The 555,702-nt window shown below is 46.4% G+C and overlaps 63 protein-coding genes and 3 long non-coding RNA genes across 102 annotated transcripts in view; 35 read left to right on the top strand and 31 right to left on the bottom strand.

Annotated features, from left to right (window-relative positions):
* Positions 1-16,119: 16,119 nt before the first annotated feature.
* Positions 16,120-78,901, bottom strand: LOC6590179 (potassium voltage-gated channel subfamily H member 8). 2 transcript variants are annotated; one of them, XM_026984794.1, is made up of 16 exons: positions 78,823-78,901; positions 44,023-44,151; positions 40,597-40,707; positions 40,350-40,469; positions 38,735-38,872; positions 34,734-34,978; positions 34,222-34,450; positions 33,760-33,923; positions 29,367-29,568; positions 28,433-28,624; positions 28,235-28,353; positions 27,443-27,523; positions 23,549-23,644; positions 22,182-22,335; positions 21,356-21,480; positions 16,120-19,335 (listed from the first exon to the last, which is right to left on the bottom strand). In XM_026984794.1, the coding sequence occupies exons 1-16, from the start codon at positions 78,875-78,877 to the stop codon at positions 17,473-17,475; spliced, it is 4,023 nt and encodes a 1,340-aa protein (XP_026840595.1). In that variant the 5' UTR covers positions 78,878-78,901; the 3' UTR covers positions 16,120-17,472. The 2 variants fall into 2 exon arrangements, with proteins under 2 accessions (XP_026840595.1, XP_026840596.1); XM_026984795.1 differs by lacking the exon at positions 78,823-78,901 and adding an exon at positions 66,162-66,305.
* On the bottom strand, positions 46,911-47,411 carry LOC6590178. The gene has a single exon (XM_026986972.1). It carries the CDS (start codon positions 47,409-47,411, stop codon positions 46,911-46,913), a length of 501 nt encoding a protein of 166 aa, XP_026842773.1.
* On the top strand, positions 48,295-48,949 carry LOC6589982. The gene is made up of 2 exons (XM_002016294.1): positions 48,295-48,375; positions 48,431-48,949. Exons 1-2 carry the CDS (start codon positions 48,295-48,297, stop codon positions 48,947-48,949), a joined length of 600 nt encoding a protein of 199 aa, XP_002016330.1.
* On the top strand, positions 52,877-55,656 carry LOC6589981 (phenoloxidase 2). The gene is made up of 5 exons (XM_002016293.2): positions 52,877-53,280; positions 53,342-53,972; positions 54,033-54,666; positions 54,728-54,980; positions 55,046-55,656. Exons 1-5 carry the CDS (start codon positions 52,925-52,927, stop codon positions 55,242-55,244), a joined length of 2,073 nt encoding a protein of 690 aa, XP_002016329.1. The 5' UTR covers positions 52,877-52,924; the 3' UTR covers positions 55,245-55,656.
* On the top strand, positions 70,159-73,199 carry LOC6589978 (sphingosine-1-phosphate lyase). The gene is made up of 5 exons (XM_026984796.1): positions 70,159-70,387; positions 71,241-71,902; positions 71,965-72,413; positions 72,470-72,616; positions 72,679-73,199. Exons 1-5 carry the CDS (start codon positions 70,234-70,236, stop codon positions 72,902-72,904), a joined length of 1,638 nt encoding a protein of 545 aa, XP_026840597.1. The 5' UTR covers positions 70,159-70,233; the 3' UTR covers positions 72,905-73,199.
* Positions 74,059-95,771, top strand: LOC6589976. 7 transcript variants are annotated; one of them, XM_026984790.1, is made up of 9 exons: positions 74,059-74,400; positions 79,533-80,313; positions 88,708-89,099; positions 89,178-89,545; positions 89,700-89,831; positions 90,080-90,489; positions 90,952-91,807; positions 93,592-94,341; positions 94,400-95,580. In XM_026984790.1, the coding sequence occupies exons 2-9, from the start codon at positions 80,169-80,171 to the stop codon at positions 94,959-94,961; spliced, it is 3,615 nt and encodes a 1,204-aa protein (XP_026840591.1). In that variant the 5' UTR covers positions 74,059-74,400; positions 79,533-80,168; the 3' UTR covers positions 94,962-95,580. The 7 variants fall into 7 exon arrangements, with proteins under 7 accessions (XP_026840591.1, XP_026840592.1, XP_026840589.1 ...); XM_026984791.1 differs by lacking the exon at positions 74,059-74,400 and adding an exon at positions 78,936-78,991; XM_026984788.1 differs by lacking the exons at positions 74,059-74,400; positions 79,533-80,313 and adding exons at positions 85,929-86,621; positions 95,707-95,771 and having other exon boundaries at positions 94,400-94,860.
* Positions 95,182-98,661, bottom strand: LOC6589975 (putative helicase mov-10-B.2). The gene is made up of 5 exons (XM_002016287.2): positions 98,603-98,661; positions 98,404-98,543; positions 97,479-98,347; positions 96,071-97,420; positions 95,182-96,015 (listed from the first exon to the last, which is right to left on the bottom strand). Exons 1-5 carry the CDS (start codon positions 98,645-98,647, stop codon positions 95,963-95,965), a joined length of 2,457 nt encoding a protein of 818 aa, XP_002016323.2. The 5' UTR covers positions 98,648-98,661; the 3' UTR covers positions 95,182-95,962.
* Positions 98,662-99,122: 461 nt separating this feature from the next.
* Positions 99,123-101,826, top strand: LOC6589974 (general transcription factor 3C polypeptide 3). Its single transcript, XM_002016286.2, has 2 exons — positions 99,123-100,872; positions 100,931-101,826. The coding sequence occupies exons 1-2, from the start codon at positions 99,124-99,126 to the stop codon at positions 101,783-101,785; spliced, it is 2,604 nt and encodes an 867-aa protein (XP_002016322.1). The 5' UTR covers position 99,123; the 3' UTR covers positions 101,786-101,826.
* LOC6590153 (spondin-1) lies at positions 101,815-108,172 on the bottom strand. The gene is made up of 5 exons (XM_002016284.2): positions 107,893-108,172; positions 103,812-104,206; positions 103,282-103,743; positions 102,997-103,222; positions 101,815-102,937 (listed from the first exon to the last, which is right to left on the bottom strand). The coding sequence occupies exons 1-5, from the start codon at positions 108,077-108,079 to the stop codon at positions 101,907-101,909; spliced, it is 2,301 nt and encodes a 766-aa protein (XP_002016320.1). The 5' UTR covers positions 108,080-108,172; the 3' UTR covers positions 101,815-101,906.
* Positions 104,420-107,717, top strand: LOC6590154 (protein teflon). The gene is made up of 4 exons (XM_002016285.2): positions 104,420-104,879; positions 104,942-106,593; positions 106,655-106,768; positions 106,827-107,717. The coding sequence occupies exons 1-4, from the start codon at positions 104,420-104,422 to the stop codon at positions 107,361-107,363; spliced, it is 2,763 nt and encodes a 920-aa protein (XP_002016321.1). The 3' UTR covers positions 107,364-107,717.
* Positions 108,173-108,265: 93 nt separating the features above from the next.
* On the bottom strand, positions 108,266-113,153 carry LOC6590152 (uncharacterized protein KIAA0930 homolog). Of its 3 annotated transcripts, XR_003408491.1 has the most exons (8): positions 112,656-113,153; positions 112,149-112,315; positions 111,660-112,082; positions 111,150-111,597; positions 109,062-110,393; positions 108,798-108,947; positions 108,445-108,737; positions 108,266-108,343 (listed from the first exon to the last, which is right to left on the bottom strand). XR_003408491.1 is itself a non-coding variant. In XM_002016283.2 (7 exons), exons 1-7 carry the CDS (start codon positions 112,771-112,773, stop codon positions 108,697-108,699), a joined length of 2,679 nt encoding a protein of 892 aa, XP_002016319.1. In that variant the 5' UTR covers positions 112,774-113,153; the 3' UTR covers positions 108,356-108,696. The 3 variants fall into 3 exon arrangements, 2 of the variants coding, with proteins under 2 accessions (XP_002016319.1, XP_026842211.1); XM_002016283.2 differs by lacking the exon at positions 108,266-108,343 and having other exon boundaries at positions 108,356-108,737; XM_026986410.1 differs by lacking the exons at positions 108,266-108,343; positions 109,062-110,393 and having other exon boundaries at positions 108,356-108,737.
* A 197-nt stretch (positions 113,154-113,350) lies between these two features.
* LOC6590151 (nodal modulator 2) lies at positions 113,351-117,547 on the top strand. The gene is made up of 6 exons (XM_002016282.2): positions 113,351-113,493; positions 113,614-114,160; positions 114,222-115,107; positions 115,166-115,344; positions 115,419-116,383; positions 116,444-117,547. Exons 1-6 carry the CDS (start codon positions 113,351-113,353, stop codon positions 117,324-117,326), a joined length of 3,603 nt encoding a protein of 1,200 aa, XP_002016318.1. The 3' UTR covers positions 117,327-117,547.
* A 37-nt stretch (positions 117,548-117,584) lies between these two features.
* On the bottom strand, positions 117,585-119,206 carry LOC6590150. Its single transcript, XM_002016281.1, has 4 exons — positions 119,011-119,206; positions 118,460-118,607; positions 118,058-118,402; positions 117,585-117,993 (listed from the first exon to the last, which is right to left on the bottom strand). Exons 1-4 carry the CDS (start codon positions 119,204-119,206, stop codon positions 117,585-117,587), a joined length of 1,098 nt encoding a protein of 365 aa, XP_002016317.1.
* An 803-nt stretch (positions 119,207-120,009) lies between these two features.
* Positions 120,010-121,451, top strand: LOC6590149 (cyclin-dependent kinase 10). Its single transcript, XM_002016280.2, has 5 exons — positions 120,010-120,159; positions 120,233-120,305; positions 120,360-120,737; positions 120,794-121,240; positions 121,302-121,451. The coding sequence occupies exons 1-5, from the start codon at positions 120,025-120,027 to the stop codon at positions 121,433-121,435; spliced, it is 1,167 nt and encodes a 388-aa protein (XP_002016316.1). The 5' UTR covers positions 120,010-120,024; the 3' UTR covers positions 121,436-121,451.
* On the bottom strand, positions 121,428-121,847 carry LOC6590148 (39S ribosomal protein L42, mitochondrial). The gene has a single exon (XM_002016279.2). It carries the CDS (start codon positions 121,845-121,847, stop codon positions 121,470-121,472), a length of 378 nt encoding a protein of 125 aa, XP_002016315.1. The 3' UTR covers positions 121,428-121,469.
* A 371-nt stretch (positions 121,848-122,218) lies between these two features.
* Positions 122,219-124,916, top strand: LOC113565027 (GPI ethanolamine phosphate transferase 1-like). The gene is made up of 2 exons (XM_026984812.1): positions 122,219-123,005; positions 123,067-124,916. Exons 1-2 carry the CDS (start codon positions 122,219-122,221, stop codon positions 124,914-124,916), a joined length of 2,637 nt encoding a protein of 878 aa, XP_026840613.1.
* A 221-nt stretch (positions 124,917-125,137) lies between these two features.
* On the top strand, positions 125,138-127,961 carry LOC6590147 (GPI ethanolamine phosphate transferase 1). Its single transcript, XM_026985726.1, has 2 exons — positions 125,138-125,927; positions 125,983-127,961. The coding sequence occupies exons 1-2, from the start codon at positions 125,138-125,140 to the stop codon at positions 127,845-127,847; spliced, it is 2,655 nt and encodes an 884-aa protein (XP_026841527.1). The 3' UTR covers positions 127,848-127,961.
* Positions 127,906-134,738, bottom strand: LOC6590039 (SPARC-related modular calcium-binding protein 2). Of its 4 annotated transcripts, XM_026985725.1 has the most exons (10): positions 134,141-134,738; positions 130,522-130,681; positions 129,948-130,456; positions 129,722-129,839; positions 129,235-129,537; positions 129,008-129,102; positions 128,657-128,934; positions 128,465-128,599; positions 128,250-128,392; positions 127,906-128,189 (listed from the first exon to the last, which is right to left on the bottom strand). In XM_026985725.1, exons 1-10 carry the CDS (start codon positions 134,237-134,239, stop codon positions 128,128-128,130), a joined length of 1,902 nt encoding a protein of 633 aa, XP_026841526.1. In that variant the 5' UTR covers positions 134,240-134,738; the 3' UTR covers positions 127,906-128,127. The 4 variants fall into 4 exon arrangements, with proteins under 4 accessions (XP_026841526.1, XP_026841522.1, XP_026841523.1 ...); XM_026985721.1 differs by lacking the exons at positions 129,722-129,839; positions 129,948-130,456; positions 130,522-130,681; positions 134,141-134,738 and having other exon boundaries at positions 128,465-128,611; positions 129,008-129,141; positions 129,235-129,620; XM_026985722.1 differs by lacking the exons at positions 129,722-129,839; positions 129,948-130,456; positions 130,522-130,681; positions 134,141-134,738 and having other exon boundaries at positions 129,008-129,141; positions 129,235-129,620.
* A 1,901-nt stretch (positions 134,739-136,639) lies between these two features.
* LOC6590038 (defensin) lies at positions 136,640-137,023 on the top strand. Its single transcript, XM_002016276.2, has one exon. It carries the CDS (start codon positions 136,655-136,657, stop codon positions 136,943-136,945), a length of 291 nt encoding a protein of 96 aa, XP_002016312.1. The 5' UTR covers positions 136,640-136,654; the 3' UTR covers positions 136,946-137,023.
* Positions 137,024-138,280: 1,257 nt separating this feature from the next.
* On the top strand, positions 138,281-139,368 carry LOC6590037 (protein seele). Its single transcript, XM_002016275.2, has 3 exons — positions 138,281-138,568; positions 138,631-138,798; positions 138,857-139,368. Exons 1-3 carry the CDS (start codon positions 138,484-138,486, stop codon positions 139,171-139,173), a joined length of 570 nt encoding a protein of 189 aa, XP_002016311.1. The 5' UTR covers positions 138,281-138,483; the 3' UTR covers positions 139,174-139,368.
* Positions 139,356-139,953, bottom strand: LOC6590036. Its single transcript, XM_002016274.2, has 3 exons — positions 139,765-139,953; positions 139,564-139,706; positions 139,356-139,512 (listed from the first exon to the last, which is right to left on the bottom strand). The coding sequence occupies exons 1-3, from the start codon at positions 139,855-139,857 to the stop codon at positions 139,500-139,502; spliced, it is 249 nt and encodes an 82-aa protein (XP_002016310.1). The 5' UTR covers positions 139,858-139,953; the 3' UTR covers positions 139,356-139,499.
* A 72-nt stretch (positions 139,954-140,025) lies between these two features.
* On the bottom strand, positions 140,026-140,528 carry LOC6590035 (cytochrome c oxidase subunit 7C, mitochondrial). Its single transcript, XM_002016273.2, has 3 exons — positions 140,422-140,528; positions 140,179-140,339; positions 140,026-140,124 (listed from the first exon to the last, which is right to left on the bottom strand). Exons 1-2 carry the CDS (start codon positions 140,503-140,505, stop codon positions 140,223-140,225), a joined length of 201 nt encoding a protein of 66 aa, XP_002016309.1. The 5' UTR covers positions 140,506-140,528; the 3' UTR covers positions 140,026-140,124; positions 140,179-140,222.
* A 798-nt stretch (positions 140,529-141,326) lies between these two features.
* Positions 141,327-153,162, top strand: LOC6590034 (lysophospholipid acyltransferase 1). Its single transcript, XM_002016272.2, has 7 exons — positions 141,327-141,687; positions 149,276-149,499; positions 149,562-149,730; positions 149,803-149,973; positions 150,156-150,503; positions 150,568-150,900; positions 150,981-153,162. The coding sequence occupies exons 1-7, from the start codon at positions 141,592-141,594 to the stop codon at positions 151,824-151,826; spliced, it is 2,187 nt and encodes a 728-aa protein (XP_002016308.1). The 5' UTR covers positions 141,327-141,591; the 3' UTR covers positions 151,827-153,162.
* On the top strand, positions 147,142-147,867 carry LOC113565241 (extensin-like; the record flags this gene model as incomplete). Its single annotated transcript, XM_026986970.1, has 1 exon — positions 147,142-147,867. A coding segment is annotated over one exon (606 nt), but the record flags the coding sequence as incomplete, so codon positions are not given.
* A 251-nt stretch (positions 153,163-153,413) lies between the features above and the next one.
* Positions 153,414-154,755, bottom strand: LOC6590033 (activating signal cointegrator 1 complex subunit 1). The gene is made up of 4 exons (XM_002016271.2): positions 154,554-154,755; positions 154,407-154,503; positions 154,085-154,349; positions 153,414-154,029 (listed from the first exon to the last, which is right to left on the bottom strand). Exons 1-4 carry the CDS (start codon positions 154,702-154,704, stop codon positions 153,487-153,489), a joined length of 1,056 nt encoding a protein of 351 aa, XP_002016307.1. The 5' UTR covers positions 154,705-154,755; the 3' UTR covers positions 153,414-153,486.
* Positions 154,756-154,943: 188 nt separating this feature from the next.
* Positions 154,944-156,600, top strand: LOC6590032 (putative methyltransferase C9orf114). The gene is made up of 2 exons (XM_002016270.2): positions 154,944-155,687; positions 155,761-156,600. Exons 1-2 carry the CDS (start codon positions 154,964-154,966, stop codon positions 156,540-156,542), a joined length of 1,506 nt encoding a protein of 501 aa, XP_002016306.1. The 5' UTR covers positions 154,944-154,963; the 3' UTR covers positions 156,543-156,600.
* A 68-nt stretch (positions 156,601-156,668) lies between these two features.
* Positions 156,669-161,828, bottom strand: LOC6590031 (palmitoyltransferase ZDHHC15B). 8 transcript variants are annotated; one of them, XM_026985417.1, is made up of 8 exons: positions 161,306-161,828; positions 161,112-161,233; positions 160,835-160,941; positions 160,517-160,763; positions 160,208-160,370; positions 160,015-160,144; positions 158,841-158,939; positions 158,522-158,727 (listed from the first exon to the last, which is right to left on the bottom strand). In XM_026985417.1, the coding sequence occupies exons 1-8, from the start codon at positions 161,439-161,441 to the stop codon at positions 158,592-158,594; spliced, it is 1,140 nt and encodes a 379-aa protein (XP_026841218.1). In that variant the 5' UTR covers positions 161,442-161,828; the 3' UTR covers positions 158,522-158,591. The 8 variants fall into 8 exon arrangements, with proteins under 8 accessions (XP_026841219.1, XP_002016305.1, XP_026841220.1 ...); XM_026985418.1 differs by lacking the exons at positions 158,522-158,727; positions 158,841-158,939 and adding an exon at positions 156,669-157,308 and having other exon boundaries at positions 161,306-161,827; XM_002016269.2 differs by lacking the exons at positions 158,522-158,727; positions 158,841-158,939 and adding an exon at positions 156,669-157,308 and having other exon boundaries at positions 160,208-160,343; positions 161,306-161,827.
* A 2,494-nt stretch (positions 161,829-164,322) lies between these two features.
* On the top strand, positions 164,323-164,658 carry LOC6590345. Its single transcript, XR_003408543.1, has 3 exons — positions 164,323-164,341; positions 164,410-164,507; positions 164,567-164,658. It is a non-coding gene; the product is annotated as an uncharacterized LOC6590345 (long non-coding RNA).
* Positions 164,659-177,673: 13,015 nt separating this feature from the next.
* On the top strand, positions 177,674-203,355 carry LOC6590343 (cAMP-dependent protein kinase type II regulatory subunit). 3 transcript variants are annotated; one of them, XM_026986447.1, is made up of 10 exons: positions 177,674-177,768; positions 179,588-179,841; positions 195,578-195,804; positions 200,262-200,440; positions 200,615-200,715; positions 201,450-201,545; positions 201,672-201,819; positions 201,884-201,959; positions 202,019-202,204; positions 203,225-203,355. In XM_026986447.1, exons 3-10 carry the CDS (start codon positions 195,591-195,593, stop codon positions 203,353-203,355), a joined length of 1,131 nt encoding a protein of 376 aa, XP_026842248.1. In that variant the 5' UTR covers positions 177,674-177,768; positions 179,588-179,841; positions 195,578-195,590. The 3 variants fall into 3 exon arrangements, with proteins under 3 accessions (XP_026842248.1, XP_026842247.1, XP_002016300.1); XM_026986446.1 differs by lacking the exon at positions 177,674-177,768 and having other exon boundaries at positions 179,425-179,841; XM_002016264.2 differs by lacking the exons at positions 177,674-177,768; positions 203,225-203,355 and adding an exon at positions 202,593-202,828 and having other exon boundaries at positions 179,426-179,841.
* Positions 203,356-214,591: 11,236 nt separating this feature from the next.
* LOC6590342 (transitional endoplasmic reticulum ATPase TER94) lies at positions 214,592-218,346 on the bottom strand. 2 transcript variants are annotated; one of them, XM_002016263.2, is made up of 5 exons: positions 218,264-218,346; positions 217,218-217,320; positions 215,058-217,094; positions 214,833-214,987; positions 214,592-214,754 (listed from the first exon to the last, which is right to left on the bottom strand). In XM_002016263.2, the coding sequence occupies exons 1-5, from the start codon at positions 218,278-218,280 to the stop codon at positions 214,661-214,663; spliced, it is 2,406 nt and encodes an 801-aa protein (XP_002016299.2). In that variant the 5' UTR covers positions 218,281-218,346; the 3' UTR covers positions 214,592-214,660. The 2 variants fall into 2 exon arrangements, with proteins under 2 accessions (XP_002016299.2, XP_026842462.1); XM_026986661.1 differs by lacking the exon at positions 218,264-218,346 and adding an exon at positions 217,398-217,595.
* Positions 218,347-221,110: 2,764 nt separating this feature from the next.
* On the bottom strand, positions 221,111-223,736 carry LOC6590341 (flotillin-1). 2 transcript variants are annotated; one of them, XM_002016262.2, is made up of 8 exons: positions 223,487-223,736; positions 223,140-223,215; positions 222,717-223,071; positions 222,536-222,547; positions 221,950-222,420; positions 221,735-221,878; positions 221,504-221,668; positions 221,111-221,264 (listed from the first exon to the last, which is right to left on the bottom strand). In XM_002016262.2, the coding sequence occupies exons 1-8, from the start codon at positions 223,536-223,538 to the stop codon at positions 221,247-221,249; spliced, it is 1,293 nt and encodes a 430-aa protein (XP_002016298.1). In that variant the 5' UTR covers positions 223,539-223,736; the 3' UTR covers positions 221,111-221,246. The 2 variants fall into 2 exon arrangements, with proteins under 2 accessions (XP_002016298.1, XP_026842463.1); XM_026986662.1 differs by lacking the exon at positions 222,536-222,547 and having other exon boundaries at positions 223,487-223,735.
* A 99-nt stretch (positions 223,737-223,835) lies between these two features.
* Positions 223,836-225,235, bottom strand: LOC6590340 (cyclin-dependent kinase 5 homolog). Its single transcript, XM_002016261.2, has 4 exons — positions 225,001-225,235; positions 224,758-224,945; positions 224,338-224,702; positions 223,836-224,274 (listed from the first exon to the last, which is right to left on the bottom strand). The coding sequence occupies exons 1-4, from the start codon at positions 225,166-225,168 to the stop codon at positions 224,111-224,113; spliced, it is 885 nt and encodes a 294-aa protein (XP_002016297.1). The 5' UTR covers positions 225,169-225,235; the 3' UTR covers positions 223,836-224,110.
* Positions 225,236-225,554: 319 nt separating this feature from the next.
* LOC6590339 lies at positions 225,555-227,183 on the top strand. Its single transcript, XM_002016260.2, has one exon. The coding sequence runs from the start codon at positions 225,605-225,607 to the stop codon at positions 226,751-226,753; it is 1,149 nt and encodes a 382-aa protein (XP_002016296.2). The 5' UTR covers positions 225,555-225,604; the 3' UTR covers positions 226,754-227,183.
* A 53-nt stretch (positions 227,184-227,236) lies between these two features.
* On the bottom strand, positions 227,237-230,189 carry LOC6590338 (nose resistant to fluoxetine protein 6). The gene is made up of 8 exons (XM_002016259.2): positions 229,919-230,189; positions 229,471-229,837; positions 229,015-229,076; positions 228,605-228,914; positions 228,329-228,545; positions 228,083-228,270; positions 227,548-228,019; positions 227,237-227,485 (listed from the first exon to the last, which is right to left on the bottom strand). Exons 1-8 carry the CDS (start codon positions 230,187-230,189, stop codon positions 227,270-227,272), a joined length of 2,103 nt encoding a protein of 700 aa, XP_002016295.1. The 3' UTR covers positions 227,237-227,269.
* Positions 230,190-233,778: 3,589 nt separating this feature from the next.
* LOC6590335 (5-hydroxytryptamine receptor 2A) lies at positions 233,779-263,889 on the bottom strand. The gene is made up of 9 exons (XM_002016256.2): positions 263,328-263,889; positions 262,546-263,253; positions 260,082-260,215; positions 257,759-257,868; positions 244,966-245,155; positions 244,757-244,894; positions 239,226-239,498; positions 234,725-235,588; positions 233,779-233,877 (listed from the first exon to the last, which is right to left on the bottom strand). The coding sequence occupies exons 1-9, from the start codon at positions 263,350-263,352 to the stop codon at positions 233,779-233,781; spliced, it is 2,541 nt and encodes an 846-aa protein (XP_002016292.2). The 5' UTR covers positions 263,353-263,889.
* On the top strand, positions 234,249-234,688 carry LOC6590337 (RING-box protein 1A). The gene has a single exon (XM_002016258.2). The coding sequence runs from the start codon at positions 234,302-234,304 to the stop codon at positions 234,608-234,610; it is 309 nt and encodes a 102-aa protein (XP_002016294.1). The 5' UTR covers positions 234,249-234,301; the 3' UTR covers positions 234,611-234,688.
* Positions 263,890-293,634: 29,745 nt separating the features above from the next.
* Positions 293,635-295,222, bottom strand: LOC6590334. The gene is made up of 2 exons (XM_026986096.1): positions 295,149-295,222; positions 293,635-295,085 (listed from the first exon to the last, which is right to left on the bottom strand). Exons 1-2 carry the CDS (start codon positions 295,180-295,182, stop codon positions 293,935-293,937), a joined length of 1,185 nt encoding a protein of 394 aa, XP_026841897.1. The 5' UTR covers positions 295,183-295,222; the 3' UTR covers positions 293,635-293,934.
* Positions 295,223-299,421: 4,199 nt separating this feature from the next.
* LOC6590333 (probable phospholipid hydroperoxide glutathione peroxidase) lies at positions 299,422-300,057 on the top strand. Its single transcript, XM_002016254.2, has one exon. The coding sequence runs from the start codon at positions 299,422-299,424 to the stop codon at positions 300,025-300,027; it is 606 nt and encodes a 201-aa protein (XP_002016290.1). The 3' UTR covers positions 300,028-300,057.
* Positions 300,058-306,683: 6,626 nt separating this feature from the next.
* On the bottom strand, positions 306,684-307,483 carry LOC6590332. The gene is made up of 3 exons (XM_002016253.2): positions 307,384-307,483; positions 307,082-307,321; positions 306,684-307,015 (listed from the first exon to the last, which is right to left on the bottom strand). The coding sequence occupies exons 1-3, from the start codon at positions 307,475-307,477 to the stop codon at positions 306,930-306,932; spliced, it is 420 nt and encodes a 139-aa protein (XP_002016289.1). The 5' UTR covers positions 307,478-307,483; the 3' UTR covers positions 306,684-306,929.
* An 11,668-nt stretch (positions 307,484-319,151) lies between these two features.
* Positions 319,152-320,064, top strand: LOC6590331. Its single transcript, XM_002016252.1, has 3 exons — positions 319,152-319,296; positions 319,349-319,567; positions 319,631-320,064. The coding sequence occupies exons 1-3, from the start codon at positions 319,152-319,154 to the stop codon at positions 320,062-320,064; spliced, it is 798 nt and encodes a 265-aa protein (XP_002016288.1).
* A 3,073-nt stretch (positions 320,065-323,137) lies between these two features.
* Positions 323,138-332,531, top strand: LOC6590075 (5-hydroxytryptamine receptor 2B). Its single transcript, XM_026985785.1, has 9 exons — positions 323,138-323,707; positions 326,493-327,171; positions 328,422-328,555; positions 328,759-328,868; positions 328,930-329,119; positions 329,239-329,376; positions 330,081-330,422; positions 330,536-331,009; positions 331,135-332,531. Exons 2-9 carry the CDS (start codon positions 326,766-326,768, stop codon positions 331,231-331,233), a joined length of 1,893 nt encoding a protein of 630 aa, XP_026841586.1. The 5' UTR covers positions 323,138-323,707; positions 326,493-326,765; the 3' UTR covers positions 331,234-332,531.
* Positions 332,532-345,552: 13,021 nt separating this feature from the next.
* Positions 345,553-366,182, bottom strand: LOC6590074 (RING finger protein nhl-1). Of its 9 annotated transcripts, XM_026986717.1 has the most exons (14): positions 365,836-366,180; positions 364,075-364,176; positions 359,908-360,048; positions 358,866-359,001; positions 356,657-356,799; positions 355,287-356,597; positions 353,900-353,914; positions 352,204-352,895; positions 349,169-349,447; positions 347,664-348,425; positions 346,859-347,018; positions 346,380-346,520; positions 346,046-346,122; positions 345,554-345,972 (listed from the first exon to the last, which is right to left on the bottom strand). In XM_026986717.1, the coding sequence occupies exons 3-14, from the start codon at positions 360,040-360,042 to the stop codon at positions 345,759-345,761; spliced, it is 4,065 nt and encodes a 1,354-aa protein (XP_026842518.1). In that variant the 5' UTR covers positions 360,043-360,048; positions 364,075-364,176; positions 365,836-366,180; the 3' UTR covers positions 345,554-345,758. The 9 variants fall into 9 exon arrangements, with proteins under 9 accessions (XP_026842526.1, XP_026842518.1, XP_026842520.1 ...); XM_026986725.1 differs by lacking the exon at positions 353,900-353,914 and having other exon boundaries at positions 345,553-345,972; positions 354,867-356,597; positions 365,836-366,182; XM_026986719.1 differs by lacking the exon at positions 353,900-353,914.
* A 6,888-nt stretch (positions 366,183-373,070) lies between these two features.
* On the bottom strand, positions 373,071-374,790 carry LOC6590073. Its single transcript, XM_002016249.2, has 2 exons — positions 374,522-374,790; positions 373,071-374,465 (listed from the first exon to the last, which is right to left on the bottom strand). The coding sequence occupies exons 1-2, from the start codon at positions 374,632-374,634 to the stop codon at positions 373,589-373,591; spliced, it is 990 nt and encodes a 329-aa protein (XP_002016285.1). The 5' UTR covers positions 374,635-374,790; the 3' UTR covers positions 373,071-373,588.
* Positions 374,791-376,243: 1,453 nt separating this feature from the next.
* Positions 376,244-380,808, bottom strand: LOC6590072 (E3 ubiquitin-protein ligase Topors). Its single transcript, XM_026984807.1, has 4 exons — positions 380,065-380,808; positions 379,537-380,000; positions 377,992-379,475; positions 376,244-377,925 (listed from the first exon to the last, which is right to left on the bottom strand). The coding sequence occupies exons 1-4, from the start codon at positions 380,449-380,451 to the stop codon at positions 376,958-376,960; spliced, it is 3,303 nt and encodes a 1,100-aa protein (XP_026840608.1). The 5' UTR covers positions 380,452-380,808; the 3' UTR covers positions 376,244-376,957.
* A 552-nt stretch (positions 380,809-381,360) lies between these two features.
* LOC6590071 lies at positions 381,361-382,347 on the top strand. Its single transcript, XM_026986071.1, has 3 exons — positions 381,361-381,589; positions 381,651-382,032; positions 382,106-382,347. The coding sequence occupies exons 1-3, from the start codon at positions 381,401-381,403 to the stop codon at positions 382,255-382,257; spliced, it is 723 nt and encodes a 240-aa protein (XP_026841872.1). The 5' UTR covers positions 381,361-381,400; the 3' UTR covers positions 382,258-382,347.
* Positions 382,348-382,526: 179 nt separating this feature from the next.
* Positions 382,527-383,789, top strand: LOC6590070. The gene is made up of 3 exons (XM_026986095.1): positions 382,527-382,813; positions 382,877-383,492; positions 383,557-383,789. Exons 1-3 carry the CDS (start codon positions 382,601-382,603, stop codon positions 383,787-383,789), a joined length of 1,062 nt encoding a protein of 353 aa, XP_026841896.1. The 5' UTR covers positions 382,527-382,600.
* Positions 383,790-394,930: 11,141 nt separating this feature from the next.
* On the bottom strand, positions 394,931-473,991 carry LOC6590069. Of its 3 annotated transcripts, none has more exons than XM_026986167.1 (7): positions 473,828-473,991; positions 448,264-448,318; positions 438,231-438,280; positions 397,554-398,722; positions 396,143-397,480; positions 395,366-396,072; positions 394,931-395,186 (listed from the first exon to the last, which is right to left on the bottom strand). In XM_026986167.1, the coding sequence occupies exons 4-6, from the start codon at positions 398,168-398,170 to the stop codon at positions 395,607-395,609; spliced, it is 2,421 nt and encodes an 806-aa protein (XP_026841968.1). In that variant the 5' UTR covers positions 398,171-398,722; positions 438,231-438,280; positions 448,264-448,318; positions 473,828-473,991; the 3' UTR covers positions 394,931-395,186; positions 395,366-395,606. The 3 variants fall into 3 exon arrangements, with proteins under 3 accessions (XP_026841968.1, XP_026841969.1, XP_002016281.1); XM_026986168.1 differs by lacking the exon at positions 473,828-473,991 and adding an exon at positions 472,150-472,195; XM_002016245.2 differs by lacking the exons at positions 438,231-438,280; positions 448,264-448,318; positions 473,828-473,991 and adding an exon at positions 405,411-405,848.
* LOC6590067 (V-type proton ATPase 116 kDa subunit a) lies at positions 440,386-443,164 on the top strand. Its single transcript, XM_002016243.2, has one exon. It carries the CDS (start codon positions 440,388-440,390, stop codon positions 443,091-443,093), a length of 2,706 nt encoding a protein of 901 aa, XP_002016279.1. The 5' UTR covers positions 440,386-440,387; the 3' UTR covers positions 443,094-443,164.
* Positions 458,112-458,914, top strand: LOC113565142. Of its 2 annotated transcripts, none has more exons than XR_003408468.1 (3): positions 458,112-458,418; positions 458,487-458,737; positions 458,810-458,914. It is a non-coding gene; the product is annotated as an uncharacterized LOC113565142 (long non-coding RNA). The 2 variants fall into 2 exon arrangements; XR_003408467.1 differs by having other exon boundaries at positions 458,487-458,742.
* Positions 473,992-485,515: 11,524 nt separating the features above from the next.
* On the top strand, positions 485,516-485,799 carry LOC113565105. Its single transcript, XM_026985797.1, has 2 exons — positions 485,516-485,607; positions 485,666-485,799. Exons 1-2 carry the CDS (start codon positions 485,524-485,526, stop codon positions 485,753-485,755), a joined length of 174 nt encoding a protein of 57 aa, XP_026841598.1. The 5' UTR covers positions 485,516-485,523; the 3' UTR covers positions 485,756-485,799.
* LOC6591174 (diptericin A) lies at positions 485,727-486,256 on the bottom strand. Its single transcript, XM_002016241.2, has 2 exons — positions 486,119-486,256; positions 485,727-486,058 (listed from the first exon to the last, which is right to left on the bottom strand). Exons 1-2 carry the CDS (start codon positions 486,239-486,241, stop codon positions 485,804-485,806), a joined length of 378 nt encoding a protein of 125 aa, XP_002016277.1. The 5' UTR covers positions 486,242-486,256; the 3' UTR covers positions 485,727-485,803.
* Positions 486,257-487,180: 924 nt separating this feature from the next.
* Positions 487,181-487,577, bottom strand: LOC6591173 (diptericin A). The gene has a single exon (XM_002016240.2). The coding sequence runs from the start codon at positions 487,553-487,555 to the stop codon at positions 487,247-487,249; it is 309 nt and encodes a 102-aa protein (XP_002016276.1). The 5' UTR covers positions 487,556-487,577; the 3' UTR covers positions 487,181-487,246.
* A 2,555-nt stretch (positions 487,578-490,132) lies between these two features.
* On the bottom strand, positions 490,133-490,523 carry LOC6591171 (diptericin A). Its single transcript, XM_002016238.2, has one exon. The coding sequence runs from the start codon at positions 490,511-490,513 to the stop codon at positions 490,205-490,207; it is 309 nt and encodes a 102-aa protein (XP_002016274.1). The 5' UTR covers positions 490,514-490,523; the 3' UTR covers positions 490,133-490,204.
* Positions 490,524-491,659: 1,136 nt separating this feature from the next.
* On the top strand, positions 491,660-493,316 carry LOC6591170 (juvenile hormone epoxide hydrolase 1). The gene is made up of 3 exons (XM_002016237.2): positions 491,660-492,161; positions 492,218-492,422; positions 492,490-493,316. Exons 1-3 carry the CDS (start codon positions 491,761-491,763, stop codon positions 493,288-493,290), a joined length of 1,407 nt encoding a protein of 468 aa, XP_002016273.1. The 5' UTR covers positions 491,660-491,760; the 3' UTR covers positions 493,291-493,316.
* A 629-nt stretch (positions 493,317-493,945) lies between these two features.
* Positions 493,946-495,795, top strand: LOC6591169 (juvenile hormone epoxide hydrolase 1). The gene is made up of 4 exons (XM_002016236.2): positions 493,946-494,166; positions 494,228-494,427; positions 494,598-494,805; positions 494,882-495,795. The coding sequence occupies exons 1-4, from the start codon at positions 493,966-493,968 to the stop codon at positions 495,662-495,664; spliced, it is 1,392 nt and encodes a 463-aa protein (XP_002016272.2). The 5' UTR covers positions 493,946-493,965; the 3' UTR covers positions 495,665-495,795.
* A 618-nt stretch (positions 495,796-496,413) lies between these two features.
* LOC6591167 (juvenile hormone epoxide hydrolase 1) lies at positions 496,414-498,108 on the top strand. Its single transcript, XM_002016234.2, has 4 exons — positions 496,414-496,647; positions 496,698-496,897; positions 496,964-497,174; positions 497,235-498,108. The coding sequence occupies exons 1-4, from the start codon at positions 496,438-496,440 to the stop codon at positions 498,036-498,038; spliced, it is 1,425 nt and encodes a 474-aa protein (XP_002016270.1). The 5' UTR covers positions 496,414-496,437; the 3' UTR covers positions 498,039-498,108.
* A 134-nt stretch (positions 498,109-498,242) lies between these two features.
* On the top strand, positions 498,243-499,278 carry LOC6591166 (microtubule-associated protein RP/EB family member 2). Its single transcript, XM_002016233.2, has 2 exons — positions 498,243-498,509; positions 498,571-499,278. The coding sequence occupies exons 1-2, from the start codon at positions 498,380-498,382 to the stop codon at positions 499,212-499,214; spliced, it is 774 nt and encodes a 257-aa protein (XP_002016269.1). The 5' UTR covers positions 498,243-498,379; the 3' UTR covers positions 499,215-499,278.
* On the bottom strand, positions 499,211-501,122 carry LOC6590901 (coiled-coil domain-containing protein 130 homolog). The gene is made up of 2 exons (XM_002016232.2): positions 501,067-501,122; positions 499,211-500,380 (listed from the first exon to the last, which is right to left on the bottom strand). Exon 2 carries the CDS (start codon positions 500,226-500,228, stop codon positions 499,275-499,277), a length of 954 nt encoding a protein of 317 aa, XP_002016268.1. The 5' UTR covers positions 500,229-500,380; positions 501,067-501,122; the 3' UTR covers positions 499,211-499,274.
* Positions 501,123-501,214: 92 nt separating this feature from the next.
* On the top strand, positions 501,215-507,059 carry LOC6590900 (tripeptidyl-peptidase 2). 2 transcript variants are annotated; one of them, XM_026984967.1, is made up of 13 exons: positions 501,215-501,401; positions 501,991-502,214; positions 502,295-502,631; positions 502,705-503,254; positions 503,311-503,361; positions 503,502-504,056; positions 504,122-504,243; positions 504,298-504,454; positions 504,515-504,720; positions 504,788-505,063; positions 505,128-506,129; positions 506,188-506,512; positions 506,575-507,059. In XM_026984967.1, the coding sequence occupies exons 1-13, from the start codon at positions 501,233-501,235 to the stop codon at positions 506,945-506,947; spliced, it is 4,347 nt and encodes a 1,448-aa protein (XP_026840768.1). In that variant the 5' UTR covers positions 501,215-501,232; the 3' UTR covers positions 506,948-507,059. The 2 variants fall into 2 exon arrangements, with proteins under 2 accessions (XP_026840768.1, XP_002016267.1); XM_002016231.2 differs by lacking the exon at positions 503,311-503,361.
* Positions 507,060-507,201: 142 nt separating this feature from the next.
* LOC6590899 (activated Cdc42 kinase-like) lies at positions 507,202-517,552 on the top strand. Of its 2 annotated transcripts, XM_002016230.2 has the most exons (8): positions 507,202-507,224; positions 508,291-508,360; positions 508,449-508,836; positions 508,901-509,986; positions 510,052-510,755; positions 510,818-511,058; positions 515,683-517,008; positions 517,078-517,552. In XM_002016230.2, exons 1-8 carry the CDS (start codon positions 507,221-507,223, stop codon positions 517,267-517,269), a joined length of 4,011 nt encoding a protein of 1,336 aa, XP_002016266.2. In that variant the 5' UTR covers positions 507,202-507,220; the 3' UTR covers positions 517,270-517,552. The 2 variants fall into 2 exon arrangements, with proteins under 2 accessions (XP_002016266.2, XP_026840767.1); XM_026984966.1 differs by lacking the exons at positions 515,683-517,008; positions 517,078-517,552 and adding an exon at positions 511,275-515,227.
* Positions 517,553-517,592: 40 nt separating this feature from the next.
* On the bottom strand, positions 517,593-522,852 carry LOC6590898 (condensin complex subunit 3). Its single transcript, XM_002016229.2, has 7 exons — positions 522,486-522,852; positions 522,213-522,389; positions 521,337-522,154; positions 519,733-521,278; positions 519,099-519,668; positions 518,854-519,015; positions 517,593-518,429 (listed from the first exon to the last, which is right to left on the bottom strand). Exons 1-7 carry the CDS (start codon positions 522,744-522,746, stop codon positions 517,881-517,883), a joined length of 4,083 nt encoding a protein of 1,360 aa, XP_002016265.1. The 5' UTR covers positions 522,747-522,852; the 3' UTR covers positions 517,593-517,880.
* A 365-nt stretch (positions 522,853-523,217) lies between these two features.
* On the top strand, positions 523,218-526,301 carry LOC6590897. Its single transcript, XM_002016228.2, has 4 exons — positions 523,218-524,695; positions 524,773-525,005; positions 525,072-525,465; positions 525,528-526,301. Exons 1-4 carry the CDS (start codon positions 523,232-523,234, stop codon positions 526,035-526,037), a joined length of 2,601 nt encoding a protein of 866 aa, XP_002016264.1. The 5' UTR covers positions 523,218-523,231; the 3' UTR covers positions 526,038-526,301.
* A 413-nt stretch (positions 526,302-526,714) lies between these two features.
* Positions 526,715-527,728, top strand: LOC6590896. The gene is made up of 3 exons (XM_002016227.2): positions 526,715-526,826; positions 526,925-527,130; positions 527,192-527,728. Exons 1-3 carry the CDS (start codon positions 526,748-526,750, stop codon positions 527,507-527,509), a joined length of 603 nt encoding a protein of 200 aa, XP_002016263.1. The 5' UTR covers positions 526,715-526,747; the 3' UTR covers positions 527,510-527,728.
* An 8,864-nt stretch (positions 527,729-536,592) lies between these two features.
* On the bottom strand, positions 536,593-536,988 carry LOC113565220. Its single transcript, XR_003408530.1, has 3 exons — positions 536,960-536,988; positions 536,736-536,893; positions 536,593-536,651 (listed from the first exon to the last, which is right to left on the bottom strand). It is a non-coding gene; the product is annotated as an uncharacterized LOC113565220 (long non-coding RNA).
* A 9-nt stretch (positions 536,989-536,997) lies between these two features.
* LOC6590895 (tyrosine-protein kinase Drl) lies at positions 536,998-542,503 on the bottom strand. The gene is made up of 4 exons (XM_026984801.1): positions 542,368-542,503; positions 537,495-537,622; positions 537,163-537,400; positions 536,998-537,083 (listed from the first exon to the last, which is right to left on the bottom strand). Exons 1-4 carry the CDS (start codon positions 542,501-542,503, stop codon positions 536,998-537,000), a joined length of 588 nt encoding a protein of 195 aa, XP_026840602.1.
* Positions 542,504-554,389: 11,886 nt separating this feature from the next.
* LOC6590894 (indole-3-acetaldehyde oxidase) overlaps positions 554,390-555,702 on the bottom strand; it is a 4,520-nt gene continuing 3,207 nt past the window's right edge. Inside the window, exons 6-7 of the mRNA XM_002016225.2 lie at positions 555,300-555,702; positions 554,390-555,238 (exon numbers count right to left, since the gene is read on the bottom strand). The exon at positions 555,300-555,702 is cut by the window's right edge and continues 303 nt beyond it. Coding sequence (XP_002016261.1) covers positions 554,445-555,238; positions 555,300-555,702 — 1,197 coding nt within the window. The 3' untranslated portion in view covers positions 554,390-554,444. The remainder of the gene's footprint in view (positions 555,239-555,299) is intronic.

The raw sequence follows: 555,702 nt of genomic DNA, 5'->3' as shown, positions 1-555,702 counted from the left end.
CGCAATATCGAGATTTTACATGAATAGCGCGTAGTAACACTCCCTGTGACATCCATCTCGTACACGAATTCAACATACCTTTGCCCCCTGCTAGTACCGTGTATGAGATATCTTGTCGTAAATCATCCAAGCGGCAAACTTTTGCTTTGTGTGGACTCTGGGAACGGTGGGAATTCCATCCATGGGAAAAGATTTCAGACTTTCTCAAAGTAAAAGGTCACGGCGAGTTGAGGAATGTCCTAAATAAGAAAAGTTCATAAGTCCACAGACTGAACAGATTTAAGGCTTTACTTGAAGAATCCTTTATAAGAACACATAACCTTCTCATCGGAAAAATCATTAATATAAAAGAGCTAAAATGCAACCTCAAAATAGCATTTTCCAAATAGAGCTTGAGCAGTTTCCCAAGCACTGACAGGTCACACTTTATTTTCTAGCGATTTTCCAAGCCAATCATCAGCTGATTTGCTCAGCAATCGATTGATAAACCCAATACGCCAAATGGAAAATTAAATAGTTTTTTCATGGCGGTTCGTAGTGTTATTGACAAGTGCTGAGAAGCCTTATAAAAATAGATTCGTTTTTCCTTTATATATTTTGCTGTCTGTTTGGATTGCTCCTTTTTTCTTGGCACATCTTCAAGTTTTCCCTTTGGGCTCTTTTCCAGTAGCAGCAGAAATAGCCGCAGCCAGCTCGGTTCATTGAAATGGGTGATAATTCACCATTGATTGCACTTTGTCGCCAAAGTTTTGTGTGGCGTTGACAACTTTGGCCAACTGCAGTTTGGCCTTTCGTTCAACTCTACTCCGCGCTCGTATGCTCCTGTCCAAATCACTTCATTTCCCCCACTGAAATTTGGTTATTTTTATATTATATCCATCCTTTGTTGTCCTTTTCAGTATCTCTTTCCACAGCCTTGGGCCCAGTCCTATCAAAGCTGCAGGCTAGGAAAAGCAATTAGTTGAGATTTTCCCTTTTTTCAGGCTTAGATTCGACAAGTCGAACAACAGATTGCGGGCAAACAGAGAGAAAAGGATAAAGATACAAGTGTGAAGAGAGAGAGACGAGAAGTTAGATTTTCCCCGCGTGGCCACTAAATCATCTTAAAGGTCCCGATGTCAGCGCGGAAGTGGAGTAGCGGAGGATGAAGCGTTGTCACTTGCACTTGGCAACTTCATCAATTTCCCCTTAATCCTCCGCCAAAGTTAAAGATACCGGCGGATCCTTCTGAAGACTGGCAGCGGCAGCGGCAGCGCGGCGGATACGCAACTTTCCGTTGTGGCAAAGTTTCTAGTGTGTTGTTTGCTGGCGCCATTATTTGACCTGCTTGCATACAATTTCAAACCGCACTCACATACACTATAGTACTATGAGTATACCCTCTCTGAGGCGGCCTCAAGCCAGGCATTCGAGCATGGCGAGCACTTGAATTGCGATGCACCAATTACGAGGAGCATGCTGCCGCTTCTGGGCCGCTTCTGGGCCGCTTCTTGGCACCGAAGCATAACTAATCTTTTGAGATTTCCAATTAAAAGTAAAACAAGCAGCCCAACAACGACCTCTCCCACAACGGCAGACCGACTTGCAAAGATGTTGCAGCCGCCCCCAAGACGAAGCCTCCGGGGCAGCCGGTGAGGGGAATAAGAGTGTTTCATACATTTTACGTGCAAAGTGTCTGAATTAACAAGGACGACAAAGTAGGGGCTGGCAGGAGGCATAGGAGAAGCGGAGAAAGGCAACTTTATAATTATGTTAAGCATGTTTCGCTCAGTGTTGCAGCAATCTTACAATGTTGCAGCTTATTTTCGCAGTGGCGCCCTGTGCCTCTGCCTGTGCCTGTGCACCAGAAGGCACGTCAAAGCTGCAGCGTAGTCCATTTAATAGGCAGGCGTCTCCGATACCTTGAGACTCGAGGGCAGCCCTAATAAACACCCACAAATACTTTTACATGTACGTATACGTATGCGAGTGCACAAAGGAGGTATGTCGATGTGGGCCTAAAGCCGGCTTTGCACTTTGGCTTTTGTGCTTTAAGTTTATTAGGGTATCGCCTGTCACAGCCACCACCCTTTCACCCTTTTCCTCTCTCCTCTGAGTTATGGTTGATATGAAAATTACTTTTACGTCAGTCATATGCAATAGGGTACCTTGTGCGTATGAGTAACTTAATTAGAAAACTTTCCCTTGCTGGCATGAAAATACATACATGCACCCACACACATATAAAACCACACCGGATATGCTCGTGCATAAAGGCGGTGCAAGCAAAGGCCCAATCAAAGTCGAGGAACTGCATCTGCCAGCTATTTAAGCCCTTTGGTTTCTCTGACCTCTTGGGAGTGGCCATGAATTAGCCAGTATACTCCATTTGATGCGCACTGGCCTGTGCCTTGGCCTGAGTCAAAGCGAGGGCTTATTCCCTCTGAGGATAGCTTTTTAGCTTTTGCACCGATAGCAATCGTTTGAAAATACCTGCTTGTCCGCTATGCTCTATTCTGCGGAGTACATTGGCAGCTCTGAAGTATTGTGTTCTTAAAGATCTCTCTACGTCTTCTAAGTCCTGAAGAAAATTTGAATATAGTTGTTAATTCAGCTGTATTAATCAGGCAGAATTACTGAAGCGGCTCCGAAACCGTTCAGAATCGAAAGCTGTGACACCGCACGATACCCTCCTTCCTCTGGTGAAAAGTATCTCAAATTTGCGAGCCCCTTTATATCCATGGACAATAACCGAACAAATCCCAAGCAATCACTCAGAGCATATGGATATATGGATGGCCACACAAGCAGGCAGGCAGACATGGCCATGGCTATTTAATGGGTGGGTGTTTGTGCATACTCGTACGGGGTAGAATCAGTCATGCCAGAAGGGAGATCGCTTCGCGCCATGCCCCATGAACTGCCAAAGCAAATAAATAAACAAACCCAAGAACAATCACAAATAACAAATAACACACAAGGCACATGCTCACACACACACACAAGGAGCAAGGGGTCTGGTGCTCGAGGAACGTTTAACTCAAATCGATTTCAAAGCTTTAAAAAAAAAGAAAACAAAAGAAAAGAACCAAAATCATGAAACAAGAAAAAGGTCCCAAAACTGAAAATCGAAAAGCAGCCAAAAATAAAATGAGAATAAGAAAAACACAAATCCAATGAACAAACAAATGTGGAATCAAGCAAAACATTGGCGTTGGTCAGCACACACAGTTACAGATACAGATACAGATACATATACAAACACACTGACATATGTGGCCGGGGGACAGTGGAAAAGCTTTTACAGTTACAGCTGTACGCAGGCTGCGTTGCGTTCATTTTTTATTAGAAACAAACATCGGTTGACGCTATTGGAAAATGGTGAACATATTTGTCCCTGGACGGCAATTATTGTTATCGTTATTGGCATCGACCCGACAAGGGATCGGGGGAAACGCTGGACAACAGGACAGCAGGCGGATGGCAGACCGATTGGGATGAAATTTATTTCGGGCCGGAGTGCAGCAACAACAAACGAAAATGGAGTAAAGAAAAATGGCAAAATGGCAGCCCAATGGTTGCCTGGTCAGCCAGCTAAAACTCAGTTTTCGGCTCTTCCCAGCAACGTGCTGCAATTTAAGATGACCACCACAATGCAAGGGAAGGTTCTATAGTGGGCCAGAGCCGTTGATAGAGCCGGCTGTATGTTCATAGGCCCCAAGGCCAGCAAGGGAGCTCCAGTCCCTTCGGTTTAGGTTACCCTACAGGCTGAAATTATCTCTCAATGCTTTCAATGTAATTTCATCTGACAGATGCAGATCTGCTACCCTCAATAGCACCGGAATCGCTTCATTCATTCCACTGCACATTCACATTCTACTGCACAACTATACTACATAGTAGTATCTGTCAGCTAGCCAAAGGTAAGCAAACACTAAGGTCTGCCGCAAAATGTTCCGCAGCTTCCTTTTTGGGCCCTTTTTTTGCGGCAGGTGCTCGTAGAAGGTGTCGCTGACTAACTGTTTTCGATCCGCCCTCCGTTAAAGACCACACATGAAAGCCCCCCCCACATTAGGGACCGTGTTTCGGTCTCGATGTCGATTTTCGAATCCCAGATTAAGGATTCCACGCCCTGTCCACCTAGTACTTTACTCTGCCATTCACTTGTATAGAATTTTTTGTTTGTTTGCATCTTTAGTCTTTTCTCGTAGTTTTTGTTCTTTCTTTTGACTTTTGTTGGTTTAGTGTGTGGGCGTCTGTGGCCCAAGCTCTGTCCCCCGTCCCCCTTCCCATTGTTGTTTCTGCAAATTGTGCGGTCTGTTGTTTTTGTTACCATACAAAGATAGCATTCAGGACGAGACCTGCTGCAGACCAGCCACTAGACCAACCACCAGACCATCCCTCCAGACCATCCCCCCGGATCAAGACTGTCCGAATCCAGATGAGGGCCTAGGCAAAACAATGGCGTTTGTTTGTTCTCCGTTGCCCAGATTCTCTAATCAGTTTTGTAATTGTTTCAGCTTGTTTTTTTGGCTTTGGTTTGTCGTTCCTCAGTTCCTCAGTGCCTCCGTTGCCTGGCTACAGTTGTTGGGTCAGCTGAGGGCACGGCTGCTTAACCCTAAGCTGCCATTCCCACTCCAGCCCCTCATATCCTTTGTTATCATTCTGGTCGGTTTGAGGGCTCATAAAAGACCTTCGCTTTATGGCTGGGAATTCCCAGATTTGTTTTCCAGTGCCAGCTTTAATGAAAACACTTTTGATTATGAATTCCAAACTGTTGAGGAGCTTTCATGATCTATATAAGTATAAAGGATGTTTAAAACTAATTAAAATTCAAATTTGTTAGAAGCTATCGCGCAAACATATTTATTATGATAATAAACGTGGACTGCCGATGAGTTTTTGCTATGCCATACTATACATACAGATACAGATACAAATAATCATAAACAAAAACATATTTACACATGCTTATGGTACATTAAAGGTGCAGCGTATCGTAAGAATATATACATAGCCCACAAACATCTACACTTTTCTATTCTTCGCATTTATGTCGTAAAATACCTTGAACGCTGTTATAATTTGATTCATATTTGAACACGTACATTACTATTTTAACTTGAAGACGTCTAAATTAGATCAGATCCTCATATGGTTTTAAAACTAGCTTTTGAAACCAATCCTGATCGATATCAGAGGAACCCCAAGCATATGTATGTTGAATGCAGTATTGAGATACTTAACAAAAAATGATGTGCTGCATGGCACTCGTCTATATAAAGGTTTGAAGTCCATTCAATTCCCTTGACCCTGGACTTCTGGGGGTCATGAAATTGCTCGGAATTCGTAATTAGGCGGCTCCTGGTGCAGGCAGCTTTAATGAGGTGGAGGCTCGGCGCCTATGCAAATATTTATTTATGTGTGCATATCATTCAGCAGAAGTCTGGGGCGGCCGAACGCAGTTAATTTTGAGCTCCAAATTGAAAGAAAAAAATGCTGGGGAAAGGAGAAATAAATAACATTGAAGCGGGCAGTACGCGTCTGTAATTAAGGTCAGACCTTGGTTCTCTTTCACTCAGTATCTCCCTCTACCTCTTTATCTCTCTCTCCCTTCCCCCCTCGCTCTCACTCTGTCTGACAACCGCTTGATTTTGAGATAAATTGGTAAAGAGCTGGAAGGCCCGATTTGATAAATAAGTGATGCCGCCGCTGCCACCCACAGTGACAGCTCCTGCTGCAGGCAGATTCCAGTTGTTTTGCATTTTGGCTTTTGTCTCGCTCTCTTTCTCACTGCCTCTGCCACTACCGCCCTCCCTCACCCGAGGCACTGCCCCCCTTCCTGTTCATGGGATTCTGTTTGTGTTTCGCGTTGAGTTGTTGCCCTTTTGCCGGCTCTCGTTAATTGCTGAAGGACGAGCGTATAATTGCGGCAATCCTGTCGGGGGTACCACGCCCTCCCACGACCAAGACCAATCCCCTCTTCTCCCCCCACCCTACGCTCGATCCGGGGCAAAGAAAAAATGCAAACGGAAAATAAATAAATTAAATTTCTGTAAATGTGTGCTGGAAAAGGTCATTTCGTTGAACTGAATGCGCCGCATTGCCATTCAATTTCGAAGGACGATCTCATATATATTTGATGATGATGATGATGATGTACGGATCAGACGCGAGTTTCTACATTTTCTCGCTAATGAATTTTAACGCATTTTCCGGGCCAGCCCACTCTCCTCCAGGGAGAAACCCTTTTCGGCGCGAATCGACTCACTTCTGTGGCACATTCAAAATTACATCGCATTACGAAAATTAACCTCAGACTTAGCAACGCAACGAACGCCTTTTTATGGCCAGACAACACGTAAATGGGGCTTTGGACTTTTTAATTTCTTGCCCCATAACATTTTTTGATGTGGCCTGGACGGTGTGGTGCCACGTTTCCGCGGCACCCTGAATGCTAATGCGACAACATAGCCGCGATTTTTAATTCCTCCGCTTCCATGTTCGCAACTGCCGCGCTTTTATTTCTCATAATTTATGCAGCCATGGGCTTGATTTAAAAATTATTTATTTCCCCTGCCACTTATAATTACATTTACAGCTTCCACCTGCCTCTGTCTGTGTCGTGTCTCTGCACGGGATCCCGCCCCTGGCCTCCATCAATATGTTTAATGTGAACTTTTGAATTAATCACATTTAAGCATCGAGCCATTGCGCATCGATTTAGTTATTAACACGTGTGGTGTCCACAGAAATCGACGCCAGAATACATATGGAAATAGCATTAAATGTGATTTGAAAGGAATGTGTGGTAATACAATAATTAAATTGCCAGTTGATTTTCAATTGGTAAACTCAATAGCCGTTCTTTCGAAACAAAATTGTAAATGTTAAATAAGCATTGAATCGGAAGAGAATTCTCTAAAAATTTGCTACGTTAGAACAAAATTAAAGGTACACGTAATATAATTGGAATCTCCAAGAAACATACTAACGGTGAAGCTAACTATGGTTTGATATTCGTTTTCAAAGTATCTATGGGAATCAATCGGCTGCTAAGTTATTGCCTCCACTGGAGTAGAGGTGCAAGTGAAAGGCAGTGAAATGAATTTGAAGCTGTCCTGCGTCTTGATCCCGGAGGCCGCACATCATTAAATCGCGTTCAGTGGCTACCGCTGCAAAGTTGGGTGCCGTTCGATTCCGGGCTGCCGGCTACCCCACCACAGTTTGTCACTTTGCCGCAACTGCCCCGAGGGCTTCGGCAGCCAAAGAGACCGGAGAGACCAGTCCCATCGAAAGGACCAAAGAGCGAGACCGACCTAAGCTGCCAAAGAGTTATGCTATTACATTTCTCAGCGTGTTTTTCCAAACGTTTCTTTTTTCCGCCCTTTCCCCATTGGGTTAGCCTTTGCCCCAACAGCTGCCACTTCAATTACATAAAATTCACATTATTGGATGGCAGCGTATTTGAGGCGAGAAGGCGTAAAAGAGTTTTTAAATTAAAGGCCAGAGGCTGCTCCTTCCGTATCAGCGGCCATTGCGGGACATTGCGGTGCCAGAGGTCAGATTGATGGCCAAGCCCGCTCTGACACAGAGGCAGAGGTCCGCAAACATTCCGGGACTACTACTGCTCCCCCAGTGCGAAGCACTGATACGGGTCGAGGCATGCAGATGCAGAGATACATCGGCCAAGCGTTGCCAAATGAATGCCAGAGGCCAAAGCAATCGACATGAACGAAGAAAAAACACCGAAAGAAGTCAAACATCCAACAACAGGCAAAAACAAGAGACAAAAAAGCTTTGGGGAAAACAAAGCCGCTTATAATTTGCATGACTGGACAGGGAGCTGGGAAGAAACTGGGTACGGTACTGGACCAGGGCCAGGGTTGCCTACACAGCTCGCTTAAAGTTGCCACGCTTTTCGCCCATTTACCGTTAAAATTTAATGTCCGCCACTTGGCCGGGGGTTAGCGCTGCCAACCGTTTTCGCCATTTTCTATCCAACGCAGACAACAGAAAAACACAAACCGGACCAAAACAGGGAGGAGACCCTATTGCGGGCGCATTGCAGTTGAACAAAAAAAACGAGGGGGAACGTTGTGAGTTGCTGCGGACACCGCAACTCTACAGTTATACCCGATACTAAGTCAGTATGGCTCTCCTCCGGCAGACGCCGCTAATATTAAACGACACGACAAAGAGTGCGTGCGAGAGAGACAGAAAATCAGTCTGAGCGTGACGTCGGGCGCTGCGTAGCCACTAAAAATTGATTTGTTCCTTTTGGCTACAAAAATGATCCGATCTGATCCAGATTCGGCAACCAGATAGATATGGTCATTCTCTATGATTCTGCGTTTTTAGTTTACTCGAATTTGCAATATTGTGGATGCAACAGATTTTCGTCCTTTGTGTGGGCGGAAGGGGGTGGGGCGAAATTTTGAGATATACGTTTTATAGTGAGATCTAACAGGAGTGCGGATACCAAATTTGGTTACTCTAGCCTTAATAGTCTCTGAGATTTATGAATATCCCCAGATCTGCATCCTTTGCGGGGGCGGAAGGGGGTGTGGCGAAATTTTGAAACAAACTCGTCTCGGTCCGATATATTAGGAGTGTGGATACCAAATTTGGTTGCTCTAGCTTTTATAGTCTCTGAGATCTAGGCGCTAATGTTTTACTCTAAGCAAAGCCGCCTATGCTACGTGTGTGTTAGAGAGAGACAGGGCGAGAAAAAATGAAATTGTTTTCGTGATGCTGGCTATAATAATAATACGATCCAATTCAGATTCTGCAGTCTAAAAGATATGATCATTCTCTACGATTCTGCGTTTTTGGTTTTATCGTATCTTTAAAAATGTGGATGCCACAGATTTTCGTCCTTTGTGGGGGCGGAAATAGGCGGGGCAAAGTTTTGAAATATTTTTGTAGCAGTGACATATCACAGAAGTCTGGATCCAAAACATCGTTGCTCTAGCTCTTATAGTCTTTGAGCATTAGGCGCTGAAGGGGACGGACAGACGGACAGACGGACAGACGGACGGACGGACAGACGGACGGACGGACAGACAGACATGGCTCAATCGACTCGGCTATTGATGCTGATCAAGAATATATATACTTTATAGGGTCGGAAACGATTCCTTCTGGACGTTACACACATCCACTTTTACCACAAATCTAATATACCCCAATACTCATTTTGAGTATCGGGTATAAAAAGCAAAAAAGGGTACGTACTTTTTGTGTGTGTTTTTCGAGGGAAAACAATTAAATCAGAATGTCTGCTAAGCTGCGTTGAAAATTGTTTCCCGAAAATTGAGAATATACATTCTGTTCTGTTGTTGTTTTTTTACAGCTTTCGGTGAGGCCACGAGAAAAGTTTGGTTCGAGAAAATATGCTTCGCTTGGCTTGGTGACGGCTCCCGGAGTTTAAGGCAGGCCCATTCCACACAATTAGGCGCAATTTGCATGATAAACGTGCCATCAAACCAAGCCACAAAGAGCATGTTTGAGTGCCGCATATGTGTGGCAGAGGGGGAGATTGTGTACGAATATGTGGGCCGGGGGAGGGGGGGTCACAACAAAAGTTTTACATGTCCTGGGTGAGGAAATCTTTTTGTGTGTGCTTCCACTTAAACGCTTTCGAATGAAGTTTCACGCGTAAAAGCCATAAATAAAAAGACACACATTCCCCACATTCAGGGGTATACTCTCTCTAAAGGAAGAACGGATGCGTGTGTGTGTGTGTTTCTAACAAATCTGTAGGACAACGCCCAATGCCATAGCGAAGACTGTCAGCCACGCGCTCCCATATGAAAAACTCATTTAACTCATAAATTATGCACTAAAAAACAAATAACTCATCATTTTTATGCGTTCGTACAACTTGGTGAACACTGTGAGTGCCTTTGTGCGTGTTGGCCTGTTGGTGTGAGTGTGAGTGCGAGTGTGACTTTGAGCGTGGCCTGCATTGTGGGTGACACTTGGTCCATAAATACACTCGTGCAAAAATGTTGCTAGACAGAGTCGTAAAACAGAGAGGAGCGAAAACTTTGAGGCAAGCTATAAAATCCTTGCAGCCCCAGCGCAGGGCGAACTTTAAGTGCGGAAGTGGGCGGGCGGACAAGGTCACAGGGAAAACTAAACGATTGGTAATTGAAAATCGTAATTCCGAGTACTTAAAGTTGAGACAGGCACAAGAAGAACCCCTTGGCAGAATCGGTTGATATTCGTATCGAAACTATGTCCCACCCATTAGCCAAAGCTGCTCTTCTTTTCTCTTTGGGGGATGCAGACTTTTCGTTTGTCTGATGTCATAGTACGCTTTCTGTGAGTACGCTTTCTTCCAGAACCAGAAAGCGTCAGAGGACTACCGACGAAGTCCATTATATAGTAGAAAAGGAAGCGCTTGAAGATTTAGCCCCGGGATGCTATGAAGCCCCAGCTGTCGCTACGAATATTTTGGCTTGTGCGTGGAGACGCGCTGATCGGGCTGCGAATGATGTATTGCTGTACTGGGATGTATGGGAGCTTTGCTTTACATATCGGGGACATAAATATAAGCACACTCGAACACGCGTCTTGGGGCGGGGCGGACAGGGCGGCCATTTAGCAGTATTTAAAATTTATGACTCGACTATTAAGTGCGTATTAACTGAATGCTTTGTGCATTCCATAAACTTGACAAACACTCGCCTCGCCTCACAAAGGCTTCGAGCGCAAGGCCTTACCCCTCCCCCCACACAGATTATGGGCCAAGAAGGGAAACCAAAGGAAGTTGTGGGGATAGGGCATATCGTATGACAAAGAACTCAAACTCGCAACTTTTGCCGCTTTTGTAAAAATTGTTGCCACTCTCGTACAGTCACTCACTCATTCGACCGCCCCGCCCTCTCTCGTACAGGGTAAAGTTGCGGCAACATGGCTGCCGCAAAAGTTTGTGGCAAAAGTTTTTGGAAAAAGTGCAAGTTGCCTTCTTCTCTGTTACCTGTACGATGCGATTGAGAGATTTTTTACGACTACGGAGCTCGTGGGAGGGGAGCAGAAACAGGTCCAATTGGAGCAGAATTGCATTAGCTAATCAAACGGCTGGCTAGCTGACTGGATGCCTGGCTGGCGATGACTGTCCACTTGTCAACGGAAAAGTGGGGAGTGATTAACGCATGAGAGAGCGCGTGCATGCCGCTTTGCTAATTAGTCCCTAGAATCCTTCTAATACGATTACGACGGCTCTCTTTTCACTTCCACATACACATATCCGTACTTTGATTCCGTGTCGCATCCTGGGAGTGCGGTCAGCTTTGTCTAATGAACCGCACATTAGAGGCAGTGGCAGTGGCGGTCGACAGCGATCCGCATCATGGAAGGAACGTAAAGGAAATGCATGGCCTTTGCCAGTCTGCCAGTCTGCCACCCTGACTTATTGGCATTTCTTTCAAACGCATTTAAAGCGCGCTGCCTGACGGCCTTCCCTGCCCTGCCCTGCCCGCAACCCGTCTGAGCACGAGTGGGATTCTCTGGCTGTCGACGATGCTGCAACCCTGCCGCTCTATGCTGCCTGCCGGGTTGCAGTTCAATTGAATTTCAGTGTAAAACTTTAGCAGCCTGCTATCACACTCAGACCTCGGTAGGAGCACCAGCAACCGCCGTGGCAGAGCCGTCGTGTACTCGCATTTCAATTCTTTTATTTGGTGAAAAAGTTTTCGCTCTCACCCGGATCCCGACCCACCCAATCACATCCCAACCGCAGCGGGTGGTCGGCCCCTGGCTTGTTGTGCCGCTTCATCGACTACGTTTGGTAATTTGCTTTATGTTCGCTTGCTTTGGCTCTCTTACTTAAAATAAATTAGAAATTATTGGAGCATTTTGATGCTTCAGCTCGGGGGCGGATGGCGGTGGCCCCCGTCGATTGATTTTGCGTTTGGTTTGCTCATAAATTCTTAATCAGCATAGGTCCAATTTCCGTCCAGCTGAAAGTTTTACCATACAAATACCGGTGTATAGAGTTTTGGCATATGAACCAGTAAAAAAACCAAAGGACGAGAATGAAAAGATACTAGCCTTATCCTTGTTAATGCCGATTGATCTGGCTGGTATCTCTTTTATACTCTACTATTGCATCCGTTTATATATATTAGGGAATATAGAGGGAATATGGAATATGGTCCATTCGTTTTATTGTTATATATTTTGATTCAACGCTGGCTGGGAATGGGCTACAAGTTTCGATGGGTTGACAGCAGATTTTGCAGCCTCGAAGGCCTACGCCACAAATTTTGGGTGGCACATTAATCGCTGGGCAGCTAACGGGCTATGCGAAGGGTTATATTATCCCAAAGATAATATTTTGCCTTTGAGGTTATGCTCCCTGCTCATTGATTGATGCAGTTATGCGTGCAATCAGCTTAGTGGTTGGGGTTATGAATGGGCTGATTCTGCTTGGTGCTGCGATAACACAACAATTTCCGGTAACTGGTAAGGAGTCTTCGACTCCTTAATTATAATTCAAATTAATAAAGGAAACTTTGTACCCATCAATCGCTGGGCAGGTGATGCGTGTGCTTTTCTGGAGATATTTATGTAGTATATAAATCATTTGACCTCCACTTACTGTAAATAGAGCTTTGGTCTGAGGAATCTTTTCTATTTTCTTGTCAATAAACGGGTACTTACCTAGTCGTTAGTACTTTCTGATTGACCACGATCATCTCTACTAAAACTCTGGAGAACTGCTTCTGATACAGCTTCAACTATATCGTAAAAACAAAGCTTATTGCAGATGTATCGTACTGACCCTACTGTATCATCTAGTCTAGCGAGTAAAAGTAAAAACATATTGGATTCCCCTGTATTCATTGAAATTTAAGGCTCGCCACACCGTCTTGCCCCACGTAGCTACGCCACTGAGTGGATAGTCCTACGATTATTCTAGCGGACCCTAAGGCATCGGGGATCATATACGGGTACACGTAGATTTTCTTGGTCCCTTTTAATTATCGGAATCGTGTTCGAACCTTTAAGTGGTTTCTATTTTTAATTGAATGTGTTTGAACATAAACTTATAAAACAAAAGGCATGAAATTACCTGTTATAAACTTATTTTCCAATTTACGCATCGAACATGTTTCCATTGAAACAAATTTTACGGTTTCATCGTACCTTGAATTTTTTTAGCTATATTTTGTAGCGAAAGTTATCATAGAAGCCGAGCACAAAATTGTTTTGCGAGATTGGGGTAACAGCGTTTCCAGTGGCAAAGTTTTGCAGCACAATTAAGCAGAAGAGAAGCCCCAAAGTCCTGGCTCTCGTATTGCTCCAGCCGAATTGGAGCAGAAATTACGCTCATGACGGCCCTTGGCTCTTGTTATTATGTGGGTGGTGTCTGTGTGTGTGGGTGTGTTGGCGACTGCAATCAATAGCAATTGTTATGTTTGTGTCGGTGGTAACTGGCATCATGAATGTCATACCCCCCGCCCACCCACTCTGCATCGCATCTGAAAATGGCGAGCACAAAATCAGACTGCATGCCATAGACCAATTTGTATTTGCGTAATTAAGAGGATAGCCACTGGTCTCCTGGTGTGGTCCTGCCCTAATGGACGTCGATGTCTGCGATTCTAATTAAGACAATATACACTTAAGCTACGTCCAAAAACGGATGCGGATTGTCCGCCGCGAGTCCTGCCCTTTAAACGCATCCCGGCTGAGCGACAACTCTAACGGCGTCTAAGTCCGCTCTCAAGCATCCTTCGAAAGTTAAGGAACAAGTTTTTCCCACCTACACCAGCCTTGCCCCCGTTTCGTGTTTGGCCACTGAAGCATTCTCCCATTGCGGCCGCAATAACACTGAAAAAATAGTAATAGTTAGCTTAATTTCTTTGCTCCAGTAGTTTTTCTTGTCCTTTCTGGAGAACTCTCTCTCTCCAGCTGAAACAGAAACAGAAACTGGGACTGGGACTGCAAATGCAACTGCAACTTCTGCCACAACTGGCATCCCATCCCATCCCATTCCACTCTTTCTTTCCAGTGAAAGCACACCGCAATGAGTTTGATAATAGTTTCAAGTTATTAACATTAATTTTTTCCTCTTCCTCCTCCACCCCTTAGTTTTTCTTCTCTGCTCTTTCAGTTTCTCCGCACCATGCAAGGAGGATTTAAGTCGGTTTATCATTGAAAATGTTCGCTAAACTTTTTGCATAAATTATTCTCATGATAATGCCTGCATTAATGAGCCTTTAGAGCTAATTAGCCCTACCGCAAACATTCAAATTCGTTTCTTTTGTGAACTCTTGGCATATGATAATTCTATTGCGAATCTAATCAACTGCGTTTGCGGTTCAGAGTTTTTATCGGGAGCTTATTAATTCGTATTAGTGTAGGATTCTAGTAGATGCAAGGACCCAAAGCTTCATTTTGTCAGATTTAGGTGGACTTCAAGCTGGGTGGACTCCAAGCGAATCTTACAAAGTAAAGCTTTAATTTCAAAGCTTTCATACAAATCTTTGTTTACAACCGGATAAAATTCGTTGATTTACGAAAAAGCTTTTACGCTTTTAGCAGTACATATGTATGTGTATGTTCAAACACACACAATTGACTACAAGCTTTAAAGCTTTCCAAAGGAGTTTTATCTACCGTTAGATTAATGTAAAATACATCACGCTTTATGTTAAATGTAACGATACCTACAATATTACATGTGTGTAATATTCTTTAATTTTGTATTGTTTTTATTTAAAAAAAAATATAGTATCACAATTATTTGTAATTCGCCAATCTAATAGAACATTTCTTAATTTGACGGGTAACATTAACAGTTATTTGAAAATTTCGATGGAAAAGCTCTTAAAACAGGAGCAAACTGAAAATTATTCCCTATGCCTATACTGTATGTATGTACATACATATGTGCAAGCATGTTAATCGAAAAATAAAAACTAATTATTTGTCCTGTCATGCTGCAGTGGAGATTACGGTCAGATGTGACACATATATCCATATGTAAAGCAGATGACACACTCATTTATAATCCCACCACGTGCAAGCCACGCTGAACCGGACATTGCTTTCCGTGGAACTTCTAGTTCCCTGGAATTGTTTTGGTGCTATTTTCGTCTCTTTCTCTGGAACTTTTGTGCACTCAGCATTTATTATTAACCAACAAGATGTGGTGTTAAGCGTAATATACGATGCGGTTATATTTTCCGCACTTCGTGTTGAATATATGGCTCAGAAGTTAATGCGCTTACCTTAAACAAGAGACAACATACAACAGACAAGCCCCCTGGCTGGTCTAATACCTCGATTGACATACAAACTTTGGCAATCTGGTCAGTGGATTATGGTACAGAAATGATGCCAAAAGACCGACCATCAGACCAATTGAATTAATCGCATTAAAGTTCGGTGAATCATACGGGAAAAGCCGCTCATGGACGTCAATAAAAGTTGGTCAATTAGCAAACGCTTTGCTGGGGTTTTCAATTCCGACTTGCATCCCTATCCCTCCCTTCTTTGGCAGAGGGAAAGCCACAGTCACAGCACAGCAAAAGTCGATTCAAGTTGTCACATCAAGTTTATTGTTTATTGAAATATCGGATATTCTTGTATGATTTTGGTGTATAACTACATGTATTAACTTGTATATAGTCTTGATAACATTAGGTTAAAACATTTAAAAACGTTTAATAGATGCTCTGTCTGGTAACTGGCTTTAATAGATCTCAATTGAAAAGTTCTGCTTAGGTTGTAGGCCAGTTTGCTTGGCTTGGCTAAAACATATGTGGACGTTTTTATCCACCTAACCACATATAAAACTTACACACTTATTATCATAGAATGCTTACATCAAAGATAGAATGAAGCTTAAGTCTTTATAGTTCTTGGGAGCAAATTACAAATGTACACATTCAGATATACATATACTACAATATATGTACATATACCAGGATATACATGGGATGCCAGAAATGTACACAGTTTTCAGTTTTCAGTTTTCAGTTGAACATTGTAACCATTGAACAAACACCGAATTAAACACTCTGTCGATTAATTAATGTTGCCTCTCCACGCTGCGGATCACAAAATTCATCATCTTATCCAAACGATCGAAAGTTCACTTTTAAAGCAGAACTCTGTCCATTCAATACACAAAGTATTTTATTTGCACACGATTGTCGATTATCTTAACATAATCTATGGGACCCCCATCTCCGACTAGCGAAGTGTGGATGAGGCTCTCTTATGTGTCTACAAATGTGTGGGATCCCCCTTCAAAATACGTACTTTCCTATTACTTACTTTGCCAGATCTATAATCTATACTCAATCAGGTAGCTCCAATTTCTCAAATATCCCCCTATACAGGCATGTTCTCAATTCCAGCTTTTTGGAAAACCTTTTCCTAGCACTTCGCATTGAGAACATCTCCGATTTAGAGTCGTTGATTCAAGATTGTTAATATTTCACCCATTGTTTAAGTGTTTTCAATAATCTTGTGATTTCAGTTGCTAAGCAAACTCTTAACACATGTACATAAACATACACATATACATATATACGGGTAGGTACATACATATAACTAACATTAATCGGAGGTCTATAGATTTGTACCTTCGCTGATCTGCCTCGTTTCGCATTCCATTGCCTGAGCCTGGGCCTAACCGTTCAGATATTGTGAAATATAACCTTTACCTGTCTATCTGCTGTCTATCTGGGTATCTGTATATTTAAATATAACATTCATACGAGTATGTATATGGAACATCTATAACTGTTTGATTAGGAAAATATATGTATTTAGGTATCTGTTCTTTGCACTGCACTTTTCCTGCCGACAGCCACACATTCGGTGGACTGGTGGACTGCTGTACCTGCTCAACGATTCCTGATGCGGTCTTTACAAAAATAGACTAGGCTACAAATATATTTGGATCTCTCTCTCTCTCTCTCTGATATGCTGTACAATAAATATGTATCTGGTTCACCCCCGATTATAGACGCCTGCCTGGCCTAAACTTAAATTTGGGAATGCAACTTAAGGGATATAAATACTTATCAGACTCAAATCTTAATGATATAATATACAGAGTTAGCTTATTAAATGATGTTGAAATTAAACGTAACTAAAGGGAAACAACCAAATTTCGTATATGTACGTTTCTTACAGATCATAAATGTTAAGCTACTCGCTTGAATTAATCATTATTCTAACGTTACTTATTAGATTACTTTTAAAGATAAGTGGCTGAACCTATATGGCTGAAGAACATAACTAAGGGAGAAATCAATGGAAAACTCAGCTCGTATTTGTATCTTAGAGATACAATATAAAATGTACAAGCGTCTTCGTATTTCAGTATTAATTAGGCCATAAATCACGCACAGCGGGTTGCATGTAAATGAGTCCACACATGCCACCCTCATACCTCCCTCAAGCCTCTCACGCACCCACCTATCCATTCATCCAGTCATCCATAAACAATGCCTCTTACTCCTACTTGCCACTCGAATCGCGTAGGGAGCGAGTGGATGGCAGGCCACGCAGTCCCTTCTCCAATTTGTCAGCATCGCCGGCAGAGAAGCGGAAATTCACGGCCTGGCCCTGTCCCTGCCCCTGGCTCACGCCCAGCAGAATTGGCCTTGAGCCACGTCGCGGTCCTAGTAGCTCCACACTCTCTTCCTCGTCCCTGCCATAACCGGCAATGGCGGCAGCTGCCGCTGACACTGGAATCGGAATCGGGTTCGGGGTCTTGGCTGGGGGCGAGTACTCTGCGGTTGCCTCCGACAACCGTCGGTACTCTCCGCTGCGCGAGTGCTGCAACTTCCAGGAGGCGCGTCTTGTGGTGGCCACACTAGCCACGCTCTGGCTGCTACTGCTGCAGTGCACTGAGGCGCTGGTGGTCAGATTGCCAGTGCTCTGCGAGACCACGCAGCTGTTGGAGCTGGAGCTGCTGCTGGATATGCTCGAATTGCTACCACTTGCGCTGCGCCGAACGCGCTTGGATCGCTCCTGGGACAGAGGTGGGCCCTCAACAGGCGGCTGCTGGGCAGCCATCTGCTCCTCCGGTGTCAGCAGGCTGTCAGTGCTCTTGCAACAGCTGTGGTGGCTGCCCGAGTGCTTCATGGTCCAGCGAAAATCGTTAGAGTTCTCGTCGTCCAGTGGCGGATAGATGCGTCCGGTACTCGACCCTCCCGTCGGCCCAAGCAAACGCTCCTTGGAGCTTCCTAGAGTAGGATCTGCCGGGGATATGCATTCGTCGATGGTATTGAGTGGCGATATCTGGAGGGTCTGCTTCTGCTGCAGGAGCTCCATTTCGGTCTTGATGGCCGGCTCGATGCCCAACAGGCCCAGGACCAGGCGCGGATTGGCCAACACGAAGCGCTCGAATGTTGGGAAGTCGATGCGGTAGAAGTCTGTCTGGGAGCTGCGGTTGGCCGTCGTCCGATTGTGTTCGCCGGCGGCTGCTGGTGTTTCCGGGGATGCCTTTTCCGACTTCGAGCTGGCCGCATTACTGCCCGGCAGCTGCACATCTCGACCCCAGACCTCGGGCGGATGCGAGGAGCTCCTGTAAATAGGCGCCACCTCCGGTGCACCATTAGACAGGTGTCCGCCTTTCAAGTCCAACCCAGCTGGATCATTCAGGCCCAATCCGGACCGATTACCGGCCCCTGCGCTGATGTTCGGAATGGAGCGGGCCGGCGGAAATTTCAAGGAGCTGTGCGAGTTCATGGCCGTGGAGGTGAAGGCCATCTCCTGCAGCGCGGTAATCGCATTGCGAACCTCAACGCTCAGCTGCGCCACGTCCTGGTGCAGGGTGGAGACCTGTGAATCCAGCCGCTCCAGCGATGGCCGCTTGGCGACCCCCGACTCCTCCCCTTCTGTGTCTGGCTCCTCGAAGGAGCCTCGGTCCAGGCTGCAGGCCGCATTGAGGTTCCGTTGCCGCTTGTTCGTCTCCCGTAGCGTGATCAAAGAGCGTCCGCGCTGGTGCAGCCGCTGGTTCCGTGGACTGCTCATTCCCAGAAGTGGGGATCGTGTGGCATGAAGCGGTGAAGCAGTACTTACGCTGTGCAGCGGCGAGGGTGTAGCACCACCGGCTCCTCCGCCCGGACCTGCATCATTTTCCTTGTCTGCTGGTCCCACTTCGCCCTCCTCGCGGTTCTCGTCGTCCTCGCTGATGCTGGGCAGCGGGAAGGATGGCCCGATGTCCGAGTCCTGATTCTCGTAGCCCTCGCGCAGGTTGTAGGTCAGGTCGTGCTGGATGTCATTGGCGAACTGCTGCTGGTATTCGGGGTACAGACGAAGCACCTCCACCAGGCCGCCCATGTGAATGCACTTCAGATCGCAGTAGGTGAGCGCCTGTAGATACACAGAGGAGAAGAAAGACAGAAAGTTAGTCAAAAGCCGTTTGCCGCTAAACGATTATGCACTTGGATCTGAGGGTTTCAGGGGGGGATCTGTATCTGGAGTGGGGTCTGGGTCCTGGTCTTAGTCTGAGTCTGAGCCGGAGGCGTGGAAGCTGTTTAAACCCATGAACAAGATACAAAAGCTGAAGCAGCGGGAATGCGGGGTAGCAAGGTGTGTATTGAATCACAGTGAAAGTCTGCCTCACTCATGACAATGCAGAAACAATGGTAAGAGAAGAGATGCTTCTTTTTGCCACCCGTCATTTCAATTTTGAATGATGAACGCATTCCTAAGATATATTTCCTTCTATAGTTTCAACTGTACTTTTATCTTTGTGGAGGTATACTAGTAGGTAGCTTAATGTTTAACCTTTGACGGGGTATTTCACCATTCGACTACTCCGCCTTCCACCAGGCGCACATTTTAATGTTGACGCCTTGCGGGTTGTATTCTTTACAAACTTAAGAGCGCCATCTTGGCGTTTACACACTCTCGCACACACAATCAAACAAACCAGCACCCACTCGCAGTGAAAGGGGGGAACGCTTAAGTATCACTCATACGACCCGTGCCCCGAGAGATGTTGCCAACACGAAGTGGCGCCTACAAGGGGCGCACGGCGGTGCTGGCAGCTGGTGCTGGCTTGTGCGAAAACATACCCAGAATGTCTGCACTTTATTTTCTCGGGGCAGACATGCAAATAAACACGAGATAAAAGCAAAGGTAAGACTAAACAAGAAGAAAAGGCCATATTTGGAGACCGAAAATTGGAATACACTTGCAGGTCGCTCGATTAGGGGCTTAGCTATTATGGATCCAGGAGAATCCACATTCTGATAAACAACCTTTTCTCATAGAAGGTTGGGAAGTCTTCCTTACAGCCACTATAACCATTGGAAAGGGTATACGAACCATAGTAGGAACGCCAAGGGCCAAAGGACAAGAAGGTGGCAACGCATCCACGTATTTCTCTTTCTCTCTTTCTTTTGAAACTATGCAAAATTAAACATTCCTCAACTAATTAAGCTACAATAAAATTCGAAATTCTTTGTTTTAATCATTTTACAGAGACTCGGGCCCCTTTCCAAGAATACGCCGACTACCAGACTGGAGAGGGGGCCAATTAATTAGGCGTGAATCTTTAGTAACCTGAACCGCCCCAAGATTATTGCCATAATTTAGATTGGAGGGAAGGCGGGGTTAGGGCGGTGTAAAAGCATTTATGCCCCATTGACCTTCTGCTTGCACAAAAGGAAAGAATTCTCGGTAAAGTGTAAACTGTGCTGTGCAACCCTGTTGAACCGCAACCGTCAGGCCGCCGGACCCGAGCGATACCACCGGGAGGATGGCGTTTTTAGACTCTGGACGCAACACGATAAAGTTTATGACAAGCGTGATGAAATTGCACTCGATTCAACACACAATTTAATCTTTAAAGAACTCTCTCACAACAATAAAAATATAATTAAAGGGCAGACTGAAACAGTCGAAGGAGCCGACCGTCTAAGAGGGCTATAGACAATTATTCCACGCTTGCTTCATTGCAGAAAACTTCAGGCTAATACTGGGAAAAAAGATAGAGAGACTATTGGCTGGAGCTAGTTCTTAACTATCATTCTCTCTTTCAGGGAAAACCATTATAAGTTGATGGAAATCAAAAGGAATAGTGTCCAGATGTAACCATAGGTTAGTGGAAAGATCAATTCGGACTGGAAAGTTTTTCTTTTCTTCTTTCTCTTTACCATCAGTGAAACAGCGGTCGCCATTCATTGGAGTTCGCCCTCTAGTTTGAGAACTAAACCAATGAAAGGTATATGAATAGATTCTATTTAATTACTGCATATCCCTCACAACCACAAACATCGCTCCCTCTTTTTACATACGGTCACAGTCATGCTGCCACAGGGATACAGATCCCCTCCCCCACATGAAGCGTCATAAGCATTTGAATAGCAAGGAAACTGTTACTTACCTTTATATCGCTGCTGCTGCGGACGACAACATCCTGGCCAGCGCTGTTGGTGGTGGCCGTCATCTGTCCATTGCTTGTGGCCACCAGATGCACGTTGATGTCGGAGCCGACCAGGTCGCCCTTACCTGTGGAGTTAGCGAGAGATTGGTTGAGAGAGTGGTAAAGGTCAGACGCATTAATCGGGGCCATATCCAGCTACAGGCAAGGCCAGAGTCCCAGCAGAATCAATGAGCATAAAAATAGAGCCTGGCTTTTGTCGAGGGGGCCCGAAGTTGATTTCAATGTCAATGTAAGAGTGGATGACGAGGACGATGTCTGCCTTGAATGAATAAACAACCAGATGACTCCCTGCGCCATAGTGTCAGTGGAAGGCGGCCAGGGGCACGGCCAAAGAGCCTGACGTGAATGAACTGGCAAAAGTTCAATAAACGCCCAAAGTCGAAACACAAGCAGAATGAAAATTTGTCATTTATAAGAACCGATGGCTATATTCGCTGATAAAAGAAACGAAAATCATACAGGGGAAAAACGCAAAGAGAAATGAGTAAGCAAGGAATGCCGGAATATAAGATAATTAATTAAATAAAAATGACTTGAAACGAGAGTACATTTATAATACTTAATGAATATTTCTATAGATTCGAAATAACGTACATATTTTTCGAAAAAGAGACGACAAATTAAATTAGTTTATACAGAAATGACAAGATAGGAACGCAGCTTCGATAGCCGACACTTTAGATACCCTGCACTTTGATTGTTTCTATGGTAGATATACTCATACATATGTGTGTAAAATAAGGGATTCAGCTATCGATACACTCACCCAAAATGGCCACCACCATATCGTCCTTGATCACCTCCATGGAGCCGTTGCACAGATAGTAGATGTAGTTGAGGGCGTCGCCTTTGTGGATTAGATATTCGCCGGGTGCACAGAAGTTCGTCTTTATGTGCAGCGACAACAGCTTCAGGCAGCCCTGCAACGAGACCCCCCAAACAAAAGTACAGATATAAATAGATCCGATTCTGGTCTGTTCGAGGAATTGTTGTTGTTTGGGGTCGACTGCTCGACTGCTGGACTGCTGGATGCCGACTCCTCGGTGGCGGTTGCAGGCATTAAGCTCAGCGGTTGCCGCGCTTTATTTGCGCAATGAAACAAAACGACAACAGCTGTGTCCTTGCCCTGGAATGTCCTGCGGTCGCCTCCCAGCAGCCACTGCACGCCCTCTACTCGCATTTAGCCACGATAAGTGGCTTAAAGCGCGCTTATAACTGTTGAGTGGTTTTTATTTGCACAGCCGCTGCCTTGCTGAATGGGCTTTATGAATGTTCGCACTCCCCTTTGTCCGTTTTTGTTTTGTTTAGACTCATTTTGTTTGCGCTCTATTCTATTCAAGTTGCAGCCGAGTCACGGTTCCCACACTCTCTCTCTCTATCTCAGAATAAATTTTAGCAACACAATTCTGAATTAAATATCTATATTTTACCTTTGTTTACTCTTTAAGAAAATCTACCTTCTCCTTTCTATAATTTACCATTTAAACGAGACATCAACTCTTCAGCTTTCAGCAGTCATAGGTTGGTTGAACTGAACCGTAAATGAGAAATCAATTACTTCGTGGAGGGCAGACCGAGGTGGGGCACACACAAAACGGAACTCCATTCCATCAGCAGCCAGAAAAACACTCACACGAAAACTCGTAAAGGACCCATTCGTAGGTAAGCTTTCAGAGGTTGACAAGGGTATTGACATTGGGCATCGAAAACTACTCAAGTTCGGCGAATTTCTGTTGCTGCATTCGGATCTTTGCCTACAAATTTTCCTTAAAACCTTTTTCATGCTCCGCTTCAGACGCTGGCTGGAGCTGACTGGCCCAAAATTCGTGGCCAGAAAGTTTACCTGTGACCATAAGTCGGTTTATGCGTAGACCTGTGCATATAGTACATGTGTGTGTATGTAACATACGAAATATGTATGTACAAGAGCGAAACGAAGGGAAGCCCCAACATTTCTGTTAAGCCAGCAGTTAACTTTTGACTGCTCCAGAATCCCCCCAATGGGCCGTTCGCTCCGCTTTTCTGATTATTTTGCCATCGTTGCCATTTCGTTCCATTTGTCTGAGCCTCCTGGTCGACCCCTGAAAGAGAGCATTCACATCCCCCATCCCATCCCCCGAAGGAGCCACTCACCTGTGAGGCAGCCTCGAATATTGGTAGCTGTAATATTTCACGGTGGAGATGCATGGAGACGTCACCGCGCAACTCTTCGGGAAATTCGCGTAGCGTCTGAAAGAGGACGGACAAAAGCCAAAAAAGAGAAAAAAGATGTAGATGTAGATAAAGATATGCGAGTATGTATAGAAAGAATAAGAAGCAGGTATAAGCCCGCCCTTATCGAACGTACGCAAAGATACGAATCCTTCGAGCTCTTAAGTGTACCTACACACTCGTACACACCTAAAGGCAGTACACGTGAAAAACGAATTACATGAAAATTGTAAGGGAAATATTTGGCTTCACTTTACTCGGTCACCAGGGAAATGTTGGGCTTTCGCTCTCCCATCTTGTTATTCATATGTAATATGTCGTGCAACAGGAAGGGAATACTTACAGGGTAGGGAATGGTACGATGGAATGCTACAGAGATCAGTTCTAATACGTTCGGTAATGAGCATCAGTTACCCTTTAAAATCAAAATTATCCTTGGAAGAACACTGAGCCAAAGAAGTAACCCCGCCAACAGATAACTTACAGACTTATTTTAAACTGGTTTACAGATAGATTCTTAGTAAGAGAATAATACAATTATAGAGCAATCTCTTGAGAAAGTTGAAGAAATCACCCAAAGAATGTTGGAACCTTTTGAAATTCATTAAAGGTCCAAGTAAAATGAGACTTTTTATCTTAATAATTATCTTAATAAATAACCATCCCGATAAATATGGGCAATATTGGCAACTCCAGACTAACCAAATCTTCCTTTCGAGAAAGAAAGCTTGAACAGATTCCTACAGTTTTTTTAAGTTGCCATCATACACGAGAGCTAGCAGAGATGGAGCATTACCTCCGATTGCTGCTATTCGTGAATTTTGATTTATGTTCCTCTTCGAGAGCATTAGCACACATTGTGTTATCTCGTATTGCTCTCCCATCAATTGTCTTAGTGCTTCACTATGCTCTAGTGGGGCTCTGTCACCGGCATTATCTTTATCGCCGAGTGCACTATGATTGTAGCAACACTTGAGTGGAGCATAAGAAATAATCAGTGGGGATATTAATCTACTGAGAACGAACATTCACTGTCTTTATTGTTATTTACTTATGGCTATGCTATCCTTTATTGCACCCTTTCTCCTTAGAGAGAGTTCCTTCAATACAGAGACGAGTGCCCATTTTTCGAGTGGAGACTATAATTTTCACCCATCCTCTCCTTGTGCATCTTGTTGGTATGTGTTCTTCCTCTTGTCACCATATTGCTTTGTTTGTCTCCTTTGGATCTGATGCTTTATCTTTGCCGTTGCATTGTCAGGTGGATAGAAATCATTGTCCGAGAATTCATGTTCAAAATCAAAGAGAAATTTGCATCCCGGCTGTTTACTTCTCTCTGCCTCTATCGCCTTTGTACACTCAAGGGAATTCCTTTGCTACCTACGACAGAATTGTATAAATTAACGCCCTTTCCAGCTAATAAGAAACCTTCCAAATTACATTCCTGTAAGGACATTTTCCATAAATATATACGAATGTGGAATTGTTCGAGGTATGACCACATTTAGATGTTGCCATGGAATTCCAATTAAAATTATAGTTTCTGTGTTTGCTCTTTATTCAACGAAAAATGCAATGAAATCCAATTACCAGAGCCACAGGTTGGTCAGACATTAGCTTTAACTTTAGCCCCAATATACATTGTATTTATGGGTAATATAAAACGAATATGCAGACAAGGGGGCAGAAATTCGGGGTAACCACGCGTAACTAAATAAGGAACTTGTTTTGAAAGTTTTGTGTTCGTTTTGCTTGTAATGCCATCTTTAAATACCCTTTGAGGAGGCATTCTTCCGCCCATACATCGTTTAGACTCACGTCGTATGTTTGTGCCTCGCAAATTTCTCGTCGTTCTTTCGCAGCATCAACGGCTATCCAACTATTATTGAATATTTAATATAGAATATACAAGATTATTTATCTTAGTAACAATGAATCTACGAAGGGTATCCTCATCTTCGGTGTCCAAAGCTAGCGTTCAGTTCTTTCCTGTTTTTTGGTTGTTTCTGTTTTCCCCCGAAAGGCCAATTCGCATGGAATTGTTATTTATTCGCTGCCCTCTACTTCAGTGCTCAGAGAAGTGTAAAATATTCAACATTAATTGAGCACACACACTGCCCAAAAGGACGAAGCCAAAGCCAAAGTGAATCCAAAGCAGATGCTGGTGTTGGGGCGGTTGTTTGAAATTTTCGCATGCCAGAGAGCAGCGGTGGAGGTGGGGCAGGGTGTCCCCTGACGTTTTGCCAGTTAATTTTCATGCGCAATAAATTAACAATTTAATTTACTGCCACTGCCTGCCACAGTATGCCACTATGCCACCGCTTCTGCCTCTGCCCCACTTTGTTGGCTATAATTTGTGGACTTCATCGGTGCATGGGTGTTAGTATGTTTGCAATGTAAATAAATCAAATCTGATTTAGGCTTTTCAAAAATGTTTTTGAAGCTTTTACGCCAGGTTAAGTCAACGAAAATGCAGGTAGATGGTGGAAGGACTGATCCCAAAGTCCATGTCCATGTCCATGTCCAACTGACATACCTTTTGAGGGAAGCTGATGGTAACCGTCAAGTGCTCGGGTGTGCTAACTTCAAAGGCTGTCCGCACTAATTAATTTTCTGCCCCCAGGCCCCGAAAATGCAGTGCACGTGCTCGCTGGCCGGGTAAACAGACAGAGACTGAGATGCGGATACAGCGGGGGAATTATTTGAAGAGTTTTTAATTAACGCTATTAAAAAAGGAGCAGGAAAAACGTTGTTTGCCATTGCCCACTGAATTGTGATAGCAATTAGAAAGGGAATGCCACTTTCAGTCGGGGCTGCAGTTTCCAAGTACGCCATTTGATTGTGCCGCAAGTTGAGGCAACAAAGTCGTACGAGTACTGCAGCTAAATGTGTCTGGCTGTCACTTCTTAAAGTCAGCAAAATGACAGCCAACATTTGACCAAGGTTTTAGAAAGTTCAAGTTCAAAAGAAGTTCAAAAAGTATGAGAAGGTACGGTTCACAGCAGCTGCCGTCAAGATTGACTTCTCATGACCGGCAATCAACAGTTTAAGGGGTGTTTCAATACTCATATAATATATATAAGAAATCCCTGCCATTTGGTGACAGAGACTGCTAGATACCTCCTGGGTGCTCTACAGCGCAACAGTCAAAGTAGTAGTACACAAAACACTTATCTACAGCGAGAACGTAGTATTCGAAGTTATTTCCTGGGAGCACACAAGAATACTCTTACCCATCGAATAGCAGAGGAGAAATACAATTGGCAGTGGCAGAGTTTTAATTAAAATGTACATTCAGTTTCCGAGATATGCGTGGCCCATTCATACTCGTACGATATTTAATTTTGGCTTTGTAATGAGTGAAAGCAGTGGAAAGCATTGAAATTAATGTTAAAATACCTGCAAGCTGGCAGCTGGACATGAATGACGTGGATGACCAATCAAAGGATGACCAGGCATCTGCCATTTAACCCAGTGGCAATCAATAAGTCACAAACAACCACAGCATGAACCTGAATGAATATATGTATGTGGTATATTGTGAGTGCGAACCCTAGGGGAATTTGCTTAATTAAAGGCCCAGACGTATGTACATACATATATCGGAAATGCCAGGGGCAAGCTACAAGTCCGAACAGAATGGAGGGCCTGTCCAAAGATTTACTGCTGCGTCAACAACTTTGCCAATCATTTTTTGGGGCGAAAGTATAAATGATTTACGAGACACATACATAGATGCATATATGGTAGATACATGAGTAGGTACACAGAGAGTTCTTGTAGAGATGTGGTATACCCATGAGGGCCACGGCTTACCTCGTATATATCAATGCCGTGGCTGAGTGACCAGGATGTCTGGAAGTAATCCTCAATGCGTTGCTTCAGCTCCTTGGGCATCTGAAAGAAGAAATCACAAATTGTAATTGGGTTTGCTTAGTTTCTCCCCTTTCCGATCATGGCGGCTAATGAACTGTACTATCTGCGTCCTCTATTCGTCTCTCCATTTTTTTCCTCCACTTTTCGCTTCATTTGCATGCATTACGCGGCTGAGAGCCGCACAAATGCGCTTAATTGTGCAGTGCATTCCGTATACGCCGTGTGCGACGAACCCCATAGAGCCTGCCTAATGGAGCAACGTGCAAGTTTGTCCCGTCATCAACAGGTTGCAGTGGCAGTCCACAGTCCCTAGTCTGCCACAGACGCATAGAAGGGGCAGTAGATTGAATGCAAAAATGCTGAATTCAGCAATTCATGGCCTCTAGGCACCCCTCTCCATACAGTGATGCTGTGCCAAACGCTGCGTGGCATATGGAAAGTGTGCGTTGCATTTTAATAAAACCCATCGAGGCCACTTGGGCGAGCTCTGAGGGGTGACGTCCTGGGGTTCAGTCATTTCCTGTGCGCGTGCGGTTTCTGCTCGAGTGTCTTTCGATGTTCTCAAAAACTCATTCTCGGAAATGAGTTGTGCCCCCTATTGCTATTGCTATTTCTATTGTTCTTACATTTACACTAAAGATGGCAGAAACTATCGATTTAGGGATAGCTATAGGTATAGTTTGTTTTATTTCCCAAATTGGGTTCTGTGTGTATTTATGCCTTTGTACTTACGTTATGCAATGCCACAAAATCCTTGAGATCGCGCCACTTGCTCTCGTAGAGGGATCGCCGGGAGTACATGCGCTGAATGATGGCCGTTACATTACCGAAGACCACGGCATGCATCAGAGCTGGAGAGAGATTAATATCCACATAAATAAGTAGCATACTCTTAAAGGGAACAACAATACCATCAAGGGGAGTACATACCTCCAATAAGCATCATAATAATGGTGAAGACCTTCTCGCACGTGGTATTGGCCGAGACATTGCCGAAGCCCACCGACGTGAGGCTGGTGAAGGTGAAGTACAGGGCCGTCGAGTAGGTTTCCGCCGTCGTCAGGATGGCCACAGTGGCGTTCTTCCGTTCGGCCAGTAGCTGCAGCCACCCTGTAAAAAATACTGGTGCCATTAAGTACGGAGGGGGGGTAGGGAACGAAAAGAAAACTGGTTTAGTATTTAATTGGAAATTCGGCCAAACAAATTGTACTAATCAAATTGACAATGACTGGGCCTAACTTTCCGAATCCCGGCTGTCCCCCAGTCCAGTCCCAATATCCCACACGACTCTCCCTGGTGGCAGTCTGTCAGTCATTCAGTTGGGAGCTCGTGCCAAATCCGGGAAAACTTCCAAGCACGGACCGGAAACGTCAAACAGAACTTTTCGTGTCTATCCGGCTGGCGCTGCGTGCTAAGTAACTGGCAATTTGTGAGAGATTTTCCCAGGCACAGATTTCCCCATGGGCCACCTCCCTCCCACACACGCTTCTGATATGAATTTATACGTATGTCTTATAAAGTGCTAGGATATCATAATAAAAAGTTTCTTTACGCTCTCTTCCTCCCCAGCAAGTGTTTTCAATTACAATACATGTTGATGATTTGATTTGATGTTCTTTAAACTTTGAGCCAACAAAATACATTAGCCAAAGGTTTTGAGCTATATGAACCTACATAAATGCATACATATATGGGTGACAGTGTGGCGCGTGTGTGTCGCCCGAGGGTAGCCAGCACCCAGCAAGAGAGACACAAACTCAGTTAGCACCAACTGAAGCATCAATTTTCAACTGGCCACTAAACTAACCAAATTATGAGACATGCAAACAGGTACCAGCACCAGGGACTCGACCTTGATACTTACCAACGTTGCTCTCGGGGAACCATTCGTACTCCTTGACCGCTATGACGTACCAGATGCAGGCCAGCCAATGGGCGGCCAGCGTGAAGGAGAACATCAGCAATGTCAATATCATGGCCGTGTGCTGAGAGTATCGATCAATTTTTTGCAACAACCTAGCCAGGCGCAACAGTCGCGTCAATTTCACAAGATGGATGTGCGATTCCTGTCGACGGACGGTGGGCGGATATGAAAGCAGAGTTAAATCGGGAATGTTATCGTCAAGGGTTACAAACATGAGATACCTGGTACCCGGACTTATTATAACTACTTGTACACTCAATGTCCAATGCAGTGAGCGGACTTGCCATTTGATCTTCATTGCTAACATACATGTACTTTCTAAATTTGATAATGTACCGATAGACTTCAAGCCTCAGAGAGAGAAACATACCCTACTGGGTATTAAGAGCGTTGTGTTTTTCCTGGAAGGTGGTTTCCTCAGAGGTTATTAAAACGTAAACGTACAGTGACAAAATGGCAACATGTTTCTGGCCAGACTCCGCCTATTCCGCGTTTGGCCATGTATTTTTCGGTTCGGTTTCCGTCTGGGTTTCGCCCTCGCATTTGGGCTCCTTTTTCAACTTTTCACTTTAATCATGAACTTTAGTCCGCATTTTTAGGGCAGCAAATTTTCTGTTATGAGTATATGCACTTGACCTACGAAGGGTCCACTAAAAAACACAATTGACAACTTCCGCCAAAGGGACGAAATCAGGCAAAAAGGATGCCATCAAAAAAGATGAAAATGAAGCTAAAGAAGGGAGCAAAACTGGGAGTGGGAGAAGGAGTGGGTGTGGGAAAGGGAAAGTCTAAGGCAAACATAAACAAGCTTATCGGTGGGAACGTTGGCTCCCGGTGAAAACTTGGCCAAATTGAAGGCTAATGCCGTCGTTTAGTCTTACAGCGCCATAAGCGGACATTTTTATTTCTTTTTGTTGATTGCCGCTGACGAAGCGTCATCTTTAAAATGGCATCTAAGTAATGGGGCACGGATTATGTGGCCTCTCTCTCCTTCTCTTTCTCTGGCTTGCAGCAGCAAATTCCTTGCGAAAAGGAGAAGATGACTGAAAGACCTCTTGGCGGAATATTTTTGCGGTACGACCATAGACAGATAGCTACAGCGTCGCTTCCTCTCTATTATTTGTGCAGTCTATACATCTACAGGCACAGAACGTGAGTTTCGGGAGTGCAAGACCACCATAGTTCAGACGTACTAGTGCCTACCTACGACTCTATATGCTGTCAAAAACTTGACTCATTCTGTTCGCACATTCAATCGATAAACCAAAACCTCTTCTTGTTCCCTGCAAATTTCCCCGTACGTTTATGAAACGCACTGTACTGACGCTCGGCGTGGGATTTTCTTCTGCGTAAGAGACAAAACATCAAGGGCTGTCGGTACCACTGCCGCTGCCTGGTAAATTGTGATTCCCGCTTGCAATTTGTGCTGCGCTTTCACTTTCTCTCTTTGCCTACCACTCACCCACTCATGCTATTCTCTCTCTCTCTCTCCCTCTCCCCTTATCATTCTTCCACTTCCTTTTTCAATTTCTCTTTCTTTTCTTAATTTTTTGCGCCGCCTTACGCTCTCTTTGTTTACTCATTACTTTGTTCGGAAAGAGACAGCAGCAGCGGCAGAGGCATCCGCGGTACCATTAATGGTATTCCTGAATGTGACTTTGAATTGCACTTGATTTTTTTTCATTTCTGAATGAACATTTAAGCACTCTTGAAGCGTGGACATCACTCTTTCCTTCCTTTTCAATCCATAGGTTAACTGGGTCTGCTCAGTAAAATGAAATCAGTTTAGGGAATACCATTATTAGCATCGTATACGCCGTACAGACAGCCAGCAACAGCCTGACGAGTGACTCAACTTGAGTCCCCCGGAAAGTTGGGTTCTCTTTCTCGTTTTCCCACTGACTGACTGCCTTTTTGGGGTCTCAGAGATAATTAAAACTTGGAAATAAACTAAATATGCAAAAGTTTCAAGTGCATTAGCTCAAATTTTATGCAAGACGATGGAATACTATTTTGTACCAAAAAAAATAATATCAAAGTATGAAAGTATAAAAATGTAAAAGTTTCGAGTCCAAAATACATTCATAAATGACTTTTGCTAAAGTTCTAGCGAAGGTTCTGTTCTGGCAATTAGAAACATAAAAGTTGTATCGAAACTTTCTGTGTCAGATTAGGCCAGGAGACAGTGGAGTGGACCACGTGGCCGCTTTAACTTTTTGGTTGCTCTTGGGCAAGGCTTTTATTTGATCAGAGCATCCAGAGCGAAAGCTGTCAACTAAACAGCTAAGTAAGCCGCAGCAAATAGCAGGATGTGTTTCCTATGACGTTGCAGAAAAATGAAATTAATGAAAAGTGAATTTTGCTTTTTTAACAAAATTTAAAAGAAATGGTAAACCAGTCTTGTTGGGGGTCTCGGTCCCACCTCGCAGGATATCCTTGAAATGTCAATGAAGGCTGCGGCAGCGTTTCCTGCTCGCACTGTGATTGTGCGCTGTCCACTTCACAGGGGACTCAAAAGGAGGGGAAAGAAGCGAATCAAAAGAAGCACGAACAAGGAATGGAGGCTAGCTTTTAGGCCGAGACTTGGAATACCCTGGTAGATCCATTCTTTCCATGCCAGCTATATGATATAGTGAGATAGTGATATAGTCATCTGATCTTGGATGGTCCCGCTTATATGTATCTTAATTTTAGCAGCAAAGGAAATATTGTAGGTCATTCAAATAATAAGCCCTGACAGCTCTGTTGTTGATCTATCTTCCAAAATCTAAACAAATACCCTAATACCCTATCCACTGGTATATAGAAGAAAAAGTAAAAGCAGCATCGCCCGTTGCCTCAAGAGAGGCGGCTTTGTCCGTGTCTGTCGCGCCAAACCGCTCGAGGGCCGACTGCTGTTGCTAGTGCTTTCTTTTCTCTGCTGGACAGTTAACTGCACTGTGAGCTTTAAGACACCAAGGACACCAAGGACCGTTTTGGGCTTGAAATTGGTGTTAGTTTTACTGCACATTTGGGTCACAGGCACAGCCTTGTCCAAATGACCTGCCTACTTAACCTGTGCGAGTAATTACAGCACCATCCAGCCAGAACACTCTGCCGGGGACAGTTTGGCCAATTTAATCGGCTTAATGAGCGCCAACAGTAGACTAAATTGGTCGAGGGCCACCCGAAAGGGCGTTATGAAGTGGAAATGAATGGCACTTATGTGATTTTTGTCTAGAATGCAAAAAATGTGCATATTAATAAAATGCAGTAAACGAGATAAGAATATGAGCAGGGAAGAGGAAGATCGATGTACGATACATATACACATACATGTACAAATGTAAGGGGCGGGCAGCAGGGCTGCCGATCTTCTTCTTCTTACTGCATATCTAGTTGCGATTGTGTTGTGTCTCTTTCCTAACTGAACGCTCTCTTTCTGTAGCAGCCTGCAATAATAATGTATCATCATATGGCTCACTCTCAGCAATTCCTTTTTAATCTTCCTTCTATTTCGCTCTCATAGACACCAACAATTTCGCGTCACACACACTCGACTGAGACAATACTCTTTCGCTCTCAGGCCACGCTCTCAGCAAACACGAATTGAAAGTATAACGGATTAATCTACTGCGTAGTTGCCGTCTTTGCCTTTTGATCCTCTTCATTGCAGCTCAACGACTACGAATACGCTTTATTTTTACGCATTAAAAGAACTCGAAAAGCCAGAAAGCCTCATGTAGTAAATGCTGAAAAATGTATGTACTTTTCTGAAATTTAAGTCTGTCGGAGCTTAAGTAGCTTTTTACTTGAGTGCAAACTACTTTGCTAAATGTTAAATATAAATGTTTTATGCCGAACTCCACAACACATTCACTTTTCAGTATAATCGGATTTTGGAGTCCTTTCGTAAAACTGTAAACTTTTGAATATGCATTATGCATGTGGCCGGAACAGTTTTATGCAAATCTTTTAAGTCCGTTTACCACTTGAGGCTCTGGCCATAAATGATTAATGTTAGGTCTGTGGGGCCAGAAAAGTCATGCAAGTGGTAAGCCGCAAGAGGATTTTGGAGCAATTTAACCAACAATTCGCTAAAAATTCTTGCCAAAATACTTATACATATTCGGAAATTCGAGTTGGACGGGATTTGATGGTGCTAAACATTCGCAGTCAAGAGTAAAAGTTATCCATCATCACATCAGTGGCAAAACTTCTGAGATAAAACCCCTAACCCTAAGTCACTTTAAGGTGAAAATGCAAATCTGGCAGTAATAATTCACAGCCTACAGGCATCATTCATGCAGCTCATGCCGTCATGAGGAGGAGAGCAGGACTAAAGATTACTCACCTCGCCGTCGTACAAATCGGAGGCGTAGAGATGATCAAAGGGCAAAGCGGCGAGCAGGTCAAGGGCGAACCAGCCTCGGAAGTAATTGATGGCAATCTGCTTGGAATTCGACACGACCTCCCCTTTGCGCGAGACGAAGGTTGTGCGGAAGTTCAACAGAATATCTGCAATAAAACGACAATAAAGGTAAACGGTGAAACAATGGTAGACAAATAAATGTTTATAAGCCTCGCAGCAGCAGCGGGACAAATTCAATTTCTCTTCCTTCCCCAATGGATGCAGGCAGCAGGTCCAATCATCATTCAATGATGATGATGATTGTTGCTCCTGGTTGTGTACTGTCCCGTTGGCTGGCGCCTGAACAACAGGTTGCCCATAAAAAGGAAACAGCGTCCAAGCTGAGTGGGACTCCCTGTATGTGTGGGAGTGTGTGTGTGTGTCTGTGAATGGGGAAAAACTCACCGACAATGAAAAGCGCCTCCACAATGACATCAGAGACCATCGTCTGGCGATCCGTCTTGGCAAAGGCTGCATTGTAGGGCACCATTAAGGCCACATAGAAGGTGGCCAAAAGTATGACCCAATCCCAGAAACCTTTGAATACACCGTAATGGGGCAGAATCAAGCGTGACTTTTTTATCGATTGTGTTTTGTATTCGGGAAACGGAGCCTCGGATGAATGCATAAAGTTCTGTAAAAGAAAAGTCGAAAGCCAAATCCGAGATAACATTAAAAGTGAATTTTATAAATCCGGCAGGACGATTAGTTGGCAACGAGTTTTAAATACGTTAATTGAAAAAACCCCACCTGTAACTTCATCCAGCAACAGCAACAACCCAAGCCCCGTGCCCCAAAAAATTCGAATCAAAAGGTTAGATTTCATTTAACGTGAGGCGCAACAGGGCGGGCATTGTGGCTGCTGGGGCTAGTGTAGTTGGTTCTACGGTTAATCGCCCTCCGGATATCATACTCACATTGCCCAGCTTTAATTTGGTTTTGACACCACCCTTCTCGGGCTTGTAGTGCCCCGAGAGCTGGTACAATACCGCACGACTGCGCCGCCGTCCCATATTGCAGCCGGCAGGCACATCCAAATTGTTGCCCTCTCCGGCCTCCACATCGCCATCGCTGTCCGCGGGCCCGCCCAGCCCAGGCAGGCCGCCCAGGCCCAGCATTCCGGCATTGGACCCGGCCCGGAACCGAGCGCCCAGCAGTGCAGCTGTAAGGGCAAAAACTTACAGAGTCGCAACAAAAAATGCAAACAAAATAATCAGGATAAAGAGCGAGCATAACGTTAGTCGGGTGGGGGATTGGAATCGGAATTGGTTCGGGAGCCGTTGGGACATACGGTTGTTGGGTTTTTAGGGTTTTTATAATTACAATGATTTACCGGATCGGTGTTAAGAGAAGAAAAAACACAAAGAGAGAGAACACATATAATTGTACACATAAGACACGGTGAATTCAATTTAATTTCAAATTTAAGGCTTTCTTATTTAATGCATATGTTTTTATTTATTTTTATTTGCACCTTTACAAGGGAGGGACAAATGGTTTTTAGATTACTTTTCATTTGTGGGCCTGTGCGATGCGTGTGTAAAGTGTGAAGAGTACAACTAGTGTGTGTTTGTGTATCCCTCTGTGGATCTCCCTTCCTCTCGGGAATGCCTCGGATGCAAGAGAGTCCCATATACATAGGATTCGGATTCAAGGCTATCTATCTATCTATTGCAGATACCTTGACTTGGGTGGAATGCAATCAGGCATAACATTCTGGGCAGCCTGACACCTCTGTCCACTGAACTGTACCAATATGAAAACATTGCCGGACCTTAACAATTAATTATTGTCTGCTTGGGTGTTGGGCAAATATTTGAACGCCCTCGGACATTCCGGGAAATCAAGCGAGTAAACATCATACATATTTCAGGGACCCGATAAGAATGCCCTCCCACACAAATCCCAAATCGCACTCGATAGTCCATAATTTGTTTTGTAAACAAGTCAAATTTGTAGGAGGGATGGAACCGCCGAAACCACGAAGCAAGCTCATTAAATTGAACTTAATTCTATTTGGACCGAACCGCAAAAACAGGCTCCAGTAGTGAAGCATGCGACATGCTATAAATTACAATTAGGTTGATTGTGAAAAATAGCCCCAAAATTCATTTTATGCGTTTCCCATCGCATAGGATACTAATTATTAGGAAAAAGGATCACGAAATTATGCAAATAACCCAAATGAACAAAACAGAACCGAACCGAACCGAACCGTACAGAAACGTTTTCACTGCTTTGAAGGACATTTTTTTCCACAAGGGACTATAAATTTGATTTCAATCTACAGTCCAGTCCGGCTCGGTCCTGTTCGGACTTTTGCCGTCATATCAAAATGCCAATTAAGCTCCGTCCGCCACCTCCGTGATCCGTTACCAAGGCAGCAACAAATACAGTACCGGACAAAAAAAAAAGGTCAGCAAAAAAGAACTCACAAAAAATTAGTACTTCCAGCTAAGCTTACGCCCAATGCATACAAAAATATATTTTTTATGAGAGCGGAGATACTTTTCGTACAAAAATTGAATACTTTAACGTAATATACTAAAAGCAACGCATTCGCGTGTCAAAACAGGGAGATGACGGCAGACAAGGTCTGAGTGAGGGTTAATGATGTGTGAAACGACGGTCATCATTATCATCACATAGCTGTTAGTGTCAAGGCGATAACGATGATAACGATAATTATGACTTCAAATCTACCTCATCAAAACCAGCTTTATCATTAGCATTCCATATTCTCCGCCTAATTACCTTTCCACCGCCAGTCCATTCATCCCACCGTGGGGCCATTGTCAGAGCACTAATTCCCAATTGATGTGGATCAGTACTCAAAATTTTCCAGCCTGCTTCACTCTGCCGGAAATCTCGTTTGTCAAGGCTTGTTGGCTCTGATTTAATTTAATGTGCATAAATTAACCAAAATCTAATAAGTCCCAGCAACAGAAACAGCCTCGGCCAAGGCCTGAGCTCCAGCTTACATCTCATTCTGTGAACAAGATGGATGGCAAGCCGATTTGTAGCCAACTGCATTTCTAATCGGTCTCTGGCTGTTTGCGTGTCGAACAAAATTCATTACAGAATGTTCTCTGTCATGGAAATTTGAGGTGTGTGTCTGTGCAGCTAATGGAGTTAACAGACATGGCGTTTACACACACGATACACATCGGAAGCGGAAGCACAAGGACCGTCGGGCTGCACGCGCGACAGATAGCAATGTGCAACGTCTGTTCAGAGTGTGATTCCTGACGCCCTGTTTTTGGAGAAGCTTAAATATATTTTGGAGCTGGGGACTGTGGCTGCAACAGACAGTAGGAAGCCGTACGAAAATATACACACGATTAAACGCAGACGTCCAACCAAGTTCAGAGCTGGAAATTTAAGAACTTAAACTGATTTAGGAAAAATGGTCCTCTGCGCCAGTTCACCTTCAGGGCACTAGAGAGCGCTCTGTGCTCTGAGGTTGTGGAGGTTGAAAGTCGAGAGCGCATTTGTGCCGGCCACTAAATCCTCTCAGAATGCATCTGGACGGGCTACAAGTGGCTTCAGAACTTTTTCATGGACTGTGCCACTGACGAGCCACTGACAGACAGCACATAGAAGCGTAGAAGCGATATATGTACGTAAACAACGATGGTTATGAAGCTTCAGGTGCAAGGAGAGGAGTGGAGAGGCGATGCGAGTCGAGGTCAGGAGCAGGACAGACTTTTTAACCTACATAAAAACCTGTGAATCCCCCAAAGAGCGCGCTGAAAGTGATACTCGTACCCAAAACCCTCGACGCTGCATCGTCCTGTCCAAAGTAAGTTGTGATTCTGTCAGAATTTTTGGTGCTGTGCATCAATATTTCACTCAACTTTGTGCCCCCATGAGGCGCGGACCGACACACGTGTGTGTCCAACTTTTTTCGTCTGACTTAATCTCTGAATTAAGCAGTGGCCATATTTGATGTCGCTCAACTGGAAAACAGCTCGGAAAACCTGAAAGAAAGCTCTACAAAGACATGTCCTGCTAAAAGCCCCACTGTGTGCCGAGTGGAGTTAATTAGGATAAATGCTTAGATTGAACTCCTGGGGAAAGCTGAGGACTGGTATGAAAGCTGAATGCTGCAGATACGGCAGAAGGAGAAGATTTCTATGGGACAGCAGAAATGCTTTGAATGCTTTAAATGCAGTGGGAAAACCTTGTTAATTGAAAGTACACTCTAAATACAGCGAATGCATAAAGCATACAATATAGTGTGATTCATAGGGATAATTAACGTGCAAATTCATTCGAATTAAAAGAAAACCTGCAACGTCCGGTATGGCATCCAGTGGCTGCCATTAAACAGCCACGGCCACGACCACAACTCAGAGTGAAGTTGGTCTTAAAACTGACATAAAAAAGCAAGGAAAAGCCGCATTTAAATTAATGTTGAAATACAGTGCGCATACATTCAGCTGTCAGAGACATGCGCCGACAAAGTCAAAGGTGAACGGAGCCCACAAGCCAACCCACGAACATTTCCAGCCAGGAAACTAACCGAAAACTCGCTCTCCGCCACGTAAAAGGCTCTCCTGCAGGAGCTTACAGAAATGCGACTTGACATGCTGACGCAGCTCGTAAATAAAGAGGTCTGGCAGAAATCTACAAAAGTTTATATTTGGGATCATTTCACCGTCTTCAGGCAGTTATACAGACAACACTATATCATTAGCACGGACCTTAAATTTTCCTATTTTGTGTGTAAGTGCTGGGTGGTACCATGCTTTGTTGTCCTTTGTTTAAGTTATTAATCTGTGGCAGTGTGCTCGCACGAGGCAGAGGTGGAGTTAGTTCGGGGAAGGTGTTTAGTATATGCATTCATTATTTACTATAACCCACGCGCAATATTTATCAGCGCTTCCGATCTAATGGACCTGTTAGGAGTACTTACCGCTATCACATTCCTCGTTCACATTCATCTCGAGCATCTTGGTGTGGGTGATATCCTTGTGGGAGGCCAGAAAGAGGACCACATCGCGCTTTTCGTTCTTAATGGGCACAAGGTCGAAGAGGCACCAGAACGGAGCACCTGCAAGGGAAGTGAAAGGAAAATTAGAGCGGTAATTATCCATCCATCACATCACAGAACTATTTATAGGATATATTTATAGCAATTTCCTCTGCAGGATGCTGCGGTGGACGTGCGGCCTATTAATTACCGTTTTGTAACCTCAATGCAAATCGAAATTGCTTCGAACGCGACCCACATTCCGCCGGAGGCTTGACCTAATTTATAATTAGCTGGTAAACGTTGTTAAAGCGCGCAGAAATTTATAAATAAATTGCATGGAAACTCAATTACACCGCAATTATTGTGTCGGCTGCATTTTAATTATCTTCGTTAATAATACACTACCCAGACCAGGCCAGACCCGCACCGATCAAATCTGCCCCGGTCTGTTTCCAAGCTAATGCATAATTAATAATTTTCCACAGGATACCCTGGGCGTAGAAGGTGGAATGTGATAGGGGGCTCTCCCCTTAGTTTGTTAAAAGTTTTAAACGTTTCGCTAATTAGAAAACTTATACTCCCAAGCACCCAATGATGGATAGATGGATGTATGCAGCCTTCTCCGGGCTTCTCCTCTGTCCTCTGATTAATCGTGACCTCATTAGGGTACAAAATGCCGCGCGAGGGACGTGAGAAAATGTTTCAGAGCTAAATTTATTGTGTACACAGTATGTGAGTGGGTGAATTGGATTGGAGGGGCGTCCTGCGAGACGAGCCCCCTCTGCGAGCGCGGGGTAGAAACTAGTTCAAGTCTGTCTCTTGTTTAACTCAATCAGGAACAGGGTTCCCCGCCCTGTCTATCTGTCTGCCTCGGTGAGTGACTCTCTGAAATTACAAGTCAAAGGAAATGCTGGGCGGGGCTCTACTCGGTAAGGAGCGATGGGGAATGAGGCTGTGTCTGTGGGGTATTTGTGGCTTTTGCTGCGGCTGCGGCTCTTCTGTCAGACAGTTAAACTCCGCAGGTGATACCCCAATTGATTGTCGACTTTTCACTCTTTTGCAATAATAATCCCTTGTGCGATACAAGAAAAGCATTAATATTTCTCTTTTCACACTATGCCAAGACATTGTTACGGTGCTATAAATTAAGGAGACATGGGATTTTCTTGTCCGGCTAATCCTCTCTCTTTGGCTGGTAATAATAAACCGTTTCTTCTAATCATTAGAATGGGTGTAAGGTGAGGTACTCCCGCAGAATAGGCTTCCAGGGGGTCAAGGACATACTGAATGTTCAGCTTTCGAGGGCTTATTACCCGGCCATCGGACAACCGCAGAACAAAAACATAATTTCCTTTTTCTTAGTCACTAATTATGACACTCTCTCCTGCAGGGGCCGCTTTCCATCACCATGAAATTTTTAATTAAAATACAAAAGATCAAAAACAACCAAAAAAATTAAAGAAACAAAACAATTTTCAAAACATTGGCGCACACTGTAATTTTACCATCCCATCCCGTCCCATCCAAAGAGGGGCTGGGTCAGGCACTGACTTACCTTCTTTCTTGTAGAAAATCACCTCGAGCTTCAGTTCCATTTTGGCGGAGAGACTTTTCTCAATTTGCTGTTTGTGCTCGTCCTTCGTATCCGGTCCGTAGAGGAAATGACATGAGCAGCCTGTTTCGCGTTGTGCAAACACAATTGAATACAATTGTACAATACATTGAAATGAGTATTCAAGTGTTAAATAAGTTGGGGCCATCTGCCTGTACCGTGCAGCCCTGTGTTCTGTGTCTTATCTTACCCTTTTGCATAATTTGAGCGCGCGAATATCCTGTCAAATCCACGAACCCATCCGAGCAATAAACAATAGGATTGCCATTTGCCTGCGCATTGCCGAGCACAAAGTTCGAGTCTGTAAAGGAAACCGACAGGAAGAATGGGGTTTAACAAGATGAAGAACAATAGAGCCAAATGTAAAGCGGCAGATGGAAATGGAAAATGGAGTTTGAAATGTTGTGGGGCTGGTATGGGCGATTTTCAGCCCCTTTTCATTTGTCATGAAATATGGCCCCGACAAATAAGCGGCAATAATACCAGTCCTGCCGTGCCCTAATTCCGACAGACATGCCACTCACTCTAAAGGGAGCTTCGCTTTAGAAGAAATATCCTTTAGTACCTCTGAATCGTTCAAAAATATAAATAGAAATTGAAATTCTTCTCTCTATTATTATTCCTTGACCATTTATTCTTACTTGTCGTTGGTTTTTTTTTTTTTTTAATTTTGGAATACCTCAAAATCTGAAAAAACGAAATGTAATTAATCCTTTCCCCCCCACACACACACACACACACACATCCGACTCAAGCTTGTAGCACAAAATGAAATTCTTTCTCTGGGATTTGGGCCAATTCCCCACTAACATACATATATCTGCAGCTGTCCTTGACAGAGAAATAGAGAGCTGAGGTGGACTAAATCCGCCTGAAGGGTTGAAAAGACTTTTCCCGACTTGGACAAAGCTCAGTGATTCTTGGAACCATGCATTTATTCTTAGAATATATTGAATTGAACGAAATCACAATTGCCAGGACTGACGTATTTCCACATCCACATACACATCGCTAGCTGCAACTGAGAATCTATGAATAGAGCATTCAAGGATTATAATTGCCAGCACAATGGACGCATTACACCCGCAGACATCTGTGTGTGGAACAAATGTACGAGTAATTGAAGAGAAAAGCAAGCCCGATGAAAGGCAGGCAGCCCTGACTGAGCCCTGAGCTCTTAAGGCATGAAATGAAATCAAATCAATTTGCATACGAGTGTGTAATAGGTAGATAGATGGCAGGCAAAGTATGTAATCAAATTTGTATGATATCTAAACCAATTACTGTGCGTTGGGTACTCCTCTAGTTGTCTTTTCCGTTTCGATACAGTGCAATGACAGTGCATCCGTTTCCTGATAAACTGAGAAAACGACAGGAAAATTGAGAGTAATTGCTTGAAATCAAAACCACTTTATCCAGTCTCGTATTTCACTGAAGCTTCCAACACAATCTTTACAGGATGATATTTATTACCTGCTAATTTTCGCCTCCTTTTTTTTGCCTAGCACTATAAAAATATGCTCTTAAATATACTGAAACACTAACTCATGCATTTAAGTGCAATTTTTAATCAAATTTTGTAACAATAAAGTCCATTAACACCATCTCTCTCGCATTGTGGCCCTTCCATTATAAGCTAATTGCCGTTTCCTATTTTTACCGCTGTACAATAACCGTTCTAACGAGTGTTACAACATTTCCTGGTTGTCAGGGGAAGTCGATAGTAAACTACATATAAATTGATTCATTTTGCGGATGCCCATGGCCAAACAAATTGGCTTGAAATGTTACATCGATCAAACTTCGGGGAGGTGATAATGAATACATGTACATCTGATCTTTTATATGCCTACGACTGAGGAATATACTCATAGCTAGGACGAGATCTGGCTTTATTCATCGTTAATTAGAATTTATCCAAAGTTAATCAAAGTAAAATCGTCTATAGTAATGATGAATCTGCCAGGGTTTCCAGAGCTTTGGTTCCCAGGACTTAATTTGTTTACTTTCGTATTTTTGTTTGAGTTACGATTGTTGTTTTGAGGCCGTCGCTGGCGACATGAACAGAGGGTCTTAGTTGACTCGACTCCTGCTTATTTAATATGCCCATTTTATTATTTATGCCTCGTAAAACCTTTTTATCCCCCCGCTGGCTAAGGGCATTTCATGTTCAAAATTTGTGACAACTCGTGAAGACAATTATCGCCATCCAACTGTTGTTTTTTGTGCATGAAAGAGGATTGAATAAAACAATTAATTTATTTAATGAGAGGCGAACATCCTGCTTGTACCGACACGTGTGTGTCCTGTCATCGGTTGATTCGGAAGAGAGGTAAGAAGCCCACCCAAGCCATTCGCTTTGGCATTCCTACTATTTTTATCGGAGCTCCTTTCACAAGGATTCAGTCGCTTTTTGCTTGTCAGAGCCTAAAGAAAAAAGTGTTCTCCTCGTATACATTTTCTTATTTTCTGATTAATACGGCTTTGCTTGATTACCCCTTGAAAGCTGATGAATGGTGAAGTAACTGACGATGAAGGAGGAAAGCTGCAGGCTGATGGAGGCCGATGTAACGCTGAAATATGAAGAACTAAATGAAGATGGGACGCGGGGGCTTAAAATAATACCCGCATGCAAAAGGCAGCCAAACAATTGCACAGTTTAATTTACTGTAAAGCATTCTTTTCTCAATGGAAAAGTCTCTTTTAAGGATTCTGCCCCCGCCTCTGTGGGGCATTGCGTTGCCAAAGCGATGCGGGCCGTTCGAGAGGCAGTCATGGGGGGAAGGTAGGTAGAGAAGCTACACTGAAACAAATAATTAGCTCAAAATTGTAGTACATTTGCACCACATTTGTGCTCATTCTAGAGCGGTGCTTTTGCCACGTCCTTTTCGATCTTTTATAGACTTTTCAATGCTTCTCTATTCTTTTCTTTAGAGAATGCTTTAGACATTGCAGGTCACAGAAATTATCCTACCTACAAGATCCAACGAAAATCTGCTTTGTTTAATGTTTGTGAAGCTCCAATAAAACCATCAGCTATAGTCTTTTTTTGTGAATTCTATAAACAGAACAGTTATTTTTCTGAGTATACTCCACCGCCCATACATACATAGTTTCAATTTATCAGGAGGTAGGAGTATTTTGCAAGCTTTATGCGCTGATTTCAATATGGATAAGGCCACCCCATCCACCACCCATCCACCCCCTACGCAAACACACAGACGCAGAGACGCAACAATTTGTGCTTTAACGGCAGTTTTCCCAATACGCGAGCACTTAACAGACAGTGGTCCCTGTCCCACGCTCCCCACTGTTTCCCAGCAGGAGTGGAAATAGGACGACAGGACTTGTCCCTGTAAGTATACGGACTGCTGGCAATCTCTTATGTGGATTTTTTTTACGAGTTGCCCAAAATGCCGGCATTTGACTTATGCACACTTGCTCTGGCACTGGCTCTCGATTCAATATACGAGTATGTATATCTACCCCTCGCTATGGTGGGGTCTCAATAAAGATTGTCCTAAAAAATCATATATGGTAGGTATGTGCACAGAGTGGATCCTGAGATCTAAGGCACGGGTCCAGGACTGAGGGAATCGCTTAGTATTTCACTTACGCGTGCCATCGAACCGTGTGGCTATGGTGTCCAGAAATGTGTTTTGGGGCGCTAGCAGCCCCTTGCGCGCTGGCATGGGAATCGTGGGGCCGGTGCGCCTATAAAAGCGCTGCTTCGGTCGTGGCAATGCTGCAAAGATACATAAAAGATAGTAAACATCAGTTGTATTATGCATATGTAAGTCTTTTCATAAATTTTTTAATTGGCCTTTTTCCTTTCATACCCATCGCATTGTTGTTGCCCCTGCGATGTGTTTTCATGTATGTAAATTTATGGGTATTGAAATATTGGTCCACACTTTTTTATACGACAGACAGACACTGAACTAATATGGAAAATAATTCGAATCCATTTAATGCGCAGGCAAAAACCGGCAACAAGTCCGGGCCACAAACAAATTGGAAATACATCAATAGGGTCTTCTCCGTATTGGTGGTTTATTTCAGTGCCTACGTCAACGTAGGCGCCGGGTCGTGTAGGTGGTCGTGTAGGTGTTAATTTTTAGACAACGACACCAGAGATACCCTTTCGGATCCATCGTTTGGCATGACAGATAAATGCGATTGTAAGAGGGGCATGTCCAGAATAGCTAAAAAAAAGTTTAATTGTAATTCCTTTTGGAAGGGTATTAAAATACCAGCAATAGAGGAAGACAAGCCACAGCAGCGGCAACAGCTGTTAATGTTTTTTCATGGAAAAAATGTCGGGGAAATGAGAAAAAGTGAAAATGCGATAAGAGCTGGTTAAATACCAATCGCTGACGTCAGCTGTCGTCGTAGGGATATGCATTAGGGCGGTGCAGGAAGCAAGAAGCAAAGAAAATTAAATTTGTAAGGAAAAAATAGAGGGGAAACATGACATTTCACTTTATCATTTCTGTAAAGGTTGCTCCGGAACTCAAAAGTCAGGAACTCTTTCATCATTGCATAGATTGAAATAGAGCGAAACCACAAGGCCCCAACACACCTTGACCGTGCGACTGACGTTTGCTTTAAGGGATCACAAACCAAGAGAAAAAAGGAGAAGCGAAGCGAAGAACTTTGATGCACAGTGGGTCGAGCACATTTACATATATGTACAGTGGAATAATGTATGTATATGCGAAAGATAATTTATCTAGTTTTGCCCATTGCCTAGCTGCCTGGGTCACCCTACTAAAACAGTCAGTCTAATTAAGTTTCGATGATAACGCATTCCAGGCACCGATGAAGACCTGTCAACTACCCCCAATAGCAGCTGCAGCCCCTAACCTGGGCCTAAATTCAGTTAGAACGAAAATGCAATCATGATTAACTTGCCATTAGAAGAGGACCACCACCATGCTGGCATGGCTTTACAGTCCTTGCTGTGACCACAAAATACACACACACACACACCCATTGGATGGTGGTAGGTGGGCGGGGAGTATGCACAATAAGGATGTTGGGTTAGACCGCAATATTTTCATTTCCAACATTTCCGCAACAACCTGTCGAGTAGGTGTGTCCCCAGCAGGTGGCAGAAGCATATGATTTCAAGAGTTTGGTAAGCCCTGACACACACACACACACACGCACAAACACACTATACTATGTTTGTGTGCGTTCCATTTCCGTTTCCGGCTTATTCCACATGATTAGGCTGATGCTACTCGGCAGCTGCTCCACCGCGTCCTCTTCCTTACGGGTACTGGGTCGACGAGGATGCACAGCGCTCAAATTTCTTTGGCAAACGTGGTTTTTGCATAAAATAATCAATATGAACGTACCCCAAACGAGAAATCAAACCTCAAAGTGAATTTCCATTTCGATAAATGAAATTGCTCTGAAATTGCATTCAACACTGCGTACATCTAGGAAATAAACACCAGAAAAGTATGCAACAAATCCACAATAAATAAATATTTTTTATTGATTGCTCTTTTGGTTTATTTTTTTTTCGATAAACTGCTCTGCATTGATTTTAATAAAATTCGAAAATACATACTTTTTTTTTGTAGCTTTATTTGCGTTTGTTTGTTGCTTTTTTCAGCATGCACTTTACGAAGATTAAATTCTGTGGTTATTTGCATTCAACTGATGTCAAATTGAATAGCCAAAAACGGACGGACGGACAAATCTTATATAATCCTATACTTCTCGAGTACCGGGTCTAAAAAGAGGGAGTCGTAGACAGAGTTAAATGCCATAAACTCAAAAAATGTTTCCTTTAAAAGAGCTCGAGTTCTCTCGAAACTAAAGCCTGATCTGCAGGACAACCCAACAGGAGAATTGCATGACTTGTCAATCGTTTGACACAATCCCTATTGGAGCTGAGGTCTAAATAATGGAACAATGAAAGGACTAGGGTTTTCAGCTCTTATGGTCCCCCTAAGGACAAAATCGTTGCCAAGAATAGAAAAAGTCCACGTTAAGAAAACAGCACTTCCAGGAAGCTCAACCGTAGTATGATGCTTGCCCAGAATCTTTAAAGCAGATTAAAAAGGCAACTAAATTCTCACTCGTGTGGCCCCTGCCGCCTGTCCAGCGTTCATTTAAGCAAATTTGGCTTATTCGGTGCCCATAAGATGCTGGCCAGGAGTTCGGAGAGTCACCTAATAACCAGCGTTGAGACGAAATCGCCTTGTAAGAGGGCGAAACGAGTTTGGAATTTTTAATTCCACCTTCCGCATGTGGCAGCTGAGAACGGCACGTGCCTCATAAAAAAGAATATGGGTGGGGGCAAGGGCCAGCGGGGAGGGGAAATGTGGAAATACGTTAATATATTTTTGGCATTTCCATTGGCAAGCGCACACTTGGCTGACCAATAGCCAGGGAATTGAATGCTGTGGAATGGAGGGCAAAACGTAACCAAATTGGCCCAAATTTTATTCCGCCTTCTTGCCACATGCCACTCGGATAAGGGAGTCATCACTCGTCCGAGCCATCCTTTTTGTGAGTGCGTCGTCGCTGTACACGGCTCTGGATGAATCCCCGGATCACTTTGTTCCCATTTGAGATGAACTCGAACCACAGGTTCATGTCAGCCTCAAAATTGAAGGCGGGCAAGGCCTGCATATCGGATCGGAAGCCCCGCACATAATACATCACATCCTTCGGCCAGGGACACCGCTTCGGGACATTGCTAAAGCGATCCATACGCTCACGTCCCAGCTGGATGAAGACGATCTGGTTCTTGTTCGACAGCAGGCTGCAGCCATCGATGCCCGTGAGATTGAACAGGGTGAAGTCCTCGCCCGAGTTGCGCGGCAGGACGATCCGCATGTTCACCTGAAACCGGACCACCGGCTGGCGGAACATCAGCTCAATGCTGAAGGAGGGACGACGGACGCTCTTGCTCAGGCCGCACTGCAGGTGCGACAGCATCCCCTCGGGATCCTCGCTGCGGCACGTGCAGTTCGTGAAAATCATATCAAAGTTTGCCTGCGGGGGATCTGTATTCATTTGAATCTCCATTTAGTATTCATCAGGCTATACATTACCTTGCCCCAGGCTCCCTGCTGGAGACCAGCAAAGATGAGAAGAAATATTGCGCCAAATTTGAGATACATTAAACCACAACCGAAAACAAATTGCGAATGAAAGTATATCTTTTTGTCCGAAGAATAATTACAAATTCTTTCTAATCGCCATGACTAATTGCTCTCATTTGTGATTAGTGATTTTTAGCGGCTTATTTTAATGGGCAACGCGTTAATTGACAAAGTGATTACGAGTGATTAAGCAACCCATAAATGATCCGATTATAATTATTATTATGGAGAGAGAGAGAGAGGGAGATGGAGTGTTAGCCCCTGGTCGATGGGTGAAATTAGGGGAATGGGACTTATATGATGATTCCATTTAAAATTCCATAAAAATACATTATTTTTAAATATTGAATGGAAAAATGCACTCTTTTTTAATGTTATTTCCTTTGTAGTATTTTTTTCGAGCTACAGTCTGTTGTCAGTCCTAACTGGTCATATATTTTAAGAGCAAAAAAGGGAAATACTTAAGATTATTCAAATTGGAACCTAGACAGACCTTTGCGGGATGTATGGGTATTATTTTGGAACCCTGTCTTTGAATTTCCTTGCATTAGATCCAGCAACAACAGATATCCCTATTGATGTACGTTTTCTTGTACATATGCCCCACTATCATAAAGATTATTGTTATTATTATTCAAACATTAGTCACGGCTCGGCGGACAGAATCATTGGTAATATTCTAGTGCCGGCCCTGCATTTTGGTCATCAATTACAGTTTACTGGCGTAACCGGCTTGGTTTTTTTGCGAAATGCGGACTGAAATGTGGCCAGAGACATTCGGGGTGCTGCTAGGAACCCTTTTTGTGTGGTTCTTTTGTTTGGAGCTGACAGTGGAGGCCAAGGTGCGTATGAGTGATGCGAAGAGAGAAATGATGATTGATGTTTGCCTTCGAGCAGAACGACTTTGAGCTGCAAGTCGATAACTTCACCTGCAGCAGCCAGGACACGGACTACCGCATTCTGAAGGAGTTCCGATGCGGCCTGAACAAGAACGCCAAGCGTCGGAGCTGGTACATGGAGTTCAAGCTCCAGGAAGTGACCAGCGAGCACGAGGTCTTCATGACGATCGTCCTGCCCCGCCGCAAACCCATGCCTGAGTTTGTCCTCCTCAACCTCACCACCGACGGCTGCCAGCTGCTCTCAAACCGCAACCAGGTGCCGCTCATGCGCCTCGGCCGCAACATCATGGAGCGCTTTAGCAACTTCCCCAAGCAGTGCCCCTTCGAGGGCGATGTCCTATACTATATACGCGGCTTCCGCTTGGATCTCAGCCTCCTGCCTGCCGTCGAGATGGAAACTCCGGTCCACATAGAGTTCGGATACCAGGCCAAGTCACAGGGTGTACTATGGCTCCAGGGCAACCTGGCAGCGCGTGTGCAACGGATGAGCGAAAAGAAGCGCTCCAAGAAATCATAAATGGCAACATATAAGGGGAAAAAACATGTTTATATTAAAAACATGAAGCTTGGTTAACCGCAACGTCTAACCCTTAAAATACATATGTATAAAATATTTCATATTCCTATGTGTATCGATTAAAGCTAACTAAAGTGCGATTATGCAGAAGTACTAGGTATTATCCATACCCTGGTTAAAAATTAGAGAAATACCAGATTGTTCTTGCTAATAATGTTTATAAAGTTTGGGTTAAGTAAGAGATATATACACACACTTAAACAAGGTTTAATTGGATTGGATTTTTCAGCTTTTCGGCTACACAGTATACCAAACAGTAATATCCCCCATTCACAAGTGTACAAACGAAATTTATTAGGCTATGACAAATCAGCAGAAAAGTAGCATATGGCCGTGGAGTTAATATTGCAGAAAATCATCATCCACCACCTGTCGTGGCAGAAAAATCATCAGCCTCCACCTGTCGTGGCCAGACACGGAATGCCGTCTACGGAATCAGCTGATGCACTGCCCGCTCCCCTTTCAGGCCCCGCCATCGCATCCGTTGTTCCTTCATCTGATGCCGCACTCGGTGCTATTCCGTCCATGTCACTCCACAAAATGTTTTTCAATTACCTCCACAAAGAAGGCGACAGACAGGGACAGGCACAGAGACGGCTAGAGGGACACAATGCGACAGAGACGTAACGGAGACAGAAAGAGATAGATAGAGAGGCACTGTAACGGTATTTTGCCGAGTGTTTGTACGACTGACAGATGGCGCACGGGACATACAAGACAGAAGCCAGAGCAACAGCTGCCACAATTTGTCGTTTGACAGATGACGCGGCAATGGGGCAATACGGCAACGTAGAGAAGAGTGAAGAGTAAAGAGACAACTTATAACGTTTGTCAAAAGTTCGGGAGGGCAAAGGGAAATGAAATGAGAAACGAGGACGACAATGTCGTCTTTTGATGATTTCTTACAGCCACAGCAACAGTTAGAGCTACCGTAGAACAGTCACCGTTTTTAGTAGATGGACTTTCGACGACGGGCCATGTGTTGCAGACATTCTCAATTAAGATCCCCCTTCAATCATCGAACATTCTCTGTCAGTCCCCCAATCTTTCATACTGATACACCCATACACACACATTCATTCTCCCACATTCTCATGCACGGCTTTGATGTCACTCTGGTATTCTATCGCACCAAACTTTACCCCCTCTCTACACCTTACCCCTCGCTTTCTAGCATGCAGCTCTGCAGCAATGTATGTTAATTAGACGACAGTGATTCACTCCCCCTCTCACTCTTTCTCTGACTCGTTTTGTGGCTCTCTGTTTGTGTCGTCTCGTTACAATGAATTTGAGTTAACACCTGCCCTTCCCCCAAATCCCTGACAACCGATTTGATGGGCCGAAACAAAACATGTTGCCTCCAGCATTGAATTCGTTTTAGAACCCTTTCAACAGCAGGCTCAAAACCAATTAAGGCCAATCCGAAATTGAACGACGTACGCTGTCTGCCACACGCCCCCACACAGAGACGTACAATTGCTTCAATAATTATTAGACACATTTGCACATGCAAATAGATTTGAACCCTCTTCCAAAGCTCCTCAAGCCATTGCAAACAGAAGCTGCCAAAGATCTCCAGAAAAGAAACCCAAGCACTGTACTGGCGACGAAATGAATTTCATGTACTAGACATACATCGTAATTTACTCTTACAATGGTGTTCACACAACGGAGGCAAGGACAAAGGAGCTACTGAAGGATTGCTAGTCAACATTTTTCCAAAAATATGAAAAGTGCCAAGTCATTTAATGACGAATGGTTATACATACACACATAGATGGATGGGAGAGAAAACGGAAGAGCGAAACAAGAAAGATGAGTAGAAAAATCTCGTTGGAAAAATGTTTGGGAAACCTTACGAGGAACATCATGGGAACATCATTATGACAACATAAAGGCAACGGAAGAAGAGGCTGAAACAGATTTGGGCACCAACAAGAAGTTACTTTTCATCTGTCTGTCAAGGAAACCATCCTTCGTCATTGTCCAAATACGAATTATATTGCTGTGGCCCCTTTATTTAACTTTATCTAACACCCTGATAAGTTGCCAAACAGATTAGAGTCTTGAATTTTTAATCAGTTCCGTTGCCAAAACTGTTTCCAAACAATTGAAAGCGAAGCCAACCTAAACTTTGCTAAGCCGAGACCCCACACATTTCTGTGGTTAAACCGCGGCTAATGAATAGTTTGAGAACCTGTGCGTGCGTGTGTGTGAGTGTCTATGTGATGTTTTGTTCTTTGCCACAGAGCATTTAAGTTGAAATCTAAAAAGTGAGGGTGCTCGGTTAAGCCTTCCCAGCGGATAATTAACACGGCCCTCACAATCCCGTTTATGGCCCCAGCCGTGGGCCCGACTTTCTGCCCAACTTTGGCCATAATGCATACAGAAAAGTACTCTCCGCCATTTACCACCATCAAGCCACAAAACAAAGTTGTGAGGTTTTTAAGAGAGTTCTGTACTTGTGCCAAAGTTTACTTTTTGGCGGGTCTCCTAAAACTTTTTCACGTGTCCTGCTGAAAGCTTTTCCTGCCGGTCTTTAATTCGATTCCCGCTCACAAAACAGAACAAAGAAAATCTTGACTGTCTGTCTACACGAGCACACACTTTATAATTAATTAAAGCAAGTTTGTCTTTCTGCTTGAAATCTGCAGCACATTTGCCATGTCTGTGTGCTGAATATCCGATGAAAAATGACATTGCTGGGATAAATATTTTCGTAGAGGGAACTCAAGAGTCACGACAAAGTACAAACAGTCGACGTTTTTATGCTCTTTACCTTATTATCCCTAATCCAACACATAGCTTAGCAACTTTACCCAAAAGTTTACCATATGTGGATAAGAGGTAGTGCTAAAATAGTTTTGGTGATGGTATAACCGTGCTGGAAGCTTCTACCTACTCCAAAGACTAGTTTGTACAGGGAAAATGACTAACAAACTTTGGCATTAAAAGTAATTTTCCAATTGTTGTCGTGGCCAAAGTGCAGAAACGGTGAAAATTGTGAAAATTCATATTTTTTATTCTTCCCCATCCATGCAAAATGCCGAAGCTCTTGTTGTTGCTGCTTCTGCTGTCAATTTCACAGATTAATGCGTACACATTTTCATGGAGAAAAGCCAGGAGCAGGACCATGGTCTGAACGGTGATTCGGTACTGAGAAAGCCGCATTTATTATTGACAATGGCAATGGCAAAAGTTTTGCCCCTGACCAGACGCCGAGAGCGACCAAAATTGATTTACAGTATAGATATAGATATTTTAATCATCAAAGCCCACGGGCTGGCCTACCCCAAGGCCTGTTAGTTCTTGGCTGCGTCTCTCCCCAGGCGCATTTATGACCAAAAAGAGAGGTGGAGGAAGTAGACGAGAGTGGGAATGGGAGCTCAAAATACAATTTATTGCCTTGTAGGCAAAGGACGAACGGAGGATGGACTGGAAGGGATGTTTCAGGCAAAGTTTCGATGTTGTTTCTGTACGAGTAAGAAGCTTTTCTAGACCGTACGGACGGCTTGCTTTCAGCAGTTGTGAAATTTTGACACCATTTGAAAAGTGAATACTTAATTTGAGAACTTTTCAAACAAACCCACCCAAAGTTAATGCATTCTTCGGCCTCATAGAATCCTAATCTAATCATTTTTGCGGTCAAGAGAGCCCATAATTAGTTGCATTCAAAATAAAAAACCCGAACCAGGCGTAATGTTCTCTTATCACCTCTTAAACGAGTGCTATCTGCTTAGGGTTTGACCATTTGGATATCGTGAATACGGTTTGCGGTTAGATTTTCGAATGTTTCGAGCTCTGAGTAGACTATATAAAGCCAGGGACTGCGTGGAGACAGCACAGTGCGCTCGTAGCCTGACATCGAGTCACATTCACATTCCCAATTAAAATCGTTTCTGGTGATAGCTGAAAATGACCAATACGGATCTGAAAGCCTTGGAGCTGCTGTTCCAGCGTCCCCTGGAGCCGGTGTTCACCACTCGGGACCAGGGAAAGGTGGTGCTCGAGTTGCCGGACAGCTTCTACACGGATCGCTATCGCAACGACACTGTGGCTGTGTCCAATCGTTTCTCGCAGGATGTGGACCTGAAGATCCCCGTGCAGGAGTTGGCCAACAAGCCAAACCTGGACTTTGCCAAGAAGTTGGGCCGGAAGAACCAGTTCTCGCTGTTCAACGATCGCCACAAGGAGATCGCCAGTCAGCTGATCACCTTGTTCATGGGTGCCCCCAATCTGAAGCAGTTCGTGGCCCTGGCAGCCTACACGAAGTAAGTCCTGAGCTGACAACCGTCCTTGGAGGATCAATGACAACCGCTCTTCTCTCTGCAGGGATCGCCTGAATCCGGTTCTCTTCCAGTACTCTTATGCCGTCGCCATTGCCCATCGCCCGGACACGCGTGAAGTGCCCATCACCAACATATCGCAGGTGTTCCCCAGCAACTTTGTGGAGCCCTCCGTCTTCCGCGATGCCCGGGAGGAGGCGGCGGTGATCGGCGACAGTGGGGAGCGTATCCACGTGGACATACCGCGCAACTACACGGCTTCGGACCGCGAGGATGAACAGCGCCTGGCGTACTTCCGCGAGGACATCGGCGTCAACAGCCATCACTGGCACTGGCACTTGGTGTACCCCACCACCGGGCCCATGGAGGTGGTCAACAAGGATCGTCGTGGCGAGCTCTTCTACTACATGCACCACCAGATCCTGGCCCGCTACAACGTTGAGCGGTTCTGCAACAACCTGAAGCGCTTGCAGCCGCTGAACAATCTGCGAATCGAGGTGCCCGAGGGCTACTTCCCCAAGATCCTCTCCAGCGTGAACAATCGCACGTATCCGGCTCGAGTGTCCAATCAGCTGCTCAAGGACGTGGATCGCGAGGATGCTAGCATTGAGATTGGCGAGGTGGAGCGCTGGCGCGATCGCGTCCTGGCTGCCATCGATCAGGGCTTTGTCGAAGATGTGAGCTTCCACCCAGGAGGGTTGCAATGCCATTGAACTTAATATTTCATCCTCTCGTAGGCTTCTGGCAATCGCACTCCCTTGGACGATGTCCGGGGCATCGATATTCTGGGCAACATGATCGAAGCATCGCCGGTGCTGTCCATCAACAGCCAGTTCTACGGCAATCTGCACAACCAGGGCCACACCATCATCTCGTTCGCCCACGATCCCGATGCACGGCACTTGGAGGAATTCGGCGTGATGGGGGATGTGACCACGGCCATGCGCGATCCGATCTTCTACAGGTGGCACGGATTCATTGACTCCATTTTCAACAAGTTCAAGGCTCGCCTGGATCCCTACAATGCCGCCCAGCTGGGCTTCGACGGCGTCAGCGTGACCTACGTGGAGGCGAAGATCGGCAAGGGCAATGCCAGGCCGAACACCCTGCTCACCTACTGGCAGAAGTCCAGTGCGGATCTCGCCGCTGGCCTGGACTTTGGCCCGTCCGCCGACGGCAACATCTTTGCCTCGTTCACCCACTTGCAGAACGCTCCCTTTACCTACACCTTCAACGTGACCAACAATGGGACACGCCGCACGGGCACCTGCCGCATCTTCATCTGCCCCAAGGTGGATGAGCGCAACCAGCCGCTGCGACTGGAGGATCAGCGACTCATGGCCATCGAGATGGACAAGTTTACCGTCGAACGTGTGTACACCACCTAATACTTTACCCATGCTCTATGCTTATTCCCTGAGTTTATCTTCAGTTCTGCCTGGAGAGAACACCGTTCGTCGCCAATCCACGGAGTCCTCGGTGGCCATTCCGTTCGAGCGCTCCTTCCGGCCCATTGGCGCCGCCTACCAGCCCAAGGCCGCCGACGAGCTGGCCCGCTTCCGTTTCTGCGGCTGCGGCTGGCCGCAGCATCTGCTGCTGCCCAAGGGCAATGCCCAGGGCATGCTCTTCGATCTATTCGTCATGATTTCCGACTACTCGCAGGACTCTGTGCAGCAGCCCAATACGTGAGTGGATTCCTCATGCTTGGGCTTTTCCTCAATTTGACCTCCATTTCTCCCCCACCCGACAGACCCAACGATGCCTGCAGCACCGCCTACTCCTTCTGCGGCCTCAAGGACAAGCTGTACCCGGACAGACGCACCATGGGCTTCCCCTTCGACAGGCGCCTACCCAATGCCAATCTGACTGAGCTGGTCGGCGCCTTCCAGAACATGGCCAAGACCGATCTGAGGATAGTGTTCAACGACCGTGTGGTGGACAAGCCCTAAACCATTGACGACGCGGACCCATTAAACCAAGCTGAACTTACCGGAAATGACCCTGAACTTGAAACTTTCTTTAGCTACGTATATTTGTGCACCATTCGCTGTTGTTTTGTAGGTACCTAGTTTTCTTTAAATATATTCCAAAATATCCCAGGAAATTCGAGATATTCAGTTGATAAACAGAATAATGTTCGATTCGAACCATCATACTGTAAGGATACCCTACACCCTACCCACAAATCAGAAACAAGGTCCAAAAGCCAACCGACCATTTAATCCCTAGACAAATGCGCTAACAGTCATGGTAGAACTATTATAGTATACGCATGTATATGTACATATGGGATGGGGTACGACCTTGTAAAAGAAATTAGGTACTAAAATAAAGACCGCTCCCTGAGGAGCCCTGACCCTTTATAAATCTACCATGCCATAAATGGGGCACAAGACTGAGAGCAAATATTCATCCAGAGAGGATTCTCATGTAAGGCCAGAGAGCAAGCAAGAAATTACAATACAATCCACTAGACACAAGCAGAAACAAAATAGGAAGGCGAAACCATGAGAGCAGGAAATATGGAATCATCGGACAAAAGCAAGCAAACAAAAGAGTGGGCGAGCGGGCAGAGCAGCCCGATGGCTAATGGCTGCAGCAACTGCACACATCTCCAGAACGAAGACAATGGGAAACAAGGAGAGAGGACTGGCATCTGGCATCGAAATATTAGATACCCTTTCACAAGGAGAGAAGACTGGCTCCTGGCACAGAAACATTCTTTGATATAGTCATCCCATTTTGATCACAGTCACCAGTAGACTGGTAATTGTTGTCTTCGGCTTGAATGAAGAAAAGTTTTTACACAAAGTTCCCATGGCAGCGGCAATCATCGTAATATAGTACTCAGTGAGGGTATTGCAAGCTAGAGCGCTGCAGATCTCTTCGCGCTGGATTTTGCATAGAAAATTATTAATCAAAGCAGAGAAGCCCGCCCTCAATTTATTTCTCGCCTCGACTTGTTGGCTCTCCAATGCTCTGCTCTGCACACTCACACACACTCCGACCCAGCCACATACATAGGCACTCGTAGATGATAAATATTTACTGTTATAAGAAATCCTCAGCTAGAAATATTTGCTTGTTAAATATTTGCTTTACATTATTGAATCTAGATGGCCTGTGCCAAGGCGATTCCCGGCACATAAGGACACATCAACACAGGCTGTCGGGCGTTTTTCTGTCCTACTCAGACACGCCCACAAAGTGTGCGAAGCTAATCCTATTAGACTTCAAAGCTGTTTACCACAACGAAACTTTGCCAGAGCCCAGGCCCGGAGACGTGCGACTTGGCCCTAAACTCGGACTCAAAGTCGAAGTCGAAGTCGAAGTCGGACTCGCACTCCGACACCGATTCCAATGAAAACACCCGGAGAGGTGTGTCATAATGCGGCAGTGGGCCTGGCATCAGCAATCTGAAAACCGCTGCACGTGTGGAGCTTATTAATTTTCGACAGTTACCGCGTCGAGCACTTTAATTAGAGCTGCGACGACAACGACGACCCACTCATGGTGCGCAACAGCATAAGGATAAGGATAAAGTTCTGTACCGAGACTGTGCTTCGTTTGGAATTGGAATTGGGGAAGCCACTGGGAGACAACAGCTGCAGAAAACAAATTGATTTTTAATAGATTTTTATGGGGGCTTTGGGAAGAGCAGATAATAGAGGGTGTTGTTCCAAGGATAAATTAAGCTAGCAGTTGCCCTGAACATGCACACCAGGGCGCATACGTTATTACAATCCTTTTTCCTCCAAAGCATGTGCTATCTCTAATTGCTTTGATGTGTCTCGACAAGAGATATTTCGCATAGAATTTTCACTTTTATCCATTTATTCACCAATTTAAACTCAAGCTAAAAATTCCAAAGGATCCAACTCATTAACTGAAACGCAAATAGGCTTAAGCTTTAAGCTGTTTCAGGCTTTAACATCTGCATCTTTTTGTGTATTCGTTTTCATTTTAGAAAAATAAATAAAGCAGCTTCAGTTTATATTATCTCTCGCGCTGTTTCATTTATTTTAAACCGAGTTCATTGAGCCCATGGAAAAGTTGCCCGTACTGTTGACAGCCCGTCTACCCAAAAAGCGAACGTCGCGCCGGACAGGCCACAATTTAATCTCCTTTGTTCCGTCGCTTGGCTTTTTATTTCTTTTCAAAGATGCATATTTTATGGGTACACATTGCAACTGATGTAAACTTTCTCTGAACTTAAATTAAATTACAGCAAAACCGTAAATTGTGGTATACCCTGATCTGGGGAGAAGTATTTGCGGTTAAAAATTACAGATTTCGGCTGCTATCGGCAGGAGCGATATTTCAGACGGAAGAGGGATAACAGATAGTATAGTGAATATAAAAGTGGAGAGTTCTTCTAAAAGACGACCCAAAGCTTCTTTGAAAACCCAAGGTGATAGAATTTCAGAGGAAATAGGAGTCCGGATAAGTGAAACTCCCAGCCAAGGCAGCCAACACTTAAAGAGTGCTTCCCTTCCACCCAATTATTAGACCTGGCCAGAGGACATTCCAACTCACGTTCTGGCTTTATTTATGCGGGCAAATTGTAGAAAATTAAAAAGTAGACAAGAAATAGAAAGAACGAAAAAGTTGCCGAGCTTTGTGCAAAGGAAGGGAGAATGCTTTAATTTATTTTGGTAGCTGCAGGGCAAGAAAATTCGTGTGTTTTATTTTGGTAAGGGTAGCGTGAGCAGAGGGGGTACAGGGTAGAGGGTATGGGTAAGGGAGAGGAGGGAGGGTGTTACCACTTAGGCATAACTTTGACTTTGGCTTTGGGTCGTTTGCCCCATATGTTGTTGTTATTGCTGGCATTAATGTTGCTTACTTTGGGGCCAAGGGCTTACTCTGTGTTGGGAAAAATGTTTGCTAAGGATTTCGGGCATATTAGCATACTTTTTGCACTTCTCGTGTGTGTGTGTGCATGTGTGTGTGCTCCACTTGGGAGAAAAAAACGCATTGTAAATACTGTGAGTGAGAGACACTGAAGGCAATTAGGGAAGCAAATCTAGCAGAAACCAATCGAAATACGAATATTTTCGGCCTAATGCATGATACATGCATACTAGAAGTCCGCAGTCACTGAAAGTGATTTGCACCATTGACTGCTTAATTTCTGTGAAATATCCAGCCAATCAATTCTCGTCCAGAAGCCCATTAAAAAGTCAATCAGACGTGAACGCAAGGCATCCAAACAGATGGAAATCCATAAACCGACCTTGCACCCATGCATTGCAGCCGACAAACTGAAAGTGAGATCTGCCAAATGTAAACTAAATTTTCCATGGCGAAAAACTGGAACATCTCGGGCGCATTCTCGCACGCCTTGAATGAGATCTCATGGGAACGTATTCCAGTGCCCTTCAAGACTCCCCCAGCACATGAGAACAGATTGTTTTGAGCTATTTTTGTCGCCTGCTCATGTAAACATTAAACATATATGGATCCGCGGTCATACATAATTGCGAGTATGCTGCGCCCAGCTCCACTGAAATAATCCAACTGTGCTCCTGCTCCACCCCCTACCAATTCTGCCCCACGCCAAAAGCGTATCATAAACGAAGCCAGGGACTGGATGAAAGTCATATATAGAATTACACCGCTTTCATACAAGCCATCCACATACAGCTGCATACAGTCTGTACAAACAGTTTATTTACAATGTAACTTATCTTTGTTATGCTCTCTTTTCGTAGTTACAGATGTATCGGACGGACAACTCGAACTAGATCGAGGGATTTTAACAAAACTTTCAGTGTTTTGCCATTGTCAAAACACTTTCCAGACAAACTGTGTGAAATCCGTGAACGCTAAAAAGTGTGTGTCACTCTCATATGTATTAAATACGATATTGATTCCCAACTGGATTCCCAAGTAATGACTCCGTGACGCACTCCAGCCCACAAGGGGAATGACAGGCAAATTCAAGAGCTACTCCAAGTACTTCTAGCCATCTTGGGGGGTCCTATTCTGCTTCCGAGCCGATGCTGTGTCTCGGAGCATGCTAATTGTTTGCAATTATGCTTTGAGCGAGCTTCACTTTGCAATGAAAACGAAACGGAATGGAAATTTAAGGGGATTTTGTAAGCACATTTCGTAGAGGAGGAAGCGGAACGTCAATTGCATTAAAAGGATGAAAATTCTCCCAGTGAAGAGCCACCACTTGAAACGGAATTAGGTAAACCGCAGAGAATTTGCATTTGATTTAAATTCCACACAATTATGGACGTACGTATTTCACAATAAATATCAATGAAACTGTGATAATTACTGGCTAAATTCACTTACACAAACCACAATTAAAATGACACTTTGCCGAAAATCGGTTTTCCCGAAATTACCTGCCCTCCGCTTCCCGATACGACATATCGGTGTCGAAGGGCAGTTCAATTGAAATCGCTTGGCGTAAGCGGTGGGTGGGTGATGACATTTCATTTGTTGACCAACGGAGCTACATTAAATTTGCGTTTATTTGTTGTTAAATTTATTCAATCGACGTGAGTGCACTAAAATCCGTTTGAAATTATTATTTCAAATGAGCAATTTTATTTTTGCTATCCCTTTTGCCGTGTATATTTTCGGTGAATGTTTATTTGCCACGCGCTCTGCCGACAGACATTTACCTTTCGACTGTTAATGCTAATATTTAAATTAATTGCTAATAAACCGGCATCGAATGTTTACACCCCACAGCTCATCCGACAGTCCGTCATGGCAACTGTGTTAATTTTATAATTTTACCCCCTTGTTTATAGTCCATTGCCGATGACTTGAACAAATGCGAAGCTGAAATCACTTTTATCTGTTGCTGCCAGTCCCTTGTCTGCCGTCCGTGCTTTTCTTCTACTTCAACGCGATGTGCTATGTTTGTCCGAGTACTTCCATATAGACATTGAAGGTGACCCACTTCGAGCTGTGGGTTCGACATCAGCTGTGTTATTTTACCGTCCAATGCGAGGCGCGGATAATTTAATGTTTTATTCACACTCACACACACACACACACATGAACGCACGCAGCGAGGAGAGTAAATAAATAAATGCCAACATTTACTGTGCGAAACAACAACAATAACACACACTCGTACTGGTAATAATTTAAGCGCAAAAGTGCTGCTTAAAAGCTATTAACTGTGATGTCAGAGAGCCATCTGTACACCCTGGGAAAAGAGGTGAATATGCTTAGATACTGTTCAGCAGCCGTCTTACACCATTTTGCGATCATTTTCTTGAACATGATAGTGAGAGAATTTCCCTGGTTTTCAGTGTGGGCGACTGTTTATTCGGAAATTGTTTCGTGAAATTGGACCTCAGATGTAAAGATCAATGAACCCCATATTGGGTTCAATCTGCCAGAAAGAAGTGTAGCCGTTTCGGATCCGCTATAGAACCTTTTTGCAGTCATTTGCAGGATAAGTTTTATCACAATGCAAGCTTTGAATGTGGGTAATGTCAATCCAGAATAGTATACAGAAATCTAATATACAATTTGAGAAAGACTTAAATTATATTAAATTATTATATCTAATCCAATTTGTTTAACCACATTTTCTCTCCCTTTACATAACAACACACTGTATGCAAATGGCATACCTGGAATGGTTTGAATGCTGGCCAAAGGACTGTGGCTAGAAATGCAGTTTGTGCCTGTGCCGGAGGCACTTTGAGGCATTGTTGCAGACAGCACAATGTGCATAGAATTACCGCACTTCAAGGCAGCAAGAGACAACAATTATTTTTTATTTCAAATGTGTTCCCACACACCCAGTGCTCTGGGGAAATGGAAAAACAAAACGAGAGACAGCGCCAGCAGCGGCACCAGCAACGGCAGCCTCTGTCCATTATAAAGTTTAGCCGGAAAAACGGAAGGCAATGTAGGTAACATATATATATTTTAATTTGGATAGAGTGCAGCTTCCTATCCAGCTCGCAAACAAAATGAAAGATCACGGTCGAAAGATTAAACTCATTTAATATAAAGTCCTTTACTGAACTCAAAGGATAGCTTCAACCTTTGCCATAGTTATTTCTACAGACTGATCCTTTTCTCGACCCAGTTACCTTTTTAAAAATTGTTAAACACAAAAACAAATTTACAAATTGGAAACACTCTAAAAAGTTCACATGGTTGCCAAATCTTAACGTCTTTTGTTACATTTTTAATCTTTTATTTCTCATTTCTCATTTGAAACTATTTTGCAGCGAAGATGAGCGCTCAAGATAGCTTTGTATCGGCTATCAAACTGCATATAAAAACCCAGCAGCTAAGGAAGCGGCTGACGCAACGACGAAAGCTCATCCCGCCTCGTGACATTACTCCGCCTCCTGCTAATGAACCGATAAGCGAGTCCAAAATGAGAAGTCTAGTGCGCAGGATCGATCGATCCTTTGCCAAGCAGGCCAAGCCGTCCAGCTTTTGGCGTGAGGTCGATCCTTCGCAAGTGCGGCCCAAGAGTGATTCTCACTTTCCCAGTTGCCAGTGTTTGGAAATTTGCGATGATAGCCCGGACAGCCGTCAACATGCACGCCGAAATATCATACATCCGGATAAAAATCCCTACGAGTAGGTCTATGAGGCCTCCAAAGCTCTGGAATCATATCTTCTGGGAGCATATCGTCAAAGCATTGAAGCTACCAGCTCAAGCCGCACTTAAATTAGAAGTCAACAAAAATGTTCAGTGTGTATGGCCCTGTCTCTCCTCGATAAACCATGTGGAATCTCAGGCGCAGTATAGCCGTTGCAGTCGGTCAAACCCTGAAAATCAAAAGCCCTGCTCAACCCGTCACTCTGCTGCAACCGCGCAACCGATGTTGCAAGTGCAGCCGATGCCCACACCCTTCGACGCTGAAAAAGCCCAACAATGTGAAGAACTTTGCTAACGCCAAAGGGCGTGAGCCCTTTCGACAGCTGCTAGTGGAACCGAAAATAGTAGATCTGGACCCGAGCTATGGAAATTTTTGTAAGCAGATGGAGGGCAGGCATAAGGAATACCATTGCTCGAGTGGACGAACCCCTTCTCCGAGACGATCTTTTGCAAAATCAAGCAAGCCGATTCCTCAAGAACCCGCTTCTATAGAGAGAGAAAGGTTAGTTTCTGCTGCTCTTCAACACAAGTATTCTATTCCTGCCGGAACCAATTCGAAAACGCTTTTAGAAGGCGTCCAGGGCATTCTAGCCCGGCAAAGAATAGAGGGGACTTCTCCTCAGTCGAAGGCCTCAAAGTCGACAAGACCAAGACGATCTTCTACTAAGGACAAGTCCTCAATAATTGCCCAAAAACGACAACCGAAATCAAGCAAATCGATTCAGGAAAAACAAGTAGTCAAGATCAAGTCACAATCGTCTATGAGAAGCGCACGCTCTAAAAGAAGTTTCGGACGGACACACTCGGCTGATAGTATTTCTTTAAAAAGTGTTGATCTGTGGAAATGCTTAAAGAAACTGTCGATGAAACGTCCAACTGAAAAGGATTCTATACAAATTGACACTGACTCGGCAGCGAAGCCGCCCGATTTATCCAGCATGGATGATCCTGAGATCTCAATGGTCGACGAGGAATCTTGCCATTTTTGTGAATCGAAAGCGATCTCTTCGATATTTTTAATAACGCCCAGTACATATCAGGCCAATTATTTGCCGATCGATATAATGAAACACAAAGATGATTTCCTGTCCTTGTATTCACTGGAGCGAAACTTTAAGAACACCATGCCCAGGATATGGCCCATGACTGAACCAGAGATCATCAGGCAAGCGAAAATGGAATCCATGAAAGCCAAACCTCGCTCAGAAGGGGACCATCGACTGGCCAAGCGTATCCTCAGGATGAATATGAGAAAAGCTGTAGGTTGCCAGACGGAACCGTCGTCCTCGGCCGACTCTGGCAACCGATGCGACTCATGCAACAGCGACGGGAGATACTCGATTCCCTGCTACCGTCCAGCGACAGATTCTCAGCAGCATGAAAAGCAAAAACGGCGGAGGCATGAGGTGGGCTGCCAAACGGGGTACTCTATCTGTGTTCTGTGCCAGATAGAGAGTCAGCCGGAGCCAGATGAGCCCTATATGATCAAGATGAAGCAGCGCAGGCAGCGCGAGGAGCTCCAGGTGTACTACCGGCAGATGGGCGGCCCGGCACCCTCCAAGAGTCATTCGGACAGGAGTCTGCGGCATATGCGCACACAGCTGGAGCTGTACCTGGAGATCCTTGCCCACTGCGATCGTATTGTCGACGACAAGCTTCAGGCTAAAACCAAAAATGTATCAAATCAGTGCTGAAGGCTTTGACCCAACTTGATAGCGATCTTACGTTCAAGCTTTCCATCTGGTTGGACCAAGGCCCGAGCAAGTGTATCCATTTATTCTTTGTAGTATTATTCGAATAAAGTGTGTTTTAACCTTTCTTGTATTTTCACCGAGGTCTTGGTCTCACCCGTGAAATCCCAAGTATTCTTGAGAAAAGGAACTGCCTACGATTACACGGTGTAAAGAGTTCATTCACTTGACTTTATACGACCCTTGAACTACTCGTGCACACTCATGGCATATAAAGTTTATTCAAATGAACATTGGCTCGGGAAAACTGTTTCCCTGCATGCATTTCCACAAAATTTATTCCATTCCGACCAACTGCGAAGCATTATAATATGTCATAAAAGTCAAGTTTTTTTTATGAATCCCGATGCCCAGTCCATCCGCATAAATGTCAATGCCGCAGCAACAAAACCAGACTGAACCTAAGCGCGGTGCGTTCTCATCCGCATGCCTCCTCTTTCGCGCACTCTCCACCATACGCAACACAAGTGCAACAGCAACAAAAAAAATCTTGAAAAATATATATGTATGTATATAAAACTAGGAGAAACTCAGAAAATAGGAAACTCGGACTATGGGATACCCGCTGTATGGATAGGATGCCAAATGATGACACGGAGAAATTCTGTTTTCAAAATATGCTTGACGGTTGGGGAAATGGAAACGCTTACTTCTTCCTGTTACATTCTGTTACGCATATAAGTAATATTCCCCTGTTTGTGCAACAAGGGTGCAACAAGAATAGGAGAAAAAATCATCAAAGCAACAAAAACTCGGTCGAGGGCTTGCATGCTCGAGACGAGAACTAAAAATTTGTATATACATACGATTTTCGAGAGAAATTACGTACGGGTCGTAGTGGTTTCTTCTGGTTTATTAATTTTATATGAGACTCACTTTAATGCTAATTTTATAGTGGCAACCACCACACACGCCCACACACTGCAGTGCACTGGTCGGTGGAAGGTAGCATGCTGTAAAGTATGCAACGCGGGAATGCAAGCACATCAGCAGAGTGGAGAGGCGGAAGAAGCTGTGGCTGTGGCTGTGGCTGTGGGGAGTCCTCGTGCGAGCAGGTGTCAAGGTGCGATATTCGTTGAGTAAGGTGCGTAACATTCCCCGGGGGCCGCAAGCCACACCGTTAAGCGGCAGCCGAGCAGCAAAATGAAAATAAAGGAAGAAATTAAAACGTAAATTAATCTAAACAAAATTGCATAAAACAGTAACCTTGCCGATCCTGAAATACTGTTCCATTACCATTCCATGACTAATAAAATATATATTTAAAGAAAATCAAGCAAGTAATGGATTAATACAATATTCGGGATATGATAGTCGGGATAGTCATGCAAATTAACCAATGATGTTTCAGCAAAGCTCCCCCATTGATTATAAGGTGGAAGATCCTCTCTTCTGTGCTTTACAGGTTATACAAATGGAATGTGGAGAACAAGAAACCGCTGCGTTCTGTTGTGCTTAGCGATTTATGTAGTAGTGGCATCATAATGGGATTAGAGTGGTTTATGTTATTAAATCGGTTAGGTAAAGCTTGTGGAAAATGAAATTAACTCCATCTGCGTCCATCATTCGCGTTTAATTGCATCGCCGAGTGCAACCGAAATTTGATTAAGGAAAAGGAAAAAATAAATTACAATTCTCGGGAAATTGTTAAATCGTTTAATTGGCCAAGGCCAGCGGGGCAGCAGCTGGCGAGTTAACAAGATTTGCAATCAACTAATTTAACTTTTTAAATTAAAACACAAACTTCAGCTGAATCTCGGTGGAAGACGGAGTTTGCCTAGGTTCAAAAGTTCACAAGTTCCGGGGAATACATGAGGAATAAAGCGCCTGGAGTATCGCGGAGGCGATGAAATCTCGGCATCTGATGAAAACTAATGGAAATTTCGGCTTGAGTGACCGCAGGAAGGTTGAAAATCAAAAGCTTACACAAGTACATTACTGTTTCTCGATGATAACAAATATTTAAAAAGAAGCAGAGCCATATAAAATGATTGAAGAACCATGGAGAAAGAGAAGGTCACTCTTCTGTGGATGTATGTATTTACGTTTAATCTATGAGCAAGAACTACCAATAAGCGCTACAGAGAAGCATAATTATCATACTTAATAACATTTCCACAGAAAAGCAGCCAACTTTGTGAAATTAAACATTAAAACCAATCAAACTGTCATGCAATACCGTTTGATATGAGGAAGATTGGACATTTGCAAAGCATTCCCAGAATGATGCAAATTTAAGAGAATTTCTATTGCGGGAAATCGATGTGGAACATACATTCATACAGAACAGGCCCCCACATAAAAACATACAAAGTGAAGCCTCCATCAATCATACGCAGCGTGAGCCGCCTCTGTAGATGCTTGGAAGCCCTGACATGATAATCATACGCACCGCGACCGCAGCCGCCGACACCGACAACGTCAAAAATATTCCAAAACCTTTGATATGCAAATCAGGCTAAATTTCCCAACATAAATCCAAATCAAAATGCAAAGGCACACACACACACACTCACCTTTCTCTACTGGGAGGCGGACAGGCTTGTGCCTGTTGTTCTTGATGTGGCGCCTGTCGGTTGCCGTTGGTTCCTGTCGGTTCCTGCCGCTTGTTGCTTGTTGCTTGTTGCTTGTTCTATGCTGAAAGAACCTGATGCCCTCCCTCTTGCTGTGATTGTGGTTGTCGTCCAATTGAATCAATTCAACAGAAATTTGCGGAAAATTCAAACAAAAAAGAATGGAAGGTAGGGAAAACAACACGGAAAAGAGTGAGAAATGCGAAATGCGTGAGATTTCATTCAGATAAACTTGAACTGCGAGTCTTTGCCGATAGCCACACTCCCACCCCGCCGTGGTGTACGCGAGCGTGTACGTGTGTTGGGGTTACATATGGTAATTTGGTTGGGATCTGTGGGGCTTGTTGCACGCTGCTTAAGGGAAAGGACAGGGTCACGGCCGTCTCGATGCGGGACTGGTATTGGTCTGTGTCTGTTTCGGGGGATTGGCAATGGACAATTTATAATCACATTTTCCAATCTGCAGTCGCGCACGATTGAATTAGTCGAGATTTTTCATTTCGCTTTTCCTCTATCGCGTTTTATGTACTTTTTACTTTTTGTTGCTGTCTGAACTTATAATTTAAGGCATAGGTTTTTTAGTTTCCTTTTTTTGGCAGATGTGCCCCACAAGCGCATAGTCGAATAATTTTTTGTGTGTTTTATTAAACATGTGCCAAACAAATTTGATAAAAAATATATGCAGAATACATATACATATACATAAATAGTATACATACTATTTGGTAATTTATTTTTTTGTTAATTTCGGTCTTTCCTGACTATGGTTTTGCACTTTGAATCCTTTAAGTCCGTTGTGGCAACATTGTTGCTGCAACTTATGTTTTCTCTTGCACTTGAACTAGTTTTTCCATTCAGCGATTTTCCGCCCTTGCCAACCCACCCACCCCATACACACTAACACGCACTGATAACGGTATCGCTTGGATTGCTTGTTCTCGGAGGGAATGCTCGGCTCCGCTCCGCTCTACCTTATGCCACGTCCGCCTTCGGAAGCCACTGTACAGCAACTGTTGCAACTGTCGAAAAGGCAACTTGTGGCTGTCTCTGCTGCTGATGCCTCTCGCAGCATCTTTGATGGAGCTTTCTAGCAAGCTTTCTGCCGCCACACAGCAAACTTTCCCCCCACCGTACAGCAAACTGTTGATTATACCCGATACACAAAATGAGTATAAGGGTATATTGGATTTGTGGTGAAAATGTATGTGTGTAACTTCCAGAAGGAATCGTTTCCGACCCCATAAAGTATATATATTCTTGTCGTCGTCTGACGGAGCAGAGCCATACCACTAACCATGCAGTATATACAGTATGGTTAGTGGCCATACTGACTTAGTATCGGTTATAAGTGTAGAGTTGCGGTTGCCGCAGCAACTCACAAAGTCCCCCTCGTTTTTCTATGTGTGAGTGTGCTTGGGCGTGTGTGGGTGTGTGTCGTTCCCAGGAAGAGAGCTCACGAGAGAGCCACCTTCTTTGGCGGTCAATTAAGCTCCATTGATATGTTTTTGCCGTTAACAGTAATTAACGGTTATTATTGAAGTACTTTAAAGATGGGAATAAATTTAATTGATTTTTGTAGTAAAATATAGAGAAAATCCAGAATTTAGGTATAAAAAATATGTACAGATTTACTTTATTGAATTCCGTGCACTCACACCCGATTTGGCATATAATCAATGGAAGCCAGTGGCATCAGTGACTACGATCTTTCGATGGTAATTTACGATAATTGCGGACTAATCAATTGTTGTCTATTAAATTCTATTTACGAGTAGCTTTTCTAGCGTCAAACCGCTGTCCCACGTTTCGGCATACCTCGAAGAAGCTAACGCTTACCAAAGCAACAGTTACCAATGATAACGGTGCACAGTGGGGAAAGCTCCACAAATAGATGGGGAATAAAGAAGCTTTTAGTAGATTAGACTTCATGGCACTGCAGGCGCCATCGATGGTGCAACCGATGCTCCTGCTCAAGGCCACCAAGCCCCCTTTCCCCAGCGGGCAATAGCCCCTAACGGTACGAGGCCACACGCCTTGCAAATCTATCTGTGGAAAGGCAGCACGGCAGTGCTGGCTTGTCTAATTGATACGCTCCAGCAAGGGATCTTCTTACTGGATGGCCTACATGCAGCAATTTTCCGGAAAAAACCATTAAGGGGGCGGGTGTGCAGATTAAGCTTACATTAAAATTGTCCTTACGAAGGCACAACGAAATCAAATTGAGCCGTTTACTTCGTTTAAAGCTGCGCCAAGCTAAGTTACAGGAAGCCCTCGCTGCCATCTTGTAAAACGGGCCGCGAGTAAGCGTATACGTGTGTGTGTGTATGTGTAACCGAAAGCTAACGGGACATATCACCACACAGCTAGGAGTAGCTTCCCTGAGTCGCGTTCGTTGACTTAATAAATGCTGAATGAAAGTTTGTTCAAGAGTTCCTCAAAATGGCCAGTTGCTGTTGCCGGCCTTGTCTGTACCTGATTATACCCGTATATTTTCCATGGCCAATGCAATGAGCGAGCTCATCCTGTGTATCGCTAATCCTGACCCTGAGACGGAGCTTCACATTACTAGTTTCACCTGCACGCGCCACTGATTATTGCGTATAAAACGCTAGAGGTTATATTTGCGCACTGGCCATTCTGGATCTGCTGCTAATCACTAGCGTCCTTCGAATTCTTGAAATATAGAGGTACGCAGCAACAGGCATCATTAAAAGTTTCCATTTTCCACATTCAAATTGTTGTCGTACAAAAGTTTACGGCTACAAAAGCAAATTGAAATGGCCAAAAAAAGCTGGTTAGTATGAGCCGATAGTATTGTTTTAAATTATCTTTGGGAGGTTATAATCGATATGGGACAGCTAGCTTACGCTGTTGGCGCAAAATTTCTCGTTTGAATTTGATTTCTATTACAGAATATGACAAACATAGGGGGTCCTAGTACCTAGCAATTTTAAGCCAAATATAAAAAGCTAGGAATATGATTTTCAATTAACCCATTGTCGATCAGTGGGAATTAAAATACTATCTACGATCATGATAAACATTCAAAAACTTGAGCGTATTTTAGGTAAAAGATATCGTGGTATTTTTATATACAAAAATTAAGGATGGGGTGGACCTAAAAGAGTAATTATTTGTATTATTATTGGTATTGTTTTCAGCGGTTTAACTAAAATTATCCAGTTTAAATAAAGGAGGCTTAAGTGTGCTATGTTCGTTTTTTCATCGGTATGTTTGCAGTATTTCTGAGGGTCAGACGGTCACACTGCAGCTCTCCTCTAACGAACAAATTAGCCGTAATTTTGAATGGTCTATAAAAAAGGGTATGGACAACAGTCAAAAACAGCCAATGCAAAATGCCAGGTTCGTAGGAACCACACCTCGCGTGTCAGGATAGTCGGCTTTGTTTCTTCAAGGTATATTGGGCCAATGGGGTGGATTTCACATTGCATCCGTTGCATTTTCTGAGGCGTTCTACGTGTTGCTTTTCTACACTCTCTCTTTTCCACCATTATGTAGAAAGTGTGTAGCATATGTGTAGTAACCGTGTAATTTTTCTCTCCAACGATTTTTTCTGGTGAACAGCTGTGAACGCGCGGGCAAAAGAAAAATCCATTTGTTTACACAGTTGATTTCCTTTTTTTTCTATTGTAAACCTTTGTTGCGAAAACAACGATAAAGTTAATTGCATTATAACGAGCCTGATTACAGATTACAGAGGTGAGTAACCGACAACGCACCAGCCGCCTCATCAAACACTTAGCCGAGCCTTTGTTTTCATTGCGTGCCTGCATCAGCTGGTGCAATAATATAGCATAGTGGCGTATCGTATCAACTAAATTCGAGAGATACTACATGCCCAGACCTTTATCAGCGTTTAGTCGACCACTTTGTAGCCCACATTCACGCTTCGAATCAGTTATTTGCTAGAGGCGTGCGCGTGCGGCAGTGTTTGGCTCTTGATACTCTCCGGAACGCAAAATCCATAACCGATTCTCATTTCAGCAGCGGAAAGATGCGCCCGTTTTCCGGCAACGATTGCTTAAAGCCCGTCACCGAGGGCATCAATCGCGCCTTCGGTGCCCGGGAGCCCTGGCAGGTGGCCACCATCACCGCCACCACAGTGCTCGGCGGTGTCTGGCTCTGGACGTTTGTCTGTCAGGATGAAAGTGAGTTTCCACTGAGAGAGAGGTCTTCTCAAAATACATCACTATCTACAAGTAGGCAAAAGTCAGGCCACCTAGTGTCTGTCGATTCCTTTCACGCCGTTGTCGGCGGCGTCATAAATTATAATCCATCAAACAATCTTATCTGCCACGGCTTGCACTTTCCTACGCAGCCCACCAAGTAAATACCCAGCCTAGCCGGCCCATTTTTGTAGTTTTTCTCAAGAAATCGAAATCGGTACCTATGTATACCCATGTACTATGTACTTTGTTCCTTATATAATAGAGTTCGAGTGCCATGCACCCGTTGTGTGCCCTTCCTGAACTTTTGTTTAATCTGGGAACAGATTACAATAGATTAGAAACAAAATTTATATATACACAACAATTTATATATAGCCAAACGGCATAGCTTCTGGCTTCGATAAGAATATCCGCTAATCTGCTAGTTGGAATTTAGTTTTCAATAGGCTCTCCCTTGTAGCTCCTTTATCAGTCAGGTGGTACCTGTTCGGAAACACAAGAGATTTCTTATGACTAATCCCCTAAATGGAAAACGTTTTACGAATTCCAAAATTGGAATTACAATCGGTTTTCTAAAGCAACCAGTTGGAACCCGAATTCTTGGAAAAAGTTCCTTTCCGTTCGGCAACTTCGCACAAGACCTGTCTGGCTTCCACGATATGCTATCGTGTTTCAGCGACTACCGATCGACACATTCTCATTATAAAATGATTCATCATTTTATTTCATGGTTCGATACGCCTTTAGATAAGCATGCATTAGGTTATTCGATAGGGGAATATTGAAATTAGTTGATCAGGCGATCATTCCTCCATCGCTTTGTTTGTTGCAGGTCTCTACACGCGTGGCAGGCGGCAGTTCTTCAGGTTCGCCAAGAAAATACCCGCAGTTCGGCGACAGGTGGAGGCGGAGCTTACCAAGGCCAACAATGACTTCGAATCGGCGATCAAGGAGAGCAACGCACACCTCACATACACGGTGACGCTGCCCGAAAAGGGTCTGAGCAAGGAGGTGATCCTGAAGCTGGTGGACGACCATCTAAAGACAGGTCACTACGAATGGCGCGACGGTCGCGTCTCCGGTGCCGTGTACGGCTACAACCCGGAGCTGGTGCAGCTCGTGACGGAGGTCTATGGCAAGGCGTCGTACACGAATCCCCTCCACGCGGACCTCTTCCCGGGCGTCTGCAAAATGGAGGCCGAGGTGGTGCGTATGGCCTGCAATCTGTTCCATGGAAGCAACGACAGCTGCGGCACCATGACAACCGGCGGCACCGAGTCCATTGTGATGGCCATGAAGGCATACCGGGACTACGCTCGCGAGTACAAGGGAATCACCAGGCCGAACATAGTCGTGCCCCGCACCGCGCACGCAGCCTTCGACAAGGGTGGCCAATACTTCAACATCCATGTGAGATCTGTGGACGTCGATCCGGAGACCTTCGAGGTCGACATGAAGAAGTTCAAGCGTGCCATCAATAGGAACACCATTCTGGTGAGGATTGACCCATGTTTCCTTAATTTATCCCCACTAATTCTACCCTTATGCCGCCCCAGCTGGTTGGCTCTGCTCCCAATTTCCCCTACGGCACTATCGACGACATCGAAGCCATCGCCGCTCTGGGCGTAAAGTACGACATTCCCGTCCACGTGGACGCCTGCCTGGGAAGCTTTGTGGTGGCACTGGTCCGCAATGCCGGCTACAAGCTGCGTCCCTTTGACTTTGACGTTAAGGGCGTAACCAGCATCTCTGCCGACACGCACAAATACGGATTTGCTCCAAAGGGATCGTCGGTGATCCTGTACTCTGAGAAGAAGTTCAAGGATCACCAGTTCACAGTGACCACCGACTGGCCTGGCGGCGTCTACGGCTCACCCACCGTAAATGGTTCCCGTGCCGGAGGTATCATCGCCGCCTGCTGGGCCACCATGATGAGCTTCGGCTACGATGGCTATTTGGAGGCTACCAAGCGCATTGTGGACACGGCTCGCTACATTGAGAGGGGGTAAGACTGGGTACGAATGCACTTGGACTACGGCTGACCTTATCGAAACTCCACAGGGTTCGCGACATCGATGGCCTGTTTGTGTTTGGCAAGCCAGCCACTTCCGTCATTGCCCTCGGATCGAATGTGTTTGATATCTTCCGACTGTCGGACTCGCTCTGCAAGCTCGGCTGGAACCTGAATGCCCTGCAGTTCCCCTCTGGGTATGATAGATCTATTAAAACCATAGTAAACCATGCTTAATATTTGGTATTCTGTCTACCAGTATCCACATCTGCGTCACGGACATGCACACCCAGGCCGGAGTGGCAGACAAATTCATTGCCGACGTTCGCAGCTGCACGGCGGAGATCATGAAGGATCCTGGCCAGCCCGTGGTGGGAAAGATGGCCCTGTACGGCATGGCCCAGAGCATACCCGACCGCTCGGTAATTGGCGAGGTGACCCGCCTCTTCCTGCACTCCATGTACTACACGCCCAGCCAGAAGTAGACATCTGCCTCCGGCTACTCTTCCTACTGCTCCCACCCATGCAAGCATTTCATCTGCAGTGCTACTGTTTTTAGAACCACCTAGAACTCCGTGTTATCCAAGCAATATTTATATATACCTGCAATTAGAGCTGTAATCGAGGGTACAAAAAGTGTCATCAACAAAGTTGATTCTGTCTACGATATAATCCTACCAACCGGAGGCATTCTTTCCTCAAAGAGCTATTTTATTAAAGTGATTGTTCTGTGTAAAGTGTTAGCAAAATATAAGTATAGTACATTTTGTATACTCATCAGTCTATTAAGAATTTATCTCAATTCTCTCGATTCTTGATCAATTTGTTGCCTTTTTCTTAAATTGTCGTGTACATTTGTTCCCCAAACAATTAACCATACTCGTAATTGCTTCAGCGTGGGCCCCTACATTCCGGTCTGATCGGATCTGACCCGATCTGGTGCGATCTGTCAGACGCTTTGCCACGCGTCGGCGTTTTAATTTAGCTGTTGCCCACCTGACACGCCCATTTCCTTTGTGTAATTTATGCCGATTTTCTCGGGGTCTGTTCAAATTGTTTCAAATAAATTTCAGTAGCGGAAACATTCATCTAAACGACTGCCAGCCAGAATCCCGTGGACACGCGTCAGGTGTCATTTTGTCAGAAGAAATTAAAAAAAAATTAAAAATAGCCAAAAAGCGAGCAACAAGTGTCATTCGGCGGAGGTGGAGATCAATTGGAGTCATCCATTTGGGAGTGCAACAAAGGCGAAACCTGTCACATTAAAAAGATGCCCACGCTGACACCCCGCTACCCCACCTTCTGCCCTCCAATCCTCTGTCTTCCCTGCAGGCCTTATGGGCTCGCATTATGGCCCCAACAAATTCGGCTCAAACCAGGTTGCCAAAAAAGTTCACTTCGTAGTGACGCAGCTCTGGACGGAGCCCCAGCGAAGCCGACGCGCAGCTGAGCGAGGGCGGAACAGAGAGCCGGGCAGAGGCAGAGGCAGAGAGCACCCCAATGGCCTCAGAGACGCGGAGCGGCTCATTCGTTTCGCGCTCGTTGAATCGCCGAGACGTTGGAGTCGCCGTCGTCGCTGTCGTTGTCGTCGCGTGTGTGCAGCAAACAACAAAATAAAATAAGATAATAAATATTTTTTTGAGAAAAAATAAAACCTGATTTCTTCTAAAAATTGCATAAATAACATAAATTTCAAAATTAAAGCCCGATAAAACTCGCTGAAGTAAAACTTTCCTCATTGTTGGGGTCAGCAGTTTATCAAAAGGGGAAGGGGGAAAGTGGCGCCCAGAAGGTTGATCCCACTTTTCCGTTCTACCTGTGTGAGTGCGAGTGTCTGTGTGTATGGGTGATTGTGATATGATATATGATATGAGAGGGCTTTAATCCATCTCAAGGGGGAGCTCCATTGACCGGACTTTGAGGATTTTCAATTACTTAGAGCGCCAGCCACTCTCCCAAAGGAATACTCGTCCGCCCCAAGGTAAGTTTGAAGCTCATTTCCGATTGGAATTTGTTGATAAGTTAAATAGCTATATTAATAGCCAATTATTTAGTCACCATTATAGCCATGAATTGTTCATTAGCAGTTTTTTCAGTATCGATAAGGTAAACATACAGAGAGACCCACCTATGGAGAAGTAAACATCTAGAACTCGAGAGCAAACAACTAGTAAAACTCTAGCTATAGGAAAGTAAACACCAAGTGGTTCTCTCGAGTCGAGATCGTCATTTTTGAAGTACTATAGACAGTACTGTAGATGAGGTATCTATCTAATGATGGGAAAGGTTTCGTAGCGGAAGTGTGTAATTTCTTTAATGGAATACTAGATCGAGTCTAAAGATATCGGATATCTCTGTACCTTCTATTTATTCTAGTGCTCTTTTCTATTTATTTACCTCTTTTTTCATTCACTATTTGTACAACTTTCCATTCTCACTAGACCCATATATCTTAGCCTTAACTTATCATCGTTTATTCTTTCTCCTGACATATCTCCACCTTGAATTTGCCTTATCATCCCCAGAGTCGAATAAATATAGCGCAGGTATTGGAAACAAAATATTAAATTAATGCGCAAAATTTATTTATCCAGCACTCATATGGGAGAGATTCCCATTCCCAGACCTCATCCGCGTTGGTATTATGTTTGCATCTTGATAGGCTCGGACAGAGCCCAGCGTAGAGATAAGGTTCTCCGGTCGCTCAGTTTCTCTTTTGATTTTTGCCTACTACCATGAATTTGTTTTATCTATCCGATAAGATATGGCCAGGGACACACATACCATATATGTGTGGGGTCTTGCTCTAGTTTTTGGCTTTGGTTGGCTCTTCTTTGGGTTGGTTGTTTGGTCAAAGTTGGCATGCAAGGGGGGCAATCAATGGGTGCTTCCCGGCTGGATCAGATGTGTTTGGTCAGATAAAAGGAGTAGGGACAACACATGGCAACCCAACTGGATCCACATATGGGTGGAATCGCTCCATGGCAACCGCTGCCCCAGCCGGGCACAACAAGTCCACTTAAAGTTGTTTGCCGCACAACAACAGAAAACAATAGAAGCAAAAACAACAACAACCCGGGGCAACCCCCAGTCCCCAGGCCAAAGGACATTACATCCACCGCCGACTGGCCAGCTGGGTGCGGCTTTAGTGTCTGGCGTCATTATACCATTTATAGCCATGTTTTCCGAGAACTTTCGCTCCTCCCTTCAGGGTGTTTAATCGATAAACCCACAGTGGCCCGAGGAAACTCCTTTCGGCCCGGCATTTCGCCATTTCATTGCCGGCTCCTCGGTCGCCATTTGTGTGCTAATTGCAGATCGAGGCTAAGTAACTGATTTGCTTATGGGGGCAAGGGATTGGGAGTCAGTGTGGGGGTGTTTACTGTACCCAAGCCAAATGGCTTGGACTCGTTAACTTTGACGTTAATTAGTTTTTGGAATTTCGCGAGGCGACGCAGTTGAAACATGTGGCAGCATGAGTTGGCATGGAATGTGGTTAGCCCTGGTAGAGAAGATCAGCAAGGTAGAGGGGAGTAATTGGTAGTTTTCCCCAATGGAAATTTATTAAAAATTTAAAACTTGAATGCAGATCTAAGGATAATCATAATAATAAAATACAGAGGAAATTATTTAGAAAATATGAATACATATACATATGAAATACCTATCTGTATCTCTAATAACTTATTTCAAATCGCAATCCCTGGCAGTTCCAGCAATAAATACCAATCAAGCAATCATCAGTTTCTGCTTTTGCCTTAGTTTCTGTGGGGTTTCCTTCCCGCTCCGTCCACAAAACAAAAAAAAAACGCAACATATTTCACAGTTGGTAAATATTTTCCATGCATAGTTGCAACGCTCCAAAAAGCCCAATAAGCGGCAATCACAAGAGGCAGGCTGGCAAATGCTTTTCTATTGCTTTCAGCAAGAGATTTGCATAAGGCTACAGATATGCACACAGATACTATTTAGGGGATACATGTATGCATGGGTAGAGCTGCAATTAACATCAAACACGGGCGGTGTACAGACAAATACTTATTGACAGAGTCGCGTCCGTTCTCTGATTTGAAATTGAGATCCGGCGAACGGAACAGAACACGCCTCCGAAAGTGTTTTTCGTTTCGTCTCAAGATTCTGTGTGTAACCTTCGCACGACTAGTCGACTCTACTCTCGACTCTCGAGTCGATTGACGTGCTGTCGAGTTCTAAGCAAACCCCGTGCGACGGGACGGGGCTTAGATGATTACCGAATGACATCAGCACTGGGAACAAAGCAGAGTCTCCAAAGTGTGACTTCAACCTGTTCGAGTACGGCTACGGGTCTGGCTACGGGTGCTGCTCTTCATGGCTTTCTTCTTCAACGGATCCAGCGAAAGCCTGTTGCCTCAATTATAATACATCTACCCATAATGATCTCCCCCCTCATAATGATGATCTAACAGGTGGGAACTGCGGTTAATCGGTTTCGGGTACTGTGAGTGGATCATGTTCGCGTTAATTGTGCGGTTTGTGTGGGGAAGGGGAAATATGCTGACAAATTGCCCGACAGAGCAATGAAAAACAACTTTAATTGATACAATTGAAAGTCAATGTTCACATTGATTGGTTAACACCATTAGCATTTGATTTTCTAATGCACATTCTATGCAAATACTGGCAAAGTGGAATATCTAACAAGTCTCATAAGCACACCCTTTCTAAGTACTCAAGCCCTCGAATCGCCTTTATCTGTGGACCCAGGCGATTCCTTTGGGCATATCCATAACAAATAAAAAAAAGGAAAAGAAACATATGCACATGTCTCTTATCTACTCTTTCGTGAAATGAGATCTTGTAAGCCGACACCTCGTACAGCTGGTGGTGGGGACGCCACGTGACCTTCGACAGCAACGAAAGACAAGACAATGTCCACTCCAGTGCACTTATTTTCCCTCTCTCTGGCATCTGTTAGTGGGCCAAACCGAAAGTGATGCGGAATGGCCATGCCATGTGGGGCATGTGCAACGACTGCATTTGAAGGTGAGCTTGTCCAATTGGAACGACGACGACAGTCAGACTTGGAGGCAGACAGCTGTCACAAGCTCTTTGGGGGACCAGCTCCAAGTGGGCTTTTGTTTACATCGCCTTTGGTTCAATGCTCTGTGGCAAGAAGTGGGTTCAATATTTGTGCCACATTTCAGTTCCACGTTCTGTTCTCCCGTCCCATCCCTGTGTGAGCTTGCAGCGCTTGGAGCCGAGCTTAAAGCTTGAGTTGCGAACGTGGGAGTTGCATGTTTGATTCGAATTTCGGAATGAAGAAATATCTAGATACGGTTCGTCAGCGTCTCGGTATGCCTCGAGTGGGTGGTAAATCATGATGATGTTTCTCCAAGAAAACGATGAGATGTGATATTCATAAATAAATAAATTAGCCAAATAAGGAAACCAGTTTGAAGTGGAAGATTTGGTGGGCATGACTTTTAGGATTGTAACAGAGCTATTTGCCCCCCTCCCATGAATCTCTCCAAGCCGCACAATCAGGAGCCTCAATTGCGTTACTCATGACTGGCGGGGAGACTCAGAGCACGTCCTCAAACAGCAGCCCTATCCCAATATGGCCCTCACATTTATGACTGTTCCGAAAACCACTTCATATGCATAACAGAACATTTGGACTGGACTTGTGAGGGTGCGGCAGGGTAGGAAAACCTTTCAACTCGAATTATGCACAATAATCTTACATAAATTTAGGTCTTATCTGTGCGTAGACCCCGAAGGAAACCAGTAATTTGGTGGAACGCTGGAGTGGAGGAGCAGAGCGCGGCATAAATTAGCTCTGGCACATGTGAAAATCGAAACGGGTTTGTCGCTTCAAGTGAACACAAAACACACAATTACCCAACAACAACAACAGCAGCAGCAGCAACCATAAAAAACTTGTTCTATATTGTATAACATATGGCGTCTGGTTTATCTACGACTTTCTGAACACAACTAAGGATTTATCGATTGCGTTGTATGCTAACATACTATAGATATTGACAGGCGTGTTATTAGATTAGCCTATCCATAGGCACTCGTATCTATGGAGTGACATCTTCATGGAGTAGAACATTTTCTACTTGGTCAAGTGTGGGTGGATCATTACAGATGATTGGCCCTCAGCTCGATCTAATAATGGGCCTGGCCCTGACCTTTCCTATACAGATTTTCATCGCACCAATTAGTTCCAATTCATTGAATACTTCCATGGCATGGCTCAGAGTCGAGTCTGACCATTAGCAGCGCCAAAAAAGTATAATTAGAAGATGCCCCTCGATCCACCCGCTCGCCCCAAACAGAGCTTACTCTCTCAAGCACTGAGAGAAGCTGGAGGGATACAGATACAATATCTATGTACTATGCAGGGGGTAATACTCACTCACACACAAAAGATCTTCAATTGCTTTTAATGCAGATGTTGAGTTCACTTTCATTTCGCAATTAAGAGAAAATGCTCGGGCTCGTTCTGAGAGGCTCAGTCTCGTTCCAACTGCGCCCCAATCGGGAGGCTCAAGGCGAAGTTTAGCGGCTGAAACGAATAGTAAACGGTAATTGATTGGCTTATTAGGGAAATGTGTCTGAGAAACAACAAACCAATTTAATCATCCTCGCCAGCCTGTCCCCTATCCCTTGTTCCACCAGCCTGGTCGCTCTCAGTGTCCGTTTGGGGGATTGCGTGAGCCAAGCCCCATGAAATCCGTATCTAAGTTTAGACGATTTCATCATATTCTGCTTTGCGTATTCATTAGATAGAGATACACGCTTCTGCAGCGGTTGTCTGACGCTATTCGTAGTCTGTTGTTGGCTTTCGCAAATTAGCTAATATGCGCTTAGCCCCATTGGTGAATGTTTATTTGGTATTTGGCCTGGCGCAGCGCAATCTATCTCTCTGGCTGTTGCTGGCTCCTCACCTTTCGTAGCTGCTGAAATGCTTAGATACTATAAAACCAAAAAGAAAAAAAAGGGTAGCCTCGGGCGTCGAAGCCTTGGATATGATATCATACATCATACCCTCTGAAAGAGTATAAGAGATATCTCTGCACTGACAGCTCGATTAAAATTCATATCTCACGCTCTGACCTTTTACAGATCCATACGACAACGAACCCAACGAGGGAGGCGCAGGCGGTGGAGGAGGAGGAGGCGGAGGAGGTGTGGACGACTGTGGAGGTGGGCAGCAGGAGTAGAAGGCGCTGTGGAGGGACTGCGACCCAACTCGACTCCAATTGCAAGTCGCGGCAATCGCAGTCTCAAATTATATGCCAGCCGCAGCATTTCCATAAGTTTTTGGTGGAAACTGGCTGCGAACAAAGCGAATTTCAAATGTGAACCAATCACAAAAACTACGGCAAAAAATAACCAAAAATAGCGTGCAAGAAAAAGAAATATTGTGAAAAGAAAACAACAAAAGAAACAAGGCAAAAGTATTTCCAAATTTTTGAAAGTGCAGTGAAAACGAAAGATGATTAATTGGCAATGAGGCAAAATCGTTAATGAATATAAATTAAAACACCCAAAAAGATACTGCAAAAACGCGATAAAGCAACTTGCATGTTCGGAGAAAGAGAGTTTGGCGCTTTTTTAAACGCCGGCGACTAAAGACGCGCTCGCGTTTTTCTTACAACAAAAAAAGCGGAAGAGAGATAACAACAAATTAAAAGCGAGTTCATTGCATAAATTTCGCGACAGTGTGTGTTTGTGTGTGTGTGTCTAGTCTATGTGAAAATGGCAGCTTCGGAGCAGAGCAGCAGGCGGCAGCTGGAGGCGATATTCATCGCCACACCCCCGTCAACCCCCCTGATGCAGCACAACTCGGTGACGCGGACAACAACACCTCGCGAACTCCCCACAATGTATCACTTTGATTTCGGTAAGCGACAAAAACCCAACAAATACTATTGTACTTACATTTTCATGGGAACAAGCTCAAGCTCTGTGAATATAAGGTGAGGCATTTCCAGAGAGCGCTCTCTTCGTGCAATTTTTATTTTAGTTGTGAGAGATCGAGAGAGAGAAGGAGTACTGAGCAGGCCTAGCCGTTTATTAACACACCTCTTGTACCCTTAAGTCTTAAGTGCTTGTCGAACTCTGCAATTTTCGAATTTCGAGCTTCGAAAACAAAGACAGCGGCAAAATTCAAATTGAGTCGACTTCCGCGCAGGCGCACAAAGTGCTGCCCCCTGCGGCAGCTCTTCGGTGTTGAAGGAAGTGTTTGGGAAACCACTTAAGGGGAAAATGAAGTGGAAGCGGAGTGTGAGGGAGAAACGAATATAATAATTAATGCAATACTTAAATCATGAATTTGTTTTATGGCGCTGTATAAATAAACGGAAAATACATACGTTACATGAAATTTTAGTAGAAGTTTTATAGATGGATAATAAAAGATTTGAATAGAAATAAAAAATAGGAATTTACAATAAAAAACAATTGAAAACCTTTTGAAAAAGGAGGATATAGGAAATATAAAAATTACATACATATATGTCAATGTACATACATACATATGCTGGTAATTGTTCACGCTTTCCGCTATGATAAAATATATTGGTTAACAAACTTTCTATCGCTTGAAGTCTGCAGATGACATCAGTTATTATTGCAAATTATTTGTTGATTGCAAAAAAAGAAGCAACAAAGACAAAAACAAAAAACTCCAAACCAAATCGAACACAAAAACGTGGAAGGCATTTCAACAAACTGAAAATGAATACAAATACAATTCCACAAAAAATAAAAAAAAAGAAGCCAAGCGACAGACAAGAGACACTGACATATCTATGTCAGTTTCCATTTGCAGTCAGCAGTGTCAACTAAACTAAATCAATCTTAATTAAATTAAAAAAGCCCAAAACAGAAATTTCAGCTTAACTTTTGGCAAAAATCAGCCACAGAACAAAGACAAAGCAGAATTAAATGGAATTCAAGCTGCAATTGAAACCAAAAAGTAATAAAACTAGGCTCGACTTATATGCAATATTCATAGGGCAGATAAATATACTCGCAGCTTGACATAAATCGGGCGTTCCGCCTTAGCCATGTCGGTCACGTCGGACCGGGATACTTTGCGTGCCAGTTTTTAAAAGTTTCCGATAATGCTAATAAATAATAAATACTCGTACGAGCAAAAACTACGAGTATTCCATTGTCACTCTCCAGCTGCCTGGTTGGCTGACTGACTGATTTAGATTGTAATGGCCCATCTGCATATATGGCCTAAATGGTCTCCAGTGGGGGGCATATGACCCACTTCCCTCGGCTTAATGTGCCAGCAGCCCACACTTGAGTTTCCTCTTTTTCTGCCTCTCTGTCTGCCATGGAATTTCCTTGACATTGAACCACATTTAGTGGCAAAGCAAAGCCCGAACACAATGCTTATTTTATAGAATGAATTCCAAAGTCAAATATCCAACCAGTTTGTGCGAAACGCAATTTATATATAGAGGAATTTCATTGTCTGGCTCGAAACCAGTTTTCAAAACATTTACTGTGTTCCAGCCGGAATCGCAAAGTCACTCTCCTGTTAGGATGAGTTCTTCGATCAGCAAATTTGTCATTGACGGATAGCTGTTTCCTAATTTTATTTCATTTTCGAATTAAAGTACGAATTTACAAGTAATGCGCGATTTTGTTTGCCCTTAAGCGGCAACGGCTGAAAGCTAGCAGTCGAGTGCAAAATAAAGCTTTTGCTTAAGCTTTGAAACTACGCTACGGACAGTGTTGCTGTGCTGCAAGTTTGCTGCTATTTTTTTGATGAAAAACTACTACGTTTTTGATTCAAGCGATTTATTTAAACAACTAAACTAATGTTTTTTTAAGTAATGACCAATGTTTGTATTTTTTTGCCGTTCTGCTGATCTACAGTCCTCTACTTTCTTCTTTTGACTGGAAAAAAATACTCCAAGCTCGTAGTGATTCATGACATACCCCTAAAAGATTTTAATTGATTTCAATCTACTATAAATGATCTAATTCAATTTCGCTCAACATTCAATTCGCTGTGGGCCACTCACAAATCGATTCGCTAATCGTTTGGCTTCACCTCCGACCCCAAATCGAGCTTCGAACCTACTCCGAATCCGATTGGAAATTACCTACCTCAATTAACGACACCATTCTCCTCGCACTTTGGCCAGCACGAAAAATGCCAAATGAAAGACTGAGGAACGGAAGAAGGCCCCCCGAATGGAATCGGAGCCAGACACAAAAGTGTTTCACACTTTCTAAAAAGCAATCAACAGAAGAAACAGCAGCAGCACCAGCCACAGCAAACAACAAACAAATCAACTTCAATTTGTTGCAACAACAGCAGCAACAACATCGATCTCATTGAGTTCCAAACAGAACAGAACCGAAGACAGAACCAACAAAAAACGAAAACAGAAAACAGAAAATTGTGCAATCTGCAAAATGCGCTCGAAGGAAACAAACAACAAAATCAACAAAATACAGTATTTGTTACAGGGGAGCGCCAATGAACTGAAATGATTTCATTACAGCTGAGGAGGGAGCGACGGATGGGAGTGGAGTGGCGACGACTGGAAGAAATAGAACTTAATTAGTGGAAAATACGACGCACCGATGTTGTTGATACATATGTGAAGAGAGAGAGGATGGGGAGAAGCTATAAGAGCTGTAGAGAGGGGCCATCTAAATGTCACCCATAGTACCATTCGGAAGTCTAATTCGATTCTGATACACTAGCGCAATATATTTAGAAGATTCCATCATAAGAAAGGAAGTGCTCTCACAGAGAAGACAGAAGTGGGAACTTCTAGAGTTCACCTGAGGTTAATTCTGAATGGATAAGGTATTGGGTTGCTCTATAATTTTATCTTTAAATATATTAGCTTGGAGTATATAATACAACGTATAATATAAACTACATGGTTCGAAGTACAAAAGAATTCTTAAATCAGAATGCTTTTCAGTACAATATCATATTAAAGAATTATAGGTTTGTTGGACTTCCTGTCAGGTTTCTTTCATTTGTCCTTCTAATTTCTTTCAGTGCATAGGAAATATTAAATTTTAAGTTCACTTTTTTTTGCCTTGTTTTTGTGCTTGTGTCATGTCGCCGCCTTGCCCCCAAAACGCCATCCATACAACACATCATCTAGATTCGAGAACTTTGACTATTTATACGCACGCGCCCCTTTTTTTGTCCCGAGGGCTCTGCCGTGAAAAGCGTGAAAATCGGTAGAGCGAGATAGATGCATCATGCACATGTATGTACATATGTATGAACCATATGTATATGCAACTGCAACATATCTTCTATTTTCGGCTGCGCTCTCAGAGCGTGACAATTATAAGAGATTATCAGGATGTTGAGGGCAAGTCAGAGTCGAGACGCGTGGGCGACCACAAACGATGCCGCCCACAACCCCGGGGCGCCTCTCCCTACCGCCTTGTACCCCGCGTCCTCTTTCCCACCAGAGCAGGAGAAGTTGTTGGTTCGATAAAATAGATATAAATAACCGAGTATGTCCCGGCCCCAAGTTCATTACTCCCTCCCCCATGCCTCTCGCTTTTGGCACGTGCAATAATGGTTGCTTTTCCGTATTTTATTTTTTTTTTGTGGATTCTCCTGCATTCAAGGCGTCTTGCATAAGAGAGATCGATGGATGGATGGGTGACGTCATCTGCAGTCAGAGTCTGAACGGATGCTGCTCGCTATTGTGATTTATAGCAGCGACAAATGGGGATCGTATGGTCCGACCAGAAAAGATCGCTCCTCAAAAGTGCATTCGCATTTCAATTAAAGACAGAAGCACAGCCACACAGCAAGATACGAAAAAGAGCAGACGAAAAATACTCAGAAAAGGAAAGATAAATAAAAGGAGAAAAACGAATGTGGAATACACTGCACAATAAAGAAAGAGATCAAGAAAGACAGAAAATCAAATTTTTACTTAGGTTTTACTTAGGCTCAACGAGATATCCACCGACTGAAAATGACTGTATCTTTTTTATATATCTGCGGAAAATTTCATGAGCTACCTAATAGACTCTCTAAAAAGTTCTGTCCTCATCAGTTCAGCCAAATGTGTCGCCTCCAACTCCCCTCCCAGCTGTTTATTTATGTGAACCGCCTGCAACACCAAATGTTGCTGAGCTCGCCAAATGTTGCTGCTGCCGTTGTCACATGCAACTCCGATGGCGGTTACCTTTTTTGGCGCACTTATGCAACTTATTCAAGTAAGTTGATGTTTCTTTGGAGTGCCATAAGTGGACATAATTACATATTATTGTACATATGTACTACACCCAGTACCAATCGTGGACCCAATTCCCACTGTCCAGGAAACGATCCACTTTGATGTCTAGTCTTTAGGCTGATTGACTGATGGCCCGAAAGGAAGTCGCGCCAAAGACTACTTCAATTTAGAAATTCGAATATATTCAAATGGGGGGAATTGGCAGTCATTCTGCCCGACTTCAGAGTGGAATGAATGACGGTCTAAGCAGCCAAGGGTTCAGCAACATTTGGCGGCGGAACGGGCGGCAGTGTCGGCAGCGGCGACGGCTTTAAATAAATCAGCCGTAAAGACAAGACAAACAAGAAAGGAAGTCCAAAGATGAATACCGAAGCTGTTGATACTCTTACACATATAAACTCCCAATGTCAGCTATAAGATATATGTAGTTATCCCTATATTTTTGGCTCCGATTTTAGCAAAAGGTGTTAAACCTTCAAACAGACAAATGGGAATGGCTGTATTGACATGATCTGCTATATTGATCAAGATATACCATAATTTATGATTTCATCTCTTTGTGGCAAATATCTGCTCAAAACCACAATACCCTCACCAAGCGAATATCAAGAGAAGGGGAAACAGACAACCCAGAGCAGAAAAGGAGGGAATAAGTTGGAAAAGAATGGTGGCCTTTGTTGCTGGTAGCAGCTACACCCACACCCACCCACCCACACCGCAGCTAAAGCCAAAACTGGAGTGCAACTATTTTTAATTCCATGCAAAATGTGCACGGCAACATGTTGCCGACACGTCGCACAGTGGATATCAGGTGGCCAAAGTCAAAAATCCTATGAGCGGTTTGGATAATAAGAATAATATTCAGATAAGTCTTTCAGAGATTTTAAAAATGCAAATTTCCATGAAATTTAATTTAGGTAATATACACAATTAAAGTTCACCAACCTACGATTTGTGTTTTAGAGCGACATATGTACGTATTTATGTGTCCTAACCACGAACGAAAAACATCCAAAATAGCCCCGCCCTAGTTATAAGAATAAGTATCGTCCACAGTATGATTTTTGAAAGCCAAAAGGTCCAAAGGCCCACTGTGCGGGCAGCTTGTTGCTAGCGAGAGCTTAATGTTGCTGGCGGGCTGGCGGCGATGTTGCTGCCGCTCAAAATTGAACCAGACGCCGGCGCAAGAAGAAGTCCAATTGGAAAGAGCGGAACGGTGCGGAGCGCGGAAAATGTGAAATGTGTTTAAAAATAACGAAATATCGGGAAAGTGAATAATCATCAGAGAGGCGCGTACTCCAAATTTTGAGCAAGATGAGCAAGAAAATGTGGAACAAGATCTTTAAATCAAAGTCGCAGAAGCCTCAGCCACTGGCCAAAATCAATAAGCGGCACAGTAGGGGCATCTACGAGGAGTACCAGCAACTCAACGATTTGCTGGTCAGCGAAAAAGCTCAGCTGAATTTCTGCAATCAAAGGGAAAACGAAAACGAAAATGGAAATGGCTGTGGAAATGGCAGCATTAACGTATTTGAACAGCAGCCGCTGAAGAGTTCTTTCAACTCGCTGCAGCTTATTGAGGCGCAACAATCACTGCCGCAACAGCAGCAGCAGCATCAGCAGCCGCAGCAACAGCTGTCCACATTTTCGCGCGTTCGCAATACGTTTTCCCTAAAACGCAACAGCAACGGCAGCAGCAGCAGCAGCAACAATAAAGGCAAGAAAAATCTGCCCAATGCCAAGTCAAGTGAGTCGGACACGCCTCCAGGTGTGGGCGCAGCAACGCCCACTGAACCTGCAACAACAACAGCAGCAGCAGAAACTAACAATAACAATCAACTGCAACGCATTCTGATTGTTGTCAATAAGATCGACGTGTTGTCCACTAACCAACCAACTAACAATCATTTGCATGCCAAACCATCAGAAACAGCAACAGCCCCAGCAATTAAGCCAAGTAATTTTCAATGCAAATTAACAACAAATACACAAATGCTAAATGAACCGTTTTAGTTTCTACAAAATTGACCAAGTGAAAGCGCTAAATGGGGGGGAAAATGTAAATGCTGGAACAGCTGCTTAATCTGCTTCGAAGAATCCAATGCCAAGACGACCTTTTCATTGACTCCTTCTAGTACTCGTATTCTTATCAATTCCGAATGATGTCACCTCCCGTTTGACCAAATACTCGTAATGAAAGCGAAATTGAAAATCTGAATGATTTACTGAGAACTGAGGAACGGGGACGGGCCCTTTCATTAGGTTCCCACTGTTTTGGTTCATGGGAAGCATCGCCAAGTGTCAAACAGTTGGAAGTTCAAAGTGTGGCCAAGAACTGGAATGAGAAAACCGTTTGTATTATGCTTTACCATATTGCACATCAGAAAACAACACATTTATGGGCCCACTGAAGTCTTAAGTGGCTTATAGAGCTTGCCCAACAGCGGACCGACAACATGGGCAACGAAAAGACCCATGAAAGACTATGGAAAATGCTTGCGACCGACTAGACGCGGACTAGTGGATGGAATGGATGTGGATAGGGAATCGTTTGATTGTGAAAGAAGGGAACAGACACATTCGTAGATGTATATATGTATGTAGTCTATTGAAAATTGCATTCATCACTCAGTTGTAGGGCTTTCAACTTTTGATCTAGTAAACTCTTGACCATCTGCATATCACTTGGCCGAATCACTGCCATCCATTCTCTATTCTCTCCATGCAGCCAGATCTGCTCAGGCTCCCATTGGACAGGGATGCTGTTATTATTATAGATCTCAAGTGGGAAGAGTGGATTCATATGCATATGCATATAATGCAGCAGTGGATTTGATTCTGTTGCATTCTGCGGGCGTCATTACCACCGACACGGGCCAGAGCAGTCGTGTGCAACGGCTCTTCGCCGGTGCCCATCCACTCACCCACTTCTCATTGAGTTGTTGGTTTGGGAAAAGAATGCGTAACATAACACTTTGCATTGATTTGAATTGAAACGAGAGAAGCTGTCCCCGCGAAGGGGGAGGAGGGAGGACTCCCAAGATGTTGCGGAAATTTCTGCTCCCCTTGTCTCATGCGTGCCGTTGATTGATGTAATCTTTGCTGGCAGCCAGTCGTGGGTGCTCCACTGGCCTCGCATTGTAATTGGATTGCCGCTGTCTGGCAGTAGCTGCCATCATTGATGGTCTTTTTTGCTTACCCCATAATATGATGTTAATTATTATTTTTTAATGCCCACACACAACCGAGAAAGATTTTTTCACAATTAAAACTAAATTATGGTGTAAACACTGCTTAGCTATCGATCACTGATAACTCCATGACTTGAAAATCGATATAGAAATATTGGCTTGCAACCGCGAAAAAAACAAACAAGCAGACAAAAATTATAGCGAAATGAGCAAAAGAACAGAGCGCGCATTCGTGGGCAGACCACATCGAAGCCACCTGCCATCCGATGGATGCTCAGAATCACGCCCACGGCCACGCACTCGGAATGTAATCAAATAAGCGCACTCTTTGGCGGGGACCAGCTGCCAAAAATGGCCACAGCAACTTCTCATCAGAAGATAAATAAAAATTTATAGGCTGGTCACACACGCCAAAAGCGAACCAAATAATAACTATAAATTATTTGGGGGATTTCTACTGTCTTTTTCTTTGGGAAGACAGAGAGACAAAAAGACTCTGACAAATGGCCGGGAAAGGCAATTTGTCGCCCAAAAACAACAACAACAAAAAACAATCCACAATGACGTTGACGCTGACTGCCAGTGATTTTCACCCACTTGGCGGCGAGCCATTTCCACTGGGAAAGTTACTTGGCATTTCCCTAGTGAACTTTCTTTGCCACCTTTGGGCCCGGGCCCAGAGACCTTCTAATCGGGCGGAAACTGTCGAGAATTTTAATTGACGCAATTTTGAGTGTGTTACTGAAATATATGTAGCTTTTATTTTGTGAATATACAAAACATTGTCAAAAGGCTCGCAGAAACAGAATTGATTTCTCACATTATCTACTTCCATATAACCGCACCACGCAGCCACATTCAACACGGAGGCCGAGTTGGAAGCGCCCGAATGCGGGCAGGAGGAGGAGCCCTCTTCGCCGCCACCGCCGCCGCTCACCAGAGGACTGCCGCTGCCCGTGCCCGAGATAGTGGCCATCAACCCCAGCGATCTGACGCCCTGTCCGTGCTGCAGCCGCACCTTCAACTTGAATGCCCTGCGCAAGCATGTCGTCGTCTGCGAGAAGATCTCAAAGAAGCGCAATACCTTTGATTCCTCGCGCCAGCGCCGCGAGGGCACAGCACTTTCCACGTATGTCCTTCCCAAAAACTTTGGCCTGCCCAATGCTGAGAAGGTGTCTGGAGTTCACACCCCCACCGCTGGGAGTCGGGATCCCGTAGGCACGGGATCCAAAATACCAACAGACGTGAGTCCATCTGCCAATCAATCGAGCCATCACTCAACTCTCTCTCTCTTTTCCTTCTGGATGCTGTTGCATCTTCAGAGTGTGGGCTCTCCTCTGCCCATTCGTCGCAACTCCCAAACCGATCTGGTTCGCTCTACGGCCCGAGCTTCCGTGCGTAGAGCAGGGGGCACAGCAACAGGAACAGGAGCTGCTGCAACATCGCCCGCAGGCGACCCAAACCATGTACCAGCCCGCGATCGCTCGCTGGCCAAGCGTATCAAGGGTGTGGCCTCCGAGCACTGTCCCCACTGCGAGCGCAACTTCAACGTGAAGGCCTTCGACCGGCATGTGGAGTGGTGCAAGGAGAAAGCGATTCAGGCCACCATTAAGCTGGCCAACACCCAGGAGACGTCGAAAGCAAAGGAACGGCTCGACGCCAGGAAGCAGTACAGGCCGCCCAATCTCAAGTAAGCCTGGTTTTCGATGACATGTCCTTTGACATATGTATTCTTGTTTGACACTAGTCACACACTTGCCACACACACAGACACTACCAATTTATTATTCCAATTATTTTTTCTGTTTGACGTTTCAATTTCCACTCGCAATGAATAATTATAGGACGAAGCGCTCGATCAACCGGAACAAGTACTCCGGCAACCACGAGGATCTGCTGGACGCCGGCGACATGACGGCCCCCAAGCAGAGCCTGATGTCGCTCCCCTCCATGACCTCGTCCGTGCACAGTGATAAGTAAGTACCAAGGGATAGATATAGTTATAGATATAGAGACTAGAGATACTTAGATACACCTAACCCAATCGCTCCTCTGTCGTTGCTTTGGTTGTCGTTGACTAATCCCCCGTATCCCCACCAGTATCCGTAATTGTAAACGTATCCTTCTGGTAGACAGATACTTCGTACTGCGCCTTGCGCCTCACCGTAGTTAGAGCATATACATATATCCATCAGCGAACTCCACTCATGCTCCTCCCACTCAGCCCTCCTAAAGCAAAGAAGCTGGCACGGCCCCAACCAAAGAACGGCACGCCCGCAGTCCGCAGCAAGGCCGAGGGATCCAGCACAAAAGTCACGCAAAACACAGTTACCTTGTGCGTGACCCAAGACGACGATCCACCGGCAGCCCCAGCTCCGCCAAAGGAGCGCGTCCTACGCGCCAAACGCAAGCCTATCGCGACTTGTGACCGCATCACCGAAACGATGGATCGCTTGCGAAGCCAATCCAGCGGCGAAACCCTCCAGCTGGACTGTGTGGAGGCGGCACCGCTGAAGCCAGCCGCCAGGCTCCGCAAAGGGATGACCAATCGGGAAAGGGTCGATGCTGCCGAGAAGGAAATGTCGTTGCCGGCACTCAAATTCGAGGATCTCAATCGGTTGATCAAGCGAAAAGGTATGGGTTTGGGTTCTATAGTCAGATGTAGGGATATATCTTATATTTATGGGATGCCATGGGGTTCCACTGACCGTAGCGTGCAGTTGCCCAATTAACTTGGCTTACGAGTACTTGTCGGATCTAAGAAGCCGGAACTTGTTCATGGTTCGTAATTAATGCGCGCCGCCTCCTCAAAAGCATTCCAAAAAGATCACCGATGCATTAAGCTCTATAAGTGGCTGTCTAGGTGCAGCTATGGTATCCAATGGATGGGTTCTTAGAGGGAGAAGTGAAGGGTAACGCGAGAGTCTCGAGTATATATATGTATATAGTAGTCTTGTAGAGGTTCCTATAGGAACATTGCATTTAGATTTCAGATAGAAACTTTGAGAAAATAGAACCCATTCATACCAGGATTTTTTATCGAACTATAAGCTAATTGAAGCAACCTCCCATCCACCCACACGCTGCCCACGTCAGACCCTACGACCATCGTAAAAGCAACTAAAATGGATGAAACACCGCAGGAGGTGGTTAAAGTGAAGGTGCGTTCCTCCACATCGCTAGTGCGGCAGGCACGTCGCCGCATCCGCACACGGGAGCATCCCAGCTTGGAGTTGCGCAACTTGGAGCAGGAAATGACCCAAGCCTCGTTCCCGTCACCATCATCGCCAACTAAGAAAGCGAACTCCATGCAGATATCGCCCGAAGATGATATGGATTGCAGCCTTGTGCCTCTGTCGCGGAGACCGGGTGTTGCCTATTCCGATTACGAGGACGATTCGCCGCGAGCCGAGATCCAAATCAAAATGGAAACGACCACCACGCGAACTGTATGCCGGCCCAAGAAGCGGACTGGCCAGGCCACCATGGAGATGAACAGCTCGTTACCCATGCGGGCCCTGCCCATGCCCCAGCTGCAGCAAAGCCTCGAGGCCCTCGGCCACACCATGAGCCATACCAAGCTGCCCAGACTGCAGCTCGGCAGCGATCGGCTGCAGTTCGAGCGCAATGTCATTGAAATGGAAAACGAATCGAGTGAGCTGGAATGGAGCGAGGAAAATATGATGAGGAGGTCCGCGAATATCCTCGAACGCACGTCCAGTCCGAATAGCGGAGAGTTCCCGCAGGTCGAGGACAGCGACGTAGAAGCTGAGAGCGATCAGCGGCCTGTCACGAAGCTGCCTCTTGTGGCCAAGCAGAGCGGCAGCAGGATCAGTCGCTGTCTGGTGATGCTCGAGCAGGACGAGGATGGAAAAATGTACATCAAGGAGCCGCCTGCCAAGGACGACAGCCACCCGCTTCTCAGTTCCCGCCGCGGAGGCACCTTCAAAAGGTTTGTAGCCTGCTAATCTGATTCACCCTCCTCCTCTTCCTCCTCATGCCATTCCACCCAGACGACAGCCAGGCTATGCACAGACGGGCGGGTTACCATTAGAACTTTACCACAGAAACTTTCTACCATTTTGGGCTCTTTCTCTCACTTTCCAATCTCTTGCATAGCGGCCTCAGTGGAGTCAGTGTCAGCGGCGACAAGTACGATCCCTTCCTCTCGGCCAAACGTCAGCTGGAGGAGCTTTGCTCCCCCGGCACGCCGCCGGAGCAGGAGGAAGTTTCGGTTCCCCCAACAGCCACACTAACAGCCACACCAAGTCTTTCCATGACCACCTCGTTGACCATGCCGAGCAGCAAAGCACCGCCGACCACCCCGAAACCCACACCTGCCTCCAACTTCCGGCGCACTTCCTCTCTACGAGGCCCCCGGCGGACACCGCTGCTGCCTAGTCGTCCGTTGTTTGCGACCAACTATCGCCCCACCATACAGCGGGGTCTCTCCGACGAGGGCCCCATCTCCACGAACTTCCTCAAGCCGGAAGAGTACGACGAGATGCCGGTGCGCGCCGCCTGCGTCAACGACTTCCACAGTCCACGCGTGGTCCGCCGGGATACGAGTACGTCCAACCGCAAGCAGATGCTGAAGCTACCGGTGGGCGTTGGCGCTGCCAGTGACACCACAGCTCAGGCACTGCCCGGGCGCAACGTGGCCAAGACCGACTCCCTGGCGGTGTTCCTTAAATACGAACACGAGCTGGAAGAGCTGAATGCCAAGGCAGCGGAGGTGGCAGCCGCCAGTCAGCTGACCAGCAAAGAGCTCAAGGATAAGAGCAACAACCTGAGCAAGCAGAACTCGGCCAAGAACCTGACCACGTCCAGCAATCCCGGCCAGCTGCCGCCCCTGACCTTGACCACGGTGACACCATCAGCATCAGCACCAGCCACAGCCCCACCCCCAGTTTCCGTGTCGGCCAAGGAGAATAACGAGAAGAGGGTGCCCAACAACTACCAGCCCATTGCCACCCCCTTGCGGCTGGAGCCCATCAGCAGACCAGCGACGGCGACGCCATCAGTCCATCAGCCCGTCAGCGGTGGGGCGAACACCCTAACACCCATCAAGCTGGAGAGCATCTTCGGCTTTGGCCGTCCGGCCGCAGCGGGCGGCGGAGAGTTCATGGACCCAAAGCTGATCAACGCATGCGATAATCTGCACGTGTCCAGCGGCGTAGCCTCGGATGCCAGTTCCACGCCACAGCAGCTGTCGCAGAGCCGAAGTCGGAGCAGCTCCCAGTCGACCATCACCTACGAGCGACGTCAGTCCGGAGAGGCCAGGAATCTGCTGAAGCGAAAGATGCGCTTGGGACGCAATCAGTTTCTGTACGATGCCTCGCCGGAGGATGCCGATGCCTCGTCGGGGTGCTCCGCCGACGATGAGGCCAATCGGTCCTCAATGGAGTACGACGAGCAGTGCTGGCAGCAGCAACAGAAGCAACTGCTGGCCAATCCACTGCCCCTGGTCATGCCGATGGGCAACATGCCCACCTTCGACGACTTTGACTTTGAGGAGTTTCTCTCCTCATTCGAGAACGAGAATGACGACGAGCAGTTCCCGCTGTTCAAAGATTGTCGCGAATTCCTGCTGAATCGCACAACGAGCAGGCAACGCTCGTTCCAGAAAGCGACTTCGACACCACAACAGACCACTACAGCCACACTGAGACCGGCCACCACCAGTAGCATCCTTCAGCCCAAGTCACAGCCCACTAAAGACCCTCACACCCACAGATCCAACTCGAATAGTTCGAATAGCAAGGGAGGCGAGAAATTGCAGATGCAGATGCAGCGCCAGCAATCGAATGCATCCAGTGGTAGCAGCCACGACGAAAAGATGCAGCAGATGCCAGTGCAGATGGTGGGGAAGAGGCCAGTCGAGGATCAGCAGAAGCGGGAGATCTTCATCAGCATCGAGACGGAGACAAATGCCCACGGCCGTTCCCCAATTTCTCCCGACTCGCTGCGCCACATGGTGGGCAATTCACAGACGCCCATCGACGTGCTGCACATAGAGAATGGCAACGAGCCGGAGCACGCTCGGTTCAGAAAGATCAGCGATACAGAGGACGCCTATGTCGACGCCCAGGACGGGCCTGATGATCGGGCCAGCCAGTTGGCTGGCAATGCCAACAGACTGGCCCTATTATCGAGCGACTCCGTCCAGGTCAATAACGCTAAAAATCTGATCCAGCAAATGCAGAGCGAGTTTCGGCAACTGGGCGAGGATGCCGGCGCCTCAATCCGTACCCTGTTCATCAGAAGACCCGAAGAGCAGGGTACAGCAAGGGAATTGGATCCGGAGCCAGTGCAACAGCTTCAGCAGCAGGAGCAGCATCAGTTGAAGGCCAGCTCCCCCTTGACACCCTCAGCATCAGCGGATTCCGACGAGCTAAGCAGTCTCGATGGTTATCCCATGTCCTCGTCCCACTCGTCTCGTCGCGGCGCTAGCTCCAAGCTAAGCTCCGACTCTGCCTATGGAAGGTGAGTAATCTGCAATGATGACTTTCATTGAATAATTTGTTTTTCATTTGTATTGCAGCACCAACTCCCCCTACAGCCTGTCGCGCCAGCGGTCCGGCGACCTACAACCGGGTACACCACGCAACCAGAATCTGCTGCGTCCGCACACGGCCAGTGCCAAGCTGCCGAGCGCCATGACTGATGTCTCGACCCAGGCGCACACTGCCTATGGCACTCTCAAGGCACGTCAGAGGCTTTATGGCGGCGGCGGGGCTATCAATAGCATTGGCAATGGCAATACCGACGGAGCAGAATCCTCCAGTGGATCGGAGCACTCTCTGACAATGTCCACGCAGCAGCCGCAGGAACAACAGAAGCACAATAGACCAGATAGCAACTACAACTACCAGCAGCAGCAACAGCAGGTGCAATCCCAGCCAGTATATAACAACAACAACAACAATGGGCAGGCGTCGCTGACTCCAACCGCATCGCAGCATTCCCTGCTAAGCTGTAACTCCGCGTCCAGCCTAAGTTCGAGTATGAAGATGTCCAAGTTCTGCCACGAGTGTGGCGGCAGGTTCATCATCGAGCACGCCAAGTTCTGCATGGAGTGCGGCGTGCGGCGAATGATACTCTAATCTCGGGTCTTAACCCCACGTAGATATTGTTGTACCCCATCACCCACTCACAAAATCACACCGCAACACACTCACCCTGATGATGGATGCTGTTGACGAAGAGCGTCGCCTCCTGGGTTCGGGGTCTTTTATAAGTGCATACCAAATGTAGTTTCTCACACGCATGAGAGACATCTAAGGAGAGCGTTTAATATGTCCTACACACAGAATAATAATAATATTTAATATATATATTTTATTATAAACCAAAAATGCGAACACAAATTTTTATATCGAACGAAAGGAGACAGTCATTGCAGAAGAAGTTCATTAAATTGAGGTTTCTCTAATTAACTTTGCATTTCTCGTTAAGAGCACATTTCTCTGACTCAAAACAAACGTAAACCATTAATCACTTTAAAAAAGTAAAATTGTTGATTAACAAAGACTGAACGAATTTATACGATAGGCGATGGACAAAAAAATTAAATGAATGACAGGCTCCTCCGCAAGCAAGATCGTAACTATTTTTAAACATTTTTCGAAAACTAACGCAGCAACTCCATTGTATTGTATTCTTTATAATCTGATTACTAATTATATAGAGACACTGCTTAAATATATATACTCTAAATGATAATGCTTACACAATTGCATCTGACTATCAATCCGGTTGAGCGTACCAAACGACATCCATTCATGGGAACGACTCATCCGGTCCGAGGAATTTCTCAAATAATACCTATTCTTTTCCTTTCGTTTACAGTGAAATAAATGGAGCGCTTATTACAGCTTTTAAAGACCGCAAGAGCAAGAGCAGCCCACTGTTACAGATAGACAAATAATACAAATAAAATAAAAAAAAAAATTAAAGTAAATGGTTACAAACAGATGCGTACTTTAGGAATGTTCTAGGCAGTCTCTGGGTCTTGCACTTATAATTATCAGGGTACGGCAGCCGTTAGTCCTAGCTTATATCTCTAGAAGATTCTGTTTGATTTAGATTAGGGAAGAGCGCAGCTCTATGATATATTTAAAGCATTCATCATGGCACAGATGGCTGTGGAGATTTTATCTGTAAAATAGGTGGTATAGGAAAATAAATCAAAGACTGTAGTTTAAGCACTTACCCATTTCTGGGATCACTTGCTTGGCTTTAACTAAGGCTTTTTTCGGATTTGCAGTGTTCACATTTTTGCCATCTTCCAAATCGCTTATAGCCACATGTTTTACCACGGAGTGCAATGAATCTCTCTTTTTGAAGAGATACGTTTGATGTTGGATGCACTCATCAATGATGAACTTGAAGTCGGGATGATGGCGCAGAGTGACGGGATTACCAATCAGTATGAGCAGCGCCTTGGGTCGCGAAATGAGCACATTGATGCGACGCGGGTTACGCATGAACCCCATATTGCTGAACGAACGCACCAGAGTGGCAATGATGATGAGCTTCTCTCTGCCCTGATAGGTCTCCACGCTGCCAACTTCCACATTGCCGAGGCCCTGCCGCTTAAGCTTCCGAATGATTAGGTTGCCCTGAGACGTGTATGGAGCCACCACACCGATGTCTTCCTGCTTTACTTCTATATTTGGGCCAAGGCCATTTTTTATCAAGCGCTTGACGTACCAGCACAGAACCTTTGCTTCCAGCGAATTGAAGGAGCTGGTGGTGTGCTCCTCCTTTTCGGTGGCTCCATGTGTGGCCTGGAAGATGATGGGGAACTGGCCATTGGGCAGCACATCCCATTCAGCGGCAAGGTTGACTTGTTCGTCCGGAGCCTTTGCGATTAGCTCTCCGCCGTAGTAGAGCTCGTTAAAAAGACGTACGATCTCGGGATGTGACCGATAGTTACGACGCAGACGCACCTGAAGGGTGCGATCGTAGTTGCCGTTCTCGTCTACCTTGTAGCAATCCGATGCCAGTAGACGCTCCATGAGAGATTGATTCAAGCCAAGGGACGCAGCCCGGCTGCTTTTGATCACTGCTCCCAGCTGCTTGTGATCTCCGGACAGAATTACATGACAATCTCTGTTCTTTTTAACACCCACAATGCCCATAATAGTCTCCGGCTCGGTGGAAGCTCCAGCCTCGTCGATGAATATGTGGGTGAAAAAGTCACCAAAGCCATCGTTAGCCAGGCGGCCGACAGTAACCAATGTGGCCACGATGATGGTATACGTAATCACATTACGCACTCGTAGATGCCTGAACAAATGGTCCGAGCAATTGGAGTTCTTCAGCAGCAAGGGCGGCACCAATTTCAGTCCCTTCTTGAATATGCTGCGTGAATAGATTCGGATCAGCGCCTTTTCCCTTAAAAACATGAGCCGAAAGTTTCCTTCGATATACTCGCACAGTTTCATGGCAATCGTGTCGCAGGCCGAGTTCGAACCGGCTGCTACAAGGATGCGGCTTTGCGGTCGTCGAAGGCGCACCTGTAGAATGGCCTCCACAATGGTAGTGGTCTTGCCAGTGCCTGAATGGATAGAAGGTGTGAATTGTGTACGACTGTGGCTAGCATACCTGATGCTTACCTGGTGGTCCGAACACTATAAATGGAGCTTTGGGATTGGGTCCAGCCACAATCGTCTGCACCGCCTCCAACTGTTCTTCATTGTAGCCTATGGTCTCGTTCAGCAGCCAAATATGTGCTGGAGGAGCTTGCGGGGGCGGCGGTTGGATTTGCATCCAAGATGGAAGATTGCAGTCATGCAATGAAATCTTCGAAGTTTCTATCATTGTGGTTAGCCAATTCGGAAAGGGAAAGAGGTAACGACGGAGACCTGGCATCTCCGGGAGCATATTGACAGCGCGGTACATAAAGCGAAACGGAATACGCGTGGAGCGGAGAATTACATGAAAGCGTTGCGACTGCAACACATTGACGTCTGGAAGTTTTTCCTTACTGAACTTGAAGTGAACACTGGTGCGGCAGACCTGTTCCACACTGGCCACATGGCGGCGCATCGGATCTTTAAGAGGCAATTGCTCATGCGGATGTGGAAACAGGGCCGATATGAGCTCCTTTGGCAGCGGCGAGGCCATTAAACTACACTTGGGTATCAAGACAACCTCATCGATTCCCGGGGACACCACTTCCTCGGCATTGACAGAATCTCTAGCAGTGAGAGCGACACGAAATGCATTTCTATGTACTTTATGAACTGCCACATCCGGCTCGATGAGCTGCGAGTACAGCTTCATTGTAGTCACATCCTCGATAGTAAGCAGAGTCAGCATCACCGAGGACGCATTGTAAAACTCCAACTTCTCGGTGCTCAAATAATGCGCAAAGATGGCGTCATTGTCGGTCAAATCGTCGTCCATAAAATTGTTTGTATGGGCCTGCAGCATTTTCGCATTGGGCTCGTAGTACGGCAGGTCGCGCGTAAAGCCCGATGACCTGCAAAAAATTTAATGCAAAACAGTAAAATGCACTCCCTGGTACTCCTCACCTACCCGTTCTGTATCCCGATTCCCGGCATAGTTTTTCCGGCATTCGTTCCGTTTAATGGTTCCGATTTCGCTAGCTTTAACTGTACCGTTTGTTTTAACCAAAAATCCACCTCGGTGCCTATATGCGACAGCTGCCGATCTAACTATAATTTGAAATTCATTATTAGCGAGCTTCCACTAGTTGTGCTGCATGCTCACTTACAAGTTGCAGATTCATCCCGCTTGCGTGCATGCGCGTTGATGCCATTAAAAACAAGAATACACAAGTAAAAACAGGGACTGCGCGATAAGCATTCAGTAAAAAAAAGTTCCGTTAACTCTTAGCTCTGTCTGGTAACTCTTCTTCGGTATTTCGAACTTTGAGGTATACTGCCACATTGTGCGCTTGCTCCGCTCTCCCTCTCCAGGTCATACATCTTGCGACTATCTTAGAGATGTATCGAGTCGATAGTATCGAAGGCCGTTTGTTTGATCTCCTGTTGATTAACTTAACCCATTGTAGACCATTGGGTATTAAAATTCACTCCAAGAATAGAACTTTAGAACTTTAGCGCAGTTCTGGTAAAAAATATCGTTGCCCTTTTTTAAGTATAGAGAAAGGACGGAGAAAAAAAACAGATAGAGAAAGTTTAGTATTATTTTCTGCGGCGTAACTCACGCTGTTCACCTGTTTAATTTGAGGGGGTTTAAGGGGGTTAAGTTAGCTGGTGTGTAATGTTTACAATGGACCAGGCCGACTCCAACGTTCTAATTGAGGAAATTGAGACCAACGATGTGCCGGACGATGAGTTGGAGCAGTTCGAGGAGACGCAGCCCCTCAGGATTGTGGACATCATAGACATGGCTACAGGGGAGGCCGAAGATAGTGACCAGAACTACGACTACGAGGAGGAAGGAGCGCTAATCAAGCGCTATGTGCAGGGAGTGCAGTGCCTAGAATTCCCAGACTTCTGCACAAAGCTCGAGCCCAGCGACGAAGATGATGAAAATAATGGAGAGGAGGAAGCAGAGGAACAACCCACAGTGTCTGCGCAACGAAAACCGCCGGTGGGACAGCAGCAAGAAGGTACTCGCTCCGGCGGTGGCGGAAATCTGGGGCGAAAGAGCCAGCTGAGCCCCGCTCTGCAAGGATTGATGGGCGAGGCGAACCTGAGCTTCGCGTACGGCCGGTATGAGACAGCCGAACGAATTTGCATGGAGATCATCCGCCAGAACCCGCTGGCCAGTGAGCCGTTCTACACGTTGGCCGAGATCTATGAAAATCGCGACGAGGTCAAGTTCCTGCACTTCTCCACTCTCGCGGCACACTTGAACCCTCAGGATCGCGACATGTGGATAAGAGTCTCTGATTTGCTGGTACAGCAGGGCAACATGGCCCGTGCCCGTCTTATTTATACAAAGGCCATCAAAGTGCTTCCAAAAGGTTACTTGTTAAGGCTCCGAAAAGCGCAGCTGCTGGAGAAAATGGGCGAGACGAATGCGGCCATGTTCACGTACCTCAAGATGCTGCCCCTGATGCCGCCAGAGGAGTGGAGCACGTGCCTTAGCACGGCGAAGAATGTGGCTCGTTTCTTTCACGTCCTCGAGAAGCATGCGATAGCTCTCGAGGCCATGGAGGGGGCGTACAGTGTATGCGGAGCCCGCTTCAGCCTGGAGGATCTCAACATGTATCTCGAACTGTTGATTATCAACAAGCGATACACCAAGGTGCTCAGTTGCCTCAGAGAGCGAACAAACTTTGAGCTGGAAGACGATCAGGAGGAGAGCCTGGAGATGATTTACTTTTGCGTTATACCCGACGACTACGCGCCCGAGCTGAGGGCCAAGTTATGTGTGAGTCTGATCCATCTGCGGGCCCACCACCTCTTGGGCTACCTCATCCAGAATGTACAGGAGCACATCACGCTGACTGTGGGCCGCGTGGAGCTGTACATGGACATCACGGAAGCCCTGATGCAGGAGCACAAGTATGCCGAGGCCATAGCCCTTATGAGTCCCATCACCGATGGCGATACCTTCGACTGTCCCGCCTTCGTCTGGCTGCGGCAGGCGGAGTGTCTTCGCCAGCTAAATCGCACCAATGAGGCCATCCAATGCTACCAGAGAGTGGTCCATCTAGCCCCCGTTTGCTACGATGCCAAGTTCACGCTGTCCGCACTTCTGAAACAGCAGGGCCGGCATGAGGAGGCCGTCGAGGCCTTGGAGCAGTCTGGCGAGGTCGAGGGCCAGCCCTTGATTGCTCGCCTGCTCTACGAAAGATGCGTAATGTTGAAGCAAATCGGGCGCATCGAAGAGTTTCTGGACGTGGGATATGTTTTGCTCAGTAGACATTCCATCAAGCTGAAAAATCGCGAAGAAATGATAGCGGCGGCCAACGGCGGAAGTACCTACAATGCCGAGAGCTTAAAGGCCATTATGCAGATGCGAAGTCTGGCAGCTGGGGCGACGGGATCAACAGAGCCGGAGCTGCAGGTAAAAATACTTACTTGTACGATTCCGAAAGAATTCCATTCAATTGAACACTCTTTAGGATCCCGGCAAGAGTGCCGCATCAGAGGCCTCCGATCTGACCATCAAGGATGAGTACGATCTGTTTCTGGACCTGATGCGCACGGCCCACACACATGGCATGAGCAGTGCCGCCGAGAAGCTCTGCTTCGCAATGGTCACCACAAAGAGGTTCACGTATTACCATTACGAGATTGAAAGGATTATGATACTGGCCTGCTATTTCAATGACGACTGCGCCATTGCGTTTTCGTATCTGCGTGAACTCATCGCAAAGCAGCCGAACCAGATAAACCTGTGGAACCTGCTCTCCCTGCTCGTCCAGAAGGGGGAGGACATGCGGTACTGCCGTTACATACGGCGTCTCCTGCATCGCCAGCCACTTGTCGACCAACAGATGCGTCTCTTCCTGGGCCACTACCATCTCAACTGCAGTTCATTCAAGTACGCCCTCAACGTGTACGTGCCCATGCTGCGCGAGAATCCCGATCCCCTGGTAGCGCTCTCCATAGCCGTCGTCTTCAATCAGTTGGCCCTGCAGAAGAAGGTGCTCCGGAAGTCGGCAGCCGTAGCTCAAGCGGTGGCCTTTGCCGAGCGCTATAAAGAACTCCGGTCTGCTAGCGATGATTTCTCCAGGTGCGCTGCCCAGCAGGAAATCTTCTACAATATCGGACGCATCTACCATCAGGCCAATATACTCCACCTCGCAGTCGAGTTCTACGAAAAGGCTTTGGCCGTGCATCATCCACTGATTGCCGAGTATGAGGATACTCTGGGACTTCAGCACGAGACGGCCTTCAACTTGCATCTCATCTACCGCGCCAATGGCAACCCCTGGAAGGCCCGTCAGTATCTCATGCGTTACTGTGTGGTGTGATATATGTATTTAAGATGATCAATAGAAAATAGGTGAAAATATGTAAATGTGTTTATTTGAATCTCCGTGGAGACGTACATTCAGTAATTGGTGAGCATTTAGTAGATTGCCAAAAGATAGGCTAGCAGGCGGGCATAGTGCAGCGACGATGTTTGACCAAACGCTTGGGACAGGACTGGCCGCCATGCTTGGGCTCGCTTATGACAAAGCGATGGCCCTCGGAGAAGCCGACGCCGCAGCTGACGCTACAGGCCGACCAATTTTCCCACTCGGACATGATGCAGCCTTTGGGTAGATTGCCATCTTGGTCAGCTGTGCTCGAGGCGGAGCCTGTCATGCTGCAGGTGTGCAGACAGTCGTTCTCCGTAAGGAAGTTGTTCCGGTTTCCACGGCAACCGCCGTAACTGAACGCATCGCAGCGATGGGTGTGCGGATTGAAGGCGTAGCGCTGGTAGCTGCCGCGGCAAGGACCAGAGTCCGGCTGTTGAACGCAAATGTCCTTGGCCAGCTCCATATTGATGTGGCAGTCCTGCGGGTTAACACACTCCTTCTGTTGATGCAGCTCCATTCGCTGCGTGCAGTTCTCCTTCTCGGGTCCGTTCTCCAGCAACAAGAGACGGGTGCGGATGGTCACGCCGCGACCACAGGTGGCTGAGCACGGGCTCCAATCACTCCACTGTGTGGTGGGACAAGTCGGATCGGGCAGCTCCACTTGCTCGTAGGTGCAGTCTGGCCGCATGCACTTGTTCTTCTCCACGATGGTGATGTGCGGGCAGCGCTTGCGACCCAGATGGTTGACAAAGGTGCGAGTCCGCATGGTGATTCCGATTCCGCAGCTGGCAGAACACTCGGACCATACGCTCCAGGGCGATGTCTTGCAGAGACCGGCTCCTTCGCCATTGTCGTTGACCAACGACTGTGAGTTGGCCAGGTTCTCGCCTTCATCCTCGTCTCGGTCGCGGCTGGGGGATGAGCCGTCGGCGCACTCGGCCACCGCAGCCACACACATCTCCTTGGAAACCAATTGGCGACTGCACTTGGTCTGCTCCGCCTGCTGGGGGTAGACATATTGCCGACTGCGCATCCGGATGCCCTTGCCACAGGTCACAGAGCATGGGCTCCACGTGGAATAGTCGGTAACACGGCACTCAGCTGGGGATAAGAAGATGTAGTTAGCATTAAAATAAAATATGAAGTTCCTTTCATCTTACCGCGAGTGTCCTGCTCCTCTGCATCGTCCGACACCTCCAGCTGGAGCGCTTGCAGGAACTCATCATCGCAGTTACGTGAGACAATCTTCTCTCTGCGCAAATGCAACTTGGCCAGTGGCGTCATCTCGCGGCTCTGCGGGTTGTAGAAAGGAGCACGGGGATCCTCTGGGTACATTGTCGTAATGCGGTACATCCGTTCCGGGGGCTGTGTTTCTGAATTGGGCGACTACAAGAGAATGGACATTAGGCAATTGGACGAGGCATCCGAGAAATCTAAGACCTCACCATGTAAGTGATCCCACTGTCAGTGCCAGCATCCCAGGGATACAAATCAAAGTCCAGAGACTCCTTCCAGCTGCAGTCGTCAGTGCAAAGGTCGACGCCACTGATGCCCACGACCCAGTCCGGGGAGGGACCAAACATCGACACCATAGACACCTTGGGATGCTTGCGATCCACGCGGAACTTGGAGGAGGTGTTCTCGTTTACATTCGGATACCAGAGGCCTGCGGCTTTGATCAACGTACGCAGCTTGGGCCCGTTGGCTCGAAGCTCCGTCTCCAGAGCTGCTGGCGATCCCCATTCGGCCAACGAGCGAAAACCGGCAGTCGCAATGTGATTCTCGCCCCAAAATGAGAAGTTGGACTCGTGCGAGGCCCCAATCACGTCCGAAAAGTGGGTCAACCAGATGGCAAATGGATAGTCCTTCGGATGCGTCTCATTCGACCAGATGCCCTCGAAGACAAACTGCAAATGGACCAGTACAATTGATTATAGTTACCTTAAGGACCGCAACCACTTCCTATTCAACTTACGCTGTACTTGGCCTCGTCGCAGGCGCAGCATTCCTTCTGAGCCGTGGCAGCATCTGGCTTGCGCTCACAGATCACCGCCGACAGGTTGCCGTCATCCGCATACCACGCACGCGGACCCTCGTAAACCATGGCGGAGAGTGCTACGCAGCCAGATCCGGACTCCGGAGCTACCCACATCACCTGGACTTCCGTCTTGGGCAAGTCATCCGCCTCCGAGACGGTGTTCACACACCGATCATTGAATTGGGTTAGCGAATCACTAAATAGCTGGAACCGGCCTACTCGTCGAGGACTGGCCACTTGGGGGCGTCTGGCGCCAGTTTGAGCCTCTGCAGTAATGGTGAAGTGGGTGAAATGTTGCACCTTTGAGTGCGTGCGGGAACCGAGCAGGAGTACTGGAAAAAATTTAAAATTCGCGGTTAAAAATATTACTCTACTTCACTCGATAGTGTCATCTGCAGATAGGGGAGGAATATATATGAGACGATATATTTTGGTGTATTTCTGAGGGTCGGTCACACTAGATACGAGAATTAGCAGCTGTTGAACATTCGATTTAAGAGTTCGCGCGTTTTTTGTTGTTGTTCAGTCTTCGTGTTGTTATAAAAATGTCCTCGTTTCTTGATATTCTGGGCGATGGACATGTGAACTTTGAAAAATGTGGGGACGTTGTTGTTTCGCCCAAGGACAACATGGTCGCCATGCTCTGCCATTTCTGCAAAGACATTTTCACTCATCTGCCGGAGTTCATGAGACACCTTCAGTGGTCCCACAGCGACGTGTTGCAATTCACAAAGGAGCAGAATGTTTACAGAGTCGAGGAACTGATGTCCTTGGAGAGCTCAGAAGATGATGTACAGTCGCAGGCAAACAGCTGCAGCAGCGGCGACTCGGGATTGGCAGGCGAAATGGAAGATGCAGATGGGGAACCAGGATCATCCGAGTGCCTGGCAAATAATGTGGAAATAATGAATGCCCTGGCAGCATTCGATGTGGATGTCGATGTACTGAATAATGTCAGCCATGAACAGTCGTATTCAAAAAATCCTCCGGATTCCCGGACAGAAGGTAAGTCCAGTGCGACAGGTTCATTAACTTACTTTAAATGGTAAATACTTTTGTACCGGTAGATATTGGTGAAAAATGTGCCGCAAGAAATATTCTAGCAGAAGTGGAAGCCATGTTGCTTGAAGATGAGGGCGACATTTCTCCCAGCTCCCAAACTGTCCAGTCAGTACATTGCCGTGCGGAGAGGAAAATCCAGGCAGAACCTATCATAACAGAAACACCCGTCAAGAAAACGTACTGCAAAGTAAACTACACCGAGAAGGAGATAGAGGCCCACAGCTCGAAAGGTTTCCGTTGTGCCCGCAAGCCGGGGAGAGTGGAAAAACCACCGAGCATCTGCGACCTTAAGAGCTACAACATTACCAGACACTCCCGCAAAAGGGAGGCGATCAAACAGCGCCTAAGCAGCGTAAAAAAGCGTATCATGCGCTCCCTTGAAAATGATGTGTCAAAGCCAGTCGTTATGAATCTAAATGACAGGCGTCTGCCTTTAAAAGGCACCAGCATTAGGCAGGAATTACCATCATTAAAAAATGAGTCCAAAAACTCAGGTGTGGCCATTGGCTATCAAGTCGCTGCTGTAGCTACAAAATTGCCACGTGACAAATTGGAGTCTAAAGAAAACTGCGCTATGTTAACTCAAGCGATCCAGTCTAGTGAAATGAAGCCAGCATTTATCAACCATTTGATCAGGACAAAAACTTCGGCTAATGTTAGTTTAATTAGGCCAGCGTTAACCTCGTCTACAGCCAAATCTTTAGTTAAGGAGAAATCGGTCCTGTCCGCTTGGACAAATCGAAATAGTACTACAAATAGCACTTCTATCGCCTCGGTTCCTGCTAGTCTGCGTGGCAACGAGGCAAAGACTTACATGATAAGTCCCAGGCTCAACAAACTGCGATCCAAATTGAATAACTCTCTTAGCTCTAACATTTCTGGTCCACCAAAACAATCAAAAATGCCTTCTCTATTGGAAAACAGTTCAGTAAATGAACTTCCAGCTGTCTTGGAGTCTACGAACCCTCCCAGTTTCGATTCGGAACAGCCTTATGTGGTGTCTACGACGATAAAACCATCCATTCGTCCATGCCCCAGTAGGACAGCTGTTCAGACAGACAGAAACATCTCCCATCAGCCTGTAGCTAGAAGATCAACCGTGAATATAGAGCGGGTTGATATTCTGCCACCCATCAATATAAAACAGAAGATGAAAATGTCAGCCAAGGATATACCGTTTTGGGAAAGTATAATTATCTCAAGTGTTGCCAGTCAACAACCATCAGAGTTGAATACCACAAATAATGCAGTGGATCAGCCCCCAAAGCGTCCAGAGCGCAGATCTTCGCTAACGGTCATCTCCAGTAGCCCAATTCAGGCTATGAAACCCATGAGAAGGTCTTCTATGACAAGAGAAAACACATCTCCTGAAAGCTCACGAATTCTTCGTTCGGGAGAAGTTGAAAGTCCTGCAAAAGCCAACAAACGTACAAAAGACAGTTTTGAAGAAACTAGTTCCTCCAATGAAAAAGGCAATGCAAAACGATCCAAATTAGAGCAGAATAGATGCTCCATGAACTTCAGTTTGTCGGCGAGCGTTACAGAGTATATCCGGAGTGATTTGAAAACCTCAAAGTTGGATTTAGACAGCCTCCTTCGGTTGACTGAGCCCCTAGAAAGCGATGCTTTTGAGAACACACTAGTGGAAGACCAAGTTGTAAGTGCTTGCCCGATGATAAATACATCCCAGGCGTAATGTAAATCCTTTTTAATCACAGAAAAACGCCACAAAAATGGGAAGCCCACAGAAGGAGTTTACTAAACTCCAAATTGGTGTCAAGCCTGAAATGGAGGCTCTGAAAGAAGACCTTAGGCTGCTGAAGACGGTTGGGGTAAGCAATAGGTCTTAAAAATCACTTCGTACTGGATTAACTAACAAATTATTTTCAGTTGCTTGTATTAAAAGATTCCTGCTTTGAAGATAAACTGCCCTTTGAGCAGTCGGAGAGCTTTCGTAAAACAGCGGCCAAGTTTAGCAAAATCTATCATACGTACGATACAATCTGGAGTTACAGGAAAACAAAGACCATTGGAGTACACCAACGCCTAACCGAGCAGCTGAACTCATTCACCGAGGAGGTAAACAGGGAGATTGACTGCCACTTGACCACGAACGAGATAAAACGCATTCTAAACTTAATTAACTCGTGGTATGCGTATCAGATCGATCAGAGGTTCTTTAGGAAGGCGACCCTTTCGTACAGCGTTGAGCACTACATGTTCCTGTTTCACTTTCTGCCAAAGATTAATCCGACTGTGTACTTTTGCGAGTGCTGTGAGGAGATTTTCCCCAACGAAGCGCGCTACAAGAAACATGTCCAGAGTGTACATGCTGTACACGCGTTTACATGCTCCGAGTGTGGTAAATCCTTCAAGCGCCTCTATTTCTACGATAAACACCTCAAAACAGTACATCTTAAGCCATAACGTGCCAAAACATAATTACTTAGTATTAGTTTTTTTTAAATTTGTGAACCATTTTGTAGAGCACTCAATGCCATTTAGTGAAATTGTATAGCGAGTGCGCCGATAAATAGGCGATTTGTATATCATTGTGTACAAAGGCTTTTATGAGACTGCTTCCACTCTTAATTCGTGGGGAGAGTGGTCATAGCAGTCAAGTTCATGAACCGCCTGGACGAGTTCTTATCAAGTTATCTTCTTTTTATCATGTTACGCCTTAACGTAGTTCAAGTCTATTATATTGATTTTTGAGTAGTAATTTAAATCTGCCTAATTTCATATTGCCATGTTAAAAATAAAGTACACACTTTTCTATTATTCTCGTATCTACCACCATTTCGTATCAAGTGGAACGTGAATCGAAATGAAAAGATGAAAAACATCTGCTCTGAGCTCTGGGCTCTTATCGCTCCGCTCTTCTTGCTTGCAGGCCTTAAGTGACCCGAACAGAGCTGATTATGAAACCAGAGGCTACGCTACCTTCGCTACTTACAATTATACGTCTTCCCGGGTACATATCCATTGGGTCCATCAGCCACAATTAATTTGTATCCATTGTCACCGCGTGTGCGCCGACCATGAAGCAAGTGGGTGGGCGCACGCGGACAGGCGGAGGCTGCATTAATTGTCTGCCAGACGTAAACGAGGCAGGCAAGCAACAGCAGCAGCGATTGCCCCATCTCAGTTTCTTTGTTTCTCGCGTTATCGTTTGACGGTCAAAGTGCTCCGGGTGGACTACTGCGAAGGCGAACAAGCAGCCGCTTCAGGCGAGGCACAACAACTGACTAACTAAGCCGGAGAACCGAGCGATCTTCAAGTCGGGCAGCAGCCCGAAGCCGGATGTCACTCCGGTGATCTCGCGCTTTCTGATTAAGACTACTATTGGGTGAGGGTTTCGGCTACTTCGCTCCTTTAATATAGGTACGCTCCGTCATGTCCGTTTTCTATTAGTACATATATATATTTTGTGGTAAAATTTACAAATAATATTACAATTACATATCTACTATATTCCCGGTAACATTTTTCATTGTCGTCCTCATACTTGTATATAGTTTATAAATTTGTTGGTTGGCCTGCATCGACTACAATGCGCTTAGGAAACTCAACGTTCGTCGTGAGCGAAGCGAATAAACTGATAAATAAACTGAAATACGCGATTGGGAGACAGCACAACGAGTTAACTGATAACTGATCACACGACTGGGGCACTCGATCGAATAAAGAATACATATATGTACGGGATAAGAGAACTATAAAGCATAAAGGCAAATCACAATCGCAAATGAATGTAATACTAAAAGGTCAGAATGGGCGTCTCCCGATGATCCAGCAGATCTGCAATAGAGTGTTTCAATGAGAGACACGGAACTGATGGGATTGTGCCTTCGGTCTTACCCTTCGCAATGCTCCACCAGGGCAGTGTCACATAGGTGAGGAATGCATTCAGCGGCGTCGACTGCTGACGTCGATTCTCTTTCCAGAAATGAAAGGACTGCGTAAAGCCGCGACTGGTCCACAGCGGATTGTAGGCGCCATCGTCGAGCTCTAAAAGTAGAAAAACGCACACATAACATCAGTTTCTGTCTAAATCGGAAGCAAATGAGGCTACTGGCATGCATTTGAGTTAAAGGAATATAAAAAGGAATCCTTTGCAATGACCTTTTAGGGTCTTCTTGGGCACATCGCACCAGTAGTAAATATTAGTGCCGTCCGGGGTGCGGCGCTTGGGCACCAGGTGTAACATCTTGCTACTGTGCGCCTGCTTGGAAGTGCGTGGTAAGGTGGCACTAGACTCCTGGTTGCCATTGGCCACGTCCAGCATCGGTGTGACCTCCGTGGGCGAGACGACAGTGTCTGCCAGCTCATCGTTATCGTTCACGTTGCCGGACGGACTAGCCGGCTGCAGTGGATGGTTTTCCGGTTCGACAGGTACGAGGACAAACTTCTCGAAGCGTTGCGAGGGTGTCTTGGGTGACTCTGACTCCACCACAGGCAGCTCTTCGCGACCTCGCACGCTGATCATCAGCTTGCTTTCGCTCTCGCTCATGACGGCCATCTTGGGTGCCCCGGTGCCCTCAGATTTGCTGCCATTCAAGGAAGTGGCATCGTCGGCTATTTCATACTCCTCCGTCTTTGCAGGAGCTGTTGAATTTGGCGTTTTTGCATTGTTATTGTTTCCAGCCTCTGCCTTCGATGGAGCGTTCGATTTGGTCTTGCCCTTGTCAATTTCCTTGTCCTTATCCTTGCCTTGTCGTAGCCGCTTGGGCGACATCTTGGACAGGAAATTAGTCGTCGATCCGTTGGATTTCTGGTTAGAAGACTTCTTGTCGTTCTCCTTGTTCTTATCTTTCTCTTTGTCTTTGCCCTTGTCCTGATCCTTAGCCTTAGCAGGGCGCAGTCTTGGGGTAATTATCTTCTTGGTGGCTACCGGCAGACTCGTTCTGCGATCGGCTGCACTGAGTGAGGCGCTTCTTGTGATGCTTCCGCCCAGTGGCTTGCGTTTGCTGTCGGCGGGCAGTCTCAGGCTGCTTCGCTTGTCCACCAGCAGTTCGCTCTCCACACTCAAAATACTGGTCTTTGGCTTAAGACGAGACTGTCGCTTGTCCGGCATCTTGCTGAGACAGGCAGGCGTCTCATTGGACGGATCCTCGCATCTGGGACAGTACATCTCGGACATCTCCGGGGTGTCTGAGGTCTTGGACGATGCCCAGCGCTTCTTACACTTTTTGCCGCCAAAGCAGTTGCAGCCCGTGGTCGTGCTCGTGCCGGATTGATCGCTGGCCACAGTCACCTCAACGGCAGCACTTAGGGGTGGTGGAGTAACAGCTGGAACAGCTGCCGCTGCAGCTGCACAGTCACCGTCACCACAACCTGGAGATTCGTGTGTCGGCCCCTTGTCTAGCTCACTCGTTGCGGGAGCGAGCGTATCGGAGCACTTCGGATTCGAGTGCAGTTTTGCCGCGGAGGCCGAGAAAGCAGGACGTTGCTGATCTACAAGTAGATATAGATCGGTTTTTGCGTTTATAAGCATTGATACATCGACACACATGTACAACCGAGGATCGGCCCAAGCAACTTACAAATAATTGGCAACAGAAAGCAGTTAAATAATAAACCAGAAAGGGGCGACATATGTAGATATTCTAGGGGATCGAGTGTTTTGTGGAGCTTGATGACAGGAATGAAACGGTTCACCACCACAGGAAGAATTGGGGTCAATGAAAAGCTATTCTATCTCTAAGAACATTCTCTCAAGGGGGGAAAGTTCTCGAATGTTTATCCATTTCCATTCTCATTTATTCTTGACAAACTTTTCCCTCTCGTGTGTGTACATTGAAACGAAAGAAACGGAAAAGGTATTCAGGAAATCAGGGTAACGGGTATAACGAAATAATTTTGGGTTGTCCTTGTGTATTATTTGTCCTGCTTTCTCGGCAATGTCAGGGTGTTCTTTATATATATACTCTGGCGTCGCTTGGAGGTAGATTAAAGTATATATATAAATTTGATAATTGGAAATAGGTAAAGGAAAATCATCGATGGAACCACAACACATTACGAGGAACAACTCAAGAATAAACAGAACGGAACGGAAAGGAAAGGAGCAGGCAGAAGAAGCGGCAAAAACTACGGCAATGAGTGCAAGGCGGCACACGTACAAATACGAATGTGAATGTGGAAAGCATGCAACTAAGAAATGCTCAAATGAATAGAAAAAATAAGAAAATAGTTTGGATTGGGACTAACCGTCGCGCAGATCACCGGCCTCGATCTCCGATACCTCGCTGGCCAGCGAGTCCAAGCCTTCGTTTTCGGAGCGTGCCTTTGCGCCGACATTGGAGCTGGTGCCGCTGCCCACCATATCCTGGGCGTTGGCATTCTTTGTACGCCAGCCGTAGCGCGAGAAGTTGTTCAGATTAGCGCTGGGGTCGCTGAGCCGGCGTTGGTGACGGTAGGTGCAGTAGTCATCGTTCTCCTCCTCCCACTCGTCCCACATGTCTGTGGCACAGAAGCCCGGCTCGCTTGTGGGGGTCTCCACGCCGGATCCCTTTGGCTTGGTCACGGCCATCTCGGCATGACCCTTTCCCTGAGGTCCCTTCATGCGGACAAACTCGCAGCGTGTCTGCACTCCGGCTCCGCTGCTGAACAGCCCAAAGGACATGCGCTGAGCCACCTTTGAGCTGAGACTCGATTGCTGCAGAATGAAACGAACAGGAAATTACAAGATGGTTATGTTTTTGTGGCTTTCAAACTAACCCTGGCATCGTACACCTTCTTTAGGGCATCGTAGCGTATGGATCCCAGGAAGATTACGCCCTGAACTGACCCATCCTTATCGTTGGCCACCAGCTCAACGCACACCATCTCGCCATCGCGCACCAGTATGTCGCTGAACACCTCGTCGAAGTTGTCCACCATGAAACAGATGTGTGGATACGTTATCTCCTCGCCCTCCCCCTTGGTGTCCATCTTCCTTCGGCTAGGACTGGCGTAGACGCGCTGAGAGTGCCTGCGTAGTACCTGCAGCTCCTTGGGCGACGTTCGGGTGCAAATGGCCAGCGTCAGGGTGTAATCAAACTGGTGAATGACCATGTTGAGATAGACCGTTTCCTCCCAGTCCACATCGGGATCGCCAATGGGCAGTTTGCGCGAGTCCTTGCGGAATACCTCTACCTCAGTCTTAAGAGGATAGGGAAACAGTATTTAAAAGGAGGGTCAGAGAAGAGGTCCACCTGCTGGACTCACCTCATATTTTGGCATGTGGCGTGAAGAGCTCTTCACGTGTTTCTTTCGCACGAAGAAGAGCAAATCGTCCGAATCGATGCTATGCTCGGGTTCTGTTTGGAAGAGGAAGTGGCGCACAAAGAGATCCGTCCAGTAGGTTGTGCCCTGGAGCACCACAAAGCCGCCATCTGCAACATTATCAAAAATCAGTTGTATGTTCCTACGCATTTCACTAGGGAGCTGCCCGACAGGTGAACAGCTGTTGGGAATGACACCCACCACCCCCCGCAATCAAAAAAGGACACGCCGCTTACATAAAGGAAAACAAACTGTGGGCCAAAAAAAAAAAGTGGAGCGGAACACACACTGACACACAGCCAGTTGTAGGTACAGACAAAAGGCAGACACAGAGACATACTCTCCCTTAGGGGTTGCGCTGACAAATCGATAATGTGCAAATGTAGACAAATTTTCTCAATACGAAGAAGAAATGAAAGTGGTTAAGGATACAGGAGTCAGGACACGCACCATCTTTGAGCAGCTGCCGCATCTCCTTGGTGCGCTGGAAGTTGATGTCCTCCAGCAGCTGCTGCAGCGGCGTCTGGGAAGCCTTGAGCAAGGCGGCTGCGGCGCTGGCTAATGCCATTCTGACGGGGGATTTCCTCTACGATGGCGATGACGAATAGCTTGAATTTCGCAATGTGCAACGCTACCAATCCATAGTCGGCGGGCGGGTAGGAGGGTGCAGGTTATATCAATATTTTCAGCTCCCACAGAGTCATTTGTTGGTGCTCGTGTCGCAGCAGCGTCGTGATTTGTTGTATTCGGGAAATCTATTCCGGAGCGAGTGCACGTCGCGAATGAGGCAGGAAACCAACCGCCACAGCTTTCGACAAACCCGCGCCCTTTCCCTGGGATCTTTACGGGGGTAGTTTTCTTATTCTTTCTATCTTCTGCTTGTTATCAGTTGTCAGCTGTTTTGGAGTACAACTGCATTGTCACCCCTTCCTTTGTGTTAAATAATTTACTTAAATACACACTTCTGCAGCAATGAATTGAAGCAAGTCGTCAAGCCAGATTTGTATTGTTTAATGGCTAAATAAACTATCTGTTATAGCCAAAACAAATAGAGTCGGTAGTGTTGGTAAATGCCGATAACATTTATGCTATTCGAATTCGATATATAGATCGTACTATCGATGGGCTTGCACCTCTAAGTCAAAATGAGGTTTTTTTCCGGCGTTATTTTAATTTTATCAATTAAATTATTAGGTGAAATAAACGCACAGTCCAATGAAGTGGTAGGCTGTGGCGGCTTTATAAAAAGCCATGCCGATATTGACTTTTCCAAAGTAGAGATCAAACTGTAAGTTCCCGAAAACTTCGTTGCCCGCTGATAAGATTGTGCGCATGGTGCGGTGCTGGCACTAATTAAATAATAAATTAATGCTCACCCGCCATATTCTTTCAACTTCGGATACCACAGATTGACGAAACAAGGCTCGCTAAAGGATAAGACTGATTGCTCGCCGTCAAATGGTTATTATTTCCTGCCCATTTATGATAAGGGTGACTACCTGCTAAGCATATCCCCGCCGCCCGGCTGGAGCTTCGAGCCGGAGCACGTTGAACTGAATTTCGATGGAAAGAATGACGTGTGCAGTCAGGGCAAAGACGTGAACTTTGTGTTTAAGGGCTTCGGCATAACCGGCAAAGTGGGCCTGGCCACTGGCGGCGGAGCACGTGATGTAGATGTAGAACTTCAGTCTGAACAGGGCGAAGTGAGGCGCACAAAGACAGACATCAATGGCATCTTCTCGTTCACCCCCATCATCCCTGGAAAATATGTAATTAAGGCCACGCACTCGAAGTGGCACTTCTCCAAGGCGGAGCACGATGTCGTGGTTGTCAGTGGCAACACAGAGCTGCCGGAAAACTCTCTGGTGGTGTCTGGTTTCGATATCAATGGCCGCTTTGATACAAGTGCTCAACTCCCTGGCAGCTTAGGCGTGGCTTTGTTCAAAAAAAAGGGAGTAAGTCGAGTGTATGAAGCCTAATCAATCGAATCATTAATCTGACTTTTGTAATTATCAGCAAGCTCTGGTGCCAAAATGCGACAAGTCCTCTGTCGCAGCTTCAAATAGTGGCAGGAGCGAGTACGAGTCTGCCGCCTCTTGCTACACCCTCATTGATAAATCTGGCGAATATACATTCAAGAACGTACCCTCTGGCAAATACCTGTTGCAGGCCATTAACGAGAACACCAAGCTAAAACTTCACCTTAATCCCGATTTCCTGGAAGTGGAAGTGGGCAAGGATACGCTGCAGCTGAAAGAAGAGTTTAAGATTACTGGATTCACCATCTCGGGCCGCGTTTTGGGCTCTGCCGGTGGCGCGCCACTCAAATCGGCCATTGTCAAGCTAAATGGCAAGAAGGTGGCCGAAACAGATGACCAGGGTAGCTACACGTTGCAGAATATCAAAGCGGGGACCATCAACATAGAAGTTGAATCGCCACAGCTGCAGTTTGCTCCATTGCAGGTCAAGGTCCAGATAAACACGGTTGAGCTGCCGACGATTGTGCCCTCCGCTTACGAAGTGTGCGGCAAAGTAGTGTCTACGAATTCCTATGCAGTGGGTCTCACGAAGCTCGGCTCCACCTTCCACACAACGACTAAAACACAGGCGGGAAGCGGTAGCTGGTGCGCCTTTCTTCCTGTCGGTAAGTTCAGCATAGAGGTTCTCACCACGGATGCGGACAAGGCCAGTGGCGTTCAATTCTTCCCCGTGCAGCAGCAGACCGAGGTCAAGGGGGAGCCCATCAATGGCATTACCTTCTCACAGCTTCGTGCCAAAATTCGCGGAGAGCTGCAGTGTCTGCCGGATGCCACGGGCACATGCACCGGGGCCGAGGTCACGCTCCAGGCTCTCGACGCCACCGGACAGCCAACGACAAACAAATGGAAAGCCAAGGCTCATCGTAAGTGCTGACTTTAAGGCTCTGTATCTCTGCTGACTATTGTTGGAATTCTTTCCAGGTGGAAAATTTGTATTTAAGGACATGCTGCCCGGCCCGTACGAGCTGACAATACCCCAAGGAAATCTCTGCTATGAATCGACGCGCGTCTTCCTGAACGTTGCATCCGCCGAGGAGGACGCACCGCCGTTCATTCACAAGGGCTACGAAGTGTCCATCATCTCCAGCCATCGGGCATTGGTTAGTGATTTTAAAAGATAATTCCTAAAATCCACAAAGCAAGCTAAGTGTTCTGTTCATTCTCCCCTATTCAGATGAGGTATACCCACGTTACAGGACCCACGGAAGCAAAGGCACCATCGGAAACGCTGAAAATTCTATCCGGCGTGAACACCTTCTGTGTGTCGAAATACGGCAGCTACGACTTCAAGCTTGAGGGCTGCCATACTTACGATGAATCTTTGCCTTCAAAGTTTATCACCCCAGAGCCAGAACAACTTCAGACGCTGATCATCAATGCGGTTGCCCACAAGACTGGCATTCGCGTGTTATCCACGGAGCCAACGGCTGACTCCATCAAGTTGCTTCTCGAATCAGAGAAACTGGGCAAAGAGACCATCACGCCCACGGCCGAGTCGCACAAGGTAGATGGCAAGTACGCCTACCGCTACGACACCTATCTAAAGCCTGAGGAAGTCCTCCACATTACACCCGTGAGCGATGTGATGCTTTTTGCGCCACAGCACCAGGATATCGTGGGCGGCAGCGACTGTGTTGACATTGCCTTCAACTTTGTGGCTACTAGGGGTCTGATATTGCGCGGCAAGGTGGTACCGGCGATTAAGAATGCCAAGATAACCCTGTCCTTCCCCGAGCACCCCGCGCTGAAGGACATCGAGACACTCACCGCCGTGACTGGCGAGTTCAAGTTTAACCCCATCGATGCGGGCATGGCCTTCGATCTGAAGGCGGAGAAGGAGTCGTACGTGTTCAGCGAATACAATCGTCAGTCGGCATCGTTCAGTGCCCACAAGCTGTGCGAGATTTCCGTAATTGTGAAGGACGAGGCGGGTCAGCTCTTGGGCGGTGTCTTGCTGTCGCTGAGCGGTGGGGAGAGCTATCGCAAGAACCTTGTGACTGGAGAGGATGGTGCCATCAACTTCCACTCGCTGTCGCCCTCGCAATACTATCTGCGACCCATGATGAAGGAGTACAAGTTCGAGCCGAACTCCAAGATGATCGATATAAAGGATGGGGAGACCAATCAAGTCACCCTCATGTGAGTCTTCTTGTTTCAGCTGGAGTCTATACCTTGCTGAACAATGTTGTTTTTCCACAGTGGGAAACGCTTTGCCTACTCCATCTTTGGCACCATTACTTCGCTTAATGGCCAGCCCTTTGCCGAGGTTAATGTAAAGGCCACCGCCGATGAGAGCTGTCACAGCCAGCAGGAGGAGGCCACGAGTGAGTCCAATGGACAGTATCGCATCCGTGGCCTTCAGCCTGGCTGCAAGTACTCAGTTCGCGTGGTGCCCGACAACGAGAGAGTAGAGCGATCTCTTCCCAACGAGCACGAGGTCAGCGTGGGCCATCAAGACGTGCGCGACATCAATCTGGTGGCCATGAGTCCTCTGAAGATTGTGGACATCACGGCCCGTGTGACGGCCACTCTCAACGATCACTACAAGACTCTGCGCATTGTAATGTATCGTCGTGGCAACTCCGACTCTCCGGTGTTCTCGCAGCGCGTGGGCACACCAGTGAATCCCAAGGCCCGCCTGAATCCAGGCATGACTATATTCCTTCCGCGAATTCCCCTCGACGGCAAGAGCTATTTTGTGGAGCTGCAGTCGACGCTGTCGGACAAGACGTACACCTATAAGCTGCCATCGACCAGCTTTGTGGCCGACAGGGGTTCAGTGTTCATCCAGCTGGACTTCAAGCCTGAGGTGCGAGCAGCCGAGACAGATCTGAATCAGAACTCGATCTCCGCGCTGGTTCTCATTGCCCTCGTGGCGATTGCCTTCTTCAAGCAGGATTTGGCCACCAACTTCCTCGCCTTTGTGTGGGGCAAGCTCAACGATCTGGCGTCTGATCTCTCCCAGCGCCACAAGATCAAGACTCAAGTGCGCAAGAACGAGCCGAGAGAGAGCCAGCGAGAGATCGAACAATTGGCGGAGCAGATAAATGCCATCAAAAAGAAAAAGACTAAGAAGATTTAGTCCTGATTGCTGCGTTCTCTCCTTAGTCGATCATCAATTTAGTCACATTTCAAGGTATTCATTTGGTTTTGTTTTTTTCCCCTGTGTAACTCTTGACTCATGGAGATTTCTAGTTCTGTTTTCATATGTAGATGAGGCAAGTTTATTTTGTGTTTCCATTCTGGGTACGTTCTTCACTCTTATAGCTAAAATAAATAAATACAATAAATAGATTAATTGAACACATCGCTCCAACATCACTCCGATCTACGATCCGGACTACTGCATCAGAATGTGCTCGGCAATTGAGCTTAGCATACGATCGCCGCGGCGATTGCGCAGCTTGGCATTTCGCCGCTCAGCCTGCAGGTTGATCTCGTTCTGGGAGTCCAAGCTGCTGGGCTCGGTGGCCGCCTGCTCCTCTTCCTGCTGGCCCTCGGCTTCTGAAGGCTCGCCAGTCTCGACGAATATGCACTCGGGATTCACGGCCGCGCATTCGCTGAAGCTGTTGGCCCTGGCCTCGGGATTGCGCGAATTGGTATACTTCTCGAAGAAGCCGCGTCCCACAATGCGGAAGGCCATGCTGGTCAAGGGGTTCAGCTTTGATCGGAACTCCATTTCGCAGACGAAGCGACGGCGACAAGCCTTGGAGTCGAGGCCCAAGAAGGCGAACATGAAGTCCGCAATCCTAATCGAGAGGTTACCAAGTTTGGTTTCATTTCATAAGGCATCTCCTCAACTGCTATACTCACTGCTCTTCAGCGGGCATTTGACGGGCCACGCTCTCGGAAATCTCCTCGTCCACAATTTCTACCTGTTCTTGTTCCTGCTCATCATCCTCAATCTCAATTTCCGGCTGCTCAGAAGCACTGCGCTTACCACGACGATGCAGATCGGAAGGACCCGTCGGAGTGTCACTATGATAGTCGCCATGGACATCAGAGACTATGTCCGAGGCGGCATAGCTGCTGTAACCGGAGTATGGTTCAAAGCTAGATCCAGAGCTAGAGTCAAAGGATGTCGGCGCATCGTAGTGCTCCGAATGATCGTGATCGAGGGAGTAGGGAATGTGATCGTGATGACTGTACGACGCAGGACTAAATCAAGGAATTATGGAAATTATTATTAGTTTACAATAGGACTACACAACTCACGGATGATCCAGGATGATCTCCTGGTTGCATTTGGCATGGGGCCAGAAGTAGCGCAGACCCAAGTAAATAGCGCTTCCAACGAAGAACGAAACGATCACCACTTTCACCTTGATAAAGTAAGCAATGGCCAAGGGCCAGAGATGGCGGTCTGGAAGAAGCGGGATCAATCAAGATTAAATAATTTCTCGTTGCATCATGGCAGGAAAACTTTTACCAGAAGTTCTACAACTAAATGAGAGCGAGGGGGAACGTGATCTACGGCAATCCATTAAACAATATCTGTGCCCCGATTGAAAGTGAAAAGTGTTAAATGAACGGAACGATTCGTGATCGTCCAATTGGGAAAGATGCGTCTGGTTTGGGATGGGGAGAAACTTTCCAAAGAAAGTGTCAAATTGGCATGTGTGTTCATGTGTACACTCCCGATTATTATTATGCTGATGATCCCAAGTGATCAGAATTGTAACTTTTTAGTGCTAATTTTTGTATAAATGACCCGCTGAACACATCTGGATCTCTCGATTGGATAACCATAACCGAGCTCTACTTACACCAAAACATGTGGTGACGATGCCGACGGGTGCGTCCCTCGAATTCCATCAGTTCCCGGCCTAGACTCTCCCAGCTCTCCGTTTGGTTATCCAAGGCGGCCGGAGGATCAGCGCTTTCCTCTGTTTCCTCGCAGAAGACTAGGGTGAGGTAGAGCACAAGCAGCACAGCCGCATACCAAATTGTATTCTTCTGCATGATGATAGAATAGATGGGATGTGTGTGTAGATAACAAGCTTATATCCTTTGGGCTTTTGTATGTCACTGGAACACTGTTGCTGCAGAACTGAATACTGAATGATGCACCTCGACTGGGGGTTAACGTTTATATACCACCGGCAGAGAGACGATCGGCGCTCGACTCCTAGTTCAGGGTGATAATTGATAGTGCCTTGTTGTTGTGGATTTACGCGAAGAGTTTAACACATGCGTATACAGTGATGACGAACTGGAAGCTATGCTTTTTTAATGCTTGAAGCATGCATTTTATCTAACGAAATTTCTTTAAACTGGTGCAATTTCACTTTCTTGAATCGTGCTCAATTTTCTAACCGTTTTGTTTTTGCTTGAATTAGTAACTATTACGAAACTACGACATGGTTTTTCATTATTTAACATGCGGTAAAATTGTAGCAAACTTCAAAGAACAAATTTGAATTCATTTAATTGGCGCGCAATTTTTGTTCTTTCCCCTAGATGTTCTTAAAAGTTATCGAATTATCTAGTCGATTTTATCCATAGCTTAACCTATTGTAGACCAGTGGGTACGAAATACACTCCACAAATATTATAAAACTTGAAGACTTTTAGCGCAGTTCAAGTGAAAAATATCAGCGCCAATTTTTTTTAAAGTAAAGACAATGGATGGCTCTACAGTAATAATTTACAAACTGTGCTATTTTCCGTGGTTTAACTTAAATTTTGCATAAATAGAGGGGGGTTCAGTGGGTTAAGCTCGTTTTTTTCCATTAAGAATGCCGGGTATAAACCCGGTATAAACAAAATAATTGTTAAAAATGTCGTCCAGCTTGACGTCAAATGAATTGGAAGCCAACCCGGCTCCCGATCCCCAGGCGCCCATCACACGCAAGGGATTTCTTATATCGCTGAAGAACAGTGGAACCCCCATGCCGATCCCAGAGCAGAATTTGGTAAATTTATCAGGCAGTCGAAGACTGCTCAAAGAAATATATTCGTGATTTATATACTTTTTTCTATAATTAGTATGGACGCTGCCGACCCGTCGCCGAGTTCGAGAAGCTAAACCGCGTGGGTGAAGGCAGCTATGGCATTGTTTGTAAGTCAGCCTAAAACCGCATCAAACCGAATAAACCAACATGATTTCTCCCAGATCGAGCTCGTGACACTCGGAACAACGAAGTTGTGGCCCTGAAGAAGGTGCGCATGGACCAGGAGAAGGATGGCCTCCCGGTGAGCGGATTGCGTGAAATAATGATACTAAAGCAACTCAAGCACGAAAATATCGTCCGCCTGCGGGAAGTTGTCGTGGGCAAGAGCTTAGACAGCATATTCCTTGTCATGGATTTCTGTGAGCAAGACCTAGCCTCCGTACTGGACAACATGGCCCAACCGTTCACCGAGTCTGAGGTCAAGTGTATTACGTTGCAGGTACTGCGAGCCCTTAAATATATTCACGATCGGTATATAATCCATCGCGATTTAAAAGTTTCAAACCTGCTGATGACGGACGATGGGTGCATCAAGTTAGGCAAGTAAAGCGAGCGCTATTTCTAGTTTCCAAGCTAATCTTTTTCGCTCTTACAGCTGACTTTGGCCTGGCACGCATGTATAGCAATCCCCCCAAACCAATGACACCGCAAATGGTGACCCTGTGGTATCGCGCCCCGGAGCTACTACTCGGATGCAAAACACATACCACAGCCGTGGACATGTGGTCGTTTGGCTGCATACTTGGCGAGTTACTACTGGGAAAACCAATGCTGCCTGGAAGCTCAGAGATAGCCCAGCTGGATATGATAATTGATCTGCTTGGAGCGCCATCAGAGTCCATCTGGCCAGGTTTTTCAGAGCTACCGGCCGTGCAAAACTTCACATTGAGCCAGCAGCCGTACAACAATCTAAAAACCAAATTCAGTGCAATCGCACAGGCGGGCAGAAATCTCCTCAACATATTGTTCATCTACAACCCCAATACTCGAGCCACAGCCGAAGAGTGTTTGAACAGCAAGTACTTCATTGATCCGCCACAGGGTAAGCTAATCAGCAATAGAATGAATGATCTAAATGATAGAGTAAATCTGTCCACTTGCAGCCTGTGACCCACGCATGATGCCCACATTTCCACAACACCGAAACAATACAGCCCCGCAGCAGGCCCAGACGTCGGCAGACATTCCCATTTCTGATTTGTTAAATGTATTCATAAAGAGACAGCGCATGGATTAAAACGTAAACGAATTTATTATGCAATGCACCCAGTTTACAGGTATGGCCTATCCATGGGCGTCTTCTTGGCCTTCTTGTCGCGAGCACGTGGGAACCAACGGTGCTTTGTGGTGTGTGTCAATTTCGACAGCTCGTAGCGTGCCACTTCAGGATGCTTCCTCTTGAATCCCTGCATCGCCGTCTTCAGTGCAGTTTCCTTGATCACCGCAGAGGTTTGCGCTTCCACAACTTTGGGCAGCGGCTTTGAGTGTTCGTAGGGGAAGGCTGTTTCTGGATGCCAGGCAACTATTGTTTTGCCATTTTTTGTAATAGCCACGCCGTCCACCAGACTCTTGCCTCCGATGGCGTTGCAGTTCACGGCATTTTTAGAAAATAAACGAAAACTTGTGTATAAACGTGCCGCCCAAGCCATTTTTATCAACAGATGAAAAAACGAACTTAGCCCACTTAACCCCCCTCTATTTAAACAGGTGAACAGCTTGAGTTCAACCACGGAAATTATTATTGTTTTGTAAATTATTCTTGTGGATCCAACCTTCCTCTTTCTCTACAATCATTATTTCCCCGATATCTTTCACCTGAATTGTGCTAAAATAATTAAAGTTTCTTTATTTTCGTGAACTGTATTTGAGTACCCCGTTGGTCGTTAATGGGTTAACCGTTACCAACATCGATATACCTATCGCTTGCTGTTCGATTACAGTAGGCTGGGTACTCAATAGCTTCGCTCACTTATCGCACTTGAACTTTGGAAATATACAGAGAGCATACATTTTTAACACAATGTGGATATTTTACGCATTTCTGGTCCACGTACTTCTCCTGGGCTCGATACTTGTGATCAACTTTCGTTCGACCGTCATCAAGGGCCTACAGCCACAGACACCTCTACTTGCATACGATTTGAATCCTCCGGCGACTCGCTTGGTTCTGTTTGCTACTGATGGACTCCGTGCCGCTTCGTTTTTCGAAGACAATTGCCGGCATGTGCCGCATCTGCGGGAGATATTTATGCGCGAAGGGTTGGTTGGAATATCTCGCACGCGTGCTCCCACGGAATCTCGACCAGGTCACATAGCATTGCTAGCGGGCTTCTACGAGGATCCATCGGCAGTTTTCAAAGGCTGGAAAGGGAATCCCATTGACTTTGACTCGGTGCTCAATCGCAGTGGCTACAGTTTTTCCTGGGGATGTCCGAACATAATGGACGTATTTAAGAAGGTAACCAAGCGCGGAGGCGGCGTGCACTTCCATCCCTTCAATGACGATGTGTATGAAACGGCAAGATGGGCCACCTACAGACTGGACGAATGGGTGTTTAGCCAAGTAAGCGCACTCCTTGATCGCATTAAAAACAAGTGGAACACCTTCAGCACGGTAGTATTCTTCTTACATTTGATGAGCTCCGACAGGGCCGGACATGTCCACAAACCAGGAACGATCCTTTTCCAAAAAAGTCTTAACATTACGGAGCGTGGCATTTGGGAGATGTACCGGAAATTCGAGGAAACCTTCCCGGATAAGAATACAGTTTACTTGTTGACCTCCGACCACGGCATGACAGACACAGGTTTGAGATAAACCAAAATAACCGATTTATTCGAATACCATTAAAACATTGCTCTGCTTAGGCATCCATGGTTCTGGCACAGCACATGAAATCGAAACACCCTTCATGCTCTGGGGCGCAGGAGTTTCCCGTATCGCTTCCACTGGGGGAGCCCGCAAATTTGTGGCCAACGATGACGGCCTCCAGTTACCGCTCCACGAGCTGGAACAGGCACAACTGACACCACTGATGTCCGCACTGTTAGGCCTGCCTCCTCCGATGAACAATTTTGGGACACTGCCGACCGGCTACATGGCTGTGAGTGAGGAGTACGAGGCCATGGCTGCTCACAGCAATGCTCTCCAGTTGCTAGCTCAATACGAAAAGCTGCTGGAGCAGCACAGGGAAGGGTTCTTCGCTGACTTTCTGAACAATTTCGATCAGCTGTCGCCGGCAGAAATCAAATCATATAAGAAGCTGATATTGAATCTTCACACCAGAAAGGCCTATTCGGAATCTTTGGCCAGGAGCAATGTCGTTATGGAGCTTACTCTGAAGGGAATTGACTACTACCACGGGTACTATCGCAATTGCTTACTGCTAAGCACTACGGCCACCTTCCTTGGTTGGATATTCTACCTGTATCGATTGCTGTCCAGGAACACGGCAGGGAAACTCCAGATAATGCTTGAAAAGCAAGAAAAAGTGTGCAGAATAACATTGGATGTTTCCATGTTCTTGTTGCTATTCTTCCTCGTGGCGCAGCGAGCGCCGATCGCAATTGCATTCTATTTGTTGCTTCCGATGCCTGTATGGATGATGGCATTGAAGCCCAAAGCGTGTGGATCCACGTCAGCATCGGTGCCCAGCAGTCAGCCTGGAGTAACTGCCCGGATGACTTCAGCGTCGCAACTGTTGTTGATTATTGTATGCGCTGAGCTGATGGTGTTTACCTTCTTTGAGCGACGTCTGATCTCGCTGTGTTTCGTAGCCTTTGGATTCTATAACAATTGGAGAAACTTCGTGCCTAACTCCCGCGAGTTCTACACCTGGCTGGCGCTGGTCATTATCCTTGCCTGTTTCCCCCTTCTGCCGCTGTCAGAGGGTTACCAAAATTGGTATCTTTTTCTGTCTGGCATTGTGCTAGTATTTCTAAGAGCATTTTGGTCCAAGAAGCGGCGCTTCAGTTACAGTTATCACACCAAGTACTGTAATGCCCTGATCCTGTTGAACACCATCATCTGTGCGTATTTTGACTCAGAGGAATACGACATACCCATCTTGCTATACCTAGCCAGCTGGTCTTTCTTGATCTATGCCTTTGTCTCAATTCTAATGAACAAGGAGTCGAATTTTGAGCAGCGTCTGGACCAAATCTGCTTTAATCTGGGATCGCTCCATGCTCTGCTTTCCACCTCATACGAATCGGTCTTCGTGCAGCTGCTCACCATGGAACTGAGCCTATCGCTCGCCGCTACGAACTCGGCCAAATCAGTTCCACGTGTGGCCTTCAGCATTCTCCTGTATACACTATTCTCATTCTTTGGCATGGAATCTTTTGAATCGGTCGACAATCTGTTTGATTCCAACAGTGGGCGCTGCTTCCTCTGGCAGTATGCGCCGTATATCACCATGGGTCTTGTTCTGTTGAAGCACTCCCTGCCGGTGCTGCTAAACATGTCCATTTTTTATACGCACTGCGAGTATGCCCGTCAGAGGGAGAAGAGAATCTTCATCTGCATATTGTTCATTTGCAACATAATGGGACTGAACTTCCTGTTCCTGGTGCGCAATCGGGGATCCTGGAAAGATATGGGGGCTTCAATAATTAATTTCTACATCATGGGGTTAATTACGCTGATTATTGTTCTGCTGTCCTGGGTCGCACAGCTGCTGCTGGGCCTGATTGCAATCGTTTACCGGCAAGTCTGAGCTAGTTCTAAATTAAATGAAAATTCTTTTTAATAAAATATATAAACATTTCTTTGTTTTACTGACCGTTAAGGTTTGATAACGTTCTATTCTGTACAATTTCTCCAAAAAGAATCGAATAGTTATCATTGCACTCGATTAAAATGTATCGAAAAATACCCTAGCGCGTTGTTTCACATCAGCTGATTTTAGTTATGATTTAAATTTGTACAATACGAATAATGTGGATTGTTTACGCCTTGGTGGTCCATGTACTGCTTCTGGGCTCGATATTTGTGATATACTTTCGATCCCCCGTTATCAATGGTCTGAAGCCACAGACACCATTTATTGGATACGGACTGGAAGCCCCGGCGAATCGTTTGGTTCTGATTGTCACAGATGGACTCCGTGCCGCTTCGTTTTTCGAAGACAATTGCCGGCATGTGCCGCATCTGCGGGAGATATTCATGCGCGAAGGCTTGGTTGGAATATCTCGCACGCGTGTGCCCACCGAGTCCCGACCGGGTCACATAGCTTTGCTAGCCGGCCTCTACGAGGATCCATCGGCAGTGTTGAAAGGCTGGAAGGAGAATCCCATTGACTTTGACACGGTGCTCAATCGCAGTGGTCACAGCTATTCCTGGGGAGCTCCAGACATTCTAAATATATTCCAAAAGCTGGCCGGCGTGAACGACCCCCGAATGTACTTCGATGCATACTCTCATGATATGGACTTCTCGGGAAAGCACAAAACCTACAAGCTGGACGAATGGGTGTTCAGGCAAGTGCGGTTTCTCCTTAACCGAAAGAAGGATGAGTTGCGCAAATACCAACCGGTTGTTTTCTTCATGCATTTGCTGGGCCTCGATACGGCCGGTCACGTCCACAAGCCGGGAACACCGCTTTTCCTAGAAAATCTAAACTTTACGGAGCATGGCATCTGGCAAATTTACAATGAATTTGATAATGTCTTTCCTGATAAGAAAACAGTCTACTTGCTGACTTCCGACCACGGCATGACTGATTCAGGTTTGCAAGCTAAAACTCATTAATATACACATAATATAGGATTTATCATTTCTAGGCTCACATGGATCTGGCGCCCCACATGAAACCGAAACACCCTTCATGCTCTGGGGCGCAGGAGTTTCCCGTATCGCTTCCACTGTGGGAGCCCGCAAATTTGTGGCCAACGATGACGGCCTCCAGTTACCGCTCCACGAGCTGGAGCAGGCACAACTGACACCACTGATGTCCGCACTGGTAGGCCTGCCTCCTCCAATGAACAATTTTGGGACCCTGCCGACCGGCTACATGGCTGTGAGTGAGGAGTACGAGGCCATGGCTGCTCACAGCAATGCTCTCCAGTTGCTAGCTCAATACGAAAAGCTGCTGGAGCAGCACAGGCAAGGGTTCTTCGCTGACTTTCTGAACAATTTCGATCAGCTGTCGCCGGCAGATATAAATACGTACAAGCAGCTGATAGTTAAGCTTCGCACGGAAAGAGCATATGCGAAATCTTTGGCCAGGAGCAATGTCGTAATGGAGCTAACTCTGAAGGGAATTGACTACTACCACGGGTACTATCGCAATTGCTTACTGCTAAGCACTACGGCCACCTTCCTTGGTTGGATATTCTACCTGTATCGATTGCTGTCCAGGAACACGGCAGGGAAACTCCAGATAATGCTTGAAAAGCAAGAAAAAGTATGCAGAATAACATTGGATGTTTCCATGTTCTTGTTGCTATTCTTCCTCGTGGCGCAGCGAGCGCCGATCGCAATTGCATTCTATTTGTTGCTTCCGATGCCTGTATGGATGATGGCATTGAAGCCCAAAGCGTGTGGATCCACGTCAGCATCGGTGCCCAGCAGTCAGCCTGGAGTAACTGCCCGGATGACTTCAGCGTCGCAACTGTTGTTGATTATTGTATGCGCTGAGCTGATGGTGTTTACCTTCTTTGAGCGACGTCTGATCTCGCTGTGTTTCGTAGCCTTTGGATTCTATAACAATTGGAGAAACTTCGTGCCTAACTCCCGAGAGTTCTACACCTGGCTGGCGCTGGTCATTATCCTTGCCTGTTTCCCCCTTCTGCCTCCGTCAGTGGGTTACCAGAACTGGTATCTAGTTCTAGCTGGCATTGTGCTCATAGTCGTGAATGCTTTGTGGTGCAAGGAGCGGCGCCTCCGGTTTACCACTCACACCAAATACTGCAACGCTCTGGTCCTGGTGAACACCTTCATCTGTGTGCATCTTCATTCAAACCAAATTGGGGTTCCCATTGCACTTCACCTGGCCAGTTGGATGTTTCTGATCTACGCCTTTGCCTCCATTCTATTCAACAGTGAGTCAAAACTGGAGGCGCGTCTGGCCCAGATCTGCTTCAATTTGGGCTCACTCTATGCCCTTCTTTGCACCTCATACGAATCCGTCTTCGTGCAGCTACTCACCATGGAACTGAGCCTATCGCTTGCCGCCCAGAGCTCCCGGAGCTCAGAGAAATCGGTTCTGCGCCTGGCATTTACCATTCTACTCTATACATTCTTTTCGCTCTTTGGCAGCGGAAACATTGCATCGATCAGTTCGTTTGATCCCAACATTGCGCGTTGCTTTCTTAGCACCTTCTTGCCATTCATCATCATGGGCCTGGTGCTGCTGAAGCTGCTCCTGCCGGTGGTGCTGAACTTGTCCATTGTCTATACCCACTGCGAGTGTGCACGTGAGCAGGAGCAGAGAATCTTCATCTGCCTACTGATCATTTGCGACATAATGGGTCTAAACTTCCTGTTCCTGGTGCGCAATCAGGGCTCCTGGATGGACATCGGCTCTTCCATATCGCATTTTGTCATCATGGAGGTGACCACGCTGGTGCTACTGCTGCTATCGTATGTCGCGAAGCTGCTCCTGCGCCTGGTCAACTGCGATCGTCTCGTGGAAAAGCTGCGCTAATAAAACCCGGATCCGGATAAAATCCAAGTCCATGTCCTGATTTACCAAAAACCTTACGTTTAACTTAAGCATTTATGTCAATATTTACAATACTAATTAAGAATTAGTAACATACACTTGTAAATCGTAGAATCTATATGCTAGGAATGTGTCTGTGTGTTGGTGTAGGGTGTAGGGTTTAGGGTGTAGGGTGTGTGTTGATGTGTGGGTGTGTGGCATGGCACGACGACATCTAATGAGTAGCAGTAGCAGCAAAAAGAACAAAAACCATTCTCCCAAACTAATCTTTAAGATATTTCTCCAGCGGATTTAATCCCTGGCGTTTCGGATTGGCTGTCTCATCTGGAACGGAGCCAAGAATCACTATCAGTCATTCTTCAAGCCTCTCAGATTTCTACTCACTTGACTGTGCCGGCTTAGCTGTGGTGGCACTCTGCGCCCGTGGGGAGGATTGCAGGCAATTGAGCCACTCGGCCAACGAGATCTTCTTATCACCATTCACATCACAGTAGCGCGGCATCTTCTTGCCACATCTCCGTAAATTGCTGCGGGAGATTACGTGGATTGTTAATAAAGCACAAATGTGATTTTGATAGAATTATCAAGATGGTGCTCACCTGGCACTGGTGACCAGATCCCGGAACACTTTCCATTCTCTGCGCTCCCACGACTTGTTTTTGTTCTTATCCAGATACACAAAGCTCAGCGTGGCAATCCGTTCGTCTTCCGTTTTCCACATGGTCGAGTTGGTGCTGTTCAAAATTCTATTAATATGATTTGATAAAACAGGGTTCCGCCACTAATCCTACCTCGTTGGACTGCTGGGCAGAGAGAGCTGCGTGTTGAGGTATGCCTTGAGCTCCTTGAGGAACTGCGTTTTGCGCGGCTCAGTGCATCCCTTCATGGGTCGCACGACGATGTCCTCATCGCACTGGGGCGGCTTGTTCTTTACCCAAGTGCCCGGAATGTTTTTGCCCGTGTCCTCGTTCACACACCAGCAGTATGGGGTGGAGCTGTAGCACTGGATTCGCTGATAGCGTCCATCGGGCATGCACTCGGGCACATAGAACCTGCTCTTGCCACCGTGCTGTGGAATACAAATCAGAGGATTTCCATTTGAATATTTACACTTTTAAAGAGAGAGATGAGGTGGAGCTTACGCCTTGTTCCTCCAGTGCCACCGCCTGATCCACCCAGCAGTTGGACTCGCCCTCATTCTCGGTGTTTGTCGATTCCGGCGTCTTTGAGTTCAGCACTGTCAAGATATGGGCATTAACATACATTCTATTCTGCCCTTTGGATACATGCCAAATGGATATGAATGTTACTAATTTTGGTTAGTGCTCTGCACCCAAGACACAACAGAGGCGTTTATGTATGTACGTACTAATTAGTGACGGATAGTTCAGAGATGTGCGTGAATGGTGCATGCTCGAGGCGTCCGATTCGTCCTCATCCTCGCCGTTCCCATTGCCATACCCGGTCGCACCATCGTCGTAGTTCTCATCATTGTCCTCGCTTCCAACGCCCAGATCCTCCGAGTACGAGTGCGGACTGCTGCTGCCGATGATATTGGTGTTGGTATGATCGTGGTTGTTGCTATTCGAATTTGTGGTGTGAATATGATAGTGCATGTCGTGTGGCGGTGCCGTGGCTAAGCTGCCATTGGGGACATCAACTGCGCCACTACCTGGATACAGACAAGACAACACACAGATACCAGATGTGATTATTATGTATGTTGATGGAAGTTAGTAATTATCCTCCGCTCCCTGGGTTAAAGTTTTATTTAAGATAATAATCGATATGTATCAAAATCTTTTGTTAGTTTCGAGTGCAAAAACTGGGGAAAATGAATTAATAGCTTTACTTACGATTATGCGAATCTTTGAACAGGCAAAGACTCCACTCGATGCGGGACAGGTTGTCGTCTTTGTTGACGACATCACAGTACTTGCCAAAAGCACGTCCACAGCGTCGCGGCTTCACCGCCTGTTCGCATACAAAGCAGCAATATGTATGGGTTTGGTTTTGTATTAAAGTGGGTGTACATTTGTAGGCTGACCTGGCGTCTACAGGGCACATAAACAGCAAACTCACCCGCTTGAGGAGCTTCTTCAGCTCGCGTACTTCTTGCCTGTCCAGCAACTGGTTGCCATCCGCATCCAGCCTGGTAAACTTCCAGTCCAAGATGACGGCGTCCGAGTGGGTCTCTTTGGGGCCAAAGCGCAAGTACTCGCTGCGGAACACCTCGATCAGATTCCTGTTGAAAGCCGTGCGATCCGCCTTGCCACATTGACGATGAGCAGCTGTTCCGCTCCCACTGCTGCTTGCTTCAGCACTGCCTCTGGCAGAGTCTTCATCGTAGCTGATCTGCCGCGTGGGCAAGCGGCGACGGTTGCGCCTGTAGGCCCGGCACTTGGGCTTTCTGCGGCGCGACGAGGTGGAGGTGTCCTCAATTGGACGGCCCATGCTGTCACTGCACCAGCATCCAGCCTCTCCGTAGCACTGCCTGGCAGCATAGTTTCCGTCCTTGCGACAGCGCGGCACAAAATACTTGGGATCGCGTGCCTGCTGGCGACGCGCGTATTGGGCAGCCTCCAGGCAGCCTGCAATCGGGCAAAGCAAACGTTAGAATCGGAGCAGAACATGCGGCACGTCGCTCATCGCTTACCGTTGCACGAACCACGGTACTTGAGGCTCACCGGATGGCCGCTGCACTGCACCCGGAGCAGGTGACAGCGCGTGTGATAGGTCTGGCCATCGGTGCCGCAGACAGGACCCTCGCTCTCATCGCACTCGCCCAGCTTGGCGGCGCACGCAGACAGTTTCAGCTGGAAGGACCAAGGAAGAGGTGTCAACTGTGAATGTGAAGCATTTGTCTACCGCTCCCTCCCAATACCATTGCCACTCTCCCCGCTCGGGGAGACACGCTTAAATAGAATCAAACACGCGTAAAATGATTTATCGCATTTATGGCCAAGTCGCCAAGCGTCTGGCCGCTCGACTCTGACTTGCATACGGAATGGCGAACAGTGACTGCCCGCCTGGCCCGGCAGAAGGGGCAGCAGGGGCAGCAGCGGCAACAGGGGCGTATACACGCGACATGGCTAATATGAAAATCAAAGTTGTCAGGCCCATAACTTGAATGGCATCGCAAATACGAGAGCAATGTGCAAAAAGCCATGCGAAACCCAAAAATCAGCACCGAAATTATGGCGGCCTGTCGCTTTCGTTGTCGCTTGGATGTTGTCGAGTGTCGTGTCGACCAACTGGCTGCCTGGGATGCCTGGGCCGTGCCGGCACGGCTGCTGCTGAGTGCGCGAATTCTTGTTTAGCCCACAAAATCATATCTACATATGTATATACATATGTATGCATATATTTATGTACATATGTACAAATGTATATGGTATATTAATCATTAAAAAATAAATGTGGGGGGACGGGGGACCCCAACACAATTGCGTAGCACTTAATATTGCCACTGCAGCGCCTTTTGTCGCCAATTTGTTCGGCCAGCCCACGTCCATTTGGACATTAATTAGATTTTGCTGTTATTATCCAATATCTGAAATATGTTTTGGATAAGATATTAGGATACGATACTAATTGAGGGAATTGCAAATGCCGAAAGCGAAAGTGGATCTACATAGTAAATTTACAATACAATACGAACAGAGGTTTCGATTCACATTTTCTAATCAAAGGTCAATTACTAAGCAGCCCAGAAAAGTTGCGATTTCTGACGGCATTCAAGCACCGCATCAATCTTGATTCTGCTGATATCCTCCTGATAACCTGATTCCCTCCATGGAATAACCCTTTGTACAAAAATAAGCTTACAAATTGTTGATGTTTTTTTTTTAATTTCTTTTCCATATTATAACGAATTAATGGATTTTCCTTAGACAAAGCTCTAATCAGAATGGTTATTAAAAGTATAGGAGATTAGGAGTATACCATCGTCATACTCCAGCTGTTGTTTCGTTTTCTTTTTGTGGCACTAGCATCCGCCTAGATCCTACAGGCTGAGCACAGGCCCACACCCGGCCGGAGCAGAATAATCCTCTGCATTTAACCACCTGACCCGTGAAGCCTGCGAAATCGAATCTGCTGCATTGGGTAAGAATTGACCCCAGTAACCGACTTGATGTTGACCACAGCATCTAGCAGCCCATTGTCGATGCCATCTTACACCTTAGCAGTGTCCATTTGCGGAGTCTGAATGTCTGAGTGGAGATACGCAGCCGGCACACCCATCGCTCGGTGGGCCAAAACGGTAATTTGGAACTCCGAGATAGGCCTATGAGAGAGATATGTAGTCGCTCACATCGCAGGATAATCGCGAACACTGCATGACCTTACAGGTGTATGGACGAGGCGCCTTTTATGCTTTGCCTGCTGATCAGTGGAGTCCGACAAACTTCGAGCCCGAATAAGTGGCTCGCACCGAATACTCATATACTAAGGATGGTTCAACCAGCGCCTATGCCGCATACCCCGAAAAATAACCTATCACGCGGCGGGAGAATACTTCTAGATACATTTTGTTCAAACATTTCTTTACTTAAACACAACTTGGGTCTGGGTATGTTTGAAAATGTCAACAAAATCCAATTAAAAAGGTTTACAATGGGTTTCGATTCATCTTTTCTAAACAAATATCAATATTGACTTCTGTAAATGATAGAACTGTAGATCAACCAACAATGTTTTTGGGATCATTCATAAGACCGATTTTGAAACCCAAAGGTAAATTTGATGTTGTTAAATACCAGAAGCCATAAGCCTTTATGAGAAATGAACATACTCGTAATACCTGCCCCAGTGTTATCTTGTTGCCCAAATACATACATGTATGTACATATGTAGTACATATTTCTGTGCATAGTATATGCACCAAAAATAATAGAATGTCTGTAAACATTTAGAATCCAAATTGTGTGCTTTCAGCACGCGCTCGCCGGTAATCGGAGTGCGCAGGTGATTTTCGACTCCCAGATACATATGTATGTATGTACATACATTTGTACAGAGGTGCAGACAGATATCGGACGAATGGGGAGCGGGCCAGAATACTCGTATGCCATCGTATTGCTGCAATCAGCAGATCCGATGTCCGTTCTTCGAAATATAGTGTATGTTTAGTAGTGTGTGTGTGTGAGTGTGTGGCATCTGTTGGGCTTGGTTGGGGGGGAGGGGCGACTTGGGGAGGCGTACTTGACACGGAATGCCATCGATCACAGTCGAAGTCGGCGCCAATGACATGAGAATGTCTAATTGGAAATGCAAATGGCATTCCTTTGCATATTATTATTTGCTTTTTATAAATAGGGCGTTATCCCAAAAACGTGCCTGGATTGGGAATCCAAGTCACTGTGTCCTATGCCACTGGGCTGCCACTGCTTGGGCTGCTGTTGATGCCACGGCCGGGGCACCCTGTCTCTCGCACAGGGCCACAAATTATAAATGGAGACAGCTCAAGGATTGTTACCGAGATAACGACAAAATTATTGACTGACAGTTCTCACGCTCGCTCGAGCGGGAGAAGGAGACGTAGAGCACCGAGGGCTCGTATGAGGAGCGATGTGAAAAGTGATCCCAACGGCAAGAATAACACTTTAAATACTTCTTCACACTTTGTCATCATCAGGCAGCTTAGTGGCATTGCCAAAAAAGAAACCTCTGCTCTGCCTGGGTCTGGGCCTGGGTCTGGGTCTGGCCAACACCGACACCAACTCCAATTCGAAAACGCTTCTGACCGTTTTCTGTTCTTTTTTGTTCTCCTCTGGCTTTTCGCTGAACGAGCCACACGAAACGAAACTCGTTCGTACGTCGGGCAGATGAAACAAAAACAAAAATGATGGAGAGACACAGAAGAGGTGGGGGTGCGGGGCGGGGCGGGGCGGGTCGGACCTGGGCCGGCAAACTCCCGGCCAAGACGAAGTTGGCAGACAGCGCGGCGGCAGCAGGTTAGGTAGAAGTGGTAGAAGTCACAAGCTGTAGTTGAAGATGGAAGCAGCAGCATCGGTGGCAGCTTCTTCTTTGTCTGCCTTTTGGACAAGCCCCAGCCGAAGAGGCACTTTTAATACCTGGAATATTCAAGTGTTTTCTTGGGATTACGAAGTGCTGATCATTTGTATGCCTTAGCGGAATGGAAGTGCAGCCAGGACTTAAAGCAAAGCTTTTGGCAATGATCGATCCACTCAACCATTAGTCAGGATATCGATACTAGTCGGTACTATACTACGATAGGTATGTTATGTTTTATCTTTTTATTAAACACTTACTGTCTGCTCCAGTCGCCGCTCCTTGGACTGATCGTCACTCTTGCCGGCCGCCGCCATGACCGCCACGAACAAGGTCAGGAATAAACATCGCGCAAACATCTCAGTGCAAGCAATTTTAATTGTTTTAACTCTTTTTTTTTTGCGGCAAAGTGTTTGTGTGTTCGTGTTCACAGTTAGAGCCAAAAATGACTGAGGATCGGCATTATACTCAAATATTCAAATATGCATTTATTTCACCGTCAAACTTTTTTTTTGCAAAGTCGCAATTAGAATTTCTTCTCTTGTTGTGGGTGTGTGGGTGTATGGTGTATGGTGTGGAGGAGGAGATAGAACTTTTACTTTAGCGCTTTATTTATTTATCGATTTCCGTTGGCTATTTATAGTAACTGTTTCTACACCTACATACGTGAACGTATATGTACATATATATTGCACGTGTGCATGTGTGTACGTGCATTAAGGTGTTGTAGATCTTGTTTATATAATGGATTTCTGCTTTATATGTATGATTTTGCCGTTGTTTCGTGAAATTTCAAAAACCGTCCGAAAATAATCAAAAAACGAACTGAAGAACCAAAACCAACCAACCAAACGGTCTCAAAGTTTTCTGTCGACTGCGACTGGCATCCAATCCACCAAGCTGTTGAGGAGTAGAGTAGCCACCGTTGCCGACGCAGTCGCCGAAGCAGAATATAGCCGGGCCGGCCGATACGATACTGCTGAGGCCTAAACTGGCCACAAAGAGAGCGAGAGAGAGAGAGACCTGCCGTACCGCTGCCGCATATGAATGTACATGTGTATGCATGTGTGTGTGAGAGAGAGGATCGGTCTGGTGGCGTGCAGCGCCGCCACCGCCGCCGCATTGAAAATCGACAATGTCGCCACAATGTCTGGCGTGTCTCTGTCTCCGCCATATCTTATCTTTTACTTTGCTTTTGCCTTTTAGTGTGTTTCCTCCCCTGACACAGCCCCGCGCCCGAGACTGGACAGCAGAGTGCAGCAGCATAAAGGCACACACACAAACACACACACACACACACACACACACACACACAAACACTCGCACACAAACTCTCGTACAAGCAGAGAGGTGAGAAGGCATGCCGCAATGTGTGTGCGAGTGTGAAATTTATGTTCCTTTGTACATCTCAAGAGGCTGCCTCACCAAACATCTAAAACAAAAAACAAAAACCAAAGCAACAGTTGGTGGGATCACAGCACCAGCTGCTGTGCCCGCAGAGGTAGAGCTGGGGGAGGAGTCGGAAAGGTAGAGATGGTCCGAAGGAGAGGAGAAAAGGAAAACGTGAGCTATATACTCGTTGAGCTCTGCTCCTGCCGTCCGTCCCACGTCTGTGATTTATAGAGCTGGTGGTGCTGCTGCTGCTTCGGCTGCAATCGAAGGAGGCAGGTCCCCCGGTCTGCCGATCTCCGTTTCGGTGTGAAACCTGCCAGACAGTCTGACGGCGGCGATAGCCGACCCTCTCCTCTCAGGCATTGTTTTCGGCTGCCCCCCTCTGGTTCCACACTCAGTTTTGTGGTCTTCTTTTACGATCGAACATGCCCTGGAGTAGGAGTTGGAGGAGGAGTAGGAGTAGGAGTAGGAGGTTTTGGAGTACAGTGGAGTGAGAAGACTGCCAGACAGTATGACGCCAAATTCAATACAACATGGTCGATAACAAAGGTAAACAGGCAGCGACAAGGGGCACTTGAGGGCGAGAGCCAGAGGCAGAGCAGAGTCAGACTCTATAGCCCTGCTACTGCTACAGCCCGTGGGATTGTCGGTTCAGCTCGGTTCAGTCCAGAACCAGATGCAGATATAGATATAGATACAGATGCACACTCTCAACACACACAGACACAACACGCCCGACTTATGTGTACCCAACTAATCATTTTGTGATTCTTGTTTGTTTATTTGTCATTCTTTATGAAGAAGTTTTTCGGTCGAATTTATTTATTGTCTTGTGACTGCGTATCTGTATATGAATCTGTATCTGCATCTATGTATCTGCAACCCTTTGGATGGTTGAGCGCTGAAACAGTTCGAAATTGAAGCAATTATAATTTCGACCAGCATCAGCATATGATCAGTACTATAAACAAGATTTGCAATGGATAGGGAATATTTTTAGAGTTTTCTACACCGTTTAGCCAAAAGCTAAAGCGAATTGTAGCCATGTAGTTTATAGCAGTGTTTATTTGTTAAGAAAGGTTCTTCAAAGACGCATGACGAATAAGCTGTCTTCCCTGTTATCTTTAAAGATGGCCAATATTGGCAATACAATTTATAAATGTACCGAGACTTCGGGTTTTCCAGCACATTGTGGATGTATGTACTCTCAATAAAATAAAATCCCCCGAGACGTGTCCGCGCATAATGAAATGACAATGGGGGGGAGTAAGTCACCTAGTGGGAGTCCCTAGGCGAATCGCTAAGACAATACGCAGCGAAGTTTGCTATAAAAAGCCACAGATGCCACGATGGGACAGAACAGTATCAGATCAGATTCCAGAATGAAGTTCATCGTTTTCCTTGCTCTTTCCTTGGCTGTGATGTGTCTGGTGCAGGCACAGCCTCTGGCCGAGGAGCCCATCGAGGAGGATGTGGCCAAGCCCCTGGTCCAACTGATGGAGCAACCCGTCCAGGATGTCGATGTCCCCGAGCACAGTCGCCAGAAACGGGCCACCTGCGATCTGCTTTCGAAATGGAACGTAAAGCACACGGCCTGCGCCGGCCACTGTCTTGCGAAGGGCTTCAAGGGTGGCTACTGTAACAACAAAGCAGTGTGTATTTGCCGTCGTTGATGCTGATTCGGAATGTATTTTAATCAGACATTATGTACACGCTTGGAAATAAAGCTCAGAGAACATTGAAATCGTCAATGAACACGTGCTGCTTGGGGGAAATGGGTATCATTATAGTGATTTCTTTTCATGCCAATCATGATAGCTGCTCAATGAATGATCTCTTATCGCCAATTGGGGATTACAACTTTAAAGCGCGGGGTCAACTGACAAGTTTTGGTAGATGTTTGACAGCAATTCCTGTTGCATTTCCGTTTTGCGGGCAGGCGGCAGCCGCTCTATAAATATTGCGAAACGCATTTAGTGTATAATTCTCTCTTATCAATTAACCGAGCAAGCAGTCAGGGCAGGCCCAGTCCCTACCTACCCCAGATCCCCCACACACAACCGCAACGACACAAACACAGCAAATGAAACACAAGACACAGAAACAAATGCCAAAGCAGAGACAGTGCAAGAGACACTCAATTAACGCCAATTATAGGCGATCTCGCGAGACGAAATTGTTAATAAGAGCATTTATAAATGAACACAGAATTTTGCCCCGAGTTGTGTATTTACGAGCTGAACCAATGATTTGCCGGTTAACTATATTATTCAATTGCATTTATATTGAGCAGCGCAGCGCAAACCACACACGAGCTATTCTCTATTTACACTAAGAACTGAGACTCTTTAAGTTATCAGCACTTGGAAGCCCATAATCATCTCTCTGGCCCAGGCGGGAGTACAGCTGCAGACAGACTCGGTCAAGTGATACATGATTCTTAGGAATATTGCGCAAGTCGCACGATATATGTTGTTTTTTAGCTGTTTTCTATGGTTAGTGGAACTAGTAAATTTTTAAACTCCTCACTGGAATATATTTGAATTTCAAATTCAAACGCCAAATCGCCAACAGGATAATGGTCATACTTAACTAGTATTTTTATTCGTGTTGGAAAACAACGCAATATTTAAATGTAACAAAAATCGATATATCAGTATATTTACGGTATATTTTTAAAATGAGACGGTATATTTCGATATATTTTTATCGTCTATTGTCGCAAAACTGGTGCGCGCCAAATTTTTTTTTTTGACTTCGACACAAAACCAGGTTTTATATAGAAATCCAATAAATGCAAGTATTTCAAATAGACCAATCATGTATAGAATTGATTCATCAATCGTATAAAATTGAGTGGGCATGGCTAAATGTTCTATATAGCTAGTAATATTCAACGGAAGAAAGAAAACGAGGAATATGTATAACAGAACTTGACTTCGTCAGGTCACACTGCTGTTTAGTGTCAATACGAATTATTATTTATTATTTACTTGTCGCGTCGCGCCACCCTCTCTCCGCCCACAGCATATTTAAATACACTGCTGATTAGAGTAATTGGAGCCACATAGTCCACGTAGCTCTAAAGTCGTATATCCCAGAGCAGACATTATCTGTTCGCGCACTTTCAAACCGCTCGCGCTGTGCTGACGTGTCCCAGGAGCGACTATTATTCTCCTTTAATTAAATTATTGTTAAATAGTTCTAAAACATGCTGATAAAGGCTCTGGTATTGTGCTGCCTGGTGGTGCTGGCGCAAGGTTACAGTTTCACCTCGAAGGAAGTCAAGTGCCACGGTAAGAGGCAGCAACAGGCTGATTCGGACCTGTTGACACGCTCCTAAATAAATTTTTTGCAGTGTGCAAGGCCACGGTGATAGAGCTGGAAGAAGCCATTGCCAAGGAGGATGCCAATAAGAAGGTCGATGTGAGTGGCTTCCGTTTGGATGCCAAGGGCAATTCGGTGAGCAAGCGTGTACGCTTGATCAAGTCTGAGATGTTCCTCACCGAACTTATGGAAAAGATCTGTAAGTGCCAGCACATCAAGTCTTAGCAAACACTAATGATTCTATTCCTTCCTGGCAGGTGAAAAAATGGATGATTACCTGAAGGCCACCTACAAGAGCAACGGCAAATTCACACTGCTGAAGATGATAGTCAATGGCCAGATGAATCCTGAATCATCGTTGGTCGATTTCGTGCAAGACGGTGATCTCAACAAGAGCCTGGGCCACTTTTGCAACGAGGTCCTGGAGGACAATGACGAAATCTTCCTGAAGGCATTCCAAGCCGAGGAACTGGGCAAGGATTTGGACATTAAAATCTGCTCAGAGCAGGCCAAGTACTGTGACGAGGCGCCCGTACAGGATGAATACGACTTTGGCGAAAAGGAGGAGCTGTAGAGATTTAGTTATCCTAGTCAATTCCACTAACGAATTTCCATGATCATCACCTCTGTGTTATGCTTGCCAATGGCCTGCGCTGATCCGTACTGAACTTTCACATAAAACTAATATATATATTGTATAGACTACGCCAGTGCTAAACAACTAGATACGACAATATAAATCAAATTAATGTGCAATTCCCTCCATAAACATCTTGTGTGGTTTTATTCGCAGCTCGATGAATGTAAACATTAAGTGGTATAATTTTATGGAGTTTTAGTTAGGCAGACTGTTCGATGGGTGTTCTATGGGCAATTTGTTGTTCGTTTCTTCATCTTTTTCTACTCCGGTTTGCTGCAACACAAAAGTTTCAGTAATTGTTTATATCGATCTGGTAGTACTCACGGTTCCGGAGGTGGTCCACCTGTATTACGGAGCATCTGGTGACGCACAACCAGCCATGGAGCACCAAAGCCCACAGTGCCAATAACAACCCAGAATATTGTGAATCGCATCGGGTTATGCATTCCCTTCGACCAGGGCAAATTCTATGGGCAGCTAGGCTTGTAGAAAATTCGGATAAACACAGAAACCCTTCCTACTTACCGCACCCGGACAACCGCCAGGATAGCCGTGATGGCAAGAACGACTCAACGGATTGCATATATTGCGCACCGAGGTACGCAGTGTGGACCACATGATAAAATTTCTTGATTTTACAAACTTTAAACGTTTAGTTTTTATGAAAAATACGTCTGCTTGCTGACGAGCACTAACTATTATTTAAAGCGTCTGCCAAATGACAAGCGTCGAGAGCAAAAGGCCAGGCCTACTACTTAAGGCTAAGGAAAAAATGTATCCGCTTGGTTTACAGTTTGGGGCAACTTTATTACGTTTCCACTTTCCACTTAAATTTAAGCTGTAACACACTGCACCGCCTGGCTGGACCTTCAAAGCATCTTACATCTGGAAGAACACATCTTTTAGCGAATTTGTTGCAGTTGAAACAACTAACCTTACATTTGTTGCTGCTGCTGGCTGCGCGACGGCCACTGGGGAGCGCCCTACTTCTTCAGCAGTTGGTGTCTGACGATCAGGAAGGGGGAGCCGAAGCCCAGAACACAGCCGATGGTAAACAGGGCGGTGATCCTGTACTTGTTTGTCAGGCCGAAGGGCAGATTCTGGAATTCAATGATAATTTTCCGATGATTGATTTTCCGAAAATTATGTAACCGATGGGTTTTATTGAATTCTTGTTCTCACCTCGCCGGGAACGCCACCATGGCCGCTGAAGCGGACCATGGATTGCGAGAAGTTGCGTGCAATGACACTGCTGCGGCCCAACATTTTGATATTTAAATTTTTCAAGTAAAATTCCAGAAACACAGAACTCGCTGTTTGTGGTGCGCAAATTAGAGATGCAAAGTTTTCGATACCCTTTGCGCTAACATGCTCGGTTGTGTCTGTTAGCGCTCTATCGATATTTACTGTATCGATAGCTTCGATACTATCTAAATTATACACTGCAAAAAATAAAGATAACATTCAATATGTATGGGCCAGACTCATGTGCCGACAAAATAGGAGCAGAATTTCACGCAAAATGGCAACTTTCTGCATACCCTAGGGAAAAGGATATTATAGAATTGCGGAAATGTTTTGTCCATATTGATTACACACTTAAGTTTTATTTGTTTGACCTTTTCCGCTAAAACCTTTTTTTAGGCAAAATCCAATAAAAGCAAGTATTTAAAAGAAACCAGTCATGTAGAAAATAGTTTCATTAATTGGATAAAATTATGTGGGCCGAGCTGAAAGATTTATCCAGCTTGTAATATTTCTCGGAATATCAAAACCGATGAATATGGTTTTTAATCCTTGACGCAGAACGATTAACCCCTTGTAAGCGAAGAGGTTTAATATTCCACCGAAAATAATAAAAATTGAATAATTATAGCGCAGTCCAGGTAAAAGATATCGTGTTTTTTAAGTTCAGAGCAAATACGGCATAGATCTGCAAGAAGAATTAAAAATCAGTACCTCAAGTCGTTGAAATGTTTTATTAGAGGGGGGTTAAGTGGGCTTAGCTCGATTTCTTATCGATATACGAGACGCTTTATTGTTGTTGAGGCAATCGAATGTTGTAGAGCGGCCATTTTGACGGACGAAATCATACATATAGCAAACATAAATAAATTCGAATAATTGCACAAAATTATAAGTGAACGTTTCGCGGCGTCGGCATATACACGCGGCCCAGTAGGAGGGTCCCATCGTTCGGGGCGCTCGCGCAAAGTGTCTGTGAATCGCTACATAAAGAATTTTTCCATTCGCAAGAAACACCGAACTACTGTGAGAATCGCACAAATGAAGCAGTGAGGAGTAGAGTAACAGACAAGACAGCTACAAGACAACAAGGAGAACACTGGCAAAATGCTCGAATCGCCCAAATTTATTGAGAATGATTTATACAATGGGAGCCATGCCTTTACCTGGCTGGCTGACATGGTGGGGCTCTCTGTTGATTTGGTAAGTTCTTATAACTCTCCGCTCCGTTCCTCACATGCCTTCTAAATCAAACGGGTGTGTGCACGTGTGCGTGTTTATCTATGCTTATATACGTGCATAAAAGTGTAAGTGTGTTTGTGTGCTAATAATCCAGACAAAGCCTAGTATCTTTTGTATCATTTACGCCAAGAATATTGATACTTAAAAGGTATTTGTATCGGGTGCAGTGTTCTTGACGTAATGCATTGTCTTAGCAACGAAATAAAGAAACTGTCAATCAAAACGAAGGCTCATTATCCCGGTAATGGTCCAAAAAAGGTGGAGCTGTCCAAGTTTTGGAAATTTTGGGCGCTTACTAGCCTGTGTATTGTTTGCTCGAGGTTTTTTAAGCGCGAAATTGACAGCTAATTGAATTTTAGCTGTGCTCCATAGTGTACGCCTTCCTCAATTGGACTGCCGTTTGAAAGAAGCTACAACTACTTGTGTAAATTAAAGTTAGATTCATGCAAAATGTGTATGATTTTCGGTGTCCCACTTTCTTATCAGGGGAGGTGCGGCTGCTGACAGTGCCGTCGCCAAGAATAATCTGTGTAATTTTCCACGCTGTACGCTTTCAATTTAGAACAAAAGTAAACTTTACAAAATGCACCGCCGTGACATTTTGTACATTGGACTCGTCTTGACGCATCGTTGGTTTCGGCATAGTTAAAGATTTTTGCTTCATTTAACAGAGGTATGAGTGGGGAGGCTGGTACGGGGATGTCATGGGCAATTGATCGCCTGAGTGTCTCACTAATATATTCACACTCTCTACATGTGTCTGATTGTCCCGTTCTCTCACCCGATGGCCGCAATGTCATTTGCATAACGGCAACTACATAGGTAAAGAGCGAGAGGGATACAAAAGTGATTCATTAAGTGCATTTGTATGCATTTACCTGCAGCGGTTACGGCCTGGCCCAAATCCGTTAAAGACATATCCGCTGGCCCAGCAAAAATGATGGCATACACGTAATCTACTCTACTCAGTAGTAATATTTTCAATGCTGATGACCTAATACCAACATCCGATGTAAAGCCGTCCGTCCACACATGTGTGTGCATGTGTATGTAGTCCGTACATATGAGCTTATATAGTGCGAATTTGGCTGCTAGATACATAGACACATACACAAAATGGTTGATTGCCCGTTGTCTTTATCAAAAGATACTTGAAATTCAATTTAACCGACTTCTTTCATGTCTCCTACACTCCACTCCACTCCCTCCGTGAAGAGCTCCGCGATAATTGAATTTTTAGCGCTTCTTTTGTTTGCAAACAAACGGCAGCAACAGTAGTTGTGAGCGAGCTTCAGCGACATACATACGTATATGAATATACGTACATATGTGTGTGTGCTCTCTTTCGCGCTGATATTGTCGCCTCCCTAGACCCCTACTCAGCTCCGCTCATGACTCATAGTGACAGGGTGTCTTGGGAACGATTTAACTTCTTTGTGATGTCAGTGGGTGGGTTGGGTCCTTGGGTGTATGACACATTTGGAAATTAGCAAGAGCTCACGATTAGACGGCGGGCTATTAGCAAGAAATGTTTTATTAGTTTTATTATGAAGGCTGAAGCACGGAAAGCGAATGCCGGTGAATTGGCCAATTGTTCGAGGAATTGCCTCATCCCGAGATCATTTATAACGAGTTTGTGTATGTCTTTCTATGGCATTGTACTGCTTGCAGTATTTATTGGTGCTAATGAGCTGTTGCTGCAGGCCCGGCCGGCCAATGGCGGCATATTTTCTCAGCCCATAAAACTGTTTGTTTTCATTTGCTCTCTCGCTCTTCTTACTCTCAACTCGCCTCCCACGGGGTCGCTCTCCCCTACATGCACCACGCTGTCTGTGTGTATGTATTTGCTTTTATTAATAAACAGCAATAAACAACTCATGTTTGTTGTTGCATATATATTTAATATTTCACAACTTTTATATATACATATATGCGCAGCACTGGAACCGGTCTGTTCGATCAAAAAGCAAAGTGTAAAGCAATTGAAATTAATATGTAAATTGAAAATTGTAATGCATGGCGACGGGCCAAAAGGGTTAAAAGAGGAGCGCACCGGTAAATTGACAAAGAGAGTGACGAATAGAGAGGGCGAGAGAGTGGCTAATTGTTGCGCATTGCTCTCTATGCACACTCTTTCTCACTCCCACTCTCCCTCCATATGCATATATTATAATAAATTATTATTTCTATGACCTTGAGTGGGATGCCAGATGTTGTTTGAACTCTGTTGAGAGCAGCATGCGGCGGCTGTTGTGCGGTTGTCACTTGTCGTCTCTTCTTTTTCCCTCCGTTTTGTCAACTGTTGGGCATTTGGTGGCGCCATTTAGCATATAACTGTTGTTTGCATACCCTGTGCTACACTTCCCTAATGGGTATATCTGACATTACATATAAAATGAGCAAACTTGCGAAACAATCTTTCACTCTCGCTTTTGTTCCACAGAGTAACATTTTTTTGCTGCTTAACGATAACGTAGTGCGTTCTTGATTCTTTGTTCTTTGTCCTCACCTTCTTGTCTTCTACTCGTACTCTTTACGAGTGCTTTTTATCGTATGTTCGCATTGGGAACGATATTTCTGTTGCTGCTTTTATTGTTTTTGGTTTATTTATAGTGATCACGCCACTTTTCGGTACGCGCTTGTTTGGCACACTGCCGCCCCAAAACGCTTTTGGGGTTTTTTCAAACGATTTATGCTTATATTTCCATTTGTGGTGCATGTTCGTTGCGTGTTAGCTTGCATTCGTGATTTACCCATAAACATTTTAGTTTGCTGATGGGTTTCTGCATTGGCAGCTCTGCTACAATTTAAGCCCTTGACAGCCCTACAAGGCCCTTGTCTGAAGCTCTAAAGTACGCCAGAGAACAATGGGGTTGCTGCCTTCGTGCGTACACATTCATCCAAGCTGCATTGTGCTCCGTCCGTTGGCCTGGAACTATAGCAACGTCTTATCTTGGCATCAAGCTCTCCATAATTTGCGCACTGAACAGGGAGGGCGACAAGGCGCGAAAGAAGGGCCTTTAAACTGTTTCCTATACCAATGCATGAAATCGTGTTTCAAATGCCGCCCTCCGATTGCAGCGTGTCAAAAACATCTGACAATCGAAACACTGGGGGCTTCCTTGCCTCTGCGTGCCCAGAAATTCAATATCAGTGTTGAAATTCGATTGGCTCACCTGAGTTTATGCTCAATTTACTTATTTCACCTTGAGCGCTGAACAGAGACTCGTATTCGAGGTCGCCAGAGAGGCCCTCAGAGAGGTACGATGTACATATGTGAGCTTGGTTTGGCACCCCCCCTTACCCTTCAATCTGAAACAAAAGCTGAAACCATCCACGGCGGCAAGCAGGCAGATGATTTCCTTCCGCATATCCGGCATTTTTCATGAACTCGGGTTGGTTCGGGCCCGGGCCCTTGCGCAGATGTTGGTGCTCTCCTGCTCTAATTCCAATTCCAACAAGTCGCCGACCACCCACTTGTTGGGGCCTAATCCCATCCGAATGCTGATTCCACTGTATTTCGACTTGAAATATTATTCTTTAGCAAGATTTTCCTTTCGTTTGCTTTTGCTGGCTAACCGGTTTTCGCCAGCGTATTGCCAACTCGAATAATTGCGCATGAGCTCTTTGGATGGCTGGATGGATGGATGATGATTACAACACTGCGTATTTGTATGGGGATACTTTTTCCTCTGTGGCATTTCTGCGGCGTGCATGCACATTGGTCGGTTAATACACACCTACATATATACCTTCTAATCAGATCTGTAATACAACATCTTTACTCGGCATTTATGAAAACAACACCTCAAACGAATTTATCGTCCCACAGTATATGTAGCTTATCGCTATGACGGAGGCCCTCGCCCATCAGGCCATTGTCGCTTTGTCTTTGACCCATGGCGCGAGGAGGTAGATAACTACATATGACGTGGCTATTACCACTTTTTTAATATAGATCTAGATAATGTGTACCATATCTTAGATATCTACGTACATATGTGCAAAAATACAAACATTTTAAGTATACGACTGGCTCTTATCGACAGTCCGACGTGTACCTTGGCAATTACGAAATTTGAGAGCAGAACTTGTAAGATGCTAACAAAGTTTGTTGACAAGATATCTGAAAAGAAGAGCAGCAAGTACAGTGCGTTTACCATATGTAGAAGTATGGCGCAATTTGAATTGTGTTCGATATTGAATATTCAATTGAGACATTATCTATAGTTGGCCAAATAAAGTTCAGCTGAAAATCTGTAGATATATCGTTGGTTATACGGTTTTGCGCTGTACTGTTTCTAGATGCTTTCATATATTGAAGCCGTAGAACGTAGGTCCGGATAATAGCCAAGGGAGGAACATTTTCTCTGGTCAGGAATGCACTTTGCAAATTAGTCCGAAATTATCAGGAAATGTATCGGTGGCCCCAGTTACACGGAGACCACTTGAGTCGAGCATTGGACGGATGACTATAAAAGAGCGGTGCAACAGAGAAGATGTTACAGCCCCGAACCGAAAGAGGTAAAGTAACCAACTGCAGTTAGTTATCCTTTCGAGCTGCCTGAAGTTATCAATGAATTTTTGTAAGTGTCGTAGCGGCAGGTGCACGAAAGTCCTCAGAGTTAACTGATTCAATTTACAGTAAGCCTTCTTCTGCTGGCCCTTGTGGCAGTAGTAGCAGACTCGCACAGAATCGCTGAGCCGCCTGCAGCCCCCCAGGAGCCGTGCAGCACCACCACCCGCCAGCCGCCATGTGAACGGACAACGACTCCGTCACCACCCCCACCCCCACCGTGCACCCGAACACCCCCACCAGATCCACCCTGTGACACAACAACAACTCCGTCACCACCCTGTCAGACGACAACAACTCCGTCGCCACCCCCTCCGTGCACCAGTACACCTCCGCCAGATCCACCCTGTAGCACGACAACTACTCCGTCCCCACCCTGTGACACGACAACAACTCCATCGCCACCCCCCCCGTGCACACGTACACCTCCACAAGAGCCACCCCGTGACACGACAACTACTCCGTCACCACCCTGTGACACGACAACAACTTCGTCGCCACCTCCGCCGTGCACCCAAACACCTCCGCAAGAGCCACCCAGTGACACGACAACTACTCCGTCACCACCCTGTGACACGACAACAACTCCATCGCCACCCCCCCCGTGCACACGTACACCTCCACAAGAGCCACCCCGTGACACGACAACTACTCCGTCACCACCCTGTGACACGACAACAACTTCGTCGCCACCTCCGCCGTGCACCCAAACACCTCCGCAAGAGCCACCCAGTGACACGACAACTACTCCGTCACCACCCTGTGACACGACAACAACTCCATCGCCACCCCCCCCGTGCACACGTACACCTCCACAAGAGCCACCCCGTGACACGACAACTACTCCGTCACCACCCTGTGACACGACAACAACTTCGTCGCCACCTCCGCCGTGCACCCAAACACCTCCGCAAGAGCCACCCTGTGACACGACAACTACTCCGTCACCACCCTGTGACACGACAACAACTCCATCGCCACCCCCTCCGTGCACACGTACACCCCCGCAAGAGCCACCCTGTGACACGACAACTACTCCGTCACCACCTCCCCCGTGTACCCGTACACCTCCGCAAGAGCCACCCTGTGACACGACAACTACTCCGTCACCTGAACCACCCTGTGACACCTCAACTACACCTCCCTCAACCACACCCTGTGTAACTGATGCCCCTCAAGCTTCCAGCCTGATCGAGAAGCTCATTCCCAGGCCTCTGCTAGATCTCTTCTCCGGCTCCAGCATCCCCATTGCTGGCGACCTCGAGTGCAGCGGAAGAGCTGACGGCACCTACCTGCAGGACGAGAAGCACTGCCGCCGCTACTACGAGTGCCTCAACGGAAACCGCGTTCTGCACAAATGCAGAGCCGGCCAGTGGTTCGACCTGGATAAGGGCAAGTGCCGCCGTCGCAGCCTGGTGCTGAACTGTCCTGCACAGCGCAACTGAAGATGACAGGATCGGCGGATATGATACGTGCAACATGTATATTAACGTTTATCCTAACCAACAGTAATCCACTCAATAAATAGCAATAGCAATAGCAATTCAAACTTATTACCAACTCAACTTATCCTCCTGTGTCGTCGCTCCATTTTTGTTCTTTTGCGGTTCCAGGATCTGCTTCAAAAAAGAGACCTAATCTAGCCACATAGTACACACATTTTGCAACGAATTGGTTGGTGGTATATCTGGCCGTATTTACTGGGAATAGTAAGTGTCCGCCTGGAGTTGTTTACGATGACGATTCATTTCTAAATAGAAGGGTACAGCAATCCATTCCAGATACGCGAGAGTCTCTGTGGGAATTCGTGAAAGACCTACCTCTTATAGGAGAGCCTATCTCAGCGTCTGGCTAACACTTATTAAAAGGTTTATCGACGGTATCAGGGATATGTAAACTCATCTACAACACCAAGAAAACCCCGTACTTCTGCCACACCAAAAACATTCGAAAACAGAACATCAGAAACTATGAACACGTTCAAAATGTATTCCACTTTAATGTCGTTGACCCAACAGTAGAGGGCATTAAAATTGTTAATTAATGATAACTTTGCCTGTCATGAAACATTGCTGCAAATGTAGCTCTGATTACAGTCTGGAACTGTTCTGTTTCTACAATAATACCCATTTAAGTACACATGTGTACATACATATGTATGGTTATATAAATAAGTGCGTCGGCAGAACATTGTCCCTGATAAGGCCGGTGACAATGGCCGCATCCGCTTGGCCTTCATTCAACGAATCGACTGGGGGTCCTGAGGTTCTTGGAGGTGCTGGTTCCTTATCGGGTACAAAGTAAATGCGTTTTCAAACCGCTCAAAATCTAATTGAGCGAGTGGCCAGCAATTGATATAAATTATAGGTTTTATATCATGTGCTTGTCTCGACCGACCCCGTTACGAAACCCAGTTCAGCGGGGCCTGTAGCCCTATTAAACTCGCTGTTTATGCATTGCCGGGCACGAGAGAGAATCATAAATTATATATTTGCCAGGGTTCGGTGCTCAATGTCAGCTGGAAGCTGGCAAAGGGCTTTGCGGGAACGATCTGTGCGAGGGAAGCGGTGTGCAAGCAAAGCATTTGCACTGAAAGAAGGCCAACCCACCCATGCCAAAACCAACCCATGCCAACATTGATCACAACGTGTGATCGTGATCGTTGATTCTTGATCTTGATCAATGTTGGCGGAGAGGAATGCTCTTCGCTGATGCCAATTACGGGTGCATACAAGGAAAGGCACGTGCACTCCGCATGTGCTCCGCTGGGGTGCGGATATGACGGAGGGTATCGTATGGCACGAGGCAGCGATGTAACAGAACTGGTTGCGATTCTCGTAGTTGGCGCAATTCCCCTAGATATGCATACGTGTAAATTGTGTGACGTCTTCTCGACGTTTAATATAGGCGTAATTCAAATGTATTCTTTTTCTTTCACTCAATTCAAAAACATGTTCTTCTTTTGCATTGCAGGTAAACTTTTTACTATGCCAAATATCAGCGCTCTTCCTGGCCTCCCTCTTCCGCTCGATGCTGCACCCCTCGAAGGTGTCGAGCAAGTTGCGCCACACATTCGCACTGTCGATAGGTCTGGCCTTTGGCTACTTTTGCTTTGGCCAGCAGGCGATACACATTGCCGGTCTTCCGGCAATATGCTACATAGTCATACGCACCCAAGATCCGCGCATTGTGCAGAGGTAACGAATACACATAGAATCGCTGATTGATTTGAACTCTCGCTAATTTACTGAGATTGCAGAGCGGTCTTGCTGGTGGCCATGAGCTATTTGCTGTGCGTGCACCTGATGCGACAACTCTACGACTATGGATCCTATGCTCTGGACATTACCGGGCCACTGATGATCATCACACAGAAGGTTACGAGCCTGGCCTTCAGCATACACGACGGTTTTGTGCGGGAGGAGGAGGTGAGTTCATCAAATTGAGGTGCACTTCCCAGCAAGGCCAAAAACTAAACTTATTTTGTATGTCATTAACAGGACCTGACAAAGGCTCAGCAGTATCATGCCATTCGCAAAATGCCATCAGCATTGGAGTACTTCTCGTATGTGTGGCATTTCCAAAGCATCCTGGCCGGCCCACTGGTATTTTACAAGGACTACATTGAGTTTGTAGAGGGCTACAATCTGCTGAAGCGTCCTTCCACCAATGTAAGTGCATTTTGTGGTCAGGTCTCTGCGTCACTGCAGTCGCAACTAATGGAAGCTGCAATGATTTCATTAGTGGCCACAAATTGACCTCCCCCTGCTGTCCTTCCTGTCTACCTGGTTGGAAGCAGTAATAGTAGCTTCTCCGCATTGCCTGCCACATTAATTACTCCTGTCCGCTACAGGGCTCTCTGGACAATGGCAAAAGGGAACTGGTGCTGGAGCCATCGCCAACGAAAACGGTGATACGCAAGGTGATTGGCAGCCTCGTGTGCGCCTTCATATTCATGAAGTTCGTGAAGCTCTATCCAGTGAAGAACATGAAGGAGGATGACTTCCTGGAGAACACCAGCATGGCCTATAAATACTGGTATGCCATGATGGCAACCACCTGCATACGCTTCAAGTATTATCACGCATGGCTGCTGGCCGATGCGATATGCAATAACGCTGGTCTAGGCTTTGCCGGCTACGACAAGGACGGCAATGCCAAATGGGATCTAATATCCAACATCAATGTCCTGTCGTTCGAGGTAGGCATATCTTTGTTTTGATCTGGAATCCGTAAATAGTTTTTATCGCATTGTCCCATTGCAGTTTTCGTCGAACATGCGCGATGCTATCAACAACTGGAACTGCGGCACCAATCGCTGGCTCCGCACGCTCGTCTACGAGCGTGTACCGAAGCGGTATGGCACACTGCTCACCTTTGCATTGAGCGCCGTGTGGCATGGCTTCTATCCGGGCTACTATCTGACCTTTGCCACCGGAGCCGTGACGGTTACCGCCGCGCGAATGGGACGCAGACTCTTCCGTCATCGCTTCCAGAGCACACAGCTCACGCGAATGTTCTACGACATTCTCACCTGCCTAATCACACGCATTGTGATGGGCTATGCCACATTCCCATTCGTTCTGCTTGAATTTATGGTGAGGACTCCTGACTCTTGTATGCGCCGTGATGGAGATGATCCCTAAACGGACTTTTCTCTTTCGTTTCTCAATTACAGGGCAGCATCAAATTGTACCTGAGATTTTATTTGTGCCTTCACATCATTTCACTAGTGACCATATTTATTTTACCACAATATATACGCGGCGAGAGGAGAGACAGCTCGCCCAAGAATAGCGACAGCGTAGCTGCCAGCGGCAGTGTCAGGGACTCATCACCGACCCGGGTGCCCCAGGCCGCCAGGGCGGCCCTGGCCGGCGGCAATGATCTCAACGAGGATGAGGACGAGGATAAGCATGCTAAATGTAAAGACAACACACCACAGGTGCTTTTGACAGAGCAACAGCAACAGCATATAGAGCAACAGAACAATGTAATACTCCAATCACAGACCTCACATCACCCACAGCAGCAACAGAAGCAGCAGCAGCAGCAACCGAAGAGTCCAAAGCCGCCGACCAACGCCCGCGACGCGATTAGCGTGCCACACGACCAGTGCGAGATGGACCAGTTGTCCAGCAAATTGAAGGAAAAGTTCGAGGCCGAGACCAAAAACATTGAGGAATTTATTGATAAGACTGTAACGGATACCGTCAGCGGCATTGTGGAGTTCAAGAACGATTTGATGCGCGACATCGAGTTTCCCAAATTGAAATTGCCGGGCGGCAGCGCCATTTCCACGCCACTGGATGCGGCTGCAACTTCAGTGGGACTCCGCAAGCGCAACATATCCTCTGTGCACGAGAATGGACAGTGCACCGATGCTTCAGGTGGCGATACCGCCGAACATGCCGCGGAGGAGAACAGCGCCGCCTTTCTCAAGAAAGAGATTGAAGTGATCAATGCGGTGGTGCAGCAGGCCAACGTCCTCCCAGCGGTGCTCAGTAATGGTCATGCCAAATAGTATCAGCGACCGCTAGAAATTGTGGAGAAACTGATAACCAGCACCAATAACAACGATGACTATGACGAACGAAAGGAGTGCCACGGCAGGGAAGGGAAACAGAGTAGGGCCATGGATAGACCTGATTGATTTATCAAATACGCACACAACACACACAAACACACTCAAATGTAGACGGAGATGCAGACACAGACACAGATCCAGATACACAATGAACACATTTTTTGGTTTCAGTGCAAGGAAGTGTTTTTTGAGTTTAGATCTTTGATCGAATTGAATACAAATTGTTTGAATTGAGGTAACTTTTTAAAGTGGATTAGCCAGATAATAAATATGTGGGTAAACATAACGTTTACCATGTATGTACATTCGATCTGGCAAGAAACCTAACCTACTGAGAATATTTATTGTATCTAAGTGTGTTCCAAAAGTCTAATTGTTGTTAAACAATTTACTCTTATATCTGATTGTTAAAAGTCCCGCCACAGAGCGGCCTACAGTGCGTTTCAAAACGATGACACAGTTGTACACATATCCCGCATCTTCTTCAATATACGATTCAACTTCATAAACTATTCGACAACTGACTGAAATCGACCAGAAGCATTGATCCTATACACTTCCAAACTGTCTGCCATAGCTTTGGGACGCACTGTACGACTGGGTCGTTTAATTAAGAACTATTCCACTATACAGTGCACTATACGCTATACACTATGCACCACACAGTGCAGAAATCAGATATACTAAAGCATATGTTTGCGTGTTTTCCATATAGTCTATGTACCAGCCAGTAAATCAATTTATAAAATCATTATTATTGTAGTGCAAATCCCGCCCGAAGTACTAAACAAAACGAGACGTGTAACAAGTAGAACCAATGAAATCCTCTTAAAGCTAAAATACAAGAAAAAGTCAACCAAAACTTAACTTTAGACTGAAGCTATATTGAAAAAAAGTACTAAGCCAAGGCGACATAACCAGAACAAACACAAATCGTGCGTAGTGCGAAGTTAGTAAGTAAGACAGAATGTTGTTTTTTACACTCAATTTGATTAATTTTTTACGAGTGTGGGAATTTTTGTGTGTGTGTGAAAGGGATATATCCAGCACATCTGTAATCATATGTACTCGTATAATCCTCCTTGCCAGGCCCGGCCATGCCACCCGGTTTTCCTCAGAGTTCTGCTCATGTCCAGTCCTCCACTTGTGTATGACTTCCTACTCTGTAGCTCTTAAGCACACACCTTTTATAACCTATTATCTTGTTTTACCCATTGCATATTTTTGTTAACTCAATAAACGATTTCGCCCCACAAATCCTCACATATACATATACGAGTAAATTATATTTTTTTATATTTATTGTAATACAAATGACAAGGGAAGGCGAAACAGTAACAGAAAAACCACTTTCCAATAGAAGAACTCTTTCGCTTGGCGGAGAATGATTAATGCCAAGCGAAAGCCCTGAAATGCACAGAAAGGCCACATTTGAGAGCCCAAACACTATATACAAGTACATATAGCAAATGCAGTCCAAGAGCAAATATACAAATTGCCTAAATATTCGACAAATAAATTATATATGTGTACGCTTTTCTGTAATTACATTTATTTTACACTCCTATTGGATATATGGATTGCAGCGGGAAACTTGCTAGAATTCCAGACTGCCGCTGATCTTGTAGAAGCCGTCAGTCCCGCTTGATTGCAGCGCGCACAAATGCACGGCGCTACACTTTGCAGATCCGAAGTCAAAGTCCCCAAACCGCTTCAGTATCTCGCGGGCATCGAAGCTGTTTGGGCACTTCAATTCCTTCTTGCGATAGCGGTTGTTCAGCACGGTCATGTGCAGCTTAATGGAATTGCGATCGTTATTATCCGTGGCCGAAAATCCAGTCGTTTGAAAATGGGCCAAGCACCGGTCGGCAAACTTCTGCAGCTCGGGAGCCTCAATGCAGCCGTACACAATGCGAGTGGAGCTTGGATCATCATTCATGATCTCCAGACCCTTTACTTTCATCTCGAATGGAGTAGCTAGATCTGCCAGCATGGAGCGACAGGACTCGAGCTCCTCCAATGCTTTCTTACGCTCGTCGTCATCCAGCAGCACATAGACACCCAAAGTTAGGTGGATACAGATCTCGGGAGTGAAGAGTTCCGTATCGATGCCTGGGAGCTGAGCCTCCAAAATGCTTGTCTGAAAAGTGAATGCACAATAAATGGCTGCTCTGGTGTCCTATCGTCGTTGTTACCTTAAGCTCCAAGAAGCGATTCTGCACTTCGCCAAAGTTCAATGGAACAGCAAGAAAATGCGTTGGACGCATCTTCCTGCGCAGCGAACCAACAAGTGAGCGGATCTGGCGCAAGGCAGCACACACCTGGCTGCGCTCCTTGGCCTTGATCGTCACATTCGATGACGCCTCGTGCTGACGTGGAATGTAAATTTCCGATCGGGTTTCTTCCTCGATGCGACGCTTGGTCGATCCCTTGGCACCAATCAGTCCGCCATAAAATGATCTGCAAGGAAATTGATTCTAATGAAACATAGTTCATGTACACCTGTTACTCACTCACTTGGACACATGGAACGAAAGTTTATAGCCGCCAGAAACATTATCTTCTATCTTGGCGGCGTCCGGGTCCTCCTCGTCATCATCTTCGCCGTAAAGATCTGTGAACAGGAATTGTAATTGTGACAAATACTCTACGGTTCTCACATACCGGGTTCTTCATAGCCCTTGGACACTGAGCGGCCTTGTTTGTTGCCTCCATTCCACTTGTCGCCGCCAAAATCTTCGTGTACTACATTAACGCGATAGCGGCGGTTCTGGCTCATGCCCAGCACAGGAGGCTCCAGAACTTCGCGGCTCATTTCGTTGGGAAATATTCTACAAGAACTGCGTCCTCTCAATTGCAGGGGAAAACCTGAAATCAAAAAGAATTCGATCGACAAAAAACAAGCGGCAGGGCTGAAAAATCTTAGATGACATCTATCGATAGTTTCTGAATGTATGATAGATTGTGAAAAATCTAGCTCAGAAAACATCGATGCTATCGATAGTGCCATCGATAGTTACATCGATGGTTTCGCACGTGCAGTTTGTTGTTTAACTAATTTTAACCAGACCTAAATGAAAGCCATGCCAGCCGCCCCAGCAGCCGTCAGCAATGGCAAGCCCACGGAGCCGCACAAGTCGTGGAAGAAAGTTAACGAAGAGCGAAAGGCACTGAAAAGAGAGCGTAAGCAGGAGAAGCTGCTCAAACAGATGAACCAGACCAAAGAGTCGGAAGCCAATGCAGATGCTGCCGCAAGTGCAGCGCAAGCAAGGATGAACAAGCCCAATCCATCCACTCTGAGCATAGCAGTGCCGGGATCCATTCTGGAGAACGCCCAGTCCGCGGAGCTGAGGGCCTATGTTGCGGGCCAGATTGCTCGGGCCGCCTGCATATTCCGCGTCAACGAGGTGATAGTCTTCGATGATGTGGGCGTGGCGACGGCCCGTGAGACCAAGCGCAGCTACGAGCAGGACGCGGAGGGAAATGCGACGGGCACAGTGCGCAGCAGCTCGCTCCAATTGGCCCGAATCTTGCAGTATCTGGAGTGCCCGCAGTATTTGCGAAAGTACTTCTTTCCGCTGCACAAGGACTTGAAGTACTCTGGTCTGCTCAATCCCCTGGACACTCCCCATCACCTCAGGCAGCAAAGCAAGTTTCGCTATCGCGAGGGGGTTATTAGCGATAAGAAGGCCAAGGACGGACAAAGTTACGCCAATGTGGGTCTCCTGAACGATGTCCTCGTGGACAAGGCCATTGAGCCAGGGGTACGTGTGACGGTCAAAATGGATCCAGCTAGTGGTATGTTTCAGTTTTAACTACCAATAGGTAAAATATACTAATTTCCCTGGAATTGGTTTCCCCACCCCTACAGACACAAGTAGAAAGCAGCGCGGAACCCTGGTTAGTCCGGATGAGCCGCGTCGGGAGACGGGCGTCTACTGGGGCTACCAGGTACGCATCGCCCATTCGCTGTCGGAAATATTCACGAAATCCCCATACGAGAGCAGCTACGATGTAACGCTTGGCACCTCTGATCGCGGCACCAACGTCCATGAGGTACCCAATCGTTCAATTCAGTACAAACACCTGCTCATCGTGTTCGGGGGCCTGCAAGGTCTCGAAGAAGCGCTGGCCAACGATGACAAGTTGACTGTGGACGATCCCGAAATGCTGTTCGACCATTACGTGAATGTACTGCCGCGCCAAGGCTCACGCACCATTCGCACCGAAGAGGCACTGCTGATTGCGTTGGCGTCACTGCAGGAGAAGCTGCAACCGGAACTGGCTGACGTGGAGACCGATCTGAGTGATTTGCTGCCGCGCAGTGAAGACACCGGCATTCCAATGGGACGGGATGCATTGATAAGCAAAAAGCAAAAGAAGCGGAAGCTCGTAGAAGCGCCTGATGAAACGGTGGCAGATGAACCGGCTCCAAAGGAAGCGGCTCCATCTCCAAAGAAAATTGTTCCTGCTCCAAAGGCAGCTCCTCCCACACCAGCAAGGCTGTCGGCAAATCCGTTTGGCGATCCTTCGGCGACCAAAACCTCCTTGGAGGACGACTTTGAAGTGGTATCCACAACAACCGCAGGACCCGCATCCACCAGGAAAACAAACGCCAGCGACAGCGGTGATGATTTAAGTCGTTTCGATTGAGTTTAATATTTGGAATTTTATATTTGTAAATATATTGAACCGTATTGCTTTTACTCCACACATATGAATATGTCCTCGACTTGCAGATGCATCCAAAGCCTAAAGTTGCATTTGATTTTATTGTTTTTCCACTAAGTTGTTAACCATATTATGTACTCTAGATATATATATATATATATTTATGTATATATTCATGTACTCGTGTGTGTATACTGTTCAGGATATTGCAGTGCTTTGTTTTGTGTTGCATAGCTAGCTGTATGCCGACAGACATCGTCTTTGATCGAATGGTTATGTTCTAATAAGTTTCTACTTAAACACTAATTGAATACAGTTTATAGTTTCCAACGCAAATGTCAAAGCAAGTGCTAGTGCTTATTCCCTCCCTCCCAACAATAACATTGTCACATACATCCATACAGATCATCATCATCATGATCTGCTCCATCCATGCACACTTTGATAACTTAAAGATTATTACCTAGCTAATCCCTGGACATACTGTCGTGTCTGGCTCTCTGTCCAACTGCCACTCTTACTGCTCGTATTTACAAATAACAAAAACCTAATTGGTAAATGAAATCACTAAATATAATACGTGGCCACATTGTCGCTTGTCATGATGGGCTATGGAATCGAGTGCAGGAAACGCGACTCCGGCAGGCAGTCCTCGTCCAGCTCGATGCGTGTGTCGCTGTGGTAGCCCAACAGGGTTTCGGAGTCGTCCTCAAGATGTCGTATGGGATAGCTAATGCCATCGCCAAAGCTAAGAGATGTTGGCATTATATTTGAGCAGGCTTTCGGTACAGTATATACATACAATACAATACAAATAATGTTTAGGATGATGGGATGGAAATGTGGGGGTGGGTGTGGGTGGAAATATTCGAGCACGATTAGTAGTTTGTGTGTGTGTGTGTGTGTGCGCGTTGGTGTAATATTTGATTGCATGATGGATTGATAGATTGACTCGGTGCCGTGCAACAGAAGCAAAGCCATGGTAGAGAAATATAGATTTTTGGCAAATTAAAAACAATTCTTTGTGGCTCTTTTAAATATATTTTCCATACTTCTTCAGTTCGTTTCACCCCTTCTTACAGAAATTCAATAAAAGCGAACATATTTAGGTAAAATTATAGCAAAAATAAACTAAACATCATATCAAAAGTATAAAAAGAACTCTACCCAAATCAACTTGCAATAAGTTACCAACTAACTACATTAATTAAAAGCAATAAGAAATGCCTAAATCGTAGATAAAATTCTCTTTGTGGTGCATGTTTCGATTGGATTGGGCTTGCTGAAATCTCAGGTTAAGTCTTGGAGATTGGCTGATATCTACATGGGTGTTGGTGGCGTGGCGGGTGCTTCAAATGAATGTTCTTTCAATAATAAAACTAACTCTAAACGGGGTCACCATCGATTAAGTGAATGTTGATTGGTCCTTTCTACGAATTTGCCTACATTCAGGTCTCGCGTTCATCCCTGCACTACACTATATTGCCCGGTATTCCCTTCGGAATAGTATACATTCTGATCCAGTACATTTCGATATAAACTGCGATGGCTCTCACATGAATGTAAAACACAAATGCATACTAAACGTATTGCTTAAACATTTACTTAGTTGTCTATTTGTAATAGTTGTAATGTTTTTTGTTTCTTGTTTTTTTTGTGTGATATGGTGCCCCCAATGTGTTTCCCAGCAGCCACAAAGGCCACATACATTTGTGTATATAGAGGTAACTTAGTGGTATATAACATACATTTAAGAAAAGAACTGCAACGATGACAGGGCACAAGTGCAACCATTCTGGCAGTTTACACAGATATACAACAAACATACATAGAGATACGTATCTAAAAAGGTTTCGTAGCGAAAGTTACAGGGTCTAGTTGAGTGGGACATCACCATTCGGCTGGCGGAAGGCATCCTTGGGAGCGGCAACAACAGCAGCAGCTCCACTATGATCGCCCACCATATCGATGATGACCGCATCGCCATTGGCATCCTCTGGCAGGGTGCTAAAATTGACAACGACCACCTGACTAGACGGGACTGCTGCCGTGTTGCAGCTTGATGATTGGCCGTTTGCCAAGGGCAGTTCCAGTGCGGGTTGCAGATTTAACGACTTTGGACGGGCCTGGCGCTGCGACTGCGCCTGCGCCTGGTTCTGGCTTCTTACTTGATGTGGATGTTGTTGTTGAGGTTGAAGTTGAGGTGGTTGAACATGGTTATTGGGTGTGGTGACGAGGGGTATAGCGTCAATCAACTTATCTGTTGGATTGCCATCTAACCTGTTGGTGGTTGTATCGCCCATGGCGGCGTATCGCTGGGCGGGGGGCGCCTCGCCGCTTTGATCGGTGGATGTTGGATAGCTGAAGCCATCACCACGACTAGTTCGTAAAAGTCATTTTCCATAAATTGTGGATAAGTAGAAGGTAATTTGTTAAACGAAAGTTGCAAACAGAAATGTGAGTTTTTGTTGTTGTTTGGTTTGGCGTTGATTACAGTTTAGCTTTTGTACTGGTTGTTGTTGTAATTGTTGCTGATGTTGTTTTATTATATAGTTATAATTTTGCACAGGTGGTGTGTATGTGTTAAAACGAATTCGTCTGATTTTTGTGAGGCGTGTGGCTGACTTTTTTAGTAAGCTTTTGTGAGCGCTCAGCATTTTGTAAACAACTGCTTGAAATTCCACTGATCGAAGGAGAATACAATTGGTTAGACAGGGACAACTAGTGTGTGAGAGCACTGCTTGCAAAGTCTAATCCCTCAAGCAGTAGTCAGAATTTCAAGCAGCCGTTAACAGCATTAGGCGCGATATTTAAAATGAGTTATTATTCCAAAGAACTCGCATCTAAGTTTTTTTTTTTAGTAAGGGACTAAACTCTGTTTATGTCACTGGCCACTGGACATTTCGTTATTTACAAAATCACAAACCAGAGAGAATCGAGGGGAGGGGAAACGAAATGATAATTTTGGATTTTTCTTACAACTAAATTACAAGAGGATAGGACAACATTCAATTGTTGCTTTTTATTCTCTATATTTTTAAGGTATAGAAGAGACATACAAAGTTTTGTTTAGTCTACAATTTGTGTAAATTTCTTGTTAGGCAGATTTTGTCTTTTGCCTGTTGGTTGCTTTTGAACATTGAACACAGAACACACATTTTAGATTCAGAATTGGGTTGGGTGTCAAGTGGTGGATTATCTACTTATGCATGAACTTGGGACTTGGAAATGGGGCATGCCTTTAATTTGCCAAATCAGATAAATCAAATAAAACAAAAGCGCACAAAAACAACAACTAATGATTAAGCGAGTCAGAGTTTTTAGATCTCGGGTGCAGCACATTATTAGTAGTAGTATTAGTAAAAATGCAAATGAGAATGTGCGAGTGCCAGCCCGGAGTCTGGTCTTAGATGGGAATAGAGAAAAAAGGCGACGCGATGCGACGCCCACATACCTGGTGAAGATGGGCAAAGGCCAGTACTGCCAGTCGTCGCCAAACACCTCACAGAAGTTGGCATAGCGGCCCAAATTGAAGCCGTTCTTGTCGGGGCCGCCGACGCGAAAGACTGGAGCTCGAAAAGACTCTGTATAGAGGGATTAATAGGCAGTTATAGTTTTAGTTTAATCACGCCCGGTTCTCTACTCACCTAAAGTGGTGCGATTGACCAGAACCAAATAGATGTGATAGCCAAACAGGCTCACCAAACTAATGGCAAACATGATGGATATAAAGAACAGGAACAAGATGTGAAAACGGCCCACGCCACTGCCGTTCAATTGGCCCTGTTCCGAGTAACCATTATTTTCGTACTTTTTATCAGTAAGTACAGGTAATATGTAGACAGTACAATACAGTAAAACGGAAAAATTCGTTCATTAACTACGGGCTCTTCATGCAGTTTGCACGGCACGGATGCATGCAAGGATAATAAAAAGTCTAAGAGGTCGAAACTTACGGCACCTACCTTCCAGAACTGAACGAAATCATGCAGAGTGGTGAATGCAACGTACAAGCAATAGATGAGCGCGTACCCCAGAAACAATACAAAGAATTTGTAATTGTAAAAGTTGACGCAATTGTTCACCCAGGGGCAGTGATGATCCATCTTGAGCACGCAGCTATTGCACACGCTGCAATGATGCGCTCTGTCCGGCTTAATGATCTTACACTTTTCACAAAACCGGACAGAGCCGTTCATTGTGCTACAAAATACAGATTTCGTCGTTAGTTCGCTAGTGTTGATAGGATTCCAAGTAGAAACCTCCTTCCTCACCGATTGGTTACTGGCAAACTGCGGGCAAAGCTGTTCAAAATTCGTTTCTGCGTCTCTGGGTTGTCGGCACGAAACAGTCGCGTCACTTCCTCGTCTGGTATCCGCCACTAGAAACAATCAAACATCAATTTCTGGTCAAATTTATGATAAACTTGAACGGGGAAAACGGGGTAAACCCAGCCCTCCCCTCCCCAATGCACTATCGCAAAACAAAACTGCTTTCGGTAGGCTGCCGCCGATAAGACCGGAGCGTGTGAATCACACATACAGAACTCACTTGATCTGGCACTCGACCAACCGATGTCATTATGGTTCTCCAGTAGGACCACATGAACAGTATCAGGGCAATGTGGTAGAAGAACAGCATTAAAATCATCCCAACGAGGTTCTCGGAGTTGCCTGAAAGGAGACCAATCCGATCCAATGCAATTAATGAATGAGGGACAATCCAATTAGATCGAGGCTACTCACGTATGCAGAGCTCCACCACATAGGCATAGTAGGACCAGGCAATGACGGCGGTTATGAATACAACCGGAATCCACTTGAACACAGCCATGCAGAATCCGCAAGGTGTCTTCCTCCGCCGGTGATCGTCGTTGCCCATTCTATTGATGCAACCAAATACGTTGGCTGCCACTACACTACCTCGATGGCCCAGTTGTCTTCGGTCGTGGGGACAACTTGTGGGGCTGCTCTACGCAATGGTCGCAAAGGTCTGCGGTTAGGCGGTGGTTGGCGCGGGGGCGGGGGCAGTAGCGGGAGGAAACGCACTCTTCCTTATCTTCGCTGAGTGTTGTTATTAACTTTTTTTTGTGATTCACTGGGAAGCTAATTGCCAAACACAAACACTCATAGATATGAGACGAAGGGCTTTACGAAAATCTGCTGAAGAACCACACTATTGCTTTCTTCCCCAGATGGGCGGGCAAGTGAAAGTGTTGGCCTTAGCACAACGCCATAGCCTTCTGTTTAATTTTAATTTTAAAACTCTCTCTCAAAAACCTTCGTCGCCTGCTCTGTGGACAGTGTGACCGCGGATAAAATATACAGTCTGATCCTAAGAAAAATACGTCACGATTTTCAAGATATACCGTAAATATACTGACGAATTATTTGTAATCATAACTGTATCATTGAATCTACACATCTGCTACATATTAACTACATTTTTATGTAATTACCAAAAGCGACATCTGAAGGGGAAATGTGTTAGTTTCATATAAGCCCACTCGAAGCGCCAGTGTGCAAAATCTGCGATACACTTTTACATTTTACATTCGCCGCAGTTCGCCCCAGTTCGCTTTAGCAACAATGAGTCTCATTCCATACACAAATGTTGCGCATTCCATACACAAAAGTTGCTGCAACATTTACTTGAAACCCGTTTTTTGGTCAAAATAAAATACATAAAGGTAATTAAAAGAAGCAATCTTGTAGAAAATGCATTTATCTATGGAATAATGCTAAGTGGGCAAATCTATATAGCTTGAAATATAGGCAATATCCGATTCGCCGCAGTTTCGCTATTGCAACAATGAGTCCCATTCCATACACAAATGTTGCTAATTCCATGCACACATACCCTGTGGCAAATGGATGTTATAGAATTGTGAATACGTTTGTCTTCCAAGGCTCAGGATCGAGATAAATATATACAAGATACTAATAAGCCACATGAATAAGTTAAAAACATATCAATTTGAGAAAAGGTCTTAATAAATTACGTTTGATCTTCATATAAAATTAGCGAAATAGGGTGTACAAAGGGCTATACACGCATCACGTCTTCAAATACCAGCAACATTGCGATTCTTTTTTGGTTGGACTTTTTCGTTTAACCCTGATTACAATAAATACAATAAAAGCAAGGATAAAAAACTATCCAATCTTGTAGAAAATTGATTCAGCAATCGTATAAAATTATGTGGGCATGGCTATATGTTCTATATAGCTAGTAATATTCGTCGGAATAAAGAATTGAGCAATTGGAATGATACTCGTTTGTTTATGCTACTGTTGTGTGAACATAAGTGCTTTGTGCGTCTGCCTACAGTGGCTTCAAATGACAGTAAGTCCTGATGTCACAGGGCACTCCCAAAAACCGCCGCTGTTCCACGGCTATTCCGTGCTTTCCACCTTCTTCGCATTTACAGTTAAAGTCGAGCCACAGAGTCTGCAGCGATGCCGAAACGACCAGCGGCGCCCTTTGGCGCAGTTGTGGCCCACTACTCCCTGCCTCAGCCACCAGAAGACGAATTTCATAGGAAAACAATTGAAAAAGGAGGAAAAAGAACAGACCCTGGACGGCATCTGGACACCGGGTTCTTCAGGATTCTGGCGTCTGGTGCGATGGAAAGACGTGGGGAATGGGGCATGTTCTCGCGTCGGTCCGATGCGGAGGCTCATCTCATCGAGATCACCCGCGTGGATGGCAGCCGTCGTGCTTTGTGGAAGGGGGGTGGAGAAGCCGCGTTCCCTCGTCCTCGAGACGCGTCGCGGGTGCATGTACTTGAACAGAGTCGCCTCGGACTCCATAAGCCGCGCCACGATGGACGAATCCGAGCTGCAACCATAACCGGGAGCTCATATTCCTCTACTGGATGGCTAGGACTACTGGAGCGACTGGAGCACCGGGGACTTTGATCAAGACTGGCCAGAGCCGCAGCCTCGCTAAGGACGTGGCCTGCATCCCTCCCAGCTACGACAGACTGCCCGAATTAGCTGCTGCCGGTGTCCGGCAAGATTATCCGTGCCCAGGTGGAGCTCTCTCTCCCTATTCAGCTGTGTTCTAAAACGTTGCCTCTTATAGCTTCCTGGGCGAACTCGCCGAAGCCTCGAAGCGTCTGCTCTTCTGGACAGATATCAGCAGCCATCAGGCCATCATTCGGGCCCGAGTCGATGGCAATGAGCATGTGGACCTGGAAGAAGTCACGACTCTGGCCTTAGACCAACAGTCCGATATCCCATGCGTATCGATGTTAGTAAGCAACCAATATTGGACACCTTTGGACACTTGTAATCTCCTGTTCCCCCTTTACAGAAAAATCCGTGCTTCCATGCACATCTCGCAGGTCTCTGCCTTCGGGAGATTTGTGTCGGACGATAAGACCGGACTGGAGAGGAGCGCAAGCACACCTGTCTGCACAGTCGCACAAAGTGTTTCCACATCTGCATGGCCAGCGGGGTATGACACGCAGTATTCACGACGTATGCTCGTGCCAGATTCTGATGCTCTGATGCTACTGGAGGGCAAGGAGAACTACGGCGTCTATCCGGACAGATAATTTTAAGTGGCGGGAGTAGTGACATAAAGAACGACTGTATATCCGCCTTCTGGCGCTGTGACGAAAGGACTGCCCGGCGGATCACTTCAGCTGACAGTCAGCCGAGGGCAGAGACAAGGCTCTGATCTACCATGGTACCACCTTTAACAACTGAGACAATGTCCACAATGAGGCCGACTGCTGCAAGCGGCCAGGAGACTTTCAGTGTCCCATCAACCAGGTGAGTGGAAAGACACGATATCTGCCCAAATTCTTAAACTAACAATATTCTACTCCACCTTCCCACAGCTTTGCATCGGCCGCCCTGCTCTGCGATGGCCGTGCCTCGGATATTTTCGCGCACCGAACCAAAAATCGAGCTTTAATGGCTCCATCGAAGAAATTAAGTAACTAGACTTAAGACCGCTAGACCGCTTAGAAATTAAAGACTTTAAAAATTCAATAGAGAACCTGCCGGCTATGCCATATGAGGTGCAACGCGACCAAGCTGCGGATGAAGATGGAGCGAAAGACTATGGATGAGTATGCCAGGCTACTACTACCACAATGCCTTCTACAAAGACCCAAGGTCCGAAGGCGACACCAGTTTAAGGTACGCGCTTGTCCCCAACGAACGAAGGACAAGTTGCTCAGTATGCCAAAAGCGGAAGAGGATGATTCGCCCGAAGAGTTTCAGCATGAATAGGCAAAGTAAGTATAAGTACCACCAATTGTATGACACATTTTTGGCTAATTCTCGACCATTGACAGATTGGGAAAGTTATTTTCTCCGGTAACCTTCTACGCCTTTGCAAAGTACGCGGACAAGGAAACAAAACCGAAACAAATAAGCACGGAAGAAGTCAAGCCTTCTACATATATTCCCTGAGGCAAATCCTGCTTTTATGGCGAAGTTGCTAGCATCTGGCTATCCCGTTAACGAAACAGCAGTCAAGTTTTTAGCGGAGTATGGTCGGAGAGGCATGGGGATCCGTGTACGTCGGACCAGATAGAGCTACGTCGGAGCTCAGTTAAAGGTTGAGCTGGCCAACGCTTTCAGCAATCTTGCGGGACCGGATTTATTTATTTATGGTAATAAACTCATTCCACACCACCCAAGAGGTCGAGTTTTTGGCGCGTTTTTTTTAAGTGGTATCCCCAATAGGCCTAATCCACTATATTTACTTTTAGGGCGGGGCATCGATCGTCGGGGTGTCTGAAAGTATGAAGTTATTAACAATAAATGTAATATTAATCGTCGAATTTGTACTTCGACAGGACCTAGGGCTTCCAGCCAACTTGCAAATTAAGTAAAACTTTGAAAAAGAGATTTTCTACGCGGTTCCTTGAGCTAATAGAGCTAGAGTGCCGACTAAGCGGGCTATAAAATAGAGTGCATCCTCTTGAAATTCATTAGGCTGGCTAATGTGGGATGCATAATCTACAATGTCCGCCGCAAGCCTTTTAATGATGAAACCCATTGCTTCGAGCTTATTGGAATTTATGTCCCTTAGCTCCAATGGGGTTGCGCGCGGAACCAAAAAAAATTTGTCAACCATCATTCTGATGTTGAATAGCTCTGTTGTATAATAATCATGATACTCCGTGGGGACTATTGGGTGATAATCTGGCAAATTATCAAAGACGTCCCTCCAATTCGTTGGCGTGAAGCTCGAATTGTATAAATTTCTAAGAATGATATCGGAGAAGGGCGCTTTTTTGCTGTTGTAAAAAATCCTATCTAGATGGGGGAAATCCCACAAAGCTGGAAAGTTCCAATTGGCATTTGAGACGGCTAGCCCATTGGCTGGGCAACCATCGCAGACAACAGCCATTAGGTTGTCTGCTAGGCCCATATCCACAGTCCTTTGCAGGACGATACTTAAGGCCGCGTTTATTTTTTTTAAGCCCAGTTTAGAACGGGCACCATCAATCGGAAGTGCTTGAGCTATGGGCACCACACGCAAGTAAATGAAACGGAAGCTAGTTCCGTCCACTTTGAAGCCAGCTATTGCTAGCACTTTCCAGCGTGGTGGAGATACAGTCGAGAGCAGTGGGATGTGGTACTCATCGAAGATGAGTACAAATGGCTGACCAGTAAAAACCGAAAGGTTTGATAGTAGGTATATTTTTCCACGTTTGAGCTCTTCGACGTGCCCTGGTCGCTCGACATGCCGAATGGCTCTTTTAATCACTACTAGCGGTTGGTTCAACGGTTTTACCGCGTTGAAGGAATGCATAATTTGTTTGAAGCTACAGTACATAGTGACAACGGACTTAAAAGAATTGAAATGGCAGGATCTGAAAAGAAAATCCGGTAAATTTATGTATGCTGCCCTATATACCAAGATATATGGGTGGTGGTGAAGGACGCCATCACAACTTCGTCGAGTGCCATCCTTTCGAGTACGATGGGCGCGAGCCGGAGAAAGAGCTAGCCACCAGCGACAGCGTGGGAGGAAAAGCTTTGCGGCTTTACCGCGCACAGATATTCACCATCAGAGATCACTAGAAAACACAAATGGGACGGACAAAAAAAGTCCACCAAAGCCACCAAATTTTCCACCAAAGCCACCTAATAGTCCACCAAAGCCACCTAATAGTCCGCCTCCACAAACTCCCTCCATAAGTCCAGATCATCATATCAAAACAATGCCTCCAACACCTAAACCGCCACCAAAAGACGACTCTGGCCCAGACTCCGAAATAGGAGAATGGAGTGGAATTGTAACCCCAAGGCACGACGTAGCCAGCGTGTCGTCAGTGCGGACGGTGGAGCTGATAATAAACGTTTACGGGATTCTCCTTAAAGCCAAGTGTAAATCAGTTTTTAAAAAAGTTAAAAAGGAGCCATTGACGCCTGGAGACAGGAAGTTAATCAGAAAAGCTATTACGGCGTTTTATTCTGAACAAAATGTAAAGTTAACGATCTCAAAATCTCGCCAGCTTGTAGACAAAATAACCGAGTTATTTCCGAATGAAATTACTTCCAATTTTACCAGCGGGAGAAAAAATCGTGTAAATTTCTATAACAACATACAATCAAAACAGTATGAGATAAAAAAGAAGGCTAAGGTTAACAGTCAGATACCGCCATCCAACGCTGCTATAACACTCTGCTGCCATGCAGACAAACTTACTTGCAGCACCTGCGAGGAATTCACCTGCACAAAATGCAGTGCATCCTGCAATAAGTGCAGCCAAGTGATATGCAGCAGTTGCGAGTTTTCCAAAAGACCATTGTAACATTTCTAACATTCTAACAAATCTAATATGATCGAATCTAATGTCTCTTCCACAGAAATCTGGAACTGCTTTGCAATATGTGCGAAAAGTTCCAAGCTCCAGTATAAGAGTCTAAATTACTTTCGTGTCAGCAACACATTTCAAAAGTTCTGCCAAAAGAAACACCTAATAATTAGGAAAATCATCGATGTCCGCAAAGTACATCCAAACATCGATGACAATGTTTCGACGTTTCAACAGCTCTAATTTCTTTAATCCAATTGAAATGTACTTAAATTTCGCCAAACGGCAAATCGGACTTCAATATTACACCATTTATTGTATTATAATTAGGATTAGCGTTAAATCGGCGTATGCAATTATTTGTGTTTAGTAGATATCGACACTTATGCCTGGTTATGAATTAGTGGACTGTATAATCGTTTATATCTTGAGCTTATTTATTTACATAGGTTCATATATTGAGTATTTAAGATTGGCGGTTATGTTACACATGTACATATGTACATATGTATATGAATAGCGGGGGTTGTCTATGATGCGGCGGTATAAACTATGCGTGCGAGCGGAGTCGTCTAGAAGTTTCTACTGCATCAACTCCGCGAAAAGAAGTCGAGCAAAAGGGAATTGAAAGATCACGCGATAAGACTCGAGCGACGGTCTCAATGCAAAACAACGGAACGCATCGTTGTGTGCGTGTGCAGCTGCGGGTCTGGCCATGCGTGTGAGAACATTACAGCTATGTTCTGGACCCGAGTAAACAACACAGCTATGCGCGTAAAAATAGTTACTTAGGCGGTGTACTACAATCATGAGCGTGTAAATAGGTCAATCGCAATATACATGAACATGGAATTAAAAACTACGAGGCTCATTTCTCACCAATGCCAAAACTGTGAGGGAGCGTACGCTCCACCCACATTTTTCCGCCCACCAGGTCGCCGTCGTTTTTCCATTGGAGGGACCCGAGATCACGGCAGACGCCACTGGTTTATTTTAGAAAAGTAACCCAACGACGACGGCGCAAAGAGAGAGAGAGAGGAATACACCAAGAGCCGAAACGGTAGCCAACAGCATCAATTCAGCGACAGCCGAAGACAAGAAGCGCCGAAAAGATAAGCCGCCAGCGTCGACGCAGCAACGAAGCGCCGAAACGGTAAGCCAACAGCAGCAACGGCAGAAGAGAAACACGGAAAATCAAAACCATGTAAAGAAAAAAGAAAAAGAGAGACAAAAGTCACCGGCGCAGCGTAGACGCCGATACAGAGCGGGAACGACGATTGCCTAGGTACTCTCGGCGATACCTGTCGGCCCTCTTCCGCTTCGTAGTAGTTCTTAGTCCGACAGGGTCCCGTAAGTGTTGCCCGGCGAAAGCCTAGGCACAGGTGCTGGATAAAGAAGGGTTCTATATAAGTGCAGGTGCCATATAGTTGCGGGGTTCCACTTTTTTTGGGGCTATATTGCCATATTGCTGCTTATGCCCAAAATATGCGATCCTGCCACAATTCCTGGAGCGTGGGTTCCATATAGTTGCGGTGGTTCAATACACATGCAAGTGCTGGATAAAGAAGGGTTCTATATAAGTGCAGGTGCCATATAGTTGCGGGGTTCCACTTTTTTTGGGGCTATATTGCCATATTGGTGCTTATGCCCAAAATATGCGATCCTGCCACATTTCCTGGAGCGTGGGTGCTATATAGTTGCGGTGGTTCAATATACGTGCAAAAGCTGGATAGGGAAGGGTTCTATATAAGTGCAGGTGCCATATAGTTGCGGGGTTCAACTTTTTTTGGGGCTATATTGCCATATTGCTGCTTATGCCCAAATTATGCGATCCTGCCACAATTCCTGGAGCGTGGGTTCCATATAGGTTCGGTGGTTCAATACACACGCAGGTGCTGGATAAAGAAGGGTTCTATATAAGTGCAGGTGCCATATAGTTGCGGGGTTCCACTTTTTTTGGGGCTATATTGCCATATTGCTGCTTATGCCCAAAATATGCGATCCTGCCACAATTCCTGGAGCGTGGGTTCCATATAGTTGCGGTGGTTCAATACACATGCAAGTGCTGGATAAAGAAGGGTTCTATATAAGTGCAGGTGCCATATAGTTGCGGGGTTCCACTTTTTTTGGGGCTATATTGCCATATTGGTGCTTATGCCCAAAATATGCGATCCTGCCACATTTCCTGGAGCGTGGGTGCTATATAGTTGCGGTGGTTCAATATACGTGCAAAAGCTGGATAGGGAAGGGTTCTATATAAGTGCAGGTGCCATATAGTTGCGGGGTTCAACTTTTTTTGGGGCTATATTGCCATATTGCTGCTTATGCCCAAATTATGCGATCCTGCCACAATTCCTGGAGCGTGGGTTCCATATAGGTTCGGTGGTTCAATACACACGCAGGTGCTGGATAAAGAAGGGTTCTATATAAGTGCAGGTGCCATATAGTTGCGGGGTTCCACTTTTTTTGGGGCTATATTGCCATATTGCTGCTTATGCCCAAAATATGCGATCCTGCCACAATTCCTGGAGCGTGGGTTCCATATAGTTGCGGTGGTTCAATACACATGCAAGTGCTGGATAAAGAAGGGTTCTATATAAGTGCAGGTGCCATATAGTTGCGGGGTTCCACTTTTTTTGGGGCTATATTGCCATATTGCTGCTTATGCCCAAAATATGCGATCCTGCCACAATTCCTGGAGCGTGGGTTCCATATAGTTGCGGTGGTTCAATACACATGCAAGTGCTGGATAAAGAAGGGTTCTATATAAGTGCAGGTGCCATATAGTTGCGGGGTTCCACTTTTTTTGGGGCTATATTGCCATATTGGTGCTTATGCCCAAAATATGCGATCCTGCCACATTTCCTGGAGCGTGGGTGCTATATAGTTGCGGTGGTTCAATATACGTGCAAAAGCTGGATAGGGAAGGGTTCTATATAAGTGCAGGTGCCATATAGTTGCGGGGTTCAACTTTTTTTGGGGCTATATTGCCATATTGCTGCCTATGCCCAAATTATGCGATCCTGCCACAATTCCTGGAGCGTGGGTTCCATATAGGTTCGGTGGTTCAATACACACGCAGGTGCTGGATAAAGAAGGGTTCTATATAAGTGCAGGTGCCATATAGTTGCGGGGTTCCACTTTTTTTGGGGCTATATTGCCATATTGCTGCTTATGCCCAAAATATGCGATCCTGCCACAATTCCTGGAGCGTGGGTTCCATATAGTTGCGGTGGTTCAATACACATGCAAGTGCTGGATAAAGAAGGGTTCTATATAAGTGCAGGTGCCATATAGTTGCGGGGTTCCACTTTTTTTGGGGCTATATTGCCATATTGGTGCTTATGCCCAAAATATGCGATCCTGCCACATTTCCTGGAGCGTGGGTGCTATATAGTTGCGGTGGTTCAATATACGTGCAAAAGCTGGATAGGGAAGGGTTCTATATAAGTGCAGGTGCCATATAGTTGCGGGGTTCAACTTTTTTTGGGGCTATATTGCCATATTGCTGCTTATGCCCAAATTATGCGATCCTGCCACAATTCCTGGAGCGTGGGTTCCATATAGGTTCGGTGGTTCAATACACACGCAGGTGCTGGATAAAGAAGGGTTCTATATAAGTGCAGGTGCCATATAGTTGCGGGGTTCCACTTTTTTTGGGGCTATATTGCCATATTGCTGCTTATGCCCAAAATATGCGATCCTGCCACAATTCCTGGAGCGTGGGTTCCATATAGTTGCGGTGGTTCAATACACATGCAAGTGCTGGATAAAGAAGGGTTCTATATAAGTGCAGGTGCCATATAGTTGCGGGGTTCCACTTTTTTTGGGGCTATATTGCCATATTGGTGCTTATGCCCAAAATATGCGATCCTGCCACATTTCCTGGAGCGTGGGTGCTATATAGTTGCGGTGGTTCAATATACGTGCAAAAGCTGGATAGGGAAGGGTTCTATATAAGTGCAGGTGCCATATAGTTGCGGGGTTCAACTTTTTTTGGGGCTATATTGCCATATTGCTGCTTATGCCCAAATTATGCGATCCTGCCACAATTCCTGGAGCGTGGGTTCCATATAGGTTCGGTGGTTCAATACACACGCAGGTGCTGGATAAAGAAGGGTTCTATATAAGTGCAGGTGCCATATAGTTGCGGGGTTCCACTTTTTTTGGGGCTATATTGCCATATTGCTGCTTATGCCCAAAATATGCGATCCTGCCACAATTCCTGGAGCGTGGGTTCCATATAGTTGCGGTGGTTCAATACACATGCAAGTGCTGGATAAAGAAGGGTTCTATATAAGTGCAGGTGCCATATAGTTGCGGGGTTCCACTTTTTTTGGGGCTATATTGCCATATTGCTGCTTATGCCCAAAATATGCGATCCTGCCACAATTCCTGGAGCGTGGGTTCCATATAGTTGCGGTGGTTCAATACACATGCAAGTGCTGGATAAAGAAGGGTTCTATATAAGTGCAGGTGCCATATAGTTGCGGGGTTCCACTTTTTTTGGGGCTATATTGCCATATTGGTGCTTATGCCCAAAATATGCGATCCTGCCACATTTCCTGGAGCGTGGGTGCTATATAGTTGCGGTGGTTCAATATACGTGCAAAAGCTGGATAAAGAAGGGTTCTATATAAGTGCAGGTGCCATATAGTTGCGGGGTTCCACTTTTTTTGGGGCTATATTGCCATATTGCTGCTTATGCCCAAAATATGCGATCCTGCCACAATTCCTGGAGCGTGGGTTCCATATAGTTGCGGTGGTTCAATACACATGCAAGTGCTGGATAAAGAAGGGTTCTATATAAGTGCAGGTGCCATATAGTTGCGGGGTTCCACTTTTTTTGGGGCTATATTGCCATATTGGTGCTTATGCCCAAAATATGCGATCCTGCCACATTTCCTGGAGCGTGGGTGCTATATAGTTGCGGTGGTTCAATATACGTGCAAAAGCTGGATAGGGAAGGGTTCTATATAAGTGCAGGTGCCATATAGTTGCGGGGTTCAACTTTTTTTGGGGCTATATTGCCATATTGCTGCCTATGCCCAAATTATGCGATCCTGCCACAATTCCTGGAGCGTGGGTTCCATATAGGTTCGGTGGTTCAATACACACGCAGGTGCTGGATAAAGAAGGGTTCTATATAAGTGCAGGTGCCATATAGTTGCGGGGTTCCACTTTTTTTGGGGCTATATTGCCATATTGCTGCTTATGCCCAAAATATGCGATCCTGCCACAATTCCTGGAGCGTGGGTTCCATATAGTTGCGGTGGTTCAATACACATGCAAGTGCTGGATAAAGAAGGGTTCTATATAAGTGCAGGTGCCATATAGTTGCGGGGTTCCACTTTTTTTGGGGCTATATTGCCATATTGGTGCTTATGCCCAAAATATGCGATCCTGCCACATTTCCTGGAGCGTGGGTGCTATATAGTTGCGGTGGTTCAATATACGTGCAAAAGCTGGATAGGGAAGGGTTCTATATAAGTGCAGGTGCCATATAGTTGCGGGGTTCAACTTTTTTTGGGGCTATATTGCCATATTGCTGCTTATGCCCAAATTATGCGATCCTGCCACAATTCCTGGAGCGTGGGTTCCATATAGGTTCGGTGGTTCAATACACACGCAGGTGCTGGATAAAGAAGGGTTCTATATAAGTGCAGGTGCCATATAGTTGCGGGGTTCCACTTTTTTTGGGGCTATATTGCCATATTGCTGCTTATGCCCAAAATATGCGATCCTGCCACAATTCCTGGAGCGTGGGTTCCATATAGTTGCGGTGGTTCAATACACATGCAAGTGCTGGATAAAGAAGGGTTCTATATAAGTGCAGGTGCCATATAGTTGCGGGGTTCCACTTTTTTTGGGGCTATATTGCCATATTGGTGCTTATGCCCAAAATATGCGATCCTGCCACATTTCCTGGAGCGTGGGTGCTATATAGTTGCGGTGGTTCAATATACGTGCAAAAGCTGGATAGGGAAGGGTTCTATATAAGTGCAGGTGCCATATAGTTGCGGGGTTCAACTTTTTTTGGGGCTATATTGCCATATTGCTGCTTATGCCCAAATTATGCGATCCTGCCACAATTCCTGGAGCGTGGGTTCCATATAGGTTCGGTGCTTCAATACACACGCAGGTGCTGGATAAAGAAGGGTTCTATATAAGTGCAGGTGCCATATAGTTGCGGGGTTCCACTTTTTTTGGGGCTATATTGCCATATTGCTGCTTATGCCCAAAATATGCGATCCTGCCACAATTCCTGGAGCGTGGGTTCCATATAGTTGCGGTGGTTCAATACACATGCAAGTGCTGGATAAAGAAGGGTTCTATATAAGTGCAGGTGCCATATAGTTGCGGGGCTCTACTTTTTTTGGGGCTATATTGCCATATTGGTGCTTATGCCCAAAATATGCGATCCTGCCACATTTCCTGGAGCGTGGGTTCCATATAGTTAATGTGATTCAATATACATGCATGTGGTAGATAGGGAAGAGTTCTATATAAGTGCAGGTGCCATATAGTTGCTGCGTGTACCTTTTTTTGGGGCTATACTGCCATATTGGTGCTTGTGCCCAAGATGTGCGGTTCTGCCACATTTCCTGGAGCGTGGGTGCTATATAGTTGCGGTGGTTCAATATACGTGCATGTGCTAGATAGGGAAGGGTTCTATATAAGTGCAGGTTCCATATTGTTGCGGGGTTCAAATTTGTTTTGTGCAGCTGGAGACGGTGCTGGAGAACGTGCGTCGGCCAACTTCAGCGCATTCTCCAGGACAGTGGATAGCAACCCGATGACACCCACATTGGATTCATCCCGCATTCTAAACGACAAAAACCAATCAGGAGTCATGTCATAGCAGACGTATTGTAGTCTACTGTTTTGGTAATGAGTTACATAACGAGATCCTTTGGGGCCTATTCATGGGCCTATTTCTGCTTTTAAAGAAATCCGTCATCTCTGACGGATGCACCGCAAATTTGAAGGGTTGCATGACTGCTGCCCAGGAGTTCCCAGTGCTCTGGGACGTGAATCATATCCGGAGAATTCTGGCGAAATCCAATCGATTCATGGACAGAGTGCTGGGACCTCTGTACAACAGTCATTTCAATACTTCAAATTGGCAGAACTTTGTGTACCCACCGGTACATAAAGATGTGCAGGAGCGGATCGCACAGGAGGTGAAAGAAGTTAAAAAACTGGTTGAGCGTGTCTGTCGCTACCCAGTGACATCATTCACGAAGTTACACCGATTAAATAGCACCAAAGACTATACTATTGTATAGTCTTTGATAGCACTGACCTCGAGCTATGTGGCAGTGTTATTGTTGGTATGGTTGCTGATGTGATGGAAAATCTGCCGACGGAAGGTCGCCAAGACTTCCACAGAAATCCGCAACGATTTATGGCGACAGTCGTGGGAGTCTCCGAGCTGGATACTCCAAAACCGGAGTACTCTCGACCGAGTACACCGAGGGGATACCCTTCAGGATGTGGGCGATGCTTGAGCTATGGGCACCACACGCAAGTTAATGAAACGGAAGCTAGTTCCGTCCACTTTGAAGCCAGCTATTGCTAGCACTTTCCAGCGTGGTGGAGATACAGTCGAGAGCAGTGGGATGTGGTACTCATCGAAGATGAGTACAAATGGCTGACCAGTAAAAACCGAAAGGTTTGATAGTAGGTATATTTTTCCACGTTTGAGCCTTTCGACGTGCCCTGGTCGCTCGACATGCCGAATGGCTCTTTTAATCTCTAATAGTGGATGGTTCAACAGTTTTACCTCGTTGAAGGAATGCATAATTTGTTTGAAGCTACAGTGAGGTGAGACATAGTGACAACGGATTTAAAAGAATTAAAATGGCAGGATCTGAAAAGAAAATCCGGTAAATTTATGTATGCTGCCCTATATACCGAGCTATATGGGTGGTGAAGGACGCCATCACGTCTTCGTCGAGTGCCATCGTTTCGAGTACGATGGGCGCGAGCCGGAGAAAGAGCTAGCCACCAGCGACAGCGTGGGAGGAAAAGCTTTGCGGCTTTACCGCGCACAGATATTCACCATCAGAGATCACTAGAAAACACAAATGGGACGGACACATATGTGTCCAGAAACAGCCGTCAACGGGACAATGATGTAGTATTGGTGGCGTCCCAAGTTAGATTTTAAACAAATTATTAAATAACACTCACTTCGATAGGCTAACGGCACAATTGAAAAGCAGGTAAGGAGGCAAGTATTCTCGCAGTTTGTGAATAGAGTTGAATTGTTTATCCAAAATCGCAGGAATAGCTGGCGGCCTCTTTTGAAAGCGTGGGTGTGTTTGTGTTTAGCTTACAGCTATCGTGTAAAGTGACCCCACTATCAACTTGTTCCTTCGCTTACCTTTGCGCCACCAAGATGAATGTAACATGCACAATTTGGGAGTGGACTACAAAGGAAGAAGGAGATGCAAAAAGAAAGAAGGAAACGTATGAACACGAACACGAAAGTCCACCAAAGCCTCCAAATTTTCCACCAAAGCCACCAAATTGTCCGCCAAAGCCACCAAATTTTCCGCCGAAGCCAAATAATTTTTCACCAAAGCCTAATAGTCCGCCTCCACAAACTCCCTCCATAAGTCCAGATCATTATATCGAAAGAATGCCTCCAACACCTAAACCGCCACCAAAAGACGACTCTGGCTCAGATTCCGAAATAGGAGAATGGAGTGGTATCGTAACCCCAAGGCACGACGTAGCCAGCGTGTCGTCAGTGCGGACGGTGGAGCTGATAATAAACGTTTACGGGATTCTCCTAAAATCAAAATGTACATCCGTTTTAAAAAAAGTGAAAAAGGAGCCATTGACGCCTGGAGACAGGAAGTTAATCAGAAAAGCTTTTACGGCGTTTTATTTTGAACAAAAACTAAAGTTATCCATGTCAAAGTCTCGCCAACTTGTTGACGAAATAACCGAGTTATTTCCCAATGAAATAACTTCCAATTGGACCAGCGGGAGTACAAATCGTGTAAATTTCTATAATAACATACAATCGAAACAGTATGCGCTAAAAAAGAAGCCTAAGGCTAAAAGTATACCGCCATCCAACGCTGCTGTAACACTCTGCTGCCATGCAGACAAACTTACATGCAGCACCTGCGCGGAGTTCACCTGCACAAAATGCAGTGCATCGTGCAATAAGTGCACCCAACTGATATGCAGCACATGCGATTTTTCCAAAAGAGCATTGTAAGTCTATCTATCTTTTTCTAACATTCTAACAAATCTAATATGATCTCTAATGTCTCTTCCACAGAAATCTGGAACTGCTTTGCCAAATGTGCGAAAAGTTCCAGGACTAAAATCGGACTTCAATATTACTCCATTATTTTATTATATTATTATTATATTATTAGAATTATATTATTATATTATATTATTAATAAATTGTTTGTGCTTAGTAGTTTTAGTCTCAGTCTTTAGTCTTCAATGTATTCGAATGGCTCTGGTGGCCTTGGCGATAAAAAGTAAACGCAATTATCACCCGGAAACCTTCCACGCAGATGCTATAACGTTAGATAACGCCAATCAATCAATATAAGCGCTGAAATCTGAAGAGTAGCCAGTAGATTTTAAAGCCCTAAAAGTATGTGTAAGAGGGTGAAATGAGCACGGACTCCTCGCCAACTGCGTTGCCAACAACGCCTCCGCCCCCTAGGCCCCTTTAGGTATACAAAGGCCTAGACTAGGGCTTACACGCAACATAGCGACTGTTTTTTTTGTTGAACTATTTACAATAAATACAATAAAGGATTAAAATTTATCCAATCTTGTAGAAAATTGATTCATCAATCGTAAAAAATTGAGTGGGCATGGCTAAATGTTCTATATATCTAGTATTATTTCAGTAAAATAGAACTTGAATTAATCAGTATAGGTATATTTTGAAAATGAGACGGTATATTTCGATATATTTTTATCGTCTATTGTCGCAAAACTGGTGCGCACCAATTTTTTTTTTTTGACTTCGACACAAAACCAGGGTCTATATAAAAATCAAATAAAAGCAAGTATTTAAATCAAGTCAATCAGGTAGAAAATTGATTCATCAATCGTAAAAAATTGAGTGGGCATGGCTAAATGTTCTATATAGATGGTAATATTCGACGGAATATTAAAAACGAGGAATATGTATAGTATACCTTGAAGTCGTCAGTATATTTACGGTATATTTTAAAAATGAGACGCTATATTTCGGTATATTTCTGAGGGTCATATATTTCGATTGGTTCGACTGGTTGGCGCACTTTTGGTTCGGTCGGTAAACTGGCTCCACGGGCTCCAACCAAATAAATACTTTACGCGGACCGTTGTGGCGTCGTCGATTCTACGGTCATCGGATTATGCGTTCTGCGTGCGTTTAAAAATTAAAAAGTAATTACAGAAAACCAACACAAAATACCAAATGTGGCAAAAAATTAACTTTAGGCTCCCCCACGGTTCCATTCCCCCCCGCTGCCGCTGCCCCACTCTGATTGTGCAAGTGAATGTATGTAAAAATGTGAGAGAAGGCAAAAAAAGTTACACTACGTGCGCGTAATAAAAAACGAGGCCGATATGCACGAGGAGGAGTGAATGGGGTGGGGTGGTGGTGGGCGGCGGTCGGTGCTGAAGGTGGAGGTGGAGGTGGCAGTCGTCGGCAGACTCCACCCGCACCCCCCCTCTCCACCACCGAAACATATAATATACATACATACAAAAATCTACCTATCACTTTGGCCTGCTCCCCCGTTGCTGTTGCTGTTGTTGCTGGATGTTGACGGCAAGGTTTTTGGTTCGGGTGGGGTGGAGAGTAGGAGGTCCGCCCGTTGGGCTTCCCTGCTTTAGTTTCGGTGAGGGGAGACAATCAATAAACACGCTTAGCCAGGCCCCAGCCCACAAGCCTGTTGGGTCGGCCGATGACGAGCTTAAGTGTGAAGAGTAGGCCAGGGAGAGGGGGTGGGCTTTGCGGAGACTTGGCCCCCGTGCGCATATGATTCAAATGCCGGTTTTGAACGCAAGCCGTCGGCAATATTTCGGATTGGAGTGGTATGCATTGCTCCAGCTATACACTATCTATATGATCTCTGATTGGCATTGTGAGGTCTCTAATCAGATTTACACACTCACACTCACATTCACCCATTCACGCAGCAGTTGAATGTGTAGATGGAAATTAATTAATTAACTGTTTGCGTAATTGAATGAATTGAAATTAAAAGTGAAAGATTAACGGCAGTGAGTGTGAGTGTGGGCAGGGGTGAGGCAGCGCTCTCACGAAAGTAGCATATTCTCAGTGCGTGTGACCCGAAAAACGGCAGTGTGCCTCACCTTTTTATAATACACCTTAAACGTGTGTCTTAGGAGTGTGTGTATTGCTGCTATTGATGGCTATCGCTATCGAATTGCAACTCCGCAATTGGGTCAGGGGCGACAACTACTTAAATTGCCAATAGCCGGCGCAATTGATACCGAAACTCGAAAACCAAGTCTTTGTTGGCCTGTGTAGGAGTTGTCGGGCCAAAAACCCACACCCACACCCACACAGTCGGCAAGTGCAAATAAACAGTACACACATACATGTGCACATAAAATTGCTATAGCAAAACGAAAATGCACAGAGAGGAAGATAAATATATGTACTCGAAATGTTTACTTAAGCGAAAAGTTATTTCGCACACACGAAATGGGGCAAATAATTAATTAAACAATTATATGGCAGAACATGTTCAAAAAGAACACACATATCAAATAAACAAATGAGAGAACGTGCAACAGCACAGCAAATAAATCATTGGGCACCGATACCACTCCAATCAACTTAATTACAGCACTCTCAAAGAGAGCACTTAAATTTACAGAGTTCGTCTCGTGGTTTTTTTCCTCCTCCAGCATCTGTACATACATACGTGTATGTAACAACAAAAGTAATAGCAAACACGATAACGGAACGGTAGACAAAAAAAGAGAAGCATTAAAATCCCAGCAAATACGAATTTTTCAATCAAATCTAATAACATATTTCAGTTGTTGTTGCTTTTTGTTGGTACATCAAAGTCAATTTCTCGAAACTCGAAACAGCGATTCCCGGCCAGAATTCCCGAAGCAATAACCTATCCACACCCACTGCCACCCACTCAAAAGCAACAACAACACTAAAAGCAACAGAGACAACAACCGCAACGAGAGAGTAACAAATTAAATTTGGTTTTAGCCATAAAAAAAGCAGCAAACAAGAGGCCAGAGAGAAAGAGGAAGCCCTGAGACAAGAGACAAGAGTGGAGCAGCCGAGTAGCAGAGGAGCGAAGAGCAGGGAGCAGAGAGCAGAAGAGCAGCAACAGCAGGAGCATCCATCAGCAAGTGGCAGCCCCAAAAGAAGCCGTTTCAAGCAGCCCATCAAAATCCGTTACCGTTCCGTACGACGCGACGCGACGCTCGTTCCGTGGGGGAAACCAGCAACAAAGTCAGGTGAGTGCTCCGCCCTGCCGCCCCGTCGCACAGTACTCGAGTGAGAGGGTTCCGTGGAAAGGTTGAAGAATGGTGTGGGTAGGGGTTCCGTTCGGTGTTGCTTTTTGCTGTGTGTTCCCGTTTTCCACTTGGTTTGTCTTTCTCCCTCTCCCCCCTTTCTCTCTCTCTCTCACTGTCTATCTCTCTCCATTGTACGCGATTAAATATTTTACGCGCTTATCAATTGCTCAAGGGTTGGCATTGGTTGATAAACAAATACAAATGAAAAAGCAAGCAGCAATTAAATAAAGCAGCACTCACGGCAGAGCCGTCTGCTTGTGGTGCTTCAGGTGCAAGGTGGAAAGGTGGAGTAGAGGAGCGAAGGCGATCCGTGGGGTAGAAGGAAAGACAATTCTAAAACGAAATAATATGGTTGTATAACAGATCGATGTACTTGTATAATAGATAAAGGCATAGAAAATATAATCATATATGTATGTATTAAGCTGTGTATAACATTTACCAGTTATATGCCTGTATAACAGAGGTATTCTTAAGAAGTATAACAGTTATATTTGTGTTCCTTTAACTTTTCGGCACTGTATAACAGATATAAAAATAGGAACGATTCAAAGCTTCCTCTATTTTTTTTGTGTACTTTTCCAACACTGTTTCTTCGCTGCTTTCGCTGTAATTAATTCCATTTTGTATATATTCAGCATTTTCACGAACAGAACAACTTTTACAGCAGCTGTAGAACTGTCCCAACGGCAGACATCGCATCCATCAACAGAAAAAACATACAATTTCTAAGCCAAATTCAATTCAGAGTCAAAAGAAGGGCCAAAGAGACAGAGCGCGTGAGTGCAGGGTGGGGGGGTAGGGGAAATGGGTAACTTTTGGGGAGGACTAACTTCAATGCGTATCCGATTCAATGGCCTGGAGGCGAGGCTTGTCCTTCCATTTCCATTCCCATTCCCTGTGCTCTGCTCTCGATCTCTCCGCATCGAACGAGAGTGAAGGCCCCTCCCATTGTCACAGCAGATTCCTGTCATGTCCTCACGTTTCCTGGACCTGTTAAGCTTATGGGCCGGCTTACCATTGCGACTGCTCCTGGCGCTTCTCCTTCTCATTCGGCTGCGATGTTGGAGGGCTCTACAACGGGGCTTATATCTCCCTTTATTGATTGATTTTCCTATCATTTTCAGGAGGGGCTCCATTATGGGCAGTAGTTCAATGGGCAAAGCTGTTAAAATAAAAATTCATCAATAATATTTGCCCAGCGACCGTCGATTTGTATGCAATGGGAAATGCTCTAAAAATAAAAACACAATTTTAGTTTGTTTGGCTTCCTTCCTTCTTGGGCCGTAATGAAAAAGTTCCAACTTTTCCTACAAGCTGGCTTAAAGGCATTCACATTGACAGGAGGCACATGCTCCGTTTCGTTGGTATCCCTTTTATGTTTCTTTCAATGCTACCTCCCCACCCCTCTCTCTCGTTCTCTCTTTCTCTGTGTCTCTGCCACTGACAAGGGTGAGCACGTGAAAAACTCATCATGGAACAAAAAAAAAAAGGTAAAAGCCGACAAAGAACCGGCAACAGAATGAAACGATTCTTTATGACATTCATCTTTTATTTTGTTTTATTTTATTATGGCCCAAGCAATTGCCAGCGCATATTGTTTTCCCGTTTCTGTTTCTGTTTCTGATTCGCAATTAATTTTTCACCACCAAAAATAGAACAGAAAAGAATTACAGATCTATCGCGTAAATAAACAGAAAACAGAAAACACGCTGCACATGAACTGGAATTTTGGCTGGAATTTGGGGCTTCCACCTGTCCAATGACATCAAGAAACTTAAGTTTATATTATTAATTAGCTCCGTGTCGTTACCGCCGCTGCTGCTGCATAACTTTTAAGTCTAATTAGACAGGAGACGGGGACAGGACAGGGACATGGACAGGGACAGGGACAGGGACAGGGACAGGAGATAATACCCTGCCGCGTGACGTCAACTAAACTTTTGACGGATGTTGATAAATTATGTGTAAATGTTCGTATTTTGCGATTTTTGATTTGCGAAAGTGAGTCAGTGGCGCACTCCCTGCCCCCCGACAAAAGTTACGGCGCATAATTTGGCGTTTTCTTCATCGCAAAGTGGCCAACAAATTTCGGCCTAAATAAATAATCATAATTTTGCTCAAAACCAGCCCCGGCCCCGACCCCGGCCCCGCCCGAAGCGAGAACGAAATGAAAAGAAATATTCACACAGTGAAAAATTTAATTGTTTGGCCAAATGTAAAGAAAAACCGAATGAAAAGAAACGTTGAATATACAATATATATGTATGTATATTGTATATTGTATATTGTATGTGTGTGTGTTCGTGCGAGTACATCCAATAAAAGCAACGACCTTCGGCAGAGGAAAAAGAAAAAAAACCACCCCTCAACAATGGTCTCGTTCTCCTCCTTTCTATAAATCGCATAAATTGTATGTACGCCAAGTGGAGGTTCCAGATTTGCTCTTTCCTGGTCTCCAAGTAATTCCACTTTTCCTCCGTTTGAACCCCCAAAAATTGCTGTGGCAATTAGCATGGAAAAATCGATGCGAGACAGCCCCCAAGAATAAGACACATTATTAGCGGATAATTGCTGGGAGGATTGCTGCAGGCACCACTGGATTATCCCATAATATTCAGAGATGTTCAGAGCCCATAGGCCACCATAGGGAATCCTTTATTTCGTATTTTGTATATCCCAATACCTTTGAATCCCCATCGGAATCCAAGCTTTTTTCACAGGATTTCAAATGTCAATCTTGTTTCGTTTTGTATGCCAAATGGGATTTACTTGCCATGTTTACAGCAGTCTTCAGAGCTCATTTGATTACAAACAAACTTGGAAAGTTTTCTTTTAGTTTGTTTTGAAGCTGCTGCCGCTTTCGGTTAAGATCCTTTCCAACTAATTAAGAAGGGCAACCGCATATTTGGCTCTGATGCCTTGGAGAAAAGTTTTCCCTTTTCTCTTTCTGTGTGGGAAACTTATCTTATTTCTCCCCACCATATAGTGTATGGATGGGCGCGATAAGCTCCCAAGGCACGTGAGGGCGCGACCTATTATGAGTTGACAGTGAATCGAAAATAGATTAAGTGTCGGACAGGCACTGGCCCTGGTCAATATCGTTTGAGAACCAAAGCCAATTAACTTACAATACCATCAGGCAGACGGGCAGCCAGGCTATTTATCCCATTCGATTCGAGTTCTGTGTTTGCCTTCAGGGAAGGGGGGGAGACGACTGTCTGTCGACTGTCAATATGCCAGAGTTGTCACCCCTTGAGACCCATGTGGCGCTGTGGCGCTGTGACGCTGTGGCCCTCTGGCGCTTTGGCTGTGGCTGTGGTGACAGCTCCTCTGTTTGCCAGACAAAAGTGAATAATTCTGCACCCATTTTCATTTTCATTTTCCTTTTCATTTTCATTTCTACTCAGTTTATTAGTCGTAAATTGTGATTTTCTTGCAATTTTTTTGGTTGGGCTTTTTCTTTGTGCGAAGCTCGTAAATTTCTTTGTCTTTCGTATGGAAAATGGAAAAGGCAGCCCACGCGCTACATATATCATACATATGTATGTATCTTTTAATGTATCTTTCTTGTGTGTGTCAGCAGACAGAGCCAGAGAGAGATTCATTAAAAGTGACCCAGTGAGTCGGTTCTTTCGGTTTCTATCGTCTGGTGACTGTCTCAATCTTAAATCTCCAGTGGCGCTGATAAGCAGACTGACGCATTTGCCTGTTGACTTGGTTATATCTAAAGTCTTGGCTTATCATATACATATATGCAAAATGGGCTCCAGGTTGATTCGATGACGCCTTTCCACCGTCCACCGACCACCGACCTGGCCGTGTCACACCTGCGGTCTCAATACCAATCTACAACCAAGCGATGGTGGAAATGGCTTCCACTAATTAGAAAAACTTTTCTAGTATGATGGCAACTTTTAACTTTTTGTTGATTGCGAAACTTTGCTTTTTATAGTCGGACAATTTCGGGTCGAGGGGATAGGGTCTGAGTGGATCGTAAGAGAGAAGAGAATGGGGATGCGGATTTGGATGTTGTGGTTGATGTAGAGGTGCCATAATGGACTGACTAATGGCCAGGGAAACCTAATCTGGTGGTTGCTGTGGCTGTGTCTTTATCTGTGTCTGGGATTTGGATTCCGTCTCCCTCCACACACGCACTCCGGCACCCCCGGCACTCCCAACACTCCCGGCACAACGCATCGCTGACGAAACTTTGACTTTAATCGATTTAACAATTCTCACCCTCTCCCGTCCCGTCCCACCATCCTTCCTCCTGCCCCAAGGCCCAGTGGCTGAGCTTGTCGTGTGGCCCACAGGCAAACATCAAAAGTCAAGCAGCAGCAGTCGCAGCTGCGTGACGTCAATTGGAGCCACAAACGCAGGCGATGGCGAGTGAAGACGGTGGCGATGGTGTGGTGGGTGGTGCCTGTCTCCCTGTCTCCCTGTCCCCCAGTCCCCTTGCTATTGTTTGCCCATGTCTTATTCGAAGTGTGGTCAAAAGAGCGGCCCACACACAACCAGGGACACGGGCAAAGATACACACACTCACCGACACACCATAATAAGAGTAAATTACTTCTAATAGCCCACGTAGCGAGTGTGTAATCTATTTTGAGTCAACGTACACTTGGCTTCATACATTTGTACATATGTACGATATGTACTTATAAGTTAACCTATGGTTTGTCTTTTCCAAAGTTGGTAAGTCTTTTTTTGTGTGTGTGTGGGCAAAATATGAAGGGAAAAAACCAACAGCAAACACCTCACTTTTAAGAAAGTACAGTAGCGCCTACAATTGCACTGCTTGAACTGCTTGTAATACGAATACTTGCCAGCGTTGCCAGATGTAACAGCGACTCTGCCCATCGCTTAATTCGAAGAAAGATCAATTTATCCTTTGAGCCATTTACAAAATTGATGTTTCCCGCATGTCCTATGGATGTTCTATGTCCTACTAGAGGATCTCTCGTCTCTGCGGTAAAAAGGAAAGCCATCTGGAATGTCAACACTCGAGTGACCTTTGCTAGGGAATTGTTTTCCCACACACATGGACTACGGGCCACTCTTATATCCTAATTGATATTTTAAGGGCTGTCTGTCCGGCCGGCAGTCCCTTTGGGCCAAGTTTGCCAAGCAAATGTCGTGTGGAGAGCGCTTCATCGTGAAAGGCTCCTGCTCGACTCTACTTTTGGGGCCCGAAACTTAATTTGATTCCCTTGGCAGCTTGAGAGGAGACTCTACTCGACTCGACTCTGCCCCAAGCAGCGTTGCAGGCAATTTAATTACGAAATACTCGTATTTATTCAGCAGAGATGCGAAATCTGTTTTTATTATTTAATCCAATGCACATACACTCGTACTTGTGCTCTCTGCTCTCTGCTCTCTCCTGTCTCTTGTCTGTATCCTTCGTGAATCCCTTTGATAATATTATTTTTATGCTTTTTGTCGATTTTTGTGAGTAAATTATTTTTGTTTGTTTAAGTTTATTGTGGCATGTCCTGGCTCTCCTTCTTATATGATTTCCTTCTATTGTTGTGTCTGCTTCCGCCCCCTCTATAACCCCCTCCTGGGTGTGTTTTTCTTTTTCTCAACTTTTTTGTATGTCCTTTCGGCTGGTTGTCCCTTTTTGCGAAAGGGTTCAAGAACTTTGATTCATTGTCGAGCGACAGAACGTGCCTTAAAGTGAGTCTTAAATTCTCAAAAAGTCCAACTCTTGTCGGGATTTATGGTCTCCCTCCCCCTCTCTCTCTCTCCTGCCCCACTTCTACTTCATTGCGCAATGAAAAAGTTTCCGGGGTCGGGACTTAGTGCTGGGTTTCTACCCGAAAAAAGTTGTCAAAAATTTGCCACGTGTAATGTGGCCATAAAGCCAGCCGCCAACCTTCTCCTGGCCCCAAAGAGCCCAAGTAAATTTAATATTTTCCGAGGCAGCAGCAGCGGGAGAAAGGTGGAAAAGTTTGTGGGTCCCTGCAACATGTTGCACACCTCCCATACAACGATACAGATGCAGATGAAGATGCAGATACAGATGCATGGCATATGCGACCCATAAATAAACATAATATGTCGCTTCTGCTCCCATTTGGCGTTGTCTTTTATGAGACAGCGGCAGGCAAACAGTTTTTTTATGCACACACCAACATATATACATATATATATATTTACATATTTACTCGGATATTTGTGTGCGATTTCTCTGGGCCATTGTTGTGGCGCGCGGGTTCGAAACGAACGATAAACTTTTCCGTTTCCCGAATGGAACTTTGTTTAAAAAAGTTCTTCAACAGTTTGTCTCTCTCTCTCTCTCTCTCTCACACTCAAGATAATGTTAGCCAATTGTTTCTCATTTTCATTGATTTCTTTCTGCATCTGTACACATCTTTTATTCGATCAACCATCGGTATATATCCACAGAAAATTCATTAAATTTAATAGCTGCTTAATGCGATAATTTGCCAAAAACTTTCCCCAAATCTGTTGCCAATTAAATTATCAAAAATCATTTCAAATATTTTCCCACTAAATTTTTCGGGCATTTGAATAATCGGTGAAGAACCTTTCCGTTTGACATGAATGCTAATTATGCCATTAATTGAAGTCATTTTTCAATGTGCTCTGTGTGTGGGGCATGCCTCGAGTGGGGCCCCCATAAATTTACAGTACTCGACATTTAAGTGCGAGAATTTTTAGAACAATTTGAATATCTAAATATGCATTTACTTGTACCCGTTTTCGTATTCGTTTTCGTACTTGGAGCACACATTGCTGTCGTTGCTGTCGTTTCTGTTGTTGCCGTCGTCTAAATGGCCTCACATTTATTTATCGCACGACAAATGTCACTCGACCGTTTCGAATGGCTGGTCTGTCATACGTTTCCCGTACCCTGTAACCCGTAGACCTGACAGCTCTAAGGGTATGCTGGACTCAGGGGCTGTCTATCGCATTCGAATTACCAATTAGAGCCTTCTTTTTCTAGTGGGTATCCCAATGCCTTTAGCGGTTCTCCTCTGCTTGTTGTTGTCTCCCCCCACCGCTCATTGCCTGATGGATTGGCATAGTGGTTTTTTTTCCATCGTTTTGTTTCGGCCACTGATCGCATCGGTAGTGCAAATCAAGCTTGTTTAAAGGACACTCCACTCGACGTCAGTGGCAGCCTTGGGGGCTCCTGCGGCTCCACTGCCACTTGGGCATACGGACATGAGTCCTTCGCACTCGTTAGTCGGTCCTCCACCGGGCTGGCTAAGTGATTTCCAATGCAGTTTGGGCTGGAGAAAGTAATTTGCATAAATGCCAAGTGAATGGCAGAATGTTGGCCCTGTCGTTGTCGGTGCCGGTGGCGGTGGCGACAATGGCGAGACCCTCATGCTGTTTATCAAGTCCGTTGGCCAGGCCAAAAACTGAAGCACACAATTTGCATTTGTTTAGCACATTTTGCACATTAACCCACATGCGAAAGGGCACCGACGGCACCAAAGGACGGGGCCCTCATTTTTTCCACTTTTTCTCTGCTGTTGTCTGCCACTTTTTTTTGTGTTCAAGGCACAAAACATTGCAGCTTTTTGCATAATTATCCAGAAACAAGAAACAGTATACAGCCAAGTATTTCATTAGATATATGTACCTATGTACCCACCATATACATGTTCTGAAGTCTCATTGAAGTCGGTTTTTGGGAGGTAATTGCATTACTTATCCACATGTTTGCATATATTGTACATATCTTCATGCAATTGGCATTTGCATTTCCATGGCATGGCGTTGTCCCTGCGGGGAGTCCCTTTAATGTATGCTACCTTATATGCGGATGCCACAAACCACAGGCATCGATTGCCAGCCCTCACATGCAGGTTTAGGGGCCTATTGGGGGGTGGGGTCTTGCCTTTGCTGTGGACATTAACCAGCAAAGGTCATTAGAATTCATTAGAACTGATGCCAGTGGCCATAATCCTCCTTGCAATGGAACTCATGGTATTTCCGCATCAATAAACGCTTCGATTAAGTCCTGTCTGCGGCCAAATCGACTGCTAATGGAAGTTAAGCAAACGAGTCGAGACTTTAGCACATTTCAAAGAGATTTGCTCGAGCAGTGGATAGTAGGAGGTATATCAAACACAATAAATGATACACTGTACGGATCAATGCAATAATTGCTTATAAAGGAAATCAACAAAACTATTGGGAGTTTGGGGATAATCTTAATGAGAATATTTAGGCGTATAATAACCTCGATCTCCTTGCATTCTTAAACTTTCTAACGGAAAAAGGCAAATATAAGCCAGATAGGAAGCCTGGCCCCCCCCCCAGTCTCACTTGGACCTACAGGAGGTCCATTTTTAGGAGGTCCTTTACTGCAGGTAAAGGGCAGTCCCATCCGGAGGCTTGGATGAATTTGGACAACGTCCCTGGCTTGATTTCGGGCAGGTCCGAAATGTCCGTGAGGAAAGCGGCCCCAAAAATCCGAAGACGACGATTTCCAAGGGCCGGGCAATGGCAGAAGAAGTGGGGGAATTGATTCCTCTTCTTCCTCGTCGCTGAATATTGCGAGTCCTATACTTGGCACTAGGCACCACCGGAGTTGCAGCCCTTTCTGGACCGGCTATAAGTCGATCCATTAAGACCCGAGCTATTTTTATGGGACGCAAAAATTTCCCACCAAATAGGTATTCCGCTACGAAGGCTTCGGTGTAAAAATGTGGAATGTGAGTGGAATCCTGCGTCAGGGCCTGGGATCAATTGTCAATTGGGCCGCTAGATTGCATATCAACGTCCGGATACATCCCACTGCCTGTTGGTCAGCAGTGCCATTTCTCCTCACCTTAGGGCCCACCATTTACTTGGGTCTATCCGTAGTACGATTAGTATAAATCGTAGGCCTGTTTATGTGTGAGCCTAATCAAGCCACTAGCCTAATTGTTAGCCACATGTACTCCCAGAATGGCCTGTCACCTGCTTAGCTCTCTCTCTCTCTCTCTCACCCCATTCGCTGGTGCTGTTGCTGCTGCTTTTGGCCCTTTGGGCCATTTTCTTGCCACTGGGCACGACCGGCAATCAATGCGCTAAACCGACTGTAACGCTCTCGTTACTGCCTCTATAGTTTTTTTTCTGTTGTTTTTATCTCTACTTCCATGTTGTTAATTGCCGAAAAACTCACTCATACTCGTGCTCGCTCTTTCGCATTGTTTTTTCAGCGGCAGAGGGAATTTTTATTTCCTTTGGTTTTTTTTTGTGTTTGCCTTTGAGCACGCGCCGTTTAAAACCTGCCACGCGCAACAAATTTTGGCAATGTGCGACGGAGGTGGCTCGCCTGGAGATTGTTGAGGGGGGGGAGGGTAGGGGTGGGTAATCGGGTTTAAAATTAAATGGAGAAAACGACAGGCACTGGCAGCAGCAACAAATGGAAGCATTTTCATGGCACGAATCCGGGGGGAGGGGGATGAAGGGGCCAACAAATGTAGATAAACGTTTTGTTACAACACATAATCGCTATTGCTGCAGATACACAGATACAAAGATACAAGCAGCGACAGTGGAGGTACACAAAGAAGCCCGCCCCAACCCCCCTCCTCGGAAGATGTTGCCACTGTACACCATTTTGCTTTTTATGTATCCGTGGGGGTGGCTGCTACCACCTTTAAAGCCGTAGCCGTATCTGAGCGAGAGAGAGGCAACATAATTGCTCTCTAATTTAACGCTAATGGACAACAATTTAACCATCCATCCAGCAGTTTATCATCCTGGCCATAATAATTGTAGGATGCGCTGCTATTGGGATTGTGCGTGGGCGTCTGCCAGTTCTCGCCTGAAGAATATCTGCTGGCCCTTAGCTATTTATAGCCCACAGTTAAGAGACGAGCGTCTGACGGCCAGAGAGCTTGAGAGATGAATGAGCATTAGCAGCGGCACTGGACTAGTCCTTCGCAAGTCCTGTGGCTCTTGTCCCCCGCTCATCCTTCGCTTGGTTTTAATTGCAAGCAACCACAGAAATTTGTTAATGATTTATCGGCTGAGGCTCCTCTTATCCCCAGAGATGATGCTCTGGTGTGGTCTCTGGATAGCATTGTCCCACGTCCTCCTGTATCCTGGCCAGACACACTTTTCATGTGCGTTCGTTTCGTTTCGGGGCATGTGCGAGTCTCCTTCAAATCCAATAGATTAAATTTGTAATTGAATCGGCTCTAGACGGAGAGAGACCGCAAAAAGGCGACAGAAACGAGCGGGACAGAGCGGGACAGAGCGGGGGGGGCCAGACGTCAAAGGTTAACCGACAAGTCGTTGTCTTACAGGCAACTCCTTCTCCTCTCCAACTGATTTAAAATTGAAAACCAAAAGGCGTTGTACATGTGGCATTTTCCCTTGAGAATTTCTTCCTTTCAGGCGTTCGCGGAGGCGGGGGCTGTTAAATTCCTTTTGACAGCTTTAAGCGTTCCATTTCCATTCACGAACCTCCATCCATATGTACTTTATAACAAAGGGCATTTGGAATATGTGTGAGTCAGCACATGCCGCATCCGTGGCCCCTTCCTTGACGCCGTGCCTCTTATTACGCATACGACATGTGTTCCGCTGAGCGTTAATAAATCAATACCCAGGCAGGCAGGCAGTTGATAACCTTTTTACTAGAGCCAACAACACCTAACCCCCGCGAAAGGTCCTGTGGTACAGAAACTACTGAGAATTTGTGCCATTAAAGTTGCGTGACGAAGTGAAATTTGCCTCAAAGACTCGCGGGACTGTGTATGTATGTGCTGTGCATGTAACTGGCATTTATAGGAAACGACCCAAAAGTCCTGAACCTTGCTCTCTCGCTCTCTGTCGCTGTCCCTGTCCCTGTCGCTGTCGCTGTTGCTGCTCTTTGCCTCATCATGTGGCGCATTTTGAGCTCAAGTGCCGGCGGCGCCCTGAAGTATGCCTTGAAATTGCTTTGATGTGGATGCGATATTTTGTTGTCACAATAAGCAGACACATCCATACATATATGAACATATCCTTCGTAGCATATAACGCCCCCGCCCCCCCACGACTCCCCAGTGGGGGGCTGGTGGGCTGATGGGCTGGCGCAGACAGGAACTGAAATGTCAACGAATATTAAGTGCCCTGTGCCCTGTGCCCTCTCCGCCCCGTCATGAAGCATTGACCGGAAGGGAGCCACATTTCAGGAGAGACCCCGCTGCCAGATGGAAGTTTCGAATTTGAAAATGTCAAGAAAGAAGTAAGAATATGGACAGCCCAGACACGACACCAGGGATATGTTGGAAACTAAAAATTGCTTGGGAGCGAAATGGGTGGAGATTGAGTTGAAACTGAGAACTGGAGGTCTCGGAAGCATCAAAAAAACTAGGGGTGCTCTTTAACTGATAATAAATGAGGTTATATTAAGGGGTTTCTAAAGATATTCACGGTGATATAACGAGTATTTTCCACCCAACAAGATATTAAAGATTAACCGAAAAGGAGACAGAGTCGGGGAGAGAGAGGACATTAAAGAGGGAGAAGGAATAAGAGGTAGAGCGCAAAAGGAAGGTTCTACTGCGTTACCGACAGGCGAAGAGCGAGAGAGAAAGGAAGAGATTTACCGCGTTATGCGGTAGCGCCCCTCAGTCGGTATAGTCATGCCTTTCTGGCTGGTATTCTCGTCAGGGTTTTGTGTCAACGAAGACGGAGAGTGGCCTAGAAGGAGGGTTGAAATTTATGCCAAAAGTTAGATAAAAGATACAAAGAGAAATTATTGAAAAATCGCGAAAGAAGCCGCCGGCATAGTGCCATTAATGCAATTCTGTAGAGACTTTAATCAATGCCACAGATACAATTTGCTCTCCCAGTTTCACTTTGCTTTTGTGACCAGGGGAGTGGTGCAAGGGGCAAGGGGCAGGGGGGGATAGTGCTTTGTGCGGGAATTGCATCATAATTGGATTTTTATTTGCTCGCTTTGTATGCTGGCCGCTCTTGTGCGTATAAACACTTTGCATATCATAACCAATATGCATGCAAACATACATATGTGCGTGTGTGTGTGTGTTTGTGTGTGGTGGGACACTTTTTCAGGGGCAGAGATAGAAACAACAGCAACCGCAACAGGGACAACCACAATGGCACTGCACTTGGGCCCAGTTCCAGTTCCAGATCCCGGACCCGGTCCTGGCCTTGTCTCGTTATTTATTTCTCAACCATTATTTCTTGGAAATCTTTTTGCCATGCAGAGTTCTGTTCTGTTCTGGCACTTAACCCCATTTCAATAGAATAGTTAGAGGGAGGGAGGGATGTGCTGTGTGCTGTGTGGGAGGTCAAGTGAGGTTCTATTGTGTGTGTGTGTGTGTAGGGCCTCTCTGTGGCTATGACAATGACCAACCCAACCCCCCCCCCATGGTATGGACATGGGGCATACATAATAATTAGGTCGCTTCAAGTACAAGTAAAAGCGCTTGTTTAAGGTCTACCAACTGTTGAATTTCGACTTCACAGTGCCGTGCCCTTCCTTAATGAAGTCATTTTTTGTTGGTACCGCACAGGTGTCCCATTTCCCCATTTCTGAACTGTTGACGTAATTTGATAGCCCCCCCCGCTCCATCCCCAAACAACAACAGCAGTTGGTCCTTCATTCTGGCCGTGTCATATGGTCATATCTCTCAAGGTTGCCGGGTTCTGTGCCTCCAAAGATGCTTTTGTCATTTGATATGCCAGCAGAGATACAGATACTTGGAGAGAGCCAAAAGCTTACATTTATAGGGAGTTTGTGGGGCGGTTTCCATTGGCAATTAGTTCTGGGAATACTGAATCGGCATGGATATGAAATTCCAAAGTTTCCAAGCAAATAACTTGCCCTAAAGAATGTTCTGTGCACCGTGGGTGGTGCTGTACGTGATGGGCGACCCGTCGGGCGGGCCACCTGCAGAGCTGCACTAAAAATGACATTAAAATGGGAGTCATATATGCCAGCACCGAGCCACCCACCGAGCCACCGATGAAGCCATAATCATTTTGATGGCAGTCCTTGGCAGGCTCCAGTCTGGGGCTCTGCTGCGGTGAGCTTTTCGCTGGTGGCGGCAGGGAGGGAGGCCAGAAATTAGTTGGGTTTAATCCCATGAATGCGTTGCACGGCTGCTGATGATGATCATGACGATGATGATAATGGCTGGCATAATAGTAGGTTATGGCCACGATGCGTGGATGGGAAGCCCGGACCGAAACTGAAACCAAATTACACTCGCACCCAGGAATTTTCATTAGGAAATGGAGACAAGGGAATGTTAGGGGAAATTCTATCGGAAACAGACGGCTGCAGTTACTGCAAAATATTTTCAAATGAATTCCAAGTTCCTGCAGTTCCATATCTAATACAAATATTTATTATAAATGTACACTCTGCTCTTTTCAAATGTATATATTGCCGTGTGCGCATCCTTAAAGCAGAACTTCTGATTAGAACTCTCTTCGGGAATGCAGATACACAGATATATCTGCAATCACCAAAGGAAACCTGCCACACAGAGAGAGTTCTCTATGTCTCTAGATATATACATATATATGCATATCCCTTAAGTGTCCTTTACATCTATAGATGGTGCACCGGTACCTCCGCTGGCTCCGGGCTCTCCGGCTGCTGCGGAAATTGTGAGGAAATGAAAATGGTTTGGTTGAACTTTTTCTTACATTTTTTCCCCCCATCATTTTGTACACTTTTTTCCACATTTTCTTTCTTTAGCTTTTTCTTTCCCGTCCTTGACGGGAAGCAGGGGCGTAGAGGGGGGCATTCAGACAGACCAGACTCTCATTACGTGAGAGGCAAGGCGACTATTTATAGCCGTTTGTGCAGTGGCGTTTGCGTTGCGTTGCATTGCCGAGCATTGCGTTGAGTGAACCACCTTGACCCACTCTAATTGCACGTCTAAATGGCAGCCAGACAATGCCCAGAGCTATGACTACTCGACCGGTGACCAATCAGAGGCAGTGGCAGAGTGGCAGAGTGGCACAGAGCAAAAAGAGGCAACCGAACCGCTTCTTACGGCCACCGATACGGTGCCAGAGAGCCAGGAAGACCTGCCAGAGCTTTATATTAGTTTTAAATATTTATTTATTCCGCCAGACCTTGGGCTGTGGCCCAAAGTTGAATATTAATGAAGTTAATTGAAAAACTTTGCACACAACAACAATGTAACAATATCGCGGAGCCGTACACCCATCCTTTCTGCAGCCACGAAGAAACCACGGCTCTCCGCGGCAGAAATTAGTTTACAAATTACGACAAATAAAATGTTTGCGGCCAATTGTTGAGGTAGAAGCGACAGTCGTGTAGGAGCGGAGATCGAACCCCAGTGCCCCCTGGGGGCCAGGGCTCAATACGCAATTTACATAATTACGCATACTTGCAGGCAACTTATAAATATTTATGCTGTTTCTTCGAGAAATTAAGTTCTAAGTGAAAAATGAATAACAAAAAGGCACCGGAATATTAATTCTGTGATTTTGTGCCATCTTTTGGCCACTGCTAACAACAAATATATATTTTCCTAGAAGATTAGCTTTAAACTGGCCAAAAAAATTCATAAAATAAACCATTTAGGGATTTAAATTACCATTATGGGTGATATAATATATGATAGATGGATTGAGAATAGCTCTAACGAGGGATTGGTCGGGTTTTGGACTACTCATTGTCGGGTTTTCATTCATATTCTTTTGTTTCCCTTTGCTCTATGCCAAATATTCTCCGGGACAGATATTTCCCACTCACTCGCTCGCTTTCAGCGAGACTCTCTGTACACACGCTCTCGCGAGAGCGAATACAGCGAAAGCATAGGCAAACGGCAAGAGTAACGGACGGCCCACGAGAGGCACAGTGAGCAGGGAGAACAGGGAATGATTCAGATGTGTTACAACTCCACACGTATGTACATATTTACGTGTGTTTAGGTGTGCAGGTGATATCCATATCTGCTCTGTATGGGGCTCCAGCAATGACCCCGTGTACCCTTTGGCACCCCCCTCCAGCCACTCATTTACTGGGAAACCAAGCGAATTCGAATTTCTATACCAAAAAAAGAAAAAAAAAAAACACAGAATAAAAGTGAATTACTCGTAAATTATAGTGGTTGCAACTTGCTTTTTTGAGGGGCCCCGTGCAGCGACAAAAATTTAACATGAATCTCACGTCTGTCGCTTTTCGACGAACGACGAACAAGACCAAAATCTGAAATTGTGCAATGTTGAATCACGAGCTGACGTGGAGCGAAGGTGGCTATGGGGCTATGGGGCGATGATGGGTAATGGCTGATGTCTGTTGTCTGGGGATGGTGTGGGGCTGGTGGGGAGCAGAGGTGCACAGGGCCCACGGCTGGGGGGCAATTTCCATCTAAATGACCGACAGACATCAGCGGGTTGACCTTACCCCCCGCGCCCGGATAGCCTCCACGAGTTTTCGGGGGGTGTTTGATTGCAGTTCGTTGGCGTTGTCGTTGCAGGTGGCAGGTGGCAGGAGAAGTGGCAGAGTGGAGGGACCACAATCTCTGGGCATATTGTAATCATCGCTCCACACACGATGGATTACCGAAAAGCCCTGCTCAGCATTTACTGTAGTTGGGGGGAGTGCTCGGCCTTCCACCGAACAGAAACCGAATCTATATAAACCGAATCTTATAAATTCCAAACATTAATTGTATTTCTTGTGCTCTCGCTCCCACAGAGACAACACAAATATGTCGAGCGATTCGAGTCGGCGTATCCAGGTGCCCGAGGAGCTGAAGGAGGTCCTCTTGCAGTTCTCCATTGCGTATCTGGTGGAGCAGCCCCCGGATGTGATCGACTATGCCGCCGACTATTTCAATAAGCTGCAGGCCAATCGTCCGGCCCCAGTCAACCAGGATCACAGTCAGGATGATCAGCAGAGCATCAACTCCCAGGATGGAGAAGGTGAGTGGGGCCCTTCGATGGCGTGTCCTGTCATCCTTTTCTTTGCGTGTGCGTCGGCATTCCTTTGGGGGGGGCTTGCAACATTCTTTCTAGGTTTATTTTTAGTTTCCATTTCTCCGTCATGCAATTTGTTGGCTGACGTCAGCAATGTCAGTTTCAGTCGATGTTTTGCAAAAATCACCCCCCAGGAAAATGCGAATAAAAACCCTGACCAACTCCGACAATAATTTCATATTAGGAACATGATTTATGGGGTCTTCTTCTTCGGCATCACAAGAAATGTAAAAGTTTTTTCGTCTCCGTTCAGTGTACACTTTGGTGCCGTGTATCTTGTATCTCTTGATGGTTCAGCACGTGTTCGGTATACGGATAATTAGGCGCAACCTCATCTGGTCATAAATCTTTGGCCACCACTGTAGCCCGTATGGTTTAGCTTGAAAACAAATTAAATAATGATGCTTTGGCAGAGTTCAATTTGTTCCTGTCTCTGCCTCTCTCTCTCAGAGGCTTTTGTTCACAGCTTCCTTTTGCGTGTTTATCTTCCGGTTAATCAAACACGCAGCCCTCGAGGGATTGCAGCAGCAGCACCACCACGAGGATGGGATGTCAAGTGGATCGAGGGGAGGTGGCAGTGGCAGACAGGAGGAGTGGCAGGAGTGGCAATGGCGGCTGCTGTTCCTGCCATTAAAAATCTATTAATTGCGCACACAGCCGCCGCCCCTAAAGAGCAGAGCCAACAGCATGGATGCAGCTCTCATTCCACAGATATACATACATATATATATGGCTACACATACGTGTGTATACGTATACGTATCCTAGTTTTGATATTCCATTGGAGCTCGCTCCGGGATGGCAGGAGGAGTTGGGGGAGGGCTTTCGTCTCACTATTAAACCGTCGACGTGCCCGTGGCCCAGGCCAAGGGCTCTTCTCGTGCTCACTGAAGCCCTCAATATCTCTACGAGCTCTGCCTCAACTGGAGCGAAATTGACACGCAAATAGATTTCAATGGCTATGCCGTTACCTGCCCCTGCCTCCTCCCTGCGGTCCCCTGCATCCGTAATCTATTTTCCGCTTCCCCTGCTGGAGCGCTCCATATCGATTTGTGTCTGTATTTTTACGCTTTGATGTCTATTTGGGGATCAAGCTTTTTGTTTAAATTTTGTAGCTTTAAAGACGGCGGGGGAGACCCAAACAAATGTGCCCCCAATAAAGGCAGCAGAGGTGTGTCTTTCTGTGTGTGTGTACTGCCAGGAAAGGTGTGCCTGAGAGGTGAGACCATGAGCTCGGACCATGCAACATTTTATTAACACTCACTACAGGTGGAGCAGCACCACCACCAGCACAAGCACCAAAGGGACTCCACCATAGACAGGAGCCTGGGATAAGCTTCTGGGAGTGGAGGGTTCTGGAGCCTGAGCGCGACCATTGAAGCATACTGATGAACAGCTCAGCCAGGGGCCTCAAACCACGCTTCATTGGGCGCACAGGGCGCATGACATGCCCCTGGTATGATGGCCAGGGGGGCGACGGTTAACGGGGGGTGACGGGGTGGTTGGGGGGCATTCATTTCAACATTATTGACATGCCAGCAGCGTTTTGTGGAAGGTCCCTGGGTATATACGTATCTCTGGCCAAAACCTAAACGGAAATTGCTGTGCCTCTCTCGCTGTCTCTCTCCCTCTCTCTCTAGGTGTCTCTCTCTCTCTCTCTCTCTGGAGTGGTGTGGACCTCCTGTTGCGCTTAATATTAATCTGTATGTTTGCCATATGAAAAGCCAGAGAGAGAAAATGCCCATGTTAATCAAGACAAAGAGTGTGGCTGTGGCTGCGGCTGCTATTTATATTCCGAAACGACAAAACAGAGAAGGACAGGACAGAGGAGGCAGTTCCATAGATATGGACATAGAAATATGTATAAATAGATGAAAGGGGGGAGGAAACCACTTGAGTGGCGTGCTCTGTGTTGCCTACTTGCAGGCACTATTTCCGCTTTGGTTTGACGGCCCGTTTGCCTGTCATCATGCCACACAGTGGCTTCAGTGGCGGCTCCAGAGGTGGCACCGATGCTGCGGCTCTTGTGCCACAAACGGCACTGCCGCAGTCCATCAGTCACTCGGCAAACGTCAACAGGATAGCACCATACACACTCCGAACAACTGTCATTCAGCACCGTTGGTAGTAGTACCGTTGGTCATTCATTCGGTTATACCGTCAGATGAATGCTGTCATCGTTTGAGTTTGAGTTCTCGTACTCGTACTCGTACTCGTCCTTGTTCTTGTCCTTGTGCCTGTTGCTGTCCTTCCAGAGTTGTCGCTGTCGTTCGGTCGGTCGGTTGGTCGGTCGGTCGGTCGGGTGTCCTCTCATTTGACTAATGAAATTAATGCAACCCGTCTCTTTTTTACTTTCCATTCTTAATTAAATTCCTCCAACTTGCCCAACAAGTGTGTGTGTGTGTGTGCGGAAATGGGGTGTGTGGTTGATGGGAAACTTACGTAATTGAAGTACTTTCATCAGTGCTTCCATTATCTAATTATATTTAAAGTTTGCGCGTGTGTGCGTTCGGGCAGATTAAAAAGAGAACTTTATAAAGGATGGATTTATTCCACTTCCACCAACAAACAGCAAAACACCTTTTCAATCCTTCAATCCCAGCAAACCTTGCATTCATTTTGTTTTTCCATTCTCGGGCTCGATTCTGAAAGAATGAATCTGGAAGCAATGGAAGAGGTGGGCTCTTTTCTACCCTGTCCTTAGTCCAACCACAAAATTGTTGAGCATTAAATCAAATCAAAATTCCTAAAACATCCACAACTATGGACTGAAGAGATGTCCAACCGAAGAGTGTTGCCTGACTGTCAGAGCTCTGCAATTGTCTTGGTGCTTGATGTCTGATGCCTGATGCCCGCACAATCCGGACAGACAAGACGCCACTCATGGTTTCCGTCTCCTCCTGCTCTAGCCCCTTACCCACCAGCACTCCGTCATTCCTGGTTTACCCGTACAATTTTTGTGGCTCAGTCGCTCGCACTCTGTGCGTGTCTGTCTGTGTAATTGCATCATTAAACCGACACTCCAGTTGGCAACTTGACACAAGAACGAGACCGAGACCGAGAACGAGACCAAGAACGACAACCGGATTGACGCTGAAGAGCTAAAGGATGGCAGTCAGTGGAAATCTGTAACTGAAATCGAATCAAGAGACAGAGAGACTCGAGAGCGCAGTGACTGACTTGTTGAAGGCTCAACCGCCTCCGTCGTCGTCGTCGCCGTCGCCGTCGCCGAAACATTCAAGTGCATAAATATTTATTACGCATTCGCCGCGTGTGACGGGAAAGCTAAAATAGTAGAACACACCGTGCATCTACTGCTCGGAAAACAGTCACCTTGGGCCCGCAAGCTGCACACACACATTATGTGCCTATATGTACCTCAAACAATATGTGTATATACAGATAGATACGTAGATAGATGTATATATTTTTTGTTACCTTTTTTTTATATCATAGTTATACAATATTTAAACGTGTTCATGCCTAACTGGTTTCTGTTTCTGTGTGACTGACTGACTCGTCTCGTCGTTACAAGTGATTTGAAATCGTATCTAAATTCAGAGACACGCACAGCCCCAAGCAACAAAACTGCAATTGAAAATGTCTACTCAGGTGTCTGGCAATTTATTGGCTGGTAAGCAATGGCAAAACCCCCAATTTGGTTCACCGACAAAACAAAAAAAACTCAACAAAAAACAAGCCCCAAGCGGACAGAGACACTTTTGGTGTTGTGTTGTGTTGTGCTGTGTTGCTGCTGCGGCTCTACAGATCGCATTCATACTATATGTACGAGTACGAGTACGAGGACGAGTACTCTTATGTATATATAATTACTTGCACAGCAGTTTGGCCTAGTGGCCAGCTGGCTCTGTCTCTGGCCCTTCTAAGAAAAGGGAGAGAGAGCTACGACTGCAACTGAATGTTTGACAAGAATTCTTGTTTGCCTGGAAATCCCCAGATAGTAGAGGTCTATCCAGCATTTATGCAGTTTTCTGTCCCTCTCTGGCCTGGAAATACGAAACACAATGAGTGCAATTAGAATTCCTGGAACTGGCACTGGCACTGGCACTGGCACAAGCAACCAAATACCATTTCCGAATCTGATGTTTGCTCTGTGAAATGTGAGGTCTTCCCCACAGCCACAGCCACTGCCAGTTTCATTTGAAATTTTAATTATGGACCCAACTGGAGCTGGAGCAGCACATTCCATGTCCATGTCCATGTCCATGTCCATGTCCATGTCCATGTCCATGTCCATGCCCATGCCCATTTGGCCCATTGAGAGGCTGTCTATCTTTGCCACTAATTGGGGCAGCCATTATCATGGGATTGATTGAACTTTGGTACTCATTGATGCTGTTTAGTCGACTAATATGCGATTATTTCTGAATTGAATTTTACAGAGCCACCCGTTATGCAAAACTCACGCCGCAAATCAGTCTTCGCCGAGGCCTACGATCCGGAGGCGGATGATGATGATGAGGGAGCCACTGCCATATTCCCAAAAACAGATGAACAGCGTTCCCGTCTGGTCGAGTCGGTGAAAAATGTTCTCCTCTTCCGTTCGCTCGAAAAGGAACAGGTTCGTCGACTGCCGCACATAAATCATAATCCCCCGCGCAGAGCCACGGATGCTTAACCCGAATAAGTGTCTGCCTGCGGTTTCCCTTTGCGTGGGGATTATGCCACCCACAGACCCACTCTGTCTGCCTCTCACTAACAGCAAACTTGCTTGTGCGTCCTTCCTGTCTTTCAGATGAACCAAGTCTTGGATGCGATGTTCGAGAGGAAGGTTCAGCCGGGCGATTATATCATACGCCAGGGCGACGATGGCGATAACTTTTATGTTATTGAATCGTAAGTAAAACAAAACAAAAACCGAACCGAACCGAACAAATTTCCCATCTATCCTCATCAATGATGTATGTGTGTGTGGCAGTCATCATATTTAATTCAGGACTAAAGTTAAACAGAGATAAATGTAATCACAAAATCCCCCAAGCAATCCTCTATAGATGTGGGCTGTGTTTATACAGAAAGTAATCCTAAAGATACTTGAATCAGAAGAGGGAAGTGTAGAGATTCGATATACATACTTGAATACCATAGAAACAACATATTCTGAGAAAGACTGCAATACTTTAGCTATACGGAAAGATGAATACTAGCCATCTGTGAGATATATTTTACTCTTGTGAAGGCTTCGAGAAATAGCTAAATTGTTTGGCAATAGATGTTAGATGATATATCTATAAATTTAAACCTATCAAATGAGTTTCATTTACGCTGAAATGAAGCGTTCGTAGAATGAAAATGTACGAGACTCCCACTATTTCCCCCAATTTCCCGCCCTCTAAGCCAGCTATCATACACACTTAATTAATTTCTATTTGAATTGCAATTTGAATCGGCGTTCGATATGGATATGCCATTAATAGGCATTTGCATATTGATGAGTACTTAGTCACACACAGACGGACACGCACACGCACACGCACACAGCCAGAGACAGAGACAGAGACGTAGAAATTATAAATTGCATTAAATTCAAATGAATTTTTGCCCCTCAACCCGTTACTATATCTCCGCAGGGGCATCTACAAAGTCTATATTAATGACAAGCACATTAACACCTATAATCACACTGGACTTTTCGGCGAATTAGCGCTGCTCTACAATATGCCCAGGTACGTGTTTGTCTGTTTGTACCTCTGATTATGGCAAATTTTCCTCGCTGTCTGGACGACATTTATAATGTGCTAATACGCGTGTCTATCTTTAGCTTTTTTTAATATTGATTTTACATTTTTTAGAGCGGCCACCGTGCAGGCGGAAACCAATGGTCTGCTCTGGGCCATGGACCGTCAGACCTTCCGACGCATTCTCCTGAAGTCCGCCTTCAAGAAGCGAAAAATGTATGAGGAGTTGTTGAACAACGTGCCCATGCTCAAGGCCTTGCAGGTGAGTGGTTGAGAGTTGAGGTTCCTTCGAACAGATACACGTATAACCATTGTGGTATCCGCAGAACTATGAACGCATGAATCTGGCTGATGCTTTGATCACAAAGAGCTTCGAGTCCGGCGAACGGATCATCAAGCAGGGTATGAATTATGGTGTCGGCTGCATTGGCTTTTCTCATGCACTCTTTTCCACTCCTTAGGTGACGCTGCCGACGGCATGTACTTCATTGAGGAGGGCACCGTGTCCGTGCGCATGGATCAAGACGATGCCGAGGTGGAGATATCGCAGCTGGGCAAGGGCCAGTACTTTGGTGAACTGGCGCTGGTGACACATCGGCCACGTGCCGCTTCCGTTTACGCCACGGGTGGCCATGTCCGGCTTGCATGTGAGTGTTGCCGCGTGCGCGGACGCCGCTTAAAGTTGATCCCCCAGCTACTCCTCATCCTGCCTTGGCTAATCGTTAATGCTTTCGTTTGTTTGTTCTTTGTTTTCCTGTCGAAATCGCCTCGCCTTATGCCCGTGTTGTGCGTGTGTGTGTGTGTTTCGTAGCTTTGGATGTAGTTTGCTTTGAGCGCCTCATGGGCAACTGCAATCGGTTGCTCCAGCGTGGCATTAGCGACTATCGCTACCTGGAAGAGGATCTGCGGGACTACTTTGACAATCTGCAGCTCAATTAGGCAGTAGTTTTACCTGTAGCCTTGACCGTAGCGTAGACTGCTTTTAGTGCACCATCATTATATTATGTTTTAATTTAATCTGAAATCTCCGTCCAGTCCTTGACACGGAGGCCTTTGAACGCATCATGGGCTTCCTCACCGACGTGCTCAAGCGTAACATTGTGATCTATGAGCAGATGTTCACCGAAATGGCCCGCCGCAACACCAATCTATAAACGATTGGCTCCGTTGGGCTCAGTTCAGTTCAGTTCAGTGAAGAGTAATCCTAATCCAAATTTATTGTCTAGCTTATCGATTTACAAGAATTATTAAAAATTTCCCAGTTCAGTTCATATCGAATCGTTTTCATTTCAAACGCACACAAACACGCGCATTTTGCTTGATTTATCCACACCACACCGCACCACCCAACCCAACGCACTTTTCCATACAGAGCACAAGGGCATCATGTCAGTGTCCGATGCTGAAACAGATCCCAAATGATTATCGGATCGGTAAGAGACGGATATACGAGTATAGATAGAAGGGGCCTGTGGTGTTGAAGGGTACACGATATCCGATTTGGAGCGGGTTCTGTTTTAACACGTTCAAAATTAAGCACTCTCACTAATACCTCCTCAGCCCCCCCCCCCCCCCCCCCCTCCAGCATGCTCTAAGTGTTTACCCATTGTGCCATGATCCGACAATCTCTAACTAATGTGTCCATCTTTTTAACCATTTGCATTTAGTCCTGGATGTCAGGGCATTCGAGCGTTTGCTGGGACCGTGCATGGACATCATGAAGCGCAACATTGATGACTACGAGTCACAGCTGGTGAAGATATTTGGTAGCAAAAACAATATCACCGATACACGATAAAAAGTCTGAACCACCAATAAAGCAATCAAACAACCAGCCACCATTACCAACTATAGCTACGACTACAACAACAACAACAGCAACAACAACAACAACAACAAAACCTACGAAGAACAACAATTGCAGGCTTCTTAGAATTTTAATTAGGATTTCAATTGAAAACAAATATGAGCAATACCACTCCACAACACACCACAGGAACAGACAAGAAACAAGCAAGAAAAACCAATCAACAAACCACAAACAAAGCACAAATACCAAACAAACACCCACACGCAAGGACACAAAAATCATTAAATCTTAATCGTGAATATTTAATTGATAATTGAAATTAATCTATAATAATATGCTAAAGATAAAGATAAAGATACAAGTCAATGATGATGATGATGATGATGATGGATACGATGTTGATCATGTTGAGATGCTTTGCAATGTTTCAAGATTATGAAATGAGATATCAAACAAGTTAAGAATTGTATTGTATGTACGAGTATTTAGCAATTGTAATTTGTAATGTAATTTGTATTCAATTGAGCGTTAAACGGGCTCGGATTCAAGCCACCACAAGAGAGGACAGCATTAGCAAACGATTGGCGGCTGTTCTACGGAAGCAATCTACTGTTAAATCTACTTATTTAAGTTTTGTTTATTCATATATTTTTATTTGTTATCCATTGATTTATACATTATTTAGTCATAGCGCACATATTCTTTCCTTGGCTGCTAACTAATTGATAAGCGAAAAGCAAATATATATCAACTATAAGAGCAAATTGAACACACACACATCAAGCAACAAGTTTATATCAGCAGATCGAATGAGTATAAATGCTAAACACATATATGTACTGCATAGTATGTATAGAGGAGAATGAAAATCTAACTTATTTAACTTTGAAAAATCAATCAATGTATGTACTAGTCTATACGTCGAGCAGCTGAGTGTTTCAGACCCCGAGAGGAGCAAAATATAGAGCAACTGAGTAAAACTCCCAATCAACTGAACGGAAAAAACGCAGTAATGTTTGATTTATTCATTTGCAAGCCACTACTACTACTCCTTCTATACTACCACTACCATTCGCAAGCGATCTCACTATAACGAATGAGGAGAGAATGTAACTGTTCTCGGAGAGAAAACCAAAATTAAACAGGCGTATAATGCTACAGGCACAATCAATATGTTGCATGGGATCAACTTAGAAAACTTTGAGAAAAACTAGCGAAACAAATACGAAATTTAGCAGAGTGAGAGATACAGATCGAGCGAGAGAGAGAGAGAGAGTGAAATGCTGTGTGCTAAAACTGCTTCAAATTTCGTTTCCAGTATGTTCGGGCTGTAGAGAGTGTAGAGAGCAAAAACAAAGCAATATAATATCGAGGGCCTAGCTAATGTGTACTTAGAGTGCATTTCTGTAATTCGTTCTGTTTTGTGTTTGCTGTTCACTACCTGTATTACTAACCTATGCCTACACCTATACCTATAACTCTATATGTATAACTGAATGAGCTTAAACTATGGTAAACCCTACGCCCCACACCCTAACCGACTCCAACTACTTATGTTCTTTACACGAAATGAATGTAACCTCATTGTTTGGAACAAAATGCGTAACTAAAACAAATCGTAGACGGATAATCAGTAACACATATACACTTAACAGCTGTATGTGTATAGGTATACATACATATATAGTATATAGAAATTAACAAATTAAACTGGCATACCAGCAGTCGACAGGTGTTCAAAGCTAAAAGAAACTACATATAATAGAAACGGAAGAAATATCAAATTTGCTACAAATCGTTCAAATTGTCAGCAGATAGTAATAAATTATATAATATATATATATACATAAATATAAATATAAACGAGTATGTTTTTAATCATAATTGGTGTCTAGTCTATGTTCAAGACTTTAAAAGCAACAAATTCTTGAAAATTTTCAACAAAACAAAAATAAAAAAAATTAGAAGAAACGATTTAGAAAGAATACAAAATAATATATATCGAACGATTAAATTTCTAGAAATTAATTAAGATGCTGAAAGTGCTGGCCATTTTCTTCCACATACCAACTACACACACAACCACACCCACACACACACATGCGTACACACAAACACATAAGACACACATATAGACACGCCATATTTTGTAAACTAATATCAAGCAAAGCTCAAAGAAAGCCGTGGAAAGGGCAGATGAAAATTCTAGAAACGCGCAAATGCAAACAAACTTTAAATAAAATAATGAAAACCTATTCGTACTTTAACTGTTGTGTTGTAATTATGCATAAAGCGTATTTATATTATGTGTATGTGTAATAGAAATACTAAAAACAAAAAACAAACAAAAATAAGAAGAACCGACAAAAGGAAAAAACAAATATATAAAATTGTAAAAAAACAACAAAAATTTGCAAGAAATTTCAAAGTTTAGACACCGGTAACAAATTGAAAGAAAAAACCTTGTTTCAATTAAGCGCCAAACAAGCTGCAAGGAATATAAAATCTTTAAGAAATTGTCTGCTTTCATTTTTAATTCTGTTTGCCATTAACACAATTATTGTTTAACTCTGTTCTTTATTCTTTGTACCAATGCCAAATCATTGAGTTGAATAACCAGCAGCTACATAATCGGAAAGGCATAGTAATGGCGAGTTTATTTATAAGATCTAGCGATTGGATACATTAAAAAAGAAAAACTTTATGTTCAAAAGTCCTCGTGGTCGCAAAGCATTAAAGAAAAACCAAACAATTGAAATAGATGCAAAAAACAAAAGCGAAACAGGAATGGAAAAATCCAAAAGAAGCAAACATGACGAATGAATACAAGTTTAATAAAAGCGATAAAACAAAAGCACAAGTTTTTTTTTATTTAAACAGAACTACGAAAAGGTGGAAGGGCTTCAATTTCGACTGAACTTCTTTCCATACCAGGCTGAACCTATCAGCTATCGGAGCTGCCATTTCTTCGATGAAAAAGAGTTGTAGGGGGAAAACCTTTGAATTTATCATTTTTATTCACTTAAAAACGTAGCTCCAAATACACTTATAATTTTACGGTGTTTAATATATGTATTATCTTTAAATGTACGTGTGTAAGTTAACGTACCCAATTCCATTGAGCTCTTATACGAGTTGTAAACAATCTTTGGTTTTCCAAAACGAAAACAATTTCAATCTTGGGCCTCCGCCTAATTGATTTCTAAGATGTACAATCTCAAGCGCCCCCGCCGCAATCCCATTCTTTGACACTCGCCTAAATGGAAAACCAATGTTTGCCCACACCCGGCTTCTCATAAACAATCTCACTCCCGGCTTTCTGCAGATCCTGCACTTTAGGCCTTTTACAGTTCTCTCTTTGGATGACGAAATCTAATACTCGGGATGGCGAAATCAATTGAAATGTTTATAGAAAAACGATTCCCGAAAGGGATCAACGATGCAAAGATCAGAAAGTTCAAATCAGTCTTGATCCAGCAGCGACACCGCAAAGTCTAGCTAAATATTAAGATCGCGCAATCCCTTGGCCCGGAATTCCTTTGTGACCCTCTACTTAAATCTATATCAGTGAAGTTCGAAGTAAAATAAAAACTTTTTAAAAACACAATCCGCTACCGCAGTTGTTTAATTGGCGCCCAACGTGGGGCGACGTTGTCTAAAAAGCACCGAATGATAAAAGTGTTGCGTCGTGCCGAAACCCGAAGGACAATTAATTAATGGAATAAATCCTTCAAAATTAAAAACGCGGAGTGACTGTGTGATATAGATAAAAAAAAGTGAGATAAAAAGGAAACAAACCGGAGCTTAGGGTGTGCAAAAACAAATACAAATACAAATACAAATACAAATACAAATACAAATACAAATACAACGCAAAATACAAATAAAACAAAAAGCTAATCAAGGCAATTCGTAAATACAAAAAAAACCAAAGAAACCCAAAGTTTTTAAAAAAACAAAACCAACAAAACCGACAAAACCAAAATACAAAGAAAGTGAAACGATCTGCCAAACTAAGAAGGACGACCCCTACCGGATATTTCGTGAGCAAGAGTTGTATTAATAAATATATAAGTTCAATTAGGATATATAAGATTATAAAAACTAACATATAAGAAAAATTAAAAGTGGATCAGCTAACTTTAGATTTTGAAAAACTAAAAATGATTAACTCTCAAGCAAGGACCGATCTCACAGCAGATCTGGTCAAACAATTGATAGCACTTCAAATTTCACAAGTACAAGAGCAAATTGTAAATTTAAAACAACAAATAGAAACTAAATCCGATCAGGTATCGGATTATCAGGCAGAAACAATAGACGAGACAATAAGAGACGACACCACATTGAAGGTAATAGAATCCCTACCAATTTTTAATGGTGGATTAAACCAATATGTAGGATGGAGGGAAGCTGCAGAAACTGCAGTGAAGTTATATAAGAAAGGAAGTAAGCAATATTATATTGCATTAACAATTTTGAGAAACAAAATAACAGGACCAGCACATGACGCACTGACCAACCACGGGACAGTTCTAAATTTTGATGCCATACTTTCACGGCTTGACTTTGTTTACAGTGACAAGAGACCTATTTACATAATAGAACAGGAATTAAGCGTTCTCCGACAAGGGAACCTTTCAATTATAGATTTCTATAACGAGGTTAACAAGAAAATGACCTTGTTAATAAATAAGACAATAATGACTCACGGAAAGGACAGTGAGATCACCAAGGAATCAAATAAAAAAATTAGAGACAATGCCTTACGCATTTTTGTCACTGGCCTAAACGGCGGCATTGCTGAAATCCTATTTTCATTGAATCCCCCAGATTTACCGAATGCCTTAGCAAAGGTACAGGAATTGCAATCTAATAACATTCGGGCCCAATTTGCCTACCAATTCAGCGGTCCCAGAAATTCAGGGAATAATAATTTTAATACCTTAAGATTCAACCAACGACAACCTAGGACTAACAGTTCACCATTCGACCAAAAAAGGGATTTGCAGAGGAATAACATGTCTTGGGGACAACCCTATTTCTTGGGTAATAGACAACAAAATCAGGCCCCAGAACCAATGGAGGTAGACGAATCTATACAAATCCGGAACCGACAGAACAGCAATCAATTCAGGGGAAATAATAACAATAGAAATTATCGGGAGAATACTAACGGTTATTTTAGGAGAAATAATAACAATTATAGCCAAGCCCAGCATTTTAGGGCAAACGTAGTCCCGAATAATCAGTCTAACGACAATCCAGCGCAGAAACGAAAACTAAACGAAATGTCGGAACAACCGGCTAATAAAGCAATGAGGATAAATAACATTGAGGAGGATCATTTTTTAGATCAGCCCCCGAAGTAGGTCTGCCCTACCTAAAAAGAGTAGACAAAAAAATAAACAGAGAATTAAAAGTTTTGATAGATACGGGAGCAACTTCCTGTTATATAAAAAAAGGAATTTACGACAATAAAAATGAATTACCAATCTATAAGAAAGTTGCTACAGTGAATGGGTTTTCAATAATTAAATATTTCCATAATATAACAATTTTCAACACAAAGCAAGTGTTTTATGAAATAGATGGAATGGAGGCAGATTTACTAATAGGATTTAACCTATTAAAGAAAATCGGAGCGGTTATTGATACAGGAAAGGGGACTTTAAGTTATAAAGACAATGAGGAGAAACTAATATATGACGAGGTCCTTTCTTTAAACAAATTAACCTTTATAGAAGGAAAAACCATCCTTCCGTTGAAGGAATATATAATAAAAAAATATTTTGAAGAAGAAAAAGAAATGAAAAGCGATTCAGTAAAGGTAGAAGGAAGTTTATATAGCTTGGGATCAAAAAATCCTGAGCACGCCGACGAAGAATTATCCGTCAATAGTTTGGGATTCAAATATCCTGAGCCCGCCGTCGTTGAATTATCCGACATCCAAAGTTTTAATAGTTTGGGATTAAAATATCCTGAGCACGCCGTCGTTGAATTATCCGACACTAAAAGTTCGAATAGTTTGGGATTAAAGAATCCTGAACACGCCGTCGTTGAATTATCCGACAATAAACAATTTAAAAGTTTGGGATGCAAAAATCCTGAACGCGCCGTCGTAGAAATATCCGACATTCAAAATTATGCAAATTCTGAATTGAAAAAAATGAAATTGTATAACACAATAACCTACAAAGAGGACAATTTAGAAAATCTCAGAGAGAAAATGGTATCTATCATCGAAGAAGACCATGCCAATATAAATTTACAGTTACCGTTCAGAACGGATATAAAAGGAGAGATTAACACTGAACACGATAGACCGGTATATGGCAAGCAGTATCCATACGCTTATTCGGTTAACGATTTCGTTAATAACGAAATAAGTAAAATGTTAGATGAAGGTATAATCAGACCTAGTAAAAGCCCATATAATTCACCGGTAATAGTAGTACCAAAGAAGGGAGTAAATGAGGACGGAACTCCTAAGCATAGATTAGTAATAGACTTTAAGAAACTTAATGAAAACACTATACCGGATAGATACCCTATGCAAGATCCTTCAGTAATCCTTGCCAATTTAGGTAAAGCGAAATATTTCTCGGCCATTGACTTAGAGTCAGGTTTCTATCAGATTTTAATGAGGGAATCAGATATTGAAAAAACATCTTTTTCCATAAATAACGGCAAATATGAATTTCTAAGAATGCCTATGGGATTGACGAACGCTCCCAGAATTTTCCAAAGGGCAATGGACGATATACTTAGAGAACAAGTTGGGAAAACTTGTCACGTTTATATGGACGATATAATAATATTTTCAAAAACTATAGAACAACATTATAAAGATCTAATTCATATAATTCAGATATTGCAAAACGCTAACATGAAAATTTCACTTGAAAAGTCTAAATTCTTTCAATTGGAAACCAAATTTCTGGGATACATTGTTTCCCAAAATATCATTAAAACAGATCCAGACAAAATCTCCACAATACAAAACTATCCAATTCCTAAAAATATCAGAGAGCTACGTAGCTTCTTAGGACTAACAGGGTATTACAGAAAATTTGTCCGAAATTATGCCACAATTGCCAAACCTTTAACAAAATATCTGAGCGGAGTAAATGGGAAAGTTTCACGAAGGGCATCCAAGAAAGCATTAATACAGCTGGATGAACCAGCAATTGGAGCATTTAATAATTTAAAGGACAGTTTAATAGCACATATTGAATTAGTACAACCAGATTACAATAAAAAATTCACATTAACCACAGATGCATCGGACATAGCAATAGGTGCAGTTTTGTCGCAAGATGGGAATCCCATAACATTTATTTCTAAAACTTTAAGTAAAACCGAGCAATTATATGCTACTAATAAAAAAGAATTATTAGCTATTGTATGGGCATTAAAAAATTTGCGAAATTATTTATACGGAGTGAGTGGAATTGAAATACATACAGATCACCAACCTTTGTCCTTTGCAATGTCGCAAAAAAATCCAAATGTTGAAATGAAACGTTGGTATTACTTCATAGAAAGTTTCACACCAAAAATCATTTATAAGCCAGGCTCAACTAACGTAGTAGCGGACGCGTTATCTCGGATTAAAATAAATCATATGACAGATAGTGATGTCGACCAGACAGAATCAGAATCAGACATAAATACTCAGCATTCAGCAGAGAGTAGTTTCGAAAACGTCATTCAAGAGACTAGCAAGCCTCTAAACCAATTTAAACAGCAGCTACTATTAGCGCAAGGGAGATTCACAGTTCATGAGTTAGTAAGAGTTTATGAAAATACCCGACATATTATTGAATTTGATACGGTTGACAATCTGCTAATCATTTTAAAAGAATTTATTCAGCCTCACTTAACCACAGGAATACACTGCACTTTAGAAGATTTATACCTTATCCAAAATAAGCTAAAGGAAAACTTCATAAATAAATTTCTCTTCACAAGAAAGTTCCTCCAAGATGTAGTAAATTCAGAAGATAAAGCTATAATTATAGAAGAAACACATTGCAGAGCCCATAGAGGACTAGACGAAAATTACAAACAAATAACTAAGCTGTATTATTGGCCAAACCTGCACAAAAAATTAAAAGAATATATAAAAAATTGTGAGATCTGTAACAAAAACAAATATCGGAGACACCCTGTAAAAATTCCAATTGGGGAAGCTCCCATTCCAGCAAAAGAAGGAGATCAATTACACTTAGACATATACTATGCCCAAAACCTAACATTCATAACTTGTATAGATTCTTATTCCAAATACTTGGTGGTCAAGGAAATTCAAAGTAAATTAAACATTGAAAATAAGGTAATGGAAATTTTACAACACTTTCCGTTAGCAACATCATTAATGACTGACAACGAACCAAGCTTTACTTCAGCACAATTTAGATCATTCATACAAAGAAGTAACTTAACTATTTATTATGCTGATCCCAGACACAGCACCTCAAATGGTCAGGTAGAAAGGGTACATTCCACACTAACAGAAATAGCGCGGTGCATCAAGGATGAACTAAATCTAACAGATTATTCAGAAATAATAATAAGGGCGGCACTGAAATATAACCTGACGATACATTCAACGACCAATCAAATGCCATATGACATATTGTATAACAAAATAGAACACAAACATAATCCAATATTACTTAAGGAAGCTCAGACCAAAATGCTTAAGATACATAACAAAGATAGAAGAGAAAAAGATTATAAAATAGGAGAAGTAGTCTATGAAAAGAAATTCGGGGAAAGAAATAAACTTCAATCCCGATACAAAAAGCAGGTAGTTAAGGAAAATCGACCGAATAAAATTATAATCAACAATAGAAACAGAATTATACATAAAGATAACATCAAATATTAAATATTTTTTCCAGAAAATGTATGCGAATATACTAATACTGACTTTTGTTATATTGACGACTGCGGAAGTAATTGACTATACGCATAGTGACTATCTATTGCTCAAAGACGACAGAGACGTTTACACTTATGAAACATACGCTGAACTTTTCCATATTACTAATTTGAGTTTTTATAGAGAGATAATTGATAAAGAATCCAAATATGTCAACAAATCAATTAATTCAGACGATGAGTGGGAAATATCAATGGACTTAAGTCTATTAAAATTAATGATTTCAGAATTAGTTCCAAAACGGAAAGAAAGGGGAATAAATGAATTAGGTACCATTTGGAAATGGATAGCAGGCAGCCCTGATCATGACGACTTTTTGAAAATACAAAATAAAGTAAATGAATTAACTGAAAATAATAATAAACAATTTGTAATAAATTCCAAATTTTTCAAAGAAATTGAATTGCTATCAAATTCATTAAAGAATGTCATCTTCAATGAAGAAACGATACTGAGAAAGCATCGTTTAAAATTAATAACTTTTGACCTACTAAATTTAGTTGATACCATAACCCTCTTAAAAGTAAACATTTTCAATACAAAAATTTTAAATAAAAACGAAATAGAGGACATTTATAAGCATGAAAAACATAATGTTGAACTGTCTGATCTGTTGGACATTGCAACGGTTAAAATAATTCGAAATGCAGATTTAATAATCATTTACATAAAATATCCTCAAATTAAAGATATTTGCAAGTTTTACCATGCAAGAGCCATCTCACAAAATGATGGAATGTTAGTTATAAGTGAAAAAGTTTGTGAATGTAAGGAGAAATACTATTTAATGAATAATTTTAAAAGTGAAACTTTTAACAATTACGCACAAATAAATTTAAAGAGTACCTGTTTCACCAATTTACTTAATGGCTTTAAAGCCAACTGCACTAAAAAAAGGGAAAAAAAACAAAGAAATAGACATCATTCAGGATGGTGCCATATTAGTTTCAGGCAAAAATATCGTAGACAATACTACTTTGTTAGGATCGTATCTCCTTATATTCAACAACACAATTGTAATAAATAATATAAGCCACATAAATGATAAGGGTAAAATTCTAAAATATATATCGCATCATAGATATAGCGATTTTGAATTAGTTGATTATATACAATCAAATGATAAGCAATTTTCTTTTGATAATGTTAATATTTTAAATCCCCTTATAACATTAGGTAATACGGCCTTACCATTAACAACATTATTTTTAATCATTTTGATATTGTTAATGTTATTTTACTTCTGCTATAAATTAACCAAATTTGTACTTATTAAATCAATAAGAATACCGTCAGAAGAAATAGTGGAAAGCAACATTCAAATACTGTCAGAAGAAATTAGAGCTCTATCAGAACTTCAAAATGTATCGGGACGAAACATTTAAGAATGGGGGGAGTTAACGTACCCAATTCCATTGAGCTCTTATACGAGTTGTAAACAATCTTTGGTTTTCCAAAACGAAAACAATTTCAATCTTGGGCCTCCGCCTAATTGATTTCTAAGATGTACAATCTCAAGCGCCCCCGCCGCAATCCCATTCTTTGACACTCGCCTAAATGGAAAACCAATGTTTGCCCACACCCGGCTTCTCATAAACAATCTCACTCCCGGCTTTCTGCAGATCCTGCACTTTAGGCCTTTTACAGTTCTCTCTTTGGATGACGAAATCTAATACTCGGGATGGCGAAATCAATTGAAATGTTTATAGAAAAACGATTCCCGAAAGGGATCAACGATGCAAAGATCAGAAAGTTCAAATCAGTCTTGATCCAGCAGCGACACCGCAAAGTCTAGCTAAATATTAAGATCGCGCAATCCCTTGGCCCGGAATTCCTTTGTGACCCTCTACTTAAATCTATATCAGTGAAGTTCGAAGTAAAATAAAAACTTTTTAAAAACACAATCCGCTACCGCAGTTGTTTAATTTGTATGTGTATCCTTTATAATTATGTTTATAGAAACTCATTTATCGGAGCCACTCGCTGACACTCTCCACCGACAATGCACGAATGGTAAGAGGTGGTGCGATTTGTTTCGCCAATTACAATAGATTCGGATTCGGTTGGTCCAGGTGCACCAGCCTAGTCCCAAGTTTCAATGTGAATGGTATTTAGTATTACAATCCATGGCTAAAAGCGATGATGGTATCGGTCATGTTTTGGAACTGCTATTGGATTTTGTATGTAGACTGAATGTATCTCTGAATTCCATGACGTTGTTTTTTTTTGCCGCGAATGTAATTTGCTTGCTTTATCGGGGTTTTACGGGGAAAAATTCATTTAAAAAATTGGGTTTTCTTTTTGTGTTTTTTGTTGTTGTTTAGCAGTGTAAAAACTAGAAATCTAACTGTAAAGATCATCATCGCCATTGTCGCCTGGCGAATTTACTGGCATATTGGTGCCGGACCCTGAGGTGTTGCCGGTTTGACCGGGGAATCTGCCACAGAGAGAGGGAGGGTTTTCGAGTTGGAAATCGTTTCGGAAGGCAATGCGGTATGTCAGTGTTGGCACTCACCTGAAGTTCTGTCCGAATCCACGGGACTGCTGCAAGGTCTGAGCAAACATCTCGTATTTCCTGATGTCGTTGTCCGACACAGAGCGGCGAGCATACTTCATGGCCTCCTCAAAGTGGGCGCTGGTGATCTCCGGCACTGGATCCTCCTCATCCATCTGTGGAGCAACAATATACCGATATAGAACAGAATAGGGATGGATATTTATGGAGATGCTGGTCACTTACATCCATTGCCGCGTTCTGGTTCTCGGCGCGGTCCTTCTCGCGCCGAATCTCAGCCTCGATGGCCTGTCGAATGGCCAGCTTACAGGCCCGCTGGCAGATCTCGGTCAAATCGGCACCCGAGAAGCCCTGTGTCACCTTGGCAATGTAGGTGAGGTCGACCTCCTTGGCCAGCGGCGACTTGCGCAAGTTGGCCTTCAGAATGGCCTCGCGCGACTTGTCATCGGGCAATGGAATATAGATGAGCTGATCGAGACGACCGGGACGCAGAATGGCCGGATCAATGATGTCGGGTCGATTGGTGGCTCCAATTATAAAGACGTTCTTCTTGGCTCCCATGCCGTCCATTTCGGTGAGGATCTGATTAATCACACGATCGGCAGCGCCGCCAGCATCGCCCACATTACCGCCACGGGCCTTGGCAATCGAATCGAGCTCGTCGAAGAAGAGCACACAAGGGGCAGCCGAGCGGGCCTTGTCGAAGATGTCGCGCACGTTGGCCTCAGACTCGCCGAACCACATGGTCAGCAGCTCGGGCCCCTTGACGGAGATGAAGTTTGCCTGGCACTCGTTGGCAATGGCCTTGGCCAGCAAAGTCTTACCGCAACCGGGCGGGCCGTAGAAGAGAACGCCGCGGCTTGGCTGCATGCCAAACTTGAGGAACTTGTCGGGATGCTCGACTGGGTACTGGACCAGCTCCTGCAGCTCCTTCTTGACGCTCTCGAGGCCACCGATGTCGGTCCAGGTGGTGTTGGGCACCTCCACCACGGTCTCGCGCAGAGCCGATGGACTGGACTTGGTCATGGCGTAGCGGAAGTTCTCCATAGTCACAGCCAGAGATGCCAGCACTTCGGCATCAATCTTGTCATCCTCCAGATCAATGAGATCCATCTTCTCGCGGATTTGCTGAAGAGCAGCCTCCGAGCACAGCGAAGCCAGATCGGCACCCACATGACCATGGGTCTCTGCCGCAATCTGCTCCAAATCGACATCCTCGTGCAGTTTCATGTTCTTGGTGTGGATACGCAGCACCTCCAGACGGCCGGTCGCGTCGGGAATACCAATGTCAATCTCACGATCGAAGCGTCCGAACCGACGCAGAGCGGGGTCAATGGAATTGGGCCTGTTGGTGGCGGCCATCACGATCAGGTGAGAGCTCTTCTTCATGCCGTCCATCAGGGTGAGCAACTGGGAGACGATGCGACGCTCCACCTCACCGTGGGTCTTGTCACGCTTCGGGGCAATGGCGTCGATCTCGTCAATGAAGATGATAGCCGGAGAGTTCTTCTCGGCCTCCTCGAATGCCTTGCGCAGATTCGACTCGGACTCACCGGCCAGCTTGGACATAATCTCCGGCCCGTTGATCAGGAAGAAGAAAGCACCCGTCTCGTTGGCCACGGCGCGGGCAATCAGAGTCTTGCCGGTACCGGGTGGGCCGTACATGAGGATGCCACGCGGCGGCTTCACACCGATAGCCTTGAAGAGCGACGGATGGCGCAGAGGCAGCTCCACCATCTCCTTAATCTGGGCCAGCTGCTTGCGGCAACCGCCAATGTCATCGTAGCCCACCGCATTGAGGGACTCCTCCTCCTCCTCACGCTTGATCGGGTCGCCATCGCAGAAGATGACCGTCTCGGGCGCCACAATGCAGTACGGCTCGGGATCGGTCAGCACCACCTTGAACTCAATGGGACGCATAGCAGCGCGAACAATGAAGTTATCCCCCATGTGGATGGGCCGATAGGCCTCCAAGAAGTACGGCTTCAGATAGATCTCGAAGAGATTGCCCGTGACGCCTTCGGTGGTGTCGTCAATGGGCAAGATGCGGACTCGTTTCCCGTACTTTACATCCGGGCACGACTGCACCGAGACCACGTCCGACAGATGCACACACAGATTGTTTCGCACCACGCGATTCATGCGGATCTTCTCGTCGGGACAGGTGTCGTCAGAGAGCACAATGCACACGGTCTCCTTGCGACGCTTACCCTTCAGGATCACGGTGTCGCCGCGGAAAAGCTGCAGCTCGTCCATTTTCGCCTGTCAATGAAAGGGGTGGCGGGGAAAGGGGAGAGAGCCAGAGCATTGTAGTACAAAGGTCAAATGTTGAGGTTTCAGTTGATGAGACGTTGATGACGTGGCCCAGGGATGACGACGACTTACCTGCGAAAGCGACACAACGGAGTTGTCGTCATTCTGAGCCTCCTCAACGATCAGGCGATTGGGCCGATCCTTTCGCTTCAAAATCGCCGTTGCGAGATCATCGCTGTGAGGGGAAAGAGTAAGGGAAACAAGAAATTTAGCAAACACGGTTTTCTCGAGCGTGGTAATTCTCTGTCGCACATTTTAGAATGAGAGGTTTTCGGATTTGATATTGTGTTGCCCCCACTGCCCCCAGCCTCAGTCCACGGCGATTGTGACGATGACGGAGCATCTTTCCTAGTTGCATCCTCATCGGGATCCATGGAATTATTTGCGTTGTTGCTACCCTCGTTCTTGCTATATTTTCCAGCGCCAAAGAGCGGACGAGGATCATTATTCCCTCCCGACATGAGCGCGCTTTTATTCGATCCCTAGGCTGATCTTTTAGTAGTAAACTCCGACGAATGATAAGAATGATTATGATTTCCTGGCATACTAGGATATCATTTTATTCCCTATAATACTTTGTTGAGCAAATCAGAAATTCGATAGGGTCAGATCCATTTTTTATTCGAGAACAGTCTTTTCCGTCTCCCCTCCCTCCCCACACGCATAAAAGCACGCTGACGCACCATCATCCATATGGACTCTGCAGCATTTGCAGAGTCCGGAATAACAAGGAAAACAAAGAAACCAAAGGGCGGCCAGCCATACCCATGCCACCGACAACAACAATCGCAGCAGACAGCAAATGGCGATTTTCTTAGCATTGGCCTAGTTTCGCAACAGAGTACAAGACTAAATACATATGTAAGTAAGTACATAAGTTTGTTTTAGCCATGATATGTCTGTTTCTTTGAAAGAAAACCCCTCACGGCTCGTGGGAGAAGTCTCCAATTGCATTTTGCAACTTTCCTTCGCATATGTACATATGTGGCCTTTGCGTACTTTTTTCCGTCAGGCCAATGACTGCGCGAAATTGAAGCGCTGTCTCAGCGAATGGCCAGCCAGCGCTCTTTTGTCGGCATTCATTTTGAGCGTTGCAAATTTGCAGTTTATACACTTACCCCTTGGAGTCTGCCATGTTAAACTGTTTGTGGATTAACTGTGCAACTTAAATTTATAAAATTCGGGACTTCAACCTATTTAATTGCGCTTCAAATGACCAAAACTTTCTTAAAAAACCACCAAATTTTCGTGCAAGTGAGTTGCCTGCAGTGTGACCAGATGATGTATCGTTAAAATATACCGTCCGACCCTCAGAAATATACCAAAATATACCGTCTCACCTAAAAAATATTCCGTAAATATATCGTCGGCTTAATTTGGACCTAAAAAATACCGAAAACTTTCTTAAAAACCACCAAATTTTCGTGCAATTGAGTTGTCTGCAGTGTGACCAGAAAATATATCGTTAAAATATACCGTCCGACCCCCAGAAATATACCAAAATATACAGTCTCACTTAAAAAATATACCATAAATATGTCGTCTGCTCAATTTTTACCTAAAAAATACCGAAAACTTTCTTAAAACCACCAAATTTTCGTGCAAATGTCTTGCGAGACCTGCCATTGTCGTGTCGGCGTTGGCCGTTATGATACCAGGCTGGCAGCCGACGAAAAAGTGCTGATTATAGACTATTCTGACGACCATTGACCATCAACACTAACCATACAGTATATAGATGTGCCAGTTCATACAACGAAAGTGTCACACACCGGCTTGCGCTATCCGTACCCCAGAGTGACGTCATCATGAGAGAGAGAGCGCAGAGAGAACATCTTTGCATGTGTTAGTACACACGCAATATGTTTCGACAAAAATATGTGATTGTATGTTTTTTCAGATTTTTTGAACTCTCTCAGGTCTGATCTGTTTTGCCACCAGCATGTTTTAGTGTATGGGTGCCCATGCATTCTCACGTACTTTGCGTGTGTGTGTTTACTATTGCTGGCCGCTAGAACTGAAATTTGAGTTTGGTTCTTGTTTCGGGTCTTTTGATGGACTGACCTACCGCCACAAAATAAATGAAGAATGGGCAGGGGGTGGGGGTATGGTACACTAGGGCGCGGGAAACAAAATAAAAGCTGTTATTTGTTTGATTTATACCACAAAATATAAAATATTACAATAATATAATTACACATTTATTTCCTTATTTTAAACAGGTTGATTATAAATTATACAAATTATGCAAACGCCGTCGGTTCTCGACGTTTTTGTTTATTATAACTAAAACAATGATGTATCTAAATATACAATATAAGAAAATATATATATATACTTAAATAAATATGCATAAATATAAATGGAATTGGTTTTACATATATTTCAAATCAATTGTCAATCGCGCGCTTTCCGACGGGAATCTGCAAAGTACAAATTTAGTTTTCCAATTCCCTTTTTGCCTGTACTTCGTCTCTACCGCGACCCCGCTGCCCATCGGTTTCGTCTGTTCGGCAATTCTGGACTCTCGAGCCTCAGCACCGTCGAAGCGGTGGTCGCGGATCGCCGATGTCTTTGGAGCGGCACAGTGGGAAAATTCGATTGGAAAATTCTCTATTAGAATTTATCTAAAGCACTCATACAATTTTTTTACTATTTCGGCTGAGTCCCACTGTGCCGCGCCAAAGACATCAGCGACCACGCTGCCCTACGGTTTCAGCACGCAGACGATTCATATTTTGTTTTTGTATTCTTTCTCTCGAGACACACCGACTCGACGCTGACCGGGCAGCAGTAATTTTGAAAACCCTCATGCAATATACGAATGTAATAAACTTTAATATTTATGTGCATATGTATGTACATAAGATATTTTATAATTGAATTATTATAAAATTATAAAATTTATGGGTATTGTCCATGAGAGTATTCAAGGTGCGACCGGTATCTAAATTTGTACTTTGCAGATTCCCGTCGGAAAGCGCGCGATTGACAATTGATTTGAAATATATGTAAAACCAATTCCATTTATATTTATGCATATTTATTTAAGTATATATATATATTTTCTTATATTGTATATTTAGATACATCATTGTTTTAGTTATAATAAACAAAAACGTCGAGAACCGACGGCGTTTGCATAATTTGTATAATTTATAATCAACCTGTTTAAAATAAGGAAATAAATGTGTAATTATATTATTGTAATATTTTATATTTTGTGGTATAAATCAAACAAATAACAGATTTTATTTTGTTTCCCGCGCCCTAGTGTACCATACCCCCACCCCCTGCCCATTCTTCATTTATTTTGTGGCGGTAGGTCAGTCCATCAAAAGACCCGAAACAAGAACCAAACTCAAATTTCAGTTCTAGCGGCCAGCAATAGTAAACACACACACGCAAAGTACGTGAGAATGCATGGGCACCCATACACTAAAACATGCTGGTGGCAAAACAGATCAGACCTGAGAGAGTTCAAAAAATCTGAAAAAACATACAATCACATATTTTTGTCGAAACATATTGCGTGTGTACTAACACATGCAAAGATGTTCTCTCTGCGCTCTCTCTCTCATGATGACGTCACTCTGGGGTACGGATAGCGCAAGCCGGTGTGTGACACTTTCGTTGTATGAACTGGCACATCTATATACTGTATGGTTAGTGCCATCAACCATCCATTTCGGGGATGAGCGATATCGTGATATCGATAGATGTGTGTTTCGATAGGTAAAAACACGCACAACTAAAAATTTAAATTGAAAGTCTCGTTTTATGTACGGAAATATTTTTATTCCACGTTTTGTGCCTTACACTTGTATAAATACATATACATTGAATACAAAATATCCTTTGCTCCGCTGTGAGAGTGTGTGTGTAAAAACATTTTGCAAAAATTTGGTTAGCGCACAAAGTTATAAAGTATGTATATATGTTTGTGTGTAAGTGTAAAAATGTAATTTATAAACAAACTTCAAATGCATTTATATATTCAATCATTGGTTCGACGTATTCGATCGTTAATGGTTTGCAGTAATTGTTTGGAGAGTACAGAATTGTGTAATTTGGATATCTTTTTGGTTTTGATTTGGATACTTAGCCAGCATGCACGGACTGAAATGAAGAGAAAACAAGTGGAAATTAAACGAAAATCAACACAAAATCAAACAGGAAACCGAATTTGACATAGTTCTTGTCTCCAGGCTGCCATTCGTTTGCTACATTTTCTCTACCAAGTCTTTTGATTGCCATTTGTATAAGGTTTCTTTCTGCCGGCCGCTGCTGTTGCCATGCCGCTCGTCTCCTGCTGCTGCCGCCGGCTGCCCTTAGATAAATTCAGAATTGGAACGTACCCTAGATATATCCACGCCGGTCATGCTCTTAACCAGCTCTGGCACTTTGTTAACAATCTGCAAGATCTCGCCGGTCAGCTTAGCGGCACCGATGTCGCCCTGGCCGCTCGAAATCATCGTGATCTTCTTGGCCTGCGAGAGCGGGGCAGCCACCTCGGCGGCCACCTGTTGGGAATTGATATTGATTAATGAATGTCTCTGAAAATTCCTTATTTATAGTGCACTCCTCACCTTTGGCAGTGTGTCCAAGAGCATCTCCACCATGGCCGCCTCGCGGTACTCGCGGTAGGCCTCGGCCTTTTGGGCCATCTGCTCGGCCTCGGCCTTTGCCTTGGCTGCAATGGCGAATGCCTCTGCCTCCCCACGGATTTTGATCTACAGAGGAATGACAAATAAGGTTTGGTCTACTCGGGTGGAGTGCATCATGGATTGTGGTTTAACATTACCGATTCTGCCTCGGCTTCGGCTTCCATCACGACACGCTGCTTGTTGGCTTCGGCCAACTTCTCCATGCGGAACTTCTCGGCTTCGGCCGGGCGGCGAATGGTGGCCTCAAGCTCCCTCTCGCGACGCAGTATCTCCTGCTCTTGCACTGCAATCTCCTGTGTGCGCTCGATCACCTTGACCTGCATCTGCTCCTCCTTGATGCGCTGCTTGGTCTTGGCTGCCTGCAGCTCGTATGCCATCTCGGCTTCGGCCTTTTTGGTCTGCACCTCCACGTCGTAGGCGGCCTTCTTCAGCTCAAAGTCGCGCTGGGCCTTGGCGATGTCCGTGTCGTTAAGGAAGCGAGCAGCCATCCGCTGCTCCTCGGCAATGGCCTCCTTGATGTGGGCCTCGGCCCGTGCCTCAGCCTCGCCAATTCGAGCATCTCGCTTAACTTCGGCCGTGCGAGCCATGCCCAAAGAGCGCAAATAGCCCTGAAAAGGAACAAGAGCACAATGGTAAAAGCATTTATAAAACTTATACAAAGACACAGGGGCTGGCGTCCGGCAGTAGGGAGCAGAAATAGTCTACACAGCAGGCTATACGCACCTTTGAGTCGCCCTGTGTCGTGAACGTAATTCCAAATGGACATGCAAGAGATACGCATATACAAAAGGTTAATCGGGAGACAAATGAAGTGACGTGACTAAGTCTACTCTAATGGTTTGGTTAGTTCAACAAAGGATAAAGTGCGATTTAGCTAAGGGATTGTGTAACGCTAGGACCGCACCTCTTCGTCGCGCAGATCTTTGATGGTGTAAGAGACGACGGTGATGCCCATATTGGCCAAATCGCTAGAAGCCACCTCGAACACCTGCTTGCTGAACTTCTTGCGGTCCTTGTAGATTTCCTCCACCGTCATGGAGCCCATGATGGCCCGCTGGTGTCCCTCCAGTGTGACCAGGGCAATGTGGTTGATCTCCGCCTCTGTCTTGCCCAGAAACTGCTCGCAGGCAGTCAGCAGCATGTCCTCGTTCTGGCCCTGCACCTTCACCTGGGCAATGCCCGTCACCGAAATGGGCACACCCTGGCTAGTGTACACGCAGGGACTCTCCACCTGGAGCGTCATCGTGTTGAGTGAGATTCTACAGTGGTTTAGGAGTTTCGTCAGAGTCGAATCAAGAGCGTTTATATTTTTGTGCGATTTACTTACCGTTGCACCTGCTGGATGGAGGGCCAGACAAAGGCACGGCCGCCGGGCACCAGGAGCGGCTTCATGTAGCAGCATCCTGCAAGAGATTATACAAAATTCGGTTTGTTTACAAACAAAAAGAATCAAATCGTCGGCAACGCCGTTCGCCAATGCGCGCGCACGGCATCGGAGTGTTCTTCTTCTTCTTGGCATCACAAGTAGTTGTACATAAAAATCAATAAGCACTGACGTCATATGAGGGGTGGGGTGCGATTTATTTTTATTTTGAAATCTTTAGTCATTCCCAATTTGGCACTTTGATTGTTCACTGATTGTTTCAATTGGTATATGTTAGTTGTTATATTCACCCGAAACAACCAAAGCCTCGTTGGGGCCACAGGTCACAAATCCCCAGGTCATTTTAAGGAGCTCTATCAAACGGAGTCGAAGTCGGAGTTGTTTTCAGCCGCGCCTTCTATTTCCAGACAATTGTTAATAATTTTAGCTGTTTTCTCGTAGTTTGTAGTGCACTGTCCACAGGTTTTCTTCAATGTTTATCAGAGGGGGAGGACTTGTTCAAATATGTGCGTGAAAACTCCCCGTTATCGCGACCGGTTGGTTCCACTGAACCACTGACTCAAATAAACCTAGAACCTGAGTCAGTTCTTTATTTTTGTGATTGTTATCGGTGCGAGCAAAAAGGGGGGAAAATCTCAATCTCTGAGTAAGTGTATTTATTACGCTAGTAAACTTCAAATAAACTAGAGACAATACATTATAATTGGGAGCTTAAGATACTTGTAAATACGTGTAAATTATTTAAACTGAATGTACCCGGGGACATTACTTTGGTACGGTACACATACATATATGAACTGAAGAACTGAGGACATTATGCACATTTATAACTAGTACTAGTACGAGAGAAGAGTCTGTCTTAAGTGCTAATCAAAGTACGTTGAAACAGTCGCATGGAGAGAGTGGTTATATCCTCAATGGCCAGACGAGGTGCTGTCCGTGAAGTACGGATGCTGCATGGCAGCCTCGGCACTGATCCGTTGATTGGGACGGCAGACGAGCAGCTTCTGCAGAAGATCGCGACCCTTTGAATTGAGTCTCGGCACCAGTTGGCTCCACGAAGTTATGGCTGGGAAGGCTGCGGACGGGAAAAGCGTCAGTTATTGCACAAAATACGATGGAAGCCACACGGAATACTCACATGGAAGCGCAACGTAGTCGGAGAGATGGGACACACCGGGCCAAGAGTCCTCGTTGGGTGTGCCGAGCACACGGAATATCTTCATTAGCTGATCGAGCACATCGGAGCCGGGGAACAGCGGACGCCCGGCATCGGCCAGCTCCGCCAGAATGCAGCCAGCCGACCACATGTCAATGCTTGTCGTGTATAGTTTGGCCCCGAAAAGAACGTCCGGAGGACGATACCACAGCGTGACCACCTCAGCCGAGTAGCACTTCACGGGGATGCCGAACGCTCGGGCCAGGCCAAAGTCGGCCAGTTTCAACTCGCCATTCTTGTTGATTAGTAGGTTCTGCGGCTTCAGATCGCGATGCAGCACGTTGTGGCTAAAATAAAGTGACGTGAGAACGACAGGACTGGGGGTATCTCTACACCACCCACCTGTGACAAAAGGCCAGGCCACGCAACAACTGGAGCATAAAGCTGCGACACACAGCCATATCGATTTCTCCGTTCAGGCTGTCGAAGTACTTCTTCAGATCCTGGTCGCAGTGCTCGAAAACGAGGGTCAGCTTCTTATCCGAGTGGAGGACATCTATCAGTCTGACGATGTTCTTGTGCTTCAGTTCCTGTGGGTGCAAAGAGATTCAGTTTCGAGTCTCGCAAGGCCACAGCAAAAAATACCTTCAGCAAGCAGATCTCCCTTAGGGCAGAGCTCGGCACACCCTCATCGTCCTCGTCCAAACGGACTCGTTTCAGGGCCACTATCTCCATTGTGTCGCGATTGCGCCCCTTGAAGACGGTGCCGTAGGTGCCCTCCCCGATCTTCTCCATCTTGTCGTACTTCTGCATCTTGTGCGATTGAATATTTGCCGAAGCCGTTCAACTGGGAAAACAATTTGCAAAACGGTGAGGATATGTGCAACTTTTTTGTTTTTGCTATCAATGGAACAGATGTTGGGGTTGCCACTCTGCTATTCTGCGCTTAACAGCACGCTCGCTGGTATCTAACGGAACTCTTGTCTGCGCCGTACAGCACTTTTTGACTGTTAACAGTGCATTGTTTAAATTTAAATTCAATAAATCATATTTTTAAATGTGATTCGTGCAGTTTCCAAGGAGAATGTGAGTACTAAACTAAGCAGCATAAATCTTAGTCTTACATGGCAAACGTTATTTACTAATAAGAATTTCCTTCTTCGTTTACTTTCAGTGAAAAATGGAATTTCTACCCGACGCTGATCTGATTTCGATCTTTGGTCTTCTGGACTTGAAATCCCAGCTGAACATGGCTAAAGTGCACTCTCGTTTCTACTCGCTAATGCCTTTAGTTTGGGGATCTAAAGTTTCCCTGTCACTGTTTGAATTGGAAATATCCAGCGGAGATCTGCGTCACTATCTATCCATAATCCGCACGAAATTACAAGTTTTACGGCTCAATATGATCAACCGGGAAAGCTTTGAAATACTTACCAGCTACGTTTTTCCGAATGCACACGACTTTCGATTCTCAACAGAGTCATTCCATTTAAAAGATGCGGACATTCTGATGATAATTAAAGCTTTTCCACAACTGAGGACATTCAGTCCCGTTGGCCATTTTACAGGAAAATACTTTGCTTACATTCCGCATCTGGAGAACCTCAGAATAACCTACTGCGGTGGATTCGAGGGTAATAATCTAGTGCATATAATGCAAGCAAAACAGTTGAAAACCCTCAATCTGGACCTATTTGGCTGTGACGAAGACATCCTCGATATAGATTTACCCACTGATGGTATGAAAAGTATAGAGGTTCTGATATGTGACGAGGAGGAATTCAGTATATGGTTTATGAATAATTTGAAGCATCTTAAAAACCTAAAACAGCTTACAATCCGTGGAAAAAATAATCCCAGTAAGCTGCTCGATATCGCCGAAAAGTTGAAGGCTGTAGGTCGCCACAGATTAAAACAACTGGAAGTACACAACGCTTGCAATTCATATTTTGATGCTGAACGCCTTCAGTTGGATGTTGAAACATTCGTATTGAATTACGTTAAAAATCTGTTTCCTTCAAGGTGTAATATTACGCATCCCTTTCGCCACATCAAGCGTTTGCTCTTCTATTCGTGCAATATAGAAGATGCGGACTGCTTTGGACATTTCCTTCAACTCTGCAGGCACGTTGATGTGATTGCATTTGAAGACTGCAGCTTCGGATTTCAGCACTACACATTCTCAGCACCGCGAATCGCCCGGCATCGTGCAACAGCCCTCAACATGTATCTAGAAGGAACTACGTTTGTGAAACACTTCGAGGACGGTGCCCCGATGACGTGGAGCGTCGAGGGCGAAGACAGGTTGTTCAAGCTGCACCTAACTAAATCGAAAATCCACTGCGTTGGCCAGCGCAACATATCCATTAACTTTTATCCTGCTGAGACAGAAATATAAACCAGAAGTCTGCTCACATATCGCGCGCACTGTGCAAGTGGGCTGGTTCCACTCCACGACCCATCGAAGTGTTGTGTCATCTATTCACTCGCAGGGGAATTTGGCTGATTTTTGTTTGTTTTAGTTTTAGTTTTCACAATTGGGGCAATGCCTGATAGCGGTGTCGTCAGCGAGTACTGATATATGTACATAGCGTAACCTTATCGAACGGCGATAAAAGCCGACTGCCAACAAGAGGGTTTACCTTAGCCCTATATATTGCCATAAAAATGAATGAAACTTGTTTCTAATGACACATGCGGAATACCATCAAAAGCCTGCATATATTTAGGATATACTTATGGATGCACTGATGTTTATAGACATAGCCTGAGCGTCATGGTCGATTCAAAAAGCTAAAGAAAATACATTGCGCACTTTAAGTTTTCAAAAGCAATTTTCGTTTATAAATTAAAAAGGAACTTGAAACTTAGAGCAACACGCCGAGTCGTAAAATTAGACAATAGGATAGCTCTCTCAAGGAACGACTAGGTTCTGCCGTGAAATACTTGTCGGTGGTGCAGTATCTGGCGAGGGGGATGCATCAATACCGGTGTTCGGGGACCTCGTCTCCTGCCTTGGACGCTTCCTCAGCAATTGGGTCTCGAGTCGAGCCACCGGCGCCTCAACGAACAGATACATCAATGTGGAGACGCACAACGTTATACCAAAGTCCGACCAGAAACGAAGGATCTGCAAGGGAGAATCCAATTGGAAATGCTCGAAAAACAATGGCGTATTACCCAGTGACTTACTGCGTCGTAGTTGGAAAAATGCAGACTTGTCTTGCTGCGTGCCACGTTGACCGTCTCCACCATCAGGTGCCAGATGTACAGGCAGTAGGATAGCCTGGAAAGGGGCTGCCAGAAGGACCAGCTGAGCAGGCTGTTAACGACGGGCGCCACCCCATTCTGGCACGCCCATATAAGCCAGCACAGACTCAGGGGCCACGCGATGCGGCCGCAGCACAGATAGAAGGCGCCAGCCAGCGGTGAGATCTCGTTCGCACCGGACTGCGTGTACGGATAGACGGCAAAGATCACAGTCGCAAGCAGACTGAGAGCAAGTATCCATAACACCAATGCCAGCCACTTGGAGAGGCGATGCCGGCGACCGCCCTGGCTGTGCAGATAGTAGCCGAAGAGCAGACCGATCAGCCAGGGCATGGCCCGGGCATGTGTCGTATAGTAAATAAGTCGCATCTGCGGACTGTCCTCCCCCAGGTTGCTGTGGTTAAAAAGAGGCTTTAGACCTCGGCCACTTCCCGACCAGAGCCCCAATGAGACTCACCCGTTGCGGCTAAAGACCTGCAGCTCGTTCAGCATGATAATGCTGAAGAGGCAGGCGAAAAGCAGAAGGATGAGCAGAATGATAGCGCCGGCAGCCTTTCTACCCCACTTGTAGAGCGCGATCAGGAGGAGGGGCGAAATGACGTATAGCTGCATGTCGACGGCTAAATACCAGGAGTGGCCTAGGCACTGCAATGGAGGCGAAATAGTCAATACAGAAACGTTGGGGAGAGGGGGTGCCGGCTACCATCCGTCCAGGAGCGGCGTAGTTCTGCACGTAGAGCAAAGTGGCCCACCAGGTGTCACTGCAGAGCTGCGAGGAGGCTGTGAACTGTTTCCAGAGTGGTCCGCTATCCAGGCGTGGAAAGAGCGTCATGAAGAAGAGGACTGCCAAAGCCAGGACGGGGGTCAGACGCACCACACGGTGGAGGTACATAAGCGGAACATGAAGCCGTCCTGATGTTCTGAAAGGGCATTACCGAATATATATACTATTAAGTCTTCGCCAGCACGAGTAACACACCTCTCCAGCTCTCGTAAGGTGCTCATCACCAGCAGCAGGCCGCTGAGCAGAAAGAACGTGTCCACCGAGATGGTACCGCTCTGCAGCACCATGGAGTAGGGAGTCTGGGCCCAGGCAATGATTTCGTACGCGTTCACATTGGGCGCCAGCAGCAGGAACATGTATCCATGGCCGAGTATAATCCAGATTATCGTCAGGCAGCGAATGCCGTGAAGGCATGGTATCACATGCTGCGATACCGTGCTTGAGATCTTCCACAGCTGGGGTAGGTTCTGTCGCAGCGAGAAGGAGCTCAGCAGTTTGTTGGAAGCTGTTATGGGAAATAAAATGGAAGGAGTTACCATATTATATGTGCCATATCGACATGGATGCATTTTTCTAGCTATATATATACATATTTATCAGCTTACCTTTAGCACGGTCTAGGAGGGTGGCTAGGAAAACCAGAGCCGTCAAGAGGACAAGAACAGCACTGAAAAATTATAAATGATGGTTAGAAATAACACATTATTGGGTAACTAAAAATAGGTCAAATGTCGAATGCAGTCAGAAATATAATTAAACATTATTAAAGGGTTTTAAAACCTGTTTCATTGTTCGAATGTTGTCATTGTTATTCACATCAAGCCGGGGGTATACTTCAAACTCAACCTGTTACTCAAAAGCGAATTGTGCAATACTTTTGTAAAGAACAATTTAATTAAGTTCGGCGTGAGTCAACGACCTCTCCCGATCTCACCTTCAACTTCAAACAACTCAAACAAAAATTATTGGTGGGCTCTGGCTCATCCGATATCTGTATCTGTGCTTTCCCTTTTATCCATTACGTCAGTCTCTGCTGTCTGTTGCGATCCATCTGTACTTACACAGCGAACCAGTCCAGTCCGGTCATGCGCTCGCCCTCAGCTACAGCGCAGTTTTGTTCGTGAACCAGTGTGATTCCCGTATACAAGTCCGGATTTTGGCCGAACATCTTCTGGAGGTAGTCGTTGATCCAGCTGTTGAGCTGGGAAGCGCTGCAGGCGGCTGGAATACAGGTGCCAATACCCAATGTTAGGGTATCCGACCCACCCACCGACTCCAGCAGCAGACTCTCGAACTGAATGCTCGTCAGGCAGTACTTGGTGATTCCGCTGCCGATTGGGCCCTTGCTCAGGCAGGACTCATAGTTGCCCATGTCCATAAAGTGGCCATACAGCAGGCCGTGCGGAAACTTTCCCCAAGAGTCCAGGACTGCCAAACGGTGATTTTGAGGACAGAAGAATGTGGGTCAGTAGCAGTAGCAGGCAGTAGCGGTAGTAGCAGAAGTCTTACCACGCAGAGCAGGAAGGGCTTTGGCCTCTGCCGCCAAAAGCAGGAGACGCACTTCCTCCAGGCAGGCTGCCTCGGAGCCGCTTGTGCTGTTCTCGCTGATGGCTTGACGAAGGACTTGATAGCCAAAATTGCTCTGCTGCAACCAGGCTAGCAGGTCGCCCGAGCTGTAGGCGCCCACAGAGCCGAGGCCGGAGCCTACACCCAGTGCTGCCAGGAGCAGCCACTGCCCGAGCGTGGAGGAGAGTGACGATCGTAGTTGGGTAAAGGCCATGGCCGTCTGCTCAGGCCGTGACAATGTCGTCGGTATTTATACAGTTGACTAAGGCTGAGCTATTGCTTGTGATATTGCTCTGTAGCTGTTTCTGATACGGCTCCATCTAATCGAAGTGGCTAGTACTTGGGCCATTGGTGTTGCAACGCCTTACTGACTCTAGGGACTCTACTGGCTGGCCGTGCAGCTCGCTGATAACTGCCGGATTCTCTGGTTGTACTTTATCTTGGACCACTCAAGTTAACCAAAGAGCGGGCAGGCATCATCTCTTTATTATTTTGCTCAGTATGTATGGTAGTATGCTTTCAGATAGTGGTTATGACGATGGGCTTACCTCACGTAATCATTAATGAATTGGGTCGTTGACCGATATAAGTGCCAAATTAAATCCAATGCCATACCTGATGAATGAGGTGCTGATGACAAGCGATACTTAACTAATTGGTATACTCTGTAATTTTAGAGTACAAGTGATTTTTGTATGTTCGTCGAACTGTAACCCCCTTAAAGACAGAAGAAAGCTTATATCCTATATGTACTCCTGTTCTTCATCAGCATACATTTCCGAATCGATTTCAAAATTAACACAGCCCCACTAAAAGATGACAAAAATACTTTATTTATGTTACATCTAGTCTGAAAGTGGAAACTCGCACTGGATTTTGTTTCATACTGGATTAATCACATGCCTAATTTTGTAATCGTCTCTTTTCAGCGTAAAATGGAAACCCTAGCAGACTCTGATCTGATTGCGATCATTAGTCTTCTCGACACCGTAAATATATTTCCAACGAGATGTAACATTGCTCCTCCCTTTCAGTGTATCCGCTGGCTCTTGTTTTCTTCTGGCTCTATAGAAGATGTTTCCTTCCTTTTTAAAACACTACGATACCGTGATGTGGTGTTTAGAGGGGGACCACAGATTGGCTAAATCGGCAATCGGCTGCGTCGAGATCCCAACAAACATTACCTTTTTTTCGAGCTGAGACGGAAATAAATGTGGTAAAAGCAAAATAACATTTGAATGAAATTTAATTTTTATTTAATTTGCAGCCAATGTAGTTTATAGTAATTTCGTTAGTACAATATAACTTATGCTGTTGGATGAGTGGTTCCAAGTCGCGATTGTCTCTCATGCCAAGCAATAGTTCTCTGCTAATGCGCGCCAATGTTTGAAATGAAGGATAAACATTTGAAATCAATATAATCGAAATGAACAGGTGCCTTGGGCAGACTTTGATTGATAAGTGGTGTGGGTGTTGTTCAGAACTATCGTTTGGCATGGGACAAGTCGGACTTGATTTTCGTTCTATTGTTATCCGTATATAGACATGTATCTGTAAACACTTAGCGGCTAAGAAATGGTTTCTGCTTAAGGATTTTGTAGAGTTTTGATTTTGATTTCGAGTAGTTTGTAAAACATTGTGATATTCGCTTAATCTTAACTAGAATATGCCGCACTCTATTTGTTGCGTGTCTGCTTGGTTTTGCTAATTATGTTTTACCCATTTTTCCCGAAAGTAGTTTGCTCTTCAAATATTACAAGTTTTCGCGGCCACCTTAGGCGAACGAACCTTCTGCTAACAATATGCGATCTTATTCAAAGAAATCCTTGCCCATAATAACCATAATAACTCGTCCTTAGTATTTAGTAATCGTACAACAGCTTTAAATGTACATACACTCGTATAATTTAAATATGTGTGTCTTTAACAATACGTTTAAATTTCATTTAAACTGGTTTCTTGTTTTTGGGTTCGACAACGCGAGTAATTTACTTTACAATAGAATCTATCGATATTACCTACAGTATAGTGCGATGCTCAAATCGATCGCTCAGATCATTGCACACATTAAATGTCGCTAGATAGAGGCGCCATATAGCTATAATATACATATACAATATACATAATCGAGTACTCGCTTCAGTTATAACGATTCCAATGCCTTGGCCTCCCTTCACGTCCCATGACCCGTTCCCTCGAAGCAGAAGAGTTAGAGAGAGTGAGAGAGAGAGGGAATGCTATTTATCATCTATAGAGCTATGTCTAAGTACATATACAATTCACATCAAGTTCAAAACACACATAAAAAGTTTAGGAATTAGAGATCTCTATGTATGTGTATATATATAGTATATAGGTACATATATTTACTCGTGTATGGGGGGTTAGCCGCTTAAAACTAATTATTTTGATTATATATAGGTGTTTTGTATCTCTTGGTGGCATTTCAATCAATTCAACGCTTCAGTTTGCTTCCAAAAACAGTCTCCACTTGGCATTTATAAATTAAGCTAGATCTAACAGCGAATTAACTATAATATAGTACTCGTATTTGCATAGGTAAACGTTAACATTAATTTAACCACATTTAGCTTAGCTATTTACACTCGTACGATCTAGGGGTTGGGTTGTTCCAGGCGTGCCTCCCATGCATCGTCTAAAGTCATCTTTAGTATACGTCTGATTTGCTCTGCCCCGAAGCTGTTGTGTATAGCCGAAGAGGTAAGACCTGCATCCACTTGCAGGCTTAGCAGAAGCGTCTGGAAAAGAGTCCAATTTGCAAGATTCATTAGCAAAGTGTGTGGGGGTGGTGGGGGGGGGGCAAACTTTTATATACGATTATTCACAGAAAAGTTCATTCAAATGCACAGGCGCCAAACTTAGCAGAAATTTTCGAAATTAATGTTACTTAATTTAACTTTCGTGTTGCCTTTGGAAATGAATGGATGAATGGCAGGGATTTTGCTGCTGCCACATGCAGATGGGTCGGTTTCAGCTCCAGTTCTGGGCCTCCGCCCGCCCCTCTCCTCACCACCCAATGAAATGCAAATGGAACTATTCAGAGCTGTTGCTAGGAGGAGAACTTGTGCGCCCCCCTTTCGTCTTTGTAGATAAGCCTCCACTAGCAGTATGGGGCGGGCAGTCGGAGAGACTCTGGGGCTCTGGGAACATGCGAATGTAATGCGCATTGTGGCATAATTCGAATGGCCGCTGGCGTCTGGCGTGGCTTGTGTTATCCCATCCGGTGGCTGCATTGACCGAATCCAAATCGTCCCATGCAGATGACAGTACCGATAAAGGTTTGATAAAACTTTCATTTTAGCCACAGTTGAGTGGCCAGCCCAGCTCAGCCCAGCCCAGCCGACCGTCGTCCTGTTGCCTGCTGAAAGTTTAGCTCCCTCCCAACAGTTTGAAATTTGTTTCAAGCCCTCCCCGTCCACACGCCATGGCAGCCGAATGGTGTTTGTCTGCTTGCCAAATGCGAATGTGGCTCGTTGTCGCCGTCATGCCAGCGAAAATTGAACGCCAAAAGCGGCAAATGCAAAACACTTTGCGCCCCAACGAGAAGCACCATTATCCATGACCTCCAATTCGAATAAACACTCCACTCGAAGGGAGCAATATCAATATCGGGGCTCGTGGATTGAAAATTGAAACTGCAGACTAAAATTGGATACACATAAAAGGGAATGAAATTTTGTGTGCCTCGGATCAGCTGAATAGGTCAGTCGCGACAATTTAAGAGCAGCAGCCATACTCGTATCTGGGCCAGGGACTCACCTTCGCCTCTTCGCATGCACTATCTAAAGCTTCCCACTGCGATAGTGGACTGGTCGGTGTCCGCCGAATAGAATGCGCTTGAAAGCTTGCCGGAACTCCGGGCTGAAGATGGTGTAGATAACCTGAAAGGTGAGAATAATAGTTAGTATTAATCTAGGTTAAATTGAAGTTGTGGTTGGGTAATAAAAGTTATCAAAAGAAACATACAACATACATTCGAATTTTCGACGAGCACAAGAAAATCGCAGAACAAATTCCCCTTTATTATAAAGTAAAAAACGCCCTCAACAATGGAATTTTCAAAGAAAGCTAAGCTAAGCTTAATCATATTTAAATCCAAGATAAGGTGATTAAAAGAACTAGTTCTTCTTTCGGTATTTTTTCTGATGTGCTCTAAAGTGACGCCATTTTGTCTTGAACTGTCAGAATAACCTTGACTTCTAGAAATTTCACTTTTCTTTTTCCTTCGAGACTCGGACTGCAACGCATCAATTTGATTGCAGGCAACTTTAAAATTGGCGAATAAAAATATCGGACGAATGTAAAATGGAAGTCGATGAGGGTGTGCCAATGAACAGCACAATGCCACGTTTTGTGGTGAAGAAGTGGAACGCCATGGCCACATGGCGCTGGGACGTTGACGTCGAAATTTGTGCTATTTGCCGTAACAAAACTTACAACGTTTGCATCGAGTGCCAGGCCAGTGAAGAAGAGATCGAGCCCGAGCAGTGCAACGTTGTTACGGGTGCATGCCAGCATGTCTACCACTACCACTGCATCTCGCGCTGGCTGCGGGAACGTAATGTGTGCCCCTTGGACAACAAGAAGTGGGATTACCTGCAATACGGACGCTAATTTCCACACCGCTGCTGCTGAGGACAAGTTATCCACGACCTAATTACAATAAAAACAATGTACCTAACCTAACCTATATATGTATGTGCTTTTGTATATTTCTGGGTTATTTACCGGATTCAGGGTGGAGTTGAAGTAGCCCAGCCAGAGGAAGAGCGAGGCCACGCTGTCGCTGATCTGGCAGGCGTCGCACAGTGGCATCGTCAGGGCCATCACGAAGAAGGGCAGCCAGCAGACCACGAATGCGCCCGTGATGATGGCCAGTGTTTTGGCCGCCTTCCGTTCGCGCTTCGCCTCCAACGTCTCCTTGCGCTTGTTCACCTTCTGCATGGGATTGGCAATGCTCGACAGCTGCTGATGGGACGCCGTCGGATGGGGTGCTCCGGCTGCGGCCGAGCCTGGGTGCTGCTTGGATCGCGGCTCGGGCGTCACGGGTATGGAGCTGGTAGAGACGCACAGCGGATGTTCCTGGTTGCAGCTTGTCAGCGTACTGGTTCTTGCCGTCATCGGACCGGCGGCCTGCGGTGCCACTGGGCCGCCCTCACCCCCTGTCGGCGAAGTGGGTGTCTGCGGGGAGAGTGCCGATATCGATGTAATCGTGGTGGCATTCGAAGTGCTGGCCCCACCGCCACCGGATTTGGCAGTTTTTTGTATCTGCTGCACCTGTTCCAGCTGCTGTTGCAGTTGCGGATCCTCAAGCACCTCCACGGCAACCCCAGAGCCATTCGCCTTGCCCAGTGCGCTGTCCTCCCCATCCTCTGTGGGCGATGCTGCTGCTAACGCTGCTGCTGATGCTGTGCCCGTGGCCACCGCCGGCGTTGCTGATGTTGCGGTTGTGGCTGCTGCCTCCTGCTTTCCGTTGCCAATCTCTACAGCGCCATTGGTTGCCACCGACTTTGTTGCCGCCTGGCCCTGCTGCTTGGCCAGGGCCACCAGGTGGGAGACGGTGGCTATCTGGTTGCCCGATGTGCTGGGTGCCTGCAAGGGAAATTCAACATTTAAATCGTCTCTCACAGACCCACTTTACGACGGCCAAAGTCAGATTTCATACGCCAAATTAGCATTTTAAATCAGCGCTGGCCACACGCGCGTACCAATCATTCGGATTGCATTCATAAATTTATTTAGCAGGGCTCTGCCGCCGGTTCTGCCCTGGCTCGCAGCTGGCTGGCTCGTCAATTTTCATGGCACTTTTACCGCCACCAGTTGAGGTTATAAATTTTGTAAATGAATAAAATCAGTGTGTAAATATTTGCTTTCGTTAAGCATGTTGGCCATTTTGGGGCGACCTCCCACAATCCCCAGCTCCAAAGGCTATTTCTGCTTATCAGGCAGCGCCACACAGTAGAGTGCCTGCGGAAAGGGCTGACTACTCGAGCCAATTTGTCGGATGTTACATACATATTTGAGGTGCCGGTCGGGTTCGGGGTCCGGGGCGCTTGCCTAGCACTAAAATTCACATAATCACCTGTAATTTGAGCCGGGCATAGGTGTGGGCAAGTCGGAAGTGGCCCAACGGCTTGTCTACATTATGTGCAGGAGCGTAAAGTGCTAAAATGAACTTTATGTGTTATAAATTGTGTCTGCGGCCATCTGGCGCCACAACCAGCGATAACGATTGGGGATGGTGGCCTGGCATCACGAGCAGCCGATAGTATTGCCACGAACGATCATTATTCATTTAAATATGCAGAATGATCGTGAAATGCAATGTTAAGCTACGTATTTGATTGAGATTTGACTAGTCTGAAGTAAAACTGGTCTTATCGATAGTGCTGTATCAATAATATCGTTATCGGTGGTTTATTTTTAATCAGAACACAACAAATGTGGAACAAATGATCAATAAGTAATTAATTTTCTCCGTTTAATAGCATCAGCATGTTGCCGACCAAAGGTAAATACACTAGTACATAAAGAGGAATAAGCCACGTTCAATTAATGGCCTGTTGGTGCCTGAACCAAATAAATTTAACGACTTTGATACCATAATATATTGCGAAACATATTGTTATAAGCGTGTAGTCGATCTGCCACGGGGACTACAACAGGAAGACATTCAAATTCGCCAATAAGTAAAAAATGCACTTGCCAACAATGGGCGGGCTTAGGTCTGGACATTAAATTCAATGGCTATTGGCAAATTGTCCATGACAAAAGCGAAATAGGGACCATATGGGACTGTGTGTGTTGGTAACCTTTTGTTACTGCCATTGTAATGCTGTGATGCGAATGCCAACAAATACTAGTTGCGACCATATTCAATTTTCAATCTCGTTTCGCAAAGTTCTCTTTTCCAACGACGCCATAGAATCGTACGATGTTTTCGAGAACGGTTCGTGGCAAAAAGAGGCAGAAGCAAGGAGAAAGCAAAGCCGAAGGTAAAGACAAATCAAAGCAGAAGCCAGCGAAGCTTCAAATCGTGAAGACAGAATATAGTATTACAGAGGCATGGAACAAAGGCGAACAATGGGGAGTGCAGTTTGAAGAATTTTTAATTTTTGCACCCCAAACAGATGGTGATTGTTGTGGGGACAGGGATGCATTAATTATGCAGTGCAGTGCGTAACAAAAAGTTTCTTTTGTTGCATTTTTTTCCATTTATTTGAACACCTTTTTGCCTTCGCCCTCCTTTATTTACTTTGGGTGTGTGTTTTGTTTGAACAAGCTCATGCACGGAGTTTGTTTGGACTTTTTTTCTCATATTTAACACACACACAACTATAATAATAAATTTATATATTTGCTTGTGGGCCTGCGTGTGTGTTTGCTTATTTATTCGGCTGTCCACTTATTTGCAAACGGGGAGGGTGGCAGGGGGGCAGAAAGAGAGTGTGAGAGGTGTGCAGAAGCCATTTCCAAGTAAATATTTAATCTTATGGGCAAGACTGTGTGCGTGTGGGAGGGACCGTGGACGGGGACAGAGGGAAAGCAATGCAAAGGCAAATACCAAATACCAAATACAGTTGGCGTTGTTATTTTGGCCAAGCGAATGGAAACGAAAGCTGTTAGCCATAAGCCATCAACATATTTTCTTCAATTACTCAAGCGTATTGAGTGCCTTGTTAGGCGCCCCAGAATCCAAGGGTTTGGGATCCAAGAAGCCAAAAGTCTAACCACTTCCAGTTGAAAGGTATATTCCGCAGAAGGTGAGGCCTACCACGAATGTGTTTTCTATTATATACACGAGAGAGAGAGGGAGCTTCAAACAAATTAGTGAAGCCTCAAGCTGCGACTGTCTGACCTTCTGTTTAATATACCTTTAAGTGACTTTGGCTCCTGTTGCTGTTTTGTTTTCATTGGACTCGCTCGTTCTCTTTCTATCCACCCCCTCTGTCTGGCTGTGTGGGGAAGGAAGCGTATCCTTGTGACAGCTTATATTTGACTTTGCTATTACTTAACCGGCACGAACCTGGCGATTTGGCTCCTGCTCTGTCCTGCCGTGCTCCCTGCTCCCTGACCTTTGACCACTCGACTTTACTCTGCCACCTCGTCTCCAGCAGCACAGGAGCCTGCTGCCTGCCTTGTGGCAATGCAAACAAAACGTTCAAGCAATTTATTTTGGCTCTGCTCTTTTATGGTTTTTTTTCGTCTCTGCTTTAATGTGTGTTATTATTGAATGTGTGGTCCTGGTTGGATTATTTTTTAGCCATAAAATCGCTGCCCCCAAAATTGAAGTACATAAAATGCGGCTAAATACAAATTTGGTATCCGGCAATCCCCACCCAACGTACCCGAACCCTGCCCAAACCCTGCCCAAACCCCCCAACCAATAAACAGAAAGCTTTGCCTGCATTTTATCGCTGACATTTCTGTCGAGTGGCGGGTAATTTGCCTGGATTTGCGATTCAAGTGGCCGGGACATCGCCCCCGGGCCGGATTCCTTATCCGTGCACTTAAGACTATGCCCACCCATCAAAATACAATCAACATTTCGGCTACATTAGCCAGAATCCCTTAATTTTCAAATGATTTTGATGTATACTCTATTATTACAATGGAAGTTATTGTAAATTAGAAGAGAACATTTGGAATCCACTGGAATATGTTACGGTAGAAACCTGGAGTGAAGAGGTTTTCTGTAATACCTACTAGACCACCCGAGATCATTATCTGGAAATGTTGCTCACGGAATTCTCAAGTGCATATTGCTGGGATGAGAGATAGGTTAATGAGACATTAGTAGAGGCAAAGAACCCGAAGGGTTCCCCAGGCAAATATAAAGAAAAACTTCCCGAAAAGGTAGCCAAGAGGAAAAATCATTTGAATCCCCCGAAGGTAGGCGAAACAGAGGGCCGGGAATATGGTTGTTGGATAATAAAGCGAGAAATGAGCTGGAGATGGAATGGAGATGTTAGTGTGTGGTAGTCGTCTCCCATCTACCATCTACCATCACCCATCTATCCATCCCATCCGTTTGCTTGGTGTTGGTGGGTTTATTTTTGGTCAGCCCATATCTGTGTGTGTCTGTACGTGTGCGTGCCTGCACTCTGGAAAACAGGAAGCAAAGCCTCAGCTCAGATCGTTGGGCACATGTCAGGCGTTATGAAATTTGCTTTAAACCCAAAAAAGTGTGTGTTCTGCTGCTCATCTCGTCATACTCGTGTATACATACCTCGACGCCAGCACGACTCTTGCTATCCACATTCGAGCTACTGAACTCGGTGTCCTCCACAGTGTTGACCGTATTTGTTGAGTTGCCTTCGACCAGGCACAGGGCCGTGCCAGTGGAGCCCCCACCACCGCCTCCTGCCGCTGCTGCTGCTGCTGCCGCCCCTCCTCCAGCTCCTCCGGCTAGGTTTCCGCCCTTGGTCTTGCCCGTTGAGAATCTTCCAAGGCGTAGACGCAGTCGATTAAGTTTTGTATCGCTTGCCGCACCTCCATCCGGCTGTAAGAGAGGCAACATAAAGATGGAATGAGTGAGTGACTGAAGGAGGAGTTTGGGAGATGGGAATCCTGAGAACTTTGTTTCTATAGTTTCAATCTGCATTGATTTTTGCACTCCGCCTTTGACCTGTACATGACTTCAAATTAAATTCATACTTCTTCGCACAGCATTATTAAGGGGGTGCGGTGGGGTGGGGTTTGGTAAATTTGCATTTTCTTTTCTGCTTTCTGGGGCTCACGCTTCAATAAACCGCAATTTGTACGCATATCAAACGCCAATGCCTGAGCCTTAAGATCCCATCCGATCCGGGGCCCCTTCTTCGCCCTTCAGCCCCGCTGCCGATGCTGCCATATGCATATGTAAGTCGGTTTCCTCCCGTAAATAAATTGTGTGTATTTGTTACAGTCACCCAGGAGCATCCTCTCCCACACCCAGAAGGCCACGCCCTGCCTGAAATAAATTTCACGTTCGACTGCTCCCAGCGCTTGACCTCTTTGATTTTTTTTCTTCTTGCCAACAGCCGCGTATCCTTTTCTTATTTTTGGCAGGGTATTTAGAATGAACTACGGAACCCAAGGAAAGAAGCTCGGGCACAGTATGAAGTGTTTTAATATTGAAGGATTAATAATTCATAGAATTCCAGTTCCCTTCTTAGCCATGAACTGGAAGTTGTAGGAATATTTCGATCTCCTTTCAGTCATGAAATGTCGGTAATGGAACTACGGAACTCTCTGAAGACAGTGTAATCAAAGTTCTGCTTTACTTTCGGGTAAGAATCTTTGCCGTGCTTCTTTGTTGCCTTCAATCCCACCAAATTAAAGTAATTGAGTAGTCGAACCTTTTGGCTCGACACAGCATCGTCATCGTCATCTTTGTCGTCGTCGCCTTCGTCGTGGTGGCTGTTGACCCTTTCGAAAGTCGATATTGCTTTAAATAAATAAAATTATGCTGATTTTGCTTTCGTGTGCGGAAATTTGAGGAGCCGTCCCAGGAAAGGGTTCGAGTGTGTGCCGCCCCATCCGAGAAATGGTGTGAATATTTGCGCAAATAGTATTAAATGGATTTACAGCTCCTCTATGCATGTGACCTTTATTTTGTGGGTGAAATTGCTTCTCGGCCAAGGGCACAAACTTTTCCTCAAGTGTCTTGTGGGTGCTTTTTCTCGGGCGGAACAGCCAGAGATGGGCTACGGGCAGTCAGATAGCTTATTAAATATTAAAGAGTTTAAGCTTAATTAGGCGCAGGACCTGCCCTTGGGGGAATTAATAAATAACACGCAAAGAGGGGGTTCATCATTCGGGTTAAATTTTTGCTAGATCCAACGCCAAGAAATCTCTGCTGGATTCTTTATTCGGTTGAACATTCGAAACATTATTGTTTTGCCATGAAATGAGAGCAGGAAAAGCCCTCTGGCGGGGCTCTCCGCCTTCTCTCGCACTCTCTCTGGGGAAATGCTGTCACTGGAAGATCGCAAAACTTAAGTACTGAGGCACTTGCGTGTTACTTAAATACCAAAGCAAATAATGCCACACACAGATGCAGACACGTGCGTGTATTGGGAGATAAGAGCGATAAGCGCCCTCCACATTTGTGTAGCATACTTTTCAGCAGGCCGGCAATAACGATAGCGATAAGGATAACCTCACAAGCCCCAATGTGTCTTTTATGTAGATGTGCTTTCTATTCCATTCTTTCACTTCTACCCCGCTTCCCCGCCTCCTTTCTGCCTTCTTTGATTCCGTTTGTTTTTGTATTTAAGCGTTCGCATAAACGATACACTTCTGTCTTCCTGTCTTCGTGTCTTCCTGTCTGTCTCTCTGTCTTTGTCCTTAGCCATTTTTGGCACTTTGGCTAATTTATGTAAATTGTTTTCTTATTTAATTGTTTTTCTTGCCGGGACATGTGTTTAGCTTTCTAAATATATACAGACGTATATAGAAACACATTTGTGTGTGCCGCCTGTATTCAATAATGTGCCTTTCATGCGATTTATGTCGGCCCTGTCTGTGACAAGAATGCCCTGGTATTAACTACACTGGCCAACAGAATTTATGACTTGAGCAGGACCACGGCACCAGCAGGACAGCCAGCAGGGCAGCCTGCTAGAAAATTAAAATAAATCTCCAATAAATAAAATCAAAATCAAATGCAATAGGCAATATGTGATGGAAATAATAGGAACACACATTTCTTGGAATTAAAAATACATTCGTAACATATTTTATAATTAAGTTTTCTCTTTCCTTTTTGTGTACTCATTTCAAAAACATTTTCGTACAGTTTCCATAAAAGTTTCCATTTGTATTAGTATTTCCTCTTTCCTTCATTTATTTTATCAAAACAATAGCCCTCTCCATCAAATTTTGTACGTAATAAAATTGTGTAAATTTCTTTTAAAAATGTACCTCCTTCCTCCGAATTTCCACTTATTCTTCCACTTTTAAAGGGCTTTTAAAATGTTACATTCTTTTCTCCGATTTCCTAGAGAGTTTTTCTTGGAAAATATCCATTGTTTTTGTTGAGCAGTTTTTTTTCCGTTGGTTTATATGAATATTTTCCTCTCTGGAGATAGACACAAACACGTCGTCGTCGTCGTCGCCGTCGTCGTGTGTCGCAGATGGCGCATTGGGCAAATATGCTTTTCACCCATGTGTCTGCCGGCTCCTTGCCGGCCTTTGTCACATGTTTGTTTGGGTATGAAAATAATGTCAATATCGGGAGCAATCAGTTCGAGATGCTGTTGCAAATGTAATTGTGTTGATGGCGACGATGATGGACAAGAGTGGGTGTGTCTCGGACTCGCATCGGCCATGTACAATATGGAGATTGTCCTTGGGCACTTGGGCGGCCTCTGACTCTGTTGGTGTATTATTAATAACATTTTCTGGTTCGATGCCGGCTCTCACATAGTGCCAATAGCCGAATTACAGATAATACCTGTTAGATCGAATTTACCCCTAATTGCCATTTGCCGCCCCCTGCCCTCTGCCATTGCTAATTGCAAAATCAAAGTGTGTGTGATGCTGATCCAACAGCTTCCAAAACTGAATTTCAATTAAAATTACAACACACACAGCGAGGGCGAGAGCGAGGGCGAGAGCGAGAGAGAGAGAGAGAGACTGAGAGAGAGTGACATTAGAGCTAAATTATTCAGGATTGGCCACTTTTGATAGTTTTGGGAATTCGATTATGCCACAACTGCAGTTTAAATCATTTGCACCATCGAATTATTTAGTAATTTGCCCAATAAACAGACGGAAAGCAAATGCAATTAACTGAAAATCCATGTCCTGTCCCACAGAAATCGTTATATAGTTAGGCACCACAAAAGCTGAAAGGCTCGGCGAGTGGAGGATGGATGAGTTGACTTCTATGGATATTTCCTTTGTGTGATGCTGCCGGCCCCGCCATGTAAGGGACCCTCGTCAAGTAGCAGGAAAGCAATTTTCAATTTGAAAGCATTTAGCTGGCAGAGAACGAAGAAAAACTAACCCAATGAATAACAAGAGAGTTTAACAGGGAAATCAGGAGGGTCGTACCACAGATGCTCTTTCTATTGAATCTCGGCTGTGCTTCACTTAACCGCAAGAACTTTGCTGGAAAATCTTTCAAAATTAATCACATAGTCAACGCACTCCCCACTTGCCCTGTAAGGGATTCCCAATGCGAGTGTGTGTAGGGTAAATATATTGTAAAATCAACAAGCATGCCGTAGCATGGGCGATAGGACAGGAGGATGGCAAGGACTAGAGTGAGTGGCACTAAATGGATGCGTATGGGTGTACGGGGCGAATGGACAACTGGACGGGTAAGTGTGTTGACATGTAACTAAGGCACGCATGTGGCGCTGGATTGTGGAAGGACAAGGGGCCAGCACGTGGGACAGGACACGCGGCAGGACATGGGGCAGGACATGTGTACGATTGGCAAATAGTGGACAACTTGTCTTGTTTGCGCATTGAATTTGTGATTCCAATGACTTTTTGCCAGCCCTCTCTTCCACTCTCTTGGATCCCTTGGATAGCTTTTCTATGTATGTGTGCGCATGTGCACGTGTATAGGTAAGTGCTGGCAAACATTTCTACGTCAAATGGTCATTTTCAATTTAGTAAGCACTAAGCTTAAGCTAAGTAGCAGCCTCCCCCCCATTCGCAGCCTCAGCCTTAAAATCCTTGGACATAAAAAAAAAAACCAAGAGCTGTAAGCAGCCTAAAATAATAGAAACCAATTGCCGGATACCCTAACCTGAATCTTAATTTTCTTTGGGCTCCAGTTGAGGCGGTTCCCTTCCCTAGACCAAAGATAACTTTTACGTTGCTTGAAAATTGTTGAAACTTCGGGATGCTGGACGAAAAACAAAATTGCAATTTATCTAGAGTTTTTCCTGTGTGTGCGTCTGTGTGGGAGCATTAGTTTGACCAGCTGCCGCATTAAGCCAGAAACTTCTGGCCAAAAAAACATTCTCCGGCACAAGCACACGCACACAGACACACAGACACAAACAAGTCAAGACAATCTGTCAGTTTCCTTGGCTGCCACTTATCGCTCAACTTTCTTCTCTTTTCGAGCCAAGTCTGAAGATGGCTTTAATGTCCACGTGGCGCATACATATCTTAATACCAAGTACATATATTCGTACATATAAGTATTCGTCGTCCAAGGCCCCTTTGCAATGCATCTTTAATCACTTGGAATGTTGTTGCCTAATTACTATCCCCAGTCCTAGACCAATTCCCATTCGGCTTCCCATCGGCCCCCTAATCCAAGAGAGCATGTTGTGCATATTTGAGCGGAACAGCGTCGTTGGCCCTGGCCAGGCCTCAAGTCATGTGCAATAAACGGGTTGTGGCTGTGGCATCTTCTGTTTCTCTTGCTGCTGCTGCTGCTGTTGCCTGCGGTTTGGCCTTTGACTGACCCTTATCTGTGGGTCGATTCTGTGGCTGTGGCCGCAACGCGGTTAACTTCGTTGAAGTGCATAATTGCAATGGCCTGGCCGTGGTCTGGGGTCGCAAGACGGTGGATTTCGGGCCTATTGGGGGTTGCCGTTTCCCTTCAGCAGATATTGCCTTGCATCGAAATGAGATAAGTTCCCGCATACAGGGTGTTTCTGTGGATGGCTTATCCAAGTCTCCGTCATGTTTTGTATTGTATTGTATTGTGTATTGAGCTACAGTTTAGTCCCCAAATCCGGAGAAGAGAATAAATAGAACCCTGTTTGCCCCAGAGCCAGAGATGGGATTATCCAAATTACACTTTACCTGATTATTATTGACGGCCGTCTCGACCGGACGCGGTCGGCGACGATGAATGCGTTTGCGGGCCGTTTGATAGATTTTCCAATAAAGCGCCAGGATAACAAGCAGCGGCACATAGAACGTGCAACAGGTGGCAAAGACCTGCGCAATGGAAAGCGTAAATAAATCAAAGTCAAATAGCCGAATGGCGGGGGGCTGTATTCCTGCCTCACCTGATAGGAGACATCCTGCGAGACCATGCACTTCTGCTGCTCGATGCGCTGCAGATAGTCCGGATCCTTCCAGCCGAACTGCGGCGCCAGCGAGACAATCACCGACGCCGTCCACACACAGAAGATCATCATGAAGACCCGGTTGCTGGTCCTCGAATGGATGTAGTCAATGTTGGTCACCGCCCAATAGCTAAAAAGCAAAAAAGAAACAAAAAACCCGTAAGCCAAGAATCAAATAAATGTTGCGAGAGACATGCCCCAGCAATCTATTTACAATTGCAGCACTTAAACATGGGCGCTTAGTTGCTCTATATGTTTGGTACATATGTATGAGTGTATATACATGTATGTAAATGTATCTCTATCCACAAAATGTAAATGAAATGCTGCATAAATCTAGGCGCTGCCACGCAAACATACACTCGGAGTGGGGCAGCGCCTCATATGGCATAGCGACAGAGTAACGAAACGTGTTCGATATTCAGTTTCCGTCTCTCGGTTTTCCATAGCATTTTGTTACCATTTCCCTCTCTCAGTGTTGTTGTATTTGTTATTTGCTCTGTTGTCAAAATCAACTTTTATGTATGTATGCCCCCCTGTCCGTGTGTAAGTGTCTGTGTGTGCCTGTGCGGCAGAGTGTGAGAGCGTTTGAGGCATTTTTCAAATTTCCATTTTCTGTACAACACAAAGGGAAGGTAACTTGGCTTTTGGAAGGCGTTGGTGGGCAGTATGTTGGAAATAGATTGTATTGTAACTAAGTGGAGTCCTAAGTTTATGGCCTGGTGTTGGGTTTATCTAGTTTTTGTTGTGTTTTAGTTTTTTTTTGAGTAAGCGCATTCAGAGTTCGTTTTTCCTGTCTCTGTGAGCTAGTTTTCCACTTGCTCTTGGGTTCAACAACATGGCTAAACGAGTTTTTAAAGCGTTACGTGGCACGAAAGATACATACAAACGCATACACATAGGCAAAGCACACACAATCACACTCGCACAGACAATTATTCTCCCTTTGTGCGTGTGTGTGTGTGTGCATGTGGAACTATTCCACTCAATGGCGATGCCGAAGGATGTGTAATGTGTGCTGCTGCTGATGATGTTGCCATTAAATTGCTAATAGCTACAGAAAGAGTAAGAGATGAGAGAGACGGAGGTGGGAGATGGGAGACATGGAGGGGAGTTCAAAGGTCACAGGCTGCGCCAAATCTCATCTGCCTCGCCTTAGGCTGCCATTCATCTTTTCTGCGGCTTGTGGAAATTAACGCCAGGAAGCCGCAAATTTCAAAATATCTTACATTTTGACAAGGCCTGCCTAGCATTTCGCTCCTCCCCCCCACTAGCCGCAGAGCACGTCGTGTGGCAGAATGTGGCTGCCTGGCTGGAGCATGAGCAGGAGTCAGGCCACATGTTTATGTTGTAATTAAAACCAATTTGCATAAACAAATATTATTGAGCCTCGTCTAGCTGGCAAACGTGATGTTTTCCCCCCGCTTTTAGCCAGAAATCAACCGTTAATTGAGTTGACAAAGCACTCGAGATGGACTGGACTGGACTGGTCTGTAGATGGGATCTGCATTTACATACACATTGTTCGTGCCTTGTGAATGGCCACTCGGGCATAACTCAATTTAGCTACACTTGGAATGACAGCTTTATAAATATCAATCCTCATACATTTCTATATACTAATGAAATGTCACTCAATTAGCAAATTCACATAGCAGAATGCTGAACAACGTTGATTCGTTCTAGTGGATCCGAGAGTCACTTTAAGTTGCACTTCCTTTCAGTCTCTGTCTGACTCTTCATACGGCATCAAGCATACGCCATGTATGCCGTACAAATAATAAATAACAATGAATGATGATGCTGGTCGATGACTTATGTCTGGTCTGCGCCAGACTCAGACTCTGATGCTGATGCTGATTATGATTCAGAGGCTGCGAGTATGTTGGGCTCAGGATCTCTACCAGCACCAGCAGTGATTCAGTGTCCAAGCCCGAGCCCCTACCATTTTGATATTCATTAGCATAATATAATCGACTTGGAGCTGCCAATTTTGATTGACTGCTTAAAATTAATGGAATTTTCTGATTTCGCTGCCACTGCGCGTTCTATGTACGTACGTACAATATATTTTTTTTATTTTCCGCGCTTTTTGTTGGGCTTTCAAAAGGAATCGCTGTGCCATGCATACGCAATGAAAAATCCATGCAAATTAATAGCGAAACCCAATAAAGTGTCTGTCATGCTTTTGTCAAAGTATTGCCGGGCCGCAATCTATATAGCTCATACGAAAAAAGCATAATAATTTGCTATGGGATGGTGTATGTATCCTTCTAAGGCATGCGATGCTGTGCTGCGAAAATTCAATTGAATTGAAGTCAATCAATTTATCCCAGAGACGTTTCGTCGCCAACTTAAGTTGAGTGATGAATTATAACAATTTATTTGTGAGCCAAACAATTTAAATGCGATTTTTCCATTATGCTGCTCTCCCCCACTCCCCACTCCCCACTCTGCCCCCTCTCTATCCTCCTATCCTCTTGCTGTTGGAGTGCTGGAGTGTGTGATAAATGTGCGGCACTCGAGTGTAACACTTTTTAATGCATTTAAAAATTGCGCGCCTAGCACACAAAAAGCTCATTACTCTTACAGTTGCCTGCCTCCGGCCTCCTGCCACCAGAGTGTAGCATGTGTGCTATATAAGAGGAGTTTTTCTACTTAATTTCGTCGTGCTCATATCAATTTATTCATTTCTCCCTTTGTCTAACTTGTCGTTCTGCTGTGACTCCTGAAAATTCAGAGAAATGGTGTGTTCATGAATCATGAGATATTATCCCTTAAGTGGTTTTACTTTTAATTTTGACTCATCTTCTTATTGGGTAATCCTCTCGTAATTGACTGTCAAAATGAATCTGCGTAGAGCTCGTTCCGCTTTGAGAGGCTTACGCCCAGGGTCCTCAGTTTTTTAAAACGATTTCCCATCTGTGTGAACATCAATTTTTTTAAACCATCAACTCGATGCATTCGCCGCTCCCCCCCCCTGAGAGCGCTTTAAGGAAATTGCCGGAAAGCCACAAACGCATTAACAAAAATCCATTTAGAACAAAAGCCACGCACACGACGGGATATCTTTTAAGCTGTTCATAATTAATTGAAATTTTATATACCAGGATATACTGGTTTGTGCGTTGATACCGCCTATTCATACATACATATATGGATGTGTATGCACGGGGATGTGTGCATTGCCAAGTGGCGGGAGTCAATATTTATCTAGGCATCGCATCGTTGGGTCCGGTCCTTTGCAATTCCCATTTCAATGCATATTTGATGCCCGTCGCCCGATGTTTGCTTTCATGGTTTATGTTTTTTGTGCCCTTCCGCCCGTCCGACCGCCGAGAGCTAATCGATTGCATTACATTCGAAAGCAGCTCAGCGTGGGTTATAAAAAACAAAAAAACAAAAAACAGAAATATAAAAAAAGAAACGAAACCATAAAGAAGAGCTTTCACCTGCGGCTGACCCTTTTTTCGATAGGTTTTTGTTTCACGAACAACAGGCGAAATGCAGGGATGGCTTAGGTCTGAGTTGTACACGTGTGTACGGCCATATAATAGTTTTGTTTTGTTCCACACCCTGCGGCATCTGTGGCATGATTAAATTTTAGCAAAATTACTCGCTCTCTTTCCCAGAACCTCTGTTGTTTCCAGCGAACAATGCCAGAGACAAAACAATAGCTGAAGATCCTGTTTCTACTACCAAAAATTGTGTTGCCACGATTGTTGTTTTGTAAGTGCTTTTCCAAGGGTAAATCAGCCCGCAAGGTGTACTGAAAGCGTGTCTGGAAAATGAACCATATTGCCATCGCCTCACATCCAATAAATCTGTCCATCAGTCTGTCTAGTTTGTGAAAAGTTTTAGTTTTATACGATTTTTGATACGATTCTGGTATAAAACGGAGGCTTCCGCTTCCGGTAGCTCTTCTTTCCTTCCCTCCTGTTTTTATGGCTTAATCATACTTAATAGGCATTGTTAATGCCGTTCAAGTGGAAATTGTGATTAAATACATTTGCATAATGTTGCATTTAAACTTCGAAGTCATTAACGTGTCAACTGGTTCAATGTATCGTATGATTGTTATTTAATTGGGTTCTGTTTATTGGCAGACAGGCAGTCTCCCCGCAAAACTCTTTTGTGCCTGCAATGAATGCTGCTGAAATCAATTATCGTATTTAATGAGGTTCATTGGGATCGCCGAGTGTACCAAGAGTAGCTCTGTTCCTTTCCTGGGAACCCCTAGAGTATTATCTCATTTTCTGTTGCTGTTAAGATTTCTGCTGCGGCTGGTCCCATATTTCCTGTCCACTTGCACTTGCGTCTGCTACTGTTTTCCCTTGGGCTACTTGGCTACGACTTTCTTACAGCGAAATTCAATTTGGAACGTGCCACGTTGCCAGTCAGCAGGACCGAGTGTCCTTCAAAACAATTTAATATTTCGGTTAGTTCCTGGTACAACAGCGACAGAAATTATTATTGAAATATATATTTTGTCTCCGTCCTGTGCTCCGTTAATTTCTCTCTAGAAGTGGGCCAGGAAGAAGGATGAAAGTTTTGGTTTATTCTTTTAATAAAACGTAAGGGAAAATATCCATAAAATATGGGGCTGGGCTTCGGTAAAAGTTTCCTAGTTGCCGCACAGCCGGCGCAGGATGCGTCTTTTCTTGATTACAGGACCCCTTGCTCCATAAAAACAAGGCAGGCAGAGAGAGAGAGAGAGAGAGAGAGAGAGATGCGTGCGTGGCATATGCGTGCCCTGAGGGTGGAGCAGGGGGAGGCCCGCAATTGTAATTTACGGCAGGGCGACAGGAAGACACACAGACGGGACGGTGAGCAGGAGGCCTATGAGAAACTTATGTAAATTACAAGTAGAAAACAAAAGAAGAGCAGAGTCTGCTCCTGCTCCGGCTCCCGCTCCGGCTCCTGCTCCGGCTCCCGCTCCGGCTCCCGCTCCGGCTCCTGCTACTGATATTTCTGCGATGCATCCGAGTGTGCTGATTACTGTCTGGCTGCCCTGCTGCGCTTACTGCAAGCAGCAGTCTTATGCGTGTCTTCATTTCTGCCGTTGCTTTTCTCTTCCCGCCCAGACCCGTATCAGACCTCAATACGAAATACCCTGTAAGTGTACGGCTGTGTGCCCTGCTGCAGGAAGTCCTTTGGCAGAGCCACCATTTCACAATGGAAATGTTGTGATATATTCGTATTGCCATATGGCAATTGATGTGGAAGTGGCTTGTGGGAAGGGAAATCTCCTGGTCCGGATGCCAATGGAGAGCGGGTCTTGAAGAGCCCAGCCAGTACGAATAGTCCTTAATTGAAAGCAGTTCCATTCTATTAATTCCTAAGCAGACCAAGGCTTACGTGCACTTATGTACATATCAATTATTAAAGATGTGTTTGGAAAACACAATTGAAATGCGATAGCTGGAGCATTATATAGTTTCGAACTGTTTTAATACAAAATTGGTTTGTGTTTTACGCAATCGAGGCGAGAGAGAGCTTACAGGACACCGCCTGCGTCGATTAAAATGCAGCAATTAGTGGTATTTCTTATTCTTAGAATTAGCATAATTGCGTGGGCCATTGGTTCGTGAGAAGGGCAATAGGGGCTGGCACGGACCCGGCACTTAATTATATTTAATAAGCTTAATCGTCTACGGTACTCGGACGACACTGAGTCCGGTCTGAAGTAATTATGCCGCAATTTGCATGTTGCATGTTGCATCTGGTAGCCATTGCCAGTGCCAGTCGTGCTGGGCAACAGCAACAGCAAAAACAACAGCAACAGCGAGGGTTACAACAAATAATTATCTTTAATTTAAAAATAAACGCCATTGAGTGGACTCGAAGACAAAGTCCTCACAAAGTGGATTTCCATGTTACCCATTATGCGAAATTGGAGGAAAAGATTCCACGAAAGATGGTGTGTTTCTGTGGGGCCAACAATGGATTAACCGGCTAGCTGCTTGGCTTGTTGACTGCTTTGGTTGCCTGCTCTGTTGGGTCTGGGTTCTGGGTCTGGTCTCTGTCCTGTGTCCTGGGTCCTTGTGGTTTTGGGGCAAAGTTTTCCCTCGATTCGAGGCAAGCTTGGCGCGGTAGCAGTCCCAAAGAACCGACCATTAATCACATGGCTGCCGGGGAGAACTGTGCTTAACTCAAAAATAAATACAGAACCCACATAAAAAGCCACAAAAGACGCACAAACAAACACACTCGGACAGTTACTTATGGCTTAATAAAACCACAAACTTTTCAATGCAAGTGGAAAAGTAATTTTCATATCACAAAACCAAAGCCCAAAATGGATTCAAACTGTTTTAGTTTTCTAATGCATTCGCCGGGTGGTCTTCTGGTCTCCTGGTGGCCTGGTTGGCCCTTTAATTTAACTGGAAAATTTCAATCTATCTGTGGTCACGCCTTCTTCCGCACACTTTCTGCGGTCGTTGGTTCGCTTTTGCCATTTGCCTCCATTTGCTTCCATTTGATTTGATTTATTCGAAATTCAATTTACTTTTCGCACTGATTAATCATCCCAAGGCGGCCATTATTTTGATTTATGCCCCAAAACCGAAACAAGCAGAACCAAAGCAGAAAAGAACAAATTTCCTTTTGCCCAAAATTGAAATTACGCACTTTTGGGGTTAGCCACACACAGAGTGACAGTTATAGAATTGTAATACGTCTTGTCTGCGGTGGGGGTCCAGTGGTTCGGTCTCTCTGTCTCTCTCTAGCCTCTCTCCGCTGGCAAACCTCCATTTTGGGCTCGTGGTTTCCCCCACTTTAAATGGAAATGTTCATGCAATTGTTTGCCACACATTTCTCTCTCTGTCTGCCTGCCTGTCTTCCTGTCTGTGGTTTCATGCAGTTTATCTTATAATTGCTTTGACATTTCATTTGAAAAGTTCTACTATGCCTATCGATTCGATTAAGGAAGTTGTTTCAGTTCCTTGAAGCTCAATTATGGCCCAATACTCATTATACATATTCTGGGTAATTTTTGGTTTAACTTTGCTCAGACCTTGAAGGGATTGGCATAGTTATGGTTCTCACACTCCTCCATGTAACGGCCCTTCATTTGTGTGTTTGTGTGGCTCGTAGTCGTAAATATTGATTGAGGCATTTTGTGATGTTGCCACTCGAATACATAAATCATTGGAATTATGTCAAGCTCTGCTAATCGAGATTGAATAAGCTCCCAAATTTATAAACGCACACACAAGCCAGCACTTAAAGCCATTTCTCTCTCTCTTTGTTTGCTTTATGAATTTTCTCCCCCCCTCTCTGGCAGGAAGTCCATCAGAGAAGCAGCAGGAATGTGAGCTTTAAACGCAACAAACACCTCATCGAAAATGTCGTTGTAACTATTACTTTTTCGACTTGTCATACACACAATCTTGTCCATGCAAGTGGTAATTTTTGTATATGTATGCGCCTACACTCAGCAAAAAAGAAGGAGCATATTCTTGATTGTTTTTTGGATGGGGGACTCAACCAATCCTATTATCCAATTGAATACATTCCGAAAGCAACAAAAAACGCTGTTGTGCAACAGGTATTTGCGACTAAAAACAGGACAATTCGCACTTGATGCTATGACTATGACCATGCTCTTTCGATCTGGGAAGCTTTCTGTTTTCCTCAGTGTAGAAATGTTGTGGGTTTTAGTGTTGGTGGGGGGCGGGGGGCATTAGCAGATAACATAAATGTCTTAGTAACGTATCCGGTTTTATTGCCTGGTTGGTTTTGTGTGTTTGCTCTGCTCTGCTCTGATCTGGGGGCCTGTTGCCCTTGCGGTTGACTGTCGTCGTCGAGTCGTCTGTTTGCCTCTTTGTCTCATTAAACATTTCAAAAGGACTACACACACACACACGACACAGATACCCACGAATATGTGTGTTTGTGTGAAATCAAATGTGTGAAGCAAATGAAGCGTACTCTGTATTTTCTCCCATTCTCCCTGAGACTGAGACTCTCAGGCTCTGCATGTGTGCCACGAAAACTAATTATACTGTTAAATGCGTTTGTTTAACTGCCAATTTAATTAAGGTTATGCCTTTGTTTGGCCAATCCCTAATCTGCCAGCCTTAGCTTGTTTCAATGCTCGTACGTACATATGCATATGGGGCCGTTGCCCAAAAATTTCCCCAACATTTGTGCAATTACCAAACTTGCCACGTCCCCGCAGACCCTACATGCCATGCCATGCCACATGCTGCACATGAAAGTTGCGGCAATGCGGTCGGAGTAGGGGTTGAGCTGCAAGCTTTGCCTAAAATGCTGCGCGACAGCATGAAAATTATGTAAAATTAGTACAATGTGCACTTTGCACTCTGCACCCAGCGCCCGAACAGTATCGGGAAAAAGTTTACTCATCCGCATGAAGTGAGTCAAAATTTTGTTGTGTTTACTAATATAGCTATATATACTATATGTTGTTTTAGTCATATTATTATCGCGGTGGCCTGGTATGTGGGACTACAAAAGTGTTTAATGTTACGGCTTATTTCTGCTGATTTCCCGCGTCCGTGTGCTGCTTTTTTCGGTGCCTCTTCTTCTCTGCTGTTATTACTGCTGTTGCTCTGCTGTCCATCGGCTGCTGATCTGCTGTTCCACTCACTGTTCAGCATGCCTACTCTTTCTTACATATACATGTATGTAAGAAGGCTGTTCTGTCTGTACGCTTGCGAAAGCGAGAGGCCAGAGAGCGGATCACGAGAGTGTGAGAGCGGTCGTCACAGAGAGCCGTCAAGCGTCCGAGAGAGGACTCTCATTTACTCAGCTGTCAGCCGTCGTCTTAATCAGTTGTCCGTCGCTAAAGTCGTAGTCAAGTAATAATCACTTAAAACCAACCCAGCCATATAGTAAAACTCTTACACTGGCTACCAATTGCCTTTATTGCAATAACTCGTTTGCATATTTTCTCCACACCCAATGCGGTCATACTTTTTGCTCTCACTGTTTGACTTTCACCAATGCATGCACACAGACACACCGACAGACACCACACGCATAAGCTGAAAGAAAAAAATTGTCTGACAAGAGCAATTACAATTACACATTGCAGAGCACATGGAAAGGACACTGTGGTCGCCGCGCCAGTACATATTCTTGGTGTTGTTGTTGCGGTTAGGGTAGAACGAACACCAATAACATCCGCAACAGCAACAACATAGCACTGAAACCTGGAATCCACAGACTCCACCGATGGTGGCCAACGAATATGAACATGTAATTACGTTTTAAGTGCTAACTGGTAAAATATTTACGTAAAACTATGTAAACTTAATTGAAATTTAATTGAAAATGTCATAAATGTGTGAACAAAACGCGCACAAAAAACCCGAACAGGACACCAGAAGCAGTGACAATGGCAGTGGGACAGAGCTGCAACCTCACTGACAACAGCCACATTCGAGGCAGCTGGCAGAGGGCGACAAACTGTTGGCCAGCATGCGGTTTAGAGTCCGGCAATCAGGGAAACACGGCTACTCCGACCATAAACCTGCCATGCCCGGGGCCAACACTAACAGAACCGGGCCCGCGTGAGAGGCGGGAAAAACTTGGCATTTAAATGCTTTTCGGGCATCGGGCAGCATAAAGCTGTGGGGGCATTTGTCATTTACGGTGGCTGCAGAGACTGAATCTGTATGGCTGTGTGTGTGTGTGTGTATGCTGCCACTAATAATGACGTCAGCAGCATGCAGAGCGTGAAATTTATGCACATCTCTACCAGAAAGTGCCTGTGTGTGTGTGTGTGTGGGAGGAGAGCGTGTTATGTATGTGCATATATTGGAGCGGCATTCGACAGAATCAGCAGAAGCGGAGCATTGGGTCAGTGGCATAAAGATTAATGTCTGTGCGCCATTTGTCGTCGCTGCCCCTTTGGTCAACACTCCATTCCCCAGCCTCAGCATAGGCCCCATTGTGCTCCATTCCATTCGGAGAACCTTTTCGTTCTCTGCTCGTTTTCCTTCGTTGCCTCGCTGCCGTTTTCTGTTGGCTCTCGTTTCTGTAAATATTGTTGGCACTTTGTCTTAATTGCTTAAAAATTACTGACATGGAAAATGAACTCGGAGAATGTTAACCATGCCCCACTCCGCCCTGGCGCATTGTCAACGATTCGGCAGCAGTCCTAACGACAAATACTTGCAAATATTATTGTAGTCGAAATTCAGGAACTATTTATCATTCAGTTGGGGGGCCTCAGCGGAGCAAGATGAGAAGGACAAGGACATGGAAGGGCAGGAGGGCTGGGCAGAGCAAGGACCGTTTGACAAACTTAATTTATTAATGCACAAGCTCTGTCTCCGTCTTCTCTATCGTTCGTGCTCTCTGTCGCTCTGCGTCGCTCGTCGCCTTGTTGCTTAAAAGGACATTAATTTTCATTTCATTTGGCGATAAAACAAAGACTTTCCATTTTAAATATCAAGTGACAACTAACAAATAAAATGTGCCCGTAAGTCTTTTTCGGGTAATTGTTTCGCCAGCTCTCCAGCTCTCTACGGGTTCGGGTCTGCGTGCCTCTGTTTGGCACTCTGGCAAATCATCGTTGCTGTCATGCCCCGTCATTTGCATACTTTCCCTAGGAGATGGGAGATGGTAGATGGTAGATGGAAGATGGCAGATGGAAGATGGCAGATGGAAGTGCTGCCCTGCCCCGCCCTTTCTCCGCACAATCATAATGTGAGCTAAGACTCGTGTCTTCTTTTTGGTGTCCAGCTGATAGGCAAATGGCATTTGTGAGATGCCGATGCCCATGCCAGTTCCGTGCCCATGGCCGTTACTGTGAAAGCCAAAGCCGGGGCTTCAGCTGATTGATATGCATGTGAAATCTAGGCATCACTTGGCTTTGTTTATTGACAGGCAATTTGCGGAGCCAGCATTTCAATTTGCCAATTGACAGCCGCATCACAAAGACATCAGCGATGGCCACCCATCTATCCATCCATCCACCCATCCACCCATCCATGCGATTCATACGAGTACCTGACCTCCCGCTAACAGCAGCCAGAGGAATTTCCAAAGAAAAAGAATCGTTTCAATAGAACAAATATCGCAAAATTTCTGCGGATCAATCAAATGCATGCCTCTGCAAAAGGCTTAAACTAATATCATGCCGAAATGAAATTCACATCCAAACATCCGACCGTAAAAATATTTGATTTGGAATGCGTTCATTGGTCGTTAAAACCAATAAAAATTCGGTCAGAATTTTAATGAGGCCCATATCCGAAATATTGCGTATACGCCATACCTCACCTCTGCAAAGAAAGCGATTTGCATTATTTATGGCCACGTCGGTCGCTCCGGCTGCGCTCTAATTGAAACCGCGAAATAATTGGCCCGCATTGGCCATCAGCTTAGCCAATTAATGCGGCCATATAATTTCAGCTCATGGGGGAATTTCAAACAGCATAGTACAGAGCAGAGCAGAGCAGAGCGGAACGGAACGGAACGGCACAGTTCTGGTTAGGCCCGGAGCGGGTCCGACCGATACGGTCCTCAATAAAATGAAATTAGCCGCTCAAGTGCAGCAAACATTTTGGAAATTACAGTGCGGCCACGGTCCCTGGGCCCTGCTTCTGCTTCTGCCTCGGGCTCGGGCTCGGCCTCTGCCATGCCTTGCATTTGATTGTTCATTAAAAACACTGTGGGAAAAGTGTCATGGGTCCTATGGTCGCTCCTCCCGCTCGCTCTATCGGTGGCATGGGCTCATTCAAACGACATTACGTATACGCTGTGCGGCACGATTGGAAAATTGCAGCATTCTTGCAGCTAAGTGGCCGTAAAACTGCCAGCCAGGGACTACCATATCTCCTCACTCCTCCAGCCTTGGGCCCCTGCCATTGTCATTGGTGGCAAGTGCACGAAAATTAGCTGACACTGGATGTTTGGCAATAAAATTGACATTCGAATCGACAGCGAGTCGCCTCGTTCTCTCTTCGGTATCCCTTTTTCCAGGGAATACTCGAAATGCCGAAATGCAATTCGTTTTTCTCTGTTCCTATTCCTAACAAAAACACACAGAGACACAGCCCCTCTTGCCATTTGTTGTTTGCCATTTTGCGTTCTGTTTTTTAATCGATTGATTGAAATGTTTGCTACAAATTGATTGATGGCATGCATCCAACCATGTTCGCATGCGAGTATCTGTGGCATATGCCACCACAGAGAATATGTATATATGTATATTTTAAATTGATAGAGCCATCAGAGCAGAGTGCGGGTGGAGCGGAAGGAAATGGTTGATGTGTATGTTTGTGTGTGTCGATTTATTGGGGAACTTCTTGCCAAAGTTTCGATTCGGGCAAATAAACTTCCTTTGAGGCTCCAAAAATAACCAAATAACTTTTAAATGCACTCTTTTCTCTCTCCATCATTCCTATGAGTGGTTTGTACAGGGTATTTTCCAGTTGTTTCGGCTCAAACGCTTACAAGTTATTTTTGTGCTGTTTTAGGTTCGGTTTAGGCTTTATTTTTTGCCTGCATTACGTTCTTGTTGCCAAGTGGATTTGTAAAGAGATTTGACATGTTAAAAACTTGATTGATTGATTCGCTTAACTTGCGCACACACACACACGCGCATATCACAGAGAGATAGGGTGTGAGAGGGATGGTGAGAGGGTGAGGGAGCGGCAGAGCTTAAGGCTTGTCTTACACGCCACTTACAAGTAGACTTTTGAGGCAATTTATCAAACGCCGGGTGGGTATGTGGCGACTCAAAGTAATTACTTACCGATCCACGGCAATGGCCACCAAGTGCAGAATGGAGGCAGTGCAGCAGAGGACGTCGCAGGAGGTCCAGATATCGCACAGCTCCGGGCCGAGTATCCAGCCCTGGCTGATCTGTATACACGAGATGGGAGAGAGGAGGCCATAAAGTTGGTTAGTCAAATAGACAATAAAAGCTGATGGCTTATTAAATTTGATGCTCCCTCCCACACACTGACGCTTGGGGGCTGGAGTGGCACACCACAGAATGTAAAACGTAATGGCTTCTAATAGCAAAGCAAACACAGGGAGGGACTGGGACTCGGCCTTCAGTCCGGAAAGCTTTATAAAGGGTCAACTGGCTGCCGGAGGTCCAGTACACAGTAGCAGCCGCAGTCAGAAAAAGCCACCATGAGGATCCTCTGGTTCTGTTTGTGCCTCTGGAGTGGTGGCATCCTTTTGGCTAGCAGCCAACAAAAGTGGCAGCAGCACAGAGAAATGGCCAAGCAGAGTGCGGACGAGGATATCGGCACCCTATTTGAAGTAATCCATGTATTTGCGGGTATTTTTGGCGTTCGTAACTTTATAACCTTCACGGGACACATGGATCTGAGGCCCTCGCTGCAGCAGCGCCTGATGGAGAAGTTTAACACTCCCCTGTACGTTGTTGGATCGAACTTGGGACCCCTCAACCATCACTATCTGAAGGCTACTAATATAGTTATCACTTTGTTCACTGGCCTGAGCGATCCCACGCTTTCTGCCGTCAATGACACTCTGCTCAGTCGGACAGGGTCCACTTTCCTCTTCTTCCATCGGCCAGCCACGGATGAGGAGGAGTTGCAGCATCTCACGGACGAAGAGATGCAAATCTTCTTCACCATGTGCTATCGCCGGCAGTTTGTCCGCTCTATTCTGATCTTCAGGAGGGAGAACAAGTACGAGGCGTGGACATACTATTACCTCTCCAAAACTATGACCATCCAGAAGCTGACGACCCGCGACAGCAGTTTTCAGTATATTCTCAGACAGAGAAAGCACAGGTTCCTCGTGCAGGTCACCAACGATATGCCAAATGTGTTTTGGGTAAGTTCTGAGAGCAGCTACAGTCACCTCTGGCTGTTCATCCAGTTGTCTTTTCCAGCTCAACTCAACGGGAGACAGCAATGTGCCCGGAGGGGGAAATATCTCTATTGGCGGCACTTTGGGAATTTTAATGCGGGAGTTCATGACCTACATAAATTCCAGCATGGACATCCTGCCCAGCGAGGGGCGGCAGAGCTCCGAGTATCAGATCGGGGACCACTCTGACGGTCGCATTGTGGATGTGGTGGCTAATTTGGTGGAAGATTCCAACCTGTCGGAGACCAGTCCGGTGTTGACAGATTCGAGGATTTGTCTGGTGGTGCCGAATCGAGTTCCAGTTCCCTTGACCAACTACACTCTGAAGCTGTTCCATCCATCCATCCGTATGGTGATGGCCTTGTCGATCATTTGCTATGCCGCCATCAAGTACCTGGCGAATCCCCGGCGGTCGCTGCTGGGATCACTTTTGAGCAGCTTGAGGCTGGGATTGGGAATTCCTCTGCCGGGCAGGGCCTTCGCTAACCTGCGTTTGTCGGAGGTATACATTGAGGTGTATTCGTTGCTCGGGATGGTCATCTTTAACAGCGTTACCCAGAGCTTCCTGGCCACAAGTCTCACCTCGGGTTTTTTTGAGAAAGCCATCACGAATGTGGCTACAATGCGAGCCAGTGGCCTCCGAATTATGACCGACGATCCGACTGTGCCGCAGATCTTCTACAAGAATCGTCTGCCCAGGTGTCTGGCTGATCGCTTGCGGCTCGTGGACACGGATACAATGATCCAGCACTTTCTCCAGTTAAACTACAGCTATGCCTACGTGATGCGGAGTCCCAACTGGCGAGTCCTGAGTCTCTACCAGCAGAACATGAAGGTGCCCAAGTTCCGCATGACTGAGAAGGAGCTCTGCACCAAGGCGCGGCTGCTGCGCCTGCCCATCTCCACGGAGTCTCCTCTGAGGTTTGCCTTTCCCCAATTCTACATACGCATCTTGGAGTCGGGTTTCCTGCGCCGATGGAATCAAATGAGCTTCCACAGCTTTCGCGACATGATGGGCATCAAGAAGCTGCCTCTGGACACGAGCCCATTTCAGCCCTTGCCGCTGGCATTTTTCAAGAATTGTTTTCTGCTTTATCTGGGCGGAGTGCTATCGAGCGTATTGGTTCTGATCATTGAGCTGCTGATGAGGCCGGCTAACTGAACATTCAACTACTTTTTGTGTGCTTAAATAAATACCCCACTGCTTTGTGCTGCACCTTACTTACCTCGTAAACGGCTCCAAGGGGCATCACCAGGCAGGCCACAAACAGATCGGCCACGGCCAGCGAGGCCACCAGATAATTGGCCACGTTCTGCAGATTTCGCTCCAATATGATGGCGGCTATAACAAACACATTGCCTGAAATGGTACAAAGCAAAACTCAATCAAATGGAGCATCCAACTTTGCCAGGGAGGAAGCATGTGTGAGGCTTTCAGCGGCCTAATTGCGAAAATTGACTTGAGACCGAAAGTTTTCAATTCAATTACATCCCAAGTCTAGCTCGATGACTCGATGGCCCCCAAATGAACTGAAACTGAAACTCGGTTGAACTGAACCGAATCGAAACGAAACGAAACCCTAAAAACCGAAAACCGCAACGGAACAGATAAAGTTTTTCGAAAATTGGCAAACTTCTTTGAGTGAGACACCGAAGGCCGCGGCCCAAATGAAATGAGAATCTTATTAAACTTGTCTCCCAGCATTGCACTGCTACAATTCCAATGCAGTCTGTCCGCCGCTGGCCCCCTTCCTCCCACCCCCCCCCCCCCCCCCCCCCCCCCCCCCTCCATCGGTTGCACTTGAGCTGCTGGCAGACAAAGACAAAGTTCACAAAAGCCAAAATAAACGACATGAGCTAATCGCGCTGTCGTAAACTTTGCCAAAAGCCCCAGACCCCCATCACAGACCCACTTGAGGGAGAGAGAGTGAGAGTAAGAGGCTGTTGGGCGAGCGACTGGGGCCGAAGACAAGACAACCTTTGATGTCTGCCAGTTGGGTTCTTCTTCGTTTTTTTTCCTGTTTCGCCACTGGCTGTCACGACTACTTCTGGCCCACTTGAAGGTGCAAAAGAAAGCACTGTAAGCAGCCTTCAGGTTGCCACTGTGGAGGTGCGAGACATGCAATTTGTGGCATTGAATTCGCCGACAGCCGCCGGCAGAGTGCCACCACACACACACGCCACGCCACGGACAGATGCCGCCTGGAGACATACTCGGATGCGGACATGGATACGGACAGACATGGCCAAGACACATGCAATTAGATACTTGAGTGTCAAAGTAGAGGCAAACACACAAGCCTCATGCCTGCCAGGTGTGTTTGCATGTGTGAGTCCAGAGCAGGCGAGAGCGGATTCCACAACAGACGACAGCCGCATGACGCATTAAAAGTCTTCGGGCAACCCCCCGCCATTATGCGACTTTGGTCTGCTGTTTTCAACGTTTTTTTCGCTTGGAGTGCGGTGTGGAGTGACCGAAACCGACAAGCAATCTGGCTAAAATTAGCATTAAAACTCATTAGCATTTTCTTTTTAAATGCTAAATGCTCGAGACGGAGACAAAACCTGCAAAAGTTCAAAAGTGAGTCGAGCGAAAAGAAGGAAAAAAGGAAAACTATGCAACGACAAAACGAGAAAAGGGCAAGAGTACGACAGGAAGTGGGGGGAAGGAACAAGAGACCGAACTAAATAAACAAAAATTAGACGGAGATCGCAATGGAGAAACAAATGCGAGGCGAATGCGAATGCGAATCAAGTAAATGGCCTCCGGGAGGACGAAGTCGCATCGCAGCACACTTTCCAGCGCTCGTTACTTTTGCTTTCCTCTCGACTTCTGTGTCGCCGTTTTAAATGAAACGACATGAAATCTACTTAAATTAATGAAATCAATTTTAGCTGAAAGCTCTTGTGTCTCTCTGTTACCTCCACTTCCGTTCGCCGTTTGCCGTTCGCCGTTTGAATTTGTATCTGTTTGATTTTTTGTTGTACATTTCTTTCGATTTTACAATGTGAACATAAAGTTTCGCTCATGGAAATGTTTGGGGGGGCGGGAGCTGTGATTGATTGATTGATTGACTGTCAACTTTAATGCGGCGTGTCCTTGCCTTGATGGAAGCCTCCCTCCTTCTGTCTGTTTGTTTGCCTTCGGATTTATGGCTAAATGCGTGTAATGAATGTAGCCGGCAACAAAAGCATCCGCCATTCGCCAACCCAATTCTCATTCCCTGGCTATCCTATCATTCTCCCCTCATTGAGCCGCCTTATTAATAACTGAGACTGAGCTGATGCCTCTGCTGCTGCTGCCGCTTCTGCTCTGAGCCATTATAACAACAATAATAAATAATATAAAATGCTCTGCCAGTATCATAAATATCAGTTACGCGTATTTTATTATCTACAACTGAAGCCAAGGCTCCTCTCAGTGCCGAGTGCTCCTGGCTTCCGTTGCCCCTGTCCATCTGCTTGTGCCTCCCCGCAATCAAGTCGGCTGCCTCCTTATTGAATTGTTTGCCTTAGTCCCCACGGATTTTAAGGGGGCCCAGTCACAGGCCCCGGCGCGTGCCTGAGACTGGCATTCGAGGAATTTATTTGGGGTGGGCCTGGGACGGGGACCACGACTGAGACTGAAATAATTATGTCTATGTTTGGGCTTCGGCTTGAGGAGAACGCCAGACTCCTCCGGGTACTCACCAATGATGGTGACCAGTATCATCAGGCCAAGCAGCACCGAGGTTACTGCCATCCGCAGCAGATGCGTGAAATCATCTTCTGCCACTTCGCTGGTCGTCACATTGATCCCCGCACTGCCATTGGCCATATCCAGTTGCCCGCTCCGATTCCCCATGTCACCGAAGATGCCCAGCATTGAGTCGTTGTTGCTGCCCTCCAGAAGGAGTGTTTCATTGAGCAGCATCGCCCCCAGGCCCACGGCCACATTCGTATAATTGTTGTCCAGATCGATAAGCTGGAGCGTCGTCGCCGTCGCTGTCGCTGTCGCCGTCGCCGTCGCCAACGCCACCTCTTTGCCATTGCTCGATCCTCCTGCGGTGGTCAGAGCTCGGTGGGCAGCCTTGGCTGTGATCCTGGCTGCTGCGGCGGCCACTGAGGCACTCGCTGCCGCTGCGGCTAGTGCGGCTGTGGTCAGGGGTGAGGTAGGGCCGGTGGTAGGGTCGGTGGTAGTTGCACTCAGCGCTAGGGAGCTCCGGAAATGTTTTCTCTTTTCAGGCCCAGAGCCATAGTAATGCTTTCTCTGCTTGTTATTGTTCGTATCCTCTGCCTCCTGCTCCTCTTCATCATCGTCCTTGTCGTGGTCGTCATCGGGGAGATCGGGCTGGGGCTCCGCTATGAGATAGGCGTTATCATTCATGGTATTGGCTATGTAAATGTAGTCGAGTGCATCTGAAATATACAGAGAGATGTAGAGGGAAATTCAAAGGATGCTGAAGCTGGAGGAGATTCTCGTGATAACCCACCGTTAAATTTGGTCTCGCGCGCCATTTTGCTGATACTTTTCGGGGTTGTTCGCTTAATTGCAGCCGCAGCGGAAATGAGGCAAGCGAGTGAGCAGACGGAAACGGAAGCGCGACTATGCAATGGCAATGGCCTGAAAAGGGCACTCGTCCTGTACCTGCTGTGTGGCTCTGTGAGTGTGGGTGCAGCTGTGGCTGTGCTGGTAGTACTGGCTGAGGTGCTGCTGCTTGTCCTGATGGCGGCTACTCAGACACTGTTGGCGGCGCATGGTGACACAAGGAGATGCCCTTTGTGCCCTCTACCGATGTCCCTTTCTCGTTTATTTGTGTGTGTGCGTGTGTGTGTGTGTGTGTGTGTGGTGGCAGACACAGGATGTATTATCCTAACGAGCTTTCAAGTGTTTACACGGAGCATTTACAATTTTGGCTTTTGGCTTTCGCTTTCGCTTTTCTTTCCCTCTGTTCTGTTCTTTTCTTTCTGTTCTGTTCTGTTTCGACTTCCTCTTACTGATTTGATGCTGCTGTTGCTGTTGTGTGGCTATTGTTGCTGTTGTTCCGGCAGTGTTGCTTTTGTTTTGCTGTTGTTTTTGTACTCTCTTTTTTCGGCTGTGTTGTTGTATGGTTTATTTAAGCTCTTCCGTTTGGTTTCGTGTGTGTTTATGGGCCATTTGATGTGCTATTTTCATATCCTTGAAGTAAATTTCACATCCGGCTTCCGCATAACCAATTGTCGTCGGTCGTTTGGTCGTCCCAGAGCGGCACCTCGTTCAGCGGCATTTCGGGCGAACCTGAAACTGCAATAAAAATTGAATTAGACAATAAATTCCCCACCGGCCGATAACTAATATGTATTTATAAATAGAAATTCAATTTTCATTCGTTTCTCGGTTTTGTTTATTCTCCTGTTTTTGGTGGAAAATAATTTCCTGTACGTCTGTGGCATTTTTGGCTACAAAATTTATTGAATTCAATTTCCTCTTTGCATTGTGCGTAAAGTGTAAATGAATTTGAAATGTTGCTGCTGCCTCTCCTTCTCTTACCCTTACCCCTACCCCGCCGCCCAGCTCCATCCGTCAGCCCCTCCGCTTGTTAAATAATTTAACGCAATTTCTGCAATTACACAGAATCACTTGGCACGATAAATAAAAATGGAGACTGGCAGGCAAGCAAAGCGTTGTTTTCGTTTCCCCCTCTCTCTCTCTCTCCTCTGCCAGTCCTGCCTCGGCCTGCCTGCCTGCCACACACACACACACTCTGCCACATGTGCGGGGCGGAAGTTCTGCGTGCGTGCGACGGGCGCCATTGCCAGCGGCTGCTTTCGTCTCCTACTTGCTCTGCCTTTCAGCAAAATAAATTTAAAACGCATAAAAATGAAAGCAAACGAAAGAAAATACCCCAAGAGCGAGGCGAGGGAACTGTCAAGCTCCTGGTAAAGTGTCATCGTATGGAACTACATGCATGCGCACACACACACACGTACTTCGAGTACGCATACATGTGCGTTTGCATAGTATACATTGCGGCGCCATAAAACCCCGAGCGAGAATGTTGCATATTTAATGCCAGCTGAGTTTATAGTCTCCGAACACACTCTAGGCCAAAACGGGGGATTTGGCCAACATGGCGATAGATTTGGCTTGGCCTAGGACGACCCCCCAGACTATGCATCATATGTGGATGATGGGCATCTTGGTGAAAACAGAGGTAGCATTTGGTTAGTGAAGCCACCTTTTTTATGCGACTTTTCAATATTAATCTCTTCCATATTCACCCAAAAGAGTCTGGCCTCTGCGACTTGCTGGTGTTTTATTTTTTCGTATCTCGTCTCCAATTGAATTTGTTTACAAGTTACTGCACAGCAACCTAATGCATGAACTGCTAATTACACAGCTTAAAATGCCAAGTGAGCTCTCCCGAGAGCCCTGGGAAAACTTAACATAACAGAACAGAAACAGAAACTGAAAAGCCAGTATAGTGACTGAAGGCATAGCTCATTAAAATGCTTCCCTTACATGCTGCGCTGGGCTGCGGCAGAGTCGAGTCGAGTCGAGTCTGATAGACAATGCCACAAAGACGACTTGTAGGGCTTTCCCCTGTATGCGGCTTACCCCTGCTTAGCCCTGCACTCCAACTGCACCACCACTTGATTAGCAGGCACTTGGATTAGCTTTTGTCAGTTATATCTACGAGTGGATGAATGCCAGTCCTTGTCCCCTTCGGTTGCCATCTCTTAGTGTAATGAGGACTTGCATTACTTTCATGCGAACCGAAATGGAATTCGGACAAGTGCATAAAAGACTCACCACAGCTCAAGGCGGGGGTTTTTAGAAATGGCAACCGGTTCGCATGCCGTGCCTCGAAATTATTAGGTGCAACCACACCGCCGCACAATAACCTTCAAATGCCACTATCGTGCATGCTTATGCTTGTGTGCTGCCTGTGTCTGTGTCTGTGTCCGTGTCTGTGAGTGACCATGTAACTAACATTTTCAAGTTCAAAGTCGATTTAATACGGAAGTTTATGCCAGCCGTGAGTGTTCAGGGGAGGGCATGAATGGCTGTTCATGTGGGGATACGTGAGCGTGGCTCGTTTGAAGTGCATTTGAGTGTGAAGACGACACATGTCGCTTAAATGCACACACACGCACACACACACAGAGGTACAGAGATACACCTGACTATCGTGGAAGGTTCTCTGGCCCAGTCTTCCAACTTCTTCGCTGAGTGCACTTGTTGCGGTTCGTCCAGCCCTCGCCTGCCGCATACATTATGCAAGTGTATGCCAACTGCATCTGTGTGAGTCTGTCTATGCCTGTGTGCGAGCGTGTCCCTCGCTTTTTATGGTCGGGAGGTGGGCTTATCGCATATTTATGCAGTGTGTCCTTTGAAGCAGCCGACCAGTACACACCGGGCTATAAATCAACTTTGGTTCACCGCACTCTGCTCGGGGCCCCTTTCCCTACCCCTTCCCTTTACCCCCTCCCTGTCCTATTCATATCCGCATCGCAGCAATTACGAAAATTGCCTATCTATGCAATAGTTGTGGCTGCCTTGCCTTTCTTGCCGCCTTCTGCCAGGGATAAATAGTTACCAGGCGCACTCTACTCTTTACTTTTCGTTCTTGTTTGCCCTTTGCCGAGTCATAAATCAAGTGAATAGCAGAAACGCGAGGGCAGAACGAAGCGTTCTCCATCGATGGAGGTACGTGTTTAATACTTGTCGGTATTCTATGACTGACAGAATAAACCGACGCATTTTTGGACACATTCTCCGAGCTCAAATCTCTACGGCGCTTGCCAAAGAACTTGTCAATCTCTCCCTCTGATGCCAAAGGACACACAATTGTTATGCACGCCATATGAGTGTGCCTATTTGGGTGCTCGTGTTTCTGTGTGCGTGTGTGTGTGTGGCCTATAAAAATGCAGTTTTCCGAATGCAGGCCAAAGCGATGTCACATTGTTTGCCTCTGCCTCTGCCAATGCCAGATGTTTGCTGTTCGAAATGGGGGTAGGGGGGATGGTAGAGCAAGTGAATGAAATGGAATACAATAAAATAAAATAAAGTAAAATAAATGACATAAATTTTTCATGCGACGCTCGATTTGATTCACCGCACACACGGACTACACACACACACATATGTAGATCTATAGAGATTCAGACATGACCAGACATTTATCAGTTGGTTCACATGCATTCTGAAGATACTAATGTACATATTAGTTCAGCTCTGTAAGTGGCTGGCTGGGTGAAGACACTCGCCCGTTCCCCCGACCCGCACTCCGTCTGTGCCCCGGTTCTGTATGAGTTGTTGTCGGTTCCTTTTTGCACCACTTCCGCTTCATTTCATGCGCCATTTTTCTCTATCTTTGCAGTCGAGTGTTTGCGCCTTGTTTCCACGTCCTGGACGGCCTTTCAGCAAGCCAGCCAGCCAGCCAGCCAGCCTGCCAGCCAGCCAACCAGCCTTCATGCGGCCTGTCCATGCTCCATGTCTCATGGCACAGTCCCACCCTGCCACTCGCACTTCCCGCTTGCGGTTGCAGCTGTTATGTATACAGCATCAGCTCCATTGCCTGCCTGTTTTGTTTCCCATTTTCCACTTTGCCTTCTCAGTTTGGATCCCCTCTCTTTTTACGATACTGCTCGCACTGCCATTGCAGTCGGTAGAGCTGGCTGGCAATGGGTTCTCCAATCAGTCTACTGCAAATAATTTATATCGCCTGAGTCTGTGTCGGCACCTTTTCTCCTTCTCTGCCTCCATTCTAAATAGTTTATGGCTCAGCTCTGAGGGTACCATAAATATTAGCCATACGCAGCTCTGGGAATTCGAATTGCAATTAGCCTGGACATAGCTATTAGTACTTGTCGAGGGCTCTTCTCTAATTGCTCATTAATATTCAATTGCCTGCAGGTTTTGTTCAATTATTCAGACCGCAGCTTTCACCAGAGAAACAAAACTGTACCGCCTGTAAACTTTCCAATCAATCAATCCAATCAAAACCACATCCAATCCGAATAAAAGCGGAATTTGAAATGTAAAAATATTTAAACTCCAGTTTATTTGAAAACGCTGGCGTGAAATAGATAACTTCCAATGCATTTTTTTTATCCTCGAAAAAGTAAAAACCAACAACAGGAAAGTCGGAAATGCGGGCTAGTCGAAACCGGGGATACTCTGTCAAAGGGATTTGCTATAGAAATAATAGAAAACTAATTTTATTCATATTACTTTTCGCCACTTTTTTCCGCTTTTTCCACTTTTTCCACTTTTTCCACTAGAAATTAAAAACAGTAATTCCTCTGACATTCGCATGTCATCGTGCATAACAATGAATGACATTCAAATATAAACATTGTGCACGAGTAAGCTGAAAAATAAATTCCCTTTCAGCCAACAATTGTTGTATACATATTACACGCCCTCCCAATGGCTGCTTGAGGGCGGACTGAGGAACACCTATGACTGGAGTCAGGGTACATTTCTAGCCAGACCTTTGGAAAAGCGAATATTAAAATATTTGCGCTTTTACGGGTTTTTGAATCCCAAAAGTGTGGAATGCGCAAAACGGAAAGAGCGTGTAAAAGCTGTACAAAAATTTTGCTATTTTGGAAAATTGGGGGAGTTCTAATTCGAGTAAATATCTCGAAAAATATCTGAGCTTTGCCCGAAAATAACTAATTGCTTGATTATTGGGGCAATTAATAAATTTTAAGCCGATGTGGCAGAGAATGAATGCGGAGCTGTGGCAAGTGGAGAGCGGAGAGGGCTGTTTGTCCCGTAATAAAATATATGGTCCGGAATTGTTGGCTTTTAATTACTTTTGAGCAGCGTTGTCTACCAGCATACATCCACGTGCCAGGCGAATACGAGCATGCGTATATCTCTATATTTTCTTTAATGTCAGGGCGGAATGATAATAAATTTCCTCATACAATATCCTGCATTTAAATAACACTTCCTGCACCACCAACTCTAGGCCAAGGCATCCGTCGACGTAGTCCTCGCTGTCCATACGTCAGCCGCCGATGCGAAGCCCGACGTTTCCAGACAGTGAAATGAATTTATTTGCCAGTCGCACCAGCAACGGCAACAGCAACAGCAACAGAAACAACAACTGCAATCTGGACTCCGGGACTGGGAGGGACTCAAGGACCAGTTGATTTCGCGCTGAATGGCGTGCGAAGGCACTTTGCTTCATTACTTTGTGTGTATCCATCCCCCCCATTCCCCTTTCCCCATTCCCCAGCTCACTCTTAATCCGGTACCCCGTATCCAGGATCCTTCGCATGCTATTGACGAGCCCGAAACTGTGCTATGGATTGTTGTTTACTCGGGCCTTGGGCCGGACTGCCCTACGAACCAGTCTACTGATGATGCGAATGGCGGAGCGGGGGGACATCTTTACCACACAATAAAAATTTATGAGCCTTATGCGTGTGTCCCTCTTTCGTGTGTGTGTGTGTGTGTATGCAGTAGTCAGCCCATTCCGCCACAACATTTGCGAGGTTCGCATAAATTTTATATGTGCCACAGAGCTTGACATGCTTTTTGCACAGACTACTACTTCCCCGGGCCCCCTGGCTCTCTGGGCCCCTGTTGGATGCCACTTGCCGCCGTGTTGCAGGTAATGCAGCAGCTGCAACACTCGGCACTCATCTCCGCCTCCTTGCATTATGCATGCTGCTGCCGTTGCAGCTTGCATCCTACAGTCGAGAGTGGGGCTGTGAGACGGTGTCAGAGTGTGGCATACCACTTTCGGCACTCCTCAATCAATTAGTCACAAAACTACAGCAGCCAGGTGGATGGAGGGGGTATGGAGATGAGCCCCCATAAAGGGCACACAACCCTTCATGCAACTTAACCGTGCTTCAAAAGATCTGAAGGAAAGTGAAACCCGAGAAGAATGTTTAAAGGTGCGCAAAATTTGGAAATCATTAAAGGCACATACACACTCTCTAACAAGTATTGTATGTACATTGTACATACAGATACATACATATATGTATGCATGGTGGAAATATTGTTTATGTACAGCGGTATGTACCCCCGGCAGAGGCATGCCTCAAAGATTTGTGTGTCGGCCACGTGTGCGACGTGATTTCTTTTCTCATGCAAATAAACGTGAAACGAATGGAGGGGCATCCTTCCACCCGAATCATCGATGGTGTGGGGCACGGAAAAGGGTCTGTACTGTACTCTGCACACACTGAATGAAAGTCAGTTAACCTTGGACTGTTCTGATTTTGGTTCAAGTTTTCACTATATTATAACCCATACGACATCAAAAAGATATGAATGCGGCGGAATCCAAAGAAGAAGATGTCAAATCTGAAGTATCTTGAGCTCCGGCATTTTGTATTTATTTTTTTTATTCCCTCACAACTATGAGCTAATGAAAGCTCCTAAGCCTATGAGCCGCGCCATGGAGTCCCATTGAATTCCTTACTTCAGATGAAGGTCCCGTCCTTTAACGGGTTAATTTTTGGCGAGTGAATGTGCAGGCCCCCTGAAGGGCCAGTTTGTGTGGCTGTGTGGCACCCGACATACGGACACAGAGCCGTGGCCCGACCGCAACCACTTCACACAAGTTGACGCCAGGCCGAGGCTTTTGATTAAAAATTTATTAATATCAAACTTTGTGAACGCATCGACGGCAGGGGGGAGCGGCCGCGGCAGCGCGGTGACCCCCCCACAGCATCAACAATGTCCGACTAGCAGCTACTTTGCATAATTGCAAAAATAATCGGTCCAGACGGTGGACATTTTGGCGGATACAGGCGGGGCGGAAGGGGAGGATGTTGCAGGCTTAAATGAAGTTGTTAATATTAATGAGGAAAATTTTTGCCCTTCGGCAGTCTGATGTTTGATTTTCATTTTGTTATTAATCAGCTTTTAATGTATTTAATTAAGTTTTCTCCTCGGAGGCCATGCTAAATATGCTGAATATTTCAATAAACAGTCCGCTCTGACTCGTGCTCCCCTTGAGAGTAGGCACAGATTCCATCTCCGTGCTAGATGCGGCTAATAATCATTATTGAAAATAGCAATCCAAAAGATTAAGCGAGCCAGCGCCCCAGGACTTGTTACTGTCGGTGTCTGAGGAGGAGGAGTTCGTGGTGGGAGCTAAATATTATTACCATAGCGACCAAAAAACTTTTATCGACATTTAAAGCGTAGCCCAAAGTTTTCGGCTGAACCCAACACCAACCCCAGCCCATCAAAAACAAGAGCATAAGAGAAGGAACAATATCTTCAGATACCCTTCTATATCCATCATCCTTATGGCAGCTACGAGTACGAGGCTGTAACACAAAATACCATACATGTACATAAATATATTGTGATACGATCTGAGCGGCTTCCAGTTAGTTTGTGTGGAAAAAACAAGGGTCTGTGTCTGCCCAGCCTGAGGAAACAGTCAGAAGAACGTGGCCATATCCTCTGCGCCTCTCATCAGGAATAGAAATATATACTGTCTAGGGTCTTAACTCCCTTCATCTCAGCATGGCATAGCAAACATTTGATGATAATCGTAATATCCTTCGGAAGGGTATGAAAAGACGCAACGGGAATGGAATGGCAAAGTTTTTGCTTCGAAGGAATTTTTTTCAATTTGCTATTGGGGAATTTCTTTGCTGTATTTTATATTGCAAAGTTTTTGTCGAGAGCTTCATTGGCATAACCCTCAGGCGGACACCCTCCCCCGAATCCGCCTGTTCCAGTGCTCCTCCATATGTTTGACACTAACAGATGGGTGGGGGAGGGGGAGTGAGAGGAGGAGGTCCAGCTCCAGCTGCTGTTGGCTTCGATCATGGACGGTCACTTGTCATCTTGAGTGGTCGCTCATTTGTCTGCAGAGCTTTTGGAAATTCGCACTTTATTTACGCAACATGGTGTCCAGGGTCCTCTGGGTCGACCACTCGACGACTCCTCCGCTTGTGCCTCCTCCCCGGCCGCACACACGCACACACGCACACAATTTTTCATCTTTGTCTTCCTGGCAGACCGTTTATCTTTTGATTTGTGTTTTGGCTTCCCTGCCGCCTGGTGGCTCTGACTCTGCCTCCGATTGACGTGCCCCGTGCCCCGTGCCCAGTACCGAGTGTTTACAAATGATTTGCTACTGTCTTGCTTGTTATACTGTTGCCTGGATTTCAGGTTTTCTTTTTCTTTCCGTGGAAAACTTTCACAGTAGCAGGCACACACACACACACACCAGAGTGAAAGAGGGAAAACCCAAAATGGCTCCAGTGAGTTACGCTTCCGGCTGTTTTGCAGCCTGTTAGCTTTGAACGTTTCAATTGAATCGACTGACTGAGGTGTGAACCCAGAACATGCCACGAGGCGAATCAGGCGCGAACCCCACTCATTTGCATTCGATTGAAGCTGCAAAAACGTATCGTTTTCCCCCTCGTTCCAGTGAGACGTTTTGGCCAGCTTTAAGTATACATCTTGCCGCAGGGAATGGACAGCGCAAACTGCTTTTGGGACCCCTGCCAAGAGCGGGCCCCAAGTCCGAGTGGTCCCTGCCAAATCGTGGACATCAAAAATGTAAGGGCCTATAGTGCAGACGGTTTTGGCCTTCTTCCAGCCATTGTCATCTCATTTCATGGATGGGGACAGCCGGCGTCGAATGGTGGGCCTGGGATAAACCGCTTAATGTGGGTGCGCTCATGTTGACACTGGCGATAGCTGCCTGCCTGGAATCTGGCGCCTGGTGCTCGTAAAACCAGAATTGGTTGCACTGTTTCGCACAGCGGGTGGCGGGGAGCTGCCGGACTCTGGTGGGCTGGAGTGGGTGGTGGGGTGCATTTTGTGGCTGTGCACAATTAAATAAAATCGACTTGTGCATCCTCCTAGCCAGCCCCCATCGTCCAACCCCATCGCCCAGCCCCGATGGCCTTGCCTTGGCTTTGTTTGCTGACGGTCCTCCGTTCTTTGCCATACGCTTCCCTCAGGGTAGCCTAATTATTCCCTGAAGCCCAGCCAGGCACTGGCGGAATCATTTCTTGCTTAGAATGCCTTTGTCCTTTTACTCAAACTTTGTTGTCATTTTTTGAAGATAAGGAGTATACTCGGTTCTATAATAGCGGTAGGACCCTTCACTCAGTGACATCTGACGCCCTGATCGGATCGGCATAGCTTATAGCTGTTGTAGAAACGATCCCCGAAATCGTCGACCAATCAGATGGTTCATTTTTGTTTGATAGGATAATCCAGTCAACATAATGTAGTTATGGCCTGTACCGGACTTTCTAGGGTATTAGAGCCTTCAGGACGTCGGTGCTGGCCTTTACTTTCGTATTGCCTTTGTTGTTGCTGCCTCTGCCGTTCAGGCTCTTGCCACGGTACTGCACTCAATGTTTATGAACAGTTGCGCTCGGGAATTGTCGTTTTTACTACCAATGCCATGAAGTTTTAAGAGGCAGCCATTTGGATTGCAGTTGTTCTTCTGTTCGTTTACAAGGGGAGCTCCAACCCAGCCCTGGCCGAGTCCCAGCATGCGGTAAAGGGCAGGGTGCATATGCAAATCAATTGCTTGAGTCATGAGAACGAGTCCAACAATCACTCTGTTTGGCTTTCTACTCATATGCCTCTCGGCAATGGCCTTACCTTAGCATATTTTCAGCCGAAGTTCAAGGCATTGATCTATGCACATGTGTGGGTTACTGTGTGGCTGGGTTGAGTGTTAGCCCGGCCAACAAATGGGAGCATGATGTGCGAATAAGTGTTGCCTCAAATGCGAATGGCCAGAATGGCAAAACAATGAACGTCCTTATGCCCGTTTTCATGGGGCGAGGTGCGATTTCTATTTATATAGAGATAGGATAGGATGCGACAGATGTTATCAACTGTATGGGCTGTATGTTATCAGTTATCTCTTATTCTTTCGAGACTTCTGCTATCGACCCATTGTTTTTCGATACATTTAATCGACTGCCGGTTAGGACTTCTGTCGGCTGTCGGCTATCCTTTTCCGGGTTCTTCATCGAACACCGCCACCCTGCCAATTCATCGAACGACCCTCGTAAAATTTTCTATGCAGGCTCTGGCGTTTTATGTGCTAAACAATACAACAAAAAGCACACAGCTACAGTCACAGGCACACAGCACACTCATACACATACAGCCACACGGACATACACACCGACAAGCAGCGAAGCCATAACAAATGAAAAGCAAACTTGTGGCTTGACATTGATGAATGCACGATGAGATTTATGCTCTGTCCTGTGTCGGTATCCGCATCTGTATATCTGTATGCGTGTGTATCTCTGCTTATGGATGGATGTATGTGCGCGAGCACTCATTCTCGCACTCACCCACACTGTCTGGCAGAAATAAATGTTAAGTATACGCATAATAAGCGCTACACTATGTTGTTGTTTCATCGTTGTGCCCCTGGCCGTGTGCCCGATCCACCACTATGCGGCCACCTCCACGTCGCTCTTTGTCTGTGCCTATGTGTGTAGGTGTGTATTTTGCTCATTTACGCACTTAAAGTCCCCGTCTCCACACATGAGTGTGCCTGTGTGTGAGTGTGGGCTCCACTGTTATGTTTACCTGCCCGTCGGAGCCACTGGGAGAAGCCTGGAGAAAAAAACTACAGCTATAGAGGAAAAAGCTCTCATGGAAGCAAAGTATAGCAGAGCAGACACAACACTCATACGGCACGTTGACTGACATTCCTTCGCCTTCCCATCGCCCTACGCTATCCTCACCAGAGAGAGGGGAATAGTCGGGCTCAGTGACTATTCCGAGTGGCTTTGTCTGGCGATAAGCGTGGAATTACTGTGAATAGAGGCAGGAACTTTGCGCTAAGGGTATAGCCACTTCGTTGTGGATCTGCAGGGGGATTTTCCCCTCCTCCGAGTAGTTTCTGTTCTGGCGCTTTTCTTTTTAATTGTTTGTTTATTTGCTCGACATGGCCGCCGGCAATGGCCGTCGAGGATTGGGCTGGGAGACAGACAAAGAGTCGGAGAGCAGGCAGGGAGTGTTTTATTCTTGGCTTTAGCCAGCTTAGTGAATCTGCTGTCCTCTACTGGTCTCCTACTGGTCCTGTCTCAGGCCCTGGCCATTGCCACGTTTTAGGTTCTGGCTCTGATTCACCTGCTTATTGTTCTAGGAACTGCAACTGTTGCTCGAGCACTTGAACTGTGGCAGTTTTAATCGCATTAATGAATGTCGAATGTCAGGACCTTGACCGACCAGGTGCAAGTCAAAATCCAAATGGAATTCATTGTGTTTGTTTTGTTCTAAAGGCCAATGAGAAAAGTTTTGCAGTGGTTTGGCCTGGGACCCGCCGCCTGAGATTAAAGTGGTTCTGTATTCGCATAACATTTATTCATGTTACGTAAACGATGTGCATTAAGAGTGCCTGCTTGTTACCTGGCCAAAGCAATTACCGCTTCTGCAGCTATTACATATGCAACAAATAAGTACACACAAGTGGAAAGGACCAGAAATTAATTAAAATGTAATTAATGCGGCACCTCCCCACTCCTCACGGCCCACTTCAACTTGTTTCTTTTTTAATGGTTTGTTTTTTAAAATGGCAGACTGCCAACAAAAACCCGAGTATAATTCAAATAAAATAGTAAAAAGAAACCCCGAGAAGGAACAGGGAGAGCCGCCCGACCACCAAGTGGTACTTACATTGCGCATACGCTGCGTATGCCAGTCGCTGAAGTTGGCAACATTTATTTGCATTACTTTACCTGCTTCAGCTCCTGCTCCTGCTCCTGCTCCTGCTGCTGGTGTTGCCTCCACCTCCCCCGCACATTGGAGTGCACTTTGCTTAATTGATTATGCTGCTAAAGGGGGACTACCGCACAAAGTGCGAACGAATAAAACTGCGAAGCGCAACAGGGAAAAGGGAAAAGAGGGCTCTCTCTATGGATGCTGGCTGTCAGTGGATGAAATGTTGTGGGTGTCAGGACTGTAAGCTGTTATCCCTCAAGGATTTGGGGGTTAATAGAAGATGATAGATGCAGGATTTTTTTCTCAATGATATGATCATTCCATTTCCAAGTATCCCACTCTCCCCACAATCGAGGGTCACGTCGTTTCGTTTTAGTTAGAAGACTTTCTTGTGCACCATCCTGAGTAGCTGTCCTTTAAAGGAAGCCTTCACTGTACTTTGGCTTTAATTGCAGCTGCCTCAAAGGCGTTCTCAATACGGGAACTCTTTCAAAAGCCACACAACAAATCATTTGAGTCGCACACAAATAAAGGGTTACAGCAGCGTCAAGGGAATGCGGCTCAAACGGAATGGCATGGGTGGTTAAAAGAGTGGGGACTTTGGGAGGGTTGGTAAGGTTACAGGCTGGATGGATGGATGGATGGTTGGATGGATGCTGGGTGCGGATTGACTTTGGGCATCCGTCATAAACAAGCTGTCCCCATTGAAGTGATGAAGTTGGGGTGTGCTTTTGAGGCTCTGTAGCTCTGGGGCGGGGCTTAGTTTTTGGGGCATCCAGCCTTTTGTGCTATTATTAAAATGTTTGCCTCTTCGTTGGTTTCATCTCTCACTCCCCGATCCGCGCTCTGTCTGTGTGTCTCTCACTCTTCGCTTTTATTTGGCTTAACTTCTCCGTTTATGTCGAGCAAACATGCTTTATGTCTTCTTTTTCTCATGTGTTTGTGTATAGCGAATACATATACAAATCTGTGTATAGCTGCGTATCTGTGTGTGTGTGTGTGTGTGTGTGCATTACGCGTATTTTAGGCAAACAATTCAAGCTGTGAGTTTTCCCTACCATTTTGGGTATATTTTCAGCTCGACTCTAGGGAAATTTTTTGTCTTCAGTTCCTTGTTTTTTATCTGTTTTTTGAGGCTTCCTTTGATTATGTGCTCTGTGCGATGTTTGCTCTGTGCTCCCCGTTATGGATTATGTGGCCGTGGGGAGAGATGACTCGCTGCCGTCTCCGACTTCGACTTCGACCCCGTCTCCCGTCTCCCGTCTCCCTGTGAATGCTCACTTCTCACTTCGCTCTGGGGTCGCCAATGGCCGCCTGGGACCGCAATGATCTCGCTCCGACGAGAAACCGTCTCAAGTGCAAATACTTATAATTAAAAAATAAATTTCCGCCATTCTCCAAATGCCTGCGCCCAAGATATTCAAACACTTTGGAGCATTTCGACAAGTCAGCAAAAGAAAGTGAAAAATCCCCCACGGCGACATCTCGGAATGTGTATTGTCAGGTGGGGTCTACAGGCATCTACAGTGCGAGGGGTGGCCTGTGTGCATGTGTGTCCCTTCCCCATGGGCCATAAAACGCAATAATAACGCACATGAAGCATATTTTACACATGTCTTTGTCGCATTTATCACAATCAGCACGGCGATGCCGCAACAGAGGGGCTGCCGAACTCGACACCTACCCCTAGAGCCTGCTACGTCCCACTCTCTGGGCTCCATCTCCTACTCCTTCTCCTTCTCCTAACTGAAAAATACTTAAGCAAACACGTCGCATTTTGGGAACTTTTATTACATTTTTTAAGCCAGCCTCTCAAATGCTGCTCTTGCCAATTGTTTGTCCCTCTCCAGGCACCAGCCGGCCTCCTCTGCTGCTCTTCGCGTAATGTGCCAAAGTTTTAATAACTTGGCCTCTGTGTTCACGCACAGGTGAATAATAAACATGTTGACAGTCATAATGTCTTCTGAGGGGGCAACTGGTCGGGAGGGTTTCGGGTTCAACACATGTTGACATGTCACCCGAAATGATATCCCCAATGTGGAGCCAGAGGGGCCTTCCCATGTCAATGATCGAATGCGAATGGGAATGGCTTTTGAGTAATCATTATCATAGTTAATGAATTTTCACTTGAGTGCCTTGAGAATTGTTTCTCTGACAGGAGAACAGAAGAGTGGATTAAAGGAGCACATTAGAAGTGGTTGTTTGCTTGTTAGAACGGCTTTTCTATAGCTATTGGTTCTTCAATGAATTTCCATCTCAATCTTGGCTTATGTGCAGGATGTTTATGCATATTGAAACGATTGTCGACGGACAGATGAAGTTCTTGGCCATCGCATTTCGCATTCCCCAGCATTGATTGAGGTTTTCAATTCCCCTTAACACACATTCTCTCTCAATCTCTCCCCCTCTCTGTATGTTTCTCTGAGAAATCAATTGCAGTCAATGGGAATAGGCACGCACCCCAACACACCATGGACACACTCACGTGCACAGAAATTGCTCATACGCAACGTGTTACAGCCAATGGCCGGCTATGGCCGAACGCCGACAAACGCAATTTGCTCTTGCACTCTGATGCCGGGCTACATCTCAAAACGTATGAGTCTCTGCTATGGCTATATCTCTGGCTATGGCAAGTGCTATGTGCATGCAGTGAGGCCATGCAGTGAGAGATTGATTAGTTGCGTTGCCTGGAGGGATGGTGAAAAAAAAGAGAAAAGAGGCCGTCTGCCCCTGTGTGCATGGTGAAAGCACTTGGAACGCGTAAAGCAATTAACACGCAATTACCATTTCCACTTTGCCATGTCACAGTGTTGACATTTCACACGATTCACGGTCTGTCTATCTCCTCCCCTCCCCTTTTGTGTGTGTGTGTGTGTGTGTGTGTGTGTCGTCTCCGCCGCTGTGTGCGTGTCTCTATCGGTGTCCTGTCTGCCAGTGTGTCTGGGTAATTGGCAATGTGGCTGCGCGGAAAAACGTTGCGGCCACGTTGTCGCAATACAACGAGCACACAACCAAAAACAAAATAGTATGGCGAGAAAAACGCTTTTGGTTGTAGCTATATGTCAAACTGAACAGATAACAAATGACAGAACACTTCCTCCCGCTGCTCAACCTCTTGGAGAGCCAAAGAGTGTTGGTCAAAATGATTTGCTGCCTCTCCTTGTCTGATTGTCCTGGCTCTGTGGCTATGTGGCTGAGTGGCTGTGTGTTGTTGGCCAAAGTGAAATCACTCAAATTGTCACTTGCCTCAATAATTAACATTAATGTGTGCCGCTGAAGACCCAGAGGAACCTACATAAATAAGTTAAACAAAAGGCGTATCGCATCGTCGACATTTTCCAGCTGCTGGCAGTGGCAGAAGAATGGATGTATGTACGAGTATGTGGCTCAGATGGAATGAATGGAATGGGGCAGAGGATGATGGCCAAAAGCCGGAGGGAGATCATCAGCGTATTTGCTTTTTAATTAATTTGTTTACTCGCAGCCAAATCGAGGCATAATTAACTCAAATGTCTCCCGACTGTCGGGGCAATTAAAGGCAAAACTTTTCCCTGCCATTCGGTTCCAGACTGAATGCCAGACTTTGAAGTCGGACAAAGTTTCACCTGATCGAAAGCCACGCTCTGTGCCACTTGTTTAATGCTATAAATTTTGATTTTCCTACCCTGTAACACATGAAACGGGAGGGTACGACATGTGGAAGGATACCAAGTAAATCTTTCAATTAAACATCAGGAATATACATTTTTATGCTAGGTAAATCCTATTGAGGATTCGGAAATGAAGAAGAGTCTATTCTGATAGCAAAACAATGTTTAGTTGAGCCGTTTAGCATGTTTCCCTTCTTGAGCGAGTCGTAGACTCCAACTAAAACGGGTATCTGTACTGTCGATAACCATTCTCTAGGATAACTTCGTTTCTGGTCTGCGTTTATCAGCCATACTTCTGGCAGGCCATAAAAAAGCGTAAAGTTTTGTTGACCATAAAACATCGTGGAGAAAGTTGTGTGTGCGTCCATAGAGGAGGACTAGAGGAGTCGGGCTCTGTCCATGATTTCATGGAGGAAGAGCCTGAGGAGACAAGGCTTTAATGGATGCAAAGGTAATGATGCCACAACCGAAATGCCATAGAAAAGATATGGTTGATGTGGCTGTAATTTGTGCCTCTAGTTTTGTTAATTTTATTGCTCCCCTTGGTCTCTCTCTCTCTGGATCTCTGCGGGTGTTGAGACCATTAAATTTTGACATATGCTGCAGATAGATAGAAGGTACAGCTCTCTCTCTCTCTATCTTTCGTTCACTCTCTCTCAGTCTTTGGACTGCAATTTACGAGCTTTTTGCTTTTTGGCCATTTTACATTTGGTAAAACAAACACGTTTCCATTAAAAAGTCTGCGTTTGATGGCAAGACAAGAAATTTGTGGTATGATGACGATGATGAGGTCTATGTAGGCGTTTGCCTTTCAAAAGGCGTGGCTGCACACACACATACGAGTGCTGTCGGTCTCTTCAAGGTTGTAAGCTTGTGTCTGAAAATTTTCCCAAAATTAAAGATGGAACGGTGCTGCGAGGTGGTAGCGAGGTGGCTGCGAGGGGGGTAGCAGCTTTAGAGGAGGGCGAGCAGCACTTTTTGCATTTTTGATATGCTGTCAACGTGTGCAATGTTTTTCATCTCACCCGCACTAGATTTACCCCCCCCTATCCGTCTCTCTCTGTCACTCTTTTACACTATCCTGCTTTGAGCTTGTCCCCGCTAAAAAATTGATGATGAAAAATGCTGTGCATAGAAATAGGAATAGGAATTGCGGCTGGCGATGCCTCGTCCCTGAACAGGCGACAGAGCCACGCCGTCCCCCAATCTGCCACAAGATGTGCTGCCTGTGCAGTTGTGTACTGTGTACTGGTGGCAAGCCAGGAGCACAGCACCAGCAGCAGCAGCACTGCATAATACAGGCAATTACCTGTTGGCTACAATTAGACCTGGATTCGTAATCACCCCTATCATGTGTTCCCTCTGCTTCCCTGTAATTGGGAAAATCAATTATATGTACAATGTACGAGTATATAGCTACTCCCGCAGTTAACTAATTGGGCGCTTGGCTCTGTCTTTGGCTCTGGCCTTGGCCCATTCTGAAGATTAACTTGAAGGAACATGGGTCAGCCGGAGGAACTCTTTAAAGAGGGCCCTGCGAAGTGGCAACACTTTAAATTATGCATGAGAAATTCACACGGAAACACACCCACACAAATGCAGATGTCTTGGCAGCCCGCCGCTTGGTATGTGGGCGGGAGAAAGTCAAGACTTTGGACAAGTTCAAATCGCAGCAGATCCGTATTGAAATCCGCCTTTTCAGAGCTCTCCCCTGGCCATGTTTTCCTTTTCTTGTTTGGCACGAAGCAAACTAAATTTATTTTGTCATTTTGTATTCGCTTCTGCAAGCGTGTGTGGGTGTGTGTGTGTGTGTGTGCTTCTGGAGGTGATATCCATCCATAAGGTTCGGGTTAAGGCGTTCTCCGCATATTTCTCTGCAACTCAAACAATGTGGCCAAATGTTTGTCTGAGCACTTGACGAGAGTGCCCAAGAAGATGGGATTCTGACTAAGATTTGCAACTCGAATATTAAAGATTATCTGGGGCACTCTTTAGGGCATTCCAGCTTTGACAGTGTTTGCTGTCAAATGATTTTACTTGCCCTGGAAAATTATACAAAATTGGAAAATTGAATATGGCCGGGAAAACAAGTCTCTCACAGTCAGAGTTAGAGTCAAAGTCAAAGCAGAAGCAGAAGCTGCAAGAATGGGCGTTGCGGATTGGAAAATTTAATTTGCAACGGCCGAGGAAGTTTCTACAGCAACGAGAGAATAAAAAATAAAATACGGAAAGAAAAGGAAAAGAAGAAAAAAAAAAAACAAAATCAACTGACAAATCTCCACACAATACGACGACATTGTCATCCTGCTCATTGCTTTCGGCCCGATTCCCTCGCTCTACGTCTGTGTCTGAGGTTATTTCTTGAGGTTTTTTTTTTACCATTCCTTCTTTTGGGGGTTTTAAAGGCTCGGTCGCCTCTGTCTTGGCTTGGGTCGGCTGTGGCCATCTTGCTGCTGCTCCTTTTGTTCTGGCATTCGTTCTCATTTGGCCAATTTTTTCATGGTTACTGCCGCTGCCACGCTGCTGCCGCAGCTAAACCAAATTTCAATTATTTTGTTTGTTGCCATTTTCATTACGTTTCGCCTTCATAGTTGCCGTTGCCTGTCAGCGTGTAACAAAGCGAAAAGCGAAAACTTCAAGAAGCAAAACTAAAAAGGGACAAAAAATGGAAAATTGCTTATATACAAACACACACACTGGCACACACTGGCACACACTGGCCAACACTCTGGAACAGGCACAATGTGGAGCGGAGCGGCCATTGTCCGCAGCCAGAACCCTTGCGGCTGACTAGGGGCAGGGCATCTTCCCATTTTGTCCACATTTTGTGGCTTTGTTTCGCGCTGTTCTGTGGCAGCTACTCTTTAAACGACATTAAACTGTTCTAGTGGCATAATGAACTGAATTCTGGGTGCTGCTCGCTGCAGAGAGACCAGCAACAGCAACAGCAACAGCAGCAGCAGCAGGACCATCGATGCGTGCAGCCTGTGCTTTTGATGTGTGTGTGGGCCAGCGTCCTGGCCGAGTTCCATGTCCTGCCCCGGCAGGCTGCCTCCTGTCAAATGCAGCCTTTTGTGTACATTTCGCTGGCTCTTTGTTGGCTCCTCGTTCTATTTCTATTTCTATTTCGCTTTTTGCTGCTATTTTTCTGTCGCTACTCAAACTCCCACTCACACTCCCGCCGGTCCTCTCTTCCAATTCGCTGCGAGCTTAGCTGAAAATTCCAGACACTGCGAAATTGTTTTCACTGGAAATTGAAACTTGATTATGTACTCACAGTATCTCGGCGATAGTACTGGTCCAGCACAATCACAAGCCCCGCGACCTATTCGCCTCTTCGCCCTACTGCGCTCTGCTGCAGTGTAAATATTTTGCTTAGCCGCGCTTAGACACCAGCTGACACGCAAACGCCCCGCCGGGCACACAAAAAAAAACAAATAAGTCGCAGCTTTGATAAACTAAGCTACACGAATATATTTGCCCAAATCCAGTCAGCCGAAGGACCCTCTTTAAAGTCAGCAAGGAAATGTGCAGGAAAGTTGGACAAAGATACATATTCCCTTTCCACCTTTCGGGGGTGATAGTAGTCGGTTCCCAGAGCTCTCGGAGTTTTATCTTCCTGCTAATTTAAGCTCAGGCCAAATATTTATATTTTCCCAAAGCTACTTGAATTCCAAGGGAAATTTTAAACTCTTAGAGCAAAAATCTTTCACCTGCTTTCTTACGGAAAAATTATCTTAGGAAGTCTCCAATTTTTTGAGAGACTGAAACTCTGTAATTCGTTTATATTGGAACTGTCCGATTTTGTTCTCCCGTGAAACCTTTCCAATACACTGACATCTCTCACAGTGTTTACAGTGTTTTCGCTTTGTGCAGATCTCCAAGAATGGCTGTCAGTTTCTCCGCCGCCATTCACTGACTAAATACGCAACGCAGACAAATCCTTCTTAGAAAGGATATCAGCTGGAATTTCATATTGTTGGCAGCTTTTTCAGCCCGCTGGCTGACTCCAATACTCGTAAATTCACGTTCCAGTGTCAGTTGTTCAGTTTGTTCTCCCATTGCCACGCCGACAGCTGCCTTTCAAATGCGAAATATTATCGTATTTGTTCGCTTTTCGCATTTCGCATTTCTTTTTTCTTTTTTTATTCGACTCTTGTTTTGCTACTGCATTCAAATGGCGGGCGGACTCGGCCAAAACGTTTATGCAAGAAATGTGTTTTTAATGAAGCCTTTAACCAGTCAGCTGGCCTGGCCAATAAAGAGTGGGTGGCGCCCTCCTAGCAGTCGCTCCGTGGTCGTCAACTGTTCGTCGTCAGGTCGTCAAGAGGCCGTCAGCCTTCGCAGCTCCGCTTTTGTTCAGTTTCGGTTTCTGTAGCCCTTTCCTCACCGGTGGGTCGGTCGGACGAGACTCGCTTTTTATGGCTTTTCGCCGTTTGCTTTTCCCTTTTCAATAAATCGCAAATGGCGAATGTGTCCCCGCCGCGGCAGAGGCAACTGGCTTCTAAGGAGTAGAAGCCTTGACGGCCAAAGTTTATGCAAAGTAGCTTTTAATATGTTTATGACTAAACATTTTTCGGCTGTTCCTGCTCCTTCGCCTGCTGCTGTCTCGCTGTCGCTGTTTCTGCTGCATGAGGTTAATGTCTGCTCTTCATCTGACTTCCTCCTGCCCGGCTGTCAGTCGGTGTCGCTGCCCTTTATTACACAATTTTTTAATAATTTTTCCCCATTTTAAAGGCAGAAATATAAAACTTTACGGCTGCCGGGGCACATTTTGCTGGCTGGCGCAGCCATTTGATTGTAATTTATTTCGTTGAAGTGGCTCCCAAAATTTGAATGGAGCACCAGCGAAAATTAAATGTTAATGGAGTCGGACGGCAGGAGATACGATTACGAGCAAGAGCAACGGCTCCAGTATCTTCTACGCCTACAAATGTTGACAATATCGTTTCCATTTCCACTGCCGCTCACACTTCCATTTCCTTTGCCTCTTCTGTTTTGGCTGTTTTCAGAAATTAATTAGCATTTAAGCTGCTTAAAAGCTTCTCAGGGCCAGTGCCAATTTTAATATTTCATATTTTCCATTGCGGCCACGGGGATAGCGACTTATGTAGCTTCTGTCGATACTTGAGAGTGGGCCCTGAGCGACGGCTCAGGGCATACTAGGCGTATGCGTAATGTCCCGCTGGTCAATCGCATGGCCGGCAATTGTTTAATTTATGCCACAGCTTGTGGAACGAGAGCGTTTGATGGCTGCAGGGGCTTAATGCAGCTCTGCCTAACTGACTTACTGACATCCAAACGGACGGACGGACAGATCATAAAACTTGGCTCATTGCGGCATCTGCTTGGGCAATAAAAAATGTTTAAACCCTAAATTATGCGCATTGGGCCCTGGGCCCTGGGCCCATGCATTAGATTTGCGACCCGAAACCAGCGAAACTTTTAAACATTGTTCGCATATTATGTTCGGGTGAAGTGCGAAGGAGATGCGTTGGGCGACGCGGAACGCGGAACGTGCCACATTGCCACTTGATGTTGAATGAAACACCTCGGGCATGTGTGCGTCGTTGCTGTGCTGTGGCTCGGGCTTACGCTAAGGTTTTGGTTTCGGTGTCAGAATAGGATCTGCCGCCCACTCCAATGGTTTTATGGGGCTCACTACTTTGAGCAACGTTAATCTTATTTGCCACGGGACGAGCCGTTTGGGCAGGGGGCCGGCGCGGGCCGGGTTAGGTTGCGTGCGTAAATAAAAGTAACAAATGTCGCCCAGAAAAACTTAGCGCCAGAGGCGCATATTTTGTCTACTAAAAGCATGCCAGGGATTTGCCCATCTCCGTTTCCATCTACCAATAAAAGCGCTGTGGACCGAGCCAGAGCCCAAGCCAAAGTCAAAGCCAGAGCCATTGCCAGAGACCAATCCCAAGCCTTAGCTCGAACCAGAACCAGGGCCGGGGACAGAGTTCGGCTCATGTGTGTGTGGGCCAAGTTTTGGTGCGTGGATTGAATGCAAAACTCGAAAGTTAAATATTGCACGCTTGGCAGCCAAGGAAGGAAGGCATCATCCGGAGGAGGAAACTTTCCTTATTTTCTGTTGGCAGTCTCTTAAATTTAATTAAAGAGACAGCCCAACAAAATGCGATTACATCACAGAAAACTTTAAACTTTCATCCTTAGATGGGATTGGAAATGGGTACGGGTACGGTAACGACAACTGCCAAATCTGATTCGCACAGTTTGAAGGATTAGCAAGCAGTAGGCAGTGGACAGTATGGAGTAGCAGCTACTGGAGGTGCCTTCATCCATCCATCCATCCAACCCATTTCAAATCTGCGCCTGCAGCTGTCACTGGCTCACATAAATCTGAACATTCTCATGTTCAACACGCTGGCTGGCATGTCAGAGGCCGCCTGGTGAGATGCTACCTGTCCTGTCGCTGGCTGGCTCGCAGGTTGAGCCCTGTACAACATATCTTTGCATACTTGATGGCGCATAATGGCGCAAGAAATTCTTTGCATGCATAGAGCAACAAAAAATGATTTGCATTTGCATAATTTTTGACTTTTCATGTCGGAACGGTACGCATTTTTCTCGAGAATATTTTTTCAGACGCTGCTTTCTGCTTGTTGCTTGTTGCGTGTGCAATTTGATGGAAAAATTTCGTGGAACGAATTATGCTGCTGCTGCACAGAAAATGTATTTTGAAAACCAAATTAAAATCCATAAATACGAGAATATAGACGGAATCACAACTAAGCCCAACGAAAACCATAAAACCGTCTAATTAGCTGAAATTCTTTTGCAAAATACTCACTGATTTTTGTTGTCTCTTGTTTGTTTTATGTTTTTCCGCAACAAATGGAAAACTTTGGGTTAAAATTTAATGGTTTTTTGTTGGGGATTTTTATATGAAAGTTTCGATGGGCTACGGCTACGGGTACGGGTACGTATTTTATAGTTGGAAATGCCGCCAAAACTTTCGGGCACTGGGCTCGTGCATCACACGCGTTGACAAGGGAGCGGTTCAGAGTTTGTTCGAAACACACACTCTCATGATCGCACGCACGAACACACACCTCACACTCAGGGGCACACGCACGCCCACAGATGCACAACTGAGTCTCTGGTGGAGCACGCGAGTCGGGGCTGTTGGAGTCTCTGATCCGGGAGTACGTCCTGTCGCGCACTGTTCCATCGACACACTGATGATAAACGAAAACTGTTTATCAGAACCAAGCGTTGGCCAGGCCAGAAGCTCGCTGTCGCTGTCGGTGCCGCTGCCGCTGCCGGTGCCGCTGCCGCTGCCGACAGTGGCCGAGACTGCGGCAGAGACAGAGCCAGTAGCGCCAGCATCAGCGTCGACAGAGTCTACGTCATAGCTGGGACCAGAGGCATCGGCACGAATTCCTCTTCGTCGGCTCTTGGCCAACACGAAGCAGCAACGTCGACGTCAGCTTTCTGCGTCTGGCGCTCTGTTGGCCCTGTGTGTAGAGTTTCGCTCTTGCTGGGAGAGCAAAGAGAACGTGGCAGTGGGCCTTTCTCTTAGCCGCCTTATCAGTTGTTGGGATAGGCCCAATGGCCACTGATAGGCCTATTGACCAGCCAAAACTGGTTGAGGCCTTTACCACTGACCCACTGATAAACCCGGGGCGGATTTCCAGTAACAGTCTCTATGCAAATGCCTGCATCCGCTCACGAAATTTCTTTTCAAAGGAGCTCCTTTTGGGGGTCTGGTCTGTCAAATATGTTAACAATAAACTAGGAAAATGCACACAAAGAAAGTCAACAGGAATTTGTTAAGCAAAAACCCAGAATGCCATAAATAATACACATAAATCACAATGGAGTTAGATATATATTTATATGGGGAAATATCAGGAGACAAGAACAAAGAACCAGACGGCATTAAAGGCAAATTTATATCTGAAAAGATTTAGTAAAAACTTAACATTGATCCGTGTTGGTTCCGGGATGGTTATGGAAAAAACTTTCTTCCTTTTCTTTTCGGTTAGTCTTTATTTTTGGCAGCCAATTGCTAATTGTGTTGCCAGACATAAGCTTCCGGTAGCCGTCTTTTACTCTCTGGTTCTTCTCCATCTCCCGTCTCCACTTGGAGCTAATGGGTAATAACTAATTCATAATTTCTGCTCAGTTCTGTTACCCTCCCAGCGTCAATTCCATCCCAATGCTAAAATATATCAAAACTGAAATCAAATAAAAGGGAAGCCAAATAAATAAATAGTGTACAATTTGTTGAGATCGTGCCCGGAATATTTGGCATGCCCCATGCACCAGGCTTCACGTTGACTTATCAATTATGCCAACTGTCAGAATCAACTGGAAAAGCGGAAAAAGCAAGAGCGGCAAGGGAAATTTTAAATTTTAAAAAAATTTAATTTTTTGGCTACTTTTTCATCGGTTCTCTGCCATTTCTCCCATTTCATTGGCTATGAAAATAACTTTGACATGAACTGCATTTGACGGGGGGGGGGGGGGGGGGTGGGAAGAGGAGACAGAGAGGAGAGGAAAAGCGGAAGAGAGCAGATGATGGAAGTTGACCATTTAAAATATGCATAATCACCTGTCCCGTAGTGGGACCCGGAGCCTCGCAAGGAGCAAGTTGGGGCAAATTTAATTTGTTGTAATTTGCTGCACTGACCAAGAAAAAAGGATGAAGAATATGGCCAAGGCAGAGAAAACAGCAGGTGGCGTGGAGAAGAGAGAGCGAAGCAGACGTTGCCTGGCATCTTCATGAAAGACAAATTAAAATGCACTTAGCGAGCGCCAAAATGGGGGGAAAAAAATGGTGAGAAAGTTACGAGCCAAGTCCCGGACCTGTCGGAAGTCCACAAACTGATGTGCGGTCACAGCCAAGTTGAGTGAGAGAGTGCTGCCAGTGGCAGAGTAGGTTACGTGGCAGCTTAAGCATTTTCCAGCCAACCACTTGACATATTTCTTTATTGAGTTTATCAACATTTGATGTCTGCAGAGAGGTGGTTCCGTAACCACCAAGGCCACCAGCGATCACGGCCAGACAAAAGCAGGCTCCTTCATATAGCAGAATATTAATCTGGGAGAAACACCTCTGACGTTCCAATGAAAACTCATTAAGGGGCCAAGTGTTAAGTTCTCATTGTGCGTTTATTAATAATAATCGCCCCCAATAAACAATAAACAGTCACATCCAGGCATACAGATGGAGAGACACAGGAACTCTGCTTATCTCTAGCTGGACGACAAATTCCCATTTAAATGTCCTGCCATTGAGTCAACTCAATGCTTGTGCTGGGTTCTGGCCAAGGACTGCGAGTGGGAGTGGGTGCTGTGCGGTTGGCCTGCACAGTAATCCAGCCAATGGTATTATTGTCGTCGTTGTATTAGTTCTTCATGGTACAGTAAATAATGCTTAGGACCTGGCTCTCTCTCTCTCTCTTGCCCGCTGATAATCTTTGTTTATGCATGCAAATCGTGAGGGTTTTCCTCAATGGAGCTTGTTAGGGATATCCACATGGTCATTACGTATGATTCCTTGTGTCTGCATTTAGTTATGCTCTGTAAATTATTCTACACATTCAGATGTTTATAGGCACTGGTTACTGTGGCTTGCGATTGCTCTGAGAAAATTCAATTTCCACAGAGACTACGAGGCAGGTCACTGGAGGCACTGGAGCTCAGACTCAGATTCTCCCAACAAATGGCCTTTGCATTTGGATTAAATTAAACAGCAGACTTGACATTTAATTGTTGTTTCCCAATGTATCTGGCTTCCAGGCCCCGAAAGTATGCCTGAAAAATGTGTCAATGTTCTATCGAAGGGGTGATAATATGGGGGAGGTAGTAGTCCTACTTGCCATAGTGCCAGAACTGTATTCTGCTCGGCCCGCAGCAACATCTTTCAATTTGTCCTCTACAATGTGATTTTCATCGGTTCTCTGCCATTTCTCCCATTTCATTGGCTATGAAAATAACTTTGACATGAACTGCATTTGACGGGGGGGGGGGGGGGGGGGGGGGGGGGGGGGGGGGGGGGGGGGGGGGGGGGGGGGGGGGGGGGGGTGGAGAGAGGAGACAGAGAGGAGAGGAAAAGCGGAAGAGAGCAGATGATGGAAGTTGACCATTTAAAATATGCATAATCACCTGTCCCGTAGTGGGACCCGGAGCCTCGCAAGGAGCAAGTTGGGGCAAATTTAATTTGTTGTAATTTGCTGCACTGACCAAGAAAAAAGGATGAAGAATATGGCCAAGGCAGAGAAAACAGCAGGTGGCGTGGAGAAGAGAGAGCGAAGCAGACGTTGCCTGGCATCTTCATGAAAGACAAATTAAAATGCACTTAGCGAGCGCCAAAATGGGGGGAAAAAAATGGTGAGAAAGTTACGAGCCAAGTCCCGGACCTGTCGGAAGTCCACAAACTGATGTGCGGTCACAGCCAAGTTGAGTGAGAGAGTGATGCCAGTGGCAGAGTAGGTTACGTGGCAGCTTAAGCATTTTCCAGCCAACCACTTGACATATTTCTTTATTGAGTTTATCAACATTTGATGTCTGCAGAGAGGTGGTTCCGTAACCACCAAGGCCACCAGCGATCACGGCCAGACAAAAGCAGGCTCCTTCATATAGCAGAATATTAATCTGGGAGAAACACCTCTGACGTTCCAATGAAAACTCATTAAGGGGCCAAGTGTTAAGTTCTCATTGTGCGTTTATTAATAATAATCGCCCCCAATAAACAATAAACAGTCACATCCAGGCATACAGATGGAGAGACACAGGAACTCTGCTTATCTCTAGCTGGACGACAAATTCCCATTTAAATGTCCTGCCATTGAGTCAACTCAATGCTTGTGCTGGGTTCTGGCCAAGGACTGCGAGTGGGAGTGGGTGCTGTGCGGTTGGCCTGCACAGTAATCCAGCCAATGGTATTATTGTCGTCGTTGTATTAGTTCTTCATGGTACAGTAAATAATGCTTAGGACCTGGCTCTCTCTCTCTCTCTTGCCCGCTGATAATCTTTGTTTATGCATGCAAATCGTGAGGGTTTTCCTCAATGGAGCTTGTTAGGGATATCCACATGGTCATTACGTATGATTCCTTGTGTCTGCATTTAGTTATGCTCTGTAAATTATTCTACACATTCAGATGTTTATAGGCACTGGTTACTGTGGCTTGCGATTGCTCTGAGAAAATTCAATTTCCACAGAGACTACGAGGCAGGTCACTGGAGGCACTGGAGCTCAGACTCAGATTCTCCCAACAAATGGCCTTTGCATTTGGATTAAATTAAACAGCAGACTTGACATTTAATTGTTGTTTCCCAATGTATCTGGCTTCCAGGCCCCGAAAGTATGCCTGAAAAATGTGTCAATGTTCTATCGAAGGGGTGATAATATGGGGGAGGTAGTAGTCCTACTTGCCATAGTGCCAGAACTGTATTCTGCTCGGCCCGCAGCAACATCTTTCAATTTGTCCTCTACAATGTGATTTATATGCCAACTGGTTTTTCGGGCCAATTTGTAGTTGTTGCTGTTTCGAATCCTGGCTGTAGCTTCAGTTTCTATAGATGTTTCTGTGGCTTCTTGTTTCAAGTAGAAGCGAGTTTTTTGCTGTTCGTGTTTTCGGTTTGTATTTTTGTTTTGTTTGTCATGCATGCATGATGGCACGCTGGTATTTGTTCCGCCTTGGCACTGCCACTGCCACTGCTCCGCTCCTCTGTTCCTCCTGCTACTTTCGGGTGTGGTTTGTATTGTGTGATGCGTGACGTGTGTGTGTGTGTGTGTGTTTGGGTATGCATGCAAATGACTTGCCAGCTGACAACGGCAACAAGCAAAATTGCTGACCATGTTAGGGAGTGTATCTACATCTACACTCGCATTCGCATTCGCATTCGCATTCGAACATGTGTGCGTGTGCGTATCTAGGCAAACCAAAAATTTGCACATAAAGTATCTCTGACAGCAAAGTTTTCACTTGTAAAACTTGCACGCCACATGGAGGCATTCTCAGGCTATTCATTCTTCTCTAACCCTGTCTTTTGCGGTTCTACTTGAAATAAATTTGACTTTGGAAACGAGTCAACAACTAGAGCAAAAACAAATTGCAATGACTCAATTATTTGCCACTCAGGCGCACACAGTGAGGGGCACTTACCCCCCACCACCGCATCAATGCACCATCAATTGCCACTATGCATCGATGCCTCCTTAACAGGAACCTTCTTCCATTTTGTATAGAACTTTAAAGTGTGATCTGCTCATTGATTTTCCCCATTTTCAGCGACTTTTCATCGCCACTTTGGGATGCAAAATAATCAACGTTGTTTCTGTAGCTCTTCGAGCTTATCCCTTCACTTTGCGATGTCTTTCTCTCTCTCTCTCTCTCTCTCTCCCTGTGTGTTTGTGTGTGTGGCATGCAATCGAAGGTGACACTGGAATTTGCATAATGCTATTGTCACATGACGCATATTCCATGCACGATAGCCGCGAAAGGGCAATTCAGCGAAAAAACTGCCATGGATACAATCAATCTATAGAAGGGCAGGAACAACATACGCTAGAGTCCTTACAAGCCTGGTAAAATATGAGTCGTATGGAATTTTAGAAGGTGTAACCTCATATATATCGTCAAAGCAGCTATCAGAACTTGATTTCCTTTAACCGATAAAAAAGGATTCCGAATTTATAGTCCTGAGTTTATTTCTTTGCTATTTAGCAAGAATTTCCGCCGCATGTCTATCACTTCAGACGTGAATTTAATGGCTTCTTAAAGCCATGCTGCCAGCAATCCTCCATCTCCATCTCTTGACGTTTGCTGACTCAACAGTTCAATTGAACTTGATGTTGTTGCTGCCCTTTGACTATGAAATCTAGATTACAACTTTTGGCAACAACTTGTGGCAAGCATAATTACAAGCTGCCAAATGACAACCATAACGTAAAACCAACAAACAACAAACAACAACGACAGAGTGGCAGAGAGACTCAGTGACTGACTGGCAATCTCCTGGCAACGTCTCGTCTTTGTTGTCCCCATAATGAAGTCATAAATTTTAAAAGGAAAAAGAGATTAGCAGAAGTGGTCGTGGTCTCGGTCTTGGTCTTGGTCTCGGTCTGTTCAAGTGTCTTGAATGCCGACTTGAAGGGCTTTCTCAGAATGTGTTTATTTATATTGCCTGAATTTAAACCAATTATTGAGACGCCTCTGGGGGCCACTGCGAAACTTCCTGCGAAAGTATGGCAAAAGTTAATGCACTTTCAGTGCTGGCAGGGCCGTGGCATAAAGAGTCGAAGTGCTCTGCCCCAATAGCTGTCACGAGCATTTATTATTTACACTTTTAAATAAATATATATGTGCTGTTCCCCTGCTGTTCTGCTGCTCATGTGAATGGGGCGGGGGAGAGGAAATGAGAGGGGTCACTTGCCCCAGAGAGTGGCACATACATTCACATTTACACTCCACTTAACACCCCAGGGATAGAAGCTGCAGCTACGCAATTTTCCGAATGCTGTGTTGCACTTTTCTACTTGCCACACACACACACACACACACACACACATACGAGAATCTAATGCAGTTTATATACACAGATTGTATACATAGATTTGTGAAGCAAATTTGTATTTATGTTGTTGGCCAAGCCCCCATGACACCCGCTCTGTCGTTTGGTTTGTCTTTCAATGCTCTTTCGACTTTCAACACATTATGTGCCCCATTTAATGTCTATGTGTTTGTGACACATGCACACACACACACACACGAGACACGCACAGCGTACGTCAAGTGGCAATTTACATTAGTTTTATTGTATATGAAATTAGCAGCATTTAGCATCGACATCAGCAGCAGCAGCAGCAGCCGGCAAAACTTTTGCCTTTTGGATCCAATTACTCCGAAACCTACTACTACCGCTACGACCACTGGATATCCATGGGTGTGTGCGTGTTTGTTAGATTTGTTTCCTTATATGACTGCACTGTCGCACTCGGCATATCAATTTCGCCTTGGCAACGTGGCCCCAAACTCCAGCTCCAACGCCAGAGCACTCGCTCTCCTCTGGGACATTTCAAGGTAGACGGGGCCAAAAGCAAATCGATTTTGTTAATGAAAACGAAGGAAAACTTCAAGGAAAAATAGAAGAGTCGGGCCAGCAGGAAGGGGGCTGGTAAAGTGTGATACTTGCTCGAAAGTAACAGTTGCCAATCTCCATGATAATGGCATTCCTGAAGGTTTATTATGCAAGTTCTCGCTCTATTACCCGCTCGACCCTGAGTTCAATGGAGCAGCCTGAAAGTATGCTGCAAACATTTGCGAACACCTTGGAGGAGAACTGATTCCGAAGATTCCACCTACCACGTGCCACTTCATATGGATCTACGGATTGTTGTTGCATTTGGATATTTTCCAAGTATATCCCAGTGAATGAATTGTATAATTCTTGTATATCCTTCCCCATAATCAGTTCTTTCAATTTGAATGAATGCGTACGTTGCTTTTATTTTTTTCTTTCTTTTACCTTTCTACGCACGTATCCGATAACCTTTGTTGGCATTCAAAGTTTTAATACAAAAAACCGAAAATAATCTTCAAAAATATTTCAATAAATTGACTGACTGACAAAATTCCTAAACTAAATAAAAAAAACCCCAAAAAAAAAGACTAAAGGAAAAATGAAAAACCTAACAATTTAGTTGCACCCCAGGCGTAAATCGAAATCTTTGCTACCTATAAACCTAATGTCCTACCGCTATACCTCGACCTAGAGATGTACCTATACAACATGACACTGCTCGACAATGACCACGTCGTGGTCGACTATTTTGCCGTTGAGATTGGCATGATGCTCGTGGTGGACGGGGCAGGAGATAACGATTTCGTCCTCCTTGCGGGTGGGTGCGATTGCAGTAGCTTCCTTGGTCTTGAGGTCGTCCTTCTTGGAGGCATCCAGAGGCTTGCTCTTGTTGTCCTTCTTGCTTTTCTTATCCATTTTGTTGGGTTTGCCGTTCTTGGGTTTGTCCAGTTGGTCATCACTCTCGGGGTCCAAAGGATCCTCTTCGTCGATAGTTTCGCGATTGGTCTGCAGCGACAGCTCCACGGCGCCGTTGAGGAATTGAGACAAAGGTGAGTTCATGTGGCTGTTGTGCATCTTTAAGGCTGTCTGCAACATTGCGTCGGGCTGCATCAGTTGTTGCAACAAGTCTAATATCAGCGGGAGAGCATTCGAGGACTCGTACTCCGGATAGTACTTGGACGGGGTCATAATGTGGCCGCGGTGTGGTTTGCTTTCGGGGGCGTTCAAGAGGAGAACTCCGGCCAAGTCCTGGTCCATCATTTCCGGTTCAGAGTCGAGTTCCTGCTGCACGTCCTCAGTAACCATGTTGGGGGACACCAGCTCGAAGTCCTTAATCTCGAAATTGCCATCCGGCGAGACCACCTTGTTATAGTACGCAAAGGGCGGCAGCAGAGGAACGGCGTCACCTAGAGAAAGCACAGCCGCAGCGGGGCGGTATTTGGGGCGAGGGTTAGCCGAACGAGGCTTTAGGGCGTCATTCATCAGCGATATGCGGCGCTTGGGGCGAGTCAGCTCGGACAGTAAAGAGTCTACCAGTCCAGTCGATGGCCCCACGATTTTGGGTTCGGATCTGTGTGTTATGGTGGTGATTGTAAGGCCTTCTATGGCGCCAGCTTTGTCGTTGTCGACGGCAGGCTCTTGTCGAGTGGATGATTTGACCACAGTTGGAGGATTAGCCGTGCTAGCGACTGTTGTCATTGCTTTGGCGGTTCCGGAAGTTGTGCCGTTGCCTGCTTGAGTTGCCATCAATGGTCCAGAAGTGGATGCCACAGCTGTAGCATTCAGCTGGACATCCGAGCGCTTGATGCGCAGGCCCTGCCCCATCCAAGGCTGCATCAGCATCACGGCACCTACACCCACCCCACAATATTAGTTTCGCTCATGAACAACTTCCGCGGTACCCCCATACTTACACCAGAAGATCACCAAAACATTAAACTTGGACATTATCAAAGATCAGGTAGGTTGTTATTGATTGAAGGCAGCTCTGCAAATAAAAGAAAAGAAAAACCAACTTTAATTAAAAGTAACGACAAAATTTTGACAGTTTTTTCACAAAATATTCCTCAAAACTATCACAGATTTTTTCAATTTTTAAATTTTTGTTTGGTTAACTCACTTTTATTTTTATTTGGGACTGGGATATGTGCTCGACACAAGGTTGAACATAGGAATGATTCGAACTGCTTCCTGCCTCGTAGCGGCGTTTTGACAGGCAGCTGGGGAGCCCGGAAAAGGTTACTGGGAGTCGAAAAACGTAAATACCGATTTTCAAATTCTTTTTTCTTTTCTGATCAAATTTTCCATACGCGAACGCACACACGGCACTGCGAGGGGACCTTTTCAAGTGCTGCAAATGGCAGAAAAAGCAAAAAACAGAAAAAACGGCAACAAAAAAGTTTGTTTCGTGAGCCGCAAACAAAAGCAAACAGTGGAAAAAGTTTAGCTTATAAATTTCCAATCAATTTTTCGTGCAAAATTCAAACGCACACACAAGCAGAAACAGACGCAGACACAGCGACGGTCACAAATACGAGTACGAGTGCTCACAGGCGGGTAGTCATGTGTGGATGTGTGCTGGTGTGCTGGTGTGCTGGTGTGCGTGTGTGTGCGAGTAGCTATTACTTGATTAATAAATATTAGCAGCTCATATCTCAAAATTGGAAAATTCTCAGCGAAGCGTAAAAAGGCAAACCCAAAAACGGAAATGCGATACACTTTCGAAATGGCTGAAGAATTTTCCAAACACTCGCACCCACGCAGCAACGCACCCGAAAACACAATCGTACTAATAGTACCCCAATAGTACCGTCTTTCTAATTTTCATACTTGCCAACCTTCATATGCTAGAAGATGGTGGCACGTTGCATTCGTGCAAATGCCTGGAGCTATTTCTGATTAGGATGCGAAGCGGGTACATCTGTTGTGCGTTTGTAGAATCATCAGCCCAAGAGGGCTGGGCTACTCTTCACAGAGATAAGATAAGTTCCTGCTTAAGAGATATGGCAGGTAATGGGTAACCAATAGTCCGTTCGATTGCGTGACCCGTGACCTTGATATTGGTGCCTTTTTCTTGGGCCTCTGTCGCCTTCGGCTGGAGGCATTAATAATGTAAAGTGCGTGCGTCAAATGTAAATTCCTTGCTGCCAGCTCACGCGATTTCATAAACTTGCGACATTCTGAACAAACAATTCTTTCGCCCCAATGTGTGTGTGGCGCGTATGGGGGGGCAGGCTTCAAGGCGACTTAACGCTCAGGTGTGTGTGAGGGGGGAGGGCGAGGGCACTTTTGCTTATCAGCTTAAATGTAAATGCCAAGCGATTGCAGTGGGTGGTGTTCGGGGGGTCAGCTATAGGGGGCAGAGGCGGGATCTGTGCTGGGGCAGCCTGTGGGGCCACTGCTATGTGCTGTGCAGCTGCTGATGCTGCATTGGGGATTTGCACATTTCCTTTCGCATCTTGCCCCCCTCATACTGTTTTCCTCTCCCTTTTTTTAGCAAGTTGATTTTGCGAGTGTATTGAATAAGTCGATTTTCTCCTTACTGGATTTGCTGGTTCGACAAGGGGCTTAAATATTTAATATACATATCCCTTTTGCATATGCCAAGGAGCTGTCTGCTTCTCCGTCTCCGTCTGACTGTGTGTCTGCCCCACGATTACTCGTATCGGGGAGGGAATGCCTAAACCAATGCCTGAACTCCTTCAGCTGCCTTTGATGTATGCCTGGGCTTGGGCCCTGTCTTGGCTTATTAGGACCAACCCATATCCACAGTGCAGCGGCTGAGAGGGGATTTGCATGCAGACGGCATCTAATTGGCTCAGAAAAACATGCAGTGGGTCAAGTGTGGGCAAAGTTCGTTAGCTCTGGATTTACCCGAATTGAGCTTTGATCTAGGCCAACATCAGGTCTAAATCACTTACTGCGAACATTTATTAAATGTTTCGAATCGATTTGTTGGAGTTTCGAGGGAACTAGGGTCGGTTGAGAGCCCTCCACGCCTCCCCTTGGAAACTTTCATTAGCTGCCTCGTTAATATTCCAATTGTTGACACACAACAAGTGGCAGGGAGCCAGGGAGTCGCTCCTGGGAGGCGTCGTCTCTGGCTTAACCTGTGTATAAAGGAATTTAATTAATAACGTCCTTCGTTCTTTCAGCGTGTGCAGCGCGGCGGAAACTTAATTAAATGCGCAAGTGGCAAGTGGCAAGTGGCAAATGACAAGTGGAGATGCACGAGCAGATGGGGGCCCGGCACGAGGCGATAGCAAGTAAAGGACGACAACATCAGGTGGTTCAGGAGCAGCATCCAATACATATGCGATTGCGTACCCTGATATTCGTAGTTGTAAAAATGTGGCTTCCCCCGAAGGGGAGTATGTGTGCCCCCGAAAAGTAGGGGTGTTCGCGTTTTACGGCTCGTGTTAATAGTGAAAAATGTGGCAACAAAGGAAAAAAATGATTGCCGACGCTTAGACAAAACCAGATGGCAATTCTCGTGCGGGTCGACCCAGTCAGTGCCTGTGGCAGCCATAAAACAACGAGTTGTGGTTCAGCGCCTTTAATGGGTTGCCATCTTCACGAGTTTTTAGTGCGCGGGGTTTATAACCTGTAACTGGGGGCAAAGTTTATTAAGTTTATGCAAAGTGCATATAATATGCAGACATTGCATGGGTCGGGCAGCGGGTGGGGGGACTGTTTAGCTTAACATAATCATTGGCATTGGTTATTGGCATTGCGTGGCATGCCAATCAGTCTTTGTGTGGCATCAAGTATACGACAAGCTGTACGTCAATTTTATGAAACTTTACGAGTACTCGTACGGCAGTCAGTGCAACGGATAAATCAGTACAATATTTGTGCCAATTAGTTTCGTTATGAATACGGATTGCTGTCGTAGGTCAATCAGAGCTCAAATTGATTTCAAATTGTGCAGAGCTGTGACATTTCTGTATCCCCTTACTCGGGTTCACCAGCATATCATATTCTGTTCTAAAGTTTTTGTATTTTCATCTCTTCCTTTCCCTCTTCCCCAAGTTGCAAAGGACATATCAAGTGTTGTTTTGCATTCGTGCTTCTATATCGGTCAGCTTCCATATCGGTGAACTTCCTGAATGGTTTTTTTTAAATGTTTCTCCATTTCGCTACATATCAATCAGTTTCTTTCCATCAGAGCAGCCCCAAAAAGTCAAATGTCATATGAGAACTTTTTTCTTCATATACTCGTACTCCGATGTACAGTATGTATGTATGTGTATGCCAACTTAAGCTGCAGTACTCACTCTTGCAGTTAAACAATGGTATTCAATCGACATACATTTCGGACTGTTTTCGCTACATCCATACGTTTGGCAATCGACTACCGGATAGAGTGACGCCCCCGTCTCCGGTACTACGTAGACGAACGCGGCCATGCTGGAACTTGAAATCAATTTCAGTTGAACGCCTTTTGCCTGCCATTGATTTATGGCCACGTCAAAAGAAACATCTACTCGTATAACTGGAAAAATAAGAGCTGAAGAACAAGCAGGTAGGGAGGTAGGGAAGTAGGGGAAAAGATGTTAAAAACTTTTTGACAATTGACTTAAAAACTTTCTTCAGGCTGCCAGAAATTGACTGCCTTTTGTATACAAATAGGCCGAAATCTGCCAGGACACTGAAGGCCGTACCCACATACACATGACCGCGGAGGGGGGGTGGCAGCTGTAGGGCAAATGGTGCCGCCGCCATGAAGCGGAAGTAAACACATAAAACGGAAATGAAAATTCAATTATTTCGTTACGATAGCTCAACTTTTTTGTTGTTTTTCTCCAATATGTGTGTGTGTGTGTGTGTGGGTGGGTGGGTGTTGGTGTTCTCTTTTCCAAAGAAACGGAAACTGCCAGAAAAAGTTTAAAATTAAATTAACGTGCAACTCGCTCCGTGGGTCAGCAGAGCATGCAACTTTCGCTCGGTTTGGCCAAATTCAATTTAAGATGCCTTTTTTTGTGACATATGGCCCGAAACCGAAACGTTGTCCCAGCGGAAAAGCGCGCGGGCAGAGCGGTTCCGACCGAGTCGCGCATTTAAATCCGATTGTCCGCAGTTTCTTTACGCACAATTAGCCCAAATGCAGCTCGTCGAATTGATTCGCCCTGGAGGCCTCTCCTCGAATGGTCCGATGGTCCGAGCTCTGCCACAGTGAAGCCAAAGATGCCGAGCAAAGAGGTGGTCTTCTATGGCCTAATGGCTGCCATTGCCTGCGTGACGACAATCGCCACTCACCACAGACTGGCGGTGCAGCTGTTCGAGATGCAGTGGGCGCAGTCGGTGCATTCGCACACGGTGCTAGATACGTTTCACCAGCGGGTGGATCTTCGGTACTTTGCCGGACATGTGCTGGTTATCGTGAACATCGCCTCCCAGTGTGGATTGACGGGGCAACAGTATGCGGGCCTGACTCAGCTGCTGGCGAAGTACGGGGAGCGGGGCCTGCGAATCCTCAACTTTCCCTGCAATCAGTTTGGCCAGCAGATGCCGCATTCGGATGGCCAAGAGATGATGGACCACCTGCGTCAGGAGAAGGCGAATATTGGTGATGTCTTTGCCAAGATCGAGGTGAATGGACCTGGGGCCGCACCGCTGTACAAACTGCTCACGCGAAACCGCAGCAACCTGCGGGGCGGAAAGATCGAGTGGAACTTTGTCAAGTTTCTGGTGGATCGTAGGGGCCAGGTCTATGCTCGCTACGGGGCCAAAGCGGAGCCATCTGCACTTTCCGGTGACATTGAGCGGCTGCTCGGTGAAGGGTCCAAATAAATAACGCACTCTTTCGGGAAAAACTGACAATGTCGTGCGTTATCAATGGGGATTACTGCTGCTGCTGTTACTCTCACGTCCTGTCCCGATGTTGATGCTGATGCTGATGCGCAGTGCACATGCCAAGCGATTTTTTATTTTTTTTTTCTTCTTTCTTTGACGTATGTACTTCCAACCACCTGGCCTTGCCAGTCCCCATTCCGTTTTGACTTCTGTCATCTCTGAATGCCCGAAGGCCAGCGACGGGGGGACGGTGGCGCGGGGTGGTGTCAGAGCGTGTGGGACGTCCTTTCGCGTAGCTGCGCTTGTCACTTCGCTTTATCAAATTGCAGTTGCAGCTACGCAGTTGCGACTTGGCCGAGGTCTTGTTAAGCATTCGCCCCCTGTGACACCATCGAAGGGGAATGCAACAGTCAGCACTTGAACCTCATGAAAGCCAATCGAAGAGCGACACGTCTTCGAGAGAGCTCTCGCTTTGGGGTAACACTACATAAAGCGCACTGGAAACCATTAGTTAGCTCTGGTGTCAGTGAAGCTTCAGAGTTTCGTCTAGAATCTTCTTCTAAAAGTTACCCACATATTTGTGTATTATTTAAAAATCTCAAAGACGACAAAGAATTCTTTATTAAAACTTCATAAAAATGTATGCATTCCTACAATTTTCGCAGAGAAATGCACAGACTGGAATTTACTCGTATACTGGCTCCTGCAGCCCACTCCTGCATCTCCGCCTCCGCCATCAACTTCGACCGCAACGATTTCTATCCTCGGCTTTCCGGGTTTTTGCTCTTGGTTTGTCTGTCGCTTGGTGGCATGCAAACAAGCCCTCGTTTGCCCCCTGCTGTGCTGCAACATAAAAACGTGCCGCTGCCTGCACATTTGCCACATGCTTATGCCCCTCTGTCCCTGTATAAGTGTGCTGTGGCAAGTCCGTGTCCCTCTGTGTGTCTGTGTCTCTGCGTGCGTGTGTGTGTGCAGCGTTGACAGTAACCGAAATTGCCACAATTTGCGGCTGTGTACAATTTGGCCACGCATCAATCTGTGCGCATGTTAACCAAAAAACCATTACAAACAAGGCAGACAATATCATGAAGGGGCAGTGAGCGAGAGGCTGGCTGCCAGAGAGCATTTCCGCTTCCGCTATCGCATATATTTCCCTTTTTTGCGTGGCCGGGGGTGGGGGACAAGGAGGGCAGGGTGTAGTTCTTCAGGATGGAGAATCAGCTGGGTAATTTTATTTGATGAGCGCATTACTTTTGCATTTTATACGCGGGGCTGGCATGGCGTATGCGTAATAACTTGTGAATAGCTTCCCCCTAAACAACCCCCCGCTCCCCCAGAGTATACCAATTTAATTTTTTAACAGAAGCGAACAGAAGAGAGTCGTCGTTGGGGTCCTCCTTCGCTCCACGCTCCACGCTACACGCACAACGCAGCGGAAAAAAGTTGGTTTGTTAGTTGGTTTGGCATTTGTTCGGTTGCCTGAGTTGAAACTTAATTAACATTTGATTGATAAAGGTTGTACTCACACACACACACTCATATAGAGTATCTATGGTGTGTGTGTGTGTGTGTGCGTGAGATGCCTGTCTGCATGCAAATGAAAATTTTCAATGCCCGAGGCGCATTCGACAGTGATTATTTATGCGTGTGTTTGTCTCTGTTTGTATGTGTGCGTGCTCCAAATTTTAATTAGTATTATAAATTATTGCCAACGGTGTAGTAATTAAATGCAGATGTGTGTGTGTGTGTGTGTGTGCGAGCAGCAACGAAGATAAAGGAGAATTTCAGCCAATTAAACTTGTATGACAGATACGTTCCCTCATCACACTCGTCCCCCACTGGCAGTGTCTGATCTCTGGGAAAATATTTCGCTTAAATTTGCATAAAAAAAATCAGAAAATTTTAGTGGCATTTGTCTGTGATTTGGCATTGATTTGACTTGATTTGATTTGGCAAACGTCAATTGAATTGGGCGATGTCTTTGGTTCAGCTGTGGCTAAGCAGCTTAGTCCAATGCCCCCCTATCACTTTCCCATTTCTCTTTGTTGCATATGTCTCACTTTCTCGGTGTGTGTGCAGTGAAAATTGCATTTTTCTTATCTGTTTTGCTAGCTATTCAAATGGTAAATGGCAGATGGCAGAAAGCGTACAGAGGAACTCCCGAGTGGAGCACAAAGGGCACAGGCAAAGTAAAGCAAAACTGAATTCAATTTGTACCCGTATGCGTGTGAGTGTGAGTGGCTGTGGATGTGGGTGCATTGAAAGTGCTGAAAAATGGACAAAACGGAGAGGAAGAATGGCCGAGTGCCACAGCCAACTTGATCTGGATAAGCAACCCGAACTCAAAGCTCGATTTCAATCATCATTTGACTCACTTTATCATATTAAAAATTTATTGATATTCACCCAAAAGACCCATAAAATACTTCAACACATTTGCCGCCGAACCGACAAGAAAATCGAACCGTAGAAGAAAATTCAATAAATTGCTTGGCTCCACATAAAATAATGCTGCATTATAGACTTTGCCCGCCTGCGGGCCAAGTAACCGCCAAATGTTGCCCTGGAGAGCAACCAGCAACCAGCAACAACGAGAAGACAACGTGAAACATACGGCAACCTTAAGGGAGAAGTTCGAGTAAATATACCATGCTTCAATGTCTTTGCGAAGGATCCATTGGCTGTGTCAAGAACTAAATTCGCCAGGAGTATCAGATCAGGAATCCAGCGGAGTTCTGCAGAGAACATTCCACAGCGGCAGATAAACTTCATCTAAAATCATTGCACGAATATTTCCTGGAAATCTATATATATTCTGACCAGATCTGTTTGCTATGGATAGCTCTGAGCTTACTGTACCATCCATGAAAATGGAAAGTGTATGCCAGCTTCACTAGGCTGCCTTCAATTTTTCCTTTATCTCTGCTACGGGTAATTCAAATTGTCGCCGACGAAACAATGACAATGCCGCAGTCTGAGACTTCTCCGAATGGGTCTCCGACTGGGACTGGGACTGGGACTGCTACTGGGACCCCTTCACGAATCGATTTTTATTTATGTTTTATGAGACGTAAAATGATTGAGCCAAACGGAAGGCGGCAATCCAAAAAATGCCAAATAAAAGAGTCTGGAGGGGGGCCAGTGGAGGTGGAGGTGGAGGTGGAAGTGGGCCCGAGACAGCTGCAAAAGTTTATCGCCAAGGCAGACCGCATTAAATGCGGGACACACGCACATTTGGGCACTCTCCGTACATCCGCAACTTGACGTCAGATAAAGGCGTATCCGTGGCCGTGGCCACGGCTCCTAGGCTGGTAGGATGTCCGATATCGGGAAAAGCATTGCCTGACGTTGATGGAGGGCTGGGTTGGAAAAGCGTGTAAATTACATCCTCACTTTTTTGTGTGTGCGAGGCTGTTGGTGTGTGTTCCATTGTGTTTTTGGGTGTGCTGGGGAGGGGAGGGTAGGGGGCTCCACTTCTTGTCTTTGTATCTTGAAAAGTTTGGCGTGTGTTGTTGTCACAACGGCTATCATCTTGGCTTGATGTGGTGTTAAGGATTCTTCCTGTTGTTGCACTTGAAATGATGAACTGACATGTCTCTTCATCTACCTCATGCTTTTGTCTGTCGATGTGGCTTTAAGTTGCCTCGTGGTGGGCTTTAATTTGCCTCTTATGCTTTATGCTGGAGAGCTATTAAGCCCCGAAATCGTAATTGAAAATTCCGTTCCACTAATTAATCTTAATTAGTTAGTTCTGCCATGTCCTGTCCACATTCATCGATCAAACATTTCGCCCCCATCCGCCCACACATCCGACTTGGGTTATTGTAACGCTAATGACTAAATAATTGATCGAAAAGTAATCCTGTCTGAGGCAGAGGAGGAGGCCAGGAGCAAAGGAGGCGCCTTTGCCTTACGCAGTGCAGCATTTCACTTTGCTAGACCAAAAATGCCGCTAAGCGGCTTATGGCCCTGTATCCCGGCTCCAGGCCCCCAATTGAATATGTCCCTGCCTGTGGTGGGTCTCTCTCAGTGTGTGTCAGCGGCTAAGTGAATAAAAATCTTTCTGCACAATTCATTAAACGCAAATTATGCCCCAGAGATGGCCAAAAGGGAATGGTGTGAAGCGGGTGCATTGTTATTGCCTTTGGTTAGCTTTCTCTCTTATACATGTTATATTTTCTCCCGGCTGAGGCGAAGCACACGCGAGGCATACAAATTTAATGCGAGTATAAACCTCCACACACACACACACACACACAGAGACAGACAAAAGGATTTGCACCCACACGCGCTTTTTTCGGTGTCTGGTCAAAGAGACAATGAACCCCAAAAGCAGCAGAAAAAGCGTCGGGAAAGGAGACTGGAGAGAGGAGTGAATCAAGGTAATAGAGTGCCTCCGGCGCCTAACAAAACTTTCACTCGTGCGCGCCCAGGAAATGGCTACGGTATAGATAAATGTAGGCTGACAGCGCGATTTATTGTCACACTTACCGCAGCGGCCATTGTCATGCAGAACAGCTGCAGGCAGCAGCAGAAGAGACAACTTTTTCGCATTGCGTATACGCAACAATCGGAACGCATTCGCATTCGCATTCGCATTGACGTCACGTTGCAAGCAGCTGCGGGTGCCACGAGCAGGTGGCAGCTACGGCAGCTACGGTATCCGTTGAAGCAACAGTAGCTTCTGCTAGTCATTGTACGTACCCGTATACCCGCAACGGGCATTGCATCGGGCACGTGCTGGTGATAAGGAGTCTGCTCTGACTGGCAAGGACATGCAGTTTTTCTCTTGCTTTCTTCACTCGTGGTCTGTTCTCTGTGAGAAAGTGTTTGCTGAATCGTTTTATTGGACACAAGCTGTGGAATATTTATAAGCTGATTGCTGGCAGTCATAACCGAGAGAGTGGCCAGCAGCCGACACAATTACGCCAGCAATCCTTCACGCTGGCAGCTTCTACTCGTCTCCTCGGTAACTATTCTTCAACAGGTAAATCTTGCCTGTCGGTGTGGGTCTCTGTGTGTTGTCTTTGCCTGTCAAAGGCGAACGACTGGGCCAAAGATACAAGATTAAATTGAAATTCCAATCGGGTTCCAGCACCCGGCATTCTCTGGATATGCAATCGCCATTGGTTTGCTTTTTTATGTACGAGTTTGTACGTATTCCTCCTTTTTTGCTGCTCTTGTTTATTGTAACAGCGGAGCAACAATAAATTTTGTAGCGCATACTTCAAATGTCAAATGCGGCAGCGATAAAAATTTCTTTATTGTACAAAACACACACAAGGAGCGCGGCAAGAATGGCCAAGAACAGGAATGGCTTTGGCCCATTGCATTCCCTTTTGGCCAGTCCCGGCCAGGCCAGGCCAGGCCAGGGCCGGACTCTGACTCCGACTCCCACTCCCACTCCAACTCGTACTCGGACGTGAACTTTTGCTGCTTGGATTTGACAGTTTTTGCAATTTATATTTATTTCAAGGGCTGCACAAAACACCGCATACGCATAAGTAATAGTACGTCCCCTACGCCAGACCGGACCCTGCATAAATTAAGATAATCGCGTTTAGTTTGCCTCGCTTCTGCTTCGGCTCTGGCTTTGCCCTGTTCTGCTGTCAGATACTTGGCTGCATAATTTATGGCCCCCGGGTAGTGTGCCGAAGCCTTTCAACTGCCCCAACAGCTTTAAGTTCGTGTAATTGAAACTCCATCCCACTATCCGGCGGTGGCTGTGCCATCAAAGTCTCCTGCATTCAATGGGCAGGCTGTGTGCTAATGAGTTAATGGCCAGGCGCCCCGTGGACAGCGAACAGCGGTGGTTCCTCAGGACTCGGAGACCGGAAATGATATGCAGTCATTAAGGTTCTGCTGAGCTGAAGCTACAATTCGATCATTTAACGAAACTTTGGACACTTATTAGCCTCATAAGAGGCAAGATTATTTGCATAAGTATGTGGCAGAGGCCACATGGGCCCGAGTCGAGTTGGGCGAGAGTCCTTTGGGGCACGTGCGACTCATATTAAGGCACACACAGGCATAGACATTGTACACTCGCCGTTTGACCTTAACCGAAACTCTGCCGGACTCTGTCTGGCTTGGTCTGGTTATTATTTTAATGGCCATTTGAAGTTCCTGCTGCCTGTGGCTGTGGCGGTGGCTGTGGCTATGACTGCTGTTGTTATTGGCAATGACCAGGCCATGATTTTAATGCCAATTTAATATAATTTTTATGCCTGGACCTTGGCCAGCTCTAAATACGTGCCAAAGCGAACCAAATCGAATTGAATCGCTTCGAAATTGCCGCAATGATTCGACATATTTACTCGTAAGCCCAAGGAAAACGCTTTCATATCCTTTTCCCTGATATTAAGCGGAAATCGATTGATGCCGATGGACAGGCAGAGAATAGAGAAAAGCCAGACAAGTCACACCCGATGAGCATTGGGTCAATCCAGCCTCTGGTTGGTCTGTTTTATTTTTAATTTGCAAATTAAACTTTTTTCAGGCCTAATTTATGCAGAAAATTAATTTTTAAAGGCATCATTTTTGTCGTCAAGCAGGAATTGTCCCTTTTGCCTTTGGCATAAACCTAATTAAATGCAGCGAAAACAGATGTAACGTGGACTTCCCCGGGAGAAGCCGAATGCAAATTGACAAACTTTTCAGAAACTTTACAAGTGGCAACGGTTGGACTGGGAACAGGGGACAGGGAACAGGGGAAACATGTGAAAAGCGGCATTTTTTAATTAAAATTATTTCACATAAGGGAAGGACTACGGCTGCTGATGATGCCGCCGTCCGTAGTAAGCTCTTACTATAATTAGTCGGGCTTCTATTCAGCAGCGATCCTCCTCCATCACAGGGTAACTTCTTCGAGCAGGGACCTGGTTCCACAACTTTTCCACTCAGGCTGTAAGTATCTGCTCGTCAGTGCCATCCACCAGTCTCTCGTAGCCACTGTACACCACGTACATCATGCCAGACAGCACAGCTGCAATGTACAATCATATGTATGAACGGGGGTGCCCTGACGGCCGTCTCAGACTCTCTGACTCACCTGCCGCACCCAATAGCGAGGCGGTAACTATGATCGATGTGGCGACATCTATTCTGTAGAACATCCAGAAACCCTCAAACATGTTGTAGAAAAGGCCGGCGACAAACAATAGGGTACAGATCAACCAGACCATCATGATCTTCGACTTGTGCAGATCCCGCTTCTTCAGCAGCCCAAAGATGAGTAATCCCGAGGCCGTCAGCTCCAGGGCCCGTACAATGGCCAGTACCTTGGTCTGAACTGCAATGGGGGAGATTCTTCAGTAAAGGGCGGCAGCCAGCTCCAATCCAGTCAACGCCTACGATTGTAGGGAATTCCCATTGTCGCCGAGGACACAATGATTCCCATCAGACCGATGGTAAATTGTACAAATCGCGAATTGAATATGGCTCTCATGTCGATTTTGCCCTCGCTCGCCTCAATGGTTCAGTACTAACTGACGCTTGCCGACCATTGAGTGATGTTATTTGTATCCTAATCTAATCGGCTTTCCTGATAAGGGTCGACGTTGTACACTTAAAGAAATCTCTTCTGATTTGAAGAATTAATCGTTATATATTGACAAGCACACATTAATGTTGAACTCAAAGCACTTACATTTTTGTTTAGCAAAATATATGTATTTATGTGTATTATTTTTTAGGTGCACACATTTTTATCTCAGATTCGATAAGGTCTCAGAACCGCTCTTTGTTCGCAAATCCGAAAGCTTCAATAGCCGACTATGAATAGCCAAATCTATATACATACTCGAATAACAGTGCGTTTCATTTGCTTAGGACAACTGTAGATTCGTTTATTGGAAATAGCATGAAGAATGGATGTAATATACGAGTATTATATTGCCACCGAATGAATGAACAAATGTAGCTTTGTTTCTAATCTCACGCCTTTTCGTTATGTGGCGGTGGCTTTACAGTTGCTTCTTCAGGCGCCTCCTCCTTGCCCATGTTTGCCCGGTAGGTCCACGACACCGAAGGAAACAGCACAGCTAAAAGAGGGCCAGATACCTTTGCAGTCATAGAGCATAATGCCCAAGTAGACGCATAATGCCCCTGTGCTGCGGCTCGGCCATGAGGGCCCCAAAGAGGAGCACCCCCGAGGCAGAACGCGTCCAGATTGCAAGCAGCTCGATGTTGCAAGAAATAAGTTCTGTACCGATCCGATCTGGGGCACATACCTACCAAAAGTAATAGTATTCAGGAGCTAGCAAAGAACATTAAATCTCCTATGCAAAAGGCGCCAACCTCAAGCCCTGGAAACTTGCCTCATATGCCAATTCATTTGACACCAACCGGCCACAAAAACCTATGAAAAGTTCATCAAACAAAATGAATGCATAACTAATTTAGACACACACTCACTGTGCATTCATGTTTATCTGATGTATGAACTTTTCGACACTTTGCGCATTTAAAACTTTTAGTAGTTTGCACTTTAGTGGCAATTATTTTTAAATTTAACCAGTTCGGGTTCTAAGCACTTCACTTTCTGGGCCGAAAACAGGTACTGGTTGCGAATATTCGGATGGAAATTCTTAGGTTAAAAGTTTGCCAACTTGGAGTTTTAATTAAAATTTGTTTCCCCCCAATAGCACACCGAGCCGCAGATGGACGGACAGACACCAAATGCATCGTATAAGTCATAATAAATGAGGTGTGTTTTTTGGAAATTCCGTTTGAGCATTGAGTGGATAATTTATGAATATTTTGTAATTAACAGCTGAGAAATTTATCATAAATTTCCATCTAATTGCATTTTTATGGCATCAAAGTTGGGCCTTATTCACATTGCCATCATAAATAAGAGAAACGGTTGACAGGTGGCTGAGTAATTTGGTAACTTTCGGCTCCAAGAGCTTTCCGTTCTGCCATCTGCAGGTCACATCGTCCACGGCCATGGCAGGGCATTTCCACTTCGTTATGGTATTTATTCTGCTGTATTTTCTGTTTTGAGGGCATATTTGATTCAAAATTTTCTGCCAAGATCTCCGCTCTTTGTAAAAGACTTTTCCACCGAGTGGTGATTGGTGGTATCTGTTAGTCGGGACATGTCCATCCAGCGGCTTCTTAATGTTTTGTTTAAACTTGTAGTGCAATCTTCTGCCTTTTGGCTGATTGTGTATTAATTTGGCAGTTTATTAGGCGTGAATATGAAAATAGCACGCAACTTTGACCATTAGACCAGAGACACAGAGCGAGAGGGAAAGAGAGATACTTGCTGCATGATTCACGGCCACAAAGTTCTGGACACGCCCACTGCCGAGTGGGGCTGATGTATATAATTTAACCAATGCTGCCGCAAAGGCAAGGCCAGAACAAAGAGTCTTGTTGTCGGCGGCAGAGTGAGTGAGTGTCGTGAAATGTTGCTCATTTATTTCATTTAAATGCACATTTAAATCTATTTAAAACTCCACATGAGCCATTCCCAAAGCCGCACAGACACCAGGCACACGGCCCGGAGAGGAATCGGAAATGGAAACGGAGAGGCAAAAATAAAGGGCAAATAAAAGGCACGGCACGGCACGGGACAGGAAACAGGACACGGGACAAGGGACAGGACATGACATGAGCTCTCTCTTTCTCTATCTTCCAGCTTCTGCTGCCGACTCCGACTGGTATCTCTTTCTCTCTCTCAGCATGATTTAACGATAATGAAGGTATTTACGAGTTTAGCCTTAGCCTGAGTCCGGGTCTGGGTCTGTCTCTGGCTCTGACTATGACTCTGGGTCCCTGTTTTGGGCTCAAGCTCGTGCTGGGATCGGGGGCTGGGCTCGTTGGCAAAAGTAAAAGCAAAACTCATCATAATGCCGACAAAAGGTTATCCAAAACACACACACACACACCGACTCTGGGGCACTTGTTTCTACATGTGTCCCAGCACTTGTAAGATGCTTTTGCAAAACATTTTTGTTGACGCCGTTGATAAGGACAACGACAGCGATAACTACTGAAAGGTGCTGCCAGCTGAGCCTCTGCCTCTGGCTCAGGGCAAAGATTTATATATATCGAAGGGTGTACTCGTGTAGGCTCTAAGTGTACACCTAGGCAGGGTGTCGGGGAAAGCCTTTACTTCTCTGCTATCCTCTCGACGCACATTGCATGCTAATAAAACTCAATCTGCCATAAAATTGTTTCACAGTCAACATAATTACATCAGCAGCAGGATCGCATCGTAGCCGCATAGCAGCAGAATAATGAACTCCGGCCCGAGGAAAAATTTGATTTTCCAATTTATGATTAACGGGGAAACAATTTTTAGTGCCTTTTAATGGGTGTGTGGGGGGCAGGGGAAGGTACACAAAAATATGAATACCTAAGCGGGAAAATTAAATTTCATTTCAATGGCAAACACATTTCGTTTATGGCAGCCCCCTCATCGCGCTGTCTGATTTCCACTCACTTGCATGCCGCCTGCCCCATCCTTTCCAGCTCTCACCTGAGATCCACTTACCACAGCGCGGATTTTACTGTCCGACTCTGGGCTGCTCTTCATCAGTGGAGTGGCAAAAGGTGAGTGGTAAAGGCCTGCTGCTAGTGGGCTAGTGGGCTAGCGGGCAAGAACAAAGACAGCTTAACCTGGCTGAAATCGGATTACACAGTGGTCGACTGGCGCTGCTTGCGGACGCTTTCGTTTCCACCGCTCCTCAAAGTGCACCTCGTCCGCAATTTGTCGCTGGAGAAACTTTGGAATTATGAAAGTGAAGTGGCAAGGTCCGCAAACGGAGGAATAGTTAATTGCAAGGCCTTGAGATGCACTTTCGATCGAAGTTCGTCCCTGCCACGGGGAGAAGGACTGGCAGAAAGGCGGCTAAATGAAAGGAAGTGTTCGTCGCCCTTCAAAAAAATTGAGCGAAAGATAAAGACAATGCGGCATGCTGGCTGTTGGCCAAAATGCATTTGGGCCAGGCAATCCCCTGCTGATTGCGGCTTGTATTATCAAAAATAATCGCCGCCACCTTGTTGGAGAGGAAGCTGCGGCTGGATGGATCTGTATCTGGGAATACCTGGCGATACGGGAGCTTGCCCGACCCGCAGGCATTCCATTCCATTTGTTTGTTCTCCGTCCGTGGCGCACACTTTCAATTATAATTATTAACAAATTGTTTGCTGCCTGACTTTGTGGCGGGCGCTGGGAAATTCTTTCTTTTGTGGTGTCTGTTTGTTCTTTCTGGAAATCACCTGAGTAATGCACTTGATGCCTGTGCAATTTCCTGCTCCTTCATCTGCGGGCCGGAACTGGGGCATCATTGTCCTTGCGTGTTCTTTTTTGTCTTTCAGTGTCCTGTCCTCCATTCTCCATCCTCCATCCTCTGCCGATGGTTGTAGTGCACTTGTAGTTTTGCTGCAACTGTTCGCCGCTCGCTGTTTTTCTCTCTATTTTGCCAAAGGCAACTTTTAACATTTAATGATGCTGCTTTGTGTTTTAATACGCTTTGCTTGCTTGCCAAGCTCATGGCTGCCACATGCCCCATCGCCCCCTCGCCCCCTCGCCCCGTCGCCATCTCTCCGTCGTTCCCTTTCTATATCTCCCTGCCACTCCGCACTGCTCTTCAGCCAGCACGTGCCATAAGCAGCGCTTTGAAAACTTTTAAGTAGACAAGCAATGTCCACCACCCACTAACCAGCCACCTAGCCACCCATCACCCTTCACCCATCAGCATGGCCCACTCCCAGTGTCCTCCTGCTGCCTGGAACATCTTATATTACTTGTCCTGCCTTTTGCGCTTTAAGTTGTCTACTCAGTTCCAATTTTTCCCATCTTCTGCTGCTTGCCAAGGTGTTTGAAGCAATTTGTGTCGCCCAGTCTCTCTGCCTCTCTGCCTCTCCCTCTTTGGTACTGTACCTGTTCCTCTCTGTTTCCTGTCTCTCTGCTTAGTCTTTTTCTGGTCACCCATGGCCAGGACAACAGCTCGGTAGAGTTTTGACTCTCTTACTCGTTGGCAACCAACAATTCTGACCCGCTTCGTGGTGGCTTTCTCGTGGCGTGCGGTGAGCAGATTGTGCCAATCTAACCTGTTGCCTGGTACGGCCTGTTCTGGCCATCCAACAATCCATCTATTCTTCCATCCGCCCAGCCTGACTTGCTCATTTCCAGAGTGGCAAAGTTTCTGTCGCCTTCTGCTGTGAGCAAAGTGCAGCTCCCGACAGTGGGCGGAGCTTGCTATTAGGCGGAAATGACCTGCATGTGCTGGGCCTGCTTTCAATGCAATTCCAATTTAACTTGGCCACAGTTACCGTGCATTTCCAATCACATTCGAAACGGCACCCAGCCGAACCGAGCCGAACCAAACGAAACGAAACAAAACGAAATGAAATGAAAAGAAAAGTTTCGCTGCCACTTTCAAAATCACAAAGTGCAATTCGTAGAATTGGTGAACAATTTACGAAATTAAGTTCCGACAAAGTTGCAAAGGCTTTGCGCCGCCCAATGGGGCGGACGGAGGTGACTTTCCGATGGGTGGTAGTGGAAACTTGCCGGGGCTTCGGCAACTTTCAGGGCAAGGCTTCATGGGAGCAAAGTTGCAAAATCCCGCTCATCTCCGCCAGTTGCTAGTTGGCGGGGTGGAGTGGGGGGAGTGTGCCTTCTGACCTGTTTCATCTGATTGCCACTTGGCTGCTCGGGTCAATCTGCATCTGCAACATAAAATGAGGAAAGACACCCAGAAAGAGAGGCAGGGAGGGAGAGCGAGCGAGTGTGTGTGTGGGGGTGGCAGCTCTTTCGCAAATGCAAATGGCGCTGCATGGGACACATAGTCATTACAAATTAATTTCACACGTGAGCAAGTCGAAGCAGCAGCAGAAGACGACGAAAATCAGCCAAGACATCCGTGCAGAATGGCACAAGCCCGAGGGGAGCCTGGAGAGGGGACAGCTCACATAATGTCAGTCATATGACATTCAATTAGGGAAATTTGTTGCATCTTGATGAGTAAATGTGCCATGTGCGCCACGCCTCGCCCACCCTCCCCATATGCTGCTGTTGCGTGTCTTGTCGTTGTCGCTGTCGTTGTCCTTGCCGATGATAGTAACGATGGATCTGTTGCACAAGTCAAGAAGCTGTAAAGTGGTTCGCTGGGGAACTAGTTCCTCCATGCAGCGTGGCCAGCCCTCGCCCTGGCTCGTCCGCACTTCCGCTCACAAATCAATGGCGCTCAGGTGTTAGAGCGGGGAGAGTGTGTGGGCGGGATTGGACGGCATACTGGACAATGGCCGGGCTAAAGCTGCTGGCAAATCTGCTTCACTCTCCTAAATTGCAAGAGCACTGGTGCCTCTGGATTTTCTCCTGCTCCTCTTCCTCCTGTCCCATCGACTGTTCTGCTCCTCCTGCTGCCTCATCCGCTTTTGCTGTGAGACCATTACAATGGCTGCTCTGTGGGGTGTTGGCTGGTAGCAGTGTCCTTGCTGAAATTTAATTGTTGCATTCGGTCAGGGACAGGATGTGCGTTAGTTGATGGCCAGACACCTGCTTAGCTGGCACTTCATCTATTTTGTACCCCCCATTGCCACGCCCTGCTGGTGCTGATGCTGCTGCTGCAACTCTCCTTCTGGCTGCATTTTGGCTCTAGTTCTGGCTCAATCAACTGGCAATTTTTTGTGTGCTCGTGCTGGTGCTGGTGCTGCTGCTGCTGCTGTTGGTGCTGATGAAGGGATTGCCGGGCAAAATGAAAATGCCAGGAATATATCCTCTCGTTAAATATTACACATCAACAGCAGAACGTACCCCAACCACACTTGCAACAGCTCCAGCTCCAGCTTCGGCTTCAGCGGAATTTCCAACCAATGAAAACAACGCGTATCGTTTTTATTAAAAATTTCATTTTCATTTGCCAAAGCGAAAATGGGAAAATGGGAAAAGAGAGCAGGACCGAAAGTGTAGCTGAAGCAGGCGAAAATGTGGCAAATATGAAATATGAGCAATAAATGGGCGAACGTCCATCAGAGTCCTTCAGTTCTCTACTTCCATCTCCTTGACTTGCTCTTCAGCCCCATTCCATCCTATTCGATCCCCTTCAGCTGAATGGGACAGGACACCACTTGCAATAATGCTCTTGGCCGGCGGCTAAAAAAATACGAGCCAAAAAAGATAACGAAAATAAAATAAAGACAAATAAACGTTCAAGTTCGAAAAATTAAAATTATACCATTCAGTCGAAGAAAAATATGCGAGAGTTAAGGCCCAGTGGAAAAGAAAAGAGAAAGAAAATGATTGAATAGCAAAATATGATATCCAGCAGGAAGTTCTGGCCTCTTGATCCGAAGCATCCCCGGCCCGCAGGCCCCATCAAGGGCCCAAGGCCATAAGGAATTCGCACGAAATGAAATGAGCAAACGGCGAGAGGAAAGCAATGGATCCGAGCTGAATCCTTGGCTAAGCAACTATTTAATATATAAACCTTAAATTGGAATAATTGTTGGAGTACTTTCCGCTATCCCCCTGCTAATTCGCAGAGCCACCGCTTCAAGGGTAGCTACATTTCGGCAAAGAAAGTACTATGGCAGTACAATTTTTGATTTATTTCCAGCTTCGAGGAGGGCACAGCTTCCGCTTCTCGCACACACACACACACACACATACACACACAGTACACAGTACAAATTCAGAGAGAGTGAGACAGAGTGAGAGAAGAAAGGGAAACTCGAGTGAGCTCGAAGCGCCAAGCACCGAGCACCGCGCACAGCGAACAGCGCAATTAGCCCCACAATGGACGAGCGCGTCGGGTGAGAGTGAGTGGCCGCGGCAGAACGTCGCCAACAGGTAGCTACCGTCAGTCAATAGTTACTGCCTCCGTCCGGCACCAGCACCAGCACCATCACCAGCACCATCACCAGCACCAAGCCCGAGCCCAACCCCATCCCAGAGGCAGACCAGCGTGGCACATACTCGGGCGGCACTTAAAATTTAAAGCGTTTCGAGTGTAATTGCGCGGTTGCCGTTAACGAGCCGCTTGTTTAAGTCCGGCCATGCCCCAAAAAAAAGAGGCAAAATGAAAAGAAAATGCTTTCAAAAGAGTGCGAAATATGGGGCACTCAGTTTTGTCTCAGTACCCTGCAGTTCTTCTGAAGATGGAACTGGATGGAAGGACCAAAGGCAGACCCTGCTGCTTTTACTCCTTTTGCTAGCCTGCTACCCTGCAGAGGATAAAAGATGCTGGAACTGAGTACCGCTTAATCAGCTTTAAGTGGAATAAAGTGCATCGGATCAGGGCCGGCATCCTTTGGGGTCATTCAGAATTCACCTGGCTAACGGTGACCATCAGCATGGTCATAATGGCCCGCTCCCAGGCTTGGTCTTGGCGCTGCTTTTGTTGATGCCGCTGCTGCTGTTCTTTTCTGGGCATTAATTAACATTTCAATGGGTGGACCACCGCAGTGGAAGAATAATTTCATTGCATTTAACAGAACGACCTTAAAGTGGGGGCCCAGGCGAGCAGGCACGTGGAAAACGGGAATGAAGGAGCAGGGCAGTGCAGGCAGCGCCTCTGCGCATAATTCAACATTTTTTTTTTCTGAGTGGAACAAAACCTCGGAGCGGAGAAGGCGGAGGACCGGGTAAGGGTGGGTAATATGAAATTTTGGCGCATGCAAGCCAGAAATGTGCAAGTTCAACGGAAACGGAAATTAAAGCACGGAGCCAGAAGCAGCTCCGGTCTATCTTCACTTCCCTCTGTCTTTCTTTCTCTCGCTCAGTCTCCCTCTTTCTGACCCTCTTTGGATGTCTCTTTCTGTGTGTATGTGAGCCTTTTTGTGCGTGTGTACTGAGTAATTCACAGTAATTTCACATATGAAAGGCACAGACTAAATGAAAGTGGAAAAGAGAAAAGTACTCGCACTACAAGGTCCGACTATTTTATACTCGTATAAAATAACAGGCAGATACAAAGAGAACAAGAAAGTGACAAGAGGGAGAGATAGAAAAACTTGTGCGAATTAGTCACAAATTGGACTGGCTAATTGACACCTGGCCACATCAGAGCCCCGAGCAAAGTGCTCACAGGACCGCAGCCTAAACAAACAGAATATGAGACAAAACATTCGCCACAGATCCGGATAAAAATGTACAATGTGCAGCAGCATCAAAGGGTGCAAATGGAAGGCAAACAATGTTTATACTAAATCAACAAGGGTCTGGGTCTGGGTCTGGGTCCCTTGTCCGAAAGGGATCGAAGGGGATGACGGAAAGATCAGCCTAATCGGAAGATTTTAAAGCTAGAGACCTGTGCAGTTGATTGATTGGCACATTGATGGATGCTTGAGTCGAGTGGAGTGGACTAGAGACACATTTATCCGAGCCCGAGAATTATCCCGCAGAGTAATTAATATTTACCTCTGTCATTGTTTGCCCTTTTCCCTTCTGACTCCTGACGCCTGCCCCCAGCCTGGCTTTCCACTCCGGTGAGTTTTCCTTTCAACGCCTTTTCTTTTTTTCGTTTTCCTCAACTTACAAATTACGCACTAATTAAGCAGCGTTCTCCTGCTCCTGCCGAGCCGCGCCCATTTTTCAAAGTCATTCGCGCACTCGACGCGACATGGACGGGGGACATGGGGGACATGGGGGACTTGGGGGACTTGGACTTGGGTCACTCTCGGGATCAGCCTCTCCTCTCCTGTTCCACATTCTCCGAATGAGAATCAGTCTCACCTCAGTCAGAGAACTGGGAGCGCATTAAGCGGCAAAAGTTAATGTGCATAATTAATTCGCTTTTGCACTTTGCTGAGCCCTCATTTCATTTGTAGCGGTTTTCCTTTGTTTATCCCCACTCACACTCTCTCTCTCTCTCTCACTCTCGTCCCTCGCATAAATCAAATTGAAATGAAGAAAGTCGACAATATTCAAGGTCAGCGGCAGCGGCTATTCCCCGTGAACAAATTATTCATCATTCGCCGGGTGTAACATTTTTTAATTGGCTGCGAAATGAAATTGGGTTTGTTCTTTGTTGCTGCTCCTGAAGTTTACACGCCCTCAGGGGCAAGGGGTGCAAGGGCTGGGTCTCTCCCCGTAAGCTGCAAATTCAATTGGCATAACATCATGCACAATAAACAACTTAATTTGCAATATTTACCACCAGATAATTGAATGGCTTCCACCAGAAGACGGAAAGAAGAGCGACAAGGGTCCCAGGCTGGCTTCACAGGACGAAGGCAGAGAGCAGGGAGGCAGAGTCAGGGATGAGGCAGCAGCATCCCCTGTTCACATACGCGACGAGTCGTCAAACATGCAAATGCCAAATTCAATAAACCGAATGGCAGGCAACAAATAGACCAAATTATTACAGAGCCGCACGCACAAGCACACGTGGCCGAGGAGAAGTCTGAAGAGTTGGGTTTTAGGGGCTTGCATTACCGGGCACCGACCCCCCATTGAGACAAGCCGCTGAGCTACTTAGGAGCTCCGACCGCCACACAAAAATGAACCCCACGCTAGGGAAAGCCAGAATTTTCCGAATTAAATTGAACGACAAAAGTGCGTGCAATTGGCAGCCATATTGCGATGCTTCCACCCCCCCATCCCTCCTGTTAGCCGCCCTTCGCTGAGTGGAATGTACTTCTACTTATTGCGGCCATAAGTCGCTGGGGTCCCATGCGTGATATGAGTGTAAGCAAAAATAGAAACAGAAACCCCAAAGAAGTTTTCCCCCAAAGCCCCCCTTTAAAGCTGCATTCCCCCAGGGGAATCGGGCATCAGTCCCTAGCAGATGGACCTAGATACAGTGCCCCTCGACGTACGTTTCTACATCACCGTGCAGCATCATCTATTTTTCACTTTAAACTCACATTTTTTTCGTTATACTTATTGTATTGTGTCTTTGTGTTTTCCCTGTCTTTGCCTTACATTTCATTGTGGTGATTGCTTTTCTTTTGTTTCTGACCTCTCCGGGGATGGGGCCCATTAATAAATTTCTCAGTTGGGAATTAACATTTACAGTTAGCTGGCGGAGCAACTTTTGCCCGACAAAACTTCAGTTGTGTGGCATTTATCAAGGGCGTGGGCCTCTCGGACGTCGTCATCGGCTGTTTAAGCATCGTCCAGGGAATTGGTGCCCATTCTGGGATTGCTCTGATTTGTATACATACATATATACCTATATATGTACATATATTTATATATCGAGAGTGGGTATAAAGAGACGGCGAGCCCTGGCCTTAAGCTCTTTTCATGTTTTGACTGCGGTCGCCGATGCTGACGCTAACACTGTTGTTGCAACTCATAAATAATTCAAATAATTTACACGCTTACTTAAACGTTTCACAGCTCTGCGTATGTGTGCCTGCGCGTGTGTATGTGTGTGTGGCACAGAGTGCCGCTGTGTTTGTGTGTGGGTGTGGGTACGCCGCATTATGTGGTTCATTGGTTTGGGCCAAAAACTGCAGCCAGCCACCAGAGCAATCAACTACGTCCTTTGCTGATGTTGCTCCCGTTGCTACTGCTCCTCCTACAGTTAACTAAACTGAACTCGACTAAACTTTTCACTATACCCACACCCACACCCACATACACACGCACACAGTAGCACCAACACCATCAACATATACTAGATATGGTGGTGTATGCATGTATATATATGTATGTAAAGGACTCTTGGTGGTTACTGTGGTTTGCATTTTCATATCGCTCTCTATAATATTTTACAACAAAATTCTGTTGCTGTTGGCTTTTGTTGCTATTGTTGCTCTGGCAAATATAAAAAAGAGAAGCTGCTGCATTTTATGCTGTCACGTTGGGCTTTAAGTGCCCCAAAGGGGGGCGATGGAAGAACAGGCACATGCTTATGCACATGGATATGTGGACACTAATACCAGTTCTCATCAGTTTATGGCTAATGCAAGCAAAAGAGAGAGGAAGGCTGAACTCTTTCTTTCTTTCTCATATGTATTTCCGTTTTAATTTTTGATCTACTGAATTTTAGAGCGAAAACAAACTACGAGTACTCCAATCTGGATATGTGATTCATGACCCCAAGGGGGGATCTCAGCAACCGATAACAGAGTTCCATGGAACTGGTGGTCAAGTGCCCGTGCCGTCTCTCCGTTCAGTCATTTCCGAGCTGTCGAGGCGACCGTTGCCCAAGATGGATGAAATTTACTTACAGTTTCTGCTGTGCCAGTGCGTGCTGAATCGGGCCGACTGGGGTCTGACCATTGGCTGTATCAATGTGATGTATTCCTTCTTTCTGTTTAATTTCTGGGGAGTGGAGCTAGTCAGGACCTTACACGGTGAGCATATACGCAAATTCAGCTGATAAACTTATGCAGAATCGATTTCCAGACTACCCCGTCAAGTGGATGGTGCTGTACGGCTTCAATATCATGTTCAATATTATCACCATGATGCGTATCGTGAAGCGGGAGAGTATATCGGTCTTCTACTGGCTCTGCGAGACGGCCGCCCTGCTCCTGTTCCGCCTTTATTTCACGTACGCCCATGCAGATTTCTTTTGGCTGACAGACAACCAATTGTTCTTTGCCCTCAATGTGGGAGTGGATGGTAGGTTGGACCGTAGATCGATGCAGTGCTACTTTTGTTGTTGTTGTTCTCCCCTAATTTCAGTTTACATATTCCTCTCGCTGCTGGTCATGATCTATGTGATGTGGGGTCTGCATTTGGAGCAGGCTCGACAGTTTCCCAAGGAGCAAATGCGTAACGATTACAAGTACGATCCGGAGGCGGCTGCAGCAAAAAAAGCTGCTGAGGAGAAGAAAGATAGACTGGAGAGGCAGAGGAAGCGCGAGCTGGAAAGAGAAAAACAGCTGGAAAAGGAGAAATTCAGTGAAGAGATGGAGACAGTTTTCAATAATAACTGTGGCCACGAGGAGGAACAGGCCTACGACCCAAGTGCCCCAGAAGAGTCGAATCTCTATTCTGACGCCATCTCCGAGCACAAGGTGGACCATCTGTGTGCCCCTACCGCCCCTAACGAGAGCACACTCTCCATGGATGACGACGAGTGCAATAGTTTTATTGAAATATTCTTCGGAGGATAGATAGTACGAGGTAGTATCAGCAGGGCGAGGCTTCGTAGTGCGTAGGCTGGTTCCATTGCCGAACTGGCATAAACAATCCAAATGAAAGTAAAGAGCATTCTCACTTGACCCGAAAACGAGTCTGGCCGCAACTTTGGTCAAAGTCGGCAACAAAACCCCAAACTAAATAACAAACAAACAGATGAATGGAAGAGGAAAAACTTGACTTAACTTTGGGGGAGTGTGGAGTGTGGAGAGTGAAGAGTCGGTGGGGTTCGGGGTGGGGTTTGTTGGAAAAGGGATTACGATCAAAGCGTTCGATTGAGTGTGTCAATAAATTCCTGCCAGTCGACCGAGTGTAGAACATTTGTCCAGCATCAGCGATAAATAGTTGCCACACGCTCGCCACACACCCAGCCATGTCTCTCGGGAAAGAGGGATCGGATCCCTTTTGGTCAAAAAGTTTCGTGTGAATTTAGTGCGGCTCATTAAGCCGGACAGTGTCAGTCATGTGTGTGTTTGTGTGTGTGGCTGGCTGTGTCTGCGCGAGCGTGTGCCAATGGATTTTCATTCAAACTTCATTAAGTTGGAATTGATGAAGAGAGGAAATTGCTGGGGCCATTGTCATTCGCACTGTCATTGCAGCCAGAATTTTCAGTGCCTAACCATTGTTGTTGCCCCATGTATAATAACGACCCGACAGGCATTTGTCAACGTTTTTCAGGGACCAGAACCAGAAGCAGGATCAGGACTTGTACCACCACAACTAGGACCAAGTTGGTCTAGGCTTTAAATGAGCGCGCTCATTAAGAAAATTAATGTTTGGGATTCATTAAAAGTGTCAAAGTGCGCACATTAAAAATATATAAAATCCCAAGGACTTTTCCGGCGGGAGGAGCAGTGGCATAACGAAGCCAACGTCTTTGTCGTTCGCCGATTTTATTAACAAACAAAACATTAAAGGCTCATAAAATGTTGATACAGCATGGCAACAGCCGCAGCGTCAGGATGGTGGATCCAAGGCTTTGTTCTTGGCTGCTCATAAAACTGTCTCATATTGGCGGCTCAAGGACTGACATGCAGACACCCACATCAGTCTGTGTATATACATATGTACATATATGTATGTTCATATATTGTATATCTTGTCGGAGCATCTCATAAAACTAAACCGCAATTCATCAGTAAATTCTTTTCTTCTTCTATTCTCTCTTTTTTTTGTTGGTCAGGACTCCGTTCATCCGCACGATGGATGTCTGTGAATATGCTACAATTTTATGCGCCCATAAAATGCGTAAAAATTGTTTTTATTATAATTATTATGTTATGCATGGTGACAAGGCAAGTTTATTGCACTGCCTCATAAAAGTGGAGACCTCTATGAAGTGATGATGCTGTCGCTCACTCCCCCAATGCTAACAGCATAGCCATTGCCATTGCCGCTGCCGTTGCCGTTGCCGTTACCATTGCCATTGCTCGTTGCAGCTTATCTTTGCCACATTTATAATGGAAAATTATTTGAGATTTTCGCTTAACTTTGTGCCATTTGAAACAATGACAGTTCGGAGTCAACTGCGGAGTCAACAACCTTCTCCGCTGCAGCTGCAGCCTGGCCTTGCCTTTCCTGCTTCGAGGGGTTGCATGTCACGCACTGGCAAATGCTTAACGCTCCCCAGCGCACATACACACACACACACCCACACACACACACACTAACGCAGAGAGAGGGAAAGATAGAGAGATGCACCATGGCAATCTTATGTGCTGGCATGACGCAGGACGCAGGACGAGTCTCCAGTTAAAGTTTCTGGCTCATTAGTAGAATGCTTAAAATATATTAAATGTGTGCAACTTGAGGGTCCTTCCACGCTCGGTTGAGCCACCGCTTAAAGCTCCATCAAGATAGTTCCAGTTATAGATATAAATTGCAGCTTTTGCTCCCCCTTGTTGGCTGTGTTAATTCCCCAATCAGAGTCGTATGCGTAATGTGAGGCTGAGAAATGATTATGTACTGGTCATGCTGCTGCTCTGCTCCGGACAAGGCCTAGCAATTGCAACAATCAATATTTTATTGTTGTACAAATATAGAAGAAAAGGCGGAGTAGCTGATGGAAGGCGGGTGATTCATGCCCCCATCCACATAAGCCACATACCACAAGCCACAAAGGCAGCAACTTAAAAGGCAGTCGACAAAGCCGTAGCGCCCAGGGCTGACCAGAACTGGGCAGGGCAGAGTCGAGCCAAGGCAAATAAATGAACGCCGTAATTATTGCTGATGCCGACGCCGGAACGGGGCCAAAATGTCACGTACTGGCAATAAACCGCTGCTAATTTACGATGCCCCGGACTGGTCCTGGTCCTGGGCCTGGTCCAGGTCTTGGTCCTGCTCCTGCTGCCTAGTTCGGAGTCCTATGCCTGATCCAGCGACATAACAAAAGGCAACGGAAGTCAAAAGGCAAACGGCAAACGGCAAACGCCTAAGCAGTTTGACCAACTCGAGAAGTTGTTGGCCGGACTACGGAATGTTTCACATTACGGCAGCTGCATAGAAATGGCCATCAAATTGAAGGCGGACCCATCGAAAATGCCAATAAGCAGACGCAGAGGAGGGCCTAATGCGCATTAGCCGAAAGACATCGTGTCCGTGCCCCCACCGCCTGCATTAGCGATATTAAAATGGAGCAGATCTTGCATTGTTCGGATTTCCCTTCGTTGTTTTGCATCCATTAGTCGAGCATCAGAAGCTCACTGATGCGGAACGAGCAGCAGATTTCCTCTTTTCCGTTAATTTTGAAAAACTAATCTCGTTGCAAACTCGACACTCAACAGGCAGCAAAGAGAGCCGGAAAACGGCGGCTCTCTTAGCCAGCACGAGTGTAGACTTTCCACATGCCGTATAAGAGAGCAGAGGGAGCCGGCAAAGGCGCCTGCGTCAGTCGGTAAAGTCTACACGAAAATCAGCTGCTTTCGGTTGTTCCTTCTGCTCGAAACGGCCACATTGAAGCAGTTTGTCAATAGTTACGCTTGGGTATAGGTTCAAGACGCGAGGCGCCGCGACTCGCGTGCCGCCAGTTTAAAGAAAAAGACAGACCCAGACCAGACCAATTGTTACTGAAATATTCGGGAATATCAAGACTGGATAGACTGAAAGTCACAGCCATTCGATCCATAGCCGAAAGCTTCAACGATTCAAAGATTTTGAGGAAAAAGCACATTCCAATACTCAACTGCTGTTTAAAGCTGAGAGTTCTTATTTTTTGTGGTATAATTGAATAACAAAAGTGAGCGAAAAACCCCGCATAATTAGGACGCAAACAAGAAAACCCCCCGAAATAAAAAAGATAAATAAAATCAACCATAGAATCCCATACAAACAAAACTGCGAGACGAAGGAGGCTGTCATTGTGTGTGCTCTTAGTATCTGTGTCTGTGTCTGTGGCTGCGTGTCAAGTGGGGGGTGAGAGACCATCATCATCATCATCCTCTCCAGGTCCAGGTCCGGGTCCGTCGCCGTCGCCGTCGTAGCTGTTGTCCGGTTCGTTGTCGTCATCGTTGGCGTTGCCACAACTCGGTATAAATATTCATTTTGACGAATCTACCTGCGGCTGAGTGGCGCTAATGAAGCGCACAAAATGAAAATGAAAGGACATAATTATGCTTATGTGTGAGTATAATGAATAAGAATTGTTCCATTCCCCCACCCACAAGGTCAGTCGTTGCTGGTAGACATGCTTTTAACAGTTCTAGCACACACAGATAATTTTGACAGTTTAAACACACACATTCCCAATTTTGTTTGTGCAGTTGCATTGAATTGCTGGAGAAATACTTCTTATAGTTTTTGGTACTCGTTTTGGTCCTGGTCCCAGCCCACATCCTCTTCCTGTCTTACTTCTGGCTCTGTTCTCGGTAAATCGTGTTGCCGGTTTCATTTTGCTGGCCTGTTTGGCTGCTGCTGCCTATTGTGCACTCGTCTGGTGGAAAATTGAATTGAAAATGTGACTCACAGCTTGATTCGTTCCATGAATGACAGTCCTACAGGCATGTCGACCCCAACATCGAGAGCAATTATAGTCCTGCATTAGGTTTCAGATTCCATTGTTACGGAAAGTTGCGCCTTGAGTGCAGACTGCTGTTCGATTGGCGGGTGGTATCATCTTCCTAAAGTTTCGCCCCCATAGGTCTATGAACTCCATCCATCCATGCAGGCATTGTTTCGGCTCTCCCGCTAACTGCAGGCCACTTACATGTATCCTCTGACAACTGGTAAAAGAATTATGTTGCAGAACATTGAACTCTTCTTCTAATTGGAGCATTGTACGAGTCTTCAGTTCAGCAGTTCAGCACTTTACACCGCTGCAGCGCGCTGCACTCTAGGCCAAGGCGAATAGCATCCAGATATGCTGGAAAGTGGGAGAAGTGAAAACGGAATGGACTAGGATGATCAAAACGAAATGTCTGCCAAAAGATTATGCTGACACAACGGCAACAGCAGAAAACAGCAGCAGCAGCAGCATTGGCAATGGGAATGGAAACAACAAAGGAGCCAGGCCAGTGCCAGCAGCAGACATTCAACAGAGCTTTTTGTATATTTATTAGAGTATGAATTAATTCAAGTATGTGTATGCGTGTTTGTGTGTTTGTCTGTTTGTGTGTGCATCTGTGAGATTGTGTAAGGGGTAAGAGTCGAGCCTTTGGGGCAGATTCTGATTCAGATTCGTGTAGGAAGAAACCGCAGCTCGACGCGATTTTTTCTGTCCTTCCGTTTCGACTATGCTATCCCCCAAAGCGAACTCTGATGCCAACGTTAGCACATATTCCCTGCCTCTTTCTTATGGGGCACACCCAACCCCTACCGACCGTACCCCGTATAGAAGCAAAACAAAACAAAAAAAATGTATTAAAGCTCGAATTTTCTTTCATAATTAAGAAGAGTAAAAAAGCTTCTGGAGTCACGAACGCAAGATACCACCTAAGATATATTCGATTTGGTTTATAGCCCCGTTTTTTTTAAATTATTTGAAACCTCTTAGTTAATGGATCCACAAACACAAATATTCTGTGGAAGTCCTACTACAGTTATACTAGACAGCCTGCATTCAAGATTATATACACATGTACGAGAATGTATGCTCCAAGAGGGGCGAGGTACAACTGGAAGAAAATGTAAAAACCGAAAAGGAAAGCGAAACGCCAGAGAAAGGAACCCAGAACAGTTTTAGTGCATTTATTAATAGCAAGGCGACGAGGACTGTGACTACGACTATGACTATGCCTTGAGCTAGGCGGCGAACAGGGAAAGGGGCGGGACGGATGACGATTACCTTGACTATGAAAATATTTCTCACACATGAGCTGCTAGAGCGCATTGCATCGCATCGCTTCGCTCTTCCTCTTTCCGCTTTCGACGTTCTTATTAGCATATTTGCCAGTGTTCTCCGGGCCAAAACCAGCAACAGCTAAAACAACCGCAACGAGGGCTTCCCCAAGCGTTTCGGAAGGGAAATTGGGTCGGCGCTGGAGATAAAGTTGCCCCACCCATGGCTCGCCCTCTGACGGCTATCTATCAAGCAACCTTCGCCGTGAGTCGGGCTCTCCAGGCAGGTGTTGGCCCGAGGGACTGTTTCAGACTGGTTAACTGTTTTCACCTGGGTTCCAGCCGCCGTGGGACACCTTGACACAGACAAAGGTCACCTAATGTGTTGCAGTCTGTGTGTGGGGGCACGGCACACAAAGGCCAAGAGCCAACGCCTCAACGCCCGACCAGCCCCATTCTCTGTGAGTGTTTGCTAGACGAGAATGGAAATTTTCAAGCTTTTCGCTTCTTTATTGCATTTTTCCCTCTAAAGAAGCATACCATTTTGCAACCGTTTGCGGTGGGGATCTAGTTTTCTTTAGAAGATACAGAAACCAGGTTTTACTAGTGAACTGTTAGCTTTGATTGTTTCCTCGAATAGCAATTGAAAAGGGATCTGAGTTTAAAGGTTAAAAGGTACGAAAAACAATTTGTAAAAGAGTTTGCCCGATGGCGATGATTAATTAATTGGGGGACTCTCGAGGTAAACTGGGCGCAACGAGACGAAAATAATTAATCATGATGCGAACTCAATTTGCTGCTCATATACTAAGTACATGTGAGTGCTGTCCCTCTAGAAATTGCAGTGTTTTGAGGATTAAATTATTTAATCTTTGCTGAAATGCTTTCCCTTGCAGTATTCTACGGTTATCGTATAAGTAAACACATTTTGTAAGGCTAAACCCAATGAAAATTAGATTAATATATTGAGAAAATTGTATCTTCAAGGGTATCTAAAGCGTCGGCCATGTAAGCGGATGAAAACTCCATTTTGATTTTGCTTTTGGTTAGGTTTTTTCATCGCTTTTGAAGGGCTGCTGCCATTCATCGCTGACTACCCCTATTGACTCTCGAACCGCCCTGTATTTTGCAGTTTACGTGTTAAGTGCTTGGCAAGCACGATTAAGACGGTTTATCACCCGCAACAGCGGCAGCAACACGAGCGACAATCACAACATCAGCAGAGGCAACATCAGCGGCAACAGAGGCTACGGCAACTGAAACAGCAACAGAATCAACAGCAACAGCTGCGACGGCAGCATCAGGAACAAACGCGTTAGACACACTGACACGCCCCAAACAGTGTCACACAGATACACACTCACACATAGGCCGCCACACAGATATACACAGATATATCCACATAATGCTGAAAGCAATGACGACACCAGCTACATTGTCAGCAGAGTTCGCCGCTGCCGCTGCTGCTGCTGCTGCTGCTGCTGCGATGGATGACGATGTCCCCACGAGCATTTTTGAAATAGAACTGCCTGCCATTTTGCTCAACGAGAGCCTCTTCATCGAGCTGAATGGCAATCTAACCCAGTTGGAAGGCACGACCACCAATTTGAGCCAAATCATTTGGAATCGCAGCGATGACAGTAGCAGTGGCAGTGCAAACGGAAACGGAAACGGAAATGGAAGCCCCATCTTCGGTCTGGACGAGCAGCGGCGGGTGGTCAGCGAGCGTGAGGCGGCCGAGTTCTGGCTGCTGGTCAAGATGATAGCCATGGCCGTCGTGCTGGGCCTGATGATACTCGTCACCATTATAGGCAAGTACTTAATCAAAATCAAATCCAAATTTAAATTTTGCTTCCCCCAACACAAACACAAACGATGGCGAGCAGGGCAGACAGTGCCAAGGGGGAAGGCATTAAATTATTCTCAAATTTATGCCGCTGGGATAAGAAAAGGAAAGGCAAAAGTTTCCATATCGCCGCCGAAGTGAACTGTAAATGAAGTGAAATTTATGATGCAGAAGATTTTTATTGCGCCCTCTTGGTGGATATTTATTGATTTTTTGGGGGCTTACAAAGATGATTTGCTGCCTCCACTAGGGGAGTGGCTGGCGGGCTGGCTGGCTGCTTGGTGGTGGTGGCAGATGATATATGAGGAGTTCCTTGTGCTGAGACGTTTAAGACCTCAACTGAGGTGGCTGCTGCCTGGCACAAACAATGTTCTCCGAAATGTCTGTGGCACGTGAAAAGCTATTAAAAACGCGCCAAGGCGTCAAATGGAAATTACGACAAACACACGGATACTCCGTACACCCCCCACACAGATGGGAGGAGCACCTAAAACACACACACACACACACACACACACACAGAGATAACAGTTTGTCTACATTTGGTAGATGCGACGTAAACGCAACATATCCTTGGCAAGGCATATGCAAATGCAGTTGCTGGCATGGGCCAAGCGACGACAAAACGTTTTGACAACCTGCAGCCAAGACCGAGCTGTCTCAGCCGAGCCATAAAAGGAGGGAAAGTAGTGGGGAAACTGACGTGGTGTCACTTTTGTGCCTTTGGGGAGGTGTAGCAGAGAGGGTGCCACAGCGGCAATTACATTTTGCCAAGTTGCATGCGCTTAATCAAAGCCAGCAACGACAATGATGATGGCGACGTTGACTCTGAGCAAGCTGCCAGCCAGCTCTCATTTGCATCCCACAGAGAAGGAGAAGGAGCAGTAAGGAGTAGGAGAACTGTTAGGAGACAAGTCCCGAGGCTAAGAGCGCGAGGGGAAGCATGCCTGCTTCCACATGCACCATTGCCAGCAATTAGGCAAATAGCTGGAAACTCCTTTGAGATGACGCTTCTGCCACTGATTGATTCTGTCGAGCTCGATTTACTGTTCCCCGAATCGGCACCCAAAAGTTAATGACTCTGACTGGGGCTTGTGCTTGAGCTAATCCTACTCCTAATCCCCTACCCATTTATGCATCGTTTGCTGGATCAACTTATATCAGCGTTCATTCCGAGAGCTGCATTCTGAAATGGTCTTCCTTTTGTGTCCACAGGCAATGTGTTCGTTATTGCCGCCATCATACTGGAGAGAAACCTGCAGAATGTCGCCAATTACTTGGTTGCATCTCTGGCAGTCGCTGATTTATTTGTGGCCTGTCTTGTCATGCCGCTCGGCGCCGTCTACGAGGTAAGTGTCCATTATCGGTTCCATTGTGGTTGTCTCACTAACCTGACTACCCTACTGGAAGTCTGTGCGGAAAGTGATTGCCAATTAAATTAGGCGCCAAAGAGTTGGCTCTCTGCTGAAGTGCTCCATGGCTAATTGTTTCAATTGCATCATCACTGGCAAACAATGTGCTATCGACTACTTGTACTTTTACTTTTCTTTAGATAAGCAATGGCTGGATATTGGGACCGGAACTTTGTGACATTTGGACGGCTTGTGACGTCCTTTGCTGCACAGCATCCATATTGCATCTGGTGGCCATTGCGGCGGACAGGTGAGTGTCAGAGTCGCCTTTCCCGGAGTGACGGAAGCAATTTCGCTTTTTTCCCTCGAAGATATTGGACGGTGACCAACATTGACTACAACAATCTGCGGACCCCGCGGCGCGTCTTTATGATGATATTCTGCGTCTGGTTTGCCGCCCTGATTGTGTCCCTGGCACCGCAGTTTGGCTGGAAAGATCCGGATTATCTGAAGCGCATTGAGGAACAGCACTGCATGGTGTCGCAGGATGTGGCCTATCAGGTAAGAGATATTGATGGCAGTAATATCCAGCCATGGTCAATGACTTCCTCTCTCTCTATCGTTCTCTCTTTCTCTCTGTCGCTCTCCATCTCTGTTGCTTTTTCTCTTATAACCCATAGATATTTGCAACCTGTTGCACCTTCTATGTGCCTCTGCTGGTGATTCTATTTCTGTATTGGAAAATCTACATAATTGCCAGGAAGCGCATACAACGACGCACACAAAAGTCCTTCAATGTGACGTTGACGGAAACAGATGTAAGTGCAATCGAAATTTCCCCTTCCCCTTCCCCTCCACCTCCACCTCCACCTCCATCTATTCCCTACTTCTAATCCCAGTGATAAATTTCAAGTGTCCACTTGGCCAGCCTCGTGGCAAGAAATAGTCGAAAAATTACGCATACGCCCGTCCTACATATGATGCTATTCTATTCAGTCCCCCTTTATTGGAGGGAGGCTGGCCGAGTGGATGTTGATGCTGCTGCTGCTTCAGAAGTGTATTTGCTTGCCTGCCATAATGAGTATGTCATTAGCAGAAACAATAATGCGAATGTGAATGGGCATGGGCGTGGGCGTGGGCGTGGGCCTGACAGAAGTGGAGTCCTCGGCTGCTCATTAGAATGCCCAAGTGAGCACTCGATGCGAGCCCCAAGAGCCAAAAGCCAAACAAATGCCAACCGAGATTTATGATCAGTCCAATGTGGCCATGCCTGTGTCCGTGCCCGTGCCCGTGTCCAGGGGAGTGGAAAATGCGTGGCATATGGGGAGTGCTAGCTGAAATAATTACAGTTCCAGAGAAAGTTGATTTGATTATATTTCGTTGACAAGACACGAGCCAAATGCTGCTCAATGTTCTGCCAATAATTTGCCAAAGCACTTTTCATCGAGTCCATAAACAAACAAGCCATAAATAAGTCGAGTACCAGCTTCTCCCACCTCTTCGCCTCATTTCCTTTCCCCAGTGCGACTCGACAGTGCGTGAGTTGAAGAAGGAGCGGGGCAAGCGGCGCGTGGCAGAGCGGAAGCGGCAAGAGGCTGGTGACGAGATATCCGCTGGCGTAACCGAGCCGCAGGTGCAACATCGGACGCGTAAGCGAATGCGGATCTGCTTTGGCCGCAACACGAACACGGCCGGCATCTGTGCCGGCTCGGAGGGAGCCGTTGCTCGATCCATGGCCGCCATAGCCGTGGATTTTGCCAGCCTGGCGATCACGCGGGAGGAGACGGAGTTCAGCACCAGCAACTACGACAACAAGAGCCACGCGGGCACCGAGCTGACGACAGTCTCCAGTGACGCGGACGATGTAAGTGCGATTAAACTCGCGTGGCGGATGAGAAACCCACCGAAGGCGCTAATTGTTTGCACACCTCTTTGTTCCACCTAATGGGGCCTTTGCCTTTGCCCTTTTCCTCGCAGTACCGCACCAGCAACGCTAATGAAATCATCACGCTATCGCAGCAGGTGGCCAATGCCGCGCAGCATCATCAGATAGCCTCCCATCTGAATGCCATAACGCCGCTGGCCCAGTCCATTGCAATGGGCGCCACCCACCTTACCACATCCACGGCTGGCATTCGGACGGAGGAGGGCGCAGAAGCAGTGGACGGAGGCAGCAGCCCCGGCAAGGCCGTGGGCATTGGCATGGGGACTGTGCTATCCAGCATTGCCAATCCACACCAGAAGCTGGCCAAGCGCCGGCAGCTGCTGGAGGCAAAGCGAGAGCGCAAGGCCGCCCAGACACTGGCCATCATCACAGGCGCCTTTGTCATCTGCTGGCTGCCCTTCTTCGTGATGGCCCTGACAATGAGCCTGTGCAAGGAATGCGACATCCATCCGGCCATTGCCTCGCTATTCCTCTGGCTGGGCTACTTCAACTCCACCCTGAATCCGGTATGTAAATCCATGCGAGAGCACCGAACGGAACAACTTTTCTTTCTTTCTTCCCAAAGGACGTAACAATAGCCCTCGGTACTACTGCATCTCTTTCTCTATATGTTATTCGTATCTTTTCAAAGGTCATTTATACCGTGTTCAATCCGGAATTTCGAAGAGCCTTCAAGCGGATTCTCTTTGGCCGCGGCAATGCGGCGCGGGCTCGCAGTGCGAAAATTTGATTTCAACTGAAGGCCAACGAGGACCAGTATCTATAGTTAAGGTGAAACCTCAAAAACAAAAGTCTGGCAGAGCCGTACTCGTGCTCGCAGGAGGAGAGGTCAGTATCGACATGCTATGGAATTGGCCCATCTATGTAGCATGTAGATGGAATATGTTTTAGCAGCGACAATCTAAACTAGTTATAAACAACCCACACACACACACACACACCCATGTGTCCCAAAGACAAGAATCAGCAATCCGATGCAAAACGAAATTGTAGTCTTAAGTCAATGCTTCTTAGCGGATATACATATGGCATTATTGTAGATGATAGATACTCAGTAAATGTAAATTATGTAAATGCATATGCATATGCATATGCATATGATAGATACTTCTAGTCTTCCCTGTGTCTTAAAGAAACCCAAGTGAAGTAAAGTTTAAATATTAGCGCCCTAAGTAACCAGGTTGGGAATGATAATGATATCGGGGTAAGTGGTAAACAAGGCTGGGTCCAAGGAATTCGTATTTCTGTGTTAGTTGAATGTGTTTCGCTCTAGTTTAAGCATAATGCTCAATTATTTCCATCAGAATAGCTATAAGTCTAAGTGTATGTATCATGTGTGTATACAAGTCAATATCAAATTTTAACGAATTTACACGGCAAACACAAATTACTCTAGAGGATCTCCGCCACACATCAACAACATTGCATTGCATGTACATATAACAAGATAAAACCCAATTCACATAACACTCAAAAAACGCATCTAGCACGGCTTATAATCCAGGAAAATGAACTGAAGTGCAAAAGTGAACGCTGAAACTTTCCCCAGAAGCCCCATGTGCCCCGCAGCACACACAGCACTTCTAATTGTTAACCGAAACCGCAGAACAGTAAAGTTGAAAACCAAAGCAGTTCTGGTTGGATCATGATATATGAGCTATACTCAAACGCAGGCATACCATGCATACACATCCCCCAGTCGAATATGAGATATATTCATATGCATACATATGTATGTAATTATGTGTGCTCATATACGAGTATATAGTGGTATATTTATGGTAAATTTTTGAAAAGTTTTCTTGTTAATAAATGGACTTACAGTTTTAGCAGATAGTCAACCAGAAACCACCCGGCAACAACAAAAGTAACAACAGAAACTTAGAATACTATATATGTATGTGTGTGCGCATCTGTACGAAGTAGCCATTAAGTCAATGCTTCAGTTGAAACATAATATTCTTCAAAGTGCAATATACATATGTGTTTATATATATTTGTGGGTGTATTTATGCAACTTCTCGATGTGTATTTGATGTCAAAATTATTAAAATTGTGTTTTATCCAAAGCGGTTGACCTGCCCTCGATATATTACATATTCATATTACTTTCAGATGCCGGTGGGGTGGTATGGGAGAAATGGGTGTTTCGTGGTCGGTCTCTCCTGTGCATTGGACAGTTTGAATGTTTCCTCTCACGTCGAAATTGACAAAGTTTTCAGGCCAAAGCAGGCCGCACGCACTGGCGTCTGTTTTGTATGTATTGTAGCTTAGCAAACTGCCCGCGCATTGAAATGTCAAAGTTCAAGTGCACACACAGAGAGCCTCATACGACAACATACTGCCTATGCGGATAGGTCGAGTGGTTGTGGGTGGTATAGTGGGCTGGGGCTGGGGCTGGGACTGGGGCTGGGACTGGGATTGGGGCTGTAGATGGATTACGCATTGGCATTATCAACACCGGAACAGGCAAAAGCCGACAAATGGTCCTGAATGGGCTGGCGCACTCTCCCACAGTGAGAGAGCGGAAATAACAACAAAAATCGATACTTCAGGCAAAACTCTGATACTATTAAATTTTCACCCTTCTCTGGAAGGAGACCATCAGACCCATTCTTATGTGCATTCTCTGAGGCTGCAGCTAAGTGTCTCAAAACTGGCTGACTCCATAAACAGCTAATTACATTGGCCACCAGGAATTTGGGTCAAATGGGAACGCTTTCAGCTGATACAAAGCCCTGGCCTCAGTAAGTCTTTCCTTTGTCATTTTTCTGCTTTCTGGCTTATAAAAACGCACATTATTTGCCAACACTTTTAATTTCCTGTTGGCCCAGGGGCTTCCACATACGAAAAGCATTCACAGGAATAACATTATACGGCTCCACTAAAAACGACACAAATTTGAGTAGAAAAGTTTTTGGGATATGGGCAAATTAAATACATAGACCTCTTGAGCAGTCAGGGTATGTAAAGAGCAATATTAAACCACTCGGTTTTTAAATGAAGCAAAAGTCGTCGAGTCATCCGGAGGGAGTATCGCAAATGTGTCACATCATTGATAACCCAATATCCATACATACATATACGAACATATATGCACATGTGTGCGTCCCTTTATTAGCCTAGTAGCATTATTAATTTCCTCTCTAGCACAGCAAAGGCAATAGCTGCAGGATAATGCCAATAAAATTCGTTTTATTAAAAAATTCTTAGGCAAAAATTCCATAAATCGAATAAATATCAAGTGGCACTCCACCACGATGGCTTGGTACCCTGCCAGAGGTAGCATCGGAGAAGGAGACCATGAGTGGAACAGGCGGGCAGGCAGGAAGGCAGGAAGGCAGAAAGGCAGGAGCAGGATCCAGCATCAGTTGGAGTATCAAATCCTGGTTTGTTTGCTTGGGCATCAATTTTTGAAGGCTTCTTCAGCCACACGAAACGAACTTTTGGGCAAGCAATTCAAAAGGTATTAAAAGTATTAAAACTGAAATGAGTGTGGCCAAGCATCTATCAGCTGCTGCCCCAGCATCTACTCGTAAATCTCTCTATGTGTGTTCGGGGGTAACTTTTAATTGAATTGCTTTGGATGTGTGCAAATTGCTTGAAATGATTAAGGGCTTAAGGCATGAGTGTTGACTAACATCGAAGGAGCACACACGCAGCTCTGTTGGCCATTGTCCAGCTCTCCAACTCTCCAGCTCTTAAGGTACTTATAAACCAGTTGAAGCAGTGCTCTGTTCATTAAACGACTTCACGCAAGGCAACTCGTAAAAACGCGTTACTGGAACCAAAGAAATGAAAATGAGGCAGGGAAAAAAACTCAAATAGAGTTGGAAAAGCAAACAAGTAACTTAAATATTTATGGCTCTGGCAGGACGATGCGATGGCGGCAACAAACTCATTGCGAAGTTGTTTAAACCACTCTCCCCTGGCCATTCAATGGACAGGTCCGAGCACAAAAGGAGACAGGACACTGGACACTCCACTCACGGAAGTTCGACTTTGTAAAGACTTTTTGCAAATTGCGGCCAAGTGCACTTTTCGTTGCCTTTCAGTCTGCTGGCGCATTGTGGTGACTTCTCCTCCATGAGAAATGACAGGTCCAACAGAGCGGACCCAGCAAAAGTGTGGAGGGGCATTGAAGGGCAGGGGATGCTTGTAAACCGGCACAGCAAATTGATGCCCGTCTGAACTAATTACAAAATAATTTAAATTATTATGTAAGCTGAGAGCACAATGAATTTAAAGTTCTGACGGGGCCAAAGTGCAGTCTATGGTCTCAGCCAATGAAAGCCAGTTGCCGCTGAGCAACTGCACCTCGAGAGCCGGCTCCGAGATTGTATCCCGCAACAAACTGTACACTTTTGTGCTGATATCGCTAGGGGAGATTTGAACCAAGTTTGTTTCAAGTCTGCTATCGTGTCTGTGCAGCTTGTTCTTTTGGCCAGCAGCTTTTGGCGCTGACAACTAGCGCAAAATGCCAAAAAGGACACGTACACGTACGTAATGAACACAAACACGTACGAAGCGACGGCGACGGCGACGGCGACAACGTTCGAGAACAGATACGACCGGGCTTAAAGTTTCATCTCCCAAAGTTGGTGCAACAGCACAGATGAGCCGAGGGCCAGCCCACGGCTAAGAGCGAAAAAACCATCTCCAACTTGCTGCAAAAGTTTCCCGTTGCAGCGGCTCGAAGGGTGTCCAGGCGTTGTTCGGCAATGGCCACGACGAAGGGTGAGGTCTTCGCTCAGTTTTTGTGGGATGTGCAGCCGGCGTGACGCTCAACGCTCAGCGGAAGTTGCCACCCCCCGTCCTGTTGCATTTTCGGCGCTGCGAGGCTCGGAGCTAGGAAGCACTTGTCGTGTAGTTGTTGTTGCTGCTGTTGTTGCAAGTTACAAGTGCCGTTTGCTTAATTTTTATGCACATGTAGCTGTGTGCGCGAGAGAGTGTATACGAGACTGGCTCTGTGCGAGTGTGTTTGTGTAGTGCAGTTATTGCTCTTGTTGGTTTCTGCACACTTTACTCGGTGGCGGGTCGCAGAGACAGCAGGACAGCGGGACAGCGGGAGCCTAGCAGACAGAGGGAAAAAGGGAAAAACACTTGCGTAAACGAGGCTAGGACTCGGCCAAGTTTTCGCACAGTCGAAGGGAAAAGTTTTCACCAGGCGCACGGCCTTGGGTAAGTTCAGACACTGACATTGTGACTTCCTTGCCGCCGTGCCAGCCGCACACAGTCACGATAAATGAACATGAAATTGAAATTTAATGTACCATCGTCATCAGCAGCGGCCCAAACAGCAACATCTGCATTCGTTTGATTTGCATATGGCGCCCGGAGGAGGTGGATGCGGGTCCCAGAGCGAGTCGGGATCTGAAATTTGCTCCAGTTGCACTCTGGTGCCTCTGGAGCCATGTGGATTCAACAAAAGCCAGCCAAAAGCGCATAGAGATTAGAGCCGAGTACGTACATGGATTTACAGAAGTAAAAGAGGAAGTTTGTAGGCGCCCAGGGAGTACAAGCGAGTCGAGGAGTTACCAGCATGATCATAGAACCCTTTGGCAGGCGGAGCATGATCTCATGGCGGGTAGTGACTGGTCGTGGAACTTATCTGATTGGAGCACTGCTCCCTTGCATGTCGCGGCCACCTTTAACCACCACGCCTTTTTCGCACCTTTCTGGCTTAACCTTTTCCCGGTGCCGTGGCGTGCTTGTAACCATTCTGGTTTTCCCTTCGTTTCGGTGTCGTTTTCAGGCGGGTTCCTGCTTCGCTTCTCTGCTCGGAAAACTCTACACACCTAGGTTCTTTTCCTCTTCAGCCTTATTCCTTTCCTGTGGATCTGTTTACCTTAGAAAGTGAAAATTATTCGCCATTTCTCAAGCCATGCCTCGCCTTTCCCTTCGGTCTTGCTCTCTCTTATACGCCTTCTCTTATACATTGCGTATACGCATACGAGTTCTGTAGAGTTTTTTGTAATCTTATCAGTTAGAATGGAAGTGCCGCTAGAGAGAGAGAAAGGTGCGTGTGTGTGTATGTGTAAATGCATTTTCCGGCTACCTTGTGGCGGCACGTTTATTTTGGCATCGACTATAGCCGGCTTCCCTCATTATTACGAACTCTTTTCCTATCAAGTGCCTCTGGTCGTTTATCTCTTTCTGAATACCGTTGGCTCTGCAAATAAACTGAATCGAAATGAGCACTTTTTCACACTACATATCGTATGTAGTCTGCGTATGTGTCTATCTGTTAATTAACAATTGGAGCTAAATGAAATGAAATTCTTCAAAGCGCCACTCCAGTCCTCCCTGTCGTTCGTTCACAGTGTCTGTCCTTCTGTTTCTACCGTTTCTGCGTTGGGTCGGGCGTTAATTAGCGGCTATAATATTTCTACGCGACTGCAGCGGACCAGCACCAGAGCAGGGCTGCACTCGTTTATTGGAATTTATGGCGTGCCACAGTCCTGACTTCTAACCAGCCCTGCCCTGCTCTGCCCTGCTCAGCCCTTCCTTGCCAGGCCAGCAATCGAAATGAAAAGCAGAACTCGCACGCCAACTCCACTGGCATTTCCGGACAGGTCATGTCCAGCAGCAGGACCTGTCCAAAAATACACCCAGGCCATGGCCCGCGTCTGGCTTGGGCGTTGCGTGCCATTTAACCGAAAGCTGTCATTTTATTGTTAGCCAAATACAAATCAAAGTGCGCTAATAACAGTCAACAGCAGCAGCAGCAGTGGCAGTGGCAGTGGCAGCTGCAAAGGCAGTAGGCGTGGTACCTCGTTCATGGCATGCAACTGAAAGTCCTCCTCCCCAGCCACACCCCCTGGTATATAGGAGGTGTGGCCGCAGCTCGGGGCGAGCTAATTCCTTTTGATTGCAGTGCAAAAGTGTGAAATCAAAATTCAGCGCGTGCTAAGCCCTCTGCTTCTCACAAACACAAGCACACAGGACTAGTTCTCTCACTCGCATTGTGTTTTCGGGCTTGTGTCTTGTGTGTTTTTGTGAGTGTTTGCTTGTTTTTGTGTATTGCTAAGTGGCACAACGGCCGCCGCCGCCGCCACCGCCGCCTGCTGCTCCAAGTCCAGTGTGCTTCGTCCACTTTTTGGGAATTTGTTAATTTTTGGCACGTTCTCCGAGTGCCTCGCTGCATTTATCTCTTCATTTTTGGCTGCCACGGCCGTGCCATGGTAATGAAGTGACTAATGGCTGCCAAAGCGAACTTCGGGTGTCAAGCCAAATTGAAACAACAGCCAGCCAAGCAGCCTGAGAGTCAAGAGGTGGCGAGGGGAGGGGATCACCCACAGCAAGTGATTTAATTTCATTTCTCTCTGTGGTGGATTTCTTTCAACTCTAAGTAAAGAAACATCCCAATCCTTCAATCGAACAATTCCTTCAGCTGCAGCTCTCAATCGTGGATTCCTCTTAACTTGATTATCGTTCAGCTAGAAGTAAAGACGGTTTTCCATATTTCATCTGTGCTTCAACGCAGCAATTACACATGCTGAAAAATAAAGCAGATGGAAAGAAACCCAACCACACGCAGACATCTAGAGTTACAAAGGAATCCGACGGCTGCAGCTGTCGAGTGGGCCCCTCGCCAATATATCAAATGTCAGTTGGGCTTTGGCAGCATTTGAAATGTCCAGAGAGTTCAGAGTTCCCAGTGTATTCATAGTATCCAGACAGGACACACGAGTGCACGAACACGTATTGTATCTGCATGGCTCTTGCTCCCTCTCCCTGTCCCGTTCTCCCTCGTGCCTCCTCCTTAATCCTGGCGAGGTTTCTGGTGTGATTGTGATGAATGCGAACAGGAGCGGCAGCAGCAGCCGCAGCCGCATCACCAGAGAAAGTATCATGTGTATGGCAGTGGCTGGGGCAAGGAGACACCAGGCTACCCCCGCCCCCGGGTAAAGGCAAAACAAATAGACGCAAAAGCCCAAATTAATTTGCAATGCTCGGACCGATCCCGGCCAGGTCCGTAGCCGGAGCCGGAGCCGGAGCCGGGCCTGGCCAGGCACATTTCTTGCACAATCAGACGGCCTAATAAATGGCAGTGCATATATCAGAGCCACACCACACCACAGGCCTCCTACTACATCCATCCATCCATCCATCCGGCTAATAAAATGCCCTCATTATGCAGGTAAACGGAGCGGCTCGAAGCAACGGCCCAAGTCCTTTTGATGTTTTTATGCCAGAGCATTTAATATCAATTTTCAGCTTAAACATGCAACAGGACTGAACATGAACCGGAACTGACCCCAGCACTGACCTCACCTCAAGTGCCGGGCACAACCTATGCCTCTGACAATCTGACTTTACCCCTAACACTACGGGTACGAGTACGTGTGGCAGTTTCAATCGCTTTCGTGCGTCTAATCGCTAAATGGCCAAAACAAAGTAACAAAAGCAGAAATAATGCCTGCTCCAATTGTTGCACGCCACTTACATTACATATTCCAGCCCCTGTTGCTGTTTCTGTTTCTGTCTCTGCCATGTCCACCTGCCACTGCACACTTTTATCCCCACATTACTAGCCGGCCAGCCACGCCCTCAAATTGCATGCTCTCACGATAATACCTTACTTTGCATACAAATTGTTGGCAGCGCCTCCAGCAGGGGAGAAGGAAGAGCTAAACGTAAGCCCAACCCAACCCAACCCAACTCAATCCAGCCATGGTTCAAAACTGCCACCGTCTCGTGCCAAAGTTGGCTATAAATTTGTAGTACATGCCAAGAGGCAGGCAGGGAAAAGAGGCATAGCTTTGGGACGGACAGGAGAAGGGTAACCCCTTACTTCGTACCTATCAATGTGTGTTCTACCAAACCATAAATTATGTCTGAGGTTATATTCTCATAACCGAAATATTGACAAGAGCTCGTAGTCTATTTTAATTGTTATGCATAACCAGAGGCAGTCCTTCCCTCTGGAATAGAGCCCACTGTGGCCAAGACCAAGATTAACTTCCCGCCGCCACCGACTAATGCAAAACCAAGCGGATTTGTCTCTGGTTAAAGTGCTTTTTAACTTATCGCCGGCGCCACGACCACAGAGCGAGTCAGAGGACTAAGCCGCGCCAGAACGGGGCCAGGACACAATGGGGAATTTCAATTTAACACCAAAGAACGCTCTATGATAAATTGCGGCAACGGATGCCGTCGATACAAAGAGTTATGAACACGGGACGACCTCCATGGCCATTTAAATATAAATCAAATGCTCGGAATGATCCAATGAAGATGGGCAACTACGGGTGTTCCTTCCAGACAAACGACCATTGTCAAGGTCATAGATGTATCCCTCTACTGCTACTGCTCCTGATGTTGTAGCTGTTTCGGGCTTCCTGTTGCCGGCTGTCTGTCTGTTTTTATTAACATAACTAAAGGCAGAAACATGCCCTACGTGGGGAGTGGCGCTGGCGCTTTGATGAATCGCTGGACCCCGAAAATGGAAATAAATATCAATGCGATTTCTCTTCTGATTTACACGAGCCTTTGTTTTTGTGCAGCAACAGGGGATCTCTATCCGAATTGGATTCAGAATCATAGCAGTAGTCGGAGTCGAAGACGGGGACGGAATCGGTCGTGTGATAAATGGATTTCTCGTGGCGCATGATAAATGTTAATTCGTCAACAAAAGCCAAGCGCTGCTGCTGATACATTGACCTTTGGCAAATGCCAAATTCATGATATAGGTTACACACACAGGACCACATATGGTACGCATCGATATCGAGGCCAAGACTTTACCGCACTTGTTGGCTGGGTTGATGAATGAATTACATAATGCAAGCCCTGAAAATATTCCCAGCCCATGGCCATAGATTGCGTAACTGCATTTCAACGGCAGAAGCATCTTCTCAAGTAACTGAAGTAGAACAAGCGGGAACGTTGTGAGTCGCCGCAAGGGCCGCGGCTCTGCTTTTATAAACGGTTTTCAGTCATTCAGTAACTCAGTGAAAATATCTATTGTATATTCTATAAGGACAATGGATTGGTGTTACACACATCCGCATCCCCCCAAAACCAATACAATAGTATTGTTAGCAATATTTTAGAGCTGCAAAATAATTGCACATTTGCACAATATTTTCTAGTCCCATTAACTGCATCAGTAATCCTGCTAAAGATTTGAAATTGGCACTGGATGGATAATGGATGAAGATTTTCCTTTATTACAGAAACCCTCACAGGCACAGAATGCTCGAAACTGTAAGCAGCTTTTAGTTTGAAGTTCAATCTGCTCTTACTTTGATTTACACAAACTAAAAAGTACTTCACAATGCACCACCCAGCACCACCCACATTCCCATTCCGTACTCCGTACTTATCCGAAAGCTGGTGTATGTGTGTATGTGTGTGAGTACCTTCTTATCTGTTGCAGCGCTATTTACACAGGTTTCCCCCAGAGCTGGCTGGCACTACCTTTGGGGCCAGTGGAGCCTTTGTTCGAGGATTTCTGTTGTCAGTTCTGGGTGCTGCAAGTGTGCAGCAACTTCCAACTTCTGGTAGTTGGCGCTTGGCTATGACTATCTTCACTTTTTCAATGGGCTCTAAGCTCCAAATTTTGTATGATTAGTCGAGTCTTTGGGTTTAGTTCTATATAAACTTGGCCCATATGAATTTTGCTTGCCATTCTCGCACTCTGTCTAGGAGTGTCACCCCAAATATCAGTCGATTGGGTGGCCTGGTGGCCAGCCAGTCCCCTGACTCCTGGACAAATTGTAGCAGCTGTGGCCACGACTTGAGCTGACCATTTTATTTATTAAAATATTTATTCAAATGCATCCCAGCTGCCGGCTGGAAAACTCCTCTCCCGACTCTCCCACTCCAGCAATCTTTGTCCATGAAAACAAAGCAAGGTCCAAAATGGAAATAATAAAAGTTAAAACTTTACGTTGCTGCTGGATGCATATAAAAATGTCTGACACGTTGCTAAAAAACAACACGAAAAATGCAAAAAAATGGAAAATAAAACAAAAAGGAGAACTGATGGGCACAGGGGAGAAAAACTAACAAACGGCAGACAAATGGCAAGGCTAAGTCCAAATGAACACAGAAACAAATGCCGGGCACACACGACCACTGTAGCACCCACACGCATACACATGCATGTACACGTATACACGTATGTGCACTCTTCATTCTCACATATACATGTATGACTGCCTTGCTGGCCACGGTGGCCATAAAAAGTCACTCAAGTGGTATTAAATGTACCACCAAGTGTAGTCAGCATCGGGAAGTGGCAAGTGCCAGTTGAAGAGGGGGATACCCGAGAACAGGAGACAGGCAATGGACTACGGGCAACGGGCAGCGGGGTACAGGAAACAGGAAACAGGATGAGAACTTCGAGGAGCACCTGGCACAAAAGGTTAAGACCCAAGGCTACCCACACACACACACACACACACAAGCACTCCCTTCAAGTGTGTAGGATTGTGCGGCATATTAGAAATAGAGAAATCTTTTTGGTTGGAATCGAAATTGACTTTTTCTGTTTGCCGTGTAATTTTTTATTGAAACTGAGTGGCCCTTAGCCCTCCGCTACCGTCCACCAGAGCGCACTTCAGTTCACCTCACTTTCCACTCTGCTGGAATTCAAGATCTTATTTATTTGGAAACTTTCGGCCGAGAGGAGAGTGTAGTGGAGCTGCGCCACTTCTGTACTCGGACTGCTGAAAGCACTAGGCATTCTTTTACACTTAACTGCCAAAAAGGTGTCCAGCTGTTGCTTCTAACCCACGGCCAACCCACGCAAAAGCGAAATGCCGAATGATGCCCCATCCCCATCTTTTTTACATGACATTTTCGTGTGCAAGCGCACATCTATACACACACAACAATGAAATCAAACCCAACGGGAACTGCTGCATTCCCGCTGAAGAGTACCCTTACCAAAAAAGCACAAAATAAAAGTAATAAGCGAAAAGGGTTTTTTACTTTGGCCAACACCAGAACGCAGCTGCCACCGGCAGCAGGGAAAACAACAATGAAAATGTTTTGAGATATTAAACCAAGACAGGACTATTGCGGTGCACCGAAGCCTGCAACGACCCTCAAAGGGTTGAAGCGCCAAGGGTCAGAATGGGAAGTGAAAATTGAAATACGTTCTGTCTGGGTTCGACAGTCCCTAACTGGGTCACTACCTAACGTTGCTACCCATTTCTGATTCCTCAACATCAGTCGAATCGAGAATTCACGATTATTCATTTCTGGAAAGCAAACTAATTGTACAAAAAGTAACCATACCTACTTATCGGTTTCCTTTTGTCCAAACTATTGCCATTAAATGGAACCGGCAAGGAAAAACCAACAATGAAGGCAAAACAACTGCATAAATAATTGATTCTTTGGTTAATGCCTTTTAGACCACTAAATGAAGGATGCTTTCAGACTTGTTGAACAAGTTCGCTGTGTATATTTGCGGCACTCTGAGGCTCGTCAGTCTAGTGATTTATTCCTCTTCGGATTCGGCATTTTTGATGTGTCCATGCTAAATTTCTACAAAAATCCATTTCCCATTCCATTTACCATAAATATGCAACTATTTGGCACTGAAATGAAAGCCAAAGCCGAAAATGTCTGGCAAATACAAACAAAAGCGGCGCCCCTCCATATCCTGCCAATGCCCCATGCCCCTAGCCACTCCGCCTGCTCAGCACTTCAACAAATTTCCCTTTTATACAACTTTCATTTAAAGCGTAAACACACACAGAAAGGGGATGCGGAAAGAGAGGGGCTACATAAACTTTTACCAGCTCATAAAACGCTCAGAAACAAGCGAACAAAATCGAATGCTCATAAAAATTGCACTGCGGGGTCAGATTCAGCGCAAAGGAAACACTTCCAGTGGCAGCTGCACAGCCGGAATGGGGCACAGAACCCCTAGTTATATAGCCAGTCGGTCTGGTCTCTGCCACGTTGAGATTGTGTGGTCCAATGGATTGATTTCTTTTTCGGCGGCACAAAGAAAACGGGAACAGGCCATGGTCAAGTGCTGTCCTGATGCAAGTGCAAAAAGAAAAGCAAACGATAACCAAACACGGAGAAGTGAAAATCAAAAGTAACTGCTTTTTGACGCGGAGTACCTTCCAATCTACCCCACAAACCAGCCCAACAATCGTTTCCAAAACCTCGCACAGCGATAGTGAAATAGTTAAGCTTTGTCGAAAGTTGCCAGGCTTCCTATTCTCGCTCTCACTTTTCGGGCAGACTATTGAAAGTTTTCCAGTTTTCGGTTGCATACTTTATGGCCTCCGGGGCGGCTCCTTCTATGGCGTGGAATTCTTTTGCGGGACCTGCCATTTGGCTGTCGTAAAATAGCTGGCGGCAATCGCTTGATGGCAAACGTGTTCCAATTAAGCGAGATCCTACTGCCACCCCTCCAAAGTGTAGTTAATTTAAATGAAATTTGTAAATTTCTGTTGCAGGCACGTGACACATGCAAATATGGGAAATAAAAATTACATCTCATAAAAATTTACTTTTGCACAGCCACGGTCCACGTCATGGAAAAGAGCGACGAAAAAGAGCCAAAAGGTTGCTACTTGTAGCTATTTCCCAGCTGCCACGCCCATGCGAGAATGACAGGCAGCCATAAAATTGTGAAACAAAAAAAAACATGAAAGGAAGGCTAGCTGGATGGGACGTACTTGTTGATACCCTCGAAGGTGAAAGATTCGTGATTCAGGGGTCCATAGAGATGATTAAGAATATATATGCATACACATTATAGAAGGGAAATGTCTCATACATTTGAAAGAATACAATATACCCCTGAACTTTGGCACTACTGAGCATACATACAGGAAGGAGAGAATATATGGGGCTACTTTTAAAAATGGTTGCTATGCCTTAAATTCTGCATGCAAAGCACACACATGTGAACACACACGGACGCACGAACTCGCGGTTAAATGTTTCGAATCCATGTTCCAATGAAGCGTAAAGTTGATTAAAATGTTGCAATTCCTTGCCACATTCATTGACCTCTAATTGAAAGGCAAAACTGTCGCATTACAAAGGTAATTGCCGCGCGAGTGTTAGGCATTTGGTTGGATGGTAGAGGTTATGCATTTCGCCTCAACGAATTTACTTCTAGTCAATCAAAGGTTAATTGCACATTGTTGCAAATCAAAGAATTTTATTATACACGCTGGCAGGGGTAGGGATGAACGAGCTGATTCAGAATATTGTAAGTAAGCCATAAACTTTCATAGCAGCTCAAACGAGTCCCACACTCACAATCACCCAGGCCCAGGCCCAAGCCCAGACCCCTCGCAACTCACATGCATTTTAATCACATAAACCCCACTTACGCTGGCAACATTCTGCGTAATTTGTATGAGCAAAGTGCGAATGCGATAGAAGGAGACGATGAATAAGGTAGGTCGGGGTATATCAGCTAGATATTGTATCAGTCAAACATCGAAGGGAAAGGATGCTCCAGTCAGTCTTTACCTCAGCAAAACGAAGTTCGAATGAATATTTTATAGTACGTAAAGAGTATTAGGACCGCCCAAAGTTGTCTTAGAGGATTTCCTTTTGCTTCTTAGTTTTTTTTAGCGTGCGCACATTTCAGTTGGAGTATGTGTAGTACATACATGGCGTATGCGCAACATTTGCTAGCAAACAAATTTATGCGGCAACATATAAATCCTGTAACAGTAGCTGCCACAGTTGCTGCCACAACGCAGTTGCCGGAACACACGCCACACACAGCTGTGAGCGGGTGGCAAATAGTTTATGCGAAAAAGCTTCCAAAAAAGTTTCCAATTTGCTGGCAAAGAACATCTTAATTTAATAAAGTGCCGGGGCCTCCAGAGGGGGGAGTAGGCGGCAGCAAATTCGGAAATTGTTGGTCTGCACACAGATAAATCTCAATTAGGCAATACTTGAATGCAGTAATAAACAGTTGGGTTCCCATTCAAAGGGAATGATAGAGGCGATGGACGGGATGGACCGGACTGGAAGTTGAAGAAGGAAAATGCGAGGTCTTTTCACTCAAACTCTGACGAGTTTTAGCTTTTTTATTCAAAGATTTCTCTTTTTCGCTCTAATTTAACAAAAAGTATTTCGGTTTTCTTTTACTAATTGCTTTTTAGTTAATTGACAACATTTCTATGCATAGAAATAAAGACATTAAATTATTTGGCACTCGAAAGAAATGATAAATTCATTGTGAAACTTAAACAAAAATTAAAAACGAAATTAAAGGGAGATAATGCAAAGGACGGTTGTGGCCATGGCCTATTAGAAGACTTGGACACGATGATTCTCGCGATCGCAGACCAAGATGTTGCCATTCGACATGATGGCCACGCCCTCGAGTCCTTTGAACTCCGAGTCGCCGGAGCCCCAGGAGCCGAAGGTCTTCAGGAAGCTGCCATCCGGATTGAAGATCTGTATGCGATTGTTGCCCGAATCGGCCACAAATATATAGCCCTGGTCGTCCACGGCCACTCCGCTGCAGAAGAGGTTCAGAACACAAACCAAAGTTACCGCTTTGTCAATTAAAAATTGTAATTCGATTTACTCACCGTGGAAACTTGAATTGACCGTCGTCAGAGCCCTCGCCGCCCACCGTGGACAGCACCTTGCCGTTCACATCGAAAATCTGTGTGTGTGTGTGTGTGTGTGGATGGGGATGCGGATCCGGATGCGATTGACAAAGGAGGAAGAGGTGACAGTAGACAGTAGATAGTATACCAGGAGGGTCGCACAAGCCGAAGACGGAGAAAGAAGGTCAAATAAATTCGAATGAATCTCGACTGCGAGCATATTTTAATTAAAATTGTTCACATGGCCAGACAGCCATGAAGTTGGTTGCAGGAGGCATCTGATTGCGGATGGCTACGAGGGGTATTGGCTTACCTGAATCCTGTGGTTATTCGAATCGGAAACAATCACACGATTCGTATTCGATACGGCTATATAATGCGGATGCTCAAGTTGTCCTTCGCCACGGCCGCAGGAACCAAATTTGCCAACGAAGGAACCATCGGATTGGAAAACCTGACGAATGCGAATTCGAGTATTCGATAAAAGTTGGCAAATTGAAATGGAAAAAGGATTCGCAAGAGGACAGCCAGAGGATTGGACGAGGCAGCATGGGCCAAGACCAGTACCAGAGACCAGGACATGAGCCTGGTGTGATGCCAGTAAAAAGTACACAAAAACTCGTCCATTGCAGTTAAGCTCATGAAAATTGTGGAGGAGGAGGAGGAGTATATGGTCACGAAGAGGCTCTGCACCAGCTCAAGTGTGACAAATTGGGCAAGGCTTCGCCTCTCGACCTCACCAGAGGAATATAAATATTTGCATGCAAATCGAGATGGAGGATGAGGCCTCACCTGCACTCTGTGGTTTTCCTTATCGCACACGTAAATGAAGCCGAGTGCATCGGTTGTTACTCCCCAAGGATAATTGAATTTGCCATCTGCGGTCCCCTGCGAACCAAATGCGCGCAGGAACCGTCCTTGCGGATCGAGCACTTGTATGCGGTGATTATATCTGGAAGTAAAGAGTAGTAAAGAAGTGGATTAATGGGCGGGTGGTTCAAATGGCCAGCGAACGCATATTCCCATGTTAATTACGGGAAAAAAAGGAAAGTCGAGAGAGCTCTCATTATCCGGAAAGTACATTTGGGGGGCGGACCAAAGCTATTGCGAGGCGGTGCGACATTGAACCTGGCATTCGGAGTGGGGTGTTCAGTGTCGGGCTTAAGTCTAAGCCGCTTAACGTGCAAAATCAAAGTTGACTCACACAATGAGTCCCTGCCACCAGGTTCCTGCACGCGGTCTTCATCTCCCTGCCCGCCCCCTGTGTGCTTAACGAGATTTTGCGTCAAACAATGACAGCGGCAGATGGAGGCTGGAACTGGGATTGCTATCTAGATTGGCCATATGAAAAGGCTGGAGCAGAGCTATAATACGAGTATGCATGTGCTGAAGTAGGAGCACTGGCACATGTTTCTCATTATCGCGGCTATTATGCGCTTAGCCCGCCAATTAGAGGCGGGTCTAAGTCCGAGAATTAATCATGCGCCTTTTGTCTCGACTTAATTCAACTGCAGAATGACCAAATGACCAAATGAGCAGACGCTCGGACTCGCTGTACTCTAAGCCCTAAGTTGGAGAGGCCTTGGAGGCCACTTACCTATCGGCAATGATGTATTGGCCGATTCGATTGACGGCCACGCCGGCCAGGCAATCGAATTCTCCCTCGCCGTTGCCATACTCTCCGAACTCCTTGACGAAGATGCCATTGGAGTCAAAGACCTGGACGCGATGGTTGCTGGAGTCCGCAACGACGATGCTATTGTCGGGACCGACGGCCAGGCCGCGCGGCCACGTAAAGGATCCGGGCTCGCTCCCCCGGCCCCCCAACTGGAACAGCTGCTGGCGCTTGCGCAGATACACCTGCTTAGGGATAGTACCTGCCACTCCGGTTATACCGGCTGCTGCCACTGCTGCTGCTACCGTAGGGGACGTAGGGGAGCCTAGCCCGTTTTTTGACCCATCGTCGTCGGAGGAGGCCAGCTCGTTGGCCTGCCGTAGCGGTAGGCCTAGGCTGAGGCGTCTCGACACCTCGCTGGCGGTGCTGCGGCCGCTGCCGCTGCTCCCAATGCCGTGCGCATGCGATGACGATGCCGCCGTGGAGCTGGTCGCATGCGAGTCGCGTGCACTTCCGGCACTGCTACTGGGCGTGTCCTTGCTACTCTTGTTCCCGTACTTGTTCTTGAGATAGCGCGCCCACGAGCTGAGGGCCTCCCCGTCCTTATTGTCCGTGGAGCTGCTGCCCAGCGCTCCAGCACGAGAGGATCCCGCACTGCGATCGGTGATGGGCGAATTGTCGCGCGACTTCAAGGCGTGCGAAGATCGGCTCCTGGACAGGTCGCTGCTACCATAGCCGCTGTATCTGCAAGGCAACAATTTCATTAGTGATCCACAGAGCGGAGGCTTGGGGGCTGAGGAGCTAAGAAAGGTGGAGTTCTATGGCTGATTTGTGCTGTTCTGATGGATGAGGCGTTCTACGGATCTAGATGGAACTGTGGAACTGTGGAACTATGGAACTGCATGAGAATTGGCGGTGTGGTGCTGCTTATGTACAAAGAGAGATAGAAAGAGAAGTGGGCAGTTGTTGTAGTTGGGAAATGTTGTGCATTTCCAGTTAATTTCGGTTAATTTCAAAACCCGCATAATTTTGTTTTTCTTCTCTTACCAATAAAAAAAACAAAACAAAATATTACGGAAAAAAATAAATTAAATTAAACCATTATAAAAAAGGTCAATTTAAAAAGTTGAATTAGTGTAGAGTGCAACATTAACGAGAACGAAACTTCGGACGTAGCACGCACAGGAACTCAACGAAAAAATAAAACTCACGTCAAATAAATTAAAAAGAAATTAAAAGGAACAAGGAAAATCATATAAAACGATTCCTCGGGACAGCACACGCACAATGAAAGCGCCCAGCGCACGACATATTAGGGATTTTATGTATATATGTATATAGCGAGAGATATGTATATACATCTGATTACTGAGATTTCCATCTATGTATTTACAAAATTTTGTGGGTGTTCTGAAAGTTCTGGTATTGCTTTTATCGATAGATTTCTGTTATCTTTTTTATTTGATTATTCTTTTTGGTGTGCGCACCTTGAAGCCAAGTAAGCGGATGGCGAGACCGTGGTGGGGGATACCGGCTCATCCAGATCGTCGTCCTCGTTGCCAAACTGATGCGAGGAGCGACTGCGCGCCAGCCGGGTGCGGCGCTCCTTCATGGCCAGGTAACGGGAGCGGCCTGTCCCGTAGCGACTGTCCGAGTCGTCGCCCGTTCCGTTGGCGTCCTCGTCGAAGGAGGCGGTGGGCGTGGATAGCGAGGGTTGCGTTACAATGGCGCTGCTCTTGCTCTTGTTTAGAAAGCGGCTTGTGTAGCTGCAAAAATGTTGATTCGGTTCGGTTTGGTTTTTGGTTTTGTTTTGGTTTTGGTTGGGCTTGGATTTGGATTTTATATGCTTTTGTTTTGGTCTTTGGTTCTGTGTTTGTTTTTGTTTTTTTTTTTCTTTACTTTGCTGTAGCTGTAGCTGTGGATGTGTGTATTTTTTAATTTTCTTTGTCATTGCCTTGTATCTCCTGTACCTGGTGTTGCTCTAATCCCATCCCATCCCAACCCCATTCCAGTTGCCTGTGGAAAATCCGCGACCGCTTAATTAACTAACTTTCGACTAGCTTAAGTCCTTCACGCTGTTTCTGTGTGTGTCTGTGTGTCTCATTTATTAGGCAACAAAATTCAATTAAAATACACAGCGCGGACGAAAAAAAACAAAGCAACAAGGTTTCGGCAGAAAAGTTTCTAATTAAATTCACATTTCACATTATCGAAAGTTCAGCAAAGTAGTTGCGAAAAGTTTGGTTAAGTACAAGAAATTATGGCGCCAATTGGCGTTCACCTGGTGGGTTCGCCGTGTGTGTATGGGTGTGCGTGTGTGTATGTCAGTGTATTGGCATGGGGTTGGGAGGGTTAGGTCCTACGGAAAGAAGGGGCAAGGCAACATCGACAACAGCTACAACATGTACGATTACTCATACAAAAACAAAAATATACACGGAAAAAAAAACACATGAATTGAACGCTTACATGCTAAAGTGAGTAACACAAATACAACGAGATTGAAAAAGTTGAGAGCACAGGAGCGTAGGCGGGAGGAAGAGTGGTGGGAGAAATTGTGGTCACTTCTCGCTTTTCCCCTGCCATTGCAGGAGGTAAAGCCAGGCGTTGCACCATCTGTTTGCACTGCTTAATTGTCAAAAAGAAAAAAGCAAAGCTTAAACAAGCGGAAGTGTTACAGTCGACGGCATCGACCATTAGCTACCTACTAAGCATAAATGCCTCCCTGTGGAACTCTTCCGAACAGAAACTCCAACAAAGTTACAAAGAAAACAGACCAAGAAAAACGGAGAACCACAGTGTCTCAAGACGGATCGTTCCAGTTCCCTACAGAAAACGGACAAACGCCAAAGACTCGCCTTCAGTTCCTCATTGAAGCCGAAATACATGCAGTCTGAAATCCCCATCTCGGCCAGTGCAGCGCAGTCAGAGTCCATCCATCCATCCATCCATCCACACTTTCGAAATATCATACAAATAGCATAAATAAATACGAGTGCTCGCCGTACTGAATGGGAAATTGAGTAAGGATGGAAAACAGACGGATGGATGCCAGCAAACAGACTGATAGCAGATAGCAATTAGTATTGTTCCAGAGAGGTCAGAGAAGGTAGCGTCCGCTGTAATTACATTACGCAAGATTTGTTGCAGGCTAGGAAAAGGGGTGCAGGGGCGCCGAAAGGGTTCAATATTTGTTGTCGTGCAAAAGTAAAATTAAAGAAGTTTGTGTCGCCCAAGCACAAAGGCATTCAGGCCTTGAGTGGGCCACATTGATCCCTTTGAAAAGGGTATTGACAGACAGGCGGACTGACGGACAAAGGGAGACAGACAAACGGTGAAGTAAAGTTAATTTCCAGCCCTTTGAGTGGCTCTTTGAAAGCAACATCATCGTCAACATCATCATCATCCTCCTCTGGAAGGAGGAGACTTCTGTAGCAGCTCCAAGTACTCAAAAATATGCTATGAAAGAGGAAGCTTGCACAGGTTTTTTCTTTTGCTTTCGTTGAAACATTTAAATATTTAATCAATAGTTCTTATCACTAATGGATTAGTGTTTCGATTGATTCGGAAGTTCTTTAGTCGGTTAGTGGGGAGCCGTGGGCCAAACTCAACTGTCGTTAGGGTTAACAAGTAATTGAACTATGAATTGAATAGAATTTCACATATGTATTTGTATATGTGTATATGTCTGTATATCTGGCTAGACATCGGCAAGACGCTTTCGGTAGCGGGCCCGGTTGGGTCTGCTTATGTACGGTATGCTAAAGGGCAGTGCACTGCAAAGATCAACACAGAGAGAGAGAGAGAGAACACAAAGAGAGAGTGATAGAAATGTGTAGAGTGTGTGTGTGTGTTTACCTATCTGGGGTTGTGTGTATGTCTTTGGTTTCTTTCTTTGGCTTATGTGAAGGTTATGAACTTGACAATTAGACGCCACACGAGTCGTATGAGCAACAAAATGGCCAATACCAGGTTAGCGCCAGCACGGAGCAATTGTACAAAGCTGCAGCGGCGGGAGCAGAGAACAGATACAAAAGAGAGTCGAAATAAGCACACATTAAAAGGCGTTCAACATGGGGAAGCTCGGGGAAACTCGGGGACTTCGGAACACAAAACGTGTTGCCTACTTTTCAGGGCAATGTATCGCAAACCAAAACCAACATGAAATCCATTATGCAGTATATAGATCTATTTCAAATTTAAATTATTGCAATAAAAATTAATTGCAGGCAGTTTGGTTAAGTGTAATTCAATTAGTTTTGACCCACAAAAAAACAGTAAAACAAATTACCGACCGAACATCAACAGCGATACTTGACACACAATCTATGCATGTTTATTCCGTGCTCATCAGATATGTATCTATGCGGAGCGTGTATCTTTGTATCATCAGTAGCATATAAGCGTCTAGATTCAAGAGTGTGAGTGTGTGTATCGTTTTTGTGTCCTCATTAGCCATGCAAATTAGTCCAGTTATAGAAACTACAAAATGGCGGAACTGTGGCCCCCGGGAAGGAAATACCTGCTGCCAGTGCCGCTGCTGCTGCCATAACGGTCCTCGCTCTCTCCCGCATGATGTGGCGCGGGCACGGTGCGTGTGCGGGCGGTGCTGCTGCTCCCGCTGCCATAGCCGCTGCTCGAGGGCGTGGCATAAGTACTGCGCGATGCCGCCGCTAGCGCACTGTCGTCGCGGGAGGCACGCCGGGCTTCCAGGCGATCACGGTAGGAGCTGCCGCTGGTGGAGCTGCCGGTGGCCGCCGTTGTCGAGCTGGAGGCGCTGCTGGGCGTGGACTTGCTGGCACTGTTGCTGCTGCTGGTCGCACTCGCCTTGGGCTTGGTCTCCGGCTCCGACTCTGACTCGGACTCCGAGCTGGTCTCCTCCTCGCTGCTCGAGCTGGATTCGGCCTTCTTCTTGTCCGCCGTACCATTAGCGGTGGCCGGGGTGCTGTGCTGCGGCAGGAAGCGGCTAACGAAAGGCTTCTTCTCCGGCACTGCGGTGGTGGCTACCGAGTCTCGGGCACTCGAATGACGCGCCGTGCTGGGCGCCTTCTGCTGACTGCTGCTGCTGGGAGCCGCCGAGGCTGCCGCTGCTGCTGCAGCTGTGGCTGCTGCCCCAGAGCTGGCAGAGCTTTCGGTGGAGGCACTGCTGTCACTGCTGCCCGATCGCTGGGTCTTCTTCACGGCCGCAACTTGGGCCGAGACGGGCGGTTTCGACTGTTGGGTGGTAGGAGGAGTGGGAGTTGCATCAGAGTCTGTGGCGCTGGCTGTCTGTTAGTCGAAAGGGTCAAGCAACGAACGCAATTCAGATGCAGACAGAGAGAGAGAGAGAAACATGACGTAGAGGCATATGATGAACATGAAGATGATGGGGATGTGCGTGTGACTGGATGCGAAAAGGGATGGTTAGGCGGGAGTGCGGGCAGTGGAGGAATGAGGGAGATGGCAGGCAATATTAATTCCATTCTCAATGCAACATTCGATATTACTTTTCCCTCAATTATCATCTAACAATGTCCAATGCCCTTCATAACTCCGTCGCTCACTCATCATTGACTCGTTTTGTCATTTCCCTTTGATGTTTTCCTAATTGATCGAACAACCTTTTCCTATTTCTTTCGGTAAATGCCAAAAACCAGACAAATATGCAGCTACTGTGCATATGTCCCTTTATAGCTCACACACACGTACCCGTCCTCTCACACAGATACTCCCATACTCACACTCACACATATAGAGAGCTGGAAACATTGTTAAACTGACGGAAGCAGCCGCATCGCTGACAGTCGCATGATTGTGAATTTTTCGCCATTGAACCCCAACTCAGGGTTGGCATTTTGTGGGCGTTTCGGGTGGGGCCAACGCAACAATGTGTCAATGAATGGGTGAATGAATGAGGGTAGAGCAGAGGATGCGGGTGTTAAGAGGATAGAAAAAAAAACAGAAAAAAGATAGAAAGACATGTACAACAGAAATATTTACAGCGGACATCAGAAATTGAAAAACAACGATATAGCAACGCAAAAAAGGAATGAAACAAAGAATAAATATTCAGAATAATGACAGAGAGACACTGGTAACAACGCGAGAGAGAGACAGAGGGGGTGAGAAAGAAAGACAGGAAGAAATGTCGCTTTGGTTGATTTGGGTCTGTGGTTTATGCAGCTCGACAGCAATGACCAAATTTATTTAGTAAGATTTAAGCAAATTAGCATCACTACCACATCGCTTGTACACTTGCAAAAAGAAGAGAAAACAAACAGAGAAAGAGATAGAGATAGAGAAGTAGGGTGTGCGAGAGAAACAGAATTGTAGGAAAATATTTGTTACATCCAAAACGAAAATTTTGTAAATTGATTTAGTTGTTTTATTCGTTGTAACCGCTGCCAGTCTCTAACTAACGATAAGGTAATAGATGTTAAACTACTAAAATAAAAAAATATATATATTTCTATATACGAGTATACATATACGATACATACATACATATATGCACACATATACATATAGTGATGAATGTCTACAATATTGTACAATTGACGATTTCTGATGTCCGAAGTTTTGGGCCGAAACTTTCTGCCCGGATATTCATGGGGACTTTCAAGCAAAAGGTTCTGACCCAAAACAGCATTAAGTGAAAGGCGCTCACGAGACATTAAAATGGGGGAAATGTGAAACAAGTACAACGGAAAATGGGGAAAACAATGAAATAAATATAAATAAATGAACACCACAACTTAAAATACACTTAAACAAAAACCAAACAAACGAAAGATGTAAGAACAAAACATAAAGTAAAATAAAACAGAAAAGGGAGGAACGGAACGGAAAGGAAAGGAAAATAACCAGGGAAATGTTTTGTTAAAGGAAATGGTAACATTAACAGTAAGAGTAACGATAACAGTTAACGGTTAACGGCAAGTTTAAGTTTGCCCTCTCTGTTTCGAACGGTTCGACAAACACTTACGGAGCGGAGGGGAAGTGTGAACGATGGAGCACAAAAAAAGAACGAAGCACACATGGCGTATACGTAATTAATTCTTTTAAATTTTCTTTTTTTCATTGGGGGATATGCAAACAGGGGAAATACTGTGCCGGAAAAACAGTGACAGCGAGATTTTATACCGATTATCATGTTTCTTCTTCTTCCTGATCCTCATCCTCATCTTCTTCCTCGTCATCGGTCACTTCTATCTCCTCTTCTGTGTACTCTTCTTCGTCATCTTCTTCACTCTGATTGGATGTTAAATCCTCTTCTGGTTTCTCTGTCTGAACTTCATTTGGATGACTTATGATCGCGGCAGGACTTTCGTGAACTTTGCTGGACAGCTCTCCCTCTGGAGGCAGGACATTGATCACTGGCACCTCCTGGGGCTCTCCCTCTTGTACGGCCTCCACCTCCACATCCTCTTCTTCATCGCTGCTTTCGGTGACTGTTACTTCTTCATATTCCGATGAATCTTCGGAGTCGTTTTCGACTTCCTCTACTTCTGCCTGCTGCTGCTGATCTTCCTCTTCTGCCCCCTGTTCCTCATTCTCCTCGTCTACCTCGCTGTCACTGCCACTGGCCACGCCTTCTTCTTCTGTATTTGCCTCATTCACACTTACCTCGGCTCGCGTCGCTGCTGTCGCTGTACGCACTGGAGATGACGCCTGATTAGAGCCACTGCCGTCGCTGTCCTCGCCACCGCGGGGACCCTTGAGGGTCGCCACCCGCTCGCTGTTGGGTCGCTGATCCTGGCCCGCCTCACTGGTGGCCGCCGAGGTGGCTGCTCCAGAGGAAGCAGCACTCTTGCGTTTCTGGCGCGCCAGTTCGTCCTCATCAACTGCTGCCGCTGGTTGTTGGCTCTTCTGCTGTTGGCGCTGCATGGCCGCCTTCTGGGTCTGGATGGCTGCCTGGACGGCGGCCTGGGCCGCGGAGGCTGCGTCCGACTTCTTGTCCGACTTCTTCTCCTTGCCAATGTCGGCCAGCCGCTGAACGACGCGGGAGCAGTCGCTAAGGCGAATGATACCACTCAGCTGGCCACGCGACACATCCTCGCTATCGAGGACGCGGTCCTTGCGCTCCTTCAGCTCCTGCTGACGCTGCTGCTGCTGTTGCTCGGTGTCCGAGTCGTCGTTCTGGTGCGAGCGAACAAAGCGTGACCGGAAGCGCGAGGACTTGCCTGTCCGTCCGGAAGTGGGCTCGTTCTCGTAATCGTTCTCGTAGTCATAGTCCGAGCGGCCGTAGCGGCTGCTCTCGCCATAGCGATCGCTGTTGGTGGCACTGCGCTGGGGACGCTCTCCGAACTTCCGACCGCCAAGGACGGGCTCGTCGTTGTAGCCACCACGCTCCTCCTGCTGCCGGAACTGGGTGGCCAGGCGGTGGTCGCTCTTGGAGCGCATTAGTCCGGGCTGGAGGCCGCTGGGAGGGGCGAGGTGGGAGCTGCTCACCGAGCCGCCCGGCGTCGAGTGTGGCGCGATGTTGAGGTCGCCAAAGGTGGCCAGGTTCATCACCAGCTGGTTGGGATCGATGGAGACGAGGAATCGCACACGACGACTGTAGTCGTTGTTCTCGTACTCGAAGTGCCGCAGGAACTCGACGGTCTTCAGGAAGATCTCCTTGGTGTCCATAAGCTCGCAGTCGTCCCACTCGACTGTTTCGTTCATGTACTTGTCGACAATGTCGCAGTTGCTGCCGATGTTGGTGATCTCCAGGTCCAGATTCTCCTTGAGCGTTGTGAGGTTGCGCAGCTCCACGGCCAGGTAGCGGTCGATCTCGCCCTTCAGTTGGTCGGAGCGATCCTTGATAGCCTTGGTAATACGATGGTAGATCTCGTCGATCTCCTCCGTTACACTGATCGCGTTCGTCTGCAGACTCATGGTGTTCTTCTCGATGATGGCTAGGGAGTCCTGCAGTCGATGCAAGCTGCGGCGGATCTGAAGAGGGTATGAGGTGCGTAAGCAAAAGCCAATTGAAAGATCAGTTCCGGACTCACCTGTGAGTTGAAGCGCGTTATCTCACGGCGGAGTATGTCCATGTGGGCGCTCTTGCAGTCCTCGCAAATCTTCTTCTCGCAGTGCGCACAATGAGACAGATAGGCCTTCTCCGAGCAGACGCCACAACGTTCCATGATTTGACCTACGAAAGGAGTGACACACAATTATTAATCAGCTTTTTCCTCCCCCTATCTGTCTTCCGTTTGCAGCAGTCCTCCCAAAATACGCTCCCAAATGGGGCCCCAAATGACTTCCTGCCTGGCTCCCTTGAGTTGAACAATAAAATGCCAGCCATGCCAGCAGCTCATCAATTTGCACTCTTGGCAACAAAGTCCTTCCACATTCCGGGTCTGCTATGCTGTAGGGGGGCAGGGCCGGAGCAGACTCCGGGCTGGATGTCTGTTGCATTCACTAATGCGATTTCAAGAGCAAGAAATCAACTGCACCTAAGCGCCTGTTATGGATGTTTGTGTACATTATACACTTCTCAAGGAGGAGACTACTTACTCTCCATATTCCAGAGAAGAAGGGATTATGGATTAGTAGGATCTACTAACACAGAAAAGTAAATAGGGCATCTCTGAACGTTTATCAATATAAAGTTTTGAGACTAAGTTTTGGGAGGAATCGCTTATCTACTGCGAGCATCCTATATTTAATTTGAAGGCGCTGGCTATGTGCATAGATCAGGCAAAGTTTCTCAACTACTAACCAAGTTTGATCACAAACTGGCCACTATGGCTATCAGGTGGGTGAAATATAAACTACTGTCTCCATGCAAAGCTCACAAGGGACACTTTTATGTGTTTCTTCATCATGCGCCCAGATATGATTTCAATTCTATTACTGGGAATACAATTGAGGGTATTTGTAGTTTCGTTGCTCCACCAAGACCTTCCTTCTTGTTATCTCTGGGTGTGTGTGTGTGTGTGCCACATCCTTTGCCAAGGCAGTCCTGGCTCGTTGTCGATGGCTTGACTGTTGCAATGCAAATAACGAGCCGCCTCAGTTGCCTCAGTGGGGCAACAAAGCAAACACTGCGAAGATGTCGCTACTGCTGCACTCTCAGCTCGACAGCGTCAACTTTTCTGCATCAATTGCTGGCATTGGCAATGCCTGATGAACACTCCCCGCCTTACTCCTCAGCAGATCCGCCGGCCTGACAATAACTTGCCACTGAGCGGCAGACAGAGGGGCACATACATAGAGAGATATGTATGCATGTACAATGTACATAGAGCTTCCAGACTGCTGCATGCCAATATTTGGCTTCTGTATATTTTCTGTGTAATCATATGGAAAAGTGAATTTACAAATTCCACATGAAAGTTGTAGTCGTTGTCCCTGCCATATCCATAACACGAAACGAGGAGCACTGAAAGCCAAAAGGAATTCTTTTGTTTCACACATTTGCATACCCAAGAACCAAATTTATCCAAAAAATAAGAAACAAAAAAAAAGAAAATACGAATGAAACCAAATGCTTTGTCTGCCTTATTAGCTCTTACCCCATGCCCCATGACCCATGCCCCATGCCTCGTACTCGACTTAATGCTGATTGCAATTGAGAAGTTGCAATGCATTTGCATATTTCACTCACTTCGACAACTATCAACCTTGCCACTTGGAATATATATATATATTCTGATAGATACGCACAGTCATGCTGACAGCCGCCCGATCCGCAATTTGTGGACCGGCAAAATGCAAATTGCTCAAACAAAATCAATTTGGCTTTGCTTAGTTTTAATTGCTGTCAGATGGCCGGGGAAAGTGTCTGACTTTTTAATTGGAAACCCAAACATTATGGCGAATGGCAATTTTTGTTCGACGAGCATACTAGTACATTCGGCTGGCATACCCATAGCTTTTCCCATTGTTTTCCATTTCTTTTGTTTTCCCTTTTAGCGGAATTTAATTAAAGTTACACAAACGATTACATGGCAGCATTTTTTTATTAATAACATTCCTTGCTTGCCTCTGCCGCCAGGATTTCTGATTTCTGATTTCTAATTACTGATTTCTGCACTCAAAGGATTCTGTTTTATTGCACAAATATTTTTGCTCAAATCGAATGAAGCAAAAGGGGAAAATTGCAGTTTGGAATTTGACCTTTTATATTAAATAAGGCGAGAGACCCTTCAAAGGCTTCTCCTCTATCGCTTTTCAGAGACTAGTAAAATCATTTTAATTGCTTTCATTCCTTACCTGATGTCGGATCGGGCAGTTCTCCGGTGATTTCGATGTGCAGCTCCAGGAAGCGCTGTAGCGTTACATTCGTTGGAAAGGCCTGCACGCCGTTGTAGGGTATGCGATGTTCGGCACGGCATTCTGGGCATTTCACCTGAAGATTGGAGGGTATTACCTGGATTAGTCTTGCTTATTCGCACGTAGAAAATTAATTGCATTAATTCAAAGCTTAAAATCAGATTTAATGAATGATTCTTTGAAGCCTTTGAGCAACCTTAAGGCTATCAAAGGCTACTTGGCTCTTCCCCAACATTCCACTAAGATGTTAGTTATCTTAAATTGATATGCCTTAATCTTCTTGTACTAGCTGTGCGCAACTTTAAAAACCATTCACATTTGTCCTGATTCATGTGAAGGCATCTTGAGTGCGTCCTTTCGTGAAGTTTCTTCATCTCCTGTCAGCCTTCAGCCACAAAAATCAATCTCTCTTTGCGGCTTTCGCAGTTCGCATGACAGTTATTGCAACTCTCTTTCTACCTTTCTACATATCTATCTATCTATCTATCTAACTATGTACGAGTATCCGTGTGTGGTTGTCTGTATTTTACCGAGTAGGGCCAACACAATGAAAATGCTTACCAATTATTTGCGTGGCGCTGGCTGAGAGCCAAAAACTGAATTTATAAATACACGCAGACAGAGACGTTCGAATCTGCGGAGACTATAAGTAGCGCAGTACACGGATATCTGTATGTACGAGCGTATATATAATTTTGTGTCTTTATGTATAATTTTTCAACAAGATATCTACGCAAATGCGCCTCAGGCAACGCGATAAATACTCAAAAAAACATTTTCGGGGGCGTCTTGCTGGGCGCCTTTTTTGTTTTCATTCCCATTTCATCTGATTTTGCTCATGAGATTTTGTAGTTAAGCGGCCGCACGGTGATGTGTGACGTCGGCGAGGCATTAACCAAATTGCCACAGATACGAGTACATATGTATGTATGTACATATGTATACTGATTTGAATGATGATTAATGATGATGATATCCTTACCTGACGTCGCACATAGTCCACCAGTCCCTCCATGCAGGGCTCCATGCAGAAGGAGTGCTGACATGGCAGCAGCTTCGGTATGCGATACCTGTCCAGGCATACGCAGCACGTCAACAGCTGCTCAAATTGCTCCATGGCTCACTGTGTCCCCAAAACGAAGCGAGGACACACGCACACATAGAAAGATAAAGGAAGAGAGACAATCATTAGACCTGATTCGATTAGACCACAAAGATGCTGTCAATTTGATATTCATATCATTATAAATTCACTTTCTCTCCCTCCTTAAGCTCATCATAAGACAACAGACAGAAGACAGTCAGTCAGTCAGTCAGCCAGTCAGTCGGACAGTCAGGCCATCTGTCAGTCGGTAAGCTCGCCCCCAAAAAAATCCACGCCAAAAATCCGATTGGCAGGAAATTCTTGCATTTGAATGAACACAGCCGTGGCAGCCCCCAAAAGTCATACAATAAATTGACCATTTCGTTGTCGTATTGTAAGTCGCGGGCTGCCATCGGAGCTTGCCCCTCCCTGTCGTCGGGCTTCATTTGGCCCGGCCAAAATACACTAAGCCACAAATCTTCTTATGGCTGCTTCATTAAAAGCGGCTCCGACAAGTTTATTTACAAGAGACCGAAATTCTGCTGATGTTTCGGGTTGCGACAGGTTTAATACGCGCAGGAAACCTAATGCAAGCTCCACATACACTTTTCCACAAATAATAAGTCTTACGACCCACTCGTTGAAATTGGTAGCCATAGATATTTGGATATTTCGCATTCAATGGGTTATTATAACACTTGAGACAGTTGCATTTCCTTTCAATTAAAACACATTTAATTTTAAATTTGAAGATAAACAAGGAAATATGAAATAAATATATTTCCCCGAAATTCTTTTTCAGGGCATATACTGCTATATATGTATGCACCCTTGCTATTCTCTTTTTATTCAAAGCTCCTTTATAATTTTTTTCGAGCTTTAAGGCAGACAAATCCAGAATGAAGGACATGGCGGAGTTTTTTCTGTTACCTCTGCATGAAATTTACCAAGTTCTTCTATATTTATTTTCGGACAATTTTCTCAGGAAGCCCTTAAATTCATTCCTGTGATATCGCTCTTCAATAAAGGATTTCCCCTTCTCGTAAGCTACAATTCCTCATAAGCTCGAGTGCGCTTTAGCCATGTCAATTGCTCTTAATACGTCTCTTCCTGCACCTCTTGCGTTGAGATTTTAATAATAAAAATGACACACATTTCTTAGAGAGAGAGGCAGCCAGCACACAGCAGAGAAATTCTGCTCATACTCGTGTATACATATAATGTATAAATATAAATGCGATTTTGCGCTGACTGCCGGGGCGATGGGCGATATGCATCGCGCATACGCCGCGGTTGTCGTGCCCAAACCAGTGCGCACTTCCTGCTCGTAAATATACGTAAATATACGCTATGTGCCCAGATAGGGGTATTATTATGGAAGCATCTCTTTCTCTATTTCTCCATATCCATATCCATGTCGATGTCCATGTCCATGGCAGCCAACGCTAATTGTCGTGCGCCTGTTTCCCATTATTGTTGTATGTTTGTTGCTACGGACATTTAAGTCATCAATTTAATGCGGCCAAAAGTTCAAAATATATGTGACACGCCTCTGCCACGAAAATTTGTGTGCTTGTATCCATACGTCCGACACACGGACATATGCGAAAGCTGTGCAATTAACTGGAAAATGCGCTTAAAATCAAATTGAATAGAAATTTTGTCGCTAGCACAAATTGTGCGTACAGCAGAGCGGGTCCTGAATAGAGGGTATACTGTGCGGCTGGCTGGGTAGGGAAGCGGAGAGGGGGGGATGTGTGGCAAAACTAATTTAGCCATTGCAGTTGTGAATGGCCGCTGAAAGGATTAAAATGAATAGAGCAGAGCTCTGCTCTCCGGCATAATGGAAACAACCAGCGAACTCTTCTCCCGCCGCACTCTGGCAGACTCGAGCTCTGAGTTACATTTTTCAGCGGTTCCCCCAGCTATGAAAAGAGTTCAGAATAGAGGGTTGAGGGGAGGTCAGCTGGCATTGAAAAGCTGAAAGGTCTCCCATGATGCTCGTCTGTGGCTGAGCGCAGCCCGTATAAGTGTGTAAAATATCTGATAAAATTCCGTGCAACTCCAAAATTCTTTTAATACGCAGCAAATTAGGCGGAAAGTGGATAGCGGATGACCGCAATGAATGTGTGGCATTGGATGACAAACCAAACGAATAGTTCCTCTAATTAGTCTATAGATGAACTTGTTTTCCTTTGTTTTCCTCGAGAGATTGATGGCCACAGTTGCTGGTACAAGAGAAAACAGCAAGAGATTCATTAACCTTGGGTGGGTTAAAATTAAATCGAGTTATGTGAGCAGTGTGTGCGCGCACGGTCAACGGGAAATGGAAAAGCGTTAAACGGTAGACACGAAACGGAAATGCGGCAAACACTTGACCCTCAACAAATTGGCATGGCTCACAGTGCGCTGCCAAAAGAAAAACTGAAACTGACACAGACACAGAAATGGGTCAAACTCTTTGCCGTCGAGTGACAGCGGACACAGAGCCATCATCACCATCATCAGGAGCAGCAGCAGCAGCAGCACGCAGAAAACATTGAAAATTGAAATCAACACAAATAAATTGAAATGAATTCGATGAAATTTGGGTCACACTAAACCGCAGCCAAACAGCCAACTCGTCTAAAACCCCACCAACAAAAAAAAGAAAAGGCGGAGAAGGAAAACTCACCAATAGAAAATGGAAAACTGCTGGGCAAGCGTTGCTGCTGGTGCTGTCAAAGCGGCACTCGAAGGCAATCATAAAATGCAATTGGTTTTTGGCAATGCGCGAATCCTTAAAACTCAGTCGCTGAAAAATCGTTGCGAGTCCTCGTTTCTCGATCCGGGGCACTTTCATTAAATGTGTGCGCGACTTCCGATTGATTTATATTTGCTTAACTTTCTATAAATCTATATATAGTATATACAAGTTGTTTTCTTTTTTTTTTTTGGTTTCGATAAAGTTTTGTTGGGCAACGCGCCTCGTAGAATTCGATTGGAAATGTAAAAAGCGACTGAAGGCAAGTGAAAATTGCCAAGCACATGAGCCAAGCAAAACAAGAGCAGTCTATAATATTTTAAATATATACAAATCTTCTCTCACTCTCTCTCTCTCCTTCTCTCTCTCTCTCTGTGTATCTGCAGACGACCATGTATCCCGATATGAGAGAGAGAAGCAAAACAAAATGTGCGATCGTCAGAGAAACGCAAAAATATATATTCTTGGCAGCAATCGCCCCATGTCTTCGTGTGTGTATGTATCTGTGTATATCTATAGCTGCAGCCCATTAATGAGATACAAAAGATACAAATACTTTAAATGTAAGAGTGCCTCTGTGCGTGTGGCTTGCGGTTTGTGGATTGGAGATGAAGTTCTCTCGAAGAAAGCATTTCTAAGTGCGGCCAACTTATTTGTTTATCCGTCGGATACCAATTGGTCCAACTCGTAGAATCTATGTACACACCGCTGGTTGACGTCATGAAATGAGTGTGTATTAATTTGGCCACACGCCGGCATTTTCCATCTATCCCATGGCTGCGGAACGGGCTATTTCTGCGTGCGCCTCTGTATCTCGCTGTAACAGGCCCTAAAAATAAACTTCATTGAAAATTGGAGCGAGCATTGGTCGGAGAAAATGCTCTACTCAGCATTCCACTTGTGCCACATACTACTAATCTCGAGTTGGCTAATTGAAAAGTTTTCACTTTCCCCGACACTTTCCCAGCACTCCCTTTCGGGAGCAGGGGAAACCTTCGTTGAACAGCACAAATGTTGCTTCTCAAGGTCGAAACTTTGTCACGACTCCCGCTGCCAGTCTCCCTTTTGGGAGTGGAAATGTGTTGGCTAAAAATAGAAGCCCGCTAGCCCGGAATTCACTGGCTGCAGATTGCAGAGGGGCTTCCAAAGATAGAAATGCAAAATATTTTCGTGCTATAAATAAGTGGAGCAGACAGATCCGAGCACAGATGCAATCGAAACTTCTGCAAAGGAGAAGAAATCAAGTGAAATTTCTACTCTTTGGATAACTTTAAATATTCAGAGCCGTTCAAATGGAACGATGGTCATCAACAATTACTTACATTTTCTGCGCTGTTTCTGCTTTTGCCTCTTCTTCGACTGGGCTTCCGGTATCCGAGGCGCCCTTGGGCGGGGCCCTGCTGTTTGGCTGTTAGCTCTGCTGCCTGCCAAAAAGAGAGAGGAGAGAGTAGAGAGTGAGAAGTGGAACCGAATTAAAGCGATTGACAGTGCCAAATTTGATGATTAATCGACTGAGCTCTTGGCCGATGCTGTGCAGGAACCGAAACAGAAACAAAGGCCTGCTTCTGAATGATCAGTTCCATTTCGCCAATAATTTGGTACCTGCCCATTGATATGATGGGCATAAGCCGCATGGTGCCGACTTAATTATACTGCCACAAAGGCAGCCACAGTCAATGCGATAATGAATGCGTGTGGATGCGCACTGCACAGCGGTGGATTGTCAGCGGGTGCTCTATGAAAGTGCATAATGAAGTTGCGGCTGTGCTCAAAGCATTGTGCAGAGTGGCGGATAAGCGCCTTGAATGCACCCATGAATATGTCCAGGTTAATGAGCAAGCGACCAATGCGCAAATTTCATTGGCAACAATAGGCGTACAATCGTAGCAATGCCCATATGGCAGGTATCATGGCGCCAGAGATGAGTTTAATTAACCCCCAAGCAAAGGAGAAGGCGTGTTCAATTAAAGACAATAATAGCAGGCCGTTTGCAAGCTTGTAATACACTGCTTCCATTCTCCGAGGCACAATTCAAAAACAGATACATTTCGAGTCAATAATTTAATTAAAGTTTTGTTTTGGTTCTCAGAAGATTACGAAGAAAATTGAGAGAGTAGTTTTCTAATTTAACCCACATGTTTAACCGGAAGTTGGCCAGCGACCTTGAACTTCCTCAGAAGCCATGACAACGAAGGAGAGAGTGGAATGAAAGAGGCGAGTGAGTGGTCACACTAAAGCATAATGAAAAAGCGTTGCCTGCTTTTCGGCTACCAACAAAAATCCATTGCCAAATGGCATTTCATCTTTTGCATTTGTTTTTTACCTCTCGAAATGAAAAATGAAATGCAATTGCAGATTGCTGTACACAATTCATGGTGTATACTGAAAAAAGCGACACAAAGATATTAAAGGTGAAAATGAAGCCACAAGCAAATGGGAAATGGGGAAAAAGAGGGAACAGTGAAACAAAAGAAATCAAGACAATCGATGATAAGAGAGAGAAAGAGCGCAAAAGACAAACACAAAACACAAAACAGCAAACAGCTAGCGCAAAATAGAATCAGAAAAGCTCTGAAAATGTCGCTGATTGAATCGAACTATAAATAAGGCAACAACGCGGCGTATGAGCAATGTGGTGCCCCTGCCTGTGTGTGTGTGTGTTTGCTCGTATCTGTGTGGGCAAATTATTGCTATGCTTTTTGATGAGCCCACTACACTACAAACACACACACACACACAGGGGAATCCTCATATAGCCATAGCCATCTATATATGTACATTATTTTGTCGAACTTAATAAATTTCAACGGCTACAAAAGATAGAAATTGCCAAAAACGCTACTGAAGAAATATGAAAATAAATTCTGACAGCTTTTCACGAATGTGGGCGAATGGTTAGTGGCAACCAGGTGACATTTTCACGGCTTTCGTTCTCTATCATTCACACTCTCATCTCCCTCTCTCATTTGCACACTTTTTCACTCGTTTTTTACATAATCAACGGGCATTGAATGCGCTCAGCTCATCTCCATTTGAATGGTTCTCCAAGAATGGTTTGGCATCAGGCATCAGCCATCACTCACTTGGTTTTCGCACTGCAATCTGAGGATGTGTCTCGTAACTTTTGCAAATTTATTCGCATGCCTTGGCGGCACTCTCCTTCGGGGTTGAAGAAATGCCTTTCACTGGCTTCACGTTCAAACGATTTTTGATTAGAAAAACACTCGCGCTTCGATTACGAACTTTATTTTCACAGAGAGGTTGCAACCTCTCGCACCACGCGACAGGTGACAGATCTATGGATAGATCCTACCACCTCTCTATATGTATGGGCTTGTATATGTAGTATATATAGAGGTATATCGAATTGGGCTATATCTATTATCGGCGTATCGGTCCGCACGTCCACTCGCGAGCGTGCCAGAAATGAAAATGAATGTTTGGCTCTGCGATGGCAAGCTCTCAGCCGCCAGTTGATGATCAGCCGTTCTTGAGGTGAATCTTTATAAATATAACCTGCAGAACAACAGCAAATATTTCTGTGTCTTCTTCCCACTTTCACACATATCATTTTGTTGTATTTCAGCTTCACCCGACCCCAACGAACCTGTGTGGAAAATCTATAAAATTCTCTGTTGCTTCAGATACGCCAGCGCCTATACAATAATTGTCTGTAGAAATTTATCGTTTTACAATGTCGCGTAGAAAGTCCAACAACATATATACATAAGTATAAACATGTAGTATATATATGTAGGAATGCAGAGCTCATTACTTGCTATTGTTCTGGCTTATTCCGCAGTTTCTTTCCTGACGACCATACCATGGAAATTTCTCTTTCCTGGGTCCAGCCACAGCGTCCATCCGAGCCCACGCACTCTCCTCAAGCATGAATCATTTTAGCAATTTTCATAAATATTTATAGAAATGAAAGGCATTTATTGATACTTATACGGAGGCTGGGAAAATTGATTCGCTAACGAATATATTGCGAGACTTATACTCATGCCGCAATTGAATGCTAATTGGTACAGGTATAATAGGATCATAGGATAAAAAATGAAATTAGCGAAAAGAAAATATCAGTTTTTTAGAGGGAAAAAGTGTGTTTTTATATTGTATTTTCCCCCTGATCAATATCGTATGGAAATATATTTAAATATTTCTCTCTGTCAGCACACTTTTTCTAATTGGTTTGCACTTTCTGCAGCTTTTTTCTTGCCAGACTGCCTGGTCTTTTGTCTGGTCATTCGCTTGTCCCCCACGACAGTCCACTGTCAATCAAACATGATGAAGCGAGTATGCGGTGCAAAGATTTTCCGCCAACAGCCAGGAATAACAGAGAAGCGCAATTCAAAAAGTCAAATAATTGCAATTTATGAGTGGACCAGGCGAAAGATGTCAACAACTGAAGCTGCTGATGGACTCTAGGTCATCCAATATCAACAGCATCAGCCTCAGCCTGCACAGCGTTCCTATTTCGTATTTCCATTTCCCACTTTTCCATTTCCATCATAGCCAAAATTCACAGCATTCAGTGGTCTCTTTGGGCAAAGCTCGAAGGTCTAATTGGAAATGAAATTGCGTTTTCGATGGAATGCATCGAGTGGATGCCACAAAGAACTCCTGAAACCGCCTGCCACATGCGACAATTGTCTCATATCCAACGAGACCAGCACCGTTAGGAGAGTGGTTGGATTGCAAATTTGAGAGGGAATCATTAGCCCGAAGCATGATTAATGACAATTCATGGAGGGCCAATTGACAGATGGCATAACGAGCGAACAGCCTCAAGGACCTCTTATTGATGGACATGCATGGAGATAGGGGCAGAGCCCAGAGTCGGACCAAGCCTGAGAGGCACTCCAGAAGGAGACACTCGGCATTGCCAGCCACGCCTGGGCTAATTGCCGAAGGCAGCTTAAAGGAGAGCCAGGACACGCAGAGAGGCGGAGGCGGAGGCTAATACGGGCAGATGGTGAATACAAGTTTCGGCAACGTGGTAAAGTGGCAATAATAACGAATTAGCAAACAATTTCAAGTATTAGACAGCCACAACTAACTAAGAGGGTGGCCACAAGAGTTGGTCAAAGATGGAAACTGCTTTAAGCTTTAAGGAGGGTTCCATTGATGATATGAATTTTCAATGTTCAAGAATACAATTATATTTGTACAAGGTATTCTGTTGAACTTACCCTGGAGTGCCTTGGTAAATGATTTTGAATGCATATTCATTAGATCCAATGAATATGTAACATACTCAACTGATTTTACGAGTTTTCGTTGTACAGCTTAATGGTAATCACATCATGAGCCTTATCTATGTTCCCTCGGGTATTTCCGGGTACTGGGAACTCCTTTGGAACATCTCTCTAAAGGCAGGACTACCATTGGGGGGCAGGACAAACTATTGCCCGTCTGACAAATGGCGTTAAGCACATAATAACCAATTTCTCTAAATACGGCCATAATTATGAACGCCTACACACACACAAGACACACTCTCGTCCCAGCACACACACTCACAACCAAAGATAGGCCCTCGTAAGTGTTTTTCTTGTTGTTGGCTACTTCATTTGGGCGCGTTTGTTCTCGCGAACTAAGTCGGCCTTCAGAGAAGGAGTGGTAGTAAGAATGAGAGAAGAAAGGACGAGAAAGGGGGAAGGGGAAAGCGGAAAGCTAGAGCGTTAAAGTAAAAGCGAGAGCGCTGTCTGGGTCTGGGGCAAGGATTTATCGTAATTAGGCATGCATGAGCATATGCTGTCGTCTAAGCTCAAGGATGACTCTGCGTCTACCTCCTCTCTTTTGCAATACAAACACAGACGGGGGCAAACACTGGTGAAAGAACGAAAGGGATCCAGGCAACGGGCACAGGGCAGAAGGGACGGGCAGGGCCTCCCCCCAATGTACATAATTAATTGTGCTGCTGCGCTGGCAAACACGCGGCCGCCTCAAAGTAGGCAACACGCTTTTTTGGCCAAAACGTTCCGCCATAATTGATTGCCTCCTCATGCACGTCACAGCCAAAGCCAAAGCAATGTGTGGCTGTATGTGTGTGTGTGTGGGATATATCCTTCAGAGCTACAAGTATTTTTAAATGAATATATCTTTAATTAGTTCTCCGTTGCTGCTGCTTCTGCGGCTCAAAACGGATCTTGCCTGCCGAACTTCTAAAAGGCCCGGCCACAAAAGACTTGACCGCAAATAATAATGCACAAATGCTGCCACACCGCAAGTGTTTCCCAGCAACACACACACACACACAGTAGAACATTTTCTTAAATTAACATTAGCAACATTTGGAGCTGCCATTAAGAGGGTCGGTTGCCTGGCTGCCAAGGCCAGAATCCCCTTTGGGCTCACTGCGAACTACGTTCAATGACCAGGCGCCAGGACCAAACAATGCCCTGGTCCCTCCTTTAACTGATGGCCGGGAAGAGCCAAGGACGGACCTAAGCAAACTAACTCCAACCTTAACTTTGGGACGGACCACTAGCAGTCACTTTTATTACCTGGCGCCAGTCAAATTAGCACGAGCATACAAAATTACGTATACGCCGCCCGGCCTTTTGGAACGGAGCCGACGCACGTGCTCATAACCCGTTGTCGCTTATGAAACAAAACGTCAAATGTTTCTGTAATGGCGGACATTAACATTTAACCTTGAAGCACAAATTACCGGATTCTTGTCACCTCCACACGCACAAAACAGAACAGAACAGAACACAGGGAAGGGAAGGGGAAAAGTAAGAAAAGTTTGTTTTCCACAACTTTCTACCTCAGCAGGCAGTCGTCGGACTGGCAGGGGTGGCTGGCAGGCGGACCCATAAAAAATCCTGTGGAGAGGCATCAACGGCTGCGAAACATATGCGCCTTCCCGGAGGCGTTCGAAACGCTCCACTTCTGAGGTGATAAGAGTGTGGCAGCCTGGCATTCTGGCATCGTGGCATCCTGGCAGCACCGCAGCATGACGTCGTTGTCCTTGTCGTCGTCGCCGACGCCTTGTGATAAATAGCTTGATTTTAAGCGAAAGGCGCGGGAGTAGATTTATGACACACGCATTTTCCGGGACTCTCCATCCAGCATCCCTCCCAATGAAAGTGAAAAGTCAGCTCTGTTTCGGGAAAAGAAAACACGAAGATCGAATATCACGCAACAGGCGGAAAGGAAAAGTATGATATCAAATAATATCCGATTTATGCCACATCACACAGTTTACTTGCATTTAAAATTAAATTTATATTTCTTTCCATTCTTAATCAGTATTTTATATCTGAGTTTTGTGAAAAGCTCCTATGTTTCTCATTATTTTTGGTTAAATGAAACATAAAACCGACAATTAAATAAATAATGTTTAATGTTCATTCGAGCTACGCATTCCATATGCATATGAAACTGCTACCTGCTATCTTTCATTATAGTTTTTAAATGCAATAAATAAGTTCACTTTAAATGGCAGTTAAATTTTTCATTGAGGATGCAATGCAGGATTTTCTATTATAGTTTCAGGCAGTTAGTTTCCACTAGTTATACATTTGATTAGTCATCTTCCTCTGGCCCGTTTTATTGCCAAATTTATTTAAGCCATTTGATGCCAGAGATGCAGTCAGTGAATATATTTGTACTGCTAGATGCCATGACCATTTTATTGCCTTTTATCAATTCAGACCAGTCACCAAAGAACTCTCTAGATATCTACTAGCAAATGTACCTTTAGTATCTATCTGGTATGTGTGTGTGAATGTTTCGAAAAGTTGCCCACAAAATTTAAGACGCGACAATTGTGCTGTGCGTAAGTTGATCCATTGCCCTGGGGCAGAGCAAAGTTTTGATTGAACATTTACAGAGACCGCGCGTATCGGTTGGGTATCGGGTTAGCGTCAGGCTTCGTTCTCGTCTCGCACTGCGATGGCATTTGTGCTAGCAATTTCCCCCACAGCGACAGCAGGCTGAAGGACTGTGCTGCTAAGCTGCTTACGCCCTGCCGTGATGGTGGAGCAACCTCAACAATTTCAACATCCGGCTTCCGTTGCAGTGTAATGGAAACTCAAGGCGAGTGCCGTGCCGCCATGCTGTGCCAACATATTAAAGTTGGCAAATGCCGAAAGCACCAGAACCAGCAGCAGAAACAGTGAAACAGAGAAACAGAGCCGGAACCTAAAAGCGGAAGGCGGATAGAATCCAAAGGAGCTGGAAACTGACAAAGTGTCGGGTGCGGAAATCTAAGGCAGGAATAAAAACGAAAGTGACACATTGTGCAGCTGGATATCGAAAGGGATAAGGATAAGGTATACGACGCTCAGTGGAGGATGAAGGGATTTTCCGGGCTTTCTGGGCAGATGGCAGTGGACCTGATGATGGGTCTCGGGGGCGGCAGGTGGCCAGGAGCACACGGAATGGCGCCTGGTCACCCACATAAATCAGGGCCAGGACCAGGCCAAAAACCATTTCGGTTAAATGCGTTCTCATAACTCCCAGCACCGCATATCATTCAGCGGTATCCAAAGGGGATGCGTCCCTTGATTAATTGCTCACTGCGGCGAATGTGGAAATTATTTTAATTTTCCATCGCCTTGCGCATAATTTGAGATAAGCCCGAAACGAATCCAAGCTTGAACTCTCAACATTTACACGGGATAATTCGACGGCCCGTGTGGAGGGGGGGATGGCGCTAGGCGCCATGCCAATATATGAATATTTTAGGCGGACCGCGAATCATTTTCATGAAAATCGCATAAAGGCCAAGTATGATGGGCGCCGGCGAAGGCAACGGTGCGTATACTTGATATCTGAAACGTTTAATTCAAGTCAGCGGCGCGGCGTAATTTTCAACTCAAACTTAAATTGTGGCAAGGAAACTACTTTTTGGTGGGATCCCTTTCTCCTCCTCTCCATCCTCTGACCATCTTGCCACAACTTGGCAATTACCTCGCACGCCCCCTTGGCCACACCTCCTTCTGACGCAACATCTTAAAATGCAATGCAAACGGAAGGAAAAAGTTTTGAAACGTTTCGCTTATATTTCTTGGGCTGCAACTTACGAATCCGTTAGCCGGGTGTCAGTCAAGTGGCTCAGAAAATGGAGGAGCAATGGAGATGTAGAACTGCGCTTGGTATCAGAAAGGGGACTGGCATTGGGATTGGGATTGGATAAGGCAAGCCGAGTCAAGTCGGCAAGTCAAATAAAAAGTTTTTCGTCAACATTACGCAAATTAGTTTGTCAGCCGAGCAAAGCAAATGCAGCCGACGAAACCCTAATGACATTTAGACTAAAGGATAACTTTTCAGAGAAGGGATAAGTCGAAAGCCAAGGCCGGAAACTCCCCACAGCTTATAGAGTGAGCGATGATGGAGTCTCTCTCATCTATGTATCGTCCTTCTGCAGTGCGGGATCTCCATTAATGTCTGAAGTTTCCTTCGGCCGTGCTCCAGCTCCTGAATTCTAATCCTGATTTCCAGAGCCACGAAATGTCGAACGCTCAACGTTCTTAGCTTCATTCGATATGCATTAATGCTCCTTTGTACCGTCGAAATCATAAAATCAAATATGCATTGAATTACCGTGTACGGCAGGACAATTATATTATACCTTCTGCCAAAAGGAGCAGAAACCAAAGAGAAAAAATGAAAAAAAGGAATATTTAACTCAATTTGCTGGCCGTAAATTTGGTACCACAAGCAGCTGTGCCACCTGCCCCTCCCTGCTGCACGGTCCGACCTCACCAAACCCTAAATCGGCCGCATTTTTCACTCAACATTTTGCTGCCATCAGTTAACACTCCACACAGAGGGTATGGTAAGTTCTCCCAGCAGCTTGTCCCGCACAGGAGGCAGCAGTGCTAATCCTAAAAGGTACGTATCGTATGACTGGAACAGTATCTAGCATGATCTTCCGAGCTCAATCTGTTCTTTGCTGGAATCTACAAATTTGATTAATGTGATCAGAAATCATACTTTTCAACAAGGATTCTGATGATTGCAGATTATTATAATCCAAACAAATGTAGTTCTTTGGTTTGTTGTTGGTTTGGCTTTAATTTTCATACTTCTTTACAATAGTTTGTCAAATTACAATAATTTGTACTTGTTCTTGGCTCTTTTTTAAGCATCAGTCTTCGTTTACCATGTCTGATTTTAATTTTTAAAATTTCAAATGTAAGTACACTGTGTTCTGTAGGTAATCCCCTCATGTTTCTACTGTTCTAGATAATCGTTTGTCTAACTACAATTATTTCTGATTTTGATTTTGTACAAAATGTCCTGCAGGGGATTACCTGCAGATTTCATTGAGATTGAATTAAGCTAAGTGTTCGCCGAAACTGAAAGGGTATTTGTACATCGATGGTAATCGGTTCTTAATTTTTTTTGTTTTGTTCAAATTTTTTTTTTATTTCTTCTCTCGTTTATGCGCAAAAGTGCGTGTAATTCAATTTTTCATGCGCTGCCAACCAGCCGGGGCCCGGACTCGACGCCGTGTGACATGGGATAGAGGTGGAGCGGGGGCGTGGTGTGGCAGGAGCTACCTTTTTATTCTCGAAAAATTAAGACAAAGGACCGTGCCGTGTTGCGAAGCACAAAATATGCGTTGGAGGCATATTTGGTACACCGTTTTCTACGGTTCGCCCTTTTATTGATGGCCAATCCGTTTTCAGTTATCCAATACCGTCATGGTTACAGTTGCCATTCGGATGGGCGTTATCAATTTTTGATGAAGGGTCCTAGAGCCCTTTGTGCGTATTAATAATTTGGAATTCGTAGAGTTCGTTGTGTGATATAGTATGTGGGCTATTGCGAAGCAAACGAGATAATGAAATGTAATTATAACCAAAGATCGGGTTAGTCCCGACTGAACCTAGGCACTGCAATATTGGCCCAAGCTGCCTCGTGGTCAACGGCGTTTCTGCGCGTGCGTCTAATAGAACCCGTAGAAGAAGCAGAATTAGCCAAAGTCCTTCGAGCTTCCAGCTCAGCCCGAACTGCCATCCAGTTCGGGAGCGTTCCCGAGGGCTGCGATGCCGGAAGCCAGCGCTGCAACCGCATCCGCTGACGATTGCCACCCACATCCAACACGCTCCTTGCTAGGGCCTCCTGCAAAGCAGGGTCCGAATGCTGCTGCTGCTGTTGCTGCTGTGGCTGCTCTTGTATTGGCGACAGCTGTTGCGGTTCGGGCATCTGAGCATATCCAGCAGCCACCGCTTCCGAAAGGCCTATTAGCGCGGGACTGCTTCTCTGAGCCCTGCTGACGACCAACTCGTCTATGGCGTAGCAATCTTCTTCCTCGAGCTTCATGTCCGCGTCGAAGCTAAGACAGTCATCGTTATTCATGCGAGTGGCGAACTCCACAAAGCTATGCCGCACTGCCCTCGCCTGCTCCTTTTTAAGAGCCTCCGCCGAGGTGCACGGCATTTCCACATCATTTCCATCATCCGGCACATCGTGCACAGCGCGATACTTTACGTTCAACTCGTAGGCGATCGGATCGTCGTACGGCGAGCGGGCAAAGTTGATCAGCTCGTGGATAAACTGATTTGTCTTGGGCCCAAAGAAGGTAAGCAAAGTGTTCTGGAACTCGGGGCTCTGCATGCTGACATGCGACAGCATGCCGTGCACCGCCTCGTAAGCTTTCACCATCTCCGCCTCGCTGCTGCGTACGACCACAGATGTATCGCGGTTCGCCCAGTCCATGATGCGATGAATCGCACACGGATCGTTTCTGTTGGCAAAAGTTGATCAAGAAGGGTGTCATTGGTCGCCATGGCGGACACTTACCTGAGCGCCTGAGGGCTCCACTCGCGGAAGCTGCGCGTCTGCCGTGGTGGCAGCGAGTACAAAGAATTGGCATACACGTAGATGCGCCACGAGATCACTTGACGCGTAGACATATTCCTGGCGAAATTCTGCTATTTGCTAAACCGAACTTTGCTGAGTCGATTCTCGATCCGGATTGAAAAAAATACTACTATTTTCTGCTGATAATGCCAGCTGCAGCTGCGCTTCCAATGCGCTTCTCGGCTTAAGTTCCACAAGCCTCTGAATCACAGAAGGGTAAGATTTATTTATTTATCTAGCGCAAAACAACACACAACCAGTTTACTTCAGTCTTCGCCCAGAAACAATTTTGCAAGTACTTGATTTCTTTTTTTGACAAGAAAATGGTGACGGCTTGGTCTTTAGTAATTAATTAGATGTGTACACACTGAAAATACCAGATATGGTGCAGTGTTGTCAAATAATCCTCCAAGAAAATGAGTACATTCACAAATAAAATGTAAATGTCTCCTTTCAAGTGAGTTTTTTTGTTTTTGAATATGTAGTACCTGATCTGATAGTAGATCTGATCTTAGCGGTTTCAAGCATACAGCAGGAACAGTGAACCCTGTACACAGTGCACACAAAATACCACGTTCCGGTTTTACTGTACTGCCGAAAAAAATCACTTAACACTACAGCATCGAAAAAATTGATTTGATTATTCATCGATTATTTATTAATCCGATACGGACAGAAATAAACTGTGGAAAATCGCTGACGGGCTGGAGACTAGTTTACATTAATGCAGGTAGACATATGCCACCGATTATTAAGAAAATATTTACAAACATCTGGAGAAACTATAGGCCCTTGGACAAACAACCCATTGCTCAAGAAATGTGAGTAATTTGACCCTTTATAACGACACTTAATTCGAAACGACACCCGTCAAAATGGGAATAAATGGAAAATAAATTCATCCGTCCGTCCGTCTGTCCGTCCCTACTAGCGGCTAGTGCTCAAAGACTATAAGAGCTAGAGCGACGATGTTTTGGATCCAGACTTCTGTGATATATCACTGGTACAAGAATATTTCAAAACTTCGCTCCGCCCACTTCCGCCCCCACAAAGGGCGAAAATCTGTGGCATCCACAGTTTTAAAGATACGAGAAAACCAAAAACGCAGAATCGTGGAGAATGACCATATCTTTTAGACTGCAGAATCTGAATTGGATTGTATCATTTTTATAGCCAGCATCAAGAAAACAATTTGATTTTGTTCTCGCCTTGTCTCTCTCTAACACACACGTAGCATAGCCGCAACCAAATTTGGTATCCACACTCCTGATATATCGGAACTTGACGAGTTTGTTTATAAGTTTCGCCACACCCCCTTCCGCCCCCGCAAAGGACGAAAATCTGGGGGTATCCACAAATCTCAGAGACTATTAACGCTAGAGTAACCAAATTTGGTATCCGCACTGCTGTTAGATCTCACTATAAAAAGTAAAGGACGAAAATATGTTGCATCCACAAGAAAACTAAAACCGCAGAATCATAGATAATGACCATATCTATCAGATTGCTGAATCCAGATTGATCTGGATCAAATTTGCAGTGACTACGCAGCGCCCGACGACACGCTCAGACTGATTTTCTGTCTCTCTCGCACGCACTCTTTGTCGTGTCGCTTAATATTAGCGGCGTTTGCCGGAGGAGAGCCATACTGACCAAGTATCGTTTTACAATAAATCTTTACATTTATTATTGGATTTTGTATTATAATTAATGTTTGTTCTTTTGTTGTTTTGAGTACTAAATTTCATATCCGGCCACGCCATTAGGGGCGGGGCTTGTATCCAAAAACAATTTAACACTGTCTCCATATGATGCCAGATGCCTGTGTGCCAGAGCGGCGTTAGTTCTACGGTTCAAACTTTGAACTTTAGTTATTGTATGTATATAGATATTTTTAGATCCTCTTAAAAAACAAAATGTACAACATGTGCGGGGAAGGCTTGTTGTGTTGGGTAGGGGACAATCTTCGGGATCAGGGATCACATATCGGATGGAGGATCCCATTGGGGACTGGATACATTAGTAGCGTGGGATAACATTATACAAATGTTGCTTATGCATACATAGGTAGGTAGGTATACAAACATATATGTAAAATAGGGGTATAGGGTGGGTTTGAATATTTACAACTTAACATGGCAACCTTAGGCCTAGGATAAAACTATTTGCTTACATTACAAATTAAATATTATATTATAATATATAGGGGACAAGGTCAACATATTTAAGGATTCAGAATAGGAGAAGACCATAATCTTTAAATACACTTTTCGAACAGTTTTTAGAGTAATAAACTGTTGAAGCTTATGCTAGAGACGCCAACGTCAAGGCAGCATCGAACATTGCATCGTTGCTCTGCTCCTCTCTCTAATCTTGCTAATCATCATCATCATCGTCGTCGTCGTCATCGTCGTCGTCCTCCTCATTGTCGTTATCATTGTCATTACCCTCATGATCATCATCGTCGTTCTCATAACATTTTAATAAATTTAGCTTATACATAGGTAGGTTGGTATCATCATCGTCATCATCGTCGTCTTCATCCTCATCTTCATTTTCATTTTCATCATCATCATCGTCTTCATCTTCCTCCTGGTCTTCGGTGGCTGTGGCAGTATCCGCATCTGCTTCCACCAAAGGTTCCGCCCCAACCACATCGATGCCCGACTCCATCCGATATTGACTCTGTTCGTTGCTGACTTCTGCGTCCACGTCCGAGTACAGTCCCAGATGCACATTGTCCTCTAGGCTATTGGCAGTGTTAGGCAGTGCATCGCGTATAAAGCTAATCGCCTCCTCGACTCCACTCGACTGATCATTGAACAAGCCTCCACTGACGCCTCCGTCCACGTCCACGTCCACGTCTGCCCCGTCCCCGGCGTTTCTTTCATGCGTCAGCGTGGACAGTTCAATCAGTGAGTGGGCTATATCGTGCACGTCGGTGGTGCCACTGCCCCGCACCAGAGGGTCACTCGCATAGCTCGTTGCCTGCCAGTTGAAGGAGCTCAGAGCCGAGCTGGAGCTGGCTGTGGTGCTGCTCGCTACGCTGGCACTGTGGCTGGACAGATTACTGTTGCTACAGCTGCGACGACGCTTCGGCGCACTGCACTCTGGCTGCGTTTCCTCCGACTGCTGATCCATAATCCCCTGTGGCACCTGTGGCGCCTGTGGCTGCTGTTCCTGCTCTCGCTCCTCCTCATGCGCCATATGCAGCTCCAGCTTGAGCGGCTTTCGATCCTCCAACACTGCCTCCGAACGCAAAGCGGCCCGCAAGGCGCTTAGCTGAAGATTTAATTCCGGGCTGCCATCGTCCGAGTCGTCACTGCTACTCTTTTTTTTGGGTTCTGCAAAAGATTTAACAGTATAAATATATATGAGAGCTAAAGAATGTTACTATTTGGTCAACATACCACTCGCTTGGCTACTGTCGCCTCCCGACTCATCATCGCTTGAACTACCATCGGAACTGCTTTCAGCCTCAGCCTCGGGCTCAGCCACCGGCTGCTTCTTCTCTTCCTCCTCGTCCTCCTCATCCTCCTCCTTTGGGGGACTTTGTTCCGGCGCCTGCTCCACCTGTCGCCTGCTGCGCTTTCGCGTTGTTCTCTTGAGCTTCTGTGGAGCCGGACGCTTGCGTGTAAAGGCTTTGCGGAGTCTTCTTTTGGCCTCCGCCAAAACGATTTCGCTGTTGCCACTGCTTTCACTGCTGTCGTCGCTGCTCGTGCTCCACTGGTGGGCACCCATTGGTGTGGCAGTGCTACTGCAGAAACTGCTGCTGCTGCTGCTCGAACTGCTGCTTTGGCTAACTGGGGGAATGAGACGAGGAGGATTGCTGGTGCGTTTGGGTCGTGTGGAGCCAGCGATGCGTAAAAGATCCTGACGACGTGCGTAGTCGTAGCACTGCTTCCAGTTTTTGCCTCTGCTTGCGGCAGCGCTTGTACTGGGACCCATGTATAGGCCATGATTGGCCGTTTGAGCCTCGTTCTCTTCCGCATCATTTACGGCTGCTGCTGTGGCTGACGGACGCTGGGTGGCCGACGCACTCTCATTCTCTTCATTCACAAATACAACGTCCGAGTCGCTGTTCGAGTCGAGGGTCACCTGCTCGGGGGTCCGCAAATGCGGCGGCTTCAGTTCCAGCACAAAGACACACTCATCATCCTCGCTGGAGTTGCTGCTGCTTTCCAGCTCAATGTGGGCACTAATCGGGATGCTGGCGCCGGCTTGGCGCCTGTTTGTGTTGCTGCCATCGTTGATCGCGGCCACCTCGGCATTGGCAGCGGCATCGCCGTCATCGATCTCGATCACTTCCGACTCGCTGGCCGGACGCCGCATGCTCAAGTTGATGGCCACCGTCTGGGAGCCGACGTTTGAGGTGGTGGCACGCCGTACTGAGATCCCTGGTAGCTCGCTGCCATCGCTGTCCATTGTCACGCTGAAGGAATGTGTGGCACCGGGATTGGTCACAATCACACTGGTGGACGGACGATCGTTGGGTGCGTTCCAGTCGTTGGAGGACTCGGCGTTCGCAGTCTCCCCATCGCCCACCTCCAAATGTAAATCACTCTCGTTGGACGACTGCGTTTCGACCATGTCTAGCAGATCCACTTCCACCTCCTCTGCAACACGGGCCGAGTACTGGACCACATGATCGTACCCAATCATGTCGAATGGGGAGCGAGCGAAGTTGAACAGCTCGTGGATGAAGTGACTGGTCCGCTCGCCCAAGAACGGTGACAATCGGCGCCGGAATGTGGGTCCCAGTATGTTCGTCAAGGGCAGAATGTCGTGCATCAACTGCATCACGGTGCTGACACTGTGCGCGGCATTTCTCAGCAGGCACACAATGTCGCGGTGTATCCACGGCATCAGGCGATGCATCTGGGCAGGATTGTTTCTACAAGGATAAACTAAGTTTAGCCGCACTGTCACGAGGCTGAACAGACAGTGGTTCTCACCTGTAGAAACGAGGACTCCACTCGCGGAAGTGGCCGGTGAGGCTATCACTGACTGGCAGAGCATATAGCTTGCGATCATAGACGTAGCGCCGCCAGAGCTGGCTCAGGGAACTGCCCGAGATGGCGGGATCCTGGTCGTGACGATAGAAATTCATCAACTCCATGCGATATGGTTCGAAGCGATTGTACGAGTGGCGGCCACCCGACGATTCAGCAGTGGGCAGGCCATCCTGTGAACCATCACCAGCCGCCGCGCCGTCCAGGTCGTTCGTCATCGACGACTGGTTCTGCACCAGCGGCATGAACCTGGGACGTCGTACAATTTGAAAGCGCAGCGCTGGATGGTGATCTGGTATGGGCGGTGATGAGTTCTGAACCGGATAGCTGTCGAAGTCATCCAGTGTGCGGACATTGTGGATGATCGTCTTGAAGGGCTGCTTGCACAGCGGACACTCGGCTTTCACCTGTTATCAAATGTTTATCAAATTTCGTCCGCTCGCCTCTCCTACCATTACCGGCACAACTCACCTTGCTCCATTCGCAGAGGCACTTGAAGCAAAACTGATGCATGCACGAGTCGGTGAAGCATTTTCGCTTGCAGCGCGACAGGCAGATGGCACAGTTGGGCGGTGGCGAGGTCCGGCCACTGCCCGATGCACTGGTGCCCGGCTCCCCGTTTCCGTTGCTGTTGGCGTTGGCACTGCCATCGCCTTCGCCTTCACCGTCGCCGTCGCCACTTTCGCTGCCACTCTCTGTGAGATCGGCGAATTTCATAGCTGCCGGTGGAAGGGTTCTGCCCGTGCCATTGACAGTGAGGGGCAATCCTGTTACAGGCTCAACAATAACAGAAGCACCGACATCGTCCGCATATGAGGCGGCGGCTGCTGCGGGCAGCTCCTCTACCACCTCCGCCATATTGCGCGTTCAATCAAAATTGTTATCTTTTGAGGTGCTGACTCGTTCCGGATGAAGGGCGGAAGGTGAGAGCTCGCACCAGTTAATAATTTTGTTCGGAAATGGGCTCGGGCCCAGCACTAAGTTTTGTGTCTACTCTGGCAGTCCGTCGACACTTGCTATCTCGCTTGCACACAGACTATCATCTGGTTTTATCGCTCACAATACATGGTAAAAATTCACATGCGTCTTTTTTTTCATCGCTTTTCCAGGCCAATGGCCGTATTCCACAATCTCCTGACTATTGCTTTCGGCAGCCAGAAGTTTGATGGTGGCCTTTTCACTGAAATTTGTTCTTAAAATGCACTTAAACTTTAATATTTTCAATATTTAACATCAAGACAAGCAAATTTGTTTGTCCGAGTTTCCACAAAATGAAACTAGTTTGCTACATGACGTACTACACAGCTATGTCATTATTAACAGAGCCACCTACTGACGAAACCGGCCAGAAAAGTTCTCAGAAAGTATTTCGTTAATTTTTTATCAAATTATTTTTTTGATATCAAACGGATCTGTAGCCGATACTGATCTTGAATAAGTTACTTATTCGATAAGACCTGTGACATGCCTCTAAATGGCATTTAGATATGATTTCTACATCGGGCTGGGTCTAAAAATATACCAAAAACTACTATTCAATCATAGCGATTTTTTTACATTTAAAATACATTATTTTAGCATCTACCTCAGATACATAATTAAAAGAATAGTATTGATTTGATTTCATAAATTTTAAATTATGCTAAAATTTGATTTTCGGTATTTATCTTAGAGGTAGAAAAGACATTAAAGATGCGAGACAAGTATCGATAGTATCGATATCTTCGCGTCGTATGCTGTGGCGTCAATTTTTGTTTATATTTTGGAATTAAAATATAAAAACAAAAATATAAAAGTACACAGCTCAATGGCCAGACGAAATAAGCGCACCTCCTACGAGCAGTACCAGATTTACCTGAACATGATGGAGTCCAATCCTGTTTTGACAAACGGCAGAGCGACGCGCTACGACGACATCATGAAATGGAAAGAATTGAGCGATCAGCTAAACAAATCCAAAACCGGGCCTTGTCTCGAACCCGAGGAATGGCGAAAGGTAATCAGAGTTTTACTTTGTGTATCAAAGGCACGACTAACACTCTTCCCGCCTTTTGCAGCGCCTGAACGATTGGAAGAACACGACACGGTGTAAATATAGACGCATCATGTTGTCCCCGGGAGCTAAGTTATCCCTCTCGCCACTGGAGACCAGAGCCCTGAGCATCTTTGGAGAGGTTTCGGACGTCGGTGCATTGGTCTTCGACGATAGCGCCGAATATTTAGAGGAGCACATCGGTCAGGAGGAACCAGTGGATAACTATGCGGACTACCGCGAAGATCCGCCGCCGCCAAAATCTATCCGAATTAGCCCGCGCAAAGCTAAGCAGGTGACAGCGCAGTTTCCAGAGGAGTACACCGAACGTCCAGCCACCAAGATCATCAATGGACAACTTCCCGTAAAGCGGGTTCGCGTGCAGGTCCCCGAACAGCTTTATGAGGGTGAGTTTCATACATATGCCCCTTAAACTTTACACACTTTAAACATAATAATTTCATTTCTTCCTGGGTTTAGTCAAGAGTTCACTGCAGCAAGACACAAGCGCCCAGGAGATTAAGAATCAGCTGGAACGAATCGCGGACATCCACAACGCCAGCCTTCAGTTCCAGGTTGCCTGTTTCAAGTACAGTAATCCCGGATTTGAGTACAGTCCGCCGGAGCTATAGCGCCATGGAACAAGCGAATTACAAGGAATTACATATCGGTATTGTTTTTAACATATTATAGAATCATATAGATCCTGTTAAGTTAAGTTTAAAAAGATATATCTTTATTAAATAAACTAAAAACAAAAAAATAGAACTATCGTTTGAATCAAGACATCGGCTCAATGAGTTTCCGCCAGATGTCGCTGTGAGTGCAACCCTATGCTTCGCCGTCGAAATTGCACTGAAAAACCCCAAGCGCGTTAAAATTGTTTGTGGACACTCTTCGCATTTTTGTGGCGTCGGCTTTTAAAATTACGATTTGCGTAAGAAAAACAATATCCAAGGCGCGTATTAACGGTGAATGTTGGGCAAAATGGACCGCAGAAAGAAGCGCACATCCTCTGAACAGTACCAGATGTACATAGACATGATGGAGGCCGACTCCATTTTCGCCACCGGACGGGTGCCGCGCGATTATGATCTTAACTATTTGACAAAAAAATGGAAGGAGCTTTCCGACAGGCTAAACAAATGCAGTTCGGGTCCCACACTGACGGCCGAGGAGTGGCGGAAGGTAATCGAAGTTTTATTTTGTAGATTAGAGTATCCCCTATAACACTCTTCCCGCCTTTTGCAGCGGCTGAACGATTGGAAGAACACCACAAGGTGCAAGTACAGACGCAGCCTGATGGCCACCGAGAAGGACATTTCGATGACGACGCTCGAGAACAGAGCCCTCGATCTGTTTGGCAAGGTGCCCAGCACAACGGGCGAGACGCTGCTGAATCTTAAGTCTGAGAAGGACGATGGCGATGATGAGATTGAGGAAATTGGACAGCGCACATCGGCCGCGTTTCAAAAGGAGCTCCAAGCTGCCGTCGAGGAGGCAATCAACGATGAAGTAGATGACGTAGATGATATGCTCGAAGAACACGTCGAACAGGAAGATATTATCGATGATAATCTGGCCGACAATAGCGGCGCCATGGAGAGTTCGAGTGCTGCCACAACTGCTGTAAATACGGGGGGTGGTACTTACCGCACAATCGTGGTTGACAACACGTCCTTTGAGCACGTGGAAGATCCGCATCCCGTTGAGTTTGTGACCGCCCGTCGTACGCCCGCTTCTAGCAATTCCAGCGTCCATGCAGTCATTAATTCCGGCCCCGTCGTGGAAACCAAGCTCATCAATGGCGAACTACCCGTGAAGCGATTACGCACCCAGACCCGGCCTGATCAGATCATCTACCATGGTAAATATATTCGTTGTTTCTTTGACTGAAGAGATTCCCCGACTTGTGTTCGTTCCGTTTTCAGTCAAGAATGCACCGAGATGCATCTCAAACATACAGGACGTGCCGCCTCTGCTCAGTACAAAGGTGGAGAGAGATACCACAACATTGAGCGCCGCCCTTAGTAGCCAGGATGGCCAGCAGATAGCACACCAGCTGAAGCGTCTGGCCGACATCAACTACGAGACGCTGCAGTTCGAGATCGCGCGCTTCAAGTTCAACAATCCGGGTTTCCAATACAATCCGCCGTCCTTATAGTACTCCATGCTGGAGGAGACAGCAGAGACGGCTCAGGAATCGAGAAAGCCCCAGCAGTAGCCAGGGAAACGGCAGTTGCAGCAGTCTCATCCGTTAGGTGCCCGAGTCCCAACTCGAATGGCGTAGATATCTCTGACTCTGCTCTGCCCATCCGCGACAGAAATCAGCATAACTTATAGTAGCCACTTTAGATTAAAATTTATATAGATTTCTATTGCAAATATACAATATCATATTTCTCTTTTCAACAATTAAAACCCACACGTGTCACGCCCACGAGAGGCGTGCAAGAACTTAATTGGACAAAGTTATTTTAAAGGTGTTGTATGTATGTAAATGTAAAGAATAAAGTTTACCAATGATAAATACGCTGCTCAATGGAATCTGTATTCGCCAGCACCCGTGGTTGTGGTCTGGAGCAGAGCCCCATTCCCTGGCTGATGTTGATCTGCCGATGCCCATGTCGATGCATTTTTTTGGTTTATTTATGACTCTGATGGTGAGGCGCGTTTGCTATGCCATCGATTGTAACACGAAAACTCCATTAATCATTTTTAGAGTCTCAAAATGGATGGCGTCGACAACGCAACGCAACGCAACGCAGCGCAACGCATCGCATCGAATCGCCTGCATTGTGTTGTTCTTCTTCGGGGTTCTGGGGTTTTGGGTCATTTAACCTGACCGCGAACTTGTGGGCGCACTTTGTAACTGTCAGGAGGGCCCTGCGGGCATGGAGGCGAGGCGGCTGCGCCAGGCAGTGGAGAGATGCCACATCCAAGGCGAAAGAAATCACTTTTAACTGTTATATTGCTGATGCAACAAGTGCCGATCCGATCCAAAGGCCAGCCCAAGCCTCTTGGGATAACTGCAATGGGCAATAGATCATTTGCACGCCGTGCGCTGCGAATCATAAATTACTGGGAGACCTCTACCCAAGTTCCAGGTTGCAGGCCCAATGGTCTAGGCATCCATGTTTCGGGCTCTTATAGTACTTGCAACAGTCGACGACGCATGACGTTCCGTTAGGAATCATTGCCATCTCTTTGCGGCTGGCATTTCGGGTCGATGATAACTGCCAAACACGTCGTATGCTTAATCTGTTCTGCTTTCTGCACCGTCTACCCAACTGCCCAACTCCCCAACTCCCCATCTCCAGAGGTTCGAGCTCTAGGCCCGGCAGCGTGTGGGTGCCGCTCGCTCTTTGATGAAAAGGCTGCCAGCAAAAGCTGATTAACGTACCATCACACAGGCAGACAGACACACTCGGTCCCAACCCGCGGATATGTCTGTCCGTTTGTACGTCAGCCTGGGCCCACAGATGTCTTCTTCTCACATGGCATTGAAACTGATGCGGCTGGAACTGAAGCTGGGCCTGAACCTCTGGACCTGGGACCTGGAATCTGGCTGCGGCCATGGCCTAGGCCGTGGCAGAGCAGAGAGTGCATGCCAAGTCCATTAAATAGTTCGTGTTGCACTCGTTTCGCGGAGCCCCAACTATGGGTCCATTGGATATGGCTATGGGTATGGGGTATGGGGTATGGGGTATGGGGTATGGCACACATGACAGCGTGCAGAATTGACCCCATAGGCGGGTGCTATAAAAACCCAGAAATAACAACAAAAAATGACTCGAAACGAAAGCGATCTGCAAAGGGTCGAGACTATAAATACCCTGCATTTAGGGTACGACTTCTAGATGTGATTTTTGTGCGGCTCTTGGGGATCTGTGGACAGTAAAAACACATGTTTTTATTCATTTAAATATTTGTGTCATAACGATTATAAGATTAGCTGAAAAGAGCAGGCCTATTAAGTCCATCCCCTGTAAGCAGCTCCAGTCTTGTATTACCAGGTGGACAAACAGGGTGTCTAATTATCATACCCCCAAGATGGGTATAAAGGTATGCGAAGACAAGAGAGTGTGAGAGACTGAAAGGAATCCCATCAATGCCCTGTCTCCAGGTATTGTATATTGAACGCATCAATGCCGTATCCCTTATCGAGTTTCAAGTACTATGTTCGACTCGCAGTATGCCAGACGCTACCTATCGCTCAGTCTCAAGGATAACATATACAATCTTATAGCATCCAATATACAATGAGTCGAATTCATATTATAATGCACTGTCCTGGCAAATCCCTAACCGATTTTCACTACTTTAAATCAAAGCCGCTGCGAAAGTTAAAGAAAGCATATGCCGACATCCATGGGCTGTGCCTGGACCGCCTAGTTTTTCGCGCTGGAGGGGAATTGGTTGGGGATAACGCTACGGCCAACAGCTTGTCGCTCCGCAACAATACTGTCATCGATGTCACCATTCGAGACGAGAATGAGGTCTAATTATATTCTCAATTTTTGTTATCCAAGCTAAAATGTACCATATCGTATGATTATATATAAAAGGCGGCACATGTGCTGTACTGGAATCTGGAATCTGGGAACTGGTAACCCTCTTACCTTCCCCTTCCCCTTCCCCTTCGTTTTGGTTCGTTTGGGGCGCAAAAGTGCAAAGCGTTTTTATGCTGGCGATTATTACGCTTGATCCTGAAGCACCAAAGGGTCAATTGATGTTTGTGATGACGCTGAATTGAGCTGATGTTGCCCCCTGTCCGCTGTCCGCTGTCTGCGCTGTCTGCTGCTACATGCAGCAACATCAACAACATTGTGGTTTGTGGCCCGCAATTTGCTTCGGAATTTTAAGCAGCACGGCCATCGTCATCCTCGTCATAGGCGAATATACCCCCCCTCCGCGTTTCTCCATTTTTTTCCAGCATTTTTTTCTGTGTTTTTGTTTTTGCTGCTGCCAAAAATTGCATTGCTTTTGCTGGAAGCGATAAAGCTTCAGCTGCAATGCTCCTTTTGTGGTCAAGCCATTTGATATATCACTGCACTGCCGCAGCGAGCCCTGGAACCCCATTTGTGCAGCACGGAACGGAACGGCACAGAGCCCACTCTGTGGCCTGGCTAATCAAGGCTGGAGCTGTGGGGCTTCATCGGCTGATCGGTGCGGTTCTCATGACGCTTTTGATATAGAAATTATTACAAATTTTGGAGGCTGGCTGGGAAAGTGATCGATTGAATTGATTGGAGATGGTAAAAGATGTCAAGAATTCCATATAATCCCGTGTGTTGCCCAAGAAAGACGGTTCTTTTTTCAAGTATTATAAATCAGAATCTCATTATTGAAGATTCTTCTGAAAATTAATGGTAAGTAAGTACTCAAGTTTATGCTATGATTGCTAGATGATTGTCCCATAAAATTCTGTACAATTCCAGGTTTTGTATGCCATATCGGTATCTTATTATAAAAGATAATGCATCGCAAAGCAGAGAGTGTACCATTTTGTACAATTTAGGTACACTTTTTGCTGTCAGCAGTCGTAAATCTAAAGAGCTTTTGCTTAAAAGCTTAATTTCGATCAATTACCATCCATGCCCCCAACCTATCTTTCTCCATCTCTCTCTATCTCTGTCTGTCTGGCTCTGGTGTACCAGCGATCTCTTCCTCATATCATATTTGATGGGACCAGGCATTGGAGCTGGCCATGTTGCTGCTGTCCAGCATGTAATTATATTAGCATGATCTATGCCATTATGCACATACACATCCACATCGATATAGTGCAATTAGTGCATCAGCAGGAGGGGCAGCGAGGAGGAACAAGCTGAACTATCGGCTAAAACAATATGGCCAGCGGGCGTTTATGGCCAACGACAGGCTATTATTGACGCCACTCGAATGGACTCGAGTGGACCAAGTGGATGGACAGGCACTGGCGCTGGCACTGGCACTGGCACTGGCGCTGGCCCTGGTCTAGGCCAAAACGGGACGCACTGGCCATCATCGGTTGCGTTGCGGCCCGATGTGGCTGATGCTGCATGCAAATTGTGCTGCAGCGTGACAAGAGGCTGATCGGGGCCAGAGGAGTGGCTAAAGTACAAAGAACATTGAGCGTTGAAATGGCGCCCTCTCCAGCTAGCTAGCAGTCATAAACACGCACTAATTGCAGCCATGATTTGTTGCACACTACATTAATGGCGCTCGCAGGACCCGCAGCAGCAACAGCAGCAGCAACAGCAACTCAAATCGAAGCCTAATTGCCTATAAATGGTAGCTTTCGTTGCAGCAGCAACAAAATGTGGCGACATCAAACGTAAAGCTTTCAACATCAAACAGAACAACAGAAGAACGGAACACAGCGTTAGCGACAGCAACACGAGCAGCATGTTGGCGACACCGCAGCCACATGAGAGACATCGGCCGACTGGGTAAAAGTCCGTTTGATTTACAAACAAAATTTAGCAAAAATACACAAGTTGAGGCACTACTCGTAAAAGTGATGTTGCTGCCGCTGTTCTCCACCGATGTGCCCGCTGCTGCTGCTGCTGCCACTAGTCTCCTCCAATGTTGCTGATGTTCCTTCTGGCCATACAATTAGGCGCGAGATGAATGTCTGGCCCTGTCCAGGCGGGGTGGTCCTCTGTGTCGCCAGCGTGGCGATCGATGGATGCATTGATATACAAATCGATTGCTTGATCTCTCACTTGCAGCAGCAACCGGGGCAAAAAAAAAAAGAGCAGCTCGCGTGGTCAGCGCCAATTACTTAGAGCATACTCGTATCAATTATATTACAGCAATGGATTTTAAAATAAATGGCCAGAATGATAGCCCGAGTCTGGCTCCAGGAGCCCAGTTCCATGGGGTTTTCGTTGCTGCACAGAAAGAAACGATACCATAACCATATACCAAACCAGTTGTAGATTATGATTTGTTTGGATTCTTCTACATTTAATGGAAACTCGACTGAGATCTTCATATACATATGTATGTATATTTTGTTCAGTGTAATCGTACTGCTGTAATTGAACTGCGAAATTATTATTTTGTGCATTTGCGATTGCCAGTGCCTACTGGAACTCCACTGCACTCCACTCCGCTCCAGTCCAACTCTATCGAGCCCATCTCTGGCTCCTGCCCTACGAGCATACCAGCCCGGGTCCCGCCCTGCGCCTCTGTTCATATGTTTTCATTACTTTTTTTTCCCCCCATTATGCGTGTACGTGACGCACAATTTGAAATTGCCAGAGCTTATAAGCCGGATACCGAGCGACCGAATGCACACAATTCCAACATTGACTTGCACCTCAGTGGTGCCTGCTGCCTGCTGCCTGAAGCCTGCAGCTTTGGCTGCTCCTCCATCTTCAACTTTTGGTGCTGCAGCTCCTCCCCAAGCCAGGTACCAGGTCCAACCCAGCCGTGGATCGTCGCGCCGTCTGTTTGTGGCTTTTGTTTGCTGTACAAGTTTACAATTTTAATGCACTGCCACTTGACTGTTGACAGTGGTGCAACACGCCGAGCCGGGCCGGGCCGGGCCGGGCCAAAACCAAAACGAAGCCGGGCCGAAGGCGAGTGTGCTGGCTTATTGATTTTATGCTCTGTACGTGCACCCAACCTTGCCGGTAGTCGCCCCTGGTGATGTTGCTGTGGTGGCTGCTGCATTTAGCCCTCATTTCGCACATGCCCCAAATGCATGTTTTAGCTTTCTGTGGAAGGAATCATCAGAGTGGAGAGTAAACGCCGATTCATAATGTCAAAGCAGGTACAGGATATGCATTTAGATGATGGAGATACAGGAACCTCTTCCAGACTAAGATTGGATGCCGCAAGACGGGATGAGATCTTAAATTAGATAGAAATATCAATATTTTCATTTTCTAATTAGACAAAAGTACCTATTATTTTCAATGTTGGTGTTGGAGTCGGTCGTTGGTCACCTCTATCTGATTGACCCACACTCCATTGCATTGAATCCATTACCCCGATTCTGGTGGCCCCCAAAAAAGGGCTAGCAAGAGATTCCTTTGACCACGTCGTTCGGGTGCAGCAATTGCGAGCACCTGGATATGATTGAAATTGAAGTACTCGAAGGTAACGAGGCAGCAACGAACATGGCCTCCATATCAAACGGGCATCAAACAATTTCAAATGGATCGAATGAGAAATCAACAGAGTTGGCCAATTGCTGGGATTGCTGTTGCTGCAGCTGGGATGTTGCTGTTGTTGTTGCTTTGCTGCTTTGCTGCTTTGTATGCATGCAATGAACGTGATCGGTTGCAATTTCAGCGACTTGAGAACAAAGTGGGCAAATGCTGTTCCCGAGTCGATCGAGTAGCAGAGTGGAGCGGACAATGTTGCGCAGACGCACAGAAGCAACAAACAGCCTGCCGCTGAAGCTGAAGCTGACGCTGACGCTGATGCCCGAGATGCTGCCACATTTCACTTGGTCCCCGTACCGATGATTGAAATTCTAAGACCAGGGACTGGTACTCCTCATTCTCTGGGACGGTGACGGTGACGGTGACGGTGACGGTGACGCGGAGACCGATTCGAAGACCAAGTCAAAGTCAAAGTCAAAGTCGAAGAGCAAGTCCAAGACCAAAGTTGTTTGAGGTTGAGTTGACCTTTTCGCATGAGAATCATCGATGATGGATGCACTGCCAGGCCAACTTGATCTGGACCTCAGAAAGAGATAGATAGAGGCAGTCTTGGTTGGAAAAAAGAGACAGCTTTAGCTGTCAGTACGTGCAAGCACCGTCATGGGGCAATTTAAGTGGAAGGAAAGTTTGTTTGTAGTACTCGTATTCTTCGTCTTCTATTTTTTGGGCCTTGCATACACATCTACACACATTCCCATCGATCGCCTGTCATGCCACAGTACAGTGGTAGCCCAGAATAGTGAACTATAGCTAATAATGAGCATCAGAAATGCACACATTCCAATTGGTGGACTGTCAAAGGGCAGTGGTAGTAATACTGAGCAATCTGCGTTTCCATTGAGTGCCCACTGTATGCACCACGCGACAGATAATTGCGATCACCTAGGTAGATTGAGAACGGGAGAGGGAAGGCAAAGGCAAGCCTGGAATCGAACTTCGTCAATGCTGTTCGTCGTCGTCGTTGTCGTCGTCTTCGTTGTCGTAGTCGTTCCATCGTGGAATTTCACAGCAGAGCATGGAAATTTGTTCGATACCTTGTTGTCCTCTCCTCTCACCTGGGCTCCCCTCCCTGCTCAGCTACACTACGCTCTTCTGTCTTTCTACTGTTTGCACTTCCCTTCCCGATCACCTGATCAATCTTCCCTTTGCATTCTCTTTCCCTCGCACTGCTCGTACCCCATCGGTTTCTGTGTTTGTTTGATTTGGATTTGATTTGATTTCGCCAGCAACAGTTCTTCCTTCTTCTTCTGTTCCTCTCTGCTCCTCTCTGTTTATCTCCCCCTCCACCAGCCACCAGTGGCTTATTCAAATGCTCTCTGCACAGTTTCTTGACCTTTTCGCGTGCCGTGTGACGTGGACGCAGTCGTCGTCGCCGTCGCCGTCTACAATTGTAACTGCACATGCGCGCGCCTTGTTCCTCTGCTTCCTCTATTCCTTCTGCTACCTCTGTTCCGTTCCCGTTGCTGCTCTTCCACCGCCCCCAAATTGGCAATTTTGCTGCTTTGGCAGCGCGTCCTTTCCTTCTCGCTCTCGCTCTCGCTGCCGAAGCTGCTGCTGTTGTTGCTGCTGCGGGAAATGCGATTGACGGTAATTGGTTGACGTTTGTCTTATTTAAATTTGTTTTCTTTGGGATTTTTTCCCCTACGTCGCTGCCGCTGCCGCTGCTGATTCTACTCCCGCTTGGCTCTTGCACGCTCTCATGACTGATGCCCTACCCAAAACTAAGCATACAGATTTTTATAGGCTGGCTGGAAAGGAGATTAATCTGAGTTTCACATATGATACTAATTTTACAGAAATTTAACGATTGCCTGTTAACGATTAATAATTCCATTTACATTCTCACTGCTCCCTAGTGTAGCGCATCTAGTAATCGTTGTGGCTGCCAGAGTTCTTTCGGCTATTCTCGTTTCCTTTATGGACTCTTCTCCCGAGCTGCTGCTGCTCTCTGCTCTCGTCTGCAGTCCGTGGAGCGAGCGGCGTGCAGCTTTAATTGAAATGAAATGAGTTTCGTCGATTTGTGTTCTAGGAATTTGTTTTTTGATTGTTTTCTTGTAAATTTGAATGATTATCGAGGCAGTTGCAGCAGTTGTTTCTTCTGCAGTTGTTCCTGTTGCTGTGTTTGCAGCAGTTGCGCAATTGCCGCCGAAGAGAAGTAAACCAAACAAGTCGTTAAAGCACCCCCCCTCCCGCGCTCGTAATTGCAGATCAGATGGATCAAAGACCCCTACACACAGAAAAGACACATCATTGCAGGTACTATGTGTGAGTACAGTACGTCAAGAAAGTGTTGTACATATAATTTAGTATACTTACTGGACACACTGTACAGATAAACACGTGTAATTTGTTTGTGAAACTTATAGAGATGTCTCTTTTTCTCAATATCCTCCTCTATAGACTGCGTAATTGAGCGGCGGGAACTTTTAATTGCATGGCGGAAGCGTTTTCGAACTGGGCCACGATTTACCCAGAATCAAAAGAAGACAAAGATTAAGAGAAGCCGAACGCTGCAGCAGAATGGAAGGCAATTTGTTACCGCTATACCGATATCGCCACGCATCCCGTATATCGCGATAAAGCTGCACGCTAAACGAAGCCACTTCCTCAAAATAAACATTCGCTGGAGCACAGAAAGAGAGGGGAAACAGAAGAATAGCGAAGAGCAGCATGCAAGAGAGACAGAGAAAACACAGAGTCCATAGCTCTGGCAAGATTGAAACCGAAACTGATGCGTAGTTTAGGGCGATTTACACACAGTTTAAACAGACATCCAGATACAAATCGCCCAGAAGAGATCTTTCACAGGAGTGTTGGTATGGGGCAGCTGCTTGGATGCCGGTCCGGGGCCAGATGCAGTCTTCCTGGTGCCATAACTGTAGCAAATGGCTGGGCAACATGCAGGTCTCTTCCCGTCAGAGCCTCAGACAGAACCCGAGACTCTGTGGGACCCAAAGGTCTATGGCGTAGGCGTCTGTTGTTGTTATAAATTGCACATTTGATGAGCAGAGAATCGTTTATGGGTTGGTTTTGTTCTCCCTGCCCCACACCCTCCCCGACGGACCCCAGGCCCACAGCTGTGCGAGGCGATCCACACTGTGTAGAGTTTTCTCTCTGTCCTCTGGTGTCCCTCTCCCCGGTTGCATGCGGCTGATTAATTGTGGCAACGTCATAAACGTGATGATATCGCAATGTAAGCGCATTTTTCATGTTATTCAATTCGTTGCCCCCAGCTCCAGCTCCAGCTCCAGATACAGTTCCTGCCACAGACACAGGCACAGCCCCAGCACCAGCATCAGCAAAAGCCCCAGCACCAGCATCGAATGGAGACTACAATGTATTTGCATATAGCATTACGAAAGATTTGAACAACGAACTCGCCTGCCGGAGTGGAGTCTCTCGATATTGCAACTAATTACGAGTATTAACGCAATTTGGTCTTCATAAAACATTCGGTTCCGCATTGCCACCATCCCAACAACCCCAACCCCTACCCCGGGCAATTGAGATTTAATTTGATTCTTTGCCCAAACCCGGACAGGTGTCTATGAGGCAGGTGTTTCGCCTCATTGTCTCGGCCAGGAAGCATTTGGCATGCGTTCATTTATTTAAACTGATTTCGTTTTTCTCTCTCCTTCGCTCTCCTTCGGATTTCCTTTTATTTTTAGAAAACTGCGCAATTTTCATTGATTTTGGTCAGACCGGGTCTGCTTTTTGTTGCTCAGATCGTTTACGACTTGGTACAAACAACAATAAGTAATATACAGAGTTATGTGTGATCACATCGTACAATATATTATAGAATTTCGTGTCGGGAATTTATAATTTCCATTCGCTTAGATTCTTTGAGCGGCAGGCACGTTTTGTAACCGAAAATCCATTTGATTTCAAATATTTATGGAAACTCCTATCGCTTTTTTTTTTGGTGCGTTGTAAAGGTCTACCACCTATGAGTGAGTAGGGGGCGATAATTCTGTTGAAGAGGTTTCTATGGTTTGAAAAATAGATCCCAATGGGGTTTAATAGGTTCCTGTTTATAAGATATTCTTCAAAATCGGTTGAAGATACTATCTACCCCTTTTCTTCCTTTTTCACCTTCTGTGAGCTTTCCGTAATCCCCTTTATAGCTCTTCAAATTAGATTCCAATGGGGTTTAACAGGTTCCTGTTTATAAGATATTCTTCAAAATCGGTTGAAGATACTACCTACCCTTTTTCTTCCTTTTTCACCTTTTGTAAGCATTCCGCAATTCCCTTTATAGCTCTTTAAACTTGTTTTCAGCTCTTTGCACACTCTTTGAGCACCGTTTACATTGTTTTTCCATCGGTAAATGATAGAAATTCCCCCTCGTAATCGTTTTCACCTGCTGCTTGGGTCGCACACTTATGGTCCGATCTGGTAATTGTCGACTCGAATGCATTTCCAGACCATTTACCTTTCATTGGGGATAGTTTCGCCCGCCCACACGCCCAAATGGGCTTTGCATATACATTTATTTATCTGAGACATTTATTTAGACACAAATACAAGTTATATTTCTATAGTATATTGTATAGTATATGGTATGTATGGATACGCTCTATTTGTAGGCCATATAAGCTGCTGTTTGAATACAACTAAAATGTACAGACTAAACGACTAAGACAATGCGTTTTGCGATTTGCGATTTGCCAGCAGAGTGTGTGGTAAAAAGATGAAACTAATTGCTAAACGAGAGCTATTCGATTATATGTAATTGTGGATTGCATTCGATCAACAGTTTGCACAACATCTAAATTATGAGGAGGAAATCGATTGCATTAACTTATAAATTCATTTTAGCTACATTTTAGGTGTGTGTTTGTTTTTTTCCACTAAATGATTACACGGTTATAATCGTAATCGTAATATTTCTTACTTTTTAGTTACACATTGACATTGCCATTCGGTTTTATACACATTTATATATCTATATATATATATACTCGTATATATAGTATGTTTAATCTTTATTTTGTGGCTTTTTTTTGTGAAATTTTCTTGTGTTTTTTTCTCGTATTTGACTGATTCGCATGAATGGCTTTTCCATAAAATTAATAAAATTGGTTTTCCAAGTAATTATTAAATTAAACATAAAATTAAAATCACAATTTTATAGACTTGATGTGTGGGTGTGTGTGTGTGTGTGCGGTGTGTATATTGTTGCTGTGTGTTCTGTCAGCGTTTCTATACGATTCTTCCTTCAAACTCTCCTTTCAGGGGCTTCCTTCAATCATTCATTTAATCGTTTCTATTCCATTTAGATATATTCTTGTTGAATATTTCATTGGAACTTCGGTCGTTCTTGGGGCATAGCAGGGAAAGGCACAATTCAATGTTAATTAAAAATTGCTGCTGCAAGCTATTTAAATTGGTGAAAGCTGCCACAGAGAGAGAGAGAGAGAGAGGTAGAGAGAAATATTAGTTTTCCCAGTTTAATATTTGTTTAATTCAAGTCTCTAGTTTTTGCACGAATTTAATAAGGAAAAAAACAATCAAAACGCAGCACGATTTGCATTGCCACGCCTCCCCAGCAGCCGCCCACCCGTTTGGCACCCACCTGCAGGAACACACACAGCGTTCCAAATGTTTGTAGTTTTCCATCTTATTGTTGGTTGGTTGGGTTGTATTTTGTAGATCTCTCTGTTGTTGGGGGTCGATGGCAGCTAGAAACGAGTTGGTAACGAATCATCATCATTAACATCATCTTCTGCTACTTCCTCATCATCCTCATCATCGTCATCATCTTTAGCTACTTCTACATCATCATCATCATCATCATCATCTTCACCGACAACATCTTAAAGATACAACGTCGCCTGCTGCCTCTGATCGAAATGATGTATATAGAGCTTCTTCTTGGACTTCTCTTTGGATGGCCGCAAGTCCCACACCAGATTCGACAGGCTCCTGGGCCGTGACAAGCGTCGCGTCTTCTTCTCCGGCAGCTTGTTCGAATCGCCCGATGTCCGGCCGCCGCTACGCGACGAGTCCAGCGTCCCCTCGCGCGGATTGTGATGGTTATTGCTGCTGGAGCTGCGGCTGTGCGGATGTGGCATCCCCAAAGCCGTGCCCGGTGCCCCCGACGACAGATAGCCGTGCGCATTGAGGATGCTGCCGCACTTGAGCACCACATCGGGTGGTGTGCCGGGCGATGCGTTCGATGCCGGTACTGCCGCTGCCTTGCCATGGGCTGAGATCGTCGGCGGCGTCATGGGTGTATTATTGTTGTCCGGCGTCAACTGCAGGCTGCTGAGGCTCTTGTACCTACGGAGAGGAATGGATAGATTTCTTGTCTCCCTCGGGGATGTCTGGGATGGTAAAAGCGCATCCTTACCTGATGTGAAACAGCGGCGATTGCGGTTCCAGCGCCTCCTTGGCTGGCAAATGATTGTTGGGCGTCAGCACCTTGCCGTGATGGGGATGCGGATGGGGATGCGCGTGCGGATGGGAGCTGTGCGAGTGGTTGTGCAAGGAGCCATGATGATGGGCAGCTGCCACCGCAGCAGCAGCCGCATTGGCCACAGCATTTGCCGTATTTCCATTAGGGGTCGTCGGCTGTTGTTGCATCTGCAACTGTTGCTGCTGCTGTTGCAGCTGCTGCGGATGGTTGTGACTGTGACTGTGACTATGGCTGTGACTGTGACTGTGAGTGGTGGCGCTGCCGGTGCCGGTGCCGGTGCCCGTGGAGTTGCCGTTGCTGCTGCTCCCGGCACTGTGGGCATTGGCATTCTTGATGTAAAGCTTTGGTAGAGTGGGACGCTGACGCTTCTCCGCCGGCTTCTTGCCGGGTATCGTCTCAATCGGCGGCGGCACCGGCTTTATGTCCTCCTGTATATGGCTGTGGTGATAATGATTCACCATGTGATGGCCATGGCCATGCTGATGCGGATGAGGATGTGGATGCTGGTGCTGATGGGGATGCTGGTGGTGGCCGTTGCCTCCGTTGGCTCCATTGCTGCTGCTATGCTTGTTCGACTCCAGGCTGCTGTAGTTGTTGTTGGCGGAGGAGGAGGCGGCTTGCTGACTCGACTGCTGATGGGGTATGGGGGCACGGATGAGGCTGCAGTAGTTGCCGCTGCCGCTGTCCGTGTGGTGCGACTTGAGTGTGGGCGACTCGCAGATGGGCTCGAAGCGCGCCAGGCCCTTGGAGAGGGGCGTCAGGCCCCGCACATAGTCGTAGATGTGATCGATCTCGTTGTACTCCTCGGCGATCTCGCTGTTCAACGCCTGCTGGTGCTGCTTGGACCAGGAGTCACAGCTGGCGCTCTTGCGCAGCACATAGCCGCTCTCCGCCAGTCCGCTGGCCATGCCCGCGGCCGAGGGCAGCATCACCACCGGCAGCCGATTGCCGCTGCCGTTCCGACTGTGGAACTTGGAGTCCTTCTTCTCCTTCTCGCTCAGCTTGAGATCGACGATCTGCAGGCGATCGCGCGCATCCGCCAACAGGCGCTGGGCCTTTTCCAGGAAGCGCGTGTACTCGATAAAGTGCTCCAGCTGCTCCATGTTCTTGACCCGCTGCAGCTTGATCTTGGCGTTCAGCGGCACTGGCACCAGATCGGTGTCCTTCTGCAGGGGCAGGGCAAAGATCCGATCGATTTCCACGCATCCCAGCAGCCGAAGTTCGGGGACAAAGGGCTGCTTCAGTCCCTTGGGGGCACTGCCATGGACGAGTCTGTGTGTGTTTGGGGTCAAGGATTATAGTAGAGATCCTATGGGGAAGGGAAACCTGGAAACCATTTACTCACCTCACAATGACTGGCATCCGCTTGAGGAGCAGATTCTTGACGGTGTGCACACCGCTGATGCTGTCCTCGCGCGCTATGGCCGAGAACTTGGCTTTGGTATCGAGTGGCAGATTGATGATCTCGTCCTTGATGTTGCGGCACTGCAGGTACTTGCCGTTGTCGTTCATCGTGGTCAGCAGCTCGCCCGCGTGGATGGTGCGGTTCATCTGCTGGCAGCGGAACGTCTCCCGCACAAGGACGCGGGCATTGCGGCGACGCGACAGCTCGAGGACCGAGTCGATGCAGCGCGTCGAGCGGCCATCCTCGCTGAGCAGCTCAAAGTAGCCGCCATAGGTCTCCGGGATGAGCACCTTGGCCCCCACATTGGTGGGCTTGCGACCCTCCTTGATCTTGATGGGTTGGGCGAGGATCTGGTACTTCTTGCCGGCGCTCAGGAACAGCGCCGTGCTCTGCAGCGAGGGGGCCGAGAGCGTGGGCACGCCGAGGGCCTGGTGCTGGCCCTTGAGGATCTTGGCCACCGCCGGCAGGGGTTGCTTGGAGAAGTCGCGCAAATAGACGGGCGTGGCATCGCCGAATCGGGAGGCGGCCAATATGATTTGGCCATCGGTGGCGGCCATGTCGCGGTTGAAGAACGAGAGCAGTTTGCTGCGCGCCAGTTGAACATTAAATGAGAGTAAATTTCATTGGACTGGCTGACGTAGCTGCTCTCCACCCACGGCTCCCTCCTCGGTTTCGCTTCCGTTGCCGCTGCCGCTCGCTTTGCTCTCGTCCTCCTCCTCGGCTTCCAATTCCAACTCCAACTCGTTGGCGTTGATCTGATCCTCGAGAGCGCGCCGCTTGGCCAGCTCCTGTTGGCGCTGTCTCAACAACTGGGCCCCTCGGCTGCAGCAGGCGTGTGCGATGTCTTCGTCGGTGGGCGTGGAGGTGGCAGCTGGCGCCCCCGCTGGATGCGGCTGATACTGATTCTGGTTGTGGTGGTTCTGGTTCGTCAGCAGTCGCGTGGATGTCTGCAGAGCGTAACTGAGATACTGCATTCGGTTCGATTTACTCTCCACCCGCTGGCCACAGTGTGCGAATTCTTCTACAAGCTGCTGCTGCTCTCAGAATCTCTAGCTCTCCAGCAGTTTCGATGTCAGCCTTGGTAGTGTCCTTTATTTGATCTTTGAGTTCTGCAATAGAGATGATTTAAAGACGAAATGAATCAAAATTGCCCAAAAGAAATATAGTCCTATTGCAAAACAAACCAAACGGTAAGTATGGCAGTCGATTAATCGAGCTATCGATTTCCGGTATTTGCATATTTGGTATTTTTTACAATCAAAATAAAAACCCAAAGAAATCCCGCTTGCACCTCTGCCGCGCTGCTGCTGCTGCACGAATGGACATTAGTTGAATGAAATGTTGGTTACAATTTCCACTTTTGGCTCGAACTTAAAATATTTTCCCGTCTCTGCGGATCAGCAGAATCCGCATCAAGTTCTCACACTCGCAGGCGGACACACACACACACAAGCACAGCGCACGGACAGGGTGTTATTTATGAGGCCCATAAAGTAAGGAGACGAAGACGACGACGACGACGAAGACGAAGAAGAAGAAGACGGCAAAGTGCACAAAATGAAAACGCAAGCAGCAAAATGCACACATACATACATATAGAATAGACAAGACGACTGCGACAATGCCCCAAACATCCCATTAACAACATTATGGAGGAGGGGCAGGTGGAGAGGCGAGGCGAGGCGAGCGACAGGAGTCGATATGGCCATGGGCCAACAGAGACCGCTGAACCGACCAACAAATGGCAAGACATTAAAAGTACTTAAAGGATATTTGCATATTTTATGGCCAAACATAAATGTGGCTGATTACAAGAGTCCCCAAGAAGAGGACAGACATCTGCTATGCTGCCATGCAATGCAGATAGAAGCGGCAGATGTGTGCGCGGGCGGCGGTCTGTATTCCCCCCCGCCACCCGATCAATGTTGTGCCATTTGCATATGGCATACAGGTATTACTGGGATATGGCCAGATTCACTCCAGCAAATTAGTTGGCAATTAGCAAAGTGGCCGGGCCGTCGCATCAGCTGGCCAATTGACTTTGGCTTTCGGCCCGGAAGAGCATCCATCTTCTAATTAATTTTCCATTTGAACTGAAACGTGCGTCTGTGGCCCGTCTATAGCCGGTAGCGGCTACCACAGGAATAACGATGGTAACATCGGGAGCAGTTACAGCATCAGCGGCAGCGGCAGCAGCAGCTGCCGTAGTGCCCATAAAGCGACGTTTGCTCATAAAGCATTTAACGAGCCCTCGAGCCTTGGGGGCAACCAAAAACCAGATGCATCTGGAATTAATATTGGCTCATATAACCTGCAAAAATTTAGTTTGTCCGAAAAAGTTATTAAATCTTTTTTAGCCCCTGGCGTACAACCGCGACCATTAACAGGCAACGCGAAAAATTTCCTTAAGGCTGAAAATTTAATTGATTTTTTATGATTCGATTATCGCATACAACTCTGTGTTGGCCCCCAAGCAAGCCTAATCTAACCTCAAATGTTTGCTACACATTTCGCTACTCGTTTCCTTTTTATTTTGTATTTCTGTTTAGTGGATCTGCTTTCCAATTAATTGCCAGACAAAGGCTGAGACGCCAACACGGTCGGCAATTAATTTTCACCATGGAAAGTACCTTTTCCTGGACAGGAAAGCACATAGAGAGCGTCTAATACTTGGCAATTCTCACGCTCAACGTGGCCAAAAGCCTTTTGTAACTTATGTGGAAACGTGACATTTTCTCGGCTACTGGACAAAAATTGATGCCGCCGCCATCGTCTCGGAGTCTCGGCTGCCGAGCAGGAGAGGATTGGTATTGGTCCAGCAACAGCCATCGACCGACCGACCGGCCGACCGGCCGACCGACCGACTTGTTTCCTGGCTTGTACGTGTCTGGATTTTTTTCCTGCTCGTTTCTGTTTTATTGTTGCTGCTGTTCTTCTTTCCTTTACTCTCCTTTTTTGCTGCTGTTGTTGTTTGTAAGTTTTGATGTCACACAATGACACAGTTTCACGTGCGGAGTGCTCGTAATTTGTATTTGGCCTCGTCTCGCATTTACGTTGATCTCATCGAAAATGTCTTAATTAATTTGTGCGCTGAGGCGCCCCAACGGGAAAGTGGCACAACAGAGCAGAGCAGCCTGCCACTAGCCACCAGCCACCGACCGACCTGAAGATCCAAGCTGACAAAAAAAAGAAGGAAATACAGGCTGCAGAGGAAGGGAAGAAACCCACTTAATTTATGACTGGCACGACACATACTCGAAAGATGACTTCGCATGAAGCCCCACAAAAGGCTTACAATTTTTTGCAGACGCTTTTTTTTTTTGTTTTGCCTTTGCGGAATCCTTTTCAACATCCTGCTTGCCTGCCTGCCACAGTTTGATGGCCCCGAGTGTCGTCTGCCTGTTGCACTGTCTGCTACCAAGCCCCCGGGAGGAACTAGAGTCTACCCCAGGCGAAACACTTGAGCAAATGAAGCCCCCAAAGAGTCAATATGTGTAAGCGAGTGCTGCAGATCAGGGCAAAACAGGGAGAGTTATGCTTATGAAAGATATGTACACACATATGTATGTAACCCAAGACGCAGCCCGAGCACATAATGAGATACGCAACAGCTTCAAAAAATAAACCAAAAAGCAACAACAACTGCAAAAAGAAGAGAACGAAACGGAAAGCAGTTGGAAAGAAAAGAAAAGGAAGTGGACAAGAATAAACGACTAGTCGATACGCTGTAAAAGCATATCGATATTGATCAATAAAATACTTCTACTCGTTTCGCCATTTCACTATCGATGCATTCATAGAATATCGATATTAGTTTTGGGTTAATTTCTGGGATCAACAAGGGTCACACTATTGTCTTGTGCGCTCTTTAAACAACCGTTGCTACCGCCGCGCCCCGCGTAAAATGCGAAAAAGTGAATACTGTGTTTTTTTAATTGTGTCGAAATCCCGGACCAAATATAATAGCCTGGTGCTACCCTAGGGACACAGGCTGCAAGCGAAATAAAAGGAGTCGAAGGCAAGTGCGATAAAAGCAACGTCAAAAGGATTAGAGGGCTGTGCAGCTGTAAATCCACGTACGTATGTGGGCTTTTGCGAGTGTGCGGTTGTGTGTGTGTGTGTGTGTGTGCAAACAGAACATGTCTGCGCATAGGTGGGTGGCGTGACATGGCTTGACGTTGCCTTCGGCTTTTGTTTGTCCCGAACAAAAGCCAGAACTAGCAAAAGCGGGAAGAAAGGCACAGCGGCTGCCGGGCGGGGCAAAGGAAGTAGAAAAGGAAAAGTGTAAGGAGCACGACCTGCTTGTAAGCCAAAGAGCTCATAAAAGGAAACACCCATACATGTACACACATGCTGGCACCGAGCCCGAGTGTGGGTTCGTGGGTGCATGTGTGTGTGTGTGTGTGTCACATTAATCACACTAAAGAGTTTTACAAAATGCAACCCAACTCCGTCGCTGACTGCACCGAAAAGGAGAACCAACAGATTTTGTAGTGTAGTTGTAGTTGTAGCTGTAGCTGTAGCTTTTGCTGTTGTCACCACTTTAAGCTGCGGCTTAAAAATTCTGCGCCCGTCTCAGGGAAGCCGCTTAGGCAACGCCAACGAGCCACCCAAGGCGTTTTTTTTTGGAAGGTGAGGCATCTCAAGAGTGCGCTCCCCACAACAGGTGCCTATTTTGATCCAATTGCGTGACAAAGAGAGCGCGCGAGTGGGAAGTGTGCGAATGCACCTTGATATACCTCCTTCAGTGCTCTTCAATTATACTCCCCCTACAAGTCTTCACTCTCTCTTTGCACTAAAACCCTCTCCACTCAGCACTCACCACTCTCCGCCCTCCGCTCTTTGATATTCCTCCTGCATAAATGCACTATTCCTGCCAAGGCGACGCTTTTTATGCTTCTCTTTCTTCGTTTTTCTTTATTTGATTTCATTTCAGTTTTGTCAAGCATTTTTCTGTGGCGCAGAGGAGCACCTTCTTCAGCCAGAGCATCCACAGTGCTCCACTCCTTCCACTCTCGCAGCTCTCGATTCTCTCCGCTCCCACTCCGGCTCTCAGTCGCCTTATTATGCCGTTCTTAGCACTTTTGATTACTTTTTATCCGCTTTGGCCGCGGGTTTCATAGCTTACAGCTTTGTGGCTTATATTTATTCCCTATCCCACCCCACCTCCCTCTCTCGTTCTCTCTCTCTCTCTCTCGGCGTGACTAATGACGTGCCGGACCCTGGACAACGCTTGAGTTTGTTTAGTCGCCATCTCCCTTCCTCTACCCCTTCGCCCTATCCATCGTCGTGATGTAAATAAATGAAATAATATTCCCTTGCCTGGTTGTCCCGCCATGAAAAATTAACGCCGACTTTTCCATTCTTGAGTTGTCTTTTTTTGTTCGCTTTTATCTTCTATTTTTCTTTTTCTTTCATTTGTCAAGTGTGGAAATCGTTATTGTTGCTCGCGTTTTCTGCCACATGTAGGTGGGGCATCAGATCTACGATCCTTTGGAATTGGTAATAGAAAAGCGCAGTAAATTATCCCATTTAGAGTATTACCAGCTACGGTCTCGCCCCAAGCCAGGAATACTTATAGAGTTTTCCCCGCGAGAATGGTTTTCTTTTATCACAATTCTGCGGGAATATAAAAGTGTTCAAGTGTGTGTGTGTGTGTGTGTGTGTGTTAGCCAAGTCTCTCGACAGTTGGTATTTGAAATGCATTAATCACCAACATCCCATAAAAATCCTAGTGCTTTAACTGGACGAAAAACAAGATAAATAGCCCATAAATAGATTTTCCCCCAGACGTAAATGTGGATCGAATGACAGAATGACGGGGAGGGGGGTGGGGGGCAAATAAAAATGTACAGAATGATATATGTATGGAGGCAGGCATGCCCAGGGGGCGGTAAAGATATTCACTTAAGGAATTTCTCGAATGATTAACCAAAAAATAAAAAAAATTCCCATTCCAGTTGATGAAACGCAGTGCCCTCGATGGGGTTAAAACCAATGCGAAACAATGCGTATTCCATGGTCAATCGTTCCTCCATTCCCATTCATAGCCGTAAAATCGAAACTCTGGGAGAATACTCATCAGATAGTGCCCCCACACCCCCCACCACCCATGCAAAACTGGTATGTAAATGTTGTTTTGTTGTGGAACTATAGACATGGCCATCTGTTTATCATGCTATCATCAGATCTGTTATCAAACTGAATCAAATCAATGTAGAAACATATCCCACGTTCAGTCGTGCCTACATATAGCATCTATATTTGATTCCAAGCCAAAATCGAATGAACAATCACTGGAGACGCGCCCAATTCCTCAAAGTATCGACAGCGGGCGACTGGCAATTAAAATGCAAAGCCACAAAACCTCTCAAAGGGTACAAAAAAAAAAGCAAAAACAAAAAAAAGATTATTATCGTTGATGAGGAGCTGCCTTTGCGGATGATGTGTGGTTTTTTATTGAAATGTCGACATGCTTACTAATCAACAAAACAAAATGAAACACAACGAAACGGTCAAAGAGTGGGGAAATATGTAATCAAGAAGTACGAGTAGAACTTGTCATACATTTCGTTCTTTGGGGAGGGGGGGGCGGGGTTCTTTTTCTTTTGATTAATCATGCGCTGAATGCACAAACGACAGAGGTGGCATGCCACATACACAGGAAATCGAAACCGAAATGCAGCGACAGTTGGCTTCAAACTACAAATTTGGTACGAAAGAGACCGCTTAGCCCATTTAAGACCCCCTCCCGTTGTCGTCAAAGAACCGTTGGCTGGGGTTCTTGGACTCTCTCGAAAAGCTTCATTGAGCATTCATTCAATCGCTGACTTCTTTAATTTATGGCCTACGAGTGTTTATTGTTTGCATATTCGTTTGCTGCCGACACTTTTCTTCTTCTTTCCAGGGGTCGTTCTTATAGCAATGAAAGTTTTCGGTAAAGGGAAATCCCTTTTTTGGTTTGGGGCAGAGCCAGAGCCAGAGCCCCGTTTTGGCGTTTTCTAGGGCTGGGCCGTCTCTGGAACCGGGACTTGGGCTTGGCCCTCCATCCAGTGCGAGGATGGGCTCTCTATTGACCCAGAAAATGAGATACAATATGAAAATGTTGCGACCGCCTTTCTGTTTTGTTTTGTAAGTGAAATTTTGAAATGTCTCTCGAAAATATAATGATGTTTTCCATGCGTTGGCGTCGGCTTTGGCTTTGGCTTTGGCTTTGAGTGATGCGGGAATTGCATCTGCCTTAAGTTGGGGGACGGGGGAGCCCTCATTTCATGACACCGATAATGAATGGGTCTTAAAAAAGGTATTCTTTAGATTCTGGGGAAAAGCTGGGAAAAGGCAAAACGTTTTCTTTCGATGGGAAGTATTAGTTCTGAGATTCTTTGGGTATTAACAGGGTTATAGGGGTTATATGATTAGGGTTTTAACGTTTTTTAAAAAGGTATCTCAAGAACTGAATCATTTTAGCTTGTTTTTATCTATTATATCTCTTGGATTTGATTAAATCCAAAAACATTTACAATTTTCTTAAATTTTCGGCATTTTCAGAACTTCCGACTCTGAAATCTTTAACCCCAATCAAGGGCCCATTTGACCCAATTTTTCTACACCCAAATCGATTACATCAGTGCCCCAAATCATCAAAAACGATTCACCGATCAATGCGACACCCAAAACGAAATAAATCTCTCTTCCAACCAAAAAACACTTTATTAATATCCAAACCCATATTTAACCCAATTTCCAGAGCATGACGCTAATTGTATTTTAAATATTATTGGTACCTCCATGGCTTACCGTTCGCGTATGTCCACAGAAAAATCGAAATCCACGAAATTTGCCGTTAAATTTGACACTTTTGTTGTAGATTTATCAATTAACACACACAGACACACACACAGACAAAGACACAGCATGGAAGAGTGAGCATAGAAGAACAGAAGACAAACTCTTTTATTCCCTTTCTGGCGCTTTCGTTGTAAAATTTGTATTTCGTAATATTTGCTGTAAATTTCTTTTGTTTTGCTCCAAAAGAATTCATTTACTTTCACACTGTGACGAAACGCTGCGAAATTTGCATAAAAAACGAAACGAGTAAAAGAGTATCCGCTCTCGCGTTGTGTGGGTAGACGACGCGCACGCGCACAAATATCTCTCTTCGGGTTTTTTGCTTTGTTTTTTTTTTTGTTTTTGTTTTGCTTTGTTGCCTTGGCCTTTGAGCACCGTACACGCTAGAGAAACCGAACCGGTCGGAGCGACGTGCTCCAAGCTAATGAAAAGCCAAGTTCTGACTCTGAGCCGAGAACCAGAGCTCTAAGCCGCAAAGCCTCTGCCGCTGCCTCAGCCTCAGCCGGCTTCGCTGTTAGCTCGCTGTTAACAGAGCTCAACTCTGTTGCAAATGTTGCTCTGTGAGAAGCAGAGATTCTACCGATCCCATAGACAGATAGGGAATGCCCTCCCGGATAAACAGTTGTTTAATAGTTTTCTTTGAAATTTGACCATTTTTTTTTCTGGTGGCTGTTTGCTGAGAAATGCGACTCTTTCCCCCTCCCCCGACCATCTCTATTTTGTTTGTTGGTTAGCAGGTATTTAAATCTCATTAACATTGGTCCCTGGCTGCCCCCAGGCCTCATTTCTCTCTCTCTCTCTGTGTGTGTGTCACCTTTCTGTGACTCTTTCTCTGCTTTGCCCTGTGGTGTGGTGCGTGTGAATCTTTTATGGTTCATTAAAATTAAAAGCAGAGTTTTGCCTTATTCTCTCAGTATATTTATAGCGGCCGATTGGCATTTCGTCCGACTGTGGGAGAATTCCCCAATGACACCCCCCTAAACAGTTATGGGCCATGAAAGAACCATCAGCTGTCCCATGAAAATGATATCAAATTATATTTATCCCCGTGCGTCTCTCTTTGGCATACATTTTTGTTCAGTGTAGAACGATGTTCTGGGAGAGAGAGAAACTGTCACAGTCATGATTTACGATAACTTAACTCAAGAATATTCAATCACAGAGCACACTCCTACCTCCTCCCTCCCCCTACCCCGCCCGAACAGCAACCTTTTTTTCAAAAATGCCGCAAGGCCAGAGCCATCAAAAGACTCGTAAAAAAGGCAAAACCATGAAATATGAGCACAAATTATGAACAGACATCACGTCAAAGGATTAACAAGACCACAAAGATCTTTCTTGGTGTTTTTTATGTTTTATTTTTTATGTATATTGCTGGAATTTCAAGGAAGTCCAGCCCGGGTCCGGCTTCGGCTTTGGCTTCGGACCAACCACGTGATAAACATCTAACAAAGTTGGCTTTAACTCCTTTGCTGGGCGCGTTAAATGGTCAACACCCCAGAAATGTGGGCAAAAGGGCCCTTTGAAGTCGCCTCTTTTAAATGCAGATGATGTGCGTTGATTAAATATTGCTTTTTAATTTCTTTTATGCGCAAATGCATAGGAAAAGATTTGATTTGTTGTTTGGGAATGCCGGGCACGTAACGCTGGATAATAAAAAAAAAAAAACAAAACAAAAGGAACACTAATAATATAGTGGGAATAGAAGGGTGGCTTTGGCCGAGAGACCAACTAGAGGAATACCCTATAGAAGGCAGAACTCCAGTAATAGGAAGGCTATTTCATTCGTTTCCTTTAACTATCTATATGCTATCTGTATTTTTACATGTTTAAGGCAGATACCCTTCTCCTCTGTTGAAGAAGCCCGAAGAAGCAAAGGCGTGGCCCTCACACGGAGACGAAGCGAATGAAAGGGGGTAGGGGTGTGGGGTGGGGAGCCCTCTTTCTTGGCACTCTCTTATCAAATCAAGTTTGTTGCCTCGGTCTTTCGTCGTTCCTCTTTCCGCTGTGTTCTTATCAAATTTGTGGAAATCATTCGTGCTTATAACGGTTAGGGGGAGGGGTAAGGGTAAGGGTAAGGGGAGGGGGATTTATCAGGAAACGGTTGTTGTCGGCAGATTTGCATAACACACACACACACACACAAAGAGAGAGAGAGAGAGAGACAAGGAAATAAATCTGCAAGCATTTTGCGTCTTTGTGCGTGCGCCCACACACTGCAGATCGTCATCAACATCAGTCTCTCTCCGCTCTCCGCTCTCCCCCACCACGCTCTTGCACTCATGCAAATGAAGCAGAGCAAAGGGGAGAGAAAGAGAGAGAGAGAGAGACGCAGACTGCGATCTAAAATTAGCTGCAACTTTTGTTAGGCTTCACCGACTTTGCCTGCACTTTGTCTCCTTTCCTCTTCCTCTTCCTCTTTTGCCCTGCCTTTCTTTGGAAAGCTTCGCCGTCCGCCCGTTGATTGATTGCCGTGGGCCGTGGGCCTACTGCAGATGCGGGCCGGGTCTTCCCTCTGGTGCGGGCCTAACCTTTGTGCACTCTCTTGCCCCTCTCTCTCCTTCTCCTTCTCCGTATCCATCTCCACTCTTTATCTTTGCTTTACATTCGACTGCGGCGGGGTTTCGGCTCTTTGCGTTTTACGCTTAATTTGGCTTTGATTGATGTTTTTACTGTTGGATTCAAACGAAAACTTAGTTAGTGCGGGGCGGGGTTCAGTGAACTTTCGAGCGCGCCACTGCATTGCCGCTGAAGCTTTTGAGCGCTTGAAAGCTTTCGGGCGAGGGCCCGTCGGGAAAGCAGCTGTTCCCTTCACCGACGCCCACGCTCATTATTTTCATAACTCTGGACATTCTTGGCGGCTCTGAATGTGTCTCCCGGTCGCTGTGGTGCCACCACACGTTTATTTATCAACCGAACAGCTGACCCACTTTGCCGCTGGAACTGTTGACTGCCCTTTTGTGATTTGGACACAGGTTGGCAAGCAATTAATTACATTACGACCCGAACAAGCCGACTCTGAGGCCCAGTACAGTACAATGAAATTGTTAACAGGCTCCAAAGTCAGGCGTCAATCAATCAGCCAACATTTTGGCCCCAGTCAATGGCCTCTCTCGCGGTGGAACTAGGTGGGGGGTGGGGGGAATGGGAGTCCGACTTCACGCTCCAGGTGCCATTATCATTATTTATTTGGTGCGACAAACGTTTCGCCTCCAATTAGGGCAAGAAACGCGAACATTTTTCATTCTCCACGGGAACAGGAATGAGAAATGGTGGAAGAGGAGGAGGAGGAGGAGGAGGAGGAACATCTGAAAGTTGCCAATTTGGCTTTCGTTTTCGGTTCACTTATGGCCTCGTATAGCCATTGGGTGAAAAGTTCTCATGTGACTTTCGGTTCTACGACAGTCGTTAGACATATTTCATCCCATCTCCCATAGCCCTCTCTCTCTCTCTCTCTCTCTCTCTGTCTCTCTGTGAGAGCCTTAATAGGGCTGGAACAATGCCCTGTTATGGTTTCCCGGTAACAAGGATGATGGCAGTCTGAAAGGTGGATTTCGTATTCAAATGCGAGCAAACATGACCAGCATCCGCATCCTCCAAAAGAACAAGGAAAAAACCAAGGGCAGGCTCCACAAAACAAATACAAATTCGCAATAAAACTAAGAAGGCCAAAACGGAGCATTACGACTACAAAGATACCCATTAGAAAATAGAACTACCCCAAGGCTTTCATACATACATAGGGTTTTTTTTTGTTGATTGTGAGAATCTTTCGACTCAGATCATGAATATACCTTTGGCTCTTACAGCGGGGTATCACCAGAACTAAATCCTCCAGCAAAATAAACAAACGAAACGAAGCAACGACTTTTGGCATCACGTTTCACGAATTCGCAGCAGAACACGCCGCCTTCTGACTCCGATTCGCGGACTCCCGTCTCCTATTCCGACTTCTCGGCTGGCACATTAAAAGAAAACAAAAGCAGAGAAACACCCAAAAAGAAGAGCGAGAGAGGAATAGAGAGCCAAAGCAATAAGTAAAAGTTGCTGCCAGAAACAGAAGAGGAAGGGCGAAGGAGAAGGAGAAGGAGAGGAAGAGGCTGCCGCGAAGCATCTCTCTGTAATGTATGCTGCTCCTCGACGCGATTCATTGTTTCCCCACCCTCCATCGCCCCCTCAGCCACTCTTCTTCTTACTCTGGTGCAGGCTCCCTCCCCCCTCCCTGGCATGATCAGCAGTTTTGCACGCGCTCACGTTTGGGAGCAGCTATAAAACAGAAATATTGAGAGGAAAAAAATAGGAGTATTAAGAATAGAAGAAATATCTTTGGAAATATTTTGTTGGTGACTTACAAATGCTCTTGCAATGGCAGCGGTAACAAAATTTATACATAAGTGGAAAAGAGAGAGAGCGCAGATGTGGCGAAGCTTTCCCGAAGCTCATTTGTAGAGAGAGCGACAAGGAGGTGCGCTTACACACGTTCAACTGAGAGCGCTTTGGTGACAGAGAGAGAGAGCAGATCGTTCTTGCTGTTCTTGCGTGAGCGGTGCTCTCTCTCTGGCAATGGAACGACAAAGAGAGAGAAGAGCAAGCAAAAGTCGAGAGGGATTTTGCTGGAATTGTTTTTCCTTTTTTTTTTTTTTGTAAAGCACATCCACTCGGCGACTTGTTCTTGAGCCGTTTCTCTTGATTTTTAATTTCTCTGCTGGATAAAGTGAAAATTCCTTATTGGCACTCCCCCCCGCCCCCTCTCCCTGCTGCCTTTTGTGTATTCACTTTTTTGTTTTTTTTTTGTCGCCTTTCATTTCATGACATTTTGGCTGTCATGCACTTCCTTTTCCTTTTCTGCTAATTTATCGTTTTGCGAAGGAGGTATGTGCATGCATGGACGTCTCTCTCTCTCTCTCTGTCTCTTTCGCTCTCTGTCCTTTGACTGTTCTGGTTTTGCTGCTCTTCTCGTGTGGCAGCTACTGACTGCAACTGCAGTTGCATTCTTATCGAAACCGCACAATCAGCAGTCGCCGGAGAGTTAGGCCGGAGAGGGGCTGGCAGCAAGGAAAAAGGCAATCACTGGCAATGATGATGCTGCTGCTGCTGCAGTTGCGGATGTGGATGTGCATGCGGATGCGGATGAGTGCAAAAGTTAAAATTTCAAAACAAATAAATTCAAGCTGCAGGCTAAAAAGGGCAGCCCCAAATCGACAGAGAACCCTGCCTTTGCCTCTCACTCCCTCTCACTCTCTCTCTCTCTCTCTCTCTCTAAAGTCTAAGCAAACAAATCAAGGAGCAACAGAGACACCAGCTGTGGACTCTTTTTAGCCTGGGGCTTCAACGAAATGGGGCTTGACTTCAATTGTTCTCCGGCTGCTGCTCCCCCTGCTGTTGGGGGGGGAGGGGATAGGGGTACACAACAGAAGCAATTATAGCCAGACTCTCGTACAAACACACACACACACACACACACACACACACACACACACAGGAAATCCTTGCTCTCTTCGCTGGTTGCCCCCTAGGCAGCTACAATAATAATTCCGAACGAACGCCCACAGCTTCTACCGCTCTCCCTCGCCCTCTCCCGCCTGTCTCTACCCTTCCGAAGAGAGGGTAGATGGATAGACAGAAGCCCTCAGAATCCCATGTCTAAAGGGCATTTCAAACTTCTACCTTCTTTGGATTCCATTCTGGTATTTGTTTACTCATTTGCTTATTTCCATGATGCTGCCAGTGTCGTGACTCCCTCCCCCTATCCCCCCTCTCTCTCTCTCTCTCTCTCTCTGTTTACCCTTCTTTATGCGGTGTGGCTTCCAATTCGGATTCCATGGACATCCACATGCATGTTTTGATTTCGTTTTCAATTTCATTTTCATTTGTAGGACTTCGCCAGACTGTCGTCTGTTTTTCTTGAATATTTGTTTAGTTTCTTTGATCTCAAGAAACCGCATCAGCCAGGACTCAAAGGACATTCTTCTAGGCACCTGCTAACCCAGGATTGGGCCCTTTAGCCTTTGTTTTGATGAAACTTTGTTGATGGCAGAGAAAGAGCGCCTAACCTTGAACTCCTGGGGAGCCGGCGGGGAGCTGGTGGGGCGCCGCAAGGTCAGCAGGCAAATTTCAGCTGAAATAAAACTGAACCAAACCAGTCGCGGGGCAACCCACTCTGGGGAGCAGCTGGAGCCCGAACAAAAGCTTAGACTAACGTAATTTAATAAAACGTTTAGCCGATTAGATACGTTCGGTGTATGCACTAAAATGTATCCATTAGATACGCTATCTGGCGAGGCACCACCAGTCCACAGATACAGATGCAGCCGCACAGAGTGCGGCAAGTGCAACGAACGTCTGAGGCAGCCAGAGCGTCTCCGAGCCAGCAGCAGCTGCAACGCTAACGAGACTTTGGCCACGCTCGGCTCTAGGCCCCAACTCCCAATCGGACTCTGTCCCTGGCCAGAGGTTCGCTCTTCGGGACGCTCCCTTTTACTGCGAGACGGTTTTACTTTTGCCCGGGCTCTCGGGCTCTCGGGCTCTTGGCCATGGCATGCCGTGGCATGGCATGGTAAATCTGCGCTGCCAATCGCTAAAATTATTGCGCTCAATCTTTGTTATTAGATTAACTTCTATTTTGTTTTCCTATTTGACTTTGCCATAAAAGCGAATCGAGCCGTGGCCCCATCCTTGGCCGAAACCCAACTACCACAAGAGGGTATTTATGACTAGCTCATGATGTTTGGCCAAAGGAACGGCTTGGCAGCAGACTTCCGAGCTGATTGGTCCTTGGCCCATGACGGGGCACATTCGAGATGGCTTTAATGATGTTAACCCTTGCAATATGATAAGAAATGTTGTAGCTCTCTGGCAGAGAGCTCTGGAAGCGCATTCAGAGTGCGCCTATGCCGCCGCTCTATCTGCACTTTCTTGTTATCTTCTGCTGCTGTTGTCTTGGCCATTTGAAAACTGAAAGTGCGCGCCCGGCCAGCCGGCCAGCCAGCCAGCGAGCCAGCGAGAGGGTTACGGGTCTTAGTTATCCATTGCCATTGCATTAGCCATGGCACGGACATGGCCTCTGCCTTTGCCTCTGTATGGGCCAGACATCCACTTGGCTTTGGACACATTCGGTTTTGGCTTCATTTGTTTTTACTGCCTGGCATTTTGTAGTCAGGTCCATTACAAAAGGCTGCCTTCTGCCTGTTGGACTGCCTCTAATTCTGCTGCTTGCTGCACTGCCTGCTGCACTGCCTGCCTGCACTGCCTGCCTGCACTGCCTGCCTACTGCCTGTCTAGCTGCGGTTTGGCTAGCTGCTGATATACTCTCTTTGTTGCCTTGGCTCTTCCTTCTTTTATCAGTCGGATTTTTGCCTGTTTTGGGGCTTTTAAATTGGTTTTGTGTTCGGTTCGGCTGCCAAGCTTGTGGCGCATCAATTCCAATTGCAGAAGCGGCAGCAGCAACAAGCGCGGCATCTATTCTACATAACGTTTGCAACATTTCGAAAGGCACAACTTTCGTTGGCTGTGATGCAACTTTCGTTCGTTTGCTGATTGAAGGCGATGATGATGCTGCATGCCACATTACATAATTAGGTAGCAGGTCTTCAGCAGCACAATCACTGGATGTTAATATGATTCTCGCGTTTCTCCTCTCACTCTCATTTCGTACCGTTCTTTTAATTGGAGTGCCCTGTGTGTGTGAGCGGCTAATGAATGAATGAAGGTAACTTTTACACGCTTCTGGGAAATGAGTTTTCAAGTTTAATGACAATGAGAGGAGGTGATGGGCGGAGGTGGCCGTTCAATGGTCTTTGAATGCATTGCTTTACGGTTGGAGCACTGCTTGCTGTGGTGATTCTGTTCTACTTAAGCATATTTTATATGCACTGCTTACTTCCTTCATACTGCCACTAACCATACTGTATGGTTAGTGATACTGCCAACTATATGCACAGCTTGAGCTTTGTTTTTGAAAGTTTCCGTTCCCGCTGCACTGCTTAATTGATCTCTGTTGATCCTTAAGTTATACTTAAGCGTGTATTCACTGCTTCCTGCCGCATACTAAATATTTGTACCGTTTGAAACTTGCCCTTCCCGCTGCACTGCTTACTTGCTCTCTGTATATCGGCGGCACTCTCTATTATTCACATGTTCTCACCGCTGCCCTGCTTGATGATATTCCTAACAGCTGCACTCTCTGTTATACGTTCTCACCGCGCTGCTTGTGACAAGTGCGGCGTAATTGAAGGAAATTAAAAAGGTAAATCCAGCGACAAAAACAAAGCCAGCGAGGGAAAGAGATACACCGAAAAGGGAAGGAAAGGGAACGGACGACACAAAAGCTGCACAGCAGGCAGCACCGACGACAATGAAGTTGATAATGTTGATGATGATGGTAATGCGGTGCACGGAAGTGGGTTAAGCTGCTTGAATGTAATACCTGCTCCTTCCATCTTCCACCGTCTTTTGAGCGAAAAAGAAGCCACAGTACGAGAGGCAGCCAAGCAGAGGAGGGGGACGCACGCATCAAAATTAAACTGCCCCGCAATTAAAAGAAAGAAAGAAAGAAAGTGAATATACCCGTGCCCCACCGCCATCTGTGTGCTCTCTTTGAGATTTATCTCTCGACAACTTTTGATGGGCAATTTTTGGAGCTTTTACTCACGCGTGCCACGATTCTATTTGGGTTTATGGGGTCAGACCGTCTCGCACTTACCTGAAAAGAAACAACAAAAAATAGATAGAAATTCGAGATAAGCATAAGCAACATTTATGTGTAATTTGTTTTAACAACTGCCCAAGAAAAAAAAAGAACTCCAAGCAACTGATTTATAATGGTTGAACTAAATGTTTTATGTTTTTATTAAGTGAAAATTTTAATAACTTGTTTTCTTGATGGTTTTTTTTTCGAGTACGTGAAGTGGAGCTGGAACTGGAGCTGGTAATCGTAAAAGTGCACATAAAAAACAGTTCCAATTCCTATAAGCAGTGCACAGAACGAGGAAGAGAGAGTCGTAAAAGTGACAATGGAACAAGGAATTGAATTGCTTCGAAAGGCGGTATAACTTTAAGGGAAGTAAATCCAAACTGAAAGCTGGAGAGTGGAGATTAATTAAAGCTGAAACTTGCTGGATTGATTGGGGAATTAAAGATGAAGAGAATGAGATCTTGGATGAGAGTTTTACCTATGTAAATGGCTGGGAGGTAGGGAAGATGTTCTCAAAGCAGTGGATGGGCTAAAGAGACCTTTTAATGCAATTGAAAGATATGAAGCCCTGGTTTATCCGAACCAAAATGTACTTTCCACATTTCGCCAACAGGTGGCGCCTATCAAAGCAAAGAAAAGCCAAGAAAAACAAAGAAAAAAGAACAAAACCCAACCGATACGAAACACGTTTGCCGCATTAATTTCCACTTTGAGTCTGGTCAGGTTTCTGTTCCGATCATCTCCATGAGGTCTAGACGTCGCCGCAGATTCCTTAATGAAAAGTTGGCGCCTGCTGTTGCCCCACCCCACCCCTCCTCCAAGAACCCCTCGCCTAGGCAGCGTGTCAAGTGTTTTAAATTGAAAATTTAATTAAAGAGTTCTCCCGGCATTCCAGTGGGGGATTCAGTGGGACCGTCCAGTCCATGGCATAAATTAGCCAAAACAAAAGCTTATTGAACCCAAAAATAAACACCCGTAGCCCCACAGAGCCCCACTTCAGGGCCAAATCGCTGTCAATAAAAATCCAAAGAGCCGCAAACCAGACCGTCACAAAAGATTAATTTTTTGTTGTTGTTCATTCAAACTATGGCTATAATTTTTGTACATTTTTGACTTTTTTTTTTCGATTCACACGCTTTTGATTCCAAACAATCGCGTCGGCGTCGGCGTCGGCGACAGCGTCCACAATCGTCCAGCTCCAGTTCCAGTTCCAGTTCGGACCCACTGTTCACGCTTATGGCCAGCAAATTTGTCAAAACAAAATGGCAAGAAAAGTTCCGAAGGCAACAACAAATGTAATAATGCCCTAAGGCCACATCAGGGGCGAGAGGAAGAGGGAGGGAGGGAGAGATTAACTAAAGCTAATACTGGAGTTGAATGCCCTGTGAAAAAGCAGTGCGGGAGTCGCATAGAACTGCTGATGGAAGGCCCCAAAGAAGCCACAGATGTTCCCAAAGGAAGGAAAGAGTAACGGGAACTAAGGGAGGTGCATATCTCCTAATATAAACATCTCTCGGAGGTAGGTAGCTATGGGAATGGTTGGACAGAGCTAATAGAACTGTAACTGTAAAACCTTCACAATTTACGCAGATATTCCTCTGAATTCCAGTACAAAATTATGCCTCCAAAATTGTATCTTTTATGTATTTGCTTTAAGTATTCAATTTCCATCTGGAACTGCTCCTTTCAGCTACTCTCTCCCGACATTCCTGCTACTTTTTCTCCCCAAAATAATGTCTTACTTCTTGGATTTGATAATTTTGATGGCCTCTAGCTATGTTTTTCCTAGGCATATCAATATTTTCCCTCAAACACTCAACAGTTGTCAGGCAGGCCTATTATATCTGATGGACGGACAGCGTATAATTCGATATTGCCATTAAACTAAATGACATAAGCATAAAGATTAAGGCAGCGCCATCAAATGTTGTCAGGCAAAGTGTCAAATTTGTAATAAGACAAAAGTGTGCCCACACACACACACACACGAGGGAGGGGGGGATGCTGGCCACGCCCAGGTCTTTGAAATCGCTTTTGATTAAAGAAGTTGTCACAGTTGTGCGTGGGTGTTCCCCCATCATCCCCCCATCTCCCCCATTTATTGGGTTCGGCGGCTCTATTTGCATAGGGCCAGCCTTGAAGCGACTTCGTGCTCGTGTATTATTGTAAAGACTTTATATACCACATAGAAAAACCATAGTAATTGGGCGAGGGGGTGTAGAGGGAGGGGGGGACAAAGCTCAATCGATGTGACCTTGCCTTGGTTCATAGAGAAATCTCTTTGATGGCAGCGGAACAATGGAACGACCGTCGAGCAGATTGCAGCAATAAAAAATTAATAATTTTCTCTTTTCAACAGAAAAAGACAAGAGACAAGAGCCAAGAGACCCACGTGCAACGTTCAACCGGGAAGCAATTACCGTTATGTGTCGTCGAAAAAGCCATCAAGATATTAAACCATTCATATGGGTCGACAGTGCGGCTCCATAGCAGAGATCCCTGGCATTTCCAACAGAAATCAAACTTTATATTAAACACATCCCTTAGATGCCTTATACTAGTGTTCCGCACTGTACTATGCATATGCACTTGCGCTTAATGAGAGCCTGATTGTAGGCCCGGTTATGGGTGTGGGAGAGACAGACAGATACATAAATGAGCGTGGGAGTGGGCGGAGGATACATCAGAATAATGAATAACTCCGTTTGATCGGAGTGCCCTAGCCTTTCGGGCTCCTAAAACTTCAGGGCTTCAAGTGTGAAAATTCTATGGGAAAAAGACACCAAACCCGAGGCTTCGACGGGCCCTTAGGATACCAGGGAGCCCTGTCTTTGGTTGTCGCCATAATTTTTGGCCAGCGTGGGCGGCGGCGGCGGCGGCAACTCTCTTTTTGAAGCAGTCAAGGGGCAGCCCTGGCTGGCTCTGGCTTTTGGCTTAATTGCTGGTAACTGATTTTCGATTAAGTGTTGGGCAAATGAAGAAGACAAATGTTAAGTGCGAGACATTTTTGTCGGGCAATTAGCAGAGATGTTTGTTGTTCTTGCCGCTGCCACTGCCGCCACAGTCGCGATGCTGTGCTGTGCTGTGCTGACAGTTAAATAATAGAAACGTGCCAAGTTGCAACTGCTTGTTGCAATTGTTGCTGTTGTGCCGCCAAGCACGTAACTCAATAATGCGCACATTCTAACAGCAACAACAACAACAATTAAGCTAACAATGTACCACACGGCTACTGCTGGAAAGAGATGGATGCCAGCGGATAGAAAGGGAGAGCGAGAGAGCAAGCAGTGGAAGTAAAAGTTGTTAGTGTCGACTCGACATAATGAAAATCTGCTGCCTCTTGTCTCTTGATACCCTCGAACCGAAGCCAGACAACGCATGCACTTATCCCCCATCCCCCCTGAGCCCCCTGTGCCCCCCCTAGCTGTCTCTCTCCATCTATTTCTGTTCCCCCCTTTTGGGAAATTGTCTAATGAAAAGCTGCTGTCGACACAAACGAAGCGTGGAAAAGAAGTCGACAAAAAAATAGCATTGAGAATTGCAATGGCAGCAATTTGGCTGAAAAAGAGTGATAGAGGGTGGTGAGGGGGGTTGGAGCGGGTTTGGTAGTACCGATTAAGCCTTAAACTTGATGCATTGCCGTCATCGTGTGTGAGTGTCATCGCTTGAGTGTCCAGCAAAAAGAGAGCCATGATGGAAAGCCTTTCGTTTAATTTGTTCTTTCTACAGAGAGAGCTGAAACATTAATCTACGTAGATATAGTAGCGCTTAAGCAGTTCAATTGAGAGTTAAAGCAGTCTAATAGTGGGGAGTGCTCCTTAAGCAGTGCAATCGAGAGCCTAAACAGCGGCTAAGCAGAATGGGTTTAGCAATGCCCAAGCAGTGCTCACAGTGAAACCCAACAATTTTCATAGAATTGCCACTCAAATGAGAGTGAAAGCATTAATGCTTGGGAATGAATAGCAGCATCTTAAGCAGTTCATTCCAGAGTTAAAGCAGTCCAATGCTGGGCACTGCACCTTAAGCAGTTCAATTGAGAGCCTAAACAGTGGTTAAGCAGTTGTACAGCGTACAGAATGGGTTAGCAGTGCTCACAGTGAAACCCCACAATTTTCATAAAATTGCCACTGAGAAGGCCAAAAGCATTAAAGGCCTCCCTCCGCAGTGTCATTCTGCCAAGTGTTAATTACATGCCTTGCACCGGGCCGCTCCCCCGAAAAACAGTTTGGTCTGAGGTTTCGATCAACAGTCGGGGCCACGACAATAGCATTCCAGAACTGATTCTTTTCCGAAATGAAATTGAGTTTGTTTTTTTTTTTCCTTGATGTCGGCTGGCCATTCCTCCTTCTGTCCCTCTGACTTATATTGATGTTTTTCAATTTAAGCTAAACCCCTTTCTGTTGGCAATGAATTATAGAACATTACGAGGCGAGTTCCACCTAACTGCGGAGACAGCAAATTACAGTTTGGCTTAAAGGGGCAGGGATTTGCTTGCGCTTATTTGTGGGAAAAGTTGCACAGGAACTGTCTTCGTCTTCGCCTTCGTATGCAAACAAGCCACGAGAGATGCGAGTCTGATGGGTTTGCGGGGGAGCACAAGCAAAGTTCTGGCTCAGAGGTGAGCTTAGAGTTGGGTCGTTGCACCCACAGAAAGAGAGAGAGAGAGCAGGCGTTGGAAGAGCGCGAGAGGAAGAAGTGGCAGGCTTCTTCTCCTTCTGGCAGCTACAGCTACTCCTTGGAACGATAAATTGATTGATTTATGCCACAGAGCCAGCGATCTCTCTCGCTCTCTCTCTCTCTCTCTATCTCTTTTGGGTTGATTCTTCCCTCTCTTTCCCTCTTTGTATATCCCGACTTATTGCTGCCTTGAGTTGGTCATGGTTTTATTGTGTATTTCTATGCTCTTTGAGAGGGTATACCTGGTAAAGCAGTGGATAAGCACCGCTCTTACTGAGTTGCTGTAGAAGCAGTGCCTCGCAGGGCTAAAGCAGTGCCTTGGAGGGCTAAAGGAGTGCCTTGAAGAGGTAAAGCAGTGCCTTGGAGGGCTAAAAGAGTGCCTTGGAGGGCTAAAGAAGTGTCTTGGAAGGCTAAAGCAGTGCCTTGGAGAGCCAAAGCAGTGCCTTGGGAGGCTAAAGCAGTTCATTAGAGAGCTAAAGGTGCCTTGGAGGGATAAAGCAGTGCCATGGAGAGCTAAAGCAGTGCTATTTCTGTTAGTAATTCCCTTAGAATAATAGTTTTCAGGGTATCTACTGCTTCGACTGTGGATTGAATCGCGCGTTTTCTTGTTCTTGTTTTTTGTGCCCTGTTGGTGGTGTTGTGGTTCTTGTTGCTTTTAATTATGGGCGTTGCACGGCGAGAGATCCAGTAAGCAGGGGGAAGCAGGGGGGACGGAGGCACTGAAGGGCAGTATCTGCCCGCAAGCCATTAGCAATTTTAATTTATTTATGTATGCGACCAACTAACTCCGACGCCGACTCCAACTCCGACTCGGACTCCAACTCCTAGTCGACTCCAACTGGAGTCCACAAGGAGTGGAAGCCAGTCGGTTTTGGTGCTCGTCATGTCTTGGAACGAATGTTGGCATAAATTAATCTCAAATGCACACAAAACATGGTCCAGAACACAACCGACAGACGGCGAGACAGAGAGACGGAGAGACGGAGATCGTACAGACCCGCCCAGAGACACGACCGACCCCCTCCCTTCCTATGTCCAAGCTCTTCTGCTGTTGATTTTAATTACAATTTACATTGCATTATCACGATGACTATCAAAGGGGGGCAACAATTTCATGCACTTGACCCTCGGGCGATCGCGCGTTGGCCAAATATTACGCATTCGCCGCTTAATTATAGCGTTAAAAAGTGAACACCGATGAAAGTGAAATATCCGAAGCGAACCACCAATATTTGATGGTTTTTTGTCTTTGTTGCTGTTTGTGTCTGGTCGGCCTTGACTTGGTCAAGAGGCTGGCTTTATGTTCTTGCTAAAAACGGGGCTCATAAGCTCATCAAAGCGATTATCTTTTGGCCATCATTCTCGTAGTCGTTCTGGCCATGGATTTGTGTGTGTGTCTACGATCATTTGCTTTTTGTTATTAACTAATTTACATGTTGATTGCAATGGCTAAAACAGTCACGACCAAAAGCAAACACTCGTCTGTTTACTTGCTCAATCAATCTTTGATTTATGTTCTTCGGTTTAACATAAAGATATATATAGACGCGAAACATGGAACACGTGCCTCCGATGATGCATTCCTTTCCAGGCAATTACTCAACTTTTGTTTGGGCCGCACAGCTTTCCCCCATTTTCTCCTTTTGTTCGTTGGCTGAGATTTGTAATCAATTATCATATGGCATGCTCAATCTTGAATGCATTTCAGCCTCGACAGAGGTCGGAACACGCCCCCACAGTGCAATTGAAACGTCCATTAGCTGTCTGTCTGTCTGTCTGGCAATCACACGGGAAAAGAGAAACCCATTTTTGGAGATCTTTAAGCTCTAAAGACCATCAAGATCGATGCCATCTCGCGGGGCTACCACTGCGATGGGTTTCCCACAAGAGAAATACGTTTCCAGGGACTTCAAAGGGTCCTTGTGGACGCCAACGGAAAGCAAACGGAAGCAAACGAATATCTAAACCTGAGAATAGAAGACCTCTTTAAAGGGAAGTCCGATTGCTCTTAGATTCCTCTTCCAGTGGAAGGCTTAGACGATTGTAACTCTATTAGAAGCCTTAAAAGAATGTCGGAATGGAACAAAACTGATAATTGGAATTTAGGAATGAAACAAACTGATGATTGGCATGTCGGACTGATGAGTGGAATGTCGGAATGGCACAAAATTGATAATTGGAATGTGGGAATGGAACACAACTGATAATTGGAATGTGAGAGAAAAAAAGAGTAACCGATGACGAGGGGAAAGCCAACCCATGTTCGAGCTTATACCATTCAGATCCATTAGATCGTTAAAGATGACTTCACTGACCTTGTCTGCCCCTGCCCCTGCCACATAGCGATGATGCCTTGACATTGGCCATCCCACTCCACTCCAAAGTCCATTAGAAAATTCTCCAACTTTAGAGTTATTTTATTGTTTAATAGTTACATCAATCCGGCAAGTCTCGTCCCGTCTGGCAATTAAGTGCCAAGTGCCTCGATAGACAATTACTGGCTGGCGATTGCCTTCCCAAAAACATGTTTAACTTTTGTTCTTCTTTGTGGTTATTGTTGTTGCTAGTTTCAACTATTTTTAGCCATGTCTTAACGCTGTCTGCTGCATGATTGACTATTTGCACAGGCAAATGATGAAAATCTCTTGTTTTTTTTTGATGCTTAAAAGGCAATTAATCAAAGTGAAAGATGCTGCCCCAAAGGATTCAAAGGATTTCCAGCCTTCAGGTGTTCCCCTGTTTATTTGCTCAAAAAAGACTTTTGTTTAATTGGGTCTAAATAAAGATCGCAGGCCTATTGTTGTGGCGGTTTTGACGTTGGAATTGTTGGAATATGTCCCTAACTAAAAGAAGACCCATTCAAATGGGGACTTCTTTGTTTTCTATGAGTTTTTGATACTTTTTTGTAGGTATATTCCATTCTATAATCCATTACTGTGGCACGGCTTATCGTTTTCCGACCAATCTCTTATTATTTATTCATTTCTGGGCTAGTTGTTGACCCATTGGCTTGCCTGTATTTCTGGCCAATTAATTGGTATTTTTGTTTGGTTTTATGGGTCACTGGCACTCTCCTTCCCCTTTCTCCTTCCCCCTTTCTCCTTCCCCTTCGGTCATGTGTCGCTTTGACCCGTTAACCATAATTGAGGATAATAACCAAAAGTTTGGGTCTCCCACCGTATCTTTGACATTAACCTCTGCCTCGGTGCCTGCCCTGCCCCACTGCCTAGCTCCCTGCCTCGCCCGCATAGCTCTCTCACGTAGAGAGCTGCAAATAAAACGTACGAAAAATTTAATTCAATTTAATAAGCGAATATGTGGCGTGCCTTTGGGCCAGATGTGTGCCTTCCCTTTCCACTCTTGACGACGCACTCGTGCATGCCGCGCCTCCCCTTTTCTCTCTGTGTAGTCATGCGTGCCGCTAAGTGTCTGCCTCCAGGAGGAGCTCCTCCAAAGAGTTGAGAGAGTAAGAGGTGGCCTGCTCTGCGGCTCTGCGGCTACGCGGCTCTCTGGCCAAATGTGAAAATAATCGTAAAAGGCAATTAGCGCCAAATAGCTTTGACACTCATTCAAGTCAGTTGGCCATGTAGGTTACACGGCTCTAACTCGGGCTCTGTCTCTGCCCCTGCCTCTGGCTTTGCCCCTACCTCTGGCTTTGCTCTTGTTTTTGGCCAATTTACCTTGATATGCACACAATTTGGTTTCTTTTTTGTTGTTGTTTTAATAATAAGATGTGGGTCAGGTCTGTGTGGTTTATGGCCAGGTATCGGATGCGGATTCAAGAGGCCCAGAACACCAGCTTTGGCCCCTAAGAGGCCTCCCTAAAAACTATATTTGCATGGAAAATTGCACAAAGACAAGAACTTTTCATCAGTCCATCAATCAAGGCCCCAGCCACCTCCCCCCCTCCACCCCTCCCCCCCTTTTGTATGGAGTAATCTTTTGAATATTTCATACCCGTTTCGATGGAGGGTCTCGGCTTTGATTGCGACCCAACTTGAACCTGAGTCATGCGCCACGACTGCCGCCTCCGGCTGCTGCTGCTGCTGCTGCTGGGGCACCTTCAACAGTGTCATAGTCATGCAACAAAATTGGGCCTGTTCCGTTTTGCTGTGTCGTGGCTCCATGTGTGCAGCGGCGGCGGCAGCGGCGGCACACCTGGGCACCCAACAATCGCTGGCAATGACATGGTCGATGCCAGAGCCTGGATAACCGATTACTCAATCCGCGATACCCCCCCTCACACCCCTCACACCCCCCTAGAGAGCAAACAAAAACAAAGGCTTGTAAAAATTGATAGCGTCCGGTGAATGATTTTTTTTCGTTTGTTTTTTCCTGCTATTGATTTTGATTTTTGATTTTTATTGAAATGTTTTCGTTGTTTTTTGCCCAGAGACCCAGGGCTGACATATTTATGGCTGCTGGCCGCCGCATCCTCTGCCTCCTGCCCGCCCGGAAAGTTGCATTTGAATGCATGGCATAAATCACGAGGTGCGCCCCACAAGGCCCCAACAACAACAACAACAACAGCACACCTTTTAACACATTTTTTGACCATTTTCGGGTAATGAATGGATGTCAAGAGCCTTAGTCCTGAACTGAACCCCTCGACCACTGGCACGAAATGCCTAAATAAATTAATTCTCGTGTCTGTCTGCCTTCCTGGGCCCCCCTCGCCCATTAATTATCAAGGAAGGAAGCAGGAACAAAATAAACACAATTTATAACGATGATAATCTGATTCATTTGGGATTGAAACTAGCCCAGGAACCCTCTTGAAATGAGAGAAAAAGGGGATTTTAAGGAGCATTTCGGTGTGCCGAGTGGTCAAAAAACCCACAAAATCTGTCTCTAAACATTCGCCATTATTGTATTTACTTGGGGAATATTTTTAAAGAAAAGCTAGCAAATATAAAGCCATCCAATGGGGGACATGGGGGAGAAATTACAGAATTTACTTTAATATTCCATAAAAAACACCTTTTTTTAGGCAGCCACAAAACACTTTCATACAAATTCTAAGACCTTTATAACACTCATCTTTTTTATTATTTTTTATATTTTAATTAAAATGCTATTTTTATACAATTTTTCTTGTATTATAATTTTTTTAAATCATTGTAATTTTTCTTAACACTTTTATACAAATTCTTCCACCTTGATGACATGCATCTTTTTTATATTTTTTTTATTATAATTTTTTTTTCTATTAAAATATTTTTTATTATACTTTTTTTATATTTATTATTTTTAAATTATTGCAATTTTTTATTATTTGTATCTGTGATATTATTTTATAAGCAAGAATACAAAATTCAATCCTAATTATAAAAAAAAAAATCAAATATTTCATTATTTATACAATATTGTATTGATATTTAAAAATATTGATAGAAAAAAAAACCCAGAAAATATAAAGCCATGGGGGATCTATGTTTTCCCACCCAGAAATACCTTTAATATTTCCCGAAAAAAAAACCCTTTTTTAGAGAGCCACCAAAAGCCGCCTTTCCTCTGTCGAAAGTACCCGCATAGTGCAGGGTATTTAAAAATATGGATTCGTATACATTTGACAACTTCTATATGGGCGTCTTGGGGGCCCCAATATAGGCGTATAAATCAATGGCAATGTCGACTGGCGGGCAGGGTGGAGGGGGGGTGGGGAAATACACGTATATTGCCTTTTGGGTTGACAATTCACGCGAAAACTATGTTTCAACCGGCGAACCCAACGAATTTATGTTTTTTTATTTTTCAGCCACACACACACACACACGGGGCACACACACACACTGGCATGGACTGGACACCCACCTGGGTGGAAAATGTTTATGGCCAGGCTAAGGCCCAGACACCAGGCTGGCAGCAAATAATGAAAATGTTTTCCATTTCGATTGGCAATTTCCGCAATTTTCAAACGTGGCTGCCGTTGTTGCCTCTGGGCTCCTGCGGTGGCTGTGGCATGGCATGGCGTTGCATGAAATTATTGAAATTGACTGCTCAAATATGTCGCACACACAGGCTCCCATACGGTGGCTCCTTTCGAACCGTTTCCATTTCCATTTCATTTGCTGCCTCGTATTTGTGGTCTGCTGCTGCTGCCTTTTTTCCATGGGAATGGCATGCGGTTGAACGACAAAGAAAGTTGATATTAGAAATAGCTCGAAGGGAGGGACTGGACTCTGGAAATTCCAGAACTTAAAACAGCTTTGCCACTGCCACTGCCCCTGGTTGTTCCCGGGGAGAATCCACTGCTTGCTTGGGCGAGAGTGCTGGCTTCGGCTTACTCATGCCCGACTGCTTGCTCCTGCCTGATTGTTCGTCTCTGACTGACTGCTTGCCCCTGGCTGAGTGCTTTCACCTGCCTACTGCTTTCTCATTCTTCTCTGCTTGCCCCTGACTGCTTGATCCTTCCTGACTGCTTGCTCCTGCCTGATTGTTCGCCTCTGCCTTTCTGGTTGACCCTGTCTACTGCTTTCTCCTTCCTCCCTGCTTGCCCCTACCAAAGTGCTTACTCCTACCCGACTGCTTGCTCCTGCCCGTTTGTTCGCCCCTTCCGACTGCTTGCTCCTTCCCAACTGTTTTCCCCTGCCCGACTGCTTACTCCTGCCAACTGCTTGCTCCATCTTCTACTCTCGCGGCTCTATGGAATGTGGCAATTATGTCTGTGGTCTGCTTATGGCAGCGCTACTCTTGAGGGTGTGGAGGGTGCTCATAAGGGCGGCGGTTTCCTTTCGCCATCTTATTATCGCCCGTTAAGCATTTATTCCGCTTTAATTAATTTTCCTCTTTGGCTTGTGTGCATGTGGCATGTGTGGATCGTATTGATGAGCGGTTGCCGTGGTACTGCCTCTGAATATGGCATCGGTTGCATCCTTGGATGCCACCACTACCGCTGTCACGTTTGCCAGTCCCTCCTACGCAGCCTTCGATGCGGTTTCCTGCTGCCCTCCTGCCTCCTGTCTCTGCCTCCTGTCCCTGCCCCTGCCTCTGCCTACTGCCTCTGCCTCCTCCCTCTGTTGCCTCTCCACAGTTAATGAGCGTTACATATGTAGGAGCTCCGACAACACAAGACGCAAAACTCCAGCCAAAAACCCAGCATCATTCAACTGCTGGAAAGCCTAAAAACCACAAAAGACAGCAACAGACGAGAGACAGAGAGAGGAAAGATGTGGAAAGGTGGGGAGAGAGACTGATATTGTGGCAGAAAATGGCCGCCAGGCTTGTGAAATTTCTTAGCCGTTCCCCTTGCCCCGTGCCCCGTCATCGCCGTCGTCGCCGCCGTTGTCTGTCTGTCTGCGGCTAAATTGAACAATGCCACTCAAAAAGTTAAAGTTCTGTGGGTCAGTAGAATTTTCTCAGGCCGCAATCAGCGCAAGAGTGGCCGACTGAGTCGACCGACTGGCCACCGGCTTCATATCCATGCCCCAAGTGGAATACGCATGCGCGCAGGCCCAGACGGGGGGGGAGGAGGGGAGGAGGGGAGCATCCATGTGTGTGTGTGTGTGTGTGCTACTAATGAAACCATAAAAATCAACCGCAGACTGAGAGAAGAAAAGAGATGAGATGAGAAGAGATGTGCCTCTGTCTTGTGCCCCCGATGCCCCTGTTGCCCCTGTTCCTCCTCTTCCCCCTGTGCCCCTGTGTCCCGTGCATGTCTTGTATACCCTAGCAGAGGGTATGACGATTGGTAGAGGATCTCCTCTCCTCATTCGCAACGCTTCTGCAGAGTGTCGGCCTTCTCTGGCTTCTTGTTGCTGTTTTGAACGGGGTGTGGGGTGGGGGGGGGGGGGGGGGGGGGGGGGGGGGGACCCGGCTCTGCTCCGGCTCTGTTCGGGTCAGAATGTATGGGTAATTTGAGTATGGGGCCGGGGCCGGGGCCAGGGCCTTAATGCTGACCACAAAATGACTTACACGAGAAGAAGTTGCATGCAAATAATTACCCCAAAAGGAAACAGAAACAGAAACAGTAACAGATACAGATACAGATACAATGCCGTGGCACATGGGGTTTCTGGCACTGAGATTGAATATTTCCTGCGTGTCGTCTGTCATCCAAAAAAGTGAAATCTGTCGCTCTTCGCTCTTCGCTCTGTTGAAACGAGTAATTAAGCCTAATTAGAGTGTACAACTATGAGAACTATGCTTCGTTGACAGCGGCACGACCTCCCACATCGAGTGGCAGACAGATAGCCCCCCCCCCCCCCCCCCCCCCCCCCCCCCCCCCCCACCCACCTCCGTGCCGTCCCGGATATGAAATGAGGCTAATATGTGTACTTCGTACTCCCCACAGCCCCCCTCCATAGCCTCATTTTCACTTTTTTGTTGGTGCTGTCACCCGTTCTGGGGGCTTAACTTTTGCTTTCTTTGGCTTCGGTTTGCGGTGACATAATTTTTGTGGCACTGCAGCTCTCGGGCCGCCACTGAAGGGGGGTCACAAAGGATCAGCAGGGCGGGGCCCTTGCCCTTCGAATTCCCTCAGATTCTTAGTCTGCATCAAGGGCACGTCCAACACTTGGCTTCCCTCTCTCGCTCCCACTCTCTCTGAGGTCCGTCCAAGAGGTCCCTGTCCTCAGGTTGGGGCTGGGGCTGGGGCCTGCCACATCAATGGATAATTTACAAGTCACGTGTGTGTATGAAATTGAAACAAAATGCGCATAAATTTCTGCCAAGAAGCGAACGTCAAGACAGGCATCCTGGAGGCACAACTCCGCTGTGCCGCTGTGCCTCTGTGCCCCTCCCCATTCCCCATTGCCATTCTCGGCCGGAGGGGCTTGTCTACGGCCCAGGCATTTAATATTAATGAGTTATAGCACATGGCCTGGTCTATATGTTTGACGATGCGCCTCTCGTGTGTCCCCCTGCCCCGTGCCCCTGCCCCCGTGCCCCCTGCTCAAGTGGGAGCAGCACAAACTGACAGACTGACTGCTCGACTAACTCTTGGCCATTAAAGGATGCTGTCTCCTTGGGGGCTCTCGTTTCGTATCGTTTCGTTTCGATTTCCATTCCTGATCCATAACATCCACACCCGGGAGGCACTGCGGCGAGTCATTTCCGTGACATACTTCGAACTTTTGTAACTTTTACTCTTTGGATTCTTTGGCTGGCAGAGGCCTCGGGCAGCGGATGGCATTAAACCAGAAATCGTGTATTAATCGGCTGCCCATTTCAGATGGAAGTAAACTTGTGTGGCAACCCTCGCTGCCGCCTCCCCCCGCCCGACGCCCGTCTCCCGTTTGGCGACAACTGGCAGACATGTCAGGCCAGAGCCAGCGAGTGGCTTTGGCCATGGCTAAGAGTCGTTGCAGGTTTGTCAAGTCCGACTGCAGTTCAGCAGTTTGTCAGACAGGCAGAGAGAGGGACAGAGACAGAGACAGAGACAGAGAGGGGGGGCGACAGAGACAGAGAGGGGGGGAGACAGAGACAGAGAGGGGGGGAGACACAGACAGAGAGAGGCAGATAAGCGACAGGCAGCCGCAGCGACGACGTAATTGACACAATTTGAATTTATATATTTTCAATGCGACAAAATTCCAAGCCACTCCGTGCCACTGCAAGCCACTGCAAGCCCCTTCAAGCGGTGGCAAGGTGACTAAGACATACACAAAACGATCCTGCCTGTCCTTCGAGGCACTACACCCAAAGAAAGGCCTTTCTTTTCACCAGAAAAAACAATGAACGCCCCCCCGCCTCGCGAAAGATGAGCCAAAGGGCAGTGTGTCAGATACAGATACAGAGATACAGATACAGCTATCGATTACAGATACAGAGATACATCTACAGAACATGCAAATGCGGCGTGAAGCCCATTAATGGTGCAAGTTAATTTCCCCTTTTCTTCTTTTTCGAACAATTGAATTGTAACGCTTCAATTTCGGCGAGCCATGGGGCTAATGGAGCCAATGGAGCCATGCGGCAGAATAGAAAGGTGTTAAATTGGCAACAGCAAGAAACCCATCAAATGGTCGCTCGGAGTGGGCGTGTGCGTGGGCGTGCCACTCACTCCCCGAAAGCCAAGGAAAAGAAAAAGGTCATTCACTTGTGGTCGCTGCAAAGGCAAATGCTATCGATTCCCCGGCACCCCAGGGGTGACCCCTCTCTGCCCAGCGGTTGGCCCCTCTGTGTGTGATGTGCCCCCTGTGCCCCACCCTGTTGGACCCTCTATCCATCCTCTGTTTGACCCCCATCAATCCTCTCTCTGTCTATCCATCTATTTATATGTATCTGTATCTGTATCTGTCACTCGATTGTCCAGTGAAAGTGTCATGTGGATCAACGGGCACTAATTGTGGCAACAATCGCTGGAGTGCCCCTTGCCGCATGGACAAAAGCATATTCATTGAACTACTTTTGTTTGATTGATTGATTGATTGATGGCTATGCACGCTTTAATTTCTTTAAATTTATTCTATTTCGTTGGAGGAATTTTTAATTTTCTATTTTTTATTTATTTTTTATTTTATTTCTTTGTTTCCCTTTGTTTATTTCCCCAAAACGTGCCCCAAATGTGCAGATTTTATTCAAACGAACGGTCTATCATTTTGCCACATGCCACACACATACACATGCACGCTTTGGCACCTCCTGTGTGTGTGTTTGTGTTTGTTTTTCAATTGTTTTCTGGGTTTTCGTTTATTTTCTGTTTTTCGATTGTTATTTATGCGCATTTTTGGGCCTGTTATTTTTTAATCACATGCCCCTCCTTCCTGCTGCCTCTGTTCATCCCCATCTGGGTGTGCACACCCCACCCCACCCCCCGCCAACTCATTTTTGTGTTTATTTTTAATGAATATATTTTTTGCACCCTTGATGGCCCTCTCTTCCCCTCTTCCTCTCTGGTGTTTTTTTTTGCTATTTTAAATCACATATTAATCAATGCTGCTTCGATCTGTATCTGTATCTTTGCCGAGCGCGACCTAGTTAACAATTAAAATTGTGGCAGCCAAAACACACACCGCTGGCCGGCCGCCTGTTTGATGTTTCCGCTTTTCGGTTGTGGGATACTCTTTCCCAGGGAATGGAGTATTTCCCACGGCACACAGTGGGCGACAGGGGGCTCCAAAGCTGGCAGAGGGTGGGGGAAGGGGGGGGGGGGGACTCCTTAGTGCAGGAGTGCCCCAGTGATGGCCAATTTCTGTTCGTATTCCATGAATATTTTTGTATTTATTTGTATACAAAAAAATAAATATAAATAATAAACAAAATAAAAACAAAAAATAATAAAAAAATTATAAATAAAAAAGAACAATAAAAAAAATAAATAAACACAAAATAAACCAATATATAACAAAAAATATAAATAAATAAAAACATAAAAAATACAATTATTAAAATAAATAAATAAATTAAAAATAAATAAAAATATTAAATAAAAAATAATAATAATAATAAATAATGAATAAAAAAAAAATAAAACAATTTTTAAAAAATTTTTTAATAAAAACATACAAAAAAATAAAAGTATTAAAATAAATAAATTAATTAAAAATAGATAAATACAAAAAAATATATTTAAAAAAAAATAAATACTGAATAAATAAAAAAAGTAAATAGATAAAAAATAAACCAATTTATACAAAAAAAAGATAAATAAAAACATAAAAAAATACAAGTATTAAAATAAATAAATTAATTTAAAATAAATAAATAACAAAAAAAAAAAAAAACAAAAATTATAGAAAAAATCTTGTTTTACCGCATATCCTTTTGAAAAATCTCTGTAACTGAATTTTTCCCTTGACTGTTTTTTAAGTCGCTTCATATTTCATATAAGTATTTTGTTCAGTGATTTATTTTTATTCCTAAAAAATTGTACCTACTGCAATCCCCGCCAACAATCGCCCTGAGAGTGTATCTTTATCCGCGACTTTGTATCTTTTTGTGTCTGTTTTTTGGGGGGCTCCCTTGCGACTAATGAAATGCTATTAAAAATTAATATTTAATATGTGAAACGAGCTGTGCGGCTCGGGGCGTTGGCTGCAGCGACTACAGCGACTACGTTTTGGCTGAGCTCTGGCCTAATTATAGCCGCCAGCTCTGGGCCTTGATTAATGGCAGACAATTGATTTAGACACCATTATTTTCTGCTCGAGAGTAGGTCAGGTGGCGGGGCCACTCAAGGGGCCGTATCTCGATGCATCGTAGAGCTTCCTGCCACCGAGTGACACACTGTGGTGCCTCTTGGTGCTACACCTTCTCCTGCTACTCCTTCTCTTTAGCATATAAATCGAGGAGCTCCTTAGTCAATCAGTCTTTTAACTCCACAGCTCCACAGTTCTTCTGCTGCTCCTCTGGTCCTCCTCTGGTCCTCCTCTACTCCTCCGCACCTCCTCCGCATCTCCGATTGTAATAAAGACATGGCAATCGAGCGGTGAACAGCGATCGGCGTGCAACGCCCGCGCCATGTCAGTCCGATGTCAACGTTTTTGACGACTCCGAAAACCAATCAACTCTCAAACTAAATCAAAAATCATAAAATATTCCCGCAGAGGCGGTGTGCACTCGGTGGATGGCACACATGAGGAGGCATGCAGCTGACAGCAGCCTGAGGGGGAGTTTAAAGGAGCGACTGTATCGATGACGGGCTCATTGGGGAAGGGGGGTGGTGTAGGGAGGGGGACCAAGCACAGCCTCTGCCTCTTTTGCCTTTTATAAATAAAATTTGCATAAATTTAATAAACCCTCGAAGACCACAAAAGGCGCAGAGATATCGAAAATGGGAAAGAGATGAAGAGACACAGAGAGAGAGAGAGAGAGAGAGAGAGAGACGCACTTGTTGGAGGAAAGGAGATTCTGTGATTTACCGATATAAGCCACAGGCAGCCGTTGAAGCGGGTTTTTGTCGCCAAAAAAAAACAAAAAAACCGGAAAGAAAACCTAAAGAAAACTCTTTAACAGGGAGGAAAATCTAGGAAAATTCTAGGGGAGTTTCAGATTTCTTGGAAGAATCGAAAGCTATGGCCGGTGACCTTTCCTGGAGCAATCTCCACGGCTCTCTACAGATATATCTGTGGCAAAAGTGCAGACTCCATAAGGCAGGAAACCTCCGTTGTCTCACCCAAAGACCCATAAATAACAAAAAACCAAAGCGTTGCCCAGTCGGAGTCAGTGGCACAAATAATGATGTGACATGTGGACCCGGTAGTGCATCAGAAGAGGAGCACTGGAGGAGGAGAAGAGGAGCAGAAGAAGTCCAAAGGAGGAGCAGCAGAAGAGCAGTCGAGGAGCAGAAGAGGAGCAGTCGAGGAGCAGAAGAGGAGCAGCAGTAGAGGCTCAAAAGAGGAGCAGCAGAGGAGCCATCGAGGAGCATCACCAGAGGAGCCCCAGAAAACCTGCGCTTCCTCTCCAGGGCAATCTCTACGCCAGGCCCACAGTCTCATCATCATTTCTGCACGCATAAATCGATTGCAGCTTGTTAGTTGTGTGCCCCCCCTCCCCCTCCCCCCAAAAAAAATGACAATGGAGCCCCAGCGGATGCTCTTTTGCATATGGAAAGATGAATGATGAATGCTCTTTGCTGGCTCCGGGATCTGGGCTCTGGGCCCGGGCCACTTCCTGGTCTAGTCAACTGGCGGCAGCCACACAAATTAATGTCAAAGTCAAAATGAAAATGGCATGTGGCAAGCGAGCCCAAGGCAGCCGGCAGACGGCAGACGGCAGCCTGCGGCATGCAACTTGCTCACAAATCGCGCCATAAATTTCCAGTGAGCGCGCAACAAACGGCTAAAAGGAGAAAAATGACAGAAATGCGTTTATTGACCAAATGTGCAACATACTCATCGATTACACGAGGCCGGTGCCGGGGGCGGGGGCAGGGGCAGGGGCAGGGGGACTGCCTTGACCATAGGCCCGTGTTGCCTTTTGGGAAAACTCCACACAGACACACACCGCGTATACGTAATATGTGGCAGCCGGTGCTGCGTGTGCCACAGATACTGCCGCAAATTATTTGTAAAAATTTTCCCTGCTATTTGGCAAGAGTGTTGCGGGTTTTAGCGGGTTTTCAGACCTCCTCCAATTACTGTCCAATTATGGCCGAAAAATGCCAAAAGATTTCTTCGGAAAGTTTTTCCCTCCCTAAAATCTGTCTCGCTTTTGTCTTTTGTGTTTTTCTCCTCAATTATTAAAACATTTATTCGAGTATTTTCTTAGCTCAGATTCTCTGGCGGTAGTGCCAAAAACGGGTATATCTCTGGTCTGTGGAACCCTGATCCCTGGTCCCTGGTCCCCGGTCTGTGGCTCAGGCTATTTCTGTGACTGCCAAGCGCTAAATGTGTGTTACTTCCGAGCGTCGTGTCGTGCGGCAGCAACAGCAACAGCCTCGGGGGCCCCCAGTGACAGGGTACAAGACATGGGGCAGGGGCAGGGGGCAGGCTCTGGCTCTGGCTCTGTCTCTGTCTCTGTGTTTGAGGCAGAGCCAGCAGGCGACTCTAATGCATGATTTATAGTAAAATATTTATTTTTACTGTTAAGTATATGCCACAGTCGGTAGTCAGCGAGTGGGGCACGGGGCACGGGGCACTGGGGGGGTCGCATCTCTTGGGGTGGGTGCCCGCTGCTGCCACATACGGAATGGGACAGGTTGCCACAGCCACTGCCACTGCCACTGATGTGTGCCTCGCTGTGGCAAGTACCACTGTCATTGTTTGTGGCCTTATCAGCGTGCATGCAAAAGGAATGGGACGACGACGACGACGACGACGACGAGTTCTAACTGTTTTCTGCTCTGTAGATGGCAGCTTGTTAGCCGGGGGATTCCCGCTAATGTCACTCATACGACACGTTGCCAGCACACACACACACACACAGGCACAGGCACGGGCACAGCGAAATATGAATGCCCGAAAACTCTGGCTCATATAAATCAGAATGCTATCAGCTGATGACCCCATTTCCCGGGCAGAGTGCCCCTCGATTTGGCTCCATGGCTTTTCAATAAAGCGTGTCAGGCATAAATCATTCAACTTATCTCAATCTCAACAAAGGGAGGCGGCCGGAGAGGCTAGGGGCCGCGATAAGGATCGCGCATCCCTACTCTATTGATTTTGCATAGGTCTAGGGTCTGTCGAGGGGGGCTGGGGGGTTGCTGGGCCTTCAACAAAAGTGTCGTAAATCTTGACACAGTCGGAAAGAAGAATGCCACACGGAGAGGAAAGCCCTGCCACAGAGCTGCTGCATCGATACACGCCACTAATGCACGTAATGCCCCGCCACTCGAATTGTTAACAATTGGTACTCGTGGCAGTGGCAAAACCCCTCCCCCCGCCACCCCCCTTCCAGGCCAGCCACCAAGTTCGAGTGTGCGGACGTGTGGCAGGCACAAGGAATGCCACAAAGCAAAGATCCTTGCGGCAGCAGGCCCTTGATATATGTATGAAACATTGATGGAGACCCTACCATCGACCCTGTCCATGTAGAGGGGACTTCCTGCCCCATCCATCAGAGGTGGCGGGTGGAGGGGGGTTGAAGATTAATGACAAACAGAAATTTGCGCTCAATGTCGCATTAATTGAGGCAATGAGCGCTTAAATAAATACACAAAAAAACCACAAAAAAACAAAGACAATGACAGGCCAGGTGCCAAGGTTGCTTACAGGGGGGGGTAGGTGGCAGGGGGGAAGAGCTTAAGCCATCGCGAGGCGCCCCAAAGAAAAGGCGCCCAGGAGATGCCCTTTAAAGACACATATCTGCCCCCCTCCCCAAGGGTCAGAGTTGACACTTGACCCCCCCCCCCCCCCCCCCCCTCGCCACTGCCCCTGCCACATTTGGCGCGTGTGACGCGAGGCGTTGGCCGGGATTAAGTGTGGCCAAAATCGGTTAGCGGTTTGGTCAGCCGCCGCTCCAGGCTGCCACACACTCGTAGCCCCGCCCGCCCCCTACCCCCCCCCCCCCCCTGCCCGCAGCACGGCCCCAAACACACCCAATTTGGCTTACGGGGGCCTCTGACGCTGTCTATTAGCCGGGTTATGGGCAAATTACGGGAGCGCCAAGCACCACAGAGAAACCTATGACGGAATGGTCGGAGCAAAAAAGAAACTAATTGCACCGCAAAGCTGGTTATTGGTGCCCCATGCTCTGTGGCAGCGGCTGATGGCCTGGCCCGATGGCTGGCCCGATGCGATGATGGTGGTGGTTTATGGCTGCAGAGTGCGGCCTACGCGGCCTGCGGTCGTTGTTTAATATGCAACAAATCAACGCGCAAATTGTGGCATAAAATATTTACATTTGGCCCCACTGCCTGCGGGGCAGCCGCAGCCGCAGCCCCCACGTCCCTCCGCCCCCCTCGCCAGGTAGGTCCCACTCCCTGGCTGTACTTTAAGCTTTAATTTTGCTGGAAATTCGATTTAGTTTTCCAAAGAGCTCCAGACCAGAGCCTTCCTGTGGCATCCCCTTCTCCCACTGCTTACCCCCCGCCCCCTTTTCTCTCTCTTATCAGCCCTGCCTCTGGTTTTGTTTATTGCGTTTAATTTGCGCATTGTTTGTGCGGCTTTCGGGGATAATTGCAGGCATCAGTGGCACCCACACACACCGCAGTGAGTGGCAGTGGCCAACCGCAGTGGCTGTGGCAGTTGCATCACTGGACAGACAATCAGATTGCCACAGACGACTCCTGGTAGCGGAGCCACTGCTACCAAATCGTTCACTTGGCTTTCATTAAGTTTGTATAATCTAAGCCAACGCTTTCGATTTGTTTGCTTTGGGTCCAGGGTATAGCTGCTTCGACCCCTTGAAAGGAGTGTTTTTCTTTGGGATTTTTGTGCCCTGCCCAGGCCGAGTGTGTGATTAATCTCCCACCATGCCACAGCCACGCCGTGGAGCGTAGAACCCAAAAACAAAAACAAAAACAAAGCCAAAGAAATGATTTCCCACTGTTATTGATGATGTGTTGATTAGGTTCTGACAAAAGCCCCGCCATCCTCCATCGCGGTCATGTGAACCAGCAATCAAAATACAGAATTTCACTTTGAACTCGTGCCGCTTTCGGGGGGACTAAAGGGGCGTGCGGAGTCTGACGCCCTGCTGTGGGGGTGGGACGTAGTGCAGCGTGCCTCAGTGCCTCAGTGCCTGTGCGGTCATAATCAAAATTTGGGTCATGTTTGCCCATGTTGCCAAAAGCCGTGGCAAGAAACCCTAAACCGAAATCATGCAAAGCAGCGTGTGTTTAATGAATTGCCATCCATTCCCTCCATATGTGGATGGTGGATGGTGGACGGTGGATGGTGGACGGTGGATGGTGGACGGTGGCTGGGAGACCCTGTCCATGTCCAGGTGTGTTGCAAGGCCCCACTGCTGGCCACTGCAGCCACTGGGCCGCTTTTGTAATGACCAATTGCCGCCGTGGCTGGAATTACGCAAAGCGTCCATCGACTGTCTGTCAATTTCTGGATATTTATGGAACATAAATCCCAGCTGAAGGGTCAGACACACACACAGCTAATTGGAGGGGGTTTTTTCTTGGGTCTTGGGGGGTCGGTGAGTCAGAATTGTGGGGAAAAGGCCCGAGCTCTGGATTCTCTTGACTTCTGCATAGACCTGTTCTTTAAGTATTGTCTGTGGAGCTCCAGAAACCTACCTAATAATACTCTTAGTGATGGAGTTTACTTCCTAGGCTATTTCTAGGCTATTATGTTGTCCAGCCAACGACCTTTGATTTACCCTGAATCAAATATAATTAAATTTGAATACAAACTAAACTTCCGTAACGGCCCTCTTGTTAGAGAAGCGAATGATCTTTGGGCTCTTGTAATTTCATGGCAGAATTCCTCAATAAATTGATATGTCTATGGGGGAGGGGGCGGGCCACGCCTCCTTTGCCCGTCAGTTCAGAGTCGACTAATGGCCTGGCCAATTGTCGCAAATTAGTGGAGGCCAGATCCACACGCACGGGCAGAGCGAGCGAGCGAGCAGCGAGCAGGTGAAGTCGAGACAAGAACGGACAAGTCGAGACAAGAACGGACAAGACAAACACCTAAAGCCAAAGCACATGAGCAGCCAAGCTAACGGTACTCCCAACAGAAACACACAAGAACGCACACTAATCAAAGAAGGGAGAGCATAGCCAGAGGGAGCACACAAATCAAAGCAGGTAGAGCACATCCAGAGAGAGAGAGCACACACATCAAAGCAGGGAGAGCACACACATCAAAGCTAGCCAGAGGGAGAGAGCACACAAATCAAAGCACACAAGTAAAGCAAGAGAGTAGAACCGCAAGAAGAATCCGACGCGAGCGAGTGAGAGAGAGTCAGCAGATAAGCAGTTCAAGGCAGAACAGCAGAGAGAAGCATCAGCAGCAGCAGCAGCCCGAGCAGAAGAGCGAAAGAACAGCTACAAGCGTATGAAAAAAAGTTTACTGCTACAATTGGCAAATTGAAAATTGCTCGCTGGTGGCGGCAGGCGCTGGAATTGGAAGCTCAAGCTGAGGTTGAGGCTGAGGCTGAGGCTGAGTCTGAGTCTCTGTCTGGTGTATATTGAACCCAGGCCAAGGCGGAAGCTTTGCTCAGACCCTGAGCAGGCCCCGTCCCGAAACCGCCAAGATGCGTTCCGTCTGGCGCGATAAGCTGACATCCACAACGTGCCACAGACGATGATGCACACACCAGACATAGACGTTTCAATTTCAAAGCCAGTCAGAGCGGTGCAACAAGCGGATACCCTGCAGACCGCTGCACACCACTTGAGAGAAAGAATTTCACATTAAAACCGACATACCCCTCGAGGCCCTACACAAATGCCAGGGTGTATACAAAAACAAAACGGTTTTGGCCAGGCCAATCTTCGAGGCAGACATTTTAATGAAGCCGCCGTCAGGCAGCATTTGAGGCGGCCTCCTGCCTTCGGCCCGTGTAACGGTGCCAAGTCCACGCACTGTCTGCGGCCGAAACGAATGACTTAAGCGCCGAACCTGATGAGCCTCACTAATGCGTAAGAGCCAAGATTACCTAAGACCCAAGACCCATTAGACGGAGAATATACATGCTATGCTATGTACTTTTGTCACTTTCGACTTTCGCTACCATCTACCATTTTCCCCCCTCATCTGCGGCAGTTCTTGACCCGTTTCTGGGGCTACACCCACGCCCCATAGCCGAGAGTCGGCTGGGGTGCTCTATAATTAAAAAAGACACGAAATGAAATGAAATCTTGTCTTCCAGCGACCACTTGATGCGGAATACGCGCACTTGATTGAAAGGGAGGGACAGAGAGACAGAGAGACAGAGAGAGAGAGAGAGACCTGCTGCTGGGGGTCGGGCCTTGTGTCTGTTTAGGCGTTAATTATGGGTTCTGGCAAATTACAGGCCGCCTCATGAGATGCACTTTCTCTTTGCCGAAAAAGTGAGTCGCCAGATTCCGATGAAACGCGAGCGAGGGCGTCTGCTGCTGTTTTGGAGGGATTTCTTACCTTTTGTTATGTCTTCTAATTGCTTCCAGAACAGGCCGATCACATTACCTCTGCAAAAGAAAGGGGGGGATGGTGAAAACGGTACGTCGTACATTGAGTGGCCAAAAGAGAAATGCAAATTAGTTTATGAAAATACTCGAAAATACAATAACCCCCAGAAATGGCCAAAACTCTTGAAAAGACTCTTCAAAATCGCCTTTGCCTTCAGCTACAAATTGACATTGTTTGGAGGAATAAATGTGTTTTATTTATGGACTGGAACACGTGTCCGACATTTGTTCAACCATTTTGCAGTTCTTTAACTGGCTTTGATATTTCTTTTGATTTATTGCCTGCAATTGTCGCACTGCCACTCGTAAAAGTGAGTAAAAGTTTCCCTCCCGGGGGGCTTAATTTTTGTACACTTTTGCTTTCGAAACTTTCAGTTTGGTGACTTAATTTCTTCGGGGCTCTAATGAAATCGAACTGCCGCCCCGCACAATGGCCAATTGGCCGGGCCAAAACGCCCATTGTCAGACGGCTTCGGCTTGCCAAAGAAATTATCAAGTGCACTTTTACTTTCATTGTTGGCGGTGGGGCAGGAGGTGGAGAAGTGCTAACGAACATTTTATGGCCGCCTTCGAACACAATTTTCCCTCGAGTTTCGGTTATTTTCCTTTTAGCATTGGCTAATGAGCCGTACATTCCGTTTACAAAGAGCTTCAGTCAGTCTCTGAGCCGTTTCGTTGGAAATTACCAAACAATTTGTGCCCCGCTTCGATTTGTATGGGAAAATGTTTTCTTTTTCGGTTGAAATGAAACGAAATGACTCTGGGGTCATCTTTTGCTTATATAAAGAGATTCCCCCCGCAACAAAAACAATGGCCATAATGGTTGTCAAACTAAATCAAATGGTGTTGGTCTTTATTGAAACTTAATTCAATGCTAAGCAAAGCAGAAACAAAACGAATTGGTTTTTAATTTTGTGGATTTTGCAATATTCCCAAAGAAATACCCGCCAAGAAAACATTACAAAAGGGTGTTAACAGCTGTAGCAGGGCAACGGCGCTGTTAGCAGCCCATTCTAACAGCCTGTTAACGCTGCTGGGTACCAGGCGCTCGCCCTCTGCCTCGCTCTCGGTTTGTTCTGCGTAACAGCTGTAACAGGGCCCACTTTAACAGCCTGTTAGCGCTGCTGTTTATCGCGCGCTCAGTTAACAGTCGCCCTCTGCCCCGCTCTCGGTTTGTTTCGCGTAACAGCTGTAACAGGGCCCATGCTAACAGTCTGTTAACGCGCTCAGTTAACAGCCAGTTGCATCGCCCTCTGCCGCGCTCTCGCTCACGCTCTCTTGGTTCTGTGCGCACGTCGCTCACCGTTAAGCTAGAATCAGTTTCGATTCCATTCGCTTTTCAGACGGCCGACATTTCTTATTTCTCATTTCTTCTAACGACGAGTTCTTGGAGTCTTCGTCCCTTCCCAAAACTAAGAACTACAGCAAATATTTCCCAATTTTTTATGTGTTTTCCTAATGGTTTCTGCTTTTATTATAAAATTTAAATAAAAACAAACCATTTCCTGCAGATAAACCAATCTTTACAAATGTCTGGCTTTATTTATGCATGAATTTCTATTGAAATTCCCATCAGACTCGTAAAAGTAAACGATCATCGAATGGTATCATTATGGTATTTTTATGGTATTTTCTTTGTGTGTTTTGTCAACAAATTGTTGGAGGGGAGAATATTTTCTAGTTTGTGGCGGAGAATCTGTAAGAGAGAGAGATATGTATGTACTTCCCACAATTTCTGTGCAAGTCCGATGTTGTTTCCCACCGTTCCCCATGTGTCTTTGTTCACTGTAGCGTGGCGGAGGCCTTCGGTGTGGGCGTGGCCTGGGCTGCAACTGCAACGAGCTTGCATGCAAAGCCTGGCATTATCTTCGGTCGGAGATCTCAGGCCCGGGCCGCTCTTGGCCATGTTTGCTACTCGAATTGAATAGGCCACAATGGGAGAGAAAAACAAACGTATCAATTAGCAGGAGACAAAAGCCCGAGTCCGAGCTTGAGCCCGAGCCCGAGCCAGAAACCGAAAATCAAACAGAGCAGGCCCCGAAACATTTATATATTAGGAGAGATAGATCTATTTTTTTTTGGGTATTTTCTTAGTCAGTTTTCGATCATGGCCAAAGCGTTTTTCCGCAGCGAGGAAATGGAGCTGTGCCAGCTGCTGCTGCACACGGAGAACGCCTTCGACTGCCTCATGGAGCTGGGCCACCACGGGGGCCTGCAGTTCAACAACGTCTACGACGAGGATTGCCAGCTGAACGGGCTGTACACCAAGAAGGTGTCGCTGTGCAACGAGCTGATCCGCATCACGACCAGTCTGCAGCAGCAGATGGTGGAGCTGCAGATCAAAGTGTACTTCTATCCGGACGTGGACCTGGAGCACCGGCTGCGCGAGCGGGACCTCAAGGAGTACGGCGAGCGGCTGCGGCGGCTGCACGTGGAGACCAGTGCCGTCATGGAGCACTACCAGGCCCTGGATCGTCGCCGCTACCGGATGATCGAGCACCGATACGCGATCAACAAGGCCGACAAGTACTTCGCCAGCGATCAGGGCAGCGAGCTGCTCTACACGGAGAGCACGCTGATGTCCCTGATCAAGGACGCCACCGACGAGGGTCCTGCCCACCGGCAGCTCAACTACATGATCGGCAGCATACGGGCGGACAAGTTCGAGAGCTTCGAGCTGCTGTGCTACCGCCTGTTCGGGTTCAATCTGGTGGTGCGCTTCGCGGAGATCCCCACGCTGATGGTGGACTACTATGGCCACCGGATGGAGAAGGTGCGCAAGTTCTCGCTGCTGCTGCTCACCAACTCGACCCTGATCTGGCCAAAGGTCACCAGGCTCTGTCACGCCTACCACGTGACCATCTACGAGTGCCCCGAGACGAGCACGCTGCGCATGGCGAAGGTCGACGAGCTGAGCTCGGAGATCACCAGCCTGGAGCGGATCCTCGAGGAGTCGCAGCGCATTCGCATACAGATCCTGGAGGTGACCGCCCGGGATCTGTATCTGTTGCGCGTGAATCTGAGCAAGGCCGTGATGGTCTACGATCTGCTGAATCGCCTGCGGCCGGTGGGGGGCCTGCAGCATCACAAGTATCTGCAGGCCGAGTGCTTTGTGCCCGTCTCGGAGCTCGAGGATGTGCGCGGGGCCCTGACGAAGGGAACGCGGATGAAGGGCGGCGCGGATAGGCAGGAGGAGGAGCAGCTAGAGCAGGAGCTCGATCCGGATGATGAGCCGAAACTGAGTCCCCCCAAACAGGGCACCGAGGAGGAGTCGCATGCCCCCGTGCTGCTCAAGAAGAACCGCCAATCCAGCCACATTCCGCCCACCTACTTTCGGCTGAACAAGTTCACGCAGGGATTCCAGAACCTGATCGACTCGTACGGCATCTCGGACTACAGGGAGATCAATCCGGCACCGTACACGATCATCACGTTTCCGTTTCTGTTCGCCGTGATGTTCGGCGACTTTGGCCACGGCATCCTGGTGACCCTGTTCGCCCTCCTGCTGATCTGGAAGGAGAAGAACATCGCGGAGAGCCAGCAGGCCGCCAAGGAGGAGAACGAGATACTCAACATCCTCTTCGCCGGACGCTACATAGTCCTGCTGATGGGCCTGTTCTCCATCTACATGGGCCTGATCTACAACGACGCTCTGTCCAAGTCCCTCAACTTGTTCGGCTCCAGCTGGAGCTGCCGCTACAACTCCTCGACGCTGGACCACATGAGCGGGCAGCTCAATCTGGATCCATCGGATGGCAACTTCTTCTCGGGCGATCCCTATCCCTTTGGCGTCGATCCGGTGTGGAAGGTGTGCGGCGAGGACTCGATCACCACCTTCAACTCGCTTAAAATGAAGCTGGCCATCATCTTGGGCATTGCCCAGATGATGTTCGGCCTCTCGCTGTCGGCCGTCAACTGTCTCATCCTCGACCGGAGGGCAGATCTCTTCCTGGTCGTTGTGCCGCAGTTCATCTTCATGATCTGCCTCTTTTGCTACCTCGTCTTCCTCATCTTCCTCAAGTGGCTGCTGTACGGGGGCCTGAAGAGTGCCCCCTACAACACGGCCTGTGCCCCGTCCGTGCTGATCACCTTCATCGACATGATGCTGATGAAGAACACCCAGCTGGACGATCCGCAGTGCAAAAACGAGATGTTCAAGGGCGAACGTCTGCTCGAGTATGTCCTTGTGTGCGTGGCCTTCCTGGCGGTGCCCGTTCTGCTGGCCGGCAAGCCCATCTATCTGCAGCGGCGCCAGAAGAAGCTGAAGAAGGAGCGCCAGGAGCGCGACATGAGCGAACTGAAGCAGGATGGCCGCGAGACCCTCAATGAGATGCGCTCCTCGCGGCGCTACTCCTTCGACTCCCAGGAGGACGTCGTCAACGAGAGGCGCGCCTCCAAGACGGACCATCCCAGGGCCGACCATGCCGAGGAGTTTGATCTGTCCGAGATCTGGATCCACTCGGGCATACACACCATCGAGACGGTCCTGGGCTCCGTTTCGCACACGGCCTCCTATCTGCGCCTGTGGGCCCTCTCCCTGGCCCACGATCAGCTGTCCCATGTGCTGTGGCACATGGTCCTGAGCAAGGGTCTGAAGAGCAGCTCCCCCCTCTACGTGTCCGTGCCGATGCTGGCCTGCTCCTTCCTGTTCTGGGCCGTGCTCACCGTGGCCATTCTGGTGGGCATGGAGGGGCTGTCCGCCTTCCTGCACACGCTCCGCCTCCACTGGGTGGAGTTCCAGTCGAAGTTCTACAGCGGCTCCGGCGAACCCTTTCGCCCCTTCAAGTTTGCGGCCTCCAGCCAAAGGACCTAGGAGACACTTGGTCTCTCTCTGGGCCACCAATCGCCAGCAAAAGGCCATAAACCAAAGCTAACTTTAAACAATTTCCATTTGTTTGCTTTATGCCACTCCGAAACGACGGCCATTGCCAGCTGCCACTGCCACAACCACTACCACTACCATTACCACTGTTGCAGTTGCCTCTGTTGCTGTGGCAGGCTTCCTTCCTCCGATGCGGGCGCTTTTGGTGTCGTCGACCCTTTAGTGTTGTTGTCTCTGAGCTCCGGTCTGTTGTGGCAGTACACGTACACGTACACGTCCACGTACACGTACTCTGCTGTATTGCTGCTGCTGTTCGTTCTTGTCTCGTAGTTGTTCAGCTTGTTTTCTAGCCACACAGCTGAGTATTTTGTTGCTGTGCCGCTCTGTTTGCCATTAACACCCACGCCGCCAAGTTTTGGCTCCAACTACAGCTACAGCTCCAGCTCCAGATCCCGAGGCCCCGAGTCTTGGCATAAATTATGAACAGCAACCGATGACGCATGCAGGCCTAAGTAGACCGGCTCGTGCATAAATAACTTTCGTTAGAGCCACATGGCCCGACTTGACTTGACTTTATTAGATCTCAGAGACAACAGCAACAGAAACAGCAGCCCCAAGAACCACCAGAACTATCAGAAGACCTGCACTGGGGATACTCTTTTCAAGAACCCACAGACCTCCAATGGGTAAATGTTTGCCTTCTTGAATGCCCTTTCTTTCCGGCCTTTGGCCATATCGAGTGTACCCTGTGTAGCGTAAGAGAACTCCCCATGTAATGCCTGTAATGCAGCATTTTCATGACCAGAGCAGGTTTAGGCCAAGTCTACGCAATAGCTTTGGCCAAAACAGGCTTTGGCTCTGGCTATAACTTTAAACCGCAGCACGCGCCATTGTTTAGGTGCTGCTGCTGCTGCAGAGCAAAGGAGGAATGTAGGGTGGGGTTTTGTCTGTGCCTCTGCCACTGAGAGGGGGTGGTGGGGGGGGAGAGGAGATTCACGTATGCCGCCTAAGTCTTTTGTTAATACTTTCGTTGTGGCCGTGGCTGTGCCTTTGGCCTGTGCGTTGCTCTAATGTTGGGCCCACAAATGGCCAACTGCTTAGCACTTTTATGGCCAACAATTGTCAAGTCTCCCAGGGGTAACCAGATTGCATCCATTACAGGCCCAGTCCCATCGCCAGCCCCAGCCCCATCCCCAGCCCCGTACACTGCAAGAAATGCAAGGTCACGTTGTCGCCGAGGGAGATTCAATTTGAAACTTAAATGTTGATGATTCCCCTTTGGTTTGTCGCTTGTCAGTCACGTTCCACTGTTTCCACAGTCTGCTGGCTGGGTCATCAGTTTTTTGAGTGCATTGCCGCCGCTGTCCTTTAAAGGGCTGCTATTCGATGTTGCAACAATGACAGCAGCAGCAGCAGCAGCAGCAGCATCCATTGTAGGCACAGGGACAAGGGACTGCGACTGGGACTCTGTCTAGTTCTGCTTTTGGGCCTTTACATGCCGGGGGCATAACAAAAAAGGTGTTAAATTCAACTCATGGCAGCAGCTCCTCTCCATCGAGCCACTCCAAAAGCCAAAGCAAATGTCAATGCACGCTCAAGAATTTCGCTTGTACTGCAGAAGGACATCTCTTGGACCCCCGACTCGGTCTCGGGCTCGGGCTCGGGCTCTGGGGAGGGGGGGACGGTGGACGGTGGAGGCTTCAACGTCACTTTTGCATGATGAAAAGATTCAGACACAGACAATACATTTTTATTCGGGCCGTAAAGATCTGTGAATGTGAAACGGTTGAGGCAATTAATTCACTTTGTGTCAAGTGGAAAAATGCCATTTAATTTGCCACAAATTGTGCATTGTTTCGTTTTGTTTTGCTTTTTAATTAAAATTAAATCTCTTTTGTTCATCTTCTTTTTCTTCTCTGTTTTGCACTCGTTTTTTTTTCCTTTCCTTGGGGCAGAACGGAAGCTGACAATTGACCATTAAAATAAGCAAGCCAGAGATCTCACAAGTTCGAGAAATGGTGGGGGGTGGGGGGGCGAAAACTTTCACTCAACAAAATGTTTTAATTAAAAATTTGCAAACAAAATCCCAACTAGAAGATGAACAAAAAGAAATTAATTTAAACTAGATATTGTGCGTGTGTGTGTGTGTGTGTGTGTGTGTGTGTGTAACCGGTTGGGGCAATCCACTCGTACGCGGGGCGGGGGAAAAGTGAAATTTCACATCGGGATGGGACGGTGGGACGCCATTTTTTGGCATTTAGCAGTTCATTAGCAACAAAATATGCATAAAATTAATCAGATAATGCCAAATATGGACCACAGAGGCGGAAAGTGAAAGACCATGATGAATATTTGTGAATTCTTTTGGGGTTAAAGGTGAAGAAACGTGAATATCCAAGAGGAGGCAATAAAATATCAAGAGAGAAACTCCAGTGGAAAGCCTCGCCACCTTCACAAGGTGCCGCTAGACCACTGCTTGGCCTCACCTTTTTATGCCGACACCTTGAATCGGCTCTCGCAGAATGCAGTTTGCTCGCAGATGCAGGCGAGCGAAAGAGAGCGAGCGTCAGCAGAGAGAGAGAGAGTTCTGAATGCCTGAGAAAAAGCTCCGCACGCTCAACAGTTACCGTTGCGATAAATGGTTTCTTTTTGTGACAAGTAGATCGAGAAGCTTTGAACTGATAAAGCTCGTCCAGCTGTGGTCCTCATTAAGAATGAGTTCCACATACACAGCCACCTTTGATCTCCCAGCGGCGACCACACACACGCACACACACAGCACACACCATACACACGCATACAATTACTCAGAGAACGAATGCGCTGTGCTCTGTGGCTTCTTTTCTCTTTCCTTTGGTCTTTTGTTCTGCCTGTATACACTTTGTAGTATATTATATACTGATATACCCCGTGAATATATGTCAATTACAGCACGATCTTTTGGCACATTTCTGTTCAGTGCCGCTGCCGCTGCCGCTGCCTGACACATTTCCCGTGTCCGATACCCGATGCCGATATTTATGTCAACGGCGACAATAAATTTGTCAGCTTTTTGTTAACCGTTAAGTAAACGCAATGCATGATTTGTGTTTTGTAATGAGGGCGAAAGCCACAGACAGAGAACGGAATGGATTGCGAAAGACACGGAGCAAATGGAACCAGTCTCTCTCTCTCTCTCTCTCTCTCTCTCTCTCTCTCTCTCAGCTCATAAAATATTCATGATATTCATTTTCGGTTTTGTTTTTGGGGCTTCGCGGTGTGTCAAGCGAAATTTCTGAAGATTGAGTCATGTTTGGGCATCAATATTCAACATTGCAATGGATCGAATAGATTATAAATTCCCTTAAAAATATTGCCCAAAGATGGGCTCATTTTAGACTTCAAGAAGTAGAGAATTACGTTTGAATTTCTTTTCGGAATAGAAAACGAAATTATTAAAATTTTTTGTTCTAATAATATTTAAAAATTAAATTTTAATACAAGTTATTTTTCTTTCAAAAAATTAATTAGTTTTTGTGCGTTTATTCTAGTGACCAAGAAAAAAGTACCCTATTTAACACAGCTTTGAAAATTGTTTAAAAAAAAATTTATTCTGCTAAATTAAATAATAATAAATAAATAATTAAGTAACCAAGGTTTTTGCATAAAATTATAATTCAAATTTTAATGCAAAACTGGGTGCTTCTAACCTATTGACGAGCAGTGTATATCATAATTCCACTTGTATTTAACAGCTGATAAGTGTTGATTTTTGTTGGTAAATTGTTTTATATATTCCACCTTCAAAATTGTGGCGTGGGTTCCCCCATCTCTTACAATCTTCCAAATATTTACACAATTTTCCCTGCACCTCCACAAAAACAATACACCCTCCCACTGGGCAAGGTACAGGGTATTCAAAGCCCCCGACCGCGAAGGCGACATTGACCACTCGAGTGCTCAAATTCGATGGCTCTCAACACATTGTTTCAATCACTTTGCTAATGCAACAGCAACGGCACCATCGATTGTTTGACCTTCAGTTTGGGGCACTTCAACAGCAAGAGGCAACTGGCGCTGCCACACAGCTTCTGCTACGGACACGAACTTTGTTCGTTTGGCTGTCAGCCATTTGAGTGACTGACATGCAACAGCAGCTCCATGCTCCATGCCCCATGCCCCATGCCACTGACACAATAGCGTGCAACGGACAGACAACCCGAAAACACCAATTGGTGTCAAAGCAACAAAATGCTACCGAATTGCAAGCGGCAAAAAGGGAATTTCTGGCAATAAATCAAAGATTGCCAGACTAATTTCTCCAAGGGAAAAGCGAGGAGGAGAAAGAGGAGGAGGAGGAGCAGCACTTTGCAACCGTTTTGGCTGTCTGTATCTGTATCTTTTGTATATGTAAATGGAACGCGAATGGGAATGGGAATGGGAACAACAGTCAAAAGAGCAAACGCTCGCTGCCCACGCCACTCGAGAGCGGCAGCCAGCAGCCAGCAGCCGGCAGCCAGCCGCCACTCACATAAATAAGTCACCATCAGAGTCAGATTCAGATTTAGATTGAGAATGAGCATAGCTTACACACACACACACACACACACACAGCCACACATGGGGCTATAAATCTCCAAAGGCGTGGGCCCGTCCGCAGACGTCAGCGGGAAATAAGGCCACGCCTTAATAAACCAGCTCAAACACCACACATTTAATGGCCGGGAAGGCACCCAGAGACCTTCTCCTCAGCAACGCATCGGTGAAAAACCCATCGTGTGGCAGAGCGCCCCAGCATCGAGTGCGTATTAAAAAGAGTCGCTCAAGAGTCGCTCAATAATCAAGCTAATGCCATCTTATGACTCAACTTGAATTCGAATCGGGCTTCCTTCTCCACCGGCAAATGGCTAATGGCCTGACAAGAAGCCAATAAAAGTGAGCGCTGGAATATGGCTGATAATCTAGGCCTCATTAACATATGGGCCCGCAGTGCCATTGCTTTCGTGCAGACATAAATAAAATCTGTCCAAGAGTTTGCCGTTAGACCAACGCACTCAACACCGACTGAAGGAGAGGCAGGAGCAAGAGGACTCTGCAAATTGATTGGTGGTTAGGCCACAAGTTAACGTTTGAGTCGCTCAAAGAACTACTGAAACTCCTGTTGGAATATGCAGGAACTCACCAGAACAAACACCTCGTCGCAAGTCGCTATGGCAAAAGCAATTCGGAAGCTCTTTCTGTAATGAGACAGGGTGAGAACAGGGAAATATATGGTTAGTAAATCAAACAGCAAACAGTAAACAAAAATTCGGCCTCTCGTATTTCAACACCATTCAGTCACGTCACATGTTTTGACTTTAATTATCACTTGAATCTGATGTACGGGCTGTTTGGTGCACAAACACTTTCTATGACAAATTTGTGGCAACAAGAATTCGACTTCCAAGAGCACACAACCAAAGCTACAACAACAACAACAACAAGACCAACAACAGCTACAAGTACAAGCCACAAGCAGCACACATGTAGTGCGGCTAGAGCTTGTTAACTCATCCAAAAAGTAAACCACATTCTTGAGAGCATTAGAAAAAAAAAACCATATAAACTACAGACATGAGCACAAAAAACAGAAGAAGAAGAAAAAAAAGCGCGTGTTGTAGAAGCAACAACAACAGCAGAAACTTCAACAACAACAACAACAAAAGCCTCTAAAACTACAAAATGTTCAACAAGAACAACAACAACAGACAGTGAAATACAAAAGAAACAACAACAGCAACCGCAAGTACTGCCACAACAATAACAACAACAACAACAGCCACAAATACTTCTATAACAACAACAACAGCCACAAATACTGCTATAACAACAACAACACCAACAACGGCCTCAAATACTACCACAACAACAACAAAAGATACAACAACAACAGCCGTAAATACTGAAATAACAACAGCAACAACAACAGCCACAAATACTGCCCCAACAACAGCCTCAAATACTACCACAACAACAACAAAAAGCTACAACAACAACAACAACAACAACAGGCGTTGTGGGCGGCATTAGGCGTGGCTCGAGTGCAAAATGCAAAACAACATTGAAGACGAGAAAATCTGGCTACTGTAATTTGTCTGCCCACCAAAGACACGACGACGCTCGTCGCTCGTCGCTCTCTCTCTCTCTGTCTCGCATGCCCCATGCCCCACAGTCTCTTCCCCTCCCCCCTCCACCCTCCCCTGTGCTGGCCGTTGATCGCATTTGTTGCTGCTGCTCTGGTCTTGGGGGCCAGTTTGCAATTGCTGCTCCACTTTTGAGTGTGTGTTGCCCCGAGCCCCTGCCCCCTCCCTCCACCCCCCCCCCCCCCCCCCTGCCCCCTCCTCATTCTTTTGAATGTTGCATTTGCTTCCTAAAGTTGCCGTTGCCGTTGCCATCGTCGTTTGGCCGCCTTTTGTCGCTGAGGTCAATTTTTATGTTGCAGCCATTTTTCAACAACAACAACAACAACAACGAAAAAAGCTGAACCCCAAATAGAAAAATTGGTCTTATTTTCTTTTGTGGGGTTTCTTTTTGGTTTTTTTGTATATTTCTCCGGGGGAAGGAAACCGAGGCGAAGCGCAGCCTCTTCTTGGCCATAAAGTGCTCTTCTTGGCAGCAGAAAGCAACGCGCTGATAAAGCCATTCGCTGGAATTGAATTTGGGCAAAGAAGAGGCCAGTGGATCTCCGATTAAACTGCAGTAAAAACTGCCATAGGAATAAAACATCGAACGTAGGAAAAAACTCCTTAAAAAATAAGCAAATAGAGCAAACCCCAACACGAAATACATATCGTAGGGCCTGGAAAGAGATCTTTAGAACCGAAATCAGTCGAGTGGCCTTGGTTTCAGGGGCTTGAAGTGCCCTGAAGCCCTATATCCCCAGTCGATGTGACATACAGGGTAGACTCTACTTCGAATCGAAGCTGCCTCTGCCACTCGTTTTGTTCCATGTTTTCTGCTGCTCTTAAAGTTACGTATACGTTATACGAGTGTGTTTTCTGTGGGGGTCTACGGCTGTTGGCTTTGTGGCAGGCAAACTTTTTGCAACCTGCCACTTGAACCGAGAGGGCACTGAGTGTTGCAGCAGAAACGAAGAGAGCCACCAGCCTGACACTTTCAGTTGGTAATTAGTTTTGCGGCCATGCATGTAAAGTGCAATTTTTGTGTCTCTCAAGTGTTGCAAGCGATGTTCATAGTCAATCAATGCGGCGGCGGCGACGGGGGGCGCAATTGTGTTTACTTGCAACCTTGAACGGGTCTCGTGTGGCAGAGTCTTTCGAGTGTCTGTCAATCAGCTGCAATCGGAATTAAATCATTGACAAATAACAATAATCAACAATAACAATAGCAAGGTTCCCTTGCAGCGATTCTTGCATGTGGCATGCAATGAAAAGTGAAAATTCTTGCTGGCAAACTTTTAGTCCATATATATCCTGCCCCTGTGCCACATTTTGCTGAGCATGCGGCATGCGGCATCAGAGCATAAATATGTGAAAAATGCATAAACAACTAGAACAACCGAAAGGGGGCTGCCCCACTGCCGCATGTTGCATGCAAAAAGCATCCGAAATACGGGAGTAAATATGCACATTGACTGCGAAAAGTTTGCGCACAGGTAATTACACCTGGAGCTCCCCCAAGTTTTCTTTTGTGGCATGCATCTGCTGCACTGTCGAGTTCTATTTTGGAGGTAAATAACATCCCCCACCGGTGGGTCTTTGAGTTTACTTTAATTAAATTCTTCTCGCACACACACAATCAGCAAAGAGGAGGGGGGGTGTGGCATGCCCCCCAGTGGCAAACAATTTTCAAATGTTCTTTGAGTCCAAGTTTCAATTCAGAATATGAAAGCCGGCAGACTAAACAAAGAAATGAAATAGAGCCCGACCGATGGCAAAGAACTGCAGATGAATGCGAAAAAAAATAACTTTGCAAAGAAGCGGAAAGCAATTCCGGACAGGACTGCAAGTACGAGCACTTGTACAAACTTTATCAAAGATGCAATAATCAAAAGAATGAAATAATATTTCCATCACGCTTGACACTACAGCGCCGGTCGCAACAGTAAGGCAAAGTGTGGAAAACAGCGACAGGGAAATCGCCTTTGAAGAAACTTTTCCATGTTATAAGGGGAAAAGCTGGAAATAAAAAGTCTTTAAAGCATGGGTAGAAGGACGTTTATTCTAGGTTTCTATTTCGAAAGGAAAATGGTAAGGAAGGGAAAGGAAAGGAAAGGAAAGGAAAGGAAAAGCACTTCGAAACCCCAAGGGAAATCGCCTTTGAAGACTCTTTTTTATGATAAATCTGGATATAAAAACTCCTTAAAGAATGAGACGTTTCTACTGATTCTATTTCGTAAGGAAAATGGTACTTCTTTTCTGCAATTTGGAGAAGAAAATCGCCTTTTCTATGACATGTGAAGTGTTTGCTTTTAATCCAAAAAATCTACAAATAAAATTCTTTAAAAAATGAGAAGAAAGACGTTCCATCTCGGATTCTATTTCGAAAGGAAAATGATACTTCTTTTCTACGTTTTAGAGTAAATAAAAAGCAGCTCGGAAGCTAAGGGGAAATCGCCTTTGAAGACTCTTTTTCTATGATAAATTTGGATATAAAAACTCCTTAAAGAATGAGACGTTTCTACTGAGAAAGACGTTCCATCTCGGATTCTATTTCGAAAGGAAAATGGTACTTCTTCTCTAGGATTTAGAGAAAATTAAATGCTGTTCGAAATCTCATGGGAAATCGCCTTTGAAGACTCTTTTCTATGATAAATCTGGATATAAAAACTCCTTGAAGAATGAGACGTTTCTACTGAAGAAGGACGTTCCATCTGGTACCTTCCATGGTACTTATTTTCTGCTATTTAGAGTGATTTTTGGATGCATTATACCTCTATGTTTTATCCGAAAGACAGATCTTTAATGGAATATTTATTCAATATATATTTTTCCCTGCATTTTACCAGAAAGCACCATCCTTTCGCCTTTAAAAACTCTCCCACAGCTGTACTCCTTTGTTCCTTTGTTGTGCTGATACTTATGTCGGCCACTGTCTAACCCAAATACCCAAATAGACCAACAAGTAGCTGCTGCCAGGCTAAAGGGCAAAGCAGACAGCAAAAAATGGGGTGAAAAATATTGGGGAAAACGGAAAGCATTTTCACAGTTGCCACAAAAGTTCATCAAAAGTGGCATGGCTGCAGCTTGCAGCCGCCCACCCACTCGAAGCCGGTAAATAGGCCAGAACCGCGGGGGTCTAAAAGGGGGGGAGGGGGGGGAGAGGGGCAACAATGCATATGACAAACTTTTGTCAATTTATTAAGAAGCGGAGGAGCGGTAGCGGCGGCGGAGAAGTTAACCTGATTCCCAGGAGAATAGCTGTGGCTGTGCGGCATGCAACCTGGTCAGCCGGAGGAAGAGCTTCCTAGTGGACCCCCGGTCCTGGTTGCCTCGTTACCGGGTCCCAACGACGACGACGACAACGACGACGACGACAACTTTCGTTCGCATAAATTGATGATAACAAAAGGCATCTGGAATCAAAGTTGCAACCAAAACTGGTTGCTGCCGCGGCAGTGGCAGCTAACTGATGTTGTTGCCACTGCAGCAGTTATGAATTATGTCAAATGGCATAATTGCCAAGTCCAAGCTGCCACAGGCCCCCCTTATCCCCCCCCCCCCCCCCCCCCCCCAATCCCCCTCCCAACTTGAGCAGCTGCTGCTGCTTTTTGGCATTCGAGCGAGCGAGCGAGCGAGCAGGAAGCAATAAATTCTATGCATTGCACTCGATACAATTTGTAGCTGATAGATACGGGGGCCAGCCAGATAGTTAGCCATAAGGCTAGATGGCTAGATGGCTAGATGGCTGGATAGTTGGCTGGCTGGCTGGCATAGATGGTCGCGGAAATGCCGATAGTTGGATGTCCGCCTGGGCCGCGGCCTACCCTCGAACGGTGGGTATTTCTGGCCGGGCTCCAGCTTCGATCTCGTTTCGTTCCATTGTGGCTCCTCTTGAACGGTTCTCTGGCTGAAATTGTTAGTAATTTGCCTGCTCGCTGCCGGATCATCAATTTGTTTGCATTTATCTCTTTACAGTTATGGCACGCATCCCACCCCACCTCACCCCACCCCCTCTGGCCCTCTTCCACGGCCTTCTGTTTGGGCCGCACTTTCCCTTGCTCGCTGGAGCCTTTCAAGCAGATTTGTACTCTAATTATTAGCAGGCCTCATGAGCTCTGCAGGTGGTTAATATTTCACACTATCACCCCCTCCTCCTCCCCCTTTCGCCCTCCTCTCTGGGGCTCGTCATGCATTTGCCTCTGAGAACGGAACTGCTGTGAAAAGTGAAACCGAAAAGGGAAAACTCTTCGAGAAATATGAGAACCCCCCACCGAAGACTTTTACCCTGGCGGAGAGGCTACCAACAAAGATGGCCACGTGGAGGGGGAGTGGGGTGGGGGGGGCAGTAGATCTCATATTGAGGTTATTAGCAACAAGGCCACGCCACAAACTAGGGGGAGGGGGGCCTGTGTGCCCACAAAAATAATAATTCATGTCTCGTATATTTGAATACAATCGAAACTCAACTGCAGCTGCAAAAAGATTTTCAAAAATTTTCAATTTCCCTTTTTCAGCGCACAGCCATACTCAGATACATATGTATCTTACGGTTTCGCTCAGTGTTGTTGCAGCATTTGGCAGGCGGTTCCCAAAACAAAGTTTATGCCAAGGAAATTGAAGCAAGAAACAAAGACAGTGCGGTACTAAAGTGTAAGTGCAATTAGTATTCAAAAATGGTATTCGAAAAGTTGCAACTAAAAGACAAAATTTAATGGGAAATTATTGAAAACTAATCTACCAATTTGTTGTGCGAAAATCGTATTCAAAGATGGAATTTTTAAAGGGGAATTACAGGATTTAGGGGGGGCGAAAACCTTCTAGGAATTATGCTTCTAAAATGAATACAAAGAAATATGTCAAACCATCATTAAAAGACCCCGAACCCTACTCAAAGTAATCCCCAGACAGATGTACGTATCTCTATATGACCGAAACGCACTGTAGCTCTACCCTACACGTTCGCTAGCTGTCTCTCTCTCTCTCTCTCTCTCTCTCTTTGCCTCCGACATGACTTCACATTATGACATCAGCGGCAGAGGCAGAGGCGGAGGCGAAGGTAGAGGTGAATTCTTGGCGATTCTTTGTCCGACCCCCCCATCCCACGATACGGGGAATGACAATCAAAAAGATCCATAATTAAACAAAATTAGCGGCTTATAACAATAATACAACAGAAACAACAAACACAAAACACATATACACACAAACAGCAAACAACAAACAAAAGATGCAGCAAAAAACAATGCAAAAATAACGATTACGACTACAAGATACCCTCTAATTGTATTTTTGTGCAAAGAAACCAAGCAAAAATTATGCTCATAACTACAAGATACCCTCTAATGGATGGAAAAAAAACAATTCAAATAGAATAGAAAATAGAATTGGCATCTCTTATCGATTGGGTTTTCTGCAATTTTTATTGGATAAAAGATGGAAATTTATAGAAAATTATACATATCTGCTTCAAGCAAAAAACTAACCAATTGCGATGATTTTTAGTTGAATAAAATACCGAAAATATCTTCTAAATCGTATTTATTTGAACTGTAGAAGTTTTTGATTGAATAATGCAATAAACACGTGGAATAGCAGAAGACAGGCGAGGGAATCCAACAAGATAATGAAAATGTGCGTGTGAGCACGACGCAATGGCGTGAATGAATGCAATGAACTATAGATTGAATGGTAGACAACGCCAAAAAGTACATCCGCTTTGCTCCATCGTCTCTAATTGGAGTATGAGCCAATTATCGAATATTCCGCTCATCCAAAAGTACTGATTTTTGCTGATGGTGAACAACGCCCACAAGTATCTCGTGGATTCATCCCGAGTTCAAGTACAAGCCAAATACTGAATATTCCGCTCATTCGAAAGTGCTGATTGGTCAAAAATGTCCCTATTTTCATAACTCAAGAACGCCTGGAGGATGGCTGTTCGGCAAATCGAAATTTGACTATTTTTAATGAATATTTTCAACAGTATGCCAGGGTCAAGCGTACGGCATATTCCGCTCATCCGAAAGCGCTGATTTTCGTGCTTCCTGCTTCCGTTTCCCTGTCATACGCGAGTCTATCCCCCCCAGATTTCCAGGGTATCCAAACGCAAGTATATATTTCGCATTCGATGAACAAAAAACCTCGTGGAATCAAAAGGGAGGCAGCGTAAAACAATACGTAAAAAATGATATCAAAATTGTAGTTAATTTGCATGTTTCCAGGGCGTTTCGCAAGAAACCCGAAAGCCCAGCCACAAAGCAAATAAATTATGCTCGAAAATATTTTCAAAAGAACAAACTTCGGCGGCGGACTCGTAAGAACCGCGACGGCGACGGCGACACGCCCACCATCAAGGCCAAATACCTTTTTATTTATTTATTTTTGCTGTCCCCCCCCCCCCCCTCCCCACCCCTCCTTCCCCCTCGTATAGCCATTGAGAATTTATTACGAAATTGATGCGGCTTGTTGCAATTTGGTTTTCAGGGCTGTGCAACAAACTTAAAGCTTTGCTTTTGACGCAAACATTTAATTACAATGCAACAAAAAATGGAGAAAAAGGGAAAAGGGAAAGGGAAGTACACCGTCGCGACCTGCAATAAATTTGGTTTCGAATCCTGGCCGCAGGGCCCTTCGGAGACGCCTGCCCGGCCGCTTGGAGTGCCCCGGAGCCCTCGCTGTGCCTTTTGTTCTTCATGGCCATCCAAAAGGATCATCCTTATCCTTGGTCTTAGCCTTGCATAAATATGTTTTTATTTATAAGATGGCGGGGGGCGGGGGCGGGTTCGGGTGCCGCAACAAAGGGGGCCAACAGAATTTGTAGCCCTGGCCAGGGTCCCGGGTCTTTCACCCTTCCCCACCCCCCACTCATCACCCCATTTCGCATAAAGAGAAAGAGCTTACAACAGGCTGGGGGTTGGGGTGGAGGGGGGGGAAAGAACTGTAACTGAAACTTTTGTTGCCGCTTGGTTTCCCCTTTTTTCTGTGGGGCAGCCGCGTTGCTGTTAACAGAATTTATTTTACTCTTTCAGCGTCCTTCTGCGGCGCCCCCGACAGCACTTTAAGCGTCGTTCAAGCTGCAAGTTGCAAGTTGCAGGTTGCACCAAGGAGCGGAGAATAGAGAGTGCCGATGTGGAGGACTGACCGACCAGCTAGGGCTTTAATCGGATCATCATCAGCGTGGCTTTGGCTCTCTTAATCAGTCACTCTTGAGGGGATTACCCCGAATGAGGGTTTGATAAGCACATACCGGAAGGGAGAGAGGGCCGGAGGGCGAGCTAAATGAGAGGAAAGGTCAAGCGGAAAGGAGTCATGCTCAGGGCATAAAAATGGTGTCGAAGAGGGCTAAAAATCGGACAAAAATAAGATTACTTGGCGGGGAATGTGGAATACTTTGATACGAATAAAAGAAAGCAGCATTTAACGAAAGTAATCTCTATACAGTGTCGGTCATAAGTGTGGGCACAGTCCTAACATTTCACCTTACAGCTGTTTTGAGCCATTTTCCTTAGCGATTTTCAAAAGAAATACAATTTTATGGGATAAATTCAACAATTTTCTATAGGATAGGCTCATTATAGGAAACGGAATTTATGGCATTATTTTGTATAATTTTTTAAACCAACAAAAGGGTAAAATAGGCTCTACTTTAAGCTTTTTTTGGACAAGGATTCAGAATTAGTTCTAGTCCAATATTCAATCTGAAAATTCTACCTTTGATCGTGAAATCGGTCAAAAATTAGAGGAAAATCTCAGGGGAATATCATTCTGTGGAAACAAACAGAGGTACCGATGGTGTGTCGATACAAAAGCACCTCAAAGCTATGGCATAAGGCTTAATCCCATCCCTGAATCCATTGGTATTATCAAAAGCCTGAAGTTAATCCAAAAACATCTTCCAAAGCAAGATTTGGACTGGGGATTCTGGGGACCATGTACTCCAATCTATCATTCTTTCCAAACAGAAGAACTGGCAGGCCAGAACTCCACTTAAAGGTGGATATATATTCAAACCGATCCTCCACTTATGATCCACCTATATCTTCAATATCTACAGGCCTAGAAGGCCAGGCGTGGGAATTCACGAGCAGGCCAATGGAGGAGGCCTCCAGCCAGGAACAAAGGAAAAGGAGACCTCCCTGACAGCTCCTTAGGATCAAAGGCCCCTTCAAAAAGGGGGCACGTTTATTAGCGCCAGTGCAAAACGACAACAAACAGAAGGATGGCCGAAACAACGAGCAGCAGAATATTGGAACTGAGCGCCGGGCCACAGCCCGACCGGAGCTGATTCAGAACCACCTCGATGTCGGCGTAGTACAGGGCCGAGAATCTGTTCGGAGGCACCCTGGCGCTCGAGCAGTGCTCGACCAGCTCGTCCACCAAGTGGAAGGCATACTGGACACACACCAGATGGCTGTGGCCAATGGTGATGATCTGCTGGCCTCCGCGCCTGTCGACGCACTCGAACTCGTGCATTGACTGGATCCGCAGGATCTTGCAGAGCGCGACCGCCCGGCTGCGAAAGACGGCCAGGAGGCTGTCCGGCTCGACCTGGGAGCGAAACACCGCATAGCGATCGCCGGCGGCGACCAGCCTGCCGTCGTACCGGATCAGTGCGTCCAGGGGATAGCCGCCGCTGCAGATGAGGTTCCACGTGCCGGTGAGGATCTGCGTGCAGCGAGTCGTAATCGTGTCGTAGTGACTGATCACAATCCGGGTGTCCTGCTTCGAATTTGGACTGGTCATTTTACGATTATCCACGTAGAATTTTATTTATTTGTTATTCCAATGGCGAAATGTCAAAGTTTTTGAGAGGAGAATCTACAGGAGAATCCACTCGGAAATATGGGGAGCCACCTCTAGTAATGGTAGACCCTGGAACGGGTCCCATAGACCTGTGAGGGCTGAAGGGTATTACGGTGATCGTTCTACCACAAATTCACAGGATTCTAGTCGGTGCACTCAGCTCTCAGCAAAAGAAGGCTTGGGCACGCCCTTCCTAACCGACATTCCAAAGAGATCGGAAACCTTTTAAGAGCCTCCACCATGCAGGAAAGGGAAGATCGAGGCCCAAGTATGAAGGGCTCTTAAAGAGCCTCCGCCTGACCTAACCCAGTCGGGTTTATTCTAGTCCTCCAACCAAGGCAGGGTCATATGATCCAGTTCAACACCGATTGAAGGTCTGTCGGGGGGACGATGGCCATCCAACGACAGGTTTGTCATTTCTTTTATGAAATACCTTTTTCAGGTGAGGAAATGAATAGCTGATCTTCAGTTCAATGAATTGGTGGGAGGATCGATTGATCATCTGTTGATCTACAGACCTGCGACTACATCTCCCTTCATTCGTTTCAATCAGTCGGAGCTACGATCAGACGAGTTTGACCATCATTACCCTCAAGTTGCACTCCGAAAAGGCCCATTGAAATGCATCATATCGAAATGGGAACTATATGTGCCCTATTCTCACTCTAAAGTATATGTGAAGGCCTTCGAATGGTAAAGTAAGAAAAATCCCTATAAGAAAAGGATATCCACGATTCATAGCCCTTCTTATATCTACCAATTCAGCCACTCAAAGGAGGAACCCATCCAATCAACGTTTTCCCCACTTATTACCGCAACTCATTCCCGTTTCCATTCCACTGCCACTTCATTGTTGGCTGTTTGTCAGCCGTCGACCTGTAATTGCATTTCGGCCGCAGAATCCATATTTCGCTGGCGAGTATTACAATTTCGTATTAAAACATTCCGAGAATGGTTCGGCCACTGGCCTGCACTCTCGCTCTCGTTTCTCCGCCGTACTGCTTAATTTCATTTTAATTAAAACACCGAAAGTACAGGAGAGGAGAGGAGAGTCGAGGCATATATGTACCTGCCGACTTGCTGAGGCGACAATGGGGCCCCGGTGGCGCATACTTAATGTGTCTGGGCTGGCCATTACTCCGGCGCGGGGCACGTCATTTTGGGTGACCAAAAACTTATGCCACTTCGCTTTGTTACCTTTTTCGAGGGTCCCTTGACTGGCACGGAAAGAAACAACACGAACAACTCCACATAATACTCGTCTCAATAGGTTTTCTGTGCACCTTCGGGTTCCCCCAAATTCCACCTCCAGAAGCCAGAACTCTGGTGCCTTCCTTCGATGTTTTGGGGCTCCCTTAAGCTCTAGTGCTCATCGCCCTTTCTCTAGCTCTTTCACACTCTCTAAACTCGAGTCCTCGCCTGGGCTCTTAGGCACTTTAATCTAGTGCCCGGTGAAGAGGAGCGGCAGAGACAGAAGGAGGAGCAGCAGGAGGAGGAGGAGGAGCAGCAGCGGCCAGAGGAGGAGTCGCTTTATCGGGGTCTGTGCGTCATCCATGTTGTGTGCATGTTTATGGCCACAAAGGGCGAGGAGGAGGAGCGAGGCAAGAAAAGGCTAAAAAAGTGAGTTTGCATGCTTTGGTTTTTGCCGGGGCTTACCCTCTGATGTCAGGCCAAAGTTTCATATGTCATAATTTTATCAGCCAACTGATGCGGCCTGTGTGTGTGTGTGTGTGTGTGTGTTTGTGGCAAGTGGAAACATTGCGATGCCATTCATGACACGCAGGCATTAAACTCTCTGCCACAGACAACAGACAACAGAAGGAGCCACAGAGGCAAAGCCAACCTCAACCTCAGCCCAGAGTCAAAGGCAGGTGCAGCTGCATGTATGTGTGGCATGTGTGTTGCATGCTAACAGGTACAAGCCCCCCCCCCCCCCCCCCTTCCTTCGCTTCGAGGGAGAGCGAGAGGGAGAGCGAGAGAGCTGCCACTTAAAGTTCTGGCATTTTATTAACTATTAGCCGCACAGCCCTACCGCCCTGCCCCCTGGCCCCTGGTTGCACGCAAACTTGCAACACATTTCTTCAATTTCAGGAGTGGGGGGGGGGGGGGAGGCGAAGATGATGTTATTTTTAACACACTGAAAGCGTGTGGAAAAGCTATTTTTAGATGGATGTGGTCAAAGCCGCAGGAAAACGAAGGAAAAACGAGAGAAGGAAAGAAAATAAGTAGAAGCGGCAGACGTTCAACAAATTGGTGCAAGTTGTGCTGTGCAACTGGGAACCAAAAACCGCATCAACTGGCGATGCTGGCTTTTAATATTTCTCCATTTTCTATCCCCCCCCCCCCCCCCCCAACCACGCCCCTTTTGCCCGCAGTGTCCTTCATGTTTTATCATAAATATGGCCAATAAATTGCTCTGCTCGGAGTGTCCTTTTTAGCGGGAAATTGCTGTTTGAGACAAGCTTTTCCACCGAGTTGATTTTCTTGAAATTCAATCAACAGCCAGCGTCCTTTTCCTGTCCAGACGCCGTCGTCCTGTGGCCTAATTCGGTTGCCCGAGTGTGCCCCTCCGTGTTTCCCCATTAAATGTGGCACTTCCTGTTGGGCAAATATTTATTTAAAGATTTTTGTATTTATTCAACATATGATTCGATTTTTCGCAGCTTAAAGCTCGGCAAACAGTGCCGCAAACACGTTGCACAAACATTGCCGCTGCAGCAGCTTGTGACATTCCCCCTCCCCCCCCCCCTTCCCCCACCGACCCAAAAAAAATATAGAAATAAAACTTCAACCGCAAATGCATTTCGGCAAAGTTTTAGTGCTGCGGGGCGTTTTGCACATAGGAGAATAAGAGGTGGCGAGGGAGCCAGGCGGGGTGGCAGGGAGTTGAGATCAAAGTGTGGCATGTTTTTGGGAAAGCAACAGGGAACTGGCAGTGGCAGTGGCAGTGGCAACGCTTAACGCATATTAAAACACAGACACAAATCGATGAGAGAGAGAGAGAGAGAGAGAGAGCGCCAGAGACATTGATTTGTTTTCCCATCGACTGCGGCAGGGACTCACTCCGGAGATAAAGGTGCATGCAGCAGCAGCAAAAACACACACAGATTTCAACGGAATTTACGACTCTAAATATTTGAAAAAAAAAACACAAAAAAACAGGAAAAAAATCAAGAATGTGGATTTTTAGGGGGCAATAGTGAGGGACTGCCATAGCAACCAAAAGATGCAACGAAACAGACAAATAAGAGTCCGAATTGCTACGATTAGAGCCACACTTTGTGCTACCCTTTAAAGGGTATCTTTCCTCTTCGAAAAACGCTCCAACCAGAGAGAGAGCCAGAGCCATTGCCCCCTTCATTATATTTCCCATTCACTTTTCATTATCCCTTGCTTTCACTTCCCTCAAGGATCGGCTGTCCTGCTATCCTGCCTGGCCATTATTCATTGTAATCGAAAACCCAGAGCGGCAAGGCCGCAGAGACAAAAAAAAAAGAAGGTTTTTCACACTTAATTGGTTACACAAGCCGACATAAGTGTATGTACACCGAAATGCAGAGCGAGCGAGCGATAAATTAATGAATGGCCGCTGGCCGAGTGGGAGAGAATCGACCCACGGATTGCCCAACTTCGGGCCAGAGAAAACCCGTTTGAGCGCCCCACACCCTCCCCCCCCCCCCCCTCCCCCCGCTGTGCATAGATTTCAGCGAAATATTTCAGTAATTTAAAAACGGAATATTTGAAGCCAAGTGTCGTTCAGATTGCGGCAGGTCAGTGGATTTGATTCGATGGGAGATTCGAGCAAATATTTGGCTATGGAAAATGCGATTTTGGGGGAAAACAAGAGAGTGATTTGAATAGTATTCCATGGAGGTATCCCTGGATAAATAAACCCGATTTCTCCTCGAATGTTGGCATGCTCCAGGGGCGCACACCCCTCGCCTGCCACAAACATTGTTGCATAATGGCATTTAAATGGCCCAGACGCATAAATGTCACAAAATGCTACAAATTGCTGTACCAAATGAACATCAATAAAAGCACTTAATGTGGCAAGTCACTTACGGACACAGATGCAGGGGCACTCACTCTCCTTGGCAGCTAAGTAGCCAGGAGAAGGAGTGGAGGAGGGGAGGAGGGAGAGAGACAGCTGGCCTGGTCAACAAACATGGCCAACATGTCTATTCAGCATTAAGCACAGGACACAAAAAAGGGTGGGGCCCAGGGAGGGGCAGGCAAAATGGAAATGTAGGCAAAACCTGGTCCTGGTCCTGGTCCATGGCCAGAACCAGAACCAAATGGAACGCAACGAAACGAAACTCAATCAATGATCAGTGAAAAAGGGCCAGGAGCGGATACTGCTGCCACCAGGGGAAAAGGGAGGGGGAGGCAGTGGCAGTGGCAGTGGCAGGCTTTGGGATTTTTGCCTCTTGGCGGCATTTAACATTTCCGTTGTTCGGCGAGCTCCATGGGGAGGCCACAACAGAACAGATGCTGACTGCCGTCCGACGACTGAGGACTGACGACTGCCTGCGGAAGCTGACGAGCGAGCGGATGTCACTTGCCACTTGCCACAAGAGCCCCGCCCCCGCTTGCGCCCCTCTTTTTCCCCTCTCTCACTTGATTAATTCAGTTTTGTTTTCAGCCATGGCAAATATTTTTATTGCTCTCGAATGCTTTTGCTTCTGTCTGCCACTGCCACTGCTCTCTGCCACTGCCACTGCCCCTGCCCCTGCCACTTCCCCTGCTTCCTCGACATAAACTAATCGCTTTGGCTTAATGCAAATTTGTGCGAGTGCTAGAGAGGGGGGGTCCTTGATTCTCTCCTCTGTTGGCTTTTATAAATGGCTATATCCATGGCTGATTAGCCAGAGCTGCTGGCCCTGGACTTGATTGTGACCAGTTGGACTGCCACATGCTACAGCTGTAAATATGTAATTAATTGGAGCTCTCTCTCTATCTGTCTCTTTCTGCCCGCTGGCCAATTGCCAACTTCCTGCACTCATATGGCTTACAAATTATGAGCCAACTGGCAAACAGGCCAAGAGCCTGCCATTTGTGTCTCTCAGCTGCGACTCCCAGGAGCAAAGGGGAGTGATTGGAGGCCTCCAATCGAATAGCTGGTTCCCATGGAACGGGCCTGCGATACAGAAGGGACTTCCCGTAGAATAGCAGTGGCTCCGAGTTTCGTTTGGGCCACAATAAATATCTACAAATTAGGCCACTGCTCGAAAAATGTCCAACCGACTGGCAATTAGTGATTAAATCTCAATTGCGTGGAGTGGCATTTGTGTTACGAGTGTTTATGGAAGTCCCAGAGGATGCTACAGTCCCATTTGTTTGTACAGAGATTTTTATAAAGGACACTGCCTGGGCACTCCCTTCTATCACGCCGATATGAGTCAAATATCGAACCCAAAACCTTCTTTAGTGACTAAAACTATGTTAATAAATTCAGAAAAATATTTCAAAATTAACATGGGCTTATTGATATTATTAAAACTAAAATAAACAAGAAAATATTTAATCTCCAGACATAAACAATTGCATCGTTCATCAGGGAAGCCCCCAAGCCAAAGGAAACTGCAAATATTTTTCAATATATTCCTTCAGGTCTAGTCAAGCTGTTGTTTCATTTATGCAAACAGAACTGTCAAAATGTTCCAGGGGTTCCAATAGAACTGTCAGTAATCCTTTCTCTCCCCCACTCTTCTGCTTTCTCTATTTGGCTTGAGGTGTTCGCACCCACACGCTCGCACACACTCACGAGGGTCGTATAGCCTGCCAGAGAAATCCCTAAGCAATAGGGTAGCAACTGTTCGGCACTCCTTCGTGTGCAAATACGGGGCATGGGTCCCGCGGGCAATACTGTGTGGCAAACACCTGCTGGAAAACATAATACCCGCATGGATTTCGATGGGGAGAAGAGAGGCAAAAATTTCATCAGACAGTGACAGCTGCTCGGGAGCTAAGCTGCGATTCACAGGCAAAACGGACAGTAGTGTTGTTGCTAGCTCTTCGTTTTTTCTTCGTGCACTGCGAAATATGAAAAACCGCAAGAAATGTTTGCCCTCTTGCTCTCGCCCGTGGTCGACGCTGCTGCGCTGCTCTTGAACTTGAGGCGATAAGGCGGCAGCGGCCGCAGTCGCGAAGCAGAAACCGAAGCCGAAGAAGGAAACAACAAATGTTGCCTGGCATGTTGACAGTGCGAATAACTCTCTCGCTCTCTGCGCCTCTCTTTGACCTTAAACTTCACCGCAAAGCGAGAGCGAGAGCGAGATGGAGATGGCGACAAGACGAGACACGCAAAGTCAGGCAAAGGCAAATAGCCGGCAGCTTCAGCGAAGCTTGATGCGATCGTTGGCTGCCTCCCCTCCCCTCTCCCCACCAAAAGACATGAGCAATTAAAAATTTGCTAAATTAATTTTTTTCTTCAGCCCTCCTCTTTGGGTTTTTTTAATACCCTGCGTTGGTGGAGCGCAAAGGGTATGCTTGTTTTGCACATTTTACTACAAGGAACTCCGCTAAAAGGGTATCCAATAGCCGCAATCTTCGACTGTGTCGCTATTACGTGTTTTTTGTTTTTCGCTGAATAATTATTCATTCGTTTCGCTCTCCCGCATATGGTGTAATTCATTAGGAACGCTCCTCCACAGCTCTGTTCTCTCCTTCCTTTTGTTTCAACTCTTCGTCTCCATCTCCATCTCTATTACCACTCCCTCCCCCCCCCCCCCCCCCCCCCCCCCCCCCCTATGGTATCTCTTTCTGGTTTGTTTCAATCTTTTTTGGTGCTCCTTCCGTTTATTGCTACACTTGACATTTTGTCAGCAGTTGTGGAATATTTAATTTCATTTCGTTTTTATTAAATGCGGGCTCAGCGGCAGAGGGTAGACAGAGGGGGGGGGGGCTGGAACGCTTCTAAGTTGACATTTATTTGTGCACATTGCGTATACGACATGCATGCCAGCAGGAACACGAACACGAGCCCCAGACCCAGGCAACTCTCCGTCATGGCGGTTAGCCAAGTTTGTGACAAGTTCTGGCAACAGACCACGCCCCCCTGCCCCACCAGGGGCACGTCCTCCTGCCAAGCATGTGCCTGAATATTGTGTATTTATGTATGTTCAATTTTGAAACATTTTGGCCAAGAGAGCGTCAAGTTTTGGGTCGGCCCTGTCGAATTTGTAATTAATTTAAGAAAATCATCCTACATATATTGTATGTCTAGTCTTGGCAAGGAAATGACCTGGAGATTAAACGGGATTCGGGCACGACCCTAGAACTAATGAGGAAATTAGAAAACTGAGAAAACTAAGAAAACTGGCCACTCAGAACTGGGATTTCCCAGGGAAATTGGATAACTGAGAACTGGGCAATCGGAAAATCGGGGAAAAGCCTGACAGCACGACTTAGTGACAGCCGAAAAGGGCCAAGAAGGAATTATTGTTATGAATAATATCTGCAGGCTGCAGCTGGGCTCGTTGACAGTTGGCCCGGACTCCGGTCTCCGGTCTCCGGACTCCCGAGCCGGCTTTGGCTATGGTCTTGGCCAAATTGAAGTCGATTTCTAGCCCCCGGCAGCGGTCGCATTCCATGAAGAACAATAACAATAACAAAAAAACAAAAAACTCCAATGAAAATTGCGGGCATCGATCACGATCTGACAGACAGACTGACAGACTGACATCACCCTCGCGGCAGTTTGATTTTTGATTGTGCCCCAACCTTTGGCTGGGGTCTCCCTAAGGTCGCTTGCATAAGGGCCAGAAAATTTGTGAGTACCCGCCACATAAGCCCGCCTTTTGTTGGGCTTTTCCTTCTTCTCTCCGTGGTGCAATTAAAACTGGAAAATTAATTCAGCTTATGCTCCACACAATTGACAATAATTTCTAACGGCAAGCGGCATGCGGCAGGCGGCAGGGGCACACGAAACGAGCAGCAAACAATTGCCACATGCAGTCGAAAAAGTTGAGTCACTTTTTAAACCGATTATCAGCAGCAAAAAAAAAAACCAAAAAACCAAAACCAAAAATGCTTTCAAACAAACAGAGTTTCAGCCGCAGAGCCGCACAGCCGGTACGGGCCCGGCCCCGGTCTCGGCCCCGGCCGGACTCCCAGTCAAACAATTAAACAATTGCAGTCTCTTGGCCGGCCACAGAAATTTATGAGCAACTTATTTCTTTTATTTCCGAGATAAGCATAAAGTTTCCCGCCATATGGTGGGGGGCCGAGCGGCAATTAAGTTTTATTTGTTGTCCCATTGAAAAACCGCACAACATGTCAAATGTCATTTGTGTGGCAATCACGATACGATCCCATTAGATAACTCCGAATCGAAGCTCAGAGAGTGGGCCCACCGAAATCAATCATTCAATCAATTAAAGTTATGCAAATCCTAAATCGCTGATTGGATTGGAAGACCTTCTTTCTCGGCCTTCTTTCTTGTGAAATTTGTTGAAAACTTATAGCATTACTCGTCTGCCATAAGCTCGATTCAATTGGAATTTTCGTGCGGAAAGCCCCACCCTCGGGGGCACTGCACTGCGCTTTCTTGCCCCATAGCCCTTTATGCGTCTATTCCCTGCAGCAAATGGCTGGCAAATCATTTGGCACTGGTTTTTTTTTTTTTTTTTTGGCTCAAATGTTGCCTTTCGGCATTTTGCCGCTGCGGTTGCCATTGTGGCATGTGCCAGCCGACATTTCTGAGCCCCCCCTCCCCCCATATGTCGTCTGGCAGCGTCTACAGTCTGGCCCTGTCCATCGATTGTGGCATGGATTACCTCTACCTGTCTCGCTCTCTGCTGTCGGTTCTGTATCGAGGTATTTGTCACTCTGTTCGGGCCAATTGTTGGTGTCGCTGCCAATGCAGTTGGCCATTTTTCACACACATATCCCTGCCCCTCCCTCTCCACCTCTTTGGCAATCTCTCTGTGGGCGCGTGCCCCAAATTGCAGCCCATGTGTCCGGTTTTACATATATTTAAACTCGATTTATAGCCTGAACAAACCAAAAACAAAAAATATTTCTTTTCGTTTCTGCAGCAACTACATAATTAAATTATTCACTTCACCTGAGAGCAGAGCCCCCTTAAAAGCTCATCTTTATTTATTTTTTTGTGTAAATCTATTTATATTAATTGATGTATTTAAAGTTGGGACAGCGCAAAGCCCTTTCCAACAATGTCCCTTCAATGAGAAGCAAAATAATTGAATTTTACGAGCACTAAAAAACCTGGAAAAAGGCAGGGAAATACTTGGAAATTGCCAGCCGAAAATAGCCACGATTTGGGCCTCAATATTACAAAATAATTTCAATAGTTGAGGAAATTCAAAATTGAATTGTTTGAGAGTCGAAAATTATGTAAAAAAAAACCCAATACAGAAATGTCCAGGGTCTAAGAGTCGTAGCTTGAGATACTCTTACAGCTGGACCCTCCTCCTCCCTATGGCAGGGAGCCAATGGTTTTTATGTGGCATCATAGCGGAAACTTCTGGGGGGAAAAGACCTGCAGTACCCTCTGGAAAGTGTATACAAAATCCACAGAAATTCGTGCACAAGTCATTTCCCCATACCCCTTACCCCCATACCCCCCAGCTCATCCCCGTTCTAGCCCTTTGGAGGACTGTCACCAATTTGCCTTTGTCTTTAGGACTTTATTATTGCCGCTACCCCTGCATTTCATAACTTTAAAACCGATTGGAATCCGGTTTGTTGGCGACTCCATTTTCAAAGTTTGAAAGTTTTGCGGGCCACCATTTCCTGTGGCCTATTATCTGGTGAAAATTTCAATTGGAAACTATGCAAAATGCGGGAAAAGTTTCATAAAAGGCCATACTTTACATACTTGGTCTTCGGTTGAGGGATATTTTCATATTTTATCCTTTAGATAGACAAAAAAAAACATAAAAAAACTCAAAATTCGATCTCCCACCGATTCTTGAGCGTTTAATTATAGAACCCACTGTCTCCATAAATACTGCATAAATTCTCTCTCTCTCTCTCTCTGTATATCTCCTATCTCTTCCATTGTATCTGTATCTTTTAATTTGTGCTCAAACTTCTTAAAATTTTCCCCACTTGTTCCTGTTTCTATTCCGTTTCTGTGCCAATTTGTGGGCCATAATTGTTTTGCTGGGATCTCGATATGGAAACATGTAATTGAAATATAATTTGTGGCCATCGATGGCCGATTTGGCGATTGACGATGACCTGAATCGAAAGGCCGGACACAATTTTTGGCCCCAGTTTTGGATTTGGAAGCCCTTATATATTCTGTTCTCTCTCTCTCTCTTTCGCTCTCTCTGGTCTGTATTTCCTGGCAAAAGCTGAAAATTCATTATCATTGCCGGAGGCCACTCGAAGAACGGCGCGGGAAGGGGAGGTACCGTGGAGGAAGGCATTATTTTTTGTGCTCTGCCACGACGAAGACGAAGAACTTCACGATCCGGCAACAACAACAACAACGACATACTTGCCACATGCAACATGTTATTTAAGCGTAAATCATTTCTCAACGTTGCCCACAGAACAGCAACAGCAACAGCAACAACGTTGTGGCAAGTTGCAATTGGAATTTCGATCTTTCACAAGTTCACATGTTGCTTGGAGTCCGCCTTCGAGTGCGTTGCGCCTTGACCGTGGCAGAGGGGCACAGTCAGAGGCAAGGAGTGCAGAAGGTGGCCATTGGAGCGAGACCATGCCACAGATGATGATGAAGCCGCCAACGCCGCCGCCGCAGCAGCAACAACTTCATGGCAAGAAGATTTTCCATTTTCATTTTCACACGCGGTCATTAGAGTTGAACCCACTTAAGAAGAGAGTGAGACTGGGGGACTGGGGGACGGGGAGACTGGGGGCTGCAACTCCTCTTTTGGCCATTTTTCACACAGCAACAGCAACAACAACAACAGCCAGAACTCCTCTTGAAGGCCCGGCCAGGGCTGTAGAAATAAATTAAATTTAACTTGCATTTTCCCCCCCCCACTACCCCTGGAGGAGCCCCAAAGACTCGTACTCCTACTCAAACTCCGATTCCTACGATTCCTACGATCTCCAGTTCTTGAGCTATGGCTCTGCTCGAGCGCGTTCTGCCATATGCAAATTAAAATTAAAAGCCTTTTTGTACTGCTGCAGCCACTCGACTCGACTCGTCTTGTCTCGTCTCGTCTTTTTGCCTATGACTTTACAATTTGTTTGGCTTTCTGCGGCCGCCGATAGGGCTCTCTGAAGTGTGAAAGAGCAGGCCAGACCAGACCAGATACAGATACAGATACAGATACAACTCGGCACAGAAATGGACTGCGGACGACGACGAGTCGACGTCCAAGTCTTGGCCTGTCATTCCTCCCCCTCCCCCTGCCACTCCCCCTCCTCCGTTTTCTGGCCAACTCTGACTTCATTGGCGCTGAACTTCTTGAAGCGGAAGTTCAAGGCGTTCACTCAATTGTATCGTGTAATGAAATGTTTTATAACACCAGACAACAGACAACACTGAACTGATGGGGGGGAGGGGAGGAGGCGGATGTTGGCCTTCTGGAGATTCTATCAAATCGTCATTTCATTTCACTGTTTGGGTCATTGGCTTCTGGCTTCGTAATCGCCAGTGATTTGAGGCCTCATTAGCATGAAGATATCCAATATTTATGCTAATATTTACACTCACAGATATACAGATAGACAGATACAGATACAGTGGACTCTGGGGCAAACTTCTGTGGGTTCTCATCATTTGTCATCAGGCAAAGCAATCAGTTTATGGCCAATAATCAAACCCCAGCGAAAAGAGTGGCCACAGCGCTCTGGATACCCTTTTGTGATGGGTTTTATGGGATTTCTAAACCATAGAGTAAGGCCTGTCCCTTCGTTAAGGGTATTTGGGGAGACATTTGGGGAAAAAACATCTGCCATATCACAAATGTTGAAGTGACAGCCAGGCAGCCAGCTCTTGGCCAAGGTTGTAGACCTTCAGAAGAAGAAAAAACACACAGAGCCCCAACAACAGGAAGGGGAATCGGAGTACGAAATGGTGGAGACATAGGGAGAACAAAAAATAATGATAAAGTGTTCCAAAGGCCAGAACCAGACGCACACCGAAAATTGACGTAACTTATTCGCATTTATATCACTCCACTCATCGGCAGGGCATCGAAAAGAGTCGGGGCAAAAGATACAGATACAGATACAGATACCATCATCAGTGTCGGCTCACGCAACATCCATGAACAGCCAGCGTGGGGCAACATGGGGCAGCATTCGCGTCAAAATTAATACGTTTTTAAATGCCAAAGCCACGCAGCTTCCTGTGGAGAGAGAGGGAGGGGGGGAGCGGCACCGGGGCTGATCTTTGGACGGGGCTCTGAGCGGGCCAAAGTCTTACGCACATGCGTGTAATTGTTTTTTCTCCATTCTGAGCCCAGGTCGCGCCTTCAGATTTGTTTTTTGGCGAGGGTAGTGGGAGAAGTTCTGCAAAGCCAATGAGGGAATTATCTCTGGAATTTTTGACCCTGCTTCGAGGGATTTTGGACCAAATCCAATACAAATTCCCCAAAGATTTCCCACTTTTCCCGGCTCTGCCTTCAACTCTTTGGGGCACCCTCGCACCCACTTAATGATGTGTGCAAAAGCCGCAACCCAGCGCGAACCCTTAAAAAAAAAAAGCGAAACCGAAATGTAAATTGAATTTTAAAAGGCAATTTAAATTGCGCGTTTGGGCCAATGCCGATGCCGATTGTGGCCATAATTAAAAATTATCTTCAATTTAAGAGTCGCGCCTGGAAATGCTTCAATTTCTGCGCGATCTACGCAATTGATTCATTTGTATTACAAAAGTAATTAAGTAAAGACCCGGCCCGTATTATGTATTGTTTTTGGTAAATATGTATATTCCATTGAACAAATTGCATTAAAATTAATGCCAAATTAATTAGCTGCAAAAGGGGAGCCCGTTTTCCGAGGGCTTCGGCAACATTTAGTGGATTTTAATTGAATTTTTGTCCTGGCTTTTCCAGGCGGTGGCAGTGGAAAGGTGTCTCTCCCTTGTGGATTACAACAGGATTATGTGGGGGGTGGGGGCAAATATTTCTTCACAAGATTTACTCTTTCAAATTAAATTGAAATTTTTGTTGTATAAAAGATTTATTTATAGGCCTTTTCCTGCCCTTCTCTGCCCCGGCGGCTGGCAATCAAAAACTGCATTTTAATCTCTATGCTCGATTATTATTGCTGAAACGATTTCCATTTGCATAAATCAAAAGTTGATTTCAGTACGTGTGTGTGTGTGTGCCCCCCCACGTGCTGCAACATTTGTCCGAGTATTTGGGGGAAGAACCCCACATCAGATACTACACGGATGCCACGCACCTTACATACCTCCCATAGATAGATATATGTATATATATATATTTTTTGTATCGACAGCTGCCGAATAATTGTGTCGCTTGAAATGTAACGCCTTTTTTATGATTAATTTGCTGTCATTTAATTGCCACAAAATGCGAGGAAAACTACAGAAAAAATACAGATCAAACGGGCCCCATTTGCATTTTGTTGCAAGTGAATTGGCTTTTTGAATAATCGAAGCATGAAATGGTAAAAGCCCCCATATCGGCGAGAAGAGGCGCCACTTGCCGCAGTTTATGCAAATGCTGCCACACGATTGTTGACATTTGTTTAACGTGTGAGAGTGAGACAGAAAACAGTTAGTGGCTCGTTAAATGGCAGAAACTCAAGCAGCACTAAAATGGGATCACCTGGCGTATGGGTAATATTTATGTACTGCAGAGGAGGGGCGGGGTTTTATATGCAAAACAATTCAAATTAATTGCAAATTGAAATTTGAGAAATTTGTGTGGCAGGCGATTCTCAGGGGACCAATAAGTGGAATGAAGGCCCATAAATATGTTAATTTGTTAATGAGAAATTTAATTAATTACGGATAAGGAATTTCTAAGTCTCACATCACAGGCAAAGGGGGGAGAAAGCATTTTCCAGGGTCATAGGAAAATGTATCTATTATCAAAATACATTTAGCCAAGCCTTGCAACTATTTCTGCTTCATTTAAGCATAGATTTTATAGATAAAAACATTTCTAGGACTATTTTCTCACCTTTCAGATAGTATCTCTGTATCTACTCCCATTCAGGGGTTAGGATACCATATTTTATTTGGAAAATTGTAATTCATTCTTTAATAATGCACAAAAATTAACACAAAAACGGAACAAACTTTTGAAAGTAAAAGAGAGGCGCACTATTCAAACAAAAACACATCAATATTTATAAGCCGTTTGCTCACTCCTTTTTCACATTCATTTATGAAACACAAACAAGAAATTTATGTGGAAATTATATGAATTTAAACCGTATAAAGCATATTATGAAATTCTTGATTTATTAACTTTTTGCTTTCTACTTTTTCCAACGAGTTATGGGCAAAAAATGCTGCAAAGAAAAGAAAAACAAAATATAAAAATTAATTAAATAAAATTAAATAAGAAAACAGGAAAAAAATTTAAATTAAAAAAAAAAAAAAAACAAACAAAGTAAGGCAAGCTAAATTCTAGGTGGAAGTATTTAGATACCCTTCCAGATATATTTTTACAATGAAAATCATTGTTCCATTCCATTCATACAGGAGCTATGATCGCCTCTGATCCGATCTTGATCCGCTGGGTATTTGGGGATCTTCTAGTGCCCCTCTCATCTTTTAGGGTAGCCTTAAAACTCAAATATGAAAAGATGCAACTTTTTGGGGACTTGTTTATACGGGAAATACCCGTCGCATGGTTTGCTAAAGTAGAAGCGGAAACAAGGCAAACATTTGCCGGCAAACAAATGTCTGCGAAAGTCCACTCTCCAGCCCCATGCCCCCTTCTGCTTCTGGCTTTTGGGGCGGAGGTTTAGGGCTTAGACAAGGGTCTGTTGTGCCGTGGCAGCGGGGGAGGAGGGGGAGGGGGAGGACAGTGGCTACCACTAAAACTGTCTCAAGTTAATCGCTTTTATTTATTTTCGCCCTGTTCCAAGCCAAACACACTCGCACTCACACACACACACACATACACAGACACGGAGGAAGACCAACTGCAACCGGTTTTTCCACTCACACACACACATGAATAGGGTTTTTTTTGCGCGCTTTTAGCTATTTTTCTTTTTTGTTTTTTTCTTCTTTTTAATATAAAGTTTTTTTGTTGTTTGGCTGTTGAAGAATTTATGAAAATCATAAAACAAAAGCGAATTTCATTTCACATGAGTGTACGTGTGTGTGTGTGTGCATAGCTCTCTCCCTCCGCGTGTGTGTGTGTGTGTGTGTGCGCGAGTGTGGAAGCGCTTAAGTTGCAGTTGCAACAGATAGATACCACAAGCTTTCAAGTCTAGCTGCCGCTGCTGCTGCTGCTGCTGTTGCTCTTGGCCAGGTTAACACGCCAAAACCTGGCGACGTCATAAAGTCAGCTGCCGCTTCTGTTTTCCTTTTGTTGTGGCAGCCAGCAACTATTCGGTTGACAGTGCAGCAGTGGCAGTGGCAGGGGCAGCAGAGGCTGTGCGACAGCTTTCAAGGCTGTTTAGAAGGCAGAGCACAGACAGACACACACTCTCTCTGTGCAGCACTCAAACACTATTCTCGTACATATCTTAGCCGTGTTTCTTCCAGATTTATTTTCGAATATTTTGCTTATATTTTATAAAAGTTTTTTCTGGGATATTCCGGGGGGTGTTCTTAAACATTTTCTTGGTCTTTTTTTGTTTTGGTTTTGTTGTCTTTTTTTAGTGGTTTTTTGAAATTACCGTTTTTCAATGTGCGGGAGTTAAAAACGTGTTTTCTTGATTTTGTTTTGGCTGCGGCTTGCGGCGGCTGTGGCTGTGGCTTCTGTGGCTGTTGCTTCTTTTGCTTTCCGTACTACCGCGGACACGAACCACTTCTGACGGACACTACTCTGGCAACAGTTCGGACGGGGGCGCACGTCGTCGTCGTCGTTATCGGCTTGGCAGGCAAAGCTCAACTGAATGCATGCCAGCCAGCCAGCCAGCCCCGAAACCCGATGATGATGATGACGACGAACTGGTTTCGGCTTCGGCTTCGGCTGTGGCTTTGGCTTCGGCTTCGGCGAACTGGTCGTGCCTTGGCATTGTTGCTTTTTATACCCGATACTCAAAATGGGTATACGGGTATATTCGATTTGCGGTAAATATGGATGTGTGTCCGTTTCCGACTAAAGTGTATATATTCTTGATCAGCATCCATAGTCGAGTCGATTGAGCCCTGTCTGTCTGTCCGTCCCTATGAGACTATAAGAGCTAGAGCAACGACATTTTGTATATCCAGACTTCTGTGATATGTCACTGTTACAAAACTTCGCCCTGCCCCCTTCCGCCCCCAAAAAGGGGCCACAAAGATACGAGAAAACAGAAAACGCAGAATCGCAAGGAATGACTATATCTTTTAGACTGCAGAATCTGAACCAAATCGTATTTCCTCTCGCTCTGTCTCTCCCTAACACACAGGTTTCATGGTCGGATCTCAGAGACTATAAAAGCTAGAGCAACCAAAGTTAGATATCCATACTCCTGTTAGATCTCACTATAAAACGTGTACTGCAAAATTTCGCCACAGCCCCTTCCGCCCCCACACGCCCCCGACGGCACGCTCAGATTGATTTTCTGTCTCTCTCGCACGCACTCTCTGTCGAGTCGTTCAATGTCTGCGCCGTCTGCCGGCGGAGAGCCATACTGACTAAGTATGGGGTATAAATGTAGAGTTGCGGTCGCCGTAGCAACTCACAACGTTCCCCATCGTTGCTGTTTGGTTTGTAGAAATAGTAGTAGAAAATAGTAGTAGATGAATATATGAGGCAGTGGCGGGGGCTGGCAAAGGGTGAGGTAGGTATAGGGTTAGGCAGGAGCACAGTCCGGGCAGGAACAGGGCCTGGACAGGAAGAAGGCCATTGCCATGACAGGAATTCATTTGTGGCCAACATTCAAATAAATGAAGGCAATTACATAGCCAAGGAACAGTGTTACGGACAAGCCAAATGGTTGTAAGCCCCCCCCCCCCACCCTCCACTTGGCTCTTCCACCAGATGACTTTGCTCTTTTTTCCCCACGGCCTAAGCCTCTCTTCGCGGGCGCTCGCTCTCTTTGGTGCTCCGCACTTAACGGAAGTAAAGCGGCAAACAGAACAACAACAGCAACACTGTTTTCGGGGACCAGCCGGTTTGTTTACCTTTTTTCTGTCGCCGCTCAGCTGTTATACTGTTATACCGGCTAAACAGCTGTGGCGGAGGTAAACACACACGCACACAATCGAGGCACTTCCGTGGGCTGTTTTCATACCCTGTTATCGAAGAATGGAAGGGCATGGTATGGGTTGGTATGGTATGGTAAACTCTCGTATATTTCTTGGGTTTTTTGTTCCAGAATTCCATATTTAAGTGCAGTACCTTCTCTGCTCTTCTGGTTATAACTCTGCATAGTAGAGGGTATCTTATAGTCGATTTAATCGACTGTCAGTTTTTTTCCAGATAGTAGTGGGCGTGGGCGTGGGTGGGTGGTTGCCATGGCGTGTTGATAAATAAGCAAATAAATAAATAAACAGTTTCAAGTGTTTTCCCAAATTGAGTCAAATTTCCACTCTTCCTCATTTTGTGGTGCCACTTGCTTTGGCTGTTGTTGTTGGCGGACTGCATTGAAATAAATGGAAATACTTTTAGCCAGATTGATGGCTTCATTAAGTGCAAGTGCAACAATTAACCGAAAGTTTTGATTGGATTCAAGTGTTTTGTCCCCAAAGCTTCGCAGAAATCACTTACCCTAAGACCCTAAGACCCTATCCATAGATTGTGGCTTGACCCACTAAAACTACGACAAACGTATGTTTATCTTTTATCTGACCCTCCCCCATACCGCTCTCTATCTCTGTCTCTATCTCTATCTCCCTCTTGAATCGTTAACCTCAATTATTTCCACAAATTGTAATTACTTCATCGATACAATTGAATTGTTTTCCGACTACTGTTTGGCCCCCACTCAACACTCCACACCCAGAAATACAGCTCTAGCCGCGCCCCTCCCCGCCCGCTCACCTGTACACTGGGCCAGCAAAATCAATTGTGAACCTTTTTCTTAGCCATTTTGGTGATTTCATAACTTTATTAATTCATTTGTTCATTGTTTCTCCATGGATCTGCGGAGGGTCGTTGTGTTTTTTGTTCGCTGTTTACGGGTGCCAATTCAAGCGCGACAAAAGACAAGAAGCTGGAGCCAGACCCCAACTATAATTCCAATTCCATTTCAGGTTGCGGCTGCCACAAGCCCCGGGAGTCGGGTGCGGACCAAAGAAATTCCAATTAATGAAAATGAGTCTAAACAGGCGAGCGGCTGGGATGGCGGGAAACAGGCAATAAAATTATGCAAACAGCAGGTGTTACCCATTAGCTTTTCCAGTCTTTTGCTGCAGTCACCAATTTGGGTCATTAGCAGGTGTTGTCATCGCTCCTCCACGTTGGAGCTGTCTTTTGTGTATACTTACCCTGGAAGAGAGGAACAGACAGATTCCCTGATATAGGGTGCACTCAATAAATTGGATATATAATTGGTAGATCTTGGACCAACATATGTAGCCTATCCGTTCTGTAGTGTCTTGACCCCCGTCTACATTTTGTTGGGGTGCCGCGCAACCAATCAAAGTTTTTAAAACAAAAGAGGAGCGGCAGAGGGTCTGTTTTTCTTTTTGTTTTCTGTTGACCGGGGCTCCAAACTGTAGAAAATTTAATTAACTGATAAATTAAATACACTTTTCGGCTCTCAACTTTGTTCTGTTCTACCTCTGATTCTATTTCGTGTTGGCCTGCTGCGGCTCCCCAAAGAGACCACAACCACAACCAGAGCTAGAACGCTGGCACGAGAAGGGGCAGGGGGGTGGGGGGCCTCCACCCGCATCGGAGCGTCCAGTGTTGCCCGCTCTGGTTGTCGTTGTTAGCTGCAGTGCGTCGGAAGTTGTCGCCGGCAAATCAACAAACCATAACGCACAACAAGCCAACGGTACTCGGGTCCCAGTGAAAACATTTAACGCCGCTTCAGACTCGACTTCTTTTGTTCCGAATGGACCAAAAATAAAAAAGAAAAAGAATAAAGAAATGCAGTAAAATTTCGTTGGCCAAGCGCTCAACAAATTAGCCCAGGCCTGATAAATGGCCAGCACAGAATAATTACGACCACAAATGGGTTTTCGGGCCCCCACAAAATTTCATTTAAAATGCATAAATTGCCCATGAAAAGTAATTATTTCGATAATGAGGTAACAACTGAAATATTTACATAATTTAATCGGAAATAAAACGAGGGGGAACGTTGTGAGTTGCTTCGGAGACCGCAACTCTACGGTTATACCCGATACTAAGTCAGTATGGCTCTCCTCCAGCAGGCGGCGTCTAATATTAAACGACACGACAAAGAGTGCGTGCGAGAGAGACAGAAAATCAGTCTGAGCGTGACGTCGGGCGCTGCGTAGCCACTGCAAATTGATTTGTTCCTTTTGGCTATAAAAATGATCTGATCTGATCCAGATTCAGTAATCTGATAGATATGGTCATTATCTATGATTCTGCGTTTTTAGTTTTCTCAAATCTGCAATATTGTGGATGCAACAGATTTTCGTCCTTTGTGGGGGCGGAAGGGGGTGCGGCGAAATTTTGAGATATACGTTTTATAGTGAGATCTAACAGGAGTGCGGATACTAAATTTGGTTACTCTAGCTTTAATAGTCTCTGAGATTTGTGAATATCCCCAGATTTGCATCCTTTGCGGGGGCGGAAGGGGGTGTGGCGAAATTTTGAAACAAACTCGTCTCGGTCCGATATATTAGGAGTGTGGATACCAAATTTGGTTGCACTAGCTTTTATAGTCTCTGAGATCTAGGCGCTAATGTTTTACTCTAAGCAAAGCCGCCTATGCTACGTGTGTGTTAGAGAGAGACAGGGCGAGAAAAAATGAAATTGTTTTCTTGATGCTGGCTATAATAATAATACGATCCAATTCAGATTCCGTAGTCTAAAAGATATGGTCATTCTCTACGATTCTGCGTTTTTGGTTTTCTCGTATCTTTAAAATTGTGGATGCCACAGATTTTCGCCCTTTGTGGGGGCGGAAGTGGGCGGGGCAAAGTTTTGAAATATTTTTGTAGCAGTGACATATCACAGAAGTCTGGATCCAAAACATCGTTGCTCTAGCTCTTATAGTCTTTGAGCATTAGGCGCTGAAGGGGACGGACAGACGGACAGACGGACAGACGGACAGACGGACGGACGGACAGACAGACAGGGCTCAATCGACTCGGCTATTGATGCTGATCAAGAATATATATACTTTATGGGGTCGGAAACGATTCCTTCTGGACGTTACACACATCCACTTTTACCACAAATCTAATATACCCCAATACTCATTTTGAGTATCGGGTATAAAAATGGAATATTGTGTATTTTAAATCACATTTAATTGAACACATAATAAAATAATTAAAGTGATTAATTTCGATTTTAAGGAGAAGCTAGAAAAAACATATTTAAATTTGTTTATGTAACATATCCTGTTGAATAGCCTGCCGATTTTAATCAACCTCAATATTTAATACCCACTAAATGTCCATCCACTTTATTTAGTTTGATTAGCCAACTAATTTATAACTAACGACGCGATCTGAGCCAATTTATCGATGGTTATGAATCGGTTTTGGCTGTCTATAGAATCTGCTTGGCTTTTGTTGGTGCTCTTGTAGTTTTTTCAATTTCCTAGCCATAAGCTGTCAATTTTATGGGCAAAAACGGCGCTTCTCTTTACGAGTTTCAACACCCATTCCACACATTATGCCCCCCTTCGTGCACCCCTCAGGGCCCCGACCCCCCGAAACGCACTAAAACAGAATTTATGTTGATGATTTTTTGTGTGCGGCCTATTGCCATAGTCACGAGGCAGTCGCAGAGACGGAGAACCGGAGAGCCAGACCAAGAGCCAAAGTGTAATGTAGGTGGAACGCTTCGAGTAGCATATTGTACTTTTGGCACTCTCGCGCGTTCGAACTCTTTTGTTTCGCACATAGCGCCCATTAAAACTATCGAGGCTACTATTGAGAGCCAGCCTAACCCTATCAAAATATACCTTGGGCAAAGCCATCGTCGCAGTCAGGGTTAGAGGCTCTCTGCGCCCCTCCCCCCTCTAAAGCTGGCGGCGCACGCAGTCTTCGCGAGACTCAAATTGGAGTTGGCGTCGGGGGCAGGGAGGCAGAGGCCAGACAATGCAGTGACTGCTGCGGCTGTGGCCTCGGACCGCGGTCAATGGACTGCACTGCCCACCCAAAAAGGCGGCACTAAATTGCTTTGAAATGCCGTTAGAACAATAATTGCGCGCACACCAACACACACACACACACAAACACACACCCATGCATACGCTGGAAACATATGATTGGAGCGAAAAGATAGGCGATAGGAGGAGAGCTTTTGCCAATTTATTGAGTTGTAAAACGGCCGCTGGCCGGCAGGGGAACGGGGGAGAGGGATGCACGGCAGCGTATTAAAAATAAATAAATTAAAGTGAGGCTTTGTGAGAGGAGCATTGCTTGCTCATTAGAAGGAAGCAGAAGGAGAAGGAGCAGAACAGAGCGGGTGCACAAAAGTTAGGTTACGTTCCCGTCCAGACTAATTGCTCAGCATAAATAAAAGGAGGAGAGGAAGGAAAACGAGAAGCATTCGAACGACTGACGAGAGCCGCTGCTGTGCTTTCAGACATTGACGAATGCCACTTCCTTATTGCAAGGTCAGCTGTCGGCGGCTAAAGCGGCTGCTCGTTACACGGTCCGATATTCACCGACGGAGTTCCACCCGAATGCAAGAAGAGCCCGACTAGCCCACTGTAAGAAAGGTGACGTGTGAGAGCAGCTCTCTTCCTCAGTCCACACTTCTGCTCTCCCACACGCTTGTTCTGACTAACTCCCGCGCTCCGACTCTTCGGCTCTACCGCTCTGCCTCTCCCTCTCTGCCGTTCTCATTGATTGATGCTCTGCCAGCTGCCGTTAGTCGTCGGCCAAATGCAAAACTTCACACCAAATTGGCAGAGCCTAATCTGTCCCAGGCCCAGCTCCATGTCCAGGCCAACATCCACGTCCCGGTCCAAAAATAGTCAGCAAAGCCAATTGCAAATTTTTTACTCCAACAATAAACATAAATTAATGAAATGCTCTGGCGGCACCGCATTCGAAAGAGCGAGACATGTTTATGGGAACTTCTGCGAGGCTTTCTACCTCTCCCTCTCGCACAGGGCTGGGAGCGACACTCTGTGCCTCTATCTGCTTCTATCTCTGTTTTACCTTGTTAGGGGACATTTTTGCGTGTGTGTGTGTGGCCATTTTTGGGTAATTTGTGGAATTCTCCCATTTAATGTGAGGGAATTTTTGTGTTCTGCTTTTTGCGGTACTTTTGCGGTACAATTAAAATATCCCCCCAAACGCATGGCGCAAGAGGGAAAAGGAGGGCAACAAAGGAATTTTAACGACTCAATAAAGAGATGCAAACAAATGACACCTGTGGCCCCTCCCCACTTCTCTGAGCCATGCAAATCATTAGAATGTTCTGCCCAAGCCGAGGAGGAGTCATTCACAGGAGGAGGAACAAGATTCCAGCGGCAGCACAGTAGTCGAAGCTCATCATTTGGATGTGATTAACTTAAGTACACAAGACATAAATATTTAAACGCTTGCGGCACTGGACAGATGGATGTGTAGACGGATGGACTCACGTCGAAAGCACAGCAGTCGAGTCCCCCCCCCTGCCGTCCCTCGACCAGCCAAATGAAGCGTGTTAAGTGCGGTCCAGGGGTGCAGCAAGGAGGGGCCGAGAGTCAAGGCATAAAATTGCTTTTAGCTGGCACAACGGTTAAACAACTTTATGCAAATGCCCGACCAACCTAACCAGAAGGGGAATAGCTAGCAGAACTATGAACTAGAGAATACCCTGTGCAAAGACTCTGATAGCTCGAGTCGGAATTTACAGGGAATCATCTAAAGCATAATGTAAATAAGTCGAATATACCCTACAAATGCCAGTCGTAGCGAGGGTATCCCGGGGTGCAAAGAAGATGCAAAAGTCTTTGTCATGATGGCAGGGCCTCCGTCGACCATGGCCGATTGTGGCACCTTGTTGATCAATAATTGCCACACGACAGCTAAATGGGCTTTAATGCCATGTTGGCAGCAGCCCAAGCAGGCATCATCAGCCGCCTCCCAAGGAAATGCAAATCAAATTCTAATGATGTTGTAATGCAGACACCCCGCGAAGGTAGTTGTGGCCCGGAGAGGGCCGAACCGTTTAGACAATGCCCCAACACGCAAATATTTCTGCAGCACCGCTAAAAACCAGAGGAGAAGATTATATTATTACAATTAAACATGCAATCTGACAAGTGTTTCGTCCAGCAGCGGCGAGGCAACAGAATCGTTTCCTGGTCTGCCCATATTCTTGACCAGGCTAATTGCCCGGGCATAAACATAAACTCTGCACGGCCATGGCCATCGTCATCGTCGTCGTCGTCGTCGTCGTCATCATGGGCGATTTATGATTGCATTTCCTGTGACGGCAGGCCAAAAGCCGAAACGAGTATCGATCGCTTGAACACCGTTGCTTTGTCGCCCCTGGTGGCACCATCAGACAGACCCATGAGATCCGTTCGTACAACGGAAATGCCACAGAAGTCGGTTTCATTCTCATTGGTATTCCATAGAGACGGATTCTGTAGGTCCGTCTCTCTCTGTCCCTCTGTCCCTCTGTGACGACGACCCTTGTCTAATAAGGTATTAATAAGTTTTTGCCTTGGCCAAGACCAGACAATTGCCGTTGCATTCTTGGGCCTCTTTGTTGGCTGCTGGCTGTTGGCTGTTGTTCTTGTCGATCGTGCTGCTGAATTTCAAATGCATGATTAACAATCCACACTGGACATCGCAGCTGCGATGGTATATGGATTTCGAAAAATGGCACCTGCCTGGGTGGGCCTGCTTGCCATTGCCCTAAACTCCTTTTATCAGCAGCCAATTTACGGAGAGATTTCTCTCTTAACCATTTCAAGAGCTCCTTTTGATTGATGCACATTTGAAGAGCACTTTGTTGATGAGAAATCCCCCAAAAGGTTCTCCCCAAACAGGTTGTGGTTTCATCATCACTTTGTTGATTAGTGTAGACCCAAGACAATGACACATGCAACACAACCAGCCAACCACTGACTGATGCAACAAGCTAAAATTAACGTATGAATGTCAGAGACTTGCCTCTGCTGCTGTTGCAACAAAGGTCAGTCAGCGCGTGCTGTGGATGGCTGGTTGAAAGTTGACGTGACCCGTTGGGGCTTCGGTGATTAATCAGACTCATGACAAAGATGCGTCAGGTTATGGGAATCGAAGAGAGACTATGACCTTAGCCAAGACTCTGGACAATGTCAGAATGCCATGCAGCAGAGCTGCCGGGGGGGGAGGGGAGATAGGCAACGACTGGACGTACCAGAAGTCCACTTGTGGCAACTTGTGACACACTCGGACGGGTGTACGTGAGGCTTAGTGGCAGAGACAGTCCAGTCCCTGGGCCTGAGCCCGGACTACGACCAGATGCCAATCGAAAGATAACCACACACACAGATACGAACACACACACTGGCATACAATTTCAATACAATATTTGAAATAATTGGCTACAAATCGTCATTACAATGCTGTTGTTGTTGCTGTTGCTGCAGTTGCAGTTGCAGTGGAGACCGAAGCTGGAGCTGGAGCTGGGTAGCCTGCTGCATCGATGCCATGTCCTAGGCCACAAATTGCAGTTGGCTTAAACTGCCGCAATCGTAGCTGCCGTTTCTCCCGTTGCTGCTGCTGCTGCTGCTGCCTGACCTACGACACCATCATGCGGCAGCCAGCCTCCTCCCCCGAAAAGCGGCTTCAAATTACTATTGATACTGATAGCAACTGCTGATGCTGCAACCGGCAATTGCAGCTTACAGCTTGCAGCTTGCAACTCCACTTTTGTTCTTGTTCTCTCAATGCGTTACGGTAAATATTTTTGTCTTCATTTTTACTGTTAAGATCGAGATGAAGTTGAGGCATCATTCCCGCCCGTTGGGCAGCCCGGACCTCGACTCCAATTAGCCAAAAGCACTCCACATGCACTCGCATGCGGGTTCTCTGGGTGGGCGAGAAGGGGGCCTGGTGTGGCTGGCGGAGGCCTGGCGGAGGCCTGGCCAGGTGCCAAGAACTCAATCATTGCATTTGCTGGCTTTGTTGGAACAATTGACGGTCTCTTAATGTGCAAAACGTGAGGCCAATTTGCATGACAACGGCCAACAGTCTCTGCCACAACAGCCTGCTGCCCAGCAACCTTCATTAGGAAGTAAAGGAATAAGTACTCCCCGTCGTACTCTCTGTTGAATGATTTTTCCAGCATTTGATGTCGATTTGTTTTAAATCAAAGTGCAACAATTTATTAAACAATTGTTCGTCGGCAGCGATGTGTGCGTGATGGGGGTCGTGCGTGATGGCGCACGGACCATTGCAATGGTCCTTAATTCGTCTTTCTACATATTCTCTAGCCCCATCTGGGGCTCCATTCCATATTGACATATGATTCCTTCTGGCATTGGTATCTATTTCAGTCCTTAAGGGTGGCCTTTCTTGCCTTTGGTGTTCCCCAAAACCATTCTCTAGCCGTGTTTCGTGTCACACTGCCATCTCCGGCGGTCCTCCTGCTGCCGCGGCTGCTCCACTCCATAGGTCACGTGTTTCGTCGTGTGTCTTGCCAAAATATCAGCAATTGAACTATAGACATTTTGGCCAAATGCAGTAGGCAGGCCAAAATGCCGCGATCCCGCTTTGTCTATAGGGAGTGGAGGCGGCGGAGGCAGAGGCAGCGGCAGAGTGGCGGCGAGGGTTGTTGCAGTTGCAGTTGCAGCTAAGCGCATCTTGCCCAAATGTCAAATGCAAATGCGAAAAGCCAAAAGTCTGCTCTCTGCTGTCTGCTGTCTGGCACCTGCTAACTTTTGCACTTTTCATTTTGGCCATTTCTTTACAGCTTCCACTCTCTCTCTCTCTCTCTCTCTCTCTGAGTTCTCTTCTTTTGCCGGCCAGTCAGTCATAATTAATACTCTTAACTTGAGTTACTTAGCCTCACTTTAAGCTGACAAAATGTCCCACTTCTCTGGGGCTTCATTAAAAAGCCATTAGATGGGGTCTCCCTCTCCCCTCCCGCCCCCATCTTTCCTTGTGGCCCAAAACCTCATTAGAAACTTCTATTATGGAGAGCATAAATCTCAGGCATGTTTGTTCGGCGGTGCCCGATACAATCGAAGACAAGACTCTGAGTGTTGAGTGTGTCAAACAATTTAACTTGCGGCAATCTTGAGAGTCGTTCCCCGGTCCTCGGTCCTCTGTCCTCCGTCCTCTGTCCTCGGAGCGGGGCCCCAAAGGCAAGTTTGCGTGGGAAATGCCGTCGATCGTCACGATCAGAGCCAGACAGGAAAACTTCACCGTCAACTTTTGGCCGCAGGGGGAAAATGCAAAGCTGATTTTATCGTTTGGCTCTAACTCTGGTTCCCTGGTTCCCTGTTTCACTCTCTGTCGTGGCTGTTGCTGTCTCTGGCCTAAACTGATTTGCCACTTGACAAATGAGTTGACTGCCACATGTGCAATTTGGAAAATAAATCCACACACCCACCCATCCACCCAGCCATACACCAGCCGCACACAATTTCCCTCCACTGCGATAAAAGAAAAACAAAGGAAACTCTCTCGCTTTGACTTTTGACAATTTGTGCATTGATTTGGAAAATAGCTCTTTCACAGAATCGGTGCACTCTCCATATGAAAATGACATGGAAAGCGGAGAAACAAAAGAGAAAAGCGCAGCAGCCAAGTCCCATGAAACAGCACATCTCTCCGTATATTCGGTACACCCCTGGCCGGAGTGTAAGTATAACCAGGAAAATTGGCCAGCAAAATGCCAAGCTCCAAGGCAAAGGCAAAGGCAGAGCAGTGCTATTTGTTGCTGGGTGGGGGGGATGGTGGAGAAAAAGTCATCATTGCCTGACCTTCATTGTTGTGCTGCTTCTAACATTTAAATTTGTTTTTCCTCTTTTGTTTTTTTTTTTCATCTTTGTGCCGCTTTTCGGTTTGGTTTCATTCGATTTCAACAGAAAACGTGCCAAATTTTGGCTGCCAGTTGCACGTTCAACATATTTAATACAGTTCAACTGGGTTTGGCTTTGGCTTTGGCTTTGGCATGGCTCGACCTGGTCGGGTCTGCTCTGTGAGCTCTTGACACACATCCGAGCAACCGAACAGGGCCTTATCAGGGCCTTATCAGCTGGGGGGGGAGAACCTAAACACAGACAGAGACAGAGAGTAAGTAGCAATCAATGTCAGGGCGCAGTTTCAGTTGAGTTCAGCATCTCTCAGAGAAATGTTCGCCCCAATGAATCTCTGGCTTATTCTGTATTTGATTGGCCTGATCCAAGGCCGCTCCATTGTGCGAGACAGCCAGGAGGTGAGCTCATTGCCAGAAGGCTGCTCTTTAATGTCTGTTTTGTATCCCCCTTTCTCAGTGGCCGACACCCCAGCCGGATCCCACCATCTTTGAGTACCCGCCGACCGAAAAACAGGAGCTCTTTTTAGATGAATCGTTTTTAATGTGAATTACAATTAAATAAAATAAATTTCGATGGATTGATCTATCAAATTCGTTAGAATCTAAACGTGTACTGTCCTCCGGCTCCCCACTGGGGACGACTGTTGCCGTAGGGTCCGCCCAAGTGCTGGCCGTAGTGGCCCGTGGCATCGAAGGAGTGTCGGCCGTTCGGGCTCTGCCACACGGGGGCACGGCCGTTCAGGCTGAGGTCGAAGCCCTGGCGAGGGCTGCCGCCGCCGCCTCCCTGAAGCTGCCACTGGCGACGCACTCGCGGATGGTCCACCTCCACATCAAGGAAATCGGGGAAAAACTATCGATTTCAGGGCCATTAGATGCTATACTTCTGCAGTTCTCGCTCTGGATTGCTTACCTCCGAGGGCTCCACATAGACCAAATGCTGTTCATCTGCCAGCGGATAGGCAGCGGCGGGGGCACAGAGGCAGGCGCAGGCACAGGCCAGGCTCAACAGCAGGAGGCTTGAACTGAATTCCATATCGTGGGCTTTACTTGGAGAACTGAATGCTGGACAGAGACAAGCTGCCTTCTTTTATACCTCGGATCAGGGTCTTATCAATTGATTCCCCCCATCAGGGAATCCCATCGGAGAGGCAGAACAACCTTGTTCAGTGGTTCACAAGTAGATCCCCGCATCTGCCAGCCGACCGCTGATTGATAAGAAATATGATCTATCTCTCTAGGCGGAAAAGTGAATCCCAGAACAGCAACAATAAAAGAGGTACACAATTATTCATGCTATGAATAAATCTTAAGGTATCTTTTCTGAATTTTCTGATGAACGGGCAGCACCTACTAGGCATATCATGGATAGAGTATAGCTTCAACTATTCAGATACTGAAAGCTCTGTTCCGATGGCAGCCTCGCCGCTTACCCTAAGAGGATTTCCTACCAACCCAATCCGAACTAGACAAATACATACTTCCCCCATCGATTTATCATGGGCCAAGGTCGACTCGGCTTCCGATTAATGATGTGAAAAACTTTTGGTAATCCCCAAACATGGCTAAGAATTAAAAGAGAGCTTAGAACAAGCCTCATCATGAATCATTTGTCAAAGAAAAATGAATCTGCTTCGCTTTCGTTGGGGATGGCGTAATATTCTCTAGAGTTTTGGGCTTGTGGCATGATGAATTTCCCTTGAAGATTCTCTTGACAGTTTATGCAATAAATCCAATTAGCCAAAAACATTTTGTCTTGGCAGGTTTCATTAAGACGCCTGTCATCGTCTTTGGCATCGCTTAATTGGTTATTACCCACCAGAATTGCCCAAAAAGATGTATCTACAATTAGCCAAACTGCAAGATCATCTCCGTCTGCGACCCAAACCCTGTCTCTGGCCGCAGGTTCCGGGGTAGACGAACATCGCCAAGGACTTAGATGCCATAAACCCCAGTTTCAGATAAAGAACTCGTATATGTTTCGATGTATGTATGTATATTTTTTAATATTTCAAAGGTACTAGGGCAATACAAAGGTGGTCTACCATCTGTAGCGGTAGTTGGTGCCAACGCTGTAGCTCGGCTCCGAGTTGCCCCACTTTCCGCCCAAACGCTGGGCATATCCGCCGTTTACGTCGATCTCGTGCCGTCCGTTGTCGCTCCTCCACACGTTCTCGCTGCCACGCACTCCAAAGTTGAATCCTTCGCGCTCCTGGGCCCCGCCGCCGCCCTGCAAGTTGAGGGGATAGCGAGGCGATGGCGTCGAGGGCATCGTCATGTCTTCGGCCGGATATGCCACCACAGCACCGACAATGCAGCAGAGCAGAGCGAGGACGATTGTAGACTGCATCTTGATTGGAGTGGCTTCGTTAACTGATACCTTCTCTGCCGGCCCACTGCTCCTTTATATAGTCCGGATTGTGGTCCCTGCCCCACAGGGGGGACGGCAGGTCGACCCACCGATATCTGCCGTGTGCATCCCCCAGCGGGGATTTCACGCATTTTATTTGCCTCAACGATTAGCAGAGTCTATATAGGAAGGGAGATCCCATTGAGATTCCATATTTGCATTCGGAAACCTTTAAAAAGAAACGGCAATGGAAACCACTAATCCTTCGAATAATTTCCCTCATAATTTAATATAGTATTTAACAATTAATCTACATACAAGCCATTTCAAGAACCCATCTTTAAAACCACTAGATGGAACGAACCCAGTACTCTGTGCTCTATCTGTCATCATTATTCATTCGAATTTTTCGCTCTCCGGCAAGCGGCAGAATCAGATAGTCACTGCGACAAATGTAAATACGAATGAAAATATAAATTGTTCGTATTTTTTCAATTGATTAAAAGTGTAGCGTCGTCAACGTCAACAGGAAAACAGTTGCTCAACAGCCACCGCGAGAGTCAGTGACAGGGAGGGACCGTACAATATGTGGATACAATCGATATTCCTGCAAGCGTTGACCATTTTATTGGTCGGTTGGGTAAGTCGAGACCAAAGCAACAGATATCCGTATGAACTGTATCCTTTTGCAGCTGGGACACGTCATCTGCCAGTCGGATGACCATCATCTGCTGACCTTTGGACAGTCGGGCGAGGGACCGCCGGGCAAAATCGAGTTTCCCGTCTGGGACGATGCCCAGGGAGAGTGGCCGGGCCTGTCGGATCACTACTAGAGATGCATTCTTGGGTGCCAAACAAAACACATAACACACAGCACACTGACATTTTGTCCAACGATGCAAAGAATTTATGACTCCGCGCAAAAGTATGCAACGCTTTTGGGTCGCGTAGAGTCGTTGCAGAATATCATAGCATACTTTTAGCGATAATAAAATAATCATAACAATTACAATTTCTTTTTTAAATGGTAGTAAAAAATAGTGCAATAACAGTACTTTATTTATTTTCATTTTTTATTGGATAAAATTGTAGATGTGTTCTTTTAAAATTCGAAGAAAAATTCGAACAAGATGGCTGGAGTATCATAGCTGCCATCCATTTCCTGTGGGGTATCACAGCTACAATCCATCTTCTGTGGTTAGATGATATGATAGATGATCCGTCCTGTAAGCCGCAAACAGCATCTGTAGATCTGTCTGGCTTGCAGCTGTTTTACTTCGTTCATCGACAGGAACGCCAGCAAAGTGGCGGCATGCCAGCACCCCTGGCAATATTTACTCGTACCTGGGAAAAAAGGCGTACCTGGGGCAGCCAATTCGAAGTTCAATTTCCTGTCAATCCCGAATTTGAGAGAAAAGGTTGTCTGGCGAAAAGGCTTCGTTAAGACCCTCGAAATGGTCGGTAAACGACGGGTATACCTCCTTTTGGCTGGCAGATCCTTGACGGAATAGAGTGACGAATACCTTGGATCATTCAGATTGAAGTAAAATCTTCCTAGAAACTTGTAGAACTTTGCCCTGGAAAACTCTTTAAATCGTTTAGAGGCAGAAAATGGAAATCAATTTTGCCACAGTTCAATGGACTTTTACGACAAGTGCGTGTCAGTTGAATGAAAAAATAATTGCGACCATTAAAAGCCAGCCCGCAATCAAGGTGAGGGTGCCATGCCCCTGCCAGTAACTGGATCAACCCCCAGCCCCCAGTCGCCGTTCCTGAGTTCCAATTCCAGTCCTAGGCACTCAATGAAATGGGAATTAGCCAGGAACTGTGCTCGCATTAATGGCTGCCGATTGAGTCCCTGGAATCAGGGCTATGCCTCGAGCAGGAATCGGGGAGGTGGCAGCTTTGACACGCTTCCAAGTGCCGTCTCCGCCGCCGCCGCCGCCGCCGCCACCGCCCTGTGCCTCTGCCTAAGCACTATCAATGCGATTTGGCCCTGGCACGCGAGGAAACTTTTCCGCTGCAGTGCATCGGCAATGGGAATCGAGTCCTTTGACTGCGGCACGGTAATTGCGTTAATTTTGCTCGAATTACGTTTCACATCATCAAATTGTTTCTGCCACCAGCCACGCCTCCTCCAGTGGTGTGTTTCCAGTCTCTAACGGGCTTGCATGTTTGGCGGCACTTTTGAGGATCTGTGCTCCACTTTGCCCCCGCCTGCGGCAGTTGCATGTCGACAACATAATTGTTTCGCCTTACAATTTTACACAAATTAAAGCAGGCTCGCGTCTTTCGTTTGATATGACAAGTGCATGTCACCGACAAGTTCCAGTCACCCTCAAGCACCCGCCAGCCGCTGACTCACCCAGCCATCCCACGGGCTCACCCAACCACCCACTGAGAGTCCATTGACCCAGCTTCAGTAATTACACATAATGCGCGGCTTCGACCAACGTGCTTGACCCTCAGTGCGACTGATGACATGAAAAGTCCTCCCCCAAGAAGGGTCTCGGATCGCCCCAGCAATAAAGTATGGGCATAGCGCCACGTCAGAGCCAGAAAGGCCAAGAACAAAAGTTATGGATAGACATATATTTTTAATATTTTAGAAATAGTACGGTAATACAAAGGTGGAGGAGAGGGAGATGTCTACCATCTGTAGCGGTAGTTGGTGCCAACGCTGTAGCTCGGCTCCGAGCTGCCCCACTGTCCGCCCAAACGCTGGGCATATCCGCCGTTTACGTCGATCTCGTGCCGCCCGTTGTCGCTCCTCCACACGTTCTCGCTGCCACGCACTCCAAAGTTGAATCCTTCGCGCTCCTGGGCCCCGCCGCCGCCCTGCAAGTTGAGGGGATAGCGAGGAGATGGCGTCGAGGGCATCGTCATGTCTTCGGCCGGATATGCCACCACAGCACCGACAATGCAGCAGAGCAGAGCGAGGACGATTGTAGACTGCATCTTGATTGAAGTGGCTTCGTTAACTGATACCTTCTCTGCCGGCCCACTGCTTCTTTATATAGTCCGGATTGTGGTCCCTGCCCCACGGGTGGGTCATCCGCAGGTCATCCCACTGATATCTGCCATGTGCATCCCCAACGGGGATTTCGCGTAATTTATTTGACTCAACGATTAGCAGACTCTTTATCAGACTCTACAAATGAAAGCAAGGGAGATCCCATTGAGATTCCATATATGCATTCGCATCGCATATGAAAAAACGGAAATGGAAACCACTAATCCTTCGGATAATTTCGCTCCTAATTTAGGAGAATGGAGAAAGTACATCGGAAAAGTAATCCAAATGTCTACGGGTGTCTGCCATAAGAGGGCTGTCTCGAGTACCTACCAATTATTGAAACGAGTAGTATCCACGTGGCCCACTGATCGGCCGGACACACGAATTCATTCAGTTTTCGCTCTACCCGCAACGGCCACATCAGCGGCGGCAGCAGGGCTGAGATTTATGATCATTTGCCGGCACAGCGCTTACCAATAAATAGGTGGGCTCCCAGATAAGATATGACTTGCTTATAAGTAGCTGAGACTACTCCCGATTCTCCCACAGATACACGTACTATGTATCTGCAAGTGTGTGGGTCAGCATATCTCGCAGTCAAATCAATGGCCCATTCAAGGTGCAGACGTGTGCAAGTGGCAGACGAACCCCAATCGCACCTTGGTGTGGAGCTATTGAAAGGCTTACTTACGAGTATTCTGAAATACATAGTAACAAGAAGATACATCCGAAACGATTCACGATACAATGATGGGTTGTATATTAAACCGACTGAAGGAGCAAGAGAATTAATCTCTTAGAATAAGTGTATGCAACTAATAATATCTGAGACTTCGCCTATTGACATGAGGCCTAAGGCCAGCCACTCACTTAGCTGAGTAAAAGTGTAAACAGTCGATAGCCGCAGAGCTCGGAGATCAAAGATCAGGGGGAAAGGTCGAACCTGGTCCCACTGTACCTGGCTTTATCAAATTTATTATTAGTTTATAGTATAAGCAGAGAGACATTACGTTTTGATAGAGCTTTGGACATCGACGAGGAATGGAGCTGGGTCTCCGCTAGTCAGTTCAATATCGACTCTCTGGGAGTGCGGTTGTGCCAGCTACGACGTGGATTTAGGTCGTTATCTTTGAGGTGCTCGAAGCTCATTTGAATTCAAGCCAAGAGCTAATTGCGGCAGTGGGCAGAAATGAAGTGCCTGATAGTGTTCGGGGTGATTGTGGCCGTGTTGGGAGCCTTTGTCGGCTACGGCTACTTGGTGTTCTCGGAGCTGACACGTCCGCTACCGAAGCCGGAGTTCAGCGACAGCACGTACTGGGGTCCCGGCGAGGCCAAAAACTATGTGCCCGACAAGAAGATCTACGAGTTCCGGCTGGACGTGCCACAGGCGGAGATCGAGGATCTGCGCCAGCAACTGAATCGCACCCTGCGGCTCGCCGAGCCACTCGACGGGATCGCGTTCGAGTACGGTTTCAACTCCTATGCCTTGGACCAGTTTGTTGAGTACTGGCGCGACAAGTATCTGACCAAATGGGATGAACGCCAGGAGCTGTTCAACAAATTCAAGCAGTACACCACCGAGATCCAGGGGTTCGTATGTCGCTTGTTCTGCGGTGTACTTTAATTTGATTTTTCATTCTCTGCAGCCTGAATATTCACTTTATTCGCGAGAAGGCTAGCGCGGAGGCAGCCGCCAAGAAGCATGTCTATCCTCTGCTGCTGCTGCACGGCTGGCCGGGATCGGTGCGTGAGTTCTACGACATTATTCCCATGCTGACCAACGACCAGAACGTGACGGACTATGCCTTCGAGGTGGTGGCTCCCTCCCTGGTGGGCTACGGATGGTCTGATGTAAGCTCCTTTTACTCCCAACCAGCGATATACCTTTGCTGATGCTTTGTTCTATACCCGTGCGTAGGCTGCCACTCGTCCCGGATTCAATGCCGCCGAAATGGCCACCGTGATGAGGAACCTGATGCTGCGTCTGGGCCACAATAAGTTCTTCATTCAGGGCGGCGACTGGGGCAGCATCATCGGCAGCAACCTGGCCACCCTCTATCCGGAGAACGTGATCGGCTATCACTCCAACATGTGCGTCCTCAACTCGCCGTTGGCCATCCTCAAGGGAATCTATGGCACCTACTTCTCGGAAAAGATTATTCCCTCTCGTTTCTTCTACGACCACCACTTCCCCGTGTGGGACAAGTACGCGGACCTGCTGCGGGAGAGCGGCTACTTCCATATCCAGGCCACCAAGCCGGACACCATTGGTGCTGCCCTCGCCACCAGCCCGGTGGGCCTGGCCGCCTACATCCTCGAGAAGTTCCAGTACTGCACCAATCCCGGCATGCAGCAGGACTTTGGGGCCATCGTCACCGTCTTTGGCCTCGAGCCGGTGCTGGACAACCTCATGGTCTACTACCTGACCAACTCGATCACCACTGCGGTCCGTTTCTACGCGGAGAACGTGTCCAAGGCGTACCGCGATCTGCAGCTGGACCGAGTGCCCACGCCCGTGCCCATGGGCTGCTCTCGTTTCCGCTACGATCTGCCCTCCGTCACGGACTGGCAGCTGCGCGACAAGTTCCCCAACCTGAAGCACTCCATGTACTTCCAGCAGGGCAGCCACTTTGCCGCCATGGAGATGCCTGCCATGCTGTACCAGGATTTCACCGCCTTCGTTGGCAAGATCGGTCTCCACGGTGAGAAGCCAAAATAAAGTAGTTTTTTTCTATGATTAGCAAAGATATGGAGATTTATTTTGGAAGGGGTGTAGGGGTTTGTTTCTCGGAGAAATGTTCTCTTAATTGATCATGGAATTCCATCAGAATCATTACTTCAATTAGTTCGATCCTAAGCGAAGTTCTTATGCACCGAATTCCACAAAATATTTACGATCAAACAAAAATAAACAATTTGTTGGCATTGCTCGTAAAAGCTGATATCAAAAACAGCTGTGATCGCCTTTTGTACGGGTGTATCGTTTCGTTGTCTGGAACGAGAGCTTTTCACTGTTGATAATTCAAATTGTGGTTGATCATAGTCCACCCTTGGACAAATAGGTAGTGTCGGCACACAGTGCCAATTGATAATTCAACTGCTAGATCGTCATCATGTAGAACACATTTATATTTCATAGAGATATCCATTAACATTCTAAGCATGAATCGCCAGCGCTCAATTGAGATCCAAAGCTTTTGGAACAATATCGCCTCGTCATGCTCGCTTTGCAGTGTGCAGCTGTGATTGCAAAGCTTAAAACAGAAGCCAAAAGCCCGCCGGCGAAAGCTTTCGTGGGCTGTGAGTTTGGCAAACCAAAATTAATTCTGTCTGGTATTTCGAGCCGATCGGCTGCAATTGTAATAAAGTTAAATAGTATACAAAATTGCGCATCATGTCGAATGTATTTGTCCGATTTTTGATCGGAGGCCTGGCCCTGCTGGCCGCCGTTGGCTACAAGAACTACCGCGATCTGGCGGCGCCCGGCAAGCGGCCCGATCTCGACAACAATGCCTACTGGGGACCAAAGCTAGGCAAGCAGATCTACAAGGAGAACAAGGCCATCTTGCCGTATGACATCACCGTCAATCCAGAGGTAAGGGACCATTCATCTGTTGTACTTCTAAGTGATCTGATGATGATGCTTTGATCCCCAGGTAATAGCCGATCTGAAGAGCCAACTGAGTCGTCCTCTGAAGCTTCAGGAACCGCTGGAGGGTGTGGGCTTTGAGTACGGATTCAATGCGAATGAGCTGCGCCAGGTGGTGAAATACTGGCGAGATACCTATCTGACCAACTGGAGCGAGCGCGAGCAGTACCTGAAGAAACTGGATCACTTCCAAACCGAGATACAGGGGTGAGTAGATAAAGCAGCAGCTGCTCAGCTCATTCACCTCATTCTTCGTATTGAGAGTTCTAACGAATGAAAACGTGTTCTCGGTTCATGCATATTTAGTTTGCCATTTGGAACGCATTAACAATTGACATTGGTAACCTCCTGCTAACCCCTGTTGCACCTTTTTGCAGATTGAAAATTCACTTTATTCATGCCAAGCCGAGCAAGGAGGCCGGAAAGCAGGGCAAGAAGGTGCTGCCCCTGCTCTTGATGCACGGCTGGCCGGGCACCGTTCGCGAGTTCTACGATTTCATTCCCCTGCTGACCACGCCGAGCGACAAGAGCGACTACGTCTTCGAGGTGATTGCGCCCAGCTTGCCGGGCTATGGATGGTCTCAGGTAGGTCTAAGAGGAAAACGCTTTTCACTGGACATCCCATCAGTAACATGACTGCTTCTCCTCCTTCTGCTATTAGGGATCTTCAAAGACTGGCTTTGGAGTGGCCCAAGTGGCAGTGGTGATGCGTAATCTGATGCTGCGTCTGGGCTTTGAGAAGTTTCTCGTCCAGGGCGGTGACTGGGGCTCGCTGATAGGCTCCAATGTGGCCTCGCTTTTCCCGGAGAATGTGCTCGGCTATCACTCGAACATGTGCGCCAACAACAGTCCCATGGGCAGCCTGAAGTTGGTCCTGTCCTTTGTCTTTCCCAGCTGGTTCGTCGACGGCCAGTTCACGCATTTCTACAAGGGCGCTGGTGGCCTCTTCAAGACCATCATGGAGGAGATGGGCTATGCCCACATCCAGGCCACCAAGCCGGACACTGTGGGCAATGCTCTGATCGATAACCCTATTGGGCTGGCCTCCTACATCCTGGAAAAGTTCTCCACGTGGACGAATCCCGCGTTCATGGCACTACCAGATGGTGGCCTTACCAAGCGCTTCACCTACGACCAGCTGCTGGACAACGTCATGATCTACTATGTGACCAACTCGATCACCACCTCCATGCGCCTGTACTCCGAGTCGATGAACAAGGCACAGTTTGCCCTGGCTGTCGACTCGGTGCCCATTACGGCCAAGACTGGATGCACTCGATTCGCCCATGAAATCACACACACCTCCGATGCCATTCTGGCCAACAAATTCCCCAATCTGGTGCACAGCACCTATTTCGAGGACGGCGGACATTTCCCGGCCTTCGAGCTACCGGAGCAGCTGTACGCAGACTTCACGGCCTTTGTGCAGAAAGCCGATCTCTAATCGAATTTCGTATTCGCTTGGAATGCAATAAATACGCTTATGTTTCTCTCTGTTTAAACAATCGCATTCACCGCTGTTAAGAATGGCGATATCTGTTTTGAAAATTAAAATAAACCCAAACTATATGATAACACTGGTCTTATCTTATGTGAAACCCGAAAGTTGAAGAGATACGCGCATACATACAAGAGTCCCTACGAATACATATATGTACATATATATTTATCAGAGCTCAGACAACTCTTACATAATATGTGGAGATCAGAATACCTTAGCAACGGTTGCGCATTGTATACCCTCTATCAAAGCTTTTTTCACATCGAAATACCCCCAAGCCAGTTCCTAATAAGAGAGTAGAAGCTTAGGCTACCTGTGGGACTGGGGGTACGTCTACGTTTCAGCTGCGTCGCAAAATATATCATTTAACGACGACCCTCTCCATGATCACTCTCGCCCAAAAACACGCCCCAGACTTTAACGATCCGGAGAGCCCCTGCAGAGTTTCAAGTAGATCCAAAGTACACCCCACGATATGCCTTAACTGATCAACTCTTCGGGGCCGGCGTAGGGCATTAGTTTGTCAAACAAAAATGCTTATCATCATGAGTTAAATGTTCGAGAGCTGCGCCCACCACAATGATACTCATTTCTGGGACAGAGCTGCAGTCTAGGAGAATTGATAGTCAGCATGCCATTTGCTATAGTCCGATTGGGCGACGGCGGGACCGGTCATTGTGAGTTGAACTCTGGCGGTATAAGGTAATCGCTTCGTTATGTCCGGCGCACTGAAAATTCTGGTGCTGGTGTTGGCCATTGGCGGCGGCCTAATCTATAAGAATGTCAGCCAGCTCTGGGCAGATTTGCCTGCCCCGAAACTTGATCCGCAGGAATGGTGGGGCGATGAGGCCCAGCCCAAGGACTATGCAGCCTATCTGGCCAACAGCTCGGAGGTGATTGGCAATCGGCTCAGCTATCCGGAGAAGGTAAGCTTCTAAGAAAAGTATGAAGTACATTCTGACCGTGCCTTCCGTAGACCATCACGGATTTGTTTACTCGCTTGAATCGCACTCTGCGCCTCACTCCCCCACTGGAGGGTGTGGCCTTTGAGTACGGATTCAACACGGACTATCTTAAGGAAGTGGTGGAGTACTGGAGAGACGATTACCTGCCGCGTTGGCGCGAACGTGAAGTCTTCCTTTGGCAATTCAATCACTTCACCACCGATATTCAGGGGTGAGGCGATAAGCTCTTATCAGCCACCAGAGCGAGTCGAATGATAGTGTTGATTGACAATTTCAGGCTACGCATGCACTTCCTCCACCTGATGGTATACGACGAGAACAAGGTGGGCAAGCAGCACTATCCGGTGCTCCTGCTGCACGGCTGGCCGGGATCGGTCCGCGAGTTCTACGATCTGATTCACCTGCTCCATCAGTCCAATCTGGATAAGAACAACAAGTACATCTTCGACGTGATTGTGCCCAGTTTGCCAGGCTATGGCTGGTCCCAGGTAGGTTTATATTAAAACCATAATAATCTCCATGTAACTATCTCGCTGTTCCCCACACAGGGCACGTCACGTAAGGGGCTTGGACCTGCCCAAGTGGCCGTGATAATGAGCAACCTTATGGCACGCCTGGGGTACGATAAGTACTTCATTCAGGGCGGCGATTGGGGCAGCATCATTGGCAGCCACATGGCCACCCTCTACCCGGAGAACGTCCTCGGCTATCACTCCAATATGTGCACCAGCATGAGCCCCAAGTCCCATGTAATGGGTGCGCTGGCCGGGCTATGGCCCAGTCTCTTTGTGCCCAGTGGCTTCGAGGACCTATTCTTCCCAAAGTCGCGCCAGCTGAGCTATCTGATTGAGGAGAGCGGCTACTTCCACTTGCAGGCCACCAAGCCGGACACCGTTGGCGCAGCCCTCACCGATAACCCAGTCGGCCTGGCCGCCTATATTCTGGAAAAGTTCTCCACGTGGACCAATCCAAGCTACCGGTCCCTGGCCGATGGCGGCATCACGAAGCGCTACACGATGGACGCCCTGCTGGACAACGTGATGATCTACTATCTGACCAACTCAATCACCACCTCGCAGCGCCTGTACGCCGAGGCCTACAGCAAGGAGCAGCGTGGACTGCTGCTGGAGCGCGTCCCCACCCCGGTACCAACTGGGTGTGCCCGCTTCAAGAGCGATATCATGCATTTCCTGGATATTCAGCTGAAGGATAAGTTCCCGAACCTGATACACAGCACGTATCACAAACAGGGCGGACACTTTGCTGCCCTCGAGGTGCCCAAAGTGCTGCACAAGGATTTCCTAGAGTTCGTCAAGAAGGTGGAACAGAAGTTTAATATTAAGCCATTGTAGTTTTATTTTTTTTAAGTTCAATAAAAAGGCCCGCTCTGCTGATATCGATATCTCCGATCGATAGCACGAATATCATATCCCTGCACGTCACTGCATCCTGGAATGGAAGCATTGGAAATGGTCGGACAATCGAAAAGTGGCGGCAGAAAGTAAGGACAAAGGAAACGAACGATAGTAGAGAAAAGGAAAACTGAACAAATTTACGTGTAGAGTAGGCAGGCCTCGCTCCACATACATAAGTTTGACTTTCCGAAAATCAATCAGCAGTCAATTTTCCGTTTGAAACTCAAGCGGTCTAGCCCAACAAATCTTTCAGTGGACATAAACGGTAATATCGCACAATGAGTGACCTTAAATTGACCGTAGCCCTAACCAGCAGCAACGGAGAGAACATGTCGCGCCATGACATGCTGCAATGGGTCAATACCATGGTGCAGGGCCACTTCAAAAAGATCGAAGAGCTGAGCTCAGGTAAGATACTGCGTGCGCACGCTGGCGATGTTCTTACTTAGGGCCAATGCTCTTCTCTTAGGTGTTGCCTACTGCCAAATGATGGAGCTGATCTTCCCCAACTGCATCAACCTGAAGCGCGTGAAGATGAGCGCAAAGCTGGAGCACGAATGCCTCCACAATCTCAAGTTGTTTCAGAGCGCCTTTACCCGCCTCAAGCTGGACAAAGCAGTGCCCATCGATCGCTTGATCAAGGGCCGCTTCCAGGACAACTTTGAGTTTCTGCAGTGGTTCAAGAAGTTCTTCGACTCGCAGGCTCCGGGCTTGGAGAACATCAAATCGGCTGCCAATGCGCCCATTCCGAAACCAATAAAGCCGCGCGGCTTCGCTAAGGAACTAGCCAAAGCAGTGTCGCCACCATCTAACGGAACGGGCGCAGAGGAAGATCTCACCACAAGGGACCTGATGAGCGAGATGCAGACCTTGAGCATCAAGATCGACGGTGCCATAGTAACACGCGACGAGTGCTACAACAAGCTGCTTCAAATCGAACGCCTGATGGACGACGTGACAAACAGCAACAATCACGCGGAGTTCTGCAGCCGCATCTATACCGTGCTTTATAAGACCATGGATGGCCAGCCCTCTGCAGAAATTCAAGGAATCAATGGAAATGCCGTCTCCAATAGTGAAATGGTCGAGCCGGAGGCTGATGAAGAGTATTGAGGTGTTTATGTCATTGTTGTTCTTATTTTATTTTGTATTATTAAATCTACATATTGTGCATTAACTGTTGGAGTCATTATCCGAGGAGGAGTAGTCACCCACCAGACTCAAGGACTTTGCAGGCGGTGATGGAGCTTCTTCGGACTGGTCAGATTGTTTGCGACGGATGCCCAAATCCTGGACCTGCAGCTGTGTGTTCAGAACCTTTTGCCGCTTCAGGCCGCCGAAGGTTGTCGCTGTGGCTCCTGGCAATGCCGGTTGCATGAGTAGATCGAGACGCTGCTCTGATTCCCGCTCAATGGCCGATTTGGTTTGAAGCTTCATCAAGGCCGCCATTTGCCTGTCCTGATCTGTTTCCGGCAGAAGGGCAACGTCTAGACTGCTCTTAGCCAGCAGCTGGCGATCCAGTTCCTGCTGGCCCTTTAGCTCCTTCTTTTGATGCCGGAACTCGGACCGAAGGCGGCAGTTGGCTTCGTAGGTGTCGTCCCACACGCTCTGGTTGCGCTCGAACAGTTTCTGGAGCACAGGTTTGGCATCGGCGGCAGCTTTAGCATCCTTGGCCTGGTGCTCCAGCTTGTACATGGCGTCGTCGAAGAGCCGCTTCTGCACCTCCTTCGTCTCCGGCACAACCTGCTCATTCTGCAGCGGATCCCAGCGGTTCTCCTGCCGTCGCGCCCCAGAGAGTATGGTATAGTCGAGATTGCCTGGATCCGTTTGGATCTCGAAGTGATTGTCGCACAAGTGGCATTTCATGCGAAACTTGTAGATCGGTGTGGTGTAGTACATTCCCACCTTGGTCTTCTCCGCATTGTAGCGCACACCCATCCCGATGTGGTTCTTGCAGCCGTCGCACCAGATATTGTAGGGCATCTCAAAGCGGATGATGATGATGCCCAGGTGGATCTTCCGGGCACGTTCCCGCAGGGCATGCGTGCCCTGAAATTTATTGAGTCCGCCCTTCTTTGGATCATAGTCGGGCGGGTAATACTTATTTTGTCCCTTGCGCTCGCCCATTTCGTCCGAATTTGTAAATAAAACTTGGCTGAACTTGGATTCAGCAGTAAACAGCTGTTTTCACCTCTGAACAACAACAGCTGTTAAAACTACTTGTGAACGCTGACGATTAGGCTTTTTTCCAGTCTCATCTGGTATTTTTTTAAGGTCAACTGCGGGGAAATTTTTTAAAAATGTTTCTAATCCACAAAGTTGGCTTGCGACATGAATGATGATGATGATTTATGAACTGGCACATTTTGGCACTTGGCACTACATAATCAAAATATCAATCGGATACTGATGAAACTTGAAGTATTTTAGAGCAGTTCAGGTAAAAAACACGAAATGATTTGTCATATTTTTCACTCAGCGAAGAGTGTGACCAGATGTGCATGCTCTCCGTACTGTTTTGTGTTTGTTTACAAATGTTACAGTTAAGAATTCAAATTATTTGTAAGCGATGTAACGCTGGAGGACGAGGACCAAGCTGGAATTAAGCCCATCAACTGAGCATGGCTGCGTTTCTATATATGGCAATAGAGTTTCCATGGAGTGAAGGAAGCTACAGAAAATCTCTACAACGTTCCCTTCCGCCCTCTAGGTTTATTAATTTTCGCACTTTTGATCCTTCTTCTCAACTGGAAATGGCATATAGACCCAGCAAGAAAGTCAAATGTGTCTCAGCATTGAGGATCGATTCTGGAAACTATAAATGAACGTGCGGAACGGGAAAGAAAAGAAGAATAATTTTTCCATGATTAACAAGCACAAACTAAAACGAAATAAATCGCTAACCGACAATCATGAGGAAGCCCGAGAATACGAAAACACCTATCAACAAATATCAATTACATACGGATAATCGTCAGTCGGAAATCGCGCTGGTACATCACACGGCTGAAAACGCTCGGTCCATGTTGCCACGGAAGGCCTGCGGGAAAAACCATTATAAATCATTGCAAAAGTGTTCAAGTGACCATTAAACTATTGGCAACAAGCTCTACAGCAGCGGAACTTAGAATATGTTAAATAAATTCCGTGTTGTGCACAATAAACTGCGATTATATAAGAATTTTGAATTGCTCGGACAGAAGGCAGCGATCGAATTCACATTGCCCAGCGTCAGCTTCTGCACGCCGCACTTGGCGTATATGGGCACGGAAAGGAGCCTGGTGATGATAGCTTCGGCAGGTAGGATTTCGAAACACATCTTGCCAAGAAACGATATCTTGTTATTTTGTTCACAAATTATTATTTTAAATTTAAAGTATGCTGGCAGTATGGCCGCAGATTTATTGATAAGATGTATAGTCGGACCCTCAGAAATTTACCGAAATATATCGACTAATTTTCAAAATATACCGTAAATATACCAGTGCTTTTTCGCGGTTTGCTCAAGTTGTTCCCCTGTTTAAATAGAAGGGGTTACGTGGGTTAAGTTCTTTCACTCACTCATTATTTATGGTATATTAATGGTATATTAAATTTCATTTTCAAAGCTATATAGAAATACAATAAGAGTAAGTGTTTAAAATAAGCCAGTCGATTACAAAATAGGTTCATAAAATTATGTGGGCTTATAATATTTAACGGAACATCAAAATTAAGCAATATGGTTTCCAATCCTTGTGGGTGAACGATTAACCCATTATAAGCCAAGGGAGTATTTCAATTTTCCAGACATTTACCTCAAGTAGTTGAACTATTTAAATATACGGGGGCTTAAGTGGGCTAAGTTGGGTTTTTCATCATACGGCTATATTGTTGTATATAAAAACAGCAACAACGCGACAGTTTCGAGAACACGGTGAGAACAGCAATAAATTCGAAAATATGAGTATGGCTACAAGCGGAATTGTCGAGTCATTTCCTACGGGTGCCCTGGTGCCCAAGGCGGAGACAGGAGTGCTAAATTTTCTGCAAAAGTATCCCGAATACGACGGCAAAGATGTAACCATTGCCATATTTGATTCCGGTGTGGATCCTCGGGCTACCGGACTTGAGGTGAGTTGGCATTTTTAATTGGCGGTGTCATGGATTTCCATTTCACATTTCGCTCGATACACTTGTGTGCGTATCTTCAGACGCTTGTCGATGGCAAAACGATTAAAGTGATTGAGCGCTACGACTGCTCGGGATGCGGCGACGTAGATATGAAGAAGAAGGTAACACCAGATGAAAATGGAACCCTGAAGGGTTTGTCTGGCACCACCTTGACACTCAGTCCAGAGCTGCTGGCTCTGAACACGGACACTGACAAGGCGGTTCGCGTGGGCCTGAAGTGCTTCGGTGATCTGGTGCCCTCCAAGGTGCGCGATAACATTGTAGCCCAGGCCAAGCTGAAGCACTGGGATAAGCCCCACAAGATAGCCACGGCCAACGCCAGTCGCAAGATATCTGAATTCGAGTCACAAAATACAGGTACGTTAGCCAAAAACCGCTTGCAGAGAAAATCGGGTCGCTAAATACATACATATGAATATCCTTATTTCAGGTGAAGCCCCCAAAATGCCGTGGGACAAGAAAATCATCAAAGAGAACCTAGACTTTGAGCTGGAGATGCTCAATAGCTATGAGAAGGTCTACAACGACGTTAAAACCTCGTACGACTGTGTCCTCTTTCCCACGGCCAACGGATGGCTAACCCTCATCGACACCACCGAGCAGGGCAACCTGGATCAGGCCCTGCGCATTGGCGAGTACTCAAAGACGCACGAGACGCAGAACGTAGATGACTTCCTGTCGATATCAGTAAACGTCCACGATGAGGGCGATGTTCTGGAAATCGTCGGCATGTGCTCGCCCCATGGCACGCACGTCTCGTCGATAGCCAGTGGCAACCACAGCTCGAGAGACGTTGACGGCGTAGCACCGAATGCCAAAATCGTGTCCATGACCATCGGAGATGGCCGTCTGGGGTCCATGGAGACTGGCACCGCTCTGGTTCGGGCCATGACGAAGGTAATGGAGCTGTGCCGCGAGGGCAGACGCATCGACGTGATCAACATGAGCTATGGCGAGCATGCCAACTGGTCGAATTCCGGGTAAGCTAGTCTGAGTGGCCTAATGGAAGCTAACCCAAAAGTGCCTGTTTCTTTAGCGAGTTTGGTGATAAACGTCGAAAGGTAAAGAAGAATAGTGGGTGTTCGAGGTACGTTCCAGAACCCACACAATCTACACTCCATTCCTCTTTTTCTCCGACATCTGACATCAGATAAACACGCTACAGCAAGCATTCACCTGTGATATCAATTAAATTTAATCTCTGCCTCTTTGCCTAATTTATTTCAGCCGCGTTGGCGACCTAATGAACGAGATCGTAAACAAGTATGGCGTTGTCTGGGTAGCTTCCGCGGGCAACCATGGACCAGCGCTCAGCACTGTTGGCACACCGCCGGACATCAGTCAGCCCAGCCTGATTGGCGTGGGTGCCTATGTCTCGCCCCAAATGATGGAGGCAGAGTATGCCATGCGGGACAAGCTGCCCGGCAATGTGTACACATGGACCTCGCGCGATCCCTGCATCGATGGCGGCCAGGGCGTTACGGTCTGTGCTCCCGGGGGGGCCATTGCGTCCGTACCACAGTTCACCATGAGCAAGTCGCAGCTGATGAATGGCACCAGCATGGCCGCACCCCATGTGGCCGGTGCTGTGGCCCTGCTTATCTCCGGACTCAAGCAGCAAAACATTGAGTATTCGCCGTACAGTATTAAGCGAGCCCTGAGCGTCACTGCCACCAAACTGAGCTATGTGGATCCCTTTGCCCAGGGCCACGGACTGCTGAATGTGGAGAAGGCCTTCGAGCATTTGGTGGAGAATCGTCAGTCCAAGGATAATATGTTGAGGTGGGTCCCAGCCCCATTGGGTGTCTCGGATTGGAGTATACAATGTTTTGTATGCAATATTTCAGGTTCTCGGTTCGCGTGGGCAACAACCAGGCCAAGGGCATCCACGTTCGGCAAGGCGTCCTCCGTAATTTCATCGATTTCAATGTCAACATCGAGCCGGTCTTCTTCAACGACAAGGAGACGGGTTAGTATCCAAACAGCATCCAAGAAGCACTCACTAAGCTGTTTTCCCCTACAGATCCCAAGGATAAGTTCAACTTTAATGTGCGCTTGAATCTGATAAGCTCCCAGACCTGGGCGCAGTGTGGCTCCTTTCTGGATCTCAGCTATGGCACTCGCTCCATTGTCGTCCGCATCGACCCCACAGGACTTCCTCCCGGCGTACACAGCGCTGTGTAAGCAGTCCTCCCCCCACTAATTGTCCTTTGTTTACCCCTATCTTTCGATCGTTTCAGGATTCGAGCCTACGACACGGACTGCGTCACCAAGGGCCCTCTCTTTGAGATCCCTGTGACTGTGGTGCAGCCCCATGTCCTGGAGTCTGATCTGAACACACCAATCTTCGAGCCAGCCTCCTCCAAGGGGGACAACAGCGTTGAGTTCCAGCCCAATACCATTCAGCGGGACTTTATCTTGGTCCCAGACCGTGCCACCTGGGCAGGTGAGAGCTCAGCAGCGTTCTATTGTTCAGTTTTGGTATGAAATGAAATTTTTTCGTGTTTTTACAGTGCTGCGCATGCGCATCACCGATCCCAATCGTGGCAAGGACACAGGAAAATTCTTCCTACACACCAATCAGTTGCTGCCAAAGCAGTCCTGCCGAAAGAACGAGACCATGAAGATCATTTCCGTCAGCTCGGACCATGAAACGACCACGACCTTTAGGGTAAAGGCTGGCAAGATTCTGGAGCTGTGCATAGCCAAGTATTGGTCCAACTATGGCCAGAGTCACTTGAAGTACAGCCTGGAATTCCGTGGCGTTGAAGCCTCCAATCCCAATGCATGTGAGTGGCCATCGATAGCGAGTCCTGCTCCTTCGGTCCACTAATCCACGCTAGTCCTTTCCAGATGTTATGCACGCTGGCAAAGGCATTCACAAACTGGAAATCGAGGCCCTGGTGGCGGAGGATATCCTGCCACAGCTGCAACTGAAGACTGCCGCCGTTGTGCTGAAGCCTACTGAGGCAAAGATCTCGCCATTGAGCGCCACCCGCGATGTCATACCAGAGGGTCGACAGGTATACCAAAACCTATTTGTGTACAATCTGAATGTGGCCAAGGCGGCGGAGGTGTCCCTCCATGCTCCTATTTTCAATGATTCGCTGTACGAGTCGGAGTTCGAATCCCAGATGTGGATGCTTTACGATGGAAATAAGGCCTTGGTGGCCACCGGCGATGCGCACTCGCAGAATTTCTTCACAAAGCTGGAGAAGGGTGAATATACCATACGCCTGCAGGTGCGTCACGAGAAACGCGATCTGCTGGAAAAGATTTCGGACGCCAATCTGGTGGCCTCGTTCAAGCTCGTCAACTTCCTCAACCTCGACTTCTACGAGAACTACAATCATTGCATTGTTGGAGGGCGCAAGCTGGCCGCGGCTGTGGTGCGGCGATCCACTCGAGTGGTGTACATTGCCCCCATTAGCCAGGAGCGGCTGAACAAGGCCAATCTCCCGGCCCAGTGTGCCTGGCTGTCCGGCAACCTGGTCTTCCCCAAGGACGAGGCAGGCCGTCGTGTGGCGCTACATTCATTCACTTATATCCTCAATCCTGCCGAGAAGAAGACAAATTCATCTGGGAACGGCAACAGCTCTGCAAATGCCACGGTAGCAGCAGCAGCACCCGCTGCCGTCAGCGCCAATACAACCAAGCCAAAGGCTCCGGCCACGCCACCGGCAGCCACGTCCATCAATCCGGCCAATTCAGCCGCCGGCGATGGAGTCGCCACGCAGACCGACACGCCAGCGGAGGGCAATGGCAGTCCCGCCTCGCCCAAGAAGGGGAAGACAAATTCGGATGAATATAGCGAGATTTTGCGTGACTTCCAGTGCACGCACATAGTCAAGTGTGGTAAGAGATTACCCATATCCATCTATTGATTGACTTATTGAAATGCCTTTTCTTGCAGAACCGGAGATGGCCGAGAAGATATACAACGAGGTGGTGGAAGCCCATCCCAAGCATTTACAGGCACATCTGCTGCTCATCCAGAACATCGAGGCAGCTCAGTTGAAGTCTGCTTTTCCGCTGACCTTTACAAATGGTCAAAAGAGCGAGAAGCCTGTGGGAGAGAATGCCGACCAGCAGAAGGAAGAACAGAAGAAGCTGCGAAGTGCCCTGGAACGCGTGATCAAGCTGGCTGAGAATGTGATTGTGGAAACCGATGCAGAGGCATTGCTCTCCTACTACGGGCTCAAGAACGACACTCGCCCCGATGCGGCCAAGATTAAGACGTATGTGAATGAAAGTTGATACAATTTGATCGATTGACTGTACAACTAACTTTAACTTTCAGCAACATGGACAAGCAGCGAAACAATCTCATCGAAGCCCTCAGCAAGAAGGGCATAGCCATTGCCAAGTTGGCTGTCCTGGATGACAGTCTCAAGGATCGCCTGGCCGATATAAACGATGTGTACACGCATATTATCAAGTTTGTGGACGCCAACGACTCTAAGGCAATACAGTTTGCATTGTGGCATGCCTACGCCCATGCCCACTACGGACGCATGTACAAGTACATTGTGAAGCTGATTGAAGACAAGCGCACACGCGAGCAATACGACGAACTGGCCGCCATCAACAGTGCCTTGGGGCACGAGCACATTACAGCAGTTATTAAACGCATGACTGTCTCCTCTTTCCCAAGCACATACCGTCTGTTCTAAAACTCTGCTCAAATAGTAGGAAGCATGTTCACAAACGCACTAATGCGGTTACCATTTTGTTTTATATCTAAATTAACCAATATGTCTATGAATAAACCACAAATGTAACGTATCTTTTTTGAATCTGTGCCTTGCGGTCTCACTCACTACTGCAGTCTCAAGAATATTCCAACACTGGCCCAGCCAAGCATTCGGTATTTTCGCCGCTTTCGTCTCTGGTCTCACTAATTGCAGCAAAAAAACAAAAAACAATGCGGACGCGCACGGATTAAAATGGGTAAGTTTGACAGAAAAAATGCAAATCAATTGTGAAAAGTGATCTTATTGACAACATCAAAGTGATTTTTAATGGGTGTATTGAAAAATATCAAGCGAAATGCAGCTAAAACATTATTTTCCCTGCTACGCAGTTGTGCATTTGTATTGGTGTGCTGTGTGTTTTGTGTGTATTGGCCGATCGATTTTATTTTGCATATTCAAGGACAAGCGTAATCCTGCGGGAAAGGCCTCCATCCTGAATGGGGGCGGCTCCAGATAATGTGCAACATTGAAAGGGAAATCACAATTTCACCGTTGAATGAATGTCGTCGCAGCGCCTGGCATCCGCCGATGACTCAAATCGCAAATCCCGGTCCACGGACGAGGGGGTTGACGTTGACCTGACGGCTATTATCAGCCCCACACAGCAGAGAACAGCAATTCTGCTGCTGTGTACATACATTTGTTGCTTGCGCTGCTTCCCTTGCATGCAGTATGCAGCGGTGAGTGAGTGAGTTGGTGGGTGGGGGGCGCTCTCTTGCAGCAAACAAAAGGTGACAGCGGCAAGGCGATGCGTGGCGGATGACAAATGCGGGTGCAGCAGGCAGGGCAGCAAGGCAATCAGAATTCTGTGTCAATGTGCTCACGCATGGGAGAGGGCTGGTGTGCGAGTGTTTGTGTTTGTGTGTGTGTGTGGGAGTGTGTACGTGCAGGAGGGAGTGGGAAAAGAGCTCCAAGCTAAATGAGATTTTTACATTCTGGAGAGGGCGCCCCTGGAGCAAACGAAATCACTGGGGAAGTGCGTTGGCGTTGGCGTTGGTGTGCTGTTGCTGTCGCTGTCGCTGTCCCGACCAGGGCCGGATTTGCTTTGGATGGATGGATGGGTACCATCGTTAAAGTGCTTATTTATTGCCACATCCTCTCCCTCCGCGGAGCAATAAAAACATCAAAGATAAGGCCCTGATCTCAGGGGCATTTCGCTGCGCTCCTGCGTGCGGGCTAGTGCCAGATTATGGACTTGAGAATTTAATGTGTTTATTTTTAAACTAAATTTTCCGCTCCGCTCTGTTCTGTTCCGTTTCCAGAGTATCCACAAATTGATTTATACGAATTCCTCACAGAGTCCGAACTGCAACAGTACTACAATGCCGTCAAGTGAGTGACCCAGAAATTGAATGTGGTTCCCCCCAAAACTCATCCTCCTCTTCCTACTCCACCACATCCACCCCTTCTCTTCCCTCAGAAATGAATTGAAAATAACGAACGCGGCTCAATTTAAATATGCAGCGGATGAGGATCTGCGTTTCATTGGCCTCTCGAGGCCGGAAATCCGAAGACTCCGCAAATACTACGAGAAGCACTTTCCCCACAGCTATCTCAGCAAGATCAAGCGTCTGCTGCAGACCCCCACCACGATGGTGAGACGGGAGGATGGGGCCGGGTCGGCCCAAGTGTCCCCCGATGGAAGTCCAGCTGCGTCGCAGGCGACCAAGAACGGTTCCACATCGCCCAGCAAGGTGCCCAACAACAAGCACATAATACCGGCCGACTCCATCAGCGTCAACAAGCAGCTGGGCACCGGGGAGTTTGGCATTGTGCAGCAGGGCGTCTGGACAAATGGCAGCGAAAGGGTGAGTAGCAGTGGGCAGTGAGTAGCACCGCAAACGATAATTCATTGATTGTTCCCCTCCGCAGATCCAAGTGGCTATCAAGTGCCTCTGTCGCGAGCGGATGCAGTCGAATCCCATGGAGTTTCTGAAGGAGGCGGCCATCATGCATTCCATCGAGCACGAGAACATTGTGCGGCTGTACGGTGTGGTCCTGGCCACAGATTCGCTCATGCTGGTCACTGAATTGGCGCACCTGCGCTCCCTGCTCGAGTGCCTCAAGGACTCTGGGCTTCGCGTCAGTTTCCTTACGATTCCGACGCTCTGCGAGTTTGCCCTGCAGATATGCAATGGGATGCGTTACCTCGAACAGAAGCGCCTCATCCACAGGGACCTTGCCGCAAGGAACATTCTGGTATTCAGCAAGGACAAGGTGAAGATCTCAGACTTCGGGCTGTCGCGGGCTTTGGGTGTTGGCAAGGACTACTACAAGACCAACTTCAATGTGAACCTAAAGCTGCCGATTGCCTGGTGTGCACCCGAGTGCATTAACTACTTGCGCTTCACCAACGCCTCCGATGTGTGGGCCTACGGCGTCTGTCTGTGGGAGATGTTCTCGTACGGGTTCCAGCCCTGGGCCGCCCTAACCGGACTCCAGATACTGGAGGCCATCGATGCCCCCAATTTTCAGCGCCTGGAGCAGCCCGACTGCTGCCCCAGTGAGTACTACACTTTGATGATGAAGTGCTGGCAGGACGACGCGGCCAAGCGACCCAAGTTCGGGGAGATCTACGACCAGCTGCCGGACATGAAGCCCGAGCAGCTCAAGGCGGTCGTCAACTGCACGGAGCCGAAGAAGGATCACCTGATGTATCGCCAGGGCGACATCATCAGCGTCCTGGATCGCAATACGGGCTCACCCTTCTGGAAGGGAGTGCTCACCACCGGCAAGACCGGCTACTTCAACCCCTCGAACACGGTGGCTTTCCTCGAGGGCCTGCCCTCCAGCTCCAACCGCGACTCGTTCAGCCGGGCGAGCGACCATCGCATCAGCAAGCGCAAGCTGCGCACGGAGATGATTTCAAAGCCGCAGAACGATTTCAAGCACACCGGACATGTGGGCATCGATGGAGCCACCTTCGGCGACATTGCCTTCCTGGGAAGCTCTCAAAATGTAAGCAGAGATGTTCCTCCGTCTCATCCACGGCTTATCTCTTTATGTTTCCACACATTTCGCAGTACAATCATGTGCCCAAGCAGATAGTCACACCGTACAAGCCGTCGGAGGATATTGAACAGACGCCACTGCTGCTGCCACCCACGCCCACGAGCCCCGACTCGCTGCAGACGGCCAGTGGCTACTTCCCCGAGGGGGCCGGCACCAACAGCTTGAATCCCACATTCATTCCCTCCGCCGAGCACACGCCCAAGCTAATCGCCACCAACGGCCAGAGCTCGTTTGATTTTGCCGCCAGCGGCTCAACCAATCCCTTCTTCCTCAACAAAGTGGACGACGAGCAGCTGGTGTTCGCCCTCCAGCAGCAGCAGAACAACAACATGCTGTCAAGGGGGGGCTCCCGCAATGTCCTGCAGGATGATCCGCACGAGTATCACGAGATATCAGACGATGAGATGGTCGCCGATAAACTGGACTTTGGGCCCTCGCTGCTGGACGAAATCAACTCGATGTTCGGGTCGATAAGTGGAGCCTCTGGGGGCCAGCCCAAGTCGCCGGGATTCGAGCAGGTGAACAGCAAGAACGAGTTTGCTGAGCTGTCGGTGAAGCTGGGCCAGAAGCCGGGCGATTCCAATGGCAACAAGCATGGCCATGGCCACGGCCTCCTGTCCAAAAAGAAGACCTCGGGGACTGTAAAGCCCATCTCTGTCAAGGACGAAAAGATGCTCAACCATGCCATCGAAATAGCCAACGAGATAAGCGCCAGGTGAGCGGGTAGTCAGCCTCAGCCTAAGAGGGTCCATATTTCTGTCTTTCCTTGTGTTTCAGGTCGATGATTGACCTGGTCTCGGACCAGGCCCCGGCCACCCACAGCCCCAAGCGCAAGTTTAGCTTCCGATTCCCGCATTTGAGTAACAACAGCAGCGGCGACAAAGCGCAAAGCTTTGGGGGCGCCGGCGGCGGCTCGGCCGGCGGATCTGGGCATACGCCCACCCATGCCGGCAGTGCATCGCCCTTCTCCAAGAAGAAGAACTTCACCGAGGAGCTGCAGAGCATTCCGGACATACAGGTGAGGCGCAGCTTGGGTCCCACGAGTTTGCTAGCAGTCGATATCTTGGTCTGGAGATTCTAATCCACGAGTTTTCGTCTACTATTTGCTCTTTCTCTTTGCTCTCCTGCTCCTACTCCTCCTGCTCACGATCGTTGTCCCCTGTTCATTTCCCTGTTTTCGTTTGGCATTTTCTTTTGGTTGTTTCGTTTGCTCCTCCATCGCCCCATCGCGCAGCGCTTCCGCTCGCTGAGCGAGATCAAGAACGGCGCCGATCTGCGAGTGCCCATCTTTGACAAGGAGAGCTCCGACTTTCTGTTCGAAAAGTCGCGGGAGATACTGAGCCGTCCCCTCAACCTGGACAGCTCCCTGGAGGGAGCTCCAGAGGATCGGCAGCAGCCGAAGAGCATCACCGACAACATCATGGACATTGAGAACACCCTGAAGGCGCTCAATCTGGACTTTATGCACACCTACACGGAGCTGGACAAGAGCGACTCGAACGACACGATCCTCAACGATCAGCAGCTGCCGCAGCTGATCAGCCTGGACGATGGCATCAGCAGTGCCACCGGCAGCCTCAAGTCGGCCGTCTACAGCTACAGCAACGGGGTCCAGACCATGTTCGACTTCAATGCGGCCACCAGCCACCTGGACAAGCATCTCCAGTACATGCACAACCAGGCTCAGATTAGTGCCGCCGCTGCGGCGGGCGGGCCGGAGCCCAAGCTGATGGAGGACAAGCGTTCGAGCACTCCGGACACGGGCTTTGCCTCGCGGGACACCAACATTTCGTTGTCACGTCGCAGCAGCCAGAAGTCCAGCTACAGTCCACAGGAGAGCTACTTTCCCATCAAGACCGAGGTCCTCTTCAGTGCCCCGCCCGTGATCATGACCAGTGGTGGCTACCCGAGCCTCAAGGACGAACTGGGTGGCTACGAGCGATTTGGAAACGGCGCCACAAAGCAAATGCTGGCCTCTGCCTCGCCCATCAAGTCGGGCACGGGCTCAGGCCTGGGCAGCAGCAACTCCGTCTACATGGCCTCCAAGAACTACCGCCAGCGCTCGACCTCCTTCAACGAGAGTTTCCACCCCATCTCCCCTGTGCTCTCTGAGCCGCCACAGAGGGTCGTCATGCAGCGGCAGGTCAGCAGACCAGAGCAGCCGCAACAGCAACAGCCCTCTGCTCCCCTGCCGCGTCGCACGGCTTCCTACAAGCCGCGCTCCATCCGGGCCCGGACCATGCGGCGGCTCAGCTACAACCCCATGACCCTGTACTCCAGCTCCTCCAGCGGCGAGGAGGAGGAGGACACCAAGCCCAGTCTGGCCCGCTCCGAGTGCGACATACGCGCCAGAGTGGTGGGCGGTTCGAATACTTCGATGAGCAGACGTCGACGGGCGGCTCTCATCCGCCAGGTGCAGTCTGCCTGTCACGACGAGCGGGACGCCATCATATCGCCGCGTCAGATCTACGGCTCCAACTCGAGCATCAAGTCTGCGCCCCACTACAACTTTGGAGGACAGCGACGCAGCTTCCACCGGGGCGGGTCCGCACACGGCCATGGCGGCGGTGGCGGCGGCGGCTATGAGCAGTTCCAGTACGAAGAGAGGATCTACGACTTTGGTGGACGTGGTCCGGGCAACAATTACTGCAGCGGGCTGCCAGGCTATCTAATGGCCTATCAGAAGCCCATGTGCGCGCCAAACGGAACGGATTTGGGACCGGGATCCGGATCGGGCTCCTCCTCGGCAGCCTCGTCGGCCGTGCATGCCACCTACAGACCTACCGGCACCGGCACCGGCACCGCGGGAGGAGTCACCCTACAGCGACCCATGAGTGGGGGAGCTGCCCTCCATGAGTTCGACATTAGCAGGCTCACGGGCAAGAGTCCCACATCAACCAATTTTTTGGGAAGCTCACCGGAGGAACTCAAGCAGCGACAGCTATCGATGGGCTCTCTGCTGACGCCTGGGGCGACTGGAAAGCCGAATCCGAAGCACCAGCGGCCCACTGAATTCCATTGGCCAGAGAAGATTCACGCTTCGTCAGTGAAGCAGCACGAGATGCACTGGAGGCAGGGGCAGCAGCAGCAACAGTCGCAGCCACAGAAGCAGAAGCTGCATGCGACGGTGCCGCTCATAAGCTCGGTGGGAGCCGGCCGAAGGGGAGCAGGATCCAGCGATAGCTCCTCTTCCTCGAGCACAGAGAGCGGCGACGAGTTTCAATTTCGTCGGGAGTCGGAGCTCAATGCACCACGGATTCCGCCCAGCCCGGCTCCATAACTAAGGAAAATGCTGAAATATGTTCTCAATTTACTGTTTGGCAATGTTCTGTCCGACTAGGGTTCAGTTCTATAGGATCGATCGATAACATGGAATGGAATAGATGGATCCCGGGAGCCAAGGCCCAGGGAGGGGAGGGTATCGTGTATGTGTCAGTGTTAGTGTCAGTGTGTTGAGTGTGCTGAGTGTGTGTGATTGAGTGAGTGAGTGTGGGTGGGTGGGTGCTAAAGAAGGATATGAAGGATGGGCGGTCGGTTGATTCGTGGAGCGGTCCGGAAGTAGAGCGGAAAGTAAATTGAAGAAATATTTACAGCGATAAATACGTATATTTTTTGGAATTTGAATTTTTTGAATCGATATGAATGAGAGTAGAGTGTGCCTTACAGGAAAACACCGCAAGACCTCTCAAAACAGATAATAATGTGCAGAGCAGCAGAACTAGCAGCATACCTACATACAGGCTTCCATTCCATTTCATTAACCATTATCCATCCGTTGTATTATCCACCGCATCATCATACATCATACATCAGCGGTGGTCATGTCGTGCTCCTCCCATCGCTCCCACACAAGCGAATGGCCAAGTATGTAAAAACAACGCACATTTCGTGTGCATGACGAGGCAGACTGAGTGTCGATAGCAAAAATCCTGCCCACCGCTGTCATAGATCATCAGATCAATAGATCGCTTTCATCGATGCACCGAATCACTTCACCCAATATTTCGAAGAAACAGGAAATAGAGAATAACTAAACCAAAAACCAATATTGCGAAACAAAGAGTAACGAAAAGGCTTGGCTTCCAAATCGAATAAGAAAACGGAAACTGAAAGAGATATTTTTTTTTTTAAACCCCAAAAGCTTTTGGTTGACGGAAACAGTATTACAAGGCAAAGCGAGGTACACACTGGAAAATATACTCACAGAGGTAGAGAGACCTCCTACTAGACAACAGGGTATTACCATTTACCAATTACCAATGGGTTCTTCAATTGTTTTCGAACCATTTTGAGAGATAACTATAAGTCAGACACACACACACACACACACACTAGAGATCTGCGGGGCTACACTCAGAACATAAGTCCAAAAGAGTGCGAGGCACACATTAAAATCTCACATCTCACAAATGGCAAGGCGGAAGAACATTGAAACTACTCAAAGGCTTTTGCAAGGCCACTTTGTATATTCTGTCGTGCCTCTTTGTTTAAATGTTGTGCACTCGAGTGCACTCATCGAAAGGTCCCCATTCTTGCAGACCTCTATCACACAGACATAGGAAGATACACACAACACAGACACATACCCTTTGGCAATCGTCAGAAATATAGAAAAACCAAAACAAAACGACAACAGAACAGAACAGAAAATTGTCCACACCAAGAGGTACTACTACTCGCGAAAGCCATATTATGTGCCATATCCTGAAGCTTGCATTTCTATGAAACCAAAAGAGAAGCGAAACCCCCAAAAAACCTAACACAAAATAGAAGCATTTAAAGCTGACTTTAAACTACAAACTAAACCAAAAGTGCGAAAGCCCTAGAATATCGTATGAGACGTGGAATTATTTGCCTACTAAACTTACTAAATAAAAACCAAAAAACCAAAAAACCAAAAAAGAAAACCCAAAGAGAACCCCTCAAAAAGAAAACGAACAAAAAATTAACTTCAAATGCATGGGAATGGATATAAATGTCCAAAATTTTTGATAACCTCACAAAGAACCTACTCGTATATTATATGGATTATACTTATTACAAGATTTTCGCATTCTATGCATTTATGGATTAACTCAAATCGATATTATACGAGATATATACATATACAGATTATATATACACCTACTTAAATCTAACTCTAAATCTAAATCTAAATCAACCTAAACTATACTATATATGTATACACTTATATACTATATGACATAAATGATATTCTAAACTATGCGTTTAAAGCGTTTCAACCCCAAAATATACTCGAGTATTATAAAATTATACAAGAACCGGAATCCCCAAACCCCAACCCCAAAAACGAAACGAAACCTAACTAAAAAAACGATCGAAAACAAAGAGTTTGAGTTTGTTTGGATTCCAAGAACCAAACAAGTTAATTGGTAATCAAAAACAAAGAAAAACGTTGTGCATATTTAAAGGGATTCAATAAACGAAAACTAAATGTGAAATTCAATGCGGGGGGTCGCACTTCCGAGGGTCGATTAGAACAGCCACACCCAGACCACCTCTAAAGCTCTAACTATACTCTACTATACCATCCATTCCTTTTTCGTTTATCATTTAAATTATTTTGTATACTTTTTTATTGAATTCGATTCTCCCCCCCCCCCCCCGCCGCGCAAACACAGGCGCTCATTGGCAAGGAGGGACTGGAGGCCTACAACAGCCTGATCGAGCGCAAGGGAATGCTGGACATCGGACCCAGTCCGGCGGCTACCCTGCTGCGGCACATGGACACCGACGAGTTCGACCTGCAGAGTCTGCATCAGGCCGCACGACCCATGACCCTGCCTACGCGCGGAGCAGCCCAGCGAGTGCGCAAAATGGAGCTGGCCACCGCCACGCTGGGCAGGCACAACGATGAGAACTCCAACTCGCTGGACGCCTGCGAGAGTCCCAGCTACATGAGTCACAGCACCTACAAGTTCCCAGAGGCAGCGGAGACATCGCAGGCAGCCAATCCGAGTCCGAATCCCATTCCCCTGCCTCCGCGCGAGGGCAAGAAGCAGGTGAAGACCAGCACCAAGAGGCACGTGCGAAAGTATCCCCTGATCATTCCGGCCAACGGCCTGCAGCGGACGCTCAGCAAGCTGGCTGACTTTGGAGAGTCAGGCGAAGAGCCAGGCAGGAGTGCCAAGGCCTCGGGCCAGCACCAGCATTCGCAGCCAGGCACGTCCATCGAGGTGGTGGCCGCCGTCCGACCATGCAGCTTGAGGCGCCAGGTGCGCCCCTCGGAAAGGGAATACGAGAACATGCCGGCCGTGGGCAGCGAGCCGGCTCACACCTACCAGAACCTGGACAAACTGCTGCCGGCCGATGCAGCTGGTCTGACGGACACGGCTTCGCTGCAGTTCGAGTCCATTCTGGAGGCTGACTCCGGCAAGGAGAGCGCCCTGCAGTCGCCCGATGTCACCGATGGCTTCTATAACTTTTCAATTCAAAAGGAGCATTACAAGGGCAAGGATACAGAGTTCGAGGCCACCCAGATCTCCGGTCGCACCGGCCTCTATGTTAACGACGACGAGCTGCGTAACCTGGACATTGAGAGTGGTCCATTGAAGGCGTCCAGCTCCAGTGCACTCGAGTCGTCGGAGGGGCAGGGGCAGCAGGAGGCGTCACCAGATGTCGCCCTAGAAACAAGTCGTCGCGCTTCCAGTGCAGACAACGAGCTGGCAGGGAATGCTCTGTTCAGGAAGGTAAGAGCTTCCGTCAATCTGGCCATGAGTCGCAACTCCATTGGCGATACTGGCGCTTCTGGCAGTCAAGGCGGAAGCGGCTCTAGCAAACCCCAAACCGAGGCCGAGTACTTTGCCGCCACGGTAGCACGGCTGGCCGACTCGAACTCTGTCAGCTGCGAGGATCTGCTGGAGTTCTCCGACAAAAAGCCGAAAGGATGCGAGCGGGGCGTGGACTCCGACGAAGTAAGGATAATGGTGAAAGTCCTGGGAAAAGATGTGAGTCGAAAGGTCACTTTGGTAGCCAGAAAATGCAATTTGAATCACACTTACGATTATCCATTACAGAGCACGCCCAACCGTTGCCTGGGCGCCCTGGAGTTCATCAACTGGGACGTCCACAAGTCCATCAAGCTGATTAAGCTGCAGAACCTGGTCAGCGAGGCCAATCTCAGCCTGGAAGCCTCTTTCGAGGCCCTGCAGCAGTACGAATGGGATCTGCACACGACGGCCCACAAACTGAATGGCCCTAAACTATAGACACATCCCATCCAGCCTTTACTGTCCTTTCCTGTTCTAAACGATCGCCGTGGCCTTAATCTCGTAATCCTTGTCGCCAATTCAACTCGTATTTTAAGCATTTGTAGCGTTAAGAACGATCTATCCTAACTCAACCATTGCTCGCAATCGATACAACATCTCCTTCATTATTTTACTGCTTCGAAAGGTATCGATCGAATCTCAGCATGTACTTATTTATCCATGCGCAGCCTGCGTGAAGATCAACATGACCCACGTCAATATAAATTTATATAAATATACACACCTCTTTATGAATATATTAAATATTTTAAAAATTTTTTTATAAAGACAACTTTATTCTTACATTTAACAATGGTTACAGTGGACGCCCCTTTCGGGACTGAACTGCGTGAGCGTTGATATAATGACGCTGTAAGATTCCAAGCTTCCGTGTACCCTTGCATGCTCGCTTGGAAAATTTTAATCTTAATCTGGGTTAAATTACTCAACGATTCGTTAATATTTCTATCTAATTTACACATATTATACACAAAACCAATGCACATATAACTCGAATCCATTCCGAAAACGGAACGAAAAGCACAGAATGCAAATGATTCTTGGATTAGCTATTTCCGCCTGCTGCTGCTGCGAGTGCCGCTGCCTTCGGTGGCAGGCTGAACTACGACTCGCGTCATGCGCTTGGGCGTGGACATCTTCAGTTTTCCACCGCTCAGATTCATTTCAAGGGACATTCTTTTGCGTGTCATGCACATGCTGCTGATCCTCTCCTTTTGTGCCGCACGGCGTGTTGTCACCCTGGGGGTACTTGAGGACAGAGTTTTAGTCAAGTAACTCGTCGATGATTGCCTAGAGGTCGATGGCTCCGATTCCGATACGGACTCTGCCTCTGACTGCGTTTCTGGAGGTCTGGCTATCACTGCCACTGGAACTCGATTCTCTTTCACCGAGGACGTGCTGTCCGTAGGGCTGCCTGTGTTCTGCGACACCAGCTCTCTCCTCGGCGTCTTTTCATCGACGCGGGGCTGTTTTCTCGAGGGCGACTCCAACGAATTGCTAGAACGCTGGCTGGATTTCCTTTGATCTGAAGGCGTCCGTCTTATGACGCGCTTGCGTCCATTACGCAGCGGAGTCTCAAGATGCAGGACCTTGCGAACCTTGAGAACAAAACGAAAGGAAAAAAAATACCAAAAAAATTGTAACAAACTTAAGCGAAATTAAAATGCCAGTCGAACCCATTGTGAAATAGGATTATTATGCTAATTGGCTAGTTCTATCAGATATTAGATGACGATATGAGATGCTTCAAAGGATCTACCATCGAACAGGTGGGAGGGTTATTCAGTCTATAGACAATGATGTAATGATACAAAAAAACAGCGTGCGGCATTTAAAGGAAACAACATGTTTGGGTTTCAGTTTTATAAACATTGTTGATAGATTGCAGTTTTCGGCTTAAACTAAAAAATTGTGTACTCTCGTAAAGAGTAACCTCATTGATTGTCTCTCTGACTTGCGGTGCGTATCTCCCTGCTTCAGTGCCTAGAGCTGCAGGCGCAGCCGCAGGCGCGAGGTACTCACTTTGCTAGCTGTGGGGGCAGTGAAGGATGTTGAGGTGGATGCTGTTACGGCAGCGGATCTGGTGCGCAACGAGCGCAGGCGCAGGTGGCTGGCATTGCGTGCCGTCGCGTTTTTGGGTGATTCGGAAGTGGGCGAGGCCTCAATTACCTCAGATGTGTCCGACTATAAGGAGAGAAATCGAATTATGTAATTACTATTCCCAGATGTACAATTGCCAGAAAGGGCCTGGACCGTTCAACACATACCGTGTCTGCCCGGGCAGGACTTTGTTGAGATTCATTTCTATCAGATTCGTGTGAACTCTCATGGACGTCCTGCTCTTGGGGCTGCTTCTCCGGAGTCGTGGAAGCCCTCGCCAATGCCAGCTCTAGACGTCGCTTCATCTGCGGCCGACGGAGATTTCTTCTGGATGTTTCGGCCGCCTCCGTTCCCACTGTTTCCCCGAGTGTGGCACTATCACTGGAGCATCTCGAGTTATATAGAGAGCGACGCAGGAAACGTTGTCCTACTCGATTCTCAGTGCCGAAAGTGGTTAAGATAGGCTCTGAAACTTGCGTTGCAGTTGGGGCTATTGCCGATGCTTCAGCCTGTGGATCAGATGCATTTGTCAGGGTTTGTTCGGTCGCAGATTTTTCAGGATTTGGGACTGACACCTGCTCTGACTGCACTACATTTTCAGATGCCACAGTCGCAGTGTCGCACTCCTCGTCGCTGTCCAACTCGTCTCGCGCCTCACGTGATGGTGGATTAAAGCTACCGTCGACCATCGTCTTAAAGACTTGAATGTTCTTGACCACACGCGGCTCTAGTTCGCTCTGAAAACCGAACCAAACGAATGATATAGCGCTTCCGCAATGGATATTCATAATAAGTTCTCACCGTGATCAGTTTGTCTGCCATCTCCAACATTTCAGTCTTGACTTCCTGTCCGTTGAGCACGTTAACAGTTAGATTGGTGAGCTCTTTGGCCAGCAGGCGACACATTTCCCTGCGCTCGGTGAAATAGTTCTGTATGTAGTGCAGGAAGCTCAGAGCGATCCTGTTGTGTATGTTGCTCTTCGGGGAGCTGGCTTCCTGAGTCGTCAAATCGATGAAGAACTTGACCACGTAATCGGGCTGAACGGCGTTCAGCGGCGAGTCGAAGCTGCAGTTCATGACGGTCCACAGAGTGGGCAGAAGGCAGGGTTGCAGAAGCGCCTGCTTCTTGAGGCGGACAAGGTTCTCAAAGAACATGCCCAGGACCTGGCTGATGATTGGCTCTGCGTTGGGATTGAAGTAGCGTTTGAGCAGCTGCTCGAGCACCTCGGGCCGATCGTCGATGTGGCCGCGCAGGACCAAGCGACAAAGGCCTCGCACTATGGCCAGGCTCACGCCCTTGTCGGCCACCATTTCCATATAGCGGCCCATCGCCATAATGATGTCGACGCTATGCTCGCTGTTCTGCACTGTCTGATCGCCATCCTCCTCTCCGTCGTATGTATCCTGCACGGTATAGAGCTGGCGGCGATTGGACGTCTTAGACCCCAGCCCCCCAGCACCTATCTTCCGGCTCAACTTGTCGACATAGTCGATGCCATAGTGATCCATCAGCTCGAGAAGACAGCTGACAGAGGTCTCGCACACACGGACCTCCTTGCTTTTGTAGAACTGATGGTATACAACCCGGAACACCGTCTTGGTGTATGCCTCATAGAACATACTGTAGGCGTTGCCGCATTTGATGGCCCATTCGAAGATATCCACATCCGAGGAGTGGAGATGGCGGCAAATGAAGTCCTTGTACAGCTTACATATGCTGGGAGTGAGCTTCTGGACATGCGGAGAGGCCACCATATAGTATGAGGTAAACAGGCCTTTCAGGACACGCTCCTTGTTGGAGAGCTTCGGACGGGCGGGCATGTCCAGAAAGCCGTGCTTCACCAGCAGCGGTTTGATCAGCTCCGTGTACTCCTCTGTGACAGCCATCTTCTCCTCATTCACGGACTGCGCCTGTATATACTCCTTCTGGCGCCCAAAGTTATCCTCCTGTTCCTCCAGCTCTAAGATCTTCACCTTCAATGAGGATATCTTCATCTTCGAGGGCGTGTCCAAGTCGTCCAGCAACTTACTGATCAGATTGCGATCGTGCACTAGCTCGTTTTGCTTGGTATTAAGGTCACACGTCTCGTAGATAATCTCAATGAAGAACTGCATCCGGTCAGTAAGGTCGGCGATCAGCTTCTCCATGCAACGCACCAGCACGCGGACGATCTTGTGGTCTAGCAGACAGTCCTTCAATAGATTTTTGATCAACGTCTTCATATTGCTACGCCCAATCTCGTCGCCCAGGTCGTACGAGTCCAGGATTTCCACCAGCGAGAGCAGCATGTTCTGGAACTCTATCTGGGCGAACTTGTCCATGTCCGGTTTCTGGCTCTCACAGAACCTGCAATGGATAGCACTCACTTACTGTTTGGATTTCGTTTGGGTCTCATTCAACTCACTTGTTCACATAGGTGCAGAAGACACTCAGTTCGGGCAGCACCTGGTCGCTTTCGTCCGCATGCGTGCTCTCCAGATAGTCGGCGAGGCACTGCCAATAGAGCAACAGCTCCACGTTGAGACATTCCAGCGGTACACATCGATGCAGCTCACAGTCGTCACCGAGGGGCAGTTGTGCCATCAGTTGCTGATTGTCGGTCTGCTCGAAGATTTCACGCAACATTTGCTTGGTCACACTCCGGAAACGCATCAGCTCCTCCTCGCTGGAGTCCAGCTTGAGGGCCGCTATCAGAGCCACATAGTTCTGTTGGTAGGATTCGATCCAGGCCTTAAGCATGATGTTTACCACCGTCTTTTTAACGTTGGCCGAGCTATCGTTCAGACCTTGCTCCAGTAGGGTCAGGCGCTGCGCCACCTTGTAGGCGCGCACTGGATAGTTGCACATGTTGACGTACGTATGGCGGCGCACCTTCTCGTCCACGTCCCACAGACGCTGCAGTATGTAGGGCACCGTGATGTAGTTGCGGCCCATACAGGTGATAATGCACTGGCGCACGCTGGACGAGGGATCCGCTGACAGATGGAACTGATAGGCGCAGACAACTGGATCGACGGGATTGTCCGGAATCTGGAGACGCTGCATGGCCAGGACTGCTTGCTTGCGCACACCGGCCGACACGTCCTTCACGCGCTCCAGCATAGTCTCGAGAATCTCGTCGCACTGCGTGTCGTCCAGTGCCGCATTGGGTCCCAGTTTCTCAAGTATCAGATTCACAAAGTAGCAAATCCGATAGCGAACGTACGGGCTGCTGGAATATGTCTAGGAAAAACAAACGCATTCAATTGAAATGCAATGGTAAAGTACAGTAGACCCTTACAGTCAACAGCCAGTGGAATGTTTCAGTCATCATGGGGTGCGTCTTCTCCGACTCGAAGCTGGTCACGAATTTCGCGCAAAAGGACAGGGCCTTGTTGCCGTTCTCGTTGCTCTCCTCCGCATCGAGTACAGTCTTCAGCACATTGATGAATGTGTTCAGAAACTCTTGGTGGCCCATCTGCAAGGCAATTGACAATTCACAGTTGGATTCGACGAGTTCTAATCGGCTGAGCCAGCTGGCTAGCCAGCGGGTCCAAGTGACGCTGTTCCTTACCCTTGAGTACAGTTGCTGCAGCTCCTTTTCGTAGCGCTTGTGGAGTGATTCCTTGAGTTCCGCGTGACGCATTATTGTGTACATGGATTCCGCGCCTCCTCTGCATTGTTCCCGGATGGGAACGGAGGTCGGATCACTGATCTCCATTTCGTTTTCCTTTTCGGCCGAAACGGCATTGTTGTTCTTGGTCGCCTCCTTTTTTGATGCGGCTGCTGCCGCCGCTTTGGATTTTGGCTTCGCTTTTGCCTTTGGTTTGGGCATTTCGTGATTTGTTTTGCTTTTACTTTTTTCAATTTAATTTGCCAACACACTGTCACTAACTTAATACTGCTCGATTATTTTATACTGTACAATTTGTACAATTTTCGTGCGTGTACAATGGAACACAAACAAGCGTAGCGTTGTTGCTCATTCTTCTTTTTCACCCCCATTCGCTTGTTAATTTCAAAAAGAACGCTACGCGTGCGGCAATATTAGTGCATTTTAGACTGATGCTAGGGATGTTACATATATATCGATACATATCGCATCGTTATTCTGATTCCTCTTTTCAACCTATTCGCTTGTGAATTTAAAAAATTAACAATAAATGGCTGTTTCAATTTATTGTCTGGTGCTAGGGATACCTTTGTTTTCTTGCTAATGATACTGTTTAAAATTGAAAGAAAGAAATAAAGTAATCTGTGAGAATAATGTAGTACACAAACAAATTCCGTTACAACACGGCAGCAAAATATTCAACAAAAATGTCTAAAGTAACGAAGAAAGTTTACGAAGCTCGCTCCATTTACCCCGACCGCACAAAGTCCGAGGAGAAGTCATTCACCGAGGTTAATGTCCTCGTCAAGACTTTGGATACGGCGCTGCTGCTGCTAAGCTCCAAGGAGGAATGCGTCCTGTTGACCGTCTTCAGTCACATAATGGACTTTGCGCGGCGCCAGGACGAGAATGTACTGGAGCTGAAGGAGCATAAAATGCTGGAAGTGCTTCTGGAGAAGCAAATCTTCATTGATTCGGAGAACGTTATCATCCGACGCTTCGCCTTGTACCTCATGAACGCCTTAATGGACAACACGGACATGAACACGCTCGAGCCCGAGACGACTGAAGGCATCCTGGAGGTGGCCTATAGTTTCTACCTGCAGGAAACTGACGATTTCTGCATAGAATATCTCTCGCACCTCCTAAACATGTGCCTGCGTGATCCCAAAGTGGCCCAGGGAATTGTAGAGAACTTGGAGCTCTTGCAGAAGTTCAAGGCAGTGATTGCCACCTCCGAGAATCCCGACACCATTCATAACTCCATCGAGGCCGTTCACAAGATCCTTCTGATCCAGAGTGCAGAGGAGATGTTGGAGTTTACCACTCTTCCCGACTTTCCCATCGATCGCATTATCTGCGAGGTGACCAGCAAATACCAGGAGATTCGGCTTGCGGCCCTGAAAGTCTTGAAGACCCTCCTGGTGGACACCGGTGACCAGAGTGCGTTTGAGCCGCTGCATCGCTGCTTCCATGTCCTGGAGCAGCTAGTCAAAGCATTTTGCGAAGATCCGCAAGGACCGGATGCGGTCGAGATCATTGAGGTGCTGGCCACGGCTCTCCGGTCGGAGAAGATGACCAAGCTGTTCTTCGAGCATAACCTCTTCGACCTTATTGTCGAGCACCTGAAGGACCAAATCGATATCCTGCCCCTTGAGCTGCGCTGCACCATCATATCCATCTTCGCGGAAACTGCGAAGTACGTGCAGTATCTGGTGAGGATGCACACTGCCGAGATCACGGACATGTTCCTCGGCTGCCTCATGGAGAACGACCCGGCACCGGCCACCTTCGTGATCCTCGGGCTCAACCGCATGGCTGATAATCCGGACGCACTGCGTCGAATTGTGACCGAGTTTGATGAGGGGGCTCTGCAGAAGCTAGTGTCCATTTTCCAGTCCCCGGAGGTGATCATCAAGACCCGGGAGCAGGCAGCCGAGTTTATCAATCGCCTCCTGACCGGAGCCTATCGCGACACGGCTGGAGAGCTGATGGACTTGGACATTCCAGGAGTCCTGACCACCACCATTCAGCAGGGCCTGCCTACTCTCTCCATTGATTTGATCCTCTCTCTGCTGGTAATCGTCGAGAGTTTGGCCCAGAACGAGGAGTACCGAACAGTCCTGGGCCAGCATCGTCCGCTCACCGAGCAGATTGCTCAACTTCTGATGGTAATGGCAGTCTCAGGAAGCACTCTCATTCTGTGGTGTCTTGGTATCTCTAACGCATTTTTCACCCACTTCCACAGCGCTCCTATGCCCATTCCATTCTCGTGAACAACATCTTCCGTTGCCTGTGCACCATCGTCGATGAGCAGGATGTTCGTGAGGTGCTGCTTGAGAACTACATTGTATCCTCTATAAAGCGGGCTCTGAAGTCGCTCTCTAATCTGGTCAAGACGGCGGTGACCAACTTCATTCTGCAGACCACGCGCTTTAGCGAATTCATCGACGCCTACATAGATCGCGGCATTCTGGAAGTGTAAGCGGCTCCCAACTACTCTCACCCCCCTGCATTATCATATTTCTATCCCAATCCCGATCTTAGCCTGATGCTGTTCCAGAAACACGCCTTCTGCGTGTCCACCTGGGGACCGGCCATCGAGAGCATCCTCTCTAAGTGCCCCACGATGAAGTTCTGCATTAGAAACTGCCTGACCTTCACCGACATCACTGCCGGCAAGGACTTTTATGTGTCCAGAAAGAAGTTTGACGACTTTCGCACGTTCCAGGACATTCTACGCAACGACTGCTCTCCTCTGGAGGCCGTTCTGGTGGTCAATTTTGACCGATTGGAGGCGGATGAGGCGGATCTGATGAGAGTTCCGTCTTTCTGCCTTCCAATGTCCGATGGTGCCGGTGATCATACCTGGTGCTACTGCAAGCGTCCTGCTGATCCCCATCTACCCAAATATCTGGAGACGCTTAATCAAACCCTAATGGTGGGTCTATTCCATCATATCCTTAACAAACTGCTAACCATGTCCCTTCTGATGACTCACAGATGCACGGCCTGGTGGAGAATCCGCCAAAGGTGCGCAGCGCCATCGATTTTGATAACGTGGCCAAGCGCACCAAGATCATTGCCGAGGTCGTGCACAATGTGATGAACGATAATCTCAAGATCCTCGACCTCAACTCGACGGAGGAGTGTTCCCGCCACGCGGTGCGATGCCACCTTCAGGAACTGCGCTACGTCTACCACACTAACTTCATACCCCTGGGCATGGTGCACAGCGGCTGTCAGTTTGAGCGCGCCATTCTCTTCAAGGCCCTGGCCGATCAGATCGGCCTGCCCTGCACCCTGGAGCGCAGTGTCGACGGCCGGATGTTGTACAACGAGGTGCCGATGCCGCTGGAGATCGACAAGGATGTTCACTGCGACAAGAAGACCCTCCAGTTTATGCCCTGGCGCATGCTGCGCCCCACCCACGTCGTCGATCTCATGTACAACGTGGGCGACCTGTATCCGATGCAGAGTCGCCAGGCACTGCAGTATCTGCGCCTCTATTGATCACTGAGATTTTTGTACTTAATCCTTTTTCCAGCTTCCATTTCAAAATTTCCTGTCGCACCATTTATCGAATGGGCTTGTAATCGAGTTTATTAAAGGGGCCCAAGAATCAGTGGTTTTGGTCTCAGCTAGTCCTATCCACAGTCCACTGCGCATGTCCTCGTCCACTGCGTCTTCGCCTGGAATTCGTCCTGGCGACACATGTACATAATAAGCAAGCGACTGGGATTGTAAATTTTAAAAAATATCGTATATCGATATATTAAATTTTATAAATTTTAGTATCGCCGTATCGAATATATAAATTTTAAAATATTTATATATCGGAAAAATTCAAACATTTTTATTGAATTTTGAGAGGGAGCTGTGAAATATTTGGGTACTCTTCCTTCTTGGAATATAATAGGTAATTGGGTCTGTGATTGGGTAAGCACTTACAGTCTAGATATTTCTATTAATCTAATCGTCGAAAAAAATATCGCACCGAAAATATAACACATGCAAAGCGTTGCTCTACTGGCTGGCTCATAATGAGCCAAATAACCTGGAATTTAGTTTTCTGCGATACGTTTGATGTATGAAATGGCACATCCTTATAATATAAGGTCCCATATCGATATATCGATAAAATATCAACAAACATGCAAGCGACTGTTGGCGGAGCATTTGGAACACCAGCGTAGATTAAATAGAAGCTGGTGGCTTGCACCATGTGCCGAGTGCTCCTCACGCTCGCCTACTTCCTCCTGACCATCTCGTCCATTGTGTTTACGGCCTGCGTCAACAATGGTGAGTGTGTGTGCTCCTTGGAGCGATGTGACCTTGTTCACAAGCAGCCGCAGAAGAGAAAAATCAATAATCTTTAAAATTCCTGCATTCCCGGACAGTCACGGGCACCAGTTCACCCGGGTCTGGGACCAGCACCTCCCTGACGGGACACATCCACCGCACTGCGGCGGCCATCGAACGGGTGAACAAGCTCTGGTGCTACGCCTGCCACACGATGGACGATGGCGAGTCCTGCGTGGACGTGGCGGTGCGCAATGATTCGTCTCTGTTTAAGAAGTGCCAAGGCGAGGAGTTCATCTGCATGGTGAGTGACAGTCCCAGAAGAGAGCCATTAAACAGACAACACTACATGTCTATTGCCTCAGGTCAAGCGGTTCTCCTATACCACCAGCACAGAGAACTCCACGAGCTCTCCGAAGATGTGGTCCTTGGATCGCCGATGTGTCGCCAACTGCGAGCCTGGCTGCATCATCATCGGGGAGCGGACCAAGCTCTACGCCTGCACCTCCTGTTGCGAGGAGTCCTTCTGCAATACGGGCCGCGGTGCTGCCTCGGGCATCTTTCATCGCGAGGCCACTGGCATTGGCACGCGTATGTTCTGGCTAGCTGCTCCTTTTCTGATCAACATATCTCTGGTCCTGTACAAGAGGCACTCCGGTCACGTCCTCATCAAGCAGCACTAGTTCCGGGCGTGTAGCGCAGCCCGTAGATCTGCGCGGTACAACCTCAATGAATTTACTCAACGAACCCAATGTTGCTCAAATCTACTATTATCTTTAATTTCCTAGCCAAGTAGATTTCGGATCCTGTAAGCTAACGTATGCTATACGTTTTATGAATGTATGTAGATAGTACAATCCATGATCTTTCCGTGTGATAATAAATGATTATTTTGTCACTACAGTGTGAGCTCATGGACACACTGTTCTCACCTCAGATCTCGTGGTTTTTTTTTGTAGTGAACCCATGCATATGCATACTCTGATATATGTATATACATATGTATAAAGTCATAAGCGCGTATATTAACGCAGTGACATAAAAAAATATTATTTATGTTAAACATTCCTTTTGAAGAGCGTCATGATCAGCCTCTTGAGCGCGGATCATCTAACAGGCAGAACCCAAAAGCACTCATACTGAGGCTTTAGGGTCTCTTACAATAAGCCACTCAATGCTGATCATCCATTTCCGTAGACCCAGTCAGAGACCACTGATTTGTTTTATAATACTCGTACATTTTTCAAACCCAAGCGAATTACAACATTCAGCTCAGTACAATATTTGAGCATTACGAGAAGAAGATGGTAGGAATGATCTACTCCAACAGAAGCTATGCAATCAATGAGTGCTAAAACCAAATTTCGTACTTCTTGTTTAAATTTTAAATTGGAAAAAGCCATCAGAAAATACGGGTAAAGATGAAGAAACATTAAAAATGATAGAAAACTTCTAGCTTGAGTCGCTATATCCTCCGGTATATTAATTTCATCGACACGAATTAAAAATCTTGTGAAAGGACGTGCTCTTTTCTTTTCCACACATTAGTTTATGTGAATATCTGCAATGAAAATGCCGAGTACAAATTATAAAAGCGCGCAAAGTCATCAAAGGATGTACATTGCAATTTCTAGGTATAAGGAAGCGATCTACTTTAGGCTAGGTCTACAATTAAATGACTGACGCACGGAGTAACAGCTAGGATAGATATCCTGTTGCAACATGATTATGTTTACTGGGCGGCAAGGGGCATGCAAATATATAATTCATGTAGCAGTGCGAGCTATTGTATCGAATGGCAACCAAAGTCTCTAATTGAATGAATGTAGGCAACCTCGTCTATTGTTTTAGCTTATTCATTGGTAAATTGTTAATGGAATATTTTGCATTACAATTGCCCATTAAGATTGTACTTACGCACAAAATTCCAGGACCTACCCACCTCGGCCTTCCAGGCAGGTGTTATCCCACATTTTCGTAAGCAACTCCTAAGCCTGGCCCTGCCTTTGGTTCTGTTTCTGGTATTAAACCATTCATTTGCTTCGTGAATTGCATTACGTTTCCGTTTCCACACACAGCTTCCTCTGTCTGCATCCGCATTAGCCTCGTGTCCGGCTCTGCAGGGGGGCGGATGGAGATGGAGAGCAGCCACCCACTCCTTTGCGGGCTCTTCTGGGCAGACATGAATTATTTATTGGACAAGCATTCGGAGCATCGGAAGAGTACTCATAAGCAGAGGCAGAAGCAGAGGCAGATGGCGGGGCCGAAACAGGCTTATCCTGGCTGCCACCTAATCAGGATGGAGCAGCCTCCACGTCTAATAGTGCTGCCATTAAAAACAGATACTCACATGGGGCATGTAGGATGTGTGTGCGTGCTTTTGTTTCACTCTTCTTTTTCGGACTACCATCATGCACCACCACGCCACGCCCACTAATTTGGGAGCGCCAACACACACAGAGTCGCCTCGTTAACGCCCATGAATTGCATAGAATGTGCTGGCTAGGTACTTACCAGAATATGTCCTGCCCCTGGAGGCACATTTGGACGGGGCTAAAATGTTGCCGGGATGCTTGGATGCTTGGATGCCTGGCCTGCCTCCTAGATGAACTCCCTCGCCGCGGCTCCTAGGCTCCTACATCTTGGCTAATAAACCCGAGACAAATCTCTTCATTTTGAGCTTAATTTTCTTAGCAAATTTACATAAATGGCCGAGGGGAGAACGGATAGAAGAAGTCGGATAGGGTTCACATTCACCCGACCAGCCATGCACATCCATCATGGCCTGGCCCCGACAACAGGGGTTTGGGGTGGTGGCTCTGGGATGGAGGGAGGTTGCTGTGGGTTGAGTAACCTTGCGCTTTGTTGCTTTATATGGCCTTCGTGTATTTGGCGTTTATTTTTGCGGCTTCCATGTCGTAAATCTTCATCAGACGGCAAATTACGTGGTTTCCATCGTCCTGGTCCTCCGACATCCTTCGCATTCGGGGGCACTTTTCGAAATGTGGCGGAACGTATCCGGCAAACAATAAAGTGACCGCAACGGGAGCCGAGCGGTCTCATCCTCCGACACCCCACCTCAAAGGTGGATGGGGGCGGTGTTCTGGAAACAATAAACGGTGACAAAAAGTGAAACAGGATATGGCCATAAAAACGACGCTAACAAAGGGCAGAGCCACGGCGAGAGCGGCATCCGCGATGGACAACAAAAAGAGGCGTCTGTATCCCAGCCATTGACAACAGTTTCATTTATGAAAAATAATGGCAACAGCAATATGCAAAATTTATTATTATATTTGCGTTGAGCCGCAAAAATGCGACGGATTTCACGAGCCACGACCACCGACCAACGACCCACGACCCAAGGCCCAAAGGCGGATGGGAATGTCAATTTGCATAAAAAGAGACAGCTTTTGAATACCCTTTAATTGCCAGCAACTGAGGTCACATTAAACATACTATGCGGTGAAGGGGGAATGGGAACTGCTATGGTCTGATCTGATTAAAGACTCCTTAATATTACAAAAATTACACAAATTGGAGCAAAATCGGTGACAGATTTGGCAGACTCTGCTCTATTACTACGAGTACTGCCGTTTTCCATTTCTTTCATTGTGCTGTCCGCTTTATTCATTCATTTTTATGTATTGCCACTTTGGCATTGTCATGTCCTTGTTTGCCTTGTGATTGCACCCGACACTGTTTTATTTGCTCCTTTTTTGCCATCATTCGGGGCTCTCGTTAGTGTTGGTGCTGCTGCTGCTGCTGCTGCACGGGTGTCGCGCCAAGTTCACACAGAAATTTCAATTAAAATGCAACAATGGCGCACTCCATCATCCACGCGGCAAACTGACATACCCCCGTTGTATGCCCCTCCCATATTTGGCAGACAAAAAGTCGACTCGAGTCTCAGCGTCTCGCCAGTGGCTGGCAAATGACTCTTCACTGGGATGCGGGCTGTTGGCAATGTTCGGAGGTTCCAATAATGTCTTATGGAAAATAAACTACTTAAAATTGGGCTTAAAATCGTAGGCTTTCCAGCCATCCAGTCAAAAAAGGACACTAAAAAGCTGCGGTTAAACGTTGATAGAACAATGCTTCAATTTAAGAATTAATATGGCATCTGGCTAAACTTTGAAGGAATAATAATTAGTGGAATATTGTGCGATTCGTGGTTGTTCTCTTTCTTCTCCTTCCTCCCTCAGTATGTGTACGCGGTGATAAATCCTTGTCGCTGAATAAACAGGATGCACATGCAAAATAGACCACACCAACAGCCAGCCGTGAACAGGGGCGAGGGCACGGATCAACAGACACTGGCAGGACCCAGGACAAGATATGCTCGATTTTGAACTCGGACTGGATTCTGGTCCCAAAAATGCTAGTGGCCTTGTAGACAGTTGTTTCCCAGGCAACAAGGCTTCTCCCTGCTCCCTCTTCAGACTTCTACCTCCTCTGGCTGCTCCCTCCTTTGGCAGCTCCTGGGAGTCAACGGCAACGACTGTGTAATTAAAACTTTGAGCAACAGCCACGGAAACTACAATTGACTGACTGCCTGACATCCTGGGGCCTTGTAGCGTAGGAGTTTGTGGCAGGGGGCAGGGGGCACGGGACACGGGTCGGAGTCTAAGTTGCGCCCCAAAGCTGTCAGTTTGGCGCCACTTTGGGTGCGAAGAGTTTTCCTTTTTTAATAAACTTTCACCAAGCTGCTGCCAGCTCATCCCTTATTGGATTTGCCACTCTCTGAATGAGTGATGTTGAAGGAAGCCGAACGGGAAAGAAAGGGAATAGTGGCGATGGCAGCTCGGGAAAAGCTCTCCCATTAAATGCGTTCTCTGCTTCTCCGATTTGCGTAAACGATTTTGATAGATTTGATGGGATTTCGGTTTCAGTACGTCTCCATCCTGCATCCCGCGTCCCGCCTCCCGCATCCTTCCAGCATCCAGCGCTGTGGCAGACCTTGGTCACAGCTCCAACTTTCTCGCTGTCTGGCTAAGTCCTTTTTCCTTGACAGCTTGTGGCTTTAATTCTTGCCATTTTGGCACGACACGGAAATGCACTAAACTCAAATTAGAGTGTGAACCTCCTCGCTCGTGTTGGGAAATTGATTTTCTCGTGTCTTTACTTTTCCTCCATCCCAACCCATCAAACCCATCCAACCCATCCAACCCATCCTCCTGTAGCCCTCGTAATTTGTGCACACAGCCAGCCGGGCACACACAGAATGTTTCTCTGCTCACGTTTAATGCCGTACATGAATTTGCATATTAATCTTGGGTCCCGTTCTCCTTTCTCCGCACGGCAGGGGGCCCGGCCTGCCTTCTATCTTTCCGTCGTTCCTTCTTCGGAGGGTCTCCGACCATTCTGAAATTACATGGAACTACACATTTTGGTTTGTCACCTCGGCATTACCACGGCACGTAGAACGAAAAACGTAATCAGCTGTGTGTGCAAAAGCTTTCGGGAGTCCATCCCCATCGGCCCACTGCCACCCCCTCGGCGTATGCAAATGGAGGCCCGGCCAGCGATGTTGCCAGCTGCTCTCAAGGCGACTTAACGCCTGCTTAATGAACATAAATTAGTCAGGTGTCACACCGGGAGACCCCTCTCGGTACCCCCCTCCCCCACCGTGGGGGACTGCCTTGGCAAGGTTGAGGCGCGGCACAGCATGCGTTTATATTTCAATTTTGGCGCTCGTTACTTCCGCTGTGGGGCACGAGCCTCCCGTGGGACTTGTAGTTTACGGATCCTTTAATCAAGGACGCTGCCTGACATTTACTCTTACGATTGAGATCGAGATTATCACTCATTAATTCAGCGATATGACAGTAGAGTCCTGCGAGCTCAATTGCCTGCGAGCGACGATTGCCGAGGCATCGATTTCATGTATATTTATGTATGTATGTTTCAAAGGAGCATTTGGATGACTGCGACCAGCGGTTGTCCGCCGTTCTAATTGACATTTCAGTGGAAGAGCTAGTCACACACTCGTTGCCCCGTCGAATGGGCTAGATTTCCGACCATGGACCACTCAAAGCCATGTGACCCAGTTATCGAGTCCGCTCGTATGGGAAACTCTTGCCTTCAATTACTGTTTGCTAATCATAGCCATACCATTGCGTCATTACGCTTGACAGTCAGCTTAAGTGCAGGAGGCAGCCCACCATCCGCCAGCCGCCAGCTGCCATCTGCCAGGAAGAGCGATTAATACCAGCTGTTACGCTCGTAGCCACTTGACCGCATATTAAACCAGTGGGAGGGTCCTGCTATTCCTCACAGCCAGTCCAGGGTCTGGTCAAATGGTTAAGTGCGAAAACCGCGACTTCCCGCTGGGGCAGAACTATGCCTGATTATGTGGCCTGCCCCATACATCCGGCACAGACCCTCAGCATCCGCCACTCGACCCCGTCCAGCGGCATCCGATTGTCTCTCCTGCGGCTGACAGGAAGCAATCAATAGTGTAATGCCAGACAGAGCCATCCGCCGCAGTTTGCCTGCCACCGACCTGACCGAAGGACACCTCACAGACGCGATGAAAATGCAGGAAATGCAGGAAATGGGAACCAAAAAAATCGACTAACGCTCGGGTAATTTGTCACCTTCTAGCGACTTCTTTTGTTCATCGGGTTGATGGGGCCAACGTTAACCCCTTGGAGGCGGCACCTGTCCTGTCCGGCCACATACCACGACACCCATTAACTGTCTTTCCGTTGTCTCCATCCATTCCATTCCGTTTCCATAAAGCTTTTGTGGCAAATGTAAATAATGCGTTTTTTTAATCAAAAAGAACAGCAGTGGAAAATCCATTAACGGAGTACGTGCCGCCAGATTCTACTGGGGCTTGGGGACTGGAGACTGGGGACTCACCCTCCTCCTTGATAACTCCACTGGCGGTGGTGCTTGACTTTGCCCCATGCGGCGCGCGTCATTTGCAGGTTGATTTACAAATTTCTTTAATGGGGCGACGACAACAATTTTAATTAGCACCTGCTCTGGGTCTACTGCCTCCTCCTGCCATTTGCTGATCCAGTAATCTCCATAAAACACCGCGACATGCTCCAACCTCCATGGAAATTAATTTCCAACTTTCCTTTGCGCTTTTCTCTCTCTCTCTCTCTCTCGCTTTGTGCTCCCTCACGCACTTGGAAAACTTTTGCTTTAATGATGCCATTCAAATGCGGCGCATGGCGTCCTCCCGTCCTTGTCGTTGACTCCTCCTTAACCCATTTCTGCCCTCAGACGCTGGGTACTCCTTCCCGCTCTTCGCTCTGATTCCCGTTCTCAAGTAACCACCGAAGAGGCAACATCTTGGGCTGCTCTTCCGATTCAATATCCTAATGCCTCTTCCTAGAAATTTATTCTGTTTGCAGTGCTGTTTGCTTGGGCCCTGCATATGGTGTCTGCTCCACCACCCTCTGCTCCCCCTCCCCTCCCCCGCCCTACTTTGTATATACCCCCGGAGGGCTCACTCTTTTCGTGGGGCAGCAATAATATTTTGCAAGTGTTTCTAAACAAGCACAAAGCCATGTTTCAACAGCTGTAGCCTGTAGTCCGTAGTCGGAGTGTGGTTCTGGTTTCGCTGCCGTTTTTATTGTTATGTTCCACTACTATTACTCCACCCTCTCCACCACCCCCCCTTCCTTTGTTAGAATCTCCCCTTGCACCCGCTGCCGTTTGGTAAACTTTTGCTGCACATTAAAGCAATTTGGCCAACATTTATAGACTGATTTAATAGAATCTAAGGGAGTGGTTTGTCAGAGGGGGGTGCAGTGGAGCAGCAAGGAGAGGGCTCCACTCCACACACAAATGAGATATTTCCACACAACTGAACAGAGCAGACTCTGTGTGTCTGTGTGCACTTGGATATAATTGTTTGACTAAATGAGTGCGCTCCATCCCCATCGCCACTCCCTACTCTATATGTTTGTGCCCCCAAATGGTGCTACACTTCGCTTAACGCTCACACATATGTACATATGTGCAGAGTCGAGAGTGGAGAGGGGAGATTGGGGAGGCCACTGAATGGGGAACAGAACAACAATAATTATGGCAAGCACCCTCAGACCCCAACCGCATCTCCATCCCCATGCCACATCCCAATCGCATCTCCCCTCTTCGTTTAGGCGAATTACAGGGCTCTGAGTGGGGGCTAGGATGGGGGCAAGGGAATTCATTTAATTCCCTGTCGTCTGCTTCGATGCGTGCGTCCCTCCACTGTGAGTGGATAGAGCCAAATTGATATGACTCTTGGCATTGTGCGCTACCAGATAGCCATGTAAGCTCCTTCTGCTCTCGAAGCTGCTCCCATAACGAGGATGAAATTGAAGTCTAAACAAACAGAAATCATTGAGCAAACAGGAGCTGGAGGATGCGGGCAAAGATCAGGCCAAGGAACAGCGCCCCGAACAGAGCACATAAAAATAAAAGTCCCCGCGAGTCTCCATGGAAATTGAATATTTAATTATGCGTCGATGGAAATGGCGTCGGAACTTGGTGACGAAAATGGGCCCAGACATCATGAGGATAATGAGGAGAGGGAGGAGGACGCTAAGATACGAGGCTGGAGCGAGTCGAATTTCTAGCAGAAGTCAGAGTCGGGGCTGGAAAAGTCTGAGGAATGTTTACAAGGACAACAATTGCGAGGCTGCTAAATAATTTATTCCAATTTCGGAGAGATTTTCACAAAACCAAAAAGTTAACTTTCCCGAAAGAAATGCTAATGTTTTCCCTAGAGGGGGAAAGGAGGAGGACATTAGACATCGGGTCACAGCCATCCGATGGGAGGGGGCCATTTCTCGGTTCATTTTGAGGGAAAACTAAGGGATTTATTGGGTAGATAAGTGAGGTTCTGATGGCTGTTTGGGTTAGTTTGGATTCAGTTCTGCTCGAGGGAAAACGACGAAGGGCGGGCCCGTGGGTGGCAGTCGCAAAGATACCGAGGAGCGGCAGACTGTCTGCGTCTGCCTCTGCCTCCATGGAGAACCTTTTGCTTATCTAAACAGTGACCTTCTCCCCAACTCCAGACTCCAGTACTCTCTACGCTCCACTCTCCACACAGGAGTGCTCCCATCACATCCTTCACCTCTCCAGGCACTGGGTTTCTGTGTCGTCTGTGTGTGTACTGCCCTGCCGCCCCCTCGTCCACGCCCCACATGAGGTATGCACCGGTACGTGAGTGCCACACAGAACTTGCCCCAGCCAAAGGGGACAGAGACGCAGCAACCAGACATCCTTGAAGGGTGTGGGGGAGGGGGAGGCAGGGAAAGCCGCATATTTATGAATGGCTCTGCTCTTGTTTCGAGTTAACGCACTACGGGAGCTTTATCAGCTCGTAAATATAAATTAGAATTTAATTTTTATCGTCGAGGAAAGGTGGCTGAAGCGGGATGCGCCCTCCTCCCCTGCCTGGGGAGAAATCGTGTGGTGCTTGGGACAAATTAGAGTGGAGTAGCGCCATGGAAACCCCGCAAGGAGACTCTGCTTCAACGGGATTCATTTCCATCTCCATTTGGCTGCCACGTGCCGCAATATTTCAAAGGCTTTGATTTACCCGTGGGCAGCTCGCAGCTCGCAGTCCCTGTCCGATCCCGATACCAGTCCGAATCCCATTTTCAATCCCAATCAACCCCCTTGGGGCTGTTAATGGGGATAGTTCTCTATCGGCTCTCACCTGGGTCAGCGTCAGCTGCGAGGAGGCGTAGTAGGATATCCTAGAGGGACAGATCGACTCTGGCTTCGAGTAGATTGTTTCCCCAGCCTGTGTCTGGTCCCCCATCGGCAGCAGGGCGGTGGCGTAGGGCGTCGGGATGGGGGAGCTGCGGAAACCTGTAGAGTGGATGCGTTAGGACAGGGCTAACCCCAGTGGCCAGTGGTGGGTGGAAAGGGGGGCACGGGGCTGGGATAACTCACGGTCGAAGATGCTGCACGACTTCTTGGTCTCCCCGGGGTATTTGTTGAGGCTGGCGATGGTCGCGTAGGAGCCGGTGGCACTCGGTGGCCGTCCGAGCGGGTCGAGGCGGATGAAAACGTTCTGGTGGCTGCCATAGGCCGCGGTGGTGAAGCTTGTGCTGTGGAGAAGGCAGAGGAGGAGGTGTTAATGTTGAGGAGAGAGAGTAATGGAGGGGTTAGCTTACTGAAGCGAGTCCTGGCGAAGCTGCTTGCGAGCCCGCACTCAGCCCGCTGCGGCACTCAGCAAGGCAGGGCCCTGGGAGGGGGCATGGGCGGGGGCCGGCGATTGGTTCGGTTCGGGTGAGATGCCTGTTGATTGGAGGAGATGGATGGTGATGGATGAGATGCATGTGATCCCTGTGGCAGTGCGAGCGATGGTGAGACCTACCCTTGGCACAGATCTTGTTGCGCTTGAAGTGGAGCCTGGTGTCGTTGAAGCGCGGGGGTCCTCGCACCACCATGTTGACGTTGACGGGCAGCTGGAGGCTGGCGTTGCCCGTGCACGGGAGGTACACCAGGAAGGACTCGATCTCCTGCGGCACCAGGCCCTTGTGGGGGATGCTCAGCGTCGGGGTGCCCAGGGCGTCCTGGTCGTTGGCGTACTCGATGCTGATGGCGTAGGGCAGCTGTGTGGGGAGGGCGAGGGTTCCACCAGTTAGATTTGGATGGATTGGGGGTGGCGGTGGATGGTGGTGCCTGGTGTCAGGTCAGGTGTCTTACCGGATAGGCGATGAGGCTCTGCCAGGAGAACTCCAGCTCGTGGACGTCCGCGGGCACCGGGACGGTGAAGTGCATCGCGTATGTGTTAATGGATCCCTCGTGCACGTAGAACAGATCCGCCTCGAGTCCTGCGAAGGATGGAAGAAGCGAGAGAATCAGAAGCAGAATCAGAATGAGCGTGGGGGATGCGGATGCGGATGCAGTGCAGACATAAAGGGAAAGTTTCCTCGCAATTTGCTTTGGCACACCCCCTCCATTAGCGTGGCCTTCATCCTGGCTCCAGGACTCCCCCCCCGCCCACCACCACCCCCTGCTGAGCAAACTTTGTGCATTTGCTGTTTACTCGCCCCTCAAGTCCCTTGCCAGCGCCCTTGAGCGGAAATTGATTTTCTCTTCAACACAATGGAACGGGCGAAGGGTGGAGGAAAAGGTGTCAAGGAAGAGGGGGGATGGAGTGCTGCACTAGGTGACAACACTGGCGGGTAAACAAAACCCAAAGCCCAAGACACAATAATAATCGAAATCGAATCCGTCACCAGCAGACGACGATGCGGGTCGCGGCGCAGGATCTGGGATTCCGCCAAATGAGGGAAGGGAAGGCATACTGGGGCAAGGGCTGGCCAGGGAGGGTAGGGTGTATTAAAAGGTGTCAAATGCTGTCCTAGCTCGACTCCGACAGCGACTCCCGCCACTTCATCGAGAGGTGGAATCATCTTTCATTGGGCAGGGGCGTCCTGAAGAGTTCTGTCCTCAGTCCGGAACGCTTTCCAATCCTCTCCCCATCCTGCCTAGCCCCCCGCTGGCAATGAAAGACGAGCTGCTTGAGTTAAAACGACGTGAAATTAAATTTCTTCATCCGCTTTCATTGTTGCTCCTCCTGTTCCTCATCCTCTGCTCTGCTCTGCTTATCCCCCCGCCCCATTGTGGTGCATTATTTACTCCCGAGTATCAGAATAAGCTTCGTCCTCTCACGCTTTTCAGGGATGCAGGGGGAGTGCTGTTTGGTCTCTTCAACTTTCCGCTACTTCTGCTCCTGGCTGTGCCTCCGCCTCCGCCTCCGCCTCAGACTCCGCCGGATGTTGAATGTTGCCATTCCGCTTCCGGCAGAGGCACAGGCAGCGGCATAGGGCAGAAGGAGTGTAGTGTGCATTTGGAATAGAACAAAGCGCTCTCCGTGCTGCTTAAAACAATTTTAAATCCAATTACAGACCAAGAAAAGCGCTTTTCGTTCGCTTTCATCCTTCAACTTGGCCTCTCCTTAAAGCATCTCCATCTTACGACTGATCCAGCGCTCCAGCTCCATCTCCAGCTTTTCTTCTGTTTCCATTCCTATTTCCATTTCAGTTTTGGATTCGTTTTAGAGTCCCAAATTGCTTTACCCCCCACAGCGTACGCTGCTCTGATGTTGCCCCAGACTCTGTGGCAGAGTGGGACACTTTCCTTTGGGTTTGGCTTTGGCGGTGGGCAAGTGCGAGTCCTTCAGTCACCTGGTAGCTGTTTTTTCCCTCTCCCAGGGAATGATCTGTCCTATGACAGAATGATTCCACTGCCATCAAATATGCACAAATAGGCCAAAAGGACAGTTCCACTCAGTCATTTCTTGTCAAAGGACAAGCCCCACAAACCGTTCTGCAAAGGGTGGATGGGTGCCAGGGGTAGGGGTTGCACTTGCGACAGCCTCAATTAATTCAGTTCCCTCATCTCGATTGGCCTCTTTGGGACAACAATCCTCAACTGCGCTTTGAGCATCCCGAATTGGCATTCCCACCCACACCTCCCCCTCTCCTATCTCCTCCTACAAGTGTCTCCCCTCCCCCACCGTTGGCCGTGTCGAAACTTTGCTCGTCTTTCATATCACGCGCTTCTCCTTCGCCTTCGACTTCCCTTTTCTGCCTTTCCTGCCAGTCGCTGCTGAACTTTTCCTGCGAAAGTTTTCCTCGCTTATGATTCCCCTCCTGGGCGGATCCCCCTTTACCATAATTATAATACCTGCGATTGCAATTGTCTGAATGACTCCGCCGCACACACGTGACGCTGCAACCGCAACTTGGATGCAGGGAAGGGAGCGAGGAGAAGACTTGGCTGGAGCTGGAGACTAGAGAGGATTGGCTGGAGACTGGTGGAACATAGTTCTGGCAGAGCCCAGAGCACAGACACAAAATTTACATAAAAGATTAAGAGGATAATTAGTGTCATTAGTGCGGAGACAGCATCCCACTTAACCCCTCTCCACTCCCCATTCTCTGGGGATTGCAGTGGCACCTTGCCGCTGATTAAAGCTCCCTGTGATTGTGATTGTCCTTCGAATGAGAGGCGAGAACCGCCCAATTGGCACAGATTTCGAGGCCCTCCCGCCACACCCAGCCAGGCAAGGCAATCGTGATGGATTCCAAGTGTCGAGCCACCCCTGGAAAGGACCTGTGAGGGATCTTATGGACCCAGAGGGTGGAGCGGGGCGGGGGCATATTAATGTGGAGATTTTCGGACTGTTTTCTATTCATTAAAAATAATTTTCTTTTGCATTAACTTTTCATTTGAGGGGAAATTTCCTCCGTTCACTCTCTGAAGGTTGAGCTCTGCCCAAAGGGGGTGCGGTGTGGGCTGAGGGGAAGCTGGTCCGAGGGGGGGACTCAGGAAAAAGGAAAAGTGTGCACATCAAAGCGAAACTTGTTGAAATTGCATTTTTACGCACCCTTGAACCGGGAAAGTCTTGAAGAGATGGAAGGGAGGGGGATGGGGAGTGGGTGTGGGTGTGGGTGACGGTGTCGGTGTCGCTGGCAACGAATGCGGAAAAGAGGAAAAATGCTCACGTTACTGGGACAACAGAAGAGAACAGAAATTGAACTCAGAGGCGGGAAATCTTCAACAAAAGCGTAAGAAATATTTAATTTTTATGTTGTCGTCACTTCATAGAAGATGGGTGTGGAAGGGGCATACCATGCCACGCCCAGAAGGAGCGGGAATCGGGGCATCGAGAGGCGGACTGAGGCAATCGTCGAACTTTGCTTACAGTTCCATGGCAGTGGCAGACACCGAGGCTGGAGAAGCCTCAAAGGATGCAACATATTGCTATAGGGAGTCCTTGGTCCCATTTTCATGCAACAAGATGGTTTTGGGTGGACCAGGAGGTAGCTGGAGCTGGAACTGAATGTGGGGTTAGAGCTGAGTGGAGCTGGGTCGACGTGCAACCATGACGAGCCGTCCTTCTACTTAAACGCTCTCCACATGGAGCCAGGAGGGATTGAAATGGTGAAGGAGGTGGCAGGGGTTGTGTGGGTCAGTCTGTTTGATTTCAAGCTGCTTCTTAATTTTCCTCCCCAAACGAGGCCAAAAGGGAGGGGTGTTAACTGGTAGTTAAAAACATAACGAGCCATCGCCAGGGGTAAGGGATGAAAAATCGAAAAGGAGCTTCGGGTTGGAGTTGGAGTGCGACAAGGCGGAAGGAGAGGAAAACTCCAAGCAATCGAGCAATGGAAATTCCAAAGAGCAACAAACAAAGTGGAAAATCTTTTGAGTTGTCGCTAATGAAATTCGATTTGCATGGACGGTCAGTGGTAGGGAGTGGGTGGGGGTGGGCGTGGAGAGGAGGCTCTTTGTGAGCCGCAGTTGACAGGAAGCTGCCTGTATTCATGCCCCATCGGCCTCGAATGCAATTGAAAGCCTTCAAAGGGGGGTGGAGGGGAGTGGTTGCATTTACGAGGCGGTGCAAGTAGAGGAGGGCATCAGCAGGAGCTGGAGCAGGAGTCGGTGGAGAGCCGCTCATTCATTCATCCATCAATCAAGTATCCATCTCCTTTTCTATTTCCATTCCCACTTGATGTTGATGTGGATTTTTTTTGGGCCATCAACTAATTAAAGTGCCTCTGATTCGGCAACTAGGAAACGGAGGGGAAGTGGCACAGGCGGGGGCGGGGGCGGGGCACAGCCGAAGCCTGCATAATGAGATGGAAGCCTTTATGCTCCAATTACAGTTAAGTGCCGGAAAATGCTGTGACCAGCTAAGCGACGAATGATGGACTGGCGGCCAGAAACTAGGCCACCTCTCCACTCCACTTCTGCCCACTCCCCCCCTTTGCTCGCAATTTGGGAGCTCCACTTGCTTTTCCCTCTCCCTCTTCGTCACCCAATTTCCATTCCGATTCCGATTCCTGTGATCCATTAATCAACCTGAGGAGCAGGAAAATCGCGAGCCAAACGACAGGCACGGCCAGGAGGCCATTCCGCTGTGGCACGTCGAATGATTCCTGCTATGTCTATGGCCGGATAACGAAGAGGGAGGTGCAGAGGAGAGGCCGTCTTGGCCTTGGCTCGATCTGGAGCCGGCGCCATCAATAACAGGAATTCGCGTGAAGCAACAAACGGGAAAACAAGAAAACAAACAAACGGAACGGAACAGCAAAACAACATGGAAAGTGGGCTGGAGAGGGTGATGGAGTGTGGGGTGTGGGGTGGCTAAGCAGGGTGGTGGCAGGAGAAGGAGGCAGGAAAAGCTACTTGCAGCTGTCAGCGAGGCGGGGAACGGGGAACGGAAATCGATTTGTGTGCGATTTGTTCTGTTTTACCAATTCCATGCACTGCTCCACCAAAACCTACACCTCCCACTGCTCTCCTCTCACTCCTCCCACCCTCTATGGTCAAGTATAATTTCAGAACTATTAATGACTACGATATGGCCCTGTGTTGGTATTGTGTTTTCTTGCTCGGGGATCAATGAATGTGTCCTGTTGCACTTTGTCCCCCAACTATTAATCATCGCTCAGGGTGGGAGCGGTGGTGGAGGGGGGCGTGTCAGTTTGAGGTTTGTCCCCAAATCGAAAGGTGGTTCCATTAAGGTTAGTAGGGGACTGGAACTGGAACTGAGAACAGGACTTACCCATCAGTTTCATCACCTCGTGGTGGCTGATGAAAATGTTCAGATGGCCGCTGACCAAAGGCGTCCGCCAAGTGGCCAACGAGAGGCAGAGGAGCAGCAGCGGCAGGGAACGGGAACGGGCTCTGAAGCAGGCCATAACTATGCGGAGGATGCAGGATGCCTTGTGGAGCTGGGAGCAGTTCATAAATTGCCAGGGCATGTGCCCAGAATTTCAACAGCTCCACTCCGTCCTCCCTCGGGTGCACTCTTTGGCAGCCAATCTCAGTGTGTGCCCATTGAAGCCTCGGCGGTGGGTGGAGGAGACACTTCCGCTTCCGCTCCGGGGATATTGTCCTGCTGTGGCTGATTTGAATCCAGTTGCCTCTGCTGCGGATGCTGTTGCCACAAACGGCAGCAGCACAGGCGACGCGGCTCTGAAAGAAGCGTTAAAATCAAATTTTAACTGCTGCTAACAGTTACGGATGGAATTGTGTGGGATGGGATGGGATGGTATGGGATGGCAGGACGATGGCTGTCTGACGAAATTTGTAACTTTTCAGCATCCCCATATCTCTCCTCTCCTGTTATGGGGTTTTTCAGCTCCCTCCTCGACTCCTCTCAACTTTCCTGTTTTGTTTTGCTTGCGGTTGCTGCTGTTCCCCTCTTTCTGGCTCTTCCTGCTGCTTCAGCTCCTCCTCCGCTGTCTGGAATCGGTTGTCGCCCCCAAGCCGCATCAGCGTGTCCACCACATTCGTATCTGGCAGAGTTTTGCTGGACTTTTATTGGCTGAGCTTCTGTCAACTGCCCTTGATCCTGCTCTTCCTTGTCCTGTCTACTCTGGTCTGTGGTGTTGTTGGTAGCTCCTGTCACTCCTGGCCACTCGATGGCGTAGAACACCTGGCTCTTCCCCGCTTCCGGCGTACCTTCTCCGTGTATTCCATGTTAAAGTCCTGTTCTTCTAAAATTGAAAGTGATTAAGTTTAGTTTTGAGGCGAGAAGCTGCAACAGAAGTTGCAAATATTGTGGAAGAAGCTGCGGAAGGAGGCAGATTGGGAGGGACTAGGAGGGGGCGAGTGCGTGGTCCTGTGGTTGAGTGATTCCCTTCCAGAGTCAACAATTTGTAAATGCGAATTTTAGAGAATTTCAGGGAATAAAAACTTTTTCCGGTGTGCTAAAGTAATTATAAACTTGAGGGGAGATTAACAGCTTCCCGCATTCTGGAGGGGCGGCATCCGGGGGCGACTCCGTCAGAATTCACTTACATCACACAAACACACACACATTTGTGGCATATGGAGGAAGGGGGAGATCGGGAGCTGCCTTAATAAATTTGAGGTAATATTTATGTGTTTGTTTGGCATAAATTATGAACTGGAAAAAGGGAAAAACTTTTGGCATTCGTAATGTTTGTGGCTGAAGTGGTTGGCCCTTGCCCTCTATCCCCGCTTCCCCGCCACCGCTCTGTGGCACTGTTTATTCAGCTGTTTCTGCCACTGCTGCTGCCCCTCAATCCCTGCTGGTTGCGTGTGCAGGTAGCTCGAGTGGAATTCCAACTGCAACATGGGGCAGCTTGGAGGGTGGAACAGGGGGCAGCCTACGCTGTAGGCATGACAATGGAACAGTCGAGTGGCTCCAAAATGAAATTGTTGCCAAGAAGCAGCAGCAATTGCTCCACTTGCCCCAGTCTCCACGGGAATGCTCTCCTCTTCTGCATCTCGTTCTCCACTTTAATTCCTTCTCTTCCTTTTTCTAGCCGCAATAAAAATCGAAATCGGAAAAGTTTGTAGCTTTCCCATTTCCCTAGTCTCTTTTCTGGCTCTGAACATTTTGGAATTTTAAAGTTTTACAAGCGGAAGATAGTTGTGGCAGTGGGCGGAAAGGGGGTGGGGCGTAGCCTTCGAATTCTGCGGCCATTTTAATTAAACTTATCTGCGGCCAACAAGCGCCGCAGGATGCCAAGAAGGCACTTGATTAAGAGCCAGATCAACATCAGCATCACCATCACCATCACCATCATCATTATCATCATCCAGAGATGGATAAGGAAAAGGATTCACGTCTGCAGAAGGGGGACGAATCCTTCGGCATTCGAAGCCATTCAACGAATGCATTCATTAATAATTCAAAAGACAAACAGACGCAGGCGAATGTGAATGCGAATGCGAATGGAAAGGGGGAAAGTGGGTCTGCCATGTGCATGTTTGCTTTGGGGGGAGTCTCTGTAACTGTTTTAAATGGAGCAGCAGACAAACAGCCAGCAGGGCGCACTTCCAAGAACAGTTCGCGAGGAAAAGCGGGAAACGCGAGGTCCCCTTTGCGGGTAGCGGGTAGATCCAATCTTAGTCAATAACATACTCGTAGTACCGACATCGACTCAATCATAATCAAAGGAGGGTACGACAAGGAGTACAGCAGAAGTTACTGTCGAACATTTTCTGCTTAGTCACAAGCATCGCCTGGCAGTCTGCCACGCCCCCATCTCCATCTCCAGCTGCAGCTCCGATTCCAGATCCCATCTCTCTGCGGATCCAGCAAGTGACAAATTGAGCATTCGGCATGCGAATGAAGATGATGAGATGAGATGAGCAGAAAATGAGGCAAGAATGGGGCTGTTGGGGATATTAGGGGATGGTGGAAAACTTTTCAATTACTTGCCAGTAACTGAAGCAGGAGCTGGGGAGTAGGAGCTTGAGCAGTGGAATGGGATTGGAATTCTAATGAATAATAATCTTTGCAGCCGTAGCCACTCTCCAAACCTTTTCCATCCATTAGTTCATCGACGGAGAGACAACACGTTCTGCTCGTTGGACGATTGCTCGCAGGAACAATATTTACTTTACTCATGCCGAGATTCCCCCACTGGCGACAGGCAATTAAAAGGACATCGATGGACTGCCCTATGACCTCCTTCTTTCAATTGCCAAGTGGCTTTCGTTTCTAATTGAATCGTAAGCCCGAGTCCATTCCGGTTAATACTCTATTCCTCCTCGGCACTCCACTGTGTTTGCTTTTAGTTTTCCTCCTTGCAAGGAGTTCATGAACTCTGCTCCGACCGGGGGATGTTTACTTTGAATGATTAACTGCTTTCTCAGCTCATTTCGGACTCAGGAAACTTTGGACCGTCTCAAAAATAGCAGAAAACACCGTCCCTAGAAGAAAAGTGTGAAGCTTATGTGGATACAAGTACAAGATACAAGTCGAAGGGTATGATCCATATAAATGGATTCGCTTCTGAAGGAAAAGACCTATTTTAAATATTAAATTTATTAGATATATAAATAAAATTAAATATTTGTGTGACCCTTCAATGTGTGCCTGGTCCAGTGCCCAATTTGTCCGCTATGAAAAGTGCTGTTCAGTGAACAAATTACAAATTGTCAGTACAAATTAGCTGCGAAAACAGAAATACATCGATTTAGGCCTCCGCCGCGGCCACCGTTGCCCTGGAAAAACAATCGCAATCATTTCCCATTTACAGGGACAACAAAAGGAAATGTCGCTCGTTATTTTTAATCAGCTATCAAAATTTATTGCTGAAAATTTGTCTGGCCGTTGGGCAGGTGTTTGCCCCTGGCCCAGGGCTCCCCTGCGTTCCCCTGCGCCCCGCTGCGCCCCATTGTGCTCGACCGTCCTCCGCTTTCAGTTCTGGCTTCCTATTACAGGTTCATTATAATTTGCGCGGAGTGGAAATATTTTACGCGAATTTAATAATGTTGGGGAATTGGGCAGCCACATTAAAGCTAATGGATCTGATACGGGATGTTAGTTATGCTTTCCGTGTTTTTCCTTGTTGCGGATGGGATGTATCGGATGTATCGGATGTGCGACCGAAATGAATATTTGATGGGGATTTTGGCTCAGTCAGAGGCACTGAGGATAAAGCTGAATTCGGTTTTTGCATTTGATTGAAGATGGTTTTAATGTGGATTTAAACATGTAGCTTTAGGGCCAGAAAATGTGCTATCATTCCGTTTAAAACTGGTCTACAGGAACCAACTTTAAACACACAATTTTGATAGAGACATACAAAAGAATTTATAAATATATGTATACATTGGAACTTGCTTTATTCTCAGTCGAAATGTCTCAGGCATTGGACCACAATCATTGATTTATGGCCTTTCCTTTACAGTCAAGTATATTCTTTTCTTTATAAAGAACAAACAAAATGGCCATCAAACCTCAGAGCTCTGCCTCTCTGGCTGTCTCCCCTCCATTCGTACTGGTGGATAAATGTTCCATGTCCTTGATTTCATGAGGACCCTGACTAATCTATGCTTATTTCTCCAGCACTTGCAGGCAAAGACTTATTCCAGGAGTCCATTGTAGTTTGGTCCTCCGTTGTTGTTCATATTGTCCGTTGCTGTTGCGCCTGCTGGCGTTGTTGTTGGTGGTCCAAAAGCACTTAGTGGCTATTCAATCAAGAATCCACTAAGTGGAGCTAGTGGACAGGCTCAATGGCCATAACGAAAGCACGACCAAAGGAGCGTCTGGGTCTGGGTCTGGGTCTGGGTCTGGGTCTGGGTATGGGTCTCCTCCACTGAAAAGTGTCCGAGCGTAACATCGGATTTGCATAATATTCTTTTATGGCGCTTACGTTTGCGGTCGTGAAACCGAACCCGGACAGCCGAGTGGGTGGCTGTTTGAGGGGTCATTGGCTTGCGGGGCGTTTATTGAGTGGCTCTTAATCCCTGGCATATTTCAATTAGTGTCAACTTTTTTCTGATTTCTCCTCCCGTCTTCCACCCTTACCCCTTATCATTTCTTTACTTTGCATTGCTCTAATCTGTGTATCCACAAACACTCACACTCACACACACACAGACACAGATATACATATAAGTACCAGGCGTTGTGCATGAGGGTTGGTCACGCAAGGCTGCGGTGGCAAAAAAATAATGTTCGAAGTGACTGTAAATCTGCCGGCGCGTGTGTCACATCTTAGCTGCTGACTTACGACTGACAGTGTACCGTGGAAATTGTATTTTATTCTGAATTTAAGTAGAATTAAGTTTTGAAGTCAAATTTTATCCGTTTTCTCTTCTCGAACGATAAGTGTACTGAGAGAAAAATGGCCTCATAATTAGTAAAACACACATAAATGTTCGGCTTTAAAATAAAAGAATAGGGAAATTAAATATAAGTAAGAAATATTTTTAGATATTTAATTTAAAAATAAAACACTTTAAAGTAAATATTAGGTAATATAAAATTTAATTTAAATATGATGTATACATATCTAGCTAAAATCTGAAATACATTTTGATCAAATATTTTACCAAAAGTAATAACAGGGCTATTCCCTCGAGGTGTACCGTACTGTATGGGATTAAATGGACCTTTTTGCCTGTTTCCTATTCCATTTTATGCCTTCAGTTCTCGGCTACTGACTAAGGTGACAATAGACGTCTGAAAAGAATGCAGAAGAATGTTTTCTTTGAAATGAGCACACCCTCAATGGGTAACCATCGCATTATAGAGTACAAATATTTGTATAGTTCCTCGTTCCACACATTCCCAACCCCTCTCCACCCCCACACTGCTGCTTGTATGCGTGTGTGTTGAACAAACCCTTCAGCAATCAACTCGAAATGCTGACAGGTAGTGTGGTAGAGGGGGAGGGGAGGGGAGTAATCTCCGCTGACTCGCTGGCATTTCTCTGGGATTTCATATCAAAGGTGTTTCATTACGGAAAGTAGACGGATGTGCTGCCGAGGTGCCGAGGCATCGGATGGTACAACCCACGTCTCTGTCCGTATGTCTTGCTTCCGGAATTTCCTGCATTACTGTGGGGCCTTAAAGCTGCTCCCCGCCGCCCATCGATAGACACAGACACACCTCGCAGCCACGAGTCGGCTGTTGTCAAAGGTCCAAAAGCCAAACCTTTCCCATCCTCGAGGGCCAGTCCCTTTTTGGACAAACCGCAAGCTCATCAGCAGCCAGACGACTGCGTCTCCGACTCCGATTCAGACTGTCGTTTGTTTACATAACAACGGAGCAGCGAGGCGGTCCGAGCCACGAGTGTGGGCACATGCGCACTAGAGGAAGGACCAATCGCCCATCCCACTCCCCTGCAACTGTTGCTTCTCTTTTTGATTGCACTGGAGACCAGCACTAATCCAATCTGCCCCAATCAGCCGGAGTACGAGTGGAGTGCCTGGCGCATCGACTAATTGCACAACTAACGGCCGCAGGCAGCGCCAATAGATCTGATTTGCAGCCAGACATTTTGAGGGACCTGTCCAACACCAGCAACGACGCCAGCACTAGATTCCGCCGTTCAGGTTCAGTCCCTCTGACTCCTCTGACTGACTCTCTGGAGAGCTATCAGCGATACTGAACTCCCACAAAGGGAATTTCATTCAAGTGCGCTGATAGGTAGGAAACAGTTCAAAACCATTACAGGTCCTTCTCAAAGTAATTGAAATTTTGGCGGGCCTAAACCCTTTTCTGCTCTGCACGTGGGGCACGTGACTTAAATGGCGGCCATTAAGCTGCAACTCCACTGATAAGAGACCACTAATCCCACAGCAGTGCTCTTATCAAGCATTACACACACACATCCATTTCCATTTCCAATGCGATATCCCACAACTCATTCCACTTCTTGGTAATGAGTGCAAAAACAGCTGAAAGTCTGGGAAAAGCTGGAGATGATGAAGAAGAGAAGCGCATGAGAGGTCAAGCCAGAGAACCCCCAACAAAGGCAGCAAATGGCAGTGCTGAGCCGTATAACGAACACAATAAGCAGCCACAGTAGTACACGGAGATGGCAGAGTGCTAAATAGTTGCAGGAGTTACAGGAGCTGCTGGAAAAGCTGGCACAGAGTGCCAAAGTTCACACCAACCCCATCAGAGAGCAGGCAGAAGGGCGGGTTGCGGATAAGGATAATAATGCGAGAGTAAAAACAAATACGCGGGACTCGATCTGTGGCAGAGACTTAGCCGAGGCCGAGGATGCGTGCGAGGGGCAGCCACGCGAGCTACAACAAATAGAAAATGGAATCAAATAAACAAAACGAAACCAAAATGAAACGGGAGGAAACTAAACGGAATCCCCCTAATACGGCATGTAAACAGAGTGGGCACGTGACCTGGAAGGGAGCAGCACCCGACCTGGCAAGGCAGAAGGAGGATGGAGGATGGAGGCGGAGCCTGGACAGCGGGATAAGCAACAAAAGCTGCCGAGCGGCCAACAAATTGCCGCATGAAAGTAATCCTGACAGGCTGCAGATTGTTGCGCCATCATAAAACCCCGGCGGAGGTGGACACGGAGACGTCCACGGACATTGAGACGGCGCCAGGATCCGAAAAGCGAAGCACTTTGCGAGTTCGCAGACATTGTAGTACTGCCCTACCCAGAGGGGGTTTAAGAGGAGATGTGCATTATTCACATCAGCACTGACCACACTGCCCGCCCATTGCCATCGCCATCGCCATTGCATTCCGCATCCTCGGCTCCGCGTGCATCTGCAGTCCTCGAGTCCTGGCTGTCAAATCAAACATCTCTGGAGCAATATCAAACGGGAAGGCGAGGAAAAGACGACTGGCCAGCGGAGGAGCATGGACGTTCTTCGTTGCATCCTCGCTGTCGAGCCACTTTTCCATTTTCTGCCACTTCCGAAGTCTTCCTGCATTGCTGCCACACCCGGCTGTCAGTAGGCTTCCAGATTCCTTTGTGCTGTGTGAGAGGGAAGAATCTTTCCTTTGTAGAACTTTCATTCATTCATTTCGAATTTCTTGTACTGTCCAGTTCTGGCCAAATGCCAATGCCGATTGTTCGATTTAATGTCATTTCATATTACGAGCATAGGTACATAGGTATGTAATAGAGATCTGTATGGCTCTGTTCAAACCATAAGTCCAACGCAATATATTCGAATTGAATTGAGTGAAATGAGTGCGACGCACAGAATTGTCTCAAAGCAAATGCCATCGAGCATCATTGTTGGCTTACGCTATTGCCTGTTTTTTATCTCTCCTCTGGTTTAACATTTGTCGGCCTTGCGTTTATTAACCTTTAATATATTTGAATAACTAATTCGTGCGTTATTCGTAAGTTGAAAGTACAACAAAGTGGCATAACTGCGGAACACACTTTATAAAACAAGCCTTGCAAGCCCTAGTCCTTTGCAAAGTGCCACTGAAACAATCACAAGCAAAGCAGATAATCGTGCGATGGATAAGCTTTGTTATAGCCCACACATCTCCTCATCTTTGCAGATATTAGTGTTATTGCCGAGCCAAACTAGAATCAAAGTCGCAGCCAACTTTCAGTGCCCCCGAAAGTCAGCCAAGGAAATTGCCTGCCGCCTCGCCCCCCATGCAAAGCGGGAAAAGCGCCTCGGGGGTGTCGGAAGTGACGGGAAACTTTCATGGCCAGACCAGGCCCAGACTCGAGGAGAGGCCAGCACTGGACGCAGTCAACTGTCAGCCAGGAGTTGGGAGGCGGCCAAGGAGGAGACACAGAACACAGCCGCAACATGGAAGATCTCTGCATGGGACGAAAGAAAGGAGAGGGCGAACTTCTTTGCTGAAGCCTTTTATGGGTCTCCCCAGCTGGATGTGCCTCCACTCCGATTTGGGGCACGGGACTGATGCAGGGGACCCCGAGTGGCGGAGCTGTACTAAAGTAAATGAAGCGTGACGCTTTGTTTTCCTTTGATTTAGTTTTATGAGTCTGCATCGGATGTAATTGAATTATGCAAGTTGGCGCCGCCGCCCGACGGCAGACGACAGACGACTTTATTAGCATTCGATCGTAAAGAGTGGGGGAGCCGGGGGATAGATGGGGATACTGGAAGATACAGGGATGATGACACGGATGATGTGTCTGTGCAGGCCAGGAGGCAGGAGGCAGGATACGGGTGGATTCAGACATGGTTACGCTTTTTAGCAGTGATATTTGAATTTCAGATGATTCGCGCGCCACTCGCTATGAAATGAGTTGGAAAATATGTGGATGTGGAGACAGGATGCAGGAAACTCGCAGGATAACAGCACAGTCAGAGGTGGAGGCACTGCCACAAGCCGTGGCACTGATAAGCAACTCAATGAATCTGCAATTCGATGGCAACAGAATGGAGTTGACATAGGAATCGGAATCCATAATGAAATGACACTGTGGAGTGGAACAAAGGGATGCCCAGCCTAATTGACACCAATGGATGATATGCAGGATTGCAGAGAAAGGACGCTGAAAACGGAATCCGATGAATGGGGGCGCAGTCCAACATGGGGTTGCTCTCGATTCGTCAGCTGCCTCGAAGCATTTGCAGGATCAGTTACAATATTCTGCGCCACTCCCATCCAATAATTAATATGTGGGTCGCCATGGTGCCAGGATAACTCAGGTGGAAGCCAGTCGGGGAGGGGGGAGGGGGGAGCGGGGGTGGATTAATACGCGGGAGGTACAAGAGGGTTTATCTGTCCATCGAGTGTGCAGCTGAAGGGAATCCTCCTCTTCTGGAGGAGTGCTCGCAGCCAGGAGCAGCTGTCTTGTCTGAGACAGACAGGCCCCTCCTGGGGCTTCCCATTACTGATTCCCATGAACTGTCAAACCGTTTGGCTCTCCACGAAGCCACGCAGGGTAAGGATGAGTGGATGGGTGGAAAGCCTCTGACAAATGGAAATCAGAAGCTGCCAGAAGTGCATTCCATTCAACAACCCCACTCTCAATATCCTCCCTCCCCCAAGGAAAGTGGAACCTGTTGGGAGCTGTTGGTGTCGTGTTCAGATTGGGTGAGTGGAGGGGCTGTGTCCGACAAGGACTAAGCTGTGTCGGACGGGGCTTTTATCCCGCATTGGAAGAGACTGCAGCCGGACAGGAGCACCCTTCAACAGGCGGACTGCAGAGGTGGAATGGGTTGCAAGGGAGCTGATTGGACAACAAATTTAGGAGTAATCTGCGAATTCGGTTAACCATCGATTGCTGCAGACATCAGCGAGGGAACACTGCACTTTTCATAGGCTAGGCTTCCACACTTCCCCAGTTCCGCCTTCCCCCTCACCGCACTCCTCCACCGAAGTTCCACTTCCTGTAGGAAACTTGCTCGAAAATGCTCACGTATCCAGCACGTGACCAAAATGTTTGGCCGTAAACAAGGAAAATATGAAAATGAACAGACGAAGTCGGAAAACGAAGAGGAAGTTGGGAGTCCGTAATCGGGTTGATATATTTATCCTCCTGAAACTTTGCACGCAGCGGAGTCCTCTTCAAAAATTCATCAAGGAGACGCGCAGCAGTTGGCTTCTCCTGACTTGAGTTGAGAGGCGTGACCACGCCTTCCCTTGCCACTCGTACCGCTCCGACGGGTGTGGACATTAACCCCAATTGGCTAAATGGCTCATTAGGTCAGTGGGGAGTTGGCGATGCCTTCAGTCCAACAGCCCAACATTCAATGTAAAGGATATGGAGGGGAAGCAATCGCAACAGCGTTGCACTGCTGCGTGGTCAGTTATCATTAGGGACCCTTTCGGGGCTTACGAGCGAGCGATTAAGCCAAAGGATATAATGGATACAATGGAGGAGCAAGGCCAAGGCGAGTCGTAAGCGCTTCGACGTTGACCTGGCCCACTGTGAGGATTAAAATCCTCCCTGCTATTCAATATTATTAATTGACAACATGGAAACATTCCGCCGAACCAAGCGTGCCTTAAAGGACCCATAAACATATCGGTTACACTCGGGCTGTTGTCCAATTGGAAGTCATTTCCGGGATGTTTGTTTAGGGACATCGAAAGGTGCGGCGCGGCTCTGGATCAGGATGAGCTTATGGCCAGTGGAAAGTGTCTCCTCCGTCTGAGCTCGAGAGTTGATTAATTGGCCATAAACCAAACGATTATCATTCCCACGCCGAAAGTGGGGGATACACAGGGTAGATCTCATCCCATCCCAGTCGGACAGGCCTCTTCCCTTTCGACGCTCGAGTACCAGACAACGCTCTGGATTAGACGACATGGGGCATGCTGTGGGCACTTGTCGCTGGCTGCTGCTCTCTGCACGGGGGAGCATTTCTGGTGCGAATTCCATTTCCATTCGCCTGGGCACCGTTTACCGTTATGATTGCAGAGGCAGACTTCCTTCGTTGCGCGCTCCGTTGGTCGGTCGCTCCGTCGCTCCTCCAGCTGGTGATTTCCCTTGAAGTTGCCCCATAATCAAGGGGATGTGTGCCGCCCGGTGAGGTGGTTCTGGGGTTGTGGCAGAGCGCCAGGCAGTAATTGCTTAATTTGATTACGTGCCGCCGTAAAAAGCAGAACAGGAAATTTGCACACACACAGAGAAGGTCCGTTCGGGGTAATGAAGTTTGGATAGATGGATGGATGGATGGTGAAGGTGGCAGGGTGGTTGGAGGGTGACTCCCCCAATCCCCAACCGCAGTCTGGCAAGCCCCCTGCAGGATGCGAGCGACTTTAAACTTTATCGCAGATGGCGAACAACTCAATTCATGTTTCGGCTGAGCCTTTCGCCGCCTTCACCCGAATGTCGCAGGCAATTTGCAACAAACAACAAACAAGTCGGTGAGCGGGGAAAGGGCGGAAGGGAAGAAGGGGGGCGATACGCAGGAGGAACAATGGCGTCAAAGGATCGAAATGGGAAATGGGATACTGTTCGCTTCGTGCGATAATTAGAAGCGCCCCCGTGCACGCTCAATTAGAAGCTTGTAAGCTCCAACCTGGAAGGGGGAATGGGGTGTGGAGGAATGGGATGGGGAGTACACGAACATGGAAACACTCTCTTCCACAGAGTCTCACGCCCAAACCCACAACGTACCGTGGCTGCAGCCTCGATGCAGACACGCGATGATCCGAAGCAGAACTCTGCAGGGAGTAGGGGTCGGAGAGGCTTGAATGTCTTAATTAATTGTTGGCGGCACTCCGGCAAATAACCAGGCCAGAAAGCAGGCAAAATCTCGAGCTAGACGGAAGAGGGATGCCAACCACATAGCGCATCCTGCCGCATGCTCGGAGAGGTTGAATTCTCAGTCGGTAGTGGGCTTAGAGATGGCTCCAGAAATCTGCATTCGAGAACAAACAAACGAACTAACATATGTTATATATATTATTTTTAAGCAATTAAAAATGGAGTGCTTTCAACTCTATTTAAGCTTAAAGCTCGTCGCCTCATGTCCTGCATTCAGAAGCAGTGTCTCGGGAGTAGAAGGGGCTCCCAGGCGCACCCACTCTCGTGGCAGGCCGGCGTCCTGTCGGGCCGACTGCAGGGCCTGCTGCAGTGCGAACACCACGCTGACGGCCAGGCAACAAGGCGGCTCTCCCGTGGCCTTGGAACGCATGAATCCTGGGCCATTGGGATTGGGTGTCTGGGCCAATTCAATGCGGAAATCAATGGGTATATCCTTGGCGCCAGGCGGCTTGTAATTCCAGGAGCGGTTGGTAATCAAGCGGCCCGTTTCGCGATCGTAGACCAACTCCTCGCTTAGCCAGTATCCCAGGCACATCACAAAGGCCCCCTCGATCTGGCCAATGTCGATGTATGGACTGAGACTTTCCCCGGTATCCTCGAAGATGTCCACGCGCTTGATTTGATTGTTCCCGGTTAGGACATCCAGCTCGATTTCGGTGAGGGCCATGCCGTATATGTTGTAGTTCTTCATATCGCCTCTCTTGTAGTTATCCGAGGCGATCAGATTGATGGACTTTGCATAGGCCGCCTGTACAGTCTGCTCCCAGCTGCTCTTCTTCACCGGCTGCAGTCGGGTGTTAATGACCTCGCAGGTTTTGCGAACTGCAAAGCAAAGACTCTCGCTGCCCACGGCCCCACCGGTGACCATTGAGTTGGCTCCATTGATGGTGTCCGAAGATTCCACCTTGATGAAGCTGAGATCGATGCCGAGGGTATACGCAGCCACCTGAGCCACCTTGGTGTTCATGCCTGGAGCGACATCAATCGAAAGTAAAGGATACAGACACCCCAAAGGGTCTCCTCAACTTACCCTGCCCCATTTCGATGCCTCCGTGGGTAACCACCACTGTTCCATCCACATGGTAGATGGCCACCGTAGCGGGATACTGGCCAAAGTACTGAACGGGATAGTCCATTACGGCCAGGCCGAGGCCGCGCTTCGTCCAACGGTTCTTCGCATTGTAGGCCTCAATCTCCTTCTTCCGCTCGTGATACTCCCGGGACTCGAGGAACTTCGGCAGCAGCTCGGACATTTTGTGAGTCGCGGGTATGTTGAGCAGGCGCACAGCTGCCGGATCGGCTTGCACCTCAAAGGCAGCGTGCTCCATAATGTTCTCGATCATGGCCACGCCCTCAACAGATCCCGGAGCGCGACACGAGGTAGAGCTGGGGGCATCTGTGATCACCGCGTTGCCCTTGTTTTTGAAGTTAGC

Source organism: Drosophila persimilis, unplaced genomic scaffold (assembly GCF_003286085.1).
Source record: "Drosophila persimilis strain 14011-0111.01,24,50 unplaced genomic scaffold, DperRS2 tig00000002-arrow-pilon, whole genome shotgun sequence".
Taxonomy (NCBI): Eukaryota; Metazoa; Arthropoda; class Insecta; order Diptera; family Drosophilidae; genus Drosophila; species Drosophila persimilis.
Note: the sequence above shows the minus strand (reverse complement) of the source record. Positions and strands in the feature narration are given on the sequence as shown.

Coding starts and splice junctions, on each gene's coding strand:
- LOC6590178 (XM_026986972.1), bottom strand. CDS start 47,411: ATGATTTTCACGAACTGCACGTGCCGCAGCGAGGATCCCGAGGGGATG.
- LOC6589982 (XM_002016294.1), top strand. CDS start 48,295: ATGTGGCCAGAGACATTCGGGGTGCTGCTAGGAACCCTTTTTGTGTGG. Junction 48,376..48,430: donor AGCTGACAGTGGAGGCCAAG/GTGCGTATGAGT, acceptor GCCTTCGAGCAG/AACGACTTTGAGCTGCAAGT.
- LOC6589981 (XM_002016293.2), top strand. CDS start 52,925: ATGACCAATACGGATCTGAAAGCCTTGGAGCTGCTGTTCCAGCGTCCC. Junction 53,973..54,032: donor ATCAGGGCTTTGTCGAAGAT/GTGAGCTTCCAC, acceptor ATCCTCTCGTAG/GCTTCTGGCAATCGCACTCC. Junction 54,667..54,727: donor GGACAAGTTTACCGTCGAAC/GTGTGTACACCA, acceptor GTTTATCTTCAG/TTCTGCCTGGAGAGAACACC.
- LOC6589978 (XM_026984796.1), top strand. CDS start 70,234: ATGCGCCCGTTTTCCGGCAACGATTGCTTAAAGCCCGTCACCGAGGGC. Junction 70,388..71,240: donor GTTTGTCTGTCAGGATGAAA/GTGAGTTTCCAC, acceptor TGTTTGTTGCAG/GTCTCTACACGCGTGGCAGG. Junction 72,617..72,678: donor GCCCTGCAGTTCCCCTCTGG/GTATGATAGATC, acceptor TCTGTCTACCAG/TATCCACATCTGCGTCACGG.
- LOC6590179 (XM_026984794.1), bottom strand. CDS start 78,877: ATGAAAGTGAACTCAACATCTGCATTAAAAGCAATTGAAGATCTTTTG. Junction 33,924..34,221: donor GGAGGCGCTTTTCATTGTCG/GTGAGTTTTTCC, acceptor GTTTTATTGCAG/ATATTCTGTTGAACTTCCGC. Junction 22,336..23,548: donor TATTCGAGGCTGCCTCACAG/GTGAGTGGCTCC, acceptor GTCTCGTTGCAG/GGCTGCCTGAAGCTGTTGTC.
- LOC6589976 (XM_026984793.1), top strand. CDS start 85,979: ATGAGCAAGAAAATGTGGAACAAGATCTTTAAATCAAAGTCGCAGAAG. Junction 89,832..90,079: donor TCGTCCGTGCACAGTGATAA/GTAAGTACCAAG, acceptor CCTCCCACTCAG/CCCTCCTAAAGCAAAGAAGC. Junction 92,747..92,794: donor CACCATCAGCATCAGCACCA/GCCACAGCCCCA, acceptor GAGAATAACGAG/AAGAGGGTGCCCAACAACTA.
- LOC6589975 (XM_002016287.2), bottom strand. CDS start 98,647: ATGGCATCAACGCGCATGCACGCAAGCGGGATGAATCTGCAACTT. Junction 98,348..98,403: donor GGAATCGGGATACAGAACGG/GTAGGTGAGGAG, acceptor AATTTTTTGCAG/GTCATCGGGCTTTACGCGCG. Junction 96,016..96,070: donor GCAAGTGATCCCAGAAATGG/GTAAGTGCTTAA, acceptor CCTATTTTACAG/ATAAAATCTCCACAGCCATC.
- LOC6589974 (XM_002016286.2), top strand. CDS start 99,124: ATGGACCAGGCCGACTCCAACGTTCTAATTGAGGAAATTGAGACCAAC. Junction 100,873..100,930: donor CAACAGAGCCGGAGCTGCAG/GTAAAAATACTT, acceptor AACACTCTTTAG/GATCCCGGCAAGAGTGCCGC.
- LOC6590154 (XM_002016285.2), top strand. CDS start 104,420: ATGTCCTCGTTTCTTGATATTCTGGGCGATGGACATGTGAACTTTGAA. Junction 106,594..106,654: donor CACTAGTGGAAGACCAAGTT/GTAAGTGCTTGC, acceptor TTTTAATCACAG/AAAAACGCCACAAAAATGGG. Junction 106,769..106,826: donor GGCTGCTGAAGACGGTTGGG/GTAAGCAATAGG, acceptor AATTATTTTCAG/TTGCTTGTATTAAAAGATTC.
- LOC6590153 (XM_002016284.2), bottom strand. CDS start 108,079: ATGGGGCAATCGCTGCTGCTGTTGCTTGCCTGCCTCGTTTACGTCTGG. Junction 103,744..103,811: donor GCGACGAGGCCAAGTACAGC/GTAAGTTGAATA, acceptor GTCCATTTGCAG/TTTGTCTTCGAGGGCATCTG. Junction 103,223..103,281: donor ACAGTGGGATCACTTACATG/GTGAGGTCTTAG, acceptor ATTCTCTTGTAG/TCGCCCAATTCAGAAACACA.
- LOC6590152 (XM_002016283.2), bottom strand. CDS start 112,773: ATGGCATTAGCCAGCGCCGCAGCCGCCTTGCTCAAGGCTTCCCAGACG. Junction 112,316..112,655: donor GCGGCAGCTGCTCAAAGATG/GTGCGTGTCCTG, acceptor ATAATGTTGCAG/ATGGCGGCTTTGTGGTGCTC. Junction 112,083..112,148: donor GCCACATGCCAAAATATGAG/GTGAGTCCAGCA, acceptor TATCCTCTTAAG/ACTGAGGTAGAGGTATTCCG.
- LOC6590151 (XM_002016282.2), top strand. CDS start 113,351: ATGAGGTTTTTTTCCGGCGTTATTTTAATTTTATCAATTAAATTATTA. Junction 114,161..114,221: donor CTTTGTTCAAAAAAAAGGGA/GTAAGTCGAGTG, acceptor TGTAATTATCAG/CAAGCTCTGGTGCCAAAATG. Junction 116,384..116,443: donor ACCAATCAAGTCACCCTCAT/GTGAGTCTTCTT, acceptor GTTTTTCCACAG/TGGGAAACGCTTTGCCTACT.
- LOC6590150 (XM_002016281.1), bottom strand. CDS start 119,206: ATGCAGAAGAATACAATTTGGTATGCGGCTGTGCTGCTTGTGCTCTAC. Junction 118,403..118,459: donor GAGATCATCCTGGATCATCC/GTGAGTTGTGTA, acceptor TCCTTGATTTAG/TCCTGCGTCGTACAGTCATC. Junction 117,994..118,057: donor CAAATGCCCGCTGAAGAGCA/GTGAGTATAGCA, acceptor CCTCTCGATTAG/GATTGCGGACTTCATGTTCG.
- LOC6590149 (XM_002016280.2), top strand. CDS start 120,025: ATGTCGTCCAGCTTGACGTCAAATGAATTGGAAGCCAACCCGGCTCCC. Junction 120,160..120,232: donor CGATCCCAGAGCAGAATTTG/GTAAATTTATCA, acceptor TTCTATAATTAG/TATGGACGCTGCCGACCCGT. Junction 121,241..121,301: donor CTTCATTGATCCGCCACAGG/GTAAGCTAATCA, acceptor GTCCACTTGCAG/CCTGTGACCCACGCATGATG.
- LOC6590148 (XM_002016279.2), bottom strand. CDS start 121,847: ATGGCTTGGGCGGCACGTTTATACACAAGTTTTCGTTTATTTTCTAAA.
- LOC113565027 (XM_026984812.1), top strand. CDS start 122,219: ATGTGGATATTTTACGCATTTCTGGTCCACGTACTTCTCCTGGGCTCG. Junction 123,006..123,066: donor CCACGGCATGACAGACACAG/GTTTGAGATAAA, acceptor TGCTCTGCTTAG/GCATCCATGGTTCTGGCACA.
- LOC6590147 (XM_026985726.1), top strand. CDS start 125,138: ATGTGGATTGTTTACGCCTTGGTGGTCCATGTACTGCTTCTGGGCTCG. Junction 125,928..125,982: donor CCACGGCATGACTGATTCAG/GTTTGCAAGCTA, acceptor TATCATTTCTAG/GCTCACATGGATCTGGCGCC.
- LOC6590039 (XM_026985725.1), bottom strand. CDS start 134,239: ATGTTTGCGCGATGTTTATTCCTGACCTTGTTCGTGGCGGTCATGGCG. Junction 130,682..134,140: donor AGCGGCGACTGGAGCAGACA/GTAAGTGTTTAA, acceptor TGGTCCTTCCAG/CTGAAACTGTCTGCGTGCGC. Junction 128,393..128,464: donor GATCTGGTCACCAGTGCCAG/GTGAGCACCATC, acceptor AATCTCCCGCAG/CAATTTACGGAGATGTGGCA.
- LOC6590038 (XM_002016276.2), top strand. CDS start 136,655: ATGAAGTTCATCGTTTTCCTTGCTCTTTCCTTGGCTGTGATGTGTCTG.
- LOC6590037 (XM_002016275.2), top strand. CDS start 138,484: ATGCTGATAAAGGCTCTGGTATTGTGCTGCCTGGTGGTGCTGGCGCAA. Junction 138,569..138,630: donor GAAGGAAGTCAAGTGCCACG/GTAAGAGGCAGC, acceptor AATTTTTTGCAG/TGTGCAAGGCCACGGTGATA. Junction 138,799..138,856: donor CGAACTTATGGAAAAGATCT/GTAAGTGCCAGC, acceptor CCTTCCTGGCAG/GTGAAAAAATGGATGATTAC.
- LOC6590036 (XM_002016274.2), bottom strand. CDS start 139,857: ATGTGGTCCACACTGCGTACCTCGGTGCGCAATATATGCAATCCGTTG. Junction 139,707..139,764: donor CTGGCGGTTGTCCGGGTGCG/GTAAGTAGGAAG, acceptor AGCTGCCCATAG/AATTTGCCCTGGTCGAAGGG.
- LOC6590035 (XM_002016273.2), bottom strand. CDS start 140,505: ATGTTGGGCCGCAGCAGTGTCATTGCACGCAACTTCTCGCAATCCATG. Junction 140,340..140,421: donor ATGGTGGCGTTCCCGGCGAG/GTGAGAACAAGA, acceptor ATTGAATTCCAG/AATCTGCCCTTCGGCCTGAC.
- LOC6590034 (XM_002016272.2), top strand. CDS start 141,592: ATGCTCGAATCGCCCAAATTTATTGAGAATGATTTATACAATGGGAGC. Junction 149,974..150,155: donor TGAAGCGTCCTTCCACCAAT/GTAAGTGCATTT, acceptor TGTCCGCTACAG/GGCTCTCTGGACAATGGCAA. Junction 150,901..150,980: donor TCGTTCTGCTTGAATTTATG/GTGAGGACTCCT, acceptor TCTCAATTACAG/GGCAGCATCAAATTGTACCT.
- LOC6590033 (XM_002016271.2), bottom strand. CDS start 154,704: ATGAGCCGCGAAGTTCTGGAGCCTCCTGTGCTGGGCATGAGCCAGAAC. Junction 154,350..154,406: donor CTTTCGTTCCATGTGTCCAA/GTGAGTGAGTAA, acceptor ATTTCCTTGCAG/ATCATTTTATGGCGGACTGA. Junction 154,030..154,084: donor ATCGCTTCTTGGAGCTTAAG/GTAACAACGACG, acceptor TTCACTTTTCAG/ACAAGCATTTTGGAGGCTCA.
- LOC6590032 (XM_002016270.2), top strand. CDS start 154,964: ATGAAAGCCATGCCAGCCGCCCCAGCAGCCGTCAGCAATGGCAAGCCC. Junction 155,688..155,760: donor CAAAATGGATCCAGCTAGTG/GTATGTTTCAGT, acceptor CCACCCCTACAG/ACACAAGTAGAAAGCAGCGC.
- LOC6590031 (XM_026985413.1), bottom strand. CDS start 161,441: ATGGGCAACGACGATCACCGGCGGAGGAAGACACCTTGCGGATTCTGC. Junction 160,145..160,207: donor GGTCAATCGCACCACTTTAG/GTGAGTAGAGAA, acceptor CCCTCTATACAG/AGTCTTTTCGAGCTCCAGTC. Junction 158,940..160,014: donor CCTTTGCCCATCTTCACCAG/GTATGTGGGCGT, acceptor TTTACGAACTAG/TCGTGGTGATGGCTTCAGCT.
- LOC6590343 (XM_026986447.1), top strand. CDS start 195,591: ATGTCGAGCGATTCGAGTCGGCGTATCCAGGTGCCCGAGGAGCTGAAG. Junction 195,805..200,261: donor CAACTCCCAGGATGGAGAAG/GTGAGTGGGGCC, acceptor TGAATTTTACAG/AGCCACCCGTTATGCAAAAC. Junction 201,960..202,018: donor CGAACGGATCATCAAGCAGG/GTATGAATTATG, acceptor TCCACTCCTTAG/GTGACGCTGCCGACGGCATG.
- LOC6590342 (XM_026986661.1), bottom strand. CDS start 217,519: ATGGATCCCGATGAGGATGCAACTAGGAAAGATGCTCCGTCATCGTCA. Junction 214,988..215,057: donor ACCAGAACGCGGCAATGGAT/GTAAGTGACCAG, acceptor GTTGCTCCACAG/ATGGATGAGGAGGATCCAGT. Junction 214,755..214,832: donor GGATTCGGACAGAACTTCAG/GTGAGTGCCAAC, acceptor TCTCTGTGGCAG/ATTCCCCGGTCAAACCGGCA.
- LOC6590341 (XM_002016262.2), bottom strand. CDS start 223,538: ATGACCTGGGGATTTGTGACCTGTGGCCCCAACGAGGCTTTGGTTGTT. Junction 223,216..223,486: donor CGAGGCTTTGGTTGTTTCGG/GTGAATATAACA, acceptor AATCTCTTGCAG/GATGCTGCTACATGAAGCCG. Junction 221,669..221,734: donor TCTTGGACACACTGCCAAAG/GTGAGGAGTGCA, acceptor AATTCCCAACAG/GTGGCCGCCGAGGTGGCTGC.
- LOC6590340 (XM_002016261.2), bottom strand. CDS start 225,168: ATGCAGAAGTACGACAAGATGGAGAAGATCGGGGAGGGCACCTACGGC. Junction 224,946..225,000: donor GGGAGATCTGCTTGCTGAAG/GTATTTTTTGCT, acceptor TTGCACCCACAG/GAACTGAAGCACAAGAACAT. Junction 224,703..224,757: donor GGCCTGGCCTTTTGTCACAG/GTGGGTGGTGTA, acceptor ACTTTATTTTAG/CCACAACGTGCTGCATCGCG.
- LOC6590339 (XM_002016260.2), top strand. CDS start 225,605: ATGGCTAAAGTGCACTCTCGTTTCTACTCGCTAATGCCTTTAGTTTGG.
- LOC6590338 (XM_002016259.2), bottom strand. CDS start 230,189: ATGGCCTTTACCCAACTACGATCGTCACTCTCCTCCACGCTCGGGCAG. Junction 228,915..229,014: donor CCTCCTAGACCGTGCTAAAG/GTAAGCTGATAA, acceptor TTCCCATAACAG/CTTCCAACAAACTGCTGAGC. Junction 228,546..228,604: donor ACCTTACGAGAGCTGGAGAG/GTGTGTTACTCG, acceptor ATGCCCTTTCAG/AACATCAGGACGGCTTCATG.
- LOC6590337 (XM_002016258.2), top strand. CDS start 234,302: ATGGAAGTCGATGAGGGTGTGCCAATGAACAGCACAATGCCACGTTTT.
- LOC6590335 (XM_002016256.2), bottom strand. CDS start 263,352: ATGGCGCGCGAGACCAAATTTAACG. Junction 257,869..260,081: donor CCCTTGGAGCCGTTTACGAG/GTAAGTAAGGTG, acceptor TCGTGTATACAG/ATCAGCCAGGGCTGGATACT. Junction 245,156..257,758: donor GTGGCCATTGCCGTGGATCG/GTAAGTAATTAC, acceptor TTTGCTTTTTAG/CTATTGGGCGGTGACCAACA.
- LOC6590334 (XM_026986096.1), bottom strand. CDS start 295,182: ATGTCCAAGTTTAATGTTTTGGTGATCTTCTGGT. Junction 295,086..295,148: donor TGTTTTGGTGATCTTCTGGT/GTAAGTATGGGG, acceptor GGGTGGGTGTAG/GTGCCGTGATGCTGATGCAG.
- LOC6590333 (XM_002016254.2), top strand. CDS start 299,422: ATGCCGAGCAAAGAGGTGGTCTTCTATGGCCTAATGGCTGCCATTGCC.
- LOC6590332 (XM_002016253.2), bottom strand. CDS start 307,477: ATGAGAGCCATATTCAATTCGCGATTTGTACAATTTACCATCGGTCTG. Junction 307,322..307,383: donor AATGGGAATTCCCTACAATC/GTAGGCGTTGAC, acceptor CCCCCATTGCAG/TTCAGACCAAGGTACTGGCC. Junction 307,016..307,081: donor CTCGCTATTGGGTGCGGCAG/GTGAGTCAGAGA, acceptor TGTACATTGCAG/CTGTGCTGTCTGGCATGATG.
- LOC6590331 (XM_002016252.1), top strand. CDS start 319,152: ATGGATGAAATTTACTTACAGTTTCTGCTGTGCCAGTGCGTGCTGAAT. Junction 319,297..319,348: donor GCTAGTCAGGACCTTACACG/GTGAGCATATAC, acceptor ATCGATTTCCAG/ACTACCCCGTCAAGTGGATG. Junction 319,568..319,630: donor CCTCAATGTGGGAGTGGATG/GTAGGTTGGACC, acceptor CCCTAATTTCAG/TTTACATATTCCTCTCGCTG.
- LOC6590075 (XM_026985785.1), top strand. CDS start 326,766: ATGCTGAAAGCAATGACGACACCAGCTACATTGTCAGCAGAGTTCGCC. Junction 328,869..328,929: donor GTGGCCATTGCGGCGGACAG/GTGAGTGTCAGA, acceptor TTTCCCTCGAAG/ATATTGGACGGTGACCAACA. Junction 329,377..330,080: donor TGACGTTGACGGAAACAGAT/GTAAGTGCAATC, acceptor TCCTTTCCCCAG/TGCGACTCGACAGTGCGTGA.
- LOC6590074 (XM_026986725.1), bottom strand. CDS start 360,042: ATGGAGCAATTTGAGCAGCTGTTGACGTGCTGCGTATGCCTGGACAGG. Junction 346,123..346,379: donor CGAATAACCACAGGATTCAG/GTAAGCCAATAC, acceptor ACACACACACAG/ATTTTCGATGTGAACGGCAA. Junction 345,973..346,045: donor GGTCAATTCAAGTTTCCACG/GTGAGTAAATCG, acceptor CCTCTTCTGCAG/CGGAGTGGCCGTGGACGACC.
- LOC6590073 (XM_002016249.2), bottom strand. CDS start 374,634: ATGTCTACGCGTCAAGTGATCTCGTGGCGCATCTACGTGTATGCCAAT. Junction 374,466..374,521: donor TGGAGCCCTCAGGCGCTCAG/GTAAGTGTCCGC, acceptor TTTTGCCAACAG/AAACGATCCGTGTGCGATTC.
- LOC6590072 (XM_026984807.1), bottom strand. CDS start 380,451: ATGGCGGAGGTGGTAGAGGAGCTGCCCGCAGCAGCCGCCGCCTCATAT. Junction 379,476..379,536: donor TGGAGTCCTCGTTTCTACAG/GTGAGAACCACT, acceptor TTATCCTTGTAG/AAACAATCCTGCCCAGATGC. Junction 377,926..377,991: donor CGACAGTAGCCAAGCGAGTG/GTATGTTGACCA, acceptor AATCTTTTGCAG/AACCCAAAAAAAAGAGTAGC.
- LOC6590071 (XM_026986071.1), top strand. CDS start 381,401: ATGGCCAGACGAAATAAGCGCACCTCCTACGAGCAGTACCAGATTTAC. Junction 381,590..381,650: donor AACCCGAGGAATGGCGAAAG/GTAATCAGAGTT, acceptor CGCCTTTTGCAG/CGCCTGAACGATTGGAAGAA. Junction 382,033..382,105: donor CCCCGAACAGCTTTATGAGG/GTGAGTTTCATA, acceptor TCCTGGGTTTAG/TCAAGAGTTCACTGCAGCAA.
- LOC6590070 (XM_026986095.1), top strand. CDS start 382,601: ATGTTGGGCAAAATGGACCGCAGAAAGAAGCGCACATCCTCTGAACAG. Junction 382,814..382,876: donor CGGCCGAGGAGTGGCGGAAG/GTAATCGAAGTT, acceptor CGCCTTTTGCAG/CGGCTGAACGATTGGAAGAA. Junction 383,493..383,556: donor TGATCAGATCATCTACCATG/GTAAATATATTC, acceptor TTCCGTTTTCAG/TCAAGAATGCACCGAGATGC.
- LOC6590069 (XM_026986167.1), bottom strand. CDS start 398,170: ATGGCCGCCACCGATGGCCAAATCATATTGGCCGCCTCCCGATTCGGC. Junction 397,481..397,553: donor CGGATGCCAGTCATTGTGAG/GTGAGTAAATGG, acceptor AAACACACACAG/ACTCGTCCATGGCAGTGCCC. Junction 396,073..396,142: donor TCGCCGCTGTTTCACATCAG/GTAAGGATGCGC, acceptor TCCTCTCCGTAG/GTACAAGAGCCTCAGCAGCC.
- LOC6590067 (XM_002016243.2), top strand. CDS start 440,388: ATGGCCAAAGCGTTTTTCCGCAGCGAGGAAATGGAGCTGTGCCAGCTG.
- LOC113565105 (XM_026985797.1), top strand. CDS start 485,524: ATGTTCGCCCCAATGAATCTCTGGCTTATTCTGTATTTGATTGGCCTG. Junction 485,608..485,665: donor TTGTGCGAGACAGCCAGGAG/GTGAGCTCATTG, acceptor CCCCTTTCTCAG/TGGCCGACACCCCAGCCGGA.
- LOC6591174 (XM_002016241.2), bottom strand. CDS start 486,241: ATGGAATTCAGTTCAAGCCTCCTGCTGTTGAGCCTGGCCTGTGCCTGC. Junction 486,059..486,118: donor TCTATGTGGAGCCCTCGGAG/GTAAGCAATCCA, acceptor TGAAATCGATAG/TTTTTCCCCGATTTCCTTGA.
- LOC6591173 (XM_002016240.2), bottom strand. CDS start 487,555: ATGCAGTCTACAATCGTCCTCGCTCTGCTCTGCTGCATTGTCGGTGCT.
- LOC6591171 (XM_002016238.2), bottom strand. CDS start 490,513: ATGCAGTCTACAATCGTCCTCGCTCTGCTCTGCTGCATTGTCGGTGCT.
- LOC6591170 (XM_002016237.2), top strand. CDS start 491,761: ATGAAGTGCCTGATAGTGTTCGGGGTGATTGTGGCCGTGTTGGGAGCC. Junction 492,162..492,217: donor TACACCACCGAGATCCAGGG/GTTCGTATGTCG, acceptor CATTCTCTGCAG/CCTGAATATTCACTTTATTC. Junction 492,423..492,489: donor TGGGCTACGGATGGTCTGAT/GTAAGCTCCTTT, acceptor ACCCGTGCGTAG/GCTGCCACTCGTCCCGGATT.
- LOC6591169 (XM_002016236.2), top strand. CDS start 493,966: ATGTCGAATGTATTTGTCCGATTTTTGATCGGAGGCCTGGCCCTGCTG. Junction 494,167..494,227: donor ACATCACCGTCAATCCAGAG/GTAAGGGACCAT, acceptor TTTGATCCCCAG/GTAATAGCCGATCTGAAGAG. Junction 494,428..494,597: donor TTCCAAACCGAGATACAGGG/GTGAGTAGATAA, acceptor ACCTTTTTGCAG/ATTGAAAATTCACTTTATTC.
- LOC6591167 (XM_002016234.2), top strand. CDS start 496,438: ATGTCCGGCGCACTGAAAATTCTGGTGCTGGTGTTGGCCATTGGCGGC. Junction 496,898..496,963: donor TTCACCACCGATATTCAGGG/GTGAGGCGATAA, acceptor TGACAATTTCAG/GCTACGCATGCACTTCCTCC. Junction 497,175..497,234: donor CAGGCTATGGCTGGTCCCAG/GTAGGTTTATAT, acceptor TTCCCCACACAG/GGCACGTCACGTAAGGGGCT.
- LOC6591166 (XM_002016233.2), top strand. CDS start 498,380: ATGAGTGACCTTAAATTGACCGTAGCCCTAACCAGCAGCAACGGAGAG. Junction 498,510..498,570: donor GATCGAAGAGCTGAGCTCAG/GTAAGATACTGC, acceptor CTCTTCTCTTAG/GTGTTGCCTACTGCCAAATG.
- LOC6590901 (XM_002016232.2), bottom strand. CDS start 500,228: ATGGGCGAGCGCAAGGGACAAAATAAGTATTACCCGCCCGACTATGAT.
- LOC6590900 (XM_026984967.1), top strand. CDS start 501,233: ATGTTAAATAAATTCCGTGTTGTGCACAATAAACTGCGATTATATAAG. Junction 502,215..502,294: donor CTCGGGCTACCGGACTTGAG/GTGAGTTGGCAT, acceptor GCGTATCTTCAG/ACGCTTGTCGATGGCAAAAC. Junction 506,513..506,574: donor GATGCGGCCAAGATTAAGAC/GTATGTGAATGA, acceptor TTTAACTTTCAG/CAACATGGACAAGCAGCGAA.
- LOC6590899 (XM_026984966.1), top strand. Junction 508,837..508,900: donor GGACAAATGGCAGCGAAAGG/GTGAGTAGCAGT, acceptor TCCCCTCCGCAG/ATCCAAGTGGCTATCAAGTG. Junction 509,987..510,051: donor TCCTGGGAAGCTCTCAAAAT/GTAAGCAGAGAT, acceptor CACATTTCGCAG/TACAATCATGTGCCCAAGCA.
- LOC6590898 (XM_002016229.2), bottom strand. CDS start 522,746: ATGCCCAAACCAAAGGCAAAAGCGAAGCCAAAATCCAAAGCGGCGGCA. Junction 522,155..522,212: donor CATTCCACTGGCTGTTGACT/GTAAGGGTCTAC, acceptor TGTTTTTCCTAG/ACATATTCCAGCAGCCCGTA. Junction 518,430..518,853: donor CTGCCCCCACAGCTAGCAAA/GTGAGTACCTCG, acceptor TTTGTTCTCAAG/GTTCGCAAGGTCCTGCATCT.
- LOC6590897 (XM_002016228.2), top strand. CDS start 523,232: ATGTCTAAAGTAACGAAGAAAGTTTACGAAGCTCGCTCCATTTACCCC. Junction 525,006..525,071: donor GATCGCGGCATTCTGGAAGT/GTAAGCGGCTCC, acceptor TCCCGATCTTAG/CCTGATGCTGTTCCAGAAAC. Junction 525,466..525,527: donor CGCTTAATCAAACCCTAATG/GTGGGTCTATTC, acceptor GATGACTCACAG/ATGCACGGCCTGGTGGAGAA.
- LOC6590896 (XM_002016227.2), top strand. CDS start 526,748: ATGTGCCGAGTGCTCCTCACGCTCGCCTACTTCCTCCTGACCATCTCG. Junction 526,827..526,924: donor TACGGCCTGCGTCAACAATG/GTGAGTGTGTGT, acceptor ATTCCCGGACAG/TCACGGGCACCAGTTCACCC. Junction 527,131..527,191: donor GCGAGGAGTTCATCTGCATG/GTGAGTGACAGT, acceptor CTATTGCCTCAG/GTCAAGCGGTTCTCCTATAC.
- LOC6590895 (XM_026984801.1), bottom strand. CDS start 542,503: ATGGCCTGCTTCAGAGCCCGTTCCCGTTCCCTGCCGCTGCTGCTCCTC. Junction 537,401..537,494: donor AGAGCCTCATCGCCTATCCG/GTAAGACACCTG, acceptor CTCCCCACACAG/CTGCCCTACGCCATCAGCAT. Junction 537,084..537,162: donor CAACAAGATCTGTGCCAAGG/GTAGGTCTCACC, acceptor TCCAATCAACAG/GCATCTCACCCGAACCGAAC.